General features: G+C 39.5%; 2 protein-coding genes across 2 annotated transcripts in view; both read right to left on the bottom strand.

Annotated features, from left to right (window-relative positions):
• Positions 1 to 210,398: 210,398 nt before the first annotated feature.
• Ext1 (exostosin glycosyltransferase 1) lies at positions 210,399 to 479,583 on the bottom strand. The gene is made up of 11 exons (XM_090339305.1): positions 477,633 to 479,583; positions 245,555 to 245,648; positions 243,916 to 244,023; positions 239,078 to 239,197; positions 232,035 to 232,167; positions 229,493 to 229,611; positions 227,751 to 227,846; positions 223,566 to 223,655; positions 216,469 to 216,629; positions 214,775 to 214,946; positions 210,399 to 210,947 (listed from the first exon to the last, which is right to left on the bottom strand). Exons 1-11 carry the CDS (start codon positions 478,592 to 478,594, stop codon positions 210,762 to 210,764), a joined length of 2,241 nt encoding a protein of 746 aa, XP_090195431.1. The 5' UTR covers positions 478,595 to 479,583; the 3' UTR covers positions 210,399 to 210,761.
• A 77,127-nt stretch (positions 479,584 to 556,710) lies between these two features.
• Positions 556,711 to 576,716, bottom strand: part of Samd12 (sterile alpha motif domain containing 12) — a 378,226-nt gene continuing 358,220 nt past the window's right edge. Inside the window, exon 5 of the mRNA XM_090339306.1 lies at positions 556,711 to 556,851. Coding sequence (XP_090195432.1) covers positions 556,829 to 556,851 — 23 coding nt within the window. The 3' untranslated portion in view covers positions 556,711 to 556,828. The remainder of the gene's footprint in view (positions 556,852 to 576,716) is intronic.

Here is a 576,716-nt window from a genome sequence, read left to right on the forward strand (position 1 = left end):
TTAGCTGATACATTTAACCTACCGGTCCTCACTGAACAAATACCAAGGAATTTCCCACCAAAATGTAAATTCTGGGCAACTGAAGAAAATATCATGTTCTGACATCCTGGGGCCTGGGCTCTGTGTGGCCTAGTTGAGCATTGGGGGGTGTTTTTAAGGAGGCAAGAAGTCTTCAGTCCACCTAGTTTGCACTACTCTTACTTTGTTTTTCTGACTGGCTTATCTGTGTTTTCTTCTGTCATAGTTCACTTCCCTCCTTTCTCTTCCCTTCCTTCTGAGCATCTGAGGAAATCTCATAGCCTTAAGTCCCTGGAAATTCCTCTTGCTTTCTGTTCCAAACTGACCTAAATCAATCTCCTGCTTCCCAGTTCATATATCTTTTTGTTTTTGATACCAATAACTATCTAAAGTTAGGGGTAAGACTGGAGGTATGGCTCAAATGGCATCACAACTGCTTTTATGCTTGAGGCTCTGAGTTCAATTCCAAGGTCTACAAAAGATATAACGCTATAGGAGTGGAGGGATAAATGATGAACAAATACAGCAGTGGTACTTACTGGACACTGTGGTGAAAATGAACTACATACAACTTGTGGGAGAGTAAGGGCAGGCAGGGTTGACATCGTCCAGAAAACATTGCACTATTTGCCCAACTTATATAACTATAAACCCTGGGCCAGGAGTTTGGCCTAGTGGTTAAAGTGCTTGCCTAGTATGCACAAAGACCTGGGTTCGATTCCTTGGTACCACATACATAGAAAAAAGCCAGAAGTGGTGCTGAGGCTCAAGTGGTAGAGCTCTAACCTTGAGAAAATCCAAGGACAGTGCTCAGGCCCTGAGCTCAAGCCCAGGACTGGCCAAAAAAAAAAACCAAAAAACAAAAAACTACAAACCCTCTGTGCATCACCTTTATAATAACAGTTAAAAACATTTCAAAGATATAAGTATATAGACAATTAAAATGAAGAGATGAAAGAACTCTTCAAACTTCAACTTGGTCATAGATCACCTAGGATCCTTACAAAATACAAATTTGGATTCAGTGGGGCTCACTGCTCCCATTCTCTGATCGTCCCCCGAATTCCAAGACGTTATCTGTTGACTGTGTATACCAGACTCTGAGTAATGAAAGTCTAAGTTTCTGTCCCCAAAGTTCTGCTCCATGTCTTTAAGAGCAGACTTCAAGCCAAAGTTTATTCTTTAAATATGAATATTCATTAGCAAAGAGACAAAAGTATGAGACAATCTGTTCTACAAATTAGATGAAATCCAAGTCTTTGCCCTCTTAATGGCTGGGATCAGACCTCTGTATAAATGAATCCTGACAGCTCTGGAAGGAGGAATACAGGTCACTGCAGAGGAGGAACGAGGAGATTTCACAATCAATCTCTAGACAAAAAGAAAGGAAGTTTTCGAATCAAGCATCAGGTACCACTTGCAAGGAGCTCAGACTTTAGGCTTTGTTGGATTGCAATTATCTATGCAGGTTTCAAAGAATTTTTAAAATATTTATCATATTTATAGCTCATTTGCATATTCTGAATACCAGCAGTTTCACCAGAGTAAATCCATTTATAAACCATGCTCTCGTCTGAACCTCTGGTGTCAGTGTGAGATAAAGAGAGGTAGCTATTTGGAGCAACTGTTTTCTGCACTTTGCTCTTTTGATGAAATGCTAGTGAACCACCCCCTATAATATATAAACAAATTAGGGCAACTAAAAGCATGTCTTTTTAAAATCACAGTCTTTGGAGATGTGTGTGTGTGTGTGTGTGTGTGTGTGTGTGTGTGTGTGTGTGTGTGTGTATGTGTGTGTGTTTGCTGTTGTTTCATTTTGTTGCTACCACTTGAATTATGCCCCCCAGTCTATTTTGGCTTTAGTTCTTTTTTCAGATAGGGTCTGTGGCTTTGCCCTGGGCTGACTTTGGTCCACCATCCTTCTACACGTGCTTCTAGCATAGCTGGAATTATAGGCATGAATCATCACATCCAATTTGTTTGTTCAAATTGAGTCTCTCTAACATTTTGCCTCGGCTTACCTCAAACTGCCTTCCTTCTGATCTCTTCTTCCTTCATAGCTAGGATTACAGATGGGGTGGGGATATATTTGGAGCTACAATACAGACCATCTAAGTCTACTAGGTGATTTCCAACTGCTATCTGCCCCTAAACTGAGGCAGGAAGGTCAATGCTCCTACATGTGAGAGCTTTCAACGGGGAAGGAGGGAAAAACAGACACTTCCAGTGAAATGGAAAAATTAATATGTCCACTTTCTAAGCAAATTCTGAGGATCACTCAGAATTTAGTGTCCTTGGTACACTCATTCCTGTGTGCTGCTTTTTCAGACTTGGAATCTAATGTAAACATTTGAGCAGGACCTGGACTCAGATTTCAATTTTTTCCCTATCTTTCTTCCTGCCTCAGTCTGCTTTGTGCTAGAGTCGCCTATATAATGACTGTGGAGTCTGAGAGTCCCATGTTCAAATCCTAGTTCGGACTTTACAGATCTCTTTAGGACTTGACAATTACTGAACAATTTCCTCCATTTAGTGTCAGGCAACTAATTCTAATTCTCCCAACCCTCACAACTCAGCTAGCTAGCGAGTTAACAAAATAAGCTAAGACTACCCCTAAGGAAATTGGAACTTAGAGAGTTTAGGCAACTTTCCCGATAATGTACATCAGGGTAACGACTAGAAAGGGAGCCCTAGCTCATCTCTGCATACCATGTGACCCGCATGAGTCTCATCATCTGCTATTTCTGTCTTATAATGAGATCAGCATGGTGGCTCTCCTGCTCTCCTTCTCCACACCTTCACGTCTTGCCATGTTTGCTTGATCTGCAAAACTCAAAACTGGCTACGAATCAGAAGAAAAGAAAGTCAGACCTTTCTTCTCTGGTCTCGCAGCCAGGGACAGTCAGTGTACCTAACTTGGTAGACTTCCTTGGGAACTCCCAGTAGCTTCATGTCTTTTGAATAATCCATTTGTCTTCTTGGTTCCTGAATTTGCTCAACTGGAAAAGAAGACCTTGGCCCAAAGTCTTAAAAGTATTAATGAACAGATCAATGAGTAGCATGAATTCTTCAATAGCCAATGTTCCTATGGCTCACAGCCAACTTCAGACAGATTCAGTCTATGTGAACACTCTGAGCTTCACTTGCAGGGCTCTGGGCACACTGACATACTTCCTCTGGCGCCCAAATCTCCATTGGAGCTGTTATGCCATAGTGCACAAGCAGTCTGGTCACTCTGCTTCCTCTGTGGGTAACCTGTAAATTCAGATTGGCTTTGTGCTTTCAAACACTACTATGACTAGAGAAAAGAACAATAACTAATGGTTGTTATCCTATGGATGCTTTTCATGATATCAACTTTATTATGTCACTAATTGAATTTTTCATAACAGTCCCATGACACAGTGACAACACACAAGGACTTAGCATCCTTGATCATTTAAGCTCTTCTCTTGTAGTAGTTAAACTTGGCTTGGCCCTAGCAGATTTGAAGCTCTCTGAAATAAGTCAAGGGTGGCACAGGGGTCCCCAAGTTGCCAGGGGAGACTCAGATCTTCCTAAATCCCCTACAAATGGAGACTGAGCAGCTGTTGCTGGGGGCTCCTGTGTCATTGCAGCTCCAACAGTGGGATCACCTGTTCCTTGGCAGTCCTGCATAAATCTGACCTCCACTCACTAGTGAGGTGCTGGGAGATGGAAGCGTCGTCCTTCAGTTCTGGAATGTCAATAGGAAGCTACTGCAAAAATACCCTTGTTCTTCTTCTCTTCCCCAAACTATCCTGGGAGCCCGGGGTCCAGGCTCATCTCAGGAGGGGTCTTTAAGAGTCCCTAGGAGGTGAAGTAACTGAGGGAGGAGTAGGTCAGTTTCTGGAAACCATCAGAATTGATAAAATATACCAAAAGGGAGCTGCCCACAGCCTTGCTCTGTGACTGGCACTGTTGTGTAAGTTGAGGGTAAATTTCCAGGCTCAGTTGGTGGTAAAGAAATTGTGTGAGACCATTGGTCTGAGGTTGCAGGATGATCAAGAATCAATGGATACTTGCTGCTTTCCCATCAATAAAGGAGACTCCCACAGTAGCATTATTTGTACAGCAAGGGCCAGAACATTTCTTAAGTTACATAAATCTGCTTTTAACTTTGTATAAATGGATTGGGTATATTTTGTCCTTGTTATTTCTTTTCTTTTCTTTTAAATGTGTTTAGCTAGGTGCCAATAGCATGTATCTATAAGCTTAGATACTTAGGAAGCTGAGATCTGAAAATTGTGGTTCAAAGATAAGCCAAGGCAGGAAAGTCTGTGAGATTCATCTTCAACTAACCATGAAGACAAAGCCAGACAGGGAGCTGTGGCTCAAGTGGTAGACTGCTAGCCTTAATCAAAGATGCTCAGGATGAGTACCCAGGCCCAGGGGCAGCATACCACAAACACACACACACACACACACACACACACACACACACACACCCCATACACACATACACATACACATACACACACATCCCCCCCCCCCACACAGTCTTAAATGGTTTCAAAGATTTTTAATCTCAATGCTTTTCAAGTCATGCTGACAGAGTTCTTGGATTTTGACCATTTATCAGTTAAATAATTCTTAATATTAAAATTATTTTCTTTGTTCAGTAAATATTCACATTTCTTCACAATCAAAGACCTTCAACACCGTTCCAATGTAAAAAGATCGTTGTAACATCTTCATCCTATAAAATACCTGGTAGTCTATTAAAAAAATCCAAGTAACATGTTTTTGGTTTTTATAGTACTTTATTAAAACTGCATACTTCAGTTTGTAAAATTTATCCTAGATTTCTGTTATTTTCTGGCTGAAGATCCATGGTCAATGGCAGAGAGCTAGACAATACTTTAAAAACAATTATCAGTACTCTTTCTTGATAAATTCATTATGATTATTATCAGTGCAATGCAAAAAGATTACTAAAAAACCAAAGAGCAATGAATGGTTTATTATAGAAAACAAGTTGTTCCACTTTTGCTCTTTTATTTATTTTTCCTAGGATACCTATAAAATGTCATAACATACTCTTATATTTCTTCATGTATCAATTTGAAACACTGGTTATTTACATTTTGTTCAATAAAACAAGCTCTCATCCTTGAGAACCACAGATACCACGTTCACTCACGGGCAGGTGCTTCAACAATGTTTTGTCTGCACATTAGGTTTGAATCATATTGTATGTTTATGTTGTATGACTGCAGGAATCTTGTACTCTATTGAACTAATTATTCTTTTTTACAAAAAATCCTATTTTTCTACAGTTTATAGGAATTTTCACTTCACAATTTACACTATTCCATTCCATCTGCCTCCACATATGACTAAATGTATCTATTAATTATTCATACCTAACTTTATTCTTTGAGTCTTTGTCATTGCGTGCAAATCTGGTCATTTGCCCCCAAGTTCAGCTCTCTTTCAGTTCTGGCACTGCCTTTTGTATCATACGTACTCCTCTGATAATCAGGGATGGAATTTATGCTTGAAACTAGTTTTCACAATTTTTTATGGTGAACTTTGTTTTGTTGTTGTTTGTTTGTTTGTTTTTGGCTAGGTATCTAGTGTTGCTTGAGAAACTAGTCTATTCCTTGTTTTAAGATCTACATATTGGGCTGGGAGTTTGGCCTAGTAGTAGAATGCTCACCTAGCATGCACAAAGCCCTAGGTATGATTCCTGGGTACTACATACACAGAAAAACCCAGAAGTGGCGCTGTGGCTCAAGTGGCACAGCACTAGCCTTGAGAAAAATGTGTCCAAAAACAGTGCCCGGTGCCAGGCCCTGAGTTCAAGCCCCAGGACTGGCAAAAAAAAAGTCTGTATATTTCTGTACCTCTCATCTAATCAGAATTTTTCTTAGATTATGTCTTCTTTATTCATCATGTGAAACTGGTGCAATTCAATGTCTTGGTAATTTTCTTGTATTATTTCCTGAATGTTTGATCGCTTCCACTTTCTCCCTTTTATCCCAGAATTTCTACATGTTGAGTTTAAAAAAATGATCGTGGATTTCTTTTCTTTTTTATTGCCTTTAAATAGGTTGTACAAAGGGGCTTCAATTCAACTTGTCAACTTAGATGTACAAAGTAGTCTGGATTTCCTTGGATTTGTAGTTGCCTTATTTTTCTATTGAATTTTCTTATATTTTTCAGTCTTGTGCTCTGTCTCCTAGAGCATTCCCTGAACTTGACTTTCAAACCTTTGAATAGAATTTTAAAGTTTATCAACATATTCTTTTTGCATATATTTTTATTATAATGAGTACAAGGGTTACATTATATTCACCAGATAGAAGGTACATTACTTCACAAACATTGATACCCTTTTTCATGTCATGGTCCCCTTTTCCCTCCCACCCCCGCCCCCGCTCATCTTTATTTCCCCCTTTCCTTATCCAGTTTCAAATAACCAATTAAGCATATATAAAATACATCAGATAACAAGGTGAAATATTGTAACAATATGAGATAACCAAGGGACAGCACAAGAGATGAGAGATAACATAGTACATTAAGGACAACAATCACTTATATGGCTTTTGTTTCTATATCCTGGAGGTCCTTACATTTAGTGTCATACTATATGGCCTTATGTATCTAGGTTTTGTTCTATTGTAAATCTCTGCTAGGAGACCCCAAGGTTTCTACTGATTATGACAAATGAGGGAAACCACTGAGCCTATGTTCCTTACTTCACTTAATATGTTTTTTTCTAAGTCTTTCCATTTCCTTACAAATGGGGTGATGTCGTTCTTTCTGACAGCAGCATAGAATTCCATTGTGTATAAATACCACATCTTGTTGATCCACTCATCAACTGAGGGCCATCTGGGTTGGTTCCATATCTTTGCTATGGTAAATAAGGCTGCAATGAACATCGCTGTCCTAGTGATTTTAGTATATTCTTGTTTCTGGACAATTGGGTAAATGCCAAGTAGTGAAATTGCTGGGTCATAGGGGAGCTCTATATTCAGTCTTTTGAAGAACTGCCATACTGCTTTCCATAATGGTTGAACGAGTTTGCGCTCCCACTAGCAGTGTAGTAGTAATCCCTCCTGGCCACATCCCCTCCAGCATCTGTTGTTATTAGATTTCTTGATCCTGGCCATTCTAACTGGAGTGAGGTGGAATCTTAGAGTTGTTTTGATTTGCATTTCTGTTTTGACCAGAGATGTCGAGCATTTGTTCATGTGTCTATAGGCCGTTTTTATTTCTTCTTCAGAGAAGACTCTCTTTAAGTCTTTGGCCCATCTTTTAATGTGATGGTTGTTACTTTGGAGATTAGTTTTGTAGTGATGCAATTTTTTGAGCTGTTGATATATTTTAGAGGTGAGGCCTTTGTCCATTGTATGGTTAGTGAAGATCTTCTCCCATTCTGTAGGCTTTCTAGCTAATTTGCTAGCTATGTTCTTTGCCATGAAGAAGCTCTGCAGTTTAATGCAGTCCCACTTATCCAGCCTTTCTCTGAGTTTCAACATATTCTTTTATTTCTAAGAGTTCCTTCTATTTTTTCCTCCAATGCTTTCTAATGCATAGAGTGATTATCTAGTTGCATCCTTCAGGCTAGGAGAGAAGAATGGTCTTCTTCAGCTCTCTACACTTCTGTTCAAACTTTCACTAAGTTCCTTTATGCACCTATTATTTTGACCTTGGTTCAGTAATGAGGAAGACTTTCCTCAAATTCTGGGAGAAAATTGAGGAAGGAATTAAAAATTCTACTTTCTGGGAGTAGATGGGAGTTGTAGACCAGCAAATTCTACTGGCTTAATGTGACTGAGCAATGAATGGCCTAGCTTGTCCATTGCAGGATTTCTACATATCAGTAGCTGTACTTTTTCCTTTGCTGTTCCATTTCTTTATTACTGGACTTTACATTCCTTGTGGTTATATATGCTTGTCTCTGGTGGTCCAAGTGGAGAGAGATGAGTGGAGGGAGAAAGGGGACTGGACTGAAAGGTCCTTTCATATATTTTTTTTAACTTAACACCACCCATTTTGTATCACTCTTTTTTTTTTGTCAATCATTGGACTTGAACTCTGGTCCTGGGCGCTGTCCTATTTAGCAAGGGGTAAGCTACTGCCTTACCCCTTGAGCCACAGTGCCACTTCCGGTTTCCTGGTGGTTAATTGGAGATAAGAGTCTCATGGATTTTTTTAGTGCCTGGGCTGGCTTTAAACCACAACCTTCAGATCTCAGTCTCCTGAGTAGCTAATATTTCAGGTATGAGCCACTGTGCCATGCTCAGTTCTTTCTTAAAATTTTTTATTGTGTAAAGGTGATGTACTGAAAGTAATTAGTACATTTCTTTTTGGACAGTGTCACCTCCTCCCTTGTTTTCTTCTGTTTTTTCCCTCTTGACCCTCTTGTCAAGGTATATAGTTCATTTTCAACATAATGACTAGTGAGTATCACTGTTGCATTTTTTTCGCCCTTTGTCCCATCATTTCTGTGCTTCACCTTGCTCTCCCCAAACAGATAACCTTACATACAAGACAAAAGGAACAAGAAAGGGACGAAGGACAAAAAAGGACTAAAGAGGAGAAAAAGGGCAAAATAACTAGAACAAAAAAACCTCTTTCTGAAGTTCACAAACATAATTTTATATGATCACATGCAGATAGATATTAAGTCTTTGACCATTATTAACAAACTAACAATAAGAGAGATGCTGGAGGGGATATGGCCAAAAGGAACACTCCTATACTGTTAGTGGGAATGTAAACTAGTTCAATGAGTCTGGAAAGCAGTGTGGATGTTTCTCAGAAAACTAAATCTAGATGCTCCCTGTGATCCAGTAATTCTATCCCTGGGCATTTGTCTAACAGACTACAAACTAGGTCACACTAAAGCTACTAGCACGATCATGTTCATTTCAGCACTGTTTGCCATAGCCAAGATATGGAATCAACCCAGATGCCCCTCAACCAATGAATGGGTATAGATACCCAATGGAATTCTATGTCTCTGTTAGGAAAGAATGATAACATACCATTCATCAGGAAGTAGAAAGACTTGGAAAAAAATATATTTAGTGAAATAAGGCAGACCCAAAGAAACATACGTTTCATGGTTTCCTCCACTTGTTGTGACTAGACTGTACCTATAAATCTATAAGTAAACATCCTGGATGGTAAAAGACAAAAAATACACTTCAACGTGATAAATTATAAATGGTTCTAGATATCCATATCGTGAGATCAAAGGAGGTTATTCTTAGGGGATGATCACAAAGGTTCAGTTCTTGAATTCATGATTCTGATTCTGTGGTTAAATTTCTCTAAAGGTGAAATTTTCCAAAGAAGTCCTGGGAGGAAAACAAGCTAATGAATAACAATAAAAATAAAGACAAATATCTCTGAACTGGAAAAAAAGACTAGAAAGAAAGACTTGTATGCACCTACACACAAGTTGAAAAAATATGCCTAAAGTGTCCATCAGTAATGAATGGATAAATCAGTGGTTACCACAGTGGTTAGCCATGAGAAGAATGAACAGTTATTTGTGATACCATGAGTGGAAAGGACATCAGGGCATTAAGTGAAATGCACAAGGCCCAGAAAGAGAAGCACTGCATAATCTCACTTACATGTGAAATGTCACACCATTGTTGTCATCAGAGTTAGTAGGATGGTGGTGAGCTGAGGAGGGAGGAGGGAGGGTGACAGAGGTTGGTAGCTAGTTAGGTACTATGGTACAGATAGGAGTAAGAAGGTTTAGTATGCCATTGTATCATAGGGTGACTATAGATAACCATTCCCCATAAAGAAATAGGAAGCATTTGAGGATATGTGTATGTGTGTATATTTAAACATTATACATTATATACATAAAGTATAACTTTACATCGTTACCTCATTAATTATATAACTTCTATGTTTTAGTTTTCAGTTAAGAAAAAAGAAAGGAAATAGATGATTGGAGTGATGAGGAAGACAGCCTGGGAATTCAGATACACAAAACTGTATTTTCCCCAGCACACTGGTCTTTCCCATATGTTCTATTTTTCTAGCGCACAGGGTATCTAAACTACTGTATCTCTGTCTGCCATCAATTAGATTCGACTGCAGTCTTTTGTCTACCTTTCAAATATCAGCCCCATCCTTTGCATGTTCTTTCTATTCTTTGCCTTCTATCACCTTTTCTTTAGTATTCTGAGGCTTTTATCTTGTAGAACCTTCCCCTTAGTTTTAGCGACATTTCTACCATGGGAAGACAAACGTGTCTGTATATACTTTCCCTTCATCTAACATCCTCTTTGCTTCCTTTACACTGATATTCCTAGTCCAGTGAATGGAATTCACTTTGGGTCTTCTTTTTAGCAAAGGAATAAAATCACTATGTAACCTAAAAGCTGCTGCATTTCCTTCCGCCCAACTCCATTGTGATGTGTTTGCTGAGTGGGCTGTTTAGGTGACTGAGTAGACTAACAATTCAGATCTTTCAGTGGGAAAACTAATTCAAATCTCTGTGAAAGCACATGGGCAGATTAGGAGTTTTTACGGAGTTTGGACACGACAGACATCTCCAAAGCAAATCCCTAACTATCCATTATGTAGGTCCAGCTTGGATGTAGAGAAGCTTGGCGCAATCATGTTAAGGGCTTGAGATACATGTTCACCCACCCCTCCACCCACTTACATACTACACCCACATACACCCCCTTCACACACACACACACACACACACACACACACGAGGTCCTACTAACCAAAGGAACCCAGAAAACAAATTGCCTGACAAGGCGAGAGTTCCTTTAAAAACACAAGGCACTGTTCTCCGCACTGAGACTGCCCTTTGGTGACCAAGACTTGGAACCTTGCCTCTGAGGCATTGTTCCTGATTATTGTTCACCTGGAGTATGTCCTTGCCAAGTGGGACTGCATTTGCTTTCTACACCCATCTTCTGCTGCCAAACAAGGAGGCAGCTGCAATCAATAACAGAGCACTTCCAACTTCTGATTCAGCTCAGGCACCCAGACAACACGGAGTTTCAAATTTTAAGCCCCATAAAGAAAATGTAGAGCTCTTAGTCAAGGATAAAGCTCTCATGGGGCCCAACCATCAGAGACCCCACTTCCACTTCTTTTAATCTCTTCTCTGGCTATGTTCCTACATTACAGATAGACCTTGGAACAAAGTGTAGCTAGGCAGCAGAGGCAGAGAAGTGCGTGCAAGAGTACAAATACCTATAGAATGGCTTAGAAAAACTACCTCGACTGCTACTAACAAGTACCACACTTCTATGATAATGAATCTTGCCTGTTTATTTGAGTAGTGGCTTTTTCCTCTTGTAAGAAAGAAAATGGAGTTGTTATTTCTACTTGTAGCTATCAACGTGAGAGGTGATGAGCATGTTTTGCAGTGAGATGGAGAGATTTGTGTGTACAACAAAAATAAGACAGAATTTTTTGGGGGAGGAAACACTAACAGAGACATTTTTGTGCACTAAAGGAAGCAAAATTCCAATGTATTGTTGAGAGCATCTTTATTAAAAGGGGAATGAGAGGGGAACTGAAAGACAGCAAGGGATTAAAAAGGGATGGGGATAACATGGGTCTGATAACTGTCATGGCCTTTCTTGTTCCCAGCCTTGGGCTCCTGGGGAACTATTTCTTCCTGCTCTAATGCTTCTGATGCCTGGAATGCCTTGGGTGCATGCTTGACCAATCAAGAGTCAGGGCAGTGCAAAGCACTAACCATCAGGTCATCAGTGAAAAATCCAGGGGAGGAGATATGAGAAGAACTCTGTAGACCCCTCTCCAAAGGGAGGCTTTCTTTCTGTCACAACTTTCCTTTCCAATAGACTCACTCTTTAATGACTTCCTGCCTTTTATACTTCTCTAGTGATACTTCTCTAGTGGACAAGGAAAGCAAAAATGCCCCTAGATGGTACCAGGATTATTTTTTTTAATGTGATTGTCAGTTTAATCTGATGTCTGTGGCTCTCATATCCCATCTTGCTGACAGATTGGTTTTTTTTATTGTTGTTTTGTTTTGTTTTGGCAGCACTGGAAATTAAACATAGGACCTTGCACCTGAATTATTTCTGGACCCCCCCCCCCTTCACCCTGCAGCCCTCTTAGATTTAGTTTCTTGCTCTGATAAGTTCTCATTTTTGCCCAGGGAAGACTCAAACTACCATCCTCCTCCCTCTGCCTCCAACATAGCCCATAGTTCAGATGTGCTACAATATGTATGGCCCAAGACATTTTTTGTTTGTTTGTTTGAAAGTTTCAGTTATGAATTCCCTGAATGGAAATGATACATCATTGCACCATTGCATTAACTATTCGGATCCAGTCAGCAACAGCTTGGAGAGGCACCTGATTTCACATAGAGAACACATCACATTGAACTCTCGGTCCTCACTGCAGCACAGGAATCTATTTCTTTGTTCTGATCAACAGTGGGTCATCCTGAGGTATGGCACCAAGGGTTCCATTTGAAAACTTGTTTAGTAGCTCCTGAGACTGCCTGGAAATTAACCAGTCAATTAGACATACAGCCTGGATGTTCACCTAATTGACAATGAATACATTTGGAAACTAGATCTGCTTAGGAGATTATCTACAAATTGCTTTATGCCTTAGATAGTTCCAAATTGTCATGTGGACATCTGTTTTTGTTGGACACCAAGCATGCTATTACAATGACGATTTTATCATTAAGAGATAAAACCATGGTTTCATCTACCATATTATTCTGAAAATTTATGACTGTTATAAATATCTAGAGTGGAGAGGATAATGTTTCTAAGGTTTATGAAATAAATCCTTCCATGAATGCTGCCTGAAGAATCTAGCTGTCCTCACTATAACATAGGTATATTTTTCCTGAGCATTTCATTGAATCCTTACCCTTGAGTAGCATGCCAAGTGCAGAGCTTATTCTAGACCTCGTCTGATGAAGCCTCCAGGTTTTGCAAAGTGAATCCCAGAGGAGAGTGAAGGACATAGCTTTTACTGACAGATCTTATAAAATATTTGATCATTTCCTCTTTAAAGCCATTAGGGTTGTTTTTTTTAAAATTAATCTTCAGAATATCACAGATAAAATCTTTCAAAATAATGTTTCCAAATGTAATTATAACTAGGGATCTGTCCAGGTTAGGTGAAATTCAAGACAGGGCCATCAGGGTTTTTAAAACCAAGAAAATCTAAGACAATGTCCTATATAAGGAAAGTGTAGGCTGGGCACTAATGGCTGATGCCTGTAATCCTAGCTACTCAGGAGGCTGATATCTGAGCATCTTGGTTCAAAGCCAGCCTGGGCATGAAATCTGGGAGACTCTTATCTCCAATTAACCACCAGAAAACTAGAAGTGGTGCTGTGGCTCAAGTGGTAGAGTGATAGTGTTGAGCTGAAGAGCTCAGGAGATGGTGCCCAGGCCCAGAGCTCAAGTCCCATGACCACCAAAAAAAGTCTAAAGAGATAAACTATCTCAATGAATGATATTATGAATGGGATCATAGGACAGAAAAAGACAAAAAAATGACATAAATACAAATAAATCACGGGCATTTAGTAAATAAAAATGTAGCCATATAGGTTCGTTACTTGTCAGGAGTATAACATACTAATGAAAGATGTCAACATGACCAATAGTAGGTATGTGTAAATTCTGTACAATCTTTGCAACTTCCTTTAAATCTAATGGTATCTAGAAATATTCACAGCAGTTTAAAAAACAATTAGAAAAAGAGAGCACATCCAGAAGCATTTTCCAACTTGCTACAATTGGATATTGGACTGTGGATAAAAACTGCAAGTCATTAATTTTCATAGTGTGGAACAAAGTATAACCATGACCTGAGATTATTTGGGCACATGTATTGAACAGAATTGAATGTGTGGTGGGGTAGTGAGGATATCTACCTCACAACTGCCTCAGACGCTCTCCTGTGACCATATTCAAAAATTATGAGCATGTGCCTGCCAAGAGAAACTTCCAATGATATTTGAATGTTTTTCTATTGTGTTACTTCTAACTTCTGGTAGAGAAAACCAGGAAGAACACTGTCTCTCTTTTTTTTTTTTTTTTGAGTGACATCAGAGCTTTGGGAATCCAAAACATGCTCTACGTGAATAAAGATGGAGGAGAAAGGGACAACGAAGAGAAGTTGCCCAAATGCAGAAGTCTAATAGAAGTGAGAACAGTGGCCATCACAGATTACATAAATTCCATGACCTATTTCAGTGGCAGATCCAGGGGTACAAGGAAGTAAGCAAGGGTGCCCTTGTCCATTTTTCTGTGGAATAGGCACGGTGGTGTGATCATTTACATACTTGTAGCTATGATGGCTCATTGATTTTCACATTCAGTTTGATGCTTGCCTTGTGGTTTGTGAATTCAAAATCTATTCTTCTCAGAAGGAAGCTACAAATGACCATCGAACAGAACAAATCTTCAACTCTAACTACCCAGAAAACAACAGCCTCTGAAACTGATGATCAGATAGTCAAGGGCATTTTGTCTTCTGTTTCCAGAAACATCAAGTCTATTAAAAGAAGACAGAAAGAACATGTCTTCCATTTTTTTCCATAAATAATACTTAAACTGACCTTCTTCCTAAAAATCTTCTCTGTTTCCTTTGTACATCTTGGAAGTGACACGCTTACTTTAATGTGCCTGTCATGAGGTGATTTCTCATTTGAATTAGAAGTTTACATTGGACAATAACCTTATCATATTCAAATAGTCCATCCTATCAATAGTGATATGAAAATCAGTTGCTTAAAACCTTACTTCTAAGAGTCGATCAAAACCCAGAAATATCCAACTATATTGTGTCTTCCCTCTTGCATTGTTAGCAGATAAAGTAACTCATTAATCAGAGCCAGGTTGTCACCTGCATTCACAAAGCCTAGTTAAGGAAAAAAATTACATTTATTAACATTCAGCTCAAAATCATAACTGTAAAAGCACCACAGGAGCATAAGGTATATTATCTATCTAAGGAAAGTGGTTTTAAAATCCACATACACGAAAAGAAATGCTGCAAAGCAATGCTATCCTTTTTAAGTAAATTAAAGGGTATCCAATTCTCTAAAAACAAGCACAGTAGTAATAAAAGATGGTGTCATCTGTTGTTAGAATGTGCCATGTTGCTTCCAGGCAATGACCCATTTATAACAAGTATGTATCAGGCAAGATTACCATCTAATATAAATAAATAAATAAATAAAATATTCCCAAGTTCCAATTCTTGTCCAATGTATTTTAAATCATTCACCATTCAGGAAATGTCCAGTAGGGAGAAAAGCCTGTGTTGCTTATTGGATGTTTTATCAAAGATTGCAAAAAGGAAAGAATGAAGTTAGTACACCGTGGGGGGGGGTGTTGCTGCATAGAAGGAATGATGTCCTCTTTATCTCAAACTCAATCTTGTTCACCTCCTTTCTTTGAGGAAGGAATCAAGGAGTAGAAATAGCTTTCCTCAAGTACCAGTCCAGTATCTACCCACGACCTGAGCTCCATCCTCATATTCTCCACCCCTCTGTGTCTCTGTTTCTTCTTCCTTAAAATGGGCATGCTAGTGCCAGTCACAGGGGTTCATGCTTGAAACCGTCTTATAGGAGGCTGTATAGGTAGGCAGAGGAATCTGGCTTTGAATCTGGCACTACACAAAAACAAACAAGCAATAAACAACTCTATCTGGGAAAAAAAAAACCAACCCTAAACATAAAGGAGTGAAAGCATGGCTCAAGGAACAGAGTATATGCCTAACAAGTGCAAGGCATTGAATTCAAATTTCAGTAACACTCCCCCTCTTCAAAAACAATACCATAAATTCTAGGTAAGGAATGGCTCTGAGGACTGGATTATAAATGTGAGCACTCAAAGAGCCTTCCCTGAGCACTTTTCTATCCTTCTGATCATCACTATTTCCCAAGCTGGACCCCATGGTTCAGCGACCTTGCACCCCATCCATTCCAGCCCTTTGATGGGGAAAGGAAGAAGAATTAACAGGACATCGAAATAGAGACAGGATCATTTTTCTCCCAAACTTCTGTGGGACACACTCTCTGCTTCAGAATCTCCCTGCTCCCTAAACCAAGCAACAGATCCACAAGCTAAGTCACTCCAGGGAAGCAGCAACCAGGACACACCCATCTTGTTGACTTGTTGACTTCTCTGCCTCCTGCCGCTGGTTTGAAGAGTGTGAAATGAATTGGAGATTTCATAAGAAAGAAACATTTCCTCTTCGTTGGAGTTGCAAAACTGAGTAAGAGATACGAGTATCTCGTAGCCATGGAAGGAAAACATGCCCAAGAAAGAACACAGAGGACCAAGACGCCAAGAAAAAGTGACAGGTTCCTGAGGCCACCTCAGCACCTGAATACTTGTACTCGTTAGCCACAATGGCAATAGAACCTATGTCTGTCTGTACTCTTGTTATGTATGTCCTTCTGAAGTCAGTGCTGCAACATGCCTGAGGAAGGCAGCTCATTTCCAGAGTTTCCTTCCAGTCCTTGAGCCAAATGCTTCCAGATAATCCAATCCTCCTACAATCCACTGGTACCCAGGGAAAAAAAAAGCTACTGGTACCCAGCAAAAAAGGCTGAACTCTATTTATTTATTTTTTTAGACATAGTTCACCTTCTGAACTAGGCCTTAGTTATTTTCTCTTTATCAAGAAGGAAAATCTCACTCCAGATCACTGAAGTTTAGTAAAGACAACATCTTGTTTGCATATCAATTCCTGTTTAGTAGAGGACAAAGAAGCAAGCTAAGGCCTCCCTGAATCAATGTCTGCCCTCAAGAAGCCAGACATATTTCATCTTCTGATTGGACCCTCAGGGCTGAATTTGCCGAGAATGCATCCTAAGCCATTAAGCCAGTAAATGAACCTAGTTTCAAAAGAATCATTTAAGTAGTTAGTTCAGTTACTTTAGCAGGGATTTAGAGGCATGAAATCTCTAGTTCGGGAATAAGGGATGCAGATGTAAGCTCATCTTCCATTCCATTTGGACTGAATAGTGTGGTGGAAGAAACTGGCAGTGACTCTGAGCACACAGTCACCTGACCTGTTGATCTGACTGTTACTTAGAGAGGCACAAAGGGATGCCCAGATGGCATCCTCTATCCTCCACAGCAACTGTGCCCTGGCAGACAGTGTAGCAGAATGTCCTTCAGCTGCTACCAAGTCAAATCTCAGCACCAAATGACTGCTATTTGCTTTTTGCTAGGAAGATGATAGTGAAGTTTTTATTCCACCTTGATCTTGGAAGAATAAAATACATTCTTCAGTTTACCCTTGTTCAAATCTTTCTAACCCCATACCTTATGACAAAGTCTACCTCAATTAGGATTCAATTAATAAATGGAACCTAATCTCTGTCTTCTCTCTTATAGCTGATTTCCTTGCCAGGCTCTTAGTTCACATTTCCAATCACAGGTCCTAAGGAACTGGAATGATGGAAGTTTTTAATTCCTGATTCCTCTCAGAAGTCAGGCTCAATGTCCATGTTTCTCTGCAGAAACTATGCATATATATGCACATACATATACATGTATACATACACACATATATTTCCATCACTGTTCTTATCAAAATGTGTTTCTTCAACAATTATTCTTGGGATGGGTGCTGTTGGATCGTGTCTGTAGTCCTAGCTGTTCAGGAAGCCAAGATCTAGGGATCAAGATTCAAAGCCAGCCTGGGGAAGAAGATTCCCTGAAATTCTTACCTCAAGTTAAGTAAAACTGGCAGAAGGGGGGTGTGGTCCAAGTGGTAGAGCTCCTGCTTCTGTCTCCTGTGTCCTGGGATGAGAGATGTACCCAGATAATTCTTTTTTTCTTCTTACTTAATGTACAACCATACACCATAGAAAGAGGTTTCAGTCCTCAATTGGCCACATTGGCAAAGGTGATCCTATTAAGTTATATCATCTAAAGATGCTACAGTCTGCTTTATTCCTGTAAGTAAATTGTGTGATGCCTATACAGTGATAACACTACCTGGTGGTACGTCTCTTAGATACTACTAAGACTACTAATACAGAACTATCCTAACTTCTGTAACCACATGTGAATTCTAGCTATACACTCAGCGTAGACCCTAATTCTTATTAACTAGTATGTGAAATATCTTTAAATGTTTATCTCCTTTAAATAAATCCTCCTTTGCTCTTATCCCCATCTCCTTTCCCTAACTGTGAAAAGAATGTATATATTTCTAAAGCAACTGACATCTTTAAAGTACTGTAAATGCCTAGAGTCATTTTATGTAACTGCAAAAACATCCCATGAAACAGAAGAAATTCCTTCTTTTGCTTTTTGTCTACAAATGTCAAACAACTAAATATTTGCTTTGATTGATTGTTTTTTGAAATTGTGCTGGATGAATGGATTGGTAGTTTTTGTATAACAAATACAATACTAAATGCTTCCTTTTCCTAAAGGTAGCTTTGTGCTAATATCACTGGCTATTAAGATGGCTACTCTATGAATATTCCTTACTCAGTCACACCGTTGTGTTAGGAAGCATCTATACACACATTAGATTTGTGTGTGGTGTGTGTGTGTGTGTGTGTGTGTGTGTGTGTGTGTGTGTGTGTGTGTAGTACTGAGGTTTGAATGAAAGTCCTCTCAGCCATTATTTTTACCGGTTATTCCTGCTTATGCATGTATCTGAGCGCAGCCATTGTAAGCCTATGTTAAACTTCCTATTCTAGCTAGGGTAACAGGTATGTGCTAAAGCATGTAACTATTCATTAAGAAGGGCTTTTGTGAACTTTTCTGCCCAAGCTGACTCTGAACCTCGATCCCAACAATCTCAACCTTCCAAATATCTGAGACTACAGGGTGAGCCACTGGCACTAAGCTATGCGTTCAAATTTTGAGCAGGCGGTATTTCCATGGTATTGGAGGAATGGAGAAATGAAGAAAGGTCAACCTGCAACTCTTCTAGGAGTTTGATCCTTACATGTAACAGCCATAAGCACTGAAGGAAGATCCGTAAAGAAGGCTTCGAGGAGATGGGGCAGTGCAGAAAGCATTTGAGAGCACGGAGAAAGGGAAGAGTACAAGTGAGCAATCTCATAGGCGGCACCGTGGTGGACTACTGGACTGTGTTCACGGTGTGGCCACAGGGGCCCTCATTTTGTCTGGAATATGAGGCTTGGCCAGCTTGCTGTGGTCCCAGGCATTTGCTGATGGAGGCTGAACCTCATGAGATGTGCAGGACGTATCTTCATCTCTCACAGCTTTCTTAGAGAGAGAACAAACAAAATGACTGGTGGCCAGGACTCACATACCCAGCCAGCTTGTTTCCTATGTAGATTACTTAACACCTCTATGTTGATGTATTTCTGAAAGCATTAACATCCAGATTGGTTCCCTTTACATCTAAGAGCACTTTATTTCACAGTGAAAACAACCAGGTAAAGCAGAGGAAATTCAATTTGTTACTTTGTCTTCAAATGTCAAACCACCAAACACCTGGTTTGATTAATGAAGAGAACAATGGCTACTTTTCTCCTTGGGTTGATATGAGAATTAGGTGACTTTATACATCCAAACTCAAATATTTATCAAGTGTGTAGTGTTTGCCAGGACATTTTTTTGTTTGTTTGTTGTTGTTGTTGTTTTTAATTGAGAATAGACTTATCAAAAAGAAAAAAAAAAGGGTTTTTTATAGCGGTACTGGGGTTTGAACTCAAGGCCTTGTTCCTTCGAATCATATCCCCCTCCCCCGCCTCCCCCAGCCTTTGGATACTTTAGTAGTTTTCCAAATATGCTGGGGCATTTTTAGGGGCCAGCCTTACAATGTAATCTTCCTACAGAAACCTTTCAAGTTCTTGAGATCACAGACGTGTTCTGCTCTACCCATATTATTGTTGAGATGCAGTCTACTATTTGACCAGGCTGGCTTCATATGGTGATCCTCTAGATCTCTGCCTCACATGTAGAAAGGGATTACAAGTATGAGACCCCACACCAGTACCAAGAACAAACTCTTTAGAGGGGTTGCATTCCTTTGAGAGTGACAGGAGAGGACATTAGGTAAAGCAAATTTATAGAGGATAATAAGTGCTATTATATATGTATATATTCCTGATATTTCCTGATATATGCATATATATGTATATAGACACATGTATATCTATCTATTTATCTAAATATCTAAATATATGATAAATGGGCCAGAAAAGAACTCACTGAAAAGCAACTTTTGACTAAAGACAAGCTAGGCATATAACCATTGATGTCAGCTGTCAAAAGTAGTCTGAACAGAGGAAGCAGTATAAAAAAAGAACCCAGAAGTAGGAGATTTGCTGGAGTGTTTAAGGCAGAGTGACAAAGTCTGGCGTGTCTGGAGTACAGTAAGACATGACACAGGTTCAGTGGTATGAGGGTGGGGATGGTACAGAACGATGACTGGATAAAGCCTTGGAAGTTTCAGAAGTTGTTGAGGTGATTATGTGTTTTAAATGGGACACTTTGTGCTGGGCAATAATGTATCAGTTTGCCCTAGGCTGGGGATTTTGTATGGCCTTGGGGGTTGCTGGCTATTAATACTGTTGGCATAACAGGGTCTAGGGTGACCAAAATCTCTGCTGCTTCTAAGATGGACATATTATTGAGATCTATTCAAATCCTCCACTGAGATTTATTCACATTCTTTTCCCGTAGTTTCCTGTGAGTGACAAACAGGCTGCTCATCCTGGAAGCAGATCATGGGGCTCAACTGTCAGGGAGTCCTCCCTGGTGATAGTGTTCTTGGATCTGCTAGATGGAGTGATCACACATAAACACCAAAGCAATGTCTACACACAGCAACACAGTTAAGGTGAAGAAGCAGGAACTGGCCAATAAAACACTTTTCTTCGATACTACACTCACTTGAAGGCAGCTGGTGACATCCAGCCATCACAAAGCAGCCCCCGTCAGGTGGAGGGCAGGAGGTGGAAGCTTCTAGAGTGTGTTGGGAGCCCATACATCCCTCTTTTGTCCACAGAAACTAATGAGTTGGTAATAATTACTATAACACAGGGAACAAACACCTCATTCAAATGACAGAGTCATTTGTCTACTGTCAGTGGGAGCATAAATTGGTGAAGGACTTGTAAAGGTCATTTGGGTAATGGGGGTCAAAGGTCTCCTTCACACAATGCATACCTTTTTACCTAGCAATTCCATACATGGACAAAATGTAATTACATGTCAAAGGGAAACTTAAAGTATCTACCCCACTTCTCAATCACTTTGAAATGCAGGGGCTGGGTTTCTGTGCTTTGCAAGGTAGCAGCAAAGATACCTTAGTCACAGAGGGCACATTCTATGTGGGTGGGGGGAATCGAGTGGGGAGAAGAGGCCAGGTAGGATAAGATGGAAGCAGAGGTTGCTCAGGGTGGACTCACCATGAGAAGACATCCTGGGACAGTGGATATAAGCTGAGCCTCATTACCTAAGGACATGGCTTTTAAGCCATCAGCTCCTCTCTCTTTGAATCACAGGGACCTCTGACTGTGTTTTTCCCAGCAAGTCCCACATCTGTCTTCTGCTCTCTGTTTGTAATAACAGTTACTGGGTCACATTTGAGAAAATAGGTTTTGGAAAATGAGAGCATGTTTTTCTATGCAAGCTTTTCCAAAATGTAGGCTACACAATATTAATAGCTGTTATTGGATCCAAATAGGTACTATTGGAAAGGATTCCACAATCAGTTACTTGGGATAAAAGAGTTGAACTTATGCAAGTGTTTTGGCTACAGAGTTTCTCTGAAATGTTATTAATCATCAAGCAACACTAAGAGAAACATCATGGGCAGAAGAATATTCCATACTTGTTTGAATATAGCATTCCATTTTGTATCTATTAATATTCTACTAACCAAGTATGAGGAATGCAACATTGGGAATCTTCTAGATTAGGCAGAATACTGGATATTTCCAAGGTATGAAATGTTCTTCAGATTTGTTTTGCCCTTTTTACCATTACTTCTGATTAGTGACTTCCTATCAGCCCTGACAGAGATGACTGACTCGCTGGTCAGTGAAGAGCTTAAACTTCTAGCAAATTACAGTGGGTGAAGGAACCAAGAGCTATGAAGAGCCATCACACTCAAAATCATAACCTCTCTATAAATAATACATGTGCCAGCTGGGAGAAGATCTACAAGGCTTCTGTGCTACTTGTCAGTCAAGAGACGCCTGAGGAATTATCAAGAGGGTTTTTGTTATGTGTGTGTGTGTGTGTGTGTGTGTGTGTGTGTGTGTGTGTGTGTGTAGGCAGATGTGTGTCTGGAACACAATCCCACATTCCATTCTCCCCCTAAACGTGGTCTTGAGGCAAAGAACTACATAGTTGAGAGAATGCAGAGTCACCTTGTGTTGTCAACAGTAAATATGTCAATCACACTTGGCAAAAGCCTGACAGCCTGGGATTCACATTTACATCGAATCTAAAATAGCTGCCTACAGCTGCCTTTAGCTCAGTGCAGAGTTGTGATGGGGGATGCAGGCAGTCTCAGGACCTGAGAAAGAAAACTGCCCAACCATGTAGTCATCTTGAGGGTGGTGTGTTTGGCATCTACAGCTTTTAGCCTTGAGCCTCTGTTCTGTTCCCACGTCACAGCCTCCCACAGAATGACAAGAGAGAATAAGAAGTGTACAGTAGCCCCACCTAGGCCCTCCCCAACTCCAAGCAAGAAAAGCTGCACATCCAGGCCTTGCCAGCTGCCACCAGATCAGATATCTATGGGTTGAGCGTGCATAATCCTTACTGACTAGCAGAGGCCAACTGAGAGGATTTGGGTTTACAATAGGGTGACATCAATCTCTTCTGTGAATGCAAACTTGGAATGTGTGAATACATTTCTCACAACGATAAAGGAGTTAAGAAGGAATGTTTCAAATATATGTTGCTTGAATTTGAATCTTTGCTGCAACACCTATAAGCTTTGTCTTTTCTGAGTGTGTTGATTTAATCTGTCTGAGTCTCAGTTACCTCACCTGAGAGAAAACAGAATGGTAATCCCTAGCCCTGATTTAGATTCCTATGACTATAACATTAGAAAAAACTATATAAACAGGAATATTTTTGAACATGTATGAGGTCACACAATAAATACTCAAATATAGGATTAATTATTATTATAATTGAATAACTCTTTTTGCTGAGACTTGGTTAATACAGGGCCTGGACATTTTTCACTACTTGAAAGCAAGGAACACTAGCTACTTTCTCCAGAGGTCTTGTTTTAGCCACACATCCTTCTCTGCTTCCAAGATGTGTTACTAAACCACAAAGAGGTGATAGAAAGAACCACAGTATAGAAGCTATCAGCCATGGCTATGTCTGTACTGTCTAGATATTTTCCCCACTATTAACCTTTTATAGAGATTCTTATTAAAGGTTGTCCCTCTACCTCAGGTAAAGTAAGTGTTTGGTTTGGGAAGAGTTGTATTGGGAAGAATGTTCCTGGAAGTTGCTTTATTCCATCCCAAGTCAAGATCAAGGAACAGCATAAACAGAAGCTACCAGAAAGATCTACTCAGCAAGGCAAAGCTCAGAGGGGAAGCCAGTAACATGAGTCCTGTCTTCAGAAGACAAACGTCTACTGAAGAGTCAACCTTGATGCCAAGTAGGACCTGGAAGAAGGTGGAAAAGAAACTGCATCAAGTCTTATATGCCAGGCAGATCAGAAGAAAGTGAGGGGTCGAGAGAAATCAAATAGAGAAGGCAAGTGGATGGAGGAAATTCTGGGTCTGCCTCAGGGACAAGGATCAAGGAGGCCAATGGCAGAAGAGGAAAGAAGCATAACAAGAAAATTGATGTACATGACGGATAACTGGAAGCACTACATCTGTCTACTGGGTAAATCCAGAGGGAGCTGAGAAGTATACTTTGTACATGTAAGGAAGAAAAGAAGAAAATAACTCAAGTTCAATAGATCACAGGAGTTACGCTGAAGCTTTGGCTCAGGAAGGAGGGATGGGCAGTCTTGCTTAATGGAACTATTCAGTAATCTGGCTATTACATATTTGATAGGAAGCAACACATTACCTGCAAAAAATAATTTTTATTTAGGACTGACTTTCCAATCCATTTTGGAAATTTCCAGTTCAGGAACTGAAATTGGGCAAATGCCCAATTTGTGATCCTGTCCACCTGAGGAGCTGGGAATATTGCCAGCAGAGAGGCTGATTGTCATTATCCTCTTATACCCTCTGCCTGTCTAGAAGGAAGAAGCTGAGCTGACAGGGCCAGTGAAGCAGCTAGCTGTACTTCCTGACCAAGGTTCTTTTTTGTGTATTTGTATATATTAGTCAAGAGACTTGCATTTTTGCCCAAGGCTGGTGCTCTAGTACTTGGGCTACACTTCCACTTCCAACAGTTTTTGCTACTTAATTGGAGATTAGAATCTCTGATAGTTTTTTTTCCTGTAGGATAATTTTGAACTGAGATCCTCAGATCTTAGCTTCCTGAATAATGAGGATTACAAGTGTGAGCCATTGGTGCCAGGTATCTACATAGTTTTCTTTGAGTCACACAGATCAGTTATTTTATCTTAACTGAGAGAAAACTGGGGCTGATACAAGATAAATAAAGAGGCTGGGGGTGTCAATCATGCTGAGGAACCCACTGGAATCCATATCTCTCAATCTACTTGGAAGAGGCAATAATTAAGTGAGTGTAATGCATCAACAGCCTGTTTCTCGTCTTTGCTTTGGGATAGAGAAATGAACAGAATAGCAGTGGATACCGGGTCTGGATCTGACTCTCATCATATTTTTGACATCAGTATATTCCCTGCTCAATTGAAGGGACATTCAATAACAGGAAACTTCATTCAAGGGTAATATAATAGTAATAATACTAGCTACTTGTTATTGAACGTTTTCCTCAGTCCAGGCTTTGTTCTAAACACTTGACATGAATTAGTTCACTTAACACTCACAATGATGTTACAAAAGAGAAGTCATTAGTGTCTCCATTTTACAATTCAAGATGCTGAGACAACAGGAAGATACATAACAATGCCTGACATGACACGGTAGTAAAGATCAGAGTCAGGACTGGTATCCAGCCAGCCAGACTGCACAGCCCATAATCTTAGCCATTCCATTCCATTATGTGATATATAAAGGCCTTTGCATCCTTATTGAAATCAGCAAACTATAGTCAATTCATTCAAATTCAGATCCCTCTGTAGATCACGTTTTAGTCATAAATTTCATGTGTCATTTGTGCCATGTGGCCAAAGCTTAGCCAAGCCTTTAAAACAAAACAACAAAATCTGTGCTCCTGAAAGATGAGGCCTTGATCTACGTGTCTATGTGATTATGATCTGACCAAATGCCTGGTAGAATGCAGTTACCCATTATCCATTTTTTTTCAGACAAGAGACATTTAATAGCATAGTTGTTAATTTTTATCACTGATTAATATAAACATTCATTCATTTACACATTGATTTTCAGCTTGGAGAACCAAGTTGGGCAGCTTTAGATATGGTAATCAAAACAAAAATAAGTGGAGATGCAAGGTCTCTCTCAAATGATCCTTGAGCTTATTTTTTTTTTAAATCACAAAATTGAAAGCATAAGATCAGCAATAAAGGTGATCATATACAAGTCTAACTCGTGTATGACATTCCATTACAACATTCAGTTATGGGATAGAGCAGTCTTGGGCAATTCCTGTGAAAATGAGTTTTTATAGTTTATCAGAAATTAATTATTTCTGAAATCAGTGTGTCATTTTTTTGTGGGTTATGGGGCTTGGGTGGTGTCCCTGAGCTCTTCAGCTCAAGGCCACCCCCTTACCCCTAGGCTTGGGCATTGTCCCTGAGTTCTCCAGCTCAAGGCTACCATCCTACTTCTGGAGCCACAGCACCACTTCCAGTTTTCTGGCAGTTAATTGGAGATAAGAGCCTCATAGGCTTTAGTGCCCATTATCCATTTAACAAATATATGAAATATGTACTGATATTGGCTTATGCCATCTACTTTAGTCAATTGTAATTAATTATCTACACCCTCCTCTCCTAGTAGTCTTGAAGGCTCTACTGAATACAGAAACTTTTGTTTCATCCCAAGTGAAAAGCTTAGAAGCCTGAGTAGAGCTGTATTCCATAATTTCATGGGAATCAGGTGAATTAGGTTTGAAGTCTCACACTAACCTGCAGAGAAAGCTGGATTCAATGGTACCAGTAATCAGATAAGAGCTGCTTGGGTCTCCAGGACTCCACTGTGATCTTAGTCTGACTGTAGGGAGGATTTGTTGTGTCAGGTAAACCAGTGCTCATTGAAATGACAAAACACCTCATTTTTTCTAAGCACTGGGTAATGTGTGTGGCAGAAGAAGAGAGGTGACAAAAGCTGCAGAAGTAGAGAAGATGCCCTGGGAAGAGAAGCATAGATGCTAATGAAATCACCAAGAGTTCTTCATAGGGAAATCTTTGCCTTGGGCAAAGGTATAGAACTCCCTGAATGTGCTAAGAGGTGGTGAAAATCAAAGTTGTAAAGAAACAGTGGGATGCATTTATAGAAGTCATTACACCTGGAGATGTGGTTCTTCGTAACCAGGAGCCTTGACTGGAAAGACAAGTAATGAGGGCAGGAGGCAGAATCAGAATTTTGGGGAGTACATATAGGGCCTTCAGATTAAAGTAGAAAGCTTTAGGTATGCAGGCCTGGAGTGGGATCGAGTCTTTTTAACGAATGGAATTGCTAGCAGCATAGATAAACGAAAGTTAAATGAAGTAAGGAAGGCTTTTTTTAAGCAAAGAAGGGTCTTCTTAGTGACAGAAATCACACCTTGTCGGTAGTAATGTTCTCTGAGAAGTAAGTTTGCCAAGTTCTCATTAAGATGAGGCATGAACTCATCCCTCCTCCCTCCTCTGGTGAAACACACTGCTCACTCTCTCAAGACCCACTGCTGTGGTATCAGACAGACTGTCCTAAGTGGGTTCCGAGACAAATTAATTGGTATTCTGCAAAATAGGGTGTAGGGGGAGGCTTAATGATAAATCATATTGGAAATCACAGTTACAGTGGAAAGAGTTCTAGGCCAGGAATCAGAAAAGTTCAAATTCAAGGCCTTGGTTTGCCTTGTTTATGTGGCCTTGAAAAATTATGTTTTTATTCTCAACATTTGGCATACAAAAATGTGTAAATACATATACTTACCAGATGATCATAAATTCCTTGGACACCTATACTGGAGTAAAGCTCCATAAACCATACAATGAGAATTCATTGTGAAATCATGAATATTTATCAATGGATATGGACTGAAGTGTGTAGACCCTCCTCAAATATTGGTTGTAATCCTTTGCCATTGGGCTGCATTTGGAGATAGGGCTTTAAGGAGGCAATTAAAGTTAAATAAGGTCATAAGGGTGAAGTCCTAATCTAATGATTGGTGGACTTATGAAAAATAAAAAGAGATTTTCTTTCTATGTACACACACACACACACACACACACACACACACACACACACACAGTTGAAAAAGACTATTTGAGGATCCAGCAAGGAAGAGAATCTTCATGATAACTTGACTGTGGGTAAAAATCTTACACTTTCCTGAGCTATGGAAGAATAATATCTGTTGTTTGAGCTAGTACACAATATTTTGTTATGTCCAAGTAGATTAATTCATCTGTGTGAATGCAGATAGAATTTTTGCACAATACTCCAATATGGATAAAGTTTTGCTTTTTAATTTTTTTTGCCAGTTCTGGGTCTTGAACTCAGGTCCTTGGCACTGACTTTGAGTTTTTCTCAAAGATAGCACTCTACCACTTGAGCTACTGGCCCAGAGGTTTGCTTTTTTTAGAATATATTAATTGTACAAAATTATGGGACTTCATTGTGACATTTTCATATATGTACATAATATGTTATTTTCCATTTTTCTATTTTTATTTTTAGAGTTAGTATAAAACCTTTAGAGATAAAATTTAGAATAAATATGAGAATGAACCCACTGTTATCTCTTGTTAGAAAAATTCTCTGTGGGAACAAAACTTGTTTTTGCATTACCTAAGAGGGAAAATAAAATATCTAGAGTTGCAAACAGAAAAAAAGCCTTCAGCAACAGAGTGAGACCTCAGTGCAGAACTTCTAAAAAGAAAAATAAGGCTGAAAAAAAAAAAGACAACTGGGGCTTGGAGTTTGGCCTAGTGGTAGAGTGCTTGCCTCACATGCACAAAGACCTGGGTTCGATTCCTCACTACCACATTCGTAGAAAAAAGCCAGAAATGGTGCTGAGACTCAAGTGGTAGAGCTCTAGCCTTGAGAAAACCCAAGGACAGTGCTCAGCCCCTAAGCCTAAGCCCAGGACTGCCCACCGTGCCCCCCCCCACCGCAAAAAAGACAATTGATCTTAAGTCATTCAGAGAGTAAGGTCTTTGTTAATTCCTTGGTTCATTTGTTCATTCATTGTTCCAACTCTGGTCTGTTCACTGATTCACTTGTATGTTTGCAACAATACTTATCGTTTATATTAGTGCCAGGTAATTTCACGGAGTTTTGTCATTTGGAGGAGAAGGCAAACAGCAAGCAGTTAATGATATAATTTGTTTTTATTTAAATACAAATTTGATAATTGCTACCAAAGAAATGTCAAGTCCTCCAAGAGTGTAAAATAAAGGATTCTTCAATCCACAAATTACTAACTCAGAACTGAATCAGACAAGGATGTCTTAAAAACTCATCATTATAGCAAGAAGTATGGGAGAAGAAAAAAGGAAAGAAAAAGAGCAAGTTGATGCCCAGAAAGGACCCTAGATAGAGAAAAGACAGGAGGAAGACCAGTGGGTGAGCAGTCACGAGAGAGCCACATGGCCAGAACGTGAAGAACACGAGGAAGCCTTGAACAGAAGAAATGGGATGCAGCAGAAAGAGACCAGGAAACTCATTGACCAAGTTTTGATGAGCACTGTATACTTCAAAGGCCCTAAAGCTTTGAACTGCTGGGAGCAAGGTGGTCATTAGAAATGTGTCTCCTGCTTCCCATAGCCTTTTCCTGTTCCAAACAACCTGACTTTGATGAGCGGAAAATGAAAATAACTGTCTGGATCTTGATAATGTCGGACACCTGCCTAGACAATGTGAAGGATTTGTGGTCCTTTCCTGAACGAAGTTAAATATTTAAAGGCAGCATAGTAGATGGCTAGCGACTTTGACCAGAAGAATTATTAGTTAATGGCTGCCAAGTGTTTTGTGACTAGGAAGCATGGGAAGAAGCAGTTGATGGATCCTCAGGATAAGCTGTTCCTCTGGGCTATTCTCACAGGTCAGCTGGCCCTGCTGCCATAGATAAGCCTGGCTAGTCCTGGGGTAGGACTAAGGCTCCATTTGCCCTACTTCAAATACATTTCAAATAAATGTCCCATTGAGAGCTATCGGTGCCTACACTGAGATCACAGCCCTGCTCTTCCACAGGAAGGAATCCAGGGAGGACACTTCCTGTCTAGCACCAGTGTTCTGCCCAGTACTTACACTTGAACACCAGCACTCTTTCCCTTTCGATCCTCACTACAGGAGGGTACAATGAGACTCAATTGTGCCTCACCACTTTGCCTTTGCTCTTTAGATGCCCAAATAGCTTACAGGCTTCTTTCCTAAACACAGCTGGGTAGTAGGTTGGAAAAGTAGAAAACAACTGAAAGATGGACCAAAGAGGACCCAGCCGGATATGGAAGCTATACACTGCCTATGCTATAGAGTGCCCCTTCTTTTATGGGCACCTGTATCAGCTCCAGATAGATAACAGAAACACTCATTCCTCTTGTGTGGGCTTGATTTTCACAAACTCCCCGTGGACTGTTTACCAATGAGTTGTCCTTGAGCTTGGAATTTTTCTGCACAACCAAGTAGGGGAAATTAATTGCAGAAATGTCTATACCTCTCCACTCTCTTCAGGAACCCGTGCCCTGTACGTGTAGCTTTTTCTACAACCTTCAGTGTGGGCTGCCTCATGATTCTCTTCAGCCAGCAGAATAGGAGAAAACAACAGACTACTGTCTCCATGCCTCAGCCTCAACAGGCCTGGATGTTGGCCCTACCACATAGACTAGTCTGCTGGAGCATGAGAAACCAAGGCTTCTGAAGCAAGGCCAGCACAGACAGATGACCACCAGAAAACCTGCAAACTAACTCAACCAGGTGAGCCACGCTTTACCCAGATTAGCGGCACTACTCACTAGCCCCTAGAAACACACGCAAATTTACGTTTATTAATGCATGTCACTGAGGTTTGTGGTTGTTTCTCTGCAGCATTCTTGTGGCAATAGATAATTGACATAGCAAGGATTTTAATCATGTTCCCATCTTGAGAATGTCATTTTCTCTGCCTACATACATGAAATCCAGAGGTTTATCTGAGTTCTGCTGAATTCCTTCCTTGCCCAAGCAAGCAATGCCTGCCTGGTAGATAGACAGTGATATGTTTTGCTTCTGTGTACAATACGACCCACAAATCTTGTGGAGGCTGCTCTCTGGCAGAGCTGGAGACAGGCTGCTGACATCATCCTTCAACCTGAAAGAAGTTAAATCGAACACTAGCTCCTGGGCCCGAACACTTTACATCCGATCCCTAGCAAGAATAAAAGCTGACTAGGGAACTTCAGCCTCTGTGTTTCTGGTTTACTAGTCTAAAGCTGCCCAATATTTCTACATGCAGATATTTGTAACAAATACTTATAGGTCGCAGGGGAATCATCTCTCGGCACGGCCTGAATTGTGATATTCTCTATCGTCAGTAGATGTCATGTAACTCCATAGTTTCTCTGACCCTGATGGATTTTTTGTAAAAATTGCTTCAGTCAGAACATTGATCTTCTTAAATTTCTTTTCAAAGGCTGAAATTTTCTCCAATAGACAAGGAAAGAATGCATTATGATGATCTATGAACAAATATTGTACCAATTAATTCTCATTCATACTTGATGGCTAAATTCTAGCAGATCAACTGGCCCTGGGTACCCTTAGCTTCTGATTCCAAATGCAAAGTCGTCAATAACTTTGATGACTACTTACTTCCATTACCCATCCTCACAACAATCCAATAAAAAGCTTTCATTTCAAGGCAAGCCACAAATTCAACCCAACAACTCAATATTGCCATTGCTGCACATCAGCTGACTCAAGCTGGCCTTTAGCTAATCAATATAAAGACTGAGCTCTCCCCTCCAGTGCAAAACAGAGGCCAAGGACCAAGAATCAGCAAATCAGTCTGGGCTAGAATAAGCCTTAGAAGGCTCAGTTGAATGCTTGTCTCTTAAAGAAATACATTTTCTCTGCTCAGTCTGCCTATATCAAAGCTCAAGTTTTTCAATGGAAGGCAGTTATACCTGCCCCCCTCCCAAATGCAGATCTGTGAGGTGTTATTCTAGAGCTTGTAGGAATCTCTAAAAATTGGGTAGAATGTATTATGTGTCTCTGGATATAGCCTAAAGTTTACAGACAGCAACATGCATTACAAATACTCGCTGACTATATTTTTATTTTTGGAGTGAAGGAACATAAAAATAACAATGAAAAAAGCCAGACAGAGTGATGTATGCTGGTAATACCAGCACTTAAGAAGCAGAGACAGGAAGAGTCGAGAGTTTAATGTACAAGGCAAGATTCTGTCTCAAAAACAAATAAAAATAAAATAAGTTTTGGAAGAGTCATGGCCAACTCAGCAACTAGATTCTGGTTAAGTTAGGTTCAGTTTGAGAAAACAGTATGGCTCTCTTAAGGTGAGGGGCATACTTTCCTGTTTCATTGCTCAGAAACAATCTGATACTCAATGAGAACAGAGCACCCATTTATTGAATGAATCTATAAGTGAGTGCATGAATTCATTCATCAGTAAAGTAATTGGCTAACTTAGGGTTATGGTCATAACATTTATTCTTCCCAGACAGAGATGTTAAGGATCCTGCATTTACAGAGCTTTCTTCTCCATTCATCCTGTGTTTTCAAGGCTGGTCACCCATTCTCCTGCTTTTATGAGTTTCAAACTCTAGAGGCACAAAGACTCCATTAGTCTCTGGAAAATTGCTCTCAGCTGTCCAGGTGGTACAAGTTTGGACAGTTACCTGGTGCTTTTCTGGGAATGGTCAGTAGCTAGCAAATGCATAACTCAAGAACACAAAAAGCTAGTCCCTTGCCTCGAGGTAGAACAATTCTGTGGTATTTATTGTCAGTGTTCCCTGGAGGAACAAAATCAGACTACATGTTAGGCAGACTTTTATCTACACAAAACTTCTTTCTTCTCATATCCTGAATTGTTTTGTTTTGTTTTTTACAGGTTTCCCTGGAAATGATCCCCAATTGTAGCTCAAGTTGATAATGGAAGTCTATTCACAAAGCTATACAGTTCTCTGGCATCGATGGCTGGATCCTTAAGCCTGAACTGGTTTCGGGGGAGTACCTCTTGCATTTGAAAAGTAGTGAAAAGATGGTATAAGACTGAGTACTTGCTTGTAAAAGAGAAAAGCTGCAGATTTGGGTAAATTAAAAACAGGTTAAAGCAAGGTATGATTTTTTTTTTAAAAAAAAGCCTCCTTGATAGTATTTATAAGCAACCCCATTTGCTGCAGTTGATACCCAACTGTACTAAAATATGGAGACCACAGCTTAAGTGTAAGAGCTGGAAAACATTCAAGGAAATTGACTTCTCTTTTGACAAGACTTCTAGCCAGAAATCAGATCTCTGATAGAGAAAAAGTTAGACCTTGATTAAGACTGTTCAGATGTGAGATAGGGTCCTAGAATATGTCAAGAAAAGTAAGTTAGAGAGCTAGAAGAGTACTAACTTAATTGATAAAAATTATATCCACCTCCCATGACACAGTGTTGAGATACTTCTCATTAACTTGAAAGTATTGGTCACATTAAATATGATAGAGATGACAGAATTTGATTGTAGCCATATATAGAAAAAAAAGAATGGAAAATCTCAGAGAAGTGACCACTTGGTATAACCAGGGGTTTATCATCTGACATTTTTCTTCTGGAGTGTGTAGAGAGCAAATTTCCCACCTCTGCTGGTGATGGAGGCAGTTGCACTACAGAGAAGTTTATACTGTTTATCTGGGATGAATCAAGACAGATATCAGGCAATGACGTTATAGAACTCTATGGTAGCTGTATGCGGAGGGTGTACAGGACAAGTAGCAGCATTCTGCCAGAAGAGGAACATAATGTTCTCACAGTCATCAAGTTGAAATTGCTAACTTGATCCCCAAAAGACTCCTCTAGTAGCCTTATCTCCCTTTTTCTCAGCAACGACCCTTCTGAACTAAAGGTACTAGATATTGTAAATTACCAAGATATGACCAGATAGAAAGAGAGAGGGGGGAGGGAAGGAGGGAGGGGAGGAGAGAGGGAGGGAGGCAGGCAGGCAGGCAGACAGGCAGGAAGGAAGGAAGGAAAGGAGGAGGGAAAAGAGAAGAAAGAGGGAGAGGAGGAGAGGAAGAGGAAGAGAGGAGGAGGAGGAGGAGGAGGAGAGGAGAGGAGAGGAGAGGAGAGGAGAGGAGAGAAGAGAAGAGAAGAGAAGAGAAGAGAAGAGAAGAGAAGAGAAGAGAAGAGAAGAGAAGAGAAGAGAAGAGATTGATGAGCCTTTCCTCTGCCTGCATAGAATTTCCACAATTATGGGATGCACTCTTCAGCATCTTGGGGACCATTCAAATAGCTCCTTAAAGAAAGACCTCTAAAGAAAGTGATGCTCCTTTCTTCTCTGAGGAACTCAACTGGAAGCTCTTTGCCAATGGCAATGCTAAACAACTAGTTCACCACCCCTTCTTGAGACAAACAAATCTCATCACAGCAGTAGTTACAGTTTTGTAACCTTTAGTTTGATATTTTAATTTTTTATCACCCACTTTCTCAACAATTTTCACTAATTTTAAGAAAACAATGGATCTTGGCAATACCATTTTTGTTTTTGTGTAGGTCAAAATATATTGAGCTAAATATTGCCTTAGGCAGTTGAAGAGTAATTTTTGAAGATTGTCTCAGTTTTAGAGACACTTTGGCATTTATAAAAACCCCTGTACTGTTCAAGGCCTAAAGTAGAGTACTATGCTCTAGGCTGACAGCACCTTATAAAAAGCCAATCCCATACCTAGAAGAGCCCTTTTTGGGGCTAAACTCAGTGTGTGTGTGTGTGTGTGTGTGTGTGTGTGTGTGTGTGTGTGTGTGTGTGTGTGTGTGTGTATGTGTGTGTGTGCTCGCGCACATGCGCGTGCTTGCACCAGTATGGGGCAAGAGCATGGCCTCACATTATTGCTTTACTTTTTGTTGGTGCTCTACCCATTGAGATACACCTCCACTTTCTGCTTTTTTGCTGATTTTTTAAAATTTTTATATTTTATTGTTGGGGTAATGTGTAGAGGGGTTATAGTTACATTTGCCAGATAGTAGGTGCATTACTTCTCACACAATGATACCCCTTCTCATGTTTCTGTCCCCATTGCTTTCCCCCATCCCCCTCCCAATCATCTTGTTTTCCCCCCTTCCCTTTTTTATTTCAAATAAAACAAATAAATGTATATACAATATACTAGATAACAAAGTCAGATATGGTAACCATATGAGATTAACCAAAGGGCAACAAAGGAGAAGAGAAATAACATAGTATATTAAGAACAACAATCACATTAGATAAAGCTTTTGTTTCCATATCCTAGAGATCCTTTCATTTAGTCTCATCCTGTATGACCTTATTTACCTAGGTTTTGTGCTATTGTAATCCTCTGCTAGGAGAGTCCTAGATGTGTAGCAATTATTACAAATGAGGGAAACCATTGAGCCTATGTTCCTTTGGGTCTGGTTTATTTCACTTAATATGATTTTTTTAAAGTCCTCCCATTTCCTTACAAATGGGGTGATGTTATTCTTTCTGATGGCAGCATAGAATTCCATTGTATATAAATACCACATCTTCTTGATTCAATCATCTACTAAGGAGCATCTGTGTTGTTTCCATATCTTCCCTATGGTAAATAATGCTGCAGTAATATCCTTGTGCTAGTGGCTTTGGCATGGCCTCATTTCTGGACATTTGGGTAAATGCCAAGGACTGGATTGCTGGGTCATATTGGGAGCTCTATATTTAGTCTTTTGAGGAATCACCATACTGCTTTCCATTGAGGTTTAACGAGTTTACACTCCCATCAACAGTGTAATAGCGATCCCTCCTGGCCATATCCCCACTACTATCTGTTTTTCAGCAGTAGTTACTTTTAACTAACAAAACACTATCTGTTAAGTCTTTAAACAGTCATTTTCAGTGAATCATAGCATTGATCCAAGTAATTATCAACAGTCCTCACAGTTGACCACACTTGGAAATACATCTGTTGCATTCAACCTGTGTGTGTGTGTGTGTGTGTGTGTGTGTGTGTGTGTGTCTTTGTCTGTCTGTCTGTCTGTCTGTGTCTGTGTGTCTGCCTGCATGAGTGCTTGCCTTGTCCCAGGAATTGAACTTGGGGCCTGAGCTCCCCCTGGACCCCCTTTTTACTCTAGGCTAGAAGTCTACCATTTGAGTCATAGCTCCTCATCTGACTATTTTGGTAGTTTTGTAGATAGAAGCATCTCATTGGCCAGGAGTGTGGCCAGGAACTTGCCTAGCATGCTTGAAGACCTCAGTTCAATTCCTCGGTATCACATACACAGAAAAAGCAGGATGTAGTGCTGTGGCTCAAGGGGTAGAGCTGTAGCCTTGAGAAAGCCCAAGGACAGTGCCCAGACCCTGAGTTCAAGCACATGGACTGGTGAAAAAATCCCAAAAACTAAAACAAAAACAAAGGAGAAGAGTCTCATGAACTCTTCTCCCCTGATTGGTTTAGAACATAGATCTCAGCCTCCTGAGTAGCTAAGATTACAGATGTGAGCCACCAGTGCCTGGATCTCTCTGTACTCAACATTTTGATTGTCACAGTTTGATACAAAATAAGGGACTATTGTTTCAAATTTAGCTCTACAGCCACTTACTCTTCTTTGATTTTACATCCATACATCACAATCAGAAGTAATGGGAATGCCCATTCCAAGTTTATCTTCTGAGAAAAGATTATGGCTGCCATCCTAAATACTTGGGTATGATCTCTTTTCAATGGAAAAATCCAAATAGCAACTGAGGGAGAAGACCAGTCAGTAGCCAGGAAGAAACTGAGGTTCTCATTCCAGCCATCCTCAGTGACCTGTACCTTGCCTGTAGTGGGCTTAAAAGGAGATTATCTTCTACACAAGAATCTAGTCCAATGCTTCACTGAAATTTCCTAGGAAACTCTAAGTCAGAGATACCCACATTATATTTCTCATCAACAAAAACTGAAATAGCTGCTTTTTGTTTTGTTTTATTTACTTTTTATTTTAAAATATTTATAAGTTTATGGAAATCAGGAAGTTTCAGGAATTGTAAGAAAAGTCTCATTCGTATTTCCCTTACGTTGCCCCAATGGTTAAAGCTTACAATATCACAACCAAAAAATGAAACCAGGTATCCTGTGTGAAGAGTATTGGGTCATTTTTCTGAGTGTGTACATTTGTGGAATCATTGTAGCAATCAAGACAGAAAATTGTTTTAGTCATAGCAAGCATATAATCCAGTACTAGAGAGATGAAGATAGAAGGACTGGGAGTTCAAAGTCAACTTGAATGACCTCCTGTCCCTATGCTTTCTCAAGAGAATAGTAAAATGAGATAAAATAAATGCAATAGTTATATCACCACAAAAATCTCCCTCATATAACCCTTTATAATCATATTCTCCACCCCTGGCAACCAATAATCTACACTCTCTGTTTATAATTTTATTTCAAGAGTGTTACTTGAGTTGACTCATACAATGTACGACCTTTCAAGGTTAACTTTTTCACTGAAGATAGTGTCCTTCATATCCACCTGGTTTTTTTTTGGTTTAAATTATTAAGTTTTGCTGTGATTTGCTATACAGCAATAGATAACTATGCACTCTTAAGGAAGAATTGCTTTCTGATTAGACTGAGTGATAAACAGATTAGGCACAAAAACAAGATATGGACTGGATGCCTTGCATAAGTGTCTGTCATACCATGTTAATGAACGCGATTGTAACCTCCACATTTTTACATTTGTAGCATTCCTCCATCCACGCAATGGATGCATTACAGAGAATTATAATCACTGATATAAGAGGCAGCATATTCTGAGAGCAGTAGCTCATTAGACACTAATCTCATCAAGTCACTAATGGTGGGGGTTGGAAGAGAGAAGAAGCCATGCACTATGTCATACTTGGTAGTTATAGTTGGTCTTTGTGTGTGCATATATACCTGTGCATGTACACATGGCCCCTGTGTGTACTTATATCCCTGAACTTTATGCTTAAGTATTCTAATTCTAAACTCTAAAATGGGGAGACAGAATAATCTTCATTTTCAACAAACTTTAGGGATATTCTGAGGCAGATGTCATAGTACCATATTTAGAGATATTCCATTCTACAATATTTTCCCCTTCCCTTTGTTTTTTTTGTCTTAGAATACGTCTTTATTTCTTTTTGGCTTTGATAGCCTATCTCACTATCTTAATATTGTTCATTGACTATTAGGAAGCAAAGAATTGGGAGTTACACTGGTATAAGACACAAGCCCTGCCTGCCACCACTTGTGCAACCTTGAGATATTTTCTCCATCTATCATATCCTCTGTTATACCCTAACTCCTCGCAAGGAATTCATTGTATGGATTGCTCAGGTAAATGCAAGGGTTCTATTAACCCTAGATTTTTTTTTAGTTCCATTCTCTTCTTTTCACCTAACTTATCTGGAAGCCGGACTGCTATATATGAGTCTTCAGCAAACTTGTTCCTTTTACAGCTCTTGGTACACTTTTGCTCTGTCATTGTGTCTGGGACATTGATACCCAGAGAGTATTCTGTTGTTGATTTTACTACTGTTGTTTGTGTGGTAGCTCCATGACCTGACAGTCCTCTGTAGAAATCACTATTTGTGTGCCAACTGCTAATAAAAAGAACCCCAGGAAAAATTGAACATTTGATTTTGTTTTCTCATACATCATTCCCTTTTGTAAAGGATACCATGATTAAAACATTTTTTAAAAATTTCTAGAACCAGTTACCTCTTTATGAGAGTCTCTAGTTGGTAATGAAAGAATGAACACTAAATGGTTTTACATAAGTGGCTGGAGGGGAGGGGAGAGAATAGAAATAGTTGTGTTAAGAACACTTATTTAATTATGAGCATTTTATGGTGCTGTTAAGGTATCAGAACCCCACAGCTTGCTTTGCTAATGCTTAACATTTCTAAATCTTGCCTGGGCTGGTTTCCTTCCATTTTCGACATTTCGTTTCCCGAGTAATTTGAAAACAGCAGGCCAGTTTGGGGATAAACATTAAAATACAAATACTCTAGCTCTGGTGATTTTGCTAGGCAGCCTCACAAAGCACTTGCAGTTTTAAGCATATTTTTAAAAACACACATTTCTTGGGGACTGCTGTGCCATAATATCTTACCCTGAATAGGTTGTTGATTCGTGGTGACACATTTAATGTCACTGCTTTTATTGCTTCGCATAAAATTCAGGCAACAAGCCTCATTCAGATCCAGAAAGAGGGCCCTCTGACAAATTCGTGTCTTACTGATGTGTTGGCTCCCTTTGTAAAATACATTGACCACAATTTCTGGAATCTTCCAAGAGGTCCCCTTTTATGACAGGCAAAGATTAAGTGCAGCTCAGGTCATTATGGTATTACCTTTGCAAATCCAGTTATGGTTAAGTATACTAGCAGTCTGATACTTGCAGTTTACAAGGGGGTCTCTCTCAATTCTTAGAAGAGCTGAAAGAGGTAAGTGCTTCAACTGCCATCATGTAGATGTGGAAACAGGCTCAGACAAGTGAGGCAACTTGTCAAGTCACCTAACCAGCAGAAATAGGACTTGAATTCCAAAATCTAACTTGCCCAATTATAGAATGCAGCTTATCTGGACTATTAACTGCCTATCAAAAAATGTCAAAATGATGACATCTGGTGGCATGGTGGTACATATCTGTAATCCCAGCTACTCAGAAGGTGGAGACTGAAAGCTGAAGGTCTGCCTAGGTTACACAGAGAGACCGTATCTAAAAATAATTTTTTTTTACAAGAGTTGGGGATCCATGGTAGAACATTTGACTAACTTGTGTTAGACTCTTGTTTTAATCTCCAGTATTGCTAAAAAATGAATGACATTTTAAAAATAAATATAGAACCATAAGACAAAAATGAATCAGACAGATTGGTTATTTAGGAGCATTTCAATGGTTTTAAGCTTCAGACCTGCATTTCTCTAGTTGTACATCCTTCAAGGTCAAGTTCTTGTGTATGCTTTTCCAGACTTCTGCCAGAGTCCTTCAATTTTATACTTTTAACAGTATTTCTAAAGTACTGTTTTGCAGGGCCTGGTTTCAATCATTGGTACCATAATCAATCAGCTAATAAAGTCCTGTTTGTGCTTGGGACTGTGATAGACACCAGGGACTTAGCAGGACCGACAGTCTTGGATTGCAGGAATTTTATTGCCAAGTGAAATGGGATAGGTATTAGGCTCATAATTGCAAAAAAAAAAAAAGACCCTGAAAAGGCCTTTGAAAATGACAGAATGACAGCAGTGCTAAAGGCTACAAAGGATGAAGTTTGGAAGACATACCCTAAGAGCATCTCAGCTTGATGAGGAAAGAGGAAGGAAGGTAGAGATGGAAGGAAGGGGTGAAGTTAAAACACCAAGGCTAGGTTCCTCTGAGAAAATATTATGGCTTAAATTTTTTAGACTACTTTTGTAGTTGACATGTTCATTCTTTATTGATCTTTATAGCCATAATGCCATAAAACATCTTATCTATATTTTGTTCATCTTTGAGCTTATGGAAGGTGTCTAGTGACACCTGCAGAGTTTTTAGCTGTTGTTCCCATGGAATCAATGAGTTGCAACCATTCTACCTCATCCCCAAAGGAAAAGCTAGATGAAGGAAACTTTCCAAAATGATCATTGCCTACTTTTCTAGGGAGATTAAATAACACAAAAGATCCTTTGCCGTTGTTTCCCCAATCAAACCCTCTATTGGTATTACCATTGCATTAATAATATTGCAATGTGGTTGCATCCTGCTGTATATGTTCTTAAGCTGTCCATCAAGTTCATCCACCATTTTCTGCTATTAACAGGACTCTATATTTAAGTAAGATTAATTAGTACTCACATTAATTATATTAATATTTACACAGCAGCATTTATTTTGTGCCACATCCCCTTCTAGTCTCTTCACAAATATTTTCTAAATTAATCTTCACATAAGAGAGAAACAATCATTTCATAGATGGGGAAACTGATATATCAAAAGCTTATGTAACTTCTCCAAAGAGTCAGTAGCCCAATCTGAAGTGGTCAGAGTCTGCAGTCCTTGGCTAGAGGTATGACTCAAATGATAGAATGTCTGCTTAGCGAGTGCTAATCCCTGAGTTCGAACCCCAGTACCACCAACACAGAAAAAAAGGAGATTTCCCTATGGCTTATCCAGTCTGGACCCCTACTGGCTTAGTGTTCTTTTTTTGTCTAATATAGATTAGCTTAGAATGGTATTGCTTTATCTGAAAAGAAAAAATATTTGTGGGTGTCTTACATCCCAACATTACAATCCCCTAGGGACATTCATCCACTGAATATCTCCTTACCCTGGGTCTACAGGTGAAAAGACATGTTGGTACATTCATCATATCTTACCAGTTAACCACGTGGACTGAACTGAACTATTAACAAAATGGTTTACCTGTTGCCTATTTGATTTAGTAGGCCTCACAAACACCTGTAGGGTTACAATTAATCTATCTCCCCACAAACACCACTAAATCAGAACTTTTCTCAGAGAATTCAAATTTTCCATCAATTTTGATAAACAGAAACTGCAATTAGTAATCTTTTAGCTGCTTGGATTTCTTCCCTTTGTGATGAGGAAACTCTCTGCAGACAGGTTCAGCTTAACTGCTGCCCACAGATCTCTTCTCCAGTGATCCAGTCTTGGTCATGAGAAAACCAGATTTCTTCAGTGCCTCTCTATGTCCTTTTCTCTCTCCCTGATTAGTTCAGTGTTAGATTTGCCCCAAACAAAAAATATTAGGAAGAAGAAATGTTTGGTTCATACATTCATTCATCTCCATTCCTTCTAATAGCATTTAAACATTAATACATCCCTTTCATTTTCACTTTGTTCACTTGTACATCAAATCTGTTTGTTTTTTCAAGATGTTGCCCACAATATTTCCTCGTAGATTCACCTTAATTTTTTTCTCATCTCCTACTTAGCCTGACAGCCTTAGGAAATCCTGCTTCTAACACTGTGAATGCTGGACATGCTAGGGTCTATGTTCTTCTGCTACGTAAGCCATGGGATCATATCCCTTCTGAATTCTGGGACATGATCATGACTTACTTAAGAGAACATTTTTCTGTGGGTAGGTGATTAGATCATTGTAAAGGGCCTTGCCAGATATAAACGTATTTCTCTGCTTCTTTTTCTAATTGTGGAAAGCTCTGGAGCTTATTTAAAGTCAGATGGATTAAATAGAGACCTGAAGAGAAAGTGACCAGGCATCTCCTTGTGAAACTTGACCAAATTAAACTAATGAGAAGAGAGTAAGAAATGGTCATTCCTGGTTCAAAATTCAATAGCTAAGAAAACAAATTACCCCTTGTTCCTGAATCCTTTAAATGACAGGATGAGGATTAACTAGAACTTGACTTTAGCCATAACCACACTTGACCCTGCTGGCACGTCTTATCCAAGTGATTGTCTTATCCAAATGGCTGTCGACCAAAAAAACAGGCAGAGGAGAAATTATGTATGTTTCTGGATTTGGGTGATTCGCCCTGATATTAATCACTTGTCAGAGGATTTGTCCCTGAGCCCAGAGCTGGCACTGTGAATGTTATGAGAAACTAAATGGATAGTTGAGTTTACTTAATATCTCAAAAACTTTACATATCTCCTCATACAGCTGTAACCCCTGTGGATTTCGAAGCCATCTTTCACATTCTCCTCCTTCCAGAAAATTCCTGGGCTCTTAACTCTGAAGGCTTCTCAATTTCTTCATTTTGTAGTCTCCAAAAGATCCATTCTAGTGCTCAGACCAGAGCAGGGCACCCAAAATAGACACTATCTATACATACTAATAAAGTCATAGGTATATGCCACAGCAGCTGGACCAGCTCTTCCCAAGCTTTCCCAGAAATATAAAGTAGGAGAAAATGTTCGGCCTTGAAGTTGACAGCCAGAGTCCTCCAAGAGCCAGCCTGACCCTCCCCCAATTAATATTCTTGACATGTCTTGAATATCATATTGTTGAAGTTTTTAATTAAATATTGAAGATTTTTTGTGGCACAACACGACAGCTTGCTGCCAGATAATTTACACTATCATGTTACATTATTTTTTCAGCACTTTCCCTGGTATGCAAAATCTTTAAGACAAGCCACCAACCAAAAGCACTAGGGTTTTCCGTGAATTAAATTTTAAGACAAGGTGCTTGTAAGTTTGCTTAGCATTTCCCCTTCTAAAAGACTCCAGAGAAAAATCTTTCCTCAGCATAGTGATTAATATTTAACAGCTCAACATTTCTCAGTCATTTTCTACTTTATTCAAAAGTTATTGAGCTACAAAATATGTTTTAATGCCCAATCTTATTTAATCTGTATAAAATTCTGTAGCAGCGTAATTGCTATTCCCTTTGAAGATGTGAGAAAACTGAGGCCAACTCATAAAACAGATTGTACTAGGTCACACAAAAGGCAAGATGAGCAAAGCCATAACCAACTCAGAATCTTTTCTTGGATTTTTGGACCTGTCTTCTTTGTATTCTATTTGTTAGTATTTGCTTGAAATTGGTAACTGCATCGGTTTCCTTCCACATGATCCACATGATGTTGATTAATTCTTTTCTCCCATCTTTCCACAGTTGTTGACCACTAAGCTAGAAGCACACAAAGAAAACACTATATGCCTCGAACACATTGCAATGTCCTTTATTAGTCCTGAGATTGTGACTGGCATCTGTCTATGATGAGCCCCTTTCCTCTAACTCAACCATATCTATTAGACACTAATATAGCTATAATCAGCTCTGGGATTTCAGCAAATAATCGAACTCTCTTCTTGAGCTCGTACAGCTTGTGCTATTGTGTCTCTATCTGGTTTTGCTCCATTCGCCACTTTGCATCCACATATTTATTTCATAAGGGTTTTGCTGAGCTAGGAGATCATCATGTTTACAAGGGGAAATAGAAGTTATGAGATGTTATTTTGCTTGTTCTTCCCATTTATTTGATAGTCAATTCTGGTACTGAGAGATATTCCTATTAATTTTATTCCTCCTTGTCTTTATTTTCATTTAACCTTTTTTTATGGGCAGTTCACACCTCCCCCAACTTGTTTGTAAGCTCTTTGAGTCCCTCCATGGTGACTTGTCACAGAGTATAGGCTATAAAAATATCCACTGAATAAATTCCAAATCTATTTCTCTGTCCCTTGTTGTTGCTATGTGTCTATAAACACGAGGTGGCAACTGTAATGTCTTGTTATGCCAGGCTGGCTATAAACATGAATAATACACATATCCCCGGCAACTTCCCCAGCCCAGGAAGCTGATATTGATTAGGAAGGAAGCTACTGGTGACTGTAAATTTTGATAAATTTAATAAGTAATCTCCTAAAAATTATGCACTCTTCAAGGTGGGATGGAGATGTTTTTTCCCTTCTCAACAAAAACATTGCCATGTTAGGTGGGATGAGGAAAACTCAACAGGTCTAAGGTTGTCACCTCTGTCTGCCATTTGATCTTTCGTTTCCTTACATGTGCTCATAACAGAAGATAGTCTATATATATCACTTACATATGAAAGGATATTTATAAACAATATACATGCATGCATTCCTGTTGCAAACAAGGTTCAAACCACGTATTGCATTGTAGGCACAGTTGAATTTCCATTTTATTTTCCACTTTTTGCGTTCACCTTAGAAAGCTTGTGATCTCTGCTGGGGCTACACTCAGTTTTTTCCATTAATTTTTTTTGTGTGCCTGTATGATGGTTTGAACTAGGGACCCCGATCCTTGCTCGACTTTCTGCTCTAGTTGATTTTGAACCTGGATCTTCAAACCTCAGCCCCCTTGAGTAGCTAGGGTTACAATTGTGAGCCATCAGTGCATAGCATAGTCATAGTTCTGACATGTATTTACACCAAGATGCTTGTGTTTGATAACGATTTCATTATTAATTGCCTCTAGACTACACTAATAATGTGTGAGTGCTGGGTACAGTGGCTTTCTCAAGAAGGAAAATAGAGAAAGATAACTTGATGAGACTACTTTAGGAAAAGGGAAAGAGAAGGTAGGAGAATGATAAACATGTGATCAAGATAAATGGTACACTCAAATGAACTTGTTAAAATGAAACCCCCTTTGTGCAAAAAATTGATGTCAATATTTTTTTAAAAAAGAACAGATATCTTGACACTGCTTATCTGGCAGCATAAAAAGTTATCAGAACCACCTGTCTCCTCCCCAGCTCAACTTGGTGAGAAGATCCCACTTCAGAATATTGGGATATTTAATTTATGTCATTGAAAGGAATGCATATTAAGAAGTATGTTTTCTGCATGCTTCATGCCTATGTCAGACACAGTTTAACTGTCTTACATGGATTAGTTAAATCATCCCTGTAAGTCTGGGAAGGAAATAATTTTATCCTTGCTTGCCAATGAGAAAAATGGATCCATAAAGAAGCCGGTAGCCTTCCACTAGAAAGAAGAAAGGAAAAGTTTGATCCCCACAATGTGACCTCTGATCCTACTCAGTCAGTCACCCTCCAATGCTGAAAACCACTCAGAGATGATGGAATATAGAAGAGTCATTCCCAGTGCTGCGGTAACTCCTGAGGAATGGACAGAGCTCCCTACTGAAGCTCCCTACTGAGAGGGCTTGAAGTACCTGGCTAGTCACAATTTCTCGCTTTTTCCTTTTTTTCCATCTCTATCTTTTGATGCCTTCTTACTGCCTATCTTGACTTCATTTTTTGTGCATTGTATGCCTCTGTGTAGACTGCCCTCTCCTGTGAATAATGCCTGCCCATTTTCCAGAGGTTAGTCTACCCCTCCTCTCCTAAAAGCCAATATGCTTTCTACTGGTTTCCCACTATCCACTACAGATATCATCATTGATATATTTATCTTCATATGCTTTAATCACCTGTTTAATTCCCTATCCACTGTGGACTCTTTCTTAACAATTGGAAGATGTGCTGGACACCAGCGACTCATGACTGTAAACCTAGCTACTCAGATCTGAGGGTGGAGCTTCAAAACTTGATCAGGCAGTAAACCTGTAAGACTCCCATTTTATAATTCATCAACCAAAAAGCTGGAAGTAGAGATGTGACTCAAGTGGTACAGTGACAGCCTTGAAACTAAGGGATAGTGCCCAGTACTAGCCCCGGTATAGTACACACAAAGGCATGTATATATGCATGTGAGCGCGCACACACACACACACACACACACACACTAAACAAAAATAAACTAAATGTAAAACTAGATGAGATATTCCATCTCTGTTTAACCAGAATATAACATGTCAACTGGGACAGGCGGCACAAAAACTTGTACAAGTTCATCATCTCTGAGTAGAACTAGAATAAAATTGATTTTATATTAATGAAAAACTGCACTGAAAATCAGAATTCTGGAAAGCATTAAACATTTCCATTTCCTTTTGTGGTTTTCCAAATCAGGACACTACCTGGAAGGCATAGTAGATAGCTTAAAATTGAGTAATAAAATAAATCACTCATTTCTTGTAACCAGCACTATGCCATGTATAATCTGAACAAGATCTAGGAGTGTTTTGTTTCTTGTTTCCCTTTTTTTTTTTTGCCAGTCCTGGGCTTGTGCTCAGGGTCTGAACACTGTCCTTGGGTTTTCTCAAGGCTAGAGGTCTACCACTGCACAGTGCCATTTCTGGCTTTTTTCTATGTATGTGGTACTGAGGAATCGAACCTGGGTATTCATGCATGCTAGGCAAGCACTTTACCACTAGGCCAAACTCCCAGTCCCTCTTGAACCTTCTTTCCAGACATCTGCTTCTTAAATGAAATCGCCAGACTAGCCATTAGAATATTGAATGTAGGTTATAGAAAACTGGTGAAAAGGAACAGTTCTCCAAGAAGCAGACAAAAGGAAAGATTAAGTCAAACATAATAAAGAGCTCCGTAGTAAAGTCTCTGTAATAAAGAGCTACAGGGATTTGAGCAAGAGGGGAAAAAGCAAAAGGACTGGGATGGATAATATGGAGCTTAAGATATGATAGGACTTCCTTCATTTGAGAGATTAAGAAGCTGAAATGATTAGGGGAAGCTACAAGAAGCAATACATGGATGGCTTTTCATTTTTATGACATGTCAGTTAAAAAAACAATTTTTAAATCTTTTATAGTCAATCAACTGTAGTTCTTTAAATGACTGATTTACAAATCTGAGGCAATTAAGTCTTCAAGATATTTAAAGATATATGTATCATTTTTAAATCAGATTTTGCTCTGAATATGTGATGTAGATTTTAAAAACACTCAAAAGTTCAACAATTTTTCAGTTTTTCATCTATTTTCAGGGCAATATCTAGGAATAATGAGATGAATTTATATTTTATCAAGGAATTCTGATAATGTTTTCATTTTCTTTACACTGGAAACTCTAGGAACTGGACTCTGCTCTATTCCCCCTCCTTTTTTATGGAGGTCATGGGGTTTGAATTCTGGGCCTGGGCACTGTCCCTGAGCACTTCAGCTCAAGGCCAGTGCTCTACCACTTCAGACACAGCACCACTTCCAGTTTTCTCATGGTTAATTGGAGATAAGAGTCTCATGGAACTTTAGTGCCTGAGCTGGTTTTGAACCACCATCCTCAGATCTCAGCCTCTTGAGTAGCTAGGATTACAGGCATGAGCCATTGGTGTCTGGCTCCTTCCCTAGCTTTGACTAAGGCTAAAACCATTTATTATTCAGAGAGTTGTGTTACTCACTCTAGAACCATATATCTGAAATTTTCTGCATCTCGGGACCCTTTATGACTTCAATGCAAACTCAGAATAATAAGTGAAATGCATTCTAAATGTGCTTCAGTTTTGAATAAGGTCAAGAATATCCTGTAGCCCTGCTGTGGATGCGGTAAAGATCCACAGGCTTGCCTTACCTGTCACTGCCCGGTGGTGGCTTCACTATCAAGTTCCTCCATGTCTCTTGTTTCAAAAAACAAGGACTTCACTCAGAGTAATCATTGTATCTAGAAATTCCAAACTCAATCCTTTCACCTATAGCTAGAGGCCATAGTCTTTCAGTCATTGATTAACAAAGTCAAATGTTGGTCTTTTTAAAAAATCTCTGAGACCATTTAAAGTCATTGTCTGCAGTGGGCATTATTTAATAATTTATATATGGTTCTGAGTGGAAGGCTTGTGATACATAACTGAGATCTTTGAGTAAGAAGATTCACCCATAGGCCGTGAGTATAGTCTAGTAGTAGAGTGCTTGCCTACCATGCATAAAGCCCTGGGTTCAATTCCTCAGTACCACATATGTAGCAAAAGCCAGAGGTGGTGCTGTAGCTCATGGTAGAGCACTAGCCTTGACAAAGCTCAAGAATAGTGCCCAGGCATTGAGTTCAAGCCCCAAGACAAGAAGAAAAGAAGAGGAAGAGGAAGAGGAATAGGAAGAAGAAGAAGAAGAAGAAGAAGAAGAAGAAGAAGAAGAAGAAGAAGAAGAAGAAGAAGAAGAAGGTGGAGGAGGTAGACAAAGAGGAGGAGGAGGAGGAGAAAGAGGAGGAGGAGGAAGGTTCACCCATGAAAGCAAAGGAAGCTAGCTAGAAGTTAAAGATGAAGGATTTCTTTGAATTTCCTGGATACAAGCCTGTGTGGGTTCTCTTGCTCCTTTACAAAGTGGTGTCTATAATTGATGAGTGGTTTTCAGAGTCATCTCCAGCTAAAGCATTTTGCAGTAGTCCACTAAGACCATATTTACTTGCTGTCAATAAGTCCCATAATTCAGACTGTCTGCCTGAATCAGCCCTCCAGGACCAAGAGTAAAGACTTCTTCCTTCTCCATCAACCATCTCTGAGGAACTAGGCAAGACTACCAAATGCCAGGTAAGTTCACCTCTGATCTAAGTAGTGATGAAAGATTAAAAATTCCCCTACTCCTTGAAAGAAAAGAAAAACTTCTTCAAATCAAGTGACAAAGCAATTCCAAGCAGTTGTCAAATGCTTTTAGAGCACAATTTCTCATATCTTGCTGCTTTCCTCTAATCTAATCATTTCATGGCGAACATGTATAAAAACCAAATACTGTTTTCTGAAGAGTTATATGACACTGCCTGTTTTCTTCTTAACTGAAGCATGAGGCCTTCTTTTCTAATAACATAGCAAGAGCATACAAAAAAGTATTTACAAGTGGAAAGTATTTTCAATGAGTAAATGAGAACAATGAAAGCAATTTACATCAGAATATGGAATATTTGGGATTAAAACAAAGGGTCTTGCTTTTCATGTCATATCAGAAGGTAGGTAAATCCTGCTGAGGTCAATTTCTTCCATAGTAACCCAAATTGTTTATATATGAGAACTAGGACCCACTATTTGTAGTTCTTATATTTGAGTTAAATAAATTTTCCTTCACTTTAGCTTTCAGTGGAGCAATACCAAAATGTATTTTGGCATCTGAAGTGAGAAACTACAAGCACTATCTAGTAATAAATACTGTCATCATTTATAATACGCAGTATGGGATACAGTAGGAGAAGCAGTTCCAGCTTGGAGAGCCCTTTATCTGTGGCCAAAAGAGAACTGATGCATTCCTGAAAAGACTGAAACTCATAAGCCTTCCTTGAACCCATGACTTGAGCTCAATCAATCCATGATTCTCACACACTGAACTCTGAAGTTAATGTGATGAAGCTAAAAAGCAGAGGTCCTTGACTTCTGAGCCTTCTGGAAGATGTAATTAAGTTTTCAAAACACTAACAGTATGTAAAATATCACTAGGGAAAAATAATATAAAGAGGCCTCTTAAAATGAGCTTGCTTCCTATTTAGTTACATAGCAGGGGGTATAGTGTTGAAAGACCTGAATGAGTATAATTATAAATAATGCATTATAAATTTCAAAATGAAGGGAGAAATTAGAGGATGGGAATATGGCACAGTGATAGCATACATGAAGTTCTGACTTTGATGGCATATGTGAGGAGGAGTGGGGAGGAAGAGGAGGAGCAGGAGGAGCAGGAGAAGAAACAGAAGATTATTTTCAATAAAATCACGAAAAAGAAATGATCCAAGTTTAAAGTCACAGATATGCTATAATTACTGTGAGTCCATCACAGCCTAATATATATATATATATATATATATATATATATACATAAATCAAAACTGTGCCTTACATGAACAGGCCTGGAGGCTGATGGAATAGAATTGAAGACCCAGAAATAATTACATAGACCTATGGCCATCTAGACTTTGATAAGGGAGCCAAAATCATCAGATGAAGAAGACAGCTTCTTCAACAGATGGTGCTGGCAGCATTAGCTACATGCATGTAAAAAACTGAAGTTAGATCCTCATATATTACCCTACACCAGAGTCAACTCCAAATGGATTGAAGATCTCAATAGCAGATACCCTGAAATATTACAAGAAGGAACAGGGGATAAGCTTGGGCTCGTTGGCACAGGTCAAAACTTCCTAAAGAAAGATTCAGAAACACAACAAATCAAAGAAAGTATGCAGTGAAAATCACAAGACAATGGGTTGGAAATGAACATTACAGTTTGGCAGGGGGTTAGGGGAGGAAAGGTGGGAAAAAACATGGGAAGTTGTAACAATGTTCAAGAGGTAATGTATTTCACTATCTTATGAATGTAACTGTAATCCCCTCTATACATCATCCTGACAGTTAAAAAAAAAAAAAAAAGAAAGAAAGAAAGTCTGAGTCAGGCGCCATGGCTCATGCCTGAAATCCTAGCTACTCAGGAGGCTGAGATCTGAGGATCAAGGTTCAAAGCCAGCCTGGGCACAAAAGGACCTGATACTCTTCTTTCCAGTTAACCTCTAGAAAACAGGAAGTGGGGCTTGGATTTAGGGTATGGCAGTAGCCTAGAACTAAAGAGCTCAGGGACAATGCCCAGGCCCAGGGGTAGGGCAGTAACCTTGAGAGCTGAAGAGCTCAAGGATAGTACCCAGGCCAGAGTTCAAGCCCCATGACCCACTGAAAGAAAGAAAAAAAGAAAGAAAGAAAGAAAGAAAGAAAGAAAGAAAGAAAGAAAGAAAAGATAAATGGAATCACATTAAACTTCAGAGCTTCTGATGGCAAAAGTCCTAGCTAGCAAGACAAATAAAGTCCAGAGAGAGGGAGATGATCTTCAGTAGCTATACAACAGACAAGGGCCTCATGTCAAAAATATGCTTAGAGCTCAAAAAATTAAACCTCCCAATAAAAATCCTCAAAGAAACAACCACCCCATTTACAAGTGGACTAAAGAATTAAAAAGAGACTTCTCTGAAGAAGAAATAAGAATACCCAGTAGACATATGAAGGTATATTCAACATCTCTGACCAAAAAAGAAATGGAAATTAAAAGTACATTAAGATTCCACCTCTCCCCAGTTAGACTGGCCATTTTCAGGAAATCAAATAATAACAGATGCTGACCAAAAGGGAACTCTACTAGATAGTTGGTGAGAATGTAAACAGGTTCAACCACACTGGAAAGCAGTATGGAGATTCCTCAAAAGACTAAACATAGAGCTCCCTTATGACCCAGCAATCCCACTCCTGGATATTTACCAAATGATCACAAACAAGGCCATACTAAAGCTACCAGCACAACCATGTTCATTGCAGAATTATTTACCATAGCTAAGATATTAACTAATCTAGATGTCCCTCAGTAAATGAATAAATCAAGAGAATGTGCTTCGTATACACAATGGAATTCTATGCTTCCACAAGAAAGAATGACACCACCCATTCATAAGGAAATGGAAAGACCTGGGAAAAAATCATATTAAGTAAAGTAAGGCAGGCCCAAAAAGCATAGGCTCCATGATTCCCTCAATTATAATTATTAGTGTACTTTTAGGTTAGTCCTAGCAGAGGATCACTATAGTTCAATAGTAGCTATGTGCATATGACCATCTAAGTGATGGTAACATAAATGAAACAAGGAATTTTTGTTTGTTTTTGTTTGTGTTTTTTTTTAAGTGTACTGTGTGAAGTTCTTTCTTTTTACCATTTGGTTTATCCCCTGCTGTTATTGTTTTTAATTTTTTATTAAATAATATCTTAACATTGATTTTTACATCATATTTCAAATAATGTGTTTAACAAATAAGTATTCAGACCAAGATATGTGAAAGGGTATCAATGTATGTGAATTAATGAACCTTCTGTCTGGCAAATATCATGTAACCCTTTTACTAATTACAATAAAAAAATGCAAAAAAAAAACCAAATAAGTATTCAGGAAGGGAATCTCTACATACAATCACTGGCACTTAGATTTTAGAACATAATCAAAATCAGGCTGAGGGTTTGTATGTCATAGATTCATATTAATCTATGTAACAAAACATTATTTGTACTTGTGTTTTGGATATTTTTTTTTCTGAATTGGCCAGGGGAGGGGAATAACAAAATAGTGAGACAACAATCAGATGGCAAACCAATGCAACATCGACACTCCCAAGACACTATGTTGGAAATGAGCTTTACAATTTGTGGGAGGGAGGAGGGGCCAGGGAGAAGGGAACGTGGAAGAAAAATGAGGGAATGGGTAACAATGTTCTATTATAAATGTACTCATTATATTACTTATGTAGCCATAATCACCTTTACAATAAAATACAATTTTAAAAAACTGTGCCTTAAGGGACATAGCTATCAAGTTAAATAGAAGGCCCACAGAATGGGAGAAGATCTTCACTAGCCAACCAACAAACAGAGGCCTCATATCTAAAATATACCTACAGCTCAAAAAAATAGAATCTCAAAAACAAATCCTGGAGTTTGGGTCGAGAGAGGTGGAAGATGGCGGTGGTTCAGTGTGAGATGTACTGAGCGCCTGCCAAGATTCAAGTTCTGGTAGTGTAGGGGACAGTTCGTTACCAGAAATCGATCCTAAGTAAGCTTTAGCACCACAGAGATCTCAGTCAGAGAGGAAAAAGGCAGAATACCGGTGCAAGAAGACAGCCTGGAGCCCTGCCAGCTGCGGAGCAGACAGCGGTTCACGGCGGCGCAGACCCGCCTGCTGTAGACAGAGCCACACAGAGCCTGCACAAGCCCAGAGCCGACACCCAGCCATGCACAGACCTGCCAGTTTCACGGCTGCCAGCAATTTGTGAGTACCTCTGAAGAGAAGTTTCCACTTCTGCTCACAGAACTGCATTGGGAGGGAGCCCCTCCCCCACAAGCTGAGAGCATCGCCATCTTGACTGCTGGCAATGACGCAGGCCAAAGCAATTGGAGCCTGAGAGGTGATGCTAGAAACACCATCTTTCTAACTGGCAAAGGATTTCCCACAGATCCCTTAGCCGGAAATCCGGCCCCAGCACTGCTGAAGTCCATCCCCCTGCACCTCCCGAAGACCTCGTAAACAAAGCCGCCCACAGACCTTTCAGCTTTGTTTTACCAAACAAGCAATCTCATCCGAAAAACCGCAAAGCCAAATCACAAGAGAAAAAGACTTTGTGAAGTGTTTAGATCCCGAATTTAGGGGAGACACAAGTTTCCTATACTGCCCCCCCCCAAAAAAAACCTGAAGAATACCTTTTTTCTTCTTTCTTTTTCTTTTTTTTCTTTTTTTTTGTTTGTTCTTCTATCCCTTTTCATTTGCATTTTTAGGTGTTCTTATTTTTCTCTTTGCCATTTTACATACACCTTTTTTTCTAATGTTATGATTCATTCCTTTTTTTTTTCTCCCCTCTTTTCCCGCATCCCTTCTGTCACTGTGGTCGTTCCTAGAAACAGAGTGACAGCTCTGGATACAGTCTGAATAAAAATGATATCCATATTGATACAGTCACCTGCTTTCTAAACACCTGGTTCTCAACCCTAGTATCTCTTGGGTAAGAACTCACAATAGTGAGGAATCTCCCCTCACCTTTTCTTTCTTTTTTTTTTTTTTTTTGGTTTGTTTTTTGTTTTTGGTTTGTGTGTGTGTGTGTGTGTGTGTGTGTGTGTGTGTGTGTGTATTCTGTTTTCTTTTCTTTTATTGTTGTTTTCTTTTTTCTTTTTAAAATTTGTATCATTGAAATCTCCTATATCTCCTCCCTCTTTCTCTATATATTCTTCTTATCACTCTTCTTATTTTCATAAGTTTTATCTAAGTTCATCTAAACATTTTACTCAAATATTCTACCTGTCTATCACCTTAGGTCAGTTATCCTTACATGATACCTTTTCTTCATTACTATAATAATCTTACCCTCCTGCAGTATTTTTTTCCTACCTCCCTTGTCATCTTTTATATTATTTTTTTATCTCTGGTCCTCTGTTCATCCTTCAACGCTTATAATGCATGGATCTACATTTGATGGTTGTTGAACAATGCTGTGTATCTAGGTGTTCAATTATACTCTAGGTCAGAAGGACTTAAATACAATAGAGATTGGACTGAGGGGCTTATTGTTTGGGTCATAAATCGGTAATCTGTGGTTGTATAAGATTTGTATGTAAGGGCACAAAAAGAAAGAGAGAGTGTTATTACCAATCTAAAAGAGCTAATATCTATTGTCAGCCAACTAAAAAGGTCTAGGTTGGTTATATCTGAAAAATTATAATCTTGTTTAGTATTAATCTTGCTCCCATCTTCAAATGGGCAGAACAAGAAACTCAAGAAAAATGTCAAATCAAGGAATAGCATCTCCGACCCAACATAAACAGGCAATGGAGCAGTCAGTGGCAAATCTAGAGGAGAGTATTCCAAGTGCTATACAAATGCAATTAATAAACATCATTAATGAAAAGTGTGAAAACATAAAGAAAGAGATAAGGGAGGAAGCCATAGCTAAACAAGAGGAAACCATAAATAAGGTGATATGTGAAAAAGGGGAAGCCATAAAGGAGGCCATAGAATCCACAAATAAAAAGGTGACCAAACTCCAACAAATGTCCAAGGAGAATAAACCTGCTGAGCTAACCACTCAAATGGAAATCAAGGAGATAAAAAAATCGATACATGATCTAAAACAGAGATGCAAGGCATCAAAAATGAGCAATTAGAAGCAAGGGAGATGAAGAATAAAGTAGAAAGCTTTGATAGCAGGTTAGACAATGCAGAAGAGAGAATTTCTGGGGTTGAAGATAATTTAGTTGTTATACAGAAAGAACAGAAAATGAGTCAATTCAAATCCAGGAAATATGAGAAAATGCTACAGGAGTTCCAAGATACAATTAGGAAGCCTAATTTAAGGCTAATTGGTATTAACGAGGGTCTGGAGAAAGAGGTCAATGATATTGGAAATATACTTCACGGAATCATCTCAGAGAACTTCCCAAATATTCAGAAGGGTAGGCCAATCCAGATACAAGAAGCTTTTAGAACCCCAAACAGACCTGACCCAAAAACGACATCCCACCGCCACATTATAATCCGAACTGGATCAATAGAGACCAAAGATAGGATCCTAAAAGCAGCCAGGGAGAAGAGAACAATCACCTATAAAGGCAAACCAATCAGAATAACCCGAGATTTCTCAGCAGAGACCATGCAAGCAAGAAGAGATTGGAAGGATATATGTCATGCACTGAAGTCAGATAACTACCAACCAAGAATACTGTAACCAGCTAAGCTCTCATTCATAACTGAGGGAACAATAAAAACATTTCATTCCAGGGAAAAGCTGCAACATTATGTAGCAACCAAACCAACATTACAGAAAATTCTCAAAGATGTTCTACACATAGAAAACCAACACAAATGTAATAGAGAGAAAGAAATGGCACCTAAACAGCATACCATCTAAGTAACACAAGAACTATCAAGACACAGGCCCTAATGAAAGCTTGTAAAAATGGCAGGAACTAATAAATATTTCTCAATCCTGACTCAATATCAATGGACTTAACTTTCCAATTAAATGACATAGTCTTTCTATTTGGAACAAAAAGCAAGATCCATTGTTCTGCTGTCTTTAAGAGACACATCTTATGCAAAAAAACCCAAACATCTTTTGAAAGTAAGAGGTTAGAATAAACTTTATCAAGCTAACGGCCCCCATAAACAGGCTGGAGTTGCCATCCTCATATTAGATAAAATAGACTTCAAACTAAAATTAGTGAGAAAAGACAAAGAAGGTTACTACATACTACTAAAGGAATCTTTCCTCCAGGAGGACATAACCATCCTAAACATCTACACACCTAATCCCGGAGCTCCAAACTTCATCAAGCAAACTTTACTTTCATTGAAACCATACATAGATTGAAACACAGTGATTGTCAGTGACTTTAACACACCACTCTCACCTATGGACAGATCAACCAGGCATAAACTCAACAGAGAAACCTTAGAACTGAACAACTATATAGACCAACTAGATCTAACAGACATCTACAGATTATTCCACCCAGCAACAACACAATATACATTTTTTTTCAGCAGCACATGGAACATTTTCCAAAATAGACCACATTTTAGGGCATAAAACAAACCTGGGCAGATTCAGAAATACTGAAATTATTCCCTGCACTCTCTCAGACCACAAAGATATCAAATTAGAACTGAATACCCACCTCTACCAACAAAAACCCTGTAACTCATGGAGATTGAACAACAAACACATTGTTGAATCACCAATGGATCATCGAAGAGATCAGAACAGAAATCCAACACTTTATGAAATTTAACAAAAAGGAGCACACAAAATACCAGCTCCTTTGGGACATGGCAAAGGCAGTACTCAGAGGAAAATTTATAGCTCTGAGTGCCTACAATATCAAATTGGAAAAATCGCAAACCAACAATTTAATGTGTCACCTTAAGCTCCTGGAAAAAGAGCAACAAACCAATCCTAATCCCAGCAGAAGGAAGCAAATTATTAAAATCAAAGCAGAATTAAATGAATTGGAGTCCCCAAAACTATAGAAAGAATCAACAAAACAAGGAGTTGGTTCTTTGAAAGAATTAACAAAATTGACAAGCCCTTAGCAAATCTTACCAAAAAAAGAAGGGAGCATACCGAAATAAACAAAATCACAGATGAAAATGGTAATATCATGACAGAAATTACCAAGATCCAGAGTATCATGAGGGAATACTTCTCAAACCTTTATGCCAACAAACTTCAGAATCTAGAAGAAATGGATGAATTCCTAGCCAATACTAACATGCCCACATTGAACCAAGAAGAACTAACCCAACTCAACAGGCCTATTTCAAGCTCTGAAATAGAAATGGCAATAGAGAACTTCCACCTAAGAAAAGCCGAGGACCAGATGGATTCACAGCTGAATTCTATAAGGTCTTCGAAGCAGAGCTCACAGCAATACTCCTCAAGCTCTTCAACGAAATTGAAAATGAAGGTTCCTTACCAAACTCATTCTATGAAGCCAGTATAACCCTCATCCCCAAACCAGACAGATCCATCAAAGAAAGAGAACTATAGACCTATATCTTTGATGAACATCGATGCAAAACTTCTCAACAAAATACTGGCCAACCGTCTACAACAACTCATCAAAAAAGTATACACTGTGATCAAACAGGATTCATCACAGGGAGGCAAAGCTGGTTCAATATACGCAAATCAATTAATATAATTCAACACATCAATAGGAGCAAGGACAAAAATCACATGATTGTCTCAATAGATGCAGAAGAGGCATTTGACAAGACCCAACACCCCTTTATGCTAAAAGCTCTGGAGAAACTAGGAATCCATGGAGCATCCCTCAGTATAATAAAGGCAGTGTATGACAAACCCACAGGTAGTATTATACTTAATGGCGAAAAGCTAAAGCCATTCCCTCTAAAATCAGGGACGAGATAAGGATGCCCACTCTCTCCACTCCTCTTTAACATAGTATTAGAATTCCTAGCCAGAGCAATAAGGCAAAAAGCAAGCATAAAGGGGATCTAAATAGGGAAAGAGGAAGTAAAACTTTCCCTCTTTGCAGATGACATGATTCTGTATTTAAAGAATCCTATAGTATCTCACTTTGTCATCTGATATATTGAATTTATTTGTATTTGGATATTTGAAATTTGATAGGGAAGGGGGGAAAACCAATATGGGTGGGGAGTGTGGGGGGGGGGAGGGAAATGGGTACCAAGACATGTGAAAGGGTATCAATGTATGTGAATTAATGCACCTTCTATCTGGCAAATATCATGTAACCCTTTTACTAATTACAATAAAAAAAATTAAAACAAATAAGATTCCTGCATAAAACATAAAAAAAAAGAATCCTATAGACTCCACTCCCAAGCTTCTTGAGCTGATTCAAAACTTTGGAAGAGTAGCAGGCTATAAAATTCACCCTCAAAAATCAACTGCTTTCCTCTATGCCAACAGTGAGAGAAATGAGGCAACAATCAGGAAAGCAACTCCTTTTCCAGTAGCCTCAAAGAAAATAAAGTACCTAGGAATTAGCTGAACTAAGAATGTAAAGGACTTTTTTGATGAAAACTTTAAAACCCTAAAAAAGGAAATTAAAGCAGAACTAAGGAAATGAAAAAACCTCCCATGCTCCTGGATTGGAAGAATCAACATTGTGAAAATGACAATCTTGCCAAGGGCTATCTGCAAATTCAACGCAATACCCATCAATATCCCAATAGAAGAGGCAATTCAAAATTTCATATGGAATAATAAAAGACCCCGTATAGCAAAAACAATTCTTAGCAGAAAGAACAGCACAGGAGGAATTTCAATTCCAAACTTTAGACTCTGTTACAGAGCTATAATTATCAAAACACCTTGGTACTGGCACAAGAACAGGCCTGAAGACCAATGGAATAGAACTGAAGACCCAGATATTAAACCACAGACCTATGGCCACCTAATCTTTGACAAGGGAGCCAAAAAAGTAGAATGGAAGAAAGACAGCCTCTTCAACAAGTGGAGCTGGCAGAACTGATTAAGTACCTGCAGAAAACTAAAGTTGGATCCTTCTTTGTCACCCTGCACTAGAATTAACTCCAAATGGATCAAAGACCTCAAGGTAAAAGCTGACACACTGAAAACTTTACAGGAAGGAATAGGAGATACACTAGGCCTCCTGGACACAGATCGGAACTTTCTTAATAAGAACCAAGAATCACAACAAACCAGAGAAAGGCTGGATAAGTGGGACTGCATTAAACTGCAGAGCTTTTGTATGGCAAAGGACATAGCTAGTAAATTAATTAGGAAGCCTACAGAATGAGAGAAGATCTTCACCAATCATACAACAAAGGCCTCATATCTAAAATATATCAACAGCTCAAAAAATTGAATCACTCCAAAACTAATCTCCAAAGTAACAACCATCTCAGTAAAAGATGGGCCAAAGACTTAAAGAGAGTCTTCTCTGAAGAAGAAAAAAGAATGGCCTATAGACACATGAAGAAATGCTCAACATCTCTGGTCATAAAAGAAATGCAAATCAAAACAACTCTAAGATTCCACCTCACTCCAGTTAGAATGGCCAGATCAAGAAAACTAATAACAACAGATGCTGGAGGGGATGTGGCCAGGAGGGATCACTACTACACTGTTGGTGGGAGTGCAAACTGGTTCAACCACTATGGAAAGCAGTATGGCAGTTCCTCAAAAGACTAAACATAGAGCTCCCCTATGACCCAGCAATTCCACTACTAGGCATTTACCCAATTGTCCAGAAACAAGGACATACTAAATCCACTAGCACAACAATGTTCCTTGCAGCACTATTTACCATAGCAAAGATATGGAACCAACCTAGATGTCCCTCAGTTGATGAGTGGATCAACAAGATGTGGTATTTGTACACAATGAAATTCTATGCTGATGTCAGAAAGAATGACATTGCCCCATTTGTTAGGAAATGGAAAGACTTAGAAAAAATCATATTAAGTGAAGTAAGCCAGACTCAAAGGAAGATAGGCTCAATGGTTTCCTTCATTTGTCGTAATCAGTAGAAACCTTGGGCTCTCCTAGCAGAGATTCGCAATAGAACAAAACCTAGATTCATAAGGTCATATAGTATAACGCTAAATGAAAGGAACTTTAGGATATAGAAACAAAAGCCATATAATGAGTGATTGTTGTCCTTAATGTATTATGTTATCTGTCATCTCTTTTGCTGTCCCTTGGTTATCTCATACTGTTACAGTATCTCACTTTGTTATCTGATATATTGGATATATTTGTATTAGGTTATTTGAAATTGGATAGGGAAGCGGGGGGAAAACAATATGAGCAGTGGAGGGGGGAGGGAAATGGGGACCAAGAGATGAGAAAGGGTATCAATGTATGTGAATTAATGCACCTTCTATCTGGCAAATATAACCCTTCTATTAATTACAATAATCAATATATGAAAAAAACAAATTCTCAAAGAAACAACCATCCCATTAAAAGGGCTAAAGACTTAAAGCGACATTTCTCTGAAGAGGCATTAAGAATGGCCAATAGATACATGAAGAAATGCTGGACATCTCTGGCCATGAAAGAAATGCAAATCAAAACAACTCTGAGATTCCACTCACTTCAGTTAGAATGGTCATGATGGAGAAATCTGTTAACAACAGATATTGGCCGAGATGTGGCCAGTAGGGATCACTACTACACTGTTGTTCGGAATGCAGACTCCTTCAACAACAATGGAAAGCAATATGGTGGTTCCTCAAGACTAAACATAGAACTCCCCTATGACCCAGCAATTCCACTACTTGGCATTTACCCAATTGTCCAGAAACATGGACATCCACTAGCACAACGATATTCATTGTAGCATTGTTCACCATAGTCAAGATATGGAACAAACCCAGATGCCACTCAGTAGATGAATGGTTCAAGAAGATGTGGTACTTATACACAATGGAATTCTATGCTGCCATCAGATTTCACCCATTCATAAGGAAATGGAAAGGCTTGGAAAAAAATCCTATTAAATGAAGTAAGCCAGAACAGAAGGAACACAGGCTCCATGGTTTCCCTCATTTGTAATAATTAGTACACATCTAGGATTCTCCTAGCACAGGATCACAATACTTTAAAAGCTATGTACATATGGTCAAACAGGATGAGATTAAGATATGGAAACAAGAGTTTTGTCTTCGTGATTGTTGTTTTCAATGTACTATGTGAAGTTATTTCTTTTCTCTTTTTTTCCCACTTATGTTTAATCTCATGTGGTTACTGTATCTGATTTTGTTACCTGGTATACTGTATATACACTTATTTGTTTAACTGAAATAGGGGAGGGAAGGTGTAAACATGGTTACTAGGAGAGGGTTGGGGAAAGAAAGGTGGGAAAAACATGAGAAGGTGTATCAAGGTTTGGGAAGTGACGTATCCATTACCTGATGAATGTAACTTTAACCCCTCTATACAAAATCTAGAAGAATTCAAAAGGAAGTAGGTTTGAAGACAGGGGAAAACAATATTTTATTTTGACATTGTGATGAGTCACTCAAATGAATATCTAAGATCCAACAGAATCTAGGGATCCATTGGCTAATCATTTTCAGAGGGCAGTGATGAGCTGTGGTAATTTATGATCTCTAAGGCACAGAATAAAAGTAGAAAAGAAAGGCCTGGCATTCTAAAAAAGAAATGTGCCTTATAAGCATGTACAGATATCAGTGGCACTCAAAAGAAAACAAATTCTTGTCCTTCACATGAACTCCACATTCTTGTACACTAGATAAAATATCCCCTAGACATTTATTATTCCAGCCCTTTGTAAAGATTAATTTATTGATGAATACAATATGCTGTGAAATAGTAATTAGTCCAATTGTAAAGATGAACCAAGGTTCAGAAAAATCAGCCAATTTCATCATTTTCATGGGCATCTTGAATGATGGAATCGAGATTTCAAGCTGAAGTAGTCTGATTTCACTGAAGATCTTCTACCATTTTTATCATTTAGCCACAGTAATGATTCTCCTCAGGGCATAATTAACATCAGGAGTCCATTTGAACAGAGGAATGAGAGTGTGTCAAGGCTGTCGTTTCCAAGCCTTTCCTGGTGCCTTTGAAGAGTATGGGGCTGTTACTTTTAAGAACGAGGTGCAAGTGGTTGATCCACACCAACCGTAAGGGGAAATATAAAGAAATTGCTATGTTTAACAACAGCAACACTCGTAGAGAACAAGTAGGGCTAAAAACCTCACTCGCTGCAAAACAAGCCTGAAACACTTGCTCAATTATATCCCTGACCTGCTCTCTTGTGCTTCAGTGGGTAAAACAGGCTCCCAAGCTGCCCAAAGGTGAGGAAATGCTTGTTAATTTGAACTGAGTTCTTGACTGTCTCTCAGCTCTGTAGGGGCCCCTGTTCCCACCCTCTCTGCTCACTGGAAGCCCGATAGTCTGTTCTGAAAGTCAATCCTAGAGTAATGAAGCATCTTCTTATCATGTATGCCCCATCTCGTGAAAACAATTTTACTTCTATTTCATAAATTCCAGATGTAAAACAGTTCAGATATCATATGTATTATAGGAAAAGGTATACAGGGGCACCATTGGAGGGTTTCATACAGAGTTCTTGACTTCTAATACCAACACTAGGTAGACATTACAACACTAACATACTTCTAAACAATTGACCGACTCATCTTCTCAGTGAAATGTGGGAAGTAAGGATCTTTTCTTTCCCCTAGTAGTGATACATTTCCAGAGACAACCAACCAGAACATGAGAAATAACATCAGCTACCATTTGTGGTCTATTTATGTTTGGCCAGACAAGGAGCTCAGTGCTTTGATACTAGTATTTATTAGTGCCTACCACAAATCTGTAATACTGCTGGCACCAAGGCTCCAAGAGATTAAGCAACCTTCCCACAATCCTGTAACTAGTGAATGATAGTGCTTTTCCCATGTGTAGTGCCAGCATTGAAGCCCAGACCCAAGTGCTTCTTGATCCATTAGGTCTCACTTCATTTGCTTAACATAACGAACTAAAAAGGGAAAAATAATCAGGTGATTATTGTTCTATATATCATTACTGTTCCTCCTTCTTAATAGGATCAAACAGTAAAGATAAAGGCATGGTATTGTAGATGTCTGAGGAAAATACAAGGCAGGAAGTGGGATGCTAATGAATTTACATAATTATTCCATTTAAAGTGTGTGACTTTCTCTATCGCTACTTGGATTACTCAGGCTGATTTTCCGTTGTCCTAATCTTGGCTCCTTCATAGCTTTCATTTCAAGGTCCTCCTCCTCTGCTAGCCCTAAACCTTGTCCTCCACCCTGTCTTCAATCTAAATCCTTTCCCTAGGTGATCTCATTCTCAACTATGGCTTAAAATAAGTTTCTACTGATGACTCATAAATATCTCTCTTCAGTTCTTAGCTCTCCCCTGGGATCTAGATTTATCTATTCAACAGCCTACTTGATATCTCTTAACTATTTAATAGGCACCTCAAATTTAGTATGTCCAAAACAAAATTCTTGGTGTACCCGAAGCTGTCTTCCTTATCACAGTTAATAATGTCACAACTACCAAGTTTCTGGGGCCATTTTTGTACTTTTTCTCAGACCTCTTACCCAATCTTTCTACAAATATTGCTAAATCTTATTTTCAAAAAGGATTCAAGATTCCACTACTTAGCTCTCTCTCTGTTATTACAAGTAACAGTTACCTGTAGTACACAAGTGGCTTATGAATAGATTAATACTCTATGTAGTGTTTATGATCTACTCATAAAACATTCTTGCATCTTTTTCTGTCATTTATATGTTTTCTGTAGTATCAGCATTCATGACTGCCTAATAACCCATGTAGGAATGGTGTTGAATTTTTAATCAAACCCATATTAATAAATCTAAGTCAGCCATTTCAATGTTTCAGTGTCATAAAAATAACAATTCATTTTCTTACAGCTAAATATTAATTGTAGGCACATAATGCTTCCAAACTCTGTGAATTTGTTCATCAAGGTATTTTCAAAACTTTAAATTTAGGAACACTTGGTGACTCACTCAGATTTCATTCTAGACACTGAAATAGAGTCTTACATAGGATGCCAAGAGCCTTTAGGGAGCATGTTGCCAAATTGCTTTCAGAGAGTCTATTCATCCTCTAATGTATCATACTGCCAATAATGTACAGGGGTCCACTTTCCACACCCCTAGCTACTTGCTTATGACCCAAAATACCTTCTTGCACTCTATATCATCATCTCTCTGGAATTTCCTATCCATATTTGAAGATGAGCGATTGACAGTCACTTCACAAGCACAGTTGAATCCAAATGCACTTGTGTGTTTTCAAAAGAGCATATATTACTAAAATATGCAATCAACTTGCTATGTCAACTTGTGAAACAGAGCTCATTTCAGATGTTCCTGGTGCTTTATGGTGTCCGTGGTGCTAGCCCAGAGCATAATAATGCTTCTCCCATTGTAAAAAGTATTTGCTTTTGTCTCTTTTTCCTTAAGAAACTATCAGGCCCTTGAAAAAAAAAAGAACAAGGTTTAAAGAAGTGTGGAGATGGCCAGTTAGGAAAGCAAAGCTGCAGGAGATAAAGGGAGCCTCACAGCCCTGCTTATACTTCGTGAGTAGCAGGAAACAGTGAATGCCAGTGATTCCATCTGTTCACGTCATCTCCCTTCAACGAAGTGCAAGTGAATTGTGCAAATAAGTTGTATAGTTAAAAGTATCTGTTCTCAGTAACTGGCAATCAACAATAGGCTACTGAAAAAATGGCAAGTAGGAGCCCATATTACTTTCTCATGCCAATTCCAAATCTAACAAACACTTGCAATGTTGACACACAATTGTGAGGGAGACAAGAATTTGGCACTCGAAATCCATGGAAGGTAAAATCCAACCCCAAATCTCCAATCATGAAATTTTACTGCCAACTGTGTGTGGCAAGGTTCTCTAGGCATGTTTGTTTTGTAAGCCTCTCAGGGGAGAATTTGGGGAAGAGCTTATGAGGAATACCATTTCAATACTTTATAAGGAAAATATTATTGCTCAGCAAGAAAAAAAGGAAAATAAAATGGTGCTTCACCAATGCTTGGAATCAATACACAAGAAAATTAATCTCTATCAGGTTTGTTAGTCTTAAAAACCCATATCATAGAAAAGTCTCTCAAAAAGATACTGGGGAGCCTGTTATATAATTGCCATAAAAGGTAACAGTTTAAAGGAGTATGTAAATGGAAAAAAGCAGAAGTGTTAAAACACAAAAGATCACAGACCACAAACACACACATGTACAAATTCCCAACCTGGATGTCAAACATCAGGGTTGGAGAAACATTTTCACGTTTCACTTAAAAGTCTTCTGAAAACATTACAGGAGTTTCAGGAGGAATTCAGAACTAAAAAATAAAAATAAAATAGCAAATAAAATATTTACTAGCCACCAGGGGTGGTGTACTGAGTGATTTGTAGATACCATCATGGCTGGATAGTGTTTACAAATGCAGTTAATTCTACATATACCATATTTTGATATATATATATATATATATATATCAGAACCTTAAAAAAATCTAGAAACCAACCAGTTTGGAAAGTAAGTACATGAATAGTTCTCTGGGGTTTTCTCAAAGATTCTCATTCAGGTCTTTCCTACACAATGTATAAATTTCTATCAAACATCAGGAAATGGTAAGCCATGGAGTTACTGCTACAGTTCATTTAATTAGCCAGGATGTTTGCTTGAATTTCTTTCCTTCCTTCCTTCCTTCCTTCCTTCCTTCCTTCCTTCCTTCCTTCCTTCCTTCCTTCCTTCCTTCCCTCCTTCCTTCCTTCCTTGTGCCTGTTCTGAGGCTTGAACTCAGGGCACTGTCCCTGAGCTTCTTTGCTCAAGGCCAGTGCTATGCCACTAGAGCTTTTTTGGTAGTTAATTGGAGATAAGTGTCTAATGGACTTTCTTTCCTACCTGGGCTGAGTTTGAACCACAATTCTTAGATCACAGCCTCCTGAGGAGGTAGGATTTTATGAGGAGGTAGGATTTAAGTATGAGCCACTTAGAGTTTCTTGCGGGTTAAGGAATATTTTGTCTTGCTTTAGGTGGGGGTATGATAAATCTTATACAAGTCTGGTTTATAGCTACGCTCTTAATTGGATAAAAAATAAAAGATCCATTCTCCAGCAAGAAATCAAATTTCTCACCTGAACTATTCTTCCCTCATGGTTTCAATCCTCTTTCCTTCCCTCCAAGATGCTCTACTTCACTCAATACTGTCTCTCCCATTTTCATAGTCATTTTCTAACCCAATTATCTGCCTTATGTGAAGTTGCCTCTCTTCTTGCATTTATTTCTTTTGTTTGACCTTCCTAGAATGTATTTTCCTGGGATTTGTGATCTCAGACTCTATTTCTGTTAGGTCCTATTCCAATCTCATTTTTACTTTTAAATCTTCCATGTCTCTTAGATCAGACATTTCCTATGATCTTAACCTTCCTTGCAAGATTACTTATGATTATTCATTTTGTAACATTTTTTGTGTCAGTCTTGGCACTGCAGGGTCTGGGTCAGGGTCTGAGCACTGTCCCTGAGTGCTTTAGTTCAAGGCTGTTGCTCTAGTGGAACTACCACATCACTCCAGGATTTCTAATGATTATTTGGAGAAAAGAGTTTCACTGACTTTTTTGTCTGGACTGACTTGCAGCTATAATATTCAGATCTCAGCCTCCTGAGTAGCAAGGATTATAGGTATGAGCCACTGGATCCCTGGCTCATTCTGTAACATTTTATGCATCTATTTATGACTTATCTAATAAGTATCAATAGAAAAATATTAGACTAGAAATTAATGTCTTGTGACTCAATATAATTTTAAAAATATTTCCATAAAGAAGCCAAATAATAACTATTTATTTAGCTTGAAAACAGTGTGGAGTATAATAGCATCATTTTAAAGTACCTCCATATTGAACAGCTTATTAATCTTTGGAATTGTCCTTTGTTTTCTTTGTATCAGTTATAATATCAACTGCTGAAATGGACAAGTAGTTATGTAAAAAGATAAAATACATAGTGAGTCTTTGTCAGATGAGTTAACAGGTGGGTAATGGACAGCACTAATGCTATGATATTATTGATTTTGTAATCCTTCATTTATTTGAATCAGTTTAAAGTAAAAATCCTGAAATTTTTAATACTTTTACTATGCCAATCACATGTGTTACTAATAAGTCTAATTCTTTCTTTCTTCTCTTGTTTGCTTCTCAAATCTGTTCCAATAAAATAAGACTCTCTGCCTGCCTTTGAAAAGCCCTTTGGAATCCAGCTGATCAAATAATGGTATCTGGTTGTTTTTGTAATTTTAATGACCAAAAAAAAAGATCTCATTCAACACTGAGACATGTTGTGATTTTTTTTTAATGACCAGCTCTTGTAAAATGAAATAATATTGCACAACTGAGACCTGAAATTTGATCCTCGTCTGTGGTGATTACAGCTGTTTTAACTTTATAAAAATCATTTTCATTAACAAGGTAACAGAGAAAAGCAAACGAAAATGCTCCTGTGTCTTCTAACAGCTGCCGATTTGTGAGCTCGGAGTAAATGACAGGAGTATATTTGGATCCAAGTGTGAAGATGTATTTAATGCTCTTCCAACACTTGTTCTCAGCTCCATTTTTAAGATACAAGAATTAATTCTCATGTTCACCATGCAGATCCAGATTTCCATGTGAGTTATTGCTTTACATTTCCTGGGGGTTAAAAAAAACACTGTGAAAACTTTGAATGGGAGGTTATGTCTTGAAATCCCTGATGAAGAGGTATCTGCAAGACTAGACTATTTCTTCCTCTAGTCTCTCCCTCTTTATTAAATCTTTCTCCAGTCTCTTCTTGACAGGCCTCAGTCCCCAATGCTAGTCCTAGTTTTTAGATTCCATTCTATAATAAAGAGCCACTGACCATAACAAAAAGTTCCTTATGACTGAGGTGATGATTCTCCTTTCTTCTTCTCACTTATATTTTATCCTGTCACTGGATTAATGAAAGTATCTTGTCTACTCCAAAATCAACATCATGACAATGGCAGTGGAGCCACCCTTTCTGAGTTTCTAAATATACACTCAATCTGAAGTGCTGTTTATGGAAATCACTCAAGCATAAAACTAAGTATATCACATAACCTCCATAAAAATGGATCATAAACTAATTGTAGTGATAATCCTGGCAATGATCTTCTCAAATACATATTCATTCAGTAAACCTCTACTGACTAGACCTATATCCATTCAGCAAATACTGAGCACTTACTGGAGGTCAGTTTATAGATACAGATAATTTTTTTGAAAAATCAGTGTAGAAATCAACTGTCTTTTCCAGAAGGGGACAAGTAATATATATTTTTGATTGTGGACATATAGTTCCTATCACAGCTATTTAGCTTTACCATTGTGGCAGCAAGGGAGCCACTAACAAACAAAGCAAGGTTAGTTCAGGTGCTATGTGCTATCTGATAAAACTAATAACAAGACTAGTATTGACCTACTGGCCATATTTTCTCTGATCTCTAATATAGTTATCTAGGGCCTAAGTCAATACCATCCAATAAGAATATAAAGTGGAAAATAGAAGCCATATCTATACTTTTAAATTGTCAGGCAGACACACTTAAATTAAAAGCAAAGACTGGAATTCATTAATTGTAATAGTATTTACTTTCCTTGATTGATTAAAACACCAACTACTCAACATGTTTACATTGCTTATTAAATATTTTTCATTTTGGTACTAAGCTTTGAAATGTGTTATTTCCTAAGTACCACATGTCTCAGTCCTTTCCTGTTACGTTACAAGTCCTCATTAGCTGCTATCGTGGTCCCCTGTATGGCAGGCCAATTCTAGACAAAGGGAGAAACAGGAATTATCCCGAAGGTATTTAGAGTGAATGCAAAGGAATGACCACCTCACTTCTACCATAGCTGTGGCTGTTGTCCCTACATGGAGGGTTCCTCAATGGAGAAGTAGCATGTGGGACTCTAGATAAAGGGAAAGATGTGGTAATAACCTGGTTGGAAGGTGTAGCTTATTTATGAAAAGGAAAACATCTGGCTACACACAGAGTTCAGTAGAGATGCCATCCCAGGATGCAGCAGGAGCAGAGTATCAGTAGACATTAATGGAATATAGTTCAGGGAATCTTGAGATTTGGGGGGACCCAGGGGATGCAAGAAAAATAGCAAAGGATGAGGTGAGAGGGTTGACCATAAAAAGTGCAAGGGTGGAACTACATTTGTCATGGACCAAAACTTGGGAGCAGAGACAGATTTGAGAAAAGATGGAAGGCCCAGTCATAGACACTTTTTTTGAATTTTTTTTTAGTTAAAGAATTTATTAACATTGATTTTTACAACGTATTTCAATTGACATGTTCAACAAACAAGTATTCAAGAAGGGAATTTCTATATACAATCACTGGCACTTAGATTTTAGAACATAATTAAAATTAGGCTGAGGGCTTGTATGTCATAGACATATATTAATCTATATAATAAAGCATTATGTCTACAGAGTCATAAATTTTTATGTCTATGTAGTTGTGTTTATATTTCCAATACCATGTCCATAGCATTGGGTATGCAAATATTGAGTCCTTGCTCTTGTATTGTGTGGATCTACTAGCCACATATTAAGGACACCCTCCATCTTTTGTTCTTTTGGTCTTGGCTTATCTCACTCAACATGATTGGCTCTGGATTCATCCACTTCCCTGCGAATGCCATTATTTTATCTTGTCTGTTGGCTATGTAGAGTTCCACTGTGTGTGCGTGTGTGTGTGTGTATATATATATATATACATCATGTTTGACTGTGCCTATGAGTGCCAGTGTCTCTCCAACTCTATCATGTAGCAGTTTCATGGTTTCCAGTCTGATATTGAGGTCTTTGACCCATTTTGAGTTAATGCTTGTGCATGGCAAAAGGCTAGGGTCAATTTTTAGTTTTCTGCATGTGGCTGCCCAGTTTTGCCAGCACCAATAATTGAATAGGCTCTGTTTGTTCACTGTATATCTTTTGCTCCTTTGTATAGACACTTTTGAGCCCTTGTGGAAGCAAATGCAGATGATAGGAAATGTATAAGCAGTACACACTCACAGTGCAGAACTTCAGACTCTCAAAAGTCCTTTATGCAGTTTCTGACTTCATTCTGAGATTAAAGCCTTCTCTCTCCTTATCCTTCTAACCTCAGCTTTTGTTCTAACCATTCCACTAAGGGCAAAACCCCAGTTCTGTCTGTCTAGAATTTTGGATTTTTCCACTTCTTTTTCCCTTTTTCTATTCGTTTTGAGTGTCCATTCTTATGTTGACACCCAAGAACACTTCCCAGATACCCCTTCCCCAGGTGAGGTCCAGACCTCTTGCATAGAGGACAGCTATCTTTCATCAGCAATATTGTTCACACTTATAATTCACAGCTTTCTGTGAATCTATGTGATTAATGGCATTCTGCCTTGAAAATAATGATTATTAAGCAAGAATTGTCTATTCCTGCATGGTGCTATAGAATTACCCTGTGCTTTTTTTTGGAACCAAGTAGATGCTCACTAAGTATTTACTGAATAAATAAACATAATACTGAAAAGTCTCTGTTGACACCCAAAATTATCTGAAGGAATCACCAATTTTAGCATAAGTCAGCGCAGTGGGTTCCAACAGTCATCTACAAATGCAATCGGAAAAAGTTTCTTTTTCTGTAATTTCACTTAATTTTTATTTTCATTTCTCCATCCACAGCTGAGGTAGCAGAATTTTAGTTCAAATCATTTTGTGTTTCCCAGTGTTGCCAGAGGCATTTCCTACCCAGAAATCCTTTTCCTACTGAGTTAGATCAATAGAAAGAAACCCTCATTCTGCATAAGTTGCTTCTGAATTTGGAGATATTCCAATAGTCCTCTCTAAAAGCACAAGCTTTTGGAAACCACAACCAGGGAGACTGAGTTCACCCCACTTTGCTGCCCTAAAAATATTCATTTCCATAGGCAATGAGCATGTTGATTTTTACTTGCGTGAATAGAGATAGACTAGGTGAGATGAGAAAGATTAAAAGTCTGAGAAGACAATTAGTTCTGTTTCTTTCTTTTTTTTTTTTTGCCAGTCCTGGGCTTGGGCTCAGGGCCTGAGCACTGTCCTTGGACTTTCTCAAGGCTAGAGCTCTACCACTTGAGCCTCAGCACCACTTCCAGCTTTTTGCTATGTATGTGGGGTACCGAGGAATTGAACCCGGGTCTTCGTGCATGCTAGGCAAGCATTCTACCACTAGGCCAAACTCTTGGCCCCCCCAAAATTTTAATGATGAATTGCATTGCATTAGTGTAGTTTTTATTTTTTTTAACCTAGAAATCCGAGATGACTTCAAATGCATAGATTTCACATCAGAGACATGCAGCAAATAAACAACAAAAAGAAAAATAAGCGGAATGAGAAACCTGAAGAGGAGATATAAGGGGCCATATAAACAAAATCTAGCTGCTGAGCAGAGCCATGGCTTACTCAAGCTTGTTCCTTGGTCAGTAACACAGCCTGGGATGGTGTAAGCTAATGGCTGCTGAGTTAAATCCCTTTGTATTTTTCTCTTGTGTGAGCACTCATTTAGTGCCTCTTGAGTTGCCAGCTCCATCTCTGAGTCATAAGGCCACAAAGACAAGGAAATCATTGGTACCTATCTCATTCATTGCTCTGTTGCTAGTTCTATGCCAATTCTTGGCACAAATATTTACTGAGTGAGTAAATGGGTTAAACAGAAAGAGTGGATGTGAAAATAGAGTCGAAATCCCACCATTGTTAAAGCCCTAGGTCTAGTGGTAAGACTTTCCAAGGAAGGTTTCATCCATGCTTTTTATCTCCCCCACAAAAACTGTTTGTTTTTCTCAGAATACTTTAAGTAGTTGCACAAAGGAGTTGCCCTTCATCAAAGCTGTTTATGAATACAATGCATCTAGATCACTGTCACCCTTCCAATATATTTGCTCATCACTCCCAAACCACTTTCTCCCTTACTTTTCTTAATTTTTTAGGATATACCTTGAGTTTACTTTTTTATGCATTCTTCTCCCTTTCTTCTCTACCCTAATCCCCTTGACCCCACCTCATCCTTTTCAAGTATCCATTTCCTCCTTTTTGTTTTAAATATTAGTTCAGACATTTACAAGCTCTGGTACCTCAGGAAATTTTCTCAAGGGACCTGAGCCTTGCTTCAGCTGTAGTGAGTGCTGGATCAACTTCCTCATCTTTGTTATGAGGATTGAAAGAGGCAATAAATGAAGCACTTCAACTCTCAGATATGTATTAGATGCTCTACTGTTGTGATAATATATGTGCTAGAAGAGATTTAATTTTAATAGATGGCATGAGAGGTTTCAGAAAGGAAGATGTGGTAGAGGGAAAAATGCATATCATGGCAGCCAGGAGGTAGGGAGAGGAAAAGATAGAATGCCTCTGGCACAAGCTTCCTCCTCTTCTCCTTTCGATTCCATCTGAGCTTGTGATGTATGGGATAATGTCGACCTCACTTATGGAAGGAATTGCCCTCTGAGCTAATTCACTCTGGAAACCCCTTTGTGGACATATCTAGAAGTGAGTTTCATTAATTAGTGCACTTGTCAATCCAATCCAGTTCACAATCAGGACTACTCATGCAACATCTGACACATGCAAGCTGTGAAGAGTTATCCAGTATGTTCATCACTCCTCATGTTTCTGGTGATACTTTCCAAACTGCTACATTTACTGAATGTCCACTACATTTTGGAGACTGTGGAAAGCACTTTACGTAGTCTTTTCTCAATGAAGCTAGAGATGATCCTATGGGCTAAAACTTGATGTCTCTACCATTTTGACACTGGAGATAAGGAGAGTTACAGACATTATCTGTGGTCTCATAAATAGTCATTTGATTTATTGTCATTTATTGACAGGCTGATAATGAAGCAGCCTTGTTCCAGAGACGTTCATGCCTTGTTCTCAGTCATGAATTCCATTCCAGGCATTATTTGATCTGACTTATCTTTGTATCCCTCCAAGTATCTACCCTAATCCCTTAAATGTCAACCATGAGTAAATATTTATTAAATAATTGAAAACACAGTGAAGACACCCCAAAGTCAAACCCCATTGATGTCATAATTTTATCTTGGTATTGACTCTGCAGAAGATGCTGTTTGGAATTTTCAAGGGAAGGAATCCTTTACTTATTTAAGCAAAACCCACACTAACACTCCCATTACAGAAGGTAATGTTCCCCTAATAGAAATGTGATGTGAATGGGACATTTGTGCCACCTGGTCCACTGGCATGCTGGCTAGACTCACCTAATTAAATATGACATCTTAAAATGTTTGCATTTAGGTTACATGAGCACCATAACAACACAACTCATTACTGCAAACTATGAATCTAAATCTCCAAAAAAATCATTTATGATGGACACAGAAGTTTCTCACAGAAAGCACCATTATGAAAAATAGTGCATTGAGAACTTGTGGAGTTTCAGGCCCAAACAGGAAGTGCTAGGCAGTTAGTTAACACCTCAGAAGTGGAAAGGATAGATTTTATAAGAGTTCACATATTGCAAAAATGCTAGAGCTGTTCATGACTGTAATCCTGGCTGCTTAGGGGGTAGAAGTACAAGAATTTCAGTCTGAGGCCACCCTGTGTAAGAGCAGGAGACTTATCTGAAAAATAAACTAAAAGCCAAGGACTAGATATATGGCTCAAGTGGCCTGTCAATACGAGGCCCTGAGTTCATTTTCTAACATTGTAATACAAGCAAACTGACAATGAAACAAAAACAACAAACAATAGAACAGCTGCTCCTAAATAAGTCTGATAAATCGACCATCAGCATCATTTGGCAAGTCCACAAAATTTTTAGGCTCCATCCTTATCTTCAGGATCAGAAACTTTTATGTGGAGCCCAATGATCTACTGTTTCAATTAGACTTCATGATAATTCTGTAAATACACAAGTGAAGAACTAATGAGGGGGGCTGAGAGTTTGGCCTAGTGGTAGAGTGCTTGCCTAGCATGCACAAAGACCTGGGTTTGATTCTTTGGTACCATATGCATAGAAAAAAAAGCTGGAAATGGTGCTGTGGCTCAAGTGGTAGAGTCTGGCTCTTCACAGTTCATAGCCTTATTTTACTGATATAAATAACAAGATAAAGAATTTTCCCAAGATCACGTAACTAGAGTAAAAACCAAAATCATTATCTCTGGATCCCAAAAGTAAAAGCAGATATAAAGTACTTGACATTCCTAGAGGTTAAGTTTCATGATTATGAAACCAATTAAAATCTGTTCCTGGTGGAAAGCAGTAGGCACAGACTTTAATCATCACTGAAATATGGATGGAAAAGCTACAGTAAGCAGAGATATGCTAGTGTTCTTTACAGCAAACATTTTCACATGATGATTTGTAAGATTAATAATCTTCCGGAAGTTAGTAGAATACCTAGCAATTGTCTTTCTTTTTTTTTTCTTTATCTCAAGCACTCTCTTTTGTGTAACCTATGGCCAAATACACATTTTTTTTTGCCAGTTCTGGGGCTTGAACTCAGGGCCTGGACACTGTCCTTGGGCTTTCTCAAGGCTAGTGTTCTACCACTTGAGCCACAGCACCACTTCTGGCTTTTTCTGTGTATGTGGTACCGAGGAATCAAATCCATGGCTTTATGCATGCTTGGCAAGCACTCTACTGCTAGGCTATACTCCTGGCCCTAGACAATTATTTTCTCTAAAGATACATTCATCCTTACAACTTACCTAACTCCTGAAGTGTGTGTGTGTTTGTGTGTGTGTGTGTGTGTGTGTGTATCCTAGGATATGCACTCATGGCCTAGGTGCCATCACTGAGCTTTTTTGCTCATAGCTAGATCTCTACCACTCATAGCTCCACTTCTGGTTATCTTGAGATAAGAATCATAAACTTCTCTGTTCCGGCTGGCTTTGAAATGAGATCCTCAAATCTCAGCCTTCAGAGTAGCGAAAATTCAGGCATGAGCCACTAGTGCCTGGCCTTCCTTCCTTTTTAATACCCTTTATCAAAGGCTTCTCTCTCATGCAGTCTTCTTGATTTTTCTCTCCAATGATACCCTAAAGTATATGTGCATCAGTCTTTTTATGACGTTAACCCTGCTTGAATCTGTATGATTACTATGGTTGAGTTGGTCAGTCTCTTGTACTTAAGAAGTACCATTACTTGTAAAATTTGTCACTAGTTCCTTTTATTGTACTGCTCCACTCATAGATGTTGCTATGAAATAATACAATTAAAGCAGATCCATTAGAATAGCCCCCCCCAAATTCTTTTTCTTTGTCCTTTTTTCCTTGTGTTGAAGAGCCATCATTTATATTTTCAGAATTCATGTATCAAAAATACTCATTTTTAATCCATTCAGTAATGAATACCTCTAGTATTCATTATTTCCTATTGTGACTTCATTTTTTTTCCTTTTTAAAATAGAAATGCCTTTATTAAAAGGAAGACAGAAAAGAATAAAAACAAAAGATGTTGGAATTAGGACACAGGAGGCCAGCTTTCTTATATTAATGGAAAATGATAAAATGCACTGCTCTGCCACTGTTGGAATAGGTGTTCAGAAAGAACTCCAGAGGCTTAGAATCTTATTTATATACTTTCTAGAATGACTGTCTTCATAATGATCGGCAGATCCGGTCTGGACAAAGGACCCCATGCCTTTTGCTTCCATCAGACACACAGGTAAATTCACAGTTGAGGAAGGGTGACTGGCCACAGTGTCCGGACTGACACTAGAGTTCAAAGTCAGCTCTGTTTCTGTAGGTGTATGGAATTTCCAACCAGGAGCCCCAGATGCTCCTGTGTTCTAGAATCCATTACTCTTTATTCTAATCAGAAAAGAATAAACCAGATTTATTCTAATCCCCTGGCTCTGGATCTATTAACAAAAATCAAAATGTGTCTTGCTTCTTCTTGAAACAGGCAGAGAATTTTGAGTTTTTCCATTGAAGAGAAAAATCTACCAGAGAAAAATCTGGTTTCAACATTTCTCTTTCCTGCTCTTCCTCCCTCTTGGACACCAATACAAATAGCAAGAACTGATTGATAGATCTAAACGCAGAATAATGTCCATGTAAATGCAGGTATTTAACTATCAACTCTCCAAGTATTTGCTCACAAACATTCCATTGCCATCCCAGAGCCAAGAAGCAACTCAAGACATCTCATTTGTTCCAAAGATGTACTCTTCTAACACATTCAGGCTCTGTACCATCGTTGGGTTCAAGAATTTCTCTGCAATCGTTTGTTCTTTACAAAATGGAAATCATTTCTTCCTTTTCTCATGAAGTTGTATGTGTGCTTGAAATATATCAGACACTATAATTTGATATATGTTAAATGATTCTAACAGTTGGCATCATATCCTTCAAAAGCACCTTGAGTGCTTAGGATGAGACCAGTAAATAAACTAAGTTGATTCCTTGGGAAACTGCTTAATGGAAGAGTAACCAGGGTACTTCCAAGTTAATTATTATCATCCACAGTGGGTAGAAAATGTAGTGTGTCTTTTTTCAACTTCAATTTCAGTGATCGATTTTCTCTGGTTTGTTACGGGGCTCAAACTCAGGGCCTGAGCTCCTTTGCTCAAGGCTGTTTCTCTAACACTTTGAGCCACAACACCACTTCCCTTTTTGTGGTGGTTAATCAGAGGTAAGAATCTCATGGACTTTCATGCCCAAACTGGCTTTAAACCACACATGATCCTCAGATCTCAGCTTCCTAAATAGCTAGGATTATAGGCATAAGCCACCAGCACCAGGCACAGGGCTCCATTTTCCACTGTTGAGATCCTCAAATACATAAATGTGGATGATCAATAAAAGAAAAACAGGGCATTGCTTAAGTCTGAGTGACTGCTCCTTTTATCTTCCTATTTCCTCCCAAACCAGTGTCCTCATGGCAAACACCCTTCAAATTCTGCAATGATTAAACATCTATAGGTATGGCTTTCCTTTTATAACACAAATGTTATTTGGGCAGTGCTAGCCAGGGTGCTGGCCTTTAACGTGTGATACGTGTCTCCCACACAGAATACTGGAAAATCCCACATTCGAATATTGAAATGGAAGGCATGCATGAAGTAGATACTTATTCTAAGCTCCAATAAGAGCTTTTCTACTTCATAAACCATTCGCCCTAGAATCTTTTCATTGGTATGTTTAAAACTTGACTCATCTTCAGCCTCAGAAAGTGCTGTAAAGATTGTGATATTGGGGGGGAGCTTATATTTTGCCATATTTCATTTTATAATAATATGGGAAATGCAGTCTGAACCACCCAGGGACTGCCTTGGTGATAGAGAGCACTGCCTCCTCTATCCAGGATGGCTGAGATGCGAGGCGACCTCAACTGTGACCTGCCCTAATGACGCTTATTCTCTACACATGCCAAAAGGTTTTGTTCAAATTGATTTCAATGCAATGATTTCTCAATTGTGCTAGGCAGTTTGAAGCCTAATTAAATCTAGAGTGAAGCGATCAGTGTGCCTTTAATGGCTGTCAGGATTGCTGTCTAGGAAGAGAGTTCACGTTCCCTTTTCCTCACTTCCTCACTCAATGTTTCCAGTTTGCACTGCTTCCTACATTCTGTCTCCATGTCTCTGTGTCTGTTTCTTTGTCTCTCTGCCGCTATATCTCTCATCTGCTTTCTCTCTCAATTTTGTAATTCTTTCAAGTAACTTTTCATTTCCTAAGTTTCTTTTTCTAATTATAGAAAGTCTAATGACTAAGCCCAGCTGGATGTTCTGTTCAACAAGAACCATTCTGAATTTTACATGTAAGTTCAAAGGAGAAACCAAGCGACCATTTGTTGAGAATGAGTGGATGTTCAATGTATCAGGTTTGTTGGTGATCCCTGGAAGTAGCCTTCTCATCCTCTCTTCTATTTTTATCTTTTTTTTTCTCGCCCTAGTATTGTATCCATAACTTAGATTTCACTTATTTTCTTGCTCATTGGATTTGTAAATGATTTAATACAATGGTGAGTAGTAAAATGTATCGAGTGATTTGACTAAGATATGCCTACCAAGGCTGGGAAAATCTACATTAAAATGTCAAATGATGTGATACTAAAAATTTCTGTCATTTGGTATTCTTTGGATTCAAACTTCTCTCCAATAGAATTGACTGATTGTCCTAGGCATTGATGTAAATAAATATAAAGATTTATCATTTTTGACACTAAAACTGAAAAATATCTGCCTCCATTCCGAAGTCATAGGTCTTTCTTAAGCCTTATATTTCATTCCATTTTCCTTTCTTTCTCATCCTTTCATCTTTCCCTTCATCTGTCCTCATTTCATGCTGACCTTCATATCAGTTTCATAGATTATATATTATTATCAAATAGTCCTCAAGTACACCAAGAGGAAACTACAGCGATCATGGCAATAAATGAAACAGACATCCCTAGGGTGGGGATGAGTTTGATCAGTTTACATTGTATGTACAGATGGAAATGCCACAATGAAACAACACTGTATAACTGAGATACACTAATAAAAATGTTTAAAAATACTTTGTGGAAGCAGGGTTTTTAATCTCTACATCTTATATTTATATTTATGATTTATAGTTGATTATTTTATACTTTATGATTTAATATCTTTATATTTATATTTGTAATTTTTTATATTTATTATTTATCTCTGGTGAAGCCAATAGCTATATTACATATTTAGTATTATAATCTATGAATATACCAAAAGGTAAGAATTCATTCAATTAGTGGTAGATATATTAATTCCTTGTTTTCTGCTATTTATAATTCTGTTTAGACAATCTTATGTTTTTGGTATACAGATAGTAGAATTTCTCAAAAGCTCATATCAAAGAGTAGGGTCATAGGTAAGGAAATATCCACTCACATTCACATGACACAAGACAGTCTGCTTTTCAATTGTGCCACTCTATACTCTTGCAAAAAGAGAGGATTTCTTTTTCCAGTATCATTACACACTTGATATTAGTCATCTTTGAAGTGTTGGCAAGCTACTAGGCATGAATGATCTCACTGAAGTTTTTCTTAGTATTTTCTGCTTTATAATATTGAGCCTCTCATCTCATTTTGTGGTACTTTGTATTTCTTCTTGTATAAGATATATGCAGAATCACTTGGGTTTTATTTGCATTGTATTAACTCTAGACAGGATATCCAAGAGCATGATGTCAGTATTGCTTCATCTTATGCTTCTTGATGCCATGGCGGAGAGAAGCACCTAGAGAGACAAAGCACCCATGCCAGCATGGCTTTTTAAATGCACTCACACATGGCACTATTCTTAGGACTTCATTTAATGTTAATTAATAACTAACGCCCCCCCCACTTCCAAGTTCAATTAAAATGTGCTTTGGGGGATTAAGTTTCTAACTCATGAAGTTTAAGGAACACATTCAAACCACAGCAGATACAAATTCCTTTTTCCGTTTTTTTTTTTTTTTTTTTTTTTTTTTACACCAGGACTGGCCTTGAATTGAGAGCTTAGGCCCTATCCTTTAGCTTTTGTTTTCAAGGCTGATCATCTATCACTTGAGCCATATCTTCACATTCAGCTTTTTGTTGGTTTTCCTCTTGGGGCTGGCTTTGTGTCATGATCCTCAGATCTCAGACTCCTGAAAACTAGAATTATAAATGTAAGCCATCAGTACCTAACTTTTTTTTGCCATTCTTGGGCCTTGAACTCAAGGCCTAGGTACTGTCCTTGGGCTTTCTCAAGGATAGAGATTTACCACTTGAGCCCCAGCACCATTTCTGGCTTTTTTCTATGTATGTGGTACCAAGGAATTGAACCCGGGTCTTCATGCATGCTAGACAAGCCCTCTACTACTATGCTAAACTCCCGGCCCAGCATCTAACTTTTATTTGTCAAGTATTTCCTTAGTGTGGAACTTTCTTTTCACCAGTTTTCTGGTGTTTCTAATTTTTAGAAGCTGTAAAATTTTATGTATTAAATATTTCATGAATGTAAATATTGCCAGCAATTATCTTTGAACTTTGTGTTTTGCTTTAAGAAGCAGTACTTTAGGAAGTTTTGCTGTCTCTCAAGTGGCGGAGAGGTAGTCTTGACAAAGCTCAGAGACAGTGCCTAGACTCTGAGTTCAAGACCCAGGACTGGCAAAATAAATAAATAGTAAATAAATAAAAGAAGCAGTACTTTAAATTCACTCAATGGTTATTCTAAAAGTTTTGAAATTTATATCTTTCACATTTAGATCTTTCATTTGCTTTGAATTGTCATTTACATTGTAAGATATGAATCTAATATAATTTTTAACCTTTTGAATTACCAATTGTTCAAATGCAATTTATTTTCCATTATTCATCTCTGCAATATTTGAGTCTGTTTTTGAGCTTTTAGTTTCATTCATATTTTTATCCTGGTACCAATAACACAATTGTATAATTATATTAGCTTTAAAGTAAGGTCATACCTCATAGAATAAGTCTTTTTCCTTATATAAAAGCATTGTTCTTCAGAAATGTTGAAACTAACTTTAGGTTAGATTATTAACTTGAGATTGTTCTTTTTACTCTGGAGTATTGATAGCTAAAATTCTCTCTTTAAGTACTCTTTTGCAGGAAATACTTCTTTATACACAAAGACATAAATAAAGTGAAGTACAGTTATAGAAAAAGATACACTTTTAAACAGAAACCAAAAGTGGGGTGGGGTAACTATAATAACATTATAGAAAACAATCTTTTACAACTCAAAGAGTGGCTCAAGTTGGTAGATATCTGCCCAGCAAGTGCAAGGCCTTGAGTTCAAACCTCAGTACTCCCCACCTCCCCGAAAAAAAAAAAGATTTTAAGATACTGCTCTTATAGGTAAATAAGAATATCTTGTAGTGAGAAAGGAATGATCCATCAAGAATACATAATAATTATAAGCATATAGGAATTTTACAAAAGAACCCAAGAAAATATATAACAAAACTGGACAGAAATGAAGCAGAAAATAGCTAATGCGATATTCTAATCGCAGATGACACATACGCAGAGGTAACAGAAGACCTGAATGATGCGATAAACCAACTAGGGCTGACAGATATTGACGGCTCCATTTATGCAAGGAGAACAGAACACACCTTCCTCTAACGAGACCAAAGAACATTCTCCAGGATAGATTCTACATCTGACCCTGGGAAAACTCTCAGCAAACTTTAGAGAATCAAAAAACACATAAAATATAGTCATAGACTATAATGGGATGGAATTAGAAATCAGTAAGAGAAGGAATTAGGCAATTCACAGATATGTGGAACTCAAACAATGAAATTTGAAATAACCACAGTCAATCTGAGAGCCAAGAAATGCTACTAAGTAACTCAGAGGTGAGTAGCACAGCCTCCATACCCTGCAGAAACCAGAAACAGAAAGTGGATTTTCCTGCAGTGCAGAGCCAAGGGGTCCAAGATTTAACAGTATTTCATCATCATACCGATTTATGGACATTCTAGATTTTTTCATTCTTTTTTCTTCCATCCATGAGTTGCTTTAAAATGAAGCTAGAATTCTTTAACAATTTGTCCAAAAGAGTACAAGTCAGCATACAGAGAAGTTATTTGTGCAACTCTGTTTATTGCTACACTATTCACTATAGCAAAGATAAATAGCCCGGATTCACCATCATTAGATGAATAGATTGAGAAAATAGGACATATACACATAGAATAGAGTTTTACTCTATCAGAAGAATATTACATAACTTGCAAAGAAATGGGTGGACCTGAAAAAAGTATGCTAAGTGAGGTCAGGTTCAGAGAGACAAAGGAAACCTGTTTTCTTTCATATGTGGAAGTTAGAGCTAATTTATAAATATATGAATAAACATATACCAAATTCTATTCAAGGGCATACTAATGTATTAACTGAAGTATGTTTTCCATAGAAAGAATTCAAATGGTGTAACTCCTTAGAAAAAGAAACTCACAGCCCAAGGAATATCAGGGAGCTTGCACTTGAGATTGGAGTAAGGGTCAAAAAAAATGGTGGGTAGACATATGAAGAAAGAAACGGATTCTTACCCACTTAGACAGTATTCTTTGCTGTCAAAGCATTCAATGTATATCTTTGGAAACTAGAAAATTGAACTGGGGTCAGTCAAGATGCATTGTACTTACAAATTAACAGGTGGAATGGTGACCCTTTTGTACAACTACTTAAAGATTTAAGAAATGAATAAATGGGTTATAAACTTCCAAGCATGTGGCTATTTTCCCATTATCATCTACGCTTTATCTTTAACCTGATTCCCATTATGCGAGAGAAGGCACTTTATGGAATATTGTTTTAGTCAGCCATTTAGTGTTACAAAGCAGTAAGGCCTCAGTGGCTTGCACTCACAAAGAACATTTGTCACATAAAATAACTGCTCAGCATACTTTCCTAGGTGGCTCTCCTCCAAGCTACAACTCAGGAATCCAAACATCTATCTGGTAGCTTTGTCCCATAGAGCCTCCTGGAACACCTGCTGCAGAGCTAGCTGGTGAGGGGAGAGAGTGTGTGCCATGCTCACACAGGCTGTTCTCAGAGAGCACATCTCGAAGGGGCATATTCCCTTTCATCTACCTGCTTTCCTCTCACCAGCACTAATCCCATCTTCCTGGCTCCATGCAGAGAAACTGTAAAAAGGCAATTTTGCTATGGACAAGGAACAGGAGGCCTAGTTAGGAAGCATCTAGCTAGTCTTTGCCAAACACTATTCTTTGAAATCTGTTCAAATCAATTTGGTAGCTTAGCCATGGGATATTTCCTTGTCTTTTATGTTTCTTTGAAAATCATATGTATTCTGCCACTGTGGAATACAGTGTTTCATAAATGTCTATCAGATTGCATTCAATTTGTCTGGGTTCTTACTTGGAATTTTTTTTAGGTGTTTCATCTATCACCTGGAGAAAAGAATGCTACAGTCTCCCGCTTTGATAATACAGGTGGCATCTTCATCCATTTAATTGTTGTTGTATTGATCCGAGGCTATTAGGTGCATACAAGCTTACAATTACATCTTCCTGGTGAATTGAACATTTTATCATTATTTAATGGTCATTTTTGTGTGTATGCCAGTACTGAGGCTTGATCCCAGGGCGTACATTCTTTTATTTTTTTCCTTGATGGTATTGGAACTTGAACTGAACTCAGAGCCCGGGACCTGTCTCTGAGCTTTTTTGATCAAAGCCACAGCTCCATTTTCAGTTTTCTGGTGATTAATTGCGGATAAGACTCTCATAGACTTTCCTGCCTCGGCTAGCTTTGAACCACAATCCTCAGATTTCTTGCCTTCTGAATGCCTACTTTAAAGGGCCAAGCACTTGCTCAGCTTTCTGCTGACAGTTGGTAGTCTGTTACTTAAGTTACACCTCCAGTACCTTTTGTGGTTCATTAATTGGAGATAAAAGTCTCCTGGATTTGTTTCCTCTGAATCAAATTTCAGCCTAAGATTATAGGAGGGAACACCAGTGTCCAGCTCAATCGTCATTTTTATCTGTCATAATTCTGCTTTCTTGAAAGTAAGACTGGCAGATATTAGTATCATCATATCAGCTAAATGAAACTATGTATATTTTCAAACAACATTGTGAGCTTACTAAAAGGTTCTTTTTACACTTTTTACCTTTAACGGATCACATTTTAAATGATTTGTTTTTTTTTAACTAAGATATTTCATTCAAGATCATCGGATTACTACCAGTCTCTCAAAATATCTGACAAATTGCCAGCCAGAGTGCAATCATGTCTGTATCATGAGTTGTGCCAAACCATATTAAAACATGTTCATTTAACCAAACAAAAAAGAGCTTCTTAACTAATCAGGTGATAGAATGAACAATTGATCTGCTTTGTAAGTCAGAATTCTATATTTGTAAAACAGGCCTTAAATGTTTTCTTTGCTCTGTGATACATAAAATATACTTCAACACATGGGGCCGGGAGTTTGGCCTAGTGGTTAAAGTGCTTGCCTAGCATGCATGAAGACCCGGGTTCGATTCCTCGGTATCACATACATAGATAAAAGCCAGAAGTGGTGCTGAGGCTCAAGTGGTAGAGCTCTAGCCTTGAGAAAGTCCAAGGACAGTGCTCAGGCCCTAAGCTCAAGCCCAGGACTGGCAAATAAATAAATAAATAAATAAATAAAAATATACTTCAACACAGACATCGAACACTTACCAACACATATGAAGTACTACATGCGCCCTATAGATACAGGCTTGTTGCACCCATTCATTTAATCACTTTCCTCTTTGTGGCCTGTTGTTTCATGACCTGTATTTCCAGTTTAAATAGGGCACATAGTAACAATACCTTTCTTCTAGTATAACTGTTTGAAGTATGGAAATCCTTATAGGCATATGAGTAGATAATCAGTAACTACTTATTGAACTAGTGGCTCCTACAGGTAGTCCTAGCTGCTCAGAAGGCTGAGATCTGAAGATGTGATACAAATCCAACCTGGGCTGGAAAGTCTGTGAGACTTTTATCTCCTAATTCACTAGTCAAAAGCCAGAAGTAGAGGTGTGGCCCTACTGGTAGAGCACTAGCCTTGATTTAAAAAAAAAAATAGCCAAGAAAGTGGCATTAGGTTTCCAGAAAAGTAAGTTCACGTCAAGCTTTAGCCCCAATGCACTTGAAAGTATCTACTGCAATTTTCTTCTGTATTATATATCAAGAGCATGTTCATGAAACATAACTAAGCCATTGAATATAGAGTCATATGAAAAGGCCAATCCATTTTTCAAAGCTGATTGATGACTTTGAAGTAATTTACAGCTGATTAATATTTAGGGAACCTCCTCAAAACTCTGACACAAGAATATTTTGCAGATTTATTGAACTTCACCCTGATTAGGATTTGATTGAATTTTTCTCTTCTTGTATTCACTCCATTCTCATCTTTAGTGATTCTGAGCTAGTCAATGGATGTGGCCGGCCATGTTGAGCTCTGTAATTCTGCTGCTCTTGTTGAAATGATCTATTTCTATGGCAGGACTGCCAGCTTGAGATAGTCTTTTGCCTGCTGAGCCATTTGCAGTGATGGATTGCATGAGGAAAGTAACACTTTCCAATTTGGCTCCTTTTAGACATTAACTGTGTCTTTTATCCCACATCCTTTTAATCCTACTCTTATTTTTCTTCAAACTCACTGACTATTAGACAAGAAAATGACACATTTCCTTAAGAAATCCTCTCTAGCTAGGAATGGATGTTATATTTTAAAGAACTTTTTAGACAAGGCAGAAGTGATTCTTAAACCTTGATGTTCTTCCAATTACGTATAAAGGAGACATTTGCTAAAATATATGGAGGAAGAGTTGTTTACTGAATAAGACAGTATAGCAGGAAAGACCTGAACTTGAAATAGTTAGCGGAAAATTAAAAGACAATAATAATAGTAACTATGTATAAGAAACATTTGTTGCTGTTTGAGAACCCTTTTTATTTCTCTCCTTCTGCACACAGGGAGAAATTATAGTTCTTCACCCTTTTGGGGATTAGCAGGGCTGTGTAGCAAGCATGTCTAGGCATAGAAGCATCTCATCTCTCAGCTCTCTTGGACAATGCAAGATCCTCAGAAGTTTGCTAATCCTTCTGGTTGGCAGCTGAGAAGTTTGAGACCACAGTGGCTTGGATGAGTGTCTTGTAAATGTCTGTGTAGTGAAGGTTTGGTCCTCATGATGGAGCTGTTGGGATATGGTGGAACCTTGAAAGATGGAGCCTTATCATAAATCTGTAAGTCCTATGTGACTTTCCAGGGAGTTGTGGAAAAATCAGTTTCTTAATCTTTGTCTCCCGGCAGTTCATTTTATCACATTTCCAAAAATGATTTTCTACCCTTGCCCGAGACCCAAAGCAATGAATGCATCCAGTCTTAGGCAAGTACGACTAGAACCTTAAGTGAAGTAAGCCAGACCCAAAGGAACACAGGCTCATTTGTAATAATTACTACATGTCTAGGACACTCCTAGCAGATGATTACAATAGCTCAAAACCTAGGTACATAAGATCATACAGGATGAGACTAAATGAAAGCATCTCTAGGATATGGAAACAAGATCTTTATCTTATGTGATTGTTGTTCTTAATGAACTAGGTTACTTCTCTTCTCCTTTGTTGTCCTTTGGTTAATCTGTATCTGACTTTGTCACCTGGTGTATTGCATATACGTTTATTTATTTGAAACAGGAATGGGAAGGGGGAAACAAGATGATTGGGAGGGTTGGGGAGGGAAATGGGGACAAAAACATGAGAAGGGGTATCAATATATGAGAAGTAATGAACCTACTATGTGGTGAATGTAACTATAACCCTTCTATACATTACCTCAACAATAAAAAATTAAATAAAGAAAAAAAGAGCCACCAGAATCATGAACCAAGTAAAGTCTTTTATCTTTGTAGTCTAAATGCTTGAAGTAGTTTATTATAATGGTATCAGTAGTAATAAATAATAATAGTGATTGTCCTAATTATATAACTCTGAGTTAATGAGTTGCTGCTCTAGGGAGCTAACTCTTGCTGGTCTGCAATAGACAAGCAAGAGATAATCCTATGTTTTCTGAAAGTACTGAAATCTAGGGTTATACATTGCTGGAGCATATACCATCTTTATCCTTCATTTTAATATCATGATGGAACTAACTTGACAATCGGTAAAAATTACAAATCATATCAGGATACTGTTTTGGTAGATTTAGAAATAAAGAAGCATGGCACACTTTTATGGATTTCTAACATTTTGAGATTGGTTGTTTGAGTTTGAGTGCCTTAATAAGGACAAACCTATTTCTTATAAATTTTATTATTGGGTACCAGTGGCTCACACCTGTAATCATAGCTACTCAGGAGACTGTCAGCCCAGGCAGAAAAGTCCCTTTGAGATTTGTATCTCCAATTAAATACTCAAAAACCAAAAATGGAGCTGTAGGCTCACTAGTCTTAAGTAAAAGTTCAGGGACAGGACCTAGGCCTTAAGTTCAATCCCCATTATTGACAATAATGAAAATAATAATTAAAAATGAGTTTTATTTTTGCAGAACAGAAGATGTGGGTAAATTTTTGGGTATCTTTAATGTCTGAGAAATAATACATAAACAAGAGCAGTGGCTTATGATTTTCCTACTACATTTGTCTTAGCTTTTGTTCTCTATCCTCTTGAAGTCTGTCTACTCATACTGCCCTTTGTGGTGGCTATGGGGAAAGCAGTCATGAGAGCAGAAGGACTTTGCTATGCAGGGTTGGATTTAGAAGAGGGCAGTGCCTTTTCTGTCTTGAAGGGATTATGACACAAATGTATAGCCCTAACCAATACTGCAGGGCTGATACTCATATTGCTAACACATTTTTCTTTGCTGCTCTGGTCCTTCCTTTCCCCCCACCCCCTCCCTCCTTCTTTACTTCCTTGCTTTTTTGCTTTTTTCCCCTTTCCTCCTCCCCCACCTCCTCCTCCTTTTTTTCCCCCATGATTATGTCAGCCCAGCTAGCAATAATCTCATGGCATTTGTGCCAAAAGTTACTGGTAAGTAGGGAACGATGATAACATATAAGGAAATTTCTTTCTTACATACCAAGTACTTGCTTTGTGAACTGGTCTTTTACTTCAACAAGTTTCACATAGTGTTGATTTCACTTTGTAAATGAGAAGGTTAAGGATCAGTACGTGCCTGACATTAGGTACTGTCAGAATTCAGCAGAGGATGGTTTGAAATGTAAGCTTAACAAAGAATGTATATCAAAGTTTGCATAAAAGGTCTCTGTGTCTCTATCCCATCTTACAGATATGTAATATATATATATATCCACACACATGCATATATATAATTATTAATAGTCCTTCCAAGTATTCCAGGTTTATTAAGTTTTCGCTTTTAGTTCTAGCTTCTATCAGTTTCATCTAGACTATGTGAAATGAAAATTCATAGGCAGAGTTCTTGACATACCCATAGTAATACATTAAAAAGCAGCCAGAGATGACCTTTGATTCGTCTCTTCACCTGTTCTGCCTATAAGGTGACTAATAGATCCCTTTTGAGGGAACAGAGTCTACTTGTACATAAAGGTGTGGGACAAGCCAGCTCTTCTGGCCTCTGGTGGTAGGAGCCATGGTGAATGTCCTGTGATGGTTGGAAAATGTGACCCACCTCAAAAGCACATGGGTTAAATGTCTTGTCTCCATCTAGTGGCCCTTGCAGAAGTGAAGAATAATCAAGGTGCAAACTTTAAAAATAGACTGATCCACTAATGAGTTGATAGCTGAGTGGGATAGTGAACTTGGGGTCTAATTAGATAAAGTAGGTCACTGGAATCGTTGGGTTATATTTTGTTCCCAAACTCTTGATTCCCTCCTTCTCTACCTCCTAGTTGCCATGAGTGAGCAGTTTTCCCCCAAACACATGCTCAGTCGTAACATTTCTGCCTTACCAACTATGGATGAAAAATCTCTGAAACTTTAAACCAAATACCTCTCCTCTTCAAGCTTGTTTACACAGGTATTTGTCATTGACTACCATGACAAAAAGCTTATCTATGTGCCCAATAAGCAGTAGATGGCCAGCCAGACACCAAGACCACCCAGTTAGGAAAAATTGGGAGGTGGTAGTTTAGATGTATGTGTAGGAGGTGGGAAGTTAAAAACCAAATGCCCCACACAGTATAATTCTAGTATGGTGGAATTATGCATAATTTACTATATGCTATAAATTAACTTTTTAATTGCTAATTTCCTTCAAAACTTTATGATACACCTTTTCAAAAACAAATGAATTCTAGGGGTATAGAGAAGAATATAGTCAATGAAATTTTGAGCCCTGAATTATATTTCTTAAGAAATGTAATGAACGTGTGACTTGCACAAACATTTATTAATATTTGACATCCAACTTGAGGCCATATTTCTAATAGTAATCATCCAAAAAACCTATGGTGAAAATCTCTTGTAGAAATGTCAATATCTGTTTCCAAAGCTTGCAGTTACATTTTTGGTGTGCCAGTACTGGGACTTAACTTCAGGGCATTCTTCTAAGCTGTCTTGCATATGATCGGCACTCTACCAGTTGAGTTGTGTCTCCACTTCAGCATTTTGCTGGTCAATTGGAGATGAAATCATGTAGACTTTTCTGTTATGGTAGGGTTTGAACTGAGATTCTCAGATCTCAGCTTTTTGAATAGGCTGGATTATAGGTATGAGCCAAGGATCCCAGGTCTCATAGTTATTTTGTACAGTTTGTATTGAAAGTAGTAACTTAATGAATCATTTTAAAAGTTCACATTAGGGCTGGGAGTTTGGCCTAGTGGTAGAGTGTTTGCCTAGGTATCACATACATATAAAAAAGCTGGAAGTGGTGCTGTAGCTCAAGTGGTAGAGTGCTAGCCTTGAGGAAGGCCCAAGGACAGTGCTCAGGCCCTGAGTTCAATGCCCAGGAGTGGTAAAAAAAAAAAAGTTCACATTAGTACACCAAAGAAAGATGAGTCCTTGGGGAAGGTTCTGTGTATATTTAAATGTGAATATCTCAACTTGTGATGATACTCTTGACAACATGTCTGCTACTGACAAGATAAATCTGTATTCTCTACTGGAATGGAATGAAAATAGTGTGTGATTGTACAGCATGGCAGTGTGGAAAACATTCAAAAGACTCACAGAAACAATTTAATTGAATGCTCATTTAAAATATTTCAGAAATAGATATTTTGTAGAGTGGCAGAGAGAGTTCATGTAAGAATATCTGGGTTTTATGTAATTACATATTTTTATTTTTAAAACAGCATTAAGTATATCCACCCTGTAGCTGCATTTTCTGTGGTTTGCCAGGTACTTTATATCTGAATAAAGAATCTTATTCAATTAAAGTATTATATGCAGATGAGTTCAATTAAACATGGTAATCATTTAAAATTTACTAGCTATGAATGCATTTAAAATAAGACTTCAGGCAATTTTATGAGAAGAAAATTCAACAAGAGTAAGCTGAAAACTAACTTGTTTTTTTAGGAAAACATCAGATGGATGTCATTAGAAACAGATACGGGTACAGAATGAATGAATGCAGAAATGCAGCTATTTTATTTGTGCCAATTTTAATGTTTTGGATAATGCATTTAAGTAATCACTAAAAAGGTTTTTTGCTTACCTGCGAATGCTATTTTTTATGTTCAAAAAGAATTGTAGTGTTTGAAACTAGGTTTTAGTAGTACTACTTAATGAACATGAATGCATTTTAAGCATATGTATTAATCAATAATGAAGTATTACTAAATACGTAATTTCCATTTTTAAATGCCCCTTCTTCATCTAACAATCTATGTCCACTCATTCCAGACCTGGAACTCACATGTCATCTGAAGCAGCAAAGCCCACAGAGGGTGGTGAGGGTTACTGGTGGTTTCCACAACCCTTTCCCAGATATGAGATCAGAATGGTCCCTGACACCACCGTGCTCTCTTTCAGATGGTTGCTTTAAGGAAATGATTCTGCCTCTCCTCATTTTCGAAGACACTATCTCTCATCTGAGATCTTTCTGAATCCAAGAATATCAAGAATTCCAAGACACAGCAGTCATCTGAGCCTTATGGCTGATGAATGTCTTCATTGCCTCCAAGAAATGTTCCAAGATCATGACGCTCTCCAGTTCTGCCTCAGTTCCAAACAGCACTGCATGCCTGTGTGACTTGGAAGATTAATCTCTGTCACTCAGAGCTCATTGGCTTCCCTGGCTTTTTTTTTTTTTTTGCAATGTCTGCAGATGGTGTGGAGTTTCGTGCCAGTGTTATTTATCCATGAGATTATTCTCTCTGAGCCATTCCAGGGAAAGTTAAATACGGAATAATTATATAACTCTTTTGTCAAACTGTGGGTCTCACACTCTCAATAGAAGTCTATCAAATCAAAAAAGAAACATTTTCAAAATATACTATAACCACTTTTGTATGTGTAGATATTCCTTAACACAATTCCAACCCTGCTTGCCATTTTATTGCATTTTTCTTCCATATCTCCAGTTGTGGAATTCATCACTGATTTTTTTTATTAATCTTCAAATAAGTATACATTTTGGCAATGCGTTCCATCAACTTGAAAGAAAGATATAAGCTTAAAAGGGAAATTGTGCAAATGAATAAGAGAAAGCAATACTTTGATAGCAAGTTTTCCACATCGATTATTAATTTTCCTATCAATGTTATGAATATCTTTATTATCTCATTCTATATAGGAGAAACCAAGTCTCAAAGAGATTGAATAATTTACACAAAACCATGTCTCTCTTAATTAAAGAACTAAGACATGAATCCAAAGGATTGCATTTAGAGTCTGCAATCAGCATGCTATATCTCTTCAGTACTTAGGAACCCAGAGCAGAAGGAAAAAGAAGAAACACAGGAAAAACAATAAGAAAATAAGGAAAACTAGTGGGAAAGGGGGAGGGGAAAATGTGAGGAAAAGTTTGAAGAGAGATAAAAAGGGAAAGTGTGTGTGTGTGTGTGTGTGTGTGTGTGTGTGAGAGAGAGAGAGAGAGAGAGAGAGAGAGAGAGAGAGAGAGAGAGAGAGAGAGTCAGAGACAGAGAGAGACAGAGAGAGAGAGAGAGAGAAAGACAGAGACAGAATCAGAGACAGAGACAGAGACAGAGAGACAGATAGCGATAGATAATTCCAAGATCTCCTATAGTTTATAGCTTGGTTTATATGCATCTTGATAAATCTTACATACATTTAACAATACTTACAATAGCTACTATAATTTTACAAGTTTTTTGTTTGTTTGTTTTTGCCAGTCCTGGCCTTAGGCTCAGGGCCTGAACACTGTCCTCAGACTTTCTAAATGCTAGAGCTCTACCACTTGAGCCACAGCACCACTCCTGGCTTTTTTCTATGTATGTGGTACCGAGGAATCAAACCTGGGTCTTTGTGCATGGTAGGAAAGCACTCTACCACTAAGCCGAACTTCCAGCCCAATTTTACAAGGTTTTTAACAGCATGTTTTCCAAACTGCGCAAGTCTATTTACCACTGATTTTCTAGTAGAGCTTTCAATGAGAAAAAGAGTAGCTTTCAGTGAAATTTAATTTCCCATCCTGGATATTTACATACATAGATACTCATATCATGTCCCATTATTAATAATTTTATAAGCAATATCTTGTAAGTTGTGAACCACTTTCCTTTGCACTGAGTACAATCATTTTTGGTATCTGTTGCAAGCATCTAGGGATGGTTTATATTATAGAGATTCCTATGTCATGGAATTAAAGTGTAGAAAGGAAGAGGTAAACAAAAGAAGGACAACAAATGAGGAAGAAATAACCAATAGCACAGAGACAGCACTCATATGTTAAGGACAATTTGTACTTCCATGATGCACTGAGTAAGTTTAAGTTCTTTTCCTATATCATCTTCAAAGAAAGGCACTGGTTGATATATCTGTCCCATATCTCCTAAACAACAAGCAAAGGATGGGATGTTGAGTAGAATAAGCTCAGAGCAACACTGGTTTTAGTTGCATCACCATCAAGTTCATTTTTTCCCTTTTGCTTCTAAACTACATTTTCTGCTTTGTGATGAGCTCTGTTTTACTTACCTTTTAGAATTTTCCATCACAATTCTATTGCACATAGACTCGGGTGTGTTCTGTGATGCTAGACAATTTCCCTAACAAGTTTCAAAGAGTGAATGAGAGTTGAATATGCTTTTGTATTTAACACCTCTCAGGCACAAAACTGATAACTGTTATTGTTTACAGCCTAATGAGGGAATATGAATGCATGTAAGATCAGTCTTATATAAGTTCATAGTTATATAACACAACACACACACAGACACACAGACACACACACAGACACCTTTTCCCCATGAAGTTCTCTGTAGTACCCAGAACCTAAGCGATTACCTTAGTTTCGTGGTGACTGGGAGTTCCTGAGTCATTCTATTTCAAATGTGACTAGTATCTTTAGCACTTTCATTGAGCTTGTGAAACTCAGAATATAAAGAAAAGATGTAGGCAAATGCAAAATCAGTCTGCCTTCCAAGGAGACAGAAAATTGGCCTTTTATACACCAGATAGAAGCCAGTCCAAGTCCTAGTTGGTTATTCCAGAATTTAAAGATCCTCAAATCCATCCTATGGATTTATGATATAAAATCAAATGTATCATTACCCAACATTACCATATCACTCAGATACAGCAGATGCTGGAATGTTCCACTGCCCTACCATGGGTCTGTCTGGGTGCTGCAATTAGGTTTCTTTCAAAGCCTCAACTTGGATCAATTGGCAGTGGTTGCCTGGAGTGCTGGATAGAGAAAATTTCTCAGGCCAAGTGCAAGCTCAGCAGGATTGATTGTTGTAATTGATTAGCAATGTCTGCAAAGGATTTGGAATTGGGGGAACACTTTTTCACTTGCTGCTTACATGCTGACCAGACATTAATGTACTCTACTCAGAGGTGTTCTAGAAGACAGTAGGATGGGATGGTGATATTTCAGTAACTTCCACAGCTTCCTGTCTTATCATAATCTTCTTTACACCTTTCTTCAGTAGAGCTTACTTCAGATAAAAGGTAATGACTGAGATTACAACACATTTTCTCATTTACACCTCTCATTTTTATATTCATTTACATTCAGTAATAAAATTATAACACATGTTTGGTATCTGTTGTAAGCATCTGGGGATGGTTTATACTGCAGAGATTCAAGAAATAGAAGTCTCTCCTGGACAGTGATTTCACCAAAGACGTGCAGTATACCTCACTGAACTTGTCTCTTCAATGAAATGTTGTTCGTGCCGCTAAAGGCAAATGTTTAAACATTTAGTTAATGCACCATATGTCTTAAATGTTTTAGTTCCATCTGACATATTTTAAAAAATCCATTTTAGTGGAAACACACCAAGTAAATTTACTTCTCTTACACCCAACTCTCCTGGACCTCTTAAATACAATAAATTCCCTAATTTTTAGTCTTCCAAGTCCAATGACAGTGCTGTCTTCATGTTATTTCTCCAGAGTATAGGAAAATAGCAGGTTAGGTGGTTCTATGTGGTACAATTTACGTTCTTAGGGTCACACAGATAGTTATAGGCAAGGAAAACCCTGGGGGTGGGGAAAGCCAATCATCTACCCAGGGGCGCAGTGGTGAGTGAAGTAACAAATGGAGAGCCAATAAAATGATATGAACAAAATTAGAGAAGTTGGAGATTCAAAACAGAAAACACATAATAATAATAAGAAGACATAATAATAATTCTTCTTTTTTTGTACTTGCGCTGTCCCTAAGCTTCTTTTGCTCAAGGATAGTATTCTGCCACAGTTCCACTTTTGGCTTTTTTTTTTTAGTCAGTCTTGGGTCTTGAACTCTGGGCCTGGGTGCTGTCCCTGAGCTCTTCAGCTCAAAGCTACCACCCTACCCCTTGAACCACAGCAGCACTTCTGATTTTCTGGTGGGTAATTGATGATAAGGGTCTCACAGACTTTAGTGCCCAGGCTAGCTTTGAACCACCATTCTCAGATCTCAGCCTCCTGAGTAGCTAGGATTACAGGCATGAGCCACCTGTGCCCAGCCGCACTTTTGGCTTTTCTTTTCCTTTTTTTTTTTCAGTCCTGGGCTTGAGCTCAGGGCCTGAGCACTGTCCTTGGACTCTCTCAAGGCTAGAGCTCTATCTCTCAAGCCTCAGTACCATTTCCGACTTTTTCTATGTATGTGGTACCGAGGAAACAAACCCGGGTCTTCATGAATGCTAGGCAAGCACTCTACCACCAGGCCAAACTCCCGGCCCACTTTTGGCTTTTTGATACTTTATTGGAGACAGAAATCACACAAACTTTACTGAGTGGACTAGCTTCAAACAACAATCCTCACATCTTGGCTTCCTGAGTAGCTCAGATTACAGGTGTGAGCCATTGGCTATTACTTATTAAATTTTTATATTGCCAGTCCTGGGCCTTGAACTCAGCCCAGATGCTGTCCCTAAGATCCTTTCACTCAAGGCTAGCATTCTACCACTTTAGCTACAGCATCACTTCCTGCTTTTTGGTGATTAATTAGAGTCTGATGGACTTTCCTATCCTGCTGGCTTTGTTGTTTTTAAGCTATAGCTTCCTCTGAATTAAAAAAACAAGCACAGAGGGAAGAAATAATAACCATATAACTGTAATCCTTATGTATAGTGGTTAAAAGTGTAAACTTTGATTATCAAATCAAAATCTCAAATCTAGGCTCTATCAATTATTTTTCAATTTGTTGGACCTAGTTTTTTCACAGGATTGGCTAAAATACTAAACATGTATAGTGAGTGAGTATAAAACCTGAGAGTTCTGCTGGGTGCCGGTGGTTCACACCTGTAATCCTGGCTACCCAGGAGGCTGAGACCTGAGGACTGCAGTTCAAAGTCAGCCAGGGGCATGGAAAGTCCATGAGACTCTTATCTCCAATTAACCACCAGAAAACTGGAAGTGGCACTGTGGTTCCATGTGGTGGGGCACTACCCTTGAGCTGAAGAGCTGAGGGACATCGCCCAGGCCTAGAGTTCAAGTCCCATGATGGACATAAAAATAGTTTTTAAAAATTAAGTTAATTTTTAATAAGCAAATTCAATACCATGCATAAATTCCTCATCAGCCCATACAGATTATTTCATCACAGTATGATCTATGCAATTTATATTCAGTGATAAAACATACTAAGTATTTTCTCACTTTCTCCAACTCAAGTCTTCTGATTAAAAAACTTTTTATTTCTAACATTTCTCCTACTGCTTCCTTTACCTTCTACTTGAGAATAAGAAGTTGATAGAAGAGGTGTTGTTTTGACTAAGGTCCTAGCTTCTAACCCTAACTGGTGTCCTGTCAAGATATCTTAGATGCAAACAGTACAAGAGCAATGATTCAATATTTGAGTACCAAAGATTATTGACATGGTTTTGAAGATAGACATAGACATAAAAATCTATCGTGATATATATATATATACACATAAAAAATCTACTTAGACATAAAAATCTATGATTTGATATATACTCTATAGACATAATGTTATATTATAGGTTGATATGTATCTATAACATACAAACTCTCAGCTTAATTTTAATTATATTCTAAAATCTATGTGCCAGTGATTGCATATAGAGATTCCCTTCTTGAATATTTGTTTTTTAAACATGACATTTGAAGTATGATGTAAAAATCAGTGTTAATAAAATATTTCAAAAAAAAAGATATCTTATTCTACCTGGCTTTAGGCTAATGGTCTCTGTCCTTTCTTGTCTATTCTAGTCAAGTTGCTCTTACCAAATGCTGAGCACTCGTATGGCTTCCATTCTGGTAAAGCTCATTGTAATCGCTCTTTCTGATGTCCTCCTACCTCTCCTAGGCAATGCTCCTGATCAAAAAAGGTTATTGATTGCCATGACTTCTGTGTCTGGAACTTCATCCTCTTTCTCCTCATCAGTCATTCTCAAGAATGTCCTATTCATTCATTCACATGATAGTAGAGAATATAAGATCCTGGGAGGTGATCTGTACTCACCATCCATGCCTATCCTGAGATCACTGCTACACTCCATGCTGTTGATCATGGAATGGAGCCAATGATGACATGTCTCTGAGAGAACTACATTGCCCCACTCTTTTCCTCATCAGTCAAGTAGGGACTCTGGACTAAGCATAAACCCTTGATAAACCCAGCTGACAAATGCGAAACAGAGATAAGGACACACACAAAAAAAGGACAAACAGAAAAAAAAAGGATAAACAGAAGAAGCAATGTGAAAGTCCTTTTCTAAATGAGGGGGAAAGTGCAATCAAGACCTCATTGCATATACTACAAAATTAAGAAAAGGAAGGGAAGGGGTGGGTCAAAGGGGGGTCAGAATGTAGAAAGGGGTGATATGGATCAAAATGCAGAGTACTCATATACTACTTTGTTAACTGCAACTCCTTTGTATAACTATTAAAAGATGATGATGATGATGATGATGATGATGATGATGATGATGATAACAATAACAATATGGAACATCCATGTCTTGAAATCTAAGCTTGTGGAAGAACCAAAACATTTCCTACAAAGGGGCCTGGAGATGAGGGCAACTTCAAGCTACCTCATCAGTACCTTGATGGCAGAGTCAGGGAGGGGAATGAGGGAAGTGAAAGGTTGTGAGAAGGAGAAAGGTGACTTTCTAAGTCTGTGTTTTTTCTAGGAAGAAACCAAATCCAGGGACTGGGAGTGTGGCCTAGTGGTAGAGTGCTTGCCTAGCACACACAAAGACCTTGGTTCTATTCCTCGGGACCACATGCATGGAGTGGTGGTGTTGCCCAAGTGGTTAGAGTACTGACTTTGAGAAAGCCAAAGGAAAGTGCCCAGGTCCTGAGTTCAAGCCCCAAGACTGGCAAAAAAAAAAAAACCCCAAAAACTAAATCCAAAGTCAGGCTGGAAAGAAGAGTCACAAGCTTGAGGTCACACAGCTTTCTTTTTCTTTCTCTGGTGCCTGCTGGTTACTCAGGGCTGGGGATACTTTCTGGATTACTGAGACCAGAGACAAACCGTCACCTAGGCCATGAGTAATGGGGTCAGAGTGGTGAACTCCATTTTCTCTAGCTTAAACACACACACACACACACACACACACACACACACACACACACGTAGCTGTTTAACACCACCCTCACAACCGCCCATGGTAAATTCAAGGCCCCCTGAAAGTTAATTTCTGCTGTCCAGAAAGTCTCTGTACTCATGGAGTCCTTGGGATAGAGCAGGAGACACAGCCATTTCAGAGAGCCAGTAGTCCTAGGAATAGCTAAAGTAAGGCCGAAGTCCACCAGAAGGAAATTGCCTAGCTATAATATGACAGGCAAATAAGTTGCCTTTTGCATACCGGACACTGCAGTGGATACTCTGCATCTTTCTCTCAGAGAAGAACAGATGGTCCTCGTGCCCCAGAATATCAAGAAGTCCAAGTCCTTTCTGCTCCCAGGGAAGCAGAGGGGAGTAACAGCTATCTTACAGTCTATTTTAAACCAGAAAGCTGACATCTTTAACTGTTAAAGTCAAATTTGCAGTTATATTGTAACAGTTAAAATTTTCCTCATTAGGAGGATATGGAAATGAAAGACAAAGTCAGAAAGTAAATGGAAATAACGAGAAACAAAGATCGGTAGGAGCACTGGTTTTTCTGTATTTTTGAAACTATGTATTAGTCTACTCAGACTTCCATAATAGAATGCTTGGCTGCTTAACAACAGAAATGTATTTCTTTTTCTCAGCACTGGATGTTCAAAGTTCAAGAACAAGGTGTTATGAGGGTTGGTTTCTGCATAACGCCTTCTCATTTCACCTTTACTTGGCCTTTTCCTGTACCACAGAAAAGAGGCGGGTCAATATCTCTTCCTCTTTATATAAAAATACCAGTTGTACTAGATTAAGGTTTGACCCTTGTAACTTAATCTAATCTTAATACCTCCTTAAAGAATTTATCTTCAAAAATAGTGAAGGTTTGAGTTTCAAAGTATCAACTTTTGTAGAGTGCAACTTACTTCATCCGTGTACAAAATTAAATTGTAACACAAAGTAATGTGGTCTGTCTAGGTATGGTGGCTTGAGCCTACAAATTCTAGCAACTTGGGAACCAGAGATTAAGGAATCCCAGTTTGAGGCCAGTCAGGGCATGTACATTGATAAGACAGCATCACAACTACTGGCTGATTCCAGTAGCGCATGGTCAGACTCGTGATGCACAGAAACACAAATGTGAGGATCAGAGCCCAGGCAAGTGGTTAAATAATTCACAAAGTGGCTCAAGTGGAAAAAGTACCACTGTTTAGCAAGCATAAGGCCCTGAGTTCAAATCCTAATACCATAAACAGTTTCTATACTATGTAATAATGTCTTACTCTTGAATACTTGAACTTGTGGGCTTAATAAAAACAACTCTGCTGGAGGTTGGTGGCTCATACCTTTAATCTGAGCTACTCAGGATGATAAGATCTGAGGATCACAGCTCAAAGGTAGCCTGGGCAGGAAATGTTGTGAAAAATCTTACTTCAAATTAGCCACCAAATCCCAGAAGTGGAGCTGTGGTAGAGCACATACCTCGAGAAAAAAAAAAGCCCAGGGACAGCACCCAGGCCTTGAATTCAACCCCAGAACCAGTGAAAGAAAGAAGAGAGACAGAGACAGAAACAATGACAGAGAACTCTGCCACCATTACCACTATCTTAATAAAATTAACTTTTAACATGTGCCAGGCATTTTTACAGTACTTTACATTACAGTACTTTGCATTCAGTATTACAGCGATTTTATATTTACCATCACTCTCTGATTTGACTCCTTTCAGCTCTCTGGAAAGAAATAATGACCTCCCATCCCACACCCCAGACTCCGTCTTACATTATTTTGGATAAGCCAGGGTGAGCACTTTCCTTGCCATCCGAGCTTACTGAAGACCACCGTGCTCTAGTTCTCTTCCTCCTCTCCACGTTGGCTGGCCTACTGTGGTGCTACCTTAGAAAACTCGAAACACCAAAGTTAATAGTCTTGCCATTGGTACCATTGAAAATACCAGAACTAATGCTTTTGTTGATGAAGGCTCTGTTGCTGCAGTAGCCCCCACTGAGAAGACAGAACAAGCCCACCATGGCAGCAGTCATCGTGTTGCCTATGACCCACCACCCATTTTACTGTGACAATGCCAGTATCACTTCTGTTTTAAGCAATACCATTTTGTCACCGAAGACACAGATTCTTCAGATGAGACCATTTCTGGAGAATCCTTCATTGAGTATTACTATGCAATGTCTACCATCATTTTATCCTCCTAAACTGCATTTTTCCTACCTTTGTATGTACACATTCTCAGTACGAATGCTATTTCTGAATTTTATGCTGAATACTTTATGCGGATTAGCTTCCATACAGAGCTTCAAAAGTAGAGACATAAAAAATAGGATAAGAAGGACATTCAAAATGGATTAGAACTAAGGAGACGCCAAATATAAAATACAGAATAATCTCCAATTAAACAACTTGTTAAATCACCCACAAGTATGAATGCTTTACTTTGAACTGAATGTCTAATATCGTTTTGCGCTCAGTAGTGGCTTGTTAAGTGAATACCCTAAGAGATGTTTCCTGATGTTCTCACAAAATTGTTCAAGAAAAAAAATACACCTTCAGTATTAAGCAAAATTAATCCTATGCACAAGATTCTAAAACATTTCTTTATTTAGTCCTGGTTCATAGAAAGCTGCTGGGTTTTCCCCCAGAGCTTTGGGAGAGAAATAAATCCATAGAGAATCTCTACACAGATGTTATTTTGGGGCAAGTCTATTTGATGCCTCCTAGATAAAGCAATCAACCTGGAGAGGAATGAGGAGCCCATATAGTAAAAAGTGACATATAATTATTACTGCACCTATTAAGTGAATAAAGCAGCCAGCACTCAATTACATCTTTGCAACACACAATGAAATATCTCTTAAACAATTCTTCAACAAAGAAATAAACCTGTCATGGAAGAAAAACTTGCTGTACATCAAGGCTATGTATTAAGGAGATAATGTGAGTGTCAGGGTCAGCCTGACTATAACTCAATGTGCAATTAAGGGAAATTAGAGGCAGTCCTCATTACACACATTTTACACTTTGTTTATTGTGCTACAAATTCTGTAGTGGAACCACTGACGTGTGGCAACAATAGCTCATTTAATAGAAAATGAGAGTTCACAAAAGATGTTTGATGGCTGAGGAGCACAGCACAGCAATTTACATTTCCTTTTTTTTGCCATGTGTCTCTGCTCTGGACCTACATCTTCGAATCAATTTGAGCATAAATTCATCACAGCCAGAGCTAACATGACATAACTGAAATTTTTCTTGTGAATCAAAACACTGGAAAAGTCCAATAAAACAACAAGCAGAAGTTTGTCAATGTTTTTTCAGTTCAAATAATGAATTTCCGATTAATTGTTTCACAAAAACCATATGAATAAAATAAGAAAAGAAAAAAATGGCCAAGAGGGCTCTATCAGCTTAAGAGTCATTAAAAAATATACCAGGTGGGAGAATACAGTCATAATATTCAATGCAAATATGTTTTTAAAAAAATTGGAAGTTTGAAGGGGTAAGTTTGAGAGCGATAGAATGAAAAAAGGGGTAACTTTGATCAAGAGGCCTTATATTCAAACTAATATGTTGAATTGAACCCCTGTGTACAACCAGTGAAAGAAAATGTTTTAAGGTAATTCTATACTATTAAGGTCATGAAGACTATATGTCCTCTTCAGGAATACTAATTGAAATATCCCTATATCTTGACATTTGTTTGAAAACTTCACTGTTGCCTACAAAGTAGTATTTCTACCAACTTCCAGCATTAAATCGCAGGCACACAATAGAACAGAATTTCATTAAAAATAAATAAATAAATTACATGGGAGTAGTATAATATTCAGATGGCTGTTCTACTGAGAACGTGAATTTCATGGGAGAAATTACAGAAATCAGTCCTAAGAGAGTCACATAGCAGGTGAGGTGTGTTTTTTGTTGTTGTTGTTGTTGTTGTTGTTATGTGGCTTTGGGGGACTGACTCTCTTTGTAGGAATCTTCCTGAAAGTGTGAGCCGGATTTCCCTGGCTGGAAACAATTATTCTTGCTTCTTACAGCCTCACTGTGACTTTGTAGGGTGCATTCAGGGTGTATGACATTTGCAGCAATAGGAGCAGCAGATAAATGCACCACCTGGTCTTCGGAAAGGCTCTTAGAAGAAATAAAATCCAAGAGTATTTTTGGATGAAGTATCTAAGACTGAAACATTTTAGTCGTTCCCACCTTGGAGTTTTACTTTATAAAGCTCAGCATCTTGATCGCTAACTCTGACCAGTCATAACAGGATATCCATCTTTGACACTCACCCCCACACACACAGAATTAGACCAGCTATCACTGTTTCCTTTGTAGACAGATTGAAAAGGCTAGTAGATTTTTTTGATATCCACTGTCTATTCACATTAACATTTCTCCAAGGAAAGGTGCTTCTAAAATTTGGCAATTGGGCATTTAAAGAAGGGTTGGTGTGATTGTAGATGTGTAGTTTATCTTTCTGAGTGAAACAAAGAAGCCAGACAAGGCTCAAAAAAAATCACAAAAAACCAACAAAGTGAAATGCCTAAATTATTTGCCAGGATCCTCAAGAAGGGCAGGTTGTGCTTCTGAGCAATTAGAGGAATCTTCCAAAAGTTAGAGCAGTGCCAAGCTGGGAAAGAGGAGCTATTTAAAATTCTCCTTTTCTTCCATAGGGAGAGAAGAGACTGAATCATATTCCGAACCCTTCCCCAACTTCGCAGGAGGACTTCTCACAGTTCTTTTTTTTTTCTCCCCAGTCCTGGAGCTTGAACAGGGCTTGAGCACTGTCCCTGAGCTTCTTTTACTCAAGGCTAAGACTCTACCACTTGAGCCACAGTGCCACTTCCAGCTTTTTCTATGTATGTGGAATTGTGGAATCGAACCCAGGGGTTCATGCATGCTAGGCCATTAAGCCATATTCCCAGATTGTTTGATTCTTTCTTTTTTTAAGTATTTGAGTATGGTGATAGTTAGGTGGCATCCCAGAATTTAGGAAACAAGGGCCAGAGGATTAAAAGGGGGGGGAGGGAGGGAGGGAGGGAGGGAGAAAGTTTTAGACAAATAAGGCCGTTCAATTTATGAACATTCAGGAATGCTTTGCAGACTAAATACGGAGAATTCGTTACACCTCTAGTGATTCTAGATCACAGAATTCTTAGCAAGTTCAGACAAATGTGCTGCAAGTTGAATGTAACTTTTCTTTGACAATAAAATATTTGTGTCCTAAATGCATGTCTATCAATCTGCAGCATCTCGACAATGTTCTAAACTCTTGTCCTCATACTCTCTTAAACTTCCTATGTTAAAATCCTGAAGGTCATGCTTGCCCTTATAACTGGAATTAATGCTTTTCTCAAAAGAGACCTCAGAGCTCTAGCCGGATCTTTCCACCTTGTGTCAACACGGCAAGAAAGCTCCTTATGGACTCAAAGCAGACCTTCACCAAACAATGAACAACAAAATGATTGATACTTTAACCCTGCATACATTTCTGATGTTCACAGGGGCCCAGTTTATTGCATCTTGTTACAGTAACCTGGAGGGAAGAAAATGCCTATTTCCTTCCCAGAATGGGAAATCCTTTGGAGTTGGTATTTAAAATGTTCTTCCTTATCTCTAGGGTTGTTTTGTTTCAATCCTAATAATTCAATGCCTAATGCTTCCTTACAGGGAACTGCTGTCAACTGTCTTTAATAAGCCATTAGAGGCAGAACACACTATGTGCTGAGCTCCCGGCTAAGGGCTTTAGGTATATTTTGGTCTCACAAAAATCTCCATTTCTATGTAACTGTGATAGCTAACATTTATTAAAGACATGCATGCCATCTACTTTAGGACTCAAATTAAACTTCATTCTCACATGGAAGTGAATTTTATCCAAGGTCAAAGGAATTGAATTTTTGTTCTACTTATGCCTTTGCTGACATCTTCCCCTTCAGTAACTCTCTTTATTCTTTGGAAAATATATTTCGGGGGAAGAACATGGTATCTTCTCCTGTAAGACCACTGGGGACTCAGAGGTTACCATCCTGAAAGTAGTTTGCTACTCTGCACCCCACAAAAACCTGATCCCCTTATATTTTCACTCAAATTAGCAGAACTAACTCCAATATTACTCTCTGAAAATTCTTCCTGTTGAGTAATACTAATGCTCTTTCCTTGTATCCCTTCATCCCCAATCATTTCATTTAAATTAATTATAGAAAATCCTCTCTGTATCTTTAAAATATTTTCTGCACAAATAAAATTGGATGAATGAGTGAATAGATAGATGAATGGATGATGGACAGATGGACAGTTTTGCTATTGTTTTTTGTTTTGTTTTGTTCTGCTTCATTTTGATACAGATTCTTACTTGTAGCTGAGGTTGCACTGGAATTTCATTTAGTCCAGGATGGTCTCAAACTAGTAATCTTTCTGCCTCAGCCTCCTAAGCACTAAGATGATAGGCTTTAGACCTCCATGCTCAGTTTGATAGATTCTTAAACATCAACCTATTGCTGTTATTTGCTTTTATTCAGTTGGCTTATTTCTAACACTTTTCTGTATATGAGATCACAACTCCAGTTCTGCTGCAATAATGTTATAGAACAAACAACCTCAAACTTTAAGTGGCTTACAGCTTTTTTGAGTGTAGAAAGTCACATCTTTTGGATTAACTGGGTTCTTCTGGTCCTATTCCAATCAGCTTAGTTCAATTCATTTTCAGTTTGGAATCCCACTGAGAAAAGAGACATCCTTTGAAGAAATGCTTACGGATTACATGATGGAAGGGTAGATCAAAAGGCTCCACCCAGTTAGGCAACCAGATATTAGAATGTAACTATTTCACACACTTTTATATTCCATATACAACATGTACTGGGAAGGAACAGACCATTATAAAGAAGCAATGTGGTCCATCATATTTGTATCTACTCCGCTCTTCTGAATGCCTGCATAGTATGCAACTGAGAGATAAGTAGGTTGTATCTTTCCATAAAGAAACAATTTTTATTTTTGTGATCAGTTGCTATCTTAGTTGTCTTTAAAATACTTGTGGGAGGATACCTGTAGTAGAGTTACTGAAACTAATACTATGTATTTAATTTCTTTAAAACTCTTAAGTTACTCTCCAAAAAATACACTATCAATTTCTATTATATATATCTATATATGTGACTATATTCCCACAAATTGTCCTCAAATACTTTGTATTTCTAAATTTTAATTCCAAACATGAAGCACTGATGTTTTAAAATTCATCTCTTTATTAATAATGCAGTATTTTAAGTGTCTTAAACTTGGAGATAATGCTATTATAGCCCTAGAATTCAATCAGCCCACGGCTCTTTGAAAAAAAATCCCTGAATTATATTAATAACCATCCAGTCTCTCCCACACTTAAGTTTTCTATACCTTCAGTTTTATTCTCCAGAAGAGCAAGGCAAGTCATTCTTAAAAAGGTTTTCAAGTCCTGTAATTGAATTGTTGCTATATTTCATGATAAGACGAGAAGGACTGTTGAAAGGGAGAATAAGCTCAAATCAGAAAAGTGATATAATCCATTGGTGATGTCTGTTGTGAAGTTGAGAAAAGCAGGTGGCATTATGTATGGCATTTACTTACTCTCTACCACTGAAGCTACTAGAACTCTGCCAGCATTTTAATCTCTACTGTAACATGCAATTTATCTCAAATCACATAGTTAGTTAAATGATGACTCGGGCTCTTTCCCATGCCTGTACTACCTGTCAGTATCATTGAGCCTTTTGTTTTGCTTTAAAGGTCGCAGCAAATGATGCCGAGATGACACTCGGTGATCGTTTTGGTATGTCTTGGTGTGGGCTTTGGTTTCAGACTCTCTCTTTGCTGAGCAAAGTGGCTTTAGTTTTTATAGATACTTTTACCATCAGATTAATATTTGAAAACCCACTAACTGGTGATATTTGAATGGCTAATTATTGTAGAGGATTTAACTACAGCGTCACAGTAAATCACAACAGGATTCTTTGGCCGGGCTCAAGGTTAAAGTCAACCACATTCCCCAACAGCCAAGCTACATAGTCATTCCTTTTCCCACAGATAATCAAGGTCTTCCTGTCAGCCTACAGGAATCCTATTTCCCTTCCCCACTGTATAAGTAGATTCCCCACCACAAAGAGGCAGCATTCTCCTCCCTCACTAGGCCATAGGGCAATCAGTCATTGCTACAGGAGACCAGCCTCCAATCCAATGCTGCGGTCACCACAGAAACCACACAGAGCTGGGACTAAGCACCGAGGTTGTAGACAGTCATTATTTTCAACACAGAAAGATGAAATCACTCTGTCTTCACTCTGATGAGAAAAATGTTGAAATACAACATTGCAGAGAAATGTTCTCCCACAGGAGAAACATTAATGTTGTAAAGACATTTTAGGTCCCCGAGTAAAGGGAAAAGAAGACCATCTGTACAAGTTGCTGAGATTCAATGAAAAAAGACCCCACTGGAGTGTTCTAGTCTCAGAACAGTGACCACCAGAAGAAAGAATGATTGAATCACCTCAGTTGCAAAAGTGTGAGAACTCAAAGGAAAAAAAAAACCCTGAATTTTAAAGCATTGAGAAATAACTAAGCAAAAGGAATATGGCTTAATCTCCCCCTGCCCTGTGACTGGACAGTAATCTAAGGAGCATAACAAGAACCCCATCCCAAGAGATGTTTAAGCTTCAGCAGTGAAAAGTCTATTGGCTCACTCACTCTGCCGATTTATTCTCACCATGAGGTAGCTTTGTAACCTGGCCTTCTACCTCAGCTGCCCAGAAGGCCAAGTGGGACATCCTGCTTGCAATCTGCTTCATTTGCCAGGATGTCATGAAGATTAATTAACAACTTAACACACTAAATGTTCTTTAGGATGGCCAGGGAAATAGTGTGATTATGATCATTATTGCTATGGATTACTAAGTAGAATTTTGTCTTCAAAATGAGATGGTTATAGGGACTGTGCTGGGAAGAAAAACCCAAGCTAAATGATGACCCTTGAATGGTTTTGAAGATCCATGCCTCAAAAACATGTTGATATCCTTGACAAGAGACTTGCCATTTCCACAGTTATGCTAATATAGTAAAAAGTGCACTATACATAGAGTCAGAACACCTGCATTCCCGTCCATCTATGCCACTTACCTACTACAATCTATGTAATGGTCCTCAGTCTCCATCAATTCATCTATAAAATAGGCACTCCAACTTTTCCCTTGCCTCTATGCTTGGCATGGTCCAGAGAATCTAAACAAAATGTAAATATTTTGGAAATTTAAACTATGAAAGGCAAACTATTATCTCTGAGGAAAAAAAAAACCTTCCTTATTACAGAGGAGTTTATGAGACACAATCTGTCAGCCCAAGGATATAGGAGAGAGATTTTCTGAGTTTAGAGAAGGATCAGATAGAGTGACATGGACATGCCAAGCATGGTGACAAACATGTACTCTTGGCGTGGTGGGGTGGAGGGATAAATTTAGAAGAATCACGGTATTTGAGGCCAGCCTAGGAAAACATTCAAAGTCCTATCTGAAAAACAAACTAAAATCTAAAGGACTCAGGTATTATTTAACTGGTCATGTGACTGCTCAGCAAGCATGAATCATTAAAGTGAATCTCTCGTGCTGCTAGAAAAAAAAAAGATAAGATGACATAGGACAGGACTGGATAGGATAGGATAGGTCAGGATACAGAATAGGATATGATGTCATGGTTGCAAAACTGAGGATGTCAAGGGTCCAGGGTTCTGGAGTATCTAGATGCCACTGTAAAATCAGAAGTATGCTAAAGTAGATCTTTTACTTTCAAATGTGAAGGTTTTTCTACAGAGAAATGGAGGTAAAATATACAATATTTTAATCATGCTCTCTTAAAATGTTAGGTCTATTATACTTTAGATAATTTATTAGTAACCCCTTGCTTACAACCCAGTATGTTTAATTGTAGATTTACAGGCACATTCTAGCTACCACAAATGAGGGGAACCATGCAATCTGTGTTTCTCGGGATCTGGCTTACTTAATGTTTTTCCAAGTCTTTCTATTCCTTACAAATGGTACCATATCATTCTTTCTGATGGATGAGTAGAATTTCATTGTGTATAAATGCCACATTTTCTCACAAATAGTGTAATTCTTTTAAAAAAATGACCAACAAAATAAGTGACAGAAAATGAGTACTTGTAAGAGGGGAGAGTGGGTCAAATGGAGAGAGATAGAAGAATGAAGCAGGAAAGTGGCAGGGGCAGGGGTGGGGGAGATTTGAACAAAAATACCATATATAGACCACAGAATTGAGAAACATAGGAAAAGGGCAGATTGAAGTAGAATGAAGATGGTGAAGATCTAAAGAATAAAAACATCCAAAAAAAGGTTAATTCTAAAAAGAAAGTATTCTCATTATAGTTCAATTTATTTGTTTTTCTCTTTCATTATCTTTAAGCAGTATCCAAAGAGTTGCCATTTAACAAAGTTGTTTATAAGCACAATGCATCTTGATCAAGGCCTTCCCTTTTGACATTCCCACCCATCTCTTCCAACCCACTTCTTATTACTTTTGTAGGGTATACATTGGCTTCTTGACTGAATTCTTCCCCACTTCTCCTCATTCACCCACCCCTTTCTCCTGAGTCCCCATTACTCCTATCACTACCTGATTCCTGCTGTTTATTTTGTTGAACTTTGACTTTGCCTTGCCAAAGAATTGCCCTGAATTCTTCTTTGAATATGCCATATTTCAATTCATACATTTACCTACACTTGCATACCACTCAATGTATTTATATTGTTTTGTAAAATAGAAACTAATCTTCAATGTGACCTTGAAGCCCCTTCATTACTAATGCTTCGATGAGGGTTATTTCCATCATCACCATCTGCTGGGTGTACCTGATGATTATGTACTCTGGTTAGAATTGTCCTCAAGTTTTATTTTTATCTAAATTTCACATTGTAGGTTTGGACTGATACAAAAACCTCATAGTCTATCTTCCTCTAATTTCTTTTCTGATCCTCAATCTTCCCTGAACCTTGTTATCAGATTGAACTTCTACAAATGTCCAACAAATAATGCCTCATCTCCTCACATGCCCTTCAATGGCATTGTGTGCAGGAAAATTCACCCAATACCTGTATGCCTTGTCTGTATTAGGCAGCATTCCCAGTTATCCCAGGGGTTGAGACTGTGCCATCATACCTAGTGTGTAAGTTCTTGAAAGGGATTGACAAAAATGATAAATGCACCGCTTCCCTGGGTTTGCTGTTCATCTTAAAAAGAAATCCAATTACAGTTTGCAATTGCATTTTGGTGAAACATAATGAGCTCTCTTTGGAGTTGCTTTATTCAGATCAAATTACTTCTTGGTAATTTAAAGTACATTACATTTCCCAGATACCTTTCAGTGCACCCAGAGTGTTTGAAGCCCTGTGTAATAGTTATTACACAAACATTGGTCAGTCAACTCAAGATGAGTTCATAGCCAAAGGACTATTACATGATCACCCACAGACAAGTTACTCTTCTTTCCCCTCAATTCAGGTCAAAGATTGTGTAACTCCTTGGGAGAAAGTTATTTCTCAGAAAAATAAAAATTAGGCAACATTTTTTTCTTAACAACAAAAAACACTGTAGAGAGCTCCAATAGTTCTGTATGAATGATCAGTTTTATCTGTCAATAAAATTTCTTGGAGAATCACATTTATGCATTGACATAAATGACACAGAATCATTTGAAAACTAGTAAACATGATAGGTCCTGAAACATAGATCAAAACACTCAAGGATGACACTTTTCTAACTTCACAAAATAAAAATGGCAGATGAGAGAAAATGGGATCAAAAATTGCATTATTTAGAGAGAAGAAACAGAACTGAAGCTCTACAATGGCCAGTTGTCCTCTGATTTCTCCAATAAAGTTCAAAACATCAATCAGTTATTCTAATTTCTTCTAATTTTGACAGGCCACAAAGATCATCTAAGAGTTTTTTAAGTGAAGCATGAGCTAATTTTTTTTGTTAGTTGTGGGGCTTGAATTCAGGGCCTGGTTGCTATTCCTGAGCTTTTTCCACTCAAGGCTAATGCTCTATTACTTTGAGGCACAGTGTCATTTCCAGTTTTTTGGTGGTTAAATAGAGATAAAAGTATCATAGATCCAGGGCCAATGTCCCACACCTGTAATCCTAGCTACTTAGGAGGCTGAGATCTGAGGATCCCAGTTCAAAGCCAGCCAAGGCATGAAAGTCCATGAGATTCTTATCGCCAATTAAACCACCAGAAAACCGCAAGGTACACTGTGGCTCAAGTGGTAGAATGGAAGCCTGGAGATGAAAAGCTCAGGGACAGTGCCCAGGCCCAGAGTTCAAGCCCCATGACTAACAAAAACAAAATAATAAGTTTCATGGACTTTCCTGCTCAGGCTAGCTTTGAACTAAGTTTAGGTGTAAGCCACTAGCACCCAGAAGCATGAACTGATCCAAGAGTCTCATCAAGGCAGGCTTTCCCCTTCCATCCAGTAAGGGTAAGAACCATCAAGACACTTGCTCTTGACATTTTTAACTTCATTTATGACATTGCATGCCACTGGGGTGCATCAATGCTCAAATTTATCTTCTGATAGTTCCTCTGCTAGTTTTTAGAAAGTCTAGTGCTTGAAAGGATTGGAGGAAAACAATTCTCTTTCAGCTGGTGAAACCACACACGTACTGTGTTGAATAGATAATTATCAAATAATACTTCAATGCTGGCAACAACGAGCAACAACCATTACTGGACAAATGGTCTTTTGGGCCAAAGATCCATTGGATTCCAAATAAAATGTGTGTTCTCTTCTGTTTCTGAGGAAGACAGCTAACAAGTTAGCAGTGTGAGCACTTGCAGAACCACAATTAGGGACTCCTAAAAATGGAAAAAAATAGATTGCTTCTGAGAGTCAGAATTCAAAATAAGAACTGTGGGTCAGAACATGTACACATAGAAACCCTTGATGGAGACAGGGTGGTTTCCAAGACAACAGAACTTTGCAGAAACCTATTTTAATATATTACCATATTTTTGAGATTATATCTCTCTTGGAATTGGAAGGAAGAAAGGCAGGAAGTTGGCTAATTATGAAATATAAATAAATAAAAGAAGATCTCCAAGATAGCATTACCTACCTTACCATGGTCCAAGAGGAAACCCTTGGCTACTAGGCTTTATGTATTCCGTATTATAATTCCAAAGTGATGGTTATTGAGGACTGTAGATTTTAAGTGGATTTGTATTTCATTCCATTTTATGATGACTTAGAGGTCTAGATTTGATATAACCTGATGTTATGTGGTATCTCTGTTTCCTTATTTCCTCCACAAAGATTATTCTCATCTCACTATTGACGAGCTAATTATTTCTTCACTCTTCCTTTCCCAATACACGGAATCTAGAGTTCATGATCCTCCTCTTCATTGGTAAAGCGTGCTGCAATTCCTTTATCATAACCCTTCCTATGCAATAGGTTGTGGTCAGATCCCCTGTAGTTAAGAATCTCCTTAAGATTCCTATTACCAAGGTCATGTTTTTCTTCTTTCTCATATAACCTCAGGACCCAATATAGTACTCAGCACATCATACTCATTTACTCATTTTTGGTGTATTGTTGGCAATTACTTCTTTTTTTTCCTTTCATTGTTTTTCGTTTGATTTATCCCCTGTTGTCACTGTTTGTGTTTCAGTACTTTGTCTTGTATATAAGTTTATATGATCTGGGGAAGGAAAGGGGAATCACAGAAATGGTGAGACAAAGGAAAAAAGGTGACCAATGCAACAGCGATACCCACAAGACAGTATGTTGGAAATGAACTTTACAACTTAGTGGGGAGGGGAGAAGAGGGAGGGGAAGGAAAAATGAGGGAAGGGTAATAATGTTTGAGAAGAATTGGACTCATTTCCTCTTTTTTAATGTTGACTTGGTCTGACCAGCAGGAAGAGAATGTGCTGCTCAGGCCAATGTTAGTAATTCTGGCTGAGAATCACCTTTGACTCCAGTGATTCAGTAAGTCTAAGTCAGTTTCCTGGGTGTGGTATCCCCTGGGCATTGACTATAGTGAAGTTCTTTGGCCCTTTGAGGTTCAAAGGCCTCTCCTTCCTCTAAGTAGTTGTGCAAAATAGTTGCCATTTAACAAAGCAGTTTATGAATAGGATGCATCTTACTCATTTCAACATTCACTCCTCTACCTACCCCTTCGCTCCGTCTTCTTAATTTTCTAGGTCATACATTGAATTCTTGACTGCACTCTTTCCTTCTTCTCCTCTTCATTCCTTTCCCCTTATTTTTACACATCTTATGTATTCCCTTCGAATTTCTTCATTAACTCTGGCATACTCTAGAGTCATGCTCTGCATTTGCCTCTCTCAGTTTTAGAATTTCCGTGATAAACAACTTAATTGTTTTAGAATTATTTGTGTAGGACTCACAGAGTGTCTTGCAGTATGAACAGAAAACACAGTTTTAGGGACCTTGAGAATTCATGTTGAAGACTTAATCACACTTGTTATTTTTGTAACCTGTTGTGAAAGAAGTGAAGGGAAGCTGAGAAGAACTCTCCACCCTACTGAATTAGAAAGGTAGACAGATTTTCAAGTGGTATGGTAGAAGGAATACAGTCACAGAACAGTGTTTGTGGGTAGGAGAAAAGTTGAATAGGACACTAGAGAAGAGCTGGAAAAAGCACAACGATGGATTTCAAACTTCCTAGTGAAATAGGACCATGCCAGTCTACTGCTAAGAAGAACTGAAAAATCCATACTTCTCAAAGACTGGTGGTACCTCAAAATAGAGGAGACTCATTGGAAAGGTTGGTAAGGCTTTGAGGCTCAGTTATAGCCAATCCAAAATTTATCTTTGTGGCATTGGAACATGTATTTAAGATGTGGTAGAATTTGCTGAGGCTTACTGAAACCACAAATTGTTATTTGCTTTCTATGATTAATTGTGGAACAATGACAAATTTGGGGGAAAGAAGCTGAAATTTACACTGTGTGGAAAACACAGCTTATGGGTGGGAATGAGAGAAAAAAACAGGGATAAGTTAAAGGAAGGGGCAACATTGTTCAAAAAGAAATGTACTCATTACCAGACTTATGAAATGGTAGCAAGTGAGATTGAATGGGTGTTGGAGAAAGGATGGCTATACAGACTATACAAAATAGGGTGAGATGTGCTAGATTCTGACTTAACCATGAGAGGCAAAGCATATGCAGGTGAAAAATTCAAGTCAAGATAAGAATGAAAGAAGCCAAGCATGGTGGCATACACAGGGGACCATGATTTTGAGTCCAGTGTGTGAGCTGCACAGCAAGACTTTGTCACAAACAAACAACAACAAAAAGACATCATCAAAGACAGTTTAAAAAGCACTAATCATTCAATGAGCTTTATTTTACAGCACAAAAGTACTGCAATCCAGGATATGCACAGATGCAGTCTCAGCACTACTACTGTAAATATTCAATGAGTCATGAAAAAGGAAAATGGTTTCAAAAGTTCAGTGTTAGATCAAACATTATTCAGAGTTTTATGGGGCAGGGAAGGTGGGTATTGAAAAATGACAAAAGATTAACTTGCTGTCACTTCATACCAGATTAACCACTATCTATTTTCTTGCATTTAAAAAAACTGGTAAGCATAGAGAACTATGAGAAAGATCTCAAATAATTCCAACATTAACATCAAGAAATAAGGACCCTTATTAATGATGATTCTCAAAGAACAATGGAAATTAAACTTTGGAGGTCTGTTTTAAAACTTATAAATAATAATGAAACCAACACGGTAGCATTTCAAAGTTAGGAATGTCAACTCATAAAACATAATATGAGATTTTTGAATACTATAAAAAGAGAAGAAGGAAACATATGTGGCCAAAGATAACAAGAATCAAAATTCTTATAGATATGTTCCAAGTCAGTCAAAATATTTTACATGTTTTAATTCAATCAAATAAATTTATAAGGTACCAAATAAACCATGAGGGAATCATGGCTACTTTAGGGAATTTAAAACTTTATTATCTTTTAGTTGTACAAGTGCAGTGTCATTTAGCAAAACAGTATATGAATACAACACATCTTGATCTGTGTCAGTCTCCCTTCAACAATCTCATTCCCCTTTGATTCACTCCTTCTCTTACATTTCTCAATTTTGTGGTATACACAATGAATTCTTGGCTATATTCTCTTCTCCCCCCTTTATTCTCTACTCCTCTCCCCTGAACTCCCTTGCAAGTTAACCATTTCTTGGTGGTAATTTTGTTAGGCTTTGATTTTGTTTTTCTAAAAAAAAAACACATACTATTTAAGTTCTCCATAGCATCTATTGTAATTCATTGTTTACTTATAGATTTATAGGCACATTCTATCCACCACTAATGAGAAAACCTATACAATCTTTGTTTCTCTGGATTACTTCACTTTAATATAAGTCCAAGTATTTCCATTTCCTTACAAATGTTACAATATCTTTATTTCTGGTGGCTGGTTCTATATTTTACCTATGGTAAATAGTGCTTCAATGAACATGGTTGGGGTAATGGTTTTGCTATAACTTTGTTGGTGTTCTATTGGATAAGTGCATTGGAAAGGGGTTAGAAGTTGTTGGGTCGTAGTTTTGTTCTATGTTTAGTTTTTGAAGACCCTCCCCACTGATTACTAGAGTGGTAACACAAGCTTACATTGCCACCAAGAGTGTAATAGAATTCCCTTTGGGCCACATCTTTGCCAGCATTTGTTATTGTTAGTTTTCTTGATCATGGCCATTCTAACTCTGCTGTTTTGATTTGAATTTCCTTTATGGCCAGGGATGTTGAACATTTCTTCGTGCATCTAATACCATTTTTACTTCTTCTAAGAAGTCTTCTTAGGTCCTTATCCTATTTACTCATAGGTTGTTGTTTTTTGAGGCTTAATTTTTTTTTTGATCTCTAAGTATACTTTGGACATTGAGCTCTTGTCTGATGTGAAGCTGGTAAAATCCTTCTCCCATTCTGTAGGCTTTCTTTTTAGTTAAGCATCTTTTATATCATACACATTGATAAACTTGTGGCAGACCCTTTCTAAGATGCTGGGGTGGGGAGCATACAAGGAGGTCAATGAGGACGCTAGAGTCCAGCTTATCAACCTCCACATTCTTGAAAAAGAGGCAGGCACCCAACAGGTAAATTGATTAGAAAAACAATTCTGAGGAATTTAACATGACAAAAAATTCAGTTATAAAATGAACATAAACATGAGAAATAAATGGAACCGAACAAGAAGATTATTTGCATCAAAAACGACATAAAAGAGCAACTCCTTGATTTTCTCAGAATGTGCACATCCAGTTTTTGAAACTACCACTAGGTTAGTGATCAAGTCTCAGACCAATAAGAATTACACAGGAGAAAATACTAATAGGAAACAAATGTCTGGGAAAAGGTTCAAACTAACTTGTAATCAAGAAATGCAAATTTAAGCAACTTTTCCACATCTGCTAAGTTTACAAAAAAAATGTTTGAAAAAATAAAAACCAGACTCACAGGAAAAATGACAATATAAACACAGTCTCCACTCCCCTCCAGGAAAATAACTGGAATTACCACAGAGGAGGGATATGGGGGTGGGGGAACCAATACCAGAAACTGACTAGGGAATAGTGCCAACCACATAGGAACTGCAAAATGAGGGATCTCTGCCAGTTTTAATACCAACTGTGAGGAAATAACTACCTTTCCTCAACGGCAGTAGCAGGGAGAGCAAAGAGGGAAATTATGAAGACAACACTTGAGCAGTTCAAGATCACATGGAAGATATACCCATTTGAGTCCATTTCCTTACAGCTGGGGATAACTGAAGCCTTCGTGGACTGGAGGGGAAGAGTTGGCATCAGGCCACTCTTGTCTCCCTTCCTCCTTTTGACATCATGACGGTGACACTTAGTTTCACAAGCACTTGGCCAGGAATGGGAAATTCATGGAATATCTAGATGCAAAGATATCCTAGATGAGAGATGGGAACTAGTGAAATATTATTAGTAGAAAGAAATGCAGGAAGGTATTTAGGGTGAGCATATTTACAGCCATGTCAAAAAGAAAGCCCATAGGCCAAAGGGTTTTTCTCTTAACAGAATTGTTTTCTTGAACACTGTTCCTAAGGCTCAATGCAGTACTGGAAATATCACACCCAAGTGACAGAATATTCCTCCAGCTCAATAAAGCCACCACTTCTGTGGTTAATTCAAAAGCTCAGGCTTTTGATGCCCACGGCTCATGGAATCCTTTTAATTTTTCAACTAATTAAAGCTTATCTGCATCTCTGATGTCCCTTCATCCAGCTCTCCACTTTCTTTTCATGGGGAAGAGTCTAGTGGATTCCAGATAACCATAGCTGGAAGCTTATTTCTTTGTATTACTCAGGGATAAATTTAAGTCTGGGTAAAACTTTCCTCATTCAAACAACAATGCGAAAAACAACAGCAGTGTGGATCTAAGACATAGCAAAGTCCTGGATATTCTGAGCATGGAGACTTTAGAATTGGAATCGCAGCACTACCATTCATTTGTTATGCCACCTTAGGCAAGAGAATTAACCTTTCTTTGCCTCGTTGTAAAATGAGGGCAATGAGATGATTAAATGATACAAGCATGTAAAATGCTTATCAAAATGTCCAACGCATAGTAAATGTTAGACATTACTATCATTTAATGAAAAAATTTAAACTCGTAAAAAAAAAATAAATGTTCAGCTGAGCACTAGTGACTCACACCTGCGATCCTAGCTACTTAGGAGACGGAGGTCAGACAAATCACAATTTGGGCTGAAAAGCATATGAGGCCCCTTCTTAACCCATAGTTCAGTATAGTGATTTGGATCCGCTGTTTTAGCTTTAACTTTGTAGGAGGTGAAAACTGGGAAAATCATGGCTCCAGGCCAGCCTGGGTGGAAAAGTCCAAAACATTCTACCCCAACAGAACCAGTCGGTATGGTGATATTCACCTGTTGTTCCAGCTATTGTGGGAAGCCTAAAACAATCCAACTGTGAATCATGTGTACACACTCAGGCAAGAACAGAGAACAGACCCTCTCTCAAAATCATCCCCCCAAAAGGGGTTGGAAGCATTAGTCTGTGTTACAAAGCTTGCCTAGCAAGCATAAGGCTCTGAGTTCGAACCTCAGTATCACCAAAACATAAATAAAAATTTTGGAGATGTCATTTGTGCTTTTTCCCCCAAGTATTTCTAATGTTCTCCCAGATCCATGTATTGCTCACTTCTTGTACTCATGCAGAAACATGTGTGTTATTTTGCATTGATCACTGAAATATATGCAAAGTCCTAGTTATTGTTTCTGAGAGGTAACCTTAAGAGGTAGTACATGGATTCGCCAAGCTATTTTGTCATAGCTACCATCCATATGGTGATTACTTGATTACTTTGAGTCCTGGAACACAGATAGTTGAAATCTACTTGCACTAAGCCACCAAGAACATCAGTTTATTTGTTGCTATAGCACAACATATCCTATACTGCCTAATTAAGCAATACAAGAAGAGGAGAATGTTTCTAAACTTAGTTCCAGGCAGCATAAAGAATTTTAGATGCCAATTGTTTTATTTACCTAGAGATAGTGAAAATAAAATAGTTTTATGAAACAATAGTTCAAACATGAGATGCTAATATGACATCTAATGAAATTAGCAGAGAGTCAAAGAAGGAAAATCAGGAAATAATTGTGTTAGAGTTGAGCCTAAATTAGAACTTTCCTACACTATCAGGTTGGAATTAAGCCACATGCTGGAGTTGGAAGAAAAGAATAAGGAAGCCTTAAATACCCAAGAGTAGTGAATTGATTCAATAAAACCTGTGCAAACCATTACGAAATTCTAAGTGTTGTCCAATAAACCTAGAGCACTAGCAGAAGTCTCTATCTGTGTGCTATTCACAGGTTGAGTATTTTGAGTATGGTTGATATGACTGTCGAAACATGTTTAATATTATTTACTTTGAATTAATTTAAATAGTCACATTCATTGGTGGCTTATGATTGGATATCCTATTTATAGTGGTAATGCAGACTAGATGTCACTTGTAGGCAATACAAGCATCCATAATTTAGCTGGGTGTACTGACAGTTTCCTGCCAATATAGCATACATAATCATAGCACTCAGGAGACTGAGGCAGAAAAATAATGAGTTTAAGACCAACATAATCTACATAGTGAGACTCAAAAAAACAAATATATGTATGTGTGTCTGTCCATAATTTATCATCAAGACAGTTTGTAGAGAGCATGTATAGTTATCTTTTCTGAGTATGTATAAAACTGTGTGCATGTGTATGTAACTGAGAACTTCACATGAAAATGGGAAGTCATATTGTCATTGTATTGGAAAGTGGCGATACAGGTAGTTTTTGCTTTAATCTTTAAAACTTTTCTAAATTTTACATCAAAAATAAAATTATTAAAATCTAGTGCTTTTAATAGTGTAAGAAAACCACTGATGGCATAGTAAACTAATAAAATTATTTTAGAAAAAAATGAAGTAAGTTGATACTTCAAAAGTGCATCTTAAAATATGCCTCAAAAGAAAGGGAAAGTGGTTTATCCAAAAATAATAATGCTAGGGAATTGTTATCCCAAATTATTTCACAACAAGTTGATTATAACCCTTTTAAAATAAAATGTCTGATGATCATCACAGAAAGTGAAAGGAAGAAAATGTTAAAAGCTGATTTACAGCATTTGAATGTTACCTGTTTATAGTCTTTAATATCTTAATATCACCCATTCCATAACTATGGTAGAACAAGCACAGCGCACTCAGAAAATTCAATGCATGTCCTACAAAATTAAGAAAAATTAAGGCATGGGGTGGGTTGGAGGGATGAGGAAAAATGATGAAAGGGCTGACATAGGTCAAGATGCATTGTATTTATAAACTGCTTTGGCAAATGGCAACTGCTTTGTACAACTAATAATGCTAAGAAGAAGCAGCACTATTTTCTCAGAAAAAAATCAAGAATAAGCATCCTATATCCTTTGGTTCTCAGTAAATCAACATGAGTGAGTGTTTTCACCTCGTAATCTGATGCAATTGCCTTTTGAATGGCAACCCTTGTCAAGACCTGTCTCTACAGCCAAGAATTGCTCAGAAGGCATGGAGAACAATGCAGAGTGTTTGATGATCAAGGCCAGAACTGGCTACTTTCACCTCCATCCACATTTAGTCGATCAGAATCCCATCACATGCTGCAATTTCTTTACAAAGGATACTGGGAAATTCAATCATCCTCTGTACCCAAGAAGTGTGGCATCAGGAATCATTTAGGCAAATACTGCTATATGAAGTGATATGTAAAATGGTGTGTATACACACAGTGTAATGCTACTCAGCTTTCTAAAAATCTGAAGGAAGTTCTATCATCTAATAACAATCTGGTAACATGGATGGATGTCAAAGACCTTAAGTGAAGTAAAATAAGGCAGTCACAGAGGGACAGATATTGCATGGACCACTTATGTAAGATCCTTCCTTTTCCAGTGGCTTGGAGGAGGAGAAAATGGAAAGTATAATGAGCATAAAATTTCAGTTACACTAGATAAATAGGTGTTATAGACCTACTGCACAACAGTGTGCTTACCGTTAACAATATTGTATTATACCCTTGAGAAATTGTTCCAGCGATGGATCTGTGTAGTTCTTATCACAGCATAATGAAATTATATTTTTAAAGTCCCGTCAGTTCATCCCTATTCAATATCATATTAGAAGTCCCAGCTGGTATAATGAGATAATAAAAACATGACAGAAAAATCACAAGTATAATACAATAATTGCCTATGTTCCTACCATTGAGGACTGACCATTTTTAACATAATTGTCAGATCACATTTTGCTACAATATCATATTGCAGATATACTATCACCCTGCACAGCATGCTTTAAGAACAGTCAGTGTTCATAGTTAGCATAGTAGGTCATTTCCTTTGGCGGTGGTAATGGAGTTCATTGTATAAATATATGACATGCTATTTATCTACTTATCTGCTAGTGGATACTCGAGTTCTTTATCCCATTGCTCTTTTTTAAAATTCTGCAGAGGATATCCTTCAGCATGTCTCTTTATGCAGCTGTGACAGGATAGATGCATAAAAGTGAAGCTCCAAGGTTAGAAACACTCTGGGATTTTTCAGCAGTTTAAATATGAGCAACTTGTATACATGCATGAAAATAGAAAATACATAGGTTTCAAATGTTCATATGAAACAAATTCTGAAGGAAGAAATGATATGATGGATGACAAAAAATCAATATTTAAACTCTACGTAAGTGAAAATACTGAGCCATAACCAACAAGATGCAATTTAAGGAAGTTAAAGTAAAAAACTGGTATGCAGTTGCTAGAATTAAATGCCCACTTCAGAAAGGGAGAAGCATAACTTGACAGCAGTTTAGTGGGGGAGAGGGGATTAAATTTAGGGTATTAGTTAACCCTTACTTTGCTGTGAGTCAAATAGTGCAAAATAAATGTTTATACAGATATGTTAATGGGGGGGGAGTACTGGAGTCTGCCAATCACTTTGTTCAACAGATTCTCAAAAGGAGAAAATGTCAACTCTAACCTTAATTTCACTCTCTCAAATCAGAACTTTACTGCATTCAAATGAAACCAATTCATATTTACATAAACAAGAAAAGAGAAAGCAGTCATTTCTCATAGTACATTGCATAAAGAGTAAAGTAAGACTACAGGAATGTAAATTAGAGCCTCAAATGCTGCTTAACGTCCCTTCCTTTTACCACTTGTCATTAATGTATCTCTGTGCCTGACTGCTATTTTCTTCCTCTTCTTTTTTGTAGTGCTGGGTTTGAACTCCGAGCCTTGCATGGTGTAAGCTGATATGCTAACATTTGGGCCATTCTACAAGCTCCTCTTGAGGTTAGTTATTTTTAATATGGAGTCTCACTTTATACCAGAGCCAGCCTGGTGATGAACCAGCCTGGACTGCGATGTACCTATTTGCATTACCTGTGCCACACACCATGAAACCCAAACATTTGTTGAGATAGAGTCTCATGAAACTATCCCCCCTCCTAACACCTTTGCTGCTGGCCTTATATTACAATCTCCTGATCTTCACCTCCCAAATTGCTAGGATTACAAACTTGAGAATAAAACCACTCAGATGGATTTATTCCTTAAGCCACCAATGACACAGTGCTATCTTCATAAACAGTACTAGATTGTCTTCATTTTTAAGAACTCCCCAAGAGAGATGTCTGACTAGTCAGCATGGATCTGTGTTTCTTCCTTTGAAAAATCAAGATGTGAATCCCTTTTGAAATCAATGGTTGGAACAGGAGAACAACTAGTAGACAGACTTTGGCAGGTCGTGCTGGTTAGTAAACCAGTCCAATTGGTATCTCCCTCCAGTTTTGATCATTGGGCTTGCTTTTTATATGCATGCTTGATCACAATACATGCTCATAGAGAATCCTCTCCTGATTCTGTTACTTAGGCTACATGGCCAATATCCTATAGCTCATAAGCCATGTATTTGTCCCTGAGCTATGTTTCAGGATCATTATCGGAACTGATATGTATTGAGCTTTGCCCATGCGCAACACAAGAGGTATAGGTCTATAATACATTTATTGCCTCACAGCACGAACCAAACTAGGAGCACTTAAGGAAGATGGTCACCCTCAGGGGAAGACTGATGGTTTCCTTGCCATTACATCTTGAGAGTTCCAAGACAACATAAGGGAGTAAAAGTAATTTGGTTAAAACAGAAGAAAGCAACCTAAGCCAGACTCCCATTTGTAGCATTTTACTGAATGCTCTTTATCAGGAGTCTAAAACTAGACCTAGGAGGAGATTCACCTGGAAATCCTAATGAGAAACCTGAGCAAGGTATCAGTGGCTCACATCTATAATTCTAGCTACACAGGAAGCTGAGATCTAAGGACTATGGTTCAAAGCCCTCCAGGACAAAAAAAAAATTCTTATCTCCAAATGACTACCAAAAAAGCCAGAAGTGTCACTTTGGCTCAACTGGCAGAGCACTAATTTTGAGCAGAAAAGATCAGAGATAGTGCTTAGGCCCTGAGTTCAAGAAGAAAGAAAGAAGAGAGAGAGAGAGAGAGAGAGAGAGAGAGAGAGAGAGAGAGAGAGAGAGAGAGAGAGAGAGAGAGAGAGGGAGGGAGGGAGGGAGGGAGGGAGGGAGGGAGGGAGGGAGGGAGGGAGGGAGGGAGGGAGGGGAGAGAAAGAGAGAGAGGGAGAGAAAGAGAGAGAAAGAGAGAAAAGAGAGGGAGGAAGGAAGGAAGGAAGGAAGGAAGGAAGGAAGGAAGGAAGGAAGGAAGGAAGGAAGGGAGGGAGGGAAGGAAACCTGAGCTCCATCTCCAAATATTTTCATCCAATTCATGTGAAGGGAAATTTATAATTTGTCCTTTCAGCAATATTTTAAATATAGCACATACTATGTGGCAGGCCCTTCTTGGGGTTTTATGTAGAACAGTATCTCTTAGTTCCTCATTTTAATGATATAAAATTAACACTGTTACACATTCTTTCTAATGAACATCAGAGGCAAAACAAATCTTGACAATGGCCATACATTGCTGGGATTTGAACCCCCAACCGGGCTTCAGAGTCAGTCAATCATTTTGTTGTAGAGATTCTCCAAAATAAAGAGTAAAAAGAAACTATGACATTCACTGTGTGATTATGATGAATTCATTGTTGGACCAGCACTGAAAAACCAGTGTACTGTAAAATATCAGAAAATTATCATCTACGATGTACTACTTATGGATTAAGTCTGTATTATTCAGTCTCTAGCACACTGCAGATAGAAACTCGTGTTGAATTCTATCCAGGCAATTCTTAGAAGAAGCATTTGCACTGAGAAATCTATTGTGTCTGCTGCAATGGGAAGAGAGTAAAGCACACTGAATAACTCACCTATACTTCGTGTCCTCATTAAAGGAAAAATGCAAAAAATCAGAAAGGCAAAAATGGTTATTCTACCCTTGCCCTTCATGCCAGGCCCAAACCCTGAAATCTGCTGTTCCAGTCATTTCTACATTGGTTGGAGAATAGAGACTATTAACTAACCCCTTTAGATTCTTCTTTTCATCTAGTTCCATCATGATTATAAACATCATGGAAAGATTAAGAGAATGTGAAACTCCAAGCAATCCATTTCCCTGTTTCAAGTGCAAGCAAATACATTATACACAAGACACTGAGTGGATGGAAATATTGAAAGATGGATGTATGAATGGATGGATAGAAACACAGGGAAACGAGATTGATAGATATCTAATAGTAAACATAGTAAACCGCTCTCCATGATCCTGTGGGTTTGGTAGGACTGGCTCTCTAAGTGGTGACATGCTATAAATGGTGTTATGTTTAAGTACACAGACTTTAGATTAGGATTCTTTTTTTAAACTGGAAATCATCATTTCATTTAAACTAGGAGTAGTAATAACAGCAACCACAAAGTATTATAATATCAATGTATAACTCAGTGGTAGAGTGCTTGCCTGCCTACCATGTTAAAAGCCCTGGGTTCAATACTCAACACTGGGGAAAGAAAATATACACATGATAAGCACAATGTTCAACACATGAAAAATGTTCAGTTAATTTTGATGAGTTGCTTAGAAATTATTACATTTTGGATATATTATTTCCTCTGGAAAATACACTTTGGGGAACATGAAAGGTAAATGAAATAATTTAGAAGTGGAAGGAAGGAAGGAAAAATATAAAAAGATAATCTTCTATTTTCTAAGAACCATACTAACATTTTTTTTAAATCCTGTAAGTCAAAAGATTTAGTTTCTAGAGACAAAGTTATTCTAGTATAGTTGTGGTCAGGAAGAGAAGCAGTCAATTTCTGAGAAAATGGGTTGATTGTCTAGCAGTCCTCAAAGGTTTACAAAATCCATGTTCAGCAAAGGAAACATTTTGAGGTCATTCCAGCTGAAGAGCTGGGTTAACACAATATATCCTCAGAGGTTAGATTGTTTCTATCATACATATTATTTATCATTTGTGTGTTCATTTATTTATTATATGTGCTACATAATTTAGTGTGCTACAGCCAAGTTACCACTTTGGAATTAAACACATCTCCCTTTGAATCCTAAATCCAACTCTTTTTTATCTTTAAGAATTGTACAAAGGAACCTAACTCCAACTTTTAATAGTAACATGGTACTGAACAGATGGCTACCAACTGTATGCCTCAGTTTCTTCATATGTGAAAAGGGAGGTGATAGTGTTTCTTTTGGAATTTACATGTGGAGGTGATGAAAGCATGCCATATATAAAGTCTAAGAGCCTGCATGCAGTAAGAAATTCAGCAAATCTTGACTGTACTTTTTATGGCATGGACATAATCTATATAGCGTGTCCTGTATACTTCCTTAATGGAACACATAATACTCTTGGTGTTGATACAAATGCAGCATGGCCTGTGGGTAAAGGAAGAGTCCTAGGAGCCTGCCTTGCACAAAGCTTTGCCAGTCTAGGGAGCTGACCCAACAACACTATGTCCTACCCTTTTTCCACACCCTAGAAATAGAATATTCTCTTATTGCTTTGCTAAAATGCCTATGGATATCTTCCTGCCCTTCTTTCCCATAAACCTTTGCCTCCAACTAACTGGAAATGAGGAAAGAGTCTTTCTTCACTCAGTGCTGATTTTTTTTTTACTTGCAGTTCTATTCCAACCAAACCACTGGCCCTAATGCTGATATATAATGTAAATAATTCATGGAGAAATATGTATTTGTTGGATGTTTATATTCTTACAGTGTGTCTGCAGACTCTATTATCTCAATCAAGGGAATAACAGGACTCTTAGTCACCAACAGTGAATGGAACCCTCCTCCTTTCCCCCCTTTAAATGGGTAAAAATTAAAGGGACACCTTGGAAATTCATAATCCTCATACACTAGGGGACTTTAAAATACATTTTTTCACACTGTCTGGGCTTGTAAATGTGGAAATAGCTTTTTGGAGCATTCTAACACAGTCACAGAAGGCTATTCAACATTCTTAAATTGGATGCTTGGAAGGGGAAATGTAGGAAAGGCAAAATAACAGGTATACAATGGCTAAAACCAAAGATGGCATACAGACCATCATCATCATCATCATCATCATCATCATCATTATCATCATTGATCTCAACTACAGCATGTTATAATTTATTAACACTGATTCTGGCAACAAGAAAAGAGCTTATATTATTTTGAAAGATAACCAAGAGTTTTTCTGTTTGCATAGAACTCAATAGCTCAAAAGTTCACTTAAACTTGTATTGGAAGGCCATATGCTATCTTGTCTGATCATAGGCTAGACTATACTGCTATGAAAGAAGGTAGTATTTCCTCAGAAGGAAAATAGTTACCTACTATGATAGATCATCCCAGAGAAGGGATGTTTTACCTGGACAGGAAATCAGAGATTCTAGAGTCAAAGGGGAATCTTCTTGACCTGCTCTGGTGTCAAAATCCACTTTGGTAGGTATTTCAAGAATGAGAGATAACGAAATCTCTCCCTGTGGCTGTCAAAAGTGATACTGAGCCACATGAGCCACATGGGAGCAGACCAGGATAAAAGTCATCTAGGGATTTCTAATCTAATCAGACACCAGGCAGAAATTGTCTTCCCTATTGTATTTCAGCTTCAGAGCTGCCCTTGCTATTCATGATGTCTATTTGTGACTTTTCCAGAAGTCAGGGGGACAAAACTTCCCTTTGCCTGGGAGGAAACAACATGAGCAGAACATACTGTTGTTTCCTAGTAGAATGGCCATTTCAGGAGAAATCTGAAACTTTATATTACTTGCTATTTCTCTAAAACTTCTTATTTACATGGCAATGACACACAAATGAGGCCCGAAGGAGGAATACTATGAATTTGAGAGAAAAGAATAACCGCACTTAGAAGAACACTGAAACAGATGAAATAGGACACTAGGCATACTAGCCAAAGAAAGTGACAATGAGAACTACTGGTCCTATGGGAACTCCTGCAAGTAGTGAGGGCAGGGAATAATAGATTTCCCATCTTCCATTGCTGCGTAAAATGCTGGAGACTCTTAAGCATTCTGTGCTCCACTCATTTCAAATATTTCCCACTGAGGACTAAAGGGTGGAATAGTTTTTCCCCATATTTGGAACCTTCTTGCTTAGTGGTCATTCCTATAAAGTCTAAAATGACTCAACTGCTGTGAAAGAGACTTCTTGGGTAGACAGCATGTACACCTAAGCTAGGATACTCCAACCCAGCTAGGCAACATAGAACAGCATCCATGGCCCCTGTGCCATTGGTTTCATAGTGTTTCATAGACTGAATTTCCTTGTGGGACTTTGTTTTTCAGAAGATCTTTTGTGTAGAAGGACCAGGCAGCCAATAGTACTATAATTAAAAATCCACACAGAATACTCTTGAAAGGAACAGCTGTTGGTTCATGCAATGTCACCTCTAATCGTCCTTGTCAAATTAGCAGTACACTCTAGAGATATCCCTCCCATTATCTATAGGAAAAGCGGGGTGTTCTCAGCCGTATCAGTTTCCTGTGTGAGCTTCTCTGTGCTTCCAGGGAGCCCCTACTGCTCTCAGTGGCCTATTAGCAGTTGTGTCTCTTAACCTCCCAGTCAACCCAGCAGTAGGAGTTCAGCACAGTATCTGGATCCAATTACTTTACAGGCTTGTAGCCTGGCTGAACTGGAGCTCACAGCTCCACATGCTGGAAATTACACTTCATATCATCACAGGGACAAGCAAAGAGTGGCAGTCAATAAAGTCCAAGCTATAGTCCAGCATGCCAAGGAGGAGAATAATACGCAGACATGAATTAGCTGGGCTGCCAGGGCCATCAATCAAGTGCGATCTGGGTGCTAAACATGGATGTCAATTTGGACCTGCCCCTGAGATCACACCGAAAATCTGTCCCCAGACAAGGCTTCAGACAGCTAACCCTGCAAGGGGCAAAAGCTATCTTTCTATCAAAGTACTATAATCCCACAGCATAGAGAGGAAGTAGGGAATTTGAAAATACACTCTTCTTACAAGAAATAGGTCTCTGTTCGCATTGATTTCTTGGAAATTTTTTTGAAATTTTTTTTGGGCACAGGTTCCTATCTTTCAAGTGAAATTAGCTTCACAAATGACAATAAAATATATTTGTATTAATCCTCTTCTTTAGAGGTAGAGAACTGTTTTACCGTAGATAAGACAAGGAAAGGATACCTTGCAATCATTTTAGGTTGATCTAATACCCAAAGGGAAGCTGTGAAAATGTGCCACTTATTTGTGTCTAGTTGATTAAAAAAAAATCTCAATAACAAGTTAGCTCAGTTTTCATCAGGTTCTTCGTATAACAAGGAAGATCCCTATTACTTTGTGAATTACTATAAATTTTCACCCCCTCACCCCCACTGTTTCAGATCTCAAACATCCATCTCCTAGATTTTGTATTTTAGTCCTTCTATTGTGAATATTAGTGAAGGATGATGTGATGCAATGCTATTGGGAAGGACATGGAGGCAGGCTGCTGGGGTTGTGTGTCTGCTCTGCTGTTTACTAACGATGCAACACTGAGATTGACCCCTCTCTGAATCATAGCCTTATCATCTGTTAGACAAGGGTAACAATTCCTATCTAAGAGAATTCTTACAAGAGAGCACTTAGAGCCATGCTTAACCCAAGTGGACCATTTCTCTCTTCTTCTAGAGGCAGCTCTACTTCTCACATTCTTTACTTTCATGAACCTTAGCCTCCTGAGGTTTATTTGTAGAAGTACCCTTGAACTTTTGTGAAGACCTTGAAAACTATTCTGTGAGCAAATAATGCAGAATAGTCAGAAGATAGAGGCAATGAAAGGTTAAGGTTTCTGAGGTGCCAGAAGAAAGGTTAGGGTTTTCTTCAAAGTCTAAAGTCTCTACCACCTGATGCAGCACACAAGCCCTTGCTTCCGGAAGGAAGACTGCAAGGTCAATTGGTAAAAGTCATGAATATGACCCTAGACCAGATGGCTGGGCACGGACTGAGGCCAGCTATGACTGTGCCTGCATTGTGGAAACCATGGTAGTGTGTGACAGCCACCTCTGGCAAGCTCTGAACCATCTTTCTTCCCCTGCCAGATGGGAACACCTCCATTAGCCAAGTTGCTCCACATCCTTCTCTTTAGGAAGGTCCTGAAGCAGCCTAAACTTTTACAGTCTTGGAAGTCTGGACAGGCATTTTGGATCCTGATCCTTTCTTGACTTCTGATTTACAAAATAGAGTCTGCTATCAGGCCATCACGGGAGGAAAATGATCACTCCCAGCACAGATCAAGCAAACACTTTAGAAAAAAAATCACGAAGAAAAATTATTTAAACAAAAATACATGTATATTTTGGAAATGTGGCCTAGTGGTAAAGCGCTTGCCTAGAACTCATGAAGCCCTGGATCCATTTCCTCAGTATCACATAAACAGAAGAAGGCAGACGTGGCCCTGTGGCTCAAGTGGTAGAGTGCTAACCTTGAACAAAAAAAGCTCAGAGACAGTGCCCCCAGCCCTGAGTTCAAGCCTCATGACTGGCTAAAAATAAATAAATGTAAGCTGGGGGCCAGTGGCTAATTCCTATCATTCTAGCTACCCAGGAAACTGAAATCTGGGGATCACAGTTTGAAGCCAGTCCAGGCAGCAGTCCTAGAGATTCTTATTCCAATTAACCACAAGAAAATTGGAACTGCAGCTGTGTCACAAAGTGGTAGAGCACTAGCCTTGAGCAAAACAGCTCAGGGTAGAGCTGAGGCTCTGAGTTCAAGCCCCACAGGAAGGAAGGAAGGAAGGAAGGAAGGAAGGAAGGAAGGAAGGAAGGAAGGAAGGAAGGAAGGAAGGAAGGAAGGAAGGAAGGAAGAAGGGAGGGAGGGAGGGAGGGAGGGAGGGAGGCAGGGAGGGAGGGAGGGAGGGAGGGAGGGAGGGAGGGAGGGAGGATGGGAAGGGAGGGAAATGAGAACCACAATAAGGATATCTGCTGTTTTTTGTTTTGTTTTTGTTCTGTTTCATTTGTCGAGTTGTGACAAGTGAAACTTCACATAACATAGAAGTCAGGGCTCTTCTGTTTAATGGAAGTGTAGCCATGATGTGGCTTCCTGTAGATCCTGAGACCGTGCTATGAGGCCCAGAGACACTAAGAAAAGGGACAAAAGAGTTAGTAGGGGGGTTGCACTCTCAAGAACCCCTCTGAGGTTATTTAGAACATTTCTCTTCTTTTGTTTCTCCCTCTCCCTCTATCTCTACCCAGGGGTTAAGAACAAAAGTAACAGCAGTCACCACCAGTAGCTGAGACTGGAAGAAAAAGACCTGGAAGAATGCCGAGTCTGACACCTGTGGGGATTGAGGAACAGGGTGAGAGGAAATGTGTTGTAAAGAGGTGAAAATAACAGCTTTGGCTGAGAAGTTATGAAAAAAATGATCAAGGCAGCTGCCACATGGAGAAAGAGTCACAAGAAGAGTTTGAGCACTTCATCTTTAAAGAGGAAACTGAGGCAGTTATGGTGGACTCACCCCAGCATGCATGGCCATACGCCAGCCAGCCTTGTGTTTTGCATGCTTAGGCTGCAACTGACAAAACCTTTCCTAACTATCCAGGCATGGAGCCTCTGTGTGGTTGCAATGCTGGTGTTTTCCTCACTGGAACATGGAGCTGAAGCAGGAGGCCAGAGAATGTGGACACCAAAACCCTGAAAATCCTAGAAAGATGTGTGGGATTCTTCTTCCAGGAGGGAAAAGAACCTATAGCTCATTACGCAGAAAGTTTTTCCCATCAAAGACATAAATGTCATTTTTAGGATTGACTATGATAAACTCAGGGCCTGGGCACTGTCCTTGCACATTATTTTGCTTAGAGCTAGAGCTCTGCCACTTGAGCTACAGCACTACTTCTGGCTTTTTCTGTGTATGTGATACTGAGGAATCAAACCTGGGACTTGTGCATGCTAGGCAAGCACTCTACTACTAGGCTATGCTCCCAGCCCCTCAGTTTCTATACAGCAGAATATCTGGCAGCAGTATCCACTAGCATTGTCTACTAACCACCACATTGCCAACCACGGCTATACAACTTGTTAGGGAGATAGTATTTACAACATATTTACATTTATGATACAATACAATACATAGTATTTACAATATAATACAGTTATAATACATACTTACATACATGGGTAAGTATATGCATACATATATATAAATGTATATGTACATATGTTTATACATCAAGGCAATCTAATAGTCATATATACATCTATTATAAATATGTATGTATTATATGTGTTTATATATTCTCTTCTTCTTCTCCATCATTCTCTCTCCCAGGAGAGAAATAAACCTGGAAGAACAGAACAAAACCCCATGTCCTTCTTATTGTCCCATAATAACATAATTTCTAAGACCCACTCAAACATTACCTAGGTACCCCAATTGGCCTTTTCCTTACTATTGATTAAATCTCAGGCAATGTTCCAAGTTAAGCTATATATTCTTATTTGGTACACATGCAAATGATTTCTAATGAGCAATAATGACTCCTAAGGTTATAGTTGTATTTCCCTACAAGATATCATGTGTTTTTGTATCAGATTATCTTCCAAAGTTACTAGTGTTACTCTAACATTCTTTCATTGTCTACAAATGCTCTTTTATTCTAGAATTTTATTTTTGCCATATTTTGGTGCTCTTATGAATATAGTTTGACATAAATCCATTTCATTTTCTATGAAAGTCTGTTTTTCTAACTGAATATAAAAATCATCCTTAGAAAGTAGGTAGCCTTTTGCATACTCTCTGCTTGCCTCCAGTATCTTCCACTCTACAAATCTTTGCTAAATAGCTGTCTAGGAGCTGGAACTTTCCATATTGGTAACTCATTGCTGAGTTAAGTCTTCCATGTCACAATGTTTTAGGTGACTGGTGAACCAGATAGCCCAGCCAGTCACTTATCTGGTCTTTGTGGGAACAGAACCATGAGGGAACATGCTCTAAAGATGTAGTAGAAGCCGGGTGCAGGTGGCCCAGGCCTGTATTCTTAGCTATTCAGGCTGAGATCTGAAGATCTTGATTTCAAGCCAGCCCAAGTAGCAAAGTCTTTAAGACTCTTATCTCCTACTAACTACAAAAACAAACAAATAAAAACAGAAGTGGAGCTGTAAGCACTATAGCTTTGAGAAGAAAAGCTCAATGACAGTGTTTATGCCCTGAGTTCAAGCCCCAAAACAAGTACAAATGAAAGAGGAGGAGGAGGAGGAGGAGGAGGAGGAGGAGGAGGAGGAGGAAGAGGAGGAGGAGGAGATGGCAGAAATCAAAAGAAGTTATACAACCTTCAGGGAAGAAGGGAACAATCTAGGCAGAGAGGAAGCAAAATGAGGAAAGCGAGTAGACAGCAAAAGTACTCAATTAAAGAGGAAGTAAGTGACAAGAAAAATAAACTACCTGCTTTACAATTTTATCCCAGAGTTAGCTTAGTCCTTAATATATCAAAATGCATGACTGAAAGCTAGATGTTAGTGGCTCACATCTGTACTCTTAGCTATTCAGGAGTCTGAGATCTGCGTATTACAATTTGAAGCTAGCCCAGACAGGCAAATCCAAGACTCTTATCTCTAAGTACAAGCAAAAAGCTAGAAGTTAGATATGGCTCAACTGATAGAGAACACGGTGTTAGGTAAAATAGCTGAGCTATGTCTCAAGGTCTGAGTTCAAGCTTTATTACTAATGCACATGTACACACACACACACACACACACACACACACACACGAATGAATGAGCTAGTAAAAAACATCTAAATGCTGTATTAATCTCATCACCCAAACATATCTAACCTATCCGAGTTGCATTAAATTTCAGGAAACTTCAGGAAAAATACCTATCACCTAGTTTGTAGACCACAGATATTCAGGGCCTAAAGCTAGACCCCCAAATCACTGACCCTGTCTTTTCCATTGACTGTGAGTTTGACCAAAATCACACGCAGGCTGCTTGCTTCATGAGATCTATGTGTCAATTTGGAAATTTACCAGCCATTCTGACCACTGTCCCGTTTCAGGATTTCATGCTATACTTGAGCATAGCAAGTCACCTGACTTCCTTCTTTACCATAGCCAGGAGGCCTTATTTCCTGTTACATTAGCTTTGGAATAAGCAAATTACAGGTCTGAAGTCAGGATATAGCCCATGCTTCTCCCTGATGTGAGCTTGCACACCACACAACTCAGCATATTTTTCAGAGTCCATCAGCAGGAGACCTTCCTAGCAAGGTCACTGCTCCACTAAAGCAATCATGTGTATGATGGCCCCCAGTCAGGCTGAGCTAATTTAACATGAAGTAATCAGTGATAAGAAAAAGCCACAGGAGTCATAAAAACCATCCGCATCAGGACCTCTATCCAGAAGGAAGGTGAAGTTTACATGGAGTAGACGAAAGGGATAAGTAAAGGGAACTAGGAAAATGAACATTTTATGAGGTTAAGATAAATAATAGAACAAGCCTCTTTCTAGTTAAAAAGGAATCAGAAGTCAACTAAGGACTTGGCAGGGTTTTGTCAAGCTGGGAGGGAAGGTCACTTGCCAGAGGAGCTGAACAATACAGGCAGAAAAAAGGATAAATGTCTCCTCTCAGTGTTCACAAGGGAGGAGAGTACACGGCCAGCCAAGGCAGCAGGGCTTTCCTTAAGAAAGGAAATACAGTCATTGGGGTAAGAGCATAACCAGGAAGAAGGGAATCTGGAAGTCTACTTGAACATTCTCCAGCTAGGCTATGCGCAATATTCTCTTCTCAGAACCTCTGTTCTAGAATCTCAGATGCTAGGTGTTGTTCCTTCTTATGATGGGCAGAGCTGAGTAGAGTGTTGGCTATTAACTCCCTTAGGGCCAAGTTTTGTCATCTCTCTCCCTATTAACTGCACTTTCCAGGATGAGGGCTGGATTGAACACTTGGTATTAAACCAAGACCTAGTCAGGAAGTTGGGAATAAGAGCGTTAGCCAAAAGCTTGTGTTTTCAACTTTTACACCCAGTTCTGCAATTTCCTGTTTACTGGCCCTGCGAAGCTTCAATGTTCTATTTCAGGGATAGGTGCTGGGAAAATTCATCAGCCATGGGGGAAAGGATCATATTGCATCTCTACCCCATACCATAGAGAAAAACTAAACACTTAAAAACCATAAAAAATCTTAGAGGAAAGCATAAGCAAATTTGACAGATCATTTGTTATTCTGCCCGTGGACTAAGTCTGAGAAAGAATGAAGTGAAATCAGATACTGCAGCTGCCAGGTGGGGCCTGGACCCCATGATCTTTCTTTTTTTGTACTTGAGGCTGCAATAGGCCAACGCTTGTTTCCAGGTGCTCTGGAGAATTGCCTTTCTATGACTGAAGTATCCTGGGCTGGAGGTTTCTATGAGCTACTTCCCTGGCTTCTTGAAGCTGGGGCTAACCCTAATCCAAAGCCACATCCTTACTTCATTCCCTCCCAGCTTCAATGCTCTCACTTAATCTTGTTTTCTCCCGAGTGGAACCATTTAACAACACACCTGTATTTAAATCTCTCTGCATCTTCTCTTTGTATGAAACACAGTTTTGAGTTAACTCAATAGCAAACATAAATAATTATGATACATATATGTACCATATATAAATGCCAAAAGATTTCTTTCCTTTTTTTAAAAAAACTCCACCCCCCCTCCTTTTTTTCTTCTTTGCTTTCTTTTTGTGCTATAACAGGACAGCCTTCTCTTGCTTGGCTTTTTCATTCAAGGCTGGCTCTTTATTACTTGAGTCATATCTCCACTTCCAGTTTTGATGTCATTATTCTCTGGAAATAAGGGTCTCTTGGACTTTTATGCTCAATCTGGTTTTGGATTACAATCTTCAGATTTCAGACTCCTGAGCAAGTAGGATTACAGGCATGAGAAACTAGTACCTAACTAAAGGGTGTGTGTGTGTGTGTGTGTGTGTGTGTGTGTGTGTGTGTGTGTAATTTTTTACAAATGTTGGGATTAAAATGTGTCCTTCCCAAATTCATACATGGAAGTCCTAACACCAGTCTTCAGAGAAATGACTGTATTTAGAGACAATTTTTAAAAAGATTTGTAAGTTAGGTAAAGTTCTTAGGGGAGATCCTGAGCCCATCTAAGTGGGTGTTTTCCCAAGAGGAAACCAGACATGTGGAGAAACGCAATGTGCACGGAGTTCGCTGTATCATTGTGGTGACACAGTGATAAGGTGATGATTTACAAGAAAAGAAAAGAAACCTCAACAGAAACCACACTTGCTGATGTCTTGTCTTAGAATTCTTACCTTTCCAAAGTACTCAAACATAATTTCTGATACTTAAGGGGCACAGTCTGTGATGCTTTGTTATGGTAGTCTTAGCAATTGTACATGTACAATTTATATAAATATACATCTTAATCTCTGTCACACGTGCACATGAGAAAACATTTCAAAACATATTAAATCATTCACAAAAGTGCCTGTATGTCTTCACACACACACGAAATAGAAATACAGACAAATGACATTAGTAGGCAAGTCATAGGATTTTTTTCTATGCCAATTGGCATTTCTTAAATGCCAATAAATGCATTTGATAAACATATTCAGCTTCATTTTATCCCTCTTTGGGGCTGCTCTGCTGACCATGTTCTGTCTTCAACCACTCTCTGTGTGGATTCTGCAATCCAGCTCTCTCCCTTTATAATGCCTATTCCAACAGCCTGGCTACACTAATGCATAGGATAGATGACAAAGAACCAAGATAATGGTTCTGAAAAAGCATGAAAGAGGAAGACAGACTAACTCCAATGAGGATGATATAGAACTATCCATCAAACATAAGTGAAAAGCAATGGTGTTAATGCTAGTCTCTGTTAACTATCTCTTAGAACTTCCAGTGCAACAAAATGTTTTCTCACTTAGCTGGCAGCATTTTCTATTGGTGAATATAATTAGGCAGCCCATTTCTGGTCATAAATCCTAAAAAGTAAGTCAAAATATGGAAAACACCCTGTGAAATTAGTAACACCCTCTAATGTCCAAGGATAAAGGATTTGTCTCATAAATTTCAGGATGTTTACTCAAGGGAGTAATATAGAGACACCAAAAATGGAAAATACAAAAGCCTACATGATATAAAACTTAACATAAAAGCACAAATTAGGATATAAAATTGCATATGCATGATATAGTTATGCAAACATATGCAAATAAAGGAAGACTGGAATGAATAGTGCTAAGTTTTCTTTTCTTCCTTTTCTACATTTTAAACTTTCAAAATAATTGTGATATGATTTTCTCAAAAACTTAAAGTTTTAATCAGAAAAACTAAGACATTCCTACACAGCTAGATAAAATGATGTACAGCCAATACCTGAAATTTTCAGAGGTGTATGCCAACATATGAATCCCCAAAGAAATAAACTTAAGTAGCCATAATGGTAGCTGACAGTTTCTGAAGTCTTGCTATATGCCTGGCATTGTGGTCAGTGATTTACAGAATTCGGTTTCCCATTTGGTTCTCCAATAAGTAGAGCATAAAGTAGATGTGATTATCTCCTATAATTTGACTGATGAAAACCTGAGATGAAACCTGAGCAGCTACATTCATCCAAATGCATTCAGTCAGATAACTCAAAAATGGCTAATTGTCCTTCAAAACATATGCTGCCTCTTCCACAGAATTGTTACTGGGAAGTAACTATCTAGCCAGAGACTTTCCCCAGCATGGCCTCCTCTGTTTGCTCCTGTCCCCTCATTAATACTCAGAGCCATCTTACTAGAAATCCATATGATTTCTGGGCTGTTTCAGCAAGTCCAGTGCTGAGCTATAGAAGACACTCTGGCCTATCCATTGAAAGAAATTCTAAAAGAAGTGATTAGATTTATTTTTAAAATAATGTTAAAATGGGAATTCCATTCTTCACCAATTCAACTGCCAATATTGAAAAATAATCCTACTTCCCCAACTTGAAGAGAGAGTGCCAGAAACTAGTTAATATCTTACCTGGCTATTCGAAGGTAAGTGAATACTACGTGTGTGTGTGTGTGTGTATGTGTGTAAACACATATGTATATATGGAGAGAGAAAGTATGTGCTAAAACTTTAGAATTTCATAAAAATTGAACCTGAAAATTCTTTTGGAATTTTTTAATGAATAATAAGGGATGTGGTTCAAGAGATAAATACCAGACAGAATCTAGTATCTCTATGGGATATATGTAGAGAGAAAGATGGGTATATAACAGAGACTAATAGAAACCATTTAAGTATCCATTTATGGGGAACTAGAAAACTATATTTTGTCTACTTACAAGTTACTATGCAGCTATTTTAAATTATACTTCAAGGGAGTATTTAGCACCCTGGAATGATCATGATACATTATACAGTGTGATTCCACTCTCATTGTGTTTAAAGAAAAAAAAAAACCACTTCTATATCAGGCATGAATTTGCTCTTTCCATGCAGGTGCAAGAACTATCACATTTCTTCATTTCTCTAACTCATATGAAATCTGGTTTAGGACCCCATCCTCTGTAGCTGTGAAGAAACGCCACATATTCCAATCCTCCCTCAATCTTGCCTTCACATCTGCCTCTTTATTTGGATTGTCCTCCTGTCCCCAAACTTACATGGCCTGTGCCTCTGACCTTTCTCCACAAAATCCTCATGATGATGAGAAAGGCTGCAGTTTTGGAAGGAAGGTGGGAAGAGAGAAGCCTCTCATAATGCTGAACTTTTCACGGACGTGGGGCTTAGAAGGGATAGAACTGAATCCACCAGAGCTGTGTGTCCCTAGGGTTGTTTTTCTTTCTGCTAGGTACAAGAAGTATACATCTCTGGCCCATAGGACTCTGGCCACATTCTCTTTTCTGGGTCTCTGGGTGCTTCAAGTCTAAAGTCATACTACCCTTTGTATCAAAGTTCCAGCTTATCTCTCTGCTCACTCATAAGAAGAATATACATATGTATTGGCCAATTATACACATACATGCACACACACATACACAAATGAGCTTAAAACACAATTCCAAAGATTGAGCAGCTTTGGGTTTGTTGTTTTATTTAATTTAGCTTGCCTTTGTTTTTTCCGAATGGATGTATGTGTGTCTGGAGAACACAAAATGAGAGAGTTGGGATAAGTAGTGAAATTATCTTTCACCTAATAATGAGAAGACGTTATCAAACTTACCTAAAAAGATCAGAAAGATGTTACTAGTATTTTTCTAAGTAATTATTATTTTCTTCTCTGTCTAAATGTTCTACCAACAATGTGGTACGTTATAACTTAAGAGTGCATTTTTAACAAATAAAGTATTAGAGATAAAACCTAGGACGTCATACTAGCCAAGCACTCTACCAATAAGCTACTTCTCAGCTCAAGAATGACTTCTTTTCCCATGCTAAGATAATAATTACCATCCATCTTATATGCCAATGTACTTTTTTCTGCCAGTCCTTGCATTGAGCCCAGGGCCTGAGCATTGTCCTTGGACTTTCTCCAGGCTAGAGCTCTACCACTTGAGCCTCAGCACCACTTCTGGCTTTTTTCTATGTATGTGGTATGGAGGAATCGATGCATGCTAGGCTACCACTAGGTCAAACTCCCAGCCTTATTCTTTGCTTTTAAAAAATACTTTATTGAAAAGCGTAGGCCATGGGTATAAAATCATATTAAAAAAGAACATTGGAAAGGCATTTCATAGATGCTTTTTGAGGGGCAGCTCCACGAGAATCAGTGTATGACTTTCTGAGGTGACTACTTATTGATAAGTTTCATTTGGAACAACAAAAGAAAAGCACTTGAATTAATTATCTTACTTGTCTTGATTTTAATCTTTTGCTCTTCTCATACATTTCCTAAACTTAACATCCCACCTTATGCTAAAGATCCAATGCCTAACTAGTCCTCTTACCTAAACCACAATCCCCATTAGAACATAGAGTCATGAATGACTCCAGGTTCAGGAAAAAAATTGCTAAGAACTTCTACTGCTCTTGATTCCAAATCAGAGATTCTTCTGACAGTCGTCGACAGCCTTCCCACCAAATGGAAGTGGAGCAGTGAGCATCCCACAAAGCAGACTTAGTAGCCGTCCAGGTGCCTGGGATGTTACATATCCCATGTCTACTCCAGCTCATTTTCCTTTGTCTCAGTGTTCCCTCCCTTTTCATATATTTTCATATTTTTTCCATCTGGGCTTTCATCCAGATATTAAAATTCATATCTTCTTTTTGGAAATTCCCATCACAAAGTCATGATTACCCTTGGCTCTCAACATAGATATCTTAGATGCGTGATCTGAAGTTCCCTGGAGGGAGACAGGAGGTAGAAGGGAAAAAGAAAGAGTAACAGAAAGTATTCAGCAACATTTTCCCTATATTGGACTTGTCTGCTTCAGAAACACCTTGTATTCATTACAAGACTCAACAATGATTTGACACAGATGTATTTAAGGAGTTCTTGCCTTTTTGTCTGTTTCTCAAGTTGCCCTTTGTCACCCTGAAACGAGGACCATGCTTTTTTAATAGAGAGAAAGGCAACCCCTGCAGCAAGCTTGGCCAAGAACTGAGCTCATCTGCTAGTAATTGGCTCCAGCTTCAGGTCCTTCTTCCTGCCTGTGTTCTGCATGTCCTTGGTTTCGGGATGGACTTGGAGGGAGCTTGAAAGTAGAGAATGTCACACATCAGCTGTGGAGATAGCCATGTCGTGTTCAGCAGCTCTTCTGCATTCCACTGGTTGAAAGAAGACTTTGGTTTACAGCCATAGTCAAGCTAGCAAAAATATTCAGCCCTTCCTCTGAAATTCACATTGTTCTGAATCTGAACTAATCAACTGTAGTGCCCCTGAGGGCTTAGTCTTTAATTAATTCTATATTTATTGGGTATTACTAAATGCCAAGCATTCTACTTCTTTATCTTTGCAATAATAAACGTCTTAATCAAAATAAGCAGATAATGAGTCTTTGTTTATCTCAGTGGATAAATATTTCCTCATCTATACTACAAACCCTGAGAAGTCAGCAACTTTGGCCAAACAGCTCCTGAGTGTTTAGCAACTTTTGGTAAAATGAAATGATTTATTGATAAAGCAGTCACTTCATATCAAAAAAGTTGTAGCTGCCTCTGGTAGGAAGTGATCTGTACAATGTACAGATCAAATTCACATTTTATCTCATAATTTGGGAAATTTTATTGGATATTTTACTAAACATCTGATTTTATTTTTTCTTTTCTTTTTTTTTAAGCATTTTTTTTAGATATTATCAAATCTAGGCTACATTTCTACTCCTGGAGCCAGAACAGAAAACTGTGTTAGCCCCATATAAACCCCAGAAAAAAAGAAGGGCTATATTCCAGGAGAAGAGAAAGGATACAAAACAAACAAAACAAAAATCATGGGCTGGGAGTTTGGCCTAGTAGTTAAAGTGCTTGCCTACCATGCACAAAGACCTGGGTTTAATACCTCGGTACCATATACATAGAAAAAGCCCATAGTGCTGCTATGGCTCAAGTAGTAGAGTGCTATCCTTGAGAGAGGCCCTGAGTTCAAGCCCCAGGACTGGTAAAAAACAAAAACAAACAAACAAAACCAAAAAAGTCTATCAATCACCATCTTTCCTCATCCTGTAGATGATAAACCCCTTATATTCAATTGGCTCACCACTTTTCTCCAAGCACCATCCACGACGGATTTCTTACCATATCTGTTACTGTTATTTTTCTGAAATCATCTTGAAGTGCTTATTTAGCATCCCTTTTTGGCTCAGTTTCAGTGTAGTTGCTAGTTTGCAGGACAGGAAGTACGTGAGCACCCCAAGATTTGAAGAGTGGCTTTGCTTTTCGCTCATTTCAAACCTAGAATGTAAGATACCTGGAATAAGCCACCGGCAGTATCACATAAAACGATCCTGCTTCTAGACACATCTTTCCAATAGGAAAGAAATTCAGGTTGACCTTACTGATTGGCCCCATCAGCCTGCCAAAACAGCATGTGTAATTAATCAAGATATTTATTTTTTAACTGTGGTTGGGGTGATTCTCCAGATCTTCAGAAGATGCTAGTTGACCCCCAACCATTGGAAACAAAAAATCGGGATTTGCACAATACAAGAACCTTATTGCTCCTGTGTTCTTCGTTTAATCATTTAGCAGCACTTGTTGGTAATGCTGTGCAGAGCTGTGCAAGTTTCCAAAAGTGAATTCTAGAATCTCCCTGCTCTCTTTCCATGTACTTGCTCAATGTCTTCCTCTACTTTTCTATCTAGCATTTTCTAGGGTATTTTTAATAATCAAGAATCTCATGGAGTTACTAACATGGCCTGAGAGCTTTATAGTTTGTAAATCATTTTTCTCAAATGTAATGATGTATCTCAACAGCACCGAGGGATAGATATTATTACCTTTGTGCTTGGAGAGGTAAGGAAACTGAGCTGCAAAGATTATGTAATAGCTTAAGGTCACCTGACGGAGGCACAGCAGGTCAACAGACTCCAGTCCTCTTCCTTTTCTTGCATAAGACACTGCCTCTAGTTTTATCCTGTGTGATGACCTTGACCCTCCAGTATATCTACCATCTTGAGTATAGGACACCAGATGTTTTGCTTCTGGACCCTCATTGCAAGAAGCCTAGCGCATGTCTGTGGAATTGGTATTCCAAAATATTTTCAGGCTGAGAGAAGGGGCACTGGGTGGCTGTAGTCTGTATGAGTTAATGGTCATGAGACTTCAGCCTTGCAGGCCATCTTTTAGTCAACTATTTGAAAGGAGTTGCTGATAGTCATTTGTGTAGTCAGTGTGGAAAGTGAATAAATCACAGTCCCCTTTATTCATGAGAGCTGGATTTTTATAACTGACAAGCCAAAACAAGCAAACAAAACACTGAAAAAGACAGGAAGTAACCCTTAGCTAACGAATCGCAAATTAACCACACCCTTCAGAAACACCACCCTAGGACCTGGACCTCATCCTATACTAATAGTCTTCCTGAAAATTGAGTAAACGGGCCGGGCCGTGGGAAATGCCATTCTGTCCAGTTTGCCTCTATTCACTTGAAGAGTCCAGAGACCAGACATCTTACAGCTGATTCTGAAGTGGATGATAAGGCTGATTGTGTTCTTAACCTTCAGAAACAACCGGCCAAATCTCGTGGCCAAGTTTTTCTGAAGGATACCAGGTGTGCAATTTGCAAGCAAATGGCAATCGACATAACTATTGATTGCTCTGACCAGCTAATTATGAGCCCATCATTCCCTGAACCCTAGGATTTCTCCTGTATTGCCCATCCTAGAAGGCTCCCACAGGATCTCATTTGTTTGCCCTCATATCATCCCTAGAGAGGAACTTCTCAGCTCATCAGCCTTTGCTTGTGTCCTTCTCTAGCCTGCTGGCCTCTCAAATCGCTGTGTCACCAGATTTCAAAGGGGATTTCAGCTTATTGCATAATCAGCTCATCCTCTGAGACTGCCCTCACCCCCACCATTACCTCAGGGTGTTGGAACGTTTCTGTGAGCTGCTGACAGATCATTAAAGATCCCAGCTGTTCCAGGGCTCTAACAACTCCTTTCAACTGAGTCTCCTTCCAGGAACAGCTGCAAAAGCTCCAGAAAGGAAGGGAGGAGACACTTTTAGCATGATAACAAATCAGTAGGGAGTGGCCAGTTTACCCAGAAAAGCTGTGATGCAGATGTATCTACCCAGCAACCCTCCCCAGTCCCCCCAGGGAAGGGTAAATTCAAGCTAACTCTGTGTGAGAACTCTTCATAGCCAATGGAAGGAAATCAAGAATCACAGCCACACCCTTGCTCCCAGAAGAAGAGTCTGGAAAGGCTTCTTTGCTTGTTCTCTAATGATTCCTCCAAAGGCTCCTGGTGATCAAACCAATTATTATCTCATCTTCACATAGCATGTAAGATGTTATCAATTCTGCCAAATCACCAACACGGAAGAAACACTAGTGGCTGACATGTGATCACATGTAGTGTGTTGGGCAAAGTGTTCAACATGTGTTTTTTTGTGTACACTTATAGCAAACCATCCATGGATGAGAAAACCATGAACTTCAAGTTTGTACAATTCAAAACTAATGGAGCTGAGATTTGAAGTCAAGTCTGAGAACCTCTACCCTGAGCTATAACCCTGTTTGGCTTCCTGTATAGCGGCCAATGTGAACTTGTCCAGTTTCCTGATTGATGAAAGCTGCCATTAGAAAGACTTCAGTAGAAATGGGCTATTGAAGACCTGAGCCCACCACTATTCTTTTACACACATTACTTTCCCTTCCTAAAACCTTCTTTACTCCCAACTGCTAATATTTTTTTGTATTTATCTTAATCATTAGATGCAGCAAGAAAAGACTTTACTAGAAAGCTCTCTTTCTCATCCAATGGGGAATCTTAATCTTTTGTCTCCATTACTGACCACATTTTATCTATTTATTTATTTATTTTATTTCATTTTTTATTGTCAGGGTAATGTATAGAGGGGTTACAGTTACATTCACCTGATAGTAGGTGCATCACTTCTCACACATGGATACCCCTGCTCCTGTTTTTGTCCCCATTTCCATCCCCCCACCCCCTCCCAATCATCTTGTTTCCACCCCCTCCCTTTTCCTGACTACATTTTAATTTTAGATTTTAATAACTCACTACTCTCATGAGAGCTAAGAAAGCTTTTTTGGACTCCTCATTTTCATGGCTTCCAAAAGTCTTCCCTCCATATTTCTGCTGATTCCCAAGAGTCTTCTATATCCTGCTCTACACTCTCTCTCAAGCTCTGGCTTCCCTCTGTCATTGGCTTTCTCCACCACCTCACCACTTTAAAATGAAACTCAGCACCTTCTTTGATTTCCACAATCAATATTTGCTTTTTATGACTGTCATAGTTGTGAGAAGAGACATCAAAAAATAGAATCAAATAGTTTAGCACTTTGATCATCTACCATAGGTTTTCTTTTTACTCTCACCTCCCCTCTCCCTTTTCTCTTGTTTCTAAAAAGCTCTATAATACCCCAAATTCTTAGCATAGCATAGACTACAGAGCTATATTCCCTTGAAGTGAGGGGCTAGTATCATATTCTAAGTCCTCAAATATTCAAGCATTTAAGTACTCAATGTATATTATCTAATAACATATAGAAATAAAGAGAAGGCACGATCTCTACTGTTATGAATGTTGTTATTGCATGTTAGTAGAGGGGTTGCAAATCAAATTTAAAAAATCAAATTGCATGGGGCCGGGAGTTTGGCCTAGTGGTTAAAGTGCTTGCCTAGCATGCACTGAAGGCCCGGGTTTGATTCCTTGGTACCACATACATAGAAAAAAAGCTGGAAGTGGTGCTAAGGCTCAAGTGGTAGAGCTCTAACCTTGAGAAAGTCCAAGGACAGTGCTCAGGCCCTGAGCTCAAGCCCAGGACTGGCAAAAAAAAAAAATCAAATTGCTGATTGTGGCGATGAGAAGGTAACGTATAGGTTAGATGGTGACTAACTGGAAAGCAGTGGCCAGGTATGCCCTGATTATAGAGGTGACATCTGAGTTCAGAATTTAGGAAGTATAAGAATCAGCCATGCCATGTGCTTGAGACAAAACTCATGAACTGAGAGACCCACAAATGGTGAGGTTGCAATGAATTTCTAGAAGAAAAGGTCAGAGACCTGAAAGATAGAAATAAGACATGGTATATCACACAGGAACCCCCTTAAATCTAATGAAAATGAAAAAGTTATTTTGAGTTACAAGTGATACAAGCTCTCAAAGCATTTTCCTTTGTCTCTGTTTGTACACTTGTGTCCCTATCATACTCTGAGTTCAAAAATTGTCTACATTTTTTCCACCATTGTATTGAGGCACCTGACTCCATGCCTATTCCTTTCTTGTTTTACACATAAAAGAAAAAAATTGTTTAATAAATGAAAATTTACTAGCAAACATTTCAGTATTTCCATAACACTCATGAAAGGTTTGGCAATGAGTAATATTGACATGATTCTTGGCCAACAGCCATTTCCCTTATTTTACTCTACTCTCTCTCCCTGTTGCTCCTTCATGTTATCCCTGTATCAGGCCTTAAGCAAAACCCTCCCATTGGCAAGTGATTTTGGCTCCACTTATATGCCAAGCACTTATCATAACAATTCTAATAAATGGAAGAAATTGCCATCGATACAAAAACAAATACTGACATTAAGAAATTAATGGGGATATATTAGTATATATTAATTGTTTAATGTCACAAGACTGAAGTCTTGTTAAATTTACAAATGAAATGAATGTATTCACAAAATAAATACATTTACTTTATTAGCCTAAAAGATGTGATGAACTCTGTAAAAAAAAAATTCCTGATGTGATTTTTTAAAAAGACGGTGGTAAGGGGCCAGGAGATTGGCCTGGTGGTAGAGTGCTTGCCTAACATTCATGAAGGCCCATGTTCGATTCCTTGGTACCACATACATAGAAAAAAGCTGGAAGTGGTGCTAAAGTTCAAGAGGTAGAGCTCTAGCCTTGAGAAAGTCCAAGGACAGTGCTCAGGCCCTGAGCTCAAGCTCAGGACTGGCAAAAAAAAAAAAAGACAGTGGTAAGCATAAAATTTATATACTAGTTGTAGATGGCTTATAAAAATCAAATGGCTTATAACTCTAAAAAGTATTATGGGGCTAGATTAAACAAAAATCAATAATATTTTTATTAAAAAAAAGACAAAGCTTGTGAACAAAAGCATGAAAGTTAAAGGCTGAATAAGCTGTGCAATGGAAACCTAACCACAAAAAAGGCTGACATAACAACACTAATATCAGAGAATGTAGAAGTTAAGGGAAAGAAGAAAAAGAGAACATCATAATAAGATAAGTGGCAAATCAACATGGAGAAAATGGCCATCTGGAATTCACATTGCATATAAAACTGATAGACGTAAAGGATAAAAAAAAAACAATTTGTAAACATAACCCAAGGATCAAAGAGAGGTCATGAACAAAATTAAAAATTGTTCTAACAAATCTTGTGGGGAGTTATGGAGGGAAGAGCAGCGGAACACTGAAAGGAGAAAAGGTGGGTGAATAGTCACTCTACATATGAGAAAATGGAACCAGGGATCATGAAGGATGCGGTTGGGACAGATGGAAAGGATGATGGATGAGGTGACATTAATCAAGATGCATTGTACTCACAGACATGTTGACTTAAACCCCTTTGTACAACTTACTTAAAGACAAGAAAAAATAAGTTAAAATTATTTTGAACCAAGTGACAATGAGAATGCTACACACAACAGTGTGATTATAATGCCACAATAATGCATATATTTAGAAAAAGAAAATTAGGCTTAAATCAATATTCTAAGATTTCATTTTAACAGACTTAAATAGGAAGGGAAAACCTAAAGCTAGTAGAAGAAAGTAAGTTACACTAAAAGTAGATGAAAAAAATACTGAGAAAAATCAGTAAACACAAAAAAATAGTTTTTAAAACATCAACAAAATTCATATACTGCAAGCAACAGTGATTAAAGGGTTAAAAAGATATACAAAAATCAAGAAAATGAGAGCAATTTCTATAGATCCTAAGGAATTAAAGAAAACATGTATTCTATAAATGCTCTTGTGTAAGAAATTCCTACAGAGAAATAAGAGAAAGAATTCAGCATTTAAAAAATTAAAAACCTAAAATATTTAGAAGCTCCTATAAGAAAATATACAAACGTGAATACACAAGTAAATGTATTAGTCACCAAGAAAATGCGATTAATGTAAGCTATTACCATATTTACACTGGGATGACTAAAATGCAAAGAACTAATGAACAAAACCAAGTTTTGATGAGGATAGAGAGCAGATGGAATTCACAAACACTGCTGGGAGGACATAAATTGATATAATTTGGAAAACTTTTATCATATCTACTAAAACCACCCAGGCCTCTGACTCATCATTCTAACTCTGTGTGTATATCACTCAAAATTTGCACTTGTGGCCAACAAATGCTTGTAACAAAGCTTGTAACAATTCTATCATATCAAAACAACAGGACAAGAGATGAACGAATGCAACAATGATACTAGACACTATGTTGGAAATGAACTTTACAACTTGGGGTGGAAGGGAGTGGGGAGAAGAAGGGAGAGGGTGACAGTGTTTAAAAAGACATGTACACTGTGGCAATGAGACATCATTCCACCTCACTCCACTTCTCCAGCTCATAGAAAACAGGGAGCCAATACAGATCCTATGAAAGTGCAAAGGTGAATATTGTTAAGCAATTGAATAAATCGTTTTGAATATAAAAAGACCTGTACTCATCACCTTATTTATGTAACTGTAACCTTCCTATTCATCATCTTTATAATTATTTCTTTTGCCAGTCCTGGGCTTGAGCTCAGGGCCTGAGCACTGTCCTTGGACTTACTCAAGGCTAGAGCTCTACCACTTGAGCCTCAGCACCACTTCCGGCTTTTTTCTATGTACGTGGTACTAAGGAATGGAACCCAGGTCTTCGTGCATGCTAGGCAAGCACTCTACCACCAGGCCAAACTCTCAGCCCTTTATAATAATTTTTTAAAAGTAAACATAAACCCACAGTTAGAGATAATCAAATATATAAGATGGGGGAATCTGTAGCCACATTAACTGTAGCAGGTAAAAGAAGCCACAAAGCATAGATCAGTGCTATGTAAATCCATTCCTGTGACATTCAGAAAGCACATTATTACTGGCATGTATTGATTAGTAGGAGACATAATCAAACCTTCTAGAGTACTGGAAATGCCCTGTCTTGATCTAAGGGACATTCTCACAGGGATGTGTGTGGAAAGCTTACTGGCAAGTGTCCTTTCCTCTATGACATAGTTAAGTGGTACAATTTACGCACAAAGTTTTATATATATATATATATATATATATATATATATATATTCTTTAAACAAAAACAAACTACCCATTAAAAAAGTAGTCATAGGATAATAATAGAATACCAATTTTTCCTCCATAAATCTAAAACCTTTCTTAGAACAAAAGTACAGTAATTCCTAATTACAACCTTACTTCTTGGCACCTAATAGGTGTCCCATACACTACTGATGAGTTTACAGAATTATAGTAGTGGGAGGACATAATAGGACGTTTCCTTTATATAGTGCTCTCTCCATCTCAACTGGTGGAGCAGTCCAGATGGTAAATCTCTAGGAATTCATTGTCTCTACACTGTTGATCCATAAATCATGCCCGATACCACATGGAGATATTTAAGCTTCTTAAAAAACCCATCTCAAATGAACCTAGGAGTAGAACAATACCTGGTCATGCTAGGGTATAAAGAATGACCACTGGTTGCCTGGAGTTTTGCCTAGTGGTAGAGCGTTTGCCTAACATGCATGAAGACCCAGGTTTGATTCCTCAGTACCACATACATCGAAAAAAGCCAGAAGTGGTGCTGTGGCTCAAGTGGTAGAGCTCTAGCCTTGAGTAAGTCCAAGGACAGTGCTCAGGCCCTGAGCTCAAGCCCAGGACTGGCAAAAAAAAAAAAAAAAAAAAAGGAATGACCACTGATATCAACAGGCCTCCCAGAAGCTTTTGAGAAAGGCAAAATATAAAGAATTCAAAACTCTAAGGCAATAATGTGGGCAGAAGTGAAGTGACTTAGACGACTTACAACTGACAATATGCCAGATGCCAGTGGCTCATGCCTGTAATAGTAGCTACTCAGGCTGCTGAGATCTATGATATGAATTGGGATTCAAAGCCAGCCCAAGTAGGAAAGTTTGTGAGACCACCAGAAAATTGGAAGTGCCACTGTGGGCTAAAAGTAGTAGAGCACTAATGAGCAGAAAAGCTCAAGGGGCAGCACCCAGGCCCTGAATTCAAGCCATCCCCTCCCAACCACCACCCACCCACCCACACATCCTGAGAATATGCTCTAAAGTTAAAGCTACTAAAATCCATCTGTAATAGCTGACCCCACCTGGGTGATGTGGTTCATGCTTTTAATCCTAGCTACTCAGCTAAGATTTGAGGACTGTGGTTGAAGCCAACCTGAGCTAAAAAATATGCAAGATTCCTATCTCCAGGTAAACACCAAAAAGTCAGAAGTGGAGCTGTGGTTCAAGTAATCAAATAACAGCTTTGAGTGAAAGCTAAGGGACACTGCCTAGACCCTCAACACAATACCAGTACCAAAATTTAAAAAAATAATCTGACCAAGCTATTGATCAACATTGACTAAGTAGTTCTTAAAGGGTATGTGGAAATTCCCCAAATTCTAATCAAAGTAGTGAGGTAGCACAAATCACACTAGCGTAGGAATAGCAGGCCAGTATGTGCTTGATGCCTGAGAATGAGCCATCTAATCAGTTAGAAAAAAAAGAAAGTGATTCTTGGTAACTTAACTAGAGTTAATACCTCATCAACTGCCTTGAATCTTGTTTGAAGAAAGATGGGTAAGCACAGCGAGCACAAGGAACCATGCCCCTCTATTTTAGGCTATCGCAAGAGGAGCAAATGTTTACTTCACCCTTGTCTCAACTTCAGATCAGAGAGCAAAGGTATGAGAGTTGATAGAGAGAAGTTTACTGTGAAGGAACAACTGGAGTGGTTCTGCATTATTCTTGCCAATGTGCAATTGCTTTTGCCTGAGAATCCTCCCTTTTCTTGGTTCTTTTCTGAAAGTACAGAGATCTTATTTGTTATCTCATGCAAAACAGACCTGGGAAAAGAATGTGACATGAGTATCATGATCTAATATTTGATAATGGCTTTAACTAAAAATTGTTGGTTATTCTAAGCAGCCAACTATTGTACTCAATTTTTAAAAATTAACAATTTAACTTTGCTTATGCTTGACTATGTGTCTCTGATGGTAAAAAAAAGCAAGAAGGCTCAAATACATACTCACTTAGGGACCTGTGTCATTCTTACCCCATTTGTACCCCAGCTCCCAGGACTGTGGAAAGCTCTTAACTGAAACATGAAATAAGGAAAAGCAAAAACTGTAGCTGAATGCCAAGGTAGCAGGATTGGTCCTATCTGAAATGGATACACTTCTTTGTAGGTGGTTCATAGCCAATGGCTGGAATAAAAAATTCTTCCAGAGTGATCAGAAAGGAGAACTGAGAAATTGCCATGCCCTAATGATCCTTGATGAACCAAGTGCATCATATCGGCTATTATCATGTAATCCTCATTCTAATTCTTAAAGACTGATGTTCCTACAACGTCCTGATTTTTAGAAGAGACAGACAGTTGTCTAAGATCAGGCCCAGTGAAACCTACTAACTTACATATGTTAATAATGATAATAAAGCCCAGAAGTCAGTGATTCCTGCTGATTATCTTAGCTACTGAAGAGACTGAGATCTAAGATTCAAGGTTCAGAACCAGCCTGCACAGAGAAATCTGAAAGATTCTTATCTCCAGTTAGCCACCATCACGCAAGAATCAGATTGGTGGTTCTGGTAGTTAAGCAACAGCTTTGAGTAAAAAAGAAAACAAATCAAGAGAGTATGAAACCCTGGGTTCAAGCCCCAGTGCCAGCAATCTCATCCTCATATAACAATATTGGAAAGCAAGATAAGGAAACTATGATTCTACAGTCATTAGCAGATATATTTACTGTGACAGATGAAGAAATTTTTCTCAAATTTACAAGGCTGTGAGTTTGAACTTTAAATAGGAGACTAGATTTTAGAACACAGTGACTCACCAACCCTCCTGTTAAACTGTGGTGAATGGCTAACCAAGCCCTCTAGCTGACTCTGTAGCCCATCTGGACAAACTGAAGCAAGTAAAAAGACATTTGACAGCAATATGTCTTATGTAAATTTGAAATGATTAATCCCTATGCAATTCTATGAATGGATGCTGCCATGAAGGTTTTGAAACAGAGACATGAATATACTTTATCCACAGCCAGATATCCAGAAAAAGACCCAAGGCAGCTTTTCATCCAACTCAGCTTTAATACTAGAGTCTACATTATAAACTACTATATTAAAGAAAAATTCACAAAGGATGATATCAACACTGGCTGCTATGTGCTCCATCTTCAGTGATTTTTGTAATCACCTTTGTAGAAAGAAAATGCTATGTAGTTCAGTTACTACCTCTTCCCCCAAAAAGGGGTTCTCCCTCACATTATATAAATGGACAACGAGTATTTGTAAAACAAAATTATTTGAATTCTATTCAGTCTAAGGTTCTATCATGGTATCATTTTCCCTTTAATCTACAATCATAAAATTAAAGGGAAATTAAAGGTTAATAAGCATTTTATATAAATTACCCCATTTCATCTTCACAAAACCTTGCAAAAGGTGTGATTTTTTCTTCAGTTTAACAAGACATGCTACCAAGTTTAAACTCAGAAACAAAATGTGATTCTCTCTGATGTAGGTATGTGTATAAACCTCCTGGTATCATTCCCATAATGACTTCTTGATTCTCTCTCTAAATGACAAGAGCTATCCTACACTGGCATTCCAAGAATACAGGCTGTTGGAAATTCAAAGCTTTACTTTCACAATTCAATCTTTTTCCTTCCAGAGAAGTCATTTCTGTGAAGCACTGGTGTGAACACAGACACCAGTGGGAAGAGCAATGGGACAAGGAGGAAGAATGAAATAGTCCTATAATTTTAGAAAGAGTGTGAGAAAAAAAAAGCCTTAGATATCAAGATACTATTTCTGGCTTTGCTTCTGTTTCAAGCCAGGAGCCATATCTCTACTTTCTTCCCATTAATTACAAAAAGTGGAGAGGAATGTAGAGTGGGTATAAAGTACCTTGTCATGCTTGGAGTAAAGAGCCTGCATTCTGGCCAATACAAACCCAGAACTGATCATGTTGTAATAATCCACCTTGTATTGTAATAGATGGGTTTCGAGTGCTGCAGGACTATTTTCACTCTGAATTCATAAGGTCAGAGAAGGCAAAATTGCATTTGGAGGTAGAACACCAAAGATGAATGCAGTGCATTGGAAACAGGTGTTGAGGCTGAGGAAAGCTAGTCCTAAAATAATTCATTATGGTGGTGAGTACTATTCTGCACTCTGCCCTCCCTTCTCTCTGCACTCTTTCTTATTCATCCAATGTCCCATTCCCCTAAGTACCAACTGTTATATATTATGACCTCAGCATAAAAGTGATGGCATATGCCACTTCTGTTAAAGGGGGAGGGATTCCCCTTTAGTCTTTAGGACAGACTAAATATCTAGTACTCTCTGGCCCAATAGCTACTTCTCACTAGTAGTCACTTAACATTTTCCTGTTTGAGAAAGATGGTGATGGACAAGCAGAGATGCAGAACAGTGAGGTTCCTGTCAGTATTGCACAGTATTCTTTGTGGCTATAGTACAAGTTGTTGAACTTAGATAATTAGTGTTTTCCCACTAATACCACTAGGTAATGCTGCAGTGATGTGGCGGTTTCAATCTGAGCTCTGGAATTTCCTGGCATACACTGAGTGAGCACTTCAATGGAAGAAAGTTTGATGGTATGGGTGCTGGTCTCCACAGTCTTCATTTAGAGATGGAATCTTGGCCACGGGTTTAATGTAGAGTTCTAGGAATATCAGAGCTCTTCCTTTTTCCTCACTTAAGCAAGTAGCTCTGGTTCATGTCATTACTAAATCTTAATATCTAGATAATCTAAATACAAGTGTTTGCTTAATTCCTTCAGATCCATAAACAAACCTTTATGGCTATATAATGCCATAGCAGTCAGTGCTGTCAGAAGTAGCAAAATAACTCTTTATCACAGTTTCTGTCACACATTGTCTTATATTTCCCCAAAACAGGATTACTTTTTTTGGCTCAAGTCTCATTGGAAGAAATGTTTCCTCAAATTCTGCTAAGCCCTCTCCTATCACCATAATAGGTCACCAGTGTGAATTTGATATTCACATGTCTCCCAGCATTCTCCTCTTCATGGGCCAAAGCATCCATTATGGTTAATCCACTCTGTGCCTAATCACTACATGCAAGTTAATGGTTGAAGGCCTCCACTGATTTACAGATAAATTCAGACAACCAAAATTTCTTTCAGCATGAACTGTTTTCTCCTTCCTCCATCCAAAAGCATCCAAAAGTACCATTGCCTGCCTTGGATAAGCCAGTGTTACAGTGGCTTTCTCAAGGCTATTCTAATAACAATACTCAAAAAAAAAGTCTAAGGTATCATTTTAGAGTTTCCTAATGTATCTTCTGCTCTTTCTCTTTCCCTGCTTGTAGTAATTCCCCATGTGTGTGTCTCTCGAAACAACCAAACTTTTTTTTTTCTTTTTTGTCTTTTTGTTGTTCATCAGACTTGAATTCAGGGCCTGGGCACTATCCCTGAGGTTTTTTTGTTTGTTTGTTTTGGTTTTGGTTTTTACTAGTGTACCACCACTTAGAGCTACTTTTTCTAGTGGCTAATTGGAAAGAAGAGTCTCATGGACTTTTCTTCCCCAGGCTGGCTTTGAACTGTCATTCTCAGATCTCAGCCTCCTGAGGCAGAGGTATATATTATTTTTTTATTTGGAAAAAAAATTTAAATTTTATTTTATTGTCAGGATGACATATAGAGAGGTTATAGTTACATTCATAAGGTAGTGAGTATATTACTTCTTGAAAGTTGTTATTGCTTCCCATGTTTTTCTCCTACTTTCCTTAGCACCCCCCAAGTTATAAAGTTCATTTCAAACATATTGTCTTGTGACTATCACTATTACATTGGTTTGTCCTTTGTCTCATCATCTTGTTTTTCCACTTCCCTTTCCTAATTCAAATAAGCAAATAAAAGTATATACAATATACCAGATACTAAAGTCAGATACATCAACAAGGGATAAACTATGAGGGAAAAAAATCAAAAGAGAAAAGTAACTTCACATAGTACATTAAAAACAACCACCACAAAGAGAAACCTCTTGTTTCCATATCCCAGAGTTGATTTCACTTAGCCTCATCCTATATGTCTATAAGTACATAGCTTTTGAATTATTGTGATTGTCTGCTAGGAGAATCCTAGAAGTATACTATTTGTTACAAACCATGGAGCCTATGTTTGTTTGGGTCTGGCTTACTTCACTTAACACAATTTTTTCCAAGTCTTCCCATTTCCTTACAAATAGGGGGATATCACTCTTTTTGATGGCAGCATTGAATTCCATTGTGTATAAATACCATATTCTCTTGGTCCATTTACCTTCTGAGGGCCATTATATCACCATAGGAAGGATCATAAAAGATCTCTCTCTGTCTTTGTCTCTGTCTACTGGACATGGTCTAAGGTTCAAGCCCAAGATTCTAAATTATCAGGAACTCAGGGTTGTGGGATCACAATTTTTCTACAAAGTGGACACTTTGAAACCATTTGTAAGATGGCTCTTGGATTTTTTTCTTTATAGTTCAAAATCATAGGAAGAAGAAGAAGAAGAAGAAGAAGAAGAAGAAGAAGAAGAAGAAGAAGAAGAAGAAGAAGAAGAAGAGGAGGAGGAGGAGGAGGAGGAGGAGGAGGAGGAGGAGGAGGAGGAGGAGGAGGAGGAGGAGGAGGAGGAGGAGGAGGAGGAGGTGGAGGAGGAGTCTTAGCCTCTCCCACTCTCCAACCTCCTACATTCACTCACCTCAAGGAACAGGTTTTTTTTGTTTTTGTTTTTGTTTTTGTTTTGCATTCATGAACATTCCAATTCTCTTGTTTCCTTTTATACTGAAATTTAACTAATGTGAACATCATATATTCATCATTTATTTATTCAGTAAATATTTGAGTAGTGATAAATTGACTAATGATATTTTTGTCTAGCTTTGTACTGTATCCTTAGAGATTTAACAGTCTATAAAACAGATATTATCTCTGCTATTGTAAACCTGCAGCCATGTCTAGGCAATGGATTGTAATTTTGTGAATAATTTGTGTCTGTGCTTTTGACAGATTCTGAGAAAAAAATGAATAAACAATAGATAATCAAATGGGCAATCTTAAATTGCTCTTTTGAAAAGTCATATTTAGAATGATATATAAATTATCTACATTTAGGTATCAGGAAAATATGAAGCTTCACTTAGAAAGGAATTTAAATGTCAGATGCTAAGAGCTAGTGCCATCCTAGCTACTCAGGAGGTTGGGATCTGAGGATCACAATTCCAAGCCTACCTAGGCAGGAAAAGTCTGTGAGACTCCTATCATGAATAAATTAGTTACCAAGAAAAGACAATGCCGGAAGTGAAACTGTGGCTCAAGTGATAGAGTGCTAGCCTTGAGCAAAACAAGCTCAGGGAAATACCCAGGCCCTGAATTCAAGCCCCAGGAATGGCAAAAATTAAAAGGAAATCTGAGGGCCAGGAGTGTGGCCTACTGGCAGAGTACTTGTCTAGTATGCATGAAGCCTTGGGTTCAATTTGTCAGTGCCACATATACAGAAAAAGCCAGAAGTGATACTGTGGTTCAAGTGGTAGAGCATTAGCCTTGAGAAAGCCCAAGGACAGTGCCCAAGCCCTGAGTTCAAGTCCCAGGACTGGCAAAAAAAAAAAAAAAAAAAACAACAACTGAGTGAGAACAAAAGACAGACAAGCTGGATGTTTATATCATCAAATGTCTTCTGAGTATTTTGAACTTGATACTAAAATCAAGATAAAATTATTGATGAATTTTAAGCAGGAGGAAAGTTCTGTATTGCTAAGGATCTGCTTAAAAACTGGCCCAGAGGTCTTTAATTTGTCTCTGATGGGAGTACCAGATAGAGAAGGAGGATGGAATTTGAGATAACCTTTAAGATAGACTCATCCCAGTGTGATTGAAGAGAGGTAATGGATAAGAGAAAGAAACTGACAAGGAGTGTTTCTAAGTTTCCAGCTACAGCAACTGTGTGGATAGAGATGCCTGTTTGAGAGATGGGAAATTCTGCAGAAAGGCCACATCTGGGACCTGTAAGGAGAAGCAGCAGCTCTCTTCCAGATACATTAATTTAAGATATATGAGAGAGAGAGAGAGAGAGAGAGAGAGAGAGAGAGAGAGAGAGAGAGAGAGAGAGAGAGAGAGAGAGAGAGAGAGAGAGAGAGAGAGATCTGCTGTCACTTAGCCCAGTCTGCAGCACACACACAAAAAAAAGATGGCTGAGATGAAGATATAAATTTGGAAATTGTCAACTTAAGATGATATTTAAAGCCCAGGGACTGGGGAGATCCCTTTGGGAGAATGGATAGGGAGAAGAAAAGAGATTGAAGGAATGAGATTTCCTTACTGCTCGAATTAACTGCAGTTAACTATCACTGGCAAGCACTAGCCTTTGAGTCCATAAAGAACAATGGACAGATTTACTTTCAATTAGAATGATAGTTTTAGGGTTCCAGGGAGGGTTTCTCTGACTTTTCTGGGTCAGTCTAATATTTGGTCTCTCTCCCTTTCTCCCAGGCTAGAAATTCATCCGCAAAAGTACTACAGTATAGGCTCTGAGAGACCTCATTAAGTGAAAGAAGAGGAATGCTGTGCTGTATGTGTGTTATTTACTTCTGAGAATTAGGATTTCTTCCTAACAGTACTATCTACAAATCCATAGTGTAATGTCCTCACTAATCCTGCTAACCAAGGAGTCAGCAAGTAGCTATCAAATCCTACAATTCAGACATTCTATGGAAATTCAGGGAAGAGATCATAAAAGGAAGAGCCAAATACCACTGAACATTCTTCTCACATTAATGCTTAAGCTAATATTTAGGAAACAGCCTCTGAGTCTATGAAGTTTCCTGAAAACTTTCAGAAATCTAGTCAAGGTTACCTAGCACCATACCAACATCCAGTGGGACTATTCCTTTTAGTCTGTTTCCAGTATGCTAAATGTAAAAAGCATCTTTTTCCCAATGCTATGGACATGGTATTGCAAACATAAACACAACTACATAGACATAAAAATGACTCTATAGACATGTTTTATTACATTGATTAATATGTATCTATGACGTACAAACCCTCAGTCTAATTTTAACTATGTTCTAAAATCTAAGTGCCAGTGATTGTATATAGATTCCCTTCTTAAATACTTGTTTGTTAAACATGTCATTTGAAATATGATGTAAAAAATCAATGTTAGTAAATTCTTTAATAAAAAAGCATCTTTTTCTGTTCTTTTTTTCTTTCCTTCCTTCTTCCTTCTTTCCTTCCCTTCCTCTTTCCTTCTTCCTTCCTTCCTCTCTCTCTCTTTCTCTCTCTCTCTCTCTCTCTCTCTCTCTCTCTCTCTCTCTCTCTCTCTCTCTCTCTCTCTCCGTCTATCTCTTTCTCTCTTTGTTTCTTCTTTTTTAGGATTGTTCTTATAAATGATACATAGCATACCTCAGGTCAAGCACAGGAAAAGAGATCTCAAATGTGAGAAGAAACAGGCAATGTAGAATCTCATCAAAGATAGGAACAGAATAGTTCAATTTCCATTTTTTCTTACAGTGCTTTGAGATCCTGCCTTGTCAGCCTAATTTGGATGTGATCTTGGGACACATTTCACGACACAAGATTATTATTTACCTAAGCCCAACACTTTGCTCTGTATCAAAGCTAGCGCTAAGGTGTGTGCTGTACCAGTAGCCCTAAAACTTCATAAACTCTATAAGAGATCTCTGTGACATTTATTAACATAGTTTCAATGTCACCATCCTAAAAAATGCTAACTCATCAGGTTCAGAATGAACCCTACTAGCTCTACAATTGTCACCTAACTGTGGAGACATTCCCGGTGGACTTGAATCTCCATTGGTGACAGTGCCTGCAGTTAGTCACTCTTTCCTTTCCTCCCTTCTTTATTTAGGGTTCTTGTTCCTCTAGTAGTCATTTCTAGGGGCACTCCCTAATAAACCACACATATATACTCAAGACTCAAGTTCGGTGACTATCTCTGGGGTGAATCTAAACCGAGACAGAGACAGAGCCTGGGACCAATCAGCTGAAAGGAATGCAATCAGACCATCTCAGCAGGACGTTACCCCTATTGCTGTTTGGAGTTCTGTTGCAAATGCAGGGGGTCCCCAAAACACTCCAGTTGGGGGTTGTCTTTGCCTGTTTTACTTATGCCTGCTGTTGGGCCTTACTGAGCACCCAAGTTCAAATTCTTGAAATAATCATGGATTCCCACTCTCGCTCATGTGGTCATCACACCTTATAACTCAGACACTCATTCTAAAGATGCTTAATTTAGTCATAGCCCCCATGCCTTGTTCTGGACATTTCCCATTTTCTCTGGACAGACAAGAGTCAAGAAATTTATCTGTTTAACCTTATTCTGGTTCCTTAAATTTGAAAAAAAAAATCCTTCACAGTGAACTAACAGAATAAAAATATGACCAGTCCCTAAAGCTTCTTGCCAGTTTATCAGACACAGACCAGAAGGCTTTCTTTGATGAGGTCACTATATGTTTCCCCAAGCTAGCTTCTCATTTCTTCAAGGACATAATTTACATGTAAGCCATATCGGATTACGTGCAGCTCCCACTATTCTTTCACTTCTTTGTTTTTCCCCACAGGTTTAGAATTTATTTACTGAGAAACACTCAGTGAACTCAAAGACTGCCAAACACGTAACTATAAAACGATGAACAAAAGTGGAAAAATAGTAATAAATAATACCTCTGTCCTGTGGATCTTACCTTCTAGTAGGGTAATGGGGCAAGAGATAAAAGCAGTAAGTAGTATGTTAGATGGTGACATGTGCCAGGGAAAGAAATGAAGCAAGAAAGGGGATAGTGTGTGACAGAGCAAGCAGTTAAATTTTAAGTTAAGTGGTCACATTTGAGCAGTAATCTCCTGGAGAGAAACAGAGAATGCTTTAGGATTCCAGTTGATCCCCTCTGGAGCCTTATCTAATCCCATTGTCCATTTGCTGTTAAGACTCTAATTTCAGTACAACATAATGAACCCATGCCTATAAATTTAGCTTCTCAAGAAGCTAAAATCTGAGGATCATGGTTAAAACCAGCCCATGCAGAAAGTATGTGAGACTACTATGTCCACTTAACAAGCAAAAAGCTAGAAGTGGTGCTGTGGCTCAATTAGTAGAGTAACAGTCTTGAGATGAAAACACTAAAATTCAATGCTCAGGCCCTGAATTCAGTGTTCTTTTTTTTTTTTTTTTTTTAAGAAGACTCTAGGGCTGGGAGTTTGGCCTAGTGGTAGAGTGCTTGCCTAGCATGCACGAAGACCCAGGTTCGATTCCTCGGTACCACATACATAGAAAAAAACTGGAAGTGGTGTTGAGGCTCAAATGGTAGAGCTCTAGCCTTGAGAAGTCTAAGGACAGTGCTCAGGCCCTGAGCTCAAGCCCAGGACTGGCTAAATAAATAAATATAAAGAAGACTTTAATTCCAATGTTCTCAGAACATCTAGTCATGCACTTAGAATAGCATTTAAAATATTTGGGATAATAAACTTCAGTTAACATATATGTGTGCGTGTGTGTGTGTGTGTGTGTGTGTGTACTTTCAGAAAGTGAGTTCTGTGTCAAAGCCTTACATGGAACACCTCCTTTCAGTTCTGTATATTTGTATCCTCTTGTTTTACAAAGTGAGATACATTGACAGAGAAGTTGTATAACTTCTTTGAGATTACCAAGAATCCCAGTTTTACCCCATGGATTGACCTCTTGACTCACAAGATACTGTGATATTCCTGTTTGTGTTTTCCATAATTGTATGGCTGGAAGACAGAAGCTCAAGGTCCATTCTTCACAAATACACACATCTGTAGAATGCCATAGAAATGCCTCCTCCATGTATCTTAAGAGGTCCTGAAAAGACAGCAATGTGAATTTTTTTAATGTATAGAGGAGTTACAGTTATATTCGCCAGATAGAGGGTACATTACTTCTCACACATTGATACCCCTTCTCATGTTTTTGTCCCCATTTCCCTTCCCCCACTCCCTCCTAATCATCTTTTCTCCCTTTCCCTTTCCTATTTCAAATAAATGTACATACAATATACCAGGTAACAAAGTCAGATACTGTAACAATATGAGATTAACCAAAGGGCAACAAAAGAGAAGAGAAATCATATAGTACATTAAGAACAACAACCACATAATATAAAGCTCTTGCTTGCATATCCTAGAGATCCTGTATGGATCCTATATAGAGATCCTCATCCTATATGGCCTTATATATCTAGGTTTTGAGCTATTATGATCCTCTGCTAGGAGAGTCTGAGGTTTGTACTAATTATGACAAATGAGGAAAACCATTGAGCCTATGTTCCTTTGGGTCTGGCTTAGCAATGTGAATTTACACATATTTAGTGCATATGCCAATGATGTTCTAATTTAAAAGTAGATTTGTTGGGCCAGGAGCGTGGTCTGGTCATAGAGTGCTTGCCTAGCATGCACAAAGACCTTGGTTTGATTCCTCGGTACCACATACACAGAAAAATCCAGAAGTGGTGCTGAGGCTCAAGTGGTAGAGCTCCAGCCTTGAGAAAGCCCAAGGACAGTGTCCAGGCCCTGAGTTCAAACCCACGATTGGCAAAAAAAAAAGTGGATTTGTTGAGAATCTGGGGTCAGAAATACTGGAATCATTCACAAACGCTAATATGGAAAGTTGGTTTGGCTGCCAGTTGAGAAACACACTCCACAGACAGAGCAAAACAAAGGTGACTTCAAGTTTGAATTCCAAATGGATGTGCTGTATCACATCTGTTGGTATATCATCTTTCCCACATCACCAAGTCTATGTTGCTCTCCAGGTAAGTAGCAAGTCTCCAGGTGAATAACTTGAACAGGTAATAATTGTCCACAGATGCCAAGCAATTTCAGGCAGACCTGCAAGTGTCTATTTTTTTTTTTAAGTGGATGAGGGATGAGACAGCTTCTTACTATGCATCCCAGGCTTGCCTTGAACTCCAAGCTTCAATCAGCTTCCTGCTTCATTCTGTCAAGTGCTAGGATGACAGGTATGTGGCTTTTGAGGTGGCTATGGGTTGAGGTTCCCAAGGCCTGCCTTAAACTCATTATTTTCCTGCCGCAACTTTCCAAGTGTAGGAGTACAGGTGTGTGTCATCATGCTTGCGTGTCTAGTATTTTTTCAGTGCTATTCAATACACTTACCATTACTCAGTTCCAAAATGATATTGCTTATCTTTCTAGTCCAATATTTCTCAAGTAGGAGTCCTTCTGTTGCTCAGGGGGCATTGATAATCCCTGGAGACATGCTTCAGTAAAGGTAAGAGGGTGAGATGTATTGGAATGCTGTGACTAAATGCCACAAATGTGCTGTTAAATATCCCACGATTCAGGAGACAACCTGACAACAGAGATTTGTAAGTCCAAAATGTCAACAGTTCCTCCATTCTGTTGTGTTGCCATGTATAAATGCTGGTATACATCACTGATTTGTTCCCCATCCACTGGTGTATCAAGAACATAAGCATTGTCCTTGATGTTGTTCGCTGGAGAGAATGCCTGTTACATTTATACCTGCTTTCTGAGGTCATTTGGGGGTGAATCACTGCAGGATAAATGATTACGGGTTGATGCCATTGGCCTGACATTCCCTCCATACCTTCTGCGTATGATGAACGCCCCTTCCTCTCTAAAGCTAGGAGATATCACTTCCATTATGAAGACTTCCCTGATCCCCATAGGAAGAAACTGCCACCCCTTCTCTTTCGCCACCCCCAACTGTATTTTAGATATACCTCTAATACTAGGACACATAGCTTTATTGCTAGTGTTGATTCCATCTGTCTCCTTTATACCCATCACTTCAGCTCTTCATGGGAGCTCAGAGACCAAGTCTTATTATTATAGCTTTCAAAGCCCCTAGCCCCTAGTAAGAAGTCATTGCACGTGTAGCTGAAGTGAATGCATTTTCTAGGGGAGATATATTTCCAGCCATTGTTCTATATTCAGCAACTCTAAACTTTTACTGGAAAAGTGACTTCTCCAATTCCCAGACAGGATAGGAGCCAAGTAAACCACAGTATCCATTCATGTGTCCACAACGTTCATCATCCAGTTCATGAGGAGTTATCCTCACTGCCCTCTACACATGAACTAGTGAGGGAGGGAAAGAATGACAGAAATAGGCTGCTTAAAAACCAAGCACTTTTGCACAGAAAAACAGCCTCTGGCACCTTCTTGTGAGTAACAGAAGTTTCTATTTTCAAAGAAAGGCAAGTCAAATAAGAAACAACTTTATCGTAATGTTGCTTTCCCAGATTTCTTGGCCACAGCTACATATCAGCCTGTATCAGGCTCTTCGTGTTCCATGACAGACCAGCTCCAGAAATGACTCATAGCAGACGGGAGGCATGGAGATTTCCACACAAACTCACCCCTTTTTAAAGAAAGATGCAGCTCGTGAAAGGCCCAGCTCTGTCAATCATGCATGTAGCACTTCGTTTCTCTTCCTGGCAAATAGCAAGGTGAGTGATGAATATTGCCAAAGGCATAGCTGTTTAGAGATGCACCGTCTTTCGAGGATCAAGCAGCCAAGGATGTACAATCCCTTTCTTGGCTCTGATGTGCAAGTCTCCCAGAAGTTTCATGACCACATTAAAGAAACTGTATTTGTGCATCCACTCATCTTTTTTCCCCATATTCCTTAAATTTCCTCTGGTCTTGTAGCTTTTGGAGTATGTTCAATTTAGCAACAAGAAAAACAAAAACAAAAATACAGGTTCCTTACCTCATGCTGACTTGAAGGTATTAAGCAGTTAAGATTCCTAAGTTTGTTTGTATTTTCATTGAGTAGAGGTTTTTTGTCACCATCTGCTTCTGATAGGCCTTGGGAAACAATGCTGACTACTTACAGATAAACCATCTCACAGTTCATCTGACATAAACAGAAGGGATGGCTGCACTTTGTGGCCTAAACTGAGTAGATTATCATTCCAGAACCAAATGTGAGCTTCAAGTTGTTCTGAAGCCAAGTCAGAACAGGGACAGATTGCAAATGCACCCAAGGCCACATGGAGGAACTGGAACATTGAAAAGGAGGAGGCATGCTTCGGCAAGTCTCTCCTGAGAATCTCTGTGAGCAGTGGAGAACTTTGTGTCCAGACAGAGTGGGTATTTCATCCCTGCCTGCACACGGCCTCACACTACCTCTGATCTTTGTCCAGTTGACACAAACAAGGGCACAGAGCCAGAAGAAATGGTTTTAAACCCCATATCAGGGTCTCTCGGGTCAATAAGCAGTGTGCTCTTTGGGTCTATTATTCTTGACTTTTAATAACTGGTCCCATTATGAAATTTCTAATAATTACCTGATCTAATAAAGCCCTAACAACTCAGTTGTTATTATGGATAGCTGCGTTTATTAAGCATTATTCATAGGCCACAGGCTGTACTCATTCAATGTACATTTGTTGAGAACAAAGACAATTATTAAGAACTTATAGGTGCCAAACACTATTCTAGGCGTTCTGTGTGTTATGTCTTCTCTACAACCCCAGTAAGATATGGTCTTGCTTTTACTGATAAAGAAATGGAATCACAGAGTTCCTCAACAGTCTCACCATCTTAGACATGCTGATGGAGACAGATCCAATAAGAACCTTAGCAAGACTTGTGTCTTCTAATGTGTGTGTGTGTGTATGTGTGTGTGTGTGTGTGCACGTGTGTGCATGTACACACCAGTATGGGAACTTGAACTTAGGGCCCGGGTTCTGTCACTTAGCTTTTTGGCTCAAAGTTAGTGTTCTGCTACTTGAGTGCCAACTCCACTTTTGTATTAGAACCACAGCCCTCAGAACTTGGGTTTTTTACAAGCTCTGATCATAGGCAGGAGCCACTGGTGCCTCCTGCTTCTTTTTTTAAGTAATAGCATTACTTTTATTCATATATCTAACACCTCATGATGAAGTACTGGCCAAGTATTGGGATTATAGACCTGTAACACCACACCCAGCATTACTGAGATGTAACTCCTGTACACAGAATCCATCCTTTTAAAGCATATATTTCAGGGCTGGGAGTTTGGCCTAGTGGTTAAAGTGCTTGTCTAGCATGCATGAAGACCCGGGTTCGATTCCTCAGTACCACATACATAGAAAAAAGTCGGAAGTGGTGCTGAGGCTCAAGTGGTAGAGCTCTAGCCTTGAGAAAGTCCAAGGACAGTGCTCAGGCCCTGAGCTCAAGCCCAGGACTGGCAAAAAAAAAAGCATATATTTCAATGGTTCTTGTATGTTCAGGCAGCTGTACAGCCATCATCACAATTAGATTTGGAGCAGCTTTATCATTTCCAAAAATAAACCCTATGTACCTTCTCCATTTTCCTCTCCATTCCCAGGCCCAAACAATCATAATCTACTTTCTATCTCTGTGAATTTCCCCTTTCTGGACATTTTAAATAAACAACATTACAGTATGTATAATGTTGTTTATACTATATATTTCAATTACCATAGCATTGTCAAGGTTCACCTACGTTGTAGCATATATTAGTATTTTATTTTTTTGTTGTTTCCAAATAGGTCACAGTTTTAACCACTGCACTTTACTCATCTCTTAGTTAGTATTATTATTATTATTATCTTTCTATATATGAGAAAAGTACAGCTTAACAAAATGAAGTAAATTACCCAATGCTAGACAGACATCTAAAACAGATCTAAAACCTGCTGCTTTTAAAGTCATCCTCTCATAATCCTGTTCTCTTGTCTCTAGTGCATAGCTTTCCTTAGGGAAATTGCCTGCACCAGGAAAACTAGCCTCATGGGTGCTGGTATATTTCCATCCGTTGAGAAAATGGATTTAGGAATTAAGCTCAGAATCAAGCTGTGAGACTTTACACAAAGTACTTCATCTTTTTACTCTTTGGCTTCTTAGTGTATAGAAGAATAAGGATAACCATATATTAGACTTGGGTACATTACATGTAATTTGTGTTGCCAGCCATCCATGCCACTGTAAAACCCCAATCAATAATACAATTCTGCTCAAGTGGTAGAGTGCTGGCCTTGAGCAAAAATCGTCACCGTCATCATCATCATCATCATCATCTCAGGGATAATGGGCTCTGAGTTCAAGCTCCATGACCAGGGGACACACACACACACACACACACACACACACACACACACACCAGACCCAAACAATAGAATTCTGGGGCTGAGTGTATTGATGTATTCCTGTGATCCTAAGTATGTGTGATGGGGAGGATTTCTTTTGGACACAGCCAGAGGAAAAGCAAAGGCAAACTAAAGGCGAAAAAGTGCTGGGGTATGGATCAAATGGTAGCGTGTGTGCAAAAGGCCATAAATTCAAACCCTAGTACCACAAGATAATAATAGTAACACAATCATATTATAATATAATAATAATGTTATTCTTTGGGGAATAGACATTAGGTTTAGGACAAAGAAGGAAATTTTGGCAGAAGCAAAAGAAAGGGGAAAACAACTAAGTAATATCAGGCTGTTGTGGTTGTTTTCATGCCTCTGTTTCTAAGAGCAACATGGCAGGTTTTCAAGCACAACTTCATCTCCAGAAAGACATCCAGAGAGGATGTCCAGGGAGAGCTGCTCCACCCTTCCTTCCCTTAAACCTCCCGTGGGCACCCCACTTGTGGTTTATGTATTTCTACTCCTAAATTTCCTAAATTAATCTAATGCCAAAGGAATGAAAACTTTTGGTGGGAGTGGAGCAAGCACATTCCCCATGATGCTAAAATGAGCTGAAACAGAAACTTCCATAAGAGCATGCCAATTACATATTCTACCAAATGTGTTTTCTGCATTCCCCTTCATGCAATTAAAGAAGATAAGTATTAGGTTTGAGATTCACAGTAGGCTTCTGCATTTTGAAATGAAATCATTTATAATTAATTGAAAATTGTCTTTCTCAAAAGTAATGCAAGCCTATTTTTAAGATCTCACTAGCAGGTGCTGTATCAATTTGGAAATTGCAGACATAAAATAGGAGATATTGGAAAGACAACAATTAAAACATGCTCATTTCAGAAGAAGCATGAAAGGGGGAGGTTAATTAACATTGCAAGCTGTAAAAGAGCAAGTTATTTCAATCACTGAATGGAATTTTCTTCTTTTGCAAATAAAGCCTTTTATTCATTTATTCAGGTAATGTTCACCTCTCAGTAAAAGTACAATGGTTCTTCTGCTGCTTTCAGAAAATTCATTCCTTGTCAATATGTGTTTTTCCCCTTAAAGTTGTTCATGGAGAGGGAACAGAGGGAGGTAAGCAGTTCTAAAGACATTTTTAGGTAGTTCTGTTCAAGAAAACTGTGCATATTAGGCCTGAACCATTGATCCACACAGGCCTTGGCTCTTTGCACACTAATCTGAAATGTTTGTGGTTTGGAAATTGGAGGGTGAGGGAAACAGTACATTAGCAAGGCTACTTGGCTTCATCCAAGGCTATTAAAAATCATGCATGCATTAATTCAAAGAATAATTCACATGAGAAGGGGTATCAGGGTTCGAGAAGTAATGTACCCATTACATGACGTATGTAACTGTAACCCTTCCATACATTATCCTACAATAGAATACAATTTTACAAAGGAATAATTCAGGAGCATCAGTTACAATGAACCTTAGAAGCTGGTGGCTTGAGAATTGCTCTGGCCTCACAGAATTCTAGGTGCAAACAACCTCAACTTGGGTGGATATTAGCAAGCATGCTCTCATCCATAGTTTGTATCATTCCCTATCCTTTTCCTCCCATTGACTGAGGACTGACTCTGGCCTAGGGGACATTAGCAAGTATGACATAAAGGAAGACTTCTTGTCTTACAATGTTTACACTGGGGACACTCTCTTGAAGGCCAGGCATTATGCTATGAGAAGCCCAAATTAGCCCATGGGTAGAGAATGGAAGCCCTCACTGAGAGCTCCAGCTGAGCTCTCCACCAACAGCCAGCAGCAATTTGCCAGCCATCTGGGCTGAGTGAGCCACCTTGGAAGATGTTCCAGTAGCTGCTGCTGAAAGTCCTGCATGAGCCATATTAGCTAATGCTTTAAGAAGCAGAGATAAATCCTGTTCAAGTTACAGAATAAGTCAACAAATACTGTTTTAAGCTATGATTCTGAGTACTTTGTTTTGTGGCACAGTATATAACCAAACTAGTAGTCCAAACATAGCTGTAATGTAAACTTTCTTCTTTATATCTCCTGTCACGCTTTGTGAACCATCAAGAGGAAGGGAGACTGCCTCTGACCCATGATGACAGATTAAGAAGGCTGGCCCATGCCTTGACTTTACTAATAATGCTGTAATAGCATTGAAAGTGTCATCTCTTCAGCTCTTTTTCCTGTACCAAGGGCCATATGTGTTTACATACAGCATAGCATTGTGTCCACATAATGATTCTGTGAGTTAAAAAGAAATGCTGACATATGATAGAAGAGGAAAATGAGACTTGAAAAATATAAGTCATTCATTCAGTATGAACCAGCTCAATATTCTATTAGTAGAAGAGGGGTGTGTGTGTGTGTGTGTGTGTGTGTGTGTGTGTGTGTGTGTGTGTGTGTGTGTGTGAGAGAGACAGAGAGAGAGAGAGAGAGAGAGAGAGAGAGAGAGAGAGAGAGAGCATGAGAGAGACAGAGAGAGAACGAGAGAGAGAAGGAGAGAGAGAGAAATCACAACTTCTCTCTTCTAGGAGTAAAGAGAAAGAATCCAAACTCTTCAGACTACTAGTTTCTATCTAGCCACTGGCCACTCACGAGGCTCCATTAGTGAGCTTCCACCACCAATGTGGAAACACAAATGTTCATCATATGCTGGCCTAGTCTTTGCTATTCCCTTGGGGAGACAGATATGAAGAGGACAGGGCTAGGAAAAGGTGTGCTGTTACTGATTGAGGGTTGGGTCCCAGATGCCAGCACTGATTCTTATTGAGCTAGGATGGCTCACATGGGACTCGATGAACACTTTCCCTTATGTCTTTCTAACGCAGACACAGGCCGATATATCTTAACTGCCGTGTCTCTTATTGATGACTTGAAAGAAGGAAAAGAAGAGGTTGAAGGAAAGAGGGGCCTTGGGAGGGACTAACATGTTAGTTCGCAGTTCATGATAGCTTTTCAACGTATGGAAGCTTTGAAAGCAGAATCTCTATGTCTATTGCAATGTGCTATATGTTACTAAACTACAAAGGGACAAGAGAGGGAAAGACAAGAAGGAGAAGGGAATGAGGATGGGTTTCACAGGGGAAAATATTCCCTTAGTGGTTAAAATCTGCTTCCTACCTTCTCCTTCAGCCTGGTCCTCCTCCCGCTGATAAATGCCATTCATTTGTAAGTCTATCTGCCCTGCAAAATTGTCAGCTCTCTGACAAAAGCTGCAACTCTGTTTTATGCAGTGCTGACATGAACATTGTTAAGATGATTGAGAATGAATAAGAAATGTTCTTAATTTCCATAGGTCCTTAGTTCCTAGCATCTTGGCCCTGTGTCTACAATCTATGCTCTAGTTCCTCAGATTCTCTGAGCCATAAAACACATGACAAGAGGACATTCAGAAAAGTACATCTGGCCAAGATAGAGAATTGCAAATCCTTGATTTCTACCCTCCTCCAAACTCTCTTTTGAAGAAAGTGAAGAATACATCTGCAGAGAAGAACCATGAAATAGTCATTTATTCATGAGACTGTAGGTCCAACATTAATCTCTATCTCCAGTGTCCAGTGAACAAACCTGAGTGATGTGAAGGGCTCTGTCCAACCTAAAGGAGTCCACAAGGAGGCTCCTTCCTCCCTCTGGACCTACAGTCAGGGTGATGTTAACTGAGTCCATGAAAACTCAAACCAAGGACAAGCAAGCGAGAGAGACAACATTTGCCAGTTTAGCTAGCTTTGTGGGCAACCGTAGTGCTTTCCTAGATTACAGCAGTCACAAGGCAGTGACTTTCTCACCCCTGTCATGGGGAAGAAAAAGAGGAAGAAAGAAATCTCGTCATTAAATTATCTGGAAGAACGGCTGACATGGGAACCCAGACTTAACCCCTTTCCTTGTTACCAAAAATGTTCCAGCCATTCCACTGTAGTGTCAGTGAATATAACCTGAAAATTATAAAATCAGGTTTATCTTTCAAAGTGGCTATGGACGCAAAGGCCACAGGAGCTCTGCGGTTATGGATATTGATGGCTTGTTTGTCCTGAAATGCGCAATCTTCTGCTCATTTTGGACTTTAGCTCTAGTACTTTCCTGCTTTCCTGTCACATCCTTGGTTCTGTCCTTCTTCATCTTGAGGCTTGGTACTCATACCTGTCTCTCAGAAAACAGGGCTTTTCTTCCAATCAGCTTTGGACTCTTCATATGTTATCTCTTTATATTCCTGTTTTCCTTGCTGGAATGTGGGTATCAGTCAGTCAGTCATTATATACACACATACATAATAACTATTCACAAGCATTTCATGACTATATAACTATATTCATGTAGTCAAAACTCCACATTTCTCTGTGCCTTTTATTGATAAATGTTTTTGTAAGACTCAGATCACATTGCTCTCTTGAGCTCTTTTGTTTTCTTTGGGTGATATTTTAGAAATCAGTTTAAAGTATCCTTGATATCACTTGAAGGTTGTGAAAGATTTTCACACTTAATGGAAGAGGCAGGAGGCCTCTCCTCACACTTTCCACTCCTCCCATCTCAATCACGTGGATGAGGACAGTCTAGAACATCGTGATGCCAGTTCATAGTGAGTACCTCTCGCCAATGCTGCTTCATTCTCCCAAATCTACAACCTCAGGCCTGACAATTCGAGAGACTGAGCATGAGTTAATCCTTAATGTTAAGTCAAGTCAACATCATATACATCCATTGCTTAACTCAAAGCACACTTCAAAGGCAGGACAGCAATCCTGAGTAAAGCTTGCCTTGGCAGCTATCTGATTAAGATACGACTCCATCTTTCTAGCGAGATCATCTAGGTAGACAGCTTGACAGTCCAGGGTCTCGATGGAAAGACTCACCTCGATTTCAGGATGCACAGTGAAGGAAGAAGAGAGTGAACCACCCACAGAAAATGCCACTATCCCACATTTCCCTAATGCCTCACCAGAACAATCATCTTGTTTGTAGTCCTCCCACTAGTGGTGTCGTTCCTTCAGCCAGCCAAGGCTGTAATCCTCCAACTTGTGCTTCACTGACAAGGACAGGGGTAGCTCCAGGTGCTTTCATTGCAGCTGGGATAGCAGTCATGCACCACCAGGTCTAATCATTGAGTGAGGTGGCATCTTGTGAATTTTTATGCCCAGGGTTTTATGTTTGAACACCCATCTGCCCATCACTGCCTGTCAGGTAGCTAGGATGACAGACAGGCTTGTGCCACCACTGCCCTCGAGATGCCCAGTTTCTACACACACAGTGGTTCTGCTTGGCAGGTGAACTTCTGAGATCTGGAATTCTCACCCCTTGGTCTCATCAATGCACCCACTGATGCCATCAAGGCATGGCAACTGCAAGCCAATTAAGGGACACCAGAGGAGAGTGGGAAGGGGAGAGAATGGCCATTAGTATCTCTAAGTCTCTTTCTATGCCCACGCTTGCAGATCTTCTGGAGATTGTCTTCATCCCAGGCTTTCAAGCAACATCTACCCCAGAAGGTAGTTCTTGGTTCTGATTGGCTCCATTAAGCCCACGTCCCAGATTTCATCTTAGCACTCACGTGGAGCAACAGGACACTGCAGCATGGAACAACAAAATATGCTTTCCTTATCCTGGAGTAAAACAATCTACCCACTTCACAAATCTACCTACTTATCACTTAGTAGCAGAAGGAAGAGCAGGAACAAGATAAAGACTAAAGAAAGAATTTGAGAGACTGTAAAAGGCTCCAGAAAGGAAGTCATACCTCTTGAGGATATTGTCCATTAGAGAATGTATATCTGTCACTGAAGTCATGCCAGTCTGTTTCTTCACCAATTACCACATATGAATCTGCTGTTAACCAAGGCGGGTTATAGCTTTAAAAATAAACATTCAATTCTTGGCATGTGTTGCAATACTTCCTCTGTTTCAAACTTAAAACTGAAGCCACCCACAGGAGCGCTGTCTTAATCAAATACAGTGAAGAAATAAACCTTCTCACAGAAGACCTTCAAGACTGGTATTTAGCAGCCAGACTCCAATAGGAATACAAACAGGTTGTGGAAGCGTCTCTGGGCAGGGCAGGGATACACAACAAGCCTTCTCAAATCTACTCTTCCTCAGAAATATAATCCCATAGATGTATGAAACAAATCTCCTTCAGCATACAAAAGGTCTGATTCCAGGAATGATAATGCCCATTATGCCAATCTCTATAGAATAATAGGTAACAGAGTGTTCATACATTCTCTGTATGACTTATAATGACCATTCTGGTTCCCTTCCAGTATTTACTTTCCTCTAAAATATACTAATCTTTTCCATAGACAATTCTCAACTAAAACATGATTTGTATGAAGTTAGACACTGTCTAACTCTAGACAGCACTGACCTCATAAAATAACACATGCACACACACACACACACACACACACACACACATACACACACACACACAGAGGATGTGTCAACATGTCATTTTATTCATGCATTAGGGCTGAATTATTTGCTTTAATTCATGTCATTTCATCTTCCTGACCCATGTTCTTGGCCTTTAACCTTTTAGTCTGTCTTTCTGAGAAAAAAAAAAAAACTCCCTTTGCTTCTTTTTTTTTCCCCAAAAATTTTATTGGGGGAACATTACAAAACATTTACAGTACAATGTTTACAGTCACAATCTGTAGTGAACTGATTCCCCAAAATACATTACAACTCAAGTTGACTTATCTTGTTACATTCAAAAACCTACTTCTGTCAATGTAGTCCAGAGAATCCATACATAACAGTGCTCCAACTGTACCTACAAACCTAAGCTACTGGTCATTCATCTGCTGTCCAGGAAAGCTTTAGACATTCTTTCCTTTCTACATGGAAAAATAATTGTCCAAGTTTTGGAATTTTCTGTCATGAAACAAGGCATCTTCATGTTCTGCATACATCATCTCAGCACTATGAGGTGGTGGCCTCTCTATAACTATATAACAAGTGGTTAACAAAAAATCTTTTCCTTTTGTGCAATTGAACCCATCCTACATTCAGAGTCTCTCAAGCACTAATAAACACAACCTTTGCTTCTTATATTCAGCCTTGAACTTGGGATTTTTCTATGTAATTGATAAAAGTCTGAAGCCAGCCTGCCTTCTTGAATACAAATCCTGATGCCCCCATGTATTCATGGTATGTTATTTTCATTTTTTCAATCTTAATTTTCTCCAGTGCAAAGTAACACATGCCTCTTTGAATTGGTGAGATGGTAAAATGGTACATGTACAAAACAATCAGAGTAATACCTGGCACATAGAATTGCTCAATAAATGATACCACTTGTGAGACATTTTTCTACCACTCCGAAGCCAGGTGGGCACTCAAGTCAATCTAGGGGAAAAAAGTACTCAATGCAGCTCTATTTCAGGTACTTCACCCCTGTTCATTTACAACAGGTTCAATCCAGCAGATGGAGGAGAGAGCAGGGATATCTGTGTGATACCTATTGTACCAACACAGAGAAAGGCATTATATATAACAAGCACTGATATTTGTTCATCTGCCGACTAAGTTCTTGTTGGAACCAGCTTATTTAATTGGATCTCCACAGTATCTTAATTAAACACAGAAGATTTTTCCTTTCCCTTTTTTAGTTGACTTTATATCAAAGAAACACATACTTCGTATTTTATTAGACAATAAAAGTAAGAAATAACCCACTATGTATCTTTATCATCTGTTTTTGGTTACCTATCCTTGAATAGTCACAAATCTGGTATATTGTATGCACATTTGTTTATTTATTTATTTGAAATAGGGAAGGGAAGGGGAAAAATAAGATGATTTGGAGGGGCTGGGAGGAAAGAAATTGGGAGAAAAACATAGAAAAGGGTATCAATGTTCAAGAAGTAATGTACCCACTACCTGAGGAATGTAACTATAACCCCTCTATACATCACGCAGACAATAAAATGCAATTTAAAAAGAAGAAACCATGAAATCATTAGCCATTCAACCAACTAACATTTATTTGAACAGGCATTGCCTTTCAGTTGTTAACACAAAACTAACAACCTTCAAATCATTGAAGATTAATGGAAAGCATATAATTAACTTATTGAGCCAATGGTGCTGATTATAGATACAATAGAAAAGGAGATGTGGCTCAGGGATACAGTACCTCCTTAGCAAATGTGTGGCCCTAAGTTCCAACCCTAGGACTTTCAATTAAATAAATAAGTAAATAAATAAATAAAATAGATCTGAAACTACATACACGGGAGTAGGTCCTAATAATTCATTTATTCATTCTGTAATACTTTTTTGAGCCCTATTTATGTATTAGTTTCTGCACTACTTTTCAGGCACAGACAGAAGACATAGTGTTCTTTCTTCCCTGAAGTTCTGTATGGTACAACAGCCAGGCAGTTATGAAAGCTGACTGCTCTAAGTCAGGCTTGGCAACCTCATTCACCTTCCCCAGAATGTATACCTTCAGAGCTGCTTCAGCACTGCAGTTTGCAAGTTAAGTGCCATAGAATAATGTCATCAGAACAAAAGCACCTCAAGAAGAGGAGGAGCTGGCAAAAAATGTAAGAAAAGCAGCTTCATCAACATCTATTAGTTCTCAAAGGTCAGTCAGTGAATGATGGACAAACATTGGGGTCATTTGGAATGTCCTGGTATATCACTAGAGAATTTCCTTAATTCTTATTCTTCATCAATTTTAGTTTGTTTTTCCCCTTCACCTCCTAATAGACTAGAAGGAAGAGAGGGTATCATCCTAGAATTAATAGCTAAAAGACTTACTAAACATCTTCCTTCAGATTGATTACTGCTTCTGGAAATTTCTCTTTTAAAGACTATTTTTCTTAACCTCTGAAGGTGAAACCAGCTGAAAAATTGAAGAAAATTAGAACGCAATACCTTCTGTGCATAGGTTTTGGTGATTATGTGCATGGAAGAGAAAAAATATCTGTTGATATCAGAAATAATTGAAACTACCTCTCAGCTACCTTTCTCTGCAGAAAGAATTTTTTTTTCCTGACAGTTAAAAAAGCTAGGCCCTTCATAACTAGGCTTGAAATCTATTTGTTTCACAGGTATTTTAAGTTTTATTTGTGGCTTGAACACTGGAAATTTCCAAAGTAGATTTCATAAGTAGCATTAAGCCCTGGCCATGGCTGTGGTTGGAAGAAGCAATGGAATAGACTTTAGTTGGGTTGTTGATCCTCAAATTAATTTCCAGACTTTTTCCATTTTTAATCAACAGAATCCTTCCTATTAGTAACATGGTACTTTTTAGTGAACTTCTTGGAATATCAGTCAGATCCCCAGATCTATTTTAAAACTTCCTTTGTAACATCTGGTCTTGGAGGAAATAAACTTGTAGAAAATAAGAATCTAGATTTTAGAATCAGATGGGAAGTGGGAAGAGGATGAGAATTTTGCTATAAAAAAATCAATGAAGCAGTCAATAAGAGTAGAAAAAGCACTTGCTACAGAATCCTACACACACACACACACACACACACACACACACACACACACACATCACTCCTTCATTGCCATGAGTGAATGGATCTTCTCATTAGAAGTTACAAGTTGTTGACCTGGAAAGAAAGTATTGGGTTCAATTTTGATTGACAGAATTATAAAGGCCCAGCCTGGGAAGGTATTTCCAACTCTTCTTAGATGACACCAATCACAATCATCCTTCCTTGTCAGTCTTATTTTAAATATCTTCTATGGTGACATACTTGACTTTCAAGAAAGCTATCTTCCAAGAATTCTGCTCAGGAGAATAGTTTTTGTTGCATGGAGCTAAGAAAAAAACTCCTTTTTCAGAAAGTCTATTGTCAATTTTGTCAAGTGGAAGTACTATCTTTTTACTCTTCTATTGCATCCTTTTCCAGCTTCTTCTATGACTTTCATATGGAATGATCTTTTGTGGACAAGAGGGTTTTCTTGCTGGCCTTTTCCTCAAAAAGTGGAGATTTTGGCATAGGTCAATAGCTTGAAGCAGAAAGTCTGGAGAGTCTGAGTTTGTTTGATGAAACTGTACATTTCTCATCTATACTAGTACTACAGCCATATCTACTTCCTCAGCCAATTAAAAACAATCTAGTCTTGATGATGTAGTTATCTATGCTTTCCAAGCCTACTCAAGAAATATGTCTATTTGTTGGGAAAACAGCTAAGTCTACAATAAGGTGATAGAAACAGTGTAAAAGGAAAGAGAGATCATAAAACTTTGTAGCCTGGTTATCAAGGAAGAGTACTTTTGGAAAGAACTTCAAGGTGCAAACAGAGTAAAACAAGAGGTGAAATCTTGAAGCATCAAGGTGGTTTAGTAATGGGATTCTCTTGATATCCCCTGAGAAATATAACTATACAGCTTCAATTGCTTTGAAATGCTTTTAACTGTTAAGTCTATATTCTCTTAAGTAGGATATACCACCATGGCTAGACCACATGGGCCACTGAATTTATAAGATTATGTACATTAAAAATAAATCCTAGCATAATTATCGTGATTTGTATGCATAGTAATTTTACTATAAATGAGACAAAGTGATGAACTTTTAGTAATAAACTGCACCAAGGAGTTTACATTTATTACCTCATGTAGTCCTTATCACAACCTTTTAAAGCTATTCTAATACTCATGTTTCAGACAAGGAAGCTTTAAAAGAAAGATAAAAGGAACTACCTACAGATCTACAAATAAACAATGTCAAGATTTCAGAAGTACGGCTGCCTATCTAAATCTCATACCCATAGTAACCCCTGAGCAGAATGGACTCCATGGTTGACTAAAAGAAAAAAAGTTAAGTAAAAGAAAAAATAAAGGCTAGATTTATGAATCTAATATCCAGGAATGTTCTAATAATCCAGGAGGTTTATGGTACTTAAAGCATGTTTCACAGTAAAACTGTAAAACATTAAGATTAGATCTAAAACCAAAGCAATAACTAAGATTTCTGGAACATTCCTTAACAAAATTCCAGTTTCCTCCTTAAGAGGTGAAGGCATGAAAATCAAGATTTCAAGATAAGCCAGGAGAAAGTTAGTAAGAGCCTATCTCAAAAACAAAAGAGCTGTGGCTCAAACTGTAGAGTACTTGCCTAGCAAACTTGAGATTCTAGGTTCAATCTTTAATACTAAAACAACAACAAACACTTCACTCTCATTTCTCACACTTGATTGTACAATTTTAACAAATAGGGGTATCTCCCCCTTGAAAAACACATCAATTTAGAAACCTTAAAACATAAAACTGGGTTCATGAAATGTAATTGATAAAGCTAACTCTTTCCTAGCTGGCATTTTATGGTTTCAGTTAAAATGCAAGCTAAACTGAATTCCATCATAGACTATACTTCATAATAATTGTAGCCTATTTGTATGCAAATAGTGGAATGGCATCTCTCAATTTCAGACTCTGGCTATAAACTTACATGAGTTTAGAGCAACTTCTAATTATGCATCTGATATAATAAGTATTGAATCAATGAGAAATTCTAGCACCAAATTTGAGTGTTAACACTCATTATTCACTATTTGAACCTGGTATGTCTTTATGATAAAATGTGTTGGGTGGTACCATTGTTTAGTAATTGAACTGACACAGTTATTTAATTTCTCAAGCTACAGTGTTGGAAAAATGGGGGAGGGGAATGATGATTCTGATAGGATTATATGGCAATTGAATATTATAAAGTATATAAAGTACTCAGAAAAATATATGTAGATCAATACATTAATTTTTTTTCTTTCTTTACCAGTCCTGGGGCTTAAACTCAGGGCCTGAGCACTGTCCTTGAGTTTTCTCAAGGCTAGAGCTCTACCACTTGAGCCACAGCACCTCTTTCAGGCTTTTCTGTGTATGTGGTACCAAGGAATCAAACCCAGACCTTCTTGCATGCTAGGCAAACAATCTACCACTAGGCCAAACTACTGGCCCCCAATTTTTTTTCTATTCTCTGTTGAGAAATCACTTTAAGGGTCATTTTGTAGCTCCAAATAGCCATATCCTGCTGTTGTATAGCAAGAAAACAGAGAAGCCATATTTTGAAGAATAGAATTGGGAGTCTTTATTAAAAGGCCAGTGACTGCATGGTGGACTTTTGTCTCAAAGACCAGCAGCCAGCAAACACACTTATTAATGTTAGCAAACTGAGCCTGAAGACTGGAGAGGAAAGAAAGAACAAAACAACACCAACAAACCAATTCAGCTCCAATGGAGAGCTTCAGTGTAATGCCATGGTGATAGGAGAAGAGCTAGGAGACAGGAGACCAACACGGAGACATGTGGCATGGCATCATGGCATCTGAGCTAGTACAGGGCCTAAAAGATGTGAGGGTCAGTGGGCAGGATGACAGGAAACTCAAGTCCCAGACACTGGACTGACAGGTTAGTAACCTATCATCTAAGTCCATACCCCTGCCTCCCGGGATTCAGAAACGCCTATCACCTGGGTGGATGGGGATTCCCCTTCTCCCACGATGAAGACAAGATGCCTACCCCATCCACCATGAGGCCAAGGTGGTGTCAGCCAAACCCAATCTTCCGCATCACTGCTACAGATGCCCTTCCCCGCAAAGAGTTCCTCCAGGATTCCATGACAACCTTTAATGTAAAAACAAATGCAGCATTTGATAGGAGCTATTGTAACAGGACTTAAACACATAGAACAAGAGCAGGACAAGACACAAAAAAGCCGTGCCCTGGGTATACAAGTTTCTCAGCTAGGGTCACATGACTGCATTGGCACGAATGATGCCTGCCTAGGCCCTGTATTTCTAAGGACAGAATCCATGGAAGGAAGATAACATTTTTTATAGATGTTTATTTCCCCATTAATAAAAGAAAATTACTTTGTTGGTTGGGAGCCCAGATTTTAAAATTACTCCCTTGGCTGTATCTAAAACCAATTCAATATTTTAAAACTCAAATTTGTTTGACATAATAGAGTTGAAACTGTCAGATCTTATGACATGGTCAGTTATAAAATGCTCCATGGGACAAAATAGGGTATATTGGGGGGAGTGGGAAGAGAAAAACTGTCATCATTTATGTCCAGGGGGGGGCAAAGGAAATGCCTAGAACAAACCTAGCTTTGGCTGGGCGGAAGATATTTATACTGTTTGTTGATGGTATACTGTGACTAAAGATCAGGCATTGAATACCAGCAAGCAGATCTTGGCTTAAGTTCAGGTTTTGCCCTTCCATCTCTGGTGACACTGGGTAAGTTACTGACTTTGTTAAGTGTCAGGGATTTTTTTTTATCTGTAAAATGAGGATCATAACATTAATTTCATTATGTGAAGGAGGATAACATAAATAAAGCACTTGGCTTGGTGCCTCTACATTCTAAGTGCTCAGTACGTGATAGCTGTTAGAGTTATTTTGTGGATGTTTTTCATATTAGCAGCTACTATGTGTTAGGTCATCTACTTCTTTTGCCTCTTGTCCTTCAAATTATAAATGGCCTGTCATATTATTATTAATGCCCCTATTTTGTAAAGGAGAAAGTAGACCATTGTGCCATGGGCCAAATCGTTAAGAGACAGCAAAAGGAAGATAAGAACCTAGATTTACTGACTTTAAAACTCACATTATCTTTAGAGCAGATCCTAAGAATATGTAGAGGGTTCAAGACAACAAGGTGAGACTCGGAGTGGAGCTAGTTCAGATAACAGGATGGGAGGTTGAGTGAGGTAGAAACCTACTATGTTGAAATTCCTGATGATAATAGGGAGGATTATGTTCAGGATTTTGCAGAGAAGGGGAGGGGAGGAATCAGCTGAGCTGCAGGTGTGTTGCAAGCAAATACAGATGTAGGCAAAGACAGAGGGGATGCAGAAAATCAGGCAAATTACCATATCAGCAACTAGTTGGTTGGTAATTTAAAAAAAATCTTTCCCAAGAGTTTCCTTGAAATCATGGAGACAAAGTCTTCAACCTGTCACTTCAGAGGATCCAAATTTACACATGGTCACTGCTCCACCATTCTCCAAGTATAGGACTATGAAATGCACCGTTTCTTTCTCTTGCCTATTGCACCATGACTTTGAGCTAAATGACAGCAAGCACTCTTTCTCCATGAGCATGGATTCAGAGACTGTACTCTTTTGCCTCAGTCTTGCTTCTGTAATCCATAACACTGGGGTCTATTGTAGAGTCAGCACATACAGGTAAAAGGGGAAGACACTACTATAAATATGTCCTTGACAAAAATCCCTAGTCAATCACAGTACTTAAAAAAGTGTAACCTAGAAAACCTCACACTTATGCCTCAATAGATTTGATTTAGCATGCGATAATATTGGCCAAAGTCGAAAGCGCTATAGTCATAGCTGCTTTATATTTTTATTTAAATTTTATTGTAAAGGCTATATACAGAGGAGTTACAGTTATATAAGTCAGGTAATGAATACATTTCTTTAAGAAAAAGAAAGAACTATAAACAGTGCAATTAAAAAACCCCTCTGGTTTCCATTTCTTGGAGTTCATTTCAATAGCATTATTTTATATAGTCATATTCACATAGCTATTTAGCCACTGTGATCCTCTCCTCTCCTAAGAATATCTTTTTTTGTTGTTTTCACTGGGCAATGCTTAGAGTGCTGTCATCAAAGGAATGTCATCAAAGGAAGCAATAAGATTCCAATCCAGGTTCACAAACTTTACGGAAAGAAACCATAACTCTACATTTTACAGCATCTCAATTAGATATATAAAGACCACAACAGAAGCAAAGAAATAATCTAGGAAATAATAAGCGCATCTTAGAGCACACATGATCCCTGACCTCTAATGATTCAACCCTGTTGTTGTTATTACTTTATAAGGGTGTAAGGGCACTGCATATTTAGCAAAACAAAACAAAAAACTTCAAATTTTTAAACTTTTCTGAGGCTAGCATATGTGGGTCTGATTCTCTGTTGCAGTACTGGGCAGTCGCCTCGAGCTAGCTCCCACAAGGATAAACAATCTCTATGCTGCACAGTATACTAGGTAGCTCGGTTATGAAGTCCGGTAGATTAGATTACTGCTAAATGCATTCTCAATTCATGATGGGCTTGTCAGGCTATCACCCCAGCGTAAGTGGAGAAACATCTGTATTGTTGAGGCTGGTGAGCATTGCTAAGACTGTTTTCTGAAGGTTTCACATCAATATGCTCTCTTGGGGATCAATGAGCAATAAAGAACTATGGCAATGCAGGACAATCACTCACTACAAACCCAAAGGAACCCAAACATCAGAAAACTTTCCCCTGGGAAATGTTATTGCAGCAGTTAACTAGGAGATGAAAGGAAGATTATGTGGGCACATGGTCCATTGATTCCCCATACTCTTCCAAGCTCACTGATTTTGCAGTACCTGCCTTCTCTCTTGGGCCACATATACAGCCCCAAGGGAGGCTATTGTGGATGAGGTTAAAGTATGATCAAGAAATTCTATGAAGACTCTCATTTCCAATTAATTGGCAAAAGCTTTGGGATTGTAGCTGTGCTCATTACTATGCAGAGATCCATTCAAAGGCCTGTCATTCACAAAGTCATCCTGTTGTCACTCTTTCTTGGGTAACTCTAGGGCAGCGGAGGAAGAATGTCAGTACAGTGCAGAGGTGGAGGGCTCCACTGAAGAGCCATGTAAGCCCCTGAATCTATGGGAAAGCTAATGCCACCTCACCACGTGTTTCTTCTTTCCATCTCTGTTTTGGTCTCTCAGTATTCCACCTCTTTCTATGGTGTTCGCAGAGCAAACTGTCCCTGCTGACTAGTGGTGTCCCTCTGGACCTCTCTTCTACATTCCTCTTGAGATGTTGCTCCATGAGTTACCTCCTTCTCAGAAGTAATGCAGGTAATAACCACTCAAGCAACATTAGCCTTATTTCTGAGTGTTTATTACTTCTTCTCCTCGAGCCAGGAGAACATGCCTTCCCTTGAGCCTGCCACTCTTCTTGCTGATTTCTTGTCCCAACAGTATTCCTAGAGGAATAACATGAGTATCACTGTCTCTGCCTCTGTCAAGCCCCCAAATTCACTTTTGTCATCATGACTCCAAGAGAAAGGACTTCCAGTCAGCCATGCAGACATTTGTATCAGGTTATAAATTAAAGGCTTCTGTTTATCAGAAATAGAAATGGGATGCAAGTTGCTCAGGAGTAAGAGCGAATGAATGGTGCAGGCCTTGCTTTACTTCACACACCCTAACCTTGGAAAGAACAAGAATAGACTTGACTAGAACACGAGCAGCATGTTCTGAATGACTGTCCATCTGTTTCTAGTAGGTTGAGAAATGTTCTTTCTGCCAAGGGCTATTTGGACATTTATAACATCATCCAAAGGCCTTACAAAATTGTCAACAGAGGCAGATGGCCATGAGCAGCTGATAAAGAGCATATAAGAAGTATTTCATGGCCTATCATGTAGCACATGATTTCATAGAACGTATACTGCCCAAAATGCAAGGTCCATAGTCTGGGGCCAGCAGGAAAAAGGGGCCACTCACCACTTGAGTCTCCCATTTTAAATTTTGACTTCCATTTTGTTGAGAAAAATGTAGGGAAAGGTCAAATTTGGCCTTATGACTTGAGTCATATGGCAAACTCTTGAACCATTCAAAGTTTATGGTGGTTTGGCTTATCCAGGTCCTGTGTCTATGAGGCTGGCTGGTGTGGGGTAGAAAGTGGTACTATAATATTATATAGATGTTTACTTGTTTATTTGAAATAGGAGGGGGAAAATGAGGGGAGGGTGTGGGGGAGGGAAATGGAGACACAAACATGAGAAGGGGTATCAATGTGTGAGAAGTAATGCACCTTCTATCTGGCGAATATAACTGTAACCCCTCAATACATTAAAATTTTAAAAATCTTAAATAAAATGCTCTAGAAATAAAAAGAAAGTGGTACTAGAAAGAAACAGGCAAACCATATATGTGGATACAGAGGAAATAACAGCTGCCATGCTTTGTGTCTACTTGAGAGACATCTGTGTGCAACTGAGAATTGTGCAGAATAAAACAAAACATGGTGGAAATTTGGGGAGTCATTATCAACATCAAATGGTCATTAACACACAGCAGAAATAAATAGTACTTTTGCATTTCTAGTCGAGACATATTCAAGACCTTGGATTAAGTGGGCGTAATAAATCTTTGTTGTTTGAGCTAGTTGATTTGGAAAGACTTCCAACAGGCTAATGTCTTGAAATATTAGGTTTACTGACCCATCGCTCTCTTTCCTCTAGAAGACTCTTGTAGTTTTAATTCAAGTATAAGACCTTACAAAATTCCTGCCATGGTTACAAGTTGATGCCCAGGGAAGAAGCAGTTATCAGATAAATCTGATAACAAAAAAAAGAGACTAGAGAGCTAGGGGAAGCTGGGCTGCAGAGGCAGTAAATCTTTCCCAACTGGAATTCAGCACACAGTGATATCAAGAGGGTGCTATTATCCCCATCAGCAGAAGAAAGCATGGGGCAGAGAAAGATGTGCTACAGAAAGGCCCTGAATCAAGTGTGCTGAAGAACCCACAGGATGTAGTTCAACTCCATTTACAGATGAAACTAAGAATTTAAAGAACCTTCCCAAGTTTGTCTGGTTAGATAATACCACATTTAGATTCGCACTCAATACCAGTATAATAGGCCAATTCAAAAGCACTGCATTTGGAAGCTAATAATTTTTCACTCTTAGCTTACTGCTCTTTCTACCATGTTACCAGCTTCCTTGTCTATTCCAGAATACTGAGCAAAGCCTATTGCAAAAGTGATTTCTTTGCTCTCTTTATATGTATAAGGTAGACAGGAAACAGGATGCTCCCCACTTAACACCTAATGGGACTATTGTGACCAAGGCTTTGATGACAAACAGTCCAGTCAGGATGTCACTGACTGCAGCAGGGCTGAGATCCCTGCCAAAACTCTGGCCTTTGCTCTTGGTTATCATGATTCCCCCAAATTCAGCTGATTCTAGGACCTGCACCAGTGATGGTTTTTGTTTTGAGTTATTTTATATTGGTCCTGGAACTCAAAATCAAAGCCTAGGAGCTGTTTTAAGCTTTTATCTTCTAGAGTAGGGCTCTACCTCTTGAACCACAGCTACAATTTCAAAGTTTTTGCCAATTAATTGGAAATGAGAGTCTTCATACAATTTCCTGACTGACTGGCTCCAAACCGTGATCCTTAGATCTTCAGCCTTCTGAGTAGCTAGGATTACAAGCGTGAGCCACCAGTCCCTGGCAGAAGTGATTGATTTTTTAAGTGAGCTCATCCTCCAGGTTCTTAATTTCAGTTCTTCCTGTTTTATATTCTGAGCCTGTCCTTTATATTCAGTCTCTCATAAAGAAAAGTTGTTATACTAGAACTGAGTGACTCCGTCTGCCTTGTTCCTCATTTCACATTGTATTTTTACATTATCAAGTAAATTAAAATCCATACATTATAGATACGTGCATTATGGAAACTCATTTAAAATTCTGTTTAGCAGACATTTTCAGGACTTTTGCTGATTCAATGAATACCACACTTACCAATCAGGTGTAAATCAACATTTTGCTATGGGGAGTACATTAATTCCCGCTGGCCTGATAGGGTCTAGTTGGCAATTTCTAAAGTATTAAATGGTCTCCATGTGCTTACAATGTCACTCTTCAAAGAGAAGAGAGAATATCCCTTATAGAAGTACCACAAGAACAGAAAAACCAGTTTCTCCGAAGCCATGTTTGATTTAATTCTCTGTTGTTACTATTTTGAAAATCTTGAAAAAGCATTCTAACAAGGGGCCATCATGATCATTTTGCCCTAGAAAATGCATGTAAAACAGATAGTTTTGTCATCCACAACTATTTAATAAACATTTATTCCAAGTTAAACATTGAGCTTTTCTTGCATCATCCAATTTAATCTTTATAATATTGATTAGTCACATATATTAAATTCTAGGCACTGTCTCAGGCTCCAAAGATATGAGAATAAACAATATCACCATGTCACCTCAAACTAAAGACATAAGTAATTTCAATATGTAAAATAATAATGGGCTGAGGTAAATATAATATGAAGGACCTATCTTAAGCAAAGTAGCCAAAAAAGGCTTTTATGAAGTCCCAAGAAGTAAGTTCTTGTTCCCATTTTACAGATAAAAAACTGACCCTCTCTAGGAGTATGGCTTAGTGGTAGTAAGCCCACCTAGAAAGTGCAAAATCTTGAGTCAAGCCCCAGGACCACCATGATGACAATATAAACAAGCCTGGCTTGTTTTTTCAGAAGGTTGAGATAGAAGAGTTGCATTTTGAAGTTAGCTTGAATAGGAAAAATCCATGATTCTGTTATGTCCAATGAGCTACTCAGAAAAAAAGTTGAAAGTAGAGCTGTGAATCAAGTGTAGAGTGCTATTATTGGAGCAAAAGAAGTTCGGGGACAGCTTCCAGGCCTTGAGTTAAAGCCCCAAGATCAGCTCACACACACACACACACACACACACACACACACACACACACACACACACACACACAAATAAATAAAGTAATAAATGAAGTAATAAATAAATAGCTATTTCCCTTATTTGTAAGTAAAGTCTGACCACATGTTCGGGTGTTATCAATACACATTTCTGACTAATGGAGTGCACCAACCTAGAGAAAGTTGCTTTTCTTACTATACAGATTCTTCCTTCATCCCAAAGCTTAAGCAATGACTCTATTTTCTAGTCAAACGCCACCTCACTTACTGTGCTTTCATCACCGTCATCATCAATCATTATCTAATTATTGTTGCTGTTGTGGTTGAAAACTTCCCTACGAACATACAATCCAATAACCCATACTTCAAGATAATACCAAAGCCCTCTCTCAGGTTTCTAAATTCAAATCTCACCACATCCCTCCATTTTATTTCTGTTTTTATAGGAATATAGGAGTCATTTAAAAACTCCCTGTAATAATCTTTTTTGTGTGTGATTCTCCTGCAGATTTTCTGAGCCAAATATAACATTATAAGATCTGACTAATTCATAGCAAAAATAACCACTTCCCAGCCCGCATAGAATTTTCTTTCTTTTCCACACAATGTTTTATTAATGTCTTATGGTCAACCATAAAAGCCAGATCTCTTTGTACTGTATGGGTGTGTGCTGAGTCTCAGTTCTCTACATCTACCTCTTTGTTAATGGTTGGGGCCTAGTGATTAGCATCATACGTGGCACACAGCTGACAATTCAAAAGTGAACCAATTCGCACTGAATTATATCCTGTCTTCTAAAACTTATGCTTGGGTTGCAAATTATTAGGAATTCCTTAAACAGAAAGTGACCTCACTTGGGGAAAAATGAGGCACATAATAAGTGTGTTTCATAACTGGTGGCTGACCAAAGAAAGGGTAGAATCTGTAATTGAGACCCTATGTAGAGAAGGAAGACAGAGAAAGCTCACTGGACTTGAACTTGGAGAGTTAAGCCTCTAACCTTGGCCCGAGCCCACTTTCGCTGTGTGATCATGGAAACTTCATCAGACTTTGCGGTTTAACTGTCTTTTCAGCACTGTAGGACCATGTGAATACTTGGATTAGTGTACCAAAGATATGAATCAAGTGCCAGAAAGATTTTTCTAGAAATAGCATATCCACCAAAGAAGCTCCTCCCACTAAAACGCCTCTTCCTTTGTACCCTTCAGTTATATTCTCTACCCATGTGGTTGTTGTGATGGCCTTGAATGAGCATAATTTCCTGTAGAACCCATCCTGCCTTTGGGCAATGTCTAGCTAAGAGTGGCACGGTCACCCCATTTGTCTCAGTATCTGCCTGTGTGTCGATGAAAAGTTTATAGTTCTCAGGGTGATACATTTGATCCAACCTTAAAACTTCTGCTGATTTTGTGCTCACCTCACCTGACCCATCAGCTCCAGAAAGCCATCATAACCACCCAATAGGAAGATGGATGATTAAACAGTCTCTGGTTTCCAACAATACTCTCTGAGATGTGAAGGGTTTCCTAGCAGCTAAACCCCTGCACCCCTTGAGGGCTCTTCTTTCAGAACTTACAAGATAAATCACTCCTTCTTCCCTGAAACAACAGAGACCATGCCTTTCCCAGAAGCATAAATTTTCATTTGAGGCAGGCCCTCACTAAGGATATTTCAGATGAATTTAGTCCCAGGAGGGACTAAAGGCTATTGTTAGCCTTTTTTCCTACCTGTGCACCAAGGACCCATTTATTTTTTTTCTAGGAGATTTTGGGTTTGCATGTTTCCAATCTAATGTATATTTTCCCTTATCTACCTAAAATACCATTTGAATTTTGGCAAGTATTATTTCCTTATGCCATCTGAATGCTGGGACTTTCTTGGCATTTGAAACTTATAGGTAGCTGTGTTCACTGGCAGAATCAACCATGAGTGGGAGTCCAATAACATCTGTGAAATGGGATGATAGAGAGACAAGCCAAAGAGGTGGCATAAGCCAGAAGACCATTCCAACTGGCTTCAAGATAGGCAGAAGCAAGGTAAGAGATTTAGGTATATTGTGCACCTACTATGTGACATGGACTAGAAATGTTGCTGCTGGTTTCAAATGTTGTCATCTAGTCATCTACAGAATTCTAGGTAGTAATAATTTCAAGAAATAAGGCTAATTTAAAAAAAAACAGACCAACTTCAACAAATGAAATACATAGATTCAAATCTTAGCATGTTCAACTTGGAAACTTATGCTCTTTCATTATTTTATCCAATTTTGGTGGAGAAAAATGCCTATGAGTAGAAGCAGAGGAGTATAAGAGCTATGGGAAAGGAAAGAAATCGGAAGGAAAGGAAGGGAAGGGAAGGGAAATAGGACAGGGAAGGGGAAGAGGAAGAAGATGAAAAAAAATCATGGCTGCCTCAAGTAGTACTCAATCCCATCAAAACCAGAGAACATAAAAGCTCCTCCCTTTATGACTTGATTCCAAGATAGCAATGGTTAACACATGTCAATCTCTTAAGAATCTCTTCACCTAAGTCTTTCCTTGGGGCATTCACCAAGGAAAGGCTAGCATCCACAATTCATTTCATAGACCATGTCTGAATTGTGGATTACCCATTCTTACAGTTTCTAGTCTGGCTATGAACTGCCACTGTGTAAAGAAGCATTCTGAAATATATTGGCTTACAACAACATTTATATTTGCTTTCATAATTTTGGCTTCAGATGGACGGTTCTTACTGCAATGCCTAATTAATTTCTACTCTTTAGTAGGCCATTATTAGACAGGGACTAGTACTAAAGGTGTCTTGTCTGCAAGGCTTTGATACTACCATATCTGCGGGTGGGGTGGAGGTGGCACTGTCACTTGATACCTCACCTGAGCCTGTCTTGCAGAACAGCTCACATTATCCCACCACCTGGCTGAAGTTTCTCTACAGCGTGGGGCTGGGTTTCTACACGGAAGTCCCAAGTATGCCCGGTAGAAGCGGAATTGGCTTTTATAACATGGCCTTGGATGTCTTCTTACCACATCACCCACATCCAGGAAAAGAATATGGACTTCATTGTTCAATCGAAATGAGTATCACTGGCATATTGTAGAGACAGCCCAATCATCTGAAGGACTGTATTTGGCCTGAGTCTACAACTCTGACAATATCTCAGCTTTCTTCCATATGCAAAATGTCCTTAACTTTTCTCCCAATTCTTCTAAATCTCAAATCATTGCAAAACCAGTTTTTAAGATTCAACTTTGGATAGAGACTTGTGGGTATATTTTCTTCCTCCAGCTGAAGATGTGTGACCCACAGAAACAATTAGCTGCCCTCCAGAGATATCATTTATGAAGTATTCTATAGCAGAATCTGCATCTAGTGCAATCTCAACAGTCCTGAGAAATAAGTACAATTTTTCTTAATTCCAGAGGATAAAAATAGGCCCAGAAAGTCTATGTCCCCGAGACCACATCAGTCAACTTTAGCTCCTCAATACCATCTATTGAACAGGCATTCTGCAACATGCATCATAAATACCTCTCTATATTTAAACAGGATTTATTTAGCAGTCATTACTGGTTTCCATTATTTTTCTTTTGCAGCCATTCTCTGTGTCCATAAATTATTGTCAATGTAATTTTATAAAATTAACCCAAACTATAGTTATTAAAGAGAAAAGACCTTCTTTTTTCATATATTTTTATTGTAATTAATAGAAGGGTTATATTATATTCACCAGATAGAAGGTGCATTACTTCACATACATTGATACCCTTTCTCATGTCATGGTCCCCAAATCCTGCCACCACCACCACCCCCCCCCGCCCCACCGCTCATGTTGTTTTCTCCCCTTCCCTAAAGGCCTTCTTAAGAAGCAAATCCTCCAAGTATTTAGACTAAATTAACTTCCTTTCTAATGGAATTCCCATTTTGTGTGGAAATAGTGACTGGGAGGTAGGCAGACTATAGTGATTCAGATTTGAGTACTGACCTTCCTTCAAAAATGAAGGAAATGAGATGACCAGTTTGAGCTAAACAACAGACAGTGCTTTTGCTAATGATAGAATTTGACATTTTATGTAACTATTGGAAAACATGGCTTACTACTATGTGGGTGGTACCTTTTAGTGCTCAAATGATGAGATTGAGGGCGACCTGAGGACTACAATACCAAGGACAAATGAAATGCGTCCATATCTGGAAGATCTGCAAAACTCATTGAACCAATGTTTTGTTTCTTTTTTAATTTATTTCAAGGGAAAAAAGGAGGGGAGGGACAGGATCAACGCCAGGGTCTCTTAGCACTGTGCTAGACATGCAGTCAAATTAATGTTTTATAGAAAACCAATACAGCAGGGCACAAAATTGTGCAAAAGTGAGACAGATTTGAAGTCAAGAGACACTAATGGATTTTAGTGTGATGGAGTATGAAAAGTGCATTGATAAGTGCTTAATTTCTGTTCTCAATATGCACTACTACTGAGTTTAGTCTTAAAAGACAATGTCCAAGTGAGTTCCAAGACTTGAAATACTTCCTTCTTCCCTACTACACATTTGAGTAAGATAAACTCGTCTTCACATTTAATATCACAATGGAGTAAATACGAAAGCAGATCTAAGTATTTAGATGATTTAAGTCAAGGCAGCCAGTCAGAGATGTGCAAAATATAATATAGTTGGTTTTAGAAGACATGATCTTTGTATTTGAAAAATGCCATTTATGCAGACATGAAATTAGTTTATTGTTGCTTTTCAATCATTAATGACTATTTTAAACTTTGCAGTTTTATATAAACATGACATTTATATAATACACATCTCTCTGGGTTCCTGGGTAATTTAAAAGCATAAAAGGGCTCTTGAGAGTAGTTTGGGGGCAGGGATGAAATTGGGAGGTGTATGCGCACATACTGTATTTAATTTTAAAAAGCAGCAAACTCAGATGCCTAAACTTTCATTCTCACAACTGAAATACTTTTGAGTGGCTGTCTCTTCAAGTATTACATTGTAGGTTAACCACACTAGATGGTCAAAGACAGGCACATAATCAAAACTTGGTTCTGGGATTATAGTTCTTCATTGAAATGGACTGTGGAAGAAGATACTGACTTCATTCATTCATTCATTCTAGCTTTTGAGACCTGCTGGAGTTAACACAGTTCTGTTTCAACCCTATTATTTCAGCTTTCTCTCCTGTAAAGTACATTGTAGCAGAACAGTACATTTCTCTCTAGCTTGTTTCCAAATATTTCATGTTTGTTTTGTTTTGTATTATCTACTTGCAGTGCTGAGGAGGGAATCCTGTACCTGTTTCCCAGGGTAGGCCATGCTCCACTACTGAGTTATATCAACAAACTATGAAATCAGAATAAGGTGTTAACAACTTGTCTACCATGGCTACAGAGCTGCTGTATCTTCCATACTGTATTTCTGCTCTAGATTAGATTGAGTGGCTTCTCTTCAGTCTTGAATAATAACTTCTTCTCAATACAGGTTAGAACAGCCTACAATGACAATGCCAAGAAACACAGCTCTTCTAGGACACTTCCTGTTTCTCACTGCTTCCTCTTCCTCTTGGCCTAGAGAAGCTTGAGACTTATTCTGTGAAGCCAATAACAGTTTGTTTGTTTCTTTGGTTTTCTTTTTTTAAAGCTGTTTTTCCAATATAAATAGATTATATATATATATATTTTTTAAAATACAAAGGACACAAAGAATTATGTAAGGCTGAGAGTGTGGCCTAGTGGTAGAGTGCTTGCCTAGCATGCACAAAGTCCTGAGTTCAATTCCTCAGTACTGCATATACAGAAAAAGCCAGAAGTGGTGCTGTGGCTCAAGTTAGAGTGCTAGCCTTGAGAAAGCTCAAAGACAGTGCCCAGGCCCTAAGTTCAAGCCCCAAGACTGGCAAAAATAATAATAGCAATTATGCTTTTGCTATAATTATTATTATATAGTAAATGAAGAATCAAAGGGACCACATGGAGGTAGATTGAACAATGTTGGATTTGTAATCAGGAAGCTAGAACTACAGTTCAGACTTCTAACTTAGCTAACATATGACCCTCAGCAAGGACTCAAGGATCTCATCAGTCCCTTCTAATGCTAGAGTTCAGAAAAACCAGTGACAACCACCTCATACTCCAACAATTAGGCAAGAACTGATATCTTCTTTTCCTCTCTTTGCTGACTGGTGGTTGAAAGCAAAGGCATTGGTGCCCAGAGCTGAGCTAAATGAACTCACTTCTCTGAATGTCACTTTTCTCATCTAAAAACTGAGAATGATGATTCCAGGGTAGTGTTTTGTGGATCAATGAGGTAATATACACATAGAACACATTTAGCCCAGAGACTGTCATACAACAAATGCTTCATGAAGCCTAGCCATGATGCCATTAGAGCTACCACTTAACACAATCTCCACAGATCAGAGTCATCCTGCCACTGAATACAATTTTTTGCAGACAACTTGCTTTTTCTTCTGTAATTCTAAATGTGTTTTACCTGCAACTCAGAAAGAGTTAGGCTAAATTTATCACTTTGCACAGATTCAGCAAAAACAGTAATAGGGAGCATTTCAGTGAGTAATGGCAGAGATTTGTAAGGGACTGGAGTTTCCTGCAAAGGAAAGAGCCCTCAATATAGGCTCCTTCACTGTGGAGACATATGTCTGCTGCCCCCACAAAGTCCCATCACTTGGCTTCTGAGGGGAAGACAAAGCAAGAATGAGGGAATTGAGCATACTCAAAGGAAACTCTTGCTTAGGTCTTGTTGTTCTTTGTGCCGGATCCTTGTTACAGATTGAGTCGGATACACTTAAAATCTGTATGTTAACAAGCTTGGCAATGGCGGCACATGCCTGTAATCCCAGCACTCCTGAGGGTGAGGCAGGAGGCTAGTGGGTTCCTGGGCCAGCCTGGGCTACATAGCCAGATCCTGTCATTAACTTCCAAATGGGAAGGGGAGGAGGAAGGAGAGGGGAAAAGGCAAGGGGAAAGGGAAGGGCCTATGTTGACATCCCAATTGTCTCAAAATGTAATCATATTCGGAATGAAGGTCTTAGAAAAGTCAAATTCAATAATCCAATATAATTGGCAGGCTTATAAGAAAAGAAACCTCGACATGGACGTACACAAATAGAAGCCAAGGACCAAGGCCTTAGGGCAACTTAAAGTACCAACACTTTAGCTATTAGATTTCAAAACTGTGAAACAGCATATGCTTATGGTTTAAACCAGCCAGTCTGTGGTACTTTGTTATGGAGGCCTGGATAAACTAAACAATGCCAGCCAATCAGTAGGTGTTCAATAAATATTGGTTGGCAAAATACAAGAATAAGAGGAGTTGTTGGCAATGACATCGATCTTTTAAAGAAAACAAGTATCAGGACACAAGACATTTATTGACAGTCAGAAGAAGCCAGTCACATAAGTAGGTCAGCAGTCTCTGGGGACACCCAGCTTCCTATCCTTTTTGAAACACAGAAGATGTTTTTTATAAAACACTGGGCCAAAAAAAAACACTATTTCAGCAGCTAAGATGTCAGACAGTCATTGAATCCAGAACCAGGGCCATTTAGGAATTAAGAACAACAAAAAAAGCAGCTGCTTCTCATCAATGACATAAGTTATATGGCAAATTATGTAGCCATGTCACTAATTCTGCCCAATGTACTACCTTTCCAACCTGCTTAAAAGAAGCCACTTCCATCATAAGAGAAAGAAGCATTGCTTTGGTTAACTTTGATGATCTCCAAGCATAATGACTCAACCTGAAAATTTCCAAAATTCTGTTCTGTTTCATTTTCCCTTTTGAATGGTTCATGGTTATGGATATTGAGGTTACTGTGATAAATCAATCTGCCTAAGGTTCCAAATTTGTTAGTGGTTCTATCACTTCAGCTGCTTTCAGAGACAGGTACCAGCAGCAGTACTTTAAAGAGTTAGAAAAAAATTAGGAAATGGGGACCAAGACATGAGAAAGGGTATCAATGTATGTGAAGTAATGCCCCTTCTATCTGGCGAATACAATGTAACCCTTCTATTAATTTCAATAAAAATATATGAAAAAAAAGAAAAAATTAGGAAATTATTGGTTCATGCAGCCGCAAACATAGAATTGCACACAATCTAGAAACTCTCATAATCTAGAAGCCCTGTCATGTGCTAAAGACTCAGATTCTTTCTGGCATTCGGTTTTGGTATTACCCTAAATAGATCTCCCTTCATGGACACAGGTTGGTGGTTTCTTCTTTCACATTTTGTAGACAGTCACTTTAAGGTGTCTCACAAGAGTAAGTCTGGGGGCGGGAGTTTGACCTAGTGATAGAGTGCTTGCCTAGCATGCATGACCCGGGTCCAATTACTTGGTACCACATACATAGGTGAAAAAAAGCTGGAAATGGTACTGTGGCTCAAGTGGTAGAGCTCTAGCCTTGAGAAAGCCCAAGAACAGGGTACAAGCACTGAGTTCAAGCCCCAGGACTGCCCCCCAGCAAAAAAAGAGTAAGTGTGTCCACAGTAGTCACCAGAGACTGTCCTCATTTCCCAGTGACCCAATTAGGGTTCATGGATCATTTGCTCTTTACCTGTATAATCCTTAATGTTTAAAGACAAGTAAATGAGGAAATGGTTAATCCCATTGTTAAATAATACTTTGCTTACAGGAGGGCAACATCATTTCTTTCAATGGTGAGGGTACAATCTAGAACAGCTCTGCTCTTCCTATGAAGACCAGTGATATCAGGGGGAATTTTCCTGTGTGGAAATAAGCCTCTTATCCCACCTTCCCATATGTTAAAGGTAATTGGGGCTGCCAAGGACAATTTTTAAAAAAAATCGCTCTTTTATTATAGACAGTATTTTGCTCATTAAAGTAGCTATATTACACTTAATGGAAGCTCAGGAAGTTCGTAGCAAGCATTTTGCAGAAGGAAGCCACCATGTTCTCCAGCCTCACAATCTCTGAGGTGAGCTCCCCCGGGGGCTGGATAGTTAGAGATGTCCTGTCTGAAGAGTGCTCTCTGAGCCTCATCTTCTAGGCAATTGACGCTAAGCCTTTGACTCAAAGGCATGTTGTTTTCTCTAGTTTTTGTAGCAAAAGAACAGTAGAGCCAAATAAAGAAATCAGAACCCTACTTAGATTTGACCATGGTTCAATTTCAGCCCCACCCGAAGTGCACACTGTGAAAATTCCATATACAACCCGCAATGATTGAGTGCCTTGCTTACTTGTACTGCACTACTGAATATGGGCTCCAGAAAGCAGAATGACATAGTCCAAAAGGAGAAAGGATGGTTTCTGCAGGAGATGGGGTGCCATAAATAACCTCAAGCTAGTCCAGCAACAGAAACTCCAATTTCACCCTCAAACCAGTTTCTCTTCTCCCTCCCCCCCCCCCCTCTCTCTCTCTCTCTCTCTCTCTCTCTCTCTCTCTCTCTCTCTCTCTCTCTCTCTCTCTCTCCCTCTCTCTCCCTCTCTCTCCCTCTCTCTCTCCCTCTCTCCCTTTCCCTCTCTCTCTCTCTCTCTCTCCCCGTCTGGAGTAGGACTTGAACTCTGGATTTGGGTGCTGCCTCTGAGCTCTTCAGAGATAAGAGTCTCATGGACTTTCATGCTTGGGCTGGCCTTGAACAGCCATCTTCAGATATCAGCCTCCTGAGTAGCTAGCAAGCATGAGCCACTGGTGCCTGGCTCTGTGTTCTTTTCATTTTTTCTATTAGTGTCTTCAGCATTTATTAGTCACTCAGACCCAGCCCCAGTGGAATGCATGTTGCTGGAGGCCACTTGAAATTTGAAGCCTTGCTAATATATCTTACTTCTACTCAGCTCCTAATCAGCTAAGACCTGTCAGTTCCTTTCCACTCTTCTTTTTTCCTCCATCTCTCCACTCTATTTGCTGTCATCAAAATTCTGACCTCATTAACTATATCTTGGAATTAGTAAAATGGTCTCATCACTGCTATGTCTATATCTCTGCTGCCCAATCACTCTCCTGACCTCTGCATTGATCTTCATACACAGAAGTTCCAATTCTGTCACTCCTCTCTTTACTAAGCAACTACAAGAGGCCTTTTTTTCTCCTCTACAACAGTAACCCCAATCCCTACGCTAGATTTCAGGACTCTGGGTCCCAACTCTACCTCTAATCCCGCCCGGATGTGTACTACACACAAGCCTTTTTAGCATCCTCCAAGCTGAACTCAGATTGCTATTTACAATTCCTATCCAAGAGTCTATCCTTAACTAGAATCTTCACACTTCCACCTGTCTTTCCAGCTTCAATGTCTTGGTGTTGGAGATTGTTTTATTCATCAAGAGTGACTTTTCTGCCTCTAAAAATCCGGGAAATATTATCGTTCTTTTGTTATACTGATGATACTATATTTGAAGTGTAAGTCACAGCCCTCCTACTGTAGCCAACTCCTTGGTTCATTAATTCAAAGTATTTGTTGAGCAGAACAATGTAGCTGCCGTAAGCAACCCAGGATATAATAATAGCACTATATTAATAAGCACTCTAGGGATATAATCATAGACCAAAATTACTGCTCTTAGAATTTATTTTATTAAATGATAAAAGTAATTAAATTAAGCCAGGTATGATGGCATATATCTGTAATAACGTGACTTAGGAAGAGGTTGAGATAGGAATACTATAAGTTCAAGGCCAACTTGGGCTATGTTGTAAGACATTGATTTAAAAGTAAAACAGATAAAGAAGAAAGAAAGGAATAAAGGAAAGAAGAAAAGAGAAAAGGAAGAAAGGGAAGAAAGGAAGGAAGGAAGGAAGAAGCTTAAGGAGAAAACCAGTATATTCCGTGAGTGCTAAAGACGAATGATAAAGCAGGAAGTGTCACAATAAAGTGTCATGTGGGACTCAGCAGAGCACCCATTAAAAAGATAAGTGAAACAAAAAAAAGATAAGTGAAACTATGAGGAAATGACGGAAGCAACTTTGCAAATATCTCATAGGAAAAGTACTTCCTCAAATTAGAGGGATGAGAAAATGCAGAGGTCTAGGGGCAGAAGTTTGCCTGGTAGCTTCACAGAACTGGAATACGGGTTGTACAGAACAAAGAATGAGTAATTGTGTCCTGAAGGCAAAGACTATGTTTGAAGACAAAGCTGGATATAGAGTAGAATTCCCCAGAAGCAAGTATGAAACAGGATCTAATGAATTATGAAAAAGTTTCCTTTATCTACTTTTACATTGTTATATTTACAAATCGGTCATTTGTAGCTTTAATTACTTCATTTCAGATAGATCTAATAAACATCAAGTTGAATAATTTTTGTTAGAATTTTCTTTACTCCACATGCCCCCCTTTCTTTTCCTTTTTCTTTTTTTTTCTTCTGGTTTTATTTTATTGATTCAATACAGAAATTGAACTTGAAATTACCCAAAGCCCCTCCTAGAATTGCTTGTTATTATTATAGCTATTATTTTTCATATATTTTTATTGTAATTAATAGAAGGGTTACATTATATTCACCAGATAGAAGGTGCATTACTTCACAAACATTGATACCCTTTCTTATGTTTTGGTCCCCATTTCCCTCCCCCAACCCCCGCCCCTCATCTTGTTTTCCCCCCTTCCCTATCCTATTTCAAATAACCAAATTTCTTTTTCTTTTCTGTGCTAGTCCCTTAGTTTGAACTCAGGGCCTAGGTGATTTTGTGCTCAAAGCAACAGCTCCAGTTCCAAACTAGACATCTTCAGTTTCACAACAAACTGTTGTGATTAGTTGGACATAAAAGACTCACAGACTTTATACCCCAAACTGGATTCAAACTGCAATCCTTTGATCTCAGTCTCTTGAGTAGCTAGGATTACAAGTAAGAACCACCAGCACCCTGGCTTTGAAGGACTTTTTTTGTGGTGGTGGGGGAGCTATAAAACATTTATGCTGACATTATTTGTGTTAGCAAAAATTAAATATCCCTTCAGTTGTCATTTAAATTCTATGCTTTCTGCTAGTAAATTGACTGAATGTGTAATTAAAACCAAGTTTGTAGTTTGATCTTTATTTTTTTTTTAACTTAGCAGTTTTTCAAATTTTCTTTTTCTTGATTTTTAACAAACTTTGAATTTGTTTATTTTGGGACTTATATATATTTGTATCTATGCATTAATATTATTACTTAGCATGGGAAATCCCTGACCTTTTTCTTACTCTATTTTTCTTATAGAATATAGTCATATATAATGTTTGATGTGCTTATTTGAAGGATATAGCTCATGCAAATTAATATGTTTTCTCTATTCTTTTTGCTTTCTAACATTTCATGCTCAAATTAGATTTTGCCATTGGCTTTTAGTTTACTGATAATCTCTTTACCCATGCTTAATCTGTTTTGATATGACTCTAACGTGCATTGTACTCATAAATTGAAGAAACTCTTTTCTACAACTATTTGGAGATAATTTTTAATTTATTTGAATTAATTATAATTCAATAAATCAATTACATGTTGGTGCAAGTTTCCATATTGTCATCTATTTCCTTGGGTATATCAATGACAGTTATTTTGGGTTTGGTTTTTTTTTTTTTTGCCAGTCCTGGCCTTGAGGTCAGGGCCTGAGCACTGTCCTTGGACTTTCTCAAGGCTCAATGACAGTTATTTTAAACTTTGTAGCAAGCTAACTCTAATGTTGGATCACCTGTTAGTCTGTGCTTATTTTTAATTTTATAATATTCTATATGACTTACAACACTGAACATTATGGGAAAAAATGTAAGCATTTTGGGTGCTATTTTCCTCCAGAGAGGATTCAATCAATCAGATGGCAAGTATACTAAAAAAAGAACAAATTTCCACTAATAATTGATTCTAATAAAACCATATTGAAGTTAGTGCTATGAAAATGCAGTCCATCTATTTGCTCATGATTTTTTTTTTAATTTTTGCCACTCCTGGGGCTTAAACTCAGGGCCTGAGCACTGTCCTTGGTTTTTTTTTTTTTCCTCAAGGCTAGAGCTCTACTACTTGAGCCACAGCACCACTTCTGGCTTTTTCTGTGTATATGGTACCGAGGAATCGAACCCAGGTCTTCGTGCATGCTTGGCAAGCACTCTACCACTAGGCCAAACTCTCAGCCCTGTTCATGATTCTTTAAGGCAGGATTTCAGACAGCTTTCATCAGAGATACGGTGTCTCTGCTTCACAGTCCTTATGACAAAAGCTGGGGCAGGGGTTTGTGGGTGGATTTAAATATTTGGATGTCATTGGAACAAGCTAAGTAGGGTTGTATTTCTGGGAGCCTCTGTTCTTTTCTACATAGCATCTTCTTGGAAGCTGGTTCTTTAATCATATATTAGTGACCTGGGCTGAGATGGTAGCAGCACATGGAAACTAGCAGGACTTACATTTTATGTCTTTAGATTGTGGAATTTCTTCGTGACAAATGGCTTTCTTCGGAGTGGACAAGTCAAAACTTCAGGGCTTATTTTTTTAATTATAATTTATTTTCGGAGTGGTGTAAAGAAGGGTTTCAGTTAAATTTGTCAGGTAGTGGATACATTACTTATTGAACATTAATACCCCTTCTGATGTTTTTCTCCCAATTTCTTTTCACCCAACACCTCCCAATCATCTTGTTTCCCCCCCTTCCCTTCCCTATTTCAAATAAACAAATAAATATATATACAATATGCCCGGTACCAAAGTCAGATACAGAGACAACATGCGATAAACCATAAGGAGAGAAACAAACCAAACAAACAAAAAAAGAGGGGGGGGAGAAATAACTGCACATAGTAGGTTGAGAGCAACAAACACAGAAATCAAGCTATTGTTTCCATATTCTGGAGTTCATTTCACTTATCCTCATCTTATATGGCCATATCCACACGGCTATTGCTTTTATACTACCTTTAGAAATCTCAGAAAGCCACTTCAGAGTCTATTTATGCTATATGTATATTCATAGAAAGAAAAAGGAGTAAAATGATTAAGTAAATCATGCCATTCTATTCAACAGATTCAAGCCTGTATTTTAGACTGAAAGTTTCCTATGTTTCTGTTTGCCTTTAGTTCTGGAATTTAGCTCTTCATAGGTACCAACAAAGAGTCTAGGGTACATAAGAAGTCCTAGACCACAAGAATTTATGAGCTCTCAGTACTGGAAAATAAAATCATCCACATTTTCTAGTCAATTTTTATCCAATTTTAATGCAATTTTTACCCAGTTTCTGGGCCAATTTCCCTTTTCTTCAGAATATGCTGTCTACCTTGGAAAGTCTTCTTTTTTTCATATATTTTTATTGTAATTAATAGAAGGGTTACATTATATTCACCAGATAAAAGGTGCATTAATTCACATACATTGATACCCTTTCTCATGTCTTGGTCCCCATTTCTCTCCCCCCCCACCCCCACCCCTCATTTTTTCCATATAATTGTTACTGTAATTAATAGAAGGGTTACATTACATTCACCAGATGGAAGGTGCATTACTTCACATACATTGATACCCTTTCTCATGTCTTGGTCCCCATTTCCCACCCCCTGTACCCCCACCCTCATCTTGTTTTCCCCCCTTTCCTATCCAATTTCAAATAACCAAATACGCATATATCCAATATATCAGATAACAAAGTGAAATACTGTAACAATATGAGATAGCCAAGGGAAAGCAAAAGAGATGAGAGATAACATAGTACATTAAGGACACCAATCACTCATTATATGGCTTTTGTTTCTATATCCTAGAGGTCCTTTCATTTAGCATCATACTGTATGGCCTTATGTATCTAGGTTTTGCTCTATTGCAAATCTCTGCTAGAAGAGTCCAAGGTTTCTACTGATTATGGCAAATGAGGGAAACTATTGAGCCTAAGTTCCTTTGAGTCTGGCTTACTTCACTTAATATGATTTTTTCTAAGTCTTTCCATTTCCTAACAAATGGGGTGATGTCATTCTTTCTGACAGCAGCACAGAATTCCATTGTGTATAAATACCACACCTTGTTGATCCACTCATCAACTGAGGGACATCTTTGTTATGGTAAATAGTGCTGCAATGAGCATCGTTGTGCTAGTGGATTTAGTATGCCCTTGTTTCTAGACAGTTGGGTAAATGCCAAGTAGTGGAATTGCTGGGTCATAGGGGAGCTCTATGTTTAGTCTTTTGAGGAACTGCTATACTGCTTTCCATGGTGGTTGAATGAGTTTGCACTCCCACCAGCAGTGTAGTAGTGATCTCTCCTGGCCACATCCCCTCCAGCATCTGTTGTTAATAGTTTTCTTGATCCTGGCCATTCTAACTGGAGTGAGGTGGAATCTTAGAGTTGTTTTGATTTGCATTTCTTTTATGACCAGAGATGTTGAGCATTTCTTCATGTGTCTATAGGCCATTCTTATTTCTTCTTCAGAGAAGACTCTCTTTAAGTCTTTGGCCCATCTTTTGATGGGATCTGTTTTTTTTTTTTCAAGCATGTTTTTGATACGTTTGTTATCTGTGATTTATGGTAAATCTTGTCTACAATAAGGAGAACCATCATAAGCAGAAGTAGAAATCCAAAGCCTTCAAATGAAATAATTTCCCTGGTTCACTTTTTACATCGTGCATTCTGGTCCTGATAATCTTACTTCTTTGTTTGTGACCTATTTTCATCAACAGCGCTTCTTTTCTTCATGCCAGTTCTCCAATTTTGACATGGGCCATATCCCTGTGCTACCAGAATCAAGATGTCCCTCCTTTGTCTTTGATGAAGACGCTGGCTATTCATGTTTATGCTTCTTCAAGCATCATTGATGCATATACTTTTATGCCCAGCTTTAATTTCATACTTTATACTTCACCTTGCCCCGGGAGTATGACGGGTCCTTCTTATCCCATCTAAGGAAGACTACTACAATGAAACCTGCCCCACATCTTTTCTAGAACACTGCTTTGTTCCTTGTTCTCTGATTCACAAATCAGTGTATGGTTTTAAGATTTCTGTTCTTCAAGCCAGTTACCCAAAATAGAAAAAAATCTAACATCTTTAATAATAATTGTAAGAAAACTTCAATATTATTATTCTCCTCTCTTCAGAGCACAGCGGTTTTTGTTCCTGATTGCTAAATATACTGATGTATGAACCACCAACCATCTGGTGGTATAAAAAGGAAAATAAATGTCAAAAATGGAAGAGATAAAAGGGTTTCAGCTTCCTGCTTCACCTGTTGGTATTGTTTCCTGAGCACTAGGCTTGTCAAGACTGATGTCAGAGGCAGCCTCTGAACTCCTCAATATAAATAGAGAGCACTAGTGCCTCAAATAAGAAAGTCTGCTTTGGACAGATCCGTTCCATGTTTATCATGTGCTGTCTGTGAGCATGTAGCAGAAGGTATGTACATGCTGGCAGTTTAGTAGGTAAGTTTATTGTCCTTTTCTGAAACTAATTTTTATGGTATGTGGGATTTTTATAAGTGACAAGACTAGTTACATAGCAAATGTTTGACAATCACCTCATAAGCACCTTGCAATGAATGATATAATAAGAACAATTAAATGAGTAGAGCTGTGCATGTCTTCTTTAAAGCAAATCAAAATAAATCAAAGAGAATAAAAGAGTCCATCTCTCTCTAGTCTTGCATGAAAGGGAGACACTCCAGCTTGCCTGTGTGAGGAGCAGGTGTCATTTTAACCTTCTGCCCTAGACTCCTCACAGCATGGCAGAAACAAGGGCTAGGAAGTTCACAAAGTGTTTTATTAAAGTTGGGAAATAACAAATGAAAAATAAAACAAGTGTGAAATTAACTATTCCAATTAGCAACATGAATGTTTCCTCTCTAGGTTAAAAAGTTCAGTTCCATTAACATCTGACCCATGAGAGAGAAGACTTCTATTTTCTTTGAGTCCATGTTGGAGAGAGTATATTTTATCATGTCTATCTGAATGAGCCTTCCTAAGTCCTGTGAATTGTTCCTAGTTGTTTGTTCAACTGATAGGCCTGTCTAATCACTGACACATGCAAATGGCTGATAAATACTGTCCTTGCTTATTTCCCTAGCTGGGGCAGTCAGGTACCTAAGCAAGAAATGCCAGCTTAACTTTTATATACTGTGAAAGCAATGTACATAAGATGTTATGGTAAAACAGTAAAGGAGAACTAAGATAACTTGTGAAAAAGATCCAAGGAAAATGATTCAAAAATTCTGGAGAAAGCATTAGCTGAGCTCACATGAGAAATCAGTTAAAAATGATCTGAAGCAGATTGGAGAAAGGAGACAGGATTCCAGGAAGTAAAACAGCATACTCCAACACTTGAGGGATTAAAAGAGTAAAAGACCTGCAGGTAACAAGCTTTTGAAAATTGGAAGCACACTGAGCAGTATCAAGAATGAAGTCATGAAAGCCCCAGCCAAACACACGAAGCTGTTGCCAATCTCCTGAGCTGTGAAGAACCTTGAATGCTTCAACATAGCAGTGTGTTGTGGTCAGACTTGTTATTTAAAACTTTTGCTAGATGTATTGACTTGGTCTGAATGGCAATGACTTGGTGATATAGCTCAGATACATTTGGAGATGATTTGGTGATACAACTCTGGCCTCCAGCACAAGATTAGTGCCCTTAAAGAATATGGTTAAAGCCAGGCACAGTGGCTCACACCTGTAATCCTAGCTACTCAGGAGGCTGAGATCTGAGAATTGTAGTTCTGAGGGAAGCTGAGTGCCAATGGATGGCTCACCTTGTAATCCTAGCTACTCAGGAGTCTGAGTAACAGAGAATCAAAATTTGAAGCAAGCCCAAGTAGACAAATCCACATGATTCCATTTGCAAAAATTACCAGCGGAAAGAAGACAGACTGGAAGCATGACTCAAGTTGTAGAATACCAGCTGAGCAAGAAAGCCAAAAAGTGCAAGGCCCTGAGTTAGAAGATGACTGAAGAAATCTGTATGTCCCTTCCACCAAGTAGAGTGCAGAGAGTCTTCATCTATGAGGACAGAGACACTTCAACTGTGAAGACCAAGACACTCACTCAGCTGGCTCCTTGATCTTAGACTTTCAAGGATTCAGAATTTAGAAAAAAAAAATTTGTTGCTTATGAATTAACCAGTAAAATGTGTGTTGCTATTGCAGAATGAATGGGCTATGACAGCATAAACTTAAGATTTCATAATCTTTAATCAGATTCTGAAAGGCTTCTATGACTAACAATGATTTTAAGTGAGACAATATATCAGAAAAGATTGGTCATTTTTTTATTAAATGGGCAGATGATGGGATATACTTCATCCAAATTCTTGTCTTGAGCTCAGAAATCCACATGTTTTTAACATTCCTTTGATGCTTTTATGGGCATATGTTCAGAAGCAATGGTCAGAACCAAGGAGGACTAAGACTTCACTCTTGCTTACCTAGAATTTATACACAAGGTTTCCATTTTCTTTTTCTAGTATCTTATTCACGATAAATGATATCCTCTCTCAAAGGCAATCATATCTTTAGAGAAGAAATGTTTTTATGCTATTGCCACTTAGATTCACTTAGAGAAGACAGTAGAGTTATACTCCCATGTGATTTGTGACCATCCTAAGTTGAAAAGATCCTTAGTTTTTGGTTAGTTAGAGAGTAATTTTTAACAGCCAAGTAGAATGACTGAGATGTTCACTTAAATAGCTCAAGAACAGTTGTTTCTATAATTAAAGTTTCAGTAACATAGTGCAGAGTCATTGCCTTTAAACAGTTTGATGATTTATTTTTATAATCCTATAAGTTGATGGGTGAGGGAAAAAAGAAGGGGAGGTCCCAAAATAAAGTGTTTAGACAATGTAATATCAAAAAATAGATGAAGGGATTTGTCCTTGCCAATATCTAGGGCTATAAATAAGGAGTTGAGGGTGTGAAAATGATGAAACTAACTTGCTTCTGAGATATGCTTAGCTTAAAGAAATTTCTCCAAGAAAAGTTAGAAACAGATTGACTACACACACACACACACACACACACACACACACACACACACACATGCACGAGATTCAGTGAACAATCTGAATGTTCTTTCCTTATCTAAGATAGGGGGTGGAATACCATGTCACTAGTTGGAAAAATTAGATCAGATTATATACATTCATACATTTTCTGAGCAGAGCTAGAGAACTATATTTGGCATGCATGCATGCCAAGGAAGCAATTGTCTCTACCAAATGGTTCTATGGTCTGAATTACATTTTTGGCATTGTCAATAATGCAGGTTGACACTTGGACTGACAGTGTCTTGAATTCTTTTTTCTAGTAAGAATCTCAGGCTAATGAATTTAATCACAAATCATTGATCAATATCCACTGATATTAGATACTCAAAGATTGAATAGCAAAAAAAAAATCCCCCAGAAAATGTGGTGGAATGTGTCATTCTGTATTTAGGGGAAGTGTTATATGAAAGGAAAAATGAAAATTTCCACGGAATTGAAATCCAATATGTAGAGAGACTGTTTAAGAAATATGGCTGTCTGATGAAATAAAATACAAGTTCCTACTTCTGTAATTTGACATCCTCTAGGAAAGCATTTCTTACCCTGCTCTCAATAGGATCTTGGAGAACATGATAACTATTGATAAATGTCAGTGAGTCTACTAAAGATTTTTGTTGAATGTCAAATTCAAGTGAGTTGCATGTGCGTCTGGGCTGGAGGCAAGAGAGTTGATTGAATCTCAAAGGAGCCTGAGATCCAAAACACTTGAAAGCCAATTGCTTTAGGATCCCATCATAGCATAAAGCCCACATCCCTGTTTTACTACAGTGTATCCCCTTTCCTGTTTCTTCCTCTGGGCTAATATTTGGGTCCTTACTACTCAGAAGGAGAATCTCTACATCTTAAGTCCACTGCTTTTTAAACTACTTTTGTTGGCTGGTGAATTTGCGTAACACTAGAGATGGTTGCACTAGACGAGGGTTGTTGGAATTGTGGTATCCAGGCCCTGCCTCTGTATTGGTAGTGCTACCATGCCCTGGCTCTAAGCAAGCCATTGTCTCAAAGTTGATGAAGATCCCGTATATGAATGGGACTTTCAACTTTTGAGTCCCACTCCAAGGCATTTAAGAGCCACTGACTTATTTGTCATTGATGTTTTGCTTTTCTCAAATAGTTGTACTAAGGGCTCCATTTTAACAAGTGAACTTCTGTGAACAATGCATCTTATCATTCCCTCCCTCTGTCATTATTTCCTCCATACACACACAGATTCCATCACACCTATCTCAGGTTTTCTAACTTGGATTTCATATGCATGTGTATAATCATATTCATCTACCAATTCTCTTTCCACTTCGTCCTCCTTCTTTTGAGTTTCTCCCTCCCTGTAGCCAAGACATGTTTCAGCTTCCTGCAATTCATTTTGTTGAACGGTCTGATCGTTGTTCAAAGGGGTCATACCATAGAATCTCTCTCCTACATATGCTGTCTTTCAGACAATTTGATTATGCACACATTCGTATGGTTCTGTGTGTTTAAGCAAGTTTCTATTTTAGAACTAACTTCCACATATGAGGGGAGGCATACATCCTTTGTCTTTCTTATCTACAACTGTATCTTGACTCACCATCCTTTGTCAATTTGCTTTCTATGGACCCCATATATTTGAAACGTTTTTGGTTGTAGAACTATAGTTACTATACTTTCTACACAGACTTCATAAATTTCAAATGCTTAATTCTTGGTAATTACGGTTCAGAAGTTATTATCTCTTTTCTGTAACTACATGCTGGAGTAGAGGCCAACCAATAATACTTTTATTTTCTTACACAAAAATCTTTTCTTTTCTTTCAGTTCAGTGGACTTCATTAAATATGCTGTAAATATATAGCCAAGCCCTCTCAAATATTTATAACATTTGAATTCCCTCCTTCATGCCTATGATTTACCCTAAAATAATGCTTATGGATGTGTCCTTAGCACAAATCAATGCAAAGCATTGATGATATTGATTAAAGCTTAATTAAATATTTACCACAGATCTGTAAGATATTATAAAACAACCTAAATTTCAAATGGTTAGAAGTTGGGCAAAATAAAATATAGCATATATGAAATAGCTATGTACTGTCTTAAGGTTTAAAAAAGTGTCATAAAAGAAACATGTAGAGAGCGATATTTAGGAAGCAGTTACAATAGCTTTCAAGTTTCATTCTCCCTAGCTTAATTTTTTTACCCTATTATAAGGATGATGTGATGAAAAACACATTTTAGACCTATTTTACATGTGCAGACAGCCAAAGAAACCAGGTTACTTGCCTTTCAGTTTGGAACAGAAATTCAAACTTGGCAAATCATTTACATATTGGCGAGACTTTTGTCTTCTTTCTATAATTTAAGCCACAATAGAGGGCGGTGGAGAGGAAACAATAAAGATTAGCACCAAAACTTCATTTCAGTCCTGGACTACCTCAAAACTATGCCATTGAATGAGAATAAAAAACAGACCATCTCTCAGACTCCCTCAGAAATGTAAAAAGGCAACTGAACTTCATTTCTGTTCTGAGAAGTATACTGATTTCATGCTGACAGGCATAAAAAACAAACCTAGTTCTAGTTGAAAGCAAGAGGTGCCTGTGATACTAAAAAGGCTATCATTTATTTTGAAACTGTGTTAACCTCCTCAACTAAGCCAAGAATGCTTTTCCTTAGCAGGTTAAGGGAAAGACTCTTAAGACAATTTTGATAAAATATTAGCTACTACTAATAGGTAAGAATTATATGCTGCTTGTTCCAGGGGCTATTTAAAGAATCTTATTAACTCATTTAACGTTCATGAGAACTCCATGAGGTTTAGGATGGGATTAATTTGAGTGAATTAAGACAAAGGTGTAATTTCTATGAGGTTACAAATCTACTAGGAGAAGTAGTGAAGGTTGAACCCAGGTTGTTGGGCCACAGAGATTGCTTTGTACTAGTACAATATTAAATATATATAAGGTTAAGAGCTAAAAATGTTTAATCCAGTGATGTAGGCGAGTCTTTGTTGTATCTTTCAAAGCATATCTGATCCTAGAACAGGCACTCATTGCCCAATTCTTTGTCACAGCATTTTGAATTCCCGAAGAGACTGCATACAGTCAGAGGAGACCAGTACAGAATAATGCAGGTGCCTGCAAATGGCTTCTCATTTTCTCTCCTCATGACCAAACTTGGTGTAAATGCTCAGGCCACAACACCACACCATCTGCAGTTTGTGAATTGGGTTTGCCAGAAGGGTTCTATATGCTGTACCATTCATCAAAACATCTGTGAGGTAGGCTGGGATTAAATTTAAAAGGAACTTCTCTAACTAGCCTTCTCATTTGTCCCTAAACTTGGGAATGAGTCTATCATTAGGCTTTTCAGGCAGCTCCACTGCAAACTTGCTCCAGTTTGGGACCTGACACTTGGCCCTTTTCTTTCTGAGCCAAACTGCATGACTTGCTTTAGCTGTACCCAGTACTCAACATGCGGGAATTGTTCAGAAAATATGAATAATTGAAATGTGTCTCATAAACTTGATTGCTGACATAGAACAAATCAGCACTCTCAGAGGTGACTTGGCATTTACTCCCTGGCAAATATTTGAAGTTGTTGACATATTCTTTCTGGAAGGAATATCCAAAGAATTAGGAGCCAGTGGCTCACACCTGTAATCCTAGCTACTCAGTAGGCTGAGATTTGAGAATTATGGTTCAACGTTAGCCCAAGCAGACAACTCCAAGAGGCATTTCTCTCCAATTAGCCAGAAAAAAAGTCAGAAATGGAAGAATAGATCAAGTACTAGACTTCCAGACTTGAGCGAAAAAGGAAGAAAAAGAGCAAGGAGGCAATGAGTTCAAGCCACAGTATCAACACACATATACACCAAAAAGTATAAAGAAAGAGGGTAATGGAAATGGGGATGATGACCACTGGCGTGGAAAGGGGAAGCAGAAAACAAGGCCAAGAGAAAATAGGAGGCAGAGGAAGAGATTCATTAGTGTCCTAAAACATGATGATACTGGTCCTGAACCATGGAGCTGCAACACACCTGGAACCATTTATACAGCCTCTTGAAAAAGACCAGTGTAATAAATGCTTCGTCAGCCAGTAATTCATGAGCTCCAGGCAGTAGTTGAAACCAAGGGAGGTAATGGCCACAGCTGTCAGCCTCCAGATGCTCTGGGGCCCAGCCCTGCCACTTGGTCTCAGGGTCTGTGTGGAGGAACGCTGTGAACTGGGAACATCACCATTCACCCTGGCTGCCATCCAACAGCACCAGCTGCATCTGGCCTGGAAGGTGGCTGTGGCTGGCAGCCCTGTGTTCCCCGTGAGGCTGGGTGCTGGGATGCAGCCAGGCTGGGAGAGTTGGACCTTCACCTAGTACTTTCGGTCCAGCTTCATCAGTTTGTCTCCTGTAGAACCCATCAAAGTTCTCCCGACACACTTTATCTGCCTGGGAACTAGCATCTTTCTGTATTCAACAGAAAAGATGGAATGAAAACCACACAGATGAAAAGTCATGTCATTTATTAATAATTTTTTTCATCTATAAATTGGAAGGAAAAAGTCTTTGGTGACACTCTATAAAACAATCTATCTCGAATGGCAAAACCAGACATAAAGTTACACAGATCAGTGAAGTAAAGCAATATCTATGGCTTTGAAAGTTCTTGCACACACATTCTCTCATACGCACATACATACGTTAGGGCTTATTTGTATTAAATCATTAATCATCTATAACAAATGAGGAAAACATCTTCAGAAAAGATCTGTGACACTACAAAAACATTGATAACAGATTAGAAAACTCTGTCCCAAATGTACATCGTATACAAAATAAGGTATACTAATTATTTATTTTTTTGCTTTACAATTTGCCACCTAAAATAGATAGTTCCAGTTTTCCATGACTTTCTTTCTGTCCCTCAACACAGCCTATACATATTTTTCTCTCAGAATGTACAAGATTCATTACATGGTAACAGGTTGTTTGCATGGCCTTAAATTTTGTAAGAATTAGAACCAAAAGGAAGAGGAGTGTATTCCTGTAGAACAGAAAACTATTACAGAAATCAAGTGACCTGAAAGGCAAATCATTACAAAAATAGAGTGACTGAAAGGCTAGCTCGACTTGATTTTAAACAAGGGTGAGATATACTCCTGAGAGTTCATCTTGCTCAATGGTTGCTTTTCCCAATAGTGGCCCCAAAAGGCCCAATTTGGGCTAGCTCATCTAGGCCCCTGATAGGCAGTACAGTGGACTTCTAGGTCAGTGACAAAGTAGAGTCTCAGTCTAATGAAAACCATGGAAGGAAAATCCTTTGACTCTTAGAGAAAGTACAGATGATTTCCAGCCAGAAGTTCTCTTCATTATTAAGATTATTCTGTAAATATCAGGTTTCTATCAAGAGCTCCTGGACAACATTTAATAAATGTATGAGAGAGAATTTTCTTGTCATGTTCTTTCCCCCCTTTAAAAATAGACTTAGAGCTAAGGAATAAGTTAATTACCCCATACTAAAATTTGAATCCTAAATGAGGCAAGTTTAGAGCACTTTGAGGAGCTTATTCTCTGAGAATTCAATGCAAATGAACCCTTTTCCCACCAAAGATGCCTGAGAAAATAAGGCCAGCAGTGAAAATGCTTTCTTGGTTACATTTGGCCACACAGGACAATAACATCTGAAGAGTGCTTGTCTGTAGTTACAGAAATAGAAATTAGATAAATGAACTTTGCAACTACAGTCCTGATGAGCAGGCTACCCATTGGTTTTATTAACTCTCAGAAGGCGAGGCCATTTTGAGTTCATGCTCTTAACTAATACCTTTAGTACCAGAGGGTTTCGAGATTCCAAGGAACAGATGATACTTTCAGGTGGGGGAAGTCTGTTCCAGCCATTACAAATCTTACTCAGATTCCAACTTGATGAAGCTTTCTACCTTGTCCTTATAGTTTTAAACAAGTTGGATTAAATAAATCATTGTGTTTTCATCTGTTTTTTTTTTATCATTACATAGATTTGTTAACATCATCTTCTCACCCCTGATTAAATTAAAGTTCAGCAACCTTTATGAAAGGCCACCAGCATAATATTCTTTCAAGTCACTAGGAATTTGAGAACCACTGAAATAAAGGCTAACATAGCCTACTGCAATGAAAACTAAAAAAATCACTCTTGAAGGGAAATTGAAGGAAGCAACCAGGATTGATCCTCCTTTGAGCACCATTTGTTACAAGAAGAAATGAAATTGTAATTCACATACAATTCCAGGCATGAGATTTCCCTTTCTTCAGAAGCATCCTATGTGGAAAGTGCATGATATGCTCAGGAATAGCCACCTAGCCTTGCCGTGTGTGTATGTGTGTGTGTGTGTGTGTGTGTGTGTGTGTGTGTGTGTGTGTGTGGTGTGAGATAATGACTCTAGAATTATTGCATGGATTTTTCTCTACAGTCTCAACTTGGAGTCATTTTATTATTGTCAATAAAGGTGATAGGTTTACTTTGTAATGTACTTTATAATGTATAAGCAGATATTTACAAACTTTTTCATAGAAATAAATACACAGATAGCTTTTAAAAATTATTAAGAGCATAGGTACTAACAGGCGCTGGAAAAAATGTGTGAAGATTACAAGTGGTTGAGTTTGCTAGGGAGTTTCTGCATGTAATTCATTATGTAGTTGGCACTACTCTTTGCCCTTGGCATCTTACCAACTTAGCACATGTTGGGCCACTTACAGACCCCTGGTTATCACTAAAATTGGCTAAGAGATAACTCCTGACATCCGACAACAATGGCTACGATTTGTCAAATTGCTGCAATTCAACACACAACTCTTTCCTAAGAGAATTAAAATTACATTTTGCTGTTGGGCCTCACTGATTTGTTTAGCATTGTTCAATTCCCAGCTGTATATTCCCACTGAGAAAAAGAAAGACAGTAGCTAGCATTCCAAAGAGATTTGTTCAAAGAATGTCATAAAATGAAGCCTTGGAGATTTCAAGTAGAGGAAGTGTCATATCCCATTCTCATTTATAATCACCATCTTCCCCACCTCACAGATAACACATGTGTGAGGAGACTATGTGCCTTGTGATTTTATGACAGGTAAAGCTGGAAAGGCAAGTTGTTGAATCCATTGACTGACACAATTAGGGACGCCACTTTGCAAGCTGTGATGACAAAGTAAATTTCAAGTTGGCCTGGGGTGTTGAACGAAGTATCATTTTTTTTTTTTTTTGCAAAGGAGAAAGATATAAGAATAATACTCTAATTCTGAAAATAATTTAAATACCATTTGTAAAGGCCAGATGAATAGAGATTACTTGCTAATCCTTTATGTCAAGAAATGAGACTTAAATGTTAAACAATCTGGGCATTTCATGGAAAGTCACATGTGTCAGAACCACGGACCTATGAGTTTCTTTTGAGAAAATATTTAAGAGATAATGCATCTACTTAAGGGATAATGTCATATATTTATGAATTGGCCAAGGATGGTACCAAGCTGGGTGACGGAGTATGCTTAGAGAATGGTTGTGAATCACAAGGCTATAGAGGAAAGCTTTATATAAGTAAAACTCATTGTCTATGCACCACTCACATGACAACATACGGATATGTGATTGGTTCTTGTTCTGTTCCTAAGGAGCCAATGAAGTCATCTCTCTGGATGTCAACAAGTATTTACTTTTTTTTCTGCTTATAGTACCCACTCCAAGATATTAAGGAAATTCCCTTTCCCTTTTTTTTCTAGATATATACAAAGAAAGGATGAGTTATGATTTCAGTGGATGTATGGTTTTCCCTGGCCTCAACCAGTTACTAGCCATCATTGAAATGTAAGTCCGTGCTGATAGTTTCCTTCTAAAACAAAACTGGACATTAAATGTTTGAAATGTATGATAATTTAAGGAGAGGAAAGAAACTAAAGTGCTATTGTTTATTTTGCATAAGAGGTATGGGACCTAATCATCTTTCTACCCCTGTTTTCTTTTGCCTCTTTCGAGTAGAAACATTTAAGTATCAGAAGTCTCCATGTTAATAGTGGAGCTAAGAAATAGGTTTTGTGGGTTTGTTTGTGTTTTCTTATTACTGAAGTAAGTTTCACAATCATTATAAGCTCAGGAATAGAAATGTTTTTGTTTTTGTTTTTTTAACAATAAGCACAACTAAATTTCTTTACATACCTACAAATTAAAACAAAATAAATGGTACTTGCATTTGTTTCTATTTTGTTTGCCAGATCCTTGCTTAAAACCATGTTTCACCAAAAATGGTATTCAGGTTCCCATGGCTAGGCATACCCTCAGTTAAGTTATTTCTCATTTCACAGCAATCCTCTGTTCAGTGATGTGCGCTTATACATAATTACCTCTCTCAACAGAGAAACCTCTGATGCTTGAGTTTTATACCAACAAAGAGCTTGTTTTAGAAATAATCGGTCTCACTCCCCCCTAACCCTCACCAGTCTACCCTGGTTTCTTTGGCCTCTAAACTAAAGCCTGTCTCTAACTCTCATCAAACATAAGTCAGTGGTTGAATCTATAATGTAGCCCATACCCCTGGAAAGCATTGGGTTTCTGTTGTGGGCAACCATTTCCATCTAGTTAACATACTGGTGGGTTGTCTGAAGGGCTCCTTGTGGAAGCCAAACAAATTCTTAATTACATTAATGTCTTCTTGGTACTAACTCCCTCCCACCCTCCCCCACTGGAAACAAAAAAAGAGTATCATATTTCTATATCTCAAACATAAAGGGTTCTGTTAGAACTAATTGCCTACTCGGAAGTCATGCATCAACATTTTAGATATAAAAGTTGGGAAATTCAAATTGGAAAACAATTTGCACTGGCAAGGTTGAATAGTGAACTTCTCTTAACATATGCTCAGTTGTTTCTTGACCCTGGGTTGACTGACTCGTTGTGTTTCCCATGAAGTCTGAGCTTTTGCAACTGCAGGAAACCCTGCCGTGACCAAGGGCAGCAAGGTCTGGGGAAAGAGGAGTAGCAGCTTTGAAATAGTCACAACCAACACGATTTTGATTAAAGAAAGAACTCTGGTTTTTAATAGTTTTGATCATTAAAAAAGTTTAAACCTGCATAGCAATCATTTCAAAAATAATTATTTAATGTTCCATAATTAAACTGTACACAACCTAGTCTTGGGACACAGACGCCAGATGAGGTGAGAGGAGCTGTGCAGTCCCAGGAGCCAGGAGTTGAGTCCTCATTGGCCTTTCGTGTGTTTTATTTATTTATTGTTTTGTTATTCTGTTCATCAGAGTTTATTTGGATGCTTGGCACAATCTGGCTCCAACTGATGGTGGATCTGCACTGGGAAGAGAGAGAGGTTGGACAGCCGTCCTGTCTCGTTGCCCCTTCCTCACTCGGCCGGATTCCTCAAAGTCGTTCAATGTCTCGGTATTTCTTCCTCAGAATAGAGACCTGGTCTTTAAAGAGCACGGGGTCGAGCCTCATCTGAGAGTGGATCAGCGGCATGTAGCCAAACCAGCTGGCAAATGTATTCATGCAGCTCTGTCGCTGGGCAAAGTGGTCAGGGTCAGCCCAGCGAGAAGCTCGAGAAGTCTAGGGAAAAGGAAAAGGAGAGAGAGGAAGAATGAGAGGAGGGCAACGTGAAAGGGAAATGATGCAGAAAACCGAGCCAGGCTAACAGCAGAATTGGGCGGATGTCCACCAAGCCTCACCTGCCATGTAGGTGGTGACAAGCAAGGCTCAATGACGTTTGCCAAGAGGGGCTCCCAAGACATGGTATAAGTTCATTCATGTTATTAAATACATACCTGTTCTCTACATGGACTCATGCTCTGGCCAGTGAGTGATGAACTTCACTGCATGAACCTCCACTATTTTGGTCACTAAATGCTTGCTTTGTCCTTGGGACCAAATACTACGACTACCAATGTAGTATCTATCTGTCCCTTTCTCCTTTCTCCTATTTCACTGTCTTCCTAAAGATCCCACAAGGGCTGGGGGTTTGGCCTAGTGGTGAGAGTGCTTGCCTAGCATACACTAAGACCCGGGTTCTATTCCTTGGTATCACATACATAGAGAAAGCTGGAAGTGGTGCTGTGGCTCAAGTGGTAGAGCTCTAGCCTTGAGAAAGGCAAAGGGCAATACTCCAGCCCTGAGTTCAAGCCCCAGGATTGGCAAAAAAGATCCTGCAAGTAACATGTGTAGAACAAAATAAAACTCCTATTTTCATTCCAAACTAGTAGACTATAGCATCTACAAAGCTGTTTTCTGGAGATGAGTCCAGATTTAATGATATATAACATATATCTACTATATACTAAAATTCAGAACTCTGCTCCTCACGTTACCCAATCATTGCCTTTCCTTCTCTTCAAATACCCAAAGATTAGGTTTGAAATGGCAATTGAACTTCCGAGTATTCCAGATAAGTAAAACAAGGAGAGCTCCTACCTTTTTAATGCTGTAAACTATTCTAAATATTTCTAGAAATCTTTCTAGATTATGTACATGATTGACATTGAATGGACAAAAAACAAAGGCTTCAATGACTTTAACTGCTAAAATTTAAGGATAACAAAACACTGCTTTTAAAAACTATGTTTTTATGATACAAGGAAAAAATGGCGTACCTAATAATAGAGAAAAACATCCTGCAACCTATTTAGGTAAATAGCGACTTTTAAAAGTGTGGGCATGCGTGTGTATGTGTGTGTGTTTACTTGTTTACCCCTTGACACACTGTTATAAACATACTTTCACAGAAAGATACACTTTAGTGTGAGAATCACTCAGTGTCTTTATATCCACGAGTTTCAATGTACTTGAACATAACATCGAACATAAATACAAATGTTAAGTTATCTCTGAGAAGCAGAATAGCCTGGCATTATTATGAAGCTCATCTGGGCCTCACAACAACCAGGTGAAGTATCTCCTGAGTCTTAGAACTCCCACTTCACAGACTTTAGGGAAGTTAGTTATTTACTGAAAGCTAGAAGGGAGAAGAATGTCGGGCCAACTCTTTAGCATTTATACTGGAAAAAATGTTCTTGGAAAAAAAAAAACAAAGAAAGGTAATACATTAAACCGTCTAGTGGAGTTTTGGATGGAGGAAATGGTCCAACAGGCTGCTTGTTTTGTTCCTAAATTGATGTGGGTGGGTCATTTCTGATTGGCTCTTTCATTCCCAAAAGGGAGAGACTCCATATCCAGACAAAAGTGTGTGTGTGTGTGTGTCTGTGCGTGTGTGTGCGCGCGTGTACACCTATGTATGTAAATAGAATTCTGCCAAGAGCTTCAGCTCATTCTTATTCTTGTGTGAGCAAATGCTCCCACATGGGTTTGTGCACTCGAGAGCACACATGTGCATATACACACACATCCAGTTCAAAAAAGTATCCTTTTTGACTCTGGATTTTAAACATTATTCTAAATCAGCCACCAAACACTAGGAAAGAAGTCTTCTTAGGTACTGAAAGTGGAAGCTTAGAGCAGGCCATTCATTTATTTCACTAGTCACACTAATGTTTAATAAGTAAATGATCAGGAATTAGGCAAATGTAGGCAAAATGCCACAAAACCAAATGTCAGAAGGTAAGTGATAGTCTCACAGCTTATAAATGAGGGTTCCAGAACTGAAAATCAGTACTGTGACACCTGGTAACTAACTATGAGGGCTACTCATCTGAATCCAGGGCTGACAATAAACTACCAACAATTCCCTGTAGATCTTTACATCGAACATGGAATATTTGTGTAGGAACTTCTAAATTGATACTTCGAAGTTTCCTGTCTGAAGTGATGTATTATCAACAAGCGGTGGGAGGAAAAGAGATTAAGAAGGTCAAGTTCTCTAGGATGATCAGCATATACCTAACATGGATGCCATAACAACTATGTATCCGAAAGCTAGTGCTCACTGGACACTAAATCTGCTGGTGCCTTGATTTGGGAATCCCCAGCCTACAGAATTTTGAGGAATGCATAGTTATTATTTATGCAATGTGGTCTTTAATGAGCCTGTTTCTTTTTTTTCCTTTCTTTCTTTCTTTTTTTTTTTTTGTTATGGGGCTTGAACTCTGGGCCTGGGTTCTTTCCCTGAGCTCTTCAGCTCAAGGCTACTACTCTACCATGTGAAGCCACAGCGCTCCTTCCAGTTTTCTGGTGATTCACTGGAGGTAAGAGTCTCATGGACTTTCATGTCTGGGCTGGCTTTGAACTGATCCTCATCTGATCTTAGCCTCCTGAGTAGCTAGGATTACAGGTGTGAGCCACCAGCATCTGGCAAGCCCATCTTTCTTATACTAGTTTATAGGTTAGATAAAAGCTTTCCATTGAGCCCAAGGTTTCCACTGATTATGACAAATGAGGGAAACCATTGAGCCTAAGTTCCTTTGAGTCTGGCTTACTTCACTTAATATGATCTTTTCTAAGTCTTTCCATTTCCTTACAAATGGGGTGATGTCATTCTTTCTGACAGCAGCATAGAATTCCATTGTGTACAAATACCACATCTTGTTGATCCACTCATCAACTGAGGGACATCTAGGTTGGTTCCATATCTTTGCTAGGTAAATGGTGCTGCAATGAACATTGTTGTGCTGGTGGATTTAGTATGTCTTTGTTTCTGGATGATTGGGTAAATGCCAAGTAGTGGAATTGCTGGGTCATAGGGGAGCTCTATGTTTAGTCTTTTGAGGAACTGCCATACTCCTTTCCATAGTGGTTGAATGAGTTTGCACTCCCACCAACAGTGTAGTAGTGATCCCAATGGTTTCCCTCATTTGTCATAATCAGTAGAAATCTTGGGCTCTCCTAGCAGAGATTTGCAATAGAGCAAAACCTTGATACAAAAGGCCATATAGTAAGATGCTAAATGAAAGGATCTCTAGGATATAGAAACATAAGCCATATAATGAATGATTGTTGTTCTTAAGGTACTATGTTATCTCTCATCTCTTTTGCTGTCCCTTGGTTATCTCATATTGTTACAGTATCTCACTTTGTTACCTGATATATCGGATATATTTGTATTTGGTTATTTGAAATTGGATAGGGAAGGGGGAAAACAAGATGAGGGTGGGGGTAGGGGGGAGGGAAATGGGGACCTAGACATGTGAAAGGGTATCAATGTATGGGAATTAATGCACCATCTATCTGGCAAATATCATGTAACCCTTCTATTAATTACAATAAAAATATATGAAAAAAAAGCTTTCCATTCTTGATACAAAGATAACTTTTGTCTTTCTAATTATCCAAAATGTCCAGCACATACAGACCTACCGTATGTATTATATTTCTTTATCTTCCCATTATATTTCTAGATAAAGCATCTGAAGGAACACACATCCTTATCACCTTGGTCAGACCACCAGTTCAGTGAGTGAAGAAAGGGAAGAGCATTCTCTTACTCTTACCTGTCCCATCATTGTCTCCTTATACTGCTTCTTCTGGGTTACTTTGATTGGAGGCAATTTTGTCACAGCAGACACCAAGAAATTCATGAGAATGTCCTCACAATTGGCCAGTTGGTCCACCATGTTTTTTAGGCTTGCTGGCAGGTAATGGGAGTACAGGTAGTGATAATATCTATAAAACCAAAGAGAGTTTCACAGGAGGCCATCATTACAGAAGGGCAAGTAGACTTTACACATACAACCCTTCTTTGAATGCACAAACTCTGCACGATGCATTTAGTAATACTAGAAAGAGAAATTGAATATATAGACCCCAAGGGAAGTTACTTACAGATCATTTGAATGAGAAGGGGAATCAGTGTTTTAATCAGCCCAAAGGCAAGATCCTAAGGCTGAGGTATGATCAGTGTGTTTGCCTCATAAAGACAAAAGACTGAGAGTAATATTAGTGGTCATTAGTCTCACTACCTGGGCAACCCTACTCTAGTCAACTGGCTTTAAAGCTTAGATATCTGCAAGTGCTCAACATATATCTCCATCCATGAAATTTTGTGACATATCCTTTTCGACGTCTTTACATGCTGAAGACTGAACTCCATTTTCTGTAATGCTCAAGCCATCTGTAGCATTTCCCATTTCTGTTGATGGCATCCATCTTTTCAGTCCTCTCATCAAAAAGCTTGGGAGTCCTCAAACCCTACATCTAATCTGTTAGGACATCATGCTGAAGCATCTTCAAAATATGCTCACCATCTGGTCACTTTTCATCACCATTGTCTACTTCCTGGTTCCAGGCTCTATCATCTTTTGCCTAGATAATATCAATCACCTCCTACTAGGTCTCTTTGCTTTTTCTCTGCCCCCTTATACAGAATTCTCAACATGGCATTCTGAGTTGATGTCTCAAACACAGTCTTGATGAATTCTATTCAAATCAATGCACTGGTTCCCAGGGCACTTAGGGGAAAAGGTCAATTTCTCCAGAATCTGTATTTCTAGACTTCTTTCTTGGTCCATCTCTTACCCATTCTATAGTGACATAGTCAATAGTCCATCTTGATGGTTCTCCCAACATTTTGCCTCTGCACATCCTAGCTGTTCCTCCTGCCAGAACACTTTTGGCTAGTTTTCTATTGTTCTCAGTCACTATTTCCACAACACAGCCTCAGTGAGGAGCCTCTGGTCACATTCTAACCTGTCCCGTCTCCACCACTCCTGTCTTTTACTTTATTCTACCATGTGTTCTGCTTTCTCCCATAGCTCTTCCTACTCAGGAGGCTGAGATCTAAGGATCACATTTCAAAATCAGCCTGGCAGGAAAGTCCATGAGTCTCTTATCTCCAATTAATCACAAAACAAAATCAAAGACAAAAAAAATCACAGAAGGGAGCTGTAGCTCAACTGAGATTTAAAAGAAAAGAAATGAAAAGAAAAAAGCTCAGGGACAGTATCCAGGCCCAGTGTTCAAGATCCAGATCTTGGACTGGCACACACACACACACACACACACACACACACACACACACACACACGCCCCAAAACCAACTTTGGCCACATCAATAAAACTTCACTAAGGACACAGATAACTTTGTTAAGATTGTCAATAAGAGTTGGCCTAAGTTCCTGCTTGTGCAATTGCCATGCAGTAGGAGAAAGAACTATCAAATCCAGAAGAGAGATGAAAAACTGCTCACTTGTGGTAAATAGCAGCTCCTGTTAACACCATGGAATAATCGTTCGTCCACTTGGATGTGTACCCCCAACGCTCCTTCGAGTTATCCCAGAAATGGCTGCGTGCTGGGTACCCAACAATCCTCTCTGGGAAGCTCTGCCACACTGTGAAGGCGAAATCCACCTGCGACACAGAACGTAAGCCAAACAAGCAATCAACAGCATTAACAAACGTCAACAAAACATTACCTTGCCCTGCTAATCCATAATGTGGAATCCCAGGACTGTTTCGAAACATTAACTCCACATATGTATCAGCAAATTAAACTGACTGCTTGACATTTTGCCCCTTAATTATGCACATTTAAATGATTTCTGTTAAAGAAAACTTCAGGTGAGTGCGGAAATAAAAGTCTGCTGCTATGTCCTTTAGAAATCCAGTCTGCTCAAGCTAAAAATCAAGCCAAGAAACCCAGTTGCTTCCCCCTCCCTTACTCCTTAAAGGTGTGTGCCACTCTTAATACCCAGTAGGCACCCAGACAGCATCTGTTTTATAAAGGAGAACAGATTTCCTGCATATATCCAGAGAATGAATATACAACACACATCCTAACCAGCACAGAGCAAAGCCCAAGGGACTACAATTAAAGCATCCTCTTAAGGGCAAGAGACAGTTTTTTTTTTTTTCTCTTTTTCTTTAAAAAAAATTTTTTTTTAAAGAGCACAGTTTTAACATAAAGACAGAGGACAGTTCCCAAGCAAAAAAACAATTTCAGGCATCTCATGTTTGAAGGTGTAGAGAAAGCTAGAAAAAGCATCCATAGTTAAATCCTGAAGTCAGGACAAGGCTGACAAGAAAGACGGCTAAGTGATTATCGTCCAGTGCTTGAAAGAACCCAAGGCAGATACTCCTGAACTTTTTGTAATCTCCCAAAGGTGTGAGCTTACTTCAGACTCTATCATTCTTTAAAGAAGCATCAATAAAAATACTAAGTAGAAGATGAATAACAAGATAATAACAAGTCATCATAACATGCTCATCATCACAGAATGCTTACAACAGGACAGGTCCACATAGAGCTGCTAACATAGGTTAATTCATTTCATCCTCACAATTATTCTTGCAGTAGATACTCTTATACATTCAATTAATAGAGAGGAAAAAACATATAAAGGAGCAAGTCGCTATCTAGATATATAGTATATCTACATAGTAAATGGCAAGGTCAAGATTTAAATTTTTTTAAAAAAATCTTGTTTCCTGACCTCTCTAGGGTCAAACCCCTAACATGGGTTTGAACTCAGGGCCTCTGGATTACGTAGCTTGCTTGGCTGGTGCTCTATCACATGAGCCACACCTCCAGCCTGAAAGCCTCTATTTCTTCTTGGTATGGAATTATAAATGGAAACCTCATGATTTGGCAAGCACTGTGATAGTGACTGGGAGACTAAGTGCCACCGCTAGGTTCAGAACTTGCCAAAAAGCTTCAAGGAGAAAGTAAGCATTCACAATAGCCAAAAGGAAAAAATTACATCTACTGATGAGTAGAAATCACATTATAGAACTTCACAATGAAGTACCATGAAACTAAAAGGAATACCATGCAGCAGTATAAAAAGAATTCAGAAGTTCCTGCCTTGTGTTCCTATAAGCCCTGAACATGGATGAACTTTAAAAGCACTATATTAAATGAAAGAAATCAGGTTTTAAAGGCTCCATTTCACAGGGATCCATGTATATGAAATGTCCACAATAGGAAAGTCCACAGGCTAGGAAACAGTGGTGATTCCCAATGTAGGAAGAGATGGTTTACTGGGTTCAAAATTTCCTTTATGTATGATAAAAATGCTTTGGAAGACAGAATACTGTGGCTCACACCAATCATTCTAGCTGTTCAGGAGACGAAGATCTGAGAATCACAGTTGGAAGTCAGTCCAGGCAGACAAATCTGTGAAACTCTTATCTCCACATTAATGAGAAACAAATTTGGAAGTGGAGCTGTGGCTCAAGTGGTAGGACACCAGTTGTGAATGTAAAAACTAAATGAGAGTGAAGGGCCCCAAATTCAAGCCCTAGTACTGGTATATACACACATATATACACATATACACAATGTTTTGGAAGAAGACAGGTGATGGTGACTGCATACATTGCAAATGAATGAAGTCACTGTGTTTCATATTGTGACATAGTAATTTTATGTAATGTGAATATATTACATGAATTTTATCTCAATAAAATATAAATATGAAGCAAAAAAGCTTAGACTATTACTTCTGAAGCTTTTTTCTGTATTCCCACAACACATGCCCAATTATTAAAGGAGTTATTCTCTCTCTCTCAGGAAAAACATCAGTGATTAGTAGGATAATCCAGTGATTACTGGATTATTACTATCTAATCAAAATAAAAGATGCAATATGCCTGTAAATAACCACACAAGCCATCACTTTGAAAACACTGGCTCAGACGATGTTACTCTGTGTATGTATGTGTGCGTAAGGGATTAATTTATTTTAGCTCGTGTAATAAAATACACATGCAGAATGCAGCAATTCCACATATTTAACTAAAAAGAGTTTTAGTGATTGAGAATGTAAGAAATATGCAAATTATCTGAAATTATTTACAGTTATGCAAATTGAACTAACATCCAGTAGTCCCTGTTTTCGTGTACAACCTTGTATTCAAATTTATATGAAATTCTAATTTGGCCTCTGTGATGGTAAATTCTGGGTGCCAACTTGACTGTATCAACAAATACTCAGATTAAGATGGTTTCTAACTGTGTTTTGAGGATATTTCTTGAGAGAACAGTGGTCCCCTCCAAAGTCAGTGGGTACCATTCAATACATTGAGTCCTGAATGGAAGGGGCAGGAGAAAACTTGACAGGAGGTAGCTAACCATGAGGGATGGGACAACAGGAAACACCTAAACAGGATGAGGTTATAAGATCTCCAAGAGAAAATACCATAATTTGTTTTTCAACTAGCTGTTGTTCACTAGGTCATAGAATTTTGCAAGATGAGCTTTTTTCAGGACTTAATCCAATCAAAGGTAGAAGATAGGTTTCATTCTAGCCTAAGAAAGGTAAACACATAGTTCTAAAACAGGAGGTCCATAACTTACCTATCCAGGTCAGTAAACCATGATCTGGACATCAAATGGATTCAGTAAACCTCTCTCAGCCTTATTATATGATTCTGTCCCATAGGCTGTTCCAGAGAGCAGGTTAATTTTGCTGGTGCTTCAGCAAAATTCATTGTCATTTTCACACTAGAGATGACTCCCTTTAAGTCTATGGAAAGAATATTCCTCCAGAGGCTGCAATCCTAACTACTTGAGATCTGAGAATCTTGATTAGAAGCTATCTAGGGCAGCAAAGTCCATGATATTCAAAGTAACCAGAAAAAGCCAGAAGCGGAGCTGTCATTTAAGTGGTACAGTACAAGCCTTGAGGCGGGGAGGGGGGGGGAAGCTATGGGTCTGTGCCCAGGCCCTGATTTCAAGCCCCAGTGCCAGGGGAGGGATGTGGGAGGGTGGAGAAGTAGGAAAAAAAATGTTCCCAGCACTTTCACTACTTTAGTATCTTACCTGCCTTCCTTTTATGTGGGCCCTCAGTGTGGTTACAGAGAGGGGCTGATTAGCTATGCTGATCTTCCTGTAACAAACTCACTCTTTTTCACGTCCTGCCTGTCCCATCCCACTGGCATCTCTTCTCCTACCATTGGACTGGAACTGAACCACTGGTTCTCAGGGCTTCTAACTGACTGGGATTATGCCACCAGCCATCCTGCTACTTCAGCTTAGGGATCGTAGATGACAAACTTCATAGCTTCTTTCATCCTAAGAAGCAACTCCGCATTAAAAAAAAAATAAAATAAAATAAAGAAAAGAAAAGAAAAGATCTCTCCCGGCTCTGTTTCTTTACAAAATTCCGACTAACAAACTTCTCTCGAGATTAAGAAAGACTTATTAGGACTTGTTCACAAAGGCATCCTTCTGGGAGCCTAGAAGAAAAATGGGAGGTGTCACAGATGTTCAGACAACATGGTGGGGAATAGAATATCTCAGAATTTAAAAGACAGCTGCGGGTGGAGTGGGTGGCATCTGCTAGAAAACTGAAATGCAGTTGTGATCATCTAGTCCTCATCCTTGGCTTTGGCTATGATGAGGCCAATAGACGGCATAGGGTATCCTGTAGTCAAAGAAGATACCTGGCTGTTTGCACTCTTTGGGGTTTTCCATTATTCTTTGAAAAGGAAACACATGGCCTGGCGACTACTACAGAACCCAATGGGGGTGTTTTCATCACATGAATCTCTTACTATCTCAAAGCTGTTTCAAGTCATTTCAAAGGAAATTCAGAAAAAGCTATGATTCTTCTGATAGCTCTGCTTTCAGTGCAGATCGTTAACACATCAAAGAAGGAAAAGGTCATCTTAAGGCCCCTTTTCTTTTAAAAAATCAACATCTGTTTTCTTTGGAGGGTTTGCAGCAACTAATATAAATGTAAATAACCAAGTACACCTAATACCTTTAGTAAGACTTCCATTTTAAAAAATCTATCCCTAATACTGTTGAGGCATATTTATACAAGGTAAGAACCTTTCAAAAGGAGAAAAGTTGAATCAACATTTATTCACCTATAAAGAGAAAATTGAGAAATCCTTGCCTACACACATTTTAGACAACACAACCACTCCATTGATCAGCAGGCAAAAGCAAACCAGAATGCCAACCTCTTAAATTTACATATTATTTTCAACCCACGTTGACTTCTAATTACTTTACAAATAAACACGTTCCTACCAGCATGCACTGAGTGGCTGGAATTGCTATTCTTTAAAAAAAAAATTCACCAGCACAAAAATGCAGCACAGTATCTCCAAGTTATTTCTCCATGGAACAGAAAATAGCTAAACTTAGAGTGATACTAAGTACCCAAGGGAAGATAAATGACAAATCATAATCCAGATCATAGGATGACACTTTAAGATTATCTGATCATTCATTCACTATCTGAATGTGCTGCTTTTTGCTGTGTGCCCTCTGAGATTCCCTGTTCTGTACCCCAGATTGATGGAATCCTACCCTGATGGTTACTCTTAACTGTCAACCTGATCCACTAGAGATGCCTAGGAGATCTGTAAAGCACCCACTGCAGGTGTTACTGTAAGGCAATTCCAGAGATAATTAACTATGAGAAGACTCCCCCTAAATATAAGCCACACCATCAAAGGTTAAGAGCCTGGATGGAATAAATAGGAGAAGGAGAAAGCCATGCATTATCACTCTCTCTCTCTCCTCATCCTCTTTTCCCTGACCACCATGAGAGCTTCTCCGATCTGCCATGCCTTCCCTTCCACAATGGACTGAAACTTCTGAAACCCGCATTATCACAAATCTCTCCTCCTTTAGATTATGTTACTGCAGTACTTTGTAACAGCAAAGAGACCAGCACTTCCTGGTCTTCCTTATTAGCTGGTGTCAGATTAGGGTAAGTCAATGGGAGTCCTCATGTGGAGATAAGTCAGGAATCTCTTCCCTTGCTCCTTTCCTCCTGTGGCTCCAGAGCTCTGATAGCATAGTCTAGAAGGAGGCCTCTCCCTCCTAGCTCCATATCTCTCAAGAACTTGGGAAGTCTCCATTCTTATTTTTCCTGTCCCTTTAAGCCTAAGGGCCACAAACAGCTTTCTGCTCTTACTGTTCATCAACCCCACCCACCCACTCTCAGTCAAGTAATCTAAAAAATCTTTTTCATTGGGAATCATTGGATTTGAATTTGTTGCCAGGACTTTGACAGATACAGGCAAGGATGGATGTAACTTAGGTACCTGGCATAGAGACCAGAAGAGAGAAATCTGTCAATAAATACTTGTTGCAGGAACATGCATGTGGGATGCGAGACTGCGTGCGGGAAGCTGCAGACTCCCATGGCTTGTACTTCATAGCCATCCGTCCCCACAGCCCCTTTCCTGTTGATTGCATGACATCACGGGCTAGGTGCTCAGGCTCTTAATCCCCCATACCACCCACCCCCTAAACATCCATTCAACACGCGTAGATAGGGCTTGATGATGTGAAAAGTAGGTGAACAAGGTGAGGCCCAGGATATTTTGTCCTGGGGTTAAGTTGCCCTAGTGCATAATGTCTGTTCCAGTTTATCTGAGGAAAGTTCAGAAACAGCCATGGCATTTGAACGTGGTCATCCCCACATTTTTATCATGAGAAAGAGACTGGAGTTCATGCTGGTAGGAGCCAATGTCTACACTGAATGGAAAAACATTAAAAATAAAATGTGAAAAAAGAAAGGGACAGGAAAGGAAATTAGTGAGGCCTCTGTGCTTTTGAGAAGCTATGGTTAATATTTTGGTTAGTATTTTGATATACTATAGTCTTGTATGGCTATCTTTGAGATCAACCAGGGCTTCAAGTAAGGCTGCAGAGATTGATACTTATTCGAGTTGTTAAAAAAATGGTTTTCTAGCATATCAATTTCCTCTCTTCTCTCTCTTCTTCACACACATTCATTGGGCAGTCTTATTTGTATATTCAGGCATAAATACCTGAACATACAAAACACTATGTCTTTCCATCCTAGCCTTAAAGCGAAACGGTTCACTCTTAACATGTGTGGGTGTGGTACAATTCAGAGCAAGGCAAAAGAAGACAACAATAACAACTGCATTTGGAACCCAGAATCATAACCCTGAAGACAACACACAGGGTGGTTTCGATTGAACAGCAATCATCTGAAGAGCCCTCCCTCCCCCACTCCGGCCCCCCTCACTGCGGGTTCCACACACCTGCCCACATCTGTGCTGGTTAAAAACAGAAAGGGAGGAAAGGCAGAAGGGGAGAGGTGCAGAACAGTCATGTAAACGAGGAGCTAATTAGCAGAGAAAACAAAAGGAAAAGTGCCCTCATCAGAGTACAAGGTGGTAGCAAGGTGCTAACAGGATTTGGGCTAATTAAAACCAATTCTGCAGGAAGCTTTGAAAAATGTTTTCCATTTCCAGTAAGGCAAGGGCAAAAGAAGAGGTACCACCTGGGGATCTGGAGGACCAAGCTGAAGAACACCCTCCGCTCTGTGCCCACCCAGGCATGGCTCTTACCTCAGTTGTTGAAAGCACAGTGTCTTCATCAAGGCTGAGCACAGCATCCGTGATGATGTTGTCATAGGGCAAAAACCTGCTGCTCATAACCTGAGAAGTAGGAAGGAAGGAGGAAAAAGAAAGGAGTGGTAATTTTAGAGCTTTGATTTCTTCAGAAAAATTTCCCCATCTTCCACATCATAAAGAATTCTTGACTACCCTAGCATCCCTTTATGTTGAAAGACCTCCATCTCTCATCCATGATGGCTCATTTGTTCAACAATTATTGGCACCTACATGATTTTGGGACCTTGCTGGTCAAAGGGACGACAAAGATAGATAAGCTTGCATCAAGAACCAAATAATTAGTTTTAGCTAGAAATGAAAGATTCCAGGAGACTAGAGGCCAGTGCAGCCAAAAACCCAGAAGAATTACAAGCTTTGCAGGAGAAATTACACTTCGGCAGGATCTCAGAGGGCAGACATAGAATGTGGGCATTACAGACAGGGAACTTAGCAAGGGCAAAGTGACACAGACGAGACCAGAGTGTAGTAATTCCACATGTGGGACATACCCCTGTGAGGTCAAATCATTGTAGGAAACATGTAAATATTTATATTTATTCTAGCACATGTTATAGAGAACACACATATATGTAGCCATATCCACAATTAATCACTATATATGTGATTAATTTTATTAAAATAAAAAGTTGTTTGGAAGGAAAATTTTAAATAAATAATAGCACCTGTATGTAGCGCAGAGTTAGGAAAGTTATGAAGGTAATGTGTAAATAAATTTGAGGAAAGACCCATGTATGATCATATCTGTAGCGCGGGGATCTGTTAGAAAAATGGAGGCCAGAAAGATCACTTTGTAACAAGGTTGCTTTTGTGTTGAATGTACCATACAGTAACTAGTTGAGTGCTTGCCTAGCATGCACAAAGCCCTGGGTTCAATTCCTTGGTACCACATACATAGAAAAGGCAGAAGTGGTGCTGTGGCCCAAGTGGTAGAGTGATAGCTTTGAGGAAGCTCAAGGTCAGTGCCCAGGCCCTGAGTCTAAGCCCCAGGACTGGTAAAACAAACAAACAAACAAAAATTACCACACACACATACACACACACCCATGCCAACACCCAACACCCAACACCCAACACCTTTTCTGTATATGACTTCATTCATATTGGTAACAATATTGTCTCTATAAATAGACTGGAAGCTGGGATACAGAAAGGTTAAGTATTTAGCCCAAGATGGATCTTATCTGGCCTTTTCTCAGACGATGTGACTGTGAAGAACCCTTCAGCCACTTGCACTGCCTGTCTCAGGTTTAGGAAGAAAAAGTGAACGAAGGGACCGATATGACAAGCACACTTTGCACCAGATTCCTCCAGGAGTTATGATGCCAGCCAGATGAACTCACAATAACAGACCTGAGAGACACAACATACTTGCTGTTGAGTTTCAAGGCACAAAGCCAGGGAATGATGCAGCTGAACACTGGAAACCAGGAAATGAAGAAAAGGAGACAGTAGACCGGCTGACACTGCACCCAAGTTATGCATCCATTAAGAAGCCTGCTTATGACCAGGTCTCTCTAATCCAGGCCACAGGCCTGAAGTTACAGATGATCAGACACTGGAGATGGGAAGTGCAAGGCTAGCCTATCTGAGAGCTTCCTGGGATTCATCTACAGCAAAAGTGGCTGCCGGGCTGGTTCCCATGGGCTGTCAACTAGGCTGGGGTTTCTGTTTTTTTTTTTTTCCTTCTTCTTCTTCTTTTTAAATGTTGCTCAGACTTTCAAACTAAAATAAAAATACAAAGCGATCAGCAAACCCATACACACAGCATTTGGAAGTCTCAGCCTGCAGCAATTCTCCTGCTAGTGTTTACATGTCCACTGAGCAACGCAAAAACCATTAGCTGGCAGCTTAGCAGCGCCCTGACCTTTCCCTTGTTCAGCCTACAGGGGAAAACTGCAAAGACAAGGCCCATAAATTCAAAACAGAACTTTTGCAGCCAAAGCCGCAACACATCAATTTTGAATTCAAGGCTAGACATGGAAATTTTAAGATGGAGGATGAAGAAGATAAGGGGAAGACTCAACTTCTGGATTTAAAGGGACCTGTTTTCTTCATTTAGGAACTTGCTTCATCAACATGTGATATATAATCTTACTCAGTCTTCAAGGTGGGCCTAGGTCTTGGCCCTAAGATATAGAGAGTCTGAACCCACACTAAAGGGCGAACATTTCAGTAAATGGTGCATTCCTAAGGCATTGAGTTGTGAGGGAAAAGGAACAGGCATCATGTGGCCCACTGGAATTGTTAGCCAGAACAGAGGTGAAATGGGGATTAAATATATTGCCAGGAGTCTAGATGGAGACATAGTTGTGAGAATCTGGGGCATCTTGTACTAGATAATCTCATAAAACCCATAGGAAAAGTCTTATTGTTTTCATGACTACTTTGGAAAAAAAATAATTGGGAGTGTCTTTACACTGCAAGTGAAAATCAGTCAATGATTCAAAGCATGAAAATTCAATGCTACCTAGAGGGATCGGATGGCTTCCAGGCAAAAGTATCTACCCAGCCACCCAGGCTCATGCCTGTAACCCTAACAACCCAGGAAGCTGAGATCAAAGGTTCAGAGTTCGAAGCCAGCTTGGGGAAGAAAGACTCTTATCTCCAATTAATCATCAAAAAAGCCAGAAGTGCTGCTGCCTTGAGCAGAAAAACTCAAGAGATAGTGCCCAGGCCCCGTCTTCAACCCTCAGGACTAATACCCACTTACATGTACCCAGAAGTAGATCTATTTACCCACAGGAACACAGAACACCAAAACTATCTCAATTATCTCTAAATTATCTGAGCATTATTCAGGCACTGTAACTGGAACATTGTCAACCATGTATCAGGCCACTCTCTATAGACACATAAGTTACATGCCTGTTGTTTTTGTGTAGGTTGAGATGAATTCCCACTGTAAGAAGAATTTATCCCAGCAAATGTGTGGCTATTCTAACACTTTCTTAATAAATGTTCACTGATCCACATCTCTTGATAAGCATTTAGCTTGACTCCAACCCTCTGAATGCTCTAACTCCACAGTGTTTTCGTATGAGTCAGTCTCTCATGACTGGACTGTTGTAGGCTCGTAGATGACATTGCTTCACCCATCCAAAGTCACTTAGCATTAACTGATTTCTTTACAATGGGGGAGATTTATAAGAAAGCAATACACAGTAGCTGGAGAAATGAGCTTACCTCTGGCTGCCCAGAGTGGAAGCAATTTTCAAGGAGGAGGTAACAAATGGACAGGGGCTTAAAAGATATATGGGAACCTTGACAGAGACAAAGAGCCGAGCAGGGTGGTCAAGACTTAGGGCAAACAGCAAGACACAAATTAGAGGTAGGCAGGGACAGAACGCAATTCAGATCAGTGTAAATGGTGTCTAGAGGGGAAAGCAATAATACAGAGGACTGGAGGGCTGGCCTGGGCCAGGCTGCACATGTCTTCCAACGTCAAGTGAAGACAATGTCAAATGGAGACCCTGAAGGGCCACACGGTGGTTACATCATTTGGCTCTAGGCAGAGTGGATTGGAGATTTGAAATCAGGGGCCAGTGAGGCATCAAAAAACCCCCCAACAAACCCTGGAAATGAAGGAGAGGGTAGCAATGTATAAAAGAAATGTACTCATTACCTTACTTATGTAACTGTTAATCCCCACCCCCCTCACCCTTACAATTAAAAAAGCAAACTTAGGTGAATATACTATTCTGAAAGACACAACCCATTATGATTAATTAGGTAAGCAGGTCTCATGTCTCGTCTATCATTAGCTTTATGGTTATAAACTTCATTTATGAAAAGATGACCATTATCAGGGTCTGAGTTCATTCAGTCATCACAGCAACACTGGAATATATGCCTTACTTATTTCCATTTCGTGAATGAACAAACTGAGGATCCAACAACTAAAGCAGACACTAGGCCCAGACCTTCCTGAAAGGTTAGTATTAAGACCTAGGCTTTGCTGATTCAAGAGCCTGTCAAAACTAGGGACTTTCTGAGACCAGCTCAGCATTAGAAGAAATAATCCAGGCCTAGTAGTTCTCCTGCACAAAAGGAAGACTTCTAGACCAAGAGCAAATGAAGATTCCACGGTGGCTCTATGTTTAGGTCCACTCAGAGTCCTACCTTGCTTTCTCCTTCAATGACGATGACAGGCACAGTAGTGGCAGGCCAGCGGTGTTTGGCTGGTAGGGGCTTGTCACAATTCCATAGAACTATGATCTGAAACAGGAATAATTACATAGCTGGTTGAGGTGTTGTAGGCCTTGAACCTTAAGGTTCTTCTTGCTATTCTGATAGACATAGATAATAGGAGACTGCTGTTTTTGCAAGGACAACATCAAAACTGAATATATATATATATATATATTTAAATTTTTGTGTATTTTCTGTCTCTCTGTCTTCATCTCTATGTGGTTCTTTGCATTTTGGGGTTTGAACTCAGGGCCTGAACCTTTCACTTGCTAGAAAGATGTCCCATATCTTGAATCATGCCTCCTGCAGCACTTTTTTTGCTTTCATTATTCTTCATATACAATTTTTTAGTCTTTGTTCAAGGTTCAGATCAAAATCATCCTATCTATATTTTTTGCATGTCTAAGACCATAGGCATGTACTATCCTAGCTAACTCATTTGTTGAGATGGAAGGCTGGCTTCAAACTCCTATCTTCCTGATCTATGCCTCTTCAGAAACTAGGATAATAACAGGTATACTATCATGTCAGAACACTTCTACATTTTTATTAGTGCATATTAATTGTACAATGTAAGAAGAATGTTAATTGTGGCATTACCATATATATATATGATATGTTTTGGTTATACTCATTTCTTCTATTAGTCTTTCTTTTCCCACCTCACTACCACAGAATCTTCAGAACCTCACCACTTTGACAAGCAGAGAGTGAGAACAGAAAGAGCAATGTAAAAATCTGAGTCTAGGGGGCAGGGAAAAACTGTTGGACAAAGAAGTCGTTTTAAGGTTGCTGGAGCTTAATGATGTGGTTTCCTAAATTCTGATCTCTTAAAATGATGAGTGAGATAGCAACTCTGGTCAAGTTAAATAAAAATGTAAACATCTGCTAGGAACTTGTACTACACCAGACATTGTGGGTGGAATAGAAGGATCAGAGCTAGAGTGGGATGAGCTTATGCTTCGGATTCTCCAGAATGACTGCTGATTTTTTATGACTTTATAATTGCCAATAATAAAAAAAGATGCACTGTTCAAACCAACATCATCTGATTCTGTCCTCAACTACAAACCTTCCTAGAGACACGAATTCATAAATTAGAAACAACATTATTAGGGAATGGGAAAGACACTGATTTGGAAAAATAATATCACCAGAGATGTTAGATTTTCCTCTTGATGCTATGGTTGCTGTGGAAGAAAACCATAAGATGTAGGGGTCTGGTTTCTATTGGCAGACTTTCTGGTATTACTTCAATGTATACTTTGCTTATATATTTCTTTATCTGGTCCTGTGGGTTGAACTTAGGGCTTCAAACTTGCTAAGCAAGAGCTCTACTTTTTTTTTTTTTTTTTCCTGTACTCTTCTGCTAACTTTGCCGGGGCAGGTCTTAGAATGCAATCCTCCTGTTTCAATTTCCTGAAGAGCTGGGACTTACAGGTATAGGTGAAAGCAAATACAACCTAGTCTCTATACTTACATATATGTATAAATCTTACACCAGTTCAGTAATTCACTGAGCCAGTTCCATTTCTGAGAGGTTCTAAGTTGATGAAAAGGGAGGGAGGAGACAAGGCAACAGGGTTGGGATGCTGGGATGGCCCCAAGAGTTCCAGGGAAGCAGGTAAGAAGCAAGGAGTCTCTAAGCTGCTGGAGATGACAAGGGCACTCACCTGGGCACAGTACTGGGACTTGGCTGCAGCCACCAGGAGCTTCAACACTGGCTGGGACTGGGAAACCAGGGGGGTCACTGCGTGGATGACTGCAGTGAATTTGGAAGGGGGCTTTAAACCTGAAATGGAAAGGAGAGGAGCCTAATGGAGCAGTGCAAAACAAGACTTAGAAAATTACTCCTTCTTGCTCCATTGCTTCACCCTGGAGCTAATGTTCCATTCTAGCATATTTTTCCTTTGCTTCTTATGTCCTGACAGGACAGAAACAAGAAAAGCTGAGACGTAGCTACTGCCTCAGCCTACACCTCAGCCATTTAGAGATCAATGTCCACTTCCAGATTCTTTGATGGCCTCCCCTCCCTTGGTGATACTGCTTTGATCTCTGTTGGGCTTCTTAGGAAACTAATGTCTAAGCACGCACACACATGCACGCACACACACACACACACACACACACACACACACACACGCAGCACCTACACTCTCAAGCAAGGCTCTGTTCTATTCATTTGTACCTTATAATGGACTTAAATAAATACACTATCTTCCTAAAGGTAAAGGTATCAAATTCTTTTGTCTGCTACTTAACAGTATTTCAAATGATAACTAGAAAGTGGGTAGGAAGGTTAAAAGAACAACATCTAGAATCTGCCTAGACTGGAACCTCAGTTTACCACTTAGTGATGGTGCCACTTTGGAAAAGATTACGTAACCCTCTCTGACTTCACAGCCGTGAATTAGGGCCACTAGTCACATGCCTAACTTAATGGTACTCATGTATAAAGAGAACTCAGAATAGGATGGAGCAAATAATAAATGCTCAGTATGAATTAGCTGCTATCACCATCACCATCTTCATCATTACCACCACCATCATCATCAGCATCATGGAACGGAAGCCTCCATATCTAAATTTGTCTCCTGCACATATCCATAATACAGGTAGGATACCTAGCTGACATCTGTGCACTGCAGCCCTGAAGACTTAAATAATAAAGGATGCTAAACATGCCAAACAGACATGGCCACCAGACATAGAAGTGAGGTGGCTTTCCACAAAATACACTAAGATAATAGAAATAGGGTAAGACCCTTGTAGAATCCCATTCATTTAGCACTTTAGTAACATAGATGTGAACTTCAGAGGGCAGAGACATTCAACTTTACATCATGTGACATGGGGTAAAGGTTACAACTGGACTTTTGATGTAAAAGGATTATGCAAATGCTCTGCGGGGAAAATAACATTATTGAATTAGCATTAGAATTGTACCTTAGAAAGAAGATAAGGTTCCCAATTTCTGGAAACATATTTAAGTAACAAGAATAACCAGGATGGAGAAAACTGCCTATTTTACAGGGAAAACAGTCCCTAGGTTTCCTGCATTAACACCACTGATACAATTCTAGCAGGCAATCTCTAAGTGAAGATCACAGCACTCTACAAAAAATTTACATAGAAATCCTTAACCACTGAGCTGTCACCAAATTCCAAATAAGCAATGCTTAGATTCTACAGTCTGCAATATGGACTGCTGAGTGAATCCGATATGGTTGTCCCAACATTCTTGGTTCAGTAAGCGTTCTTGTCATTACTAGGCACTTGGCAATTGACACTATGAATTTTTTTTTCAGTTTTACCTTATGGGTTTCAAGGTAAACATGTATCATTTTAAAAGAAAGGGGGGTGGTGAGATTGGTTTGGGAAACAGTAACATGAAGTGGAAAACCTTGAGTGTTTTTATCACATTTGAAAAAAATGCTTTATTGTTTCATGATCTCAGTTTAAAACTTTGAGGTAAATAAACCAAGATGTCATTTACATGAGAGCGGCTGGGGTTCCAACTACATAAATGCCTATGACAATGACAGTGGCCTCTGAGAACTACCTCCCTCTGGCCACCTTCCTTTCCCTACTGAGATTAGATTGAAAGCTGCTTGAGAGCAGAAATGGTAGTGCAATTGACCTTTTATTTCTAATACCTGGCTGTGCATTAGCATAGCATAGGAGAGGAATGGAATGAATATTGAAAGAATGAATACATCTGTGCTTGTATATTCTTATTTCCGTCTTTCTCCTTATTAATTCAGTTTTTCTTTTGAAGATGACAGAGTAGCTTGTAGGATTGTGAAAAAAAATTAGGAAGAGCTCTTGTTTATAGCTAATCTATTGTCATTTTCAAAATGATCGATAATTGGGAAGCCTATTTCCCAATAAGAAATAGTTTTACTCAGTGTAATAGGTAGCTGCTTAGGTAGGAAAGGAAGTTATCTATCTATCTGTCTGTCTGTCTATCTATCTATCAGCTAAACATCTAAGCTTATCTTAGATGCATGCATCATCTGTCTTTCTATCCATATTTTCAATGCTTGCATTTTTTAAAAAAAAATAATTCTTGATACATCACTCACAAGGCTTCAAAAGCAATCTCCAATGAAGACTACTGGGAAGACACCATTACCAAAAGCAGAATTGAGGTTACTAGTTCTGAATGACATTTGGGAGATAAACAAAGCAGACCTCTGAGAGGAATTCACTTACCTAAATTAGCATAGTAGTAAGGAAAATCTCCTAGATAAGATGAATACTGTGGGAGGACGAACAATCCTCCAGGATGTTGGTTCCATATTAAACTGTTACGTGATATGTGCTTGAATATTCGGTCCTGAATAATCTACAACATAAAAACATGGCACAAAGTGAGGGTTAGATCTTAAAGATCAAATGAATCCAAACAGAGAGACAATGGTGTTCAAAATACTGGCTATGCCGCCTAATCTTAATTCTCCACTGACAAAAATGTCTGCAACACAAAGGGAAATGTTGGGCAGTAGAAAACAGAAGAAAGAGATGAATCATGGCAACCCTTATTTCCTACTTAAATTTATTTAACCACACATTCTATAGTCAGCTCATTTTTTCTTTCTCTACAAATTTTGTGTTTCTTTATCAGAGGATACAGAAATGGCATTGTCACAAAGTATTAGCTCTGCTAACTTCATTTTATATATGATGATACTTCATTTGATAACTAATCCACTGTTTACTGACGTTTGTTTGCTCTGTGTTACAAATAGGGTGACGTACAATGTTTTCGTTATGAGAAAATTATCCTGGTTGTGAGGAGGTTGTACATGAAAAAATAATTCCACTTTGTATAACACTTATTCTAGTTACTTATTCTACTTGTAATTTTCAGATGCACTATCCATTTCCCTTTGCAGCTTTTCATTTAAAATCATTCGCCCCTCCCCCACCTTTCCCCAACTTCTCTTCTTTCAATAAGAATGAGTCCACGTTTGTTTCCAGGTAGACTGTGTGGAACAGATAACGTGCCTTAGATGGTTGAGCATCTATATATGGACTCAGTTCACATAAACAAAGTGTATGTGGACCACATAGAGACTGAACTGAAAGCAAATAGAAGGCGTTTCCAGTGTCCAGTGTCCACTGTAGTTTGGGTTTTGATTTATTCTTTTAAATCATAAGGTAGATTCTCTTGTTTGTCATAGTTCAGTAACCAAAGGGAACTTTGGTTATTGGCTAGCTGACGATTGATTTTCAGTAGTTTGATCTCAAAGTGCAATGACTTTCTAAACTGTTCAAAATATCCTACTAAAGAGGACAAGAACTACGGCACACAAGGAATAATAATCTTCAAGCTAGTTCATTAGTTTCGTTGGATTTGGGACCTAGCAGGATCATTAAATTCTACAGTTAGAGCCAAATATTCTCCCATCCTGAATCATTTGTCAGTTGAATGTGATTAGTCCACTTTAGGGCTTTTTCTCTGTGACTTTCACACTCTTGTAATTGTACTATCTACTCATTAAGATATGATTTGATAAATAATTAATTCAATACAAAATTTTATGTTTCAAGCCATCTTTTTTGTATGTAAAAATGGAATGGGTGCTTAACATGCATGAAGTCAAGTTCAATCCCCAGTCTCAAATACACACACACACACACACACACACACACCCTGACTTAAGTCTTAAGAGTTGGAAGACCTAAATCACCATTTTCCAGAAATCCATTCAATGCAATGCGATTTTAAATAAAAACTATTTTAGAGAGTTTAATTATTTGCTAGGTTATTAACATATTCATCCATGATGACTTGACAAGTAATACACTAGGCAATATTTACATTTTTATATTTATATTTTATCATGCTATTTTCCTAATGTGAGAGAAGGAAGGAAACAGGAAAGAAACTTGGAACACAAACATCTTAGTTTCTTAATTTGTGCATTTAACCTTTCCCTCAGATCAAAACTGATCATTCTCTTTTGCTGGTCCTGGGGTATGAACTCAGGCTCTGGCTGCTATCTCAGCCTTTTTGCTCAAGGTTGGCTCCTACCACTTGAGCTACACCTCCACTTCTGGGTTTTGGTGACTGGTAGGAGATAAGGATAGCATGGGATGGGTGTGAGCCTCTAGTGCTGGACACAATCGCTAAATATGGCCACATAGAGGTTTCTAATTTGATAAATATCTTAGGAACTCAAGTAAATAGTAATTTTTTCTCTGTGGTAGGAAAGACATGACTTACAATGGTGAGAAAGGTATCACAGTTGTGAGTTTCAATATGCCAGCAATTCCACTTATACATTTACTCTGGTATTTTTTATTATTATATATACTATCAAGATCTACTGTCAATTTCCTTTCATTTAAATTCTTCAGTTTCCTACTCTTTCCCCCTAAATTCATGTACTCTCAGAATGTGGTCAATGAAATAAGCTTGGATATCAAGACAGAATAAATTGGCAATAGACAACACAGTAAATCCAACCTACAAACAAATGACATGAAACTCAGATGACACAAAGTGAGTCATAACTCACTTTGAATGTAGGTGTTAGGTTTCACATTGTTATACACTATCTTTTTGGTTTAGTATGCTAACAAGATAATCAGTTGCAATATTCTTATGAAATATTAGTAAGAATTTTGTACTCTCTTCAAATGGACAAAATGGTATCTATCAGTCCAGGTATGAAAGCAATAACAAATGTTGAACTTAACCTTGGCCAGGCAATTTGCCACTTTTATGGCTTACTTTCATTTATAATAAAACATAGCACCACATTAATTATAATAACCTCTCAGAATTTAAGACCAGCTGCCTACATTTCTATGCTTGCCTTTAATAGAAATTTTCATCCCTGCATTCAATATTGATATATTTTCCTATTTTTATACAACTATGAGACAACAGATCTTATCTCTTATAGGTATTTTCCCAGTATTCATGATTTACTTATCTAAAAGACCAACAATCATTTCTATGGAAAGAAATGAACGTATTTATTTTTGAACATACTTTTCTCCCACATTTAAGATTGATTTTTTAGGGTTTGGACAGAGGGTGTGAATACATTAGAGATACTCACATGCAAAGCCAAGCATCTTTCTAAATGGTTTATATCAATTTTCCTTGCCAAAAGGTTGAAAGAATATGGACCTCAATTTACCATACGAAACTACCATCTTTTCTGTCACCTAATAATTGCTGCTATGTTGGGCAGTGCTTAGAAGGCTCTTAAGACACTTACTGCTATGAGTCAGACTTCTTTGCTATATAGAAAACCAATACATACACACATGAAAATACATGTGCACATATAACACAAGATATTTTTCCTTAAGGTCTCAAATAGCACCCCTGATGAGAATACCGCTTTCTAATACAAATACAGAGGAGAGAATGACAGGTGCCTGCCTGATGACCCCTTTTTATGTGGCCTATTCTTTATCAAAACACTGGGGAATCGGCTGTAGGTTAATGTAATACTGGCTGAATCTTTTCACTAAATGGGTTATTACCTAACATAAACAGTGCCACCACGGGCCACCTTGCTCAAAGCCAAAACAATCTTGTATTTCCATTATGCCATTGATTAAAACAAATAACATGACAGACTAGCATAAAAATGCAATAGTTTGAAATATACAGCCAGATAACTGATGAGGAAAATGGGTAAAATGTCATACAACTCCTCTAAAAAGTGCTTTCCCAGATACTACTGTGTATTTTCCTTTATGACTATAATTTTTATTAGCATTCATCAATAGCACACAGGGGTTTCATTGTGTTTATTCCATAGATGGGTGCAGAGCACTTTGAATACATTTACCCCCTTTCCTGTATTCCTTTAATTCTTCTCTTCTCTCTCCTGATCCCTTTTTCAAACCATGTATTTGTGTTTCTCCTACATTATTACATTTTTAAGGTACTTTTCTTTTGTTCATCTTTGTTGTAAGTTCCTATGGCTCAGTCCTTAGTACCAGGACTCCATGGAGAATTACTATCTTTGATGACTTCTAATGGGTAACAAAAATATCTGAGTACAAGGAGTTTAGCTCTGATTCAACAAAGGTAGCATTAGGAGATTTCACTCAGACTTGAAAAAACAAATAGAATCTTCAGCACAATAGAAAAGCACAATGAAAAGTACTAGCAACTTGATTAGATGAGAGAAGCTGTTTCCAACTGTATCTAAGCACTGCCTAGAACTCTAGAGCTTATATTTTCCAAAAACTCAGCTGGTGTATGTGTGTATACACATATGTACACATGTACATATTTATGTATAAATGTTTGATTAGGAAGGGAAGGGAAACAAAGGGAAGGGAAGGGGAAGAAGGAAAGATAGACCTAGAGTTCTAAAATCTGAGTATGGATTGTCTTTAATAAAGAATCCTTGAATAAGAATCCACCAGCTTGATGATGGTGGCTCATACCTATAATCCTAGCAACTCAGAAGACTGAGAATTGAGGATTATGGTTCAAACTCTGTCCAGGAAGGAAAGTCTGTGAGACTCTTCTCTCCAATTAATCACCAGAAAACTGGAAGTAGAGGTGTGGCTCAAAGTGGTATAGCATTTGCATTGAACACAAGAGCTCAGGGACAGTACCCAGGCCCTGAGTTCAAGCCCCACAACTATACCAAAAACAAAACAAAACAAACAAAAAACCCCAGAAAAAGCTCAAAAACCTCGTCTGTATTGTCTGAAGTTAACTTGGAATTATTCTCATACTTTAGGATCTTCTCAACCATTCAGATGATTTACTGTCCAAGTCCTAAGCCAAGTGGGCATTTCTGATATATGATCCTTAAATTCTGCTTTTGGATTCACTGGCTTTATCTGTGTCTGAGGTTGGCATTTCCTGGTATTTTCCCTTGTGTCGCATTGTAGGATAATCTGAGTTCTCAATTAAGATAGGAAAGTGAGTGGTGTCTCTCCTGCACTCTGGTTGAGAGGTCAAATTGTTACAATCCAATCTTGGAACAATGTAAAAAGATTTGACAGCTACTATAAATTTGAATGAAGTATATGGTTTTAAAAAAACAGCTATGTTACTGAAGAACTGTACAGCTTAAATCCAAAGGGATGAAGGCTTTCAGGCTCAGAGATGAAAACAGCTTGACTGAAGATGTAGAATCTTGGATGAATAGAACACATTCAACCATTGAACATTTCTAGCTTAACAAGCTAAAAACTGAATCTACAGTCAAAAAACCTAAAACATTTATAAAATTAATAGACACCATCTTCTATCTGGTAAATTAGCAAAGTTCTATATGTATATGTTTTAATTATGATTCCCTAAGACTAATAGGGTCAGAGAGTGTACCCCACTGTGAAAGAGTCTAGGTATGATGGTTGTAAAGAACTGAGTTGGCAAAATGTATTATGGGCCTTAGAACTGCCTATAAAGTCTTCAAGTCAGTAATCTCACTGCAGGGATTCTGTCTTAATGAAAGAGGCAGAGTCATTTACTAAGGGTTCATAACTATAATCCTAGCTACTCGGTAGGCTGAAATCTAAGGACCATGGTTGAAAGCCGGCCTCGAAAAGGGAAAAAAAAAAAAAATCAGTGAGCCTCCTATCTCCAATTTACTAGCAAAGAGCTAGAAGTGAAGCAATAGCTCAAGTGGGAGAGTGCTAGCCTTGAAGAAAAAAAAGCTAAGGGACAGGACCTATGATCAAGCATCAGTATTGGCGAAACAAAGAAAAACTGGAGAAGAGTAGACTAACACACACACAGGAAGTCATTACATACATAAAAACCTGCTTGCATTGCATAATTATCTATGAAAAAATTAACAATTAGAAACAATAAAGATCACGGATGGTAAACAACGAAAGATTTACAGAGGGTCAACACAGAATGGTGTTTTAAGAGAGAACTTAAAATATGATCTGAATATATTAAAAACGGACATGAATCAGATAAAATGAAAAAGGCCGAAACACAACCAGTAATACACAGAAGAGGCATGTAAATCACTGAGCAAAAAATAAATAAATAAATAAATAAATAAATAAATAAATAGTAAAACATAAAAAAATGCATTGGGATAGAAAACAATCTCTTAAAAGTAAAAGAAGATAGGGCCGGGAGTTTGGCCTAGTGGTAGAGTGCTTGCCTAGCATGCATGAAGACCCGGGTTCGATTCCTCGGTACCACATACATAGAAAAAAGCCAGAAGTGGTGCTGAGGCTCAAGTGGTAGAGCTCTAGCCTTGAGAAAGTCCAAGAACAGTGCTCAGGTCCTGAGCTTAGGCCCAGGAGTGGCAAACAAAATAAAAATTAAAAAAAAAAAAACAAGATAAAAGATAAAATAAGAAAAAACAGCATTGCCAAACAAAACATATATAAAATAAATTGCATTAAATAGTTATTAGTAGCCCAATGTAAAAAGTTAACCACTAATGTACTAGAAATATGTTGTGAATACAAATCTAATGTTGGTGATACTCTTTTCTTTCATGGCTAATATATATATAATCGGTATAAGAAAAAAAAAGAAAGAAAAATGTTTCTATGTGTAGCTTTCTGTCTTTGTATATATCTATATAAATAAAATTATAGGTCAAAATATCTTTCCTCAAATGTAGCAAGTGGAGAAGCTACAGATGTAAATATTATTTAAATAAAACAGAAAGCTATACAATAAACCAAGGGGAACCATTCATAACCAAAGCATTAAAAGATATACATTTTTATTATTATAATGTTGTACTCTACAACTAAATATTTTTTATATCTAATTTCTATTTTTGTAATTCGAATTTTCTTTTTATATCTCCTTGCAACAAGGATGCTGTTGGTTGGGCTACAAATGTCCTGAAAATTAATTTTGCTGGGCCTTAAAGCTATCAGGCTATCTAATAATCTATTCATAATTTTGATTGGTACAGGAGTTTCCCCCTTACTTTGTCATTATCCTTTTGCAGAATGTGCTGCAGAAATATGTCTTCAAAGGATATCACTGGATATGAATGACAGGAAGATAGTTATTATCCACAAGTCCCTTACATGATGTCAAAGTCAACCTCTGTGTCCAGGGCATAATTTCTCCCTATGACAGTTTTGCTCTTGGAGCCTGTCAGGAATAAGGGAATCTGACTGAGCATGGCAAAGGGGCTAGCTAACATACCCCAAAACAGAAAATTTGGTTTTACCTTAACTGACTAGATACACATCACGAACAATAAAGCAGAGGACAAGAGAAGTAAATGAAAGACTATATTAATCTAGATTATGAGCCAAGCAGTCTCACTTACCTCTAGTGTAGTTAATACAATCTTCTCAACTGAAGAAAAATAAGCCTCCCACAAGAATTGTGTCTGCTGTCTAAGTGCTAGGATTTTATCCTGATGAATAGACCTGATTGTAGAAGGAATCTGTAACATAAGGTGAACACAGTAATTATAACTGTGGAACAAAGGGATATGCTTGGTCAAAACAACCCACTGGGTTACATTTTCATTTTTCATAACATTCAGCTCCTAGTATATAGATAGACTAATACTCAGCAAGCACTAAGTAGAAATATACCCTAAGAAATGTCAGTATAAACAGTTCATCCAGTGAATCTGCCCCCCAAGTTTTTAATGCACGAAACTTGTACATTAACTTCATTCAGTTCTAAAATTTAGTAGCAGCTATGTTGAAGGCTTAGGGTTCCTATAGTCACAATGCTTGTTTCCTCTTCTCAGAGTCTCAGGAATCCTTGGTTCTGCACATGGACAATCCAATTTTACAGATGAAGAGTCACTGCCTTTGGGGAAAAGGCAAAAGACTTGATTCTCCCAAGCATTTCTAAGATCTGCTACCCCAAGAACTATAAAATGTCCATAAAAGGATTTTCATTCAGTGAATATTGATGACCCTCCCTATCCAACTCAAAGCAACTAGGCTTAGTTGTTTCTATGTATACATCCCTTCCTCTTTGAATAGTTACATTCTCTAGATTGTTCTCTGGCTCTAATCTTTATCCTAGTCTATCTTGGCTTCTCCAACATGGTGTATTTTTAGTCATACACTGTTCTATATCATGCTATACAATTCAGAAGAAAGATCTTATATTCTGCTACACATTTTAAGGTTAGGAGATTTGCTTCATAGTAGTAGTTATCTTAAAAGGCATCATCAGGGGCTGGTAGTGTGCCCTAGTGGTAGAGTATTTGTCTTGCATGCATGAGGCCCTGGATTTGAGTCCTCGGTACCAACAAATGATGCCTAAAGCATAGGAAATTTAATTGCTAGGACTTATCATTACTATCTTACCATTATCGATCTTAGGACCAATTGTTGAACCAAGTGATTGTGTCCAAAGCTTAGGCTAATTGCTTAATGTCAGCATATCAACTTTCTTGGGTTTGAGCTCTGAAATATACTTCCTGGGTTTCTGGTAAAAATTTCAGGTTTACTCCTGCATTTCAGTTTGAAGTCTGGTTTATGGAGTCCATGTTCTTGGAGGAGATTCCTTGTGATTAGCCACTGGCCTTTTGGGCTCACCTCTTTCTGCATGCTTGCCTCTCTAATGCATGACTAATCAGACAGACACAGGAGCGGAGGCTGAAGGAGAAATTCTCTGCTAGGTGCAATGACAGGAAATCTACCTATGACATTTGACTAAGACTATACCTAAATTTCCACTAGAGAGGAAGGAGGTGGTAGCATACTGTTTGATTCAAGATTCCCTGTAGGAGGAATAATAAAACTTTCACCATAAGAACAGAAGAAAATCATTACTTACTTAGGCAATATCCAAACCCACTTACTAAATCTGTGCCACATGTGTGGACTTGGATTTATAATCTGCCTCCTTGAAAAAAAAAAATGAGGCAGCAGGTTAAAGGGGGAGGGGGAAAGCCTGCCAGGAAGACATGAGCCTGAAATCAGAGTTCAAGGTCAAGTGCAAATGAAATGTCCTTGGAGAAGGTAAAGTAACCAATTATATAATGGATCCTTGATAAGTGAAAAGAAATTTATTTACTCACTGAGAAAATTACCTAGGCTGCCAAGAGAAAATTAGAAAAAAATGCATCCATTCAATTTTCATAATTATGCCTCCTTTAAATGTCAATGGCATTTTCTAAGAGTCAGATAGGCTGGTATCACTGTTTTCTCCTGGTCATGAGAAAGCAATCCATTAGGCAAATGCCTCAAAAGATCATTGTTATGTGGTCTTCGGAGAACTGAGTCTGTTGTGGCATTCAGAGAAGAAAAATGAATTTCACCAATTCAGCCAATACCATCCCATCTTACATCTTGATCTTACTGTCTCCATGCACTATGTTCTACTGTAGTCTGTGCATATGATACAGGAGTCTGACAGCACTCTGAAAGGTGCTCTGGAAGACAATTTCAAGGGATTGAACAGACACAGTTCCAAGTTTTAATGGTATTTGGCTATTGGTTATTAATCTGCCTGTCCTAAGAGACAGGTAAGGGAAAGTGATAAATTAATTCCAATTTGGCTGGGTTGTTTTGAAACTTGAAGAACTCAATGAAGTCTTAATAAAAGGTCATGTATGGTAACAAAACTAATAGGATCTACCAAAATAGATACAGGAAAACCAGAGTACACTCTCTCAGGTGACAGGATGACAAGAATATATGCAAATAAAAACATTCAAGCTGTCCTAAAACAGGAAATGAAAAATTGTAACATAACAAAAACATTTCCCAGAGCGCACATTTGGGCTTGGTGCCAACTCTTTAAAACCATTGTTAATGACAGTACTGTTGCTGCTCAATATGGAGGCAGCTGTGCAAAGACAGACTGCAGACTGGAAGGAAAAATACCAGTAAGTTTAGCATGGAGGGAATCATCAGTTAAGCTACAAAGATGCATTAATGGGTGAAATATCCATTGGCTCTGATAAATGTTGTAAACACTAGACAATTATAAATTAAGTTTTTTGTAATGTTTGCCATGCCCCAAACAAATTCCACGTTCACATTCATGGGAAGAATTAATGGCTCAGGCTCATGTTTCTAATTTTCTTTACTTCCCCAATTTCCTTCAATGAGCATGTGCTGTTTAAAAACTGGAGCCAGGCACTGGTGCCTCACACTTATAATCCTAGCTACTCAGGAGGCTGAGATCTGGGGATAGTGGTTCAAAGCCAGATGAAGCAAGAAAGTCCATCGTACCCTTATCTCCAATAAACTACTCAAAAAAGCTAGAACTGGTGCTGTGGCTCAAATGGTAAAGCTCCTTGAGCAAAAGAAGCTTAGTGACACTGCCCAGGCCCAGAGATCAAGCCTCAAGACCAGCAAAAAAAAAAAAAAAAAAGATAGAAAAGAACCATATATAGATATAGCAATGGTATTTTCAGAACTAAAAATTGAACAAAAGGATTTTTAATGTCATTTCTGAGTAGAGGACACAGCCTGGGTTATCTACTGTAAATGTCAATAGAAATAAATAACTAAACAAGCAAATAAGCAAATAAAATATATTTTTTCAGCCAAAAAAAAAGAACCATATATATCATTTGGCCTTTCACAAGTACACAGTTTTCTCTGTGCTAGAAGAGTCTTTTCTCAGTTTGTCAGCAATAAATTACTAATGAAATCATTGTCATAATGTGTCCCCTTTCACAAAACTTGCTCAGAGAATACCTAAAAAAAAAGTTCTATTATACCCAATGAAAATTTTACCATTTCCTGATCACATTTTCCTTCTGGGTTTTGTTTCCTGAGGTCCAGTCACTCCCAAGACCATAGACCAGAGGGTAAGACAAAAGCAATGATTCAGGAGTTGTGGCCCAGCTGGAGCTGCTTAGACCACTTCCCTGTGAGTTACAGATATTTCACAGTTTCTTCTAGGAGAGGACTGCATTCCTTCACCATTCCACTAGAGGAGTGGTACAGCACAGATTTCACAACAGAACCCGAAACTCAATTTTCTGGATATCAACAATAATTCTAAAAAATGCAAAGATACTCAAAGATAGTCTTTCTATAAATATTTGTGGTGGTTTAAAGATAAACATGTACAATGCCATATGAAGGAAAACTTAATGATCCTAGCATTTCTGGAGAAAAGAGTATGGCAATTTCTGGTGAACCTCAAACATGCTTGCACCAGAAGCTCTAGAAATCCTCACTGACTTTTCTTGCCCTTGGCTTTCTCTGACCATATTATATCCCTCTGCCTTAAGCAGTTCAAAGTTTTATTAGGTATCTTTTAATTTTTCTCCCCTAAAGAAAACAATGGCAGGATCAGTCAAGAAAACAATGCTAAGCAGAAGAATTAACTCTAATGAAGCTGCTTTCTGAAAACAACTCTGAAGTGAATACAAAAACTGAAGAAGGGCTGGGAGTTTGCCCTAGTGGTAGAGTGCTTGCCTAGCATGCATGAAGATCCGGGTTTGATTCCTTGGTACCACATATACAGAAAAGCCTGGAGGAGGTACTGTGGCTCAAGTGGTAGAGCTCTAGACTTGAGAAATCCCAAGAACAGTGCTCAGGCCCTAAGTTCAAGCCCCAGGACTGGCCAAAAAAAAATAAGAATAAAACAAAACAAAGGAATCTAAAGTGGCCAAGAGTATCATTTATGAACAATTCTGGTGATGAAGGAGATGGAAAGCCCATCTCTTCTCACCATCAAAGTTCATGCTCTTCTGGTTTTGTTTGTTTTGCCTTTGATGCTAACGATCAAATGCAGGGTCTGGATGCTGTTCCTTGGCTTTCTTTGCTCAAGGCTGGTGCTCTTCTCCACAGCTCCATTTTCAGCTTTTTGCTGGTTAACTGGAAATCAGTGCCTCAGAGATTTTCCTGCTCAGGCTGGCTTTAAACCTCGAGTCTCAGATGCCAGACTCCTGATGAGATAGATTACAAGAGTGAGCTACGGGGCTCCACACCGTGCATGCTCTTTACCTGCTACTTCCACTTTTCAGAAGAGATGCTGTGGACCTGGGCAGATTTTTGTGTTGGAACGTGAACAATGCTCTATTAAATGCCTTCCTATTCACCATGACACAGGCAATCTTCTCCCAATATAATTTCTTTTATGACGCTGACCTTTTGGATTCATCTTCTTTGAAAGTTTGGATGGGGGCAGTAATAATCTGCTATTGCCTTGAAGGCCGCCGTCCCTTCTTACCTGTAATAACAATCTCTCATCGCCAATGACGGCAGCTTGGTTCCAGTTAATCACTTCAGAGAATGGCAACTCCCATCCATTGCTGAGCATCACGGGGACACAGGCAGCCTGGGAAAAGAAGAGACCCCATGCAGAAACAAGTCCAATCAGTGCAAATACAACTACTGCAATGGCTCATGCACTGCAAGGATCCTGGACTGCTCAGGCAAGCAAGTAAGTCAACTGAGGAATTATCAAGACATATGAGATTGTATGTAGCCAGATGAACTTTTAAGATTTGTGAGTCTGGCCTTAGAATGTTCACACCCATTTCTCTTTTAGTACATAGTTTGGCTGACTTTACTTCCATGGAAACAACTGGCCCCCGTTGCAGAAGTTTTACTGATGCAACAAAAGCTTTCATCAGCAAGATCCAAAGATAAAAAACCAACCCTGAATATAAATGGTTTTGTTAAAATAAAGTGCCACAAGTCTGCCGGCAAAGCTGACCGCAATGTCACGAGAGAGCAAGAGCAGAATCGGGCCCAGCCCTCCAACGCAACGCTCTGTGGACTTCACTGTTGTTAACAGGATGTTCTTTCCCTTGCTCTGCACATTTTTAACCCAGAACCTCACTCCCTTCTGTGTGGACTGACGCATACCCATTTACCATCTGCACAGGCATCTAACAGCCAACACACATAAATAAGCTAATGACAACACGCTGGTTCCAAGTAACTCATCATCAAATCGAGAGAACAATGTGCTCCAGCTCCATGCAACACCTCCCCCCACCCCCAACCCCAAGAACCCAACCATGGCATGCTACACAGAACACAGGGACTGTTCCGGAGAAGATTTTCAGAGAAGGAAACTCTTATGTGGGAGGACATGACAGACGGATTTGCAGCCAGGCCGGGAGGGGCAGGAAATGATGAAGCCTGGTAGGAAATGCATGGATTTGGACATGGAGTAGAACACCAGGGGAAAAAAGAAAAGAGAACAGGGAGGTTGGAGGGGAGACGCAGGGAACTTGCTTTCCCCCATGCAATGGAAGAGGGCTAATTCCTGGTAATATGAGCAACTGTCTCAGTAGGAGAAGGGTCTTCTGCAATGACACTGAGAAGCAGGTAGAGTCCCACACAAGCTTCCAGAAATGGAACAGGATTTCAGAATTACATTACCTTGGAATAGCACAGCCAAGTAATAATGTAACCTGAGGGAAGTATTCTACAATTTAGAAGAATCACGTAGCAGAAGACCAAGATGTGGATGAGACCTATAATTTTGTTTTGGGGATCTACTGTAATATATTATTTTCTCTACTCTTGAGATCAGCTTCCAAGGAAAGAGCAGGATCCCTTTGAGGAGCCCACCAGGCCAAATATGTAATCAAGCCAGCCTTCTATTTGCAAGCATGTCCCAGGTGAATCCTCTTTCCTCATGACATGGATAATCTTACCATATGCAAAGGCAGTGGATCATTCCCTTGGCCTCCTCCTTTGCAAAAGTATTTTCAGATTTTCTTGGGGGAAAACCCTCAAATTTCAAGGGAAATCTTATCTAGGAGGTATTTATTTAAGGAGAAATAATAAGGTCAAACCTATGGAGTGTGGCTTCAATACTTAGCTCTAGTCTGGAAAGTTTTGGAGTCTCTTACCTGCAAGGCCTCCAGGAATCTGAAAGACCCAAGCCTGCGACCACGAGGAACCAGACAGAAAGTGGCATTGTGCAGCATTTCCCGATAATCATACCTACAAAGAGAGGAGACATGATTAGTAAACAAACACCCAGTAGGAATGGGGGAGATGATGATTGTGAGGGACGGAAGGCCGAATTTATCCAGAGTAACCCTGGAGAGCTCTAGGGAAGACTGGCTCTCACTTTACCTGCCTTGTTGTTATTGTTGTTTTGATATGTGGGGTCATTGCACCATGTGAACACACATGTGGGAAAAAAATCATTGAGTTTGTTTTGTAAACTGCATATAAAAAGACAAGTCTGTGTTGACATTGGAGGGGAGGGAGGTCAAGGGAAGAAGGACAGACAAATGAAGAGAACAAGAGTGGGCAACTGCAGTTACCATATTCAATGTGTACATGTGAAAATGGAACCAAGTTAATTCAGGGGGTGTGTGGGTTTGGGAGAGATGGGGAGAATGATGAAAGGGTTGATATTGATCAAGGTGCATTGCATTTACAAGCTGACATAGTTGAATGGTGACCCCTTCGTACAGCTACTTAATGATAGCTTAAAGAAAAGAAAAAACAATTTTCCAAACAAAAACAAAACACAAAAAACAAGAGATAAGTCTGATAGTCCTTCTAACAACGGTCCGTGCCTAGACTCTGCTTCCAAAATCAGTGCGTGTGTGTGTGTGTGTGTGTGTGTGTGTGTGTGTGTGTGTGTTGATGAAACAGGTGGCCCCACAGACCTAAATCTTCATCATCTCTCCTTTTCTCTCTGATGCCATCCATTAAGTAAAACCAAATTTAGTTCCTGTTCTCTACCACCGAAACCATTAAAAACGATCAAAAACTACTGGTATAAGGCTCCATTATAAGCACAAAACATCTGTTTTCTCCTTCATGCTGGAGAACATCCCATCAAAAATACTCAGCTGTCCCCATGCAAATACTGCCATTTAAGAATGGCTGACATGACTTAGAAGAACACAAGGTGGCAAGATTGAAGGGGGCTGGCCTGAGGAATAGGGAAAGAAGACAAGACTGAAAGATAGGATGAGTTTAAAAAAAACAAAACAAAACTAGGAAAGAGAAAGGGAAACTGGAATACAGATGGATGGTTATTTCATTTTCTCAAATGCATGCTATTACAGTGTTTATGCATTTCAAAAAATAGGTAATAGAACAGGCGTCTCATCTGTCTCTTTATGCTGGTGAAGCTTCGAAACAACTAAAAATTAATTTTTTTAAGGCTATCACTTTAAAAGTGACTGCCACAAACATATTTGTACATGAAGTTTCAACTTCATTAGGAGTTGAAGAAAACTTGGGAAACTAGAGATGGCGCATGTCCTAGGAAGGCTCTGATTCTAACAGCCAAGATAAAAATCACTCTCATTTTTTTTAAAGAGCTTCCAATGCTGAGCAGACAGGTGTGACTTTGACAGTAGCATATGTCACCAGCATTTTCTGACTCTAATAGTCTAATTTAATCATAGCCGGAAGGCACTGGGTTCTTCCTTCTCCCTCTTTTTGGATATTGATATATACGTTTATAGTTTTAAAGTCCATATCTATTTTTATATTCTCATACAAACCAGGCATATGGGAGAAAGCCAATTTTCAATTATAAACCCTGTCATTAAGAAGAGACATCAGGCAAAGGACCATTTGCTTAAACAAGCATGTACAACTAATTTGCACAAGAAAAGGTCACTGTGAATAGATTAAGATTGTATCCATTGAGAGTAAAAAAAAAAATCCTTACTGCATTAATTAAACTGCAAAATAGACTTCAAAGTAGAAAAGATTTTTTCAGAAGGATCAAATTTAGCTAAATAAAAGAAAATACTAAATTATATTGGTAATGACTTCTCTTTTCTCACCAAACAGAAAAAAACTGACAAGTATCTACAATTTCAAATGTTCATAATCTATCTAATAATAGAAACAGAAGAGAGAAACACACATCCACACATACACAAATTTATGTGTAAAGTTTTGGCTGATTTTTTTTCAAACATAGAAAGGTCGAATATATTTGAAACTACAGTAAGATTTAATAGATGCCCAGAATAGAAACCCCTGAGGGATAGCACAGAAGGCTCTATAACCTCATCATTAGGCTGCTAAAAATGTGAAACCCTATTAGTGTTCTGGATTGTAACAAGTTTCAAAGTTGCCAGTTGCAGAAGGGCAGAAAAGTTATAGGAGACACGTTCAGATGACAGTTATGCTAAGGTGCTGGCTTTTAAATGGAAGTACAGTAGAATGTATTGCTGACGAAGCAAACAAAGTAGCATAACTGAAATGAACAGTCATTTTCATAGTGAAGTAGGGGAGAGTACCCCAGAGTAAGATAGGAAGCTGCTTAGCTATAAGATTATGAGAAAAACTCAGGTACTTTCTAAGCTTCAGTTTCCTCACCTGCAAACAAACAAATAAAAACAAGCTAGTTGGATTAGGTGACCAACCAGTCAGTTCTAACACTCCATTTATACTATCTTTATATTATCATATTTAGGTGAGAAAGAAAAATGCCATTTGGGATTAGTTCACGGCATGAAAAGTTTCCATAATAATCATATGTATGTAAGACATTTATCTGAAGGTTCCCGTTTAGATTGCTAAATGCAAGTAATCCATTACCCTACCTTTGTTTAGGGTTTTATGGTTACTGAGCCTATGAATGGCTGGGGGTTCTAACTGAAGATGTAATGATAGCATCTACATGTGACATTCATGCTTCCAGGTTGTATGTTTACTACTGGAACACTCAACATGTTGAGATAGTTTTATCAATACTTAAACCTGTTTAGCTATTTAGTGACTTTTCTAAGACATACCTCAGGTGGGGACAGGAGGAAAAACAGAGAGAACCAGAGAGGAGTGTCACTGTCCAAAAAGAAATGCACTCCTTTCCTAACTTATTCAACTGCAATCCCTCTGTCTATCACTTTTATGACAACAATAAAATGCTTAAAAAAAAAAGGAAGAAGAAATACTTTAGACATGGACTCATTCTTAGAAATGTTGTCCAGAGGTCTTCTCTAGCTATTAAGATTTTCCAAAGACTGAAGTAACAACTGATAAGATGAAAACTTTCTAGGTAATGACAGAAGAGTTTTCCTACGTGATTGCAAAGAAAAGTGCAATCATATCTCCTGGAGGTATTTATACCTTAAGAACTCTGCTTGTAGCTAGCCTTCCAGAAGGGCTTTAAAGAATCCTGTGCATATTCTCCCCAGAAAGCAATAATTTAATTAGTAAAAAAAATGTAAAGAATTGATTTAAAGTTTCTTGAAAACCTTCCCTCGAGCATAATGACAAAAGGAGGAAAGTTCAGTCAAAAAGAAAAAAATCTGCCTATCGGAGGTCAGTGGTGCAAAGCTGTAATTCCAGCTACTCAAGAGGCTGAGATCTGAGAACTGTGCTCAAAGCCAACCCTGACAGGAAGGTCCATGAGATACTTTTTTTTTTGTTTATTTTTGTTTTCTTTTGCCAATCCTGGGGTTAGAACTCAGGGCCTGGGCACTGTCCTTGGGCTTTCTCAAGAGTAGCACTCTATCACTTTGAGCCACAGCACCACTTCTGGCTTTTTTTCCCCCCCTCTGTATATGTGGTACCCAGGAATCAAACCCAGGGTTTCCTGCATGCTAGGTGAACACTCTACCACTAGGCCATGCTTCTGGCCCTGGTCCGTGAAATTCATATCTCCAATTAACCACTAGAAATCCAGAAGTGGCACTGTGGCTCAAAGTGGTAGAATGCTAACCTTGAGTAAAAAAAGCTTAGGAATAGATCCATGCCCCAAATTCAAGCCCTATGACTGACAAAAATCCAAACAAAAAACCAAACAAACAAAATCTCTTTAATCTTGGCAAGAATTGTTGGTAACATGGAATCTATGACCACTATACTTGATATGAATTCCACCTATACCAATTCGACCCTGGCTCATGACTCCAAAAGATAAGTGAAGAAAATACATGACAACCATAATCTGATAAAGAACTTTTATCTCAAACACATAAAGAACTCCTCTGACTCAATAATAAAAAAAGAAAATCCAGTTTAAAAAGAGTTTGAATTGATATTTTTCCAAAGAAAGCATGCAAAGTGCTAGTAAACACACACACACACACACACACACACACACACACACACACACACACACACACACACACAGAGTAAAATTCATTAGTAATTGAGAAAATGCAAATCAAACCATATTTTACTCATCAAGGCGGTTATAATATGAAGGGACAAATGAAAATGGGTGCTATCATGTGGAAAATTTAGACCTCTTTCCATATTACTGCTGGGAAATTTAAAATGGTGCAACCACTTTGAAAAAACAGCTTGGCAAATCCTTTTCAAACTAAAAATGGACTTAGCATATGACCCAGCAATTTCACTCTTGGGCATTTATCCCAGAGAAATGAAAACTTACATACTTGCATAGAAATTTGTCCACAAATGTGCATAGCAGTTTTGTCTGTAATAGCTTCCCACATTAGAAAACTACCCAAATGCCCTTCAGTGCATGAATGATACAAAGCATTGTGGCAAAGCCATAGCCTACAGTACTTCTCGGCCAAACACAAAAGGTGGTAGCTATTGATGTATATAGTCAACAGCCCCAGGAAGATTGTGTCACATCAAAAAGCCAATCTAAATACTACATAACATTCATGAAATAAAATAAATATAACGACAGAGAACAGATTAATGGCCTCTGTTGGTTAGGTAGAAAGGGGAAAGACAGGCACGCTTGATAGGTCAAGTGGGAGATAATAATCTTTTAAAGTAAACTAATTCTCTCCAATTCCTTAGGTGTGGAAATGTAAAGCACATTATAATCACACATGACCTAAACATACAAGATAAACAAGCTATCCTAGGACAAAAAGCTAAAGTAGATGAGACAACTAATCTGAGAGGCAGATCAGCTTGGATTAATAAATAGTTTTGTTAGCCTTTTCAGATGGCATTAAGCTCCCCCACTCTCTAGGTAATGACACAGAAGATGGAGGAGTATCACTAAGTAAGTGCAAAAAAAAAAAAAAATGACATGACCCTAGCTTTAACCTAGAGACCAGTACCACTCAATGGTCATATAATTTTCTCGCTAAAGCTGCAACTGAATAATGGATGGAATATACCCCATTTAAAATGGGCTATGTAATAATGCATAATTAAAGTCCTTCCCTTCCATATGAAATACATTTTTGCTGGCAGCCTTTCAGTGCAACTAGTGAAGAAGGACAGAGAGGTCCAGGGCCACCAAGTGTTCTTCCAGCTTCTAGCTGCATCACCTGGGAACACAGTGGGAAATGGAAATTCTCTGCCTTGCCCAAGCCTGCTGAGTCAGAAACTAGGGGGGAAGGGCTTGTTTTAACAAGGTAATGATGACACACCCTACATTTTGAGAAGCATAGACGTGATGCTTAAGAGGTTGGTGATTAAGAGACTTTAGTGATTCAACAGCTTCTGACACAGGCAAACCAGGGCTCCAACTCCAGCTTTGCCATTACAGGCTAAGTGATCTTGGGGAAATTACTCTTAGTTTCCTAGTTGGCAAAAGGGGAAAAAATTACTTCTGTAGGGAGGGTAGATTTTAAGTGAGGCACAGGCACATTGCAAGCAAGTCCATAACTGGTAACTATTATCATTACAGCTGAAGGGAAGTGATAGCATATAAAAGAAAACATAGGCAGTTTATAGTTAGGAAATTAGGGTGGAGAAATTGGCGTTGGGATCTATTATGTCTTGTGTGGTCCCCATGTAAATCATACAAATTCATTTAACTTCTCTGAACCCCCAAACTGTGAAGATCAAATGAAATTATGCACAGGCAGTAGAATTGCTCAAGTACTACATAGTTGTGAGCTGTATGGTAAATTGTATCAGAAGAGGGAACTAAAGACAATTAAAGAAACAACTAGCAACAATAAAAAAGAAATAAATAAAAACAGATTCCCAAAGACAGAGCCAAGAGACAAATGTAGAGCAGATCCTTTAAAGTCATATGAAAACGGAAGCTGTGAATCACAACAGAACAGCGGCTTCTAATTGAAAGGATCTTGCTTTATTATCTAAGTGTCATAGTCAAGGATGTCACTGCTGCCCCATGCGGGTCCTCCTGGGCTTCCCGACGTCACTTTGTAGTGCATACATCTATAAAATGAGTCTGCTTTCAGCTAACCAAAGTGGACAGGAAAGATGCAAGCAATCCAGACCATGCATATGCCATTCTAGTCTCCCAGAGATGTCATTGTTTGTCTTGAGTATTTATTTGTGAATGAATCATTTAACATCAACAGCTGATCTATTCCCTCCAGACCTATTCTCATAAGTAATTAATCTTTTTTGCTTATGCCCGGGTTCAAATCACATCCCTCACAAAAAGAAGAAAGGAAATAAAAATAATTTTTCACTATCAGAATCCCATAAAGTGAGGAAAATCAAATTAACATCCTTGGAGCTTTTTAGTTATTGTTCATTCAGTGAACATGTGTTCAACACATGTCAGGTACTGTTCAAGGGGCTTGTGGTCCAGGGAAAAGAAGGATACATTATTCAATGATTATAACTCAGTGAGGGATGTTCCAGGATGAAGACATGGGGCAGGAGACATACACAGAAGCAGCAATGGCCGCAGGCCATGAAAGTAGCTCCATGGAGAAAATGAGACTGTTATACGTTACAAAGGAAGGAGTAGCATGAGGAGCTGATGGGAGAACCCTCGATGTGAATGGCCAAAGTGGGGCAATGAAGAAACGGGTGGGTAAGGTCCCCACTCGGATGGCCGGGGATGTGACCCAGGAGCCCAAACATGGTTGTGAGTCTGTCTGATGGGCTCAGCAGAAAAGTGGCTTGGCATCAAGGGTGGCACTGGGGACTTTATATCCAGCTTCCCAGGGAGGTAACTAAGTTCAGAAAGCTCTACCTCTGTCAACTTAGTTCACAACTAGGGCTAGCAATCTTAGGGTTTCAATACCAGGCTTCCTGATTCCGAGGCCATTTTCTTTCCATTCAAGCATGTTGCCTCCAGTTAGTCTACACAGTGTACACCTATGCACGCACACACACACACACACACACACACACACACGCACACAAATTAATTCAGTTCAATTCAAAGAAGGGAGGATGATAACATTCTGTGGCTGGTCCTGGGGTGTAAATACCCTGTGGGAAGTACTTACTGTCACATATATGTAAGCCTCATAGCCTCTCATGAAATATAGTTACACCATCCTTTCATAGGAAAAAGTACAGTAGCCTATATCTTTGTTTGCCCTCTCCTAAGCATCTATAGATGGTTCAAAACCATAAACTTATACTAGGTGATACTCACTATTTGCATATATTTAATAAACATAGCTGGTATTGGGCCCATCTGTTCTTCTAGAGGCATAGAAGACATCTTGGTTTCTGTTTACTAAAGAGGAACTCAATGAAATATGACAGCCATTAATGGCATCGATTATAATATTCACACCACTGATTCAACCTTTCTAGTGAGTGAGGGCACTGTGCTATACAATATGGACTTCCTTCTCTTTGTAACTATGACATGGGCATGCACTATTGGCCCCATTTCACAGGCGCTGAAGTAGTGTGTGGAGGCTTTGTGGGGTATGGACAAGGAGGGCAGTGTCTAAGATGTGCTCTATTGCCTCTTAGAGCATTTCTTGGAAGGGCAGGCTCACTGAAGCCAGCAGAGGTGAAAGCGAAAGATTGTGAACCCATTGTGCCCTGTGATATTACTCTCAGGAAGCTTTTGGGAGGCCGGGAGGTTTTATAGCTCCAGCTTTTCTACTCAGCAATGCCAAATTGCAAAACTATTCTGAGATAAATGCAATTCTAAAACACGTGGGGACAAATTCTCTGCTAGAAATAAAACAATTCTGACAATGCTAAATAAAGGGTTACCTGGGCCCAAGGAGAAGAAAAGGCATTAACAAGAAAAGAGCCTGCAGCAACAATGGCCCTCCATGGATAAATGATCCAGAAGAGCTACAGTGGGGAAACCCAAGGTCATTATCTTAGCACTAACCTTTTACCCAGGCCTTCTGCCACAGGAATGGCCCAGCGGAGTGGAGCCAGGGCGCAAAGAGCTTGTCCTCTGGGACAGACCAAGAACCAGAAGCTAACCTTGGAAAGGGTCACTTCATGCTCCTCTGTCATTCCTTACTTAAATTCTACTTGCTTGGAGGAAGCCTCTGCTCATTCCTCCAGTCCCACCTCTATTCCCCTCCTGACTTGATTGCTTACTGACAAGTTGCCCATTTTCTTCTGTTCCTTTTGCTGAGCTCCAGGAAACCAGGCCTCCTATCTTGGCCCTACTTTTTGTTGAGGTAGGCTTATCTACCCCAGAGCCTTTCCTAAGGAATCTACCCCAAAGTGCAGCTAAGTGGCAGAAGCATATTCTGGTTCCATCAATTTTGAATTTAGGTAGAGCTATGGGAACAAGAAGGAGACTAAGAAAAGCTGCAAGGCCTTTACTGTGACAAATTTTACTTTGGCTACCAACCAACATACCCAATTCCTGGCTATGCCAGGCCTGCCTAGGATATTGCCCACTCTTCTATTTCACTGGAACCTAACTGACTTTGGGAATGGCAAAAATAATTCTTTTCTTTTTGTTTTGTTTCCTTTTGTATACTTTCCCTTCATGCTTCTCTGTTGTTATTTCTAAAGGCCTGACAACTTGTTAAAGATGGTCTTCACTTGGTACAATAATAAGAATGGGAAATTAGTGTTCCATTAGCTTGGCAAAGACCATTATTTTAAGATTAGGTTAAATGTATTCACAGTACTATTCACATGGACTCTTCCCCCGTTCTTCTTGTATCCCTAATGTAAAGAAAACAGCTGTGAAAGTTCTCTACTGCTCTGACAACGATGTTTTGTCTTTTGCATGTTGACAGCAGGTTCCATATTCTTCACCTACTATCAGGTAGTTATTAAATGGTTAGCTTCAAATCCAATTCAGCTTCTTGACTTTGCTTATGTACTGATTATGTACTTTCGTAAACAATCTTGAAAAAATATTCAGAAAAGAAATACTGGTGTTTAATAGGAAATGCCTGGAGGGTTGTAAAGTTATTAATTTTAAGTATTTAGATAAAGAAAAAAGGCTCTAAACAACAACAAGAAAGTTCCTCAATGATGGCAAAGACCTTTGTTCAAAGGCCTGCAGGGGGAATAAAAACAAACAAGCAAACAAACAAAAACTGGGCCTAACCCAGTATTTTGAGAACCTCCACTCAATCCCATTTCATTTAACTGCTTCCCATGTCAAGTCCACGCTAGTCTCTAACTCTTGATCCTCCTATCTTTGTCTCCTGAGTGATAGGATTATAGGTTCTATCACATGTGTCAGCTTGACCACTTCCTTTTTTTAATCCAAAGCATCCTTTCTAGCAAAGCCAGCCTTGTTCTATACTCAGATGAGAAGGATGCTTGGCATTCCTTCAGAGCTGTTCTGGAAACCAGGATAAGTACTATGTAGATAGAATCTATCTGTGCCTTATAGTCTTTGTGTTTAATGTCTTATCCGGTACCTGTACTCAATTGTTTATATAGTACATGAAGAATTTACCAACAGCTCACAAAACAGTACTTCGTTTGCCTCTCAGAATGCCCCTTTCACTACCATTATCATTGGATTTTACTCTGTGGCTTTAACAGTAGAGACCAGCTCACTCCTTTGCCTTTGGCACTGAATACACAAACAAGACCTGCTAGCTATGTAAGGTGACATGATGCATACTCAAGAAACTCTAGGACATTCAATACAATATACAAGTTGCATGAAACAAGCTGTCATCTGGTTTGTGAGCATATAATGGATAGATATGGGGGCATGACCACAAGACACAAAAATTATTCTTCTATGGTGAAAAATCTGATGCCACATAATGCTGATTTACTAGGCCATTCGTTCTTGAGGGTTGACTTCTTGGGGACTGGAAGGGCCCAGAAGTCTAGATTCTGTCATTTCCTCTGGCAGAGCCACAATAGTACCCTGGGGAGACAGTCTGTAGAGCTGAGTCACCACTCCTTCCTCCTCCAGCTGGTCATACCTCCCACAGCCCCCCGGAGAAGCAGCTGAAAAACTAGAGGACTCCTTAGTGTCCTTATTTTAAGATAAAGCTGTGGCACAGAGAAAGAAAATCCAAGTACCTGATGAAGGAATGGTATACCAGATATCCTTAAGGATGCCTTATATCCCATTATCTACTTAGTGCATATTATGACTTGAATATGAAGTATCCTCCATAGCTCATATGTTGAATATCTAGTTCTCAGTTGATGGTGCTATTTTGGGAGGCAGTGGCAACTTTGGGAAGTAATTCTTATCTGGAGGAATTAAGTCACTGAAAGTGTGCTTTTGAAGGGAATATTTTGCCCTAGAATGTCTTTTCTGCTTCCTGTCCACCATGGGATGAATAGACTCTGTCTTCACATGTTCCCAATATCATGTTCTGTCTTACAATATATCCAGAATCAACCTAGCCAATATGGAACCATAGAGATGAAGTCTTTGAAACAGTAGGCTAAATTAAATAATTCTTCCTAAACAGGTCTCTCAGGTATTTTGGTCACAGTTATGCAGAAGTAACTAATACATTGGACAAATAAGTACTGAGCAGCTCCCGAGAGCCTTGGCAAAGCAAAGATGGAAAGTCTCCAGTGATCTATCTTCCAGTGGCTCATGTAATTCCACAGGACCTGGAGTGGAAACTCACACTCCTCTTTCCTGTATCTCATCCACTTTATTCCTCCACTGGGAGGAACAATGGGCAGAACAACAGGAAGAATGCTTTGATTCCTTCTAGCTTTAAAATAGACTAGGCTCAACCAAGTCTTCCTTATAATCTATTTGCCATCAAGTAGCCAATGAACTTTCTCTAATGTTATACCCAGAATGAACCCTAGAGTAGCTCTTAGTAATTCTTAGAATAACAGTGACACCCCTCCTTGGGTGACCAGGAACCATAAAAAATTACCTGTGCATATACCTCCGGAGGCCCCTTTGCTTGCTTACCATCTAGTTATAACATCCAGCTCTGTTTCTCAGCATGGTACAGTCGCTTTCAACCCCTGGACTTATACTTGCTGTCCCTTCTGCCAAGAGCATTCTTCTTCCCTCTCTATTTCAAGATGCCTATTGGTATGCAAACTGACCTGCTTCAGAGAGGTGTGCTCAGACCAGCCTGTATGTTTCCAGCTCTCTTCCAACTTCCCTGTTTCATCTCTGTCCTGGCATTTATTACTGTGTGAATTTACATGTTTGTTTTGCTGGCTTACTTTCTTTCTCTCCATACATATATAATATTGTGTAAGAGCAGAAACTTTCCTGTTCTTATCCATCATTATAATCCAGGCTCTAGTACTGCCTGTGTGTCAAGAAACAATTGTTTAAGAAACTGTTGTTAGCCAGGCATGGTGGCTCATGCCCATAATCCGAGCTACTCAGGAGGCTGAGATCTTAGGGCCACGGTTCAAAGCCAGTCAGACACCAAAGTCCGTGAAACTCTTATCTCCAATTAACCACTAGAAAACTGGAAGTGGTGGTGTGGTTCAAGGGGTAGGGCAGTAGCCTTGAGCTGAAGAGCTCAAGGACAATGCCCAGGCCCACAGTTCCAAGTCCCAAAACCAACCAAAAAGGAAAGAAAGTAGGAAAGAAAGAAAGAAAGAAAGAAAGAAAGAAAGAAAGAAAGAAAGAAAGAAACAAAGAAAGAAAGAAAGAAAGAAAAGAAAGACAGACAGACAGGCAGGCAGATAGACAGGCAGACAGGCAGATAGACAGGCAAACAGGCAGATAGGCAGACAGACAGAAAGAAGAAAGACATTGTCATTGCTGAGCGCAGTGGTTTATATCTGTAAGGGTTTATGTAAGGGTTTGATATGACAGGCTCATGGCTACCCAAGTAATAGATGTTAACAAGATCCCATCTCAAAAATCAAGTCAAATGCAATGGGACATGCCTGTAGGACAGTAGTCTGGCTCAGGGGAAACAGCCATATACCATCTGAAAAATAACCAAAGCAAATAAGGAATGGGAGTGTGACTCAAGTGACAGAACAGTTTTCTAGCAAGTGGGAAGCCCTGAGTCTAAAAATCATACACACACACACACACACACACACAAAACAGGGCTGGGAGCATAGCCTAGTGGTAGAGTGCATGAAGCCCTGGGTTCGGTTCCTCAGTACCACATACACAGAAAAAGCTGGAAGTGATGCTGTGGCTCAAGTGGCAGGGCATTAGTGTTGAGCAAAAAATAGTATCCAAGGACAGTGCCCAGGTCCTGAGTTCCAGCTCCAGGACTGGTAATAAACAAGTAACAACAACAACAAAAAAACCTAAAAATCAAAAAAGTACTGTACCACCAAAAAAGAAAAAGAAAAGGGGATGAAAGAAAACATGAAAAAGGAAAAAAAAAACAAAAAGGAAACAGGAAAAAAGATAAGAAAAATTGCTAATGTCAGATCATTCTATCCATGCCCCATTCCTCATGGGTATGAACTATTTATGACACCATAAAGTGTCCAGATTGCTGGCACTATTTGCAAGGAAAATTCATATGACAAATTTGTAAAAAAAAATGTGGAAAGTACTTTTCCATCTTTTTCTAATCCACTTCTAGTCTTATTTCTCTAGTTAATGTTAAAAATCATCAACTTCTGCAAAGGGTTTCTGCTCTGAAAGCAAGGGCTCTCTGAAAATGTCTTCAGAAAAATAGAAAAACAAACCTTTTTTTAATGAAAAAAGAATGTCTTTAGATGTGTTTATGCAGAATCACCTAATAAAATATGCACAAATAAGGATAATATACCTAATTTTGTCAGAAATAAATTATTATAAACAAGTGACTGATTGTGAGTCTATGCTGATTTAAACCAGACTGGGATCAATGTTGTAATCTTATGTGCCTGATAAGGCCCGCTGAGGATCAAGCCAGACAGTCACTCCATAGCACTGTGAAGACCAGAGTGCTTAGGATCATAAAGAAGGGTGATGCTAGACTTCTTCATTGACTGCTTTTAGTGCATATGAAACAAAATGCTGAGAATGTGAAGGGATTGGCATTCTGTGACTTCTCTTCTTTGCATCCCAAATTGTTATGGCATATCCCCCCAAATCCAACCATTGCCTCAGAAAAAACAGATCGTTTTCCAAAAGAAGCATCTGGAAAAGCTAACTTGTTACTGTAATCGATGATGAAACACTTCATACCAGGAGGCTAAATGGCCGGCCACGATTCTCAGTTTTGCACTGTATTAACTTTCAGCTATTTAACCAATCCATCTGTTTTCAGGGTATGAATCTGTAATGAAGATAGCTCTAAACTGTTGATGATGGAGTCCCCTCATGGGAGGGAGGGATGGAGGGAGGTGGGGGAAGGAGGGAGGGAGGGAGGGAGGGAGGGAGAGAGAGAGAGAGAGAGAGAGAGAGAGAGAGAGAGAGAGAGAGAGAGAGAGAGAGAGAGAGAGAGAGAGAGAGAGAGAGAGAGAGAGAGCGCGCACAGTTTTGTCACGTGGAACATCTTGTTGCTTGGTTTCCATTAAGGTATCTTGGCTTTTAAATAAACTGTCAAGTAAAACTTGGCATGGGAACATAAAGTGAGTAACTTCCTTTGTGGAGGAGCTGACAGCTCAGCTATGTGTCAGATAGATAGCTGCACAGAGCCAGCTACAAAGGCGATTGCTCTTTGGATGCATGCCTTTACCACAAACTGCCTTTCTCAGGATTAGGTCTAAGCAGATTTGGGGGATGATCTTTATAGAAAGTTAACGGAGCAATGGCCAATCAACCATATCACTTTCCACAAGTGTTGGTTTTGGAATTATAAAAGTTTTGGAGGTGCGAAAACATAATTGGAAAACTTTTTTTCCCCCCCTGCTTAAAGGGCTAATTGATTTCACAGGTGTTTAATTATCATTTGCTGTGAGATAATACCTTGTAGTGCCATAAAAAATGGATTTAATTTTCGAGTGCTTGCAAAACCATTGCCAAAGCCAAGTTAGAGCTAAAGCTAGATAATTATTCTATAAATCAAAGACACTGCCTCCTTTCTTTGAAAATTTTAATACTTGGGGATAATGATATTTGACAACCTTGAAACTAACACATACACACAAAAGGGTTTCCTGCCAAATGCCAAAAGGCAACCACTGGAATGTTTCAGGCAGTCTGGTTCATTAATAGTGACTCAGGACCCTGTCTGTAGACATCTCCAAACCTGCCAATGGTGAGAACAGTGGTGTGTACAGACACGGGATGTTTCACTGAAGGCAAATGAACATCCATTCAAGAAAGTGTACAGAGATGCAGAAATAAAGCTCAAAACCCTCCTAACAAAAGACAAAGAGGAAGAAAAAAGGAAAAGGGGGGGAGTGGTGGGGGTGGGTGGGAAGGGAGACAATGCTTGGGAACAACTCTAACTCTCTACCTTCAATCTAAGAGACCTAGAAAAATTGCTCAATGAATACTCTATCTTAGGTTCACAGCATGACTCTTGTGCATTCTGTAGCAACCAGGAAAGAAAACTAAGAAATTAGAAAAATAAAAACTGTTGACAGCTAGACAGCATCGCAAAGACCAACCAGTCTAAATACCCCATCTGAAAAATCAGCCAAGATCCACAAGATCAAGTCACCTGGCCAAGATACACCAGAGGCAAACCAAGATGAAAAGAGTAGTTTTTTTTGTTTTTGTTTTTTTTTTTTGTTTTTTTCCCCCAGTCCTGGGCTTGAGCTCAGGGCCTGAGCACTGTCCTTGGGCTTTCTCAAGGCTAGAACTCTACCATTTGAGCCTCAGCACCACTTCTGGCTTTTTTCTATGTATGAGGTACTGAGGAATTGAACCCAGGTCTTCGTGCATGCTAGGCAAGCACTCTACCACTAGGCCAAACTCCCAGCCCCGAAAAGAGTAGTTTTGAGTGAACAGAAAAGGGAAGAGACAGCTTGCCAACAGATTTGGACTCCCCTGCTCACCCAAAACCTAAAAATAAAAGAACTTTTTAAAAGCAAGAGAGAGGAAAAAACAGTGAAGCTTCCTTCCTAAGAGGAAGGGGAATTCTTCAACAGAAACCAGTCCCAGAGCACTGCCCTTGCCTTAAATAACTACATGGGGATTTAGTTTGTGACATGTTTCAACTTTCACCACCAGAACTACTGAGATCCTAACGTATCCATTAGATAAAGTGTGCTTCCATGATTTAAGAAAGCATGGTATCTGGCAGGACAAGGAAATACATACAGACATACACATGCACACAAACACACACATTCTTCCTGGACTGTAGGAAGGTAAGACTCAAAGTAAGGCATTTTGTCAGTAGGGCCCAAGTAATCTACAACACTCTGTTTTCCTTCCTTAATGCATTCTGGGGATACCCTATGCACTAGATAAGTGAGCTTCAGGTTGACAGGCACCATGATCACCAGTAGAGATTCTTCTGGATTCATTTTTGGCCCGCTAACCAGAGAGCTGACTGGCATTAGGCCAGAACTCTCACAAGCCTCTGAAGTAGAGATGATGCCCTTTCCAAGGTCAGCCCTGGTCTCACCCATTATTCTCCAGCCTAGAAGGCAGAGCATATGTTTTTACGCTGTGTTTTATTCCAGCCCCAGGATCGTTTATGGAACACTGAAACCCACAGGCCTTTTCCAGAGATGATGTGGTATTTATTTTCCCAACTTTCCAAGGAGATTTTGAGTGCCTCAGCAAACGTGTATATAGTCCCTACTGTGTGAAGCCATGTGAATAGACTATGGAATATACAGGATAAGAGACTAGAGGATAAAGGACATTCCATCCATCCATCAATACATTCATGTGCCCATTCCTCCTGCCTTTCCTCTGTCCACCAATTTACCCAGTCATCATCTATCCATCCATCTCTCCATGCATCCATCCACCCATCATCCATTCACAAACTGTACTTAGTGTAACTTTAACTACCAGATACTCTAGTATCAGGAGCAAAGAACATACAGGTAAACAAAGAAACAATACTTGTATTTCTTTATGGAATTCACTGTCTTGTTTAAGAGGACAGAGGAAATAACTTAGCATATAACAAGATCAACAGTTACGGTGAGGGAGACAGGGAGAGAGGTGTGACCTCAGGCAGTGGGAATTAATCTGAGCCCTCAGGGATAAATGTCAAGCAGGGCTGGGGCTGGGAAGGTAGTGTTGTCAGTAGTTTTGAAAGGCCATTAAGAAATTTAAAATACTTTTGGGAAAGCAAAATGCACACACCACAGCTAGCAGCCTCCACCAGGCAAAAACACCTTGCTGTGACATAGACTTAAATCTGTCAGATGTTATACAAAACAGTGGTTGGGACTTCTCACTACATGAATGAGTGTGATTATAGACGGAAGGCTGTAGGTCTGAGTGAGTAAGCACATTCACTGAACATGTAGACTGTCTTAAAGCATTCCAGATTCCTCTTACCTACTGAGCAATAGCTGAGGGGCAGTTGGAATGAACCCATGATACAGACCAGACAGGAAAGCTGTGGCAGAATGTGCTTTACCAGCCTGATTATAGAGTCAGTGAACGATGCTTATGATGGTTCTAGTTCATTTCATTTGTTGGTCTCCCTGGGATCTACTTGCCCACTCACCTACCTTTGCACTTGCTTAGGAGCCCCTCTTCCTAATGCTGCAAAATCCTACAGGCTCTGTAGAGATGATGCCATGTCCCTAAATAATCCTATTTTCACAGTAATTAAAAGCTAAATTCCCAAGTCCCTAAATGCATAAGCAGCATGAATGCGTATATTTTGCCCTATCATGAAGCATCTCTAGGGTAAAAGAAAACCATGATAGGAAATACTAAAATGACTTAATTGCAGAAACAAAACAGCCATACAGAGAAGTAGCAGAGGCCTGGGAGGAGAAGGAAACATAGATCCTGATGAGATGGCCCCACAGGGAAGGAAGTTGTTTAGAGGAGAACCACGAACCTGGCTTCAGCTCTTCTGCACGTGTTGTCTGCCTGTGACCTGGGTCTTGGGGCAAAGGCCCATGAACACACATACTGTCACAGAGACAAGGCCTTCCTATGGGGACTCTCATGAGAAATGTGGACGAGGCAATTTCAGTTATTAAACAATCCATCTGGATTGGAGCCAAGAACAAAAGCACAGCTACAATGGGGTTTTCACCACGGAGACACTATTGTCTATATTCCTTCTAGATGAATTTAGGGATTATAGGGCTTACCCAGAATTTCAGAGGCTACAAAATAAAGATCATGTTGTGAGGCTAGGATGGGGCAAACCACTACCACCAGCATCCTTCCCCTGAGGGGGGAAACATTTTTCTTAAAAAAGAGTTGAAAACACAGAGACAGAGCCCAGAGTTCATTTCCCATTCTTTATATCAAAGTCCTATGTAGAATATGAAAGCTTTTCAGGTTGGGCATGGTGGCTTACACCTGTAATCCTAGCTACTCACGAGGCTGAGATCTGAGGATTGCGGTTCAAAGCCAGCCTGGGCACTAAAGAACGTGAGACTCATCTCATGTTCCTTCACTAGAAATGGAGAAATAGGGCTGTGGCTCAGGGGTAGGGTAGTAGCCTTGAGCTGAAGATCTCAGAGACAGCACCCAGGCCCAGAATTCAAGCCCCATGACCCCCGCCGCAAAAAAAAGACCTTTCAGTAAGAATCCAAAGAAAAGCTTCTGCAGAGTCTAAGACATGCTAATAAAATAATGTTTTTACATGGAAATGACAATGATGATGATGATGATGATGATGATGATGGAGAGGGAAAAGGAGAGGAGAAGCAGGAAGGAGTCCAAACACCCATGGTAACTATACTCAAGGGCTTTATATGTAACTGCTTTACATATACTACATACACATCAGAGCATCATGATCTAGGAAGTTAACAAGTAACTCAACCCCCATCTCACAGCCCAACACTGAGGCTGACAGAAATCCACTCCTATGTCCAGTTATACAACCAGTAAAAGAGAATTAGCAACTAAACTTGGCCCCTAAACTTGAAGAGTGAAATTCTGAGTGACCTTCAATGACATTTTCTATTGGCACCTTTGATAGCATAAGGAGAAATAGGTATACATGAGCTCTTTCAAAACATGGAGAATGGAAAGGATTTTTGGTGAAGGTTTAATTCAAAGAAATTAACACCAAACCTTAAAACACATGCTTGTATTAAAGTGGCTTATTTCTAGATTTGCTGATTGCTTCTTTCTGGATAAATTAATCCATTCAGTCCTGTCCCTCCTCCCTTCTTTCTAACCTCTGCTCTGATAGGGTACTAGGCATCTGTTTACCTGCCCTATGAAATCAACAAAGTGACAAGAACCACCCCCAGCTACTGTGGGGAGACTAAATGAAGACTCTGGGTTGATGATGATAAAAAACAAGTCTCAATGTAAAGAAAGAAGGGGGTGGTGAGGGGGAGGAAGAGAGGAAGGAAGGAAAGAAGGAAGGAAGGAAGGAAGGAAGGAAGGGAGGGAGGGAGGGAGGGAGGGAGGAATCATACCTTCTTCCAACAGATTAAGATGTATTTGCATTCTTTTCACTAGTTCTGATGTACAAACTTGAGGAGAATGTTCAGTGAACATTTTTTTTTTCCAGGTGACTGTGTTAAAAGAATCCTTATAAAATAGCACCAAGTTCAAGAGATGACTGCCACCTGAATCCAAGTCTAGGATTCACATGCAGACTTCCTCTCTGGACTGTGCTAATTCTTACAAGCACAAATTGGGAAGGGGGGGGGAATCATTCACCAATGAAATGTGAATTGTAGATTCAACAATGAAATGTAGACTAATTCTTCTAAGATACCACTGTCCATTTCATTGTATCTGAAGTGACCATGCAGTTGAGCACATATTATAGATGAAATATATACATATAGTTCATATAGTTCCAACATTATAAACCAGTGAGTCAGGGATGTCCTTTGTAAATGAAAGACTATAAATCTATATCTATACCATATCTATATCTATATCTATATTGCAGATTATGGTTTGTCAAGGACCTCAAGTGCATGTATCTGAGTCACAAATATTAATCCTGGACAGATTTACTTTCACTCAAATGGAATCTCAGCATTTTCTTAATCACCAATGTTTTCAAAAATCATGAAATTTCATCTCAAAATCCAGCTTTTAGGTTTTTTATTAAACAACAACAACAACAACAAAATATGCAGAACAGAAATATGCAGCAACTCCAGATCTTTCCCCCACCCCTCAGAGAAAACTAGCAAGGACTGGGCTGGCTTAGCTCATTTATGATGCCATATACCTGGCCCCAGTGGTCATCTGAGCTACTAACCCCTGGTCTACAGATCCAGTAACTGGGGGTCAGAAATGTCTCCTCAGATGAGGAAAGACATCTTTGATACAGCTGTCTTATCCAATAAGGACAAATGATTTGACTTGGATATAAACCTTTTAGGTAGACTATAAAATTTCCTATCTTTCTGTCAGATCATTTGGAACTTCTTTCCAAATTGCCTCCTTCAACACACCTGGACCATTTCCCAGGCTGAGTCGTCACAGAAATCCCCTCCCCGGTCCTGAACATGGGAACAGCACCATCCCAGCCTAGCACAGCAAAGTGGCAGCTGAATGTCACAAATGCCCCCCCCCGCCCCGCCCCTTAGCCCTCAGCCCGTAGACCCTGCTGGGATGCCTCTGCTAAGCCCGCTTACAAACTAATTTATCATTTACACAAGGTATTCAGGCATGGAGGTGGTGATATAAAACATTTATAGACAAAGGGAACAGTCTGTCATTTTAAAAAACAATTACATTTCTTATAGCAAACCGACAAAGTTCCATTCTCTGTCATTTATTGAGCCTTACAGGCAATTTAAGTGCACCCTTTGGGTGTGGGGGGGTATAAAGGAAAAGAAAGAAGATTTCATGTGTTCCTTGAAATTTTTTAAATTTTAGAACTCAGATTTCCCAAAGGAAGATAAAAAAATAGCTTTGGTGCTGTTACCTCCCTGAGCTATCCTGAAGAGAAGCTATTTACTACATGTTGCAAATCTGATAAACATAATATATGTAGGGAAAAAACAAAATAGAGAACACTGACACTTGACTATAGATTTTAGCCCTTGGACACCCGTGGGAAACTTTGTAGTTTCAAACGTGAAGCCCACGGGACAGAATTTGTGTGCCGCTGATGACAATTCTGCAGAGGCAAAAACTTGGACTCAGTAAGCAAACCATGCTTCATGATTCATTTCATTGCCAATAGGACTACAAAGTATGACAGAATCCTTAGCACACTCTCAGCTGCTTTTAAAGAGCCAGCATGACCAGCCTTAGACGAACTAGAAGATCCATTGAAAATGTAACTACCCGATTCAACCAGTAGATGGAGCACATCCACGTGGCAAGTGGATTCCCACTGAATTAGCCTACTGAGAGAAGACAAAATCCTGCTTCCTCCTCCCTAACTGCCTAGCAGTTAAAAAGATAGCAATGTGGAGACTGGTAGAAGCAAAAGGATCAGGGCTGACCATTTGAGAAAGCAGACATATCTCCCTTGTACCACTCAGGATGTATGTTACACTGCTTGCAGTGAACTGACAAAATTCCACACATATTATGCAGTTGTTCAGTCAACTTCTTATTCTTACTCTGGACCAAATATATAAGTACTGAATGATCGCGTGGCTCCTGGGATTAGGGTTGCTGAAGAGATGCAAATTTATGTCAACGTAGTTTCAAATTATGATAGAAGCTAAAGAATAGGTTGACCCTGAACTGATTTGGGGGTGGGTGGGAGGGGGAGTTGGCAAAGGAAGGAATGGGACTGATGAGGGCCAAAAGTATCTGCTGGACAGGGCAACAGTGTCTCTGGCTTTCAGACACATATATGCATGCCACACAGACACACACACAGACACACACACTTATATGCTACTTAACTTTCAAGACATTATCTAAATACACTTCATTATTTCACAAAATAGCCCTACATGGTAAAAACTGTCCTCTCCTTTATTATAGATGAGGTAACAAAAGCAAAGTGCAAACTGAGTGCTTAGGGCTCACAGCCGTAATCCTAACTACTCAAGAGGTTGGCAGCTGATGGTTATGCTTCAAAGCTAGGCACCAGTGGCTTATGCCTGTAATCCTAGCTACTCAAGAAGCTACTATCTGAAGACACTGGTTCCAAGTCATTCCAGCCAGCCAAAGTGGAGTAACTCTTATCTCCAATGAACTAGCAAAAAGCCAGGAGTGGAGGTCTGGCTCAAATAGTAGAGAATAAGTCTTGGAGTAAAAAGCCCAAGTGAGGGTGTGAGGCCCTGAGATCAAACCCCAGTAAGCAGCCTACCCCACCAGTTTTGCCCCCCAAAACACAAAAAGGTTTATCGATATACCCTTAGTCACTCAGCTACTCTGTAGCAGAGCCCAGATTAGAACCTAAACAGTCTAAATTCTACATGCTCAGAAAGTTCCTTTTATTTCTATACTGCTCAGTGTAATTTGATACAATATGCTACATCTAGACTTTTTCTGTGTGGTTGGTTGGTTTTGTTTGATTTGGGTGGCAGAAAACTGTGGTGCCCAAATAAATTCACAATTTGGCACTGAGAGTAAGATTAAACAGAGAGATAATCAATCCCAATTGTGTTGCCCACTCTTGCCAGATGCCAGCTTTTTCATGAGCATGGATTCCGTGCACTCTCCTTTCCCCTCCCCCCTCCACCCCCTCCTGCCTTCCAGCAGTAAATCAGTGTGTTCCATAGCTTGACAAACTTTCAAACAGATGTCGTGCATCCCTTGTGCTGACCATCACAGAACCCAGATGGCCCTCCAGCCTGACCCCTTCTTCCTCCAGGTACTGCAGGAAGTCCCAGAGGCAAGGCCGAGGAGCCAGGTAGGAGGGGACAGAACTGCAGCCCACCTTCAGGAAGCCAGAGAGAGCCAGGCTATGTTTCATGCGTGCAAACAACAAGGCTCAAGCGCACTCAGAGTAAATCACTGTTTGCATATACTATCTGCATCCAATCTCCCAAAAGATTCACTGTTTGCATATACTATCTGCATCCAATCTCCCAAAAGATGAAGCTGTTGTCCACACTGCAGGAAAGGTTTCTGTGGCCTGTTAGTTTGTCACCTGCTACGATATACTCCATCTTCTTCTACAGCAACAAGTTGCATTCAATTTTTACCACTGCCTGAATAGTTATTTACTAATATTTATTTATTATTGAAACAATATTCTATTACTTCAGGAGATTTAGGACTTGTGGGGAGAAGGGAATCCCCACAAAATCAAGTGCATGGTTCAAATGAACTGGGAAAACACAAGCACCAGAAATTTTTATTTAAAAAAAAAAAACCAACCAAAAAACAAAAAACAAACTTCTCAGACAAAGGCATAAGCTTCCATACCTTTTTCTGTTTTTCCACTTAAATTGTAAGTGTGCTTAACCTTAGCTGGTGACTTGTAAACATGCATTAGTAGCTTCAGGGGACAGTGCATGGCACATGGCTAGTAGGCTCAGCACACTGATTAGAAAGCCATCAATATAGTCGCCACATTTCATTTTCTTCTCCAGATACAGAGACGTTTCTGAATATAGAAGCTCTGTGTTCTTTTATAGAGTTCTGATTTTATAAAAGATGAATCACCATGAGAAAAACCCCAAAGCTCTCCCATCTAGAATTCATGTTAGAGATGAACGGGCCAAGCCATACAAACAGTTGTTGATTTTGTTGGAATCCCTTGTAAACTGTACTTTCTATTTGTGAAGTTTTTATGTTCAATGAAGCCAGAAGTCTCACAGCAAACCTCCCCTAACTTAACTAGGCATAAAGAGTGGCCACACCACCATCTTGCACGTGGTGTACTTAGAAGAGGTGCCTTTCTTGAGTTTTATACTTCATGAACAATTGCTCTATCTCCTTCTTTGGAGAGATATTCTCACACAGTTGTCCATGAGCTACCTCATTCTACAGATGAAATTGTTAGAGGGAAGTGCATTTCTGACTGATGGGATCTTAGTGTTCAGCTACCATGAACCTTTCAGTATCTAGTCTATGTAGAGATAAGAATGCTAATCCTACAAACTTGTGAGAATACCTGATATTTGTATACACTGAATGCCTAGAAATGTCCTTGGCCTGGGGTAGATGTTTATCCTCAGTTGCATTGCTTTAATCTATTCCCAAGTTGAAGGAGTGGAGGCAGGCAATATTATATTACTGAAAACAGAGATTACTGTGGTTTCTTATCACATAGAGGCCTTATATACTCTTAAGTATAATATATTCCTTATATAACTCTTTAAGTTTATGAAGCAAAGCCACTAAAATCTAAAATAAAAATCATCCAAGATGTGTTTTAGGATTATTCATGTAATTCTTGATTAAGCAGAAACTTTATCCAAGGGATACTAATAACAAGCACAGAGAATGTAAGTGGCTGCCCAAAGGAACACAATGGTTAAGGGGCAGCAGGACTCTATCCAGCTCTCTAGCACACCTGTCTGTTTCTTCAGTACTGCATGCCTGCCCAGCTAGCCACATGAAGCTAAACTCCATCCAGCCCTCCTACCCCTTAGAACTGCCAGCCAAACTTGGACACAGAAAGAGTAGTCTAAAACCACCTGGGCAGCTGGAAAGTCACTAATGAAACAGCTATCAGTTACAGAAACCCAGGCTTTTACCAATTTGGATACCCGAATAGCCATTTTTGGAGAAGATTCTGGAAGTTGATAGATGCTATGTGAGTTGGTAGATCTTTCCAAAACTCCTTCCAAGCCCTATGAGTCTTTGTCTAGGAATTTGTTTCCCTTGCCTTTTAAAAAATGAAATGTATTTTGCTTTGTTCAAAGACACCTTCCCTTCTTAATCCAACACAGAAAATCCAAATGACCCTTAAAACGCTCCACAGGACAGACTTTCCTTTCCTTACGTGAACTGTATGTACTCTTTTCTTTTAAGTCAGAAAGCTTTTGGAAATTTATGGCCCAGGAAGATGGGTGGAAAAATGGATGCTATTTAATGCAAAAAAAATCACTAGAGCAGGTAGTGCGCGTTTGGGGGAGGAAAGCATAGCCAGTCACAGGCGGGAGTGGACAGCTTGGGAGAGCAGGAAAAAGGGGGGAGGGGATGAAATGTCTATCTCCACAGGCAATTCAATTTCCAGCTGCTCCATGGAGACAAACCAATTAGTGTGGATTGTCAAGGTGGTTTGTATGAATTGGCTACCTGCCCATTACGAATTGGACTGGGATTAACTAGCTCATTCCAAACACTTCACCAAACAGCAAATGGCCATATGAAAATGGTTTTTAGTCACCAATAACAAGGCTGGATTAAAGCTTCTGTGGTAAAAGCAGTGATAACCTCTCAGGAGTCTCAGACTCCTGTAGATCTACCAGCCATCCCTAAATCCTACCCCACCCCACCCCCAACACTGTTTTTACTCTTTAAAAGCCTTCTTGCTCAGCAGGAGTCTGTATGTCACATAATCATACTTAGCAACCTATCAACCCATTCAACTAATTTGCATAAGAAACCTCACTTAGGTACTCTATCACTTGTGGGCCCTGGGGCTTAAACTTAGGGACTGGGTGCTGTCCTTGAGCTCTTTTGCCCAAGGCTAGCATTCTAGCACTTTAAGCCTTAGCTCCACTTTCAGTTTCCGGATGGTTAATTGGAGGTAAGAGTCTCACAGACTTTTCTGCCCAGGGTAGGATCAGTGATCCTCAGATCTCAGCTTAGGCTTAGCCTTAGTTAGGATCACAGGTATGAGCAACTGGAGCCTGGTTTATGCTGGTCCTTTCACATGAAAGTTTTCAAAGTCTTTTGGTAAACATGACCACAAAATTTGCAGGATTCATTCACCCCACAGCTCTTAAACTGGCCCACCTCTAAAGTCCTTAAGAACATGGATAGGTTCAATGCTGAATCTGGACACGATACCTATTTCAGCTTTTTTTTTCCCCCGGTGGGTCATGGAGCTTGAACTAGGCTTGGGTGTTGTTCCTGAGCTCTTCAGCTGAAGGCTACCACCCTACCCTTGGGCCTGGGCATTGTCCCTCTGCTCTTCAGCTCAAAGCTACCGCCCTGCCCTGGAGTCAAGCCCCACTTACTATTTTCTAGAGATTAATTGGAGGTAAGAGTCTCAGGTCCTTTTGTGCTGGGGCTGGCTTTGAACCTTGATCCTCAGATCTCAGCCTTCTGAGTAGCTAGGATTACAGGCATGAGCCACCACACCCTCAGCTCTTTTAATTATCTGCCTCAACTTTTGAGTAGACTTACCCTGGTTTCAGATGTCAAGTCCTTACTCAAGCAAGGATTCCAGGTGCAGGAATCTGGATCCAACATCACGACTACGCAAGAGCATATTTTACTCACTGTTCTACCAGCAAATGGCCCCTTTCCAGACCTATGTGTGTCTTATGGTGTGGCTCACCCACACCTGCCCCCATACTCAGAGGGAACAGAATTTAATGAGAAGAAACCAGTTAGTTCATCAATAGATTGGAACAGAGATTCCAATAGGTGAGGAAGACCTTACTATACAGCAGTTTGTTTCTTCTGCCTGTAAGATTAGAGGGACAAGCCGCCAACTCAGATACAAATCAGAGATGCTAAGGAGTGGGCTGGCAGTCCAAATTCCTAGGCAACGGATGCTTGAGAATGGACTGGTCTCAACTGATGACTAAACATAGAGCTCCCCATATGACCCAAGCAATTCCACTACTTAGCATTTACCCAAATGACCAGAAACAAGGACATACTAAAGCTACTAGCACAATGATGTTCACTGCAGCATTATTTACCATAGCAAAGATATGGAACCAACCCAGATACCCCTCAGTAGATAATTGGATCAAGATGTGGTATTTATACACAATAGAATTCTATGCAGCTATCAGAAAGAATGACTTCACCCCATTTGTAAGGAAATGGAAAGACTTGGAAAAAAAACATATTAAGTGAGGTAAGCCAGACCCAAAGGAACATAGGCTCAATGGTTTCCCTCAACTGCAATAATTAGTACACAGGTAGGACTCTCCTAGCAGAGGATTACAATAGCTCAAAACCTAGATACATAAGGTCATATAGGATGAGCCTAAATGGAAGGATCTCTAGGATATGGAAACAAGAGCTATATAATGTGTGATTGTTGTTCTTAATGTACTATGTTATTTTTCTTCTCCTTTGTTGCCCTTTGGTTAATCTCATATTGTTACAGTGTATCTGATTTTGTTACCTGGTATATTGTATATACATTTATTTGTTTATTTGAAATAGGAAAGGGATGGGGGAAAACAAGATGATTGAAAGGGGTTGGGAGAGAGAAATGGGGAAAAACATGAGAAGGGGTATCAGTGTGTGAGAAGTAATGCACCTACTATCTGGCAAATATAACATTACCTCGACAATAAAAAATAAAATAAAGTAAAATAAAAATATATGTGTGTGTGCATTTTTCTCACATTAACACTTATCATCTATCAATCAATTATCTATTATCTAATCTATCTATCCATCCATCTATCCATTCACCTACTTACCTACTTATCCATCTTTTATCTACTTACTCACCTTTTCTGTTTGTTCATTGTTGTTGTTGCTGTTGTTGATTTCAGTGCTGAGGGTTGAACCTAGGGACTCCAGAAAGCTAACCAGACACTCAGCTACTGACTCTCCCCGCCAAGTCCTGCCTTCCTTTAGTTTTACCGGCATGCCATGTAGTTTCCCAACACAAACAATGAAAAACGTAGGGAGAAATTTGACTCATTTAGAGAATGGTTATTTGGAGAGGACAGCTCTTTCAGAGTACAGATCTCAGACACTGAATTCCAATTTATCTTATGCTAGAACACACTATAATGCTGTTGCCTACAACAGGATTGAGTAATATTGCTCTTTCTTAAGAAAGTCCTATAAGGAGGTCTTATTCTCAACTCTATGAGGGGTTTTTACACACATCTGGTTCAGCTCAGACCCTCAGAGATGTCTAAAGTCTAATTAACCAATTAATTTGCAAATGTATTCTAATTTATTCAAGACAAATTTTCTTGGGTGTTAAATTATCTGACAGTGAACCATCTGCAGTACACAAGAACAGGACCTTACTGAAATACCACAGGTTACGGCACCATAGGTTACAGCGATGCAGGAATACCTACACATCCTCTGGTCCCCACATGGTTCTGTCTCCCAAGGAAAAGGTAGGCTGGCATTTCTTCCATCACCATTAGATTGCACAAGCTTTGGGGAGAATCAGAACTAAGTACATTTGTGAGAGCAGAAGTAGATTTCCTGAAAACTATTTCATAGTAGCCCCTCCATACATTTTCAATGAGCATGGAACTGGAAAACCAGAGAAAATGACAAGATGTTTTGTCTGCATCTGTTTTTCTGGGGGTGAGAGGAAGGAAGGTGAAGTTCTAAGTATATCTGTCATCCTGAGAATTACAAACTGCTGTTAATTTGCATGCAGAACTCTGTGCTACAACAAAACAGCCACAGCAGGAAACATTGTTTACTCAGACAATCAAGTCATAATTTACTGAATTTTTGGATTGAAAAAAAACAAGGCCAGGATATTCTTAATTGCTACATTACAACATCCTATCCAGCTCAATGACTATATAGCTACAGATAAGAACCAAGAATAAGCTATCAAATGTTAAAGGGACTGTCTCATTTACAAAAGGAAAAATATCTCAATGTACACTGTGCTACTTAAAATTATGGAACAATGATTTTAATATGTTTTCCATGGCATGTTTGGATAGCTACTAATTGTGCTGTATAAAAAGAAAAGCTAACTATTTTGTTAATTGTATTTTATTCAAAGACTAATTAGTTTGATTCTTCATAAAATGGAAGAGATGCTATTTCATATAATGTGTTTTGGAAACTTATTTTTAAAATATAAACTCTACTATTTAATAATTTCTAAGGTCTTAAAATACATGTAAATCAAATACTGAGACAGAAGAAGAGGGGGGGAAGCCTAACTAAAAGGAAATACATGTCCAGGATTGGCCTGAGGAAACTAAGATGGAGTTTTAAGTAATTAACTCTAGATGTTCTGGGAGGACCAGAGAAGAATGGAACAGAGTTGAAGAATTCATTATGGTTTGTATGTTTTTTGTCCCTGCAAAATCCAAATGTGGACTATACATGTGGCTCACATTACAAAATGCTGTAAGAACAAGGTTATACATTCAAACCTCAGTTTCCCCCCATCCTATTGTGAAATTCCAGTCCTAGGGATAATGATTTTTGGAGATAGGGCTTTGCAAGGGGACTAAGCCATGAATGGTATTAGTGCCTTCTTCATTAGTAGGCATCACCATTCTTACGATCCTTCCCTTTCTTAGCCATGTGAAAGACACAGGGTAAGCTGGATGTTTGCAACCTAGGTCCATTCTCTTACCGAGGGGCCCAGAAAAATGTACTCTGTACTCTGCTGACAATATAAACGTCAAAAGGTCTCTCAGCCAAACGAATTCCAATACTGATGACAGCTGCAAGAAATGAATCCATTCCTTTTCCATCTTCATTATTGTCAAATCACAAATACAGGTGGTTGTGTTGAAAACACTACCAGGTTGTTAAGCACCATTTTACTTCCTGAGTTCCTTTCTATCACCCACTTGGGGATCCTCCAGGAAACACAATCTTTATTCTCCTTTCTCTGTGTGTGTGTGTGTGTGTGTGTGTGTGTGTGTGTGTGTGTGTGTGTACACACACATATACAATGCACTATATACACATACAATATACTATATATATGTATATATATGTATATGTACATATAGCACAAAAAGGAAAGTTACTTTCAAGATGTTGGCCAGGTTCTGGATGGAGAAGCTATGGATCCCATGTCAAAAGAAATGGAGCTATTCTTTCAGGGCTTTTGTACCATCACTGGAACTCACTAAAAGGGAGACAGATGAAGAAGCAAGAAACCTCAGTCTCCATTCTTCCCACCTTCTGTTTCTAAATGTATATATAGCCATGATTCAGGGCCCTGGTTACTCATTCCACATGCAAAATTATTTTAGGCAACATGCCCACCATGTTCCAGTGACTTCCAAGGGTCACTCTTCAATTTGCTGTACTTCCATGATACTATAGATTCCAGGCAAACAAAATAAGCCCTTGTCAATCCCACCTTTTGTGAAGAAGAGCTGAGTGGAAAACAACAACAACAACAAAGACAGAAAAGGAAGAAAGTAATGAAAAAGAAAGAAAATATGAATCAGGATCTGGGTACTCAGACTCCAGTACAACAGATACCCACATGGCCTTTCTTGTCACGCAAGCAAATGGGCAGTGTCTGTAGTAGAACCCACCCTAAATTCAGCTATCTGGATGGTGGAGTGGACAACTGGCTAGAGGAAAGGCAGAGGCTACCATCTAATAGAATCTTACTTTAAAACATTTTCTTGAAAAGTGTATTGAAGTAGCAAATATTCTGAGTACCTATTGGTGCCAAGAAACACAAGATGCTTCTCATGCAGCGATGAATAATATTCAGGCCTTGGCCTAGAGGCTCTAAGAATTTAATCATCTAACCATTGATCAAACAGCAACAATACAGAATGATGAATAGGAAATGCTGGGAGGGTACTGGGAGTGCATCAGGGTGAGGGAGATAGAGAAGTATCTAACTTGTGAGGGGTGCATCCAGCGGGAAGGGGCCTTGAAATGAATTTTAAAGAATGATCGGATTTTAGAGACAGTGGAAGGAGGAGCAAATGTGTCAAAGGACAGATCACAAAAGAGGACATGAAAATGGAAGACTCTGTAACACAAACAGGCAGGAGCACACAGTAATTTATTTCAGCAACACTCAAATTTCTTTCAAAGTGGAGTAGACTCCAAGACTAGGGTTAGAATTACATAAACCTTTTTAAAAATTCCCACACATGTGGTACAAGCAGAGAGGAGAAATATATTCCACTTCTTTTTGATGAAATAAAGTTTGGGTTATTTCTCTTCCCCCCCCCACTTATTTATTTGATGCCAATCTTGGAACTAGAACTTAGGGCCTAGAAATTGTTCCTGTGCCTTTATTGCTCAAGGCTAACATTCTACTTGAACCATTCCAGATGTTTGGTACAGTCCCACAGCCTTTTCTGCTTGGGTCAGTTTTGAATCCCTCAGATCTCAGCCTCTTGAGCACCTAGGATATAGACATGAGCTACCAATACTGCCACCCTCCTCCTCCTTTTCTTCTTCTTCTGTCCTGGGACTTGAACTCAGGGCCTGGGCATTGTCCTTGGACACTCTTTGCTCAAAGCTAGCACTCTGCCACTTGAGTCACAGCGCCACTTCTGGCTTTTTCCGTGTATGTGGTACCAGGGACTCGAACCCAGGGCTTCATTCATGCTAGGCAAGAGCACTCTACCACTAGGCCATGCTCCCAGCCCGTTATTTGCAATTTCTTAAAAAGAGTTTTTTTTATGTTCTAGTAGAAGTAAACACTTAGGGTGAACAATAATAATAAAATTAAAACAGCTACAACAATAACAGTAATAATAATAGAATGGAGTAGCATCTAATTGCAAAAGAGGTACTTTTTTTAAGCTAAAACTTATCACTAGTGATCTGAGATTTATCTGTTGGCCATTCTCCTGTCAACAGCTATTTATTGAACATGCAGTAAGTCTTTGGCCTTTTCCTGGAGTAGTAATATTGGTAGTATTACAATAAGTGACAATAACAAAACCTTGCACACAAGCATCATAAGCAACATTCAAAAAACCATTTGAATTCCAAGAATATGTGGGGAAAGGGTGACATTAAAATAAGAAAAGTAGCCTATAATCCTAGCTACTCAGGAGGATGAGATCTGAGGATCACAAATCGGAGGACCACAATTCAAAGCCAGTTGGAGCAGGAAAGTCCGTAAGACATTTTTATCTCCAATTAACCAACAGAAAACCAGCAGTGGCTCTGTGGCTCAAAGTGGTAGAGCATTAGCTTTGAGCTCAAGAGCTTAGGGACAGCATGCAGGTCCTGAGTTCAAGCCCCATAATTAATCAATAATAATAATAATAAGAATAAGAAGAAGAAGAAGAAGAGGAAGAAGAAGAAGAAGAGGAAGAGAATAAGAATAAGAAGAGCAGGAGGAGTAGGAGGAGGAGGAGGAGGAGGAGGAGAAGGAGGAGGAAGGTGGTAAATGGTCAGCTAGAAACTATTTTCTTATACTGAGAATCCTTAGAGGTATCTCAAAGATAACCAAGAATCATGTGTGAGACTTAGAAGGCTCAACTGAATGTGCCCTAAGATGGAGTGCCTGGTAGACTCACCTTTGTCTAGTAGAGATTTCAAAGTTTGCAGTAACGAGAGGCTCAGCTGCTGGGCTTTCACTGGCCTCCAGAAAGAAGTTCTGAATAAATGAGGAAGCAGATGTGGGGCTGCATAGCTCTCCAAGGCACTGCCCCAGGAAAAGCTTGGAGAGCCCAAGGGAAGCACTGATACCTACTTCAACAGAGTCTGGAAACAGTAGACAGCTCTGGGTTGGCCCATTTTATAAACTGAGGCGTGTTGTTCCTGCTCTAGTATAGTTATAATGAAGCTGAGATAGGGAAAAAAATAATTAGGTCCCAAATCTGTGTTAAAACCTTTTTGCAAGACTCTGTTCTTGAAGGGGAAAGCCATTCCCACAGGATTTATTTTTAACCATTTTATTTGAAAGAGAACATAAACCTTCTTCATGGTAAAATTTCTCCGCAGGAACTTTTACAGTAAAGCCACTTAACTCACAGTCTCATGACAGAGCAGGGGAAGTGAAGGCCAACCTTGGGCCAAGGCTGAAGAAACATAATAACCCTGCCTGCTACAATACTATCCAGGCTAAGAGAAGACAGGACACAAAGAACTCCATATACTCTTCTGATCCAAATGGCTTATCACAATACTCAAGCCAAAAAGAGTCTTAGATTTGGGAAGGATATTATTAGAACAAAATCAAGATTTTCTTGTAAACATTTTTTTTTTTTGAACTGATGGGGGAAGGAGAGGGTATTATTGCCTGTACTCAGAGCCTGGGAGCTGTTCCTGATTTTCCTGCTCAAGCCTCGTACTCTACCACTTGAGCCACAGCTCCATTTCCAGATCTTTGCTAAATAATTGGAGAGAAGGGTCTTGTGGTCTTCCCTACTGGGATTGCTATCTTCAGATTGCAGACTTTTAACTAGGTAGGGTTATAGCCGTAAGCTATCCACACCTAGTAACATGCACTGTTTTAAATGCAACTGGCTCCATGTTCTCCTTTGTCTCCACAATCACACAAGTCCAGGTTTATAGTCTTTTCATGATTACATTACCAGACCCAAGACTATAACAAGGGAAGAGAACACCAATCAGCTTTGGCGAAGTTACTCTGAAGAAACAAATGGCCCACCATCTCAACAGCTTCCAACATGTCTATGGAGAGGGGCTACCTCCATATTTTTCCTATGTGACCAGCTAGAGAGCACTTTGCCTCTGGGATATTACCACTTTCAAGGAAGAAGGAACAGGGAGAATGGTGAAGCTATTCAGTAGATCTTCCAAGCTTTTCCTTCTCGGTGGGACAGGTATCACTGCATTCACACTGCCTTGATCAAAAGCAGGTGACACAGCCAGGGGTGACCAGCGCAAGGATATAGTGTTATCCCCCAGGCAGCAATACCGAACAAAACTATCAATGAGGAGGAAGTTGTAGCATTTATCAGAGTGCAGCCAACTACCAAAGGAAGACACAGAAATTATTTCCAACCCTTTCATTTTCCCAGACTTGTGATCACTATTAAATTGTGAACAAATCTTCTGAAAAGCAATAACTCCCTTTTAGGTCATCATTCCTCACCAGACCAGAGCACAACAGGATGTAGAATGAATGAAACAAAAACAGAGCCCAGAGAAGTTTGAAGAGACTAATTTTTTCTTCTGTGGTGAGATGTCAAACAATTTCTTTTCCCCTTCAATCATCCCTTTCCACATGAAGGTAAAGGAACTGAAGAAATTACAGTGTGGAAGACTACATTTTATTTTGCAGCTAGTAAATTTCCCCCAAGATCCACACGATAGATTATTGTTGGCAAGTGGAAGACGTAGGCTGGGCAATCCAAAGCCCTTGAAGTTTTGTTATGCAGCAATTAGGTGGAATTAGACTCCTAGAAAGACAGTAGTCATTCAAAAGGCCATCTTAGGTCTTCTTTCTTAGCAACATGCCAGTTCACAAGGTACCTAACCTAGAACTGTTAGTGCTCATTTCAGTTATTATTAGGCTTTGTCAGGGTGATTCAGCCTTTGACAGTAAAACCACATAGATATAAACAAATGCGAAGAGCACGCATTTTAAGAATATTTTAAATATAATTCCACTAATGCATATTATTTACACCAAATGAGGGTTTACATTGAGAGATTTCTGCATATACTTTGGAATAATTCACCCATCCTATTACTTTACAGAAAAGAAATATTTTACCAAAACTTCCAAAGACTAGGTGTGCTGGCACATGTCTGTAGCGTAGAGAATGAGCTAGGAGGATCCCTTTAGCTTAGAAATATGAGGCTACCCTGAGCAACATAGGGTGACCCAGTCAAGAAGAGTAAAAAGAAGGGGAAAAAAAAGAGTGGAGGGAGAAGAGTGAAAGAGAAGCCAAGGGTGTGGAGAATGGGGAAAGGAGGCAAAGAGAAATGGGGAGGGGGGAAAAAAGGAAAAGGAAGAAGAGGAGAGGAGAGGCAACAGGCAGAAAAAAGAAGGCAACCTATCAAACACAGAACAGAACTAGAAATTGTTCAGTTTTGTCTCTGGTCACTTGTAAAACAAGCAAGCAAGCAATCAAGCAAACAAACAAACAAACATAAATATAGTCCTAAAGGAATTTGTATTCCTTCAGCCACGTTGGAAGCAGAATACCACATAAGATCCAAAGTCCTATAGGTGTTCCTTGGATAATTCTTCAAATGTTCCTACATCTTTAAGAAATTAATGGTAATTCACAAATAAATTGTTCAAGGAAAATTTTCTGTAAGCCCCAAACTGAGTTAGAAACCCCAGAAACAATGGGAGTAAATAAATGATTCGTGAAGGACTTTTGGTTTCCTGTAGGGCCAGCCATGGGTTTGCGGCTCTCTTCTTAGCGCCCCACTTCACAAGCTCTTAACTGATGGGTGCTGGGGTCTTCCTGGTGACCCAGGAAGTGTAGAACAAGCCACTAGGTGGTTCCAGGACTGTAGCTGATTGGCTTGTAGTAACAAAGCAACCCATATGTCTGCAAAAACTATATTGAGGGAGTCCTCACACAGTAAAGATCATTGTTTATCTCCAAAATAAATAAATGTGTGTGTGTGTGTGTGTGTGTGTGTGTGTGTGTGTGTGTGTGTGTGTACTGGACAACTTGTCTCTGCCTCTTGAAATCTGGCAGTCATTTTGTGTCTTTCTCCCAAACTTGCCTCTGCATACATGCCATATTTTTTTTTTGAATGATTCCTCTAGGTTTTCCCTGGCATATGAAAGCTTTGATTCACATTCTGATAAGAAATAAAAAAGTCAAACAGTGATAAATATGTAGGGAATTTGCTATCATGAAACACATACCTTAAGCCTCAAGTTAATTAAAGAATCTGCACCCAGCCCATACCAAGTGAGCTGAGTTTTTCTTGTTTAGTTTCTTTTAAATAGAAAGTGGCCAGATTGGTTTGTTGAAGGGGTTGTCCAGTGGACTGCTTGAATCCTTACTGCTAGTTTATGCTTTCCTATCTCCTTCATACTCAGTTTATAAATTTCCATTTGATCTTGGTTAAATCCCCAAGCAGAATTCTGCATAGATCATTAGAAGCCTAGAGTCACCCTATTTCCTATTTCTAAACAGAGCAAGTCAGTTCATCTTAAGCCTCCTTCACCAGTTTAGGTACATCTGGGCATAAAAACCTGACAGATCATACTTCTGCTCAAAGAGATTTTGTTATCTAAATGGAAAAGAAGGCCTACATCTATATGTCAAGTACTAAATAAAGCAAAATAAAAAGAAGATAGACTACTACAGATTTCTCAATATTCAGAGAATGGCTGTAGTACATCAGTCTACTTCAGCACTGAGTCTTATCCTCCATTACCAAAAACCAAAAGGACCATAGATGTGTTTGAAATTTTCTGTTCAGTAGTGAAACTTTGAAAAGCAGTCCCAGGTATCCAGCATTTGCAGGCAAAAACATCACGTTTAAGGTCCCATTTGTTTGGCAGCATTTCCTGGCCAACTTCTGTTTCCTTTTACAGCTTCTCTTTGGCCTCTGTGCTGCCATTCTTGAGATTACAACCTATTTCCAAGTAATTTCCAGAACTGCTCTACGCCAGACAATGCTTAGCCTTATTGCTCCATGGTCTGGGCTAGCAAAAACTACAAGAGAAACCCTTCAAAACCATCACAGCTACAAACACCCACTGCAAAGGCTCACAGGCTGAGCCTACTATACTCTGGGCCCATTCAGCCTTTCTCCTATGGCTACATCACTCAGTCACTACTCTTTGTGGCTCTCTATCTCTAGCTTTGTTGCCTTCAGAACTAACAAACTGACAAGTACAAACCAGGGCTAGCCTAAGTCATACCCACTAGCTAATGACTGGTTCCAATGGTGAGCAACTGGACAGGGCTCTGGGCAGGTAAGGAACTAGGAAGGTGGCTTTGGGGAGTGTCTGCAGAGATCACAGCCTAGCTGCAGGGCAGCCATATAAAATTCTAACAGCATCAGCAGGTAAAGTGCATTCAGAGCGGAATGTACATTTAAACATTCAAATTGCACAAAGCAGTTTGCTGTGAGAAGACTTCAATGCTTTCATGACAGAAGGATGCAAATTCACTTCTGCCTTCACATCTGCCAGTGTTCTACCTTCTCAATCTAGTTTCTGAGTGGCATTAGGGGATTTGAACAGGGTCAGAGAGGCAGAAAGGAAATCTCTTCTCTGGGTATCTTCAAAGAGATTCAGGAGTTTCTGCTTTTGAATGTAGAGGTTAATAAATGACGAGCCGAAAAATGGCCATAGGCTGAAATAACAAGATTCTGTTCTGAAAATTCCTCAACTCTGTTTGAGCATGAAAAGAATAGACCTAAATATGACCGAACCTCCCTGTTCTTTCCCCACCCCATTCCTTGGCATCCGCTGCTCCAGACCAAACAGCAGGGAGACAAGGAACGATTTGACATGCAACAAAAGCCAAAGAAAAATGAAGAATAGGGGGTTGGGGGTAGGGGTGGGTGGTTGGCAACTTGGTACCAATGTTTGGTAAAGAATGGAATCAGCTACAAGTTGAATCTGCTCTCAGCTTGCCCAGAGGCTGGAGTTTGCCCCCACTTGCACATGGTGGATTTAGTTGAGGTTTTTCTTAGATGCAATCATCAGAGACAAAGATGCAATGTGGGCGTCCAGTTCCATCCACCAAAGCGGAGCGGCCAGTGATTACGGTAAACATGTACAGCGAATGCACATCAAACACATCGTGCTTCAAACTCAAGGTATTGCATTAAGGAGCGACAGTGTGTGTCTTTTCCTAGCAGCATGCTGGACTCAGCCCAAACTCCCAACCTCCAAACTCCCATCTATTCTGTTTATTGCACCAAAATGAAACTACCTGAATCACTCCAACACCTAAATGTTCACCTGCTGTGCTGTTTATTAAACAGGCACTTAGCAGAGTGGCTTGTTGGGAAATGGGATGGGCACTGAATCAAGCTATATGCCCCATGATGAATAGAAAAGAGACTGGCTATTTTAGCCATTCTTCTCTCACACTTTCCATGACAGCATGGTATGATAAAAAAGCTCAATCTCTCTTGATTAGTACAAGAACCGAGATTTGCTTTGCAAAAAGTACTAATCAGTTTAGCTTAAATGGTGACACAAAAGTCACTTTACCATTAATAAAGGTCTACTAATGGTCTCTCCCATGGCGTACTATATTATAGACAAACCTAAAAAAACACAGCTACCAATAGTTGTTTATTTGGCAAACATCCAATTACCACACACTACTGAAAATGCGCATAACACAGAGTCAAGGATCAGTCTACCATAAACAGCTGTCTGGTGTATTAAGCATTGATGACATACCTACTTATGAATGAAGCAAATAAATCAACACTCATCCTAAATGCATTCCTACCTAGGGCCATGTATATGTGCAAAAGCAAATATCTTAAGTAAATATTAAAAGATGAGTACGTGCCTAGAGAGTTACATGCAAATTTAACAGCAAAATCAAATTGGTACATTCAGCTAATGTTTCTTTAATATCTAAAGTCTGTGGTTGTTCTGGTACTGTTGACATTAGTACTGGTGAGGGAAGAGAAGAAGACTCTAACATCATTTTTGTTTTTTCTTTTAGACCTGAAAATGAGAACTGGGGGGGTGGGAATAAATGAAAGCTTTAGGATATTCTGGGATACAGCAATGACGACATTATCAGTACCTGCTACAGGTAACAAAATGGTAACACGGTATGGAATGGTAAGGAGCAATAAGGCAGAGGTGTGTGTATAAGTTGCAGTGGAAATCTGAACTTCGCTTTTACTTTCAGTTTTTGGGTGTGTGCATTTTCAAATTTTTGTTTTTCAGGTAGGGACTCACACTTTTTCCCAGCCAGCCTCGATTTGTGATTCTCCTACCTCCATCTCCTCAGTAGCTGAGATTACAGGTGTGACCTGCCATGTATAACCTAGTGCTGAAATCTTGATAAGACTCTCACCGCTTGGTTCCATTAATACTTCACGCCCTGCCCTGCCTCTGTGTTTCATATACCCTTAGGAAATTCTGAGCTTCTCTTCTGTGAGTATCCTGTGAGGGTATTTGCTCATCTGCCCTTGTCTCATGCCTGGAGGACCCCAAGTATGTACTTGGTGTTCTCCAATTCTAGTGTCTCCATGAGAGTCACAAGTTTTGTAGTCTTCCTCTGTGGACCTTGGTCATTTGGTTTTTAACCAGTAGCTGTCAGGAGGTACTAGCAAACAGTAGAATGAGCTTAGACCTGATTTCAAACCAGCTATCTGACTATGCTAGCTCACCTCAGTTTTCATGTTTATGTGATGGATCTAAAAGCACATGCCTCATGGGATTGTTGTAAGTCACAAATGAAATGATGCATTCATTAAATATCTGGTGTGTCATATAGAGATGAAAAATAGCAATTACATGATGTATAAAATTACAATTGATAAATGAGCTGGCCTTAGACAAAACTTCTTTGGCTATCTCAGGAACGAAACCTCTTAGGTACAGGAGGCACACACCATCTCAGGCACCAAACTCATCTCGTGAACAATGCTATTCACATTTGAGTCCTATACCCATACCCATACCACATATCTAGTGGGAGCTTTGACGTGCCAATCAGATCCATTCTACAAATATGTGATGGGAACCTACCATGTCCCCATATAAAAAAATGAGTGTGACGATTCCTACCATCATTGGCAAAGCAGGGGCATGGCTGACTTAGTAAATGTTTATTGAACTCACTTGTCAGTGACTGATTCACTTGAAAATTGGCCAAGCATAAACACTGTCAAATTCCAAGGGAAAGTAACATTCTAGCCCTCTACCTCCAGTGAGCAAAACCCTGCACAGCTCTTGCTAACCAAGTCAATTAATTGTATTTAACCGATTTATCAGTTTCAGAGAGGGGCTCCCTATCATCTTTGAGAGGGTATATAATAGGAAAAAAGTATTCAAGGATATCAAGCCACATTATAGATAACAGTAGATTAAAACAGAGGTTTAAAACTTAAGAGAATGAAAGGCAGGAAAGGATGGGAGAAAGGAGAGAAGGAAGAAGAGAAGAAGGGAAGGAGGAGAGGAAAGCAGGGAAGGAGGGGAGGGAGGGGGAAGGAGGGGGAGGGAGGGGAGTAGAGAAGGAAGGAAGGAAGGAAGGAAGGAAGGAAGGAAGGAAGGAAGGAAGGAAGGAAGGAAGGAAGGAAGGGAGGGAGGGAGGGAGGGAGGGAGGGAGGGCGGGAGGAAGGGCGGGCGGGCAGGTAGGCAGGCAGGCAGGCAGGCAGGCAGGCAGGCAGGCAAGAAAGAAAGATTTAGTATCAAAGGAAAGAAAGAATTAGTACAAACAGAACAAATTCTTAGAAAAATCTTCTAGTTCCCTTCTTATTCCTCTCATTCCATAGTTTCTCTTTGCCTATCTAATTCTGCTTCATCAAGTACCTACAACTTAGAGGGTTATAATCCCCTAAATGGAAACAATGTAATATTGCTCCATTTAAATACAATGCCACTTCTCAAAATAGTTACTTGTCAGAGCCCCTTAAAAGCAAGAATTAAGCAGACTTGCATCGCCTAGACAAACAAATGAAGCCACTAGAGAAAGGTGAAACCACTTTTATGCAAGCTATCATTTCCTGCTATAATAAACCGTTTTGAGATTATGGTGATAATAAAAATAATAGATGATATAATAATAGATTAAATAATACAATTACATTCATATAGATTCATGGACCTTGTAGATGAAGATGGCATGACTTTCAGATATTCAAAATCAGTTGCTTAACAGCTTAGTAAATAGGCAAACAAGCTAAAGTAATGTATTTCTCATCCTGTAAGATCTTGATGGCTTTTGTCACATACCCCCCCCCCCACACACACACAGTGATGTCCTGCTAATGTCTCATACCTGCAATCCTAACTACTCAGGAGGCTGAAATCCAGAGAGAGCAGTTACAAGTTAGTCTATCCCCAAAATAATCAGCAAAAAGTAGTGTGTCTGAATGTGTGGCCCAAGTAGTAAAGCACCATCTAAATAAGAAAGCAAATTAATAATGACCAACTTATCTGAATATGCATATCATTTGTAAAGATAAAATTCACATCCCCTATTCATGAAATATATACAGGACTCCCCCTACGACAGGCTTTGAGTAAGTCACTAGGGATATGAAATCCAATGAGAACCCACTGCCCTAAGGAAACCTATAGTGCAATGGTTGTAAATTGACCCCAAAAATGCCAATATCAATGCCAGTTATGGCACAGGTAATCCCTGAGATGAAAATTCTAGAAAGGGCATAAGGATCAGCAAAGAGCACTTTGGGAACCTGAATTCTCGCGGGACCCTGGGAACCTAGCCAGTCTCTGTGCTCAGGTCTTAGCTAAAAACTTTTGAACTCTGGCTTCTCAGAATGTTTCCTTTCACAGTTGGTTCTGTTGGCTTCAATGCTTCTCTACTAATCCAAGCCCTACCTTTCTATGAAGGCCTGTTCAAGTGCTCCCTCTTCTCATTCACCTTCTTAACTGCTACTGGGCATGAGAGCATCCATGGGTTGCCATTTAACACTCAGACTTACGCTCATAGGCCATCAGAAGTACAGTCTGTATTAAAGTTTGTTTAATCTTACGATTTTTCAACTATTAATGATCTAATTGTTTGCTTGGAGGAAAATACTCAATGATGTTCATAAAGTTAGTACAAGCAGAATGTGCCACCACACCTAGCCTGGAATATACCTTTTATATTAACATATACAAATGATGGCATAGAAGAACAGAAGTACTAAAGTGATATTCATATCTTCTATACAAAATTCACTTAACATTTGTTAAATATAGACCCAAAGTCTATATTTTTAAAGGTATGTGAATTCTATTAAAGATTATTGCCAGTATATAATATGTAAAGATTGAATGGCTCAATAGTAGCTATTCATCTTCAAACAGGACTGTTTTGCATCCAAGAGGACTTCTAGCATTGTCTACAGACTTCTCTGATAATTTCCAGCATCTAATAGGTAGGAGAGGCTTTTAAAGTAGCTGACAAGCCACAATACCCAGAACTTTCCCAAAACAAAGAATTCTCAGACCCAATATGTCCATAGCATCAGGGTTGGGAAAGTCTGGTTTTTACATTGGCTGAGGTTATGGGGACTCAACTCACAGGAGCTAGTGCTATGCTGACTTTCCAAAGGACATAATACCCTAAGAGCTCAATAAATATGAATTGAATCTGTAATTGTCAAATGGTCAGAGCGCAAAAAGAAGCTTTAGAATATACCAGGAATTCCAGGTTTCATTTATTTGATTATTTAGTGAATGACCAAGTGTTCTACCAGTCCATTAGTGAAGCTGCAAGTGAAGCTCCTCCAAGATCTCATCCCATCTCAGACTCTGTCTAGGTACCACTTTCGTTCACAGTGGTTTTCTTTTCTTTCCAATGTCAACACTGCTACAACAGCTTGAAGGGCAAGGCACACTGAAAACAGTCATTTATTCCTGTTTACCCTTAACTCTCTACACCATGCATCTCAGGCCTTACGAAAGGGCCTGAGCCTTTTTTACGTCACAGATCCACTCCACCAACTTCCTCAAGGAGTTAACAGTATATTGACATTTATTTGCATGCAATTTCTTTGCCTACAAGGACCTAAGTTTAAAAAAAATTCAGTCAGCCTCATTTTCCCTTGCTTTAAACTCAGGGCACACCAAAAAACCCACTTCCTTTTGCTAATAGGAGTCGGGTTTGCTAATGGAGATTACCACAGGGCTTTACAGGCAATACCACAGAAGCTAGCATTTGTGTGGGCCAGTAGGGGTTTTTCTAAACATTTTGATTATACTTTTAATGCTCTAAAATACATGTAAAAGTCCTATCATTAAATTTAAACAGCCTGATGATATGCTGAACAAGACTAAGAGAACAGCAAATAAATTGCTGTAATCTGCCATACTGTCACTTACCCTGCTCTTGAGCAGTTGTAATTGACTAATAGGATAATAAGGTGGCAGTTTACAGATCTGAAAGCCATACTCCTTTGTTGGAAATGCCCTTGAGTGAGGAAAAAAAAAAATACTCCAAGTCAAGAAGACAGAGGAAGCATGATCTTGATCATCACTCTGGATGCAATGCATTTAAATATGCTTCTCCATGAACTCAAAAGAGACCATCTGACACTCTTGCAGGTAGAAGCACCACCAAATGTCACAAGCTTTATTTAGTGTTTTATTTTTCTTGACGTCCAAAATGTATTCATTTTAGAAGAGTGCCCTTTTCTCAAAGGAGCTCAGGGTGAGGGTAAGAAAGGCTCTCTAGAAACTGATTAGACAGACATCAGAATTCTCCTCTTGACTGTGGCCTTTTGTTTTTGTTTAACCATCTACTGGACATCTGACCAAATCATCCATAGGCCATGTTCCTCAGGGCTGCAGTCTCTCCTAAGCCTACAGATTCTAACCACATTTCTCAGGGAGTTTACACTTACTTAGTATTTATATACATACAAATTATTAGCCTACAGAGCCTATGCACATAATAAATTTCAATCAGCTCCATCTTTCCTGAGACTAGTACAAAAGCTTTGCTCAATGATACCTAAAGCAAGATTCCAACCAACCTAAACTATACAGTTCATAGCTCGGTGGAGCCTGGGGCCTATCAGTCAGGTCTCAAATGTCCCCACCAAGAGAAATGCCCAAGATAAATGATCTCAGGATTAGGACACTTTTGATGGCAGGTGTATAGCAGCAAAACCTAGCTTCAATCTGCTAACAAAACAATGTCGACAACAATAGCAGATCATCATCTCTACTTCAAAATCAGATTGTTTTAAACTGCAAATGCTTAGCTGGTAATGTCTATGCAAGTATTCCAAAATCCAAAAGATCTCAACCTCTAAAATACTCTGACCCCAGGAATTTTGGATGAGGAGTGTTCAACCTGTACCAAGTTTGCTCAGAGAACATATGTCAGCTGAGAAGGAGAGGAAGATTAAGGGATAGCCTGGAAGATCATGTTAAGGGGTCTAAATATCACTGACAATATCATGGAGCATTTAGAATGGAGAAAAAGACTGGAGATGGTTTAATTTTTCAGGGATTTCACTGCTGGACTGTGTGGAGAGCTTGGGAGATGCAGAAATAAGGAGTGAAATCAGAAGGCTACTGCTATGGGAATGAGGGGTGGCCACAGCTAGGACTAGGGAGGGAGTAGCTGAGGTGGTGAGAAGTGGGTAGAGACTGGGTCATGCCTTCACCAAAGCAGATGTGCTCATAAGGTGAATGTGGGCCATGAGAGAAAGTAGCTAAGGGCCATGCCAAGTTTTCTGGCCTGATCAAGGACTTAGTGTTTTATTGAGATAGGATTAGAGTACATTTGGGGGTGTATGTCAAAAGGGAGAAACCAACAGCTTGGTTTTGTGCATGTTATAGCAAAATATGATTTCAATGTTCTACATTTAAAACTGGGTTCTCTGTTTCATTTCTGGACATTTCCAAATTCTTCATAGCTACATTTACAAATATGAACGTGCATGTATTTATATGTATACATAGACATGTACATTTATGTATATGTACATTATATATGCGCATTTTTATCCATGAATATATGTACAGATATGTACTTACATATGATTATGTGACTATATTGAGAGAGAGTGGATTAATGAACAAGTAGATGGTGTATACTTGCTTTCTCTTTCTTTGAAAGGGCCACTTCATTCTTCAGAACAACAAGCAAAATGTTGTACTGGTTTATTCATCAGGGAAACCCATTAGGTCCTATGTTAGAAATGAACTATACTACTTGGGTGGGGGGGTGAGAAAGTTGGAAATGGAAAAACTGGGAGAGAATGAGGGAGGAGGTGACACTGTTTAAAATGTACTCATTACCTGACTTATGTAACTGTAACCCCCTCTGTACGTCACGTTTACAATAAAAGTTTTCTTTAAAAAAATGGTTGTGATATACCATGAATGAATAACTCCAGAAGTACAAGCACAGTGAAATAAAGGAAAAACATTAACATTTGCAATCTATCAACAGATGAGGCACAGAAAAGCTGTTTGGACAGAAGCAAAGGTCTCCAAAAACAACTAAAGCCATGCTGTTAATACCCCAGGGCTACAGAAACCTGTTTCATGCCAAAGCCATATGGGAAGCTTACGGGAGAATGGCACACAGACACAAAAGGTCCCTGGACTCCTCTGAGGATTGGGGGGTGAAAATGGAATTTGGGCAGTGAGGCAGAGTGGCCTGCATAATCTCAGGGGCACAGCTGCATCTGTTCCAGGTGTTTGCACAGGAAGAGCCTGCTGAGCCCCACGAGGAGCCTAATGTCTGAGCTCTTGGCCCTCATCCTTGATGCCTTCACCTCCCCACCCAGCTTAGACTGCACTATTCTTTGCAGCTGGGCACCACTTGCCACAGTTTCTGCCCTCTAGCTCAGGTGGCCAGCTAGAAAACGCTGTACTTGTCAAAACTCTTTTGTCTCCTTGATACTCTACTTAGTGTCTGCTCTAGTGAGGCCTACACCACCTACTTTACCAAGAATCCCACTTGATTGGTTAAGAAATAAGCCCGCCACCCCAACCCCTCCAGCATCTGGTCCAATTCACCATTTGTCACCATCCTCCAAAGCAACCTCATTCTCTGTTCTGACTTCTGTAAGACCCTACTGGAGCAGTTTGGTAAGCAACCACCTTGTCTCTGATGCTTCCTCTTCAACTCTACCCAGCTTCTTGGCTGGTGGTGTTTAGAACAAGGACCAGATCTAAGCTGTAGTCTCTTTTCCCTGCTACAATGGCTCCTGACTACAATTTCTCTGTGTTTAACTATTGTCCAGCTGTGGCTTTCTTTGACACCAATACAGTGGATATTTCCATCCCTGAAGTCCTGTTGCTATTCTGAGGCTGCTGGTAAGACCCCAGGCACTGACTACAGCACAAGTTCCTGATGCCATCTCTACTTCTCAACACTGTTAAAATTAATAGAATCAAGCCAGAGAGCAAGCAACAAAGAAGACAGCCTTGTGTGTACTCACATTCATACAGCGGCTGACTCTCCCCTGCGTCTAATCCCTTTAATTCCTTTTTAAGTAACAGTGAGGGCAAGAGGGGGGTGAGTGCCCTTGTTAGGAATAAATTTAAGGTGATTAGGAATTAGTTATGTCACCGCGTGCTGCTTCAAAGTGGAGAATGGACAGTGTAGGGTCCTCTCTCCCAGACTGCCATCTCTGTCACCTGTAGTTAGAGAACCCTTGGCTGAGCCTGACTGTGGCAAGTTAAATGCATTATAAGAAACACAGTCTAAATGATGCTGCCTCTTTTATACAATGCCCAGTGTCATTCTGGTACCTCATCTGGAGGAGTAAGGGATAGCAAAAGAAAATGGCTGGATGTGATAAAGGAGCTAAAAATAACTGTGCAAATGTGTAGATAGAAGAGGAGCTGCATATTAACAAGCTGACCAGATTAAGTATCAGCTGGTGAATGACATGTGTAAGCTACTGGGGCTTGCTGGATCAAACTGGTAAATGCTTATAGGTGGACTTACCTGCTATCTGTAACAAAAGCTTGAAGTGAAATAACCTAAAGGTGTAGACCCAGGAAGGCCATGATTGGTCTAATTGCTTTGCTTGAGGCTGTCTCTATGTATCATGTCTATAGAATTTACATGTGATTTGGGAAAAGTACTCTACATTGAAGAAAAGGAAGGGAGGGAGGAAGGGGAAGGGAAAGAGGAGGAGATAAGGCATTGTGTATATATTAGCCAGTCCTGATCAAAATCAAAAGGTGTAAATGTTTTGGTTAACAACTAGTATAAAAACTGCTAAGCATTTACTAGGAACCTATAATGCCCAGGAATTAGGTAAGGGCATAAAGAATAAAGACAATCTAACTGACATGGCCACTGCAATTGCATTATAAAACATAGCATGGCCAGTGGCATATTCTTACTGTGAGAGGTAGTTTCAAGCCTCTCAAATCAAACTGTGAACAAGTTCACGCAAGGCTGAAGGGAAGTCATTAAAACTCATCTAGATCTGAGGGTTATGAAAATGTTAGTATTGTTAATTAACTTCCAATAACAATGCAAATGACAGAATATAATGAAAATGTTTATCCAGAAAACTAATAGGGACTGGCATTTCAAATCTACAAGAAGAACCCAGGCAGCAAGGAGTGTCCTTAAATCTCTCACATGTGGCTGCTTTGCTTTTCTGTCCTTTCTCGCTGAACTTCAGCACTGCTCATGCCCTCCACGGCCAGAGTAGACTTCATTTACTTCATTTCCTTGCACAATTGCCCACTGATGATCACACAGACCTGCAGCAACCCAACAAGAATCTCCCAACATACAACTCATACGCCTTTCCACTTTAGTCCTCTTGTACAGATCACACAGCTTTCTGAAGATCATATACTCGTGGAAATGAATAATACTTTAAAACAAGAAGAGGGCCATGGCCTTAGCTTTTATTTGAAACATCACAAAAATCAGTAACATAACTGAGGGAATGGTGGCATGTGCCCTTAATCCCAGCACTTGAGAGGTTGATGCAAGAAGATCAGTAATCTAAGGTCAGCCTGAGCTACATATGAAACTCTGTCTCAAAACATTAATTTAAAAAAAAAAAAAAGCAAAGACAGAAAGAAAGCAAATGAAGAACAAGCACCAGCAACAAAAGAACTGATGACATGTGTTAAATTTCATTACTACTTACATATAACTTACATAGTCCAAGGCCATAACTAGGAAAATTATATATGCGCATGCTCATGCATATAAAGGCATGCCTACATGCACACAGATAGAAAAAAAAGAGATTTTACTTTAAAAAAAATGGTACCTTAAAACCCCAAATTACTTTTTGATGCACTGATCTTTTATATTTAACAAGTCTTCCTGTTTGTATATTAACTTCTAAGCCTTTTTCACACACACACACACACACACACACACACACACACACACACACACAGGGTACTAAAATTTAGACTCACAGAGAGAGTCAAAACTCAGTCATAAGGAAAACCAAGAAACAACAAGAATATGGAGGGAATATATTTGGAGCAAGAGAAAAACCAGCTGGTGAGCTGGCCTTTTAAAAGGTATCAGGGAATTAGGCACAAGGCCATTAATCCTGCAGTTTTCACCCTTTTGCCAATTCTCGGAGCTTACATTACTGAGCCATCATCCAGATTAAAAATGGGTTTCCATAAGGGTTTTTGCTTCCCCGGGCACCCTCCTCTCTCCCATCTCCACCTGCTGCCCCCTTCTCAAAGCAGCAAATGTGAAATCCAAAAGAAAAATATTAAAAACCAAGCAAAGCTTTAGGGATTTGGAGTCACTCATGGAGAGCAGGTTCTTATGGAGGCTTTAGCACAATTTTCCTTCTCCAAATTCTTCTTAATTACATAGAGAGGAAGAATGGGGCAAACAGAAGAGGCGGCCCTGTAAATCCAAGCTCTACAGGGAAGGACTCAGGGTCACAGGCCCCGCCCACATGACCTTCCAAGCTCATCTCTTCCTTCCTGGGTCCTGCGCCCCCTACTTCTGTCCACATCTGGCCTAAGCCCCTGTTTCATATCAACTCATTTATGCAGCAGCATTCCTACTACAAGGGTAACACCCCGCTTTGCTATTCTGCCCCCAGAATTTCCCTGCTAGACAACTACATCCTGCTCTTCTACAGGGAAAGGTGAAAGTGAAGGCTGGTTTTTTTTGCAACCATAAACAAGGAGGCAGTGAAGAACCGAGTCGTTTACCAGTTGTAGAGGTTCTGTCCACACTAGCTGCATGGGGTTTTTCCTACCAGTAATCCACAGCCTGTCCCAACCCGCAGTCTCTGAATGGAAATATGTAAGTATACCCTGCAGGGCATAGAGCATGTGCCCTGACTACCTCCCCCTCACCCCTGCGGTGTTATCTACATTTTGCATGACAGTATGTATGGAAATCTTACTGCCAGGGCACAGGAAGGAACTGGCTTGGATACTTGTGAATTGGACACACCACAGGATGAGGTGATATTTACCTCAGGTCATCTTCACTACACACCAGGCTTGGGCTAGGATCCTCCTATACTATTTGGACAAGGACTTGTTATCTATAATACAATCTCTGTGGAGTGAGGCCCTGAGCCTTGATGTGAATGAAGCTATTCTTTGCTTTGGTCCCTGATCCAGCTACTTGGCTGGCATTTTTTACCTTCTGGTGCAACCTCTGAATTAAAGAATCAACATCACAGCATTTCTGTGATACTAATACTGAATAGATACAACACTAATATTGAATAATAAAAGCAATCCTTTCACTCATTTAAAAAAACAAAAGAAAATGCCATTTATCAAAGAGGCAAAGCCAAACAATGGACTTTCTAATTTGTTTGGCTTTCCATAGTTCCTCCATAGGCCAGGCTATTCTTGAACTGCAGATCTTCCTGCCTCAGCTTCCCCAGTATTGGGATTACAGAATGAGCGTTGTGCCACCACACCCTTTCAAGGACTAAAGCTTCAAATAAACCAAAGATGATCTCTGAGTCACTTGTCAGTTAATTTCTCTCCCAGCAGTAACATGAAGTCAGGGCAGGTAGTATGCACCTGCCATTATAATTATGCAGGAGGCCAAGGTTAGAGACATTGCAAAATGGAGGCCAGTATGCCTGGGTTCAAAGGGAGGCCATGTGCTCTCAATCTCTTGGAATAAATGACATGCCAGCTGTAGAGAAGAAAGCTCTCTCTTGTGCTATCCCAGGAGTAAGCTCCCAAACACAGCCTACCTGGGGGCATCACTGGCAGTCACTCCTTGTTTTTGTTTCCGTCTTACAAACTCAGTGGCTAGGAGAGGTCAGAGACTTTAAAGCTCCGGAACTGTTGGATATGACAGAGGCTGCTCAGGAATACTGCTTGTTTAACAGAATCCAGGTAGCTCCTATTATGAAGTCTCTTTTTAATTCAGCTATGGTTTCATTGTACTTCTGTGATGAGCTGCAATCTGACATCCATCCTTCCCAACCCCTTTCCAGGTTTCACACATGTGTACAGCTACAGGTTATGTGAGGTGAAGTACCACTGTGGACAAGCTCACAATGGAGCTGGCCCAGCAGAGCTGAATGTAAAGGGAAACTCCAAAGAGAGGCAAAAAACAGACAGGGGTTCCCTCTCTGTGTGTTCTGTGCATCTATTTACTTGTGGTTGATTGTTTCCACTTTATCTGCTCAACTCTATTTTGCAGAAGAAAAATGAAACTGAATAAATATGGCTTTCCCAAGCTAGGAAATGATATCAATTAGGCCAGTAAATTGCTAGGAAACTATAGTTTTCAGTTCTTGATTTGTTTTGATTCAAAAAACTGCCCCCCCCAAATGCTTTCTTCCTCTGCCCTCTTTGAATTGGAAGCTGGAGAAAAATGAAGTGATTGGTAATAAAGCTTTCACTATTATCCAGAAGAAAAAAAAAATCGGGGGGGGGGGGAGGAATAGGCAATTTCAATAAAAGGCAATTTACTCTCCTATTTTCTGGAATATATTTATTCCATCTTGATAAGCACACTTATCAAGAAAGATTATGGTCTCAGTACAAGCACTTACTAGGGTTAAATTTACATTCTCTGTCCAAACACAGACACACACACATTTGAAACTGTTACACCTTGCACTCAAAGTTGCAAACACTAGAAAGGCAAATTTTTCAAAGAATTTGATAACTTTTGAAGCTAATAGAAACAGAATTTTCTTCTACTTGCTTAATGATTTGGAAAAACAAATCATGGGCATTGTGGCTCACGCCTGTAATCCTAGCTACTCAGTAAGTTGAGATCTGAGGATCAAGGTTCAAAGCCAGCCCAGGCACAAAAGAACCTGAGGCTCTTCAATTAACTTCTAGAAAACACTAAGTGGAGCTTGGCTCAAGGGTAGGGTGGTAGCCTTGAGCTGAAGAGCTCAGGGACAGTGCCCAGGCCCAGGGGTAGGGTGTTAGTCTTGAGCTGAAGAGCTCAGGGACAGTACCCAGGCTGAATTCAAGTTCCATGACCCACCCCATCCCCACAAAACAATTGGGGAAAACATTCCTAATGTATCTTTCTGTACCTAAGAGCCAGCCTAGGCGCAAACCATCCCTGGAAAGGAAAGAAATCTGAGTGCATAAATAATCAGGCAATGTTGAAATAAGCGTGCAGATGCTCTGAGATGAGCCTGCTGACATAGTCACAATGACAGCTTGCTAACTTGTTCACAGGACAATGGTTTCTCTTAAGAGTTGCTGCGCAGAGGCTCAACTGGGTTCCTACTGAGTTAAAAAATGAGTCGTGTGTGGCAGCTTCTGTACAAGAGCTCCAGAAAGCTATTAATCCTATTTAGAGAGTGGGGGAAACTGAAGATTATGTCTCAAAGGTATTTCAAACCTGCATTTCCAAGAAGCAACCCACATAAAACCAAAGCTTATCAGTTTGTCAAGGTGTTTTTTAAATGATGATGCCACCTTCGGGGGCTGGAGAGTCAGAAAAGTATATGTTTGAGAAAAATGGCTTTCTATATATGGCATTTTGAGTGTGGAACACTCTGTGTTAAAATGCCCTAATGTTTGCTCAGAAATGCTGATAGACTTCTGATTTAGAGTTCTATGAGTGAAGAAGTCCTCAATGACAGGAGTTCCCAGTCGAGCCCAGGAGGTCACCACAGGATGAGAGACAGCCACATGGCTAGGAAGGCACACACCTTCAAGATACAAGAGTTGAAATGGGTTAAACCAATGTGTAAATTTACAGCGTGGCGGGAGCTTGGAAGGCAGGATTCTGTGAGAACCCATTAAGAGGAATCCCTCCGTGGAGAGGAAGGGGAAGAGATGGTGAGAGGAATAGTCTGAGGGTTGTTCTACAAGTTTCCAGGCTAAGCAGAGCAAAGCTATTTGCTAAGTCAATACAGGCATAGAGTCTCCCTAAAGGCATGTGATTTTTTAATATATGCTATTCACAAATAGAAAGCGTACCAGGAAACTCTTCACATTGTTTAGCAAAGTAATTTCAAACCATTTTACTGCATTATTATTGTCTGGCAGGGAATATCTGGATTTAGTTGTTCAGTGAGCTCATGCCAATTCAAGCTTAAGAATGGTGAGTTACAGGACAGAAAATCAGGGGTGATGCCATGAAATTTAAAACAAATACAAAAAAAAATCATTATTAGAGGCTGATCTTCACCCCAAGGCTAATTCTGGGGTGAATACCAGGGAAAGCTACCATATTTTGTTGATGCACAGCTATCAGGTTGAGTGAACTCAAGTCCTGTGACTTTACAGCCAAGAGACTCAGGGGGACAATGAAAACTCGTTTCCCATCACAAGGTGGTTTAAGCCTTCTCCACAAGCCATGCCAGCCTCTCAGTCAGCAATACTGGAACTTGGAGGAAGTAAAGACAGAAGCAAAAGGAAACTCAACACCAACAAACAACTAGCTGCCTTATATTTATACCTACACTAAGTGTTCAACAATTGAGAGCACTGTCTTCTGCCTTTTCTTGAAATAGCAAACACCTGAAGAATCCTGTTAAAGATTCCCAGCACATTCATAGCAGAGTATCTATAAGAAATCCCAGCAAATCCTGAATTCTGCTGTGTAAGACCTGAGATTTACATGCTAAGACCAGCATTTTCTAGAGAACTTCATAGCAAAACAAGAATACTAAAGTTGGCCGGGAGTTTAGCCTAGTGATAGAGTGCTTGCCTACCATGCACGAAGACCCGGGTTTGATTCCTCGGTACCACATACATAGAAAAAAGCCAGAAATGGTACTGAGGCTCAAGTGGTAGAGCTCTAGCCTTGAGAAAATCCAAGGACAGTGCTCATGCCCTGAGCTCAAGCCCAGGACTGGCAAAAAAAAAAAAAAAAGGGAGAGAATACTAAAGTTTAAATGCTTTGCTACTTTTTTTTTTTTAAAGGGTAAACGGAGTGCGTTTATTATAAAGTGAAAAGGAAAGGTATGAAAGAACGTAGCAAGCCTTTTCATGGTTTTGGAAAGGGGCCTCAAAGAGGAATCCAGTGAAGTGTTCTCAGAGGCCAGTGATTCTACTTTGGGGCTCCTCTCATATCTCCTCTCCTAGGCTTTGCATTGATTGCCTGGTAGCTTGTGCATGAACTAACCAGGCTCTTACATGGCTGCTGTGATCACTTGCTCATAAGGCTTATTTGTCCTTTTCTAGGACAAATAAGATAAATGGTAAACCTATCAGGAAAACAATACAAAGACCTATTACAGCCTCCAGTCACCCAGTGCTACAAGGAAAGAAGAGACATTGATCATGGCCTAATGCATCTACTGGCGTCTCTGTTGTTTTTCCTCTCCTGTATTCTCTATTGCATCCAAGGAGCAACTAAAGTTCTTGATTTCACACACATATTCTTCAAGAGAACTGCCTTGTTTGACAAGGCAAAGGGACACTGCAAATGCCATCTGTATAAAGGGATTTCTTTATTTCCTCAGATATTTCTTGGAAGTTCCCATCACATTGAAAGCCTGACAATAATGAATTTGATTTTGTCATTCCAGAAAGAAATGTGTGTCAAAGATCTGTATTTTACCATCAGCCTAAACAAGCTTCATTCTCATAAATCATTCATTCATCCCATCTGTATTTATTAAACTCTTAATATGTACACAATATCGACTTTGTTAAGATCAGTGCCCAGCTGCACAAGAGAGGCATGAGACTGTGAACTTGACCTTTAGATACTTACCTAAATGGTTTTTATTATGTTCTATATTTGAAGGCTCAACCTAAGGAGAAGCAGGAATAGAAGTCAAAGGAAAATGTTAAGGAAAAGTTAAGGGAAAGTAACACCAAGTTAGTGCTATGGATTATCCAGACACTGGCAGTATGGACTCTTGATGAATTGCCAATCCAAAGAATGAATGATGGGAATAAAGAAAATGATCTCTTTTTCCACTTGAACACTTTGGGTTTATTATTAATATATTAGAGTATTTTATAAATTTTCCAATGTGCCAATCACTGGTAAGTCAGAGCTGATTCTGTGTGCACATGTTGTATATGTGCATGCTTATGCTCACACACATACAGGGGTTTGAATTCAGTGCCTTGCACTTGCTTGGTTTGCTTGAGAAGCTTTATTGTTTACCTGGTTTTCTACCATGCACCCACACCTTTAGCCTGCTTTTTGCTGATTATTTTAGAATTAGTCTTGCTGGACTTTTCTGCCTGGGCTGGCTTCAAACCACAGATTTCCATGTTACTTTTCTCCTGAGTATCTAGGATTACATGGGTGAGCCACCAGTATCCAATTAGAACTGGCCCTCAAAAATACCCAAACATGACATGATTTATCATAGATTCAGGTAAACATGAATCAAAATAGTGTTTCTAAAAGCAAACAGACAGGGATAAAAAATTTACTTTCACTGTGAATAACTTTAAACGTAAATCCCATTTTCTTCCCATTTCAAATCAGACTCTTGTTTGCCAGAGAAATTAATCTTATACCATATCAAATATGGTGGTACCTCTAATTAAGAATCTAAGGAGAGCTTGATTGCATCATGTGGATAGTTTGCAAAAATATGTGACAAAACTGAAAACAATAAAGAAAATGCTTACTCTTCCCCCTGTAAATCTGTTCCAAATGATGGAAGGGAAAACAGACAAGTTGTTAGATGGAATTCAACTCAAGCTCATTTGTATCCATTCAAATAGTATGGAAAACATGCCCATGAACCCTGGCATTCAAGTGACCAACCTGGAGTTGTTAAAATTCATTAATGAATTGGAACACACACAAAGCTGACTTTTCTCTGTCCTTCCAGTTCTGCTAAGAAACCAATTGCAACAGCTAGGAGCTAACAGAGACTAAACTGAAGAACTGCAGGCTTGATCAAGATCCACTTCTCAAGCAAAAGACTTTGTCCTACTTCCAGGACAAAAATTACCTACAATCAGAACAAAGAAGAAAGAGGAGGAGGGGGCAGAAGACGGGGAGGAGGGGGCAGAAGACGGGGAGGAGGGGGAGGAAGAGGAAGGGGGAGGAGGGGATTGGAGAGGGAGGGGATAGGGGGAGGAGGAGGGGAGGGAGAAAGGGAGAGGGGAAGGAAAAAGCAGTTCCTACAACAAATGTGGTACACCCACGCCCTTCTTGCTTAATTTAGTTTTATTTTTAAGCATGCAACCTTATGTTTAACAAAGAATGACGGTAAAAGCACACAGCTCTAGTGTATTTTAAGAGAAAATGGGTAAGTATAAGGAAATCTACCACTAGCTGGGTTTCATAGGACTTGGAATAAGCTACTTAAACCTCTTTAAACTTCTTTGTATGTGAAAGGAGTATATTGTAGAAGACAGAAATAGGTATGTTCTCTAAAATATCCCTCAAACTGCTCTAGCATAGGTATATTATAAATGTCAGTAGATGCAACTTGAGGTAGAATTAAATTGACACTTGTGATTCCCGTCCTCATATATGTCCTCAGGAACTCAAATGATTCTCAGAAAAGGTGTACTTAACCATAACCACCATCAGGTGGCTTCCTGGACATCCTCGAGGCCAAGTTCTGTCATCAAAAATTCCAAAGAAACAGTTTAGCCTGGACAGAATAAAGAAAGAAAGAAGGAGAGTGAAATGGGAAAGAGAGAAAGAACAAGGAAGGGAGAAAACTGTTCATGTGTGAGTGATGGACTTTTCTAATATGCATGTTATGCATCAATTAGAAAACTGACTTGAGGCTAGGTCCTATAGCAACATATCAGCTACTATGTCAGTTACCTGAAATTTGGGAATCAGAAGGATTGTGGTTTTAGGCAAGACTAGACAAAAAATGAATAACATTCTATATAAGCAAACAAGTCTGATGAGGTCTTGTATATCAATGACAATCCCAGCTATACAGCAGGCATAGGTAAGTGGATCAGGCGGACATTGGCAAAAAAAAAAAAGGGTGAGGAGCTGGGAGTTGGCCTAATGGTAGAGTGTTTGCTTAGCATGAATGAAGACCCGGGTTCAATTCCTCAGTGCCACATAAAAAAAGCCAGAAATGGTGCTGTGGCGCAAGTGGTAAAGCTCTAGCCTTGAGAAAGCCCAAGGACAGTGCCCAGGCCCTGAGTTCAAGGCCCAGGACTGGCAAAAAAAAAAAGGGGGGGGGTGTGAGACCCTCCCTGGAAAACAAAACAATCTAGGGTGAGGAGGAAGAGTAAACAAATACAGACATTAATACTCATTGTACATTATATAAAAACTGAACTATGTGACTTGAGAAGGGAAATAAAAGGGGTGATATTGCAACCTCTTTGTGCAACCACTTAAAATTAATAATAACAATAATAATAGTAACAACAACAACAAATAAAAACAAAGGAACTAGACTAGAGCCATGGCTCAAGTGACATAATGCTTCCCTAGCAATTAGAACGCCTTAATCTATGCCTCCCCCCCCAAAAAAAAAACCCTTTATATTATCTACAACTTTCAAAAAGAATGCAGCTTACTTCAAAATACATCTTTCAAAAAGACAACGTTTGAAAGGACATTGCATTTCTAGTTCTGGTAAAGGAGAATTAACTCAAAATCAAAGTCAGTAGTCTAAGTGTAAGAAACCCAGATTTGAATCCAGCTCTGCCATCTGATCTTGGACAAATTAGAATTTCTGAGCCTTGGTTTTTCTCCTGATAGAATTGCCAGTAAATGTTGTTGCTATTGTTGTTGTTGAACAAAGGCATGTAGGTGTTGATGAGTGATGTTTCTCATCCTTAGTCCTACTCTGCTCTGAGAAGCCCTTAACGTCAGAGCTATATGAAACCCTGGCAGGCACAAGGGGGACAGCTTCATAAATCCCTGCTGAATGAATGAAGATGACTGATCACCAGCGTCTTACCTTCTAGGGACCCATAATCAAGAACACAGTAGGAAGAAGAAAACCATGAAAAAATTCATCATTTTCAAGGCCTACTACTAGCTGGTGGCTGCTACTTTCCTTCCAATTGCAATCGATCTTTCCCAACAGACTGTGGCCTCATATTTCTTTGTAAAGGCTGCATTCCTTGCCACCAGCCTTTGCTTATGCAAAAACCAAAGCCCTTTGACATTTCTTTAGTGTCCTTGGTTAACCTAGTACTTTTTCCTTCCACATCCTTATAGTAGTTATCCACCGATCATTTCTCAACATGCACCATCTCTCCTAACATTTCTATTTACTATTGTGCATCTGTTTCCTTCATAACATAACAAGTACTTGATAGGTACTTCATTTTGATGACTGTTTCTTGTACTTCTTTGAATTCTTGGAATGCCTGTTTGGAAGTATCGACATAGCCCTTCATCCTCAGTTTTTGCTAAACTACTCTCAAGTAAGAGAAGTACATATACTAGGAAGAGCAAAAATGCAAAGGACAGGTCAGCTGTTGTGGCAGACATAAGCAATACATGTTTACACACAGAATTGAGGAGCCAAGGTAGAATCCTTCTAACCAGCAAACGAAGAGGTCAATAGAGTTGCTATCTGGCAATCCATTAGTCGTTCCCAGAACTAAATATCTTCCAATATGGCAGCCTGACAAGACATCATATCCTGAATGCACGTGTTGAAAGCCTGTCCTGTGAATAGTGTTTCCACATCCATACCTTCTGTGTACAACTGGTACATGTCATGGACACCTGAAATATTCATGAATGAAAGATGTCTCACAGGCAAAACACTCCTCTCCTTCAGAAAGACTAGTGTGAGGTTTATGTCTATTTTGAGGATAACGATGACAGCACAGGCAGATGTGAGAGTTGGGGGGGGGGGTCACATAAGGTTCTTGAAAACTTCATAGGCCCTATGTTATATGGCTTGAGTAATTCAAACTTTAGAGAATTGAAATGTCAAGAATAGAAAGCAAACAAATGGCATTTCTACTTTTCCCTCAACCCTGGGTATTAAGACAACTCAGACCCTCTGCATCCCTGCAAACAAGCCTAACTCCACTGCCCAGTGTGCTGTTTTCCTCAAGGGATTCCTTCTCCTTCTCCCCAATGCCCCAAATAAGTCTCTGATTGGACCACAAGACAGCCTTATCGAAGGAAATATGTCCACATAAACAAAGGTCCCTCAAACCTTGGGAAGCTCTCCAAAAACCAATAGTTGACAATGACTTATTTGTTACCACTTTACTGGGCAATACAATTGGCCCACTGAATGGTGGATCAATTTTTCCACACTTAACAACATACCTTTTTTCCATGTTTACTCCTATTTTTCTGAACTTTCAAAATACTCTTCTAGCACGCTGGCACAGCATACCTAGCACCAGAGTCCACTGCAAATGGTGGAAGGAACAACACTAAAACCTTGGGCCTGCCTGTGTTAGGACCATGTGCTCTTCTCCTCAAGTGTTTCCTGCCCATCTTTTAACTTGCATTATCAATGGGAACATCATTCTGGACTCACATACTACTTGCTGGTAAGTGCACTAGTATTTCTGGCAGAGAATTTTTTTTTAAAAAAAGTATTACTTAGTAGTCACAGAAAAATGAGATGCTCTGGATGAGAAAGCAGCCCTCACTTTGCTGATTTTTAGTATCTGTAAGGACTGTAGTCATATAATTTCTGAATCCATGAAATAGCTGCAAAGTGCAGCTCTGTAAGTATTGCAAACTTTGGAAACTGTAGTCTAAGTTTTATAATTTCTATTTTTAAAACAAATTAACTGGTATTTATTTACTAGTAGGAAGCTCTCACTCTTTAGTGTAATCTATCAAGTTGGATAATATGACTGTTCATGAGTTCAAATCATTATAAACCTATAAAACATACCTGCTGACGTGAGGTCCTCATATATACAATGATCCAGTATTTTACAAGAAGGCAAGCACCTAATTCTTCATCATTTGTAGCAATGTATTCATATGAATCACATTCAAATCATATTTAAACTTTAGAGAAATGGCTTCCTGGCTCTTTCTAGCTAAACATAAAGGTTTCTGTTAATTTAATCAACGTTTATTTGGTATCCAGAAATGAGTCTGAATATAATGTACTGGAAAAGTCAGTTCTTAAATGCAAAAATTTATTAGTAATATAGCATGAAGGGGAATGATATTTCTTCTCTTAAAAGATGGGGAGTGACAAAGAATAAATGAAACATGAGGATGCTTTGTTTTCTATCTCCTACAAAACTTCATCTTCTAACAGGGTCAAAAGCTCAGAAATTAATTGGGTAAAAGAAATTTATGGCCTACCGAAACTCTTCCTGATAAACTTTAAACAGTAAAGCTGGAGAGGAGCAGCAGGTAATATCTAGCCTTAAATCTACACCAGGGACCCACACACCCTGTTACTTTCTGAGCTTGAAATAAATATAAAACAAAATGGTGACAGAAATCAAACATGTCTCATTAGACTTTCTCACTAAATCTAACACCTAGTAGTCCACAAACAGGAACAAATGTGTCTATGTTTTGTTTACTACCTTTATTCAGGAATATCCTAAGGTTTCCCAGAAAATGGACCAACTGGATTATAAAGATTAGATGCTGGAATTGACCTGGAATAATCATTAGGTATAAACAAAAAGGATAAATTTATATTTCTGATTCCAGCTAAATAGCCTGATTCAGTTTTTCTCAACATCTTCCCCTTAGGTCAGGAGACAGTCACAATTACCTATGTTTATTCTTTCCTAGCTGTGTCAGCAGATGTATCTACAGAGCCTCTGTAACTCACATGAAATAGGTTGGCTCAGTAAATACCACTAAAAAAACAGGTTAACCAATGAGACTAGACACAACACTTACATAAAACAGGGCACTATGGAGATGTAACAATTCGCATAGCACACGGGCTGGGCTCATGCTTGGGAAAGGAAGTGCTAGATTGTTCCAAGGTGGCACACACACCTAGAAGCCTTTTAGCACTTCCAGTCTTTGATCTGCTGCTATGGGCTGGGTCCTTCCTCAGTTGCTGCTCAGATAATAATGGACTAATAATGGAGTTGTCAGAAGTAACGGAGCTGTATTTAAACCATGGCAATTTACAATCCTTTAATGAATTTCATTCTACTCCAAACGCTTGAGAAAGAGGTATGTGACTGCGTAATATTTTAAGGGAAGGGGATGAGGACTTTCTCATTGAAGTAGGCACACCAAAGGCCTAGGGGCAGAGCTGACATGAATTTAAATGCCTTTGAAGCATCCATCTTCTTTTTTTCTACCTAACTTTTATACCCTTCCAGTTAAACAGAAGAAAAGATAGTGGGCAACTTTATCTTTAGGACACACCAAAGACGATAAAGATCTCTAACAAATTCTTGTTGAATAAGTGACCTAGGAAGGATTTCTTCTCAAATGCTCCAGAAAAAGAATAAAAGCAGATTTTCTCTGTCTAGAGACAGGGTCAACGGTCTCTCAGTCAACAGATATTTACTGGAATAAATGGTGCTAGGCACCATTCTAGGCTTTAGGGACACTGCTACGGGCAACATGAGGCCCCTATGTTCTATGGGGAGAGAAAAAGAAGCAAGAGGTAACCGAATTAATCGGGGTTCAGTGACTGAAGAAAGGCCTGAGAACATCCTTGAATACTCAACATGGACAGAAGGCTATAGGTAGCCCTAAGAGAAAAGGTATTTAATAAGGACGGTATCGAGACCGAGGGCCCTGCAAAGAAAGGCAGGAATGAGTCTAGAACAGGTATGAAGGAGAAAGAGCAGGAATAATAGAAGAATATCGTGGAGGGTAAGGCAATTAAGAACAGACTACAGCCAGATCACTAAGGGTATTATGAGGTTAATGGATTAAATCTTAGGAAAAAACTGGAAATTTTCTTGGGTGGGGGTAAGTATTATGATTTAAACTCTGGCCCTCTAACTTGGTAGGCAGGTGCACTATTGTTTGAGCCACCCCTGACCCTCTCTTACTCTTATTACTTTTCATATAAAGTTTCACATTTATGCTGAGACCAATGTGGACCTCAATCCACATTGGGGATGACCGATGTGCATGACACATCCAGCTTTCTACTGAATGAGATGGAAATGTTGAAAACTTTTTATTCTGGCTAATCTAGAACCTTGATCCTCCCAATAAAATTTTTGCCTCTCAAGTAGCTAGAATTATAGGTGTGAGTTGCCATGACCAACTGGAAGTTTTAAGAAACATATATATTTTTTAATCTAAATAGTCAAACGCTAAAATTTATTACAGACAGAAACTCTATCTACGTTTAACATGCATGTAACATGTAGCATCGAATGGGATACTAAGTGAGGAATTATAGGACAATAAAATGATAATGATATGTATAATACAAAGATAAAGACTGAATAGAGACTTAGAACAAGTAACTAACATCACTGGCATGAGAGATAAGGAAAGATTTGAGGATTGCCAGAGATCAGAGAAGACAGAGGAAACTTAAGACTGAATTTAAAGTGAGATCCCAGATTGGGTACCAGAATAGAAAGCACAGTTACGAACAATCTGGTCAAATCCATATAAAGGCTATAGTTTAATTAATAGTACTGCACTCATGCAAATTCTTGCTTTGAATCATCATACTATGTTTATGCAATATGTGAGTTTGGAGGAAGCTAGGAGGAGGGTAGACAGGAACTCTCTGTACTATTTTTGCCTTGTTTTTTTTTTAAGGCATAAAATTATTTCAAAATTAAAAATTCCTGATAATGAGAAGGCTGGTTTGCAGTCAGATAACTGCTGGTGATTTATACTTCTGTAAATACTTCTTATATCTTTAACGTGATGTTATTAAATCATTTGTAAAGGAAAAGAATCACAGATGTCAAATGCATTGAACATCATTCTCACATTGCCACCATTCACTGCCGCTAGTTGGCAGGTGATTTTCTGGAAATCCTGAAGAAGTACAGAGTCTTTCATCTAGAAGCTGGCCAGAATAGGCCTCACCTCTTTTCCTCATGGTGAGCACAAACTGCCTTCCAGTTCCTCTAATAAACATGACCAGGCCGGGAGTATGGCCTAGTGGTAGAGAGCTTGCCTAGCATGCAGGAAGACCTGGGTTCGATTCCTCGGTACCACATACATAGAAAAAAGCCGGAAGTGGTGCTGAGGCTCAAGTGGTAGAGCTCTAGCCTTGAGAAAGTCCAAGGACAGTGCTCAGGCCCTGAGCTCAAGCCCACGACTGGCCAAAAAAAGAAAGAAAGAAAAAGAAAAAAAGACCATACCGCAGCTATGTACACAATAGTATCGCCATTTTCCCAAGCCCCAGTTAGATCACACAAGAGAAAGCATGGAAAGTCAAGATGGACAGTGGATGGGCATGAAACTATTCCCAGAAAATCAGAACTGCAGTATCTGCCCCTCAGACAAATACTAGCTCACATCTATTTGCCAGTCAGGTTATCGCTTCTTCTCTGGAACTCCAGGCAAGATGGTCCACTTGATATGGGTGTGACCACAGCTTTAAAACAATACAAATGTTCCCCCTGAGAGGTCTAGGCTGCTGGAACCCTACCCAGGCTGCTTTCCTACTACTTGGTGTTACAGCCTGGCATGAGAATTCACTGAATGGCTGAGACAACAAGCAGAAGAATGAGGAAGTACAGGAAGGGGAGAAGGGTGAGTGGGCAAAAGAGAAACGAAGAAAGTTAATGACATGGGAAACGAATCGTGTGTGGTAAGCCTGCCTCTGTTTCATGGGCTACAACAAGGTCAAGGGTCATGGTCTTCTTGTTCATAGACAGTTCAGTAAGCCGAAGAAAAGTAGCATGGCCATGTGTTTTGACACTACCTTAAAGATTCTTCACTTGGATTGTGGTAGGATCCACGAGACACTGGGCTACATAGTAGACTCCTGTTCATTGTGGGTATCTAAGAGGGTACCGTGCTGCTGGTGTTGCTTGACCACTCAGTAGAAATACAAACAGGCCAGCAAGGTCTGAGTCCACATATGTGACCCTCTGGCAATGGAGGATGTTGGATGGATCAAGGCCCTCAGCACAGACACTAGAAACAATAGACCAGAGGCTGATTGCTGGATCAACTAACCCCTGGTCATCACTGTACTAAATGGACACGATCACAACCCACAACATTTGCTTCCCGTGTGTGTGTACATGCATGCCTATGTGTGTACACGCAGACTTAACCTTACCCTAGGACTGGCTGTACAGGCAAACTTTGGAAGCAATATTATTAAGTACTTTCTTGAATAAATCAAATCAATGGCAGCAATAAAAAAAATCATAGATAAGACCTAAATTTCTTCAGAGCAGACAGACATCTTGTCTACAGTGGAGCAGCCAGAATATTATGTTCACTAACCATCTGAAGAGATGCTGATAGACTACGAACCCCCAATCATGAGACCCAAGAGATGAAACTTCCCAGTCTGAATCCTCAGTGCACATTCATTGTCACATGAGTAAGCAAGTCTAACTATTACAAGTGAATCCAAACTAGAAATTTCTTACTGTTTTGTAAGTTTACAAACAAAACAAAACAAAAAAAGAAAACTTGGTTTGAACTCAGAACAAAAGTATCAGATCCTAGGAAACTCAGAGCTTACTCTGTCTTTTACCTAAAACAGACTGTAAATATCCAATATTACATTAGGACAGCTTCTAGTACTCAGCCTGATGTCTTCTATAGACTGACACTCAGGAAACATCTGTTGACTTTGCTACTAGCATTAGAGTCATTATTTTTCTTTAAATTGAAAATTTGGCTAAGGGTGTACTCAGTACACCCCTACCACTTAATTTTATGCCAAGCACTCAAATAATAAAAACCTGCCAACACCAAAAAATTGACAATATGAGATTCTGCAGGGAACCACAAATGCTTGCTTACTTTAAGCACAACCTACTAGAAATACAAAATAAAAGGGAAGGAGTAGAAAAAGGGAGGAAAAGAAAGAAATGGAAAGAGACAAAGGAAAGGAAGGACGAAGGATGGGAGAGAGAGAGTAAAGCTCAGTTTTAGTCACATGAAGAAGGAAAAGAGGGGACTGAAGGCAAAGCCTTAGACACAGGCTTTGTGACCATCAGTGGCACCACATCGCAAGACAGAGATGCAGGCCCAAATTCACATTCCTCTCTTGCAAATGGCATCATCCAGCAGCAGAGTTTACTGTAGGCTGTTGCTCAAAAACCCTACAGGGCTGTATGTTACTACCATTTAAGATGATTTTAACAACGGTCCAGTCCTGAGATTAATTTCTTTAAAATTCCTTATTTGGAGACTAAGAATAAGGGCACACAAAAAATGTTTTGCTTTATCCCTATCCTTCTCATTCAATTTCTTTATTATTACAATGAACAAGTACTATTTAAAATTTGTATTAGCATAAATTAGTTGTGATATTTACAACATGCACATAATGTACTTTAATTAAATTCAACCACTGGAATGTATTATTCTTTCTTATCCCCTTTCCCTCCTCCCTCTTCCTTGTAAACAATTTTTGCCGAGTTTCTCCATACTATGTATGTATATGTGGTATATGCATGTGTGTGTGACGTGCATGCTTACATGTTGGCATTTATACATAATCTCTGTGTACATACACACACATATAGTCTCTAAATAATATTCATCCCTTCTTATTATCTTCTCTCCATCCTCTACAACTTTGTACTTTCAAAAGTATCCATGTCCCTCTAGAGTTAAAAGACCTGGAAAATAATTAATTTCAGTGGTCTGATTTATCAGAGAGACAAGCAAAGGTTTACCAAAATGTCAGCGGGGGCCAAGATGCAGGCTTCCTAATTTTGGGCCAGAGTTTTCAGCTGCCTGTACTGCACGAGCACTCTAGGGACACGGGCTGCAGACGCCAGGGAGGAATGGTGAGGCATAATAGGTTTATTCTGCTAGACTGGACCGTGCCCCTGTGAGTGAGTCACTCATGATTATACAACATGACCATCAGAAGGCATACAAATTTAATGTCCCTAAATCAAGACCTACTGAAGAAAAACCCCTTACTGGAACTTATGAAAATATCAGGAAACCAATATAATAGGATTGTGTGACTGCTACAAGATGGATTCTAGATAATTATGGCGGCAGCAGAAGGACTTAGAATAACTGTAGGTAGGTGACAGAACTGGCCATAGAACATTGGTTAAAATCTGTCAAGCAGACCCACAGAACTCAGCCCACTTGCTTGTCTGACCCTTCACTAGAAGTTAACTTTAAATCACAGAGAATACAGAAATGTTTCAATAACTTACAGCGTGGCTTCATTCCAGCTCTGAGGGCCCAGTGTGTGTTAGTAATTTAGACATATTTCTCATTTGTTCTTATTCTCTCTCTCCCTCCCTCCCTCTCTCTCTCTCTCTCTCTCTCTCTCTCTCTCTCTCTCTCTCTCTCTCTCTCTCTCTCTCTCTCTCCCTCCCTCTCCCTCTCTCTCTCTCTCTCTCTCTCTCTCGCTCTCTCTCTCTCCTGCTGTATCATATTTCAGGGATATTAGAGCAAAGATTCTTTTCCTGCAGCCCTTAGCTGAGAAGAAATAAAAAATAAAAGACTCTCTTCACTCAACAGTTTCTTTTCCAGAGTCACACGGAAATCCTAATCTAGCCTGTGTTTCCTGGGCTCCTTGTCCCGAGACTCACACCAGTGATGTCACCCTCAGCAAAGACAGAATCTTACTCTAAGAGGGAAGTAGGCCACAGGAAGAGCAACTCCTCCTCAGCTTTACTTTGTCAATGATTTCTATAATAATTGAGGCAACATGCATCATTGTTTACAAAATCATTCCATGAACATTATCTCATTTGTACTTTACATCAATTCTGAAAAAATGCACAGCTTACTTTATTCTTTCCCAGTGAGAAATTTACAGCTCTAGGGTTAAATAAAACTGATGACAGAAAAGACTGGATGATTACCAGCCTTCTGGTTTGAATCTTGGTTGGCAGGTTTTAATTCCAGTTCTATACCAAAGCTATGCCAGCATCAAAGCTGGACCTGGACTTACAAGAAAAGAAGTCTTGAAAAAAGAAGAAAGAAGGAGAAAAGGAAGGAAGGAAGGAAGGAAGGAAGGAAGGCAGGAAGGAAGGAAAAAGAAGGGAAAGGACAGAAAGAAGAAAGGGAAAAAGAAAAAAGAGCAGAGAAGAGCAGAGAAGAGAAGAGAAGAGAAGAGAAGAGAAGAGAAGAGAAGAGAAGAGAAGAGAAGAGAAGAGAAGAGAAGAGGTTGCCATTCTGTAGGGACTGACTAATGTCATGTCTTGACACTCAAAGATTATTTATACATAAATTACAGTAACTTTACCCATGTTAACAAAGCTGTCATCTTCTTGGGTGATTTACTATGATTGGGTAATAGAAAAGCTTCATGTCCTTGGCACCTGGGTGGTACTGGGAGTGATGACTCTGTGCTGCAAATCCTCCCTTCTCTCTTCTGCTATAGGGGCGTTAAAATTTAGAGTGCATTTTTAGGTCATAGTAATTCTGATACCAGTCTCCAGGGTAGCAGTAAACAGGTACAACTAAGTACATACACATACTACATACATACACAACCCCCCCGCCCCCGCCACAGAGTCCTAGTCACTCAGAAACCAAGTGAGCCTTCTTTATCTTCAAGAGCTTCCCATCTCACAATGGAGACTGGCACTTGCTCCGGAACTGAGTTTTGAGAATGACAGTACATCCATAATTAAAACAGCAGGCCAAATTAGAAGGAAGTTAAAAATGACTGGGAATTCAAGCTAGAAATGAGTATTTTAACAAAGCACTTAAGACTTAAGTTGAAATGTAATACTATTTGAAAAAGGCTATTTCAAAATATAACAGGTATGAGGAGGACAGAAATAATTCAAGAGAGCCTACTGAAATCTCTGGGAATTACCAAAATAGCAATATTGGTGGCCATACAGAGAGAAAGAGAACCAAAGGAGATGAGATTTGTATAAGCCACCACATGCAAGGATCTTGTCATAAGTAGCTTCATATAGCTACAGCCCTTTTTTTTAATCTTCAACCTAATACTCATGGGCGGGGGGGGGGGGAGGACACCTGAGAACCTACCAATACTTTTTTTTTTTTTTTTGCCAGACCTGGGCTTGAGCTCAGGGCCTGAGCACTGTCCTTGGACTTTCTCAAGGTTAGAGCTCTACCACTTGAGCCTCAGCACCACTTCCGGCTTTTTCTATATATGTGGTACCAAGGAATTGAACCCGGGTCCTCGTGCATGCTAGGCAAGCACTTTGACCACTAGGGCAAACTCCCGGCCCCTACCAATACTTTTTAAATGTTTTCCTTGTTAATCTGCTTTCATAAAATCCTCACTAGAACTTTCTGGTCTAATACTCATTTGACTGAGCTAACAGAATAGCCTATAAGATGCAAAGCTCTGGACAGACCTGTGATAATTAGCACATTCACACCTTCTAATGTGCATATAATATTGATGCCTCTTGTGTCTGCTGTAAGTTGGCTTCAATAGTGAAGAGAGTAATGGAGGTGCCTGCCCCTAGCCAGATATTGAATCTCAGAGTAATATCTTCTTCACAAAACATGCATTGGCAGCTTAATCCCCAGTGCAACTGGGCTGGGAGATGAGATCTAATGGGGCTGTTGAGGAAGAAGGAATATACTTTCAGGAATAGATTAATGCTAATGATAGGACTGCGATCTCCTGCTCTCTCTTGCTATATAATGGCCTCTGTCATGTTATGAAATACCCAGTGGGCTCTCGTGAGAAGTGACCCTTAAGCTTTGTCTCATTTGTCCATGGAGATCCATAAATGCTACTATTGCATTCTGAGTAGTATGAAACAAAAGCATTCACAGGGTGGAGATCCAATGTGGTGGTAAAAACAAGGAGAGAGAAGTCAAGTTGAAGTGAAAGAATGAGAAAAGGAAATGGGAAAAAGGCAGAAATGGGAAAAAATAAATTTTTACTATTTTATCAGCTTCAGTAATGAGCTTTTAACAGCAAACTCATTCACCAATTAGTAACACATTCCTAAATTCCAGTCTCCTGTCTTTTGCCCCTCCATTATCTTATATTAAGCATGGGCAACTTTGTCATTTAATGAAGGAAACACCATGGAAAATAATCGTTAATGTGAAATCTCCTGTGAAGTAGCAAAGGGGATTGCTGCTTTCTTATTAGTTATGCCAGTTAGCTTAGAGCATGCCCTCAGCCGCCCAATCCCTCAGTACTTACAGGTTCAATGCATGTGGAGAGAGGGTTGTCTTAGGGATCATCTGAGAGAGGAGGAAACAGGCTTATGGCGAGAATTGCAGCATGCCCACAGCTGGCATGGGATAGCAGGTTTAGAACAGAATCCAGGGAGCTGCTAGCTGGCTCCTGCACTGGATCTCACATGACCCCTTCTCCCAGATCTACAGGCATCTCCCCTCCCCCACTGGAGGAAAATTAAAAAAACAAGTGTATATGTTCCAATGTATCAAAACACACCATCAGAGGAAGAAGTCCTCCTCTCACATTTTCCACCAAAAAAGGTGATCTTTCGTTTTCTTTCTCTGTTCTAAAAATGCAATTACAGCTCTCTAAAGTAGCATTGTAGTAGGGAAGCATTTCTGAAGATGGACACTAATAAAGGCTTCAGGCAAAGTGCCACCTGCAACTCCTGTGGCTAGCTTCATTAATAACAGGGACACAGATAATAAATACTAGCAGGTTTCCTCTGAAGAGTCTAGCACACCTTACAAGGACTACTCATTAAGTTTCATACAGACACAGACCCATTGTGACCCAGCATGTTGGATCCTGTCATTCATCTAAAGGAGGACAAAGCCCCCAGTTCATGTACTTGAGAGCTCAATAACAATTTTCCTGGAGGACATCACTGAGAAAGAACATTAGGTAGAAATCTCTCATCTGAATGCTTTCTTCAGAGCCTTTGCAGAATGAGGATGTAATAAGACCCATTCAGCCAGCTTCATGGGGTTATAGAGGAGATCAAATGAAGGAGATGTAAAGGCAGTGAGTAAACTCTGTTGTCCACACAAATAAAAGGCTTCATTCCTATTATCTAAACCAAACCTAGGTTTCAAACAGAGAATGCCATTTCCAAACACTGAGACCTACACAGAGAGCTTTTCCTCCAAACAGCTTGGGCGTGCTTTATACAGATGCAAAATGATATTTCTACATCTGTGATCACATTGCTAGAGGCTACAGGAAAAGATGAAGGCAGCTAAAGCGAAGTGAGAGTCAGAGCATACAGACACAACAATTACGCTGATTGTAATGTTTGCATATCTTCAATATCCTATTTTTTCAGCTGCCTAGAAAATATGATAGGAGACATAGAACTGTAGACTCAAACTCTTCTAAGGATTATCTTGTCTTATTGAGATTTGTTGCTTCTTTCTTCTCTCCAGTTACAGAAATTGCAGCTCTTATAGTTTCATTTAAATCCCTGCAAGAACTGTTAAATGTTCAAATGCCAACCGGACTTGTGGCTAAGGAGGTAATATACTTTGGTACAGAAGTGGCAGCTTTATGAAAGCTCTGTCATGGGGTACCCTTGGGCCACACATTCCTTAGCATTTTCATATATGACTCAAAATTCCCAAAGGTCTCCCATCCTAAAGAATAAAAAAAAATGGCATCTCCATCTATTTGAAGAGATCCATTAATTTAACATCCCAAGGTCAAATATAAGGCAACTCACTTTAAATCACAGCACATTCCAATGTAGCCAGAACTGAAAACACAGGGAAAGTTGAGTTTCTAGAGTTGGCTGGTGTGATGGTCTACTTTCACATAGAAACTTTTGCTAGTACCTTCTCATGAAGCATGAATAGTAACTTCTTTTTGCCAATCAATAATTGATTCCCTTCCTGATGCCTGAGAATTGCCCACTGAGAGAGTCTGAAAAAGGCAGAATTAGCATCATAGTATAAAAGAGAAATAAGGCCAGCTTCTTGTCCAGAATCAGAAGTGGAAATTCCATTGACAAATTAGGTGCAGCATTTCAGAATCCAGTCACAGCACTTCTGACAGCCTAGGTAGGTATCTACAAATTCCTGGGCAGGAATTTCATCATTCAGAATCTTCTTCCTATCAACACCATAGACTGTGTAATATTCTTCACAAGTTCCTTTTCTGGTTCATTTAGCTAGAGCAAGTTTCTACCATTTGCTGCAAAGAGCCTTCACTGAATTTATCACAGAATAAAGAGGCGATGCTTTCAAATGCTAATGCCAGATGGGCCCTGAGCAATCCTCAACAGACAAGTCATTTCATAATGCAAGAAGCAGAAGGATGTGAGAGGAAAGTGATTGACGCAGTCACTTAAAAATCTCTTCTCCAAATTGACACCAAAAAAAAAAAAAAAAGGAAGGAGGAAAGGACAGGGAGAAGCTTGAGGAAACAGTAGAAGGCAAGAACATTAGATTCTCAAGATGGTTCACTAACTAAACAACAGAGGGGATTAGGAAGACTTTATCCATCCCCGGGAATGATCTGGAATAACACCCTCATTGCCTCTTCCAGGATTTGCACCAAACCCCATGTTAGGAAACATAGGTCACTAGAAGAGGGTGAGGGGAAATACAGGGCTACACTTCTTCTATCAGTGATTACCAAGAAGAGCCCCTAGACTAAGAATTAAAATAGCTAGCATGCCCTGTGCTGGTGGCTCACATCTGAAATCCTAGATATACAAGAAGACAGAGGTCTGAGGATCACAGTTTGAAGCCAGCCCAGGTAGGAAAGTCTGTGAAACTCTTACTTCCAATTAACTAACTACCAAGAAGCCAGATGTGGAGACGTGGCTCAAATGGTACAGTGCTAGCTTTAAGTGAGGGTGCAAAGAAAAAGAGAAAAAAGAAAAAAAAAAAAGTGCAGGGACCACATCCACACTCTAAGTTCAAGCCCTGGGAACAGAACCAAAGGGAAAAAATTTTTAAAGCCCACCTAGGGTTCTAGACCCAATTCTGCTCAGCTTAGAGGAGTTGGGGACATGTAGGAACACACAGAATTTCCCATAGAATTTCAGGAAAATAAATGATTCGTAAAGGGCCAATGTCAAATTGCCTTTGGTGGAAAAGCTTGCTTTCTTTGCCTGCATTTTCTCAGTGGAGCACTTCTTGAATGCCTATTCCGTGCAAGCCTCTAGACGAGGACGAGCAGAATTCACAAGGAAGTAACCAATCCCATCTAGAGTTCACATACAATTAAGAGATTTACTTCACTTGTCATCAGCTACCCTCCAGAACAGACTCCAAGGGCTTCATGTCTGGCTGCCATAAAATCCAATAGCAGTCAAGCTAAAAAGGAGTGGGGATCCCCTGTGAATCGTACTGCTAACAGAACCTACAGGAAATTACCTGTTTATTTGCTCAGGTTACATCTTTCCAAACCTTCTGAGCACAAAGACAATCTGCAGCTGCCCATCATGACTGGGCCTTGTGGCCACTACTGACCTCATACTTAGCCTTCTCACTTACACCATGTACCTCAGAGAAAAATCACCTGATTCTACAGCCCAGCACAGGCAATGGATGAAATCCACAAGTGGCACCTTCTTCCCACGGCAGACTCCGAAGGGTGAGGGCAAGGGCGAAGAAATCAGGTCCAGTGTGCTTTGGAAAGACAGAAACCCTAGCCCACGTTTTATTAACATCATACAAATACTCTAGGTATTTGCTCTGTGTCTGAATATTCAGAGAGGATTTGAAATTATACAGTATATGGGCAAATGACTATTGAAATCTATCTGTATGTAAAATTCATATATATATACATATAAATATAAATATATGTTATATATATTAGCATACTTAGCATAAGCCAGGGGCCAGTGCCTCATGCTTATAATGCTAACTATTCAGGAGACTGAGATGTGAGGATCACAGTTCAAAGCCGGCCAGGACAGAAAAGGACCTGAGACTCTTATCTCCAATTAGCCATCAGAAAACCAGAAGTAGAACTATGGCTCAAAGTGGTAGAGTGCTAGTCAAGAGTTCAGGGACAGTGCCCAGGCCAAGTTCAAGCCCTAGGATGGGGACTGAGGAATAGGGGGAGGAAACGAGTATAATTAAATTAATTACATATACGTAAATATGCATTACTCATTCACATAGCTCATTTAGATGAGCTTCTAATACATAATGGCTAACTATAAAATACCTGGAGCCTATTTCCTTGGCAAACTGAAATTCACAGATAAATATATTTTGCAAATTTTGGTTCTAAAATAACTTCCACTTTAAACTTGGAGACATGTTTAAATAGAGAAAAAAAATTTCACAATATAGAAATATGATCTTTTTTTTTTTCTTTTTCTTCTTTTAGTGCTAGTCCTGGGGCTTTTACAGAGGGCGTAGGCTCTCTCCCAGAACTTCGTTTTGTTTTTTTGGTTTTTTTTTGCCAGTCCTGGGCTTGAGCTCAAGGCCTGAGCACTGTCCTTGGGCTTTCTCAAGGCTAGAGCTCTATCACTTGAGCCTCAGCACTACTTCCAGCTTTTTTCTATGTATGTGGTACCGAGGAATTGAACTCGGGTCTTTGTGCATGCTAGGCAAGCACTCTACCACTAGGCCAAACTCCCAGCCCTCCCAGAACTTCTTTTGCCCATGGATAGGGCTCTAGTACTTGAGCCACTTCTGGCTCAGCCCCTGTAGTAACTAGGATTATAGGTGTGAGCTACAAGTGCCTAGCAGAAATGGAATCTTTTGGGTGGGAAAGACTATGTTAATGAAATCCTCATATGGTTCTGGCATTTCTAAACTGGAAATGGATTTTGAAAGTGCTTTCTTAAATATGATGCCAGAGCCTTTAGCCATGAACTGGTCCATGACCTTCCTCTGGGGACAGCAGACTGTCAGGTGTGTGAGACAAGAGGAGCCTGCTTTATTCACTAACTCTTCTTCACCACAGAGTGCAGTCGCCAGCACATAAGTGTTAGCAATAAACAAATAATCATCAACAACAACAAAAACCTCATCATTATTAAATGGAGAAGCTTGGCAGCATTTTCTAACATGGAAACAAAGTATGTGAAATCAATGATCTTACTTTCAAAAGCCTGTAGGGGAAATGGAATGCTCTCAGAACCTCAGCCCCACCTCCAACTCTCCCAGTTCTAGAATCCAGGCATACAGTTAGATGGGCAGGTATTGGAAGTCATTGTGATTGTATCACATGCAACTGTCCCTAATCCTTTTTAACTGATATTTCACATGCTGTCTCTAGTTTAGAAACCCGAAGACAAGAGACCCAAAGGTTAAGCAATTTGCCTATAGTCTAAATGAAATGCACAGAAGAGACTATAGTAGACCCCAAATCTACCAGCTTCTAGTTACCACTCTGGGGCTGCACTGTGCTTTGAGAAGATGTGATCATCTTCAAGAAAGTTAAGCCTGTAATCACAGAAATGCCTATGCAGTTGCCAAAGCAAACTGCAATCTTGTTCTACCACTTGAGTGATGGAATTTCTTTGCTTCTCTTCTTTCTTTCTTCTCTTTTCAAAATACTTGAGAAAGATTTACTCATCCTCTAAATGGCTCTAAGCATTATCACCTATAAGCCTATGCATTAGATGTTAGGTGACTGATTCTTCTGGCAAGACAGGCCAAGCAGGACTGCCTCCCCAACGTCCTCTGAGAAGCCCACCTGGATTCTTTACTAATCAACTTCATCTTTTATGCTACGTCATTAATACAGGAAGTTCTAGTGAGATACAGGGGTTTCCCAGTGGTACCTAAGACCTAATCCACAATAAACCATGAATTAGGAAAATTTTCCAGAAAATTAAAAGCTTCTAAATACCATGCCCTAAGATTACAAAGACAACTTGTTACTGGGGGGGGGGGGGGGAATCAAAAGCAGGGAAGGACTGGGAAAGCCAAAGCTATGATATTGGGTGACATTTGCTATGACAAAGCAAGAGGACAGACAGGGCAACTTTGCTGGTTTGGAAGATCTATTGCCAACCAAAATGCTTCTAAAAAGGATCTTGTCTACCAACATCCATATTGTATTCTCTAAGGATAGATTTATACATATTATAGAAGATTGTGGTTTATAGAAAATAACTGCACTGCCAATGTCTCTTGGGAAAAAGATCTGTCCAAAAAATTCTAGAAAAAAATCTAGCAATGAAAGACAAAGATCGGCATGCATTTCTTCAACCTCCCCTTAGAGGCTTCTCCAACCCTGAAAAGTCTAAGCATTGTGTGCAATTTACAACTCTTCCAATATACCTGCTTGTGTTCTCTGCCACAAGGACATACACAGTACTAACAAGGTCCTGCATAAGAAAAACACTGATTGAAAATATCATAGAGAATAAATGAAGAAATAAGAAGGCCAGGAGTCTGAAAATTCTACTTGCTGACCTGCTCTAGATTTCCTCAGCTGGTAATCACCTGAAGTCCTAACTAGTAATAAAAATAATTCAGTGTTGTACAGGAAAAGAAAAAGAAAGAAAGAAAATGATTTTAGGACTCTTCCCTTCTGTGCTGGATTGTTCTAATTCTGTTTCAAAGGAGATTCCCCACTAGCCCACACTGGTTCTTAGAAATAGCTAAGGAGTACTTTAAAATGGATTTTTTTTTGGGGGGGGGGACCGTCATGGGGCTTGAACTCAGCCTGGGTGTTATTTCTGAGCTCTTTCAGCTCAAGGTTACCACCCTACCCTAGAACCAAACCCCATTTCCCATTTTCTAGAGGTGAACTGGAGATAAGAGTCCCAGGTACTTTTGTGCCCTAGCTGGCTTTGAACCTGATCCTCAGATCTCAGCCTCCTGAGTAGCCAGGATTACAGGTGTGAGCCACCGTGCCCAGCTTTAGATTTTTTTTGCCAGTCCTGGGCTTGAGCTAAGGGCTTGGACGCTGTCCTTGGACTTTCTCAAGGCTACAGCTTTACCACTTAAGCCTCAGCACCACTTCTGGCTTTTTTTTTCCCCTATGGATGTGGTACAGAAGAATTAAACCTGGGTTTTTGTGCATGCTAGGAAAGCACTCTACCACTAGGACAAACTCCCGGCCCCAGATTTTTTTTTTAAAGCTGTTTTCCTGGAACAAATGAATATAATACTCACTGCATTCTAGAAGCATGTCAGTTAGCTGGCTGAGATTGAAGGAAGTAGAAACTATACCACAAACCATAGTCTTAGTCTACAGGCCATTTTGCTGGTCTCTCTCAAGAAAAAATAGACATAGAATACTATTATTCAAAAAGGCCATTTTTTTTTTAAAATCATTTTGTGAAAACCTCATGACACTCAATGTGTTCACACAAGATCCCAGTTGGATACTGGTGGTTCATGCTTACAATCCTAACTACTCAGTGATATCTGAGATCTGAGGATTGCAGTTCAAAGTCAGCCCCAGCAGAAAAGTCCATAAGAAAGACTCTGAATAGACCAGCAAAAAGTTAAAAAGGAGCTCTGGCTCAAAGTGCTGAAGCCTTAAGTGAAAAAAAAAACCCTAAAAGCACCCAGGCACCTGAGTTCAAGCCCCAGAACTGATGAAGGAAGGAAGGAAGGGAGGGAAGGAGGGGAGGGGAGGGAAGGGGAAGGGAGGGGAGGGGAGGGGAGGGGAAGGAACAAGATCCTTCCACCCTTAACAATTAGGTTCACTTCCAAGTAGGGGTAACTGTGTGTGGTGACACAGAAGCCCTGTACTCTCAGAAGTATCCCGGGCTTGGTTTAATGAGCTATTTCTGGGAGGCCTTAACCATTTTTTGAACAAGGGGTTCCACATTTGCATTTTGTGCAAATGTTAACATAATGCAGCCAATCCTGCCTACAGCCTAAACTCCTACAACCTCAGTGGCTTCTAATCTCCCCACATGCTAATGAATGGTAAGCCAGAGAAAGAAGAGTGAACATTACTTTAACTCAGCACAGCCTGGAATTTGAGAGACCCACTTCTTCCTTACTGCCATAGGCTTGTCATGACTGATACCCCTAACTGAGAAGGGCGTTCCTTACCAGAATATCCTAGGCCTCTGAGGAAGGGGGGATGAGTAGTGGAACTCTTAGATCTCATTTGAAAGGTGAAGAACCTGGACATTTGAGTGACTCCTCAATGAATGATAGATAGAAGGCTGCTGGCAGCAAGGCTAAAAGTAAGTCCAGGCTCTCGCCAGGCCTTCTAGTTCTATTTCATGAGCCGATGAGCCTAGCTGTCCAGCTCATTATTTCAAGTCAGTACTTCTGCGTAATGCCTGATATGTAATAAATATTTGCTCAAATGCATGCACATAAACAGTGAAGTAATAAGACAATAAACCTACTAGGCAAAGAATCCCAAATTTCTCTTGTTTTTATTCTTTACTTAATCTCAACTTTGCACAGAATCTTCAATATTATTTTAACTTTTCTGGAAAGATAAAAATAGGAAGGGGGAAAGATGCTCTCTAGAAAATAGGAAATGGGAATTGCTAGATGATGATGATCATCATGATCATGATGTTTGTGTAGGACAAGCTGAGAAATCTAGACCCTACCTGGCTTAGATCTCGTACCTGAATGAAATCTACATTCATACATTTCCTCCTCTTCCTACCTTCACCTTCCCAGCTCCCCAGCTCCCATCTCTGTCAGGCTAGAAAACTTTGAAGATGGGAAAGCTCAGGCTACAGTCTGGCTGTCTATAAGATGAGACTAGAGACACCCGTGCTCAGAGCTTGCAGGCTCTCTTTACACATCAGTCAATACTTTAAAAAAAAAAAAAAAACTCTAACTGCTACATTACAGGGTGCAATATGCTTTTATTTTTAGAGAAAGTAGAAGTAAGGCTATTTCTTATATGTACTTGTGATACAGATAAAAGCAGACATAAGAAAGCCAAATGGGCACTGGTAGCTCATGCCTGCAATCTTAGTTACAAAGAAAATTAAACTTGGGCAGATGACAGCTAGGGGAAAAAGTTTCTGAGACTCTCATCCTAGCCAATACCTTGGTGTCAGGCAAGCAGTTCTAGGCAACCTAGGCAGAAAAAGTTCACAAGCCCTCCCTGCCACAGAAAAATCATGGGCAGGGTGGTACATGCCTGTCATCTCAGCTATGGGAGGAAGGGCCAAAAGGAAGATCACAGTCAAGGCAGGTCTAGGTGAAAAGAGACACCTCTTGTCAGAAATAACCAGAACCAAAAGGGCTGGAGGAATGGCTCAAGCAGTAGAGCCCGTACCTCACAAGTGGGAGGTCCCCAAATCGAAACCCTGAAACTGCAAAACCACACCAACAAACAACAAGACCAAATGAAAAGAGAACACTGAAATAATTACACCCGAAGTCAATTAAATAGTATCCCAAATAGTGGAGCAGTTGATTCAATCCTTTCTGATACTGTTTCTTCAGTCAGGATGAACACAGAGACATACATCTCCATGGTAAATGAGGAGGAAGTGAATTCATACCTGCACCATGCATAGAAGAATGGGTATTCAGTAAAGTTCAGGATCGTGCCTATAATCCTAGCAACTCAGGAGGCTGAGGTCTGAGGATTACAGTTCAAAGGCAGTCCAGGCACCAAAGTCCATGAGACTTATCTCCAATTAATCATCAGAAAACCAGTAGTGGCACTCTGGTTCAACATGGTAGAACACTGGCCTTGATCAACAGAGCTTTAGAGACAACTCTCAAGCGCTGAGTTCAAGACCCATGACTGACCCTCCAGTCCCTTCCTCCCCTCACCCCCCGCAAAGGTGTTGTCTGTCTGTGGACTCAGCATGACTAACCATCATCTATTATGCAGAAATCAAGAAACAATGGATATAAGGGAGCACAGAAACACCCAAGACCCATGTACTGGAGGTTCCAGACACTCTAAAAAAGAGAATCTTCATGAAGTGGAGCTATGGCCCAAGTGATGGGGCACTAGCCTTGGGTAAAGAAGTTCAGGGACAGTGCCTGGACCCAAGTTCAAGCCCAGAAAAAAAAAATCAGGATGGGCACAAAAAGGAAGGAAGAGGCAGGGAGAATATCCAAAACAGAAGTGTCACCTCACAGGATTGTTTCTGCAATGACACTCTATGCAACTCAAAATCAATAATGGACATTCATCCCTCTGCCATGGTCGGACCAGCCAGCAATCACTTAGTACCCCTGGAGTAGGAACTGAAGATTTGGTGAATAATTGACAAAAGGTAAATAGCACACTATCACACGTCAACATGCCAAGTTCTCTACTATTGCCCCCACAAAGGCCACTGTGGATGAGATGGAATCAGAGGGGCAAAAATGAACATCTTCGTGTAATAACCTAGCTAGAAAAACTGCGTGTCCATATTAACATGCGGGGCTTAGCCTAGATGAGTAGATGTCTCAATACAGTTTTCTATGTGTTTGATTTTATTTTAGTGGAAGAGTTAGCCAATCACTAATCAAAAAGTGCAAGACTATTTGTCACTCACTGTCACCCCCACTGGTAGAGCCAATTAACATCATTCTTGAGACAAAAATACCAAATAAAGGATGGTGAGAAGGGAGATGACCTGATGAGACACAGCCGTCATTTCTCCCTAGGCTATGAAAAAGAAATACAAACTGATATAACCAAATGCAAATTATTTCTTTTCTTCTTATGTCCAAAAACTTAGGACATGGATATGCAGGATCAAGATGTCCAAAAAACAAAAACAAAACAAAACAAACAAACAAAAACCCAGAGGCTGCCTCAGCTTGAAAATTTGCATACATAACCTCTAAATATCCACAATGGTCAACCTCACCCTCCAGTCATTTGTAAAGATGGATGAGGGCTAGAATGATGTGAAAGAGGCAGATTGTGTGATGGGAACACATCTACTGTGTTTTAATACACATTTCTATATTTATATATGCAACGTTGACAGGGGCCTCTCCCAGCTGGCAGACAGACTGATAATTGGATACATTTCTTTACACACACCCTACATTCAACATTCCGCAAAGGACACAAGACTAGAGCACTGCCGATTGGATTGTTCCAAAAAGTCTATATTCATTCGTTCATTCATTCATTCCTTCATTCAAGATGTATTTTGTGGGTAGAACCCAGGACCCAATAAATTCTAGGCAAATTCTTGACCATTGAGCTATATTCCTCAGCTCCTGAACTGATGTCTTTTTTTAAATAATCTACAAGCTGCACTGACATGGGGGGGGGTGGGAAGGAGAGGTTGGTTATTGCCTAGATATTGATGGCTACTTTATGAGGGTTATCAATCAGTTTTTTAGAGACTAAAATCAAAATGACATAAAGACACTAAAAATACCTGGTCCGAAATAAGTTTCTGTCAAGTGTTGTCAATTGTACCTGTAACTCTAGTTACTCAGAAGGTAGACACCAAGAGCACCAAGAGGATTGTATTTTAGGACCATTCCCAGCGCCCCACCCCAGCCCCGGCCAATTAACAAGGCCCCATCTCTTCCAACAAAACCAAGCCTGGTGGAGCATCTCAGCTATGGGGTAAGACTGTGGTCTGAAATGAGGTAGTAACTTTGCTCTTACCATGAACTATTTTTGAGGTGGGTCATCTTCTGTATGCAGTGCAGAGCACAGCACTGGACACACACAGCCAGTAGGCAAACATCGCCATCACAGTAGCTACCCCATCTCCCCGCCATCTTCTCAACCATGCCCTCCCCATCCATCATCTCCCCCCAAATACCCCCACTTAGCTCCTTCAAAACTGTTTTTCAGATTTATGCTTGTTTGGCACTTTTCTCCTCGAGTGGCTATGTAGTATTTAATATGATTAACAGCTTTAGTCATTAAAGAGCATTTCTTTAAGAGGATTGGATGAGATTACTCCCCCCACACACACCAGGGTCTAGGGCTAAAATGGCTGTACATGTGCAGTCAAGCTAGGTAATGGAAGTTCATCAAAATGTAACAACTTTACTCAGTACTTTATATATTATCGACGACACGACCCATAAAAATATTCTTCCTAAACTAATCAAATCATTAAAATGTCAGCATCCACAAAGCTACTCCCCAGCTTGCCCGGCTCCTGGCTGGGCTTCAATGCAAATGGAATCTTGCTGAATGGGCCTGATTTATGGAGTCTGGGTTTCTTCATCTTGCTTCCTCTCCCCTCCCCAACTTCCTCAGCTGTGCCTGCCTAAAGAGCATGAACCCAGTGACCATGACACAAAGCGAGCACTTTGGCATGAGCTGTTCACATACGATGATGGCTGTCAGGTTTTCCGGGTACTCCATGAGTGCCAGAGAATTTCCCCATGTGTTTAAAAGATGATGAAAATAAGTTTCATGCAGGATTGGGGGTGGGGGAGGGGATGAAAAAGCGAGAGAGAAAACAAGAGCACAATGGGACAATGGCTCACACTGGTCTATAGTTCATAAATGATTAGCAGGTTCTTAGCATGACAATTGCTTTCTGTAACTTGGTCAAGAGCCTGGGCACTTCTCAAGGCATGTCAGTAGAACACTAGTTCTTCTAGTCACAGATGGCCTGAAAGCTCTCCAGAACAACATGGGTGGTGGTGGGGGTTGGGGGGGAGGGAATTCTATTTTTATGATCTTCCAATTCTGGAACCCAGATACCAGAAGATCCCCAAAGAAACATCTTCGCCCACCTGGGGATCTACATTCAAGGCCCTGTTCTTCCCTCTATAGTTATCTAAAATAGTTTCTAGACTGCTATGCTATTGAAGATGGTAGCTTTGAGCTATATGGGGCTACTATAGTTTAAAATAATTAAAATTAAGGGAAACAAGCAATTCAGATTCTTAGACAAATGAATGATTCTTTGAATGGTCACTATCCCTCCTCTCCCAGGTGGCTAGGAGTGTGGTATACTACTGGATGGTAGAATCTAGCATCACAGAAAGATCTAGTGGATGACTCTCCCACCCAGAGCACAATACTATCTTCAAGAGGACTTATCAAGATAGTCAGAAGGCCAAGAGCTTAGCCTAGTGGTAGAGTGCTCACCTAGCATGCATGAAGCCCTGGGTTCAATTCCTCGGTACTACATACACAGAAAAAGCCAGAAGTGGTGCTGTGGCTTAAGTGGCTGAGCACTATCCTTGAGCAAAAAAGTGTCCAAGGACAGTGCCTAGGCCCTGTTGAAGGCCCAGGACTGATAATAATAATAATAACAACAATAATAATAACAATAAATAGCCAGACACTAAGCAGTTCTTTTTGGAATGATAAAAAGGGGTGTGTCTGGGGCCAGGAGTATGACCTGGTGGTAGAGTGCTTGCCTATTATGCACTAAGCCTTGGGTTCAATTCTTGGTACCACATATACAGAAAGAGCAGAAAGTGGTACTGTGGCTCAAGTCGTAGAGTTCTAGCCTTGAGAAAGCCCAAGGACAGTGCTCAGTTCTTGAGTTCAGGCCCCAAGATTGGAAAGAAAAAAAAAAAAGTATATGTCAATTTTGACCTCTGTGAAAGGATATATACATACAAGATAATCAATCAGTAAGATAAATTTGGACACGATGTCCACTGACATTTCTTTCAGATAAATGGACATTAACATGCATGCATGTACACACATGAGATCCAGGGACTACAAATCAAAAACGTTCAGGAGGTATTTGCTGAGCACTGACTATCTACGAAGTGTTCCACCTTACTATCTTTCTATCAATGCCCACTGACATTTCTTTCAGATAAATGGACGCTAACATGCATGCATGTACACACACGGGATCCAGGGGCTACAGATCAAAAACTTTCAGGAGGTATTTGCTGAGCACTGACTATCTACAAAGTGTTCTACCTGACTATCTTTCTGTAGGTGCTAAAATGATCAAGCACTCATTGAGACATTCAGTGAGTCCAGAAGTTGGCTATCTCCCAGTAAATTATAGAATCTCATGTCCCTTCCTTCTTTTTCAATCTGTTTCCACCCACAAAATGCCTCCCACCATTTGTGAAAAACTCAATGCCCCACTGAAAGTCACATATTCCAGGGCTATTCCTTATCCCTCAAAGAACTATTCCATCCATATTAAAATTCAAAGAAATAGCTAACCTTCATCAATCTGTGCCAATCTTGTATTTGACAAATATTAGCTTATTACATCCTTACAAACATCCCAGTGGGGAGGACAATGTTCATATTTCCATTTGACAAGTGAAATGTAAAGCTGACAAAAGTAAATTACTTGCTCCAAATCCCACAATGAAAAAGTAATAGAACCAAAATTGAACTCAGGGCCCTCTAATTTCATATACTAAAGTATTTGTTGGTAGTGACAATGGTGGTGATGGTAGTGGTGGTAGTGGGTAATGGGTAGTGGATTTTGGCTGATGGCCCTGTCAGATACTAAACATGCACTCTCACCATTGACCACCTATCCCTAGATACTGAGTTCAATGTACTTCTCATCCTGTGTGTATATCCCATTTTTCTTTTGATGAAGTAGGTATTTATTTATCTCTATCACACCCTTCTTCTGATTAAAAATCCCTATAATGAAAAACCCATCTTACTCATTTCACTTTTGCCCAATAAATCATGAATAAGAAATGTCTTGTTGAGTAAGTAAATGATGGAATATTTCCATTTGGCTATAAGACCATGACTTCGGCTTGGTGAATCTAGATCAAGACCAAACTTCGGAGTGGTTGGCCTTCTCAACCCCCAGAATAGTCCTTAGCTCTTTCCAAAGATGTCAGTTTTCCTCTAAATAATTTCCATAGTTTAGACCAAGAAGTCATAGCATTCAATGGCACCACATTCTGAGTGACAGCCAGAATATCATAGAAAAGTAGTTATTTTGCCATGTGCAGGCATGAGTGCACATGCGTGCGTGCATTCACACACACACCTACACACACCTACACACACCTACACACACACACACACACACACAGAGGCTCAGCCCATGCAAGAAGCAGACCTAGCAGGATAGCCAGACTAGATGACAGAGGATGGAGTAGTGGTATAGGATAACTTCAAGAGAAGGAGGTGGAAGAAAATCCAAGGCTAAAAGGAAAGCCCAGACAGGCTTTCATAAGATCTCAATGGTCATGAGATTCCAGGGAGAAAAGGGAAATAGTCTAAGCTAGCATTTCTGAAGAGTCCCCAACATGGAAAAAACTTGAAAAAATAATCCCTAGGACCAAAACACTAGGCAATCTAGAAGGATGTTACAGCTCATTTCAATCCAAGTGACCTTCACTGAACAGCTACACAGGGACAGCCCTGGGCTCTGGGGAATGGCTATTTAAAGGTGAATTAAAGCATGCTGTGCCCTCAAGAAACTCATTAGTCTAGCAGGGATGGAGACATTAAGCCAACCTGTGGTGCTACAGAAACCTATAATGAGACATAAAGAAACAGCAGTAATGATAACATCATTCAGGATGAGTCTTTCTGGTCTGGGAAAAAACTTCAGGAAGGTAGAATCTGCGTCTTGAGGGCTCAACAGAAGTTTTATCATTGGATACAGAGGAAGCTGACTGCATTCTGACTGAATCATTCTTTCCAGTCCCCTGCAATCATCCCTGGCTGTGAATGACATGCCCTCCCCAGGGCTCAGCCCTTACACTGTTACTTGTAGGGAAAATGCCTGTACTACCTCTTTCAGCAGGAGGAGCAGAAAGCCAGGAATCAAAGGATAAGGGGCCAAACTTTTTACCTCAAGATGGGATCAATGTGTGGGACCATTTAACTCATCAGACTATCAATGGGACCAGAGTGAGGTAAAACTTCAATGAATCTCATACCCGTGGTTGGCATCTCTCCTTGCCCTTTCCTGCTTCCCTTATTCCTATCCAGAATGTTCTACCTAGAACATTCTTAATCACATGTACAAATAATTCACCTCACTAGCTGGCCTCTGGGGTCCCTACATGGGGCACGAGTGTGTACAGCAACCAATGTGGGGGTTCTAGTGGAAAAGAAGATTACAAGTTTCCAAACTGCAAACTCTGAAAGCAAGACTTGGCTATGATCACCTATGGAAGGGTGCATAGAGCCAGGTCTGTGGTTTAGAGAAGCTCATGGGATAGCTGAAGTCCTGAAACAGTGGATCCCAGTAGAAGGAGGGAATGGGACATAGAAATGGAGACAAAAATGGCACCCAGCCAGCAAGCTTCTTACTGTCACAACAAAACAAAGCCTTTGCCACACACACTTCAGGCAAAGGTGACTGTGAATGACCCTTCTACAGTCAAGGCCTCACCCCAACTCCTCAGTTATTCCAGAAGGGGGCTCTTTAACCACCAAACCCAAAATTCTTCCTTATTTTCATGAAGGACCACTGGCTGTTTAGTGGAAACAAGGGATAGAAACGACAACTTAGAGATCCACATTATTGAACTATGATGTAGGTGTGAAAAGTAAGGACAGTTACATCCCCCGCCCCACACATACACACACACACCTGTGTCCTACACTTTCATGCCCATACTGCTGCTACCCAGGAGTTTTGTCTATCCACTACTCTGTCAGGCGCTGTGCTATGTGCACTGGTATCCTAATTTCAGATGCGACAACTATAATAGGAGATCAAGTCATGAGTCGGTACATGTAACCAAAAGCACATTAACCTTTCCCCACTTGAGGATGCCAACTTTAGCCTCATCCATTTTATGCAGAAGACACATTGATCTACTAAGCACAACTCCCTGCCTCTTTAAGCTCCAGGTTCTCATCTATCAAGTCCATAGCTGGAATGAATCAAGCCTTTCCCTGAATCCTCACTGAACTGAGGGCATACACCACAACCCAACCACTTATGGGTGAGGTGTGTATCGACCATAATCCTCTTCTGGATCTTTTCCTAGGGTCTAATGACTTGGGGCAAACAGACTGGCACCAGTAACTGATACAAAAACTCCTTTATTTGAAACTCTATGTGAAGCTAAGCACTCTTACTAAGGTACAGAAATCATATCTGATAAAAAGAAGGAAAATGGCTGGCAGCTACTCCCAGCCCTGTTTGGTATCACTGAAGAAACTCAGAGGTCTTCTGGCCCCATGGATGACTGCCAATGGGGCCACCAGGCTGGGAAATCTGTATTTCATAAGGTAGAATGGAGTTCTCCCACTTCAGGGTCATAGTTGCTGGTAAATTAGTTTGGGCTTTTAGAAACTTCCAATTCTGGATTTGGAGGAATTAAAAAAAAAAAAAAACACCCTACACAAAGAACCTAGTCAATATATAAGTCTATATTAACACAAGATGTCTCTCATTAAATTTTCTTTCTTTAGTCCTGGGACTTGAACTCAGGGCCTGAGGATTGTCCTTGGGCTTTCTCAAGGTTAGAAATTTACCACTTGAGCCACAGCATCACTTCTGGCTTCTTCTATGTATGTGGTACCAAGGGATGAAACCTGGGTCTTTGTGCATGCAAGGCAAGCACTCTACCATTAGGCCAAACTCCCAGCTCCCTCCCTCATTCCATTTTCTAATAGATGATTTCGATGCAGATGTGGTAAGCAGTCCAATCTGAAAGGCTGCTCACTTCCAGTTTACTGAGTGTATTTTAAAGAAGCATTTATTTAGACAATTTCAAAAGACCACTTTTATTTAAATCTCTTAAGTAAACATTGCCTAATTTGAGCAAGAAAAGAGGTTAGACACTACTTGTAAGGACTTGAGATGAACTGTGAAAGGCAATTTTACTATTTATCCTACGGAAAGATCTATGGCAGGGTATAAAGAAACGACTATGATTATAATCACAGCACCAATTTCAACAATGTACATTACAAACAACTAAATGGCTAAAAGTAATTATTTGATAAGTAAATTTCAGTAGATGCGCTATGCAATGTAACACTATGTAATGACATACCTCAATATTGTGTCTATGCAAGTGTGTTTGCTACAATACAAATTCCCTTCAGTAGACTGAAGTAGAATTACGTTGGGACACAATGCTGATAATCTTGAAAAACAAAGTACAAGTGAGTGCACATGTGTGTATGCATGGGTGTGCATGCATTTGCCTGTTGATGTGCAATAAATGTGCACCATAAAGGTGCTCAGATCACAATCCTGAAATGTCTCCGACATGGAATGAGGAGCCCTATTTAATTTTCCCACTGAGATTTGTTACATGTGTAAAGACAAGTGTGTGCATGCATTATTTCTCATTTGCTCCGTGATATAACTTCTTGATATTGCCTCAGTCAGGAGGCAGCCTGGGAATGGCTGTCACCGTGCCCTCTAACAACAAGCTGGTCCTTCAGATCTCATAGACCAAGTCCTGCTCCATTTGTAGGGTAACGTACAACAGGGGCACCCCAGGTACATGAGCAAGTATCTCCAAACCCTATGCCTTCACCCCCACTGGCTATTCCATAGTCCACTGCCTGTGAGGCCTGCTCACTGCTCAGTTCCAAAGGCTTTTCTCAAGAACACTCTTCATTTCTGTCTAACAGTTACAACGATCAAGAGGGTTTAGAAGGTTTTAGTTTTGTGCATCCTCAGTTCTGATCTTTAATTTTAAAACTTGGAAAAACAAATACAAGACCTCAGAGACAGTAATAAAGTTGTCTGAGAACTCAAGTCTTGTGTTCTTCCTAAAATTTAGGATGATTAGTTAAGTATTTCATTCCTACTTAAATGAAAGTAAAAATGTGTTCGATAAGTTTTGCCCAGTGTGACCACACTATGTAAATAAACTGTTTGGAAACTGATATACAGAATATATTCCCCCTCTCCCTCTCCCTCTCCTCCCCCCCTCTCTCTTCCTCCCTCTCTGCCTCCCTCCCTCCCTCTACCTCTATACTTCCTTCCCTCTCTCCCATACTGGGTTTTTAGCTCAGGGCCTTATATTTGCTAGGCAGGTACTCTACCACTTGGGTCATGTTCCTATCCCTCTTGTATCCTTTGGAATCTTTCAAACAGGTCTTTGCTTTTAGTGTTTCAGCCAGCCTTGACTGTAACCCTTCCCTTTATGCTTCCCATATAGCTTGAACAAAGGGCAGACAAAAACAACCCAAGCTAGGTTTGCGGGCATGAGCCCAAACATGGCTGGCACAGGGATTTTAAATTCAGCACCTTGTACTTGCTAGGCTACCTCTTGAGCTACATCTTCAGCCCAAACATGATAGACTAAGTCAGAACCATTCTGTCTTTCACATCTGAAATGCTTACTAAAGAAGAATACCAGTATTAAAAGAACAAGGACATTTTTGTCACTGATAATTATTTCTATGTGAAAGTACATTCTCCAAATTTAAAGCATAACAATTGTTATTGGCTTTTCCTATCAACAACACATATAACAACAATACTGCCATAACTTCCTAGAAACTTTCATAGACAAGGCTTCCCTGCAGCACTGTAATATGGATGATTCCATGTATTGTCCCCGCTTGATTAATCAGAAAACTGAGTCTTGGAGAGCTTAAGAACACACAGCTAGTTAGCAATGTTGAATGTTAATGCCATGCTCTCAATTTGTTTATATTCTGTGTGTGTTTAATCAAATCAATGGGCTTTACTGTCCCAGGCTCTATATTGCCATATAGAGTCCCCAGCAATTTTCTACATGGCTCGAGTCATACTCGAGCCTCAAGCTGTAGTTCATGGAGCACTTCTGACAGTCTTTCAGATAGATAAGCCAGGCTTATAGGATCAGGAGATCCTACTTGCTTTTTTCCAATGAAGGTCCTCTGAGGTTACTTATTTTATATGTTGGGACTTCCCATGAAATTCTACATCTACAGAGTATTTGAATATTGCCAATGCACAAGATTTCTCTTAGGCATGAGGCAGGCAATCAAAAACGCCCATATGATTGTAGCTTACAGTGTCCATTTTAATCTGGACTTGTTGGTGAGGCATAATGGTGTCTGAGTGAGTGTCCCTCGTGGCATTTAAGCTTGAGTAATGATGTTTGACATTGTGTCCATGGTCTTCAGGAACCATTAAAAGGCACCAGAAAGCTCTCATTGCACAGTAAAGTCCTACTTCAATGTTCGGTGGGCCTTAATTCCAGCACCCTCCAGGGCCTTGTCCTCAAAGCCGTCCCAAGGAAGGAAGAAGCAGGCGGGCTTAACCTATACTTGAACAACCCACAGGACCCAGCACATAGTCTAGGACAGACAGCAAGTGTATCATCAACAAATGGAACTGAGCCATGCCATGAAGAAGATGTGATAGCATGGGCCTATTTTCAAGGAAGGTAGGAGGCCTGTAGCTTCTGACCTGTATCTTCTCCTGTCAACCACGGATGGACTTTACCCTGAGCACTGAGCTCAGGGATTTTCCGTCACCTTTTCTGGAGCAGGAACATAGCTGGGGAATGACAAATTATAAGGAAGTATGCTTCCTTATTCCAGAATTGCTTCACCAGTACTTCACGAAGGAAAGTGAGGATAACTCTGAGGCTGTTTCATGGTATTTATGGAGCATAGTTTTGAGAAGAATACAAGTTTCCTGGGCCAAAACTGTTACAAAGGAACTCCACAAAGTCTGAGGTAAAAGACCTGTTGTGTCTTGTTAAAAGGGACTACAGTGGGTTACTAATTCCACTTAGAAGTTGAGAGAGAGGGTGAGGAAAAAGCAGATATGGTTATACACAAACACATAAAATGTACATAAACAAGAAATAAACCATGCTTGTGGACACAAACATTTGCAACCTAGTTATAGAGTAGTTGATAATCTGGATTTCCAACTGTGGCTTAAAGGATCTCGCAGTCAGTTCAGGACTCACATACTTGAAGTAGACCTGGCATTCATTCAAAGTCACTCTTCTCTTTCTTTCCATTTCTTGCATTGAGATAATTTTTAGGGATAAGCTACTATGAATTAAATTGGATCACCCTTACTTAAAAGAGGATATTTGTCTCTAAAGTACTCATATAGTAAATTGTCCTGGAAAAGCACCAATCCTCACTAAGTTCTGGAACTTTCCCAAAGAGGGCATTTTCGTCACAAACAACCCAACGAAGCTTCCTTTAGGGTTCTTCGTGATGAAGAAAACATTAAGGTTATAGATGTGAAAGTCAAAAGTTGCCTGAGTTGCAACAATGGCATATTAGTGCCTTGATGGTTAACTTGAACAGAATTCTTGCCTACTCTGGGAAAAACAGTGCCTAGAGAAAAAAATGATAAACAAACAAGGGAGCAAAGGCCTTGTTCACCAGGAGCTCAAAGTCTAATGGGGATACAAGATAAGAAACCACACTGAAAACAGAGTATAAATAATTGTATCTAAGTAATTAGCTTAAGTAGTTCTAGGAAGGCAGAAATTATCTGAGTTTCATTTTGGAGGTCAGCCAGAGTCCCCATTCCTCCTCACCTGGGCCTCTTGTTTGAAGAGGACTTTGTCCATCCTCCATCAGCAGATTCAACACTTAGCAGGCTAGCTTTCTGTCCCTAGTGATAGTTAAGCGCCCCTCACCCTGTATAACCAGTCCACAACCATTACAATGGAGAAAGCATGTGCTTTGTTATTTATATCTGCACTGCTTCCCCAAAGAATTTACGGTAGCTTATAATAAGTATTTGTATATCCAGGGAAACTTTAAACAGATATACCATCCATTTTGTATAGATGATGGAGGTTCCTAGCTACAGAGAGAACATGCTACGGTGTTTTATGTGAAGTGACTTCATATAGGAAGCCAGTGCATCCCTCACTGAAGGCACAGAAGGCCACTCATGAAGCCAGAAAGGCTGTGCTGACCCTGTAGGCATGATTTCTGCCTTCCACCATATTGAGTCAATGGTGGCTTGTCTCTATAAATCAGAATCATCTTGCTTGAAAGGAGCCTAGCAAAACTCCAGTTATTTGTCTCGATCTTATTTAATTCCTTCTTAATCACAGGACTTGCTTATGCTGAGATGTTTTCCCTGTTTATCTACTTATGTGTTTGAATTGTTAGTTTTGAATTCTTGGCTTTGTATATTCTGCATCTTAAATTCATCCTCCTAATTTACTGTGTAATTAAAACACCCATGCACATTTGTTCTCAATTAATAGAGACAAATTATTCCCTAGTGGAAAACAACTCTATTCCAAGTTGGAACTGGAAGGGTGGCTAAGCCTAGATTTTAAATGGCGCCTAATGATGCTAAGATTCTTTTGATTGAATGTGTTTAAAGGAGAGTTTAACATAAAATTGGAAAGTATTAGTATAAGTTCTTATCCTCAGACCCAAATGATTCCAGAAATTCCCAGCTTTTTAAGTGTTTATTATCTTAGGAATACAATTCATTATAAGAATTTCTTTATAAGTTAGGTGACATGGCTCACACCTGTAATCCTAGCTACTCAGGAGACTGAAATCTTATGATGACGGTTCAAAGCCAGGCTGAGACCTAAAGACAGTGAGACTCTTATCTCCAATCATTAGAAAACGGGAAATGGGTCTGTGGCTCAGGTGGTAGGGTGGGTAGCCTTGACCCGAAGAGCTCAGGGACAGGGCCCAGACTCATAGTTCAAGCCCCATGACCCATCAAAAAAAAATTTTTTTTTCTTTATAACATCATTGACAGAACAAAAGAAAACAAAAAGATGAGTAAAGACAGTTAAATCACACACTGGTTAACTCACATTTAAGTAGAATAACAAATACCTGTTTGATATCAATAATTGATCCTACACCTACACATATATGACTGAAAATACTGGAGAGCACCAGATAAATAACACTAAACAAAAAATATAGCAGACAGAAGGTGAACTAAGTCTAAAGCCAAACTCTTATTAAATGGGAATGTGGACAAGGAAAGCAGAGAAAAAGAGGTGCTCAGTCTTAGGCATCTGCTAATCTAAGAAACTGTGCTAAGTACTTTACTTAAAATACTTCTCTTAAACACAGCATTAATCCCATGGGAGAAAGGAAATTATGCCCATTTGTAGAGAAGATACCCAAGAGCTCAAAGAGAGAAGACAGAATAATTGCTAAATATCCTTCTGAAGTCACTGACAGAGAAATTCCTGGAAAGCTTGCTATAAAATCAAGGACATGTCTTTCCAAAGGCCACAGATCTTCAAACTGTCAGGAATTTCATGGAACAAGTTTAATTCTATGTGGTTTCATTGTAAAGGCCAAATGGGGATATACTTGAGTACTTTATAGAGGGCTTGACATACTTTAATGACATCAGATAAAGTCTGATGTTCTTATTTTTCATGGAATGGGGTATGAGTCCAGTTCCTGCTTACTTAATCTCCTGCCACAATGAACTTTTACTTTGTCAGAATATGACAGCACAACAGTTAGTTGAAAGTGCCACTGTCCTTGTGAGTTTTGAACTGTCCCTTTGTGGCTTACATCGGCTTAACCTGAAAGAAACTGAAAAGAGATGGGCTGAAAAGAAACTCAAGTAATTAAAAAAAAAAAAAAAGGCTAAAGATTAGCGTCATAGAATGTTAAAATGATGGATTTTGGGTTGTGCACAAAGGTGTTAAAGTCTAAATTCACACTGATGCAATAAAAACCAGCCAGGAAACTACTCTAAGCACACTAGGTGTGTTATCTTCTCATAGTATGAAGATTTCAGTGGCGCTGAACAATGTCCACGTAAAAATAACACTTAAAATGAAAAATGCATGTCTCTTTTTTAAAATAAAGTTTGGGAGTTTTATTATTGATAAACAAACCAAGGACCTTGATGAGTGCTAGACAAAATGTCCTACCAAAAAAACTACATCATCATTGGCCAAAATGTGGGTTTTTAGTAATTTCAAACAACATATTTTGTAGAGATCTTTATTAATTTTGGACTATGAGATAAAACTAAATGTAAGGGTAGTGGTTCATAATTCCAGCTTCTTAGGAGACTACTGAAAAGAGGAAACTAGTCTGAAGCCAGCCCCAAACAAAAAGGCAAGACCTATCGGGAAAGAAAAAAGAAAAAAGGGAGGGAGGGTGGAAAAAGAAAAGAAATGAAAGGAAAGGAAAGGAAAAAAGAGAAGAGAAGAGAAGAGAAGAGAAGAGAAGAGAAGAGAAGAAAGCCAAAAGAGGTTGGAGGCATAGATCAAGCTGTAGCAAGCCTTGAGTTAAAAATAAATAAAGTTAATTAATCACTAAATTAAATGGACCTCAAAGTTGGAGCCTAGATTAAAAATACAATCCTATTTGAGATTATTTCTATGCAGCAACATTTTCTGTAAAATGAAAAATAGAGAAAAGAGGACATATTTTGGAATAATACCTGGACAGATCATTTTAAAGGAAAAAGAAGTATTTTTGGAAACAAGGATAATACAGAACTTTACCTACTTAAATAGTTCCTTTTCACGCCTCTTTCTCTCAAATGTTACACAAAGCCTGTTGACCAAGGTGAGTCTTTCAGCAAATCAATAACCATGTGATTTAAAAGCGGGGCAGGGGGAACTCCTACTCCTGTGTTCTTTCCCAAAAGTTATCTCATCTTATGTAAGTCAATAAGCACAAACATAGATTGTGACATACACATTTGATTGATTCATTAATCAATAAATGAATAAATTATTCATTCGCTGATAAGAACAGATTCTTGGGAATACCTGGAGACTGAACCATGATTTTGCCCTCAGAATGATTGCCTACTGAAATGAAATTACCACTACAACAGAGATAGAAGCAATTGGCTCCATGAAAGCTTTTCCCTGCCTGCTCCTAAATGTTTATTTTAACCATTTTTACGTAGATCACTTTCTGTGCTGGTAGCATACTTAAATGACCAGGTCTACATCCAGTCTATAAATGTAGCTTAAAGCCACACCTAGTCTATCTCTAGTACTAATATGGCCTGCAGCCTAAGAACGATTTCTCCATTTTTAAAATGGTGTGGGGGCGGGGCAGGGAATCAAAAGAAGATCAATATATGTAATATCAACTTCAGAGTCATAAGTAGTTTTATTGGAACACAGCCACATTCATTCATTTGTGTGCATATTTATGACTGTTTTCAAACTATCATGGCAGAACTGAATAGACCATCTGGCGCACAAAACCAAAAACATTTACTATGTGGCTTATTAAAAACAAAGAATCTGCTGACCTCTGGTCTGGATAATTAGGATCTTACCTAATACACGAATGCATTAAATCAATGCCAGTAATTATGAGGAAGTGAACCCGTAAGAATGTACCTACTGAGTTCCAATGGTATACTAGGCAGTCTCATAAATGCACACCATCACTTCCTGTCTTTATGAAGGAACACACACATTTATTGTATAGATGACACATCATGAAGTGTTTAATGATATAAAATATTATTTAAAAAGTTGTTACTTTTCTAACCATGATTGGTTTACTGGTTGAACACTTAAGAAGAGAGATGTCACAATTGCTTAAGCAATCTGCAATTTAGAAGGAAAAATAAAACGAAAACTAAAATAGTAAAGAATAAAACATCTTCTAATAAAGCCTCAGTATTTCCTCTCCCTTCTGTCCTGCATTGACTTAAAAGAGGAAAGCCAAGAAAGAACAGTACTAGTCAGGTGTGTAAGTACCTAAGACGTTCATCAATTTTTAAGAAACACAATTATTCTTTGGTTGACACTATCACCCATATTGAGTAAATAAAAGAATAATATAGCCATAATATAAAACACTCAAGTTTTTAATATAAATAGATGAGTTAATTATCTTAATTTGCCTTTCTTCTCATCCACCTTCCCTACTGTGTCTCTTTTGTTTCTCAAGCATTCTAGGGATTTTAGCCATGATCTTCCTTTGAACTTTAGCCTAGTTGGCTACTCAGCAATCCCAGAGCCAACTAACACACACACACTAACACACACACACACACACACACACACACACACACACACACACACACACACAGCCTTATTCTCCTCATAAAGCCATGTAACAGGCCTAATTGCTGGGCTGTCTTTCCCTGCACCAAAACTACTCCTGGGTACTAAGTAAGAATATGCTCTTTAGGCTGGGACCCCAGATGATGGAGAAATGTCCATTCCAGGTCTGTAACTGGGAGTGTCTTTTCCTAGTTAGAGCCTCGGTGAACCACACAACCAGTGCCCTGAGGCCTCACTGCATTGCTCTGCTTGCTCCACTCTACCTGTCTCAAATGCTTCGGGCCACACACACTCCTGGTGGCAGTGTCGCCCTGAAAGCCTCAAGTGCTTCTGGTTCAATGTGCCAAATGGCCAGTCTCAGATTATCAACACTCAATGATGCCTCTGCTCTGCATCTCACTACAAGTGCATCATGAATCACTCCTACAACTCTTCAACCATCTCCTCTCTTATGTTTAATTTAACACATATTCTAAAAACCAATGAAATATATTGCTTTCAATGTCCTGATAGTAGCTATCATTTACTGAATGCATATCATGGGCCTGGCACTGTCTTAGGAAACTTATACACATTAAGTCAATTGAGTTTCACAAATATTCCATTAAGCGCTATTATAATTTCCATTTTACAACTGAGAAAACAGGTGTGGTGAGCACCTTCCGTGTCTCTTCAAGGTCCATTTCTGGCCTCCTTCCTCCTTTCTAGAACAATCTAGAACAATCTTCCTAGAGGCTGTATGCTATAGAGCCCAGCTCTGACTCCTGCAAGCAGATGGTTCCTGGTACTTTAACCATTCACAGATCTCCATCAACTCTGCCGTGAATGGCAGGCAGCACAGAGGACAGGAAGTCAGCTCAGTATCTCCAGGATGGTCTTCTTGCACGCTTCATAAGATTTCCAAGAATTTGTACATGATTATCTTATTTTGAGTTCTAATCCACTGTACTATCACAGATCCAGTTATAGTTACTGCTGCCTAATTGTATATTGAACCCAAAGAATCTTCTAGATGATCTTCCAGATTATTGTGCCCTAAAGTGATGGCTACAGTCCCCTTCCCCACACCCCCCATGGAAGAATCTACTTGAGACCAAAAGTGGAATTCTAAGATGTCAAAGTTTTGGCATTAAGTGTCCAGAATGCCACGTATATGACAAAGCCATTGACCAAACCAACTCAGATGCTTCTTGTTAGGGTAATATATATAATCCTACTAAGAGATGGCATGAGTAAAGTAGAGGTTCAAGCCAGGCCTATATTTGGGGCCTTATTTTTAGCCTCACCAGTGCTTTGCAGAAATATAATTCAGAACTCCATTACATTTCTGTACATTCTCTGCAACTGGGGACTATCAACAGTACCCCACCATCAACTCATAAGGGAAAATAACTTTCTCTGCTCAGTGCTTCTGATGCCAAATGCAATTTCAAATACCAACAACCAGTTCCCAGACCTCTGAATCCCAGGGACGCACCATGGTTTAATTCAATTCTGGCACTAATTCCCAGCATTTGTGCACATCCACAGGTGGAAGTTCCACTCATTCTCAGACTATCCCCCACTAACTACCCAGAGCTAAGCAGATGGCTCAGTCTCAAAGACTACTCTCAACTTCAGATGCCAGCTGAAAAGCTAAGGCTCTGGTTGTTCTTCTGACTGAACACCTATAAATCACAGGTTCCACCTCTATGTGCACAGGTTCGATAATTTATTGAATAGGCCACCAATGTTAGGAGGAAACACTGTACTTACTATTATCAGCTTCTTAGAGGGGCTATTACAAAGCATGTAGGTGAAATGCAAAGTGAGGATAGACTGAGGCTCAAAAGAATTTCAACAAACTGAAGTCTTCACAGCTTTGGGGTGAACCCACCACCCACTCCTCCCAGCATCAACCCAGAAGATCTACAAAGTTCAGGCTGGGGATGATCAGGACTCATACTTCAGCATATAACATAATCAAGTGATCATTCATCTTTTCACCCCATGAGTCTCGTTGGGGGGTGAGTAGAAAGTTCCAAATGTCCAATCTTGACTTGATCTTTTTGGTTACTAGTGTTCATTCAAAACCTAGCCAGGAGCCCATATAGGGCTGTGTCCTTAGAATAAAAGAGAATCCTATCACCCAGTGTTGGGAGCCAGAGTGGAATCAAACTGTACCTTGATTTGCATCAGACAATGGCTTTATTGTCTTATTGTTTTCTGGCCTTATTCTGTTTAAATGACCTGAGATTTACCATATGAATGTAACACCTGGAAGTTTCCTGGGTCTGAAGGAGGGAAGAAGCTGGAGTGAAAAATAAACGCGGCAGTCTTTACCTGGACTGCGGACATCCCGGACCCGGTGTGTCTGTCTCTCTTCTACTTCTTCCTAGTCCTTGCCCCCTATTTCAGGAACCCCAATCTGCGAACCCTGGTTTGCTGCCGGTTGGCCCCGGCGACCCAGCACATTTCAAGACACCTGAGAGCTGTGTAAGATGCTGTCATCATCCTTAGTCCATAGGAAACTATAAGAATTCGGGGATGGGGGGTTAGAACTGCAGTCTAAGGCCAAACAGGAGAACAAAAGATGCTTCTAGCATCCTTGTCACCTGCAAAAATTCCAAGTTTCAGTAGATCTGATTTAGCAACCAGGGACAAAAACAAACTCTGCATTCCTTACCATGTCACATCTGCCAACAGCACAACCCCTCCCAGCCCAGGATCACCTATGGCAAGGGTACCTAGGCATGCTCAGGTCTTTCATTATAAGAAAAATACAATAACAAGGATCTTAGTATAACAACAGAAGCAGAGCATTTAAAGAATGAAGCAAAAACAATTTGAGAGCATCTGTTCATATACCATCTGAATCTGAACCTCTGGCATCTATTTTAAGTAGCTATTTCTAAGTGATGACAAGACAAAAACAGGCCCTAACTTAGTAAAAAACAGACACACACACACACACACACACACACACACACACACACACACACACACACACACGAACGCACCCGTGCACGCACACATGCGAGCGCAGTGAGAAAGAAACATGGAGTTTCCTGATTCCTTTGGGAAGATATCAGGTTATCACCACCACCACCATCCACCTTGAATGTGCACAAAACATTTCCAGCAAGATTGACAGGGATTTCTCTGCTTTCTCATCTTAAGACTCCAACTCTTGAGGCCATGGCATTCCCAACATAGTCTTCTGACCAATGCTCATGTATTTCCGGTGTGGGGGAGAAGTGCTAGAAACACCTTGGGCCCAGAAAGTCCCATGGGCCCCGCCTGACGCCTCATGGGGCAGGGAGGCACCACAAGTGAGGAAGTGAAATGTGTGTCAGAGATTCAGTCATTGACAAGGCATTGCCTCCAAGGGAATGAAGTAGCAGGTCTGGGCTCATCCCAGGCAGTAAGAACAACACATTGAATTTCCTTTTGAACTTGAACCATCTGACACAAGTTCATGGCATTCTCCTCCTTCTTTGTGTCTTGGTGACAATACTATAACCAGTCATCAAGATTTCTACATGAACTAAAGGGATAAAATATGAAAAGCTGAAGATCTTGTGTGTGTAGTATTTGAAGACTTTTGTAGATCACCTCATGATTGTTCTGCTTTCAGAAAGAGATAAAACATGAGATGCAAGGAACACCATCACTCCATTACTTTTGACCAAATTATTAACTCCACAACCAGCAAAACAATAGCACTAAATTCATCCACAGAGAAAGCAAGGCCTTTAATAAACCACTCATAACTCCTTGAATAGTAGTGAGTTCACAGACTCTCTACCTAAAGCACGAGGAACACTGTTCCCCAATGACTGAGGACTCTTCACAGACACACACTGGGACAACAAAGCAAGAATCACTCAGGACAGGCTCTACCTGCCAGACTCAGTTTAGCCACCTAGAAAACCAGGGATGAGATATACTTCCATTAACCTATGGCTTTGCAGCGCACTATTTACCACAGGTGTAGAGTGAAAACTCCAATTTTTATTACACTGAGAAAAGGGGTAAATTCCCCAAAAATGGCATGTGACATTTTTATTTTAAACAGGATAGGACACGATGTAAAACTAGAACCATAAATTTGTTTCTTTTGAGTCAGGAGTGGTGGCTCACACCTGTAATCCTAGCTACTCAGGAAGCTGAGATCTGAGGATTGCGGTTCAAAGCCAGCCTGTGCACTAAAGACCTTGAGACTCTTACCTCCAATTAACCACTAGAAAACTGCAAGTGGTGCTGTGACTCAAGGGGTAGGGTGGAAGCCTTGAGCTTAAGCTCAGGGACAATGCCCAGGCCCAGAGTTCAAGCCCCATGACTAAAAATAAAAAAATAAATTTTAAATTTATTTTTATAAATAAATAATTTTATAAATAAATAAATTTATTTTTTTTTCTTTTTGGGTGGTGGTACTGGGATTTGAACTGAGAACCTTGTACTTGCTAAGTAAGCCCTCTACCAGTCTTTTATGTTGGTTGTATATGTTTGTGTGTCTGTCTTGTGTGTGTCTATGTGTGTCTGTGTTTGCTTGCTTATCCAAGTACCAGTACAGAGACTTGAACTAGGGGTCTGGACACTGTCTCTTGGTGCTCAAGTCTAATTGGAAATAAGAATCTCATACACTTATCTACCCAGATGGCTTTAAACTATAATCCCCAAATCTTAGCCTATTGAGTAGCTAGGATTACAGGCAGGTCTGAGCCACTGGCAGCTGGGTTTATGTTGGTTATTTTTAAGATGCTCAGCTCTTCTTGTATGTCCAAACCAGCCTGGATCTTGATTCTAGTATTAGTGCATTGCTTTGTCACTAGGATGATGCTTGCAACGTTTGGTTGAGATGGAGTCTCACACATGTTTGCTTGGGGTGACAGTAGATCAGATCCTGAGTTCCCACCTCTCAAATCTCTGGGATTATAGGCTTGAATAATGGCTCCTGGCTTAGCTTCCTAATTTTTCTTTTAGAATATTTGGCAACTAGACTGAGAAAAGTTATGTATGAGAGAGAAGGCAGGCATTTGCCCTGAGGAGGAGGGGTGTTTTTTTTTTCCCCCCACATGTGAACTTCTCCAGGTACCCCAGGTATGTTTCTGAAACAAACAGTAAATGCCTGCTGTATAAATGCTTGAGACATTTTAATGGTGTATGCAGGCATCTAAAGAATGTAAGAATATTTGTACTTTTCAAAAGTTTTGAACCAAGGGTTTGCAGTGGAAGGAGTGAGAAAGGTCATTCTTTTCTGTCTCTGCCCAGTCCCCCAAAGAAAGAAGATAAAAAGGTTAACTTCCCACTTGATGCTCAAAGGCCTCCTGGTACAGTTCAAGATCCTTAACTCCGGTTCAGTTGAAGTGGGCCTGCACTTGACTTAACTCTGTCACATAAAGTGATGTGGGGAGATACTGCAATGATCCTAGTAACCCAACAATTCAATCAGCTCTCTTTGAAACTGGTGCTAATAAGACAGCTACTCAAGGTGGAACTCCGTGGTTATTTTGAAAAGGAAGGAAAGGAATAGTCTTGGATTTTACAAACCGAATACTACCTTAAGAATTTCTGTTTTGTTTTTTTTTAAATGAATGCATTTTATTTCCAAAGATTTAGAGACTTATTTAAATGGAGAGTAGGCATCTGGAGGTAGAAAGTTTGCAGGAATCAGGTATGCCTATAATTGTAACTGCTCAGAAAACTGAGATATAAGGATCACCATTTGAAGGCAGCCAGAGTTGAAAAAACTATTTATCTCCAATTTACTAGCAAAAAAAAAAAAAAGAGTCATAAGTACCAGGTTAAGCAAAAAAAAGCCAAGTGAAAGTGTAAGGCCCTGAGTTCAAGCCCCAGTACCTGTACAAAGGGGAGGGAGGCGGGAAGGAAAAAGGAAAGGAGAGAGAACACGCAGGAATGGTAGGCTTGCTATGGAAGCAGAGGGAAATGGAATGCCAGGTAGACATCAGTGCCACCCTCCCGTCTTCCCTCCCCTCACTTGTAATCATCACCGCCTAATCAGTGCAGATGATGCCTAACTTTGGCGGTTACCTGTGTTCCAGGTCCCACAGGCAAGGCCGATCAGGGCGGGTGGGGGGAATTAGTCTGGACCCAGCTTGGTTTGACTCCAGAGCCCAAGTTCACAATACAGATATTGCTATGTTGTTACACAATACAGTGTCCAAATCATAAAGCATCAGGCACATGAGCCAGGTGGTAAGGTCTAAAAGCCAGGATGCTGGGGCCCTGGGCCACTTCTGTCCTCAAAGTTCAATAGTATCATTAGCTTTCTCTAAGAGAAAGTTGATATCTCAAATCTTCAATGTGACTACAGTTAAATACACATAATATATACCCTCTAAAACATGGTAAATGTTTCTTTAAATGGAATCAAATTAGCACTTTTCATAGTAAGAATGTACACATAATCTAAACAAGTGCCCCCCAAACATTCCTGTCTATGATTTAAAATCTAACTCATCCAGAAACTTTTCATTCTAGGTTTTCCAGAGGTTAAGATGTCAAGATTGCCATTCAAAGCCAGCCAGGGCAGAAGAAAGGGCATAAGACTCTTATCTCCAATCAAACAGTGAAAATCTGGAAGTAGAGCAGTGGCTCAAGTGATAGAGCACTAGCTTAGAGTGAAAAAGCTAAAGAACAACACCCAGGGCCCTGAATTCAAGTCCAACCACTATCAGAAGAGAGATCCAAACCTAATGGCTTTTCTAGTGTTCTTTCATTTCCTAGATATACAATTATAAGTACCTGGAACTGTGTGGTGAGAAACAAGTATCAAGCACAATAAGTGGAAAACTGAGGTGACCTCAGGTATATAAAACTGAAAGTGTAATTATAATTTGTTAGAGGAGTAAATAATTGCTCCAGGCTGCCATCTTGGGCAAGTGATAAGCCTCTCAGTGCCAACAAAGGATGACACAAGTGAAAAGAGATGTTTAATTTGTGACTGCAACTTATGGGAAGCAAGCCTAGGGCAAACTTTGTGAGTATAGAGAAGGTCTACAAGGAGTCCTTTGTTTTCCAAATAATGGGGAAGAATTCCATAGCAGTGAAATAGGCCCTAGATGTTCCAGGTTACACCCTTTCCCAGTTGGGTGTAACAACCTTTCCTGATTTTAACTGTATGAAAGGGGGACTAAAGGTGGTGAGATACTCCATCCAGAGGTCCTTAACTTTTGGGGGAGGAAGGATGTAAATTTGCTTTAGGATAATGGCCAAATTACAGGACAGGACTTAACAAAAGTCCTTCCTGCTTTGAAAGCAGATATGTAAGAAAGCCAATATGGAATAGACATAGAATGGGGTAAGAGGGTAAAACATTAGCCTATAGGAAATCCTGAGGATAAATAGTTATCCATAACGTTTATCGCTGACCTGAATGTATTTCACAAAAAAAAAAAATGTAATAAACTTAAGCAAACCTAGCCCACAAAAATATGGATATATCAAGAGAAATATTAGCAAATAGGTTAACATTTTATAAGTCTATACCTGTCAATTCTCTAAAAGAGCTTTTAAAATAAGCTATTGGGTTGCTTCTGCAAAATGCAACTTAAAGGGACCTCTTTTACATAGAAAATGGGATTCAAGTGTATTTTGCTGAGGGCAAATATTTCTGCAGCAAAAAAGCACTGCTCTTGAACCCTAACATTAGTTCCTAGCCAGGCACCAGTAACTGATGCCTGTAATGCTAGCTGTTAGGAGGCTGAGATCTGAATACTACAGTTCAAAAATCAGTCCAGGCATGAAAAGCCATGAGATTCTTCTTTCCACCTAACTGCCAAAAAGCCAGAAGTGGAGCTGTGGTTCACGTGATAAGAGCAAGAAAGCTAAGGGATAGTAGTGTCCAAGCCTTAATTTCAAGCCCCAGTACCAACACACACGCACGCGCGCACACACACACACCACCACCATCACCACCACCACCACTACTACCACCTCCATCATTTTTCTAAAGAGGAAGTCCTGAAGATGCCTTTGAGATACATACGGAACAAATCTCTTCATGATAGACACAATGCCAAAGAAACCCCCATCTATCTAAGTTACTTTGTTATGCAGCCTCAGATCTCATACCTGGAAAGGACTAAAGACTATCTATCTAAGTTACTTTGTTATACAGCCTCAGATCTCATAGCTGGAAAGGATTAAAGATTCCTAACTCTTCCTGTCACCTCTGAATGTCATACCCAAGATCCATCATGAATCAGTGATGTGATTTTACATTTTGACAAATGATACTTCAGGTATTCATTAAAAATGAACAGAGCAAAGGGGGGAAATCAGCAATCAATTCTTTTTTGTATTGCCTCAAATGTCGCACATGTACACAGAATCAACTAAAGCACACAGAATCAACTAAAGCAACTGCTTCTTGAGTCAGAGTTCTCCTCTGTCTTCCAACACTGAGTTACCTGGTAATCTGAGAGCATTGCCACCTCCTGGTAGAAAAGTCTACTGCATGTTTAGTCTTTTGAGGAACTGATGTTATCTCTCATCTCTTTTGCTGTCCCTTGGGTTATCACATATTGTTACAGTATCTCACTTCGTTACCTGATATATCGGATATATTTGTATTTGGTTATTTGAAATTGGATAGGAAAGGGGGGAAAACAAGATGAGGGGTGGGGATGGGGGGAGGGAAATGGGGACCAAGACATGTGAAAGGGTATCAATGTATGTGAATTAATGCACCTTCTATCTGGCAAATATCATGTAACCCTTCTATTAATTACAATAAAAATATGAAAAAAAGAAAAATCAACTGCAGACTGAGCGGTGGTTACAGTAAACCATTATCAATTTAAAATACTTTTCTTTCTAGCTATCTGTTATGAAAAATTACTTAAATTGTCTCTGCAGAGATTGGCTAATCAAATTTGGCTATTGTTAACTGCCTTGTTCCAAAGAATAAGATGTGTGTGTGGCTATTTATCCAAAAGAGAAGTTGATTTTATGACATGCAACTCATCTTCCATTCCGCAAACCTTTGAAAATTATGTTCATTTTGGTGAACGTCTCAGTAATTCTGCCATTGGTTATGCTGATAAAAACTATAAAATATAGAATACTAGTTTTAAGTACAAATTATTGCCCACTCTCTAAAACAAACCTACTTTGGGGAGTTACAGCTTTTCTTATCATTATTTTACTTATATACTTTAGCCATCTAGCTCCCCTCCCTCCTTCGAACTGACATTGCCTTTGAAGATAACAATGTAAAAATAAGTTTCAGTGCAGTCAACAATCTCAGCAGATACAAAAATCCAGAATTAGAATTCCAATGAAGTGTTTATACTCCTGGTCCTATAAGGATTCCCTCAGGTCAACTGCCACATGGGCTTCCAAAACAACACAATAGAGTAAATATTGAACTGTCTTCCTTTTTTCCTCACTCCAAGGTGTGTGTGTGTGTGTGTGTGTGTGTGTGTGTGTGTGTGTGTGTGTGTGTGTGTGTGTGTGTGTGAAGGGAGAAACGGAAGGGAGAAGGAGGGAAAGGGGAGGGAGGGACAAAGAGTTAGAGAGTAGAGAATAGTCAATCAAACTACCAAGGTAAGATTGTATTTATTTTATTTGGTGGCTCAATCTTCTTTTCAAATGCCAAAGAGCAAACCTAAGAATTTTCAATAACCAGCATCTAGAAGGAACGTGAACCAGACAGGAACAGAGATCACAACTTTACCCGCAGTTACAACCTGGATGCTAGATAATATCACCTAGTCTCTATGGTAGGTGTTAGATAAACAGCAACTGAATCATAAAGGAAATGGACAGTCAGAAGAAAATAATGCCATGATAAATAACTCTTATTTGGCTTGGAGGTATGGACTGTTTTGGTTTGTTTGTTTTTAAGCTAATGAGGCTGTGAAATACACAACTAGCACATTGTAGAAATTCTCTAGACTGAGATAAAAATGAAACATGACATAAAGAATGTGTTGTTTTCTTTCGTCTACAGCACAGAATGACTTTGCATTGGATCACCAAATGCCTGTGTGTGGGCATTAGTTAGGAGCGATAGAAAACTGAAGTGCAGACGGGCTGATGGCTCCCATTCAATCAGCAACCTGGAGTGGGATCTGGAGTACCAAGTAACGGGACTCTGTGCAGAACACTAACTATGCCAATAGAGACAGGAAAACCAAGGGCTAATTAACTACAACGAATGTTAGATACCAGGCCAGAATTTCCAGGTCTAATATTTGGAGATCTGCCAAGGGAGACTATGCCATAGGAAAGTCTGGACATAATATGGAAACTAAAGAATAATTTTCTAAGAGATAAGAAATAAGAATCCTCCTCTTTTAGTTATCACTGAATTAGAAGAAACTGAAAGCACTAGCACCTCACCAGCTCTATGACAGGCTCAGCAATTAATGAATCTCTCAGACTTTTTCTCCAACACCTGAAATAAAGTTACCTTCTTAGGCTTAGTAGAAAAAAATAAGTTTGGGTAAGTATATTAATTTTTAACCTTAAGTATGTGCTAGCTATTCACATAGTTCAGATACATGGTTTAAACTTAAAATACTCTTTCCTCCTGAACATAGGCTAATTTATGTTCATATTTCCTCTTAGAGAACCTTCTCCCTTACCAGCCAGACTCAGCCATAGCCCCTTCACTGAAGCAACATTGAATATTAATTTAACACTATTTCTAGGGTAAACATTCGACTAAAGTGTTTGCATGCATCACATGATTTAGCCTCCACCATAAGGTCTGTGATGTTAACATCCCATCTCACCCAGGAAGGTCAGAGGTTTACAGGAGATGGTGATCACACAGCTAGTAAGAGCAGGGTCTAGGTTTCTACTTTGGGATTCTTTTGACTTCTCAAGCCAGGCTTTTGCCTATTCACAAATTAAGACTTTCCTTTCTTTACAGGGGATTGATTCTTTTCTTTAGACTTTATCAAGTCTGAAGCTTAACAGCTCCATGGCTGTAGAAATGCAATCATTCACTGTTTGATCAAGTAAGAATCTAAAAAGCTATTTGTCTTGAAGACTGGGGATTATATCCACTGATAATTTTGATTAAATTTAGGTTTTTTTTTTTCATTTTTTAACCTAATAAGGTTCACTATATCCCTTAAATAAGGTGTTGTAGTGCTACTGGGAAACTAATTTTCTCCCAAGATTTTATTGCAATATGATCAGGAAACTGGATACTTAAACAGCAGGTAATCTTTTATTTCATGCATAATTACCATGCACTATATTTTGATTTGATCCTAATGGCCCTAAGTACATTTTAAACAAACCCTCAACCTGCCCAAATGAAAAACATTTTGCTTCCTCTGTCTGCACTTGTGTGGCGATGATAATTAACACATCTCAGGAAATTCAAGCTACATCTGATTAAATCATAACACACCATAAAGGTCTTTACAAATAATCCTTTGAAGAATCCAGCTGAGAAAATCATGAAAAGAAGAATTATGAGAAGGGAAGCTCATTATGGTTTTGCGCCTGGCACTTAAAGGTGACCCTAACAAGGTGAATGTTTTGAATTCAGTTAACTTTCCCAGAATGCATTTAAATGCTTGAAGAAGGAGGGCTGTGAAAAACCAATCCTTCACTCACTAACTCCAGGCTTCTGTTTGGTTCCCAGGTCCTGCATTGTGTCCTTGTTTTAGTCACTGACATTTTCTCAAGAAACAAAAACACAGCACTCATTAAATGTGAAAAAAAAAAAATTCTTGAGCCTGGCACTGCTGGCTCTCACCTGTAATCTTGGTTACACAGGAGGTTGACATCAGAAGATCTTGGTTTAAAGCCAGGCTAGACAAACAAGTCCCAGACACTTACCTCCAATTACCACCAAAACATGGGAAATAGCGTGTGGCTCAAGTGGTATTACATGAGCAAAAAAAGCTTAGCAAGAGCCCCCAATAACAGCACAGAAGGAGAAAAGAAGAAAAGGAAAAACCCTTTCAGAAGAGGAAGCATCTCTGAACTATTATACTTAAAAATTATCTTGGTAACCTTAGAAGACCAAACATAACACAATCTGGATATGAACTGAGAAATGTCAGATCTGGGAATAAAGCCTAACTTCTTGCTTCCAAAGGGCAAAAGTCTAAGGGATGTAATGAGCACAGACACCTAACATCATAGAGCTGCTGCCATTATTGTAGCTTCTAAGAGTGACAGTAGCTACTGAACTTGCCATTTACTGAGTACTTATTCCTGGGTGTTGCTAATCATTCTTTAGCATAAAACTTAGATCTTCTATTAACAGAGAATTAAGGCAGAATGATAGCAAGCCAGTGGCCCAACATCAAGAAAGGCTCAAAGTGGTAGATTTATGAGATGAATAAATTTGGAAAGCTAAGGTATAACAGGACTGTATCAAACTGCATCCCGACTCTTCCTAAATGAGTAGTAGCTAATTATATGTGATGATGGATAGGTCAACTTGCTTTACTATGCTAACTGTTTTACTATCTAATATGTGTCATATGACATTAATACTGGACAGCTTAAATGTACATATTAAAATTTATCTTTTAGGACCAGGAGCTTAGCCTAGTAGTAGAGTGCTCGCCTCATATGCACAAAGCCCTGAGTTTGAATCCTAGGTACCACATACACAGAAAAAGCTGGAAGTGGTGCTGTGGCTCAAGCGCAGAGTGCTAGCCTTGAACAAAAAGTGTCCAAGGACAGAGCCCAGGCCCTGAGTTCAAGCCCCACGACTCGCCAAAAAAAAATATTATATATACGTGTATATATATATATATATATACACATATATACAATGTTTTAATGCAGCAGTAAGAATGACCGCTCAGGTTTGAACTCAGGTGTCGCTCACTCCAGTGTTCATTCTGTAATTAAACTTTACCTTATTTAAATATTTAAGTATAATGTGTGTATGCTATCCAGCTCTGACAAGGAACTTGGGGCTAGATACATGATATGAAGCACAGAAGGCACTCAATAATATTGCATGGGTGGGAAAAAATGTGTCTGTTCAGCAAAAATTTTACCTATCAGGGTATTATCCAAAAAGAAGAAGCAAAAGTAAAATCACTTCTAGTTTAAAATAGTTTACCATCTTTACCGGAAAAGGCAAGACTTTTACAAACGAAACAAGTAGGGAACAAAACAGAGTAGCCACATGAATTATAGAGGCTAGAAAGAGGCAGGGTCAGAATATGTCGTGAGCAGTTCTTCCTGCAACCAGAACTCAAACAAAACAAGAGGTGGGCCCATCTCTGTCACCAGCCTGCCTCCATTCCTACCCCAGAAGATTCTTTCACACGATCACAAGAGAAACTTACACACTCCAAAATGAATAAAATACACTTAGGAATTCTGATTGTTTCTGGACTGAATTGAATCATCTTCCAAAAACAATCACTTACACTTTTTGTCTCTACAGTGGTGTACAGCAACCTGCTGTTAAACATTAAAAACTAAAAATCTCAACCAGTGAGACCCTCTTTCATGGCAAGTAGAATATCTTACTTTAAAATATTCCTATTAGTCCCAGAGACACAAATTCCCTTTATTTATGAGGCCACTGTAAAACTCCAGCTTAAGCTTTTTGTTGCTGGTGGGGGTGGTTGTGGGGCTTGAACTCAGGGCCTGGGCTCTGTACTTGAGCTTTTCTGCTCAAGGCTAGTACTCTACTACTTTGAACCAACTACTTCAGGTTTCCTGGCAGTTAACTGAAGATAAAAGTCTAATGGACTTTTCTGCCCAGGCTGACTTTGAATGGCGATCCTCAGAACTCAGCATCCTAAGTAACTAGGATGACAGATGTGAGCCACCAACCCCTGGTTCCAGCTTAATCTGCACGGAACTATTATAAGAGTTTACAAAATCACTTCCAAATACTGGAGGAAAAAAAAAAAACGCCATGAAAATCCTGCATAAATTAAACGCGTTTGTCATTCCCCTCCTTCAGGTTGTGGCAGATCTGGGCTGCTTGGTTTTATGTGTGTGCATGTGTGTGGTGTGAGATGGAAATCTTTTCAACAAGCTTATTGAATCTTTCCACCTCCTACAGAGAGCTCTGAAGAAATGCACTGATTTTTTTTTTTCAGCATTCAAATGAGTGTGAATCAGAGCAGTCTTTCTCACAGGACTCATCTTTTATGTTGAGTGTGGGGTCACTGACAGTATTGAAATGGATCCAAGTTGCCTTGATTAGCTGATTTCTAAAAGGCTGGAAGCAGCCAGCTATGGGGTAGAAGAAGGAGAACCAGTGAGGAAATCATTCCACCACAAATAAACCAGAAGAATTTTAATAAGTTACTAACATTCTCCAAACCACAATTTTCTTTTTGTGTAAGATGAGAAGAAGACCAGATGCTCTTAGGCAGAATTCACACCCTGACAGTCTACAAAGAGATTAATTAAGCCACCTCTATCCCCAAAACTGATTCTACACTGGAAACATTTTATTGCATGGTTCTTGTATTTCAGTGCACCACAGAATCTTCCAGAAAGACTGCTGAGTTCCAACTCCAAGACTTCTAATCTAGTTGGACAATCTACACACCACGCTTGAGAAATAGTTATTCAGGTGAAATGTGGTCACCTGAGTGTTTCCATTGAGAGTAAGGAGAACACAGATTTAATGGAAATGGAAGCCAAGCCTAACCCCCATGAACTAGGAATCTGCATTATGAAAAGGGCATCTAGTGTTAGACAAGGAGGGTTAAGAGTCCCATTCCGCTCTGTTCTATTTTTGTTCTACTCCTGGGTATTCTCCATTTTTCCACCTGGCCAAAAAAAAAAAAGCAGTAAGAATATTTTCTCTCACAGGACCCTTGAGGGGATGTGGTACCACAGTGGTTACCTGGCAACACTACTCTAAAACAGAATAGGTCATCTGACCCTATGATAGCTCCTTCTGGCCTTGCTCCTAGGAGCAGAAATAGGCCTGTGGAGCAGGGGACCCCCAGGTGTCAGCGTGTACTCTTCCTCTGGAGCCCTCACCTGCACAGGCTTGCCCTTACCTCCCTAGAAACACAAAATTTTCTTCATTTTTCCTGTTTGGAAAGGGAGTAGCCTACAGCCAGCCACCTGCACTGATTTTAAACCAGATCCTTTATTCACTATAAAAACTAGAAAAATGGATCTATTATCATTATTCTGTCCCTCCCACAATGCTTCCTCAGTCTCTTTGCCCCAAACTCCTGAATAACTGGGGCAGATTCACAAAGTAGAAATCACATGTTTTGAAAAATCATAAAATACAGCAGAGGCCTCAAGTCACAAAATACTTACTGATGCCTCTCCCTTGCTCAAAATCACTGCACATCACTTGCTTCTAGGAATGAAGGGATTGAGATTTGAAGGAAAGAAACAAGAGATGATTTTGAGGACAAACTAGAAAAGCAACCTACTCATAATCCAATGACATTTTTGTTTGTTTTATGCTGATTGAAGAATGAACCCTAAATTTAAAAACTTTTCGTGAACCTCATAATTCAACTGCAAGAAAGAAAAGGGAAGCTATTCAAACTAATTTTCCCAACCAAGAGCTAAAGACTATTCGCCATTCCGCCTCTTCATCAAAAGGGAGCAGGGACTTCTGACTTATGGAGTCAACTGTGGTAATATAAATTATAAATGCTTAATCATCACCCAGGTTGGACTCTTTTGGGGTACCTTTTTGATATCCAAAAAGGATTACACTAGTGCAATTCAGGATGACTAAGACCATTCATAGCATGGGCATCTGGAGAGCAGAAAAGTGAATGGAGTTGGGTATCAGGGAAATCTCCTAAAGTCCAGAGAACAACAGAGGATGGACTGTGCAAGCATGTGATGGTTTATAACCTCTGCCCATAGATTTAATTTTTGGTGCCATAAACAATGCTGAAGACTATTTTACTGTTTACTACTTGAAAAGCAAGGGTGCTGGGCATAGGTAAAATTAGTGAATAATAGGTAGAGAAAAGAAAGGTCAATTGACAGATGAAGATAACTGCAACTGCTTTGATCAGAGGAGGAGGCAAAGTGTCAAGTAAGCAACTCCATTCTAGTCCAAGCACCTCTGATCCATTTGGGGAAAAGAAAGGTGTAGTCACACCACACATGCATGTGTATTCACATAACACATACATTATTCACACAACATATGCATGCATGCACACATAATATGGCAGCAAATGTAGTGGCTAATCTTTTCTTTAATAGCTTTAATAGGTCTCACTAGAAAACAAGAAGTTCCCAAATCAAACAACAAACTTGTATTGAACTCACCTTTAAGGTTGATAAATAGATTTTAGATACTAACTGCAAAGTCTGAGTATCTCTGATTTGCGTGGAGGATTTTGGCTTTTCAGAGTTGAAATTCATCTAAATAATGAGGTATCCTGGGATGAAACCAATGTGTAAACAGGAAGTTCATTTAAATTCTATATACACGTTATACACATATCCCAGAAGGTAATTCTATAACATATTCTTGTTTGTACATGAAACTTTTATGGAGTAGAATTTGCCACCTGTGGGTCATATAGGGCTCCAGATACTACAGCACCTGAGATGTTGGATTTTCAGATAAGGATGATCTATGTGGTACTTCTAAAATTAGGTGAAACATTTCATTGCATGAGAAATGAAGAGCTGATATTCCAGGTGGAAGTATGAAATCTTTCCAAATTCTCATTCCTTGACTCCACTGGGTCATCATCGGGAAACTGATGACAGTACACAACCAGTTAAAAGGATGAGAGTAAAATGGCAATGAGTCCCTTAACACCCACAACTCCTGCTGTTACAAGTTTAATTAATTAATTAATTGGGGGAGTGACCCACAATTTGGTTCTAACAACTTTGCAGAGTAATGTATACAATAGGGATAAACTCAGAAACCTTTACAATCTTTATCCCCAAAAGTGTTGGCAACAATGTGCAAATGAGAAGTTATCATGCTAATAACTTATGGACTTTGTGGACGTAAGTTATATACAGTCCTTATGGACTGTACAGGTGAGTAAAAACGCCTTAAAAATCTTGTCCATGAGCACAAGAAAGATACCAAGAAAGAGGGGGGGGGCACATTTTTAGAGCCCAAAAGTACTCCTGGATGTGGCAAACAATAGTTTCCTTTCCTGACTGAAAAGTATGTGTTTTTGCTTGTGTTGAATTAAAGAAAAGTGGAAAACAGTAAATGACTCAACTGGATTGTAATTTTCTAAAACAGTGTAGACCAGCCCTACATGTTTAACTTCTCAACCAAGAATATCTGTATTTAAGCAAAAATTTATCATACTTTTCATCCCCCAAACATTCCATGGGGTCATAACCATTAAATCAAAAATAACCAGAGTTGACTAATCAGATAAATGGGAAATAAAGGATAAATCCAGATGGATGGCAGAGAGCTGTTGGTTTACATTTGAATACATATCATAATAGTAGACAAAGAAAAAATCACTTGTGAATATAGAGCTGGAGGCAAAACATTGAATGGACTGTTAGCTGAACTGGGCCAATACCTTTGGCCACCAAGATTCTATCTCTGACCTTCCTCTTCCTTCCTTCCAGGTCTGCTGGTTTTTCCTGAATCTGCTATCCCTCAGCTCCATGGAGCCTATAGATCGATATCTGCCTGCTGCTTCTCACTGCTGTCTCTCTGGGGAACCTTTGTGTTCACAGTCTCCAAACCAGTTTAAGCAAATCCAGGATAGTTCCATTTTACAAGAAGGCAGTGTTTCCTCAAAAATGTACTCAGACTATAAAGCACATCCATTCTCTCTTTGCTCTTCCTGCCCCTACCCCTGCCACATAAAATGATCCAATTTTGACATCCAATCTCTAAAATAAAAATTTGATTGAAAGCTGAGTCTTTGGGAAACTGAACCTCAACATGAAAAAGTTATAGACATGTTCCAGTGATGAATGCTTTTTGTGCAAAACTGGCCTTTTGCGATTGATTTCTGAGTTCTGGGGCACACGCAAGCTTTTCAATGTTCTCAATAGTGGCAAGGCTTAAGCCTTCAAAAGACAGATTGCATTTCCTTGGAATGAGCCAAAAGTGTTTAGGAGACAAAGCTGGTGCATCTCCAGCTGAGGACAACCATTTGGGTCAAAACTATAAAGTATTAAGAGTAATTTTTCTGGTGTGGTTGGAAAATTAGCTGTGAGAGTCATTCCAAAAGAGACATCCTAGAAATGTATATAGCAATAACACCATCGATGGAATAAAAAAAAAAATGCTTTATCCTCTGAATTGACAACTAGATAGATAAAACTATTTAATAGCCTCCATTCCCTTAAATCTGCTATTTGGTCCCTTTGCCTGCAATATAGAGCCACTTACCTACTCCGTCTTTCCAAATGGTCTAAGTTTTTCTCCTTCTTTAAAATGCCCCCCTTCAGGACTTGTCAGAGTCCTCTCAGATCACCTTCCTCCAAGTTCCCATGCCCCTCCTACCAGACTCCCTTCCTGCCCTCCAACAAGGGGCAACAACTCCTGGATATGGCAAACAATAGGTCTGTTTCCTGCCTCAAATACCAACCTGTCTGCTTCTTGCAAGTCACAGCTGTGTTTTACAGCACTGGACAGATCAATGGTGTCATACAGTGCTTCACAAATGATTGCTGCCCAAATAAATCCATTTGAAAAACTAACCTCCTTACCCTTTCGTTTCACCTCAAATGCTTTGACAAACTTGTCATCTCCAGCTCAATCTCAACACAGGAATCATTTCTGGAGAAAGACTCCAACAGTGGTGCCCCCAGACCTATATGTTATTTTTCCCCCTAGCAACAGTCTAAATAGTCAAAGACAAAGAATACTAATACAGAAAAAATCATCACACGAGCTAAGAAGGAAGAGGTACAGGACTAAAAAGGTAAGCACACCAGAATTAGTGTTCCAAAATGCACTGGAGAAATAGCGTGGCTTGGAGAAATAGTTTATCTCTAAGTGACACAAGCCAAAAAAAAAATGTATTCAGATTTATATATGTATATGAACTGTTTCTAAATCTATGAAACAAATTATACTCCTGTTTTATTATGAAACATCATTCTCATTATAAAATCTTCTCATCATCCATTAAAATCTGATGCAACATGCTACTACTATCCAACAATTCCATTTATGGCTATATATCCAATAGAAATACCTTTGGTTTTTCTTTGGTAAGTATCTGAATATGCACAGAAACTTCATTTCTAAATGGTCCTAAACTGGAGATAACTGGAATGTTCACTCAGAGGAGAATGAATTGACACACTACAGCATGATCACACAATGGGAATTATATTAGGCAAGGGTAAAGACTGGACTGCAGGTACACACAGCCTCTTGGATGAACTTGAAGTACCATGCTTAGTTGCAGATGTTAGGTACAAAGAGTATCCACTAGGTGAATCATTTGGATAAAAGTCTTAACATGATGCAAAAGAAAAGACTGGGTGCATGCATGAGGATCACAGCAAGTGGTAAAGAGGACACAAAACCCATGAGGCTAGGCATATAAGAGTTGGCATTTTGTGTAAGTTTATAGTTAAAGGAGACACACAGAGAGAGACACAGAGACAGAGAAAGAGAGATGGGGAGGGAAGGAGGGAAAAGGGGAAGAAAGGGATGGAAGGAAGGGAGGCAAGGAGAAGGAGGAGGAGGAGGAGGAGGAGGAGGAGGAGGAGGAGGAGGAGGAGGAGGAGGAGGAGGAAAGGAAGGAAGGAAGGAAGGAAGGAAGGAAGGAAGGAAGGAAGGAAGGAAGGAAGGAAGGAAGGAAGGAAGGAAGGAATCTGTTGAGAAATCTCAATCTCAATTAGAAAATGTAATCTTGAATCAGTTATCATAGAAGCAGAGGAGCAAGAGGTACAAAGGGAATTGATGAGTGATAAGCAATGCTGGTAGGGTGGAAGACAGGGCTAGAAACTCTAGTGGAACCTTACCAAAGCACCCAAAATAAAGGAGTTGGTAGGCAAAAAAAAAAAAAAAGATGATGACATCAGGTTACTGGGGTTCTAGGTGTGCCCTAGAAAGGAGCTCATAGTGTGGATCCAAAGGCTAGAGTGTTTGCTTCCAGAGGTAATGTGAACAGTAGAACTCACGGCCAGAGAAAATACTTGGTCCCAATCTATGAAGGCTTAAGAGGACTCTAAATTCTAAAACTTTCATATAAACCACCACATATCCAGTGCTCCCTCAGGATAGATACTGGGTAGCTTGAGGGGAGAAGAGTGCCCTCAGGAAAGATGATGTGGAGTTCATTGTAGACCCTCAGCACTTTAAATCATGTACAAAGAACAACCAACATCCATTAAAGGAGGAATGGACACAGAAATTATGAGAGACAGGATTGTAAACACCAGCTGGTCCCTTAGTTGAGTCTCTGGGTTCTGTGAGATCAATGTACAGCAGTGGCTTGGCCTGGCGACTGATCCACAGAGAATCAAGACTATAGTAGACAACTGTGCCATTTGGGAAGTATCTCCTTACCTACTACCGAGACCAGGGCCCTGATTATGTGGCAATATAAAGTGGCCTTTATATTGGAAGCCCCACCACCGCAGTTAACTAGGAGACTGAATCCTCAACCAGTGGAAGAGACTTGCCTTAGGGGAGCTCTGCAAATTCCAGGTATTTAACTCAAGAGTTAATGAGAAAACACAACAATGTTTAGGTTCCAGTCCAAAGAATTTCTAGCCACAACAACTATCCAGGATTCTTACAGAAGGAATGGGTCTGAAGGAAGGTAAAGATGATAACACTCTGTTCCTGAGCCATGGTGTTCACAGGCTACTTTGTGTAGGAGCAAGTGAGTGAAACGGCCCCTCACCACTTAAGGACTGGGAATACGACTTGATAAAGAACAATACAGGGTGTCAATCTGGCACCCCCTTTGCTTTCTGATTTCTGAGCACACACATTCTGGACCTACCTCCACTCATTGCACTTGTATTTTACACATACCCTACTAAGTGGTCACACACACAAAAACTGAACTGACTAATGAGTTAAAACTCCTCCCTCCCACCCCCCACCACCATCCTTGTCAGCTACCTCTAGCCAGTAAGTACATCACTCCTTTGGAATTTTAATGGGAACAGTGGGATATGTGAAAGAATGTGCAAATTACATACAAATGTGTAAAAGTTCTTATCTAAATTTTTTCTGTAAATGTTACAACTTTCCTTAAGGGAGAAGAGAAGAAGGAGGAGGAGGAGGGAGGGAGGAGGAGGGAAGAAGGAGGAAGGAGAAGAAGAGGAGGAGGAGGAGGAGGAGGAAGAGGAGGAGGGACTGACTGCAATAATGTATTTTTATTATTAATTAGGAGAGAGGAGGTAGGTGGCAAATCTTCTTTAATGGGATAGAAGTCCAAGGCAAAGCAAACATCAATGAAGAAAATTACCAGGTTGTGGTGGTGCATGTCTGTAATTCCAGCACTTAGCAGACTGAAGCTAGTAGAAAGGGAGTTCTAGGTTAGCCTGGGCCACAGTACGGCCCTGTCTCAAAGAAAAAGAAAAAAAAATGAGAAAGTATCTTCTAGACAATAGAAAAATCCAGAATATCATAGTAGATACCTACTAAAAATGGGAGTGACGTAAACATGTACAAAAAAGACAGCTTATTACTCTTCTTTTAATAACCAGACCAAGTGGCCTATGGTTATATTACATACATAATTCTCAGTGATACAATGGTCCACATTTTGGCTCCTCATTTCTTATGTATCCACAACACTGTTCAAGAACAGAACATGTGGGAAGCTCACACAAAGGACAGCATGTTAAGGAGCAATGCCCAAAGGCAAAATCAAAACTCCCTAATGTGGACTTTACATATGTAACCGTAATCCCTCTGTACAACACCCTGACAAGAAAATTAAAATGAAAAATAAACTTCTACTGCACCAGCCACCCAGGCACTCTAGTCTTCCCTTTGAAGTACTGTTCCACTGGCACCCCTCAACGTAAGCTCTCCTCATTGCTCTCTCTCCCCAAGAGGAATATCTGTAGGAGGTAGAACAAGGGAGGGCAACAGAGGGGTCTGGGGGTGGTCAAAGTGAATTATGCGCAGAGGTCTCCTAATCAAACCTATTATAACTAATCTCTTCAGAGTTCTCTGTCAAAAAGCAGGTGGAGAGATCTATAAAATGAGAAACAGAGCACACAAGTACTCCTTTAGTGTATACACTGACACACACACACACACACACACACACACACACCCCTCACAGAGCTGGGAGCCTGTCAGTGGCTCTTGCCTCTGATCCAAGCTACACAGGAGTCTGAGATCTGAAGATGGCAGTTTGAAACCAGCTCCACATCCATGAGATTCTAATCCCTAATTTAAACAGGAAAAGGGCCAGAAGGGGAGCTGTGGCTCAAGTGGTAGAGCACTAACCTTGAGCAACGGGGTTGATTCATGTTGGATTTCTATCTTTGCCTAAAAGCTACCTCCTCAGGTACTGTTTTTGATTGCCATATATTTCTACACCTTGCCACTACCTACACTCTGCTTATTTCTTCTGCATCACAGAACAAATTTCTGTTGCTAAAGTCACAGTATATAAATATGATATCTAAATTCCAATGTTCAATAATTGGTATTTTTCATCCCCTGTAGCAGACTGCAAGCTCTTCAAATGCAGAAACTGTGATGTGGTTTCAGCAGCAGTGCATGGCAAACAGCCCAGAGGCCAGGCCTTCCATCTGGGCACATGGCAGGGACATGCAAGGAGACCTGCACTATACACATGAGCTGTGTTTGCTTGCAGATCAAACCACCACACAGAACTTTTGGAAACACACCTAAATAATAGCCCAGATCGGAGCCATACTAAGCTAGTTACTGTGCATCTATTTAAGATTTGGGGGCTGGGAGTTTGGCCTAGTGGTAGAGTGCTTGCCTAGCATGCACGAAGATCCGGGTTCAATTCCTTGGTACCACATACTTAGACAAAGCCAGAAGTGGTGCTGAAGCTCAAGTGGTAGAGTTCTAGCCTTGAGAAAAATCCAGGGACAGTGCTCAGGTCCTGAGCTTAAGCCCAGGACTGGCAAAAAAAAAAGGATTTGGGAAGACCTTTTCAAATAAGAACCCTTTACTCAATATACACATCAGGAGAATCTGTACACATGAGCCAGGAATTGACAGCTCAAGCCTGTAATCCTAGCAACTCAGGAAGAGTGTGGTTTGAAGTCAGTGGGAGAAAGAAAGTCCATGGAACTCTTACCTCTAATTAGCCAGTAAAAAGTTGGGATTAGAGGTGTGGCTTGAGTAGTAGAGAACACTGGACTTGGGTGAAAAAACTAAGGCACAGTGCCCAGGCCCTGAAGTCATGGCCTTTCACATATACAGTGTTACCCTTAGATAGTTATACCAAAAAATCAGTTTGTGGGGCTGGGAGTCTGGCCTAGTGGTAGAGTGCTTGCCTACCATGCACAAAGACCGGGGTTCGATTCTTTGGTATCATATACATAGAATAAAAGCCGGAAATGGTGCTGAGGTTCAAGTGGTAGAGCTCTAGCCTTGAGAAAGTCCAAGGACAGTGCTCAGGCCCTGAGCTCAAGCCCAGGAGTGGCCAAAAAAAAAAAAAAAAATCAGTTAGTAACCACCTTAATCATTATCACCGTTTTCATCATTCTCCTCCATCCCTCCCAAGCCAACTCCTCCATCAACTGGGTTCTAATCTAGTGGTCTCCATTTTAACCCACATGGCCTTTCATTAGTGGAGGTCTGTTTGGGTGGTCCTACTCTGGAATGACTGCACAAGTGCAAATTTTAGTTTGATTTTTTAACAACTATTTTCACAGCAACTGGAGGACAAAGTCCACTGTGCCCTCACTAGTAAGCAGTAAACAAAAAGACCAAGGTCCTCAGCCACCAGAACAAACACACAACCCTGCAGGAGGGCAGCCTCCATGCTGGGCTTGCATGGCAGGGGAGATTTGGTGGCTAAGCAGGAAGTTGTCTACATTTCTGGGCTTGTGCAGTACTCCATGTAAAATCCAGCTCTCAGATACATCCTTGGCTTCCTTTCAAAAGGGCCATCTTCATGACTTGACTGACTGCACACATTGAGTTTCTTCTATAAGAAGGCTTTGCCTAAGCCTTCAGAAAGAGACCTTATGTATGCAAACACAGTTAAATTTTTGCCTTGGTAGGAAAACACCTATGGATATTATAAGAGTTGTAAAAGGATCTCTCTTTACAGGAAGCCAGAAACACTAGGGATTTATTTACAGTTTTTTTGTTGTTGTTGTTGTTGTTAAAGAAGGTTATCAATTCCCACTTAGCTAATAAGAAAACTACAGTAATTCAGATAAGAGGAGGGCTGTAACTAATCTTTGCGCTGTCTATAGAGAAAGGTTTGCTATACAAATTATAATGCCTGAATAAGGTTGTTCCAAGAATAGATAAAGCACTTGGCAGAAACTATTTTGGGTCCCCTCTAGTATTTTGGAGCTACCCATTAATTTATAAACAGTTGAACTGCTAATTACAAAAACTTTTTATCTATTCATTTATCCACTTCCCTAAGGAGCTAAGCAAGCAACATTGAGACATTGAGCAGGATTTCAAGGCTTATGGGGATTGCCTTTAGGCAATACAGGAAGTATAATCTGCAATTGATTTTCTAAAATGTGGGTGTTTTGTTTCCCTACCACCCCCCCCCCCCCGCATCCCGTTATACATCTAAAAGAAATTCTCCTCCTTTATCAGTGTGCTGGTATGGATGTGACAGAATACCAGAAACCCAGTGGCTTAAAGGACCATGCCAGTGTCTGTTAAGCTCACAACTCTGCAGTCAGAAGTCTGGGCAGTTCAGCTGCTTTCCCTGCTTAGGGTCTCCTAGGTGTGAGCCAGGCTGTGCTCCATGCTGAAGCCTTGGGTCTTCTCCTGAGCACATATAGTGTGGCAGAATCTAGTCTCCATTTCCTTGCCTGCTTATCAGTCAAGGGCTGGGCTGAGTTACCTAGGACATCTGCATTTGTTGCCACAAACTTCCCAGTATCCTACTCCAGCCCTCACAGTGTGAATCTCAGGCTCAGCGGATTAGGTCTAACCTAATGCTGCTCAAGATAATCTCCCTGGGTCAACTATTTAATTACACACCTGTCAAAATCTTCTCGGGGCAGCATCTATAGAACCAGGGTGTGGAAGTCTTTCAGGTCATATTAAACTTCTGCCTATCAGTTCTTTCTCTATTCCAAATTAATTGTATTTCTCAGAACATGAGAAACAAATTTCAATTTGTTCTCCAAGAACCATTCTCCTGATCTTAAAACACTTAGACAAGGACAACTAAATAATGTGATTTTTAAGACTTTTCCCTCTCCTATTTCCACCACACTCAAATAAGATTTGTAGTTTCTGTAAGCCTTGGTGGCTCATGCCAGTGATCCTAGCTACTCAGGAGACTGACAGCTGAGGAGCACAGTTCAAAGCCAACCCACCCCAGGCAGGAAAGTCCCTGTGAAACTCTTATCTCCATTTAACCTGGAAGTGGCACTTTGGCTCAAAGTAATAGAGTGCTAGCCTTGAGCGAGAGGATAGATAGATAGATAGATAGACAGACAGACAGACAGACAGACAGACAGACAGACAGACAGACAGCCTCCTGGTCTTGTATTATGAAGTTATGCAACCTGTCTCATATGTTTTTAAAAATCATCCCTCTCCTATTTGATCTCCTATAGGCATCTTTGAAGAGATACAAATGAGAAACAAAAAGATGACACACCCACCAAATATTTCCTGAGCCCTACTATGAGGCACTATTTGTTGGGCCAAAGGCAGGTGAATTCACAAAAGAAAGGCCTAGACTAGCTTAAGAGAACCCACTTGCCCACCTGCCGGGGAGGGGGGGAGAGGGGTGTTCCCATCATGCAAAGAGCAAATCAAACAAGGCAGCGAAGAGATAAGCTGTTGATTTAGGCTGGAGCTGTTGCAATCGAGGAAATCCACTGTATGACCGAGTTGAAGCAATAGAGGAAGATAGAGCCACGAAGCGCTCTGAGGAAGTGTTTGGGGGAGAAGATACAAAGAAGGGCAGCAGGCAGCACAGTACCAGAAAACCCAGGTGCTGGCCGGAGCAATATTACATGGAATGCTGACCAGATGAAGGCACACTCTGACTTCACATACAAACAATGTTCTCAGGATTTGGTGGGGAAGAGACTGGGGGAAAGATGGTAGGAGCACATGGAAGGGTATCAATGTATGTGAATTAATGCACCTTCTATCTGGCAAATATCATGTAACCCTTTTATTAAATACAATAAAAAATATTTTAAAAATAATAATAATAATAAAAGAGTCAGAAAAAAGGAAACAGGAAGTTTCTAGAAACTGGCTAGTAAATTCTCTATGACCAACATTTTTTTATTGAATAATTTTTATTGTGATTAATAGAAGGGTTACATTATATTCACCAGATAGACAGTGCATAACTTCACAAACATTGATACCCTTTCTCATGACATGGTCCCCATTTCCCTCCCACCCATTCTCCCCCCCCCTGCTTATCTTGATTTCCCCCTTCCCTATCCAATTTCAAATAACCAATTAAGCACATATAAAATATATCAGATAACAAGGTGAAAAATTATAACAATATGAGATAACCATTATGACCAACATCTTTATGTTCCCTTTCGGACAAAGAAAAAAAAAATGGTTAGGAAACAAACCAAAGTTTGTTTTCACTATCTCCAAAAATGATAAGGAACCTGAAAAGCCTAGCAGGTTCAAACTGAAACTGGACTAGTTAAGAATGAGGTGGCTTCTGCGCTCGCTCTCCTCTCTCTCCTCTCTCTCCTCTCTCTCCTCTCCTCTTCTCTTCCTCTCTCTCTCTCTCTCTTCCTCTCTCTCTCTCTCTCTCTCTCTCTCTCTCTCTCTCTCTCTCTCTCTCTCTCTCTCTCGATTTTTTTGCCTGCCTACCTCTCTGGCTATACTCAAATTAGGAAGCAAATCAACTCAAGTACCACTCTTTGGAAGTGCTGGACACAGAATAGTGGAGCAAAGGAAGTTATAAAAACATCCATACATGCTCAATCAATTTCTGAAGGACAAAGAAGGGTCTGAGAACTTTGGATGACTAACCACAATCATACCCATCCCCCAACCCCTCCCTCACCTCACCAGTCCTCCAAGGAGAAGCCACAGATTTCTCCTTACAACTTCCCCTCTGCTCTGCACATAGCTGCCCCGTGACTCTGTGTGTGTGTGTGTGTGTGTGTGTGTGTGTGTGTGTGTGTGTGTGTGTGTGTTCCTTCTTTTTCTTCTGCTTAATATCACAGAGAAAACCTGCAGCAGGCACAGATCTTGCCTGTTATCACCCTGTAGCTCAATGTTCTAAAGAAGGACTTTGCTGAGCCTGGAACAGACACCGCACAGTGCCAGGAGATCAAGAGTCCCTGGAACAGGCCCCCAGGCAGGTGCATACCACCTGCACCCACATGTTCAGGCTGCTGTAAATGTGGTGGGATTTTGTGGACCCAGGGAAAGAAAGATTTGTAGGGCAGGGAGGGGGATTCAGAGATTACCAGAAGGAACTCACAAGAAGAGCATTTGCTGAAAACCAAAGAACATAGTTTCTTTTCATTTGAGCTGTTTTCTAACTCTACCGAGGGGGAAAGCAGTATAGGAAGGGTAGCTATTGTGACTTTTGTTTCCTTTAAGTGAAAACTTGTGCTAACTCAAGGTAATGTCAGTCATTGCCTCTGTCATTTTCTGTAATTTAAGCCAACCTAAAACATTCAAACTAATTCACAAATTACTTTCCTGTGATACTGCACTAATCAAGTTATAACTTTGTGCTTTTTCTTCCAACCTGATATTCTTTTGCTTGAACAATTAAGTTATTCAATTAATTAGGATCAACAGAATTTTGGTATTGTGTGTTTATTTCAGCAATATCTAACTATAGTTTCTTCTCTGACATGAATCTATTGTATTGTTGTCCGGGCCATCATTTAACAGAGCTACTGAAAAGCTTGTTAGTCCTTTACCCCAAGAATGCTCTAAGAAATAAAAAAGACCCAATCAGCACTCCATACACACATAGATCCTGCACTTCAACTCATCTCTCTACTCAATACAAGGTCTGGTAACTGGACTTTCTTTTTTATGCACTCCTCCTTTTTGTGGTTTCCACTCCTCCCTGCTTTTTCTCTTGCATCTCACTTATACCACGGCACTGTCACCTCTCCATGTGCTTCCTCTTCGTGGCATTCCCAGGTTCCCTGAGCATCTAGGGTAGGCCCAAGAGTCTCCACACAGGACACTTCACTGATGAATCCAGCCGGAAATTATACTGGTTTCTATTTAGCCTTTTACTAGTTTTACATCCTCATTTCCTTAAAGCATGGAGCTGAGAAACTGAAGGCCCTGGGCACAAGGATGTCCCTGGAGTGTGACACTCACAAAGGCCATTCATTGTCTTCTTTGTGGCCTTTCCTATCCAGGGGGAGTAAAGACTGGATCTGAGGAAACTGGAAGTCATGATTAAAATCTGACTTTTCCTCCTATTTGAACACTTTACTCTCCTTCATACTATCTGCAAGCTACTTATATCGAAGCAGGAACTTAAAGAGGAAAAACAACTATAATGACAGTTATCTGAGCTCTACTCACCCTGATCCCACTTGTCGGGCTCACTGTGGGATACCCACAACATGCATAGCATTGTGCACATCAGGACTAGAAACTAAAACTCCACTAAATGGATGAATTAAAGTAAATGTCAAGCTTCTCAAATTAGGAACTTACATCGTAAGTTCCTTAAGTAACCATCAATGGTGGGTCCTAGAAGCGATTTTCTACATGATTGATTTCTTAAAAGTATGATTTTCTTCAGAATTGATAGATCTAAATTTCACCATGTTTGGTATTGAAACAGCAAGAGAATTCTTTGTCTTAGCTGGGTATTGTGGCTCACGCCTGCAATCTCAGCTACTCAGGAGGCTGAGATGTGAGGAGCACAGTCCAAAACCAACCTGGGCAATAAAAAGTCCATGAGACTCTTATCTCTAATTAATCACCAAAAATCCAGAAGTGGCATTGCAGATCAAGGGGTAGGTCAGTAGCCTTGAGCTAAGAGCCCAGGGACAGTGCCCAGACCCAGAGTTGAAGTCCTATGACCCCCCCACAAAAGAATTCATTATTTTTTGTCTTATGTTGTTAATAAAGTTTCAAATTTCTCCAAGAAATGTCAAATTTTATTCTTTTGGCCAAAAAAAAAGGGGGGGGAGGGGAGAGGGCCATAACTTTCTGGTATCCATGTCTCTCCTATCAATTCCTTATTCTTTTTTTTTTCCTTTTCTTTCAGTCAGTCATGGAGCTTGCACTCAAGACCTCAGTAGGCCTCTGCTTAAGGCTAGCACTCTACCAATATGCACCATAACTCCACTGCCAGTTTCCTGGTGGTTAACTGGACGCTGAAGAACTTTCTTGCCGAAGCTGATCTGGCATCCTTAGATCTCAGCCTCCTGAATACCTAGTGTTAAGGAGTGAGCCACCAATGCACCACAGTCCTCTCGAAATATCCCCTAGTCCTCCCGATTTCTTTACCTTTTCTTTACCACAGAATAACATTAGAATTAAATGCAGGACAAAAACCAATTCGCCCCATATATCTCTACATGGTCATGTCTCCAGCACAGTTGTGTTTGATACCCACATTTTCCACAGAGAAAGGAGGAGAGAATTAAAATTAACAAAGAAGTATCAACACCACATAAAGTTGTACATTGATCCTATGTTGATTTTTTGAAAACCTATGAGACAATTGCATGGGTTCTTATTCTTAACAACTTACAAATTGTATATAAATCACATGGAAACATTTGACCAATCTTTAACTGGACAAATAGTTGTAAATCTTGAGGCTATCCCAACCAAACCCAAATCACTATAATGAAAGATGGCTATGTTTTTAAATGATTTTTTTGATTATTTTTTTATTGTAATTAATAAAAGGGTTACATGATATTTGCCAGATAGAAGGTGCATTAATTCACATACATTGATACCCTTTCACACATCTTGGTCCCCATTACCCTCCCCTCCACCCCCACGTCTTGGTTTTCCCCCCTTCCCTGTCCAATTTCAAATAACCAACTACGAATAAATCCAATATATCAGATAACAAAGTGAGATACTGTAACAATATGAGATAACCAAGGGACAGCAAAAGAGTTTTGTCATTTCATTGTGACCATACTGTAATATAATTAAACCACACAAATCTACTTTGGGAATTTGGGGACATAACAAGCACTTTTTTTCTTTTAAGGTTGAGAAAAAAATGTGAGTAGAAGCCCACCCCCCCCCCCCTCAGTCTATCTAAATAATATTCTCTGAGGCTTTGAACCTCTATCGCCATCAAAACTTTCTCCATGTGCTGGGAATTCAGTCTAGTGGTACAGTGCTCACCTAGCATGCACAAAGCCCTAGGTTTGATTCCCTAGTGCCACATACACAGTAAAGGCCAGAAGTGGTGCTGCGGCTCAAGTGGAGGAGCTTTAGCCTTGAGAAAGCCCAAGGACAGTGCCCAGTCCCTAAGTCCAAGCCCTGAGACTGGGGAGGAAAAAAAAAAAACACACCTCTCTTTACCTGACATTTGTGAGGTCGTTTCTTTAGCAAATCCCTCATGAGACTGGAAGTACCAGGAACTTAAAGTAAAAGAGTACTATGAAAGGAATGATTGATTTTTATCTTCAGACCTGCTTGGGCTGGTTCTGTTTCAATAGCCAACTTTTTCTCAGACACTAAGCTGGAATCGCTAAGAAGAAAACAATTCTTCTAGCAACCTCTAGACATTGGGAAAATCCCAGATTCTCTGTCTCTTTGCACAGCCTCCCAAGACACGAATCAACAACAAGCATGTAGGCCAACCACAGCCTTGTATCTGTGCAGGTGTGACCCAGGCCAAGGAAAAGGTTCCAGATGTGAGCACAGGTTATTGCAGATACTTGGCCCTACAGAGAAGCACAGGAGCTCAACATGTGCAAGAATTCAGTGCTATGCAATAGGGTCTCATTTAGCAAAGTAAGTGAAAGAGGGGCGAGGGGAGGAAACACATAAATCTCAACAGAAGTCAAGTATAATCCTAGGGTGTGATGTACGTTTACGTCCCCTGTACTTAATCTAACAAAAGATAATTCGCTCATGAAATATCACTATGCATGTGAGATTCACAAAACAATATGATAAATGAGGCTCTTCAAACATATTTGAAGAAATTTAAGATTAGTTATTACTATTATTCCAAATGCAAAATTAAATTTTCTAGATAAAAATGACCAAAATTTTGCCAGGCACTTAGTGATTCATGCCTATAATCCTAACTACTCTGAGGAACATGGTTCAAAGACAGCCAGGCCAGGAAAGCTATAATATACCAATAAACTACCAAAAAGCTGGAAATAGAGCTGTAGCTCAAGTGGTAGAGCACTAGCTTTGAGCAAAAAAATCTCAGGGACAATGTCCAGGCCCTGAATTCAATCCCTAGGACTGATACAAAAAAAGAAAGAAAGAAAGAAAGAAAGAAAGAAAGAAAGAAAGAAAGAAAGAAAGAACAAAAATATTGGATACAAACAAGCTGACTGAAAAATGAGGAAACTCACTAATGCATGTTCTGAACCCCAGCCCCAAGGATTTCAATTCAGTAGGTCCAGGTTGCAGACAGGGTGTGCAGATAAAATAATTGTCTCAGTAAGGCTAATACACAGCACAAGTTGCCTCAGATCCTACTTTGTCTTTCATACTGGGTCATAGCATCAGGGAGGATGGCACAAGCTTCTGGGAACAGAGACAAGACATGACCTAGCAGGACAAGAAAGGAAAACTGGCCTGTGGACCTCATACTCTTCCTTCAGAGTTAGTATGTATGTATGTATGTATGTATGTATGTATGTATGTATGTATGTATGTATGTATGTATGTATAATGAGGGACTGGGAGCCCATTCCTATGATGTCCTGGGGCATAAACCATCCAGTACAAAGAAGAGAGAATAGAAGGCAAGGCAAGGGGGTATCTCCATGCAAAGCCAAATACCAAGATGTCCCTCATAAACAAATGAGTAAGGATTGTTTGGGTCCCCCTCAGACCTGGACACATGGTTTCCCAGAGAAAGCAAAGCAAATCTCTGCAAACCAGGAAGAGGTACTCATTCCCAAGTTACCTTTGAAAACTGAAGAGAGCTTTTGTTTTAACCACAACAACTCAAGTTTCCAAGTACCTTCCTTTCACAGAGGAAAATATAGGAAGGTTCGAAGAAGTAAAATCACATACCGAGACCACAGAGGCAGAGGCAAGACCTAACAGGTCCTCCTCTCAACCTCCAAAACACAGAATGAGTTCTTTTCCAGAGCCTTAGTTTCCATCTGACCTGAGCCACACTGCTGTGGTCTGTCTGGAAGACACCAAAACCTTGCTCGCAGGTCTCACTACTTCCACAATACTGATTTTTGTTGTTGTTGTTCTTTTTGTTTTTTGGTTTTTTTTTTTTAACCAGTCTTCTTTACATGGACAGTTCAATTCATCCCTGTGGCCCTAGACTTCCTAATGGAATGTGTGGTACTTACTCCATTCTTTTAGTGGACCACCTTCCAGTCTATTCTCTATTATTTTGCTGTGTCTAAGAAGTACTTGGCGAAAGCCCTGCTCAGCACCGTGGACTAAGTGCTAAGTCACAGACTAGTGTCAGAACAGTCATCCAATCAACTACTCAAAAGAAAAACACCCAGAACAGGAAGTCAACTTGCTTGCTTTATTTATTTATTTATTTATTTATTATTTGTGGGGGTGGGGGTTATGGGGCTTGAACAGCTTGGGTGCTGTCCCTGAGCTCTTCAGCTCAAGGCTACTGCCCTACCCTTGAGCCAAGCCCCACTTCCTATTTTCTAGATGTTAATTGGAAATAAGAGTCTCAAGTCCTTTTGTACCCAGGCTGGCTTTGAACCTTGATCCTCAGATCTCAACTTCCTGAGTAGCTAGGATTACAACCATTTCATCTGGCTAAGAAGTCAGCTTTCAACATCATCAAATACACTACAGAGAATCAACCTGGAGAGGTGTGAACAACAAATCTCCAGAAGACACATTTTCTTTGCCCGGCTATTCTCCCCAGGTGCCACCAGTAAGCTACCAATCAAAAGCATTTCCAAAAATGGAAAAAGCAAATGACTCTTTTGAAGCCAGCCTGGAACCAGGCACCAATGGCTCATGCCTGGTACTCAAGAAGCTGAGATCTGAAGATTACAATTCAAGGCCGGCCCAGGCAGACAAATCTGAGACACTTCTATCTCCCGTTAACTAGCAAAAATTAGCCCTGGGTAGAAAAGCTACACGACAGCATGATGCCTTGAGTTCAACTTTCATGTAGCAGTACACATGTGCTCACGTGTGTGTACACATATACACATACACATGCATACACACACACACACACACACACACACACACACACACACACACACACACACACACACCAGAGCCAAGACTAATGCTCTTGAAGAAAGAGTAACAAATAAGGAAAGGAGAACAATTATGTTTTAAGGCTATAGATGAGAAACAAATCACTTCATTCGAGACAGAGTCATTCTACAGATCTGAGACCAACTGCTCACTGGGCACAGCATCCATCAAACCAAACTTATAAAAGGAAAACAAAAAGTTGGCAAGAAAGAAAAGGCATATTCTTCAGTCGAAGAACATCTTGACACATTCCAGCAGAGTTAGCAAGCGGATGTCTGTACACATTCACCTAGATGTGAGTTGATAATAGGCACAGATGTGTCCCCTCACACAGATACCCATAGCCTATGTCAGCGGCGGCTATTGCCACAACACTCGGGTGGCCTAACATGAGTGGAGGTGATCTGTCCAGTGCTGGGGGCCAGAGATCACATTTGTGCCTATGCTGTCCCCACCTGATTTCCTGGAGGCCTTGCGTACCTGTGCACAGTTCATTTCTTTCATTTCCTAACATTAGGCAGAATCTTTTTTAGAAGAAATGAAACCCCAGAATATCAGACCAGTTTGTTTGTTGCTGGACTCCATGGCTGAAGGAAACACCCTGGGAAAACACTATGCAGGCTCTTTCTATCTAATCTGCAAAAAGAAGGTGGCCTTCTGGTGTTCAAAGACTCCATGGGTGATAGAAATAATAACAGCCAATGCACCAACACAAGTGTCTACCCCACAACTTTCCAACGTTGCAATGGCCCATCTGGGCCACTTAGAAATTAAAAAAAAAAAAAAGAAAGAAAGAAAAAACCTTCACAAAGGCTATGTATAGAATAGCTTTTCTAACTGCCCTTGTCTTCAACATCCAGGAATATCCTTCAGCTATCATTTATGAAGTCTCACGAAACCATCATATGGAGAAGGGGATGGCTGGGATCTGCTCAGGGGAGCAAATGAGCCAGAGAAGACCACCAGCAGAGTCAGTAGCCAAGCATGGCCTAGTGACACAGAGTACATCTGCTATCAGGAGCACCTGTAAGTGCTGGCTGGGGTAGAAAGGAAGGTTTGTAGTGGGCACAAAACGTCTGGCCAAAACAAGCATCAAACTTAAAACATACTGGCAAGCGCTCACAAAGGCTGCAGTTTTCCTCCTTCTAATTTCATCTCCTTGCAAAGGGTAGCTAAGGAAAATATAGCTGGGATCTCTTGGAAAGAAAAGCATAATAGAAGTGCAAAGAATTATTGTCCCAACTTTGGAAGCCTCCCAAACACATTATAAACTCTTCCTTATGCTATTGTAAATATTAAGGTTTGCATTAAACATTCAAGAGATGCTCTGGGTATATAATTAGGGAGAGCAAATATTTGTTCAAATAAGCCTCCACGGGACCTCCTCTTTTCAACAAGCTAAAGAAATGCTTAAGCAGATGGATATAAGATACAAAGGCACGGCCCCAAATCTTCCGCTAGCCCTGATTCCTCCTCTCCTCTAGAGACCCATGAATCTTAACAAAGAAGAGGCTTCCAGTCCTCATCCATTAGCCCAGTACTTTCTCCCCAAGACTTCTGAGCTGGCAGCTCCCTGCAGAGCTGGGTTGAATTTTCTCAGGCACCTACTACCCAGATTCTTTGTCTCCAACAAGAGAGAAGCCAGAAGCCAAATAACTAATAGGAGGAAGTGGAGGTGGCTCTTCCCCTGGGAATAAAACTAACAGCCACAACACTGAGATGGGGAGTCTAGAAAGGCCTGGGAGAACACACACACACACACACACACACACACACACACACACACACACACACACCGCACGCACTCAGATGTCTACTTATATGTCTCTTCTCAGAATCCTTTCTTTTCCCACAACAGTGGCACTGTCAAGCAGAAAAGTACCACTTTCTGCTACATGACTGCCATCTCAGAAAGTTCAATATTTCAGTGTCACTATCAGCATCTTGATGATTTCACTTCTGTCAAAGTCTTCCTCTCAACCAAAGCAGGATAGTTAAGTTCACAAATCAAATTACATTGATTTTGAGAGAGGGCTGTTTTCTCACAAGTAACTTGGTGAACAATTTTGAGGAAGTTAATGGCAAAAACACAGTAATTAGATATATATGGAGTCATACCCTTTCCTAAGAGAGAGAAGGCTACATTCAGGCTTTTAGTACTGGGTACTACAGTCCTGATTTAAAGGAGCAATAGCTATATAAATAAAATACTAGTGGCTGGGTACCGGTTGCTATGCCTATAATCTTAGCTGCTCAGAAAACTAAGCTATGAGGATCATGGTTCAATGCCAGCCCCAAGCAGAAAATCTGTCTAACTCACTACCAATTAATCAACAAAAACAACAACAAAGCTGAAAGTGGAGCTGTGCCTCAAGTGGTATAGTGTGTGCCAGCTTTTGTGAGGGGCGGGGGTAGAATCTAAGGGACAGTGCCCGGACATTGAATTCAAGCCCCAGAATGAAGAGGGAAAAAAAAAAAGTGTCTGGCCTTGTACCTGCATGTACTTGAAGAATTAACATTACAGACAGAATAAAGGAAAGATCAGCCAAGTCATAAATATAAATTTTAAGTTCCACAGTAGTCCGAAGTGTGATACATCAATTGACTATAATAAAAGACCTTAAGTTTTTATCCTGTTGCTGTACAAAATCTGATTGCTCAGACCAAAGCATGTTTCATGGGAAAATACTAGAAAGCAAAAGAGCTTCTGATGACACTGAATACATGCAACACTAAGACAGCGCAGAGACTTCACTCTGATGATATCCTTGTGGCTGGGACAAGCTTCAGGAAGGAAAGCTGCAGAGCTGCAGTTTACCTGGCCTTTCTTGGACTTTGGTGGTTAGGGAACCCACTAACAATATCCTGGCTATTTTCCAGAGAATGCTTTTTTATAATGACTAAAGCAACAAAACATGACAGTTTCTATGACAGGACCAGTGGCCTTTCTCCATTCCCCAGTGGCAAATGCCAGCCTTTGCTTCTTTCTATAGAGTGTCGGTAGGGATAAAGAAATGAATACCAAGTTCTTTTATGAAGTTAGAGAGCTAACAAAGGTCATGTCACACTCAGAAAATATGGTCTCCCAAAGTAAACTCTAGAACTATGCTGTGTAATGGGTAACCATGAAACACCAGTGGCTATTTAAATTTAAATTTCATAAAATTAAACCTGAGCTTGGAACTGGTGCCCTATGCCTATAATATCCACTCTGAGGATACTAACTGGAAGTCAACAGAAAGATTAATCAAAGAAGACCCTCAGACTCTAATTTAAACCGCGAAAAATTCAAAAGTAGAGGTGTGGCTCAAGTGGTAGAGTGCCAGCCTTGCCTTGAGTGACAAAATCTAGTAAGAATGTGAAGCCCTGAGTTCAAGTCCCCATACTAGCATACAAATAAAACCTAAGCTCCTGGTTTATACTAGCAACATTTCAATTTCTTACTAGTCACACATGCCTAATGGTTACCACATGCCTTAAGAATATTTTATCATTAGCCGGGCACAGTAGCTCACGCCTGTAAACCTAGTTACTCAGGAGGCTGAGATCTGAGGACTGCAGTTCAATGCCAACCTGGGCACTAAAGAAGATGAGACTCTTATCTCCAATTAACCACTAAAACACCAGAAGTGGTGTTGTGGCTCAAGAGGTAGGGTGATAGCCTTAAAGGCACACATGGAAACTTCTCACTAAAAAGGCTTTAGAGTAGACATCAAAGCCAGCCTCATCCATGGAGTAACAAGTGTTCCAGTCAAGCTAGATGCACAGAACCAGAGTGCCTGACAGAGTGTTGGAACCCTAAATCTGAACACCACAGAACATCAGCTGTTGGACATATACTTCCAATTAAGTACATTGTTCACCACATGAAAAACAGACACAGGGCCAGAAAATTGTACATACAGTAGGAAATACAGAAGGATGGTCCAACACTTGGGCCCAGGCTAACATAGGCTAACTAAAAGAGAGTACGTTCACATCATCTTGGAATTTTACCATCCGTTCCACCTGCTTAGATAGTCCACCCTCATTTTTTGAGATCTTAAAAATAAACGAGCTTTCACTCTGGTCAATCAGCACAACTAATGGTTTTCCTCACCCCTCGCACTTCTGCCCTTAGACTCTAAGCCACTCTAGTTCAACTTCCCAGCACAGGGGGCCAATCAATATTTGTTTGCAGTGCTGACCATGTGTTCAGGCATCTTTGTTTCTCAGCCAGATCTTCTTTAGAAAAGCCAGCATGGTAGGAAGATTCTCTAATCCAATCCATGTTTCCCTGCTGACAGGCAACTTGTCTGTAATTCATCAATGATATCCCCTTGGGCTATGGATTTTTCTGGATTGGTGACCTGCTGGGTAGGCGCCTGCTTCTCCATATGCATGGTGTAGGTGGAGACAAACACTGCAAATGTAGAAAGCAAGCACTGTGGAGGTGAGGAGTGTCCAGAAAAAGCTTAGTCTTTAGCCTTTGCCTCTTGGTAAGCACTTGCCTTTTTGCCAAAAATGACTTGCCTCATTCCGGCAAAGTCCATTATCAGTCAAGTGTGGATTTAAGATCCAGTTTCAAGTTTTCATATTGCTTCTTCAAAGAGATATATGTATGTGTCTGAGTGGCTGATCACTTCTCAACGTCCTTCACACAATGGCTCAGATCACATTGCTGGTAATACCTCTCTCTACTGCCTTTCCAACCACTAAGTACAGAGGATGCCTATGGAATGTGACATCTGTGAAGATCATTTTCACATATTAACAACATTTCTAATTCTAATATTTTTCCTCCCAAAACTAGCTACTTCTCATCAGCAAAAAAGACTCTATTGCCATGCCACTGAACCTGGACAGAATAAATATAATGTGGTAGACACAAAGGATATATCCTTTGGCTCATCTCAGGATGTTTCCTCAGGGAGCCAAGCCATCATATTAAATGAAGAAGGCCACAGAAACAGGTAAGAGTCAGAGATGTGCTGGAATGTAGAGGGTTCCAACTAAATAGTCAATAGTTACTCAGCAAAATGCTAGGTATGAATGAACAAGCCTTCTGATTTTTGCTGCCTAAATTCTCAAGACTCTACCAATAAATATGATTGTACTGCAAATCAGCTTTCACCGTAAGAGTTTGGTGGGCACACAAATATTTAGACTGGCGCTCTAAAACCATGAGCCGAAATAAAAATCTCCTCCTTTAAGTTGCTTTCTTCAATGACAATAATCTGATGAGTACAATGAGACAAGACCTCAAAGTCACAGCATGAACCATTAGGGAACACAAATTGGCCCACCGTGCTAAGTTTGTCCAGTTCTTCCCCAGAATAAAGCCTGCGCCTTGCCATGTTGCATAGAATCTCACTGCCGTATCTGTATTTCTCTTGCCTGAAGCTTGCATGGGCCATTTTGCACGCTGTCAGGTGTTGTTCATTCGGAAGGCCCATCCCATAATCTGCATGCTGCAATCCTTCCACGCTTGTCTGAGTGGAGAGCAGTGCCCTTCCTCATTACTGCATTTGGTCTCCTCAAACACAGCAGATAAGTTCTTCTAGTAAGGTAATAATAAGCACACACGAGAGGCCTTTCACTCCCTCTCCACCTTCTATCCCCTCCCCTGAGCCCCTAAGGTTGAATACAACCCTGTGATTCATCTGAGCTGTGCCTGATCCTCACAGACCCATCTCCCTTACCCCTTCCCCTCACCCGGGACACCTTCTTCTCCAGTGAACAAGTGATCCATAGTTTTATACTATTGCAAAGGGAGGACACCCAGCTTTCCATGTATATGTGTAGATGCTGTATTTTTTAAAAGTTTGCCTATATATTTATATGTATATATGTACTAATTAAATATACACCTACATACCAAATATATACTATATGAATAAATTATCCTTAGGATTCATCATTCCTCAAAGTAGAACATGTAGCATGTGTTTGTACTTCCAGAAAATATTACCACAATTTCTCTTTCTTTCATTCAATGCTAAATATAAGAAAAATATAAATAGATTCTTATGTATAAAATCTAATGTAAACCTAAATATAAATAGATTTGGGATGATGGAAAAGAGAAGGAAGGGGTAGGGAAAAGAGACAGGGAGGGAGGTAGGGAGGGAGGGAAGGAAGGAGGCAGTGAGAGAGAGAGAGAAATGGAGGCATTAAGAAATATGAGCCAGTATAGTTCAGCTACACTAAACACTTAAGTGAACTTGGGGTTTACCCATAGAAGTTTCAAAGGGAACATTCTCTATCTACTTTAAGGAAAGTGGAATTAAAAAAAAAAAATCATAGTGGGCTGGGAATGTAGCCCAGCAGTATGGCACTTGTTTAACATGTACAAGGCCCTGGATTCAATCCCAGGTGCTGAAGGAAAGAAATTCCTAAGATCATGAGCATGCCTTCAAGTCTTTGACTATTCCAAATAATTGGAAATTCTTAAACACACCTCATAGGATATCTGCAGCTGCAAGCTTTGGCTCCATTTCATACACGTGGCCATTAAGAGGGATGGTGCCAGAGGTGATCTCTTTTCCTGCCTGAGAATCAATGTCTTGGTGGACGCAGCTAGGCACTATTTAACTTCTTATTGGTCAATAACATGCCCCAGCAAGCAATAAATATGCCCTGACCCTGAAGCTGCCCTTTAGCACAACATGCATCATCGATCTTATGGGTCCTTGGAAAACAGCCAACCTGAATAAAGCTAAGCAGAGCGAAGTGCCATTTCCTAATGCCCCCTTACGTTTCCTAAGTAATGGTAAGGTAACGATGTATGGAGTACTTGGCCAATAGTCCTCACTCACATCATGGAAATCAGAAATAGATTATTACCTCCAATACAGGCACAAGATGGGAAGGAGGCAGAGAGAAAGTGCTGGGGGAAGGGAAGATAGGGAGAGAGGCTGGTATTCTAAGCACATAAAGAAAGATCATACTGCTAAGACAACAAATACTCCACATCTGAATGAGTAAACCTGGGAGTCTAATGTATCTTAGAAAAGGAATTCTGAAAGAATAAAAAGGGAGAAATCACTCTCAACGCTCCCTATGCTTTCTTCAGGGAGAATGTTTTCTTGATAAATAAAAATAAATTTCATTCACAAATCACCTATAATAAAACAAATAATAAGCCAGTTCTGGGGATGATGCCCAGTCAGGTGAGTAACTCACCATACAGACAAGATTATCAGTCTTTCTGCAAATGTAAGATTTCAGCTCACAGATGACTCTGAATGCTCACCAGTTACTACTCCATTATTTAAGGTTCTTTTGAGCACGTAACTCTAATATACTGAGTTAATTGTAAATAATGAACATGTTCTCTGGCAACATAAAAATGTAAAAATAATAAAAGAAATGCAAATCAAAACAACTCTAAGATTCCACCTCACTCCAGTTAGAATGGCCAGGATCAAGAAAACTAATAACAACAGATGCTGGAGGGGATGTGGCCAGGAGGGATCACTACTACACTGTTCGTGGGAGTGCAAACTCATTCAACCACTATGGAAAGCAGTATGGCAGTTTTTCAAAAGACTAAGTATAGAGCTCCCCTATGACCCAGCAATTTCACTACTTGGCATTTACCCAGTTGTCCAGAAACAAGGATATACTAAAACCACTAAGACAACAATGTTCATTGCAGCCTTATTTACCATAGCAAAGATATAGAACCAACTCAGATGTCCCTCAGTTGATGAGTGGATCAACAAGATGTGGTATTTGTACACAATGGAATTCTATGCTGCTGTCAGAAAGAATGACATTGCCCCATTTGTTAGGAAATGGAAAGACTTAGAAAAGATCATATTAAGTGAAGTAGGCCAGACTCAAAGGAATATAGGCTCAATGGTTTCCCTCACTTGTCATAATCAGTAGAAACCTTGGGCTCTCCTAGCAGAGATTTGCAGTAGAGCAAAACCTTGATACTAAAGGCCATACAGTAGGACGCTAAATGAAAGGATCTTTAGGATATAGAAACATAAGCCATATAATGAATGATTGTTGTTCTTAAGGTACTATGTTATCTCTCATCTCTTTTGCTGTCCCTTGGTTATCTCATATTGTTACAGTATCTCACTTTGTTACCTGATATATCGGATATATTTGTATTTGGTTATTGAAATTGGATAGGGAAGGGGGGAAAACAAGATGAGGGGTGGGGGTGGGGGGAGGGAAATGGGGACCAAGACATGTGAAAGGATATCAATGTATGTGAATTAATGCACCATCTGGCAAATATCATGTAACCCTTCTATTAATTACAATAAAAAATATATGAAAAAAATGTAAAAATAAGATGCATGAGATTGAGATACAACATTTAAGTCATTTCATCTTATTTATTAATAGCAAAGAAAAAATTAATGAAAGTAAAATGATATTATGCAATTAATTCATTACTGTTCTGCACAGTTTCCACTTTATAACCTCCTGGCCCCCAGGTAAGTCTAGAATTGATTTTCTTTCCTGTATTTGGACTTGGCATAGCTTAGTGCTTCAGAAGCCAGCTAAGAAGTGAAAAGAGCCCAAATAATAGACAAGCACTCAGAACACCAGGACTGAGCTTTGAAATCCCAACCACCAATTGTAGTGGAAAAGATTTGTTGAAATTGACTACTACATTGCTAGCTGCCTAATGTTTATCCATTTTTCTTACAAACTTATGGAAGAAAGTAAATTTTGATACTTTTAACAAATACACTTGTAGAAGAAAATTGTTATCATTCTTACTGCAAGGTATTTAGACAAAATAGGAGAAAAAAAAGAAGCTACTTTGCAATGCTGCTTTACAAAGAGAAAAGAGGATTACTTATAGAAAACGTATTCTATTTTTAGGAACAGAAGCCAACACTGAAAAAGTCTTCTAAGTAAACTATTGTCACCATCATTTTTGTCAGCACGAATTCCTTTCAAAAAGGGTGTGTGTGTGTGTGTATGTGTGCGCGTGTACATGTACCTGCACTCCAGGAGTGAGGCTTGAACTCTGGGCCTAAATAACTTTTTAAACTTTCAATGACAGTAAATTTTATTTACCCCACAATCATATATGTATATATATGCATATATATGTATATATGTGTGTGTGTGTGTATATATACTCAAGTCAAAATATATGTTTAGTCCATTTTGGTTTTCTATTTAAATATTACTTAGTAGAAAACATACCACTGCACTATCATGTTTTACTTAAAGCAAAATCCTACAAATAGGACTTATTTGAAAGTGACCTCCAATATAGCCCCTGGACTCTTACCTCCAATCAATCACCAGAAATGATGCTGTGGTTCAAGTGACAGATTGCTGCCCTTCACAAGTCTTAAGAGCACTAGCATAAAAGCTCAGAGGCAGTGCCCAGGCCCTAAGTTCAAGCCCCAGGACCACTATCAAAAAAGCCATGTTCCCTGAAAGCTTACATTACTGAAGAACTAGAGTGTTACAAGAGAGAATTTAAAAAGACTGAAGTTTAGGCATTATTCTAGAAATCCTTTAGAGAACAGAAATACACTAAATGAATAAATTCTCAAATAGTAGAGGCTGGAAAAAAATAAGGGGGAAAAGGAAACCTATGACAATCCTAAAGAGAAAGCATTACATATTATATATATATATATATAAATACAATAATAATGTAACATTATATATATATATTTGTTGATGTTGTTGCCAGTCCTGAGGTTTGAACTCAGGGCTTGGGCACTGTCCTTGTACACTATTTGCTCAAGGCTAGTGCATTGCCACTTGAGCCACAGCACCACTTCTGACTTTTTCTGTGTATGTGGTACATGAGGAATTGAATCCAGGGCTTCATGCATGCTAGGCGAGCACTCTACCATTAGGCCACGCTCCTGGTCCAGACATATCTATTTTTAAATTATTTCTGTCCTTCTCAACCATAATAAAACAGAAAAAGAGGAATCATGTGTCTGTGTGGATGTGTATATTGCATATGTGTGTCTATTTTTATGTGTGCATTATATGCGCAGGGGTGTGTGTGTGTGTGTGTGTGTGTGTGTGTGTGTGTGTGTATCCCTGTGGATTACTAGTACAATCTCCATGACCTAGCACAAGTAAAATATTCCTTCTTTGAACTAGGTGGGGATGGGAAGGAGAAACTAAAGGAAGGGGTGACGTTTTCCAAAAAGATTTGTACTCATAACCTGATTTATGAAATGGTAAGCCCTCTGTACAATACCTTAATAATAACAATAAAATTATATTTTAAGATTAAAGTAAATAATATTCCAAACCTACCTAAATACTGACTGGATGAATAGACAAAAGGCAGAAGAAAAGAGAGGTGAGCAGAGTACAGAAAAATATCTTGAACCTCATTTTTTGGAGCACTGGAATACTGAGGCACAGAGAATCGTTCAGTGAAGCTCCCTGCTCTAGGTCAATGTTTCTAAGAATTCAGAAGTGCTTATAATCCCTTGTTTCCAGTAGTCCTGAAGTTCTGTGTCCTCAGAATTCTACTACTGGCTTCCCTGAGGCCATAAACTCAGGAAATTCCTTTTGATTTGATCTCAAGCAATTCACCCCCTGCCTGGATGCAATTAGTTTATACACATTCTCCAAGTGATAAGCAATAGGCAGTACAGGTCTTCAGAGATTCTGATGGTTAGAGGCAATACTATCCTCCAAAGGGTTAAGGGAGGAGATGGTGAGCCCAGAGTTTTCACCCAGAGCTAACTGGGCCACCACACCAAGGTGTATTTACTCAAGGCCTCTTGGTTCTCTCACCTAGAAATTGGCATTACTGTGCCACTTTTTACAAGATACAAAGGCTTGGATCAAAAAGGTCACCTAATATGTGACAGCTAGAGGTTTCTATGTAAAGTGGCTAGCCCAGTTCACAAACTGCCAGATGCTTAATAATCCTGCTTATAGCTGACAGTCCTGGTTCACTCCTGTAATCCTGACTATTCAGGAGGCTGAGATTTGAGAACGGTTTTTCAAAACCACACTCAGGCAGGAAAGTCCAATTAGCCAGGAAAAAAAAACAAAAACAAAAAAGTAAAGCTGTAGCTTTACTTGAATAAAAGGGAAAAAAAGCATCCAGGCCCTGAATTCCAATGCCATTACCAGCTAGAGACATTATTAGGGATCAGTATAAACCCTTCACAGTACAGAAAGGAGATCCCAAAGGAGACATGCCTGAGTTCTCACCAGTTTCTGAGCTGAGAGTACCAAGCACTATTTATTTGCACAGGAAGAGGCATTTGAATAATAGTATCAACAGCTTCTAACAAGCACATGCTACCATGTCTGTGTCAGGCTCACACTTATTAGGTCTTCTTTCCTCTTTTTCCTTTATCTCTTATATCTGTGAAGACTTCAGACCACAGGATGACTTAAAACTCTTCCTGAGGGTGTTTCTTCACTGAGAATCTTCCTTTTATGAATCCAATCAATTTTTCCATTGAGTAGCTACCACTAACTACTACAGCACAACACTCCTTTTGCTGTATATGTCAAAATAGTTTTGATAATGTTAACCTGCTTGTCGAGGGCTAGCCTTTATAGAAGTGTTAAATCCTTTCAGGCTTATTCTCCAGGTTTTCCCATGAACGTTTACAGGGCTCTGGAAAGCAATGTGTTATCCTTCTTAACACCTTTCCATTTTTGTGGCCCAGACTCCAGAGCTCTCAGACAAGTTAATACTCTCTTTGGAAGGGTGAGAACAGTACTATGGTTCGTACTTGCTAATCAAAGGCTCAAAGGCTCTTCCACTTAAGCCATGGTCCTAGGCCTTTTGGCTTCAATTGTCAGATAAGGTCTCACTCTTAGGCTTGAACCTCAGATTGTTGTCATCCTACCTTTCTGCGTGCCAGGAAGATTACAGGCACTGAGCAACACACCTAGGGCAGTCAGTGAGTCTCCTTCAAGCCATTGTCTGTTTGACTCTAAGAACTTTCTGCCTGTTTGGAGACATAAACAATGGAGGTGCCTCCACCTTTCCTGCTTCTGTTTGAAATCAGAGGTGCTATAGTCATTAGCAGCTCAGCTACAAACAGCCTCAGGATTCATGAGTCTCTGCTGTTTTTGCCTAAAACTAAAAAGTACAGAGTTTAGAATCAGTAATCTTGGGACCAAGGACCTGCTTCCCAACTTCCTTTCTCACAGGTATGTCAAGTTCTGCCTTGCTCATTTGTAAAATTAATATAATGCTCTGTCTGCCTCTACTACTGCAAATAAAATAATAGCAGGAAATAACTATTTGATCAGAAAAGAATACTAGAATGAAATCATGCAACCTTGAGTCCAGGGTTCACATTACCCTGGCACCCTTCACTGCACAATGTAAACTGATGTTGTCTAAACTCTCGTCATCTCATTTCCATCTATCAATCACTATGCACATGATTTTCAGAGCTGCTTCAAGGAAAAAAAGAGATCTGAACCCGCTTCATATCTATTCAAGCCAATGTCAGGTAAGACTATAGTGTGACAGTGGGAGGGCTTTGAACAACTGGGGAACACATGTAACATTAGAGGGACACCCAGACATAGCTCCAGAAAGTTGCTGCTTGTCACAGATCTGAGTCTAGGGCTACACAGTCTTCTTTTTATGTAAAAATATAAAATCTGCTACTCAGGAGGCTGAGATTGGAGGACCGTGATTCAAAGCCAACCCAGACAAAAAAGTTCCCGAGACTCTCATCTCCAATTAACCACTCAAAAAACAGAAGTAGTGGTCTGGCTCAAAGTGGTAGAGCCCATGGCCTTGAGTAAAAGAGCTCAACAGTGCGCAGGCCCTGAATTCAAGCCCCACAATTGATTTTTTTTTTAGAAAAAAGGTACAACTATCCCAAATTGTTAGATGACAACTAGTTTGATTAGATGCCAACTGGTTTGATTAAATTCAAAATCTATGTGTTTGCTTTTAGTTTGTTTTTGCAGACAGGGCATTGCACTTTTGCCCAGGCAAGCCTCTGTTCCCAATCTCCCTACCTTGTGCAAAGCTGAGATTACAGATAGAGACCACCAGGCTGCAATTAATTATTTTTAAAACAGTTGATGGCCAGAAAGAACATGTATGTCTCCAGATAAATAACAGAAGAATCTTTACAGTGTTTGGAAGGTGGTAGGGGATCATAGCAATCTCCATGAATGTCTCCGCTATTTTGTTGAGAATGAAGAACTGCAAACCAGTATACACCGCCTACAGTTTCAGAGGGCTTCGGAGATTTCTGAAAGCTTCCAGGCTAGGACACCATATTTTCTAGGACCTTGAATTTTGCCAAAATAATCTAGAACAGCAAAGCTAGTCAAAGGACTCCTTGGAAGCTAAAGATGTCTCTCCATGTTTAGCCTGCATGAAGCTGTGAGCTCAATCTCCAACAACAAAAAAAAGCAAAGCAATTAATAAGAAAGCATCTATTTTAGATGCCTAGCACCCACTATATCAAGAGAGGGGCAGGGTTTCACGTTTTAGGATTGATATTTGATAACATCACTTACCTTTGAACCCATAAATTAGTATAATAAAATACACTGTTGCAGTTCCACCAAAATTGTCAAACATAAAAAGCCAATGTTTTGCTTATTTGTTCAGTTGTTTGTTTTTTGTTAGTGTGGAAGGGGGGGGTGTTATTTTTATTTTCCGAACACTGGGATTTGAACTCAGGCCTCCCTGTTTGCACTCACTAAGCTGGCACTCTACCACTTGAGCCACACCTCCAGCCCAGCTTTTTGCTAGTTACTTTGGAGACAAATGTTCAAGGACATTTCCCTAGACTGGCTTCAAACTATAGTCCTCAAATTCCAGCCTCCTGAGCTGAAATCACACCACTTAGGAAGGACACAGCCCAAAAGTGACCAGCTGCCACAAGTAAGTGTGTGACATGGAAAGTTTATGTACCCTTCCAGGTAGAAGTGCCTCCAAATTGTCTTGAAAAACTAACCATACTTCCCCCTGCTGCCCTAATAAACTACTGACGTGTCCCAGGAATGTCAAGTTCTTGGCAGCCAAACTTCATTTCTGAGATTACTTCAGTCCTGGAAGAAGCAGCAATGTCCCCATTTCCAGTACTGGCAAAGGAAGCCAGACACAGGTGACTTATGGCTCCAGTCCATAAGTCCAGTTGAGATGAATGTGGAAGTGGAAGAAGAATGAAACAAAGCAAAGATCCAGACTCCAGAATGTTCAGCAAACTGCATTCACCAGCTACGGTGTCTACCTGGAGCAAAAGCAAATGTAATAGAACACAAGGGAGACAGGAAGTGGCTGCTGAAGAAAGAAACTAAGTTCTAGGAAGTGACTTAGAGTTACTCATATCCTTAAGAGCGAATAAAGCCAAATCCTTCCAGCAAAAAAAACTACTAATATGAGGAGTGTGGGAGGGGAGAAGAGAGGGAGAGAGAGAGAGACAGAGACAGACAGACAGACAGACACCAGGGCATGAACTCAGGGCCTGGACTCTCTCCCTTTACTTTTGTGCTCAAGGCTGATGCTCTACTACTTGAGTGGAATCACTTCCACCTTTTGTGGAAGATAAGAGTCACACAGACTAATGGCTGTGAGCCATGATCCTCGTATCTCAGTTTCCAGAGTAGTGTAAGATTACAGGCTTGAGCCAAAGCCACCAGTGCTTGGCCCGTCTGTGGTTTTATTTGAGCACCAAAAGCCAGAAGTTGATTCTTGGAGTTAGAAAACAATACATGCATTTTTTTCTAATCTTTTCTTTGTATGTTTTTACTTCAATTTTGTTTTTTTTTATTTAATTTAATTGTAAAGGTCAAGTACAGAGGGGTTACAATTATGATTGTAAGGTAATGAGTACATTACTTGTCTAACATTATCTTTTTTTGAGCTTATAGCATCCCTCCCAATTCGACTTTACCTCTCCCACACCCTTATAAGAACTAGTGAAAGAAGAGCATTTTGATCACCAGCTGGGAAGAATTTTAATTATATGTGTTTATAAAGAAAACCAGCGTCCATGTCACTTGAACATGCCACAATGATCACCCAGAATACACTTCACCTACGTAAAAGCAGAAGGTCCTTGAAGGGTAGATCCACAAGTATATCACACAGGGCTGCTGTACTACTAGTGAGAGCAGATGCTCTTGGCCCATGGTAAGAGGAGCCCTGTGTCACTGCAGGCTCCGCAGCACCTCATGAAATGTTTAAGGCTTTTCTCAGCTCACATCTCATCCTTCTCACTCTGCAGCATCTCAGGCTTTAATTTCTCCTTTGGCTCCCTTGAACTTTACTTTCATGGCAGCTACTCTGGGTGCCAAGGCTTACCTCAATGCGGGGAGCCAGATTAACAGCAGCTTTCTGTGAGGGTAACTCAATTCTCTTTGGTAACAAAACACTGAGTAGAAAACTGGAGACTGAGGAAAAAAGTAGCCAAAAAAAAAAAAAAGCATGCGCAGGAGAAAATTGGTTCCCAGTAAAGGAACGATTTCTCGCTGTCACCTTCTTGGGTCTCACAGGCCAGCACAGTCAAATCGCCTTGTGTTGTGCCCCTGTCTCAGTGTCCTTCACTGTCTTCACTGTGATAACTGCCATTAGCTGTGTGTTTTCACTGAGGCCTGTGGATGAACCATTTCTCCATGCGGAATTCCACCCTGCACGGATACAGCATTCCTGCCTGCCTTATAAGCAAAGGTTCAAGCCCTAGTCACTTGACATGTTTCCGGCAGGGAGTAAGCACTTCTTACATCTTCCTGTAATGAGTAAATCACTGGAACTACAGGAAAACTGTCTTTTCATTTTAAAATGTAGCTAAAAGCCAGATTTCTATGAATTTAGATCAATTTTCTATTATGGAAAGATGTGAAGAGGTGAAAGCGAACTAAGTAAAATAACAGGTATGAGTCATCACATCTATGTTTTCTTGGCAGTGCTGGAGATCAAATCCAGGGCTTTATGCTAGGCAAGTGCTCAACCACTGAGCTACAGCCCCAGCGCCATGTCTAGCACTTCACTTAGTCCCCAAGACTCTCAAGATCAGCAGAGAGACAAAGCCAGCCTACCGGTTCTACATGTGATCAGATGTTGTTTGTCTGACTCCCAGGGCCCATATCTTTCTTTCCTTCCTCTTTCTCCCTATAGCAAGAACAACCACCAATAACCACATCTCCACTCTTTGTTGTCACTTAGTAATAAAAGAAAACTCATAAAGATCAGCCTTTATAAGCCATCACCAAAACGAACTGCCACAGTAGCAGGGTACAGGTGACAGTTTAAGGTTCAAAGTGATTCTGTGATCAAGACTCCAGCTGAAAGTTTCTGCCTTACCCAGAACACACAGAAAAGGATTTCTTCCCTAGGACTGAGAAGTGACTCCCAAAAGGGTCACTGTAGCTTCCTAGTTCCCCAGAGGCATTAAAGACATCCCTGGGTATACTCTTTTCCCTACTATTCCTAACACTAAATGGAGTACCCACACTATAGTCCTGATTTCTTCCCTGGTGCTAGAGTGAAGCTGCTGGTGTCTGGAAGGCAGAAATCAGGTTTCCACAATGTTTTCTGTAAAGCAAGTCTACCGGGCAGGAACCATGACTAGATTGACGTCTTCAGTGCTGCTAGCAGTATAGGAAAGAAAAAGAGGACTTTGGGGAGAGACACCTGTTGAAACTGCATCTGTGCACATGGCTGTTAGAGGACTCGGGGCTTGTATGTATCATTTCTCTATCAGCTTCTTTGTCCTTACAATGAGAGTGATAACAATGACTTAACTTCTCAGGATAGCCTAGAAGAATGTACAGAAATTGCCTAGCATACAATGGTCACTTATTCTAACGTCTACCAAAAGACAGTTACTTTTATCACAAATATTTAGGTGTTGGCATAGTTTTTAGACTTACCTCTTTGCTCTGATTCTACTCATACCTCCCATAAATAGTCTTTTCTTCAGTTGGTTGGAAAAGTGGTAGCTGGAATCTTCCTGTAGCTGGAAGGTATCTGACCTATTCTCATTCTCATGTCTAAACTTAACAAGTGAAAATTAAGTTGAATAAATGAATAAGTAGACAAACAAAAATCCAGGCTATGAGTGAAACTATGTGCTCACTGAATGGGGACTGCCTATACTGATCTGACTTACATTATATGTTATACCAAAGCATAACAAGCTAGAATAGATAAGCCAAGATGAAAGGAGAGACCTAATGGAAGAGGTCAACTGTGGCTCATAGAAAGGATGGACTTGGAGTCAGAAGCCAGAATGGTACCAGCCAACCATCTAGATTCTACTACCCATACCTTAGACTGCTACATGAGCAAATGAAACTACATGATGTCCAGATGAATTTCAATATCACATAAACAGTGAATGTTTTAGCAGAAACAAGATCCACTAACTCTTAAAAATGGGTTTCAACTCCATCCTAGGATATACTTGCAACTAAAGATGTCCACTGCTTATGTGAAATAGATTTAACTGGACAGTCTATATTTTATGTGGAAACTTTAGACAAGCAAATATCTAAAATCGTACCAGATATAAACTAGACCAAATCTGTGTTTGGATCCTTGCTGTTCCACAAACTAAACATGTAGCAACCTCTCCTGCAAGTTATACCTGAAATGCCTACCTCCCTTTATGTATCCATAAATGGCAAAAAAATAATACCTCACAGGGCTAATGGTGGTAGCAGTCATGACAATGGTTATTGGCATGAGCTTCCCTTATTAAGTACTCAATAAACATTAGTTTTCCTTGTTCTTTGTACCTCAAAACTTCCCATCTGAAAAACAGCCTTAAAGAAATTAGTCATAAAATTCAAATATATTTTCTGATAAGCATAAACATAGTTCAGCCTTCCTCTCTACAGAACTCCAAGGAAATTTGGAAAATATGAATGTTTCTTACAATTGACAAAATGTCCCCTATGGAACTTTAAGGGTCCATCTGATTATGACAAATATATTTTACGGGACTGACCCTCGAATTTTCTCTTCACAGTTCACATACTCTCCTCCAGACATCCTTGTTTAGTCTGCACTTGGATTTCTTTCAGATTTATTCTGAGGATGTCAGCATTGAAATTGCCTATGTTTCCAAATGACTTCCCTAATCCCAGCCATGGAGCTATTAAAGCAGATTTTCCAGGGTGGGGCTTTAAAGATGTCTTTCCTTGAAGTTGAGGCATGCTTATTCTAAAACCTCACCCCAAGCCCAAGGGTCACACTAACAGACTCCCTTTACCCAAAGCAAACATTTCTCTAAGAAAACAAACAGACCCTGACCGTTCCGCAATAAAGGAGGAGTTGCATATTCTAGAACCGTCCAGACACTAAAGCTTCAAAGCTATTATATGAGACACAGTCCAGCTCATCCAACACTGTTTTGGAGAATTTGTGTCAAATTGACATTCCAATTTCAAGATCATACATAAAACCCCATTCAATTATTTAGCCCTATACAAATTTTACATAACTCTCGAAGCTACTGACTCAATTCATTTTCCTTCGCACTACAAGACAGATTAATCTAAAATGAATTAAGACAGGCAACCAGAAGTAGTGTAAGCATGGCCAGGAAACAGTCTTCAGACTGCTGGATCAGTAAACTGCTTACCAGAATTCTCCCAACCAACCACAGCAGCCACATCTGCTCAACTATCACATACTCCCAAGCTACAGATTTAGAAACCTTGTTTGTCCGTGGCCACAGAAACTCCAGGGAGGCTTAACCTGAGTCTTTTCTTTTTCCAATCATATACTTTCTTCCCCTAAAAGGAATATGATGACAACTTAGATTTCAAGTTCCATCGAAATACCAAATTGTCTCTGCATTTTTATAATTGAAGGATTCTAGTAATTTGAAAATAATATATGCAGATAGGTAAGAGAAATGGGGGGGGAGAAGAGAGGGAAGAGAGAAGAGGGAAGGGAGAGGGAAACAGAGGAGGAGAGAGGGGGAGAATGGTAAGGGAAGAAAGAAGGGAGAAGAGAGGGGAAAGGGAGAGTGGTGAAATAACCTACATTATTCCATATACCAAATTGTTAAGTCCAGCAGGGAATAAAAGCAAAGCAAGAATTATAAGACATGCTAATTAGCATCGCAATGGAAGGCGTTTCAGAGGCAAGAGAACATCAAAGCCAGATGCTAGAGGACAGAGATCACAGAAATGTTCCCAAAAATATGACATCTAAAACAGAAAGGGAGTGTGCAGATGTTAAAACTTGGCTCCCAAAGGGATATGTGGAAATCCTAAATCCCAGGACCTCAGTAGATGATTGCACTGGGAAAAGAACTCTTTCCCAATCTTGGAGTTGGGTGAGCTCTTAATCCATTCTCTGACCTGTGTGTTATAAGAAAAGGGGACCAGAGATACCAAGAGCCGTCAAGCAAAGAAGAATGGTAACTAGACACAAAGATACAGCTGTGTGGAGGTATAGACCGAGATTGGATTTATGCTACCATAAAACCTAGGGCCAGAGAGGCAAAAAAAGGAAGCCTAAAGCTTCCAGAATGAGTTTTACTCTGTCAACATGGCGGGTAAAGCCACATGGTTTGCAAAACTGCATTATAGAGCATCCCTTAGAAACTAACATAGCAGCTAGGCATCAAAGATGACATAGGACTTTATCCCAGGTTTAAAAAAAAACAAAAACAAAAAAAAAAAACAGACATAAGGCTTGGAAGTGAAGGCTTCACCACCTTAGTTAAAAACAAACAAAAGCACTTTGATCTGGAAAGATGAAGGAAGATGAATGTGACTGTGGCCCACTGGGTTCCGTGTCATGACAACCAGGATTCTCAACTCTTGGAAGCTAAACCAACTGCAGCAGTTTGGAAAAGAAGTAAAAATAAATAGAAAAAAAAACAAACCCTAAAATTATCCCAGTACTGGTTAACCTACAACTTTAAAACATGTCGTGTTCCCAAATCCTCCCTATGTATCACACAGAGTTGTCAATAGTGTAACAAAGTTCTGTGACCAGAGGAGACACAGCACCTATTCGGGGGATGCTAGTGACATTCTGTTTCTTGATCTCCAAGCTGGTGATAGAAATACTGGTAACTTCATGCAAAAACTATTAAGATGTGTTCTTGTGATTGGTACCTTTCCAATAAAAGAGGGAATGAATACATAGCACTTGGCTTTTTATTTCTCTCGATAGGTTGGTGAGATCATTTATAGAGAAGGTAGTTACCATCTAACACAGGAAATACTGTTCTCTATTTGTATGATCCCATCCAAATCTGATCACTGAGGATGATTCTTAAGCCTCCAAGACATTACTAAGTGAAATTTACCTCACTCTTCTTACACATTATCCTCTCTTTTGTGGGCTAATTAAAAAGCATGTCTCAGCTGGCCTGGGTTAATAATAGAACACCACTTCATATTTGAACAACAGATCTAAGTTCTGTCTGTTTTTAAAAAAGGTTTTATATAAAACTTAAGAGTTCTGTGATACGTGTTTTGACCTGCGTTGTTAAAAGTAAACAGTAAAAAGGCCCACGTCTATCCCCCAAAGATTTAGAATTTTGCTGTTTCTCTCCTCATCCGGCTGGCACATTAACATTCTTGCCAGTGATTTAGAACATAGATGAAAAACATTTAAAATGCGCCTGATGTCTAATGAACAAAACAGGTATCAGACAGAAAACTTCCTAATTGGAAAATAACATATTCCTTTTTGTTATCACCCCAAAATAGGTTGGTGCAAATTATCCAAGCAACTCCAAATCTGTACAATCTTAATTTAAAGCAATGTAACTTGCAATTGTGAAGAATCTAATTGCTGGCTAAGCAACTGTTTCCAGCCATAATTGGCTTTGTACAGCCTTGCCCACAATCATGCACACACATGCTTAAACCACCTGATGTGGAAGGTATCTGGGCTGGTCCCAATACTGCCAAAAGAATCCTGGGGGGAAGTGGGGAGGGAATGTATTAAAAGGAATGAGCTCTCCCACCAGATTTTCCATGCATGGGCTCAGAGCAATTTCACTTTCCAGAATGTTTCTTTGAAATGTCAAGAAGGAAATTAGTGCCATTCACTGCATACGGATTTGGTTTATTCTTGTGACCAATTTCCACACTTCTGATCAATTCTCAACAACCTACAGCGGGCCATTATGATATAGACATATACTAGTAAAGGGACCTATATAGGTATACTAGGGCTGAAGGGTATACTCAACCCAAACTCATACATTGAAGACCCAACCCCCAGTACCTTTGAGTGTGATCTTATTTGAAAGTATGGTTGTTACCATTGTAATTAGTTAAGTGAGGATAGGTAGACCCCCCTGAGCCAATAGGACTGACAGTCTTATAAGGAAATTTGGATATATATATACACACACATGCACACAAAAGAAGAAAAACTGTGGAGGCGGGGGAAATACTTCTCTAAGCCAAAGATTAGCACAGACTGGCCACAAACCACCAGAAAGTGAGGAAAGAGAGACATAGAAAACAATCAGTAACTGTCCACAAAAGGAAGTAACCCTGCCAAAACCTTGGTCTCAAAATTCTAGCATCCAGATTTGTGAGGATGTATGTTACTAAAGTTACTGAGTTTACAGACTATTATGGGATCTCTGGCAAATAATACAGAATATAGGCATTTTTTTAAACTATAAAGCTTTATGTGTCATGGTTCTACTCATGTATCCATGTGCAGAGGGTCATCTACCTTCATTATTACTAACCTCTGGGTTGGTTGATTTGTAATCTTTCTGAGGACTGAGGTTAATCACGGGACTCAGGAAACTCTGACTCACAATCCCAAAAGACTAAAGTTCCAAAATTTGACACATAGTCCTGAATTCATTCTAGCTCTGGGAAACTTCAATTCTCAAGGCAAACACAATCTGGTTTTCTCTCTCTTCCTTCCAATACAGATGCAGGTATAATTTAATAATAGTGCCCTGCTTCCCTGAGTGCAATTAAAGAAGGCCTTCATTACTCCTCTGAATCAGTGTGTTTTATAATGCTGCAATCTGCAGCTCAATAAAAAAAAAGGAACTACTTGCACCTACCATGGCAGAACTGGAAAAAGTAATCAATGTGGTTTGGGGGAGCTCTAAAGGCAAAGGAAGGAGGAAAAATAATTTAAAGAAATAGACACAAAATAATTTGGTACAACGTGCATGTTTTCAAAATCTTTTTTTTTAATTTCTGAAACCTTTGATTTTTTTTCCCCCTCTCATTTAGGAATAATATAGTGTGGTAGGGACTTAAGGAAAAAAATAGGTATCTGGACATTGGTGACTCATGCCTGTAATCCTAGCTAGCTACTTAAGAAGCTGAGTTCTGAAGATCACAATTCAAAGTTGACGCAGGCAGAAAAGATCATGAATCTATTACTTTCAACTAGTAAAAGGCCAGAAGCAGAGGTATAGTTTGACTAGACAAACATCAGCCTTGAGTGAAAAAGCCAAGCAACACTGTGTGATTTCGAGTAAGTTCTCTGTCTCTGTCTGTTTCTGTCTTTCTCTGTCCATGTCTCTCTGTCTCTCTCTCTGTCTCTCTCAGAGGTAAGTAGAAATGGGAGAAACTGAGGAAGAAATTAGAGAATAGTATCCAAACACATATTTGAAACAGAAGGAACCATCATTAATATGCATAACATAGTAAGAAACGATTAAAAGGCCCACAAAGAATAAGTTGCAGCCCCGATTGCAGTAAAGATACATTTCTTTTTTTTTTTTTTTTTGGCCAGTCCTGGGCTTGAACTCAGGGCCTGAGCACTGTCCTTGGACTTTCTCTAGGCTACAGCTCTACCACTTGAGCCTCAGCACCACTTCCGGCTTTTTTCTATATGTGGTACCGAGGAATCGAACCCAGGTCTTCGTGCATGCTAAGCAAACACTTTAACCACTAGGCCAAACTCCTGGCTCCATAAAGATACATTTCTTATCACTATTCATCAATCATTATCTGGTCCCAGGAAATGAATCCTGAAGTCCTCATTTGAGTGATTCATTAAAGACTCCCAAACCTCAGTCTTTCTTTTCCCACTATTCTCTCCCACTGCAATTAAGTAATAAGAAAAGAAGGAAGTTTTCTGTGTGCCAGCTACTATTTGAAGCACTTGATATGTATCCCCTTTTCATAGCTAGGGAACTGAGACAAAGGTTAAATAACTCCACCCAAAGTTACCCAATTGGTAAGCAGCAGACAGAGGCAAGGTTTGCAGTTAAGAATTCAGTTTCCAGCCAGGCTATGTCCTCTGAACCATGAACAATACTGCCTTGCAACAACTGGTGGTTAAATAACCTAAAGTAGTCAAATCAAAAGCCTGAGGAATGCTTCTTTTATTTCTCATGTTTCAGGTGTCTGACTTTTCCACTGTGGAAAAGATGCTGCAGTAACATCAGTCAATCATCTCTGGTTATTGCTCCTCCAATAGCTTCCCCAAACAACTTGCTTGGTTGTAAGAAATAAAGGGACTGTAAAATCTGCACTGAGGGCTTTATTAGTAATACTTATAAAAATACTTGTGTAGAGAGGATTTTTAAAAGAACTTCATTCAGAAATTATCAGCCCACCTAATGGACCCCTCTCACTGGTCTCTAGTCACATAACAAATGCTATTCTTGTTATACTAGCCTCCTATCATCTCCCCTCCACTTAGCATTTGGCTTTTTTTTTCTTTTTTTTTTTTTTTGCCAGTCCTGGGCCTTTAATTCAGGGTCTGGGCATTGTCCCTGGGCTTTCTCAAGGCTAAAGCTCTACTACTTGAGCCACAGTACCATTTCTGGCTTTTTTTCTATGTATGTGGTACGGAGGAATCAAGCCCAGGTCTTCGTACATGCTAGGCAAGCACTCTACCACTAGGCTAAACTCCCAGCCATGCTTTTGGCTTTTAAACTGCACTGCCATCTTGTCCTAGCTATTGAGTGTGTGTGTGTGTGTGTGTGTGTGTGTGTGTGTGTGTGTGTGTGTGTGTGTGTGCGTGCGCGCGCGTGTCCAAGGTAGAAGCAACTTTAAAGCATCAATAAAAGCCTGGCACTGGTGGCACATACCTATAATCCTAGCTGCGCAGAAGGCTGAGATCTGAAGACTGTGGTTGGAAGCCAGCCCAAGCAGGAAAGTCCCTGAGACTCTTACCTCCAATTAACTACACAAAGCCAGAAATGGAGCTGTAACACAAATGGTAATGGAGTAGCACTGAACAAATAAAACTCAGAGGTAGCACACAGTCCCCGAGTGCAACCCCTCGTGTGTGTGCACATGCGTGCACATACATACACACACACACACACACACACACACACACACACACACACACACGGAAAATCAAAACTATTTTAATTATCTAAAATACATTATAGATCCTAGGATAATCGTCTATAAAACAATACTGTAGTTCATTATCTGATCCAAGACTTAACTACACAGCTCTTTCAAATATTCAACTACCCAGAATCACACAAAAGAACACTGCAGTTAATTCTAGCTGTCATAGTCTTCTTTGATTAGAATCCAGCATATGCCCTTCAGCATTAAGTACCGGCTGATGTTATTTCAGGACTCTGCCTGACTGAATAGCATTGCATTATGGTTCACATGGCTGAAGAGAAAGAGACCTGCATCTGTGAGTCATACAGTGTGTGTGGTTCTTTAGGCCTCACCTTATTATCTCAGTGATCTCCAACAACTTCCTCAGTCTCTCTTAAACGTAGCTTCTTAGACTACAATGACTATGATATTAACTCTCATTCTCCTCCTAATTTTATGATTAGTTACACAGATCAAGAAAAATACTACCAATATAAAGTTGATAGGGTTTGGTTTTTGGTTTTCGGGGGGGGGGGCTGCAAATTATTCCTCATTGTACAAAGCTATTGCCCAGCTGTGTGGGAAAGATGGAGTTAAACCAAATTTACATACTTTAATGTGGTTTAACTTTCCAATAATAAAGTTCTGCAGATTTTACAGCTTCCAATGTATTTTGTATGTTAGAACAATATTTATGAGTTCATTCCAACCCTTTCTAATTTCAGTTATGAGTCAGTGGAAACATATACGTTAAAATTTCTCTATAAATCATTTATTGCGCAAATTTGAACTTTTGTTTAAAAAAAGAGAAAAGGAGGTGGAGCTTAATTGGTTAAGGACTGCCGAACTATATACTTTGGGATACTTCCATGAATAAATTTTTCATAGGTTGACAGTTGATTTATTATAAAAGTTTTTTGTATGACTACTAATATATCAAATCTTCACGTGCATCACCTCCCCCCACCCAATTCCTACAGTCTTATGAAAACTACTTGCAACTTGAAAATCCTCTGTGGGTTAAGTCATTTGGTAGCTAACTTAGAAGATATATGTGTTTAATCTCTCTTTGGGGCTAAACATCTAACTAATAATTGTAAGGAAGGTTCTGACATTAAAAATTTATGGCTCAAATAAAACTCTGCAGAAGTTCAGGTACCAAGACATAAGCACTATAAAATGGGCACTTCTAGAAGATGGCCAATTTTTAAAACATAAAAATGGTCACTGTAGGTCAGACCAGAAGTTCAGTTCCCACTAGACTTAATGTGTGAGCATGTCATGGAAACAGAATGAGTACAATGGAATCGCTTCCTGCATGACCATGTAGGCAAAGGTTAGAGATGCTCTCCCATGCTCTCACTCACCCTGGAGAAGCCAGCACTGCAGAGGTGCTTGAGAACATGACCTCCATTTGCTCATCATCCTCTGGACAAAGACATTCATTTTCTTTAACTTGGAACTAAAATCACTTCCCTTCTACATTAACTAAGTGTCCTTTAGCATTCTGGGATTTTGTGAGCAAGTCCAAAATCCTCTAACCATACCTTCTACATATCCCTTCATGTTTTTCAAGTCCTAATCTATCTGTTCTCTAAATCAACTTCATCCTCCATCATTTGAGTTGGTTAGATTGACGTACTTTAATAAACACACAGAGAGAGAAAGGGGTGAGGGTGGGAGGGCAGAAAGATCACACATCAGGGATTTTACCTGAAATAAAATAGAAATTTTGGCTGAATTCCATGATGTTCAGCTCACAAAATTCCAGGTAAACTAATCTTCCCTGAAACCTCAGTCACAGCTTTTATATTAGATACAAATTATGTAACTTATGAGCAATAACCTCTTTGGTATCTGTAAAGTTTATACATTATGAATATAATTGAGCAAACAAGAAGAATATGGGGAGTGAGGATACTGTAAGAAGGATATGCTGTTACTGTCCTGTGAACTACCAATACAACCCCAACAATATCTAAAAGGATTGCTCATTGCTTGTATTATTTCCAAGATTTTTTTTCTATTTTTCTTTTTACAACGTGACTGGGCAGATTTAAAAAAAAACTATTTACTTTTCATGAGGAAAACAAAATATATATCCTATAATATTTATGGAAGTGAATATCTGGGGAAAGCAGTAAGAGTCTAATATTTTCACCCCTAAAACATTTAACATTTACAGCAGAAGGCGTAGCATGCATATATACCTTGACTTTATCAAAAGTCAAATGGGCACTGGTGATTACATTCCTAGCTACTCAGGAGGCTGAGATCTGAGGATTATAGTTCAAAGTCAGCCCAGCCAGTGAAGTCTTTTAGACTCTTAGCTTTAATTAACCACCACAAAACCATAAGTAGACCTGTGGGTTCAAGTAGTCGAGTGCTAGCCTTCAGCAAATAAAGCTCAGAGACAGATGTAGGCCCTGAGTTCAAAGCCAAGTCAAATGAATGAACATGGGAAGAAATGAGACAGAGGTCACAGGTCAGAGGATACATGCCAGTGCCTTCTATCTGGTATCACAAGGCAGGTTATGAACCACAAAAAAAAAAAAAAAAAAAAAAAAAAAAAACCACCACCTTCCCCCCCACCCCCTCAAGGTGAGGTCTCATTATTTCCTGGAAACAACCAATTGTTATATAACTATTCAAAATGTTTTATAACATTTATAAAATAGTTTCGTTCCTTAGTGTGAACTAGAATAAAGTTTACTTTCATATGATCTAAGGAAAAGGAAGCTTGCTAAATATGACATAATCAGGAGAAATTATTACTTAAGGATTAAACTATTTCAAGCACTTTGAACACAGTAACATTACTGGTACACAAACAATGGGCTAATTATAAATTATCCAAGAATTCTTAGTAAGAGGAATGTTTCTGACCATTAGCCATTAATTAGGATATTGGTACATTCTACATAAAGGGGACAGCAACAAATATTCTGTTCCTGGCTGTGCTCAGAAGAGAGTTTGGTCGGTAAATAAAAATTATTTGCTTCTCTGAGCCACTTTAGAACCAAGAAGTAGACTGGTGGATATAAACAGTGCTGTCCAGATGACAAGAGAATGAAAATCTAGGTCCTCTGTTTCCAAAGACACACACACAAAGGCTAGATCTGGTTGCAGGAATCTGCCTGAAAGTTTACCTTGCTGTGCCTACTGCAGAGTCTCAATGTTTTTCCTTGTTTTTTTCTTTATAGAGACAAAGATTAACATTGACGCTGGCATTGGTAGTGCATGCTTGTAATCCCAAAACATAGCTGGTTGAAACATGAGGCTAGCCTGGACTACAAAGCAGAGTCCTGGGGACCTGAGGGGAGAGGAGGGAAATGAAGGGGAGAGGAGGGAAGTGGAGGGGAGAACAGTGGAGGGGAGGGAGAGGGGGATTAAAATAATTTTAAAATCAGGGCCGGGAGTTTGGCCTAGTGGTTAAAGTGCTTGCCTAGCATGCATGAAGACCCGGGTTCGATTCCTCAGTACCACATATAGAAAAAAAGCCAGAAGTGTGCTGAGGCTCAAGTGGTAGAGCTCTAGCCTTGAGAAAGTCCAAGGACAGTGCTCAGGCCCTGAGCTCAAGCCCAGGACTGGTTAAAAAAATAATAATAAATAAATAATTTTAAAATCATACAGTGAAGTTTTGGCAACTTGGAGAGAAACAACAGTTCTAGCACCAAGGAATGCCCCATATTAGGAGAGAAAAGCTGTCCATAAGTAATAGCACTTGGTGAACCTGTGGCAATACTTCCTTTCTTCTCACACATGTCACCACACGTAAAGTGTCTATGTTCTGCTGGACTTGGGCAAGTGAAACATGCCACAAACACAAAGACACACAGACACAGACAGACAGACAGACAGACAGACAGACAGACAGACAGACAGGCAGGCAGGCAGGCAGGCAGGCAGGCAGGCAGGCAGGCAGGCAGGCTCTCTCTCTCTCTCCTCTCTCTCTCTCCCCCCCCCCCAATCTTGTCCATAGTGAGCATTCAGTCTTAGTTCAGCTTAGTTCAGTCTTAGCTCTCCCCTTGTCCTATGTCTCATCCACTCCTTATTGTCTTCTACATGCCTCACAAGGATGACAGTATGAGAATTAAAATTTTAACTAGGAAGACCTTAGATTTCAAAATATAGGTTGTAGCCTAAGTGAAATCGGTGAGCAAAAGTGAGAAAGTAATCATGCCATAATTTATATGTAACTGCCAGAACAATATAAATATTGACATCATACATTTGTCTGCCAGCTATCTGCTTGCCTTTCACTCAGCTCTACAGCCATCCTATTATAGTGCAGGCATTATATGGACTCTAGGAATAAAAATGTCCTAATAAATAAACAAAAGCAACAAGGTAACTGTCTTCATGGAATCTGTAGTCTAGTAAAGAGATGCTATTCAAGTGACCATGCCAATACAGAATTTATAAACAGATTTAAAGCCTAGTAAAGAGTCCAGACCTCTGCACAACATGACATAAGGACAACTGTTTTAGCATAGGAAAAAGCAAAGATACCTCGTTAGGAAGTAACTGAAGAATAAGAGAGAGAAGGGATACAGGAGGCCAGGCAGTTAGAGGGAAGTCAGATCACAAGAAGCCTGGTCTTTGCAGGATGTGATAAGGAGGCTGTCCTTCCTCTAAGCAGCAGGAGAGAGATAGCAGATATGGATGTGTGAACAGTGAAAAGTCCAGGTTTATGAGTTCAAACTATATCTAACATCAGTATGTTTGTGTGTGTGTATTTCTGTGGTTGTGTATGAGTGTATCCTTAGGCATGCATCAAGTACTCCATAGAGGCACAAAAAGGGCCTTAGGTTGCTTTTGAAAAACTACAAGCTAGGAAAAAAGAAACATCATTGTCATGGTGCAGAGAGCAGAGGAAAAGGAGAATGAGATGGTTACTGTAAGAAGTTTTCTGTGAATTAGTCACCATTGGCCAGGAGCCAGTGTCTCACATCTGAAATCCTAGCTAATGAGGAGGCCAAGATCTGAACAATTCATGAGATTCTTACCTACAGTTAACCAGCAAAAAGCCAGAGGACTGTGAAGCACTGAGTTCAAGCACCAGTACCACCACAAAGAAAATAAAAATAAACAAAAGCCCTCCAATATGAAGGGACCAGAGCCAGTTCTGGCTGATTTCTGTAGGTTTTACCATGGGGTCAGTTTCACAGAGCCAAGATAGACTTCTAGGTTACAAAACCAGCCAGAACCAGCTGGGTGGTAGTGGCTCAGGACTATAATCCTAGCTATTCAGGAGGCAGTGATCCGAGGATCAAGGTTCAAAGCTAGCCTGAGCAGAGAAGTCCCTATTAAACTCTTATCTCCAATTAACCACCCCAAAAACATAAGTAGAACTATGGCTCAAAGTGGTAGAGGGCTAGCCTTGAGCAAAAAGGGTTAGGGATAGCACCTAGGCCCTGAGTTCAAGCCCCAAAACTGCCAAAGAATGTATATTTGTGGGCCAAAAGCAAAACCCAAACAAACCATACCAGTCTTAAGATTATGGAAAGAGCTTGTTTATCGTCTGTCACAAACCTTCTTTCTCCTTCAAAGTCTGCTGGAGGGGAGAGCTTAGGAACTTTTTCCAAAGTTGCTTCCAAGTGAGTTTACCATCTGGACTAGAAAAAGACCAAACAAGCAAAATTGAGGCCCAGTAAATGCCGACATAGAGCTGTAAAAGAGGGAGGAACCCCAGCTTGCCAGGTCAGCAAAGTCTCAAAGAAGCTAAATAATGGAGCTGCCAAGTTCAGGGAAAGCAATTTTGGTTCACAGGAAAAGAGAGAGAGAGAGAGAGAGAAAGAGAGAGAGAAAGAGAGAGAGAGAGAGAGAGAGAGAGAGAGAGACAGAGACAGAGACAGAGACAGAGACAGAGACAGAGACAGAGACAGAGACAGACAGAGAGACAGAGACAGAGAGAGGGGGAGAGAGAGGGGGGGAGAGAGAGAGAGAGACAGAGAAAGCCTTGTTGTTGTTTTGTCTTTGACAATTTTTTTTCCAGAATACCACTTCAAAGTTCTGACAATTATGAAACATGCCAGCTGATAGTGAGAATTCATCAAATGTGCCATAAGTGACATGAAATGAGAACCTGAATCCTGAAATTGGATGGGCTTCAAAAGTCTCTGACAATCACTGCCATAAATCATCAGGGCACATCAATCTTTGGAGGCCTTGCAGACAACAAGGAATGTAAGACAAAGATTATTCAGGAAATAGTGCACCACTCTACATGGGAAACAGTGGCACTTGACAGTCAAGGCTTTGAAGTTATAGGGGTTGGGGTCAAGGACTCAGCAGTTAGGGTAAGTGATGCTACCCAACTATCACCACATGAAAGACACAGATGCTTTCACCTGTGAGGCAAGAGGCAGGATGGCCAACATCAAGACCTAAATTCTTCCTGGGGACCACATGTGTCCTGCCAAGAAAGATTCTAGTCATCTATCTCGTAAATAGCATACTCTCTCCTGTCCACAGTCTCAGCAATGGCTGATAGAAGGACTACGTGGAAAAAGAATGAAACCACATTTATTTCATTACAGTCACAAGATAAAAAACCTTGAGAATTAGTCTTTTTTTATTTATTCCGACTTAGAGGCATGCTACTTGATAAAGGTGTTCAAAAAAAGTAGCAATACTATGTATTTCTTAATACAGGTTAATGTAACCATCTCTAGGCTTTAGCCATTTAATTATTCTATTTACTTTTAAGATAAATAAGTGTAACAAGCCTGACTCTTATTTATAGGTTCTTAATATAGACTCCTCTACAGATAGCAATTAGTCCCTTCACTATCATCATAACCTTCATCATAAGGAATGTACCAACTGGGGGGGAGGGGGAAATCCATGATGACTAAATTGGCTTCCATTGCAAACTCTGCCATGGATACATGGATGTGCCAACTATCAGAACAATCTGCCTAGTTCCTTTTGGTTTTTCCATCCTGTCAAAAGAAGAAAGAAAAAAAAAAGTGGTGTTAAGATACGACAGACACTAGTCAGCCACTGATTCACAAGGTGATTCAGGCTCTGTCTAGAACCTCCAACAATCCATTAGCCACACATTCTGGACAGGGCTTTGTCCAAGCCTCTCTAGCTCATTTGGAAACAGTGTAAGTAGGGTCCTCTCAGGCACCACATTGTCCATGCTCATGGTACAGATCCAATGGGCATGGCCATTGATATAAGAGAGATATTTCCAACAGCATGTACAAGGTACACAGAACAGTGTTATACTGATGCATTCTGAGTTCATGTGTCTCACTGGGAAATTATACAGGGCAAATACCCAGATTCCTCATGGCTACAAAGGGCTTCTACTGGATACCTTATCTCACTCAGTGCTCTCAAGGGCTTTACAGAAATAGCTACCCCTTCTGTCAATGTGGAAGAAGCAGAAGTGGAATGAATGGATGGAGTAATAAACTTGGGTCTTCAGAGGAGTCTCCTTTGTCTTTTCCAAGTGCTTAGAAAGTGTGAATCCCAAAACTAAGCAGATTATTTTTGTACTCACCAGATTTGTGCTGCACTGAAACTTTCTTAGAAGCGTGTGCCAGTGAACTATGAGTTCTTAGCAATTGACTGGAGAAGCTATGTACCCATCATTGGTATTCTCATATCGACACTAAACATTCAATCTCCAATTTCTCCCTCCCCACCCCACCCCCCAAAATCCCAGTGTGTCATCAATATTCAGCTTATTTCCCCTCGATTTAAGCATCCCTGGTGACAACTGGCAAAATGACAAGGACTGAATTTGTGGTTGCTCCCTAGTTTCCTTCCTAGTTGTCTTAAAAATCATTACCTTTTATTAGTACAATCTCCAAGTTTATGGTTATCAACGATGTGCAATTATCAACACATATTAGCCATGTGCTTGATGCTCGCGCTCACTCTTTCATTAGTAGAAATGCTGCCATTTCTAAATGAATAATTACAGTGGGAATTAATGGTTGCCAAAATGAGTTCTCACCTACAAGTGAAAGTTTTACCACTAATTATGCTGCTGTAATGGGAGAACAGGAAGAAGAACTGTGGCCCCAAAGGCCCTTGTAGTGAGAATAACATCTAAAACAATGAAAGCCTACAACACTGGACAGATGGCTAAGAGACCAATGGCTGAGTCCCTGTAGCAACCGCTCTCTTCCCAGAGCTACCAACACTCAACTGGTACCCCAGGGCCATGTCAGAGAAAGGGCAGGAACACATCTGGCCTGAAGGAAAAAATGAATTCTTTATAAATGCATGCTTCCAGGTTAATTGGGAGAGCACCAGATAGCCCTAGAAAATGGATGCATGAGACAATTCTCAACAGAAATTCTAACATGCTCCATTCACCAGATGCTATGTTCTTTGCTTCTTTTTTTTTTTAAATAGAGAATATAGGAATCTGCCCACTGAAAAACTGGTATTTTCTAATTTGCCTAACTGGTGGGTAGATTGACTATAAGAATGTGGGGGGAGGCCGGGAGGTTGGCCTAGTGGTTAAAGTGCTTGCCTAGCATGCATGAAGACCCGGGTTCGATTCCTTGGTACCACATACATAGAAAAAAGCCGGAAGTGGTGCTGAGGCTCAAGTGGTAGAGCTCTAGCCTTGAGAAAATCCAAGGACAGTGCTCAGGCCCTGAGCTCAAGCCCAGGACTGGCAAAAAAAAAAAAAAGAATGTGGGGGGAGGGATAGGAAAAGGAAAGTAAGCTATAAAGCACTGTGTTAAGAACTAACACATAAATTTACCATAAATATATCCATCTAAAAATATATTATAAATATCAAGCAGAAATCATAAACATTAAAATCAAAATTATTGCCTAAGTGGAAAAACTATGTGAGACAACATACAATGAATGGTGTATACTCCATTCTGCAGTTTGTAGTAAGAATCTCTTGGAAACACATTTCTACATTCAACATTAGTAAAGATAAGAAAATAAAAGTTAACATTAATTAAGGGCCATAAAATCTACCAATAATATGTGATCCAGCTCAAGAAGCACTGGATCCAAAGCTGGCCTGTGAAACACGACCTGCAGGTCCCTATAATGTAACTTCCCCATGATTTCGTTTCCAGTTTACAAGAAAAGATCTTGGATGTGTTCAAAATCTGTCAGGCAATGTGACACTAAGTCAATACTTACCAATACTCTGTGATTATTCACCTATAAGTAAATCTGATCTGAGCAGTATCTCTTAAAAGTCAAGGTACCCAACCAAAAAGCAACCTGTCACCTCCTATCCACTCTGCTCTCTTCTCCCTCCTAGGGACAATCATTACTTGGTACTAACTTCAGCTCCAGATCCAACTCTCAAAGAACAAGAAACTAACTGGTACATTCCTTATTGATTTAGGGCCCAAATATTTTCTCACAAGTATTTGCTGTGTCCCAGGTTAAACTACTAGTTCACGAAAACTCTTGAAACACATTATTTTGAACTTCCTAGAGCAGTCTGTGCCCCATTCAATGTGGGTGGCCCAAATCCTGAATACTGCCAAAACTCAAGAATGATATTTATCCAGAAAATTCCCAGGGATATATCCTCATGAAGGCTGCAAAGGTATTTAGCTCTCAATCTGATAATGATTAGATTTAAAACCTTGCTTTTCTCTCTGTGACTCTTCAAACATTACCCTCCTTCCACCTTCCTGAGATAAAATAACCACAGAGAAGCTTGAGGCAGGTGATTTTGTGAGAAGAAATTTCGTCTACACTGTATTTTCCCATACTAAGAAAAGGCTAAGGATATAAAAGCCAAGCTGGGCAGGGTAGGGCAGGGCAGGCCAGACATAAAATGCTGAGAGAAGAGAAAATTGGAAAAGAACCACTGGAATGACAAATAAATAATAGGAGTCTGGAAAGAAAATTGTGCATACCATATAAACAATAATTAAACCAGGTAGGGGCACATATTGTCTTATCAGGAAATCCTCACCTAGATTCCAGATCTGTTGTTCAGACAGAGAAATTAGAGGGGTTTTTAGGTCTTGGCATTTGCTCCTAGGGAGTATAATTCTACATCTCCCACAGTAAAAAGGAAAGAGGCTGAAGATGGAGGAAAAGCAATACTTGCCATCCCTTTGGTCCAGTTTCTGTGGAAAGGTAATCAAATAAAAAATGCACACACATCAGAGGACACACTCACATGAGGCCAAGTGGTGCAGAAATCAAAATAGCAGCTGTGAGGCAGTGAGGAGGGGAAATGAAGCAGCCAGGCTAGAGATGAGCTAGAATGGACCAGCCCTACCCAGAGGGGGCTCAGGTGAGCAAGCAAACCACGCCTCATCTCCAGAAGATAGTGTGGAGTACAAATCTGGACTGGAGTTGCTACATCTTCTACTTTTTCAGATAACAGAATAGAAATGCAGCAATTAACTTTAAAAGAAAAGACATCGTAGTCAATAAACTCCTATGAGCAGTTAGCATATTGACCAGGTCTCATACTATACTATCCCTACATGTAAACAAAGGCTTGCTTTCATATCCCCTACCACCATGACCCCTAAAGAGATTTTTTTTTTAAAAAGTAACCCCTTTGTACATCAACTTTACAACAATTGAAAAAAAATTAAAGAGATAGCAAGGAGACTGCCTATGGTAGCATATCTCTATGGTCACAACTACTTGGAAGACAAACATAGGAGGATCATAATGTGAGGCCAGCCCCAGACAAAAGTTGGGGATCTTATCTGGAAAAAGTCACTAAAGTAAGAAGGGCTGGAGGTTATGGCTTAAGTGGTGAGCACTTACTTAGCAAGAGGAACCAAGTTCAAACCATAGAACTACCAAACTGTAATTAATTAAAATCAAGAGCTGGTAAGGGAGTGTCTAAACTAGGGTTTAAATTCAATATATCCTTGGAAAATTCCTTAAATATGATTCAGTGGTGTCCCCAATAGCTCTAAATTGGTCATGAGAAGATTCCCACCACAGAAAGTGGAAACGCTATAAATCAGGGCTGCTTCTTTACCCTTCCACCTGTGGTTCAGTATTTACCAACACACCACCTAGATGAGATGCTACAGCCCTGAAAAAATTGGCAGAACAATTAGATTGATAGTGAATCAAAAGCAAGGAAGGAAACAAAAGCCAAGGTTGAAAAGCAGAGAAGGAGCCACATGTTTCTCCTAGTAGCCCTTATTGTTTTTTTGTTTGTTTGTTTGTTTTGTTTTTTGCCAGTCCTGGGCTTGAGCTCAGGGCCTGAGCACTGTCCTTGGACTTTCTCAAGGCTAGAGCTCTACCACTTGAGCCTCAGCACCACTTCCAGCTTTTTTTTCTTTATATGTGGTACCAAGGAATCGAACCCTGGTCTTCGTGCATGCTAGGCAAGCACTTTAACCACTAGGCCAAACTCCCGGCCCGGCTCTTTTTCTTTTTAAATGATGTTAGAAATTGTACACAGAACCTTGTACACACTAAGCTTCCACTCTATCACTAAGTTAGACACTCACTGTACATTACCAAGCTTTCATACAGTAAATGAAGAATCAAATCATAACAATTACTTGGTTATAGGAGGAAGCCAATGATGTCAATCTGAATATTCACTGGGGTGTTACTATCCACTTTATCTTAATATTTCTCATGGTTACAGAGGACTTTTTAGGTACTGGAACAAAGGAAGCCTCCACTCATAATAAAGGATCAGGATGGTCTTTCTGAATGCAACAATTTCAGCTTTACATGCTACAGTGGCCAGAGAGAATTCACAAATATGTAGACTGGTTGGGTGTAACAGAACATGGGGTAGGCAGGTATGTGGTAAACTACAGCTGGCATAAATTCCTAAAGTTACTTAACTTCTAGAAGGACTCTTGACAGACAGAAAGGTAGCAATCCCTTTCTTAGACTTCTTTATAATAACCTACAGACTAAAATGGTGCTTCACTTTTCTAAGTGATACACTTCATAATTAAAGAGGCTGAAGTAGGAAGAAGTGTTCATAGTAATTTCTGCTTGAGAGCAAATTTGACATCTGATGCCTGGTGGTCTATTAATTAAATTATATACCTTGGGATCAAATTTCAGTTTAGTTAAAAGTTATATTCTTGACTCTGAAAGGCACCATGAAGCATTGATGGGATTTCAAACATATTAGATTATTAAAGTCAGAAAAATTAGCACAGATTTCTGAAACAAATTTTTATTGTCTTAAAGTAATGAGTGTGAGAGTGTGAGAGGGAGAGAGAGAGAGAGAGAGAGAGAGAGAGAGAGAGAGAGAGAGAGAGAGTGTGTGTGTGTGTGTTCTTTTGTTCTTTCATTCCTTTGTTCGTTCTGGTACTAGGGTTATACTTTGGGGTATAGGCATTCTCACTTAGCTATTTCCCTCAAGGCTAGGTATTGTATCATTTGAGCCATAGCTCCACTTCAATTCTTTTTTGCTGGTTAATTGGAGATAAGTCTCAGGGACTGGTTTGAACCACTGCTTTCAGATCTCAGCCTCCTAAGTAGCTAGGATTCCAGACATGAGCCATCAGCGCTCAACATCAACCAATAATTCTTGCTCAGTAGCATGCATCATAATATCCTGTCAGCCTTGCAGAGCACAGATTCCTGGGACTCACTCCAAAACTTAATTCCTGTCGAAGGGAGGGGTGTGTTGTCTGAAAATTTGTGTTTCTACCAAGGTCTCAGGAGTTGCTGCTCTTCCTCACGGACTGTTCATGCAGGGTAAGTTCATTGGAGGAAACCTGGCCATTTGCTTAATTTAGTGTAGGTATTTCACTGAAGTTGCCTAGCATGCACGAAGACCCGGGTTCGATTCCACAGTACCACATGCATAGAAAAAAGCCGGAAGTGGTGCTGAGGCTCAAGTGGTAGAGCTCTAGCCTTGAGAAAGTCCAAGGACAGTGCTCAAGCCCTGAGCTCAAGCCCAGGACTGGCAAAAAAGAAAAAGAGCCATGTGCTAGTAACTCATCTACAATCATGGCTCCTCAGGAGGCTGAAATCCAAGAATCTCAAGAAGGGAAGAAGGGGGAAAGGGCAGAAGGGAGAAAGGGAAGGGAAAGGGGAAGGGGGAGAGGAGAATGGAAATGGAAAAGGAAGAAGAGAAAAGTTTGTATTCAAACTTAAGTCAACTCTAGTTTCTATAATGATATGTATGCATCATAAATGAATTAGCATAATCTATAGCCAAAGTTCAGGTGGCTGATGAGGGGGAAAAATCACTTTTTAATAACTATTATACATGGAGTGGAGAGAAACTCAAGATTAGAAGAAATAAAAGGCAAACTAAAACTAAAAATAATACAATTTTTAAGTGAAAGCAGGGGATTTCTCAGGATAGGATTTATTAAATATCCATTCTAAGCAAGACTCAGATTATTCAGATGGTAGCATACTGTAGCCCACTGACTGCACTGGGCTTCTCTTCTAAACACTGCATTTAAAACCATGATTAGTTGTACAAAAGGGCTTCGTCGTGATATTTACACTATATTTACAGAATATTTTCATGAAATTTACCTCATCCATATTACTCATTCTTAACTTTCTTCTCCCTCCTTTCTCACAACTACTGGTGGGTTTTATTATGGTAGTTTCATTTAACATTCTTCTATAATGTTCACCTACTTTACCTTCTTTCCCTCACCCCTATCTGTTATTTACCCACTTACACACACATCATCCATACATATACATATACTTTTTGGAGGGGGGGGCCAGTCCTGGGGCTTGAACTCAGGGTCTGTCCTTGGACATTTTTTGCTCAAGGCTAGTACTTTGCCACTTGAGCCACAATGCCACTTCTGGCTTTTTCTGTGTATGTGGTTCTGAGTAATCAAATACAGGGCTTCATGCATGCTAGGTGAGCACTCTGCCACTAGGCCATGCTTCTGGCCCACCATACCATATTTTAAAGGCTACACTCTGCATATGAGTGAAGATGAGGTAATTTCCTTTCTGAGTTTGCCTTACCTTGCCTAATATAACAATTTCCCCATTAAAAATAAAAGATAATTTCTCCTTTGGTCTGTTCACCCTCCACACAGTGCCTGGAAGTGACCCATTTTAACTTCAAATCCCTTTGGGGTCTTGCTGTGGGTGATCTTGGAAAGGTACCATTATTATTTTTTTTTTTAAAGAAAGCTTTGTATCAAGGCACATGTTTCCTTGGTTACCAGAATCACAAGCATGTGTGCCATTTCAAACACTTCCTCCCAGCTCTCTCAAGATGTTTCTGGAAGCTGGGTGAGTTAGCATCTTCTCAAAGAAAGAACTGATAAAGGCTAAAAAACATCTAGAGTTCTGGAATGTGGGTTGCGTGCTGGAGGCTACAGCTTCAGATGGAGAAATAACAGTAACTCAGGCAACGCTGGTAAAGGACACTGGCAGTGAGATCCCATAGAGATGCGTGGGGATGACCGCTCAGCCTCACCCACACCCTATAATGGAGGAGTCCCCACTTGCTTCTCTCTGGATACAGCTGTTCCATGAGCCTAGGCTGTTGTAACACCAATTCAAATGTGCGCACTGTGGCTACCTAGGGATGTCTGAGGTTCTATGCACACCACAGGTGGTAGAGGTAGGAGAAATAGTTTCTCCACTGGTAAAAGCACGATCACAGAGCCGCTCTCAGCTAAAGTGATCCCCAGGAGAACCGATTTCAGCCGCTACCACCACAAGAGCAGATAGAGAAATCAACAGATCTTTAGTTAAAAAGTACAATTAGAAGTTCTCAAGTACAGCATATGTACTGGGAAACATTTTTGGTTTCAGACAATATATTAAGGGTCACATTAACAAAACATTGAGGGGGAAAAAAAGTCAACAGAATCAGAGAATTAGCTTTCTTGAAAGCATGGAGAAATAGATGACACATATCTAAATACCTACCCTGGACAGGTTAGAGCTTGGGCTTTTCAAGTGTAACTTGATGCTTAAACTATCCTGCAGTGCACATCTGTGTCTTTACTTGCAAACATGAACATGAAATTGAGAGGTGTCAAATTTCTCAGGTAAGGGAATGGCAACGCTGAGATTCAACTCCCCCTCCAGCCAGGCGTGGTGGTGTATACCTGTAATCTCTGCTACTCAGGAAGCTTAGGCAAGAAAATTATTTGAGCCTGGTATTTTGAGACCAGACTGGGAAATATAGCAATTTTGACTCAAAACAAATTTTTTTAATATTTTAATTCTAAAATCATGCCTGAAACTTTGAAAAGTCAATATACTTTCTAAAACCATACTAATAAAATCTACTACCAATCTACTCACTGACAAATAGGATGTAGTGCCTAGCATAGTGAGTGGTACATGCCTGTAATCTTAGCTAAAATAGGAGGTTCACAAGTCCAAGGCCTATCTAGGCAACACAGCAGGACCCTGTCTCCCTAAGATTCAATCCTTGTCATTCCTTTTTAGCCAAGAATAACAGGAGGAAGAAATAGAAAGCAATCTCAAAAACAAAACTTCATCTCAAAACTCAGATGATTTCAGACACAACTTCTGTGAACTCAATTCAAACACAAACAAGTACACACAAAATATGTAATTACTACAAGTATAAGCCAATGTCTCTTAATGGCGCATTTTTTTAAATAACATCAAAGTTGGGCTATGGCTCAAGTGGTAGAATGCCAGCCTTGAGTAAGAAAGCTAAGGGATTAACACTCCAAACCTGAGTTCAAGTCCCAATGCTGACACAAGAAAATAAAAATGAGTCAGTTTTCCCAATTTTTCCCTACCACGGAGCTGTGAGGAAGACCATATTCAATCCTAACTTAGCACCACAAATATTGTAGGTTTGGACTTTATCCAAAAGGGAGAGGAAGAAGATGAGAGGGGAAGAGAGGAGGGAAGGAACTCCTGCAATAGTTATTCAATTAGCTTTGGTGTCTCTCGCCATTCTTCCACAGATTCTTGCTAAGCTATTATTAAATTACTGACATACATCCTGATACACAGACACATATTCCCCTTCCAGAAGAATACAGACCTTTTCAGGGCCATGGGCTGAAATTTTGAAGTTCACTCCTCTGCCTTCCACCACCTGAAACATCAGCTCTTTAAATACTTGCAGGAACACAAAATAAATCCTTCCTTATAGCCCATATGGTTCTGATACATATAACTAAGGAATACTATTTCAAATGAATAGGCACTTAGAGGAATGACAGTTTCAAGGTTTGTAATATCACATAAGTCGTGACAACAGTTTATTTCTTTAAAAATGTATGAAGAAGGGGTGACACTGTCCAAAATTCTTCTTTTTCCTGAAAAGTTAAAAGTCTGTGTTTTTATTTCAGTATGAAGAATCAAAATGTACAATGAAAAGACTACCAACTGGTCAAACTTCAAATTTCGGGGGTGGAGGGAGAGAATCAGGAAGAAAACACTGAAAAATTATTTTCATTAAACACCAAAGCAGCACCAATAATTCACACGAGTCATTGGTGAAGAGAAAGGGGCTTAAAACTCCATCCCTGGTGGTCTGGTAAGATGGACTGAAGCAGGCCTCATGGTTTCTTCCAAAAATAAACAAGCACACAAAGGAAACAAAACCACTAAAACAGAATGGCAGATAATAATAGCACTTCTACTAAGGCCATATAAACATTTTCAACTTGAATTTTCATTCTAAAGTGTGGCTACATTTCAAACTTCTATGGCAGTACAACTCAAATATAGATAGTCCCCCAATGACAAAATTGCTACTTAGTGAAAAGGGTTTCTGGATCATAAAACCCTCATTTGAGAAGTACAAAAGACCCACTTACTGACCTCTAGAACATTCCTTCTCACTATGGTGAGAATCCTAATTTGGATATTAAAAAATATATATTATTTTAATAAATTGTTCGCTAGTTCAATAAAAGCCTGCTGGCCGAATTACAAGTTCTAAAACCATAGATTCATGCTAACCTCTATTTGCAACTCTCTTCCTTTCAAGTGCCTTTCTTCCCCCAGAAACCAGGAGTCCCAAGAACATTTAAAGTGATGGGAGGTTGCAGGAAACTATCCTTGGGTAATTATTTTGGTCACCCTAAAGAGATTAGAAGACTCAAGACATAGAAGTTTGGGCTGTGGATCTGAGGGCTTGAAGGGTTGAACTCAAGTCCTAATGAAGGCTTCGCACATACTCTTCCCACTAAGCTACACTCTCAATCCCTTGTTACGGCTCTTGATTATTCCAGTGCCTTTCCCTTTCTGTTTTTGGCTTGCCTTACTAGATTGAATAATAAATCGAACGGGCCACTCTATTTTTATTTCTTTTGTATTTAAAGAACAAATCACTAGCCAGGGACTGGTGAGTTTCACCTGCAATCCTAACTACTGAGCAGGCTAAGATCTGAGGATGAAGGTTCAGAGACAGCCCAGAGAGAAAAATCCTGAAGAATCTTATCTCAAATTAATCAGTAAAAGCGTTGGAAGTAGAAGTATGGCTCCAGTGGTAGAGTACCAATCAAAGAGCAAAGAACGTCAAGCAAGGCTCTGGATTCAAGCCCAAATACTGGCACCAAAAAAAAAAAAAAAAAAAAAAAAAATCCACTAAACTAAGGCAGAAAACACTTCACATCTCTTCCTGCTATATCTCTTCCATCAGAAAATAAGCTCCCTGGAAGCAAGGAAAAGTCTTATTTCTAGTGGTTTAGAGCTAAAGACCCCAGAAAATGTCTGAAATGAATGAATGGGACTTGTTTAACTACATATCAGCAGCAACCACACATATAAATTCTGGGAGTCAAGTCACTACATTGCCAACTTCAGGCCATTTAGACTCAGACCTGAATTGAGTCAGGCTTATGCTCTGGCCAACATGTCCCTAATCTCTATCCGTTTTTGAGTGTCATTACTACAGAGCACACAGTAAGGAAGGCCAGTAGATGCACACAAGCTATTGCAAATGTTCGAAATACAAAGCCACCTTTTAAACTACAACAAAAATCAAGACTAGCCAAAAGTGCCGGGCATGATGGCTCACACCTGTAATCCTAGCTACTCAGGAGGCAGAGATTTAAGGATCAAGGTTCAAAGCCAGCCAGGGTACTAAAAAAATGTGAGACTCTTGTCTCTAATTAACCACTAGAACTGAGGCTCAAGGGGTAGGGTGGTGGCCTTGAGCTGAAGAGCCAGCCTAGAGACAACATCCAGGCCCAAAGATAGGGTGGTAGCCTTGAGCTGAAGAACTCAAGGACAGCGCCCAGGACCAGAGTTCAAGCCCCATGACGCACCAAAAAACAAAAAAATAGTCAAAAGTATTTGTCTGTGTGGAAGAAAATCCACCACTTGACAATTAAGAAGTCTATAAGGATGGATGCATATAAAAGATGCTATTAGCTAGGCATCAGAAAGCAGATAGGGATAAGGTTTTTGAAAGTATAGAGCCCATTTCCACATAAAACCAGGATGCTTTTATGTCTGCCCTTGGATTCTGATACCTGCTGTATAAAGGGCACCTTTTCTAGGAATGGGAGACAAAGCAGTGAATAAAATAAATAAGGTCCCAGGAAGATAATGGCAATCACTTCATAAGGTTACTGTAAGAATTCTATAACAAGTATTTCACGAGAAGCCCTTACTATAGTCATATAAACTATATTAAATTCATGCTCATTAAGTGACATATGTCTATTCTGTCTATGCCTAATATCACAGTTAGCATAGATAGGCATTACTCCAGTATTTCCTTTATTTATCCTATTCTGAACCTACTGAGTACATCCTGTTTTAATGTTCTGGGTACACAGCAACAACCCAGGAGCCCTAATACCATCTTTCAGTAACTTCCAGCTCAGTGAAGAATTTCTGTTTACCTCTCTACCATTCAGTTCTCACCAGATCTGCCCAGCAGTCCACAATCGGAACCTGAGAGCACAATGCCACAATGCAGTGGTATGGGGCATGTTGTTATAAATAAATTATTTTTACTCTTCAAGGTTTTTTTTTCATGAGAAGCAAAACCGAAGGCTTAAAGCCATTATTGGTTACCACAAACTTCTACCCACCTATCTCACGCCTTTGTTTATTTGATACCCTATTATATTAAAGCACGCCAATACACTTTATTCACCAAAGATTAACCTTAATTCCTACAGGAAATGAAGTCAAATCACTGCTGACAAAAACTGTACTCAAAAAGCCCCTTTCCAGATCTTTCTCCACAGTACTTTGCTAGACCACTGCCCTCTAACGGAACTGTTTGCTCACGCTGCTTCCTCTGGCCTACTTACCTAGCCCTGAAATACAAGGGTGTTCTTATATACACTGGGTATTGCATGTATTTCTCCTTCAACTTCAAAGCAGGTCCCATGACTAATGAAACTCCCTCTGTAGCTGCAATACCTCACAATGTGTACACACAGCAAGTGCTTAATAAATATTCCATACATTTCATGTCTAGGTAAAGCTTTTCTCCTTAAACCACAGCTACTGGGAGAAGGAACCAAAATCAATGCCAAAACAAAATGGGAGACATTTAACTAACATGCGGAAAGGGAATAATATAAAATTTCTTTAAGCAGTGTGTGTATGTGTGTGTATGTATGTATGTGTGTGTGTGTGCGCGCGCGCTCACGCACCATTTGAAACTGTCTATGCTATCATACTTTGTTTTCAAAATCTATTAAAAGTCACTATCCACTTGTATACATGTGTTCATTGTGTAGAGTTATGATCGAAGTGGCCCTTCAGAACTTTTGTTTCACTGATCCCTCCTTCTTACTTGATTGAAATGAAACATCAGGGTAATACACAAGGAGATGACTTCCCTCCCTTTTATTAATAATTCTCTTCTTATTTTCAGTTTCCTTTTGTTTCTGGTGGCTCAAGGGCTTGAACTCAGTGCCTTGCTGCTTGTTAAGCTAGTGTTCTATCATTCAAGCTGCATCTCTATACCAGCTTTTTGCTGATTCTTTTGGAGATGGAAACTAGCAAATTTTTCTCCTATGGCTGGCCTTGAACCATGACTCTCCATTTCTCACCCAGAGGACCTAGGATTATAGACATGGGCCACTGGTTCCTGGTTTCCTTAGCGTTTTCTCTCAGCTTACTAGGTTCGAGCCAATTTACACAAATACTTGCAAGATGGTATTTAATAGCAAAACGCCTCAGGAAGTGGATGTCTCTCTCAATTCCATTTAAACAGCTGATAAAAGAGTAAGTCATAAGACCAAAAGACTAAGTCAGGGGTCAGAAAGCTATGGCCTATGGCCAAACCCAACCCTTTACGTATAAACAAAGCTTTATTGCAACATAACAAAGTTCACATGTTTACATATGGTCTATGGCTGTGTCCCTGTTGTAACAGCAGAGTTGAGTTGTTGCACAGAAATCTTACTATCTGGCATTTCCCAGAAAGAGTTTGCCAACCCTAATCCATGCTATACTGGTAAAGTAAAATGTACGTGCTAGCCACACTATCCAATTACATCATAGATGAAGTACAAAGCTTACAAAAAGAAAGAAAGCACTCAACTGACCTTTAAAACCTCCAGTGGGAACAGTCCGTGAGAGTCAGCTAGGTAGGTACCTTCTGATTTTTGAATTATACATTGAGCTCAGCATTAGTACATGCCTCATTACTCTAACTCCCACTTAGAAATAAATATACCCAGGATATTAGAAGAATTTATCACATACAGAACTTTCTGACAATAAAGAGATTATTCCACTGGTCAAACAGCAAGAGTAGATGTACTGATTTACTATGCAAAGTATTTTGCCCAGATATAAAACAATCTTGAGAAAGACAGCCCAAGTTCAACATCAAGGACAGATGGAATGGTCATGGTGATGGGAAGTGGTCTTCCTCATAGTCTTCAATCACTAGAAGTTAGTTACATAGAGACCCCTGCTCCCCTCTGATCTCCGTGTCATGTTCTTTTTCCTTTTGTCTAAGTCAAATTTGAGGATCCCCTGGCTTCTTACTCCAGTTCCTTCTGAGCCACAGGTCAGTATTTAGAACTGTGCCTAATTCCTATTCACATACTTCCATGGTTACCAAATTACGGGAAATGCAGAACCCTGTCAGTTTCAGGAGCAACAGAGGAAGCTTAGTGAATTGCTCATGCTTTAGGCCCATAGGCAGATATGAAGGTCCACTGTTGAGCTTCAAGAGATGCACAGAGAATGGCAGCCATGCGTACTGTCCAAGCACTAATTCCTTCTGCCCATCACTGAGGAACTGTTCATCCAGTTCCTGTTCATGAAGACCAGAAGTGCACAAAAACTAGCCAGGGTTCTGTAAGAAGTATGTGCCAGGCCAGAAGCAGGCTCAGGTGGGACTACAAACTCCATATGCCATTCTACTTCCTCCTTGCCTCTGCTGACTCAGAAGTCCTTAATCCTCTGTATTCCTCTGAAGTGACTTTCAGAAAATTAAACCTGGAATTACATTTATATATGTCTCTTACAAAACTGAAAACTCCTGGAGGGTAGTGGTCTAGTTTTATTAATCTGTAAACTTCCTCAAATACTCAGCCTGGTACCCAGCTGGAGCTAAATGAAGAACAAAGGGGCATTCCCTCCTCCAGGAAGTATAGTGGTGGAATGAAAAAGAAAAGATCGCTCAGAAAAACTCCATCAACAGATACCCCCAAGAGGTCTTTCTTTGTGGTTTGTTTATACCCCCAACATATATCCACCAGGACTTCCTGAAAATAATTTTGAAGAAACAAAGACCATGAAAAATTAGCTGCCAGATTTAGAATGGTGTGTTTCTGTGGAGGAGGGGTAGGAGCTAAAGGAATGGCCACATAGAGAGGCCAGATTTCCTAAGGAGAGTTCCACACACACACACCAAAAAAAGGTAAAAAGCAGCAGACCTCAACCCTGCCTAGACAACAGAACAGCCCAGGGAAATTTTTTAAATTCCCATGCTTGGGGACAATCTCAGACCAGTGAAATCCTCCCTCTCTGGGGGACAGTCCTGGGGCAGCTGTGTTTAAAGCTGCCCCAAATGGTTCCAATATACAACCAAAGTAAGAAAAACTTGAAGAAATGATCTGTACTGGAACCCTGGCTTATTTGATGGACAATTCTCTTGCTTGCCCATGCAATCCTTTTATTCAGTTCCAAACAGTCTTTTGCTAGCTGTATGATCTCAGCTCAGGTTTCCCACTTGTAAAATGGAGATAACAATGGCACTTTCACCATTGCTGCATTGTTTTAAGTACTGACTGTGGATATGTTAAAGTTCTCTGAACAGTGCTCAGCATATATAAACTCAGCAAATGTCAGTTGTGTTCATCATCAAAGGTACAATGGCTGACAAGTACTTTACAAGCTGAAGACTAAATAAAGCACTCAATCGAGAAACTGTTTAATAAATGGCAGTCTCTCTTCTTAGTTACACAATTATTTTCCCATTCATAATAATCTCCAAATACTTATCTAGCCAGAGAGCCCTTAGGATGGAGAAATCAAGCTTCTCAACATACACCAACGTTTGTCGGATAAAATACAAGACTAACTTAATGCTACAATATTATCTGCTGTCTATCTGACATTTAAATGCATATGGGTAATCTGGATTTCCCTTTGGTCAAATCTAGCAGTCCTACACTCACTTGTCATTTAAGCTAAAATGGACAAAGGCAAAGTCTAGTTCTTGGATGTGCCAAATATTAAAAATAAATAAATAAATATATGGGACCTTGACTATTCTGGTCCCTGAAAGTAAAAAGACGCCTACAAAAAGCAACCGCCAGCTCCTCTCTACTGGGCAAGCCAATGTATTGTCCAGATGAACAAAGCTTGCAAGGATTCAAAGGCAGAGAGCAAAAGGGGAGACAGCTTTCTTAATCTGACCTCTCCATTTCACAATCACTGATCAGATACATAAATCAAGCAAGTAGAAGATTTGCCTCCTGGTGAAACCCGCTCCAGAAATTCTACATGGCAAGAAAAGCGCTTCGCTGTAAATTATTTACCCCTATAAATGAAGCATGCCCAAACTGAGAGCCATGTTACAAGCTTTGAGAATCTGAGGCCATACAGGTCTCTTTTCATTTTTGTTTTAATCCTGGCTTTCCCCAAAAGCTACATTTTGTTAAACTCTTTCCCACTATGTATTTCCCCTCATTAGAAGAAAAATAGACTTATCAGAAAAGCAACTTTCTTGAAACTCATTTTTAAAAGGTATTTATTTTGACTTTCCAGAACAAGATCCCTAGGGAAATGTTAAATTCTAAACTCTATCTACTATACTACTAGAGTATGTCTAAGAAACTAAAGATTAAAAATACTGCAGATGATAAGCGTTAACAGCCAATGAGTCAGCTAGTTCTGTTAGCTTGAATTAAAGCACTGGCTGGATTGTTCATTGATTATCACAAACAGCAAAAGCTCTCCTACAAAGGCATGCTTTCCAGTTCACTTGGCAAATCCCTTCTGAACAAGGATCCAAAGAATGAATATTATTTATCCAATGGCAAACTGCACAAATTAATCACACCCAAGCACCCTGCTGGCAGCCAAACACCATCTATAAAATAATTCCAGACTATCATCAGAAGCCAATAACAAGAACTAAAGCTCTGTTCGCCACTCTCCTGGCAACACACAAGAAAAGAAATCCCAAATAAAAAAAAAGGTTTGAAGTGCTCCCCTCTGTTCACTTGTGGCCAACAAACTGGGACTGGTAAGTCACATGAAGATGGGTTTAAAGGAAGAGAAAGTAAGATACAAGATAAAATTTTAGCAGCAAGGAAGAGACCAGATAAGCATGTCATTCATCTATTTGCATTAAATTTTAAATTAGAATGAGCAAATACCATCAGCATGGCCCCCAGTTTACCTAGGTGAGCTTATGCTAGAGACCTAAGTGGTGTGGATACAATCCAATTCTTCTTTTTTCTTTTTTTTCTACAAACAGTAGAAACTAACTCATTCGAATACAAAAGCAGTAGATGCAGACAGTAATCCATGGGGCCCAAAAGAGAGCTGTTGGCAAAGGTTCAACTTCACAAGGTGGCTAATAATACATGGAAAAGAGACAGCATAAAAGCAAAGAGGGCCAGGAGTACAAGAAATACCCCATTCATGACACCCCACACCCCTGGCACAGTTCATTTGAATAGTGCTCTTATAGGGCTGCCAACTCTGAGAGTAAAACAGAGGGGGAAAATATGTATAACTTAAGACAGAAAGAAGGGAGGTCTCTGTTTGCTGTTTTAGCTAGGAAACAGAGGAAGACTTTGCCAACGGACCTTCTTTTCACATGAGGAAGCTTTTTATTTCTTATATAGTAGCAAGCAATCACATCAGCTTAGCTTAGGAGGTGGGGATGGCCACATGACTGACAGCCAGGGGAAATAAGGTCAAAGAACACATGGGTCAACTCTCCATAAGCCTGGTGGTCCATGTTCACTTGAGGAAGACATATCTTAAGTGTAGTCAACGGCTTGATGTCCAGCGAGCTTTTCAAGGCCAAGACTAAGACCATCCAACCAACTCAAAGAAATTTTGCTGCCCCCAATGGCTGAACACCACCAATTTAGAAGAGAACAAAAACCTAAAAAAATGCAAGAGACAGGGGAGAGTCAGACTAGATTATATCTCATCAGCTACTTCCAGACTTAGAAAAGGTTAGGGCTGGTCATGTTTTTGTGGTTGTTATTTAACTTCTGTTTCAAAAGTTGACCAGGAGGAAGAAAATAAATACTAATAATCTGAAAAGACATAAGTACTGCCTGTGACATATTTAGCAGAACTCTACAGTATGTTTTGTCTTCATTATCTCATTTTTATCCTCATCACAATCTTCTTCAGGGGCATAATAATCTAAACGTGATGTTTGAGGAAACTGAGGCACAGCATGCACTCCCTGATGCCTAATGCCTACGTGCTCTTTCTATTATTCGTGGCTTCCAATCTGCTTCCACACTAGGCAACAGCAAACTTTCCTGTGACAAGCCAGAGGTAAACAATTTTAGGCTTTATTGGTCATATGGTCTGTTTTGCAACTACTAACACTGCCATTGTAGTCAGATTGCAGCCAGAGACAACACATAAGTGAATGAGCATGGTTAAGTTCCAATAAAACTTTATTTATGGGCACTGACATTTGAATTTTATATAATTTCCGTATGTCACGGAATATTTTTCTTCTTCAGATGTCCCTCCCCCCACACCTCCTTCCAACCACTGACAGACATTCCCAGCCATCAAACTACACATACAGGCCTAAAAGTCAGTTCACCTTTCCAACACTACATCTGGAACAGCACCCAGGCCCTAAGTTCAAGCTCCAGTACTGGCATAGACAAAACAAATAAACAGCAAGAAATAAATTCCATTAAAACATTTAAATTTAAAATTGATCTATTCAATTCTGAAACACTCTATAAGGTTTATAACTTATGTGCAACTATGTCTCACTAATTCTAGAAAGAATCAAAGGCTAAATAAAACCAGTGATTAAGTATATATATGCCGGGCACAGTGGCTCACACCTGTAATTCTAGCTACTGAGAAGGCTGAAATCTCAGGACCAAGGTTCAAAGCCAATCCAAGCACAAAAGGACCTGAGACTCTCCAATTAACCTCTAGAAAACAGAAAGTGGAGCTTGGCTCAAGGATAGGATAGTATCCTGGAGCTGAAGAGCTCAGAGACAGTGCCCAGGATGAGTCCAAGCCCTATGACCCCCCCCTCCTAGAGAGAGAGAGAAAGAGAGAGAGAGAGGGAGAGAGAGAGAGAGTCATTAATCAGATGCCAGTGGCTCACACCTGTAATCTTAAGTGCTCATGAGGCTGAAATCTGAGAGTTGCAGTTCAAAGCCAGCCAGGGCAAAAGTCTATGAGACTCATCTGTGATTAATCACACACACACACACACACACACACACACACACACACACACACACACACGAGCGCTGGAAGATAACACTCCTGCCCCAAATTTAAGCCCCAGGACCAGGATAAAACAAACAAACAAACAAACAATAAGTCTCACCAAAGTAGGTAAGAATTTGATTGAGTAGGGAAGATAAAATAATAAGGAAATGTCAACTCTGGACAGGAATCAGTGCAATATATGATTTTATGAATATCTTCCCAAGTTAGCACTTAACAATCTGATTTCCTAATTTCAGACTGCAAAGTTAACTTACCAACTAATCAATGACTTTTCTCCCACGATTTTTCCTAAACACAGAGTGCTGCCCAGTTTCTGTGGGTAAACCCAGTCAGCTATAAACACTACACTAACAGCCTCCGTAAGATCAATCATGCACTAAATTGCTCCTGAAAATATACTGTCTCTTCTGGCTTATTTGTCCACATGGCTAGGCTACTATTTTCTGCTCTATATTCCCGGCACAGAGTGTAACCACACTGTGAAGTCAGATATGGCCTTGCCATTGGCTCTAGGCAAAGGGGTTGGTATAATGAGACCTTCCTGAAATGTGTAAGTATGCAAAAGAGAGTGAGACATTTTTCTAAATGTCTGTCATGCTAACAGATGAAGGAGAATTAAAACCTGGTAGTCATCAGGGCAGAGTAGCTCATGCTTGTAATCGTAGCTATTTGAGCTTGGGAGAATCACCATTCAAGGTCATGGCAGGGAAAAAATTTGAAAGACCTCAGCCCATCACAATTAGTAAGAGGCTAGGCAGCAGTGGCAGCTAACTCTCATCCCAGCTATAAAGGAAGTGTAAATAGGAAGATTCAGATACAGGCTTCTGGCTGGGCAAAAATATGAGACCCTATCTGAAAAATAACTAAAAGTAAAAAAGGCTGAGCATATAGTTTTAAGTTGATAAGAGTGTCTGTCTAATAAACACTAAATTCAAGCTTCTAAGTTCAAACTTCAGTACTGACCCTCCCCCACCTCCTGCACACGTGACCCCAACCCCCACCCCGCCAAAAAAAAAGCTGGGTCTTACCACTCCTTTAAATCTGAGCAGAATTGTTTTAAAATATGATTAAGACCATTTTCTAGAATTCAAGGCTTCATATTCCACAAAACATTTGATAATAGACAATCTGATCAATGTTCATCCTTTGCCAGTCAGCTTTCAGTACCTAAGAAAGACTGATAACAAAAACTAACTTCCTTAGTCTGATTTCCTTTGAATTGTTGCACAATTTTTTCAGTTAATATGTCAGAATGACAAGATATGAATAAACATTTTGTTTTTCTTTCTGCATGTACTATTCCTTCTTTTTATTAAAATTACTTGTATTTTTGTCTCATTCCAGTCCTAACCCCAGTAAATTCAGCACTCACATTAAATGCTTCTAAATTTCTTGAAAAGATTTTTAAGGCCAGGTGCAGTGGCTCATGCCTGTAATCCTAGTTACTCAGGAGGCTGAGATCTGAGGATCAAGGTTCAAAGCTAGCCTTTGGCACAAAAGGACCTAAGACTCTTATCGCCAATTAACCTCTAGAAAATGGGAAGTGAGGCTTGGCTCAAGGGTAAGGCGATAGCCTTGAGCTGAAGACCTCAGGGACAAGGCCCAAGCCCAGGGGTATGGTGGTAGCCTTGAGCTGAAGAGCTCAGGGACAGCACCCAGGCCTAGTTCAAATCCCAGGAGCCACAAAAAAAGAAATGAAAGATTTTTAAGAAAACCAGCTAATGTTGGCATCATATTCAGAAATGATCTCCACAAGATCAAAGAAAAAGCTCTGAGTCTTGGAAGTCTATGTATTTATTTTGAAAAGAAACATCTTTAAACGCTCTGTACTACTCACTTCTTCAAAGCTGCAGGTCCAATGAGTTTTGCTTTGTTTTATAATATCTCAAATGATGTTCCAAAACAGTTCATTAGATTCATCAGATTAGGTGAGTAAGAGAAAGGAATGTTAAGACACAAATGTTATTAAATAGACTGGTTAGGGTGGAGAATGCCCATTTATTTATAATGAAGGCATCATAAGAGTTTAAAAATAATCAGTGTAGGCCGGGAGTTTAGCCTAGTGGTAGAGTGCTTGCTTAGTTTGCACGAAGACCCAGGTTTGATTCTTGGGTACCACATATATAGAAAAGAGCCAAAAATGGTGCCGTGGCTCAAGTGGTAGAGTTCTCACCTTGAGAAAGCCCAAGGACAGTACCCAGGCCCTGAGTTTAAGGCCCAGGACTGGCAAAATAATAATAATAATAATAATAATAATAATAATAATAATAATCTGTCTAGCCAGGCACCCGTGGCTCAGGTCTATAAATCCTGACTAGTCAAGAATCTGAGATCTGAAGATCAAGTTTGAATGCCAAACCAAGCAAATACTAGAGACAAGTATCTGCAATTAACCAGCCACACTTTGGAAGTAAAGGTGTGGCTCAAGTGATAAAGGGCCATTCTGGAGGGAAAAAAAGCTAACCTTGAGCGATAGGCCCAGAGTTCCAGCCCCAGTTGCTGTACATACATATATATATATGAATGAATGAAATCTGTCTTTTGGAGAATGGGATGGCTCCAGGACTAAGGTACCTCCTTTGAGTGCATAGAACCTTAGAAATTTGGGAGACAATCCTGGACTGTGGCACTACGGGAGAAACTGCTCTGTAGCTGAGGCTAGCTCTCACACTTGACTTTGGTAAGCTTCCGCATCCAGCACTCTGCCACCATCTAGTCAGAATAGCAGGGAAGATTCTAACTGGCTAAAGCCTGACACCCTCTTGAATGGAATTTCACATGCAGCCTCTAAAATAAGTGTGATGTAGCTGAAGTCTGGGGTGGGAAATGTCACAATCAAGTCCCACGGGTGACTGAGAGATCCTATTGGAGCTCAGCTATCTCACAGTCCTTACAGGGGATGCTTCTGGGTCTGGGCTTCTGAGCTTGTATACTCAGTGCTAAGGCAGGAAGAGTTCCTGCAGGCCATGTCACTTTCGGAGTCCCTTTGTCACACACTTCAGCAGCAACCACTTCATGCCCTCAATATCATTTTGTTTTGCTCAAGGAGACTACACTCCTATGTAATAATATGAGGATCTTTCTTCCTCTGAGCCCAAAGAAAAAGAATCAGCTCGGGGACAAAGTGCCATTTTCCACATTCATCTTTCAACACTCTCATTTCAGAATTATTTTTTTTAACAGGTCTTTTCAAGAAATGGCCACTTTAGAAATCAACTCGAGAGAGCTGGAGGTAGGAAATCTGACTCCTTTTCCTAACATAGGTTGCTTTCAAAGTCCCTTAAATAAAAAGAGAAAAGCATGCTGTTTTCTTCAAGCAAACACTCAGTGGTATTAGTTAGAGTTTAACTTACTTATTCCTCACAGCAACCCAGGCTGGTACTGTTCCTGCTCCATTTTATAGATAAGGGGATTAGAGTACAAACAGGTTATTGGCCAAAGGCTTCACAGCATCTCAGTGGCCCTCGGGTCAATGCTCTGAACCTCACTACTTCCATTAAACCTACACAACTAAAGCAGCTCATTACATTGTTATAAATAAGCTCGAAAAGAATATCTTACCTTTACAATGACTGCTTTAACTGCTGGCCCAGGGTCCTTAGTACCCCACCAGGGGACCTTTGGTAAGAGATATTTTCAGCAATCATACGGACAGGGGAGAGTAAAAGGACTGGCATCCAGTGAGTAAAGGCCAGGGATGCTGGTAAATAGCCCAAAACACACAGGACAGATCTGGACAATAAAGAATCATCCAGACCAAAACATCAAGAATGTCAAATAGCGAAATACTAACTCCCACCCCATTCCTACTTCTCATCATTGTGTTTAAGTCTACTGACTGTTCACACCCCAGAATATGGAAGAAACCAACTTGTTAGTAGGCTTTTTGTCCCTCTCCCACCTGATCTGTCCACCTTCCAAATGACGTAGTTATGTGGTCTTACTAGTTGCCATTTGACACAGCTTATTCTTTGTCATCTAACTCTTCCTCCAAAACATACTTCAAAAGCAGAGAAGCGCAATCTACTCCAGGCTCTCCCTGGAGTAGCAGCTCAAGTTCACAGTACAAGTGTACCACTCCAAACTACAGAGCATACTGATTTCTACTTCCACATCCCAACCAGATCGTCATGCTTATGCCTCACACTTGATATGTCATTGCTGTTCCAAAGCACTCAAATGGCAACCTTGAAGCATGTCAAAGACCAGTTCACCTCTTTGCTGTTGGGTCCCCTTAGCAGGCACAGGTGAGCTCATGCCTTAATCTCTTACAATGACTCACAGAATGTTTAATAAGTCTTGCTGATCTGCGCGGTTCAGAGGATGAAGCTCCCACTACACAAATTTCTCTTTTTATGATCCCCTCATAGAAACACATCGCTCTATTTGTTTTCTCTTACTGCATATATTTATTTCATCAGTTTTATGGAGGTATAATTGACATACAGTAAACTGCAGATCATTACATTGTACACTTTCATAAGTGTGATATGTTTTCACTCACGCAACCAGCTCAAAATTAAGTTGGTGAAATACTTATCCCCGTGTTTTTGCACACACACCAAACAGCCCAGCCAATCATGAATCAGCCTTCAGTCACTGGCAATTTGCATCTTCTAGAATTCTACATACAAGGCATCTTTTTTCCTCTGGATTCTTTCACTCAGTCTGCTATTTGGAGATTCACCAATGTTAGCATGTATTAAAGTCCATTATCTTTTACTGCTGAATTATTAGTCCATTACATGGTCATACCACTATTTATTCAACCATTCACTTCTCAATGTACATCTGTCTTGTTTCCAAGTTGGAGTTATTACAAATAAAACTGCTATGAACATTCAAAAACAAATCACCATTCTTCTAAATTCATCTCTATCCAAAGGGACATTTTATCACATTATAAAATTATATTCCATTGTGAGTCCTTTTTCCAGGACAAAGAACTAGAGATAGGAAACAAAGCCATGCTTTCTTGTTGGATGCACATCACCTTCCAAGACAGATGGACTATCTTGTCACTGAACCCATTCCTTCATAATAAATTAATGTAATCTCATCTTTCTTGTGTATGAAACCAATATATTAGAACCTTCCTCCGAGAACTACTGTGAAGATTAAATGATGATGATTACCCACACCAAATCCCAAACCTGTGCCCAGTGTATAGTTAGTATCCATAAATTTGGAATATGATTATCATTAATGTCTACTATATAAAATGACAGCCTCATTATATCTTCCTAACAGAAATTCTTATGATATCTGCCAAATTTCCTTATATCAATTTTATCTTATGTGACCACTGTTACAATTTGAAAATTAAATATCCCTCATGAGCTTATAGATTGAAAAGATAGAATCTGGATGATAGTACTATTTTGAGAAGCAGTAGACACAACAGCAGGTAGGACTTTCTAGAGGAAGTAGGTCACTGAGGGAAGGTCCCTAGGGATATCATACCCTGTCTGTTTCTTGTTCCTCTCTTGTCTGTTTGTGCTTGTGTCCGTCTGTCTGTCTGTCTCTCTCTATATATTTGTTTGTTTGTTTTTCTTCCTGCCAGCCATGAGGTAAGATACTCCACACATGTTCCTGCTGACATAATGTTCAACCCATGTTCGTGGGGCAAGGCAACCGGGCTTAAACTCTCCAAAACTGGAAGCATAATAAATTCAGCCTCCTGAGTCAGATATTTGATAATCAGAAAGTTAGCTAACCACTCTATTGCTTTGAATGCATATAACAAATATAAGACATTCTAAAGCAGCACTTTCAAAATACTTTTTGTTTGTGTTTTGGGTGCCCATCCTGGAGCCTGAACTCTTAGGTTTGGGTCTGAGTACTGGTTCTGAGATCTTTTTTGCTCAAGACTAACACTCTACTGCTTTGACCACTGCTCCATTTCTGGCTTTTTGGTAGCTCATTGGAGATGAGAGTCTCACAGGAAGTGGCACTGTGGCTCAAGGGGTAGGGCAATAGCCCTGGGCAAAAGAGGCCAGGGACAGCATTCATAAATTCATAATTTATAAATAAATAAATTACACATTTAAAAAAAAGTCTCACAGACTTTTCTGCCAAGCTGACTTCAAACCACAATCCTCAGATCACAGGCATGAGCCACTACACCTGGCACCAAAACCTTTTAAAAACCATGCTTCCTTAGGGAGAAAATATTAAGATCATAGAAGAGTGAATAAATTCATCCTAAAACTATACCCAATACGACCTTCCCCTTCAGATGTAAAAAGACAGAACGAGTAAGAACATGTGGAAGCGTCTAACTAGCAACTCACTGTGAATCACTTGCTTATTCATTTGTCAGAAATAAGGAAATGGACTGGTAAATCCCAAGTAGTTTCCAGGAAGACCTGAACAAATATTCCTTGCACACCCGTGTACTAGCCCCACCTCCCCGCCCAGAGCTCTGTCCCTTGTCCTTTCACATGAACAGACAGGTCTGAAAAGGTGCCATTTGGAAGAAAAGTCACTGGCCTGGGTGTGAAAGAAACAGACTCTGTCACTATGCCTGAGTGACCATCTGTGAGGAAAGCTGTGAAAGGACGGCATGCTGAGTGGTCTGACCCAGAAAGACATGGAGATGGCAGCATCTTAACTAGACACTGAGGTAATTTCAACAATAGTTTGCTAAGGAAGGAAGAAAACCTGGAAGGGAACTTTGTGTGAGCTTCTAACCTTGGCTAGGAATGCAGTGCCTGCTAGGTTTGGTAGGCAGAGTTCAAGATCCCAGGAGAACCACTTGGTCAGATCCAAGGAGAACAACTACGAGGAAGGAGAGCCAACTATGTCTTGTTAACAACCACTAAGGTGTGACTTCATTTCCTCCAAACAGACCGGATATGCTTTCCATTTTTATTTCAAGAGGTAGAGGGCTGTAGAGTAGTTTAAGACAGACTTAGGATGCAAATAAATCTTTCCCTAGAACATCAATTCAAGCCCCTCTTTATCAACAGACATTTCTAACTTCCCAGGACTGGAGCCCCAATTCTTTCTGTCACTAAACTAAGCCTTTAAAGTACTATGCACATGGATGGGTTCAATAAATGGCTTGTGCTCTCTTAACAAGAAAAATCTAACCCAGGCGTGTTGGTTCACACCTGTAATCCTAGCTACTCAGGAGGCTGAGATTGGAGGATCTCAAATCTGAGTGCCAGATTGGGCACTAAAGAACAGGAGACTCTTACCTCCAAATAATCACTAGAAAATGGAAAGTGGGGCCATGGCTTCAAGGATATGGTGATAGCCTTGCGCTGAAGTACTTAGGGACAACTCCCAGGCCCTGGTGTATGGTGGTAGCCTTTGCTTAGGCCCCATGACCCACAAAAAAAAAAAAAAAAAAAAAAGAGAGCAAGCAAGCAAGTAAGAAAGAAACAAAGAAAGAAAGAAGAAAATCTAAAATGAAATGCACCCATGCAAACTACTATCTTTTTTCAGAATGTTTCATTTCTCTCGAAGAAATGAAACAATACTTCTACTACTACTACTACAAGACATAGCTCCCTTGCAACCAAATATGCAGAAACAAATACATTCCAGGATATTTTTATGGCAAGGAAAGCTTACTAAAAAGTACCTACCAAAATGGGAGCAGGTGATAAAAGTATTTAGTTTTAGTTGCAGAAAATCTGTCTCTGCTCTAGGACTTCCAAATTAATGCTCTAAAGTTTGCAGGCAATTTGCTTTATCTCGGTCAGCAGCCACACTACCTACCAGTCAAGAAGTAGAAGTAGCCAATATTTCAATAAGAAGCGGAAGTATCACCTAAAAGGAGCTCTTGTTTTTGCAAAAATTTTCAGCTATAACCATTAGCTCATAAATGTGTTTCCCTTCCCCGCATAGATTTAACTCTGTAAAATCTGTGTAGTCAGAAAATAGGATAGCAAAATAGATACTATAGCTCTTAATCACCCTAGTACCTCCTCATAGTGAAAAAGGAATTATTTCAGTGAACGATTGAAAAAAAAGGCAGTATCTAAGATTGTTTTGCATTAATTTTGTGTTAGAAAGCTAAGACACACTTCTCAAAATTGAGAAACTTCTAGAACTAGCATTTCTTTCAAAAGAGAAGATTACTAATCTATTGGGAACAGAAAACTTTCAACAGCAAGATGGTCAAAACCCCATAAAAATATCATTGAGAAGACTGCAATATATGTGAATAGTATGCTATCATCAGTAATGGCAATTAGATAAATAAGACAACTATAAATTCTGATAAACAGATATGATAGACATGAACATAGATGTGTGGATAAATATAAACTCATTAGATTACATTTGGTCAAGTGCCATTAGGTCCAAGTATTAACATGTCTTAAGGCAATGGTCACAAACTAGGTTCCTGCAAGCTAAGTCTAGTTTATGATGTGTTTGGTTTGGCCTTTAGACTTTTTAAACTTTTGGAAACTGGAGAGATCCCTCCTCCACCCCCCATCCCCTCAAGATTCCATATTTCTGTCTTTTGACTCATCTTAACTCTCCTCCCTACCGCCCCCACACACCTCTTTCCTATGTGACAACCATCTCATTTACCTCTCTGCACTGACTACTTGAAAAAGTAACAACTACCAACTTGTCCTCTTAAAAAATTAAGTCTCCAGGGGCCATGGAGAATGACTAAATGGCCTTCTTATACGTTTTGAGTTTCCTTACTTGGAGAGTTGAGGTTTTGAGTGGTCTTTGCTGGAATGTACCACTTTCAACTTGTAGTGCTTTAAAGCTTACATTTTCTAGGTCATCTAGCACAGCCTTTATCTTTAAGACAATTAAGAAGTGCAGCATACTTTTAGCAATTAAGGGCTGTAGAAACATGCCCAGAACTGGCCTGAAATACCATCCAGCACAGCTATTCCACATCACCACATCACCATTTGCATGTGACTGGTGCTTTTTTTTTTTTAATTTTATTGTTGGGATAATGTATAGAGGGGTTACAGTTACATTCATCAGGTAGTAGGTGCATTACTTCTCACACACTGATATCCTTTCTCATATCTTTGTCCTCCCTCATCCCTTCCTAGTCATCTTGTTTTTCCCTCCTCCCTTCCCCATTTCAAATAAACAAATAAAGGTATATAGGGCCGGGAGTTTGGCCTAGTAGTAGAGTGCTTGCCTAGCATGCACGAGGATATCGTAAGAAAAGTGAATTTAGCTAGTGTAAAGTGCTTGCCTAGCATGCACAAAGACCTGGATTCTATTCCTTGGTACCACATACAGAGAGAAAAAAGAAAAGTAAAAGCAAAACAAAATGGCCGCACAATGGATATTCTCAAGGGAAAGTGACTTGTAAAATACCAGGGCTTGAAATGATAAAGCATCAGAGACACATGAAATCACCCTAAAAAGTCCCTTTCTGTACATTGTGGCTAAGGGTGTTGGAGAAGGTTACTTCCTTCTACACTGCCCTGGTTTCTTGCCTACAATGAGTCATTATAAAAGTACTGCTAAGTGCTGGTGGCTTACACCTTCAATTCTAGCTACTCAGAAGGCTGAGATCTAAGAATTTAGGTGGGAAAAGCATATGAGACTTTTATCAACAATTAACCACCAAAAAGTTGGAAGTGAAACTGTGGCTCTAAGGTAAAATACTAGGCTTGATCAGAAAATGCTAAGGGACAGTTCAAGCCCCAGTATCAGCACAAAAAACAAACAAATGAAAGAAGAAAGAGGAGACAAAGAGGAGGAGTAAGAGGAGGAGGAGGAGAAAGAGGAGGAGAACAATGTGAGATTGCACCAAATATTATACACAAAGCAATTGGCACCATGGCTGGTACAAATATTTAGTAAAGATTCAGTTGCTATTATTGTTTCATTATTATCAAAGATAGTTCATGACAATATTAAAAAGCATATGCAAACCATGGAAGACACCCAAAACCAAGAGTCTGGTAAATCAAGAGTTTGCAAGTTGAGTTATATATGCACAATCTAAACATTGTATGTGGCTTTGTTCAAGCAGTAAATACACTCCACAGAAAACTATGGAAAATTCTAAAGAAAATTATCTCTGCAGAACCATGGTATCACTGATTACACTTCAAATACCATTTGATAACCACAAGGTTCACCATCCCAAGCTTTGTACCCAAATGTGCAGACATAAAAAGGCCAATTGATCTTAATATAAAAAGGTAAATTCCCCCATGATTGTCCCAGGACACACTGAGGTAGATAGAAACATGAGGCCTGGTGAGTCTGAAAGGTAGTTTGTTCAACTTGAACATCAATATTCAACTTCAGTCATTTTATTTGAATGCTAAGTTGAATATATGCATGCTTAGGTTGCCAGCCGAAGCATTCTTAGATTTAAAAGTACAAACTGGGGGCTGGGAGTTTGGCCTGGTGGTAGAGTGCTTGCCTAGCATGCATGAAGACCTGGGTTTGATTCCTCGGTACCACATACATAGGAAAAAGCCAGAAGTGGTGCTGAAGCTCAGGTGGTAGAGTTCTAGGCCTTGAGAAAGTCCAAGGACAGTGCTCAGGCCCTGAGGTCAAGCCCGAGAACTGGCAAAAAGAAAAAAATAAAAATAATAAATAAAAAAGACAAAAAAAGTACAAACTGGTTTCTAGCAAAAAAAAATTATAAAGCCGTTATTCATCATCACAAATTTGACTCCCATTCTGTCTTCCTTCAAATATACTAATAAAGACATCATTTCCATGTTACAAGTTAAAAAATTGAGTAACTAGATAAAGTTACTAAAAAGTTCAGATTGGATTTTAAAAATTAAAATTACAAAGTAATATTCCCTTTGTAAGGAAAAAAGAAATGCCTCTGGAAACTTCCAAAGGAGAAATCACTTGCCTCAGTAGAGCTTCATTAAATACAGACACACACACACACACACACACACACACATACACATACACACGCACACACACTGTCAGCATTCACTCATTTCTAGAAACTAACTGAAGAAACATGTGTTCAATGACTTTTTATCTAGCTTCCGGGCCATTATGGTTTCTGTGTCTCAACAATCCTTCCCCAGTAAACACAAATTCCATGAAAAGCTCATTTGTTGCCTGGTCCAACTATGAGGGCAGCCCATTCATTGACTTGCTCAATAAATAGTTAGACAAGCCTACTAAATGTCAGCCTTTGGTTAGCCTCGAGGCCCAAGGAAGAAAAAGCAGCATCCTCAACAGAAAGACAGGAAGATGGACACTTCTCAATGCAAAGAACTTCTTGCAGACAGCAAGACCAAGGGGAGACAGAATAGAAAGGCAGAGGAGGAGCTAACCTTTCCAGAGGCCATTATCCCAAGATACTAAGTGAGAGTAGTTGAGCTAAGTCTAAGTAAATAAACAGAAGGTCACTAATGGTAGAAGCAAAGAAAAATTCTCTGAACATTCAACATAGAAAAAAAGGCATGTTAAAAAGGGAGACGTTTTTGAGTTAGTGGTAATAGTAGTAAAGATAGCCCCAGAGCAATGACAATGGCCAACTTAGGAAAAACTATGCCTAAAAGTTTGAGATTTTGCTCACCAGAAAGTGGTAGAAACAGCAGAAGCTTTTAAACAGGAAGTAGCTCTAACTGGATCGGTGTTTTAGAAAAAGTAGTTCCACATGCAGAATGAAAAAAGCATGCTATATTTGCCAAAAATAGGAATGTGTCATTTATTCTTCCTAATGTATTACTATTCCCCACAACTTGTCCTTGTCCTGCTGTCTTCTCAACAGCTCCTAATTATTACTAGACCACTATAAATCTGACTCCAAATACTGAAGGTATCTCCCGCATTCGACCTTTAAGAGTATAGAGAAAGGGAAAGGGGGAAAAAAAAAAAAAAGAGTGCAGAGGAAGTCTGAAAAGCAAAGTAAAAAAACACCTAATCTACCTGAGAAGGAAAATTAAATGCAACCTGATAGATGATGGTCTCCATATTTATTCTTTTTTTTAACTTGAGCTACTATTTAAATGTGACAGGATTGATAAGCACATATTAAATAGAGATTCTCAAAAAAAAAAAAAAGAAAGAAAGGAGAAAAACAGTAGAGCTTACGCAACTGGTCGCAATTGCGGTTTGAAAAAAAAATCAAACTCTTTTTTAAACAAAGAAGTAGGTATCTCCTTAGTAATTATAGTGCTAATCAAGCCAATCATACATCATTCAAAGTGATCACAAACTGGCATTTTCCACCGCAGTTCATCGAGGAGGTTTTGTATGAAAGGTGTATGCTCTACCGAGGCTTGTAAAGTTCACTGAAAACAGCTATTTATTTTTCTACCTTCCACAAACGTGGAGGAGGCATTTTCCTCTATACTTTAAACTTCCAAATCCTATTCTCATGGCAACTAATTTCACCACCAATTCCAGAAGTTGGCTGATATTTTGGTCTTTTTAGTACTTAAACCAATTTTATTTCTCCATAGGAATTCTGGGTTCTGTTTAACTATGTCAATGTAAAAGCCCCTTTAGAAACAACACTGTAATATTAAATACAAGCTGTGGCTTTTAGTTGACAACTAAAACAGGAGAGTGTGTTGCTGTAGGCTATACTTAAGTACTAACTTCTCAGCCTTGTGTTACTATTGTTACATGGAAGCACCATATTTTAAGCTATATTCTTTTCAAATGACTTTAAGGACTGGATGTGTGACAGAGTGATTCAGGACCACTCTGTAAATGGTGTGAAGCCCTGAGTTCAAACCCCGGGTCTGTCACAAAAAGTTTTTAAGTATATCTCCAGAATTTTTGAAAAGGCTCTCAACTCCACGGGAGCCAACAGAATCCAAAGACTCTAAAGTGAATATAAGGATAGATCAAGTAGCAAAACTAAGGTGCAGAAAAAAAAAAGGTCAGAAAAGTCAGTGACAACATAAGAATTTATTCCATATGTGCTGAAACCTGTGTTTTAATATACTATGTTAAAAGTTTTCAGGAGAAAAATATCCTTTCCATTGCAATACAGGCTAGGAATTTGACTTTATCATTTATATGCCAAAACAAGCACGATATGCCCACTTGCACGCATGCACGCACGCACACACGCACACAGGCATGCACATACACACACACGTGAACACACACACACACTTACACACATTTTAAGATTTTAATCTTTCTCCAAAAAGAACTGCACTAATTATCTGACTTATGAGATAATAACCCCTCTGTACAACACCTTGATAATAACAACAAAATTTTACTTTTAAGAAGGGGTTTTAAGAATTGGAGCATATTTGTATACAAGAAAAGTAAGAAGAATTTTAGTGGGTACTTTTTTTTAATATTCCACTTGACACAAATCTTCCAGCTGGAAAATAGGGGCTTCAAAACTGAGATGGAGTAGGCAGAGGTTTGCTTATTAGTTTTTAGAAATTGTGCATTAAGTCAGAAACCTTATGATAACACAGGCTACTGTTGCTAACTCTCTTGGCTTGATGGCACTCTGTTTATCCAAGATTCTTTATGATTCTTTATGTCCCATGCTACAAGCTTTACAGGGCTAGAGCGATCAAGGGAAAACTACTAAAAGAAAGAATCTCAGGCACTGAAGGTTCAGCCACTATTACAAGAACTAGTTCATTGCTGGTGCCTGTGGCTCATGCCTGTAATCCTACCTTCTCAGGAAGCTGAGATCTGAGGATCATGGTTCAAAACCAGTCTAGATAGTAGAGTCTATGAGACTCTTATCTCCAATAAAATTACACACACACACACACACACACACACACACACACACACCCCTCTACTCAGAAGCAGTTCTATGGCTCAAGTGGTAGAATGCTAGCCTTGAGGCAAAGAATCTCAGAGACAGCACCCAGACCCTGAATCCAAGCCTCAGTATCTACACAGTCATACACCAAGATACAAAGACAGACAGACAGACACACACGCACGCACGCACGCACACACACACACACACACACACACACACACACACACACACAAATAACTACCCATTATGACCAACTAACAGAAGCCCTATTCTTTACCCGAAGCCCAGGAACAGAGAGGCACACTTTAGTTTTCTTATGATGCCAGAGTTTTCTGGTTTGTTAGTAACCAAACAAGAATTCAAGTCTAACTAACTCCATGTCCTTAACAACCTTCAGTGTGGTAAGCTTCTTCACATCTTGAAACAAACCCACGCATGTAATCTATTCAGGCTAACATAGTAACACTGAAGATACACAGAAACTACAATTAACAAACTCATAGAACACCTAAAAATCTACACAAGGATTCCTCATTTTTAGGTGAAAAAATTTATCACAAAAGCATATTACTCCAGACAAGCAACAAATACTCAAAACAATTCTAAAATAATCTTCCGTGGTAAAGATTTTTGATCCTCAGTGGAAAAGAGGTCTCTCTCAAGAGCTATTTTCATTATTATTCATTTAGTTGCTTGTTTTTTGTTATAATTCTTCATTCACTCAAGCCTAAGCTGCACTTTTTGTTTTTCTTGGTTGCTAGTCCTGGGACTGAACTTGAGCCTGAGCACTGTCCTTGGGCTTTCCTCAAGGCTAGAGCTCTACCACTTGAGCCCCACCATCACTTCCAGCTTTTCTACACAAGTGGTACTGAGGAATCAAATCCAGGTCTTCATGCATGCTAGGACAGCACTCTACCACTAGACCAAAAATCCCAGCCCATAAGCTGCACTTTTAAGCTTCCATTCTTAGGCCTTTGGGTCAATGCATTCACATGGCAAATCCAAGAGGAGGTGCTGGAGGCCTGCATCCTGAAGTATCTACACCCATTGCTTCTGGCACAGTGTCTGGCTCAAAAAATGGTTCGTATTTAGAGGGACAGAACTTGGACTAGCTAGAAGAAGCAGGTGATGTGAGAAGCCAAAGAATATGTGAGAGGGAACTAGCTAGAGTACTGAAAGTAAGCTATTTACATCTCCATGCTTGCCCATGACTTAGCCTGACCCCTATTATGTAGCAAAGGACAATGACCTATCATTTGTAGTACCATTCTTTCAAATGGCACTAAAGGGCAGTCTCTAACCAGGTACTCTCAGTGTTGGTCATTCTTTTTTTCTTATTATGATTCAGTTTCTTCTTCCTTTTACATATGACTTCAGAATTCCTACTGGAGGCCAATTTTGCAATCTCCCAGTGAGCAGATAAGCAAAATTGACACTGTGGGCCAAGCCTATGGTTCATGCCTACACTCCTAGCAAATCAGGAGTATAAGACCTGAGGCTTGGGGTTTGAAGCCAGCCCAGCAAGAACGGGCATGAGACTCCAACCTCCAATAAAGCAGTAAAATGCTGGAAATGGAGCTATGGCTGAAGTGGCAGAGCAATCACCTTGAACGAAATGTCCAGGCCCTGAGTTCAAGTCCTAATACTGGCCCTCACACACATGCATGTGTGCAAGCACACGTGCATGAACACACACTTACTTACTTACTTACACTGGGGCAGTGTGATAGGATAAATACAGATTTGGAATTAGTAAAGACAGACTTGGAGTGAGGGAACGGTGGGATGACAGAAATCAAAGGGACATGAAAGAACCCCTGAAAGACAGACTTCAATTCTAGAAAAGCTTTACAGCAAAAGCCAAAAGGCATTTGTAGGAATTCCACAGGTAGTCAGTAGTAGGTTTATTTTGTTTCCTAGTCTACTACTCTGTACCAAGTACAGGACTACTGGATGATGCATGGAAGACAAGGACAAACGTCTCCCTCTAGTAATAATGTAGTAATACGATGACTATTTTATAAAGAGCAGCTATGATCCAGGCAATTACAATAAATTTCAACCATATCCTTAAACTAGCTAATCTGCACACATTCCCATTGTCCTCGTAAGAACAAGGCTCTAGGACAAAAATGTGATCGTTTTTATATTGTCACTGATGTCCACAGCAGATGTGTCTGATTATGTCCAGGTTTAAAGTAGCCATAAAATCTTTGGACTGTGTATAAATTTCAGCAAATTTCATTTTCACAGAAATACAATCCTTATGGTATACCTTTACACAAGAAAAATATTGACGAAAACTTTTATTTAACTCATTTTATACTCAAATTTCTTAAAGATCATCAGAACTTTCAGTGTGTATCCATGTACATATTTCATAAATATGTATACATACAAGTAAGAAATATATGGCTATATATATAATATGTATCTTTATGTGTGTAACAGGTAATATATACATATATATATATATAACCCAAATACTAAAAGTTCTTTTTTTCATATATTTTTATTGTAATTAATAGAAGGGTTACATTACATTCACCAGATAGAGGATGCATTACTTCACATACATTGATACCCTTTCTCATATCTTGCTCCCCACTTCCCTCCCCCCACCCTATCTTTATGATTTATTCTAGTCTTTTCAAAATAATTAGTATTTGGCATGAAAATATTTTTAAGTTAATATAAATTAAGATTCATTTTAGGAATAAAAGATGAGATTAACTGGGGCAAATTTCGACAATGAAGCCTAAGCTATTCTTTTATGACTATAAAGTACAAATTAATGAAAAATGTATTACAGAGTACACAAGTAATCTACTGGATGGACAACAGTAGCACCTATAAATGTAATTAAGAACAAGAACCTTCTAGAACTCTCCCAACTTAAACCAAGATGAAATTATTCCCTGTCAACAGAAACAGAACTATTCTCTCCAAGAAAGGTTAATGCACTAAAAAGGGAGAAGAGATTTTACATCAAATACCCAACCCAAACACAAAACCAAAAAAAATATTAAGAGCACACCATCTGAATGCTTCTGAGGCTGTACTCAAACCTCAATTTATGAGCTGACCCTTTCAGAATAAATACCAATTTATTTGTTTTGAAGTAGCTTCTATGAACAAAACAGCCTCCTATTTCAATCATGTAAGTGGGTGTAGGAAACATAGTTAAGCTATGAAGTGAGATTTTAAATAAATAAAAATAGTGTCAATAAAAAGGCTACTGTAGCCAAAAACTGGTTGTCATTCAATTTCTATAAATTAATAGGTAGACATCTCCCAGTGTGTGTCAGTATTGCCAGCCTTAGAATAGAATAAATAATTGAGGAATAAATAATTGTGCCAGTTCCTGGTCCCATTTGTATAGAGTGTCATCTAATGATAGTAGCTTCTGTGCAACCCTGTATTAATACAAGGTAAAATTACATAGCTTTTTGTTGGTACTGACATTGAGCTGTTACAGTGTCCTTTAATACTGTCTGGAATACAAGGCAAGGCTAATGATGCAGTGAGTTTATACTGTTAAAATCTCCAAGACAGGAAGAGACAGCTTGCTTTGTGTTCTCAAAAGAAAATAAGTCAGACACTGACCATTAGCCGCAGAAAAACAGTACGAAGTACGACTAAGAAAAAGGATTGTTTCAATTAACAACACGATGGGTGAGGCTAAGAATAGCTCAATTGGAAAATGACACTGCTTCAACTTCTGATCTTTTCCTCATCCACACTTCTAGCCATCCATTCAACAAATATCCCACAAACGACTCATAATACTGTTGCTACTGGGCTTTAAAAGCTTACTAGGACAAAAATGTGCCCTCTCAATAAAAATCCAACATGTCTCCTTAGATGGACAACGTGACAATATTTTTAATTTTCAGTAGGCCACAGTTCCCATCCAACCTATAACTACTGTACAGAAAGCATCTAAATCCTTTAAAACCTGCCCTGCTTCAAACGAGAAGCTCTGAAAGGTTAAGCAACTTGCCCTGCAACATACCTAAGGAAATAGGTAAAGAGAAGCCAGGAAGAAAATTTAGGTTCTCTTCCCATAATGCAACAACACCACAGACCCAACAGATCAAAAAGAAGGAAGGAGTTAATCATGGCTCACTTTGGGCTGCTATTCACCTCCCCAGCTGGGTTTCTTCATCCACACAATTAAGAAAAGTAGAGTACCTACCTGAGAGGTGCATGGTAAAGAGGAATTAATAGCTGTGAAGTTTTGAGCCCACCAGTCCCCTGGCATAGACAAAGGACTCACAAAAATGGTATCTACAGTCAATGCTTCAAGAAAGCAGAAAGAGCTCACTGTAAACAGCCTCGGAGAAAGGAAGAGAACTGCGTGAAATAGGTAAACCCATTCAATTCGTAAGAATTGTTGTGAAGGTCGTTTTCCTGATGTTGAGTACATAATCCGCCCTGCGTAATTGGGCACTTAATTACATACCTACACTGTCACCTAATTCCCTGACCCAACTAGACTCCAGGTTTCTCTAAAGAAAAGACCCTTTCTGACGTTCTTCCTCCTTCCTAGACCCCTGTGACCAGCCCCTTAGCACCTGTTGACCTACCATCAATTAATATCAGCACTGAAAGCCTTGTTTACGGAAAACATAATGAGACAACATGCCAAGCAATGTGAAAATTGTTTTATTCTGAGATGGATCTGGCTGTACATTTTTTTTCTGATCATTTAAGCTAATCATCCCAACATCTGTTCACAAGTGTCAAGGCATTAGCAAAGCAGTGCACAAAATCTTCTGTGGCAGGATAAAGAACAAGAAAGGGAAACGCTTACCCCAAAGAGAACTCTAATGAGTCTATGCCAGTTCAAGGTAGGCAGGTCTAAAGACATGAACTGAAGAGTTCTGGCTTACTGCTCCTCTTCAAGAAAATAATCCTCAGGGCCAGGAGTTTGGCCTAGTGGTACAGTGCTTGCCTAGCATGCACGAAGACCTGGGTTCAATTCCTCAGTACTACGTATATAGAAAAAGTCAGACGTGGTGCTGTGGTTCACGTGATAGGGTTTTAGCCTTGAGAGATGGCTGACTTACCTCTGAGGGACTCTTGAAGGTAAGTGTGAATGGCCTGTTACTAGAAATCAGGCTGGAATGTAGAACTAAGTCTACTGGAAAGAATTTTAACATAGCACATTGTAAAAGTTGTGGTTAAGTGGACCAAAGAGGATAGAAGTGAATGCAGTCAATTAGCAAACCATGTAAAGTGTTTAGGAAATTGTACTTGAGTCAAATTATGCAATGACTTAATGGTTGCCTATGAGCTAACAAATTCAATTTTACATTACCTGGAAAGAAATAAACTATACCTCTATCAAGTAAGTATACTGTAGTAAGGTTCATCATTATTTGTAAAAATAACTCCAAAGAGGGATCCTGACCTATGTTTTCCTATTCTCCTACTGTTTTTGTAGGTGAATAAACACTCAGAACATAAATCTTACCTGTATTCCTATCTGTTCTTTCATATGCATACACATGGCCAGTGTGTGATACCACTAGCTACTATTACCCTTATGTCTTCACTGAAAGGCAGACAGAAGACTGCATGGGAGCTTTTACTCATATTAACATACACCTCCTATAGAATCTGTCTTGCAACTTTCTCTAACCCTGCAGAATTTTTTTAACTCTTTCATTAAAAAAAAAACTTTTGATATTTCAAAAGAAATATGACTTCTACACATGTCTGGTTCTACTACCTTACCAAAAATAGTAAAAGGAAAGTGATATCAGCTTTTAATCTGTAATGAAAAGGTAGTAGACCATGAGTTTTGCCCTTCTATGGGAGGGCAGGCGGGAGGGCAGGAAAGAAATCAATGGAAGTGGATTGCAAAGAAATTCAACTTCTGAGATTTAACAAATCATATTTAGTGATTCATTTTTTAAATCACATCCAATAGAACTAAACACAAGGGCTGATCAAACAAGAAGAAAATTAAGAAAAGAAGGGACCAGAGATCCTGGGAGAAAATGAGAAGCCAAGACGTAAAAGAGAAATCCAAGTCCATAATCCTTAGCTTTCTGCTTAAATAATGTATAAAGGCTATATTCATACATCTGAAAGGAAGCAGGATCTAGCTTGCTTGCTTTAACATTGCTGTTTTACAATTAACTAAGTGGAAAAGCTATTTTTCAAAACATTATTAATGGCTCAATCTGATTGGGACTATACTAAAGAATTAAACCCAGGGCCAGGACGTTGGCCTAGCCTTCACAAAGACCTGGGTTCAATTCCTTGGTACCACATACATAGAAAAAAACAGAAGTGGTGCTCTAGCTTTGAGAAAGCCCAAAGGCAGTGCTCAGGCCTGAGTTACAAGTACCAGGACTGACAATAAAAATAATAATTATTGGGGCCGGGAGTTTGGCCTAGTGGTTAAAGTGCTTGCCTAGCATGCATGAAGACCCGGGTTCGATTCCTCGGTACCACATACATAGAAAAAAAAAAGCTGGAACTGGTGCTGAGGTTCAAGTGGTAGAGCTCTAGCCTTGAGAAAGTCCAAGGACAGTGCTTAGGCCCTGAGCTCAAGCCCAGGACTGCAAAAAAATAATAATAATTATTATTATTATTATTATTATTATTTAACAAATTAAATCCACAACTGCCCAGTCCATCTCCCCGTCTTGTCTCCCCCCCCCAACCCCCACCCCAACTCAAAAGTAGACATGGAATAAAAGAAAATTGAAATCCAGAAAAAGAAGGTTGGGAAGGGAAGAGAGGTGAAACAGAAAAGGAGAAAATTCCATAAACAAGTGTTAGGAGAGGGGAGAGAAGGAAGAAGGCAGCCAAAGGAGGGGATGCATCTTTCTGAGGTAACAATCTCGAAAAGTTCAGAGGATGCTCTAGACAAGGCGAGTCTTTTGAGCGTCTTCAAAAGTCATTTTCTGTCCCAGACATTCGCCCTTTTTCCTGTTACAAAGAGAAAGGAGGCAACGACCCGTGAAGTGTCAGGAATGCATCCCGCAGGAGCCACAGCTAAGTTGCAGGGAATCTATTGAGCTGCTAGAAGTTCAAAGAAAAGACATGGCGGGGCTGGGGGGGGGGGTGCAGGGTGGAATACACTGGGGACCTGGAGGGGGAACCTGGAGGGACTGAGCCTGGAGCATGCACACACAGGGCCAAGGCTCCAGCAGCAGGCGGAAGAGACTGCAAGAGACATTATAAAGGAGACACATGACAATGCTACCTGAGGGGTAGGAGGGGATCTGAACTTTTGAGCATTTTGTGAATCCAGCACCCCTTTGGTGAGGGGCCAAGATACTGACATATCTCCAAGCAGGGGAGGGGCTCAGGCCTGGGGGAGAAAGCAAAAAGAAAACAAACTGTTGCAGCCATTAAATATTCATGACAGCAGCTCTGCTAAGGCTAATGGAAAGTGCATAAATCCCTTTACAACCTTAGTTAAATGCCAAAAAAAAAAAAAAAAAAGGAATGAAAGTCACAGCATGCTCTGGGGCAAAGCTGAAGGAATATAAGAATCTGGACCACAAGATAGTAGGAATGCCATAACCTGGAGTGGCTGGCTGTGATAAGCCAGGTACATATGACTTATGCCTGTCTAGCTACTCAGGAGGCTGAGATCTGAGAATCAAGACTGGCCAGGCCAGGCAAATAAAGTCTGTGAGACTCCAATAACCACCAAAGAGCAGGAAGTGGAGCTGTGGCTCAAGTGACAGAATTCTAGCCTTGACCAAAAAAGCTGGGGGACAGCCCCTGCACTATTCATGGGTGTGTTGGTCCCAAGAACACACATCCTCTTGAGCGTTTTATTCTCCTAAACACACTGCCATAGCCCCATTTGACATATGTTACTGTATTAAATTTCACTCAAATTCTGGTCTGAAATCTTAAAACAGAAAATGAACATTCAATTCGATCAGCATCATCTTCCCCAATGTATACGGGAATGTTCAGAGCACCCAAATTCTGGGGTCTGAGAGAACAAGTTAAGCACAACGCAAGGACAAGCCAAAGGAATTCTTTTGTGATGCTTGCCTGGTGTATTGGTATTGTTTTTGAGACTGGGTTTCATTCACTGGCCCAGGCTGGCTTCAAACACAATCCCTCTGCCTGTCTGTACCATGCTGGGATAACACATGTGTACCACCACAACCAGCCTGCATGTCAGGGGATTCTAATGTCAGGCAGGGTCTGCCCTCCCTGGCCTCTGTCCTTCTCAGTGCCTCGGGTATGGTCGATCCTCCTCACACATGCTTCACACACAATGTAGGCTGGCTTTCTTAAGGAAGCTTCTGGAAAAACATACCATGAAACACAAGAACATTTGCCTTGATAGGCCACTGGACACTAGATGTTTGTTGTCTAAGGACTCTAATTTTCCATCCCTTAAACAAAAGAATAATTTCCTTAGAAGAATTTGCATGTGACATGAGTTAATTATTCTGAGCATTTTTGTGCTTTGTTGTATTAAATTTTGACATGGCGTACAGGAAAGAGAAGACAAGCCCATCCAAAGTCATACCTCACAGTAGCAGTTGCAATCCAAGGAAATAACCTGAAATAACCATAAAACAAGTCTAGAAGTTCCTCAAGGAAAATCCAGAAGTTGATAATAAGATCCATGACCTCAAAAGTCACAAGGCACAAACATGGCAGGTTTTAAATAGAAATGTAAACCTAGTAGAGGAGGTACATTCCTGTAATCTCAGTCCTCTTAGAGGCAGAAGGATCTAGAGTTTAAGATCAGCCAGGAGGGAGAGAGTGACACTGTATCTCAAAACACCAAAAACAGTAAATAGTAACTAATGACAATAATATCAGTGAACATTATTATCTTTTCATGTTTAAAGGATCGAATTTTCTTTTTCATAGAATTTTCCTTGCGGATGGTCTAATGCAGTGATCTGAGCATCAGCCATTACAAATATTTTGAGCTACATCCTACACATTGCAGATATAACTGTGGCTGTTTGAGTGGTGTTTGAGTTTGTATTCCAGGGCCTCCAGGGTGTATGGCACTTGCTCTCTTACTGAGATACTCCTGTAACTCACTCCGGATGCATTGTAACAAATGTGAACCTTAAAATGCTTTCTATGGACCATTCTCCCTAAGACTTTAAGGGTATTTTCATACAGTAATCGTTCCTGCTGGGACTGACACATCTCTCATTCTGCAATGTAACTTCTTCCTCTTGGAGCTTGTCAAAGCAAAGGCCATGCTCAAAACAGTTGTGCCCCCCCCCCCCAAAACCAAGCCTGGTACAGGAAAAGTGCTTGCACAACCCCCATGCCACCCTGTAAGTGGGCAACTATTCCAAAGATATGTCTGACGGACAAAAGTCTGATGAAATGTTTAGGAGGTAAAGAAGCTTTTGGCATTTTTTATGTTGATTTGTTTGATTTTGTTGCTTGAACTCAGGGCCTTGAGCACATATTAGCTTTTTTAGCTCAAGGCTGGGTGTTGCATCTCTTGAAACACATCTCCATTTCCAGCTTTTGGCTGGTTAACTGGAGTGGAGACTCTCAAGGTTTTATCTACCTGAACTGGCTTCAAACTGCTATCCTTTGATCTCAGCCCTCTTGAGGAGGTAGAAGGTAGGCGTGAGCCACCACTGCCTCATGAAGCATTTCTTTCAAGCATCTATCACTTGCTTAAATTATCCTTCATCTTGTATTTCCAATATAGAATTCATTGCAAACAAATGGAAATTAAACAGTAATTGTGTTAAATTTCATACAAGCAGGAAATCAGGAATTATTCATGGAAAAACAAGCATAGGGAAATAGTAATAAAAGATTTCACACAAATTTTTCTGTTTAGGTTTAAAGAAAAAAAAAAACTTGGAAAAGGTTATATATCAAGCTCCTCCTTGAAAAAAGAGAAAAAGAAAAGAAAAAGATCAGCTCCAGACACCATTTGAAATTAAAGAAACAGTACACAGAAAAATCCAGGCCGTTGTAGTTAAATAGATTCATTTTACTTCTAACAAGTACATTTTTGGGTTTTTGTTTTAAACAAACAAAGGATTCCCACGAAAGTCCAGAATTCCTAAGAGGCAATAAACGAGGCTTTCAAGCCAGCAGGAAAGGGTCTCTTCTGTACATGAAAAAGGTCAGGAAAGAGCAATAAGTGGAATTCCAGCTCCAAGGATGCTCCTTTCTCAAGCCTATGAGAACAAGCCACGCACACTCTCTGTAATTCCCCAGGCTTTTCCTGTGAGGCATTCATACTCCACAACTCATCTGAGACCACCCTGGCCAAATTCCCAGATCTGAGCAAAAAGTAGAAGAAAAACTGAATTTCCCCCAGCAATTCCTCTATAGACAGCTCTCCATAAACTTCCAGACTTTAAAAAAAAAAAGAGAGAAAAAAAGAGAAAAAGAAAAAGAAAAAATACGCGTCCTTACTGGTACTCAGGATCCATTTTCTGGAGAATCCTTTAAAGTGGTACTGTATTCTTTATTATACAAGGCCCATGAGTCTGAATATCCTCAATTAACATTTGTGGCATGATTGACAAAAAAACAAAAAAAAAGGCAAGGCAAATAACAAAATCAATTGGATTTGGCAGCAAACTTAAGATGTTCACTATTCACTATTCGGAAAAACATCAGAACCAGAATTAATATGGGGACTCTAGTAATAAATATCAAACAGAGTGATGTTTCTTTCACAGTTTAAAAGCAAACATTAAGACTCACTTTTCTACCTGGCTATAAAATACTTAAGAAAATGTTCTTCATATTTTTACGAGCAGCCCTTTCACATGAAGTATAATTAAAAATCAGTACTTATCTATATTGATACCAGTTACAGGTTCTTTAAAACATTTTTGTCATAATTTGTATTCATTCTACATAGTATTGGCACATACCTGTAAACTACTTATATGCTAATCATACTTTGTATTTCATTCTAATTTGAACACTTGAGTATGTGCTCTGATTTAGTTCCGCCCATTTTTTTCACATATTTTTCATTGTAATTAATAGAAGGGTTACATTATATTCGCTAGATAGAAGGTGCATTACTTCATATACTTTTGCCCATTTTTTAAAACAAAATATATCCTTTGAACCATTTTGAATCTACAGGTTTCCCAGTTTTTCTTATATAACTCACTTGTCATTAAGGAGATTTCCTAGAAGTGAAGACTTCTATAAACTTAAACCTAACCCCAAAAGTCATTAAGAAGGTCATTTTATATTATCAATATGCAAGTCAACTTTCTAAAAATGAAAGGCAAAGTTATACAAGGAAAAGTAAGCCACCCCTAGTTTTATAATATCCATCACATCAGGTTAGGAAAAGCTGGTCCACTCTTATTGAAACAAAGAAATGCTGAGTAATGGTTGCAATTACTTTAAAAAAAAAAAAAAGGTAGCAAAATCAAACTGAACTAGATATTAGTATGATAGGGAAAATATTCAAATAACAAAAGGTCAATCTCACATTAAGAAAAAATAATTTTAGGAGTATGAAATAGCAAAGATTCAACTGACAAGGAAATATGGCCTTCCAACATGGCTTACAACTAAACTGACTATAGTACAAACAAACCAAGCCAATAAAAAGATAATCATTTTTCATCACATATATGAGTTTGATGCCAATTTCACTCAGTACCTTAAAAGTATTAATTACTTGAATAAAACAAAAGCTCAGAATTCCTTTTGATGTCAAAAACACGGAAAGTTCAAAGGTTAGACTGTCACTCAACTTCATGGCATGTCCAAAATCTGAACAGGAAGCCTATTTCTAAACTTACTTCTAGAAGGTATTGCAATCCTAAAGCCTGAGCAGCCAGGCATTGTTTAGCCTGCTGGTGTTTTTGTACTTTGCTTAAGGATTTATTCACAAGGGTGACAATGCCTACCTCATCACCAAGGAGAAACATTCTTTTGGATACAAAGAACCCCAGCCATGGCTTCCAACACAGCCCCCACCCCACCCCTCTGGCTAATTACTTGCTCAACATTCAGAAAGGCTGAAAGAGTCTAGTGGAATTGAATAACTCTGGATTTACCCACATTATAGCCATCTTACACTCCAAATTTTTTTTAAAAAAAAGACATTACGTACCTTGTAGTGCAGACAGCAGAGGGAAAGTGTGACAAGATTTCCATGGAAATAAAAAATAACTTTGGTCGAGACAACAAAAATTGCTATCATATAAAAACAGTTTCACTTACAAAGGGTTATGAGGCATATCAACTCCAAGAAGCCAAGTCTGAGGGGGGAAAAGTGAGTCCTTTATAACCTGGCGCCAGCGGCTCATGCCTGAAATCCTAGCTACTCAAGAGGCTGAAATTGAACGATAGTGCTTCAAAACCAACCTGAGTAGTAAGGTCTGTGAGACTCCAATCTCTATCAACAAAAAGCCAGAAGTAAGGCGTTATGGCTAAGTGGTAGAACACTAGTCTTGAACACACAAAAGCTCAGGGACAGGGCCCAAGCCCATAGTTTAAGCCCCAGGCCCAGCAGAGAAAAAAACTTTTTCATTTTTACTGAGAACAATCATGCCTTCAGACATTCCGCTAGACATAAAATAAAAGGACAAATGTCCCTGACCCCAAAGAGCACGGAGTGTGACAACAAGAAAGAGGCCATGAGACCTTTGTAATACTATACCTGCTATGAAAAGCAAAAGTAGGTGTCATAGAACCCAAAGAAAGGCTTCGACCAGACAGGAGAAAGCAAGCAGGGCTTTTTATGAGCTGATGCTATTGGATCGCTGATCCTTAAATAAATACAGGTGAACAAACAATTGGGTGGGGATGGGGCTAGTAAAGACAGTACAGAAAATTGAATGCTGCAATTTGTACAGGAACTATGAAGACCAAGAATGTACTCACTGGAGACAATCACAGAAACAATTCAAAAAACAGTACCTGGAGGGCCTGGAGTTTGGCCTAGTGGTAGAGTGCTTGCCTAACCTGCACGAAGACCCAGGTTTGATTCCTCTGTACCACATACATAGAAAAAGCCAGAAGTTGTGCTGTGGCTCAAGTGGTAGAGCTCTAGCCTTGAGAAAGCCATAGGACAGTGCTCAGGCCCTGAGTAAGCCCCAGAACTGGCAAAAAAGCAGAAACAAAAAAACAGTACCTCGAGCTAGGTGCAGTGGTTCACACCTGTAATCTGAGCTACTCAAGAGGCTGAGATCTAAGGATGGCGATTCGAAGCCAGCCCAGGCACTAAAGTCCATGAGACTCTTATCTCCAATTAATCACCAGAAAACCAGAAGTGGCACTGTGGCTCAAAGGGTAGAGTGGTAGCCTTGAGCTGAAGAGCTCAGGGACAATGCCCAAATCCAGAGATAGGGTGGTAGCCTTGAGCTAAAGAGCTTAGGGACAGTGCCCAGGCCCAGAATTCAAGTTCCACGACCGACACCTCCCCCTAAAAAAAAAATAGTATCTGGGATGCCCTCACAGCTCCAATCATTTGAGCTTTCTAAGTGGGTCATTTCAGTAAATGCCAGTTGCCCATTATCGGTGAGAATTTCCTCATACCATCCTGAAATCTGATCTTAGAACTGTTTCCTTGAAGTGCAAAAGATCCGCACATTTTTTAAAGCACTCAGCTCTGTCATCATTCTGTAGGTTCAATAGATCAAGTTTAGAAGCTTATAAGTGAGTTAAATAAATTATTGCCTTGTCTTTTACCTCCACATAAATAAGCACCAGCTATCAACAAAACTTCTTCCTTGAAGAAGTTCTGATGGAGACTGAAAGTCTTTGAAATAGGTTGGTTTGGAATCAAAATTCTTGCCCTTATCTAGTACTTGCAGATTAAATGGTATTCTGTAAGCCTGAGGTATAACCAAAATGTATGCATTTAAAGGTAGTTCATTTTAAAACTCATCCAATTAAAATGGCCATGAAAGTACAGGGCGTTTCCACAATGGAGAACCCAAAGGTACATTCTTAAATAGATACTTAAAAAAAAAAATTAACTCATCTACAGTAACAAAGGGTGATAGAGATGTTGATCTTTTAAATGTAGAAGACTTTGATCCAAAACAAAGTAACTAAGACATGGATTCTAATTCATTCTTCTTCAGTGGCCACATCAGCTCTTTGAGTCTCAGCCTCCTCCTAACTCTAGACGTCAACAGACAATAAAGCCCAATAAATATTTAAGGGGTCCTGTCATTAAAGTGAGAACTATATTAGTATTAGAGGACATTTAAACCAGATACTGTGCTAAATGCTTTCCAATATCTTGCTCAACCTTACCCAGCAGTTCAAAACACATATCTCAAGATCTTACTTTACAGATGAAGAAATAGGTGATTACTCAAATAAAATAATGCCATCTAAGTATTCTTAACCACTAAACTAAATATTCTTAACCACTAAATGCTCACTAAATAGTACAGACAATCACATTCCAATTGATTTTTTAATATGCTATAGTCTCCCAAAAAAGAAACACATTTATCCATTTTTTTACAGAAGATTGTCAAATGCTACTTCAGTCCATGTGTTTCAGAGGATAAGGCCCTAATCTCAACTTTTTCACAAAAACCACTGTTCTGTTAAGCATTGTTGGCTCACGCCTATAATCCTAGCTACTCAGGAGGGTGAGACAGAAGGATCATGGCTCAAAGCAAACTCAGGCAGAAAGTCCATGAGACCATTATTATCTCCAGTTAGTTAAAAAAAAAAAAAAAAAAAAAAAACTAGGAAATGGAAATGTGACTCAAGTGATAGAGCACAAGCCTTGAGCAGAAAAGCTAAGGGACAGTTGTCAGTCCCTGAGCCTTTAAGCCCCCTCTTTCTCATTCCCAACATCTATAGACAGGAACAGGTATTTGAAGCCCATTAGTTCCATAAGCCTATCATCAGACAAGGGAAGGTGATGAGGAGGCAGACATCTGAATATCTGTGCCTCTCCCTGGCAGTCTTCCTGAGCTTGGCACATCCATCTCTCATCCCTGCACATACTGAGTCCCAGGAGGAGAAAGAGGAAAAGGACTTACAAAGAAATCGCCACTGTCGTGTAATGAATTGAAGCTGGCATGCTCTTAATAGCCCCATTTAATTGTACAATCGTATTTGCTGCAGAAGCCCTCCTACCACTAATGTATTAACAATCTCTTACGCTGCCTCTAGGGAATTACAACTGTTCCATTTCCTCCTCTATCAACTGAGTCCCTATACCACGCACCTTACCTCAATACTCTCATAAATGCTGAGAATAACCCCTTAACCCTCACATACATACCCAACTACAAGATTTTAGCTGAATATTAATTACCTAGATGTATGAAATTATGGCATTTAACTCCCAGAAGCTGTGGGGTAGGGGTACAGAGGGACATTATTATCAAAGGGGAGTGTAATAAACAGAATAAAAATGATCAAGGTCTACAGTCACAATGTGAGCACCAAAAATATGAATTTGCAGTTATTTTAAAACTATCACATCACCCGCTTTCATTGTAAGGGACTAACAGCTACTCGCAATCTCACACTTAAGAGAAAAGGGTGGCTTTTCTCACCCTAAGACAACATGCCAGCCCAAAATAGCAAAGTGTATTAAAAATAGTAAATGCCTTAACTGAAGCCTGTTGTATCCAGGCAGGGGTGTTTATTTCAAAACCTTCACATCATGGACCATAACATAATATAAAAGGGATATTTCTTGTGGGCTAACTCTCACCATTGTCCTAAGAAGCATTGTTCTTCACACCTCGGTAAGTGTTTCTAAAACCAGACACCATGAAAGGAGATCGTAAAATTACAGCTCAAAATCTTTTGATTTTATTATTTGGAAAATTCTACAATTTATATTGTCTGGATACGATTTGACTATGCTTTTCTAATCATACCAATAAAACGTCCCAGAAATAAAACCATTATAAAGCCACAGTAAGATGGAGCAGCACATTAAACAAAGGACATTGTAGTGGATTTCAGCAGATTCCCACAAGTATGTAAAGAAGTGGATAAGCGACTGAAGAATATGTAAGGTAACAATATTCTCTACTGTGGAAAAAGTTCCAATCATACAGATAATACAATTACGTTGGGCTAACCATACTAAGGTGGCCACATTATTTTCTGATCCAACTGCAAGTCATTTTTCTCCAAAGTTATCACTATCCAACATGCCCAGGGAAATCTTTACTGGTCTTCCCAATTGGATTTTAATTTTTCTCACTTTTGTCTAAGAATCTTAAGGGTAGAGAGAGGAAATGAAACCAAAAGCTGTCATTTATTAAACTTCTCTTCCAATCAGTTTCCCAATTAGTATCACCTGAACATCGCATGGAGTATGTACTTATGACCCAATAAATTTTATGGCTTTCATAGCTAACTGACAAGAGCAAGCAATAATAGAAGGGGTGGGACCTGAGGGAAGAAGAGAAAAATCGCTCCTTTATTTAAGTATGTAAGTGGATAAAATCCCTTCATAACATATATTTTTCATAACGTAACTCTGATCATGTACAAATGGAGTTTGACATTCAGACATGAATGTGCTTGGCATACAAAAAGCACTCAATAAATGCATACTCGATGCATGGATGAATAAATCCACAGAATGATCCTCTCCATAATTAAAGAACATTTATAGAGAACACTGTACTACTTAATGCTCTCTATCTAGGCCCCACTGCTCCAATTTGCTATTATGAATATATCTTCTTATGCAGCCAATCACCTACAGTCACCCTAAGTATTTAATGATACAAGTTGTCAAGGCCATCCAGGCCCTGATCCTATATGAATATAAAAAACCCAAGAACTAAATTTGGTCTCATTAGTCTGCCTATGGCCTAGGTGATACCTCAATACTTGGCCTCCTGACCTAGTTTAATTGGCTTCTAAGAAGCCACTCTCATCCTTGTGTCTTTATCATCTAGCACATAAGAAGCCTCCAGAAGAAATTTTCTAAACCTGGGAATCAAGCACTAATTTTTGGTCTCTGGGCCTCAGTAAGAATCGAAGAACAATATACTGTAACCCTTCTATTAATTACAATTTAAAAAAAAAGAATCAGAGAACAGCAACAACCAGCCGGCAGTCCTCACTAATGCCTTATTAATGCCATGCAGATGGAGCTCAAAGAACATATTCATTAGTTTGGATGGCAAATGACAAATCACCAAGCTGTCTGAGACAAATGACCTTCTTGAGAACTTAAACCAAGACTATCTGCTCATGACGGGTTTACTGAATGAAGAAGCAGCTAGCCCCTCTTCAGAGCTAGTATGAGACTCAGCAAGGTGACTGTATCTTAAGTGATACATTCGCCAACATATTGTAAGCCCCAACACCAGAATTCCAACTGAGCACAGCCAAGAGTGTTGTCAAAACCTCTCCCCCCACCCCTCTCTCTCCTTGGTTGTATGAACATCAAGCTCCCTGCTAGACAGCAGGCTCAGACACAATGTGGTGTAGATTTCTGACCAGCAGTCCAACAAGTGACTAAACTGGGCGTGTGTGATAATTCAGTCACTCTCCAGCCTGCCTGCCAGAGCACTGGAGTCACCTGTAAATGTTTAGCATCCACATACTCAGAGCCCAGCTTCTGGGCATGTTAGATTTGTGTATACCCACAATAGTAATGTGTCCCTAGACAACTGGAAAACATAGCCCACAGTTGTCTGACATCCACGGTGTGGCATCAGTGAAGAGTCTAGATTCTGAACTGGATTCAAATCTTAACTCAGCCTCTTATTCTTTGAATGGCCTTGGACAAGACATTGAACAAGTCTGAATCTCATCCATACAATGAGGACCAGATGGAGACAACTCATGGGAGCTTCTGCAAAAATGAGAGGAAACTGTGGTTTCTACTGCATCCTCCCAATGCATAGTAAGGCTTAATAACTAAGAGACATTTGAACTAGGAGCCCCAAGTACTGTCCCTAGGCAACCCACATTCCCTTGCAAAGGAAATGGGGTGAGCCTTTGGTGTCCACAAGGAAATTCCCATTGTTAAGCAAAATATATCATCTTCTTCCAAAGATATTGGAACAACCTGGTAAACAATTAGGAGAAAATGTTTAGAAAGTGGTAAGTAATTTCAATTTCGTATTACCAGAACAAAAAAGACTTGGGTATCAAGTAAGTATGATCAAGACAATGGAAGTGAAGTCCTAACCTATCTGTAGAGATGAGCGCATGGCTTATGTGGTAGAGCTCTTTCTTAGCAAGCATTGGGCCTTAAATTCAATCCCCCCAGGGCTACAAAAACAAGTTCAAATGACAACCTATTTGTAGGGATACAGGTGTTACTCTGATAAATCACTTGCTTAGCATTAGAGACTCTAGGTTTATTCCTCAACCCTATAAAAATAATAGAACAAAAGAAAACAAACAAAAAAACACATTAAATCTTTGGTGACAGATCTATCCCATGGGAACAATGGGAGGAAGAGTAAAGAGAGAGAACAACCTTCAGGGTAATGATATAACTGTGTTTTGCTATTTTATTATTAAGGTCACCTATGCCATAGCTTATATGTAAGGGGTGAGAGCAATATTTTGAGTGACATCAGAAGGTTCATCAGAAAGTTGTTTCCTCCAGATTTACGGTATTGAAAAGGTTGTATTGTTGTTGATTGGTATGCTTCTGGGGGTGTCATATGAATGCCAGAAAATCGCTGGGGAAAACAATTCACTTACTACACATTCTCTTTCTTGTGAACTTTAGTAGAAACAATCAGTTGTACACCTGAGAAACAAAAGCCATGTGTTCACATGTACTTAAGGATCTTCTGTTAATCGTGTGTGTGTATGAGACCCCAAAAAGCAAAGCTTTATCCATTCTGTATCTTCATAAGCAACAAATTCTATGTCTCAGTGTATCTTCCTTACTAATCTATTTTAAAGTAATATTTGGATCACCAGAAAAATAAAAGAATAATATCCCTTAGGTGAATCTGACTTGTAAATAAGGAAAGCTATTAAATGCTTAGTGGTTTTGTTTCCTCTCTCATAAACACTACAAGTAATCTCAGAATCTATTGCTCATCTGCCTCTATTCAACGAGGCTTCATTTTTTTCCTGTAAGGAAGATCATAGCATCACCGGCAAACTGTTAGCCTACCCTCATGTCATAATAAAAAAATGAAAGAGTTAAGAGAGATTGTCAGCTAGATAAAATAGAAAGGAGTTTCAGCAATTTTTGTATAAGGCTGTATTTTTTTTTCATTTATATGGCTAGTTATAATTTCCATTGCCTAGAATTCAATGAGAGACTATCTTCAAAATTTCTTTGTGCCACCAATATTTTTCTGGAGTTGGGAGCCTCTTTATGCAAACCATGTTAGAAGCAAGAAAACAGAAATAATCCATCCTGTCGATGCCTTCTATTCTAAGCACCTGGCACAAGGCTATTGTGTCCAGTGATTTCATCTTATAGCCTTCCGCACATAAAGGAAATGCTCTGAATCCTAAGGACTAATTGCATATCCACAGACTTCCTCTTTCCACAGAGCTTTTTAATTGGGCACTTTAAGTTGCCAAGTATTTTCAAAAATGGTATTTCAAATAAGCACAAAGTGACTGCCGATCTAGAATCAGAACACTCAGCTCTCCTCTGAGTGTGGAACTAGTGGACTTATTTTAAGTAAATGACACTATCAAGGGAGAGAGCAAATGTGTGACCACTTTATTCAGCTTGAATTCACAACAATATAAATGGTACCCTAGGATTTCAATGCAAAAAAGTTAAGGCAAAACGGGTTCAAAATTTAAACTAGAAACCCCTATCAAAATAGAACATGAATACTAGATGTGCCTGCTTTTGCTTCCTACATGCTCTTAGTTTTTGTCATAGGACAGAATCATTCTGTAAAGGACTTAAAATTTTCTAAAGGAATCAGTTATTCTGAATCCTTCCTTCTCCAGTCTAACCTTGTGCTTTGATTCAAAGGAAGAGGGTCGATATCACATACAAGACTCGGCAACATCACACAACCACATAAACCTGTCACCATGAAATATGTCGCTGCATGATTCTGCTACTGCTTCTTTTATTCTTGCAGCAATGGACGCGCAATCTCAGAAGGTGAATTCACCACGTCAAGGCTCATGCCAAGTACCAGAGAAAAACAATGAACACAGTCTTGGGAATGGTAACCCCAACGGGCTGTGGGCACTGCCATCCCATCTGACAGAACATCCACCTTTGAATTAATAGCTGTGATACTTCTTACACTGTGTAGCTTTCCCCAGATAAGAATATTCCTCCATTCCTAAAAAGGACCCCAACCTTAAAACAAAAGTCAGTGCTACAAACACTGAGCAGATTTCTTTCCGTAGACATGCTAAAGCTAAAACTGTAGCTTCAGATTAAAAGCATAGTATTCAAGAGAGAAAAAAGAAAATCAGACATTGGCAGAGGTTATTAACCAAGGAGCAGAAAGTCTAGAAACCCTTGTAAAACAATATATAAAAGTTTGATATGTAGTCTCCTAATAGCAGGTTTTGGAATCCAGAGTGGTCTGCAGCTTGAAAAATTCAACAACCAACTATAAAGTTGCTTATTTAATTGTGCCAAGGGAAATAAAACTATACCGATTGAACAGGAAGTAGACTTTCCTGCAGCCTAATGACAATCTTGAATCACATACACTCTAAGAGAAGAAAAAATATATATCTGTTTAATCAAAGTTGGGTAATTGTAAAGCATTTGTTGCTATTGTTATTGTGTATTAATGTACAAAGACATTCTTTATCCCCTGTAGAATTTTAAAAACTGAGAGCAACAAGCCCATTCTCGGGCTTATAAAAACAAGCCTTTACAGATAATTATGTTTTATTACTCTTCATTTTATGGGGATTGTGTTATACAAAACAAATACCAGATGCCTATTTGTTTTATTCATTTCAGGAAGAAAAAAAAACCAAAAGTGCTTCTGCAAATAGAACTGCTTTTAATTAAACACAATGCACAATGAGCACATAAAAATTAATACTGTTTGAAGCCAGTAGGTAGAAAGTAAATGTATCAAACAACCATTGCTGAACACCCCTCCTTTTCTCCACTGGCACTGAGGAACAAACATTCCTTGGAAACTGAAATCAGCAAGGGATATTTGAATCATTTGTGGAGAAGTAAGGTCAACATTTGTGAAAATATAAAAGTGGAGGTAAGAAAAAACAAATTCAATGTATTTTAATACTAGCTATATTAAAGTAGACCTTGCATGAGACATTCTTTACCAAAATCAAGCAGGCCTCTCCTGAGCCATTTGGGGAAAACACAAAGAGCAAATAAGCCAGGTCTACCCATTTTCTCTTAAACCAGAAAAAAAAAAATTTAAAGAGATTTTTTGGCACACGTCAGACTTAATCTGCAAACGTCACAGAAGATGTATCAAACTGTGGTAGCGATCTGATTAGTGCAGCCCCACTTTGAAAAGAAAGAGGGAATAGGAAAACCCAGAAAAAAAGAAAAACAACAAAAAAAAAAAGAACGGTCAAACTAAAACTTAACAGCTCTTCCTGACCCTTACAAAACAAATCATATCTCCTCAACTGTCAGTTCTAATCAGTGAAAAATCCAACATACAACAATAAGGGCTGGGCCGGGAGTTTGGCCTAGTGGTTAAAGTGCTTGCCTAGCATGCATGAAGACCCGGGTTCGATTCCTCGGTACCACATACATAGAAAAAAGCCAGAAGTGGTGCTGAGGCTCAAGTGGTAGAGCTGTAGCCTTGAGAAAGTCCAAGGACAGTGCTCAGGCCCTGAGCTCAAGCCCAGGACTGGCAAAAAAAAAAAAAAAAAAAACAATAAGGGCTACTAGGAGAAACATGTGGCTCCTTCTCTGCTTTTCAACCTTGGCTTTTGTTTCCTTCCTTGCTTTTGAGAGAATCATAAGACTCACTCCCTATTCCTAGACTTCAACATCATCTGGCCAACTGTGATCTGTACTGCTCGTGTCAAGACAGAAAATAAACAGGACATTTTGAACTCACTGTGTGAAGTAATATGAAATAACCAGGGACTACTGTATCAGGCAAACCACTTTTCTCCAAGACTATCTATATACTTTTATTTAATTTTAATTCTATTTTTAAATGCTTGTACTGGGGCTGGAATTCAGAGCCTAATGCTTTCACTTGGTTTTTTTCATTGTGGCTGGCACTTTACCATTTGAGCCACGCCTCTTGTTCTGTTATTTTGTCCCTTAATCTAAAATCAGAATGTTAGGAATCTGTCTTTGACCCTCAATCCTCAGATCTCAGCCTTCTAAGACCTAGGATTATAGGTACAAACCACTCAGTTTGTGTATGCACATGTGTACAGGCTCATGTCAACCCTAGAGTTTAAACTCAGGGTATGAGAGCTGTCACTGTTTGTTTTGCTCAAGGCTAGTGACTTACCACTTGAGCCACAGTTCCACTTCTGGCACCTTGCTAGCCTGAGCTAGCTTCAAACTGTGAATCACACATCTCTGCCTCCTGAGTAGGCTGAAAGGAGTGAACCCACTGGCGCCTAGCTGGCCACTAGTATTTAAACACTTCTACCATCTGCAATTCAAATCCCAGAGTAGTACTGACTCCAAGAAAGCTTGGTTAGTCGACTTTCTCACCTTTTTGTTAAGTGGAGAAAAATAAACTCCTAAGGCTTTTCTTGTCTTTAAAATTAAATTTTCAGCAAGTATGGACAACTGAGTAAATGGCAGTTATTTAGTGCCTCTACCTCGCCCAAAATTAACTTTGCTTAAAAAGAAAAAAAGAAAAAGTTAGGGTATTAATTATTCACAAAGAGTTGGGGATTAATCATATAGAAAAATTGTAACCAAGTCAAATACCACATTTTCCAATCAATTGTAGTCAAAGAAGCATTTTTACAACAGAATATCTGATACCTGTTAAAATACAACAAGGAAGAGATCTGTAAGAGAAGTAAAAATTCATCCTTAGATGGACTGACATGGGTACCAGTCCAGTGCCCTTGGCAGAGAAGTAAATTTCAACCTTAGGCTTGAAAGAAAAACAAAAAAAAAAACAAATTGCCTATGGATGAACCACGCAAGCCAAAGCCAGCCCGTGATGTCATGCTCCTGACGGATGAAGCCACTGAATTATATCTCAATGGACAGTTGACCAGATGACGGCAACAGGAGAAGACTGCTAGGTGCCACCAGTGATTGGCTCAACACAAAATCCTCAGACCATTCATCATCAGACAGGGGACAGGATACTGACTGAGCTCTGGTTCCTAAGGCAAAATCGGTCCCTTTCTTGTCGGGGGAGTCAAATCACCAAAGAAATGACCAAGGGTCCTTTCCTCATTTGTATTACAGAGTTGTCATACAAATCCACTTCTCTTCTCCTCAGAATTCACCCTGCTCCCCAAAAGAAAACCAACTTCAAAATACATACTATAACCTGGTCAAGAATGAAGGTCTCAATCAGACAGAACAGTTCAAGTTCTATTAAGCAGATTTCTTGGGAATAACTGAGTTATGAGCAGTAATCTACTTGTAGCTGAAATGACAAAGGCTCAAGTTATTTTAAAGCTGCAGCTCATCATCTGATTTTGGTAATTCTCTAATTTTACTCCTATTATCTCAAGAGGTTTAAAAAAAGTCTCTTCAACATTTTACTTCCACTAGTCCATATCCCCTTTGGAGTGTTTATTATTGAAAAAAAAAAAAAGTTAAAAGAGCTCCATAATGTTTCCAGTCTTTTTCCACTAACCGGTCACCATGACAAAGATACTCACATGATTATGGCAAATTTCTAATTTTATTCCTATTATCTCAATAGGGGAGAAAAAAGGAAATCTACGCTTATTTTTGTTATTCAATATCCTCATAGGGTTGTTTGTTTTTGTCAGTTGTGGGACTTGAACTCTGGGCCTGGGCACTGTACCTGAGCTCCTCAGCTCAAGGCTACCCGCCCTATCCCTTGATCCACAGCGCCACTTTCTAGCGATTAATTAGACAAAAGAGTCTCAAGGACTTTGGTGTCTGGGCTGGCTTTGAACGGCATCCTCAGATCTCAGGCTCCTGAGTAGCTAGGATTACAGGCATGAGCCACCACACCCAGCTAATTTTTTTTAATTAAAAAGTTAAATAATGGAGTGCTAAAAGTCTTCCTTTCTGCATCAATAGATCACCATGAACAAAGTCAGGAGTTATATATTTTGAACTTAACTTTTTTTTTGGGGGGGGGGGGGACAGGGAGGTTGTCTATAGGTATCATAGAACAAAGGGGGGAAAAACTAAATAAATGAAAATGTGTATAATGTGTCATTTTCTTGTCTATTGTTTGGGTTGTGGAATTTCTACACTGACGAAAGACCCAAAAAGGGATAATCAAATATAATAACCGGGGCCAGGAGTTTGGCCTAGTGGTAGAGTGCTTGCCTAACATGCACAAAGACCTGGGTTCGATTCCTCTGTACCACATAGAAAAAAGCTGATGCTGTAACTCAAGTGGCAGAGCTCTAGTTTTGAGAAATTCCAAGGACAGTGCCCAGGCCCTGAGTTCAAGCCCTAAGACAGGTAAACATATATATATATATATATGAACTGTTATTAGGCACCTGTTAAGCAAACATTTGGGGGGAGTTACTCTTAAGATCTGTAGAATGAGCCAGCACTGCCCTTGAAGATGTATAAACTAACAGAGATAAAAACTAAATAATTATAATGCAAAAATGCAACAAGCTTTAGCTCATAAGAGATTCTGTGGCTAAGAACTGTAGTATTTACCAGGCCTTGAATGACATATGAAAAATGCTAAAAACCCTACATATTTGGGACCCTAAAATTATGCAGGGTAAGAAAACAGAAAAGGAAGGGAAATGCCAGAGTCCCTCCCTGAACCAAACTCCTAGATTACCATCTCATGAGCTCAGTATGGGCAGAGAAAACCTTAATAGAAGCTTCTGCAGATGAGGCTGAAGATTAACACAGAATGCCCCAGGCTGGAGAGGAGACCAAATGGCCTGCTGATTTGTGCTCTGCTATCTGAAAAATCACTAGACCATTTTTAAACCCCCGAGGGGAACTGAAATGACAGGCTTCAAATGATAGTTCTTACACCTTGTCCTGAGGAGGAGCAAACTGAGAATTCCATCGTGCCTGGGAATTCTAAGAATTTTCCTACTTTCAAAGACATGTCCAAAAAGAAAAAAAAATCCAATTAATGCATCTCATCTAATTAAATGACTTCACTGGAAATACAATATCGTATTTATATCATGCTGCCACTAGCTGAATCTGGAATCCACTTACTGGAAGAAACAAAAGAAAATTCTTATTTTGGGGAAAAGACACTAAGAGACCTTGAGACAAGGAAAGAGGAACTTTCCCCTCAAAAAAAAAAAAAAAAAGAAGTGGAAGCCGGTAATCCTAGCTACTCAGGAGGCTGAGATCTGAGAAACAAAGTTCAAAGCCAGCCAGGGCACTACAAAGCCATGAGACTCTTATCTCCAATTAATCATTAGAAAATGGGAAGTGGGGCTGGGAGTTTGGCCTAGTGGTAGAGTGCTTGCCTAGCATGCACAAAGACCCGGGTTCAATTCCTTGGTACCACATACATAGAAAAAAAAAAAGCTGGAAGTGGTGCTGTGGCTCAGGGTAGAGCTCTAGCCTTGAGGAAAGCCCAAGGACAGTGCTCAGGCCCTGAGCTCAAGCCCAGGACTGGAAAAAAAATATATATATACCAAAAAAAAAAAAAAAAAGAACATGGGAAGTGGGGCTATGGCTCAAGGGTGAGGTGGTAGGGCAATAGCCTTGAGCTGAAGAGCTCAGGCCCCATTCCCCACCAAAAAAAAAAAAAAAAAAAAAAAAGACATTTTTTTAAACAGCCCTTTGCACTGGGCACTGCTGGCTCACAACTATAACCCTAGCTACTCAGGAGACAGATATCTGAGGATCATGGTTCAAAGCCAGCCCAGGCAAAAAAAAAAAAAAAATAATCCCTGTGAGACTCTCATCTCCATTTAGCCACCCAAAAACCAGAAGCAGTTTCTGTGCCTTAAGTGTACAGTGTGAGCCTTGAGCATAAAGAGGTTTGTTCAGGGACAATGCCCAGGCCCTGAGCTCAAGCCCTACATTTGACAAAAATTAAAACTAGCCTTTTGCTACCATAAAGTTTCCCATCCCATCTCCAGCCTGGAGAATTTTCTTAGGAAAAGAAAAAGATGTGATTTTGAATACATGTTCCCTATAAAAATACAAACCTACAATCATCATCATGCATAAAATCCTGCTTCTCATCTTGAAACAAGCAGTATTTGGGGATGAGAGCAAGAAGATATGACTTTAATGAACCACTCCGTTTCTTCTTTTTTTTTTTTTAAGTGTATGTTTGTGAATACTCCACAGGCACCAATGATTTTTAACAAGAATATAACTGTGTTCTAACTTGCTTTTTTTTGGACAAGGTAAAGTTCAAAGAGATACAGTTGACCAACCCCCCTCCTCCCCCCCACACACAACAGCAAAGCCTCCTGTAATGTAGAATCCAAAAGAAATCAGATGACATCTAGATCTAGGTGGTGAAATGGTATTAGAGAAAAGCTCTTACAAGGCGTTTGTTCACAACTGCAGCTGCAGTTCTCCTGGGAGAGAGAATGAAAACTGAAGTCAAGATGTATCTGAATGCTCCTGGATCTTCAAAACACAGGCTAGAATTTCCTTCCTGGCTTTCACCTTGACTGCTGCTCTAAGTTTACCAGCACCTACAGCTGTACACTACAGTGTAAACATAACACACGGAAACAGCAACTGCCCACAATGCCAACCTACAGAGAAAAGTCATCAGGCTTTAATACCGTGCAAATACGGAAAACAGAAAGTTATTCCTAGTATTGCTTTCCGGGATTGTGTGACGGGATTGCTCACTTCCCTACATGGGCTGGGCATGCATGCTAATATTGGGACTTGAACTCAGGGCCTAGGTATTGTCCCTTAGCTTTTTCACTCAAGGATGGCACTCCTTTCATATTTGAGCCACACCTCTTCTTCCTGGTTTTTGGAGGTTATTGGGAGGAAAGACTCATGGGCTTCCCTGCTCTGACTGGCTTTGAGCGGTGTGATATTTGAAATTTAGCCTCATGGTTAGCTAATGTGCCCAGTGTGAGCCTTCAACCTCCACCACAATTTTAAAGTTTTAGACACAGGCAGAACTAAGACAGGTGTACTGCTCCCCCTTTTCCAAACTAGTAAAAAGATTTATTTTTGTAAAAGTAGAGAGGGTTTTTAGTTTTATTTTGTTGAGAACACAAAATTGTATTAATGATTTGAGCTCTTGACTGAACTACTTCCGGAAAATGAAAATATACTGTATTTTGGCAATAGTTCCAACAGGTGGCTGGAATTCTGGGCACCTGCCAAACCACCAGGAACTTCTCTGTGACTGGCAAGCTACAGTATCATATTGCACCCTACAGTTATAATGAGCTGCAAATAGATAGGTCAAATGAGAGAAAAGAAATTAAAGCAGTGATAAACACACACAAATGATAAATCAAATTATGTGTGTGGAATGTGGCTTAATGGAAAACACAGATTAATGATGGCAATACAGGGGTTGGTTATAGCACCAAACCCTATGCTAAGCATGTGGCAAGTCTATCTACCCACTTAATCCTCACAATAACAACCCTATGAAGTAGGAATTACTATGATTCCCAGAAAAGCCTTCCAGTTCTCAGTTAGTGACAGAACCACCAATGGAATGCAGAACCCGTATGCTTAACCTCCACCCACCCCTCAGCTGGAAGTCTAGAGATGGGAGCCACATGTCAATTCCACCACAAGGAACTACACGGGCAAGCAGCCCATCTTCCCTGGATCTCCACTGCTTTATCTGCACCATGTGAAACACACTGGATTTTGAGTACTTCCACAATCTGTTATTTTATTCATATACTTGCTTATTCATTCATTCATTCATTCATTGAGACAGAGCCTTACTACCTAGACCAGGCTGATTCCCAAATTCAAAATTCTCCTACCTCAGCCTCCCATTGGCTGTTCTCCCAGCCCTTCTCTATAAGCAAAAATATTGGACCCAACTATTCAAGGTGAAGTGATATCCTGCTCCCCTCCCTAAAAGCAAATATAGCATACAGAGAGATAGAGACATACACATGCATACATACATATATACATGCATATACATATATATACACATACCATATACATACATGTACAGCTGCTAGTCATGGATTTGCAGATCTCTGTGCAGGAATTGAAGTTCCAACTTGATTATCATTAGATTTTTTTTAGATTATTCAAGTCCTTGGAGTATCAGCTCATTTCTTTTAAGGATACTCATCTTTTAGATTATTTTTACAGAAATCTAAAATTTATTTTGGCATATAATCCTTTTTTTTACCCTCTTTTAATTACTATCTGAGTTATTCCTTATACTCAACAAATTCTAAAATAATCACAGTAAAATACTACTCCCATCTTTAACTATCGTAAACACTGAGGTACTAAAATTTTATCTTAAAAAATACTGCTCATTTTGTAAAGCATGCAACATAACTATTATTCAAATACAAAAAACAAGATAATACACATTTCCACTCTGAATCAATAAAAGATGACTGCCCTACATTTACAGGTTTACAATATTATACTTTCATACTTAAAAGCTCAGTCATCATAGAAAGTATTGCTTAAAGGTAGCTTTTTTTTAATATGATATGAATTTTAAAGGAGCACACAGCATAGAAGAAACGCTATTTTCAGGAACATTTTTTTTTCTGCCTCTCAGAAAAGCCAAGCCTTTCTATATCAGATTGTCTTAGATTAGATTTTCAGATTACTTCAGATATATAGACTTAGGAATAATTTTGGAAAATCCTTTCCAACCTTTAGACCAACATAAAACATAAGTCATGCTTAAGTGTCAGATGATTGTTACCAGACCTGAATCAATTTTTAAGACTCACTACAAAGTTAAGTAATTGTGATATAGTATCTCATCCATTTCATCTATGAACCTTGAGTTCTGTAATACTAGATCCCAGATGATTCCACAAGATGTCATGGGCCAGCCAAGAAACAATAAATATCACAAGCAGAGGCCATTGGGAGGGAAAAATGTACACTTCCCTTTTGCTGTTCTTCCCTTTGCCTTTTAATTAAATGATAAAACCCAGTACAAATTCATTAGAAGCTTGATAGCTCTATTAAAAACTATGTTTCCATAAGGTCTGAGACAGAGATTCAGAATTAAGTAGCAGAGTATAGTGGTAAAGTGAGGAGGAAAAAAACAATAGCACAAACAAAAAGCTGAGTCAACATTTTGGGAGAAAAAAAATAACAATAAAAGGTGGGAATAGTACCAATATTAACAGATGGTTAAAAATCAAATGATGAAAGAAAGCCTGTTGCTGAGATCTGGATAACCATGGTTTATGAGGCCAGTCTGGGCAGAAAATAATCTGAAAGACTCTGTCTCTAACAAACCCTCACTCAATGATTATCCATTTAGTACATTATAAGGAGAGAGGGGGGAGAAGAGGGAAGGGGGAAGAGGGAAGCAAGTAAGAAAGAAAACAAATATGAATCCTTCTAGCAGGCCTGTATAATGTAGTGGAGAAAGGAAGAGTGAGAAACTACGAATAGTTAAATGAATGGAAATCCCCCCAGGGTAAGTATTAAATGTTCTAAGGAAACAGCCTAGGAAAACTTGATCTGGTCCAAGATATCAAGGAAGAGATGTTGGAGGAAGTAAGATGGAAAGGATGTCGGAAGAGAAAAGAGGTTGTGTGAAGAAAGAGAATAGGAGAGGCTTGTGGCTTTGCCACGTGGATGGGGACAGAGAGGGAGATGGGGCTGGAGAAGGGGGGTTAAAGATGGGGATAGGGTTGGATGGCAAGCTGGACCAACTTTTAGGATAACAAGTGAATGAATGATGAGAAACCTCCAAGGCATACCCAGCAGAATAGTAGTGTGATCATATTTTCCAACAGTGACACTACAGGTATTTCCACTCATCTGTCAGGGTGCTGGAATGTACATAGGAAACATGAAGTCCATGGCTGCCAGGAGTTCAAAACACTTAAGCTTACGGCAAATCTAGAAGATGTCTATTCATCCATTTTCCTTAAGATTAAGGGATCAATGTCATTGTAGGGGAAAATGAGGCAGGATAAACTGAGGAAAATGAAGACTGGTGAAGGCAACTTGAAGCATTTGCTTGAAAGAGAGACAATAGGAGGCATTCCTTCCTTTCGAAGAGATGCAATTCTCACCACAAGAATGAACATTTCCTAGACAAAATGCATATCCCTTCCTGAGACTACTCTCCCAAGAGAACTAAAGGTGGGATCCAAAATGTAAACAACCAAAATGGTAAGCAAAATACTAGTGTTAATAACACATAGGAGTGCTTATCTTTTCCTATCTTTTTTTTTTTTTGAAATTTAAGAATTTATTTGTTTGCTTTCGTTTAGCCAACCTGGGGCTTGTAATCAAGACCTAGTTTCTGTCCTTGAGTGCTTTTCTCAAGACTAGTATTCTACTAGTTGAGCTAGAGTTCCACTTCTAGATTTTTTATTTTTTTTTATATTTTTTTATTGTAATTAGTAAAAGGGTTACATGATATTTGCCAGATAGAAGGTGCATTAATTCACATACATTGATACCCTTTCACATGTCTTGGTACCCATTTCCCTCCCCCCCCACACCCCCCACCCGTCTTGGTTTTCCCCCCTTCCCAATATCAAATTTCAAATATCCCAATACAAATAAATTCAATATATCAGATAACAAAGTGAGATACTATACCAATATGAGATAACCAAGGGACAGCAAAGGAGATGAGAGACAACATAGTACATTAAGGACAACAATCATTCATTATATGGATTTTGTTTCACTATCCTGGAGGTCCTTTCAATTAGCTTCACATTATATGTCCTTATGTATCAAGATTTTGCTCTATTGCAAATCTCTGCTAGTAGAGCCCAAGGTTTCTACTGATTATGACGAATGAGGGAAACCATTGAGCCTAAGTTCCTTTGAGTCTGGCTTACTTCACTTAATATGATTTTTTCTAAGTCTTTCCATTTCCTAACAAATGGGGCGATGTCATTCTTTCTGACAGCAACATAGAATTCCATTGTGTACAAATACCACAACTTGTTGATCCACTGATCAACTGAGGGACATCTAGGTTGGTTCCATATCTTTGCTATGGTGAATAGTGCTGCAATGAACATTGTTGTGCTAGTGGGTTTAGTATGTCCTTGTTTCTGGATGGTTGGGTAAATGCCAAGTAGTGGAATTGCTGGGTCATAGGGGAGTTCTGTTTAGCCTTTTGAGGCACTGCCACACTGCTTTCCATAGTGGTTGGACGAGTTTGCACTCCCACCAACAGTGTAGTAGTGATCCCTCCTGGCCACATCCCCTCCAGCATCTGTTGTCATTCGTTTTCCTGATCCTGGTCATTCTAGCTGGAGTGAGGTGGAATCTTAGAGTTGTTTTGATTTGCATTTCTTTTATGACCAGAGATGTTGAGCATTTCTTCATGTGTCTATAGGCCATTTTTGTTTCTTCTTCAGAGAAGACTCTCTTTAAGTCTTTGGCCCATTTTTTAATGGGATGGTTGTTACTTTGTAGGTTAGTTTTGGAGTGATTCAATTTTTTGAGTTGTTGATATACTTTAGATATGAGACCTTTGTCCGTTGTATGGTTGGTGAAGATCTTCTCCCACTCTGTAGGCTTCCTGATTAGTTTACTACCTATGTCCTTTGCCATACAAAAGCTCTGCAGTTTAATGCAGTCCCACTTATCCAGCCTTTCTCTGATTTGTTGTGATTCTTGGTCCTTATTAAGAAAGTTTCGACCTGTGCCAAGGAGGCCTAGTGTTAAGTCAGAACCCCTGCCTTTACCATATAAATACCCCTGAGAGCCAAAGTGACCTCCCTGCTTTTATCCTCTAGAACACCCACAAGTATCTCTGCTTTTTGTTTTAGTATGCTTTTTGACTGCTTGCCTGTTTACTTATTTACTCAATAAAGCTCTGCCAAGTTTTCTTACCATTGTAACTCACTCTGAGATCAAAGTCAAGGGCCCTAAGTGAAGGTCCCTACATTAAAGGGAAATTTCAGTACCCTTTGCCTGCATCTAGTGACACATCCATCAGTTCCCATCCTGTGTCCCAGTAGCCAAAGAAAGCTGGTGGGCATGTGCTTCCACAATCCTGACTTCCTCAAGCCCCAAAGTCCATGGGGCCCGCATAGAGCAGGCAGGCCATCCAGCCACAGGGCAATTTTGTTCACTGTGCCTGTAGCCAAGAATACTGTGGACACTGGTTAATTAAGACCAGATAGCACTACCAGCTCACAGCATAATATCACAATATGTATGTATGTGTCGCCCAGCTCAGGAAACCAGAGTTGTCCATGCATACCAAAAATCTAGTGCCATCCCAAAGAGGCAACCTGTCTCTGGCACCCCTGGGTGACATGCTACAGTTGGTAGCAAGTTGAAAAATGAAGAGTTTTTCCTTTTGTGCAAGCGGTGGGACAGAGGCATGGAGAGGGCTAAGTACACTGGAGCTTGAACTCAGGGCCTTGTCCTCTCAAGGACATTGTCATTCAAGATTGGCACTCTACCACTTGAGCCAGGCCTCCACTTTCTGCTTTTTTAGCTGCTTAATTGAAGATAAAGTAGATTCCTGGACTTTTCTGCTCAGGCTGTCTTCAAACCAGGATCCTCAGAACTCACCTCCAGGGTAACTAGGATTATGTACATGAGATACCAGTCCCGAGCGTATCCTTAAGAGCACCAATAGATGTTTTAATAGCACCCACGTGGTTTTAAAAGTTATCAAATAGACTGCTTTCTACCTTCTTTAAAAATGTTAACTCTTAAAAAAAAAATTCTTGAGCCTAAACAACAGTAAATGACACTGTCACTCTTCAAATATTTAGAGAAGCTGTTCCCTGATGCCGCAAGACACTTGGTGCTGGAACTCAGAGATAGGCAAGCATAAAGAATGTGGAGGACACACAGCTGGGCACGGGGCCAGACTGCCATGAGTCTGTACTTGTTCTGGGCATTATACTTTCTAACTTCCTGGCCCAGTTCCTTCTATTTGGGCTGCCAGCTGTCCCCTTTTCCCAGATCTGTCTGGAAGAATCTTGCTCTGCTCTTTACACTCACTGCATCTCAACTACCAGGACTTCAAAGGTAGATTACCAACGTGGCAAGGATTATCTCTCAAGTAAACTTGATTACACAAATTCTAGGTGAGAAACTCCATTCATACTCCCTAAAACTATCCGAGGTGAACATGTGGTCTTCTAAACAGCACCACCAGCTGTTCCAAAGCAGCAGGTATTGACCTGAAGATCTGGCTCAGATCTCCCCACCTGGCAAGTAAGAGGCTCAGAGTTCAAACCCCAGGACTACCAAACAAACGAACAAACAAATAACAACAACAACAAAATAAGCAGTGGGCAAACCTACTAGCAGACAGCCTAAATGTTTGCTGTTATCTAGGCTGCTTCTGCCTCCATTTCTTTGTCCACAAAATGGACAGAAAAATTATTATCTTCCTGCTAGGTGGACATAAAGGATAAAGATATTAATACCCAGTGCTTGATTTATCATCAATAAACAAATATTAGTGGTTATGCTATCATCATCATTGAATGGATGAACACATGTAAGTGCCAACAGGATATGGTTTCAATAACACCTGCCATAGCCAACTACCCTGAACCACAATACCCCCTATTCCAGGATGCAACTCTAGACTGTTCTTCAATTTAAAAAAAAAAAAAAAGTCGGGCCTGGAATTTAGCCTAGTGGTAGAGTGCCTGCCTAGCATGCACGAAGATCCGGGTTCAATTCCTCAGTACCACATACATATCAAAAGGCCAGAAATGGTGCTGTGGCTCAAGTGGTAGAGCTCTAGCCTTGAGAAAGCACAAGGACAGTGCCCAGGCATCGAGTTCAACGCCCAGGACTGGCAAAAAAAAAAAAAAAAAAAATCCACTTATTAAATCAAGAGTGGTAATATCAAGGGGTGGGGGTATGGACCAAGAGGTAGAGAACTTGCCTAACAACTACTAGGCCCTGAGTTCTAGCTGGAATACCACCAAGAAAAAAGAAAAAAGAAAAAAAAGCAGGTGGCACCATGACAAGGCAGTCCTTTCACACAGATTTGATATTATCTGGCCCCACCACGCCCATAACATGGCCTGATGGAAACAACTCCTCCCTGAAAGAGCAACGATCACTAGAAAAGGCAATCAAACAGATTTCCTTTGGGGCTTGGAGAGAATACAGGAAACAAAGGTGTCCCTATGAGAGGTACTCAGAGGGACAGAGTTAGTAGCCACAAAGAATCTATCCCAGGTGTCATATTGGGTCCTCAGAAGGTCCTTTACTGTCCTGTGTGGTCTTACAATTAGTCCTGTGATTTAAGGTGACCTAACTTCTTTTGTATGTGAATGTGCCAGTCCTAGGCTTAAACTCAGGGCCTGGGTACTTACTGTCCCTGAGCTCTTTTACTCAAGGGTAGCATCCTACTATCTGAGCTACAGCACCACCTCTGGCTTTTTCGGAGTTGTTTAGTGGAGATAAAGAGTCTCACAACCTTTTCTGCCAGGGCTGGCTTTGAAGGATCCTCAGATCTCAGCCTCCTGAGCAGCTGGGTTCTAGATATGAGTCACCAGTGCCCAAGCCGATGTCTTTTTTCTTTCTTTTCTCGTGGATATCTTTTTTTTTCCTCATTGTCACTGAAGGGCTTGCTGAACCAGATCAGGGAAGCTACCAAGTAGCTCACTTCCACCCACACAAGATTTCCTTCGAAATGCCATCCTGAGCCAATAGAGTGTAAAAGTAAGCAGCAAGAGATAACCGGTGTGCTTAGATCTGGAGTTAAGGAAGTCGTGGAAGACCTTTGCCCCCAAAATGAGTATCCCTACCTGCTCCCACCTTCCCTTCTGGCACCTACGATCTCCAGCTAGGAGACCCTCCAAAGAGGCCTTTCCACAAACTATAGAGCAAGACTGGACATTCATAAAACCTAGAAGTGATGAGTTATTTCTGAGGGTTTCTCAGAGAAACTCTAGGGTTGATTAGAAAATGACAGGAAGGTAGTTTTTAATGACAACACCCCCTGCAGGGCATATTAACATTTACAAGGTACATTCACACACACTCCACCTCTTTTGATCCCCTTTAATAACCCTGTGAGGCCGTGTCTTTCTCTCCATTAGAGGAGGAAACTGAGGCTGAGAGGTAGAAAGCTAGTTCAAGAGTCTCTGTGACTTCCAGAGGCTTGAATACCAGGCTCTCCCTTCTCAAAGGCTTCAAAAGATAACCACAAAAACACAATGGCATGCACATCCGTACAATTCTCTCAAAGCTATTAAAAGCAGTTCAACTGGGGAAGGAGGGAGGGAGGGAGGTTGGTTTTGAAGACAATTAAATATAAACTGCTGACACACTCTCTCTCTCTCTCTCTCTCTCTCTCTCTCTCTCTCTCTCTCTCTCTCTCTCTCTCTCTCTCTCTCTCTCTTTTTTTCTGTTGGGGTTTTGTTTCTTTGTTTTGCTTTGTGTGCCAGTACCCGGGCTTGATCCCTGGGCCTACCACTCTAACTCAGAACTGCCCCTTCCAGATAAGCCTGTAGACCGATATTCCAACAAAGTGGTAGGCACTGTGTTCAGAGAAAGAAAAGTCTAGGGCTAACCACTCAATGAGAGCCCAAGGAAGTTTTTGGCTAGAGCAAAAACAAAACTTCAAAGGGAACCAGGGAAGTGGAGCTTCAAAGACCCCCTACAGGACCAATTAACACCTACAAATGTTTATCTAAGCAGCCATTTAATGATGGCTACTTCCCTAAATGGGTGCTCAGCCTCACCTCAAAAACAGCTAGGGCCACAGTGCCATAGGGATGGGGGTGGGGATGAGAGCTAAGAGCAAGAAGTTTAAGAGAAAGACTTGAATCAAGAAGGAAACATTCACTATAGAGAATCCTTACTTCTAATGTAAAAAGAGATGGGCTACAAATATCTAAGGAAGCTGGCTGTGAATGAATTAGCAAAAAATCAGGTCTTAAAAGTTCTATTCTCAAAGACCATCAGTAGGATAAACTGAAAGGAAAAAACAACTATTGCAAACTTTGCTAAAAGTCTGCCTTCAATGATGTAAAATCAACAGACTAAAAAAAACTACCAAGCAAACTGGGGGGGGAGGGTGGATTTATGAGGTAAATGGCACAAACAAGAAAGAAAACTGTGTTGACTTCATTAATATATCTATCAAAGATATTTAGATATGCAGGTATAATGTGCGTCAGTAGCCTAATGCGTTTTACTTCAAAACCAATACGCCCATACTCTAGAGTGAGTAGGATTAGAAATGAAATTTAATTGCATATTCAGATTTTCTGTATCTTCCCAATGCCCCAAAAAGACAGTTTCACACCTTTTATGACCTTTGTGTGCTAAGGAGGGCCCCAGGTCAGCAAAGCATACATTCTAGCCCTGAGCTAAGCCAGTAACTGTTTCTAATCATCCAGTGGAGTTCCCATTTCTACATTAAGACCATCATCCATCTTGGGGCAGCCAGTCCTCCTCTCAGAAGTCCAATTACAATTGCAAAAGGAAAATCTGCAAGGGGGCTATATAAAAGGGCAAAAGTCATAGAACAGTTGCAGGAAACAATGTAAAGCAAAACCCACCCAATCCACAAGTTGCATAGTTTCTTGAAGAGGGTAGAGTTCAAGGAGTTCAAGCTTAAATGTTACAATGAGAGGCCATCTTTAAGTACAACTTAAAGGTTAAAAGTTTGGGGAAAACACATTTATAAGGTAAAGCAGAGCTGGTCGCTGGTGGCCTGTAATCCTAGCTACTCAGGAGGAGGTTATATGAGGATCACAGTTCAAAGGTAGCCTGGGTAGGAAAATATCTGAGGCTCTTTATCTCCAATTAACCACCAGAAAACTGGAAATGGTGCTGTGGCTCAAAGTGGTAGAGTTAGCTTCGAGTGAAAAAGTTTAGACAGCACCTAGGCCCTGTCTTCAAGCCCCTTCCTGCCCCCCGACCCTGGACCACACCAAAAAAAAAGAAAAAAAAAAAAATAGATACACAACACAAACACTTCAACTCGTTTTAAACTAGCATGGTAACAAGTGGAAATTATAATTCTTTTTGTTTTGTTTGCCAATTCTGGGCCTGGGCACTGTCCTTGGACACTTTTTGCTCAAGGCTAGCACTCTGCCATTTGAGCCACAGTGCCACTTCCAGCTTTTTCTGTGTATGTGGTTCTGGGGAATCGAACAATGCTAGGCCAGCATGCTACCACTAGACCACACTCCCAGCACTTGATTCTTCTTCTGAAAGAAAGAACTTGGTAATCTGAGATCCCTGTAAACAGATATCATCTACTCATCCTCCACAACCTACATTCTAATCTGTAAAATGGATACCGCCCAGGTGGCAGTCGAAGGGTGTAAATGAGCTAAGAAAGATGAGGTTAAGTAATTGGCACTCAATAAATCAGTGTGGAAAGAGGCTCAGTTTGAAACTCTGGCAAGGTCGAGGAACTCAAAAGGACAAACAATAAGTCATTAAACTCAAGGGAATTGGAGCTTCCACATTCAGGTCTGAGGACTACAGAATGCAAAGGCCCCTTCACCTCCTGTGGCTTTTTCTGAATAGACCATGCCACAGAGCCTGCAGCAAGGAGGAGACCTAGAGCAGGGAGGCAGAGAACGGAGACTGGAGCCCAAGGTCAACCATTTACAACCCAGATAATGGGAGACAGGCCACTCCAATGGTCAGAGGAAACACCTTACAAGGAGACTGTGAGCAAAACAGCCAAGCCTTCTCACTTATTGCAAAAGCTTCAAGGTCATTTATTGACAGGGGCTTCTACACTGAGCACAGGGGAGAGAGACATCTCTGATACTCTTTCCCTAAAGAACAATAACACACAGCCTGTAATCCTAGCCTATTCAGGAGGCTGAGATCTGAGAATTGTGGTTTGAAACCTGATAAGTTCAGTAGACTCTTATCTACAGACCTGAAAAGTAAAGTGAAGCTATGGGCTCAAAGTGGTGGAACTCTAGCCTTGAGCAAAGAAGCTCAAGGATGGTTTCCAGGCCTGAGTTCAAGCCATATGACCTACAAAAAAAAATAATAATATTAATAACAGTCACCTAAATATGTGAGGTATCCCTTTTGGTCAATTCTGTGCCATCCAGCTACTGTAACAGTTCAGTGAACAAAACTCCTCTCCTAGTGGCAAGGCCAGCCCAGGCCTTAGCATCAAGCCACTATTTGTAGGGTAAAATCCATCCACCTTTGACTGGACTGGGTCAAAATGCAAATGGCCCTAGAAGCAGTCCATTACACCTCAACCTACGTTCAGGAATCTCTTGTAAATGAGGCTTCCGGTGCTGATGGGAAAACATTTAGAGGTGAGACCAGGTAAAAAGAGAAGTGGAAACTCAGTGGTACACTTATCAACTTTATAATTTTGTGTCTGGCAAGATCTGAAAGGGAGAGGGATGTATAATAATTTACATTTGAAGTCTAGGCATTGCTATGGCTTCCTTTCATTTTAGAAGAGGAAAACAATGGGCTACGGTTCACTCCTGGATGCACAACTTATTCAAAGTATTTGGGAACTAAATTTAAGAAAATTGGGAAAGAAAAAAAAATCATTTACAGTATTTGTCTTGGGCATGTTTTCTTATTTTCTATAAAGGCATCTGAATTCCACTGATCGTTTGGTCCAGTCGTGGTCCTTTTCCTAAAACCCTTCCAACACAGCTAAAAGATGCACTCGCTTAGTTATCAATAAAGGACTGTAGACCCAGCACTCTACAGATACAGATGCCTTTAACAGGGGGTAACCCACCACTCAAAACTATGACAACATGCAGCCCTTAAAATGATGCCTCAACTTGTGTCTGTGTATCTATGTGTGTGTTAAAAGTTTGTCAAGGATCTCCAAAGTTCCTAAAGAACTCTGAGATTAATCTCATAAGAAACATCTCAAGTTTGGATTCCCAGGGGCTGGTGAGCTTTCAATGATGTTACTGGAAATGGGCCAGAGCAGATGCAGGGGAAATCCAGGAGACCTCGCTGTAAGGTCACTCCTGGCACTTAGCAGATTTCTGACTGGACACCCTTAAATATTCCATCCCTCAGTTCCACATCTGTGAAAGGAGGATGCCAGAAGCAGAGTGATCACCCATCTTTAAAATTTTTGTGGGGTGCAAGAAAAGGAGATGCTCCACTAAGACCTGCCTGTCCTCAGCGGATCTGTTTAAAAACAATCACCAGTGTTTTCTACGGAGGTGTCAAAGAGAAGTGTCCTCCTATTTCCTTCTGTTTCTTCTATTTCGTATGGCCAAACTCACAGTTCACAATAAAGGGATTTAAACTGTGAAGTTCATGCAAGACTTCAGTAAGGGTGAATAAGCTCAGAGAATGTAAAATAGAATTTCTCTAAAGCCTCATGACAAATCATCTCATCACTACACCAACTTAGGTTAGCTGTTGTCATGTACATCTGTTAAAATATGTAACTGAGGAAAATTAATTATGAGTGTCATAAAAAATAGATGTTTTAATATCATCCTGAAAGTCTGGGTCCAAATTTATAGGAGAAATTCACTTTGCTCTAGTATAAGACAGAAGTGCTTTCATTCATACCACATGTCTCTTCTAGCCTCTGTAGTCATATCTAATTTTTACAGAACTGCAGGTGACACACAAGCCCTTGCCACTGAGAACTAAACCTTCCAGCATCACATGTCATTAACATCAATGATCTGTTGCGGATAAATGTAAGCATATATGATAGTATCCTAACTTGGGCACACAGTCATAAAAATCTCAATTTAATTACCACATCCCCTGAGTCCAAAATGAACTTCTATGTGGTTGTTTGTGGGAACAAATTAAATTGAAGTCTTTTCATAGGCACTTGTTAATAAAGATGAGAAGTAGATGAAAATTGATTGTGTTTTTACAAGCCATTACCAAATGAACGCTTGGAACAGCCAGGAAGCATGCTAAAAGTCCATTCCACTAAAGGATAGACCAGTGCTCAAGGTGGGAATCAACTCACAGGTATGTAGGAGATGAACTTCCACAGACCACTTCTATAGACTTGATTTTGGTGTTCCTAGCTCTGTCTAAAGCTCTGGAGAGATGAGTGGTGAAGCAGAGGAGTGCTACCTCTCCACCCTACCACACATGACAGTTTCAGAACGCATCAGTATAAGCATTACTGACAAGTCATGTGCAGCAACACAATGCACATTTCTTTCCTCAGCTGGCATGATTACGTGCGCATTTTGAAGTTCTTAACTTCAACGCCATGTGGTCCAAAATCAATAGCAAAAGGCAACCATGTTTGCAAGCCTCATTTCTCAAGAAGAAAATTTCTGATCATCCAATAAGGAGAAGTGAGTTTAAATTCCGGGTGTTCCAGGCTGGTGAATACAAACGCCCTGTCCAACTTAACCAGGTTAAGTTGAGAAAGTGTGCAAAAGAGGAACTTCAAGAAAAACCCTGCCTAATAAATCTCTGCTTCCCTTTAAACATTACCTTCCCAAGAGACAAAATTCTGAGGTCTTGACCCCTGGTAGTTTTACCCCAAAATCAAAACAATGGCCCAATCGCAGAGTTCAAAAATAGGTTCAACTTAATTAGCAAAAATTAAAGTTGCAAGGAAACCAATCCAGTCTTCATTGCTGATCTCCAGAAATCTACAGCTCTCACACAGCAGGAAATGTTGAGACTTAAAATTTACTTTGCCAATCGGAAGGGAAAGAAAAAGTGACTGGTGTATTGGAGTGAAGGTGTCTCCCAAAGCAATCGTTCTGTCAAGCATTCTAAGGTGAAATCTCAGCTCCTGCACTTTCAGAAGAAGGAAGAACACCATGATGCTTCTGAAAATGTTGGTGTGATAAGCGTGAGATTTCACTGAAAGGTTAGGCTGAATCCACCATCCATCCACTAGACAAAGAAATTCCTGAAAGGCTAGAAACCATGTTTTCTCTTACAAGCACCCACAGGAACAGGTCAATGCAAACGTTGTACAAAGCAGCTCATTACGAACTGTAGCTGAAGTTTCTTTAGTGAGAAAATGTTAACCCATTGTAATTGCACCCCAACATTTCCACACAGTCGCCCCGCCCTCAGAGTAAGAGGAAAATATACGTTATGAATGGATCCTAACCTCCCAGCTGGCTTTTATCCTGAAAAGCAAAAGGTGCTGGGGTTTCCCAAGCAGAGGCAGAGCCCTGGATACTTCTTCCTTTGCTTTCTATGATCAATTCGAGGAGGACTTTAATTTCCCTCCTGGTCCCTCCCACAGAGGTCTGGGTGTCTGAGAAAAGCCATAGACAACAATCAAACCTTTCATTTCAGGGCTTCTTTCCCACCCTACCCCTTCCCGCTTCAATCAGGTTAGAGAAGCACCCCCTCCCCTTCTGCATTTCATGAATCATTTGTAAAATCTGCCAACCTCTGCCAGTTCCTCTTGGACTCAGCTGAGAGGTTCCCCTTCCTTCCCTGGGTAGCACAAGGCTGCTCTGGTTTTTATCTGGTGTAATGTGGAAATGCACCATAAGAACTCACTAGATCTCACAGCCAGATGGAAGTGAGAGAGTGACTCTGGGCCACCAACCCCATCTATTAGGAAACTGAGCTGCCAAACCTAGGGTTAAAGCAGATTTGTGAATTCTACTGGTACCCCCAAGTCCAGTGTGTCAGAGACTGTCACAGAGCAGGAAAAACTAGAGTGAAAAGGGCAACCAAGTAACTGCATCAGTTACTTAGCAACAGAACAAAACTAGCCACACCACAGAGGCCAGGAGGCAACTCACACCCATTCAAAGAGTAACAGTCCTCGATTTATATGCAAATAGATAAAGACAAAGAGGAAAAGGAAACCTAAATTAGCTAGAAAAGTTTATAGCCTAGGGCCTGAGGCCCAGATTTTAAAGTTCCTCCAGGGGGAGGAGACAACTGGACTCACAGGAATGAATGAATGAATGAATGAATGAATGAATGAATACATGTAGGAATGAAAGGTCTCAGGCCCTACCAAACCTACAATCTGCCTTTATAAAAGTTAATACCCAGGAGGAAGGAGGAGACAAGGACAGGAGTTTAATACTGATCCTTAAAACCCTTCCCCAGCTCCCAAGAATCTAAAGCTTACAGGAGGAGGAAAACTGAAGCTGGGAAACTCCAGAGAGAATAGGTACCCATGCTTAGAATAGCTCTAGAAGAGACGATCTGCGGGCTGGTGTGAGGGGGGAGTGGGTGTGACCAGAGCCTCTCAGGGTCTCTGAACCCAGAAACTACCTCTGGTACCCCACGCTGAAGCACAGTCCCCCAACTTGGCTTAGACCTGCACTGGAACAGGAGACAGACACAGCCCTGAAGGCTTTCTAAGCCCAGTAAAGTCACCTACTTGGCTCAGGAAAGTGCTCTGGGCTTTTCAGTCTGCCTAAGGAGCTCCAACGGCCGGCACACTTGCACCAGGTGGCCCACCCCACAGAAGAGGAAAGAAAAGACTGCAGAGCTTACCTGTCCTGACCCTGCAACACCCTCCCACCCAACTGCCCATGTGGACCCGGGCAGGGGGCGCAGCCCACTTACTTCTCATACTCCGTGTTGTCCCGGTCACAGCGAGAATCCTTGTGCTTCTGCCAGTCTTTGCCATGCTTGCAGGTGGTGAGGAGCAGAATGTCCTCTCCATTATGGACGTGGTATAAGGCATTCCTGGTGTCTGACCCGATCCCTGTCAGGTATCTCTTCCCCTTGAACACCAGCATATACTTCCTGAGAGGAGGGATGGTGTTGAACTTCAAGAACCCCCTCTCCCCTCCTGTCCTGGGATGATCCTTAGAAAAGAGGGGAATGGACACATCAAAGTTGGGTCGGAAGTTTTCGGTACTGATGCTGGCTTTGGCCAGCATTGCCTGGCCGATGTCAAACCCCACGTCCTCGGTGTAGTCGGGCCAAGTGCCGGAATATAAATTAAAAATCAAATGATTCCTGCCATTGTTCCACAAGTGGAGACTCTGCACTTTGGATCTCAAGTTGTGCACGTACTGAGGTGACAACTGGTCTCGGTCTAAAGTATCCAGACTCAGGACAAAGAGGCACGCCTGGCTGGGGTCCGAGGTGTAGAACCGGGAGCCCTCGATGGCCGCTAGAATGTTTTGGTAACTTTCGGCGATTTTCTCCCCTTTCTGCTGCGGGTAGACGTAGACTTTGAAGCCGTTTTTCTTGCAAAGGGTGAAATCGAAGCAGGACTCCATGCGGCACTTCTTGCCTTTGTAGAGGCTGGAGTTGGCGTCTCGCTTCTGCCGGGGCGAGAGGTGCACGCTGAAACCCTCGCCCTCCGGCGGATCCCGGGGGAAGAAGGGGCGCAGAGCGTCCGGGAAGCGGGGCCAGAAACGATCCGGACCGGGTTGGTGCAAGCCATTCCGACCGCTGTGTTCTTCTCTCCGGCTGTGGCTCCTCGATGCCCTAAACTGCAAGCCTCCGAAATAAAACAAAAGGGCGAGACAAGAGCCAGCTGAGAGCAGGATGAAATAGCGTTTTTTGGCCTGCATGTGTCCTGCCTGGGTCAAGAGAATCGTCAATAAACACACGAATCGACCAAGTTTCCCAATCCACACTTTCAGCTCCAGTCCGCCATCTTCCCGCCGGTAAAGACTTCAAACTCTCCGCTCCCACCTTCTCTGGATGCCTTTCCCCAAGCCGTGGACTGATCCAGCGCATGTGGGCGATTTCTTTAACTTTCTCCCCTTCGGTCTTTCATCTTCGGGTTGCACAAGGCGATGCTCGGGAGAGAGGAGGGAGAGGCGAGCCGGCGAGCGGGCGCGGGCGGAAGACCTCGCACCCAGGGCGTGCGAGCAGCGGACTGTAATTTGCGTGCATGCAACAAGACGGAGGGGAGGAGGGAAAAAAAAAAAGAGAGAGAGAAGAAAGGAAGAAAGAGATGGGGGTGGGAAGGAGAGGAGAAGGGGAGAAAAACAACAACAACAACAAAAAAGCTCCCGATACCCAATCAATGGCTGGACGGAGTAGTGATTGCCTGCCTTGCCTCTCCGATTCCTCCCCAGCAACCGTGGAAAACGAGCCCCGGGAAAAGCAACTTCAACTCATCCGCACTCCCGTGCAAAGAGAGCACGCCGGTTCCAACAAGTCCGCCGAAGCCCGGGTGCAGCAGCCGGCTCAGTGTGTCTGGCAGCTGGGGCGCCGTAACCTCACAAATCCCTGCATCTCTCTCTTTCTTCCCTTCCGCAGCGGCTCCGACTCCGGCGGTGTTTACTCTGCGCTCCCCGGCTCGCCGGGGCCGGCCCCCCGGGCCCGACTCGGCAGCAGCAGCGGCGGCGGTGGTGGTGGTGGAGGTGGCGGTGGCGGTGGAGGTGGCGGCGGCGCTGGGTGGCGGCGAAGGCGGCGCGTCCTCCCCGCGGGCAGCGCCGGCCCCGAGCGAGCAGAGCGGAGCCGAGCCAGCGAGCGGCGCTCCGCAGGCCCCGCGCGCGCGCGCGATCGCTGCCGACCGACCGCCGCGTTGGGTCGCCGCCGAATGTTACCCGGTTCTGAATGTTACACTTACACATTCCATTCCCGACACGACAGCGCTGACCTCATCCATCCACGCAGCCCGCGCTGCCATTGGCTGAGCGTCACGTCCGGGGTGGGCGGTGCTTCCGCTGCGCCCATTCATAACCCCCCGGACTCGGAGGCCCAGGCGCTGGCGCGGCGCGGGAGGCGCGGGACCCCTGGAGCGCCCGGACGGTCCGACGCGCCTGGGCTGGCTCCCGATCGCCCCGTACGTACCCGATCAGCTCCGGCCGCCCCCCCACACACACCCTCGGCTCTCCGGGCCGGGAAATCCAGCCTGGGCTGTGTCCGGGAACCAGCGCCGCCCAGAGGCGCCGGTGAGGACGCGGGGACGACCGTGCCACGCCGCCGGAGCTGCCCCAGCCGCCCCCGGAGAACCCCACCGCCGGGGCGGGCTGCCCGCCTGCGGGGAACGCCTCCCCGGCTGCAGGCCGCGGGAGCTCCGGGCTGGGGGAAGGAAGCCTACACCTGGGGACAGCCTGAGCTTCAGAGCGATCGCCGCCCAGGATAAATGCCTTCCCAGCCCACCTCCATCCGCCCAGGCCCAGTGTTTTTATTTCCTACTAAGCATTTTATTTTTAACCACCTATGGATTCCCCTATATAGCCCTTCCATTTTTTGCCCCCCATCGGGACACCCTAAATCCCCAAGATAAAGGGGGAATTAGTATAACCAAGCGTATTGTTTGCTACCAACGCCACAAGCCTGCCTCTCTGTAAGAGTGGAGTCAGTATTCTAAACCTCATAATCTACAGAGCCTTCCTCCATCCCCAACACCACCCTACACACGCCCCCCCCCTATTCAATTAAATCACAGTGGGGACAGGGGAGGGAGACAAGACAAAGACTAGAGAGAAGCCACTAATGTTTGTCTCCGTGTTCTGCGATGTTACTCTCTTGGTGGCAGTCTTGGTGTTAGTGAATCTTAACTGCCAACTGTCCCAGCTGTAGAAAGGAACCTTGAAGCAGAAAATCACCTTCTTTGCCATTAGTATGGGAAGTTTGGTCTTTCCTTCGATTGGTTTCCCAACCCCAAATTTCTGCCTTTGGAAAATTCCCCTAATCGGGCCTTCCTAAAGATGATGGATGCATGCCCCCTTGTAAGGATGAGCTAGGCAAAGGCTACCTCCCATCCTTGAAGTGTGAGTTCTGCTCCAAAGAGAATGCCTCCCACTACTCTTGGTAGGGGAAGTCTCTAGCCTGGCTGAACTGGACAAACAGTTGCCTAGGGCAGCAAGCTGTTTAGTGATTGTTTATTGTGGGAGTGACAGAGAGCTGGGAGCAGACACTTCCCAGCTTCCCCCAGGCTGCAGAACAGCCCAGCAGGGCGTGGACTGAGGGTACAGTTATGACAAGGCAGGATGAAATGATCAAGTGGAAAGTTTTAGGCCTTTGTCGGTTCACATTTGTTTTAGTAGAGCGGGTACGATGTTACTGGCCTATTGCTGAAACCTCTCCCTAGTTCTGACCCACCACAGATGAGGTAGATGTTTCCAGATTGTACTGGCACCCCTACACAGCCTGGAGAGTAAGGATTCAATCATCTTCCAAATACAGTGACAAGGATGCAGATAAATGCAGTGATGGAAACCACATGTGACCTAGGTCGCCGGGTTGCAGCTTGTTTTGCTGAAAACAGGTTCAAGGCAGAATTTATGCTCAGACCAGCTCCACGTCAGGAGGCTGGATCCATAGAGATCCCCCCACCCCATACACTGCCAATTGTCCTACATGCCCTTAGGTAGGGAGAGATGGTGGCCACCCTGGTTCATTTTGTGTTCTCTTCCTGCTTTGGCAAGAGTTCTTTGCCTGGCTTGCCCAACTATGACTGATTCCCTCGTCCCCTCCCCACCCCATCGCTACCCTAACATTCCACAGTGCTGTGTATTAGGAGAAAAATTCTGGTGACTGAAAATTAGAGAAAGCTTGAACTCAGATACCAGATTGGCCACTTCCTAATGTCTTATGTGGGTGATTTCTTGAATTCACAGTGCCTACTGACCTGGTAATATGTAAAGCTTGACTATGATTTGAATGAATGAATGACTAAAAATAAGCTTTATTTGAACAAGTTTGAAAAAATCCCAGCTGGACACTGGTGGGTCACCTCTGAAATTCTAGTGACTTGAGGCTGAGAACTGAAGATCCCAGTTCAAAGCCAGCCCAGGCAGGAAAGTCCATGAAACTTTTATCTCCAATTAACAACAACAACAAAAAAGCCAGAAGTGGCACTGTGGGCTAAAGTGATAAGTAGGACATTAGCTTTGCTAGAACAAAAGAGGCTCTGAGTTCAAGACCCAGAAAGAGCACCAAAAAAAAGTAAAAAGTAAAAACAATTTTTTAATCTTCTGTTTAACAAAGAAAAAAATCAACAAGATGACATGACAAAATGGAAGGAGAAACTGTTTGCAAACCATGTACCAGACAAAGTATCAATATCCATACTATGTGGAGTCCAAATAAAATCCCCCAAAATAAAAATTAAGTAAATAACCCAATTTAAAAAGAAATAGCAAGAGCCAAGAGTTTGGCCTAGTGGTAGAGTGCTTGCCTAGCATGCATGAAGACCCGGGTCGATTCCTCGGTACCACATACATAGGAAAAATCCAGAAATGGTGCTGAGGCTCAAGTGGTAGAGCTCTAGCCTTGAGAAAGTCCAAGGACAGTGCTCAAGCCCAGGACTGGCACCAAAAAGAAAAAAAAAGAGAGAGAGAGAGATAGCAAATTTAAGTAGACATTTCCAAAGAAGATGTACAAACTCCAAGTGTATGAAAAAGGTGCTCACATGAAAATATATGCCTGTTCTCTTATCTACTCAAGAGGTGGAGCCTGAGAATTAAGCTTTAAAGCCAATCCAGGCAGAAAAGCTCTTAAGACTCCATCTTCAGGGCTAGGAGTATGACCTAGTGGTAGAGTGCTTGTCTAGCATGCAAGAAGCCCTGAGTTCCATTCCTCCATACCATATACACAGAAAAGCTGGAAGTAGTGCTATGGCTCAAGTGGTAGAATGCTAGCCTTGAGAAAGCTCAAGGACAGGACCCAGGCCCTGAGTTCAAGCCCCAGGGCTGTCATGGGGAAAAAAAAAAAGACTCTAGGAAGAACCAACAAAAAGCAGGACTGGAGATGCAGCTCCTGTGGCAGAGTGCCAACCACGCAACAAACTGAGCAAATGCATGGATTTCGGTTAAAACCTCAATACTACTGGGGAGGGAAATGCAAATTAAAACTACAATTAGAGCTCTCTTCCTCTTTTTCTGTTTCTCCTCCCTCTCGGTCTCCACAAGACAAAACAAAACAAAAACCACAATTAGACTCATTATATAAAAAAGACAACTATTAGCAAGTGTTGGAGAAGGTGTAGGGAACAAACGAGAACTCCTGTACTCTGTCAGTGAGGACTGTAAGTCAATACAAGTATAAAAAGCAGTTGGATAGTTCCTTTAAAAATTAAAAATAGAACCGCTCTATGATCCAACAATCCCACTTGGAGTATGTATCCAAATAAAATGAAATCATCTTGTCAAAGAGCTGGGGATGGCATTATTTACACCAGCCAGGATATGAACACAACTGAAGGGTCTATTAAGAAAATGTGATTTGTACATAAGATAGAAAACTATCCAGACATTAAAAAAAAAGGAAAATTTTCACCTGAGACAGTACAGATGAACCCAGAGAACACAATACAGAGTGAAATCAGAGACAGAAAAACAAATATTATATGATCTCACTTACATGCGAAATCAGAACCATTGAGCCAGGGTAATAGGAGTAGTCTTGTCAGTAGAGAGGTTACCTAGCATCTGCTAGGCTTTTACATCTTCTCCCAACACCCACAAAGGGATAAAAAATTTATAGCAGGAGCTGTTGTGCTCATCTTGACTCTTATCACATACTCAGAAACATTCCTTGAATCACTCCAGCTGGTAAATTTGCTTAGCTCACTTTATGGCATACCCACTTCAACGGGGGCTTCGGCATGCTACTCCATCCATTATGGAAGAATTGAGTGATTTTCATGATCATGCTCTCATAATTGTGTTCTGGGTTTTTGCAAGCATCAAATGAAAACCATTGACGGATAGGGAATGCAGGTAAGTCGACTGCAATCCACAGTACATGTTGCGTGTACATCATGTGAACAATTCTCTTGGATAAATATGACCATAAGCACATGAGATCATGCTGGTAAATCAACAGCCTAAAATACTTAGGGTCTCACTCACCCAGCCCAGTATGTTTTGTATGTTTTCTAGATTCCTTACAGACTCCAGTGTGCTTAGTAGAAATTCACAGAAAAAAGGAAGATCAATGGAAGAATGTGTGTGCGTATGTGTGTGTGTGCTGATACTGGGGCTTGAACTCAGAGCCTAGGTTCTGTCATGTAGTTTTTTCACTAAAGGCTAGCACTCTAGCTCTTGTTCCACAGTTCCACATCTGGAATTTTGGTAATCAATTAAAATAAGAATATCATTTCCTTCCCTGGCTGGAATTACATTTAAATCTTCAAATCTCAGCCTCCTATGTAGCTAGTATTACAGATATCAGCTGTCAGTACTTGGCTAAATTTCTTTTTTCTTTTTTTTTTTTGGCAATTGTGGGCCTTGAACTAAGGGCCTGGGTGTTGTTCTTGAACTCTTTTGTTCAAGGCTAGTACTTTACAATTTTGAGCTATAGGGCCACTTCTGATTTTCTGGTCATTAATTGGAAATAAAGAGTCTCACAGACTTTTCTGGCTTTAAATCACAATCCTCAAATCTCAGCCTCCTGAGAAGCTAGAATTATAGGCATGAGCCACCAGCACCCAGCCTAATTTTCTTTTTTCTTTTTCCTTTTCACCCTAATTCTGGGGCTTGAATTCAGGGCCTGGACACTGTCCTTGGGCATTTTTACTCAAGGCTAGTGCTCTGCCTCCTGAGCCACAGCACCACTTCTGGCTTTTTCTGTGTATGTGGCACCTAGAAATCTAACCAAGGTTTTGTGCATGCTTACCACTATGCTATGCTCTCGGTAATTTTCTTTTTAAGGTATACACTGCTACAGATACAAATGCCTTTCAAGGATTTATCATTATATTTGATATAAGAGGAAAAATATGGTTCTGCCATAAAAAAGCAAAGTGTTTAAAGATAAAATATAAACTACCAGTTTTCATAAAGCAATATAAAACTTTAATTTGACCTGGCCGTATTTTATTGTTTGGGTAAGGTGTGATAGAGTGTGTAACAGCGAACATTTCTGGTTTCTAGAAGGCCAAGAAGGCGCTGATTCTACACTATATGGTTGTGGAAGGTGGAGAAAGCCAGTTAGTTTAAGGAATGTTGGGGCATCCCAGAGGAGTGGAGGCATTTCTAGGCAGGAAACAGAAACCCAGGTTCCAATTCCCTTATAAGTAGGATAGCAGGTGGCTGCAACTGCATAGTTTTGCCCGGGCTGACTTAGGACAGAGATGCTCCTACCTCTGCCTTACAAGTAGCTGTGATGACCGACACAGGTCACCACACTTGGCTTTGCTCTTACTTTTATTTTTTCCAGACAGGGTCTTGCTATGTACCCTAGAAAGTCTTGAACTCACAGCCTTCTGATGCCACCTTCAGAATGCACAGATTACAGGTGTGCCACCAGGCCCAGTCCACTGCACATCATTGGCCGCTGCTCTCTAGAAGCCAATCGTGCCTACCCTTCCCCACTAGAATGCAAAAACAGAAAAGAAAATGTCTCTAGACATTGTCAAATGTTCCTAGGGCACAAAAGCATCTCCTGTTGAGAACCATTAATCTAAGTAATTGATCAGCCCAAGATCAGCTTATTTTTAAGTGGTGAATTTAGAATTTGACCCTCATCTTCTGGCCCTGTGCCAGGCTTCGTGACACAACCGCAGCTTCCTTTAGAGAATGTAATTTGTCTTATTCCTTCAAGGCAGACCAATCAAACACTCTCATAGACATTCAAGTAAGTTTAATAAAGACCAAGTATAGACAAAAGGCACTATTCCAAGTACTAGCAGTGGGAGGGGTCGATTCCTCTTGTCTTTTGCTATTATCCAAACTGAGGAATACGATCATGAAACAGCAAGCAAATAAATGAGCAAAATACGTCCCTAAGGGGACGTTGAAAAGATAGCAGATAGTTTGGGATGAGAAGGAACAAGGAGACTCACTTTAAGTAGGATTTCAACAAAGGTCTCTTATGAGTTAATATTTCAGCTGACATATGATTGACAAGAAAAGAATCTGAAGAAGGGTATACCCAGCTGTGCAGAGTGGTGCATGCCTGTAATCTCAATTGCTCCAAAGGGAGTGGTAGGAAGATCTTGGAAAAGGCCAGTCTGGAAAAAAGTTTAAGACTCACTTTAAAAAACAAACTAAAACAATAAAAAGGACTGGGAACCTGGCTGAAGGCAAAGAATACTTTTTTAACCCCTCCCCCCCCAAAAAAAATCTCATTTCCTTTTCTTGGAGTTCATTTCATAAAAAATCATTTTATAAAGTAAAGTAATATTATTCAGTCTCAAAGATGAGCTACAAAGCCAAGGAACTCACTTTGAGAACCACTAAAGCAGAGCAGCAGCAAAAAGACTGCTGTGGCTTTAATACTACAGAAGATACGGGAAGAAGGGTAGGTAGGAGATGACAACAGGAAGATTTCTATGCCTAGTGCATAGTTTTGCATGTATTTATTCCTGACAATAGGACTGTAGGAAACCATAATGATGGAAAGTCAGAAGAGGAGGAAAACTTCAAATCCTATGTTGATGATACAAAAAGCATGGTGATAAGAACCAAGCCAATTAGTGATCGTGGCTGGACATTTAGCCTGTGACTACTGATGAGGCACAATTGGCAGACTGCACCTTCAGGCTGTGAGCTTGCTCTCTGATGCAAACTCTAGTGTCTGACACACTGACATACTGGTCTAAGTCACATTCAGCTGTGAGTACTCAAGAGCTTAGAACTGTCCGCTCTTTCCAATGATAGCACAATCTCCCCCTGGTGACAAGTTGCTCCTGAGAGTGTAGATTCCCCTCTGGAGCCTCATGGAAGTGGCAGCGACCCCTGGTGGAGAATACAGAAGTTCTATTTTGCTTCCCAGTCTGGGTCACTTTTTTTTTTTCTTCTCTCCCCTCCCTTCCCCCAACTTATATCTTTTCAGAAAATATAGGCCACCTATCCTCTGCTACCCAGGGACTTGCACGTCAAGAAGAGAAACACACATGGAAAGATATAATCACAATAAAACTGGCTTGTGCCACAGTCTTCAACCAGAGGAAGTAGCCATGTTGATTAAGTCCCTCGGACCATCTGTACATTCATTTACAGTTGAAGTAACTGAGAGAAATGTCCAATTTGGGAAGTGATAAAGTCAGGATTTTGCTCACAATTCAAGCCCACTTTTCCCATTCAATGTGAACAATTTTTACACAATAGTCTGTCGGTACTCTCTGGTGCTGATTTCTTTTTGTACCTTTATTTGTTTTGATAGTTCTAGGGGATTGAACCCAAGGTCTTTAACCAGTGAGGCAAGCACTCTATCATGAGCTACATCCCCAGGTCTCCATCTTCTATTTCAGATATCCAGTAACATCAAGCTGTCTTACATTCCATCAACTGAAACTTTATAAAAAAAAATCTGTAGCACTTCCGTGCAACTATGGTCCAAAAATTATTAGTGCTCCTATCCATAACTAGGAGACACAAGATCTTACAGTACCTGCCAACTCAACCAAGTAGAGTAAAATCACATCCTATCTTACCTCAGTGTGTTAAGTACATCTCGTGGCAATCTGAACCACTTATAGCTGGTGATCTGGGCATGGCAAATGGTGTTGCCCATAGTTTATGGCTGAAAAGGTGGACCATACATATTATCCTAGTGACCCTTGGATGAGCAATTCTTTGATTGAATTTCCTCTGTTTCCTTGAATCCTGGATTCTTAAGGTCTTAAAAGCAAATCTCCTGGCTATTTTCATAATGCCTAGTATTTTTCCTTAAAGAGGTACAAACAGAAGTACACCTATATCTCACAGAAGGTCTACGTGACTCGAGTCAGATACTTCTCTCGCTTTAGTAAGCTTTCATTCTAAACACTTGCAATCTACACAGACAGAACCATCCTTTGCATTGCAAAGTGCAGATAACTTTACATCCACCCCAGAATACCAACTTCCCATTCACCTTACCTTCATTCATGTCTTCTAACACTGTTTTCTTAATAGTCCAGCTGTTGATGTCTCGGAGGATATGGAGGTTGTCCAGGAACTAGAAAGAAAACTAGCTGAAGATGACTGATAATTAAAAATACTTTAAAATATATTGATACATTTCAGCACAAGCTAGATCTCTGAAAATTGAGGACTCACCAAAGTAGACTAAAAATAAATACATTCCAGCTTCAGATAGGCCTCCAGGAGGGAATTGCTCACAGAGGATGACTTCCCAGTTTTCCTAATTGTTCTCTCCTGCTGAGGATTTTAGCCTATGATAGCCTATCTGAGCAGCTGGCTCAATAATTCTCCGTGACATGGGGAAAATGCAGACTTTAGTCCTATTTAAGACTGGATAAGCCTTGGCTCCCTCCTTGTTCTTTTTGGCCTGTGGAGACTTGTTGCTAATGGGAACCCTCAGTCAAAGTCTGCTCCAGGCACCAGGCAGACAGGCCCCAGTGCTTTGTAAAATAAGCTCCTCTACCCCCACCCCATCCTTGCCCCCATTTCTTGACCTCCCTCTTGCTGCCCCTGCAACTGCTCCATCTAAGCTCCTATCTGACCTGTCACTCCACTGGGCTAGTCTGGTTTTGGAATTCCTGGCAACAGGAACTGGCAATTGCTGTAAATTATCGTCTCGTTGCCTTTGAGAAGGAGACTGCTAATCCTGGTGGCTTTCAGAAGAGACCACCAAATCAGTTTCTGAGGATGAGATCCCCTTGTCAACTAGAGGTGCTGAGATGCTACAGCTTTCCTGGCCATCTTTCTTCTAAACAACATCTTTTCCTTATATAACCTTGAGAAACCTTCCTGGTATTTTGCTGGCTAGTCTGGTGAGTGTCAGCTACTTGTTTAACTGAGCACACTTCATGCAGAATAGTTACTGAATCAGCTGTGGACCACTGTGATCAAGATAGACTGGTGGTTAGCTTTGGAATCCGGCCTTCTGAGTTCCTTTGTGGCTCTGTACCACTTGGTCTCTGAGTAAATGTAAGTGGCTTAAAGATTCAAAGCCTCGGTTTCTCTTTATACTCTCCTTCCCCCTAAAGAAACTATTCACTTCAGATGTCTATAACCTGTGGCAGTAATTGGGAGAAGGTACTGAGTGAGCAGGGCCCTCTTTCCCATTTCTCCTCCATTCCCTAGCAGCCCCTTAGGGTTAAAGGCACTTGGTTTCACAATTTGTGTTTTCAGCAGTTATGGCTTCCAAATTTAAATTAATGTCCTTTATAATTAAGATTGACTTCTCAACAAACCATACTGCACTCTTGCAGAGCTTAGAAAAACATGTCCAATGATTCATTTATCCATTCAATAACAAATATTATCAAGCACCTACTAGATCTCATGGGGTGCAGCATGGCAGGCAGAATGAATGAATGCTACTCCCAAAGCACTGTGAAATCTCCTCGGGGAGGGAGAGGAAGGTGACCAGGTAAATAAACAAGTCAATGATAAACACCCAGTGCTGCCCAGGAAAGGAAAAACCCTTAGACACAGCAGCAACGTTTACATCCAGGGAGCAGACTGACTTCCCAGAGGAGGCATTTAAACAACAGACAAGAAGAATAAGCAGGAGCAGAGCGTGCAAGCAGAGGAGGACCCTTCCAGAGAGAAGGCAAAGTACTCGCCAACACCCTAAGGCTAGATGATCCTGGGTTCCTAGAGCAGGAAAGATAACCAAGAGGCTAAAGTCTCATAAATTAGGCTCCTTGGTTCTGCCTTCCAGCAGTTCTGAGGAAGCAGTGGGCGACCATAGGTTTGTCTGTAGTCCACATGAAAAGCAAGCTGTAGAGACTCGGCTTGTGTCGAGGAAAAAAGTCAATCTCCTTGTTCTACTGGATGTTCTTTAAAAAATATTCCTTATACAATCTCACTACACCATTCTTCCTAGCTCCTACTATAGTGAGAGGTAGTTATGCCCTTCAAAGAAAGGCTTTCTTTCTCTCTTTCTTTCTTTCTTTCTTTCTTTCTTTCTTTCTTTCTTTCTTTCTTTCTTTCTTTCTTTCTTTCTTTGTGAAATGCTGACACTTAAAGGCATTCTACTCTTCTAACTACGTACCTACCCACACCAATGGGCATGGTTTCTCTTGGCTACACAGGCTGTTGGTTCACATCAGTCTTTCTCATGGTGACACTCAGAAGAGCATACTGCAGAAGGCCTGATTTACCAAGGCATTCATTCTAATGTAAACCTCTGCAATGTTTTATCTAAATCATAAGTCAGTTTCTGATAATCTCTGTTTTGTGTCATGTGCATGTATAATATGTGTGTGTGTGTGTGTGTGTGTGTGTGTGTGTGTGTGTACATGTATTCACTTGGCTCTTTCTTTTCACTTCCCCCTCCCCTCCCCTCTCCTCCCCTCCCCTCCCCTCTCTTTTCTTTTCTTTGTACTGGGGCTTCAGCTGAGGGTGTTATTCTTGCTAGGCAGGTGTTCTTACCACTAATATCAGATCTCTTTTTTTGCTTTGGTTGCTTTTTAAGACAGAGTCTTGCTTTTTGCCTGGGCTGTCATGGACGGTGATCCATATATTCTTTTTTCCATTGTGACTAAGTCTGGAAAAGTTTTATGCCTGATCCAGCCTCAAACTTTGATCCTTTCCAATCTCAGACTCCCACATAGCTGGGATGGCAGGCAGGTCTAAGCTACTGACTCCTGGTCAGTCATTTACTGAATCTTTCCCCTAAGAAATTTATCATTCATTCTGATACAACTCATCCTTGTGCCTTGTCAGCTTTAATGCCACACTTCTATTATTTAATTGTTGATATGTAGTATGATAACATATATTATTTATAATATATTTGGTTATTCTCCACACCTGCACTCTTCATTTTTTTCACCTTGGTTTTTTGAGACAGTCTTAATATGTACCCCAAGCTGGACTCAAACTTTCAATCCTTCTGCCTAGACTTCTCAAAATTTTGGGATTAGAGATGTGTATCATTTCCCCCTAATAGCAGAGAAATAATAATAACTGTTCCAGAAGGACAACTTCCAGAGGTGCAAGATGATGTATTAGCACCTTGCTTAATACCTTTCAACTATTCGTTAAACACTTATTAAAAGGTGAATGAAGGGATGAGTAGATCTTTGCTATTAAAGAAGTGCAAAACAACATAATATATATTGAATTTTTTTACTTTTTTCTTTGCCAGTCCTAGGGCTTCAACAGAGGGCCTGGGCACTGTTCCTGAGTTGCTTTTGCTCAAAGCTAGCACTCTACTACTTGTGCCACAGCACCACTTCTGGATTTTTCTGTTTATGTGGTACTGAGGAATCAAACATGCATGCTAGGCAATCACTCTACCACTAAACCCATTCCCAGCCCAATAATTGGATTTTAGAGAATATTTGGGAAAGGGAAAGGACAAATTTAAATTAAAAGGTTGGAAACACAAATCACCTGAAAATTAATCCGCTTGATAAGTCATCTTTACTCATCTATGTACAGGCCAATAGGCAAATGGAAGTTTCTTTACAGCAGATTGATCTTCAGTCCTATTTCGGTGTTGCTTGTAAAGAGAGGCACACATTTGGAATTGTATTATTTCTGAAAGTCCATTTGTCTTATTCTTAGCAGGTTTACTACTGGCTGGAGCTCATTTTCAATACAAAATCTTTCACCTACATATCCAATTTACCTAGCCTGAAGGAGAGATCATTAGACTTCTCACAGTATGTATTCCTATAGTAACAAAATGGCTCCATGGCCAAGAAACACCACATACTCCATCATTTCATTCATTTCCCTAAACCTGCGCCAGGCCTCCTCACTGGGCTCAGATCAAGATGCCAGATCCCCGGGCTATGGAGGCACACACCTCCTCTCACATCGTGGCCAGTGTGGATATCAAACACATTATTTAAATGCTTCCTATTTAATTACTAATGAATTATTAATTTTGTGTTGGCATTAGGGTTTGCAGTTGAGACCCCAAGCTTTCACTAGGCTTCAGCTCTACCACACTTGAGCCATGGCTCCGGGGCAGCATTGTATGGATCAACTATAGATAGAGGCTTGAAAACTTTTCTGCCTAGGCTGGTTTCAAACAGCAGTCCTCTGATCTCAGCCTTTCAAGTAGCTAGGATTAAAGGAATGAGCCACCAGCGCCCATTTCCCTTGTCTCCTACTTTTTATAAAATATAAAAAAGGAAAGTTTCTCACAGAAACCAGAGCAGATAAAACCTACTATGAAAGTTGACTGTCAAACAACAACTGGACTGACATGCACTGAATTCCTTACTTGAAATACAGATTTATAACTTCTTTGTACAACCACTTAGTAATGTTTATACCAACTGTGAGAAAGAGAAAAAGGTAACCTTCTCGACTCTTCCCCTTGCAGCTCCTGGGATGTGTCTACCCAACCAGAACATGAACTAAAAGTCATTATTGGCAAGCATTCACATGTCCCGGCCTTCCTCATTCTATTGCAGGGGTGACTTTCAGTGTCTATAGGCAAACACAAGATAAATTTGTGTCTTTATTTTTATTAACACTTCTAATTGGATGACTGAAATGGTTGAAAAGAACCAACTTTAAATACAGCAGGAAAGAGAATTATACTTTTTCTTTTCCTGACTTATTTCTGACACGAACAACAACACATCCCAAGTCAGCATGATTTAAACCAAAGAATTTGCTATTTGCTGTCGAGATGGCCATTGGTGGGCAATATTGCAGGTAGCAGGCCAGCAAGATTATAAATACAATGTTGAAGCATTCGCATTTTGTAGCTTTTGTTTTTTCAGAGTTGGAAATTGAGCCCAACGGCCTCATGTATGCTAGGCAAATGCTCTACCCTAGAGAATTCCTCTCCCCAGCACATTTTGCATTCTTACTGCCTCGGTGCTATCTGCATCAATCATCTGCATCAATGCATCTCCATACCTTATCTTCTCACGTAACTTTAACCGGAAGCAGTGAGAAAGGGATGCCATAGCAGCTTTTCTTTGAATTGTACTCTTTTTATCAAAGAGGAAAAAAATATCAAAGCCGCCGCAAACATCCACACAGCAGCATCCCCCTGACATTTCATTGGCTTAAAGCAGATCACTTCAAATCATCTGCAGATGAGAAAGATTGACTCAAACTAAGTATAATCCATTACAGCAGAACCACTTGCCCAAGAAAATTGCAGGTCAATACCCAATCAAAAGTTGGACTGTGGCCAGGCAAGGTGGCTCATGTCTGTAATCCTAGCTACTCAGGAGGCTGAGATCTGAGGATCAAGGTTCAAAGCCAGCCCGGGCACAAAAGAACCTGGGTACAATTAACCACTAGCAAATGGGAAGTGGGCCTTGGCTCAAGGGTATAGAGGTAGCCTTGAACTGAAGAGCTCAGGAACAGCGCCCAGACTGAGTTCAAGCCCCATGACCCACATTAAAAAAAAAAAAAAAAAGTGGTAGAGTGCTTGACTAGCATGCATGCAGACCCAGAATTGATTCCTCTGTGCCCCATACATAGAAAAAGAGAAAGCAGGAAATGGTGCTGTGGCTCAAGTGGTAGAGCTCTACTCTTGAGAAACCCAAGGACAGTGCTCAGGCCCTGATTTCAAGCCCTGAGCCTGGCAAAAAAAAAAAAAAAGTTGGACTATGTTAGCAAGGAACAGGCCCCAGATGGCTTCTTCTGCATTGATTTAAATGTTTAGAACTTAGAACAATTAAACCTTAAATTTTGGTTGACAATAAATCCCTGCTGGAATAGCATAAAATAATAGTAACTGACATTGTTGGGTATGGAGGTCTTTGGATAGTCTAATTGTTGGGTCTACTTTCCAGGTTTTTAGCATATTCTACTTAATCCTTCTTCATATATTTAAACTTCTTTCAAAATCTTTCTTTGAAAAGCAGTCTTTGAATTATCTATACTGCTTCCTTTTGCTTTCACTTAGAAAAAAGCTTTTGTAGGTCAAGGAATTCAGATTATGAGTAGGCATAGTCATGTATCTCTACATGTACCATAAATTATCATCTCACTTAAACCAGTCTTCTTCCCAACTCATACTCTTTCTTATGGCCTAACTCTAAAATAAAGTTTTTACAAAGTTAGGAAGAAGGCTGGAAATAAGTGGTTCACACTTGTAATCTTAGCTACTAAGGAGACTGAGATCTGAGGATCCGAGTTTGGAGACAGGTTAGGAAAGTCCAACAATATTTTATCTCCAATTGCAACCAAAGAGCAAATTGTGGAGCCATGGCTTACACTGTACAGTGCTAGCCTTAAGTGAGAAAGCTAAAGAACAGTGTCCAGGTCCTGAGTTTTTGTCCTAGTATTGGTACAAAACAAAAGAAAAAAAAAGTCAGGAAGAGCTGAGTTTCCAGTTGACTGAGGAATAATAGAAAGACACACAAAACTGTACAATTGATTATTTTCTTCCTTAGAGTGATACCTTGTTTCATAAAGAACACCATTGTGAGGAGAATATGCTGAGCAAAGGCAAAACGCAACAGGAGCTAAGCATGCAAAAAATATTATTTGCCCCTATCTCGATGATAAGAAGAATACTTGTCCAGAAAATAAAATGTTTTTTTAATAAGTTTATGTTATACAGGTGTTTAGAAAACAGAGAAGCAAAGAGGAGACAATAATGACATATATCCATTATCAAGTGACAACCAACATTAATATTACCACCCATACAATGACAGTATTTTCCCATTCATAGTTACACATTCTTAAGCAAAGGTGAGATGACATTGAACAATTCTGTTCCGTAACAGAAATTGCTCTCTCCCTACCACACATGTATTATGTTCATTTCCAGAATGAAATAGACAGCTATACTTCATGAATGCTTGTGTTCGTCTCATTGCTCCATGTTTTATGCATACGATTTTCCTGTTGGACATTTACATTATGATACTGCTCCTCTATAGGACAGATCTCTATAGTGTAGAACATTTCATGCTGTCATTTTGTAGCAGCATCTCTGATTCTACCAGTGGAGAGAGACACAAGGGAATCCATTTTTTCTCCAAGTCTCCTCTTCTTTACAGTGAGTGTTGTTGCTAGTTGTATGTTGAACTGCTTCTATCTAGTTTCCAGATGTTCCGAGGATGAGAAGACCTGTTCCTCACACCTGCCAAAGGATCTGATAAAAAGACAACATAGTTAGCACTGTTCATGTGCGTCTAGAAAAGGCACTTCTAGAATCCAGGATAGAGTCCCCTGGGCTCCATAGTACAAATGGCTAGCCTAAAGCCACAGCAGCACTTAATATTTTCAGCAACTCTTTGGAACTATTTCCTGGAAGGCAGAATTCTCTAAAGCAGCTCCATGTGCACCCTTCTATCCTAACCCTTGCATTTACTACATTCACTTGTATGGATTCTCGTAAGAAAAACCTATAGAATATGGTTGAGTGATTTCAGAATCTGATCACCTATCTGGCGCTCCAATATTTACAGTATGTTCTGAGAATGAGAGGAAGCCCATGCCATCTTAGTATTTAATATGAACCATGTCATTCCATTTGAATACTTTCCGTGTTTACAAAATCAACACTTTCATTTTTGAACACATTTTCTTTTCTGTGTGCTTTTATTTTTCTTCCTAAAGTTTATTATATATTATTAATACACAGTAAATATCAAAATATCTATTAATGTTATTTAATATGATCATGTGAGTTAAGAGCTAGCTCATGGGGAAGACAATAAGTAATCATCCTTTCTCTTCTGCTATCAAAGAGTTTTCATGTCTTCCATTCATTTGGTCTTTGTAATTCTGAGAGGGAGGCAGAACATTTTGTATCCATTTTATATATTTAAAAAGTATTTAAATCGAGCTGTGCTGCTCTGATTTCTTCTTTGTTTACCTCATGAGTTTTTCCAGGATAAATGTGTTTCATTTCTGTAAATCGCACAACCTATCAAGAATCGAAATTGGATACATGACAACAGTGAGAAAGGTTTATCTAGTGAAGTCCACCTTAAAAAGGGAGTGATGGTGTTGTTGCCTCTGGGAGTTTTGCTGTGGATAGAATAAGACTAAATACCCTTTCTAATGTGAATTTATGGAATGATTGTCCATAAAAAATTATTCTCTAGCTTGGAGCAATTAAAGTGGTCTCTCTTCTCCAAATTAATGTAATTAATACTATAGTCTTGGTTGTTTATCATGTCTTGATACTATCACAAGGGAATGAAAATATTGGCTCTTTTATCCCTTTAAATAGCTGAGATGAAACTGTTGGAGCTCTAATGTTACAACAGCTGTTTCTCATGTCCCAGAATATAATTGGTTGGTACTGAGGTTACTAAATTGTAAGAAATTGACTTCGGTTTTATGCTTGCCTACGTTTGGTGGAGCTGGAAAGATGGGAAATGTTAGCTTTCTCTTGTAATGAAAAGGCAAAGCCTTCCCTTCAATGAAATGGCAGGTTCTGGGTCTCATCTGTATAATTTTCTTCCACAAGCCAGTGTCTCTGCGTTGGCTGGATAACACGCTTGGGAAAGCAGGACAATTCTAGCTTCCCTCCTAATTAGCTCTCAGCCCAGTACAGCCGCTTGAAATGCATCAGGGCTTTCCCACAAGGGGCTCTTTCTTGAAGTCATAAAGTGGTCTGCTCTCCAGTGACCAATTCAATAGAGGATTTGAGGCCATAATTATCCCAAATAATTTGTAGGAACAAATTCCTGTATCTGAATATCTTTATCGCTTGGAGCAGTTCTCAAAATGTCACAAATGGACAAACACCATGGCATTGCTTAGCAAATGGTTACATAAGCTAAAATTTTCAGGCCCATTGTAGACCTGCTGAACTAGAACCTCTAGAAACTGAAGGGAGGGTCCAGTCATTCGTGTAGTAATGAGCTCTCCAGGTGACAAGAACATACCCTAAGACCACTATCTTAAGATACAAGCAATTTTGTCTTGTTCATAGTATGACAATACTATTTTGTTCACTATTATTGTCTAATGGACATTTGTCTTTCCAAGAACACAACAAAACACGACATTCACCTTTACACCTGCATCCTCAGCACAAACTTCTTCATTCATGGTCACATTCTTGTGTTGATTTATTTCTGAGGTTATAGGACAATGCCCTACATTTATTTTATTAATTTTTGCCAGTCCTCGGCTTGAGCTCAGGGCCTGAGCACTGTCCTTAGACTTTCTCAAGGCTAGAGCTCTACCACCTGAGCCTCAGCACCACTTCTGGCTTTTTTCTATGTATATGGTACCGAGGAATCGAACATGGGTCTTCGTGCATGCTAGGCAAGCACTGTCCTGCTTTCTTGTTTCTTGGGCATCTGTGCTCCCAGTTTTAATTCTCATATGGTTCCCTAGACCACTCTTACCCTCCTACTTTCTGAAGCCTCCATTTTATCCTTATGTTGCGCTCTCCTCGTCACTATCCATCTGAAACCATCAGCAGCACCAGAATTTTTTGAGGGGCCTGATGGAAAAAATCCTTATACCTTAGTAATAATCTGAGGGCCTGAAGTAGAATTTAAGAAAATTAAACTTAACCTCCTAAAGAAAACTTTGTTCCAGTTGCAGATCTACAGGCTCAATGCAGAATTCTGATTTTCCTGCATTTCTCCACCCCAAGACTACAATCCATCGAGCCCCTGGCCTCAACTTTTTAGATGAAAAAAATGCCAATAAGTGTTGGATTTTTCCAGTGGCTTTCAGACTGGCAAGTTTCCTTTAACATTTGAAATTTACTTTGAAGTTTCCCTCTGTGAACTGTTGGTAGCCTGGATGGCTAGTACTTTGCTCCTGGAGCTGGCCTCCTGGACCTGGCTTCCGTAGCCCAACTGCACACATGTAAACTGGGAGAGCCACTTTGATGTCTGTTGTAAAATGATGGAGATCCACACAAAATTATCAGTCAGCCAGGAGGGAAATCCAGAACTTTCTGGTTGATGCAAGGCTTCCTTATATAATTCCTTCTAGTTCGCCCCTTCAACCTTACCCTCACCACCATGTCAGCTTCTATGGCAATAGAGATTATTCTACTGCATCCATGTCTCCCTGTAGTGCTTGGAAGTGCTTTAGTTCATTGGGATATTTTGGTTTTGAAAAAGAAGTATCACTTTAAAGTGAAAAATCAGACATTTTCCTTATGAACTGACTTTTAAAAAGGTTTTTTTTTTCCTCTGTGGGCTAACTCAGTGCTATCCAACAACTATGAAGAATATATATATATATATATATATATATGAGCAAGCATTTTTCTGGTGCATAAGAGTTAACTTTCATTTTCTTTATCTTTTATTTTGTGGGGCTGAGATTAAAGGGGGAAATTAACTATCAATATTAAACAGAATGAGTCAACAAAAATGATGTGAGGCAGACATCCATTTGGAATGAAGGAGTCAGGGACAAGGTGAGAATGGAGGTGAAACTTTATGTGGGTCTTAAAGGACGAGGAAGGAAGTAGCTGAAAATAGAAATAAGAACAGGGTCTTAGAATAGGCATCCTGATTCTATAGCTTATGAAGTCAGTGACTTTGAACGGGCTACAGAGCAAATGAATTTCTGAGTGAGCAAGTCAGGCAATAAACATGAAAAATAGAATTCAGGGACAGGGAGTGAAGACTAGTGGTAGAGTGTTCACTCAGCATGGACGAAGCCCTGGATTCGATTCCTCAGTACCACATATTCAGAAAAAGCTGAAAGTGGGCTGTGGCTCAAGTGGCAAAGCACCAGCCTTGAGCAAAAAGTGTGCAAGAACAGTGCCCAGGCCCTGAGTTTAAGCCCCAGGACTGGCAAAAAATAGTAGAATCCACTAGAGCTATTTGTTGTGGTTTGAATGTCTGTGTGCTTTGAAGTGCATGTATTCAACTCTCATCACCAAGGCAATAGTATCGGGTCAATTCAGGGATAAAGCCCTTCTGAGTGGGATTACTGTTCTAGAACAGAGGCTCAGAACAGACTCCTTGCTCTCCCTACCATGTGAACATATATCTAAAGTGCTATCTATGGACTAGAAAGCAAGACTTCACCAGAAACTAGATCTAGGCACCTTGATCTTGGATTTCCCAGTTTCCATTATTATGAGAAATAGAACTTACAGAATTTACATGCTACTGAGCTTTGGTGTTTTGTTATAGCACCCAAATATTTCAAACAAAATAGACTTAAATGTAGGGAACTTAATGGTTACTAAAATATTGGGAGAAAGATGGGAAGTGAAATCAGAGTTTCCATTAGGCTTCGAGACTTCTCTTGCAGTGGACACTCATTTTAGGAAGTTGCAAATGACATCATTACAACTGCAATTGTCTCATAGCCCCCAAGCTGGTTCCTAGACTTACTTCCAAGAGAGTTCACATTTGGTGAGTGTGCACATCATCCACCATCAATACCAGCAAAGAAGGATGGTCTGCTTCCCTTCCACTTTCCAATTTCATGAAAACATAACTCTCAGGTGGACCCTGTATTGCAGCCAATGTAACAACAAGGGAGAACTAGGAGGAATACAGCCTTTAGCTTTCTGTATTATGTAATAAAACAAAGTTTGATGGAAATGGATGCCAATAATATTAATGTAAGCATCAAGTACAACAAATAGAACGAAGAAGTTCCAAAACCACGTGCTGGTAGCTCACACCAATAATTTTAGCTACTTAGAAGGCTGAGATTCAACTAAAGGCAGCCAGGGCAGGAGGGTCCATGAGACTCTTATCTCTAACTGACCTCCAGAAAATCAAAAGTAGCACTGTAGATCAAAGTGGTAGAGAGTTAGTTTTGAATAAAAAATAAAAATCAGAGATATTGCCCAGGCTCTGAGTTCAAGCCCCAAAATTGACCCCCCCAAATTAAAACTAACTAGACAGATAAAATGAAGGCATTCTAGTTTCCACAACAGTTGCCCTTCATATTGGATGAAGTCAACCCAGATATTAGTGGCAAGCTCTATTCCAACTGGCTAGGACAGTGAAGAGAGGACAGCATCTTGTTCACATCCTAAAACTGGACCTTTTGTTCACCTACCAGAAGACTGGCCAATTTTTTTGAACAACTTTCATTTTAGATTTGATCAGCTGGGACCTCTTGTTCACCCCACTCAACCCCTAGGGTGATAAACACATTTTCCAGCAGCTCTGAAGTCAAGAGTTTAGAAGACTTGTGCTAATCTAAACAAGCCCAGCAGGACTTCCTTCCCTAACCCTCCTTCAGGCTGATACCACAGGAGCCTCGTGACCTCAAGACTAGCAGACACAACAGACAAGGGAGGCAAGTCTCACCTCCCTAGGGAGAAACACAGAGCTGATAGAATGCTCTCAGTCTTTCTTTTCTTTCCATTTCTTTTCTTTTGCCAGTCCTGGGGCTTGAACTCAGGGCCTGAGCACTGTTCTTGGGTTTTCTTGAGGCTAGAGCTCTAACACTTGAGCCACAGCCCCACTTCTAGACTTTTCAATATATGTGGTACCGAGGAACCGAACCTGAGTCTTTGTGCATGCTAGACAAGCACTCTACCACTAGGCCAAATTCCTGGTCCCTTAGTCTTATTCTTTTAGAAAAAAAAATCAATCAAACAAACAACATTGACACCCTGTTGTTAATGTTACAATATGTCACTATTGCTGTTGAAGTAAAAGGATAATTATCAAAGTGAAAGATACGTGGTACAAAATACCCTAAAACTGGAAAGTAACTAAGATGCTCTCACTTTTCCATCCGAATATACTTTCCATGGAATCCAGCAGTTTGGCTGTCCCGTGTGTTTTTATATTCCCTAGTGCCTCGAATCATATCTGGAAGTGGGAGGCACTATATTGCAGGAAGTTTGGTTGACAAATGCTACATTTGCTCTCTTCCATTTTCTGGCCACTCTTGCACTTTGGTTGGGCTGTATGATTAGTTTTGGCCGAAAGGCTGTGAGTAGATAAATAAAATATGTCCCTTTTAGCCTGAGATTTCTCCTTTTTTGTTTCCTTCTATGGAATCTATGTGTTGATAGAATACTGACTTATGAGTTATTTAGAGCTTAGCCCTACCCCATGACTTGCATGAGATTTTAAATGAGAAAATGTTTTGGGCTAAGTCACCAAGATTCCAGGGTACATGCTTATTTCACTGTAGCCTGGATTTCTTGACTAATAAGCACTGAGTGATTCATACACTAAGTTCACAGACATTTACTGAATATTACAGAATGCAAGGCACAGGAATAAGAGTATTTCAAAACTAACAAAAAGATACAAAATGACAGAATCAAATTTTAAGAGAAAGTGACATTCAAAGGACACTTGTCAATACTTTCCTGACTCAGGTGTTTTGAAAGTTTTGGGATGTCAGTAGCATTTTATAATTAAGAGATTCATTTTTATAATTTGAGACTGCTATGTGTTCATAGAAGAGTCAATATGAATATACTTTCTTATGTGCTTCTGTACCTCATATTTGCAAAGGCTGTTCAAATGTATGATCTTATTACATTCTTCTCAATATTCTCATAAATATAACTTTAAATTGCTTCCTCCTATTTTATCATGTGAAAGTGAAACTCAAAATGGCCACACTGGTGATAAATAAAAGAATTTACTTTTTTTTTTTTTTTTTTTTTTTTAGGTGGGGGTGTTGTGTGTGTGTGTGTATGTGTGTGTGTGTGTGTGTGTGTGTGTGTGTGTGTACGCGTCGCACATGCCAGCATTAGGGATTGAACTCAGGGTCTGGGTGTTGTCCTTAAAATGTTTCTTGTACAAGGTTGGTTTTGCCACTTGAGCTACAGCTTTGCTTGCAGCTTTTTTGGTGGTTAGCTGGAGATAAGAGTATGAATTTTCCTTCCTGGACTGGCTTTGAACCACAGTCCTCAGATTTCAGCCTCCTGATAGCTGGGATTATAGACACAAGACACTATGGCCCAGCAGGTCTACTGTTTAGAATCCAGTGTTTCATACACTAGGCTGCTTGCAGACAGCCCTATGTTTGACTTACCCAAATACAAGCATAGCATATACAGATAGAAACTAAGGCCATTACTGTGCCAATTTCTAGAAAATTTTGGGAAGATAGCCTCTCCTTAAGATGATTTTAAAGGGTATATACTGCAGAATTTTAGTTCCTTTTTAGGCTAAGCAACTGCTAGCTAATATATTTAGTGTCCTCAACTGAAGACTCTTGGTATTTATCTGGAAAGACCTTGGCACAAGTTTCCCAAGTTGACCTCAGCAGGAGGCCCGCAGAGCTCTCTCAGGACCTTGAACCTTCTGCTTCCACTGCCAAAATTAACAAACATTAGAAGCAGACTCTGACTACTCAACAGTTTATAAGCCATGAACTGAAATGACAGTACCTTTCAAAAAATCAATTTTCACATGAAATTTGTGTCCTACTTGGACTCTATAGAAGTCTCTTATTTCTGTAACTTGCCTCCTTTGTTCGTTAAAATATATCTCTCCTGTCATTTAAGCGCCGCCTTATACATTTTCTTCTGGTACTATCCTTACCTACTTTTAACGACACATTTATCCATCCCATGTGTTTTTCAGTGAGGCACAGATCTTATTGGGCCCTGGGGTTTAAATCAGAGAAGGGTGATACCAGTTCAAGGTACAACTTGCTTTCAAGGATTTGCAGTCTGGCGGAGAGTTAGACTTTTCATACTGATAGAAGTATGACAATGGCTAGGGACTCCAATATTGAAAGTCTCTTAGGGCTTTGCATATTCTTTTACAAAGCAGCATTTAGAGGAGATTTTCAGGTACACTCAGAAACATTTAAAATTGCTATTTTGATTGTAAATAATAATTGTATAGCTATAGTGCAATTTCTAGTACATGCATCTACTGTAACTCATGTTCAACTCCTTTAAGCCCAAGGGATTTTCCTAGGGGAATACATATTTGGTGTAAATCTAACCATTAGAATACCCGATTGTAAAAAGTCATAATTGTATCATTCTTGTAGCTCATTTCATCATTGCATCTGATTTTTGTCAGTCATGGGGCTTGAATTCTGGTCCGGGACGCTGTCCCTGAGCTCTTCAGCTCAAGGCTAGTGCTTTAGCACTTGAGCCACAGCACCACTTCCAGTTTTCTGGTGCTTTAATTGGAGATAAGAGTCTCACAGATGTTCTTACCCAAGCTAGCTTGAATCATGATCCTCAGACCTCAGCCTCCTGAGTAGCTAGGATTACAGGCATGAGTTACCAGCACCCAGCTTTGAATCTGAAAATTTAAGTCTTAAATAAAGTCAGAATATCTTTATTGTCAACCAGTACCTAGATAAGATCAAGATCTCAATGTTGAAAATTTGATATGCATCCATCCATCCATCCATCCATCCATCCATCCATCCATCCCACAGTTGTTTATTGAGATTCCATTGTATCTGGGAGCTGAAGGTAGAATTTGGATGAGAATGTAGCCCTTGCCTCTAAGAGCAAGGTCTATGGTATCGTCTGTAAAGCCATGTATGCCAGAAGGTAACTCAGTGACCAAGTTAGGAGAGGTTTGTTGGCTTGTAAGCCCCATGAATGTGGGAGGGTAAGGACAGGTGAGTATCTCAAATAACAGTGCAGGCAAATCATCCGTGAAAGGAAAGCGCATGGAAGCAGGATGGGGAAGACAGAGTCTCAGATCTCTATGCAGATCAGATCCACTTTCAATCAACCCAAAGATTTCTTATTAAGAATCCTGAGTTGGTCCTCATCCCACCATTAGGTTCTGTCATTGGCTGGGCCTCCTAGAAAAAGATCATGGCCCCAGCTTTCAAGTTAAAGCAGATCTTGAAGGCATTAACAGCTGGAAGTTGTCAGCTAACTGCACTCCTTGCAGCTAAATAGCAAGTTATTTCGTGAAGGGAGATCAAAGTGACACAACCCCATGGCTGCCACATAGTGTGATCAGGAAGGAGGCAATAAACAGACATTTTAAATCCACTAAGGGTAATGACAGGGTGCCATGGGAGCTGAAGGATGGAGCACTAAACCAGACTTGGCTTCAGGGAAACTTTCACGAAGTTGCGGTGTGTAAGAAGAATCCTGGATTATAAGTAGGAGGCATATGATGGGAGATAGGAGTAAGTAATCTGTTCAAGCTGGGAGAAAAACCACATTGGGGGGCGATGGCAAATATCATGTGATTTGGTATCACAGGAAGTAACAGCAGGAAATGAAGTTGAAGACGTAACTGGGCAGCTGGACACTAATGGCTTACACCTGTAAGCCTAGCTACTCAGAAGGCCAAGGTATTAGGATCACAGTTCAAAGCCAGCCTGGCAGACAAACTCATTAGACAATTATGTCCAATTAGCCACCAAAAAGCCCAAGTGGAAATGGGATTCAAGTGGTAGAGTGTCAGTCGTTAGCAAAAAAGCTGAGAGACCCTGGATTCAAACCACAGTGCAGGCGTGCACATGCACACACACACACACACACACACACACACACACACACACACACACACACACAGAGCAATAGAAGGAAAATAATGAAGGGGCATATGCGCCATGCTAAAAAATGCACACAGCATAACTACATACAAAGTGGTCCGGATATGAAACATAAATGTCAGCGATTTTTCCCTTTCAATTCTAGAAAATCCTGAAGATCTTTAGCCAGTTAGGGCTTCTAGACTAGTTATAACTAGACTACACTAGTCCTAACCAACTAGTCCTTATTAGACAAGATTTAGTCACTCTAAGACTACTAGTGATTCTTTTTTAAAAATATTTTTATTGTAATTAATAGAAGGGTTACATTATATTCACCAGATAGAAGGTGCATTACTTCACAAACATTGATACCCTTTCTCATGTCTTGGTCCCTATTTCGCTCCCCCTCCCCCTGCTCTTTTTGATTCCCCCCTTCCCTATTCAATTTCAAACAACCAATTAAGCACATATAAAATATATCAGATAAAAAGGTAAAATATTGTAACAATATGATATAACCAAGGGATAGCAAAAGAGATGAGAGATAACATAGTACATTAAGGACAACAATCACTCATTATATGGCTTTTGTTTCTTTATCCTGGAGGTCCTTACATTTAGCATCATACTATTTGGCCTTATGTCTCTACATTTTGTTCTATTGTAAATCTCTGCTAGAAGAGCCCAAGGTTTCTACTGATTATGACAAGTAAGGGAGACAATTGGGCCTATGTTCCTTTGAGTCTGGCTTACTTCACTTAATATGATTTTTTCTAAGTCTTTCCATTTCCTAATAAATGGGGCGAAGTCATTCTTTCTGACAGCAGCATAGAATTCCATTGTGTACAAATACCACATCTTGTTGATTCACTCATTAACTGAGGGACATGTGGGTTGGTTCCATATCTTTGCTATGGTAAATAGTGCTGCAATGAACATGGTTGTGCTAGTGGATTTAGTATGTCCTTGTTTCTGGATGATTGGGTAAATGCCAAGTAGTGGAATTGCTGGGTTATAGGGGAGCTCTATGTTTAGTCTTCTGAGGAACTTAGTGATTCTTACCAAAAGTTAATTATGTTGTCAATGAGGAAGAAGGCAATTCATTTTCACTCACTGCTTTTTGTAGAACATCTTTATGCAAGGCCACTCAGTACATTCCCCAACAAGAGGGCACTCAGTCTGATGGGTTGCTTGGAGGGATGGGGTGTGAGCACACATACACAACACACACACACAAAACAGTCAAAGACATCATAAGGAGGCATTATGGAAAGAATTCAAAGAACCAAATTGTGTTCCCACTTTCAGAAAAGAAGTGAAGAAGAGCCAACGGTGTGCTCTGTCTGCTTTGAAATATCTAGAAAATGAGCTCTGGGATTTCATTTGTATTATCCTATTCTAGGGAAATAATCATAAATTTATAGCTTTATAATGGTTGCTTATGACAATGATGATGGTTAACATCTAATTGATATTTGTTGTTACCATGCTAAGTGTCCTGTAATTGAGATTTTTTTTGCCAGTTCTGGGTTTTGAACTCAGGGGCGAAGCACTGTCCTTGGGTTTTCTCAAGGCTAGAGCTCTACCACTTGAACCACAGCACCATTTCTGGCTTTTTCTATGTATGTGGTGCCAAGGAAAAGAACCCAGGTCTTTGTGCATGCTAGGCAAGCACTCTACCACTAGGACAAACCCCGGGCCCTGCACTTGAGATTTTTTTTGTACTGTTCAGAACAACATTATTGTCTCTAGGAAGCTAGAACTATTAATGTTATCCCATTTTCCTATTAGAAGATTAAAGGTGAAAGAAGTTAAATAGCATGTCTGAGGTTACACTTGTTTGTACACAAACAAGTTAAATAAATCAGTTTCCAAAATCTACAAATGAGCTGAAGGAAAACAGAAAATGTTAGTATGTTTACATAAAGAAACATTACATACTGTTAGAAAAAAATGTTTTGAAACTGCCACTAATCACACTATTTATAGGGTATATCTATGGGATTATTATTATGTTTCTGTCAATATGAAATGTCTAGAAAGTCAAATCTGGCTTGTGGTAGTGATTGCTCTTTGCAAATTCTCCACAAATGATATTTCTTCATCAATAAAGCTGCATTAAAATTGTGTCATAAATATATATTTCACTTTACATTCTCCATTTGTAAAAAAGGCATCCTTTTCTGAATCACCTTTGTATCTTTGTTGAAAGTCAATTTACAATATGTATGTGGGGGTCCATTTGTCCATCTTGTCACAGATACCACAACCTTTTATTATTTTATCCCATGATTCTGAAATAAAGTTAGTTTTCTATCTTCCATTCCCACAAAAATGGAACATTTGATGAAGTCTGAAAACACTGTTTCAATTGGAGAATTTTCCTTCTACCCAAGTTTAACTATTACATTATTGTTCTTGTTATTGCAAGTAGTTGGTTATTTTGAAACATACTTAAATATCAAGACTATGTCTACTTACCAAATTTTAGAATTCCTCTTTGTTCTGAATAGCTTCAAATACTCAAATGGTATCATTTTCATTCTGGTTGAAATGTAAGTCTGTTAGATGCATTCTTTCAGCTTTTTATAGACCTGAAAAAATTTTTATTTTGTTTTCACATTTTAAATGCATCTCTTAAGGGATAAAAATAATTGTAGGTTTATAGGGTATTTTTTCTTACAGTATCTTGAAAACATTTCTCCACTGCTTTTTAACTTGCATTATTTCACATGAGATATCTACTGTCATCCTTATCTTTGCTCTTCAGAACATGTGTGCCTAGCTGTTACAAAAACTATTGTTTTTATCATAATTTGTTATAATGTACATTGGGGGTAGTTATTGAACTATTTCTTGGACAAGAGGGATTTTATTAATTTTTTATAAATATATATTGGTTGTACAAAGAAGCTTTATCTTGATATTTTCACATGTGAATACAAAGTTCCTTGATCAAATTGTCTCCAGTACTGTCTCCCTGTTTCTTAAAGCAATTTCAAAAGGTTTCATTGTTTTACTTTCATATATGTATATAAAGTACCAAGATCAGATTTACTCTCACTGTCTTTGTTTACCTCTTTTCCCCAATTAGTACCATATTGTAACAGAATCGCTTACACATTCCTGTCATTTCTTTTGTTTTGTAGAATTTTTATTTATTTATTTATTTATTATTGCCAGTCCTGGGTTTTGAACTCAGGGCCTGAGCACTTTCCTTAAAATTTCTCAAGGCTAGAGCTCTACCACTTGAGCCTCAGCACCACTTCCGGCTTTTTCTATGTATGTGGTACTGAGAATCGAACCTGGGTCTTCATGCATGCTAGGCAAGCACTCTACCATTAGGCCAAACTCCCAGCCCTCCTGTCATTTATTTTTGTAGTGTACTTGAGGTTTATTGAGCTTCTTTCAACAAATTTGGAAACATTACTTCTTTTTTAAAAACTATTACTTCTTTTTAAAAACTAATTTTATTGGCTGGGAAGTAGTGGCTTAAGACTATAATACTAGCTACCAAGGAGAGTGAGATCTGAGGACCATAGTTCAAAGAAAGCCTGGACTAAAAAAAAAGTCTCATGAGACTCTTATCTCCTGTTAAGCAGCAAGAAGTGTAACTCAAACCATGCTTCTCAGCAACCAACAAAGCCAAGCAAGTATGGGAGGCCTTGGCTTTAAACCAGTACTGAAGCAGTACTGACACAAACACACACACACACACACACACACACACACACACACACACACACACAATTACATGCTCATTCTAATAATTTTCCCTCATATAAAGAACATATTGTTGGCTTTCAACTCTTGACTTAAAAAGAAAACTAACTGGGCCGGGAGTTTGGCCTAGTGGTAGAGTGCTTGCCTAGCATGCACTATAAGACCCAGGTTCAATTCCTTGGTACCACATACATAGAAAAAAGCCGAAAGTGGTGCTGAGGCTCAAGTGGCAGAGCTTTAGCCTTGAGAAAGTCCAAGGACAGTGCTCAGCCCCTGATCTCAAGCCCAGGACTGGCAAATAATAATAATAATAATAATAATAATGATAATAATAAAAAAAAGAAGAAAACTAACTGAAATTATTAGCTGACAGAAGCCACTCCTGATGAGCCATCAACCATTTTTCTGTTTTGGGTCACACTGGGAATCTCAAGTAAGAATTGCAGATTCATTGCTTTACTTGATACCCAAACCATTTCCAGAAATTTTTACTGGGTTCTTAACTTATGAAGCTTGTGTTTCCTAGGCTTTCAAGGCTGGTTTCCTACAGATTAAGCCATGCCCATAGACTGGCTTTTTGTGGGTTATTTTGGATATGGTGTTTTAGAGCCTGTTTGCCTAGGTTGATTTCAAACTGTGATCCTCGTGGTCTCAGTCTCTTGTGTGGCTTGGTTCACAAGCATGAGCTATTGGTGCCTGGCCCAAATCCTATCTTAAAGCTTAGATTCCAAAGGTTGTTGAGTCAACACATTTAGAAAATTCATCTTCCTGCGCTCCCATTTTCTTCATTCCTTCTTGATCTTGGCTGAAAAAAACAAAAACAATACTGTCTTGACGCTAGCGCTGCTAGTTTGTAGGACAAAGTTTTGTTTTGTTTGTTTTTAATTCCCCCTAACATATTTAACCTGAATGTTTATTGAAATAAAACTTAAAAATAAAAAAATAAAACTGCCCAACTCATCTGTAACTAAAAACCATTTTTTCTATTTAATTCATTAGCTGTTATAGGGTGTGCTTCATATAGAAATTTTCACCATAGCTTTTTTTTTTTATTGTTGGGATAATGTATAGAGGGGTTACAGTTACATTCATCAGGTAGTGGGTGCATTACTTCTTGCACATTAATACCCCTTCTCACGTTTTTGTCCCCCTTTCACTGTAGATTTCTATGTTAGTCTCCTTAACAAGCTTCATAAACATCTTGGTCAAAGCTACTGAAAAGCTTTGTTTTTTCCCAGTATTAATTTATTTGGCTTCTGTCACAATAGCCTTTAAGATAACTATTTTGTTTCCTTTTATTGTCTCTGGCTTTTCATTATAATTGTCTCTAGTGGTATAATTCAGTGAAGCACAATTTATGTTTGTTCCTGCAAATGTTTGGCCGTCTTTACTTTCTTGGTTGATAATGCCAAGGTTTTTCTTCCTTTTGGTTTCTAGTAGATGTTTAAGTTGCTCTTTCCTAATATCACCAAGAATTGAAATCTGACAATACAGGTAAGCAGAAGTGGATATATCACTAACTCAAATATCTTATCCACCCCTCCCCTTCTGATTTTATTCATATTTCACTGAGGTGTTGTAACATACTTCAACAGTGCTCTGGTGGCCTTTATTATTTTTTTCCGATATGTGTTGCATTTTGGCTATTTTCTACAGATATATCCTCAAATTACTTATTTTTTTCCTCTGAAATGTAACTAATCTGCTTATATTCCCATCCAGTGCATTTTTTTTTCTCTGACAAATCAGGGTTAGTTTTGTTTTGTTGGTGGTAGTCCTGAGGCTTGAACTCAGAGTCTGGGCACTGTTCCTGAGCTTCATTTGTTTAAGGTTAGCACTCTACCATTTGAGCCACAGTGCTACATTTAGTTTTTTAATCATTAATTAGAGATGAGTCTCTTTTCTGCTTAACTTGGCTTTAAATCTCAATCTTGGGATCTTAATGAGTAGCTAGGGTTACAGGCAGCAGCAACTAGTACCTGGTAGCTTTAATTTTTAAAAAAATCTTTATTTTTGTGCTGATACAGTGGCTTGAACTCAGGGCCTCAAGCTCTTGCTCAGCTTGTTTACTCATATTTGGTGCCCACCATTTGAGCCATGTCTACATTTTGGTCTTTTGTTGGTTAATTGGAGACAAAGTCATAGGAAATTTTCTGCTTGCAGCCACATGCCTCCAGATCTTAGCCTTCTAAGTAGCAAGAATTATAGGCATGGGTCATAAGCACCCAGCATATGTTAATTTTTCTTATAGAATTTCCATTTCAGTCTCTTAGGCACAAATATTTACATGTTCTATCTTTTCTTTTTCTTCTAAAACTTATAGCATTGAGTTATAACAAGTTATTAGAAACATTTTGGTTAAGTTTCTGACTTTTGGAGTTAGTTATATGCCCACTGGTGGGCCTTTGTCGTCTTAGAATTGTTATCATGAGGGAAGAAGGCATTTGCATTGTAAACAATGGATTTGAGGTTGATTTCTGTTTCCAGCACTGACTCTCTCTGTGAGCACTTTGGGCCAATCTTGATGCCTCTTTGAGATGATTTTTTTCCCAACTATAATTAGGGAGTTGGACTAGATTAGTGATTCTCATCTGTGCTTAGTACATCCTGGAGATGGCATGAAGACATCTCAAGCACAATTGGAAAAGCTAATCCTTTTCCATAGGCGCTTTCATTTTAAAGAGTTCAATGGCTCAAGATACACTTCAAAAATGAGCTTCAAAATAAACATTCTTTGATGGAACAAAAATAGTTATTTGAAATAAGTGTCCTCCAGGACTAGAATATCTGGTTTTGTATTCCTGACATCATTGATTGATGGTGTCAGATCAGGCAAGATTTTTCTAAACCTAATCTCTGACTTTCTTGGCTGTAGAATGGATTATACAATTATGCTGAGGATAAATCAGACGTAAGCTATAGTGACATTTCTGCCTTCTACCAGGGTCTTCTTTGATCCCTGTCAGCATTTCTCTACATTCCTCCATTTGGCCAAGCAAAGGTCTTTGCCTGATCATCTTTCTAAATGACTAATCTTAAGCTAGCAGAGGTCCTTTAGCCACAGAGCAAGCCGGAAGCTCCTCACCGTTCACATCTCTCTACAGTGATGGGAAAGACAATATGGTGGTTATCTGACAAACACTGAGTTTCAGACCTGGAGATCCTGCAAGTTAAAAGAGTTTGCCTGAAATTGCACCCTTGCTCAACTTTATCCTTTTTCAATCTCACTGGAATATGCTGGAATCCAAACATTAAAGTGATTTACACCAATGCCTTATCTATGAATCTTTTTATAGGGAGCCTAATGTAAGTTATAAACTATACCACTGGGTCTTCAAGGTATTCAATACATGTTAGCTATTAGTATTACCTTTCCTCATCCCATGTTAAAAACCTTTTATAGAAATGAAGAATTGTGTTATTTTGCCGTTTTATCTTTGAGTAAGGTATAAACTGATGGTAGCATTTAACTAGTTGAATATTAGGTTTTGTATGCCATATAAAAATTATACTTAGAGGGCTGGGAGTTTGGCCTAGTGGTAGAGTGCTTGCCTAGCATGCATGAAGACCCGGGTTCGATTCCTCAGTACCACATACATAGAAAAAAGCTGGAAGTGGTGCTGTGGCTCAAGTGGTAGAGCTCTAGCCTTGAGAAAGTCCAAGGACAATGCTCAGACCCTGAGCTGAAGCCCAGGACTGGCAAAATAAATAAATAAATAAATAAAATTATAATTAGAAATGGCAGGCTACATAGATCATGTTTTTAGCTGAAATGATTTTTAAAAAAGAACAATCACCTTCCCACTTCCAGTGTTTTGGTAATTAAATTGGAGATGAGAATAACTTTTCTGCCTAGGCTGGGTTTGAACTGAGATCCTCAGATCTCTACCTCCTGATATATATTTTTTAATACAAGGGGTTATAATTTAGCATGTTCCTTTAAGCATCCAGTGTTTATTAATTATAGTCACCTTAAAAAATAATTCTCTCTAATTCCATCTTCCCTTTCCCTCCAATACATTTCAAATTTCTTTCTCCCTTCCTTCCTTCCTTCCTTCCTTCCTTCCTTCCTTCCTTCTTTCTTTCTTTCTTTCTTTCTTTTTTTCTTTCTTTCTTTCTCTCTAGTCTCAGTTCTTGAACTCAGGGGCTGAGCACTGTCCTTGGGTTTTCTCAAGGCTAGAGCTCTACTTCTGGCTTTTTTCTATGTATATGGTACTGAGGAATTGAACCCCTGTCTGTGCATGCTAGGCAAGCACTCTAGCAATAGGCCAAACTCCTGACCCACAATTTCTTTTTATTGTATATGTACACATTCATCCTCCCCCTAGCCAATACTCGTTTCAGTTTCATTTAAACTATCTTGTGCTAATGTTCAAATTACTTCATGGAGTTTCATTCCTGCATACACAATATATTAGTTAACTTAATTGTGTATTAATCAAATATGCCTCTGTATGTGTTCACATGGGAAGTTATATTTTGAGTCTAAGACCCACATATAAAAGAAAACATGTGTCGTCTGTCTTTCTGAGTTTGGCTTGCTCCAATTTCATTTTGAACAAGCAAATTACATCAGGTCAAAATCTGTTTAAGCAAAAGTCAAAGGATGCATGTCCTGTGGAGAGACAGATGTTATGTCTACTATTACATAAAAAATATCAAAATATTTATCATGGCCTTTAAGAACTTCTAAATGTTGCTCCCTTATCAAAATCAGTCCTAATGAGCTACTCATAGTATAATCCACTCAAAGCCATTTGGTATAATAAATTCTTATATTTTCCCCTGCTTCCCTATACTTAGAATACTTCCCTCCATACCTTCTCAGAACAAAACTTTTAATTAACATCATAAAACATTGTTTATGAGTAAATCCTCTCCCCTCTGTGCTTCAGACTCTTTAGCTATAAGCTTACTATGTAGCCAAGGACATCCTGCCCTGGCCTTTACAATGCTTACTATGTGGTCTTGGTTGGTCTCAAACTGCCAGAGAAACCCTAGAAAGAAATAAGAGCAGCAGAAACTTTCTTCACAATACAGATACTTTTTTTTTTTTTTTGTCAATTGTTGGGCTTGAACTTTGGACCTGGGTGCTGTCCCTGGGCTCTTCAGCTCAAGGCTAGTGCTCTACCACTTGAACCACAGAGCCACTTCTGGTTTTCTGGTGGTTAATTGGAGTTAAGAGTCTCACCATCTTTAGTGCTCACTGTCTTTAGTGCCTGGGCTGACTTTGAACTGTGATCCTTAGATCTCAGCCTCCAGAGTAGCTAGGATTACAGGCATGAGCCACTGATGCCTGGCTAGCAGAACCTTTTGTTTTTTCAGTTTTTTGAATTTTTTTCATATATTTTTATTGTAATTAATACAAGGGTTACATTATATTCACCAGATAGAAGGTGCATTACTTCACAAACATTGATAACCTTTCTCATGTCTTGGTCCCTCACCCCTGCCCCTCATCTTGTTTTCCCCCCTTCCCTGTCAGATTTCAAATAACCAAATAAGCATATATAATATATCAGATAACAAGGTGAAATACTGTAACAATATGAGATAACCAAGGGACAGCAAAAGAGATAACAGTACATTAAGGACAATAGTCCTTATGTCATTATATGGTTTTTGTTCCTATATCCTGTAGGTCCTTTCATTTAGAATCATACTATATGGCCTTATGTATCTAGGCTTTGTTCTATTGTAAATCTCTGCTAGGAGAGCCCACGGTTTCTACTGATTATGACAAATGTGGGAAACCATTGAGTCTATGTTCCCTTGAATCTGGCTTACTTCACTTAATATGATTTTTTCTAAGTCTTTCCATTTCCTTACAAATGGGACGATGTCATTCTTTCAGCAGAACCTTTTTTTAAGGAAGCAGTTAGTGAAGAAGTCAAGTTCCCAGACAATTCTATGGAATACCATTACGTTTTAGTATCAACTAATATTCCTGGGCTGTTAACAGACAAGGGAACATATTGAAAGAGAGTGAACATTTTATGGCCCACTGAGCACACGTGTGTAATAACAAATCAGAAACAATAAGAGCTAAGGTAATAGTAAAACATCTAAGAAGACCTGGAACCTTGAGAGTAATGGTAGAAGAGGAGATTGGTAATTCTCTGTGAGAGTATGCCAGGCTTGGTATACAAAACTAAATAAGCATCCTAGCACAGGACCAATCTGGACACCACAGGGACAGAGAGAATCAGGAGATAAGCTGAGAAGAATTCAGCTCTGCAATGATAGTGATGTTCTCTTGGGTGATACTTTAGTGAGGCTGTTCACATTACAATTATATTTAAGTTAGATCTGCATATTAGTTATGGCTTAGTTATTAAACTGTAATACTTTACACTTAAGTGTAATGAATATGTACGTATTTATTTCTACTTGTTTAATACTTTGTATCTAATGTCTTATGAAGTATGTGTTCAATAAGATAGTTAATTCTTTTCATTGTTCTTTTGTTAAATCCTGTAACAAACTCTGTTGCATATTTCTAAATTTTGAACAAAACCAAATGTAAACTAAAAATAACAGTCAGATGCTCAGAACACACAGACCAGATGCATCACTGAGGCATGTGGTAGATAAGGCCTTTGATTATTTTGTATTGGGGATCATATCTAACAACAGTTCATGGCATAATATCTTAGTTTATTGTTATCATTATTTTATTTTATTTTACTGTTGGGGTGATGTACAGAGGGGTTACAGTTACATTCATCAGGTAGTGGGTACATTACTTCTTGAGCATTGTTACCCCTTCCTATGTTTTTTTCCCATTTTCCCTCCCCCCACCCCTTCCCATTTGTCTTGTTTTTCCCTTACCTTCCCATTTTCAAATACACAAATAAATGTATATACCATATACCAAGTACTAAATTCAGTTTTTTTAACCAGTCACCAGGCTTGAACTCAGGGCTTGAGCACTGTCCTTTGGCTTTCTCAAGGCTAGAGCTCTACTACTTGAGCCACAGCGCCACTTCTGTTTTTTTCTATGTGTGTCGTACCAAGGAATCGAAACTGGGTCTTCATGCATGCTAGGTAAGCACTCTTCCCGTTAGCCCAAACTCCTGGCCCCAATATCTGAGTAATGTGTCATGTATCTTAACATGTGTTCAGCTTCAAAAGGAGAGACCATATTTTATGTACTATAAAACCTAGTACTGCAACTACCATACCATAGATATTCAATTGGTGCTGGATGATTGCATAAAAACCAGAAGGATGCCTGCAATTGTGCCCTGGATCTGGATTACATAGGTACATGATTCAAGGAAAGAGAGTATTTGATGTTCTCTGTACAAGAGTCTTAGTATATTCCTGTACGATCGCATCAAGTGAGCAGAAGCCAGGATGGAGAATGTGCCTAGTGTAAAGATTTGACTCCTTTCTCTACAATACTTGAGCACAGCTCTAGGCTGTTCAGCTTTTGCAGGGATGAACAATAAAAGGAAATGGCATGTATTTAACTTAACAATGTCCATATACACAGAGTTGAATATGATGAAGCAGCCTGGGATTTTTACTCTGGCTTTAGATTTTTTTCCCTCCTTTCTCATTAATTAATCCCCACAATCTCAGTAAAATTTAGTCACAATCACAGGTGTAAATCCAAGTACTTTATCCAGCATCATTTTTTTTCTGTATCATGAAGCATGCCTTTCTTTCATTGCATGTAGCATGAACACATGATGCAATGAATAGTCTCAGTCATTGTCCTAAGCTGAAGGCAAAGGAAACTATAGCATGATAACACACATGCAGGAATTAGCTATGGAAGCTACTGTGTTGTGTTCATTATTGCAGCTCAAGCAGGGCTGCTCCGATACTGACTGACCATAAAAAAAAGACCAATTTATTGCAACCCCTTTCATGTCTGAGGCCCTTTATATGACCATAATAATAACTTATAATCACTCAAGCTAACACAAAACAAAACATCGGTGGTATGAGATAATATCAGATTGTGTCAGTAAGATTGGTCTAACAACATTGCTTGGATCCAAATATCTTTCAACCTACTTCCTTTCTATGCGGAAGCCATTTTCTGTGCGTGGAAGGTCAGAGTTGAGATTTCCTTTGGTGTTTCAGAGGCTGGAGGGAGAAACACAGGACAGTAAGTCTTTTTCCACTTGGACCTGATATTTTGATATTTGTGAAAGGGTCATATACACTAATGTAAGAAAATGTTTGTACTTAGTATACTTAAATGACTGAAAATAAATTAGAAATAATTACTACCCTATCATCAAGTCCTATATTTTCTAAGATTTTTATGCATAATTTAATTTAAAAACCACTACGTTCAACCAGTTATGTACAAAGGTATCATGGTAAAATGGCATTAAAAAGACAAAGTTACTATATAGAATAGGGAAAGAATGTATACAAAATACTATGAAATAAGGCAAAGTGCTGACAGAAGAGATGAAAAAGTATGTGTTACAGGGTGGAGTAGACAGACAGAATGCCCAAATGGAAAGGAGAAAAGACTCAAACAGCCATCTGTTCTTTGTTACCAATATCTGACATGAATAAATAAATAAAAGAATGGTGTATTTTGCCAGATAAAGGATGAAGCATTAGTATGATTTTTCTAAATACTACGTGCTTTCTCTCATAAGCAGAGCTATAAGTAAGGAAAAATCTGGATGTGAGTATGAACTGGGACTAGTGGTAGTCGTGGGAAACCAGAGGAAAAGTGAGGATACGCAGGGAGAATATGATGACAGCACATTGTATGTCTTTATGAAAAGGTCATAATGATATCCTATTTTTTAAAAATCAAGAAAGTAGATGTAGGGGAAGAAGGTAAGAAAAAACAATGGGGGGAGAATATGATCAAAGTATATTATGTGCATGTATGAAATATCATAATGATACCTCCTCAATATTGCATAATTAATATGTGTTATTAAAAATGTGAGTAAAAGAAAATTTCATCCCGGGGGGGGGAAGCATAGGTAATAACTTAGTGACAAAGAAATTCAGTGTGATAGTAGGGGAAAAAAAAAGACCCAAGTGGTTTTATTAGATTGAAAGAGATTTATAGAGTAGGAGTCATGACAGTATACTGAAGTCATGCTTTTATAGGATTATAAAGTCAATATGAGAAGTGTAATTAATTCAAGGATAGCAATCAAAATTGGGGAATGATATGACTTGAATGGGATTTAAGAAGATAAATGTAATCATGGTAAAAACACAGATCCAGGCCAGGTAGACTTAGGGTCTTACATTTACTCCACTCCCTATAAATGGAATGACCCTTTGCAAAAAAAAACCTACTCAAACTCCTCTAGCCTCAGGTTTTTCAGCAAAACAAACAAGTCTACTGTAAATCTATGAATCCATGGACATGAAAAACACTAACATCAGGGTAATGGGTACCTCAAAGGGAGAGACATAGGTAACAGTGACTAGACACGGGGGAACAGATGAAGCCAGCTATTGCAGAAGAAAATATGACAAAGATAAGTTTTCAGTTATAGTTATATATCACTTTTAACTTCACTAAATGAAATATTTAATACATTTTTAAAAAATTGCTGGACTATTTGTCAAACGTTTGATAAAAGACCAGGTATACTGCAGATATTTGCAATTAAAGCTATTTCATAGCTTTCTTTTTTTTTTTCAATACTACAATGAGCATACTACAAATAGATAAAATGGAAGTGATAGAAGAAAATTATTGGATTTTCACTTACAGCCAAAGTGAAATAAGGATTAAACTTGCCTTTCCACTTATAGCAACGTCAAACTAGTCCAAATGTAGCAACATTTTTGAGATCAAGGACATCAGACAATAAGTGACAAAGTTCCTGGAGAAATGTGAGACGATAAAGTAAGCCCTCAGGGTTGTTCCAGCTTATTGATTGGGAATGCTCCCAGATGTGAGTACAGGAAAGGAAACTTGTGTTGGTCTCAGAGGTCTTTCTGAGGTAAAGATAGGGGTCGAAGGCGGCCATCCTCAAGTGGCTAGAACCCACAGGAAAAAATACTAGAAAAGAGGGAGCTTTGAAGAGAGAGGACACTGGTAGATGTGTGGAGGAAGTCCACTTAGTATTCAGCTAATGATTCACAGAAGCATGTGGAGAAATTACTCAAAGCCAAGAAAAGAAGAATAGAAAAGAAAAAGCATATATGCTCTTATACAGGGTTAAGAAAGTTGTCTGCTTACACTCCCAAACCAGAAGATGTAGAAAATATAGTAATTCATAAAGCATTAGATAGAATACTCAGAATCGTTTTATTTTCTTACCAGTAGAAAAAAAATTGATTTTAGACTAATTGGTTTTCTGGTCCTATGTTAAAAACACAACAATAACAAAAAACAAGTTTACCCACATCTACACCCACAGAATCAAACTGTTTCTAATATCCAAGTTAGAATATTATAGAACAAATCCCCCAAATATATATATATAGGAATATAAAAATATATAGCAAAAGAAAAAGTAAGACTCCTAATATATAGAAACTTTACTGAAGATGTACAATGTGTATACATTCAAAACTATAAAGCACTACTGAAGGTAGATAAGCAGACTTAAACAAATCAAGACATATACTATGTCCAAAGATCTGAAGTCTCAGCATTTCTAATATACCAGTTAGTTTTCAAATCATTCTATAAATTCAATGCACTGCCAATCAAAACATAAAACAATTTTTATGGAAATTCAATAGACTCATAACTAGCAAACCTAATTTTCAGAACGAAGCAAAAGCCTACCTATTAGGTTTATCATGAAGTTATAGTAATCAAGGCATATTGATCCCAGTATAATAAAAAAAAGGTCAGTATGGTCGAGAAACAAAGGAGAAACCCACTTGTGTTGATTTCTCAACCAAGTAGAGGAAGAGTTTCATGAATAGTGACCAACAATTGGCTGATACACCATCAAGAATTTCGATGAAAAAAATCAGGAATATAAAATACTAAGAATAGAATGGATTATAAATCCAAATTTGAAATACATACTTATAAAACTCCTAGAAGGAAAAGTTAGGGGAAAATCTTTAGAACCTTAAGGAAAATGCTCTTGGACATGACACCAAAAATACAATCTAAAAAAAAAATTCAAAAGAACCTGTAAAGAGAACATAAAGGTTAAGCCATAGCCTAGACAAAATATTTACAGATCATATATCGGGCAAAAGATTGTATAAGCTGGGTGTGGTGGCTCATTCCTAGCTACTCAGGAGGCTGAGATCTGAGGAGCAAGGTTCAAAGCCAGCCTGGGCACAAAAGGAGCTGAGATTCTTATCTCCAATTAAACTATACAAAATGGGAAGTGGGGCTTGGCTCAAGGGTAGGGAAGGAGCCTTGAGCTGAAGAGCTCAGGGACAGTTCGAAGGCTGAGTTCAAGCCCTAAGACCCACAAAAAGAAAAGAAAAGAAAAGAGAACAGAAAAAAGGTTGTATAGCTGAGTGCTAGTGGTTCACATCTTTAATTCTACTTAGGAGGCTGAGATCTGAGAATCATGGTTCAAAGCCAGCTGGGGCATTAAAGTCCATGAGACTTTTATCTCCAAGTAACCACCAGAAAACTTCAAGTGGCGCTGTGGCTCAACATGGTAGAATGGTAGCCTTGAGCTGAAGAGCTCAGAGATAGCACCCAGAGTTCAAGCCCCATAACCAAAAAAAAGGTTGTCTATATCTAGGTTGTATATAAATCAGTAACAGTAAATAATGTATTAGATATATGATTGATACGAATAATAACATATGAAATAAAATTTTAAAAGTTGACATTTTAGCAAAAGACTTAAATGGACATAATTTACCAAAAACCAAATAAGCATCATTCTAGAAACTGCCAACAATTCCATAATGATAGAAAGCCAATGGGAATGAGTTGGGAGGAGAAGGACAAGGCTAGCTGGGAAAAGAGCCTTAGGCAATTTTTAAGGGTTATGGCTTTATTCGCTAGCTTGAGTGCTTTGTAAATGTGCACGTATAACAAAATTGACCAAATTATGTACTTTTGGTGAAGTTTGTTCAATGTAAATTATATCTCATGAAGACCTTAATATAATTAAGTAGAATGGTCTTGCAATGGCAGAAAAGAAAGCAATTAAAGATGACTCATATTATGTTGAGGTATCAAGTTGGGATGATTAATGAGTGTTGTGATTTATAAAAGAGAGGAGAAACAGATTGAGAGAGGACAATAGTAAGTTCATTTGGGAATGTGTTGGACTTACCATCCTAATGAAACATACAGGCGGAGTGGCCCAATAAACAGATGAAAACTAGATCCAGACTTTGCAAGAAGCAGGAACTGTTGATAAAGATGGCTGAGAATCTTTCCCAAAGTGATGATTGAATTCCTGCAAATGGACAAGATTTCAAAGGGAAAAGCAGAACATGAAACTTTAAGGAATTTCTTGAATTTTGGGGGTAGAGATTGAGAAAAGCGCAGGATGATAAAGATGCAAAAGTAGGATAATGATCAAATATGATATTGAGACATGCCACAAATGGAAGGCATAAGAGGTCCAGAAATCAAGTGGTTTTCAGTATCAAATGCAGCATCAAAGTGAGGAAGATGAGGACTGAGCAACAAATAGAGAAAATTATTGATAACCTGATTAAACACCGGGACAAAGCATAGCTTTGGTTGGAATTTAGAAACTAAAGTCCCATTTTGAGGGTTTAGATATTGAATGGATTTAAATAAATGAGGACAAATAACCTGTTACATGTGATTTTTTATGAATGTAGATGGAAAGATAGTTTGTAGAGATTCAGGGTCAATTAGTGTCTTTTCTATTGGAATTGGATAACGTGGATATAGTTTTTAGGTAAGAAGAAGGGTAGAAGGAGACAATGTAGGCAAAAGATAAACAATCATGGTTTTTTGCATTTGGTGACACATTGGGAACCTGCCCTCAAGAAGCTTCAGAAAAAAACTGTTGATGCCTTGATGAATGTCTCTCAAAGCAGCAGCTAGAGCACTGATAGAAAGGCTTCCAGTGTTCTTCTTAGTATAGAAAGCAAATGAGCTCTTCTTCATTTAAGGAGAGAGAAGAGGAAAAAGTAGCAAGACCAGGAGAGGATGGAGGAAGGAGAGTAAGAGGGAGACAATATTCTTTTTATCTTCTTCCAGTTTTTGGTCGTTATTTTTGTGGTCAGAAGACTTCGACTCCCTCAGGTTACATTTGTAATTATTAGTTGGGGATCAGGTCAATGGAGGAAGGGTGAGGCCTTCAAAGAGGAAATGTAATTTTGCTAGCTCTGGAACTGGAAGGTCCTACCAGATAGTTTTATCCCAGTTGTAACAATGATAGAAACACAAGGGAGACACTGCCACCTACCCTAGTGTCAAGGGTCATTTCAAGCAATAAAACTGTGTGCCCTGTCTCTGCATTGAAGAGGGTAAGACTATACTGTCTTTTCTTAAGGATCTCAGATTACTGGGCATATTGTGTTTTTCTATCTGATACTGGGTCTTTTTGAGGGATGTCAGCTGTAAGCTCTTATTTTGTATGATTAGCAGGTGAATAAATCTTTGCAGAGACACAGGCTTGCATGGCATGGCATGTCGCATGAAACATGGGCACTGATGGAGATTGCCAGTGAGTGAGAGCTTCATTCTGACTTCTTCTGCAGGCTGTGGGCAAGTTCTTCACTTCTCATCATTCTGCTTTTTAATAAGTGCAACAGTGATAAATAATGCTTGTTTTCGTATCTCTGTATGCATTGAAAATAATTAGAGTCTGTTGTTCACTGTCTGTCTACCTTCCTCTCCCTCTATTCCTAGAATGTAGCAGAAAACGCTTTTCCTGATTCTACAATGACCTGAGCAATATTTGACTCTCTGATACTGTGTGTGTGTGTGTGTGTGTGTGTGTGTGTGTGTGTGTGTGCGTGTTGGGTTTTACTTCCACACATCAGTTCTCGGTGTCTCACAATTGGTCTCAAATCTGGCACTGTCTGTCTGGAGATAGCACCAGTCCCTCAACATCGGTCTTACCTCAGGTGCAAATGCAGAAAGTCCAGATTGTGGCTTGTGCTTCTGACTGCCTGTAAACTGGAAGCACCCATGATTCTTTTTAGTTTAGATCATTTTCAGAGCTCCTGAAAACACTTGTCCATTTATTATGTTAGCCATTCATTGTAACACAATACAACTCAGAAAACTGCTGGGGAGAAGAGAGGTATAGGGCAAGGATAAGAGAATGGGGTATAGAGCTTCAGTTCCCTCTTAGGGACAAGCAACGTAGAGCTTCTCTTAATTTCATCCTTCAGGCATGCAAGCTTCCTCACAGAGCTACAATGCAGGAATAACTCTATCCCAAGCCTGGTGCTGGTGGAGCTGGAGCCCAAAGAGTCCACCTTGCCTGCTTCTGGAGTTCATCAAGGGTTATTTCACTACAGCAATGGACATTCCGATCACCCTGGAAGTTCAAAGAGCAAATATTAGAACAAGTGTTTTTTCCTAGCAATTCCATTGCTCAGGACATCACAAGAGATTTAGGGATTTCTGTGCCAGAACATAGAGACAAAGGCTGGAATACCCATTTCTTACCAGCAATCATAATATCATACATGCATGTACACATGTATATGTAATCTAACAGAGGATCTGAATCAGAGTGGCAGAGAGGGTGTAAAGTAGTTGCTGGTATTAATGTCCTTTCTTTGGTTTAAATTTTTTTATTTTTATCTTTGAGATCAGTGGTCCTCAAAATGTGCTAGCATCAATATAAATACATGCTAGAAATACAATTTCCCCTGATGAGACCTATGGGTGAAAGCTCCACTGTGGGGCCCGCTGATTTCTTTTGTAGGGATTTCTTCTGAAGCAACTTGAAAAATAAGAACTGTATTCATGGTAGAGGACCAAGGGGGCATCTTGTGCTCCCTGATTTTTCATCTGGATTTTAGATATTGGAGATTTTCATCAAGTCAAATGAATTCTCACCTTACAGGGGCATCAGCATGTGCAGCGGTGAGTGAATGCTATCTTGCACAGTTATTCATTGCTCAGCTACTGAATGCTTGTCACGTGCCACGCATTGGAGTTAATCAATGATTTTGGGAGGAGGGGGTCATGGGGCTTGAACTCTGGGCCTAGGCACTGTCCCTGAGGTTTGTCACTCAAGGCTAGCACTCTGCTACCTGAAGCCACAGTGCCACTTCCAGTTTTCTGTTAGTTTATTGGAGGTAAGAGTCTCATGGACTTTCCTGCTTAGGCTAGCTTTGAACCACAATTCTCAGAGCTCAGCCTCCTGAGTAGTCAGAATTACAGATGTGAACCACTAGTGCCCTTTCTAACCAATGATGTTTAATATCTTGTGTTGCTGTCTTGATTATCTGCTTTCTATTACCTATATTTACAAACAAATGTCTATGCTGTCCCACGGCAGTATCATTGCATCTCAGGTAGAATCTGCACAAGTCATTTACTATTTGACAACTGTTGATAGAAATTTCATCTACTTGACTTTGGAAACTTCTGGCTATTGTATCAATAGTTTTCCTTCTTAGTTGTATGATTTGAAATGTGGTAGTAAGTGACATGGCTGGATTTTTTTTAAAGCAATTTAACCTTTCTGCTTACCTCCTAAATCCTTGGTTCTTATTTGTCTTTGAATTTGTCCTTGAAATATGTCTGCTTTGTTGGCATCCTGGCTTCTGAGTTGGTAATGCTGGCTTTCTTAACTTCATCCGATTTCAATTCTATGCAATAAATAATAGCCATTTGAGATAGAGTTTTAGCTATGAATAGCTTCTTTCCTCATACCTTCATCTTATATTTATTGCTTAAAATGATAGATTGAAAGTCATCACCTAGCAACTGGCACATTTTTCTCTTGTGGTCTGGTTACTTGTAATGATTGACTATTGCTATTGCTCTGCTTGCTTGTCCTGGTCAAAAATGGATATAAGGGTTCTATAAATAGAGGTCTATTTACATACTCTCACCATCATCCGTGCAGCCTACTGGAATGTGTTCAGTTCTACAGAATACTTTTGTCTATCAATTTGTTTCTAATGCCTTCAAAAGGAGTAGCTGGTTCAAACCTATCTAGAATTTTATATTTACAGTAGCTTTTATTGGTTCTGTTATCTCCACTCCCTGATCTCCTTTTTGGAGACTAGCTTTTGTGCCTCTGTAAAGAAAGTAACTAAGGACTTAAAGCAAGAATGAACACAAAGAATTTTTTATATTGCTTCATGTTCATTTCTTGTACATTGCTCTGTCACAAAAATTAATGCTTTGTACTTTAAAAGAGCCTTTCATCCCAAAACCTCAAAGAACTTTATAAATAAGTAAGTATGATTATCCACATTTACAGGTTGGAAATGATGCACAAAGCTGCGGAGAGCACAGTGCACATTACTGCCAAACTCGGGAAGAAGTTCATTTTAATTAAAACGCATATAAAATTCATTGCTTTGTGTATGCTAGGTTTGTATATGTAAACTAGGTTTCTCTAGGCCTCAATAGACTATAGATATTAATAAAGACAGAATTGGGATAAACCTAGATTTTCCCTGGCACCTGCCTTCTTTTATATAAGTCAAGCCCTCAGCATCCTCTAGATGGCCAGAGACTCTAGGGACTGCCCATCTCTACTGGGCTTCTCTACTTCACTGCACATGAAATACAGCTTGCCCCCAATGCAAAATATCAATCTGTCCCAGGGCCTAGTGGTAGAGTGCTTGCCTAGCATGCATGAAAGCCCTGGGTTCAGTTTCTTGGTACACATACATAGAAAAGGCCAGAAGTGGTGCTGTGGCTCAAGTGGCAGAGCGCCAGCCTCGAGAAAGGCACAAGGACAGTGCCCAGGCACTGCGTTCAAGCCCCAGGATTGGCAAAAAAAATCAATCTGTTCCTAGGTGCTCAAGGTTCACAGTGCCCAGTGACATAAGAGATTGTGCTCTCTTTCCTAGTGGCAAAGCATTTGAACTCCAGTATTTTGCCAGGGGACTTTCTGTGTGTGTGTTGGGGGGGGGGGGGTTGAGCATAGGGATTGGGTGCTGTCCTTTCAGGTATGTTTACTCACGGCTGGGGCTTTACCACTTGAACTCTACTTTTGACTTTCTGTTGGCTTTTTGTGGGTTGACTGGAGATAAGAGTCCCATGGGCTTTACTGGCTGGCTTCAAACTGATCTTTAGAGATGCTCACAGGAGTGAGCCACCAGTGCCCAGTGCAAGGGGATTTTCTTTTCAGAGGAAGTGATGTGATACTTCCTACTTTCCTCCACAAGTTGCTGGGCTCTGAGATACAGCCTGATAGTGTGTGGTGCTGGATTCTGATCCTAGTGCTAACTATCAAGCTCTACGGATGTACTTTTCTGTACTCATAATTGACATGTGGGCCAAAAGAGGAAAGAGAGAGAAAAAAAGAGTGAGAGAGACAGAGGGAGGATGGAAGGTAGGAAGAGAGAGAGATATAGAGTGAGAGAGATAAAGGAGTGCTGATTATCAGGACCTGGCCTCATAAAATCAGCTAAGAATCTATCTCCCTGTTGAAACATGAAACTTTTACAAAACCTCAATGGTAGATAATTCCACTGTTACCAGAACATATTGACAAATAACCAGGCTTCTCTATGGTTAAGTCAGAACACAGTTGAAACAACAAGCATTGTCTAAAGCACAAAAATGGCCAACTACTTTAGCTAAAAGAGAATTCTGTTAGTAGACAAGAATATATCTGTGATTGGATATTTTAATAAATTTATTTCACAGTGAGGCTAAAGCTGTGACATGGAACAAAAGAGTTTAGCAGTTCTGCCTTTCTTTTTTTTCTGATGCTGGAGATCAAATTCTGGGCCTTATGTTTCCTAGGCAAGTGCTCTACCACATGGATACACTTTCAGCCTCCAGCACCCATTCACGTCAGCATCTAACCAAGCAGACCATTTTTCTCTTCAACCATTACTTCCAAAATTACCCACCAGGAATCCAAAGCCTAGCAATAAGTACTTTCTAACATCACTTATTGAGAATCCTCAAGGTCCTCTGTGACTCTCCCACTGTAGTGAACAAAAGTACCAGGATGGCCAACTTACAGGTGTGGCCTTGGAGATCCGTGGAGAACTCTGGAATTCCAGTAGATGCAAAAATGGACTCTTTTGCTTTCTCTCTGTCTCCAGTGCCTTCTGATGTTTTGTGGGGCTTGGCCAAGAGAGGAACCAGTAGAGACCAAGAGGAGAATGATATCCTTATTGTTCATTGTTCCTCTCTCTCTCTCTCTCTCTCTCTCTCTCTCTCTCTCTCTCTCTCTCTCTCTCTCTCTCTCTCTCTCTCTCTCTCTCTCTCTTTCTCTCTCTCATAGGTCATAGGGCTTGAACTCTGGGCTAGGACACTGTCCCTAAGTTCTTCAGCTCAAAACTACCACCCAACCCCTTGAGCCATGGCCCCACTTCCAGTTTTCTAGTGGTTAATTGGAGATAAGAGCTTCATGTTCTTTAGTGCCTGGGCTGGCTTTGAACCTTGATCCTCAGATCTCAGCCTCCTGAGTAGCTAAGATTACGGGGGTGAGCCACCACGCCCAGCTCAGTGTGCTCTCTTTGTAGACTGCAGTAATCACATAGATTCACCTCTGTAACCAATCTGGAACCCTAGCATCAGCTTTTATCAATTCCCTTCAGTTTTGACCATTGTTTTGTATGTAATCTTTTTATTAAAAGCTCACCTTATTAAGTGTAAGAGTGTTGTGGATTTATTGCTGAGATCAGAAACAGCCAAAGCTTTCTTCCTGTATTTTCCTCATTATTCTCTCATACTTTTCTCTTAGGGTACACTCTTTACAGTCTGCTTTTCTAGGCCAATTGAAAGTAGGCTTCTTGTTTCTTGCCAGATTGCCAGGCACATTCAAGATAGGGACAATCATGCAATGACAAATATACTTTTGTTCTCTTAGCTGACATGGTTGATAAGGTTTAGGAAAGGTCTTCATACGTTATTAAATTTTGAGACCAACTGACTGGCTTTTTTCTTCCCTTTTTAATGTATGGCAAGGAAATTGAGATTGCATGCCACTTGTGAAAATCAAGTCCCATTTGGGGGTGAAAAACAGCTTAGTTGTAAAGAAGTATATAAGCTAGGAAACCCATTCACACTTATAAAGTACAAACAATATTAATCAAACACATAAGTGGCTCTAACCATAGCTTACACACAAGATTTTGCTTAGTAAATGCATTTTAAGATATTTAGTATTGTAGAACTTAAAAACTGATCACAGAATGATTATGAAATCCAGGGAACTTGGTAGATAAATTTTCTTTCCTGGAAGTTGCTCTACAAAAAAAAACAAATCAAACCAAAAGAAAGCAAAAAAAAAAAACCAGAGTCCAGCAAAGTTCTTTGTTTAGCATGCTCTTTGCTCTCCTGGTAACTCAGGTTGGCTCTAATATTGCTTAATCAAAAAGTACACTTTATTTTAAAATATATGATTTTTTAAAACACTTTCTTGCAGATAAAATTGCTTCAGAAGTGTGCGTTGGAACTGTATTTCTTCATTCCTGAGGGAATACAATTTCACTTTTATAATGTAAGTATAAAAATAAGATTTGCTTGAAGAGGGATTGTTTTTATAGCCATGCTTCAGGACATATGTAGCCCATCAGTCAGCTACACCAAGGCTGTCAGCAGAAATTGTAAGGCCCCGAGGGTTCTTTTAGAAAGAACTAAGGATAGTTCTAGGGGGTTGGCAAAGAGGTAAAATATAGGCTGGGACACTGGAAATGTAACAAATTAAAACAGAAGCAACAAAGGAATCCCCCTTTCTCTCATTTTTGCCTTTGATGTTCTAGGGATCAAATCCAGTGCCTTGTCTCCACCAGGTAAGTGTTCTACCATGGAGCTAACCCTCCAGCCCAGAATCCTCTATTGCCAACATCTTGCCTCCAGAAAACAAGCAAGCTATCTGGGGACTCTTCTCTGGGGATACTTATCTTCAAAGACTACAGAAAGCTTTCTGTTTCTCCTCTTGGTTAAGTGTCTTCATATAAAATAATTATTTTCAGTGAGTGCATCATAGAGATGGAAATTTTTACATGAATTTGAAGACAAGAAGGGGACATTCAAGGAGATTTCAGTATGTGGTAGGCTACAATGATCCATAACCTCAGACCCATAGGGAACACTGGAGCATTCCTATTTTCTGTTAGTCATTATCTACAAGTTAAATATGTCCTATAGAGCTGAGCATTTCATTTTGGACTTGGATATGTGCGAGAAAACTACTAGCTATATGAAAGAGTCAATTCAGCTCTTTGAGCCTGGCTCAGTTGGGAAATGACTGAAATCATGGAGGTCTTGTGAAGATTAAATGAGGTCCCCATTTTAAGAGTTCTGCTCTGCTTTGGCCTGACACATTAGCTACTGTTAGCTATTGACATATAAGCTTATTTTTTTTCTGGCATTACTGGGGTTTGAACTCAGGGCCTTGTGCTAGCCTGGCAGATGCTTGACCATGTGAACTACAGTCTCAGCGCTTTTGCCTTTGTAATAAGGTATTCTTTTCAAATAAGCTATCCCTTTTGGCCTGAGCTGGACTGGACCTTGACTTTCCTATTTATTTTTCCAGTGTGGTGAGGTTGAAAAGCATCTAGTATTATACTTGGCTTTTTATTAGTTAAGATAAAGTCTTAGGAACATTTTGTCCAGGCTGGTCTCAATTATATCTGCCCTATCTCTGCCTTCCATGTAGTCAGAATTATAGAGGGAACCACCACAGCTGGCTTAGTTTAATATTTTTATTAAAAAATAAAGATATTTTGTAAAATGTGGAAAGAACTTATCTTTAAGATGTCTTATTTTATGGTTTTTGTACATGATACTTTGCAAACTCTTTTCTTGAAAGTGTGTCAGAACACATACTTCCAGACTAATAAAAATAGATCAGTTTAACTAACTGTAAACTTTAGATGTGTTTGTAAGGCGTATTAATGTAAAAAAAAAACCCTGATTTACATTTCTCCTTAATTGATTTAAATACTGATGCCAAGGTATTTCACTGAGGGAATCTGGTTACTTCAACCAATGGTTCTGAGTCAACTAAATATTCACATGCAAAACAATAGAATTGGGCTTTTAGCTCATACCACACACAAAAATTAACTCTTGGTGGATCACATGCATAGATGTAAGCCCCAAACCTCTAACTCCTAGAAGATAAGGTGTAAATCTGTGTTGGGGCTGGTTCACAAAATTACCAGAGAAAAAAACTAGGTTAAAATGTCTGGACCGCAAATAAAAACATCAAAAAGATGAAAAGACAACAGATAGAACAAGAAAAAATGTAAGTTAAACACACACACATGTATATTTCAGAAAACATAAATTGTTCTTACAACTAGAAAAGACAAAGTAGACACCAGAGGCCCATACCACTGAGTAGATAACCCTATCTACTCAAGAGGCTGAGATCCAAGGATCATAATTTGAAATCAATTCAGAAAAGTCTGTGGGACTCTTATCTCCAATTTATCCTCCAAACGTTCAAAGCAGAGATAGAGCTCAGATGGCAGAGAGCCAGTCTTGAGCAAAAATGCTAAAGGATAGCACCCAGGCCCTGAGTTCAAGCCTAAGTATACACACACACACACACACACACACACACACACACACACACACACAAACACACACACACAAGCATACATACACAAATACACACCCCAAATAATTCAACTAAAGAAAAAAATAACCATGAACAGCATTTTCCAAAGAGTATATACAAATCCTCCATAAGTACTTAAAAACATTTCAATATCACTCATCATTTTGGAAATTCACATCAAAGCCACCCTGAAATATAATTGCTTATTAGGATGACTATAATGAAAAGTTTCAAATAACAAGTGCTGGCAAGGATGTGTTGAATTTACAACTTTGGTATGCTGCAGGTGGAATGTAAAATGATTTAGTCACTCTGGAAAAGAGTTTGGCAGTTCCTTAAAGTTTAATTATTCCTTTTTGACTATATGTTATGGTTCTTATGCGGCTCAGAAATTCCTACCTTTACTATATATTAAAACATGCAAAAAATTATTGATACAAAAAGTATAGATGGATTTTATAGTAGTGTTACTCATAAAAGTCAAATTTGGAAACAATCCAACTTTCAGTCAAGTGATAAATGAGTGAAGATGATGTGGTGTATTCTTAGAATATCATTTGGCCTTGAAAAGACATAATTACTGATATAAACAGCAGCATGGATAAACATTGGCAGTATTATGCTACATGAAAGTAGTTGTCCATAAAACACTATATGATTTAACTCATATAAAGTGTCTGAGATAGAGACCGTGGATCAGTGATCTACAGGGCTTAGGGAAAAGGGCAAATTGGAGAGACTGGACTAAACCTACCAGCACAACCATGTTCATTGCAATATTATTCACCATAGCTAAGATATGGAACCAACCTTGATGCCCCTCAGTAGATGACTGCATCATGAAGATGTGGTATATTTACACCATGGAATTCTATGCTGTCATCAGAAAGAATGATTTTGCCCCATTCGTAAGGAAATGGAAAGACTTGGAAAAAATCACATTAAGTGAAGTAAGCCAGACCAAAAGAAACATAGGCTCCATGGTTTCCCTCTTCTGTAACAGTTAGTATATGGTTAGGATTCTCCTAACAGAGGATCATAATAGCTCAAAAGCTATGTGCATGTATCCATATAGGATAAAGCTAAGAGAAATGAACTCCAGGATATGGTTCTTAATGTACTATGTGAAACTATTTCTTTTGTTTTTTTTTTCCCCTTGAAGTTTATCTCATGTTTTTACTGTATTTGACTTTGGTATCTGGTATATTGTATATACATTTATTTGTTTATTTGAAAAAGGGAAAGTAAGGGAAAAATAAGATGTGGAAAGGAAAGTGGGAAAGAAAACATGGGAAGGAGTAACAATGTTCAAGAAGTAATATGCCCACTACCTGATGAATGTAACTGTAACCCCTCTGTACAACACCCCAACAATAAAATAAAATAAAAAAGCTAAACAATGACATTTGTTTCTCTATACTACTTTTGTGTTAAAATATATTTTATTAAAGTATTAATTATATTAAAAAAGAAAATAACAGCTACTATGTATAAGATCATGAAATGAAATTCAGATTAGATCATGGTGGTGGTTGCACAACTCTACAAATATACTTTAAAACACTGAATTCTGCATGGAATGGGTTAATCCATGCATTGTAAGGCACATTTACAATATCTTAGTAAAACCATTTAAAAAGAAAAGAAACCCCAATGGGTTTCCGAATGTTAGACTTTATAGCCAGTTTCTGAAGTATAAGAAAAGCACAAAATATGGACTCAATCATTCCATTGGATTTAGTGTAAGCTTAACAGTGTATTTTATAGCATGCCATGTCAGCATGCCTGTTAGAGCAAATTAGAAAACATTGGAAATTTCGATGGAAATGTAATACCTGATTTGAAGCTCAGCCAAAAGGCATTCTACTCTAAACTGGAAAATGTTTTTGAATGAATGACTTTATTGAGGTATAACTGAAGTATAGCTGAAATATAATTGTATGTACACACAATGTAATAGGTTTGAATATGCATACATCTAGAAGCAGGATGATAAACATATCCATCGCCTTGGAGAATATCCTCCTGTCCCCTTATTTTTGGTAAAGACTCATGTATTTTAGGATGTAGTATAATTTTGTACTATAGATACTGCATTGTATATTGGATTCTTAGAATTTATTCATCTTAATAATGGAAACGTTCCACCAATTGAAAACTCCTTACTGCCTCTGTCTCTCTACCACCATTTTCCTCTCTGCATCTGTAGTCTGAGTATTTTTCAACGCCTCATGTAAGTGGGATCATACAGTATTTGTTCTTCTGGGGCTGGCTTATTTCTCTTGTTATAATACTTAATCCCAGGAATTGGACTTTCAGTCCCTTGCATAGAAGGGACCTAAGCTTTTCAACCGGCCCTTTTCCTTGCTATTAGGCAAGGGTTACAATATTGACTTAGAGTCAAGAGTGCAATCTCCTGAGTGAACAACACTATGCCTTACCATGCTTGAAATTTCTTTTCAGTGTTTTGCCTCCCATCCAAGTATTGATTGAAGCAAAGTTCTATTTCTATGTAGCTTACAAGGTGTTAGGAGTTGTCAGACCACAGTGTTAGAGCTCTGGGGCCACTGACTATAATGGGCTGATTTCCTTGTGGGGAGAGAAGTGCAGAAGGGCAAGCTGGAGGATTGAGGAACCAAAGCTCTTGCCTCGAAGGACACGAAGGCTTAGTTTAAAATCAGTGCCTCTGAACTTCCATCTGACTGGCAAGTAAGTGCATTATGAGGCTCCAACTCTTGGACATATCATCTCTTCTCTTTTATGTGATGAACTATTTCTGGGTGTCCTTTTGATATGTACATATATATATGAGTATATTACACACAAATATACACACATATACATATATATGAGATTTTGCAGTACTGCCTGAAATTGTAAATGATATTTAGGAATGGTCTGATATACAGCAAAAAAATAAAAGTTTGTTTTGTTGGCACTAGGGTTTGAACTCAGGGCCTCACACTTTCTTGGCTTTCTCAAGGCTAGAACTCTACCACTTGAGCCACAGCACCATTTTCAGCTTTTTCTGTGTAGGTAGTACCACAGAATTGAAACCCAGGTCTTTGTGCATGCTAGGCAAGCATTCTACCACTAGGCCAAACTCCCAGGCCAGGACTCACACTTTCTAGTTAGATTCTGTTGTATTTGAGCCATGCTCCCAGCACAAAAAAGTACTGATACATGGAGACTCATAGTAATTGTGAATGAGGAAATTGGGGTTCATATGTTGGCTCTGCCAGTTAAAGATATTAAACTTTGCATATGCTATGTGAACCCTTTCTAGTCTTGGGTTCCTTCCCATCATCTACAGGCCAAAGACTTTATCTTTTTTTTTTTTTTTTGGTGGGTCATGGGGCTTGAACTTGGCCTGAACACTGTCCCTGAGCTCTTCAGCTCAAGGCTACCACTCTACCCCTGGACCTGGGAATTGTCCCTGAGCTGTTCAGCTCTAGGCTACCACACTACCCTTGAGCCAAGCCCCACTTCCCATTTTTCTAGAGGTTAATTGTAGATAAGAGTCTCAGGGCTGGCTTTGAAGCTTGATCCTCAGATCTCAGCCTCCTGAGTAGCTAGTATTACAGGGGTGAGCCACTGGAGGACTTTACGTATCTTGCCAAACTCATTCTGAGGGTTTAATTGAGCAATACTTGTCAAGGTAATCTTGTAGAGTAAAACAAGATGTTTCAGGCATCTCTGTTCTGTACAAACTTGTCGGCTATCTCTAGTGAGACTGAGGCTCCCTGTTTTTCTGTCTCTTCAGGGGTGAGGAGATAGAATGGAAATTCAAGTCAGACTTGTTGATTTCTTGTGTGTTAGAATGGGATGGCTCTTTGGTGGTTGGTCAACTGGCAGTGCTCAATTTACCCTTACTTGACTCATTTAAAAGGTTATTGGGTTGTTTCACGGACCAAGTGTATCTTAGCAGACTATTCACTTGTTCAACAACTATTAAATGCTTGGTATAAAGTGATTGACCAGACTCCATCTAAGCTCATCTAGCTTGTATCCCATAATACAATAAATAATTTTAGGTGCTTTGTAGATTATAAAGTATCATAACAAGGTAGAAAATGGGTGGGTAGACCCCAAGACTTCTTTTTCATTTTCAATCATTTTCAAATCTACAGAGTAGATTCCTTTCTTCCTTCAATTTGAATTAGTTTTTTATTTTTAATGGAAAAGGGTCTTGCTATGAAACTTACATTGGAACTTGCAATTTTTTTTATTCTCTGCTTCTAAAGTGCTCTGATTACCAGCACACTCAGAAATACATCTGATATGTATATATATACATGTATGCATGTACATGTCTATAAGCACAAGTGTGGATTTTTCTTATGGAACAATTTAGAATAAGTTATAGCCATCATGCTATTTTTCCTTAAACAGTACTGCAAATATGTGATGAATAATCATGTCATTTTGATTCTTAAATCTCTTACTAGGAACATGGTAACATCATGTAACATGTAACAGAATAGAAATTTCCCTCAATCATTTTAGAAATGTCCTTCATACTTGTTTTCGCTATTGGTATGTGTGTGTGTGTGTGTGTGTGTGTGTGTGTGTGTGTGTGTGTGTGTGTGTGTATTTGTGTGTGTTTGACAAAGAGAAAGAGAGAGAGGGACAGACAGACAGACAGACAGAGACAGCAACAGAGACAGAGAGAGGACAGAGAAAGACACGAGACAGAGGAAGAGATTGTATGGGTGATAAAAAGGTTACTTAGAGATACAGTATTTGAGCCAAGACTCAATTGTTAAGCAGAAGCAGTCTTCGATGGTCTAGTATATGAGCCTTCTAGGAATGGAAAACAGGGAGATTTCAAGATAGGAATGAGAGTGTGAGAAACTTCAAAATTGGCTTGGAGGAGAAGGGAGAGCAGTGAGAGGCATCGGAAAGAGGGCAGGTGGTGGAAGGTTTGCAGGACCTCACAGTAAGTATAAAGGGGAGGTAACTGGAAGACTAAAAATGGGAAAGCAATATGGCTCTAATGTTTTGACATGAGAACATTAAACTGACTTGCATAAGACAGGGAACAGGAAGACCTTTTCCAAAGCCCAGGTAATAGTCTACCATGCAGGCCTTTGGGCCTCCATTTGGTGTCATGATAAAACCTCTCACCCAGGCCAGGAGTTTGGCCGAGTGGTAGAGTGCTTGCCTAGCATGCACGAAGACCCGGGTTCGATTCCTTGGTACCCCACATACATAGCAAAAAGCCGGAAGTGGTGCTGAGGCTCAAGTGGTAGAGCTCTAGCCTTGAGAAAGTCCAAGGACAGTGCTCAAGCCCTGAGCTCAAGCCCAGGACTGGCAAAAAAAAAAAAAAAAAAAAAAAAAAAAAAAACCTCTCACCCACTGTCCCTATACCAAATGGAAATTTTCATCAATCTGAAATTTGAAACATACTGTCATATTTGAGCCATCATGTTTACTTTGGGCCATCCAGTTTTGTTTTGGTAATTCTATGATTTTTTAAAAAATCTTATTTCTTAAATGCTTGACATGTCTGGTCATAAAAGAAATGCAAATCCAAACAACTCTAAGATTCTGCCTCACTCCAGTTAGAATGACCAGGATCAAGAAAACTAATAACAGATGCTGGAGGAGATGTGGCCAGGAGGGATCACTACTACACTGTTGGTGGGAGTGCATACTCGTTCAACCACTATGGAAAGCAGTATGGCAGTTCCTCAAAAGACTAAACATAGAACTCCCCTATGACCCAGCAATTCCACTACTTGGCATTTACCCAACCGTCCAGAAACAAGGGCATACTAAATCCACTAGCACAATGATGTTCATTGCAGCACTATTTACCATAGCAAAGATAGGGAACCAACCTAAATGTCCCTCAGTTGATGAGTGGATCAAGAAGATATGGTATTCGTACACAATGGAATTCTATGCTGCTCTCAGAAAGAATGACATGGCCCCATTTGTAAGGAAATGGAAAGGCTTAGAAAAAATCATATTAAGTGAAGTAAGCCAGACTCAAAGAAACATAGGCTCAGTGGTTTCCCTCATTTGTCATAATCAGTAGAAACCTTGGGCTCTCCTAGCAGAGATTTACAATAGAACAAAATCTAGAGACATTAGGCCAAATAGTATGACACTAAATGTAAGGAACTCCAGGAGAAGGAAATAAAAGCCATATAATGAGTGATTGTTGTCCTTAATGTACTATGTTATCTCTCATCTCTTTTGCTATCCCTTGGTTATCTCATATTGTTACAATATTTCACCTTGTTATCTGATATATTTTATATGTGCTTAATTGGTTATTTGAAATTGGATAGGGAAGGGGGAAATCAAGATGAGCGGGGGGAGGGTGAGAGGGAAATGGGGACCATGTCATGAGAAAGGGTATCAATGTTTGTGAAGTAATGCACCTTCTATCTGGTGAATATAATGTAACCCTTCTATTAATCACAATAAAATTATTTTAAAACATCTCACTTCTTTGCAAAAATAAATGGGAAATGAAAGAATGAATGTTTTGAGACTAGAGTTGAGAAGTCTAACCCCCCAAGATAATATAATTAAGATGAAAAGGGAAGTTATTAATTGTGTCAAAGTATTAAATTTCAAGTCAAATAATTCTTTATCCAATTGAGAAAGGAAAAAAGAAAATTAAAAACATACACACTTACGGAAACACGTCTTAAGAGACATCGAAAAGAGGAGGAGTTGTTAGGAATTGAATACTGAAATCTAGATCTTTCAGAACAAGTGGCTTTCTAAAAGAAACAAAAACTATAAAAGCTCATTGGGTGAATTTTCAAGAATTAGGATTTCTCACACGTTTCTCAATTCAATTAGTCAGATAATGATTGGTGGCTGCAAACAGCAGACAGGCCCTGAAATCTCAATGGCTTACACCACAAAATGCTATTTCTCCTGTTGTGTCAGGTGTAGGCACGGCCTGTCCTGCAGGCCCACCATCCGGTACATGTTGCCCACACAATGTCCCTTCCATCCTTCTCTCCTGAGCATCCAGGGACATTGTGTGGGCAACATGTACCAGATGCTGAGCTTCATGGGTCTGGAACTCAAGGCATCTGGATTGCAGCACCTCCTTTGTCACCATATACTCTGGTACTTTGAGGAACAGAGAACCCACTTCAACCATAGCTGGATGTAACACAAGCATGTTTTATTTCTGGCTAACTTATGGACATAGCTAACATGCTTCTAGACCACCCTGATTGGGCCAAGGGGTGAGCTTGTGACCCCTAACAAAAGCAAACTGGAATTGACATTCAGGATTAGCTTAGATACTGTACAAGAAGGGTAATTTCTATATTATCTTGGACCTATGAGAGGTCATTTTTTCCACTCATGGAGGAAAGCAGTTCCTGTGAGGTAATGGTAGACAGAACCAAAAGTCACATCCTGGACTTTCCTATTGCGTCACCCAACAAGACCTCCCTCTCCTTGCCTCTCTCTGTTGAAGGTAGTTTGAATCACTTGCAGTTCCAAGAGTCCTGACCAAAGCAGCTACTATGCAGTTATGGCAGGAATTTAATAAAACAATGCATTAGTGGACATGCTACATTACAAAGGCCTCAAAGATGATTACTATTGTGTGTTAGGTTGGTTAACAGGGGGCTGGAGTCATGAACATAATATTTTTCTCATTCCTGAGTCTCAACCTTTTAGGTAACCTTAAGATTTGATGAGCTCATAAACTGAGACCATATTATTTTGGCCCCTAGTTAATTTTTTTTCCACCAGTTTTCTACATAGGTGCCTTTCCCTGTTCCCTTGGAGAGATCTCATAAGCAGCTATTTGAAAAGCTTTGTTGTACATGCTGTAAAGATATTCCCCACTGCTTTATTCAGGATCCTGACCACAAAGAGACATAAGGTTGTTTTATTTTTTTTCTCACATTTACATTGGAAAGACTTCCCAAAGTGATACTTTTCCAACTTTTTTCCCCCATTATCAGAGAAGATCCGACTCATCAGCTCAAGGAAATGAATGCATAGCTCTGAGCAAAATAAGCACATTTTCTATTGTTTTATGTTTACAATTCATGGGACTTTTGTATTCTTCTCCATGGCACATCCATATTTATTTTTATAGACATTATAAATCCTGTATGCAATCACTTTGATTGCCTCCAAGTTTGACATGAAATTTATGGTTCCTTTTTAAGAATGATGGTCAAATACTATTGGGTACAACCTATATCACTGATTTTGTCTTCTAATTGCTTTATATTTTCTCTGACCCCGATTTTAGTGTATTTTTAGCTTTCTAGCTTATAGTATATTTCTTGTGAATTGTTTCAACTACTTTATGGAAATAAATGGGTTATGAATAAGTAAAAGCACTTGTATAAACATAAAAGAAAAAATGTGCAAGCCTGAAATTGTACCATATGAAGGTACAGGATTTGTACTTGGCTTTCTACTAATAGCCCACTTACCCCCCCAACATTATCTGAATTGAACAACACATTGAACAACAACAAAAAAAGGCATTTAAAATGTAAACAAAAATGGCACTAAAGGCATAGCTGATATCACACTGACTATCCACACAGAAAATCAGAGTCCATATTTAAGAAGAATACGTTCATACCAATTTTGGAGAACAGAGATTGTAACAGGCATTTGAGAGAATGGGGTCTCTTTGTTTCCTCTTTATCAAAGGCAATTGGGAAATATTTTTATTTTCAACCTTACACATGAGGACAAAGCTGGTACAACAGCAGTGTCATTTACTTTAAATATCAACTCCAAATTAGCTGATTTCTTAGACACCCTTAGAGGTATTGAAGAGCTAAAAAAAGGGGGGTGGGAGGGTGGCAAAATGAAGTCTAAAGATTCAATATGCAGCCAAAAATATCTATGTTATAGGACTCTCCTAACAGAGGAATACAATAGCTTAAAACCTAGATATATAAGGTCATATAGAATGAGGCTAAATGAAAGGATCTCCAGGATGGAAATAAGAGCGTTTATATTATGTGATTGTTGTTCTTAATGTACTATGTTATTTCTCTTCTCTTTTGTTGCCTTTTGGTTAATCTCATATTGTTACCTGGTATATTGTATATATGTTTATTTGTTTATTTGAAACAGGAAAGGGAAGGGGGGAAACCAAGATGATTAGGAGGGGGTGAGGGGAGGGAAATGGTGGCAAACACATAAGAAGGGGTATCAATGTGTGAGATGTGATGTACTCTATATTTGGTGAATGTAACTGTGACCCTTCCATACATTACAGTAAAAAAAATATCTGGGTTGGCTGTGCAATCGAGTCTAGAATAAATCTCCTTGCACTTTGTAAAGTGACTACATGGCTCACTGACCTTCTGTTATTCTAGACAGCACCCTGTAGCTTCCAATGTATAGTCGTGGAATGGATCTTGATATCTCTCCTGTTCTTAGGAGAGGAACTTGGCTATGCATTGAAGGTCAATGCATTGCTTGCCGCCTCTTTCCTCTGTCAGTTGAATTCTATACTATTTCTTAATGCAGATATTCTTAAAATGGAGTGGGCTCACAGAGAACTGGAAACCGTATGTCAAGATTGTGCATTGTGTACTGTGTTGCTCATTGTCGGGATAAATTTTGTACTTCTTTTTTTTTTTTAAAGAAAAGAGATTATAGCTTGTAACAAAGAAATAATTCTGTGGCACAGTGGGATGATATTATAGTTGACTACAAATACAAATAATTTATATATTTAAAAAGGATGAACAGAGAAGATTTAGAATGCTCTGCACACAAAGAAATGATAAAGACCAGCATGGTAGTACTAGCTAAAAGCTCACCTGCTTGAGAGGTAGAAGTAGGAGAATTATGAACCCAGGCTGGCCTAGGCAAGAGTATGAGGCCTTAAAAGAAATACACTAAAGCAAAAGGGTATTGCTCAAGTGGCAAAGCACAAACATGAATCTCTAAATTCAAATTCTAATATTAGCACAGAAAAAAAGAAGAAATGAAAATTTGAGGGGATAGGTAAGCCAGTTCTCATGATCTGATTATTGCATAATGTATACATGTAGTGCCATGTCATGTTATTCCCTAGGGATGGATATACTTTTTACAAGTCAATTAAGATGAAAAACAAAAATATTTTGTGATCTTCAAAAAGTCAAGGATCACTTACATGAGGCACTAATTGCTTGGCATAATGCCTTGTGTACAGTATGTTCTAAAATTGGGTATATGATCTAATGACTGAAATTTTGTGCTTTCTAGTCAGAAATAGCTGGCTTGGCCATGTCATCTGGCCTAAGAATAAAATCTCTTTACACTGTAATTTCTCTCATAATATAGATGATCACAGAATATTGTTAGAATTAAATAGTTACCAGGACCATTTCTAATTTTCAGACTTTGTGTTTCAAAGTAAATTATATTTAGAATTTTTTTTGTCAGTCATGAGGCTTGAACTCTGGGCCTGCGCACTGTCTCTGAGCATTTCAGCTCAAAACTTCCTCTCTACCACTTGAGCCACAGTGCCACGTCTGGTTTTCTGGTGGTTAATTGGTGGTGAGAGTCTCACGGACTTTAATGCCATGGCTGGCTCTGAACTTAGATTTCAGACTCCTGAGTAGTTAGGATCACAGTCATGCGCCACTGGCCTTGTATTTAGAATTTTTAAATGTACTTTTTCATTTCCTCCTAGAGCTTTAATTCTGGGCCTAGTATTGTCCTGGAGTTTTTATGCTCAAGAATAGTGCTCTACCACCTCCGTCTTTTAGGTGATTAATTGTAGATAAAAGCTCATGGCTTGGCTGCTTGGGCTGGCTTTGGGAAGAAATATTTATTAGAAGCCTTTTCTGCTTCTTCCTCCTTCCCTTTGCCCATTACTATACCCCACCCCCACATGTATGAATTTCAGATATCATATTTTCTGGAAGTTACATATTTTTCTGAATATTTCTGCATTATAGTTACATATTTACCTTACCCACCCCCTAAATCCCCTGATTATTATTATTTTTTTGCCAGTCCTGGGGCTTGAACTCAGGGCCTGAGCACTGTCCTTTGGCTTTCTCAAGGCTAGTGCTCTACCACTTGAGATACAGCAGCACTTCTGGCTTTTTCTATACATGTGGTACCAAGGAATTGAATCCCGGGTTTTGTGCATGCTAGGCAAGCACTCTACCTCCAGGCCACCTTCCCACCCCCTGATCTTGTTTTTAAATGAGATACCTTCAAGAATAACACTCAATATTGTCAGGTTTATAATGTTTGCTTAAATTATTGGAAATATTATTAGATACAAAGATTCTATTGTATCAAACAATAATGAAAAAAATTTGGCTTTAACAATAGAATTCAGTACAGGTTGCACTGCAATCCACTATGGTGGCAGTAATCTAACACTTGGAAGGCTCAGGCAGGACAAAGGCCTCATATCTAAAATATATCAACAGCTAAAAAAATTGAATCTCTCCAAAACTAATCTCCAAAGAAATAACCATCCCATTAAAAGATGGGAGAAAGACTTAAAGAGAGTCTTCTCTGGCCATAAAAGAGATGCAAAGCAAAACAACTCTGAGATTCCACCTCACTCCAGTTAGAATGGCCATGATCAAAAAATCTAATTAAACAACAGATGCTGGCGGCATTGTAGCCAGGAGGCCTCACTACTACACTATTGGTGGGAGTGCAAACTCGTTCAACCACTATGGAAAGCAGTATGGCAGTTCCTCAAAAGACTAAATATAGAACTCCCCTATAACCCAGCAATTCCACTCCTTGGCATATATCTAAATGTCCAGAAACACAATGATGTTCATTGCAGCACTATTTACCATAGCAAAGATTTGGAACCAACCCAGATGCCCCTCAGTAGACCAAGAAGAAGTTGTGGTACTTATACACAATGGAATTCTATGCTGCTATCAGAAAGAATGACTTCACCCATTTATAAGGAAATGGAAAGACTTAGAAAAAAAATCATACTAAGTGAAGTAAGCCAGACCCAAAGGAGTATAGGTTCCATGACGTCCCTTATTTGTAATAATTAGTACACATCTAGGATTCTCCTAGCAGAGGATTATAATACCTCAACATCTAAGTACATATGGCCATACAGGATGAGACGAAAGGAGATGAACTCTAGGGTATAGAAACAAGATGTTTATCTTTGTGATTATTGTTCTTAATGTACTGTGTGAAATTATTTCTTTTCTCTTTTTTCCCCCACTTACAGTTAATCTCACGTGGTTACTGTGTCTGACTGTTACCTTATATATTGTATATACATTTATTTGTTTATTTGAAATAGGGAAGGGAAGGGGGAGGGCTAGGGGGACAAAAACATGAGAAGGGGTATCAAAGTTAGAGAAGTAATGTACTCACTAGCTGCCAGTACAACTATAACTCCTCTATATATTATCCAGACAATAAAATACAATAAAGAAGAAAAATAAACAAAAAATGAATGATTCACATATATATTCCTTATCAGGAAAGATCAAAGCACAGGGTGTCATTATTATTATACATTACAGATGATTATGGAAAAATACCTTAATTCACTATCTTTACTGCCTCAACAAATTTTAATACTATCATTAAAGATATAAAATGTCAACTGAGAAAATATATTATTGAATTATAGATTTTATTATTTTAATTCCAGTTAAGATAAATTTTGTTTCAATGCAATTAAATATGGCAATTGTAAGTGCCTCTCTTAATCAATTCATACATTTGGTGCTCTATTTCTAAAATATATATAATGCCACATTGAAACTTCTTAACAATTTGCTGTTTAATCCCCTATTTGTTGTAAATAAAATCCACACTTTAATCGAATATATTATTTGAAAAAAATCAGTATGTCATACAAATGAAAAGCCTTCCAAAAAATCTTAGTGCCATAAAATTGTACATAAGTTTTGTGATTTATGTCCGTTACTCTATGTGCAATATCTATATTTAATGAATATTTCCCATTTTGAAGTATGGCAAAAGTGATACATAACATGAAGCTCTTTGAATCAAGATAGTTCTAAGTTTATGGTAAATGCTTATTGTTTAGTTATGGTAAATGCTTATTGTTTAGAATACTTTTTCACATTTTTCATAATGAATGTTACAAAAATGCTATAAACTCTGGGGAGACAAATGAAATTATCATCTTTTTGTTTCTGCTTTATATATACCAATGAAAAAATTATTAAATAATATTCATAAATTTATATTGAAGCAATTATAAATGAGTTTCTACTCTGTGTGTGCATGCATGTATACGTGTATGCATGTGTGTGTGTGTGTGTGTGTGTGTGAGAGAGAGAGAGAGAGAGAGACAGAGACAGAGACAGAGACAGAGAGAGAGGGGGAGAGAGAGAGAGAGAGTATTGAGCTTGAACTCAGCTGAGGTACTAGGCACTCACTGTTCCTTAGTTTTTCCACTCAAAACTTGAGTCATATCTCCATTTCTGGGTTTTTGGTGGTTAAGTATATAAGAATTTCATGGACTTCCATGTTAGGGCTGACTTCAATCCACAATCCTCCGATCTCAGCTTCTTCAATATTTATGGTTACAATGAGCCAACAATGTCTGGCTTCTACTGTTTAATAAAGATCACTGAGTTTGATACATAGCTTATTTTAAAAGGATAATTGTGTTTTATACATAGCTTATTAAAATGTAAACTTGTAGATAGGAATGTTCAAAAATGTTTTTCAACACAGTTAGGATCCTCTGACAAACAAAGTAGCCGATTAACCAGGATATTCACTAAACAGACTAATAGTTCATATTTTAGTATATGCAATTTAAGAAATAGTTCAGTATCAGTAAGCCTTTTCTCTATATTTATGTTCAAAACAATCTAGAATTGATAATATACATCTCGTAGTTTATATCTTGCAGTTCTCTTCACGAAGGCCTCACTGAATGCTTCACAATCACCATTTGTCAATCGATTTTTCAATCAGGCAATGTATGCAAGACAATGTGCAAGCCATCAAGTTTCATTGATTTCAAAAAGCTGTTTATCAAAATAGAGTAGAAAAATATTCTTCAACAGCTAAACAAGTTTAACAAAATTCAGCCCCTTTTGTCAATACTATTATAAAGTCTTTAAAGGATCAGCTAACAATAGTTCAAGCTTCAAAAAAATCCTAATTCTGTCTCTGCTTCCTCTCATCTCTTCCCTGTCTGGTTCTGTCTTATCTCTTCCCCATCCCATCTCATGTCTGTCTGTTCATTCATCTGTCTGTCCATCGTTCATCCATCAGTCTGTCCGTCTGTCTGTCCGTCCATCTATCCTTCTGTCCATCCGTTGTCGGTTCATCTGTCTGTCTGTGTCTGTGTCTGTGTCTGTCTCTCTGTCCATCTATCCGTTCGTCTGTTCATCAGGCTGTCTGTCTATTTATCCTCTGTCTGTTTTCCTTCTGCCTGTCTGTCTGTGCATCTGTCCGTCCATCTGTTCGTCCATCCATCCATCCATCCGTCTGTCTTTCTTTGTGGGAAGGTTATTCTATCTATAAAGAACATCACCAGCACCTGTGTCTTCAAATATTTCTTCTGTGTTTCAGGTTTTACTGTTAGGTCTTTGTTTATTTTGAGTTGATATTTGTGTGTAATGCAGGGAAGGGATCTAGTTTTACTCTTTTATGTATGTCTTTGCCAGCACTCTTGATTGAAGAGACTGTCCTTTCTCTCTGTGCTTGATGCTTTTGTCAAAAATCAATTGGCCAGAGGTGAGGGATATGATAAGTCTGTGATTGAGCACTTGGCTAACTTGCTCAACCCTTAGATTCAATCCCTAGTACTGCAGAAACAAAACATTCCATGGGTTATATGTATGTGGGCTTATTTCTGGGTTCTTTATTCTGTTCTCTTTGTATGTTGATTTTCATACCAGTATGATGCTGTTTCAGGTAAAAATAACTTATGTAGGATGTTTTAAAGTCAGGTGTTATATTTCTAACTTTGTCTTGCTCAGGTTTGCTTTGCTCATTCTGGGTCTTTCATGATTTTTGGATTTTTTTCTGTTTCTGTGAAAAAAGTCACTGTTATTTTGATGACAATTAAGACATATAATGCTTTGGGTAGTACTGTCATTTTAAGCACATTAAATCAGTTCATGAATATAGGTGCTTTTATTCATTGTTTTATATCCATTATAACTTTTCATCAGTACTTTGCAATTCTCATTATGGAGATCTTTCACTTTCTTATCTAAATTTATTCCTCAGTGTATTGTTTCTATGGCTATTATGAATAGGGTTTCTCCCTTTCATTTCTTGTCTTCCCAAGTCCCGTTTTGGTGAAGAAATGTGCCAATGTCATTTGGAAGCGCGTCTCACTCACTTGTAATGCTTAGGAGGTTGACACAGGAGGCACACAGAGGACTGCAAGCTCAGGGCCAGTGTACAGACAACACACTGTCATCCTGTCTCAGAAAATCAAGAGAGAAAAGAAAAGTTACTGTACTTTTTTTTTGGATGTTGCATCTGTATTTGCAAATCTACCAAATTTCATTGTCAACGCTAATGGATTTTTTGGAAAGTAGGTATTTCTGTATATAAAAACATGTTTCCTGAAAAACAAAAAAGAGTCACCTTTGCTTCCAGCCACTTCCTGGCCCCCAGGTCTCTAGCTTGTGCTCAGAAACCTGTCCTTTGCCCCATTTGTTTCCTGAGGAGCTGTACAGTCATCTGTGGTTAACATTGCTGTCAAACTGATGACTGGCATTGGACAGAACTTCCCAAAACACTTGCTATACAGGCTGTTAATTGGTACTTTTTAGTGGGAGGTAACTGATGCTTGAGTGAATTTTGGAAATACTGCTCTGGTCAAATAGATTGGACTGCAAGACTTCTCAGAGCCTTTATTATGGTAGTGTATTCTGAGTCTGTTAGGAGATGTAGACTACCCATAGAGTGCTGTCAGAGCTTACTTGAAAGTGGACCTTTTTATATGTCTCTCCAATTCCAGCATATGAGAATGAATGAGGGTCAAGTTTTTATCCAAGCAGAAGTGTTCACCGTTTATATTTTTCTTGCTACTTTTCTAATTGTTTTGAGACAGAGTCACACTATGTTCAAAATGGAATTTATTATCTTTCTATATTTGGCTCCTGAAATGCAGGGGTTATAAGTGTGAAGTCCATTCAGTACTCTCTACTTTCTGAGACTTCATTTCATAATTTCAGAGGAAAAATTAATAAAGAAAATTATTAAGAAAAACATTGTATTCTTCTAGTCTTTTTAAATTTTTTCTCTATTGCTAACTTGAGACAATTTGGTCATCATTTGCTTGGCATGTATAGTTTATAGAGGCAGCATCTAGACAACAGGTAGAGAACAGGTGAGGTGGAAAAAGCAAGACAATTAGAAATATCCTGGAAAAAAGATAAGATACAGGAGAATTCTTCTACAGAAAACGATGGACATGGAAGGAAGCAACTGTCTTCGGATGGAAGATAATGAGAGTGGCAGAGGTGGGAAGTGTTTTTTAATGTATTTTCAGTGTAACATGTAGCTGTACACATTCACCTTGCTCTGGAATTTTCCTGAAGGTCAAAGTAAAAATTGAGCAATGCTTTTGTATGCATTTCCATTCCCTTTTTGGACACCCTGCAGGGATGGCCAGGGAGAACTGGCCATATTTGGGTTACACAGGAGAAAGAAAGGAGAGAAAATTTGGCATGTTTCCATTGCTAATGATAAAGGGGCATCTTTAACTGAGAAACAACTATAATTTTCATTATCTACTATGGTCTATACCAAACAGAAAGATACACTTGTCTTTGCACAAGTCTTTTTTTTTTTTTGCCACTTCTGGGGCTTGAACTAAGGGCCTGAACACGGGCTTTCTCAAGGCTAGAGCTCTACCACTTGAGCCACAGCACCACTCTGGCTTTTCTATGTGTATGGTACCAAGGAATCAAACCTAGGTGTTCATGCATGTTAGGCAAGCACTCTACCACTAGGCCAAACTCCTGGCCTATGCAAGCCTTTTTGAAACTATTTTCCCCACTGTGTATACCATACCCATCAGAGGTCAGAGAAAATTAAAATAGATATCTGAGAAATAAACCTTAAAATAGATATCTGAGAAACAGAAACTATTAACAACTGGATATTTCCATAATCATAAGAAAACTCCTCAATCAGGGATATGCCTTAGAAAAAGAAGAATCAACAAAAAACTTGAAGGCATTTTTGAAATTCTTTAAAACAAGACATCTAGCTATCAACGCACATTTACTAGGTCCCACAAAAGGATTTTTAATAAGATTCTGAATGTTAGGCCAATAAATTATTTTGGTTGTCTCAACTGAACTTTTCACAGAAATCCCTTCGTTTGTTTGTTTTGGTGCTAGTCTGGGTGTTTGGACTCAGGGGCAGGGCACACTCTCTGAGCTTTTTCGCACAAGGCTGGCACTCTACTACTTTAGCTGCAGCTCCACTTCTGGCTTTTTGGTGGCTAACTGGAGATAAGAGTCTCATGGGATTTCCTTTCCTGAGCTGGCTTTGAACCTCGATCCTCAGATCTCAGCTTCCTGAGTATCAAGGATTACAGGGATAAGCCTCTGGTGCCTAGCATGTAATCCCCTATTCTTGATTCAAAGAACTACCAACCTTACTCAGAGAAGCATGAGTACTCTGAGCACTGAGATGGCAGGAATTCTCATCTAACATTTATGAAGCACTTATCAAGAGATGAGGAGACAAATACAAATGAGTACCCTACCCTCAAAGGAAGGAAAAAGGAGATTAGTTATAAACAAGAGATCGACATGGGAGAGGGAAGAGAAAAGAAGGTGTGACAAAAGAGGAAGATAGAGCAAAGTGTTATAGCCCCATAAAAACAGGAGAAACCAATGAAAGGCATAGAATTGACGGAGAAGGAAGAACATGACAAAAGACAGTGACAAGGACAAATTGTCAGAAATCGTTCCAGAAAGGTCAACACAAAGAAATGTTGGGTTTGGGAATATATACTGTTTAGCAACTTTTAAAGATACAGTCTAGCCACAAGATCACCCCATTTTCCATGTCTTCATTCCATAAGCAGAGAAATTGGAAGAGACATATGTTTTTAGAGTTTAAAAGGCTTGCAGAATATTTAAATTATTTATACATAGAGTCAGTGAGCTAGCTCAGAAGGTTATCACAGGTTTTGCTTTGGAATCCTTCTTTTTGGAAATAAAGACAAGTAAATGCATAGTAAGCATGTTCATGAAAAGAAGCAAGTGTCTTTTTTTTTTTGTTGAAGAATTGATGTGATCTTTTTCTTTCTGGAAAATATATTTTATCCTGCCCTGCTTGAGGCAATTTATCACACTTACTAAAATCTTGATGTGGTCTAGAGTGCTCATTACAATATTGCCTTGGGACAAGAGGGTGAGAACTGTTGTGTAGAACAGGCAAAATGGTCTCTTGTTTATGCTTGTGAATCCTATTTAGTTTAATTTTTTAGTTTAAGGAAAAAATATTTTTGCATTTTTGAATATGCAAATGAGAGCATGAAGGGTATCCAGATGTTTGCTGAGCTAGATAACTGGTTATGCCAAATCTGTTTGGGAGCCTTATTTTCTAATTCTAGCCCTCCTGGGTAGGTGTTATTTGAAGGTCATTATCTGTATTGATGAAAGGCAGACCACCTGAGAGAGATGCAGACAGGAGGGGATAGGAAATGCCATCTATCATGCTACTGTAAGCACTTATGGCTCTGGAGGGAGGGGCCAAGATGCAAGAAAATTGGTAGGCTAAGATGTGTTATCTTGTCTATCTCTGGTGTGTTCCCATGTCTGGGGATGAAAAGAAACAGTTCTAACTTTGGTACAACTGTGCTCAACACTGAAGCACTGAACCATAAGAGCAATCATACTGGTGGGATTCGGTGCTAGGGGAATTCAGTGTGCTGGAAGCCGGAGGGAGGCTACCAATTCATTCCACATATATTATTTCTCCAGGAAATACAGCATAATTGGGGACAATTTTCTACCATGAATTGCATCATTAGCTAACACAAGGAAAGTGAAATGCTGTTAACTTTTCTTTCTCTTTTGCAAAGCTGATGAGCTGAAGAAAATAGAAATGAAAAGTTTAATGTAATTTTTTTTTGCCAAGGATATATGTTGAAAATCAGAATCAAAACACTTTTACACGGTAATAGAAATCCCATATTTTAATACATTGCCATGCACATAAGGAGACAAGTAATGTGGAATACAAAATAGTCAAATATACAAAATGGTAATGCAGATTTTCAAGCCTGATAGAGATCATGCTCACGGTTACAAGTGGGCAAAAATCTATACAGTTTTATTTCAGTTTTTTTAAATCAGTTTAAAAAGAATCATGCCCCTCCCCAGCTCTTCTTGAAGAAAACCCCAAACAGAAGGAAATATAAGAAAATAGAAAGAAGACCCAAAGGGAATTGGCAAGTTGGTAGCTGCTTAACATACAGAAATCAGTGGTTCAAAATTGCAGTGCACAATAATTCTTGTGGTTAGAAGAAAAAAAAAATGTTTCTAAACATCTTGTGCCCTGGGAACCCAGGACTGAAAATGAATACCCAACAGAAAAGGCACTCTTGTTTTGCCAGGTAACTTGTTTGTGTCCTTAGTCTAGGGCCTGGGAGTCTTTGTGAGAGAGGAAGGAGGATGGAGGACGGAGAAAGAGGAAGAAGGAGCAGGGTGGGGAGGTTGTGGGCAATGCATAAGGGCGATACTTATTTAACCACTCTTGGGGGACCAACAGAATTCAGAGTACTGGTTTAACTGCCCACTTAGGGAAGCTGTAAAAATGTCTGCCATCGACATAGATTATTGTGCTATGAAAAGTGCTTTTTTCAGCTATGTTTGTTACTGTTGGTAAAACAATGAGCCAATCTTTTTTTTTTTTTTTTAATAAGATTTTCCCCTCCGACTTTGTACAAAACAGTGGTCTTAGATTTACTTCAGGTTGTGTGATTTTTTTCTTTCCACTTTCTTTCCTAGAACAAATACAAATATGTAATAGATCCTCATCAAGGAAGTCTGGTGTAGCTGTCTGCTTCCTCAGTGTGCCCATGTCACTGGTCTTCTCTAGCCTGAGGACTGACAGGTGGAAGCAAGTTGGGGAAGGGGAAACAATTCCCCTTGGTAGGCACAGAGCCTTGAACCTTTGAGAGGTAAAAGGATAGCCATTTTGACAGATCAGCTCCTCCATGTTAGACAAAGATACATGTGTTTCTACACTTCCAATTGTCTTGTCCTGCTTTTTGTGCTTTTCAATACCAGAGTGAAGTCTCAGTAATAACAGCTTTGAGAAGAAACCTTCAGGTAAGGTAAGATATCATTAAACAAAGTCAATATCTATGCTCAGCATGATAATTTTGTCTATATCGGTTCAATGAGACAGCTTTGCTCATTAGCTCATTAGTTTCTAAACAGAACATCTCAAATAGGCAGAGACCCAGAGAATCGGGATCATTTCTACTAGTTCCAACATTGTTGAATTCAAAACATTTTGTTCTCTTTATCAGAGCGGTGGCAACCTCTACAAAGTCCTAAGAATAACTCAAGTACATAAACCACAACAGATCAATATTTTCTTTTCTCAGGTGCTTTTTACTGCTAATACGTAATTTTGTTACACTATCGATTTTTTCTAAAAATTTGTGCAAAGCTATTTAATTTAGTGCCTAATGATATTAAATAGTTAGATTAACTAGAACTACAGTAGTTTGATTTAGTGATGTTTCAATGGAATTAGGTTTCAGAACAGTTGTGCTGGATTGGCTTTTCAGCCGTCCAGTTACTTCTCCCTCAAACATGACTTGAGGAGTATCAAGCGTTCTCTAGAATGTGAGCTCCTTTGACTAGACAAAGCTTAGTCTTTTCTGGTATGGTCTTGTCAGGATGGCTTTTCTTTTTGGTGGAGAAAAGATAGTGGCAGAGAGACTAAATCAAGCTTTGGAAAGCCTTGTGATTGCCTAGGGCAAGTTTAAGTAAGTGGAGTTGTATTGTCTTCAGTGGGACTAATACCCACTGTCTTTACAGTGGTGTAAGGTGTGTGAGATATTGATAAAAGTAATGGGTGAGGAGAGGAGGGGAAGGTTAGCTTACGGATAGAGCACTTAGGGTAGGCCCTGGGTTTAATTCTGAACAGCACACAATAACAAAGCAAAGAACTAGAGACATAGCTCAAGTGGTAGAGCACCATCCAGGAGTGAAAAAAACAAGGAAGAATATGAGGCCCTGAGTTCAAGCTACAGCACTGGCAAAACCAATCAACCAACCAAACACATTTAAAAAAATGAACCTGACAAAGGTTTTAAGGTTCCTCACCCCATACGCTTCAAGTTTCCATTGGTAATCAGGGCAAAAGATCTGGGCTCACATTTTACAAGCCCTGCAGCTGGTAGGTGATAAGACAAATCCTGATCTTCTCCAATGTACTGTATGGGACCTAGGCACAGGAATTACCAAAAGCTGTCTTGAGTCATCAGGCAACTGTGAATGCAAATAGACTAAATGCAGTGTGTGTGTGTGTGTGTGTGTGTGTGTGTGTGTGTGTGTGTGTGTGTGTGTGTGTGTGTGTTTTAAAGAACAGTCTATATTAAGAATTGGAACACTCTTCGAAAAAAATCAATGTAACTGAATTATGTAACCATAACCCCTCTGTACATCATCTTTACAATAAAATATATAAATAAGATTAAAAAAGAATTAGAATTGATTCAGTGATTCTAGAAATTAAGGATCATGGCAGTACCCCAAATTCCATATACTTCTTTTGCAATTATGCTTGACTTTGGAGTTAATTTAGAGTTCAAAAGACAAATAACAAAATGGGACTCTACAAACTAAGATGTCAAAGATCTGAAAACATTATATAATCAACCACATTTCATCTTATGCCAAACAGTCAATCACAAATGAGCATAACCAATTCAGTTTCCATATCTGTTTAGGTATGAGTATCTCCATGATCAGATTAATTCAATATTTTTTGTTGGGCTGTCTGTAAAGCAGTTTCTAGTAATTCTACACTTTAGGTAGAAGATCTTGCATTTGAGATCTTTTCTTAAGCTTCTAGAAGTATCTGAAATGTGGAAAACACTTCAAATAACCAAATAATCAAATGAAATTCTCTAAACCATGGGTCTAAGATACAAAAATTTTATATAATCAACAGCATTTCACATTATGTCAACCAGCTGAAAGCAATTCAGCCCTATTTTATTAATTTATTTTTGGTCAGTCATGGGTCTTGAACTCTGGGCCTGGACACTGTCTCTGGGCTCTTCAGCTCAAGGCAAGTGCTTTACCACTTGAGTGACAGTGCCACTTCTGGTTTTGTGGTGGTTAATTGGAGGTAAGAGTCTTACCAACTTTTCTGCCCAGGGTGGCTTTGAACCTTGATCCTCAGATCTCATCTCAGCCTTCTGAGTAGCTAGGATTACAGGCATGAGCCATTGGCGTCCAACCTCAACCCTATTTTTTTAAAGATAAATTTTGTTATTAAAGTGTTGTACAGAGGGTAACCATTTTGTAAGTCAGACAATGTTATCCCTTCCTTTGCTTTCTCTCAATTTTCTCCTCCTATCCCTGCTCAAAAGTTACATAGGTTATTTTCTACAGAGTGTATACTTAATATCATGTCAACCCTATTTTGATGGTGACTTTTAAACAATAGTGTATACTACTGGCACATTTTAGGGTTTGAGATCATGAGGAGGAAGGCTCTGTTATCAGAATTTTTCAAGATTGTTAAATAGCCTCATGTAGCAAATGAAACTCCAGTTTTACCAAACCTTCCACACCTGTTGCATTTGTTATGCGTTTGATGCTGGACAGAAAGAAGTGTCCCATCTGATGACATTTACCTTGTACATTTGTCACTGGTCAATTTCAGCCTACAATTTTTAGATTTGAGAAACAGTGTGTGTTTCCCCTTGCACTACCCTGCTCAGAAGTTTTCTCGTGGAGCCAAAGTGATGGCTGGAAGGCTACAGAACTGATTTTAACCCTTTTAGCCACTTTCCCAAGCTCTATTTTTTTTTTTTAAATTAAAATAGGGTAGAACCTTCTCCTGTGCTTTGTAGCTTTTCCTCAAGTATACTACAGCTTTCAGAGGGCTATTCCTTATCATGGGAGTAAGGAAAGTCACCAGATTAAAATAATGGAAACAGCCTTCTTTTCCTGTCAGGAATCAGGTGCACTGATAAATCAAAATTCACAAGACAGTCCTTAGGCTCCAGGATTATACACAGATCTAAGAAAACAGAGGGGCAGGACCTGCTGGTCTTTGAAATAAGAGTCCCCAGCTGTGACAAGGTAAAAGCATCTCAGGGCTTGTCCTCCTCCCTGATCCCACAGGGCACTGTATTGATGATCACTGCTGACTAGCTACTTCCTAGAGATGAGAACCTAGCCCCACTGCTGTTTGGGCAGAAAGCTTGTATCAAGGTCAAGCTTAAGAAGGAATTATTAGTCAGGACCAAGCAAAAAGATGAGGACTATGTTTTCTGTTGGATTTCTTTATAGAATACTTGAAATCAACCCCCAATAAGATGTTGTCAAAAGAGATGAAAAGAAAAAAAAAATCACACATACACACACAACAAAGCAAGAAGTCAGGTGAGGGAGCTGGGGAAAGGTGAATCAAAACAGCTTTGAAGGAACAAAGAAATTGGTGTCACTTTCAAAGGTTTGATTTTTAAGAGTTTATGACTGCTTTAAGCCTAGCTGTCAAGTAGCAAAATTACCAAATTTATGGGCAAACATCTCAAAAAAACGACACAAAACAGAAAAAGGAAACTGCTAATGCATTGGGAAGAGGAAGTTTTGGTAAAACACAAGTTCTCAGGGGGTCTTTGAAAAGTTTATTTCCTTGGGACTTTTATTGTCATCCTAAATCAATGGTATGACACTTATGGAAAAAAGAAAACAAACATCAAGAAGGGTTGTTTGCTTACAAACCATGGTTTGCTTATGCTAATTCCTTAGATGCTTTGTTCTTAGTTTATATTTACACTGAAGGTTGATCTTCCGTCCCCCTTGGAGTGCTGGAAATCACACATTTCCCATAAGAGATAAGAACTACTCTGTGAGCCTCTGGTTGGGCAATTGCAAAGTGACTATGGAGAGAAACCTGGTGTGTTTACCCGTATTCTGGAGGTAGATGTCAAATTTGTGGGTGTGTACCTCACAAAGGCTGCACAGGAGGGGTTGGACAGTAGACCATTCTCTTTCCAGAAAGAATATTGCTAGGGCCCCTAGTCCCCTAGGCAAGTCTCAAGCTACCAAAGTGATTTGCTTCCTACCCTAGCAGAACTGCCAAGGCTCTGCATAGTTAGATTCAGTTGTGGACCTGGAATGAGCTAATCCCCTTGGCACCCTGGTGAGCTGATAATTATTCATTTCAGTACATTCCCAAGAGTGCCTTTTCCTACACAAGTGTGGGTGTCAGCCTTTTAATAAAAGGTATAGTGCAGGTTTAAGTAAAAGGAAAAGTTAAACCTCAACAGTTTTCAGCCTTTAGAAATTAAAAAATATTTATCCCTTACCTCCCTTGTCTTGTTTCCTACTAAACTCACCACAACCATTTCCCAAAATCTGGGAGGTAAAATTTCACACACACACACACACACACACACACACACACACACACACACACACACACACACACCCTTTCTCTTCCCCCACCTCTTGGGAAGAAGCAGCAGCACAGCAGGAAGTAACCATGGGAAATCACAAGATCACCATGGAACAATGATTCCAGGAGCTGTGAATGAAATCATTTCTCTATTTTGCTGCCTTAGCTTGTGGACACTCAGATTTTATGCCACCCTGTTTCTAAAAATGACACTCCAAAATGATTTCAAACAGAGGTCGATAGTTTGGAAAACAGTAATAGTTCATATACAAACACGGTGGTGTGTGCCAGACATTAAGGCACATTCAAGGACACCATCCCCCACTGGGTTCTTTATGGTCTCCATTTTGTCTTCTTCTGTCTTCAACTTTCAATAATTTTCTAGCATAACTTTGACTCAAAAAAAAAGAGGGGGGGTCTTTCCAGAAAACTCCACTTACTTGTTTAGAAGTTTGCCATAAAGCAAAAGTAAGTAACAATGTACCACACTCATTTAGTGAACATCTGCACCAGCACACACATCTAGTTTCCCTAGAGGGTTAGCAGTAAGTAGTCCTGACTGTTCTTGGCTAGACCAGGTAGTTTCAAGCGACAACAGCTCAGCACCTGTCAGGAAGTGTTAGGATTTATTAGTCCCAGTTCAGTGTCTTTGGGACTAGTGATAGAACTGGAGCTTTAGAGATGATGGCAGAGTAATAGATGGTTGTATCCATGTCAAAGATGAGAATATAAGTGACCCAGGTGGACATCAAAGAAAGCAACTGAGAGCTGCTTTGGAATGCTTTAATCAGCTCACTGCAGAAGGCCTAACTGTACATGAAGGTACAAAGATGTGCTGTGCTGCTGCCCCTTGCCTTAGGGCAGTGAAGGGCCTAGTTTATACTCTGGGGAGGGAGTGAATGCAGTCTGAATTCCATTTTCACTGTGGGAAAAGTAAGTGGTGGTAGTGTTTGGGAGGAAGAGTTTTTAATAAGGGCAGAAAGAGTCTTCCTTGTGCATTATTATTGGACTAGAAATGCCTGGTACATGATGGATCCTGAACACATACTTGCTGAATTAAAGAAGGAATGGAAGGGAAGGGAGGCCCTGTTGTTGGAACGCAGCCTCCCTTGGGGGGAAGGCTCATGGGGATTGGTACAAAATTATGGTCTGCTACAAGCTGAGAGCCGGCTGCTTATCTGTTTAAAGGCTGTCGAATTTCTCTGGTTGTTTTTTTAAGAGCTTCCTTCTCCTTACACCCTGACACTGTTGTGAGCAGTCCTGTGTGATTCACCTGAATCACATTCTGATCTTTTCCCTCTTTCTGAGATTCCCAAACAAAGACAGACAAGTACCTGCAAGACATTTCACAAGGCCCTGCTTGCTTGGACTGGAAAGATTCCAGAAGTGAAACATCTGTTTTCAAACAGAAGCCTCTGATACCTGTTAGTCCCAGGCTGGGGGAAGTGAGCACAGAGATCATACTTTGGTGAGTTTTTGTTTCAGCTAACGTTATATTTCCAGGGAAAAAGTAGGGCTAGTTAACCAGAACCCCTCTCTAGGGCTCAGATAAGCAATCACTGAGTGAATTGAGTGTGCTTCATTTTAGGATAGAGTTAAAAAATAACTAGTCACAGATATAATTCCAGAAAGTACTAAAAGGGATCAATAGATTCTATGATGAGGAATTCAACCATTTTCCTTCTCTAGGCACGTGTTGGGTCCCTTGATATTCTTTATCTTTACAGAGATTGACCTAGAAAGCTTTCCAAAGGATTAAAGTGAGACTACCTAGAAAAGTTGCATTCTGTAGCCCTTAGCATCAATCCACCACCATGTTTAACAAAAAGAAGTACATCCTCCTTTGTTTTTGGAAGGACTTTTCTATGGAACAAGAGAATATATACCAATATATACCAACAGAATCCTCCTGCACTTGAGTATTTATAAGTGCCTGTGTTAAGTTGTACCTCGTATAAGGAAGTAAATATTCCGATCTTCAATATTTAAATATTCCAATTGCTGGGTTTCCTTCTACTTTCCTTTGGTGTTGCAAGTAATCCAGTTACTCAGCAAAATGTGAAGAGGTTAAATCTAACAGTATTATGGCCATATTTATACCAATATATCACAAATGACTGGGGATAGTCTAGGAGTGGAAGTTTGTCTTAGACAGTCTGAGCCAGAAATATGACAAGATTTAGGAAACAAAAAAAAAAGAAGACTCTTGTTTGCCTACAAGTACCAAATGTGCTAATTCATCTCAGCATAGTAATCTCATATAAAGTGCTTCAGAGTTGGACAAAACACCTTTGAACATCATAACCGACATAATCGAGACAAGGTTAACATCCTACCAAGACATATTATTGTGAACATTTCCACTGAGATTGCAGAACTGCTCTATTTTTTTTTCTAAAACATGCCATCTGCACACATAATAAAATAATCCAGTAGTTGCCATGCTAAGACAAAACTTCTAGTGAAGGGCACAGAGCCCAAAGGGAACTTGAGTTATGCACAGTGATGAAAACTGGAAGCAATTTTCCAGCTAATGGTCTGCCAGTGACCACTTGGAACAAGTTGGCACTGCATATTATGTACCTCATTTAAAAATCCATAGCATACCAGGATTTTTCCCCCCAAAGCCCATTTTTAGTCCAGTTAGTCTCTCAGTGCTCCAAGGATTTCTTCTAGCAGTGCCGTGGGTTAGTCTTTCTTAAGAGTCAGGCCATGTTCACATCAATGGCAGGGCTGCAGCTTGAAAGGCCAACTGGGTTTATGGAGAACCCTCAGCTGAGGCTGCAAGAAGAGAAAAGAGAAAACATGGTAAGTTACTTCCTTTACATTTACACTCTTGAATATTGATAGGTAGTGACTATTCTACTCAAACAAATTCCAATACCAACAGAGTTGTAGCCACAGTAATAGCTATTCAACCCAGGATGGGTTTGTGGTGGCTTGTTTGTATCGAAGGCCCTTTCCTCCTTTGGTAGAGCTTGGAAGACACCTACCCCAGAATCAGGCCAAGATGCCTGAAGGGAAGGAAAACTCAGATCACTGTAACTGGCACTCAGCCCCATGATGAATGCAAGAAGGTTGGGAAACTATTTCATGTGTGGTAGGGATTTATGTATCTGTTTGAAGTGGAGCAAGATTGGATTAAGAATGGTAGGTGGCACTTTTTTTCCCCCCAAGGGGAGTGAAAAGATAAATTTGTTTGTCTGGAAAGTTTTCTGGGGGAAAATATCTAAAAAGAAATACTGGAAGCAGTGTGGCTAGAGTTCTTGGGTTTGCTCATTAGAAGTCAGACTTAACAAATCTGATCAAGATCTGGAAAGTCTTTAAAATTTGACTAGAGATTGAACTATTTGACTTGTAACTCTGCTTTTCAAATTAGAAACGCTAAAGCTGATAGAGTTTCCTAATTTTAATTTCATATTTTCCATTATCTATCTAGATATTCTCTTATTTCTCTAGAATCAGGCACTAAGCAAGTATTATATGAATGTACCTGAATATTTTGATCAGAAAATAACAACTTCAGTTTTATTACACATGACTGTTGGAGAAGACAGAAATCTACATAGATTTTCAAGTCTAACTGGCCTTACAAAGAGTGACATAATATATAATTTGTAAGCATTTTTTTTTTGTGCCAGTCCTGGGCTTGAGCTCAGGGCCTGAGCCCTATCCTTGGACTTTCTCAAGGCTACAGCTCTACCACTTGAGCCTCAGCACCATTTCCCATTTCCAGCTTTTTTTTTTTCCTATGTGTGTGGTACCGAGGAATCGAACCCAGGTCTTCGTGCACGCTAGGCAAGCACTCTACCACTAGGCCAAACTCCCGGCCCTGTAAGCAAATTTTTGATTAAAACTTGCTATTTATTTATTTTTTTGCAGTCCTGGGGATTGAACTCAGGGACTGAGCACTGTCATTGGGCTTTTCTCAAGGTTAGTGCTCTACCACTTGAGCCATAGCACCACTTCCAGCTTTTCTATGTAGGGTATCAAGGAATCAAACCTGGGTCTTCATGCATGCTAGGCAAGCACTCTACTACTAGGCCAAACTTCTAGTCCTAAAACTTGCTATTTTTGAGAAACTGTAAAAACTAAAGGTACAATGTAAGCAATTAAATATCAAGCAGTAGTGTATATTTATGAGAAAGTTGCAATGTAAGTAAAATACTAACATATTGTTGATGGCATTAAAAACTGGCAAAATAATGACATATAGAGATTCCCTTCTTGAGTACTTGTTTGTTAAATATGGCATTTGAAATATGTAAAAATTCAATGTTAATAAAATTTTTAATAAAAATGTAAAAAAAAACCAGGGCCAGGAGTTTGGCCTAGTGGTAGAGTGCTTGCCTAGCAAGCATGAAGACCCGGGTTCGATTCTGTGGTATCACATACATAGAAAAAGCCAGAAATGGTGCTGTGGCTCAAGTGGTAGAGCTTCTAGCCTTGAGAAAGCCTCAGGACAGCATCCAGACCCTGAATTCAAGGGCCAGGACTGGCAAAAAAATAAAAAAATTAAAAAAATGTAAAAAACCCAGCAAAATAATGTCAATTTATTTTAAAATTATTAAAATGATCCCATTTTTAGGAGTGTTGCCTAAGTACATATCTAGAAAAAATGAAAAAAGAAATAGATGAAAGAGGCTACAAGCACAAATATATGATCTAAGGTTTATTTATAACAGAGGAAAAATCAGAAACAACTTGTCTCTTGTTGAAAAGTTAGTTAAGTAAATTATAGTACATTAACAAGATGGATGATTGCATGGCCATTAAAGTAATACTAATTATGATGATTATATACAACATGGTAAACAGTGAAGTTATAATATGCGATTTACACAAAACCATAAAAAAACTCTTAGTAAAAATGGTAGGACTGGATATTTTATCATCTACATGCAAAAAAAAAAATATAGGACTGGGAGCGTGGCCTTGTTAGTGATAGAGTGCTTGCCTAGAATGCACAAAGCCCTGGGTTAGATTCCTCAGTACCTCATGCACAGAAAAGGCCAGAAGTGGTGGTGTGGCTCAAGTGGTAGAGCACTAGCCTTGAGAAAGCCCAAGGACAGTGCCCAGGCCTTGAATTCAAGATCAAGTACTGGCAAAAAACAAAAAAAAATGGTGAAACTGTTAGAACTTCTTTTTGTTGTCATGATGTTTTTCAAAGTAGCAATGGAAATCTAGCTCTCAAGTTTGTGATCATGATTCTCACTTGATCCATGATCACTGACTCATTAGGATTTTAACATTCATATTTTAGAAAATATATAGTTCATAATTGTGCCAGGAGACAACACTGTAGTAATACGGAAAGCAGATAAATGGCCAGCCTTAAAGAGAGCAGTACAGCCTGTAAATGTTGCTTAGATTTTTAGGATATGGACACCTTATCCTGTTCTTGAAATCTTTCCTAAAATCAGATTTGGACAATGTGTGACCTTGGAAAAGAATGATTAGGAATAACCGGTAAAATGAACTAAAACTCATAAAGGAGAAAATGATAATAAAATTTGAGTTCCACTGAATTACTATATTTGATATCCTTGTCATAAATTGACTCAAATAACCAAGTTTCCTATGTAGACTTCCGCCAGTTCATGAAGGCAGCTGTGTGCAATGTTAGCATGTAATAATACTCATAAACTGGGCACCAATGGCTCGTGCCTGTAAAACTAGCTATTCAGGAGGCTGAGATCTGAGAATTACAGTTCAAAACCAGCCTGAGCAGGAAAGCCTGTGAGATTCTTCTTTTTTAAAAAATTATTATTGTATTTTATTGTTGCATAATGTATAAAAGGGTTACAGTCACATTTGTCAGGCAGTGGGTACATTACTACTTGAGCATTGATGCCCCTTGTCATGTTTTTCTCTTACCTTCTCTTCCCCCACTCCCTCTCAATCATCTTATTTTTCCTCTTCCTTTCCCTATTTCAAATAAACAACCAAACCTATATACAATATACCAGGTAACAAAGTCAGATACAGTAACATGTTATAAACCAAACTCTGTGAGATTCTTCTCTCCAGGTACCACCAAAAGAGCTGGAAGTATGACTGAATCAAATGGAATGTCTGCCTTTAGCAAAAAGGACAGTGACAGTGCTCATGCCATGAATTCAAGCCCCAGTACTGGCACAACATCACTAAAAAGTACTGGCAACCATGCTACTTTTTGCCAAAGCCATAGGCAGAGCCCATTATACTTGTCTTTCTTCCATGATTTCCCAATACTAATCTTGGGAAAAAAGATCATCATTGAATCTCATGGAAAAGGGAATTGATTTGCACAAGTAATATGAACCTATAGATACATGGATAGCTATGATCAAAGTTGTATTCAGACTTAGCTGAGTCACACACTGGTGAAATACAGGAGGGAGAGCACAAATATGTAAAGTGTAAGAATTCAAACCCTTTCTCCATCCTGTCTTCTAGAATCGTCTGGGTGGAATTTGTCTTTCTCTCAGTTCAATCAGCATAATGAAGGAACCTGCTGGGCAGGGTATAGAATTAAAAGCCTAAACTAATTTTACATAACAAAGAACACTTAGATACTCCTACAAGACTTGAATATAAAAGGAATGGAGGCTACATTAGACAAATTTGGGGCGTTGTATAGGGTATTTGTGTTGACCATAATGAGAGGGACTTTGGGAAAAGGTCTGACCCAAAAACAGAAGCATGCTATGATACAATATCTGCCTTTCAGTCTTTCCACACCATTTGGTAATACTTCATTTCTCTTCAATATGCATGTAGTTAACTTTGTTTCTTTTGCTTCATTACCATCTTGAATTGGGCTCCGTGAAGAAATATGAAGCCTTCATTTATACAAGGTACAGGCCTAAAATGAACCGTGAACTTATATAGGTTCTAGTGGCTCATGTCTATTATCCTAGCTACTCAGGAGACTGAGTTCTGAGGATCCAAGTTGGAAGCCATCCTCCGTAGAAAAGTCCTTGAGATTTTATCTCCAGTTATCAGTGCTCCCTCCCCCCCCCAAAAAAGGCCAGAAATGGAGCAATGGTTCAAGTGGTAGAGTAAAAAGCCTTGAACAAAAAAGCTCAGGGACAGCACCTAGACCCTGGTTTAAGCCCCAGGATCAACACAAAAACACCCTCCCCCAAAAAAGAAAAAAAAAAACCAACAACAAAAAAAGTTGAACCTTAGTCTGCAGAGGAAAAAGTTCAGCTGCCATCATTTTGCTGGAGATTTTTGTTATTCATGGTAGAAATTGTGTCCTAAAAGCAACACGACAAGGGTGGGCGGGCAGGGGAGGTATGGGTACAAATGTTAAATGGGGTAACTTTGATCACTGTTTGCATTGTATTCATAAACTGCTTTGCTAAATGGCAACTCCTTTGTACACCTACTTAAAGGAATAAAGATACAGGCGACGTGACTATGTAAAGAGGAAAACATGAGCGCGGTATGCTGGTGCAAACCTGTAATCCTAGTTATTCAGGAGGCAGATGGAAGAAGACTCAAGTTTGAAACCAATTTGGGCAAAGACAGAGGCAAGAAGACCTGTCTCAAAAACAAAATGAAAAGAGTTTGTGGTAGGGTCAAGTATTCTTTAGGAGACTCTGAGTTAATCATTAGTATAGCAACCAAACCAAACCAAACCAAGTGGCTGCCTTGACATGGTCCATGGTCTATCCCCTTTGTTCCAGCCTCCTTGCTGGAAGTATTCTTTGCTCATCTGGCCTTCTGTCCAAGATGTCTGTGGTGTGTATCCAGGTACAAGAAACATGGACCCCTCAAACTCTGCAGATCTCCTCAAGGGTCACTCACTTTATGAAGTCATCCCACCTCTGTAGACAGAAATAACTCCCTTCGATGTGTCAGCATAGCTCTTTCAACTATTTGTACCAAGCCCACAATAATAATTTTATTTTAATATAGCCATTCTTTTAAAACCATTTGTTATCTCCTTTGTTTTCCCCATCAGGGCTGGGGATGGAATCTAAGGCCTTTCACAGACCACAGACCAACTGTTCTAAGATAGAACATAGTTGTGCTAGTAGCTTTAGTGTGGCCTTGTTTGTGGACATTTGAGTAAATGCCCAGAAGTGGGATTGCTGGATCATAGAGGAGCTCTATGTTTAGTGTTTTGAGGAGGTACTATACTGCTTTCCAGAGCACTTGATCCAGTTTACATTCCCACCAACAGTCTAGTAGCTTTCCCTTTTGGTCACATCCCTGCCAGTATCTGTTATTGTTTTCCTGATAATGGCTATTCTAACAATGTTGTTTTGATTTGCATTTCTTTTATGGCCAGATATGTTGAATATTTCTTCATGTGTCTGTTGGTCATTCTTATTTCCTCTTTGGAGAAGCCTCTTTTTAATTTGTTAGCCTACTTATAAATGGGGTAGTTTCTTTGAGGATTTGTTATTGGGAGGTTTTCTTTTTTGAGCTGTAGGTATAGTTTTTATATGAGGCTTTTTCTGTTGTATAGCTACTGAAGATGATCTCCCAAAACTGTGGGCTTTCTATTTAACTTACTAGCTATGTCCTTTGCCATGCAAAGCCCTATAGTTTAATGAAATCCAATTCACCCAGACTTTCTTTGATTTGTTGTGTTTCTGTATCTTTATTTAGAAAGTTCAACCTGCGCCAAGGATCCCTCCTGTATTCTCTTATCCGTTCTTGTATCTGCTCTTACCTCTTATCTGCTTTGATCCATTTGGACTTGATTCTGGTGCAGAGTGATATATAAGGCTATAACTTCACTTTTCTACATGTCTATAGCCAATTCTGCCAACACCATCTGTTGAAGAGGCTGTCTTTATTCCATCTGATGATTTTGGCTCCTTTATCAAAGATTAGGTGGCCATAGGTCTGTGGGATCATTTCGGGGTCTTCAGTTCTATTCCATTGGTTCTCAGGTCTGTTCATGTGCCAGTGCCAAGCTATTTTTGTAACTATGGCTTTATAATAGAGTTTGAAGTTTGGTTCTGATAAACCCCCAGCACTGTTTTTCCTGCTAAGGATTGTTTTTGCTATTTGAGATCTTCTATTATTCTGCATGAATATTTCGTTAGAGAATGTTGTGGGGATACTTATGGGTATTTCATTGAATTTATAGATAGCTTTTGGCAGTATTGCCATTTTCATTATATGAATCCTCCCAGTCCAGGAGCATGGGAGGTTTTTTCACTTCCTTAAATCTGCTCTCATTTCTTTTTTCAGGTTTTTAAAGTTTTCCTTATAAAAGTCCTTTACCTAGGCATTTATTTATTTTGAGGCTATGATTTCACCCTTCCTCTTCTTGTCGTTGGCATACAGAAAAGCTACTGATATTTGTGGGTTAATTTTATACCGTTACTTTGCCAAAGTTTTGGATCAACTCAAGTAACTTGGGAGAGAACTCTATGAGGTTCTTTAAGTACAGGATCATATCATCTAAAAAGAGGGAGAGTTTTACTTCTTTTCCTATTTAGATTCCCTTTATATTTGTCCATTGCCTTATTGCTCTGGCTAGAGATTCCAATACTATATTGAAGTGGAACACATAGTGAACATCCTTAGATCATTCTTGGTAGAGGAAATGGTTTTAACTTTTCACCATTAAGTATAATGCTGTGAACCTATCTAATCCCAGGCTTTTCTTGGATAGGAGGTCTTCTATTGTGATTTCTATTTCAGTACTTGGTGTGTGTTTGTTTAGATGATTTAAATATTCTTGGTTAGTTTGGTTATATCAATATTTGCTAGAAATTCTTCCGTTCCTTCCATATTTTTAAATGTGTTACCCTAAGGGTTTGCAAAGTATTCCCTTATAATGTTTTGGATCTTGCTTGTTTCTGTCATTACAGTCCCATTCTCATCTCTGATTTTATTTATTTTTTTTGGGGGGGGGTGTCAGATTTGCTAAGGGCATGTCTATTTTGTTAATGTTTTCAAAGAATCAACTCTTTGTTTTGTTGATCCTTTTTTGTTTCTACTCTAATTCATTTAATTTTAATTATTTGTTTTTGTCTACTGGATTAGGGTCTGGCTTGTTACTTGTTTCAAATGAGCTTAAGGTACATCATTGAATTGTTGGTTTGAGATTCTACCAATCTGGTGATGTAGGAGCTCAGAGCTATAAGTTTTCCTCTGAGAACTGTCTGCTGAGTCCCAGAGGAGCTGATATTTTGTATGTTCATTTTTACTAAGTATCATGAACATTGGAATTTCCTTTCTGAACTCTTCAATAACCCACTAGTGATTCAACAATGTGTTATTCAGTTTCTATATGAGTTATAGAATTTTCAATGGTGACTTCTGGTGTTGAGCTCTAATTTTATTCCACTGTGGTCTGAGGGAACGCAGGGAATAATTTCAATATTTCTGAATTTGCAGAGATTTGCTTTGTGACATAAAATGTGCTATATTTTGGAGAATGTTCCATGTGCTTCTGAAAAGAACGAATATTCTGATGCTGCTGGGTAGAATAATCTGTATATGTCTGTTAAGTCTAATTGGTCTAGAAAATTGCTTAATTCTGAGGTTTCTCTGCTGAGTTTTTGCTAGGCTGATCTATCCAGAAGTGACAGTGCTGTGTTAAAGTCACCAAAAATTAATGTGTTTGGATCTATGTGTGATTTTAGGATAAGTAGTGTTTGTTTGATGGCATTTGGTGTATTGATATTTAGAATTTTTATATCCTCCTGGATGAGAGATCCCCTTTATTAGTATGTAATGTCCTTCTTTATCTCCTTTCACTAATTTTAATTTGAAGTATACTTTATCTGATATTAGGATTGCAACTCTGGTCTGCTTATGGGAGCTTTTTGCTTGGTAGATTTGATTCCAGACTTTCACTTTCAGAATACGTTTGATTTTGTGGGCAAGGCGTGTCTGTTGAAGACACAGATAGATGGATCTTGCTTAATATTGAGAGTTAGGATTGAGAGGTGTTTGGTACATCCTGCCATGTTATTCACCTTCTTAGGGGCTGTGCCTCATCTATTCTTGCCAAGATTATCAGGGGCCATTTCTCTACCTATATCATGAGAACAGCCTTTTATTGTTGATTAGTTCAGAATCAACAATGAGTGAGTGGGTCAGTTTTAGTACCTAGTGTTAAGAGATTAAATATGAAAAAGCTTGGTCCATCTCCAGGCCAAAACTTACCAGATATGTGCTATCAAATACCTCATGTTTTTCCAAGCTTAAATTTCTGTGCCTTTCAAACAGTGAGCATGCTTCCTACCTCAGTGGGTTGCTATGATGATGGAATAGACTCAAGAAAGTGGTTTTTGTGATGAAAAGTAGAAAAGTAACTAAAGAATGATAATTATTTGTTTTATAATAATAATAATAATAATAGTTGTCACAATTTTTCAAAATCAAGTGCTAAGAAAAGAAACAAAATGCCCAGAAGCTGAGCCTTTGTAACCTCTTCCTGCCTGCTAGGAAATAGATAGCCCCTCTTGTCTGCAAAGGACATAGTTTTCAGCTCCTGGCTTCTACTGTCTCAGATTAGCACAGATATCCACAGACAATTTGGTGATAAGGAGAGGTTGAAAGACTTCAAAGACAGGAAATGTCTTGCTTGGCAGGCAATGGCCAGCCTGGCAAAAGGGTTAAAAAACAGATCTGGAACTTGTCTATGTGGCTCTTCCTTTCCTAATCCAGCAACAATGGCTGAAGGGAAAGAACAGATATTGTGTTAGGTAGGTTTATATCACAGGAGCTAAAGTGAGCAAGTAAGTCTTAATCCCTTAAACAGATGGTTTAGTTTCTTCCACTGATAAAAGGAGGGGCCACACCATCCTTCTGAAAGAAAGTGTCTCCCTGAAACTGAAGTTTGATATTTTTAGGGTGGATACATATTCAAAAGGAGTGAGATCCATAGGTGTCTCAACATGACAAGTAATAAGCAAATTTAACAATGACGGAGTGGCTTCTACGTACCAATATAGGTAGGTGTTACCCATTGAATCTTTGCTACCATTTTACACTTCTGGGTTACATCACCCTCACAAGGCAACTGGTGAAAATGAGAGAAGGTAGATGACCTTCTTCCTATCATATTGGCAGAATGCATAGAGCTGAGACTAAAACCCAGATCTGCTCTCATCATAACCCTTCCATATCTATCTTTGTTAGGAAAACAAAGTATTTAACTGTGATAGGAATGCAGAAACAAAATCTAATAACTGCATTATGTAAAAGAATTCTAATTATGAACCCTAGGTAGAGTGTGCTGTAAAAAGAGTTTTGATCCAGAGAAAGTTAATTTCTACTTTAAGTTATTTTTTTTTAAGTTTGAAAAAATGATTCTCAGGTGCAATATTGCTTCCTAGAGAACAAGTGACAACTGCACACATTCTTGGTTATCATACTTGGGAGATAATTCTGGCATCTGGTAAAGATTGGTTGGAGACACTGCTTAAGATCCTAGATAATGCATAGGCTAGTCACCACAACAAAGAATTATCCAGCTCAAAATGTCAAAAGTGCTGAGGTTGGTTTAGAAGACACAAATCTTTTGCTTATTTTCTATTCCTGGTTGTGAGCCAAATATATCACTCTCAAAATAGGCCAAGATAAAAACCAACCTAAGTGGGCCTCTTGTATGTACAGGAAATGAGGGCTAATTTCAAACCTCACTCCCCTCTTCTATTCATCATTTTCTCATTTTATTTGATTTTATATTCAATGCAATCAAAACCTCTAATACTAAATCACTTCTAACTTCTAGAACTCTCACAGGCATACCATTATAAGAAGCAAGATTGGATGATTTAGACAGGTATGCTCAATTAATTAGTATGTGTGGAAGGAGGTAGGAGATAAAAGGAGGACAAAAGATGATTTATGTGGCAATAAAACTGAACTCTATACCCAGAATTCTGGGGGAGAGATGTTATTATGTATTTTTGGTGGCATTGATTCCATTTCTGCCAGTTTTTGCCCCTCAAAAAGGTTGAAGGAATATTTGCACTCATTGAGAGTATGACTAAGAATCAACTCTACCTTCTGACTATAGTGAAAATGGGGGTCAGAATCTCCAATAAAGTAGTTGTCAAGACATCAGAGAGCTTGAGTTAAGAATCATGATAAAGTTGATGTACACAAGCTAGTCTGTAACTTCTCACAGTTCCTATTTAACTGGAAATCACAATGAGGCCGTGATGGTTCATTTTATGTGTCAACATAATGGGGCCACAAACGTATCTAAGATGTTTGTGAGTGAAGCTAATGTTTAAATTGGTAGGCTGAGAAAAGCATATGGTCTACCCCAGTGTGGCTGGGCCCTGTTCAATTCACTGCAAGTCTGAATAGGACAAGAGATTGAGTAAGGGATAACTTACTGTCTGCCTGACTTTGCCCTGGGATTCTTCTGCCTTTAGACAAACCGTAACTATAGCATTGGCCCTTCTAGGTCTCCATCTTGCAGATCTTGGGACTGTATATGTGTATATATATATACCCCTATACATACATATATGTAAATATATAGCCATCTTATTATTCTATTTCTTCTAAGGGGATTTGTAAGTCATATAAACTCAACAGACAACATGACCACAACAATCAGTATTATCACTAATCAAGTACTTATGATGTCATGCTAAGAACTTAAGTACATTTCCCAACTATCAGTATAGACAGGTATTATAACTCCAAGTCCACGGACTTAGGAAGATAAATAACCTAAGACAGACTGTGCCTTTATGTCAGGCTATGGTTGTTACTGTAGCTAGCTAGTTGCCTATTGATTAGAGAAATGTTAGGTGGGGATTGTGAGGTCTCAAGGTTCCACGGAAACATTTTCAGATAATCATTAATACATACTTAGATGGGATAGAAAACCTTTGACTTCCATTTCTCCTCTCTCTCTCCTTCAGTTCCCCCTTTTCAGGTAGAATGTAATTTGAGTCCTCATACCCCAAAGAGATGTTGATGCTACTTCTCACAGGATTAGATAAGAACTTAGAAGAAATGGAAGATTCAGGAGACAAAGAAGTTGCTTCAACCAATATATACGGAAAGATGAGAGGGAAAGACTGCACTTGTTTAAGCAATCTTAAATCCCCTTTTCTTCATTTCTAGATATGGGAAGGGAGGTTGGTGTACTGGATGGGAAAACACTGTATTTGTTCCTTTACTATTCTGTGAGTAGAACTATTATATACAGTGAGACTCAGAAATCACTCCACATTTAAGGAGATGCTCATTGCATGGATTTGGTCACTACACATTGTACATAAGGCCAATTTTCATTCTGAACTCCACAAATACATACAATTGTTCTTTAAAGATATTAAAGTTTAACCATCTAAAACAAAAACAAACTAGAAAACCAAAACTTCTCAGATGAACTCTGTTTCCTTTTTTGCCAGTCCTGTGGCTTGAACTCTGGGCCAGAGCATGGACCTTGAGCTTCTTTTGCTTAAGGCTGGTACTCTACCACTTGAACCATAGTACCACTTGCAGCTTTTTATTTTCCTTTTTCCTTTCCTTTCCTTTTCTTTCTTTCTTTTTGTTTTTTATTTTTCTTGTCAGTCCTGGGGCTTGAACTCAGGTCCTGGGCACTATCCTTAGGTACTTTTTGCACAGGCAAGAGAGAGCTCTGCCATGTGAGTCACAGCATCACTTCCAGCTTTTTCTATGTATATGGTACTGAGGAATTGAACTCAGGGTTTCGTGCATGCTAGGCGAGCACACCACTAGGCTATGCTCCTGGCCCACTTTTAGTTTTTTCTGAGTAGTTTATTGGCGATAAGATTTTCACAGACTTTTGTCCCCAGAGTTGGCTTTGAACCACCACCCTCAGATCTGTCTCCTAAGTAGCTAGAATTAGAGACATGAGTCATTAGAGCCTGGCTTCAACTCTGATTCTTAGAGAGTAAATTGATCCTAGAGTTTCTGAGGTTTAAAAACTGACATTTCCATCTGAGATTTTCGAACTTGCTAGTACTATAGCAGCCTCCCCTAAGGAGCTTTTTAAAAATTTTGCTTTGTCCTATTTCTCTTATTCTTCACAGATTCAGAATGACCAGCGGAAAGACAGAAACATTTCGGTATTTAAGAAGGGTAATTCTCATAAACCTGACTTGGCATTAGTTTACCAAAACACCTATAACTTTCCCCCAGTGCTTAAATGCAATTGTAGAGATGGTGGGAAAATGTGGTCTATAGGCTTGCATCTCTGATATAATACAATAGGGGGAATCCTGGATATAGCAGAGCACAGTGAGCCAGAGGACAGGTAGTAGAGTTGACTGGGATGGCCTGAAGATCTGAGCAAGCTATCCAGCCCATCTTAATTCCCAAAGATTCACATATTTGAACTTACTAGCATTGTTTGATTTCTTCAGGTTTCCTCAGTTGTTAGTCCAGGAACATATACTCATTTGGACATTGATTAGAGTGTTCTGTCCTGATCTGGGTACACAGTACTTGACAGGTATGAAGACTACATCATAACACTGCATTGTATTTGAATGGTATTCTCCAATGTTTAGAAATCTCCAAGCGTGTTTGGTAGAATCCTTCTCTGGGTCTAGGGTAGACCTATGGATTTGAACTTCTAATGACATTGCAGGGATTGGTGATATGTAAGTCTAAATAACTATTTTATCTATATCTTTATCATTATTTTTAGTTTTTGTTGGGGCTTGAACTCAGTGCCTCTTTGTATTCAAAGTTAGCATTCTACCACTTGAGCCATAGCACCATTTCCTAGTTTTTTTGAGTGGTTAGCTGGAGACAAGAATCTCACAGGGACTTTTCTGCCTCGGCTTCAACCTACAATATTCATATCTCAGCCTCCTGAGTATCTTAGATTATAGATATGAGATACTGATGCCTGCCTATAATTTTTTATTTTTATATTTTGCTGGTAATAGGACTTCACCTCAGGAACTCATGCTCTCACTTGTTTGGCTTGCTTTACCACTTGAGACACAATCCCTAGCTTTTTGCTAGTTAAGTGGAGACAGAGTCGTGAGGACTTTTGCTCAGGCTGGCTTTGAATTGTGATCCTTCAGGTCTCTGGGATTACATATGTGAGGCCACTAGCACCCAGCTCTTAATAATATTCTTGAAGTACAACTGCTCTGAACCTTAAATTTCTTTTTTTTGTTAATCCTCTTTTATTTTTTTCTCTTTTTCTATTGTGATTAATAGAAGGGTTACATTATATTCACCAGATAGAAGGTGCATAACTTCACAAACATTGATCCCCTTTCTCATGACATGGTCCCCATTTCCCTTCCACCCTACCCCCACTTATCTTGATTTCTCCCCTTCCCTATCCAAATTTCAAATAACCAATTAGGCACATATAAAATATATCAGATAAGGTGAAAAATTGCAATAATATGAGGTAACCAAGGGATGGCAAAAGAAATGAGAGATAACATAGTACCTTAAGGACAACAGTCACTCATTATATGGCTTTTGTTTCCTTATCCTGGAATTCCTTACATTTAGTGTCGTACTATTTGGCCTAATGTCTAAAGATGTTGTTCTACTGTAAATCTCTGCTAGGAGAGCCCAAGGTTTCTACTGATTATGACAAATGAGGGAGACTATTGGGCCTATGTTCCTGACTTACTTCACTTAATATTTTTTCCTAGTCTTTCCATTTCCTAACAAATGGGGCAATGTCGTTCTTTCTGACAGCAGTATAGAATTCCATTGTATATAAATACCACATCTTGTTGATCCAATCCTCTACTGAGGGACATCTGGGTTGGTTCCATATCTTTGCTATGGTGAATAGTGCTGCAATGAACATCATTGTGCTAGTGGATTTAGTATGCCCTTGTTTCTGGACAATTGGGTAAATGCCAAGAAGTGGGATTGCTGAGTCATAGGGGAGCTCTATGTTTAGTCTTTGGAGGAGCTGCCATACTGCTTTCCATAGTGGTTGAATGAGTTTGCACTCCCACCAACAGTGTAGTAGTGATCCCTCCTGGCCACATCCCCTCCAGCATCTGTTGTTATTAGTTTTCTTGATCCTGGCCATTCTAACTGGAGTGAGGTGGAGTTGTTTTATGACCAGAGATGTGGAACATTTCTTCATGTGTCTATAGGCCACTCTTATTTCTTTTTCAGAGAAGACTCTCTTTAAGTCTTTGGCCCATCTTTTAATGGGATGGTTGTTACTTTGGAGATTAGTTTTGGAGTGAGTCAATTTTTTGAGCTGTTGATATATTTTAGATATGAGGCCTTTGTCCGTTGTTTGGTTAGTTAAGATCTCCCATTCTGTAGGCTTCCTAATTTACTAGCTATGTCCTTTGCCATACAGGAGCTCTACAGTTTAATGCAGTCCCACTTATCCAGCCTTTCTCTGATTTGTTGTGTTTCTTGGTCCTTTTTGAGAAAGTTTCAACCTGGACAAGGAGGCGTAGTGTGTCTCCTATTCCTTCTTGTAAAGTTTTCAGTGTGTCGGCTTTTACTTTGAGGTCTTTGATCCATTTGGTGTTAATTCTAGTGCAGGGTGACAAAGAAGGATCCAACTTTAGTTTTCTGCAGATGCTTAACCAGTTCTGCCAGCACCACTTGTTGAAGAGGCTGTCTTTCTTCCATTCTATTTTTTTGGCTCCCTTGTCAAAGACTAGGTAGCCATTGGTCTTTGGTTTAATATCTGGGTCCTCAGTTCTATTCCATGGGTCTTCAGGTCTGTTCGTGTGCCAGTACCAAGCTGTTTTGATTATTATAGCTCTGTATAAGAGTCTGAAGTTTGGTATTGAAATTCTTCCTGCGCTGTTCTTTCTGCTAAGAAGTGTTTTTGCTATACAGGGTCTTTTATTATTCCATATGAAATTTTGGATTGCCTCTTCTATTTCTTTAAAGAATGCCATTGGTTGATGGGTACTGTATTGAATTTGTAGATAGCCCTTGGCAAGATTGTCATTTTCACAATGTTGATTCTTCCAGTCCAGGAGCATGGGAGGTTTTTCCATTTCCTCAGTTCTGCTTTAATTTCCTTTTTCAGGGATTTAAAGTTTTCATCAAAAAGGTCCTTTACATTCTTAGTTAATTCCTACGTACTTTATTTTCTTTGAGGCTATTGCAAAAGGAGTTGCTTTTCTGATTGTTGCCTCATTCCTCTCACGGTTGGCATAGAGGAAGGCAGTTGATTTTTGAGGGTTAATTTTATACCTTGCTACCTTTCCAAAGTTTTGAATCAGCTCAAGGAGCTTGGGAGTGGAGTCTATAGGGTTCTTTAAATATAGAATCATGTCATCTGCAAAGAGGGAAAGTTTCACTTCCTCTTTCCCTATTTAAATCCCCTTTATGCTTGCTTCTTGCCTTATTGCTCTGGCTAGGAATTCTAATACTATGTTAAAGAGGAGTGGAGAGAGTGGGCATCCTTGTCTCGTTCCTGATTTTAGAGGGAATGGCTTTAGCTTTTCGCCATTAAGTGTAATACTAGCTGTGGGTTTGTCATATACAGCCTTTATTATACTGAGGAATGTTCCATGGATTCCTAGTTTCTTCAGAGCTTTTAGCATAAAGGGGTGTTGGATCTTGTCAAATGCCTTTTCTGCATCTATCGAGACAATCATGTGATTTTTGTCCTTGCTCCTGTTGATGTGTTGAATTATATTAATTGATTTGCATATGTTGAACCAGCTTTGCCTCCCTGTGATGAATCCTGTTTGATCATAGTGTATAATTTTTTTGATGAGTTGTAGATAGTTGGCCAGTATTTTGTTGAGAAGTTTTGCATCAATATTCACCAAAGAAATGGGTCTATAGTTCTCTTTCTTTGATGAATCTCTGTCTGGTTTGGGGATGAGGGTTATACTGGCTTCGTAGGATGAGTTTGGTAAAGAACCTTTGTTTTCCATTTCGTTGAAGAGCTTGAGGAGTATTGGTGTGAGCTCTGCTTTGAAGACCTTATAGAATTCAGCTGTTAATCCATCTGGCCCTGGGCTTTTCTTAGGTGGAAGTTCTCTTATTTCCATTTCTATTTCAGTGCTTGAAATAGGCCTGTTTAGTTGGATTAGGTCTTCTTGGTTCAGTGTGGGTATGTTAATATTGGCTAGGAATTCATCCATTTCTTCTAGATTCTCAAATTTGTTGGCATAAAGGTTTGAAAAGTATTCCCTCATGATGCTCTGGATCTTGGTAATTTCTGTCGTGACCATTCTCATCTGTGATTGTTTATTTCAGTATGCTCCCTTCTGTTTTTGGTAAGATTTGCTAAGGGTCAGTCAATTTTGTTAATTTTTTCGAAGAACCAACTCCTTGTTTTGTTGATTCTTTCTATAGTTTTTTTTGGACTCCAATTCATTTAATTCTGCTTTGATTTTGATGATTTGCTTCCTTCTACTGGGATTAGGGTTGGTTTGTTGCTCTTCTTCCAGCCGCTTAAGGTGACACACTAAATTGTTGGTTTGCAATTTTTCCAATTTGGTATTGCAGGCACTCAGAGCTATATATTTTCCTCTGAATACTGCCTTTGCTGTGCCCCAACGGAGCTGGTATTTTGTGTGCTCCTTTTTGTTAAATTTCATAAACTGTTGGATTTCTGTTCTGATCTCTTCGATGACCCATTGGTGATTCAACAATGTGTTGTTCAATCTCCATGAGTTATAGGGTTTTTGTTGGTGGACATTGGTGTTCAGTTCCAATTTGATGTCCTTGAGGTCTGAGAGAGTGCAGGGAATGGTTTAAGTGTTTCTGAATCTACCCAGGTTTGTTTTATGCCCTAAGATGTGGTCTATTTTGGAAAATTTTCCATGTGCTGCTGAAAAAAATGTATATTGTGTTGTTGCTGGGTGAAATAATCTGCAGATATCTGTTAGATGTAGTTGGTCTACACAGTTGTTCAATTCTAAGGTTTCTCTGTTTATCTGAACCTTAAATTTCTTAAGGCAAAGATAATGTTTCTCTTCCTTCCCCTCTCCTCCTCCCATGTTTCCTTATTTCATTTTTTCCAGTCCTGGGCCTTGAACTGAGGGCCTGGGCACTGTCCTTGGGCTTTCTCGAGGCCAGAGCTCTACCACTTGAGACACAGCACCATTTCTGCCTTTTTTCTATGTATGTGGTACTGAGGAATTGAACCCAGGCCTTCGTGCATGCTAGGCAAGCACTCCTACACTAGGCTAAATTCCTGGCCTCCTTATTTCATTTTTACAATTTATCCATTGTTCTCTTTCTTTTAATCTATGTAATCTCATTTAATCTCAAGGGCATCTCTGCTGCCCAATCCAATAATGCTTTATTGGAAAAATCCTCTTCATTGAAAAAGAAGTACTAAAAGAAAATATATGATCCCTGAAGATTTTTCAAAAGAAACAGAAAAACATATTTCTATAACAGTTTACAAGGTCTATTTCTTCTTTCTTGGTGGGGAGGAGAAAGGGTAGTACTGGGGTTTGAACTCATGACTTCATATATTCTAGTCTGGCACTCTACAGATAAACCATGTCCCCAGCTCTTACCTGGTCTACTTAGTGTTCCTTTTATTGCAAACCAAGTTTCAAGAGGCTAGAAGTATCTTTCTGTGTAAACAATATTATGCAGAATGAAAAATTTATAAATATAAGATTGATAGCATACAGAATCACAGCATCTTTTGATAATAATTCTCAGATTAAAGTGTGTATATATGGGTATCTTGGTAATAACATAAAGCTAATAAATTATCAGGTGATATGGTCCACCAGATCATATGGTAGCAAGGCTACCAACTTTCAGCAGTGCTATCCTGTGGCAAGATTTGAAATGATGGAAATGTTCTCTAACTATTCTAATATGGCAGCCATTCACCATCTGCAACTGTTGAATACCTAAAATGTGAGTGCATGGAGAAATTACCTTTAAGTGTTATTTATTTTAAAGTTAAATAGCCATATGAGCTTACTGGCTACCACCATATTTGACAATGTCACACTACAGAGTAGAAAACAGAGACTAGAAGATAATTATGAAAAAAAAAGGTTGCAGAAGGAACAAATAAAAACCACAAGGAAAGCTTCAAATACTCTTCACATACTGTAAATCTGTTCTTCCCATCCTCACCTTCCAGTCTGCGCATAGGGAGTCTCAAGTATTCCCCTCTGTTTTCTATCATGTTCCTCGGAGTGCTCTATATACAAAATAATAATTAAGGGCGGGAACCCTTATAAACATTCTGAAGAACACAAGATTATCTTGTTTACTACATTAACCTTTTGACTTGGAAAAAACCAAGCCAGAAACCTCCTGTTGAGAAATACTTCCTTTGTTAGGAATCCATTGCATTTTCAGGTCTATCTAGCAGGATTCTGAAGACAGACTCCAATGTTACATTGCTGTGGATTTGTGTTCTTTTGCCCAGAACCCAGGGGCAAACAGAATTAGTTCAGACGTACAAGAAAAGTTTAAAAGGAAAAAAAATGCTCACTGAAAGTTGAGTTGCCCCTAATAAGAATAGGCTGGGGTGTGGGGAATGGGCAGGGCCTGCTTTTTGCCTAAACTGGAGCCATCTGCTCTCAGCAGGTTACCATCTATATTACAGTTAACGAGGTTTGGAGATGTTCTCTGGGCTGGTGAGTACTAATTTCCATTGAGGAAAAAGTTATGAGGCTTGGATGTCTTAATGATAACAGATAATTTCTCTGTGTGGGCAGAGATACAAAGCATGTTGCTATGAGACTGTGGGGATCGGACTCTTTCTGCACACAGTTTCCTCTTAAAGGATCTACTTGGCATGAACTGCAAACCTGCTTGGGGATTCTTGTGATTAATTGCTTGAACTGGCTGGTGGCCATCAGCAGGATCTTTACAATTTACCAGTTTCTATGCAGAATTATGAAGCTGAAGGTTTAATGGGATTTCAGGTAATAGAGCCCAGATGTCTATGATGTTTGAAATTATGCTTCTTGCAGGCCTACAGAACCTAAACATTATTTATTTCTTACTAGATTTCCCTGTTCCCAACTTCATGTAATACTGAACCAGACAGATGCTAAGGCCTTCATTCTGACATCACATACACACACACACACACACACACACACACACACACACACACACACACACACTTGTGGCCAATAGCTCAGAGACACACATTCTCTATCTTGCAGTCCAGCCTTTTGGGATCACCTTTCAGCCAACGGTATGATTAATAACAGCCTTACTGCCATCTTGCTACTATGTAACTCAAATTGCTTTCATACATTTCACTGAGATTTTCTTCTGTCAGAATCCAAAAGAAATGGGCTGGATAGATATTATTATCTCCATATTGACAAGGAAACCAAAGAAGGCAAGGGACAGTAATAGTTAACATTTGTGGAACAGTAATATGCAAGAAGTAGTATTTCAATAGGTCATGTGCACCGTATTGTGAAAAGTTTTGTAACAGCTTTGATGTTGATTTGATTATTTCCTCTACTTTGAACAAGAGATTCTACTACTAATAACTAATGGAGCCAGGGGTAGAGCTTAGTGCTCTACTCTAAGTATGTACTGTGTGGAAGAAAGTATCTGCATTAATGGCAAGCCTGTGTGTCATGAGGGGCATTGGTTTTACCTCACTTGCAGGAAAGAACAACATGAGAAACCCGTTTTACTATTATTTGCTGATCTCCAGAGTAGGACAGTCTTCTGAAAGTTCTGAGAAGGGAATTCTTTTTACTTCTGTCACATTTGAAAAAAAAAAAAAGGCTGGATCTAATAGTCTGGGCTTTTTATGA

Source organism: Megascapheus bottae, chromosome 9 (assembly GCF_031878675.1).
Source record: "Megascapheus bottae isolate mThoBot1 chromosome 9, mThoBot2.hap1, whole genome shotgun sequence".
Classification (NCBI taxonomy): Eukaryota; Metazoa; Chordata; class Mammalia; order Rodentia; family Geomyidae; genus Megascapheus; species Megascapheus bottae.

Excerpts from the sequence above, each read along its gene's own strand:
- Ext1 (XM_090339305.1), bottom strand. The coding sequence starts at position 478,594 with ATGCAGGCCAAAAAACGCTATTTCATCCTGCTCTCAGCTGGCTCTTGT. Across the intron at positions 223,656-227,750 it reads TCATTGAAGGAGAAAGCAAG|GTTATGAGCAGCAGGTTTTT; the intron begins GTAGGACTCTGA and ends CCTACTTCTCAG. Across the intron at positions 210,948-214,774 it reads AGGAGACAATGATGGGACAG|ACTTCTCGAGCTTCTCGCTG; the intron begins GTAAGAGTAAGA and ends CCTTTTCCCTAG.